Source organism: Osmia bicornis, chromosome 4, assembly GCF_907164935.1.
Source record: "Osmia bicornis bicornis chromosome 4, iOsmBic2.1, whole genome shotgun sequence".
Classification (NCBI taxonomy): domain Eukaryota; kingdom Metazoa; phylum Arthropoda; class Insecta; order Hymenoptera; family Megachilidae; genus Osmia; species Osmia bicornis.
In genome coordinates, this window is record NC_060219.1 from 4,436,303 (window position 1) to 5,013,018 (window position 576,716).

The 576,716-nt window shown below is 34.3% G+C and overlaps 17 protein-coding genes and 1 non-coding gene across 51 annotated transcripts in view; 7 read left to right on the forward strand and 11 right to left on the reverse strand.

Moving 5' to 3' along the window:
* The first annotated feature begins 211 nt into the window (after positions 1-211).
* Positions 212-26,263, forward strand: LOC114879936 (neurogenic locus notch homolog protein 1). 3 transcript variants are annotated; one of them, XM_029195370.2, is made up of 9 exons: positions 212-1,185; positions 20,970-21,035; positions 21,146-21,243; positions 21,719-21,814; positions 23,790-23,915; positions 25,096-25,185; positions 25,296-25,375; positions 25,686-25,793; positions 25,866-26,263. In XM_029195370.2, exons 1-9 carry the CDS (start codon positions 701-703, stop codon positions 26,031-26,033), a joined length of 1,317 nt encoding a protein of 438 aa, XP_029051203.2. In that variant the 5' UTR covers positions 212-700; the 3' UTR covers positions 26,034-26,263. The 3 variants fall into 3 exon arrangements, with proteins under 3 accessions (XP_029051203.2, XP_046141466.1, XP_046141465.1); XM_046285510.1 differs by lacking the exon at positions 212-1,185 and adding an exon at positions 12,465-12,639; XM_046285509.1 differs by lacking the exon at positions 212-1,185 and adding an exon at positions 18,970-19,063.
* LOC114879942 (protein LLP homolog) lies at positions 26,252-27,155 on the reverse strand. Its single transcript, XM_029195382.2, has 3 exons — positions 27,026-27,155; positions 26,680-26,854; positions 26,252-26,609 (listed from the first exon to the last, which is right to left on the reverse strand). The coding sequence occupies exons 2-3, from the start codon at positions 26,837-26,839 to the stop codon at positions 26,347-26,349; spliced, it is 423 nt and encodes a 140-aa protein (XP_029051215.1). The 5' UTR covers positions 26,840-26,854; positions 27,026-27,155; the 3' UTR covers positions 26,252-26,346.
* Positions 27,156-31,985: 4,830 nt separating this feature from the next.
* LOC114880039 (repressed by EFG1 protein 1-like) lies at positions 31,986-82,969 on the forward strand. Of its 5 annotated transcripts, XM_046285505.1 has the most exons (10): positions 31,986-32,218; positions 34,970-35,068; positions 70,556-70,816; positions 72,669-72,740; positions 77,350-77,530; positions 80,317-80,451; positions 80,539-80,690; positions 80,882-81,251; positions 81,804-81,993; positions 82,707-82,969. In XM_046285505.1, exons 1-10 carry the CDS (start codon positions 32,193-32,195, stop codon positions 82,865-82,867), a joined length of 1,647 nt encoding a protein of 548 aa, XP_046141461.1. In that variant the 5' UTR covers positions 31,986-32,192; the 3' UTR covers positions 82,868-82,969. The 5 variants fall into 5 exon arrangements, with proteins under 5 accessions (XP_046141461.1, XP_029051455.2, XP_046141462.1 ...); XM_029195622.2 differs by lacking the exon at positions 72,669-72,740 and having other exon boundaries at positions 31,989-32,218; XM_046285506.1 differs by lacking the exons at positions 31,986-32,218; positions 34,970-35,068 and adding an exon at positions 53,570-55,080.
* On the reverse strand, positions 51,870-75,277 carry LOC114880060. Of its 4 annotated transcripts, XR_006829346.1 has the most exons (3): positions 73,827-75,277; positions 55,954-56,174; positions 51,870-52,148 (listed from the first exon to the last, which is right to left on the reverse strand). XR_006829346.1 is itself a non-coding variant. In XM_029195660.2 (2 exons), the coding sequence occupies exons 1-2, from the start codon at positions 64,141-64,143 to the stop codon at positions 56,126-56,128; spliced, it is 303 nt and encodes a 100-aa protein (XP_029051493.1). In that variant the 5' UTR covers positions 64,144-64,233; the 3' UTR covers positions 55,641-56,125. The 4 variants fall into 4 exon arrangements, 1 of the variants encoding a protein (XP_029051493.1); XR_003790020.2 differs by lacking the exon at positions 51,870-52,148 and having other exon boundaries at positions 55,641-56,174; positions 74,184-75,277; XR_006829345.1 differs by lacking the exon at positions 51,870-52,148 and having other exon boundaries at positions 55,641-56,174.
* Positions 82,970-83,979: 1,010 nt separating the features above from the next.
* LOC114880023 (potassium channel subfamily T member 2) lies at positions 83,980-233,898 on the reverse strand. Of its 11 annotated transcripts, none has more exons than XM_046285500.1 (28): positions 195,154-195,508; positions 179,465-179,990; positions 166,709-166,955; positions 122,919-122,998; positions 121,492-121,591; positions 120,345-120,543; positions 114,464-114,538; positions 112,548-112,631; positions 112,374-112,468; positions 106,875-107,058; positions 105,290-105,454; positions 104,931-105,151; positions 104,149-104,346; positions 103,849-104,075; positions 103,231-103,518; positions 103,003-103,155; positions 101,282-101,443; positions 101,042-101,195; positions 98,628-98,636; positions 97,400-97,505; positions 97,195-97,322; positions 96,572-96,823; positions 95,858-95,969; positions 95,540-95,569; positions 95,013-95,198; positions 94,289-94,420; positions 92,845-92,958; positions 83,980-92,334 (listed from the first exon to the last, which is right to left on the reverse strand). In XM_046285500.1, exons 3-28 carry the CDS (start codon positions 166,951-166,953, stop codon positions 91,447-91,449), a joined length of 4,587 nt encoding a protein of 1,528 aa, XP_046141456.1. In that variant the 5' UTR covers positions 166,954-166,955; positions 179,465-179,990; positions 195,154-195,508; the 3' UTR covers positions 83,980-91,446. The 11 variants fall into 11 exon arrangements, with proteins under 11 accessions (XP_046141456.1, XP_046141457.1, XP_046141458.1 ...); XM_046285501.1 differs by lacking the exon at positions 195,154-195,508 and adding an exon at positions 194,112-194,324; XM_046285502.1 differs by lacking the exons at positions 166,709-166,955; positions 179,465-179,990; positions 195,154-195,508 and adding exons at positions 228,818-229,068; positions 233,148-233,898.
* Positions 217,025-220,121, reverse strand: LOC114880067. The gene has a single exon (XM_029195678.2). It carries the CDS (start codon positions 217,283-217,285, stop codon positions 217,025-217,027), a length of 261 nt encoding a protein of 86 aa, XP_029051511.1. The 5' UTR covers positions 217,286-220,121.
* Positions 233,899-236,709: 2,811 nt separating the features above from the next.
* LOC114879664 (heat shock 70 kDa protein cognate 5) lies at positions 236,710-241,062 on the forward strand. The gene is made up of 11 exons (XM_029194813.2): positions 236,710-236,914; positions 237,339-237,400; positions 237,508-237,653; positions 237,763-237,886; positions 237,950-238,258; positions 238,453-238,615; positions 238,695-239,151; positions 239,338-239,634; positions 239,721-239,908; positions 240,013-240,153; positions 240,228-241,062. The coding sequence occupies exons 1-11, from the start codon at positions 236,822-236,824 to the stop codon at positions 240,309-240,311; spliced, it is 2,064 nt and encodes a 687-aa protein (XP_029050646.1). The 5' UTR covers positions 236,710-236,821; the 3' UTR covers positions 240,312-241,062.
* A 475-nt stretch (positions 241,063-241,537) lies between these two features.
* LOC114879669 (protein farnesyltransferase/geranylgeranyltransferase type-1 subunit alpha) lies at positions 241,538-243,504 on the forward strand. 2 transcript variants are annotated; one of them, XM_029194826.2, is made up of 5 exons: positions 241,538-241,810; positions 242,067-242,421; positions 242,499-242,708; positions 242,785-242,968; positions 243,040-243,504. In XM_029194826.2, exons 1-5 carry the CDS (start codon positions 241,654-241,656, stop codon positions 243,139-243,141), a joined length of 1,008 nt encoding a protein of 335 aa, XP_029050659.2. In that variant the 5' UTR covers positions 241,538-241,653; the 3' UTR covers positions 243,142-243,504. The 2 variants fall into 2 exon arrangements, with proteins under 2 accessions (XP_029050659.2, XP_029050669.2); XM_029194836.2 differs by having other exon boundaries at positions 241,540-241,810; positions 242,499-242,699.
* Positions 243,505-251,707: 8,203 nt separating this feature from the next.
* On the reverse strand, positions 251,708-285,158 carry LOC114879691 (Kv channel-interacting protein 4-like; the record flags this gene model as incomplete). Its single annotated transcript, XM_029194884.2, has 7 exons — positions 251,708-253,568; positions 260,207-260,419; positions 268,317-268,390; positions 277,187-277,375; positions 279,123-279,452; positions 284,161-284,327; positions 285,106-285,158. Coding segments are annotated over 7 exons (1,137 nt in total), but the record flags the coding sequence as incomplete, so codon positions are not given.
* LOC114879807 (histone-lysine N-methyltransferase SETMAR-like) lies at positions 258,768-259,733 on the reverse strand. Its single transcript, XM_029195106.2, has one exon. The coding sequence runs from the start codon at positions 259,607-259,609 to the stop codon at positions 258,917-258,919; it is 693 nt and encodes a 230-aa protein (XP_029050939.2). The 5' UTR covers positions 259,610-259,733; the 3' UTR covers positions 258,768-258,916.
* An 84,048-nt stretch (positions 285,159-369,206) lies between the features above and the next one.
* LOC114879736 (calcium/calmodulin-dependent 3',5'-cyclic nucleotide phosphodiesterase 1-like) lies at positions 369,207-521,339 on the forward strand. Of its 11 annotated transcripts, XM_029194987.2 has the most exons (15): positions 403,916-404,070; positions 406,771-407,423; positions 409,920-410,187; positions 502,442-502,597; positions 502,926-503,136; positions 503,702-503,815; positions 505,347-505,499; positions 509,028-509,081; positions 511,711-511,960; positions 512,685-512,942; positions 513,485-513,654; positions 514,142-514,387; positions 514,737-514,969; positions 515,243-515,338; positions 515,868-521,339. In XM_029194987.2, exons 3-15 carry the CDS (start codon positions 410,064-410,066, stop codon positions 515,957-515,959), a joined length of 2,157 nt encoding a protein of 718 aa, XP_029050820.1. In that variant the 5' UTR covers positions 403,916-404,070; positions 406,771-407,423; positions 409,920-410,063; the 3' UTR covers positions 515,960-521,339. The 11 variants fall into 11 exon arrangements, with proteins under 11 accessions (XP_029050871.1, XP_029050878.1, XP_029050820.1 ...); XM_029195038.2 differs by lacking the exons at positions 403,916-404,070; positions 406,771-407,423; positions 409,920-410,187 and adding exons at positions 369,207-369,386; positions 371,444-372,003; XM_029195045.2 differs by lacking the exons at positions 403,916-404,070; positions 406,771-407,423; positions 409,920-410,187 and adding exons at positions 369,207-369,386; positions 371,510-372,003.
* Positions 456,382-469,563, reverse strand: LOC114879789 (maltase 1-like). Of its 2 annotated transcripts, none has more exons than XM_046285419.1 (8): positions 469,445-469,563; positions 459,912-460,099; positions 459,423-459,701; positions 458,875-459,114; positions 458,583-458,768; positions 457,942-458,146; positions 457,284-457,617; positions 456,382-456,993 (listed from the first exon to the last, which is right to left on the reverse strand). In XM_046285419.1, exons 1-8 carry the CDS (start codon positions 469,479-469,481, stop codon positions 456,861-456,863), a joined length of 1,602 nt encoding a protein of 533 aa, XP_046141375.1. In that variant the 5' UTR covers positions 469,482-469,563; the 3' UTR covers positions 456,382-456,860. The 2 variants fall into 2 exon arrangements, with proteins under 2 accessions (XP_046141375.1, XP_029050902.2); XM_029195069.2 differs by lacking the exon at positions 469,445-469,563 and adding an exon at positions 462,304-462,485.
* Positions 470,633-475,891, reverse strand: LOC114879802 (maltase 1-like). Its single transcript, XM_029195094.2, has 8 exons — positions 475,696-475,891; positions 474,511-474,698; positions 473,997-474,272; positions 472,845-473,084; positions 472,553-472,738; positions 471,961-472,165; positions 471,334-471,667; positions 470,633-471,043 (listed from the first exon to the last, which is right to left on the reverse strand). The coding sequence occupies exons 1-8, from the start codon at positions 475,856-475,858 to the stop codon at positions 470,962-470,964; spliced, it is 1,674 nt and encodes a 557-aa protein (XP_029050927.2). The 5' UTR covers positions 475,859-475,891; the 3' UTR covers positions 470,633-470,961.
* Positions 479,714-484,205, reverse strand: LOC114879793 (maltase 1-like). Its single transcript, XM_029195081.2, has 8 exons — positions 484,000-484,205; positions 482,898-483,085; positions 482,384-482,659; positions 481,864-482,103; positions 481,572-481,757; positions 480,979-481,183; positions 480,348-480,681; positions 479,714-480,116 (listed from the first exon to the last, which is right to left on the reverse strand). Exons 1-8 carry the CDS (start codon positions 484,160-484,162, stop codon positions 480,035-480,037), a joined length of 1,674 nt encoding a protein of 557 aa, XP_029050914.2. The 5' UTR covers positions 484,163-484,205; the 3' UTR covers positions 479,714-480,034.
* Positions 504,446-504,517, forward strand: Trnat-cgu. The gene has a single exon. It is a non-coding gene; the product is annotated as a tRNA-Thr (tRNA).
* Positions 521,340-522,042: 703 nt separating the features above from the next.
* On the forward strand, positions 522,043-531,234 carry LOC114879815 (uncharacterized protein KIAA0513). 3 transcript variants are annotated; one of them, XM_029195118.2, is made up of 11 exons: positions 522,043-522,184; positions 526,055-526,329; positions 526,494-526,777; positions 526,958-526,999; positions 527,759-527,863; positions 527,927-528,087; positions 528,466-528,652; positions 528,895-529,117; positions 529,295-529,389; positions 529,627-529,687; positions 529,753-531,234. In XM_029195118.2, the coding sequence occupies exons 2-11, from the start codon at positions 526,058-526,060 to the stop codon at positions 529,772-529,774; spliced, it is 1,452 nt and encodes a 483-aa protein (XP_029050951.1). In that variant the 5' UTR covers positions 522,043-522,184; positions 526,055-526,057; the 3' UTR covers positions 529,775-531,234. The 3 variants fall into 3 exon arrangements, with proteins under 3 accessions (XP_029050951.1, XP_029050971.1, XP_029050980.1); XM_029195138.2 differs by having other exon boundaries at positions 529,627-531,234; XM_029195147.2 differs by lacking the exon at positions 526,958-526,999.
* Positions 531,235-532,541: 1,307 nt separating this feature from the next.
* LOC114879652 lies at positions 532,542-535,082 on the reverse strand. Its single transcript, XM_029194775.2, has 5 exons — positions 534,993-535,082; positions 534,813-534,933; positions 534,377-534,528; positions 534,176-534,316; positions 532,542-533,776 (listed from the first exon to the last, which is right to left on the reverse strand). Exons 1-5 carry the CDS (start codon positions 535,080-535,082, stop codon positions 532,577-532,579), a joined length of 1,704 nt encoding a protein of 567 aa, XP_029050608.1. The 3' UTR covers positions 532,542-532,576.
* A 2,814-nt stretch (positions 535,083-537,896) lies between these two features.
* LOC114879675 (LON peptidase N-terminal domain and RING finger protein 3) overlaps positions 537,897-576,716 on the reverse strand; it is a 43,514-nt gene continuing 4,694 nt past the window's right edge. The window contains exons 2-9 of the mRNA XM_029194842.2: positions 552,640-552,758; positions 551,483-551,605; positions 545,416-545,610; positions 544,214-544,313; positions 543,835-544,034; positions 541,871-542,172; positions 540,953-541,160; positions 537,897-540,775 (exon numbers count right to left, since the gene is read on the reverse strand). Coding sequence (XP_029050675.1) covers positions 540,413-540,775; positions 540,953-541,160; positions 541,871-542,172; positions 543,835-544,034; positions 544,214-544,313; positions 545,416-545,610; positions 551,483-551,605; positions 552,640-552,758 — 1,610 coding nt within the window. The 3' untranslated portion in view covers positions 537,897-540,412. The remainder of the gene's footprint in view (positions 540,776-540,952; positions 541,161-541,870; positions 542,173-543,834; positions 544,035-544,213; positions 544,314-545,415; positions 545,611-551,482; positions 551,606-552,639; positions 552,759-576,716) is intronic.

Consider the following 576,716-nt stretch of genomic DNA (forward strand, 5'->3'; position numbering starts at 1 on the left):
CCATGACACCTCTGGGTCGCTGTTGCACTCTGCAGGCACGTCCGTTGCTCGTAAATAGAGAAACTTCTAGCTGAGTTGCAACTTGCAAGTTCGAGGCCGATTCTAAGCAACGTAGACGAAGCTATTTGGAAATTTAAATTATTTCAGAATTTTTAGGGAATTTTAATCTCTCCATAGGAACGAATTAAAAATGGTACCACGATAATACCATTCGAGTTTCGGTACGTCCCATCTATCCCAGGAACGATCATCGCGTCCCTACATCTGCTAAACCTTCTCGTCGAACGCGTGCAAGGATATGTAGGTGGTTAGCCGAGCGGTTGGCGTTGTATCAGGAGAGCAGACAGGTAGAAGCGGAATGGACGAAGGGGAACGGAGAGAAGGAACAACTCTCCCGAGAGTGGACAAGAGAAGAACGAGATCGTTGAGAGAGAGAGGATGAGGGGCTAAAAGGAGGAAACGAAGAGAGTAGAATGGGATAAAGAAAGAAAGAAAGAGAATGGTGGGGTTGGTGCGAGTTGTTCAAGCACGTGGAGCCTACTCGGTGTGTCTCGTTCAGTAGTGCTCTCGGTTGCTTTCGAACGATTTCGCACCGGATGTCCATCGAGCCCGCTCGGCGTATTCAGTGGAGGGCCGCGGTTGAAAAATCGTTCCGGTCAAAATCATTGAGAATGTAATCGTTCGTCGCGGCTGGTCACAGATGTCGTCAGAGAAAATCGTTCCAACGATGGCTTTCGTACAGAAAATCTTCTTCACGTGCTCGTTGCTTGTTTTGCCGATCGAGATCGTCTCGATCGAACATGCGTCCAGTTCGGATCGCTACGACTCTTCGAGTCACAGACTAATCTGGCCGATCTGGTTCCACGAGAAATTGTCTCGTATTCGGCACGATCGTGATTCGAGAAGTTCTCAGCAGCATCTCTTTCCGGAAAGATTTACATCGACGATCGCGCCGCAAAGTGTCGGGTCCAGACATCACGTGGAGCAACGGGTCCATCAGCAACGATCCGGAACAACGAAACCGGAGAAACTCAGCACGATTGCAGTGGCCGAATACGGTGGTACCAGAGCGATCGCTTATGCCGGTTATCATAACAATCATCGTCATCAGCCGAGGGAAACTGTTACGCAGAGCTACCCACATCTCACTACGACTCCGTCTACCTACACCAGGCATCATCCTGGGTAAGTGATACACTATGTAGCAGTGTTTACATTTCAGAACATTTATTCTTATTTTAAATGTCTTAAGTTTGGTATGTATTTTGTCTGAGTTCAGTGCATTTACGTTTCATTCGCCCTCGTCGTTCGTACGTGCAAAGTATTATTTATAAACGAAATATTATGTTCCAACGTTATATTGGTTTAGTTTAGGAAACTGTGTTAAGTTAATTATAAAAGTTCGTGGTGGAAAACTAATTATCTGGTTTACTTTTAAAATGAAATTTGAAGTAAAACTAGACTTATAATTTACCATATGAAGTAAATCACATTTAAAATGAACTTTTAAAATGAAATTTAATAATAAACAAATATACAAAAATAGTATCCTGATATGGTGATTAAGAGTATAAATATGATTACAAAAGGATAATAATGGTATTAACCCTCAGATGGTGGACCATAGAGAGAAACATTTTCATTTTTCTAAATTTTACACTTTTCTTTTAAAAACTATTCTTCTGATATATGAAACTCTTCTCATATATGAATATCCTTGTATAAGTTTCGTAAGATTGGGTCACGACTGACCCGGGCTCCGCTGTTCAAGGGTTCAAACGGTTTACTGGATAATAATGTCAAAAAGAAAATATATTGATACTAAATCTTTAGTCAAATTGTGCTTCCACCAAGTACCAAAGAGTTCAGAAAGCATATTTCGCTAAATTGCACAATAAAATGTTGAGACATTGTGTTACAAAGAACAAAGGCCACGTATAACTTCACAGTAAATTTCTCAGCAACGTTCAACAATCGAAGGAGATCAATTTCTCGAGCCATCCACCTACTTCCTGCTCGAGATATCAACTTCACCCACCTTTCTGCATAAAATGGAACGTTTCTGCCCAGCCACCCTCGGAGCAGCGAACGTAGGTGTCCCTATCGCGCAGAGAACGCACAAGGAGAATTGAAACTAAATTCGAGCGAAAAACTTTACGATCTGTCGGATAAAGCGCAACTCACTCGTTTAAACGAGACGACGAGTCGTTAGAGAATTATTCTACGGTACGATGATTAATGGTTTCTGTAATCATTTTTTGATCTGTCAATTTTCTCCAACTCTTGAACCAAAGATTTGCAATTTTATTTTCAAGTTACTTCTTGATAATTTTATTTGTTATATCTATTCGTGACAGCGATAATATTTAATCCTCCATGAATAACTTGGGTTTTTTATATCCGCGATTAATTTTTTTTACTGCTCTTGACTTTCAAAAAATATGAAAAAATTTTGAGATGCTTATCGATAACTTATTAGAGGCTCTATTTTAATATATAATCGTTCTTTGAGTAAAATGTTCAAAAGATTTGAAAAGAAAAATAAATACTCGGGCTTAAACGATTTAGCTTGCCTATAAAAGGTTAATGGCTATAATTTTAGTTTTGTTCGGTATCTTTTTTATGTTGACAATCTAGGGTTAAAGAACTGACTGATACCGTTATGGAAAATATGATAAGAAAAAGTACTCGTTGTTGTGAAATGTGTTCACAATCGTATAATCTGTATTTAAAAAAGTGTTTTACAAAGAAAGTAACGAAAAAGATAGTGAAGTTGGTATCTCGTGCATACAATGATAAACTGGAATCATACATTACGAAACAGCAAAAGGAAACCGAGATAAATGTTTTTCAGCTGCTCAACTTTCAGCCAAGGGTACGAGATTGCTTGAATTTATTGCTACCTTTTTAAAAAATAACTCGCGCTGAAGTTAAAAACACACGAATAATCCTTGTTTTGAAAGAAAAGAGTGATTCATACTTCCAGAGATCCTTCTTATTATTTCTGAAGATCCAAACTTGAATTTTATGCAAAGCTGCAGAAGAATTTAGGAAATATTTTCCCGGTTTTTATAGAAATTTGAATAATCCCTTGTCTTCTACCTAAGCGTATAAATTCCCTGTTTTATCAATCCCACGATAACTTCCTAAACAAGATTTTGTACTTCCATCGGACTCCCGTAATTTCCTTTTTCAAACTTATCTCGTCACCGCCCTTACGTACTTGAGGCACGTATTTCAATTATTTTCAAAATTGGAGTTTACACAGAGCTTCAGGATTCAGAAAACACTTTTTCTTTTGAATAATCCTCTATTTCAGTCCTATAAAATAAAACGTTATACCTTTACCAAAATTTAGGATTTTGCAGCTAAAGGGGTGCAGCTCCATTTTTGCTAACTGCAAGCTTTTAAAAATGGAGTTGCATCCCTCTTGCTGTAAGGTCGTCAATTCCATTTTCATATGAAACATTATTTCCCATTTTCAATAGTTAAAAAAATTAACAGTGCGTGTATATTTAAACCATATATACTGTATACAAACATAATTTCATTATTTGTCATTCACCTGCAAGAAACCGCGAGGCGTGTTCCCCAGACGTTGTACACTTGAAATGAACGCGGCCACTACAGATTAAACCTTCCGTCAGTAGAATCGGCGCGGCTTTTGCCGCTTAATTAATCGATCGATTAATTATCTCGCGCGTAACGCGTTCCTCTGTCACGTGCAATTATTGGGATTGTTGGTGCGCGACGGTTGCGGTTCCACTTCGGCTCGCCTTAAAGCTTTCGCCGTGGTTGAGTAATAATCGCAAACCTGTAACTAAAACTCGTTAATTAATTTGATTATTTTGCATTTTGATGTTCTCGAGGAAAATTTTGATTCTAAAGCTTTCACTACGCTGTCTGTTGAGTAATAATCGCAAACCTGTAATTAAAACTTGATAAATATTAGATTGTTGCTGATTCGAAACGTAGGAAGTTTTACTTGATTTGATGACATAAAAGTGTCGCGAAGTAACACTTACGGTATATCAATTTAAAATTTAAAGTTTATTAAATATTGCTATATAAACGCTGCGTTGATATTCTAAATAAAAAATGGCTGGAGTTTCATTGAAACAAACAACGAAGGGATCAATTTACAATTTGGTATTGACTAGTCTTCAATCATTTATATCTGAAATGACATAGGAATTTTTTATTCCCTTTTTGAAATGCCCATTGTAGTGAAAATTAGATATTCACTAGTGTACAATTCTAAATTGTAATTGATTCCACAAGAAAAGCTCATCGTCTGTTATTCAATGTTACGCTCGAGGCAACCGTGTCGATACATAATCATTGGCGATCGAAAATCTGCTAGCGATCGATTGATTTCATATTTCCTCGTAGCCGTGAGAAACGCGAGAGTGAAAGGTTGATTCGAATGTCGGTAACGCGGTCATTAACGTCGTAAACGTTGCGCCAATGATGGCACTTTATGGTGCTATGGAGCTTGACTTTTCGGTGAATTAACGAGCGGTTAATCGAGCGTAGAGAACGCGTTTCGTGGCCGGTGATTTAGCGGGGCTGGTCCCTAGCGTTGCTTTTCAGGTCAGTGAGAAAGTGATTTAGTGTTGGCTGTGCACCAGAGCTGCCGGTGCAACTTTGTCAGCGAAATCGGTGAACGAAATTTAGTTTTGTGTGTGTTTCTATCTTTTTCAAATATTTTTTTTCGGTTTTTGCTATATCAACATGACTTCAAAAATAAAATATTCAATAGGAGAAAGGGGTGGGATTTAAAATCATTTTTTTTTTTTTTTTTTTAAATATTTTATTGGTGATAAGTTTTTCATTCTACATTAGCAACTGAGCAATTTCTGACCGCAAAGGACATTTCCAATTAATACCTTTTTGCTCTTCACCAAACCTGTATTATTCATTTAATTTGAAGGCTATTTGGTTTAATTAATATGACTTAATTATAATTTCCCTTATTTAACAGCTGAGAAAATTATTTATGACCAGACTTCCCTACTATGGTTAATCTTCAAGAAAGTACTTACATATTCCCACCCATCGGAAGTTCTTTTTCTTCAAAAGGATGCCGACTTCTAAATGTACAACATGCTTCGATGAGATCAATCATTTTCTATGTTAACACCCACAGTAATATTAAATCGGACGAAAATTAATTCCTAAATGATTTCTTCCTTCATTTGCGAATACAAATTATTTGGTAACAACGTTTACATCGTTCTAATGAGCGCCGGTCAAGGCGAAGGGCCGCAGGCGTTCACGCAGCGCGATGCATCGTTCGTACGAGAACGCGGCCACCTTTGTCCGCGAGAAACAAAGGTCTTCTAGCATGGACATTTAAAAAGAGCGCACCAGCGAGATCCCTCGTTACTATTTAGCTTGAACGCGATAATTTACCTCGCGCCTACTGTTCCCCATTTCTCCATTCTCTTCTTTTGTATTCGTTCCCTCGTTCTCCGATCGAGTTACCCAGATTACGAGGTTGCGAAGAAAAATTCTCATAAATCCCTTGCTCATCCTCTTTTGCTCCTCCGTAGATCGAAATACGTGCCATTAAGTCGTCATCTTGAAATTTCAATTTTGACCTCTAGAGCACCTCTTGCTTCGAACTAGAATTTAAATTTCCACTCGGGTATAGCTCTCGTCGACGAACGACCGATTCGAAATGATTGGGAAGAGGAACTTTTATTGATGCAATGGTAATGACACTTAAAGTGCGATTCAACGGGCCGGACGAAATACGAAAGCTCGTTTCGAAATGCAGAAGCGGAATTCGAGGTCGAACGGATTGATCTGCCGAGTGTCGTAAAGGAGTCGACAAACCCAACCTAAGTCAATGGTTCAACCGAGGTTTATTCAATTACCTTGCAATCTATTTGTTGCAGAAAAATATGAAAAACGAAGCTGTAAATTTCAATTAGAAATTTGCTATCTCACTGATACAGAAGCATTGTAGATTATTATTAAAGTATTAATGGTACTCAGAATGTCTCCCTTATTTTACTTATGACCATTCTTCAATAAACAATCATCTAATTAATTATTCAGAACCGAAATTTATTTTTCAATGATACATTACATTATTTAATAATTAATGTCCTTTGAATGTTGAATGACAGTACATCTTCTGCAAAATGGTACCAATTTATAAAACTATTACATATAGCTGTTGTTATGTGTTTTACTTGATTGATCAATGGTCGACGATAAGAAGTAACATGAATAATGAATGTATGAACGGTCCCATGTACTCCAGATAATAATCCTGCAATGTCACATCTCAGAATGGTTCGCGCGTGGTCTAGTATACGTCTCCCTTTGCGTCGCTATTGGGTGCACCGATTGATCGATTGACGAATGGTTCGAGGAAATAGACGCAGCTGTTACGTCCACGTTGTTGTTGGACGACACGGCACCATTTGTTTCAGCGCTCGATTCGAGACCGTTCTTCTGCATCAATGCAGTTACCATTTTCCAATAGCGTGACGGAAAAACAGAGACACGTTTCGAAAACGTTCTTTACCAGCGTTTTGTGACAACGAGCTGTTATTATTGCTGTGAATATGGGGATGTATACATTTATTCAGTGTTCTATTGCAAATTGATGAAGTTAACGCTTTATTTAGCGGAAAGCTATTAATAGGCTTTTTAATACCCACTAGCATCTAATACCCACAAGGATCTTGTTTTGGGGTGGGATAGGTTTTTTAGAAATACCCACATTTTCAAAATTTTGGAAATCTGGAGTTGTGTAATTCTGTAATTTAGAAAACCTGAAATTTTGTGATTTTGTAACTCTGAAATGTTGGTAATTTGAAATCTTTCAATTGTTTAATTTTGATATTTTAGAATTTCAGAATCTCAGAATTTTAGAATTTTGAAATCTCAAAGATTTGTAATCATGGTATTCCGGAATGAAGGAAATCTGTAATTTTGCAATTGTGATTTTTTGAAATTTTGAAATCTGAGAATTTTTGAATTCTTAGGTGTTAAAATTTTAGAGTGATGAAAATCCATATTTTTCTGAAAGGCCTGCCCACCCTAATATGTCGAAGAATTTTCCATGATAAATCTTAAAATTATGAGATATGAATTGGATCTTGTAAAGGAATTTCACTTTTTATCAAAAAAATTGACCAACTTTTACCATTATCCTTTAATGGCAAAAGATAATTCAAACGAACCCAATACTATTAACGTCCAGCAATTCGCATTTGTCATGCATATCCGTACCTTTTGAAGTTTCATAATCGTTACACCGCTATCAGCGTGGTGACTCTCGCCGCAGATACTTTCTTGACAAAGAGATTAATAGTTGAAATGGTTATTGAACCATGACTATACAAACAAATATGTGAACCGTACCAAATGGTCAGCCTCTGTACCTTGACACACGTATCTAGTCAGCTGTTCAGAATTTCGTATATCCCCTCTAAATCTCATATATGTCACACGTATTACTAATAATTTATAGCAGGCTCAAAGAACGTTCCTCCGCATAATTTTTTTTTTATGCATCACGAGAAAGCTAAAGGTACTAAATTTTCGGTTTTACGAGAAGAAGCAAGATATTGGATCGTTTCATAAATCATTTCGATTTTCCAGAGAATATGAAATCATAAAATTGATTACCATATGCATCTGTATGTTTAGAAAAATTTTCAAAAATTTCTGAAATTGTACCACGATGTCAAAATATTTTTGCACAATAGTAAAAATGAAAATTAATAGATTTTAATTAATATCGCATAGGATAAATGATTGAACGTTGCTTATAAAAATTAAATTGCAATCAAGATTATAAAGCCTCCAATACGAAATCGCCCAGTTTAACTGCCAAAACTTTCGTGTCACACGCAGGACTTAAATTGGAACACTTGCACTCCGTCACACTTCGCACATAATTCATGTTCAATTACAGGCCAACGTGACTGCCGAGTTCTCGTGAGAATATTGATCCCAACAGCGAAAAACAACTCGTTAAGATATATAAAACGAAATTACTCCAAAAATATATACATATTCTTTAATCTAAAAAGGCAAAAAGGTTTTGATCTCTTTTTCTTCTATTGCTTCTTTTTTTAGATTGAATCTAGAATCGTGCAAAGAGGAGCAAGGGATATTCGATTTTCTTTTTTATTTGACGGGGAACTTCAAGGGGTAACGCCTCGTTTGGCTTTGGGCGAAATGTCAAATACCGCTCCTTCAGCGATCCGGCTTCCAATCTCAAGGAAGTTGCTGCGTGGCATTCTCTCCGACAGCAACAACGTCTTCTTTTAGCACGGACCATTTGAGAACAAATTTAAATCAAGGTCGTAGCATGCACAGTATACGTTGTTCTTATCGATTTCATGCTTCGTATCTCGTCAGTTTGAATGAAAGATTTGACGTTAATTGCTGAAAGTAGGTGTTAGATCTTCGTAGGTGCATTTCAACACCTTTACAAACCGTCTCACGAATTCGTAATTTTAACGTTTACAATTTTGACAATATTAAAAATATCGGAATATGAGAATTTTTAAATATTAGACCCACTGACGTAACTAGGTAGGGAACAAGGTGCCCTCCAATCCCTACTCCTCGCCTCAAAATGTGAATTGGCCCCCTCACCATTCTTAAATTCCAGAATTTCAGAACTCTACAATTGCAAAATTTTAGAATTCTACAATTGCAAAATCTTAGAATTTAAAAATTTTCAAATTTCTTGAAATTTTTGGCCCATTCCTTCCAAAATCCTAGTGACGTCAATGATTAGATCACTATACTTTAATTTTCAATAATTACATTCGAAAGATTCTTTAGTATATCTCGATCTTTAGAAAATCCTCCGGCGATTCAGTCATTCCTGTTAATGGAACACCGCAAAATCCTTCAGTGCCTGGAGGGAAGGTTTCGTGTTGCGACTGGACGCAAAACAAGCAGAAAGAAGGAACAACGAACGTAAAATGACATTCCATGGACGCAAATAGAGCACGTCTTTTGCACGTACGTTCTGTCGGGCCCTCCTTTTACTTTCTTTACGTTTCTGTTAGCGTGTACTGTACAGGGATAAACATAACAGCGTCGGCCATTCAACTCGCTGAACCTATGGATAGGCTCTGACCAAAGATAGGTGTCGTTCGAATAGTTTAAATTAGTTCAAAGATCGTGGTATTAGGTTGCTGCATAAGGTTGTTTCTGCTCTCTAAACTTTACCTTATCTTACCGAAAGGGTTACATTTAATTTTACATTCATTTCCATTTTTCTTTTTTTAATTTTCAACTGTTTCTTTGTATATCTTTCAATATACCAAATCATTTCAAATTTTTACTGCTTAATCTTCGAACAGCGGGTTCTGAATCAATCGATAGGATATTAGAAGTATAATTTTTAAGCCAAAGAGTTTTATACAATATTGGAAGAATAACTTTTAAAGGAATAATGTAAAATTTAGAAAATGGGAATAATGTAAGATGCAAAATCAAATTAAAATTAGGGCTCTCTGTCTGGTCCTCTGTCCGAGGGTTAATTACACCAAACATGTTGAAGTACATCATTTAAAAATATTGAGTATCTAATCTTAACCGAAGTATCGCGATATACGGTTCCGTGGATCTGGGTCAGAATAAACCCGGTGCCCCTTCATTTGTAATGCAACAATGCAACTGGCCAAAATAAGAGTCACCGTTAAAACAACTGGCCTATCAATTTCCGCGAAGCAAGGATGATCGAAAATTGTCAGGCACGGCACGGAATTATCATTTAATGTCTCCGCGTTATTGCGATGGCTGGTGGAAGTAAAAGAAAACGGAATTGCCATGAATTATTCAAGCAATCGCAGGAACGCGAAGCAATAGCGGTGTATCGCGGGATCGATACCGCATGGTTCGAACACTTGGCAACGATAAGTCCATTTACGCCCGACCATAAAGCCGGACCGAGGGAATTTTCAAGAAGATCATCGGGCAGGCGACCTTACGGGGCTACGAATTCTTGCCGCGCCACCGAAGCTTTGCTCAAGGTGCTTTTTTATTCGCAACACCATTTACGGTGGAACACTATCCGGTTCGACCACCTGAGGGCCAACGAACACACAATACTTCCAGCAACTCGTGCGTCTACCTGCTGCTCACGCCTTCTCCGCCCACTATTCCTGCCCGCGGTTTTGACCTCCTCACCTCTCGCTAGCCCGAGCTACCGCGAAAGAATCATCGCTAATGGATTTAAACGGGGCAACAGGCTAACCTTACCGTTGCCGTCCTTCTTCCCGACCGGTACACACACCGTATTCCTTGCTATCCAACACGTGCTGCTAATTTTCGTTTAGAATCTTCAAAATGGCTATTTTCTTTAATACAATACTAGACGAAGTATCTTTTCTTATTTTAGTTAAAAATTTCTTTTTCTTTCGTCGATATCGTTATCATATTTTTCTGCCAATTTTACAATTCACAGAAGCGCGGGAAAATGTTTCAATTTAACTCTCGGATGGCGGACCATGGAGAGAGTTATACACTTTTAATTTAATTTTCTATTTCATTTTTTTAATTTTACATTGTATCTTTAAAAATTATTCTGAAATTATGTATTTATCTTTAGGTTTATTTACTAAATTAATTGTTGCCCCTAATATCATTATTTTTAATGTATAGTTTGGTTTATATGAAATATCACTTGATGAAATGACAAATTGAAATTAAGAACGGATGAAATATATCCTGGGATACATTTCCAGCGAACGATAGAGATATCTGGATTCAACATTGTAACAATGATACAAAAGTAGTAGCATTGTACGGTCCAAGGAAATACATCATAGGGCAAGGTTACCATATTCCACGTGTAGAGAACGATATATCACTGCACCAGCTTGAAAGCATAAGATGATAACTCATGCCATAAGAAAACGTTACGTCATTCGACGTGTTCGTGCAGCTTTCGTTGTTACAAACACGATATATTAATTACACAATTACCCATAAATAAAAACCGTAATAATAAAGTTAATTATATCAATTTGAAGCTGAAAGTTTGATGAAAATGACTATGAATTTTTCATTAACATTCTAAACGCAAACAAGGTTCATTATTAATGTAAATAACGAATCACCACGTTAAATAATCTTTCTCAAGATAAACACTTTAATGCAAAATATTTTTAAAGCGTCGAAGGATATTGGCTCTGAGAAATTGAAGAGCAGTTTAATTAAATTTGACAGCATCGTCGCGCTTAAAGCGTTTTCGACAAGAGTAAAAGAAGCGAAAGGTGCAAAGAGACGAGGTTATCTTCGTGACAATATCAGCTGTAAGGCGGTAAAATCACGTAAAACGATGGAGATGCATCGTGGAAAATAATAAGCAGCGGCGAGGCAGTTATTGGCACTGTGTAGGCGCGTAATTACTTCTCTGGGAACCGGTAACCCGTCATCAAGCAATTTTGTAATTTGGAAGCTTCGCAGGTTCGCGCTATTTGCCCGCGGCTTCTGTTGCAGTATCCCTTATTCACCATCGATGCGAAAAATCAGCTGCAACGATCGTTAAAAAACAGCAGGAGATTCCTTGATCAGAATAATTCTATATGGTAGGGATATTTTAAATCCTTCTTCTTAGAAACAAGATCATTTATATACTTCCGATGATAGATCCTAATTTATAACATATAGAACACCTTAGAAAATAATATAACAAATTCTTATACTATTCCTGTATAAAATCGATATCCTAATGAACTATCATCCAAGGTTTATAAAACATGATTTTTTTATATATGTCGTTAAGGTGCGTTAAGGTCATTAACCTGATTATTTTTTAATTTCTTCATAAACAACGACCGCTATATAACATTTTCGACCTTGCTAACATATTGAAAATTCATTGAGATCAAATAGTGGGATTTTTGTCTAAATATTTACCAAAAATATATTCAAACGTCTCCAATGCCTCAATTTATATTTTTCCTCAAAAATCATGTTCAATTTTCATTGCAACCATAGTCGTTTAACGTGTCCAATCAAAGTTGCTACATTGCCATCTTCAACGTTAATTACCAGCTGTTATTCTAAAGAGGATCGAAACATGCGATCGAGTCATATTTATAAACAATTCCAAGAAAAGCTGACGAATCTCGCAAGATGTGTTTGAAAGAGAGGCGAACGTTGACGTTTCGCAAATTCTCTTTAGTATATACAACGGGAGTCAGCGCGTCGGATTGTTTAGCTGACGGATCGAGGGTGAAGGAAAAGGAAGTGGCTTGCGAAACTACGTCGCTCGTTAGCGATCGTTATCCGCGCGTTCGATATCCTTAAAACTCTTCATCCCGATAAAAAGATTTCTTCTTTTCTTTGGGAGCTTGCGAAGAGCGGACCGCCAAGGAGCGAATGACGGAGGCTCGGTGAAAAATACTCAACAGAGGGTTACTGAACCCATTTGTCATCCTCAAAAATAACTCCTTCAGTTTTATGATAAACCATCGCTATGCAACGTGGCAGCGTGTAGTTAACGCGAAAAAATATCGTCAGCCAGCCGAGTGACGGGAGTGCAGCAAAGAGGATGAGAGGCTGTTAAGAATATTTCGGCCACATGTGTGCATCAGAGGGAAATTATTTTCTGATGACGTCCCTCGAGGCTTTTACGTTCCGCCAGTATGTAAACAGTTCCTTTTTTCTTTTAATTTTCTATATTTATTTGCACCTATTGCCTATATAATATTGACAAATAGTTACGTAATAAATTGATATCGTGCGGCTTCCGCTACTTTTAGAAACAATTACAGTAGTCGCATATGCGTTTGTATAATATGAGTATTTAAAATTATTTGTTACAGATTACGTTGTAAGAGTTAAATTAAGTCTAAAAGGTGTATTATCTTAAGTTTTCTTTTTATGCCACTGTAGTTTATGGAGAGTTGCTCGATTTCTTCTTGTACTGAAAAAATATTTAATCTTGCGAATGTCGTCGTTTCTGACGTACTAAAGTTCTTCCAAAATCCTATGGAGGATTACAGCCTGTTCGCTTTGCATTTTTGAGTATGTGTGATTTGGCTGCTATTTATTATAATAGCATTATTAATTATACATTTATGTATTAGAGTCTTGTTATTTGTGCTAAGTTTAGATTTTCATGAGATCAGCCAGTGTAACTGTTTTTTAACTGTTTTATATGTTTAATTTTAAAATACGTTTAACGTGTTGTTTCCAAGTAAGCTTATCGTCGAGATGTAAACACGTCCGTAGTGTGTCTGAAACGGAATTTTAATTTCCTCGTCGAAATCAACAGCGTCATCTCATATTTGAAATATACCGATGTTTCTAATGGAAATAACATTTAATTCGATTTGATTTACTTTGAGATTACATGGAACATGTTACGCTTCGCTGACGTTGCGACATTTTCTTCTATCGAAATTTATAAGCCGGTAGAATTTTTTTTTTTCTCTCGGCGTTTATAATTTTCTATCGATCGTGTTTATTTTTCACGGAGAAGGAAGAAGTTCACGGAAGTGGGGAGATGTATTTGCTTGATACACTTGGGTGGTTAATCGGGTGTGCAGTGCCATAATTCTGGGCGTTCCGTTCGCGTCATCCCTTCTCGTGTTTGAACACGCGTGCAACTCGAGGCGTGCGCGAGACGAGAAAATAAAGCAATAGACGCGAAACGAAAGCCTCGTGTCCTGCATGCAAATGCGATGTAATTCAACGGCGTCAATTAAAATCGCGCGAGAAATGAATCGGGACGCACGGATGCCGTGAAGCAACTCCGTTCTTCACGGGGTGCTTTCTTAGCTAGCTACGAAGTAATGTTATGACTCCCTCGTTACGACTTTGCGTTTTCAACGATCATTCATGACGTGGCTTCTTCGCTTCCTGATGTCTACCCCTTCATTGAATCACTTCAAAAACAGGTTACTTTTAGTAGTAGGTAACTTTTGAACGGATAAATTCCTAAAATTAAAACCTGTGTTCGAAACTTTATGCACCCTTTAACATTAGAAGAAGTTCTGATTTAACTATTTACATTTTTTCTCAAAGACCAAGCTCGGCCATCTGAGGGTTAAATCCTGATAATTTCGTTCTCAAATATATTTATTTCAATTTCTATCGAAATTTAAAGGTTTATCGAGGTGTGCAGTTATAAATGAAATTCTGGTAATGAGAATCCTTCTATTCACGAGAGACTTTCCAAGGACGAAATTTCAGTTTGATTAATTGATTTGTCGACGGGACTTCATTAGATAGAGTGAACGAGACGCGTTTCGAGGTGTCGCAAATTTCTCTGCTGTACTTGATCAATCATCGCACTTCGAAACGGTAGCCAATGACCGGTTGGATGGTTGGAAAAGTTTCAAACCCGCGAATTGCACCGGTCGAGTACGAGTACCACTTCACTTTAACCAACCGTTTCTTTGTTCCTTCGTGCGAACGTCTCGAGGACGTCTCGTCGCATTCTGTGTGTTTTGTGGACAAGTTTTTGATCGGTCGCGAGACCGGCCTCTCGTTCCTTTCGATCATCCACGTAATCGCAGCTCAGTCCGATTTAATTTTAGATCCATCATCAAGTGGAGCTCTACAGACTTTGAGATTTCATCTTTTTAACGCGTGAACCGATGATGCGGCACATTTTATCTAGTTATTGTACCTGGTTTTTTCTCAGAGTTAAATTAATTTTGCAAATTTTTTTAATATTCTAACTATTCGAATAAATGTTAGAGGCGTGCGAGAACTCGAAAATATCGGGTCGGGTCGACTCGGAATTGTTCGGGTCAGGTCGGGTTGGCCCGGAATTGTTCGGCTCGGGTTGGGTCGACTCGGAATTGTTTAGGTCGGGTTGGGTCTGGCCGGCTCGGAATTGATCGAGTCGGCTCGGTTCTCCGAAGTATAAATGTGCAAGACCTCGAAAATTTGAGGTACTTGATACTCGACTTGTTGGTCGACCCAAGGTGAATTAGATAATTTTTTAATTATAATTTCCAATTCCCAAACATGTTGAATTAAGTTCGTCCCGAAACACAGTTCTCCAAACTTCAGGAATCCCGAGATATGTACTGGGTACCGAAATTTTCGATTTTAATTTAATACATTTCAAATGTCCAAATTGTTCAGATATTACTAATCCAAATACGTTACTGAAAGTTAACAAATTCAGATCCTATACCCCTTTGAAGTAGACTCATTAAAGATCTATTTTACGAGTGATCGGTTCGTTGAGAGGTGGAAACCACGAGGAAAGTCTTTTTATCGTGAGCTACCGTCACGAACCGAGACAAGAACCAGCGGAGCAAGGGTTCACGAGATCGGACAATAAAGAGTCGGTGTTTATTACTCCTGGCGACATTGCAACGAGCGTGCAAACCGTGTTGTAACGATCGAAACAACGCTCGACGACGGTTTACCGGTATACGACGATAACGTACAACGTTCAGCTTCTTTGGATGAAGAATTCACGTGTGTGGATGTTGGACGCGAGTATCCTCAAGTTAAGCGAAGCTGAATATTTATGGTTCAATTAGAAATCGATCGAGGATGCAAGATTAATTGATACCAATGCGGTGAACATATTGACTTCGATCCTGATAATGTACACCAAGTGTTATTCACGTTTTTGTGTGCTTCAACCAACGCATTAACCGGTTAATCTCGTTTGCTTTACACTCGAATCTACGTGTCCCGTCTACACTGGTTTTGCGACTATTTTTATGAATTATTATTGCAGCAGATGATCATTTTTATAGTCAAATATTATTTATTTATCCGTGGACTTGCATCTTTTATATTGTGCAATAAAACGTGATATCATTAATTAGTTTTAATGAATTTGAGAAATTGTTAATTATGAGGTAAATCTGTACGCTGCAGAGTCGTATCAAGATTTTATCAGAGGCAAAGAAATATTTTGTTTCACAATGTAGATTAATGAATTTGTGCTATTCTACAATTGAACATTTTTAACATTTTTTCGAAAATTGATTCGTTCATATAATAATATTAATTCTCATAAAGTAGCATTATATTCTTCTAATACATTCTTTCTACTCTTATGATAATTTTAAAGTTTCCAAAGAAAATAATGACTTTCTCTTGTGAAAATTTAAACAATATCTTAATTTGGAAGAAAGCAAATACAACGGCAAAATAATTTTACGTTTACTTACACATTATTCATCAATTGCAGAAATAGAATCCATACTAAAGTTCCAATTAACTTTGCTCTAAATAATTCATTTTTGGGGTAACACGTTTATCCACTCGTAATTCATTGCAATAATAAACACGTCGTAGTTTCGCATTTGTACGATAACGTCTCTCCCCAAAAAGACACGAATTCTTCATCATCCGCGACGCTTTTAATTCCATTTTCATCGATGACCCAGAAAAACGTGGAATGTCTTTCAACTATCGGCGAGAAAATCTCACCGCCAAGCAACAGATAGTCAGTGAGGCAAGGGTATAACGAATGGTCACGATAACTCGATGCTGCATTCACTTCGACCGCTGCTGGAAGAGGAAAACATGCGAGATCACCGTTAAGGTTTCGGAAGTACCTTTAAGAGAGTCGCAAACACGCGAGCAGTCAATGCGGTAATTCATTGAAAATTTATCACCTTCGAGAAACTTGCAAGCGGTATCACGCGAGCCTACCTTCGCCCGCTCCAGATCGCTAATCGACGGTAATTTTATTACCAGTGACATCTTCGTATATTTTCCCCATCTTTTCCCTTTACCGGTTAGTCAATGGAGAAAGTTCTTAGAACGTATTAGGCACCGTGTACTCGTTGCTCTGGCTGAATTGAAACCTTTGTAGTATCGCTAGGTGAACGGGTTTTGATTGCGTACGCTATCTCCTGATACCTTTTCTGCATAAATAACACGGAATGATTTATCATCTTGATTGTCTAGCTGCTGAGTAACTCGCGTTTCGTTACGCGCGGTAATTGGTTGCTTTTATCAACTTTCTTTTTAACCCTCGCACGGCGGACCATGGAGAGAGCCCCCGATTTTAATTTAATTTCGTATTATATCATTTTCATTTTATAAATTTGACACTATTTCTTTAAAAATGACACATTTAACTTTAGATTCACACTTTATCTACCGGAAGCCTGTTAATAGACTTTTCGACACCATCGGCTGTTGAAGAAAAACCAATTAATAACCTTTTGATTATTACAAATTTACGTATAAGTCAGATGAAATAATAAAAGTTACATGTACTTCAATTAAGAGGAATTATTTTTAATTATTGTTAATTATAAGGTAATAGTGCATGGTTGGTAGATAATGTGTTAATATCCTTGTAAGGTTGGGTCACGATTGACCCAAGTTTCGCTATTCAACGGTTAAGTTTTATCCATTTTTTTTTTTGCTGCTTTGTATAAAAAAGGGATTATTTGAATATTGTTTATATTATGATAAAATTGAAATTGCCATTAATAAATGCCAAAATTGGCACAATTTATTCTAATAGCTTCTAGAGAGAACAGCAGCTAGTTTATTAAGGGTAAATGGAAACAACCTCTATATCGTCCATTTGCTGCCAGTTATTTTCTGAAATCGTTCGCGAAAGTACGTCCAACTTCTTCGATTTCCTCGTTCAATGTCGTGGACCGACCATGTTGGACGTTATCAACATGGAGTGTTCAGTATGGGCACCAAAGCACCCGAACCAGTATTCCCACGCGAATATCCCCCGAACCGTATCTGAACCTCGGTCCCGACGTGTTTCAAGAGATTTTTCTGCGAGTGGAATACGCTCTGAGAACGATTTGATGCGTGTGCTCCGTGACAGCGGAAACATTCATTTTTTATAAACTGAAATTGCCCTGCGAACGTGGCTCGTGATAAAGGTAAACGAAACCTTGTTCACGTACTTTGTATATTGCTATAATTTATCGAGTGGAAAATTCAAATGAAAAGAATAAAAATTTTATTACTATTTTTCTTTATTAAGGATCAAAAAAAAATATTGTAAATAAAAACACTTTTTAAATAATGGAATATCTCCTAAATAAGAGATTTCTAAATTGCAAAATTACTAAATAATAGAATTTCTAAATAAAAAAATTGAATTTTCTAAATATTATAATATTTTAAACGGTATAGATTATTGACGTAAATAGGTAAGGGCCACGGAGGGCCTGCCCCATTTCCCAAAATGTGGATTGGTCCCCTCATTATTCCAAAATTCCATATTGCAAAATTTCTAAGGGACTCAGCCCCCTCCCCCCGCCAAATAGAAACCTAATTACACCAATGATAAAGATGTTAAACGATAGAGAAACCTAAATAAAATTTCTGAATAAATGAAACTTATATTTATTTAAAATTTTCTACATTTGACATACATATGTTTTCATATCAAAAATGTTGATCTCTATGGAAACAGTGTCTACGACAGTAGCAAAGTTTGAAGTTAATTTCGATCCGTGAAATGGGATCAACAGGATGAGATAATGTCAGACGGTCTACCTGTCTCACAGAATCTACACGATTCGCTAACCTGGATCACCTGCCGTGCTAATCCCTTTGATCCTTCCTGGCACAGATAATCCGTAGGCAAATATGTGGCTCGTCCTTAACAGGCAGATTTTGCAAGCATCCTTGACGTCGTTAAAGACCTTCGTTTTATTTTGTACACCTGCCGGATCCAAGGACCGTGGGAATCGCTGGAAAAAATGAACAAACTCTTCTTTTTTTTAGTCTGATCATAAAAGAAGTTTTTTGTTAAGATTCTCCATTATGCGTTTAAAAATTCGAAAGCTCCTCTTAAACATGAATGAACTTAAAAGTGCAGATAATCATCTCAAGTATATCTCATTCTATAAATGAAAATCACTTTCTCCGGGCAGCCACGACTTCTATGAATACATCTTCCTACAACATCGTAGCGAAAGATCGCTTCCTCCTCGAAGGATTAATGCACCTGGAACCGAAGTGCGTGCATCATCATTCTTCTTGCAGAAATTACGTCCAGGGAGAAGGAAAGTTGAGGATGAACGATGACATACGCTCGAAGCCAAGCCGAGGGTGGCGTTTTAATTGGGCAACTGTTCGTCGTGGACCAACCATTAGTGTAACTAGGATTTTTGTCTTTTGTCCTTTTTAATATCGCATTTTAAATTTTTCTATCCAGATTATTTCAAAAAAGAGTCAAGTACTATGAAAAAAAAAAATTTTGATCATTATAAAATTATTGAAGATAATTTCCATCTTCCTATGCTAATTTTTCTCCTAAAATATAATGATTTTCTTCCAAAGCACTATTAATAATATAATTAAGAGTGATTGTGTTAAGAACTGACAAATGTTCTGTTTTTTACTCATTTTAATACTGCAGGCGCTCGCTAATTCCCCGTTAGTAGTGATTGAAAGGCTGTGTCACATAAACAATAAAACTGTGAAGTAAGCACGCATGCCATTAACACCCGATAATTCCCCGTTCGATAATATTCTACCTATCCCTAGAGCCCCAAAGGAGGGGAATTATTAAACACGTAATGTAATTTGTAATAGGGTGTAGATAAAAGTAACTTATTCATGCGAATGGGGTCAGCTGTAATCGTTTAAATCGTATCTCTTTGATCGACGATCATCGCTGGCGTTCCTGGCACCTCTTCGCGCGATCAAAATGGCGCGGCAGTTTGAAAATCCGACGTCTCGCGATGCGAACCACGTGGACAGGACCCGGTGTTGCGACAGTAAACGTCGTGTCGCGTTTCAACGAACATGACAGCGACACAACGAGATGCAATTTTCTCGCTGGCCCAACGATGACGAGGTTGTTTCAAGAGATTGCCTCTCGTCGCCCAATTATGCGAGATCCTTTGCGCGTACAAGCGCGCTGAATCCTTGTCCGCTAACTCGTTTGCGTAATTTCTACGTGAAATACTTGATCTTTCGCAGGGAAGAGCGATCTCTGTAATAGACATCGTAATCATAAGAAAAGTGTTAGCTCAATAGAAATCATTATCTTGGTCCATGATGATAGGGTTTGCTTAGATCTGAGTTTAGAATGTTAACCCTTTCTCTTATGTTTTTTTTCCCGATAGTTGCTTCAGTCAGTGCTAACCATTCATTGCTTGAATGTTAAAACAAATAAAGAAAGTTGAAATATCATGCATACATGACAATTCAACGATTCTTGACTGGACAAATCGTAATTCTAATCTAAAAGTACTAGTCGGGATGATCTTTTTATTAATAATCTGATTTTCTTTTGTTCATAATTTTTCAATAAACAATGCCAGCCGACTACAACATTTTGAAAATTACTCATGTATGACGACTTTAACAACAAATTAAAAAATCATTAGGATCGAAAGATGATACCTTTTTCTAAATATTTACCTTGAAAGGACATGAATTCTATTGGAATTCTCTGAATAATTCATCGAAAATGCGTGAGGTAGAGAATTTATTCAAAGTCGATTACGAAACGAATTCCGAACGACGCGCTGATCGATCAGCTCAGCTGATACGATTACGATCGAATCAATCAAATAACAATACGGTTAATAAAACTTGTCGAAGGAGATCAGCTGCAACGAAAGTTGTCGTATAATCCTTAAAGGACTTGACAGTAAGCGTCCCTTTTTACGATCTAGCAGTGCGAGTTACACTCGCCGTATTGAATCCCGAAGCTTAAACGCCCTCTTCGGAATTCGCCTCTCTGTATTTAACCATTTCCATTTCCATATCGATTGAACGATGCAAATGAAGGCGTGTACCGTGTCGGATTGGTCCCGATCGCTATCAAAACAATCGATTCATTAATTTAATTTCATCCTGTCACCGCTTGACAATGGCTAGAAGCGGCATAAATCTTAATAATGGATGTAAAGCCAACAGCGTTTCCATGGCTCGAAATGTGCTTCGAAGAGGATGCGATATCATGATAAATATCGATATTATTTATTGTTCCATTGAAGATATGTCGTTTGGTATCATCGATACACAAATTTATTCTTTTTCTGTTGCAGAAGACGCGTTTGCAATAGATCGGTTCCAAGCTCTACGGTTCATCATCATCAAAACGGACAAATTAGGTAAAGAACCCTGTATAGAATATAGTGTTTATTTGTAAATTTCCTTAAGTTTTTGTATTCGACATAGTAGGTTACAAAATTAAATTTTTGCATTTTCATTTAATCTTTAGGTATCTTAATATTTTTAATATTAAGGCTGACACTTCCGTTTTCTTGTGCTGCCCAGGATGGACGCAGGCGACCCATTTGAGCTTCGGATGTAACAAACGTAAGTAAAAAATTCTTACGTCAATCAGTGCCGAATTAAGGGTAAGTCTAAAGGTGCCACGTTGTAACCCCTTCATTAACTGTGTTAAAAACTATTAAAATAAATCTCCTTTTACTGTTACCGTTTTCTTTACAATTAAATATAATTTAATTTTATTTAGAATAAATTTCAATTTTTGAGAAAACTTTAATAACCAACGAGGCCCTTAAAGGTTTGATAGCCCCGGGTACCGGAAATCTTAATCCAGTCCTGACGATAATCCTATTCATTTATAAACCGTTTAAACAATCAGGCGTCGAGTTAAAAATATGTGAATCTTATCCTCTTTCGATTTTAGTTCAATTATCTATGGTATGTACAGTTTAATAAATTTTCAATTACACATCAAGTAGAATTCTTTCACGCACCATGTAAAATATTTACTGGTTAGTAATACGTGATATGTAATCTGCAGCTTAACTTAATTGCCTTTCAGCTACCTGCCCAGCACCATGCTTAAACGGAGGAATATGCACCTCCCCCGGCAGGTGCACGTGTCCCAAAGGATTTACAGGCAACCAGTGCCAGACAGGTAATATCAAACACGAATGCAAATCAATTCTAAATTATCATTTCAAATGCTAATCAACGGTATACGAACAACATCGTTGCAGGTGCACCCTTTCCATTTCACTTTACATTATATTGAATTTCTGATCACTTCTTATTAAATTTCGTATAACATGTTAATGAAATTTCTGATGCTAAGTTAAAAATTTTAAACATTGAGTCAATTATTTTTTTTTTCAATTATTGAATTCTATAGAGATCACCAGTGATCCGTATTATAAATTTAATACGTTAAACTATTCTATAGAGATAACGATACAAACCAGGGAACGATTGAATCGTAAAATCTTCTTGGATCATAGATTAAACCAAAGGCAGGTCTTCGTAGCGAAGATCGTTAGGCGTAATTAAATTGACGCAGATCGATACGGTGTTCGATAGCGTTACGCGAATACCACGAGTCGTTTAAACGTATTGTGGTGTCCAGCAGCTGGCTGCTTTCGATAGATTTACGAGCGATTTCGTTAAGCTATGCGGACGTTCTAATTACCGGGGCGATGTAAGCTGTGTCAGTGGCGGTTCGATCCAATAAAAAAAGCTCCTTTGCTAGAGGGGAGGTTTCGACACTCCCTGCAGAGAAATCCTTGAAGCTTTCATGGGCCACATTCCTGCATTTTATCATGACTTTAGTGTGCTACTGACATGCTTCTGAATTAGTATTCTGCTTTATTGGCGTTGTGATTGTGTTGCTAGATGCAAGAACGACCTCAGGACATTCCTACCTTTTTTGCATCAAGTGCATAACTAGATTTTCTATCTTTTCTACGTAAATGGTAATTTTCATCGATTCATATTGGTTTGTATTTAAGTCAAATTTAAATTAATAAAAACTTGAGAAAGTTATAATTAGAATTAATTTTTATAATTATAATGACAACAGTATAAAATAGAAATGTTAAATTTATAACAGTTCTATTATTATTTATATTTTTATAAGAAATGCTTTTATTAGAGCTCTCAAAATATTACAACTTAATTTCAATAAATATTTTGAGTTTTCCTTAACACTGCAGAGAGCTTTTATTAAAAATGTAGATTTCACAATTACAGATTCACATTCTAAAAATATACAGGAAACATATTGCGCGTTCGAATCTTTTAAATGGCATAAATTTCAAAGGAGAGTTAATTTTCTGAGTACACCAGTTTAATACGTCTACGTTTATGATTAATAATATGATTTGAATGGCTTCTTGATTGCAGAAAGCATGTTCATTGCTGTTCAGAATTTTGAAATCGCCCATTAATATTAATCTTCTCACTGTTTCGTATTATGGTCGCAATAAAGGAAGCATGGGTTATTGCAGTGAAAGTACGAGTATTAATAAATTACACATGGCACATCGTGCACCAACTGTCATTATCTGTAATGCTATAATTCTACCTACTTTTGTTTAACTTTTATAACACATCATCAAAATTATCGTCGCATAAAATAATTTCCCGATCCCTGCAATTAAATTATGAATCACCTACTCAAATACATGTAATAAAAAGTTTATTATCTCACTAAACAAAGCTTACTCCTTTAACATACACATTTGAAAGAACTTTTTATAATTGAAAGAATCAAACATCAATGAAAACGTGTTTTTCAATTGTCTTTATATCCCAATCATTTACTTTAATCATCAAACAAGTTACTTCGAATGGTACCACTTACTCTCCCGCTCTTTCCTGCTTATCCTCAATTGAACACCTCAACTCTTGATAACTAATTTAAATTTCCAAGTAATTTATTCATTAAAATCCTCGTGGCCATTCGAATAAATTCAATGGACCAACGGAAATCAGCATTACTTTATGATGTACATGTAATATTCGCGAATGGTTCTGTCCGGAACTTGAAGGGTATTTCGCGATGGATCTGTCGCAGCTGGTAAGCTGATGCTATTAATTTTTCATGAATTAGCATAACTTGTCCACCAACGTTACAGACGTCGACGAGTGCGTGACAGAGAAGCCCTGCGATCAGCTCTGCAGAAACCTACCCGGAACCTACGAGTGTCACTGCAGACCCGGTTTTCAATTGCAGAAAGACGGCCAGTCCTGTCGAAAAAATGGTGAGCTACCGTTGTAAAAATCTTCTCAACAAGGGCACTGCACGATATTCAGGACACTAATTCGTTATAAACCTTGTATAATTATGGAGATTAATAATAGCAATTTTGACCACGTACTCCTTTTATCAGTTGATCGATGATGCTAACAATAAGCTGTTTTTTGCATTTCTCAATACTAAAAATAGCCAAATATAGAGTATCACTTTTGATGTGATTCAAGCTTTGAATGCCGCTCACGAAACCCCACACAGAACATCATCGGTGAACAACAACTTTTTGAACGGCTTCCAGTATCCGTGATTCGTGTCACAATCTCTGTTTTTCGATTTTCCAACGAGGAACAACACCCACGCTGTTTGCCGAATAAACAGATAACTCGTTTCGTCGCGTCCATTCGCATTGAACTTGAACTTCGATACCATTTGCATGAGCTTCGTCCGTGACAGAGAATTTCAACAGCATTCGTGGTATAAGGTCAAGACCATTTAGAGTTAGTTGGATTTAACCATTAGAGGGTGGAACCAGATATATCAGTGCGGATAATTATAATCCAACAATAAACTTCTAAGCTTCAATATTCCTGTCTTACTATTCTAAGTTTAATTGTTCGAAGCTTTAGAATTTTTAAGTTTAAGAATTCTTAGCTCTAGTGTTTCTAAATTTAAATATTCTGAGTTTTAGTATTTTTTTCATTTAAGTATTTTAAGCTTCAGTATTCTTAAACTTAAGTAGTCTGGGCTTTAGTATTGTTGCATTTAAGTATTCTGGGTTTTACTGCTGTTAAATTTAAATATTCCGGGGTTTAGTATTTTTTTCATTTAAGTATTTTGAGTTTTAGTATTCTAAGCTTCAGTATTCTTAAATTTAAGTAGTCAGGGCTTTAATATTATTGCATTTAAGTATTCTGGACTTTACTACTGTTAAATTTAAATATTCCGGGGTTTAGTATTTTTAAGTTTAAGTATTCTGAGTTTTTGTACTCCTAGGATTTATTAATCTAAGCTATAATTCTCACAATCTCGTCAGATGTAGATCTCGCATCACAATCTCGATATAAATCTTTCGAACGCGATGACCATGTAGAAACCGGAAGCGGTTTTTTCCTTCAAACAAGAAGGTCTTCAAGCATTACTCAGTTTCCATTACTTTCATTTTTATTAATATATATATTTTATTTCAGATACCGAAGACACTGCTTTTGAGGCTCGAGATTTAGAGGTTGATTTCCATGAAGCAACAACGACCAAGCGTCCATCTATTTCCTCTCACGGTTCGTACTATTATAAATTAAATCAATGAACTTTATCTTACAAGAAGAATGTCATGTAAATGGCGAAAACTATCTAGCGCACAGGTGGCAATAACAAATTCTGTCTGCAGATACGGAAAACGAGGTGGCCGACGATGACCTCGATCAGGACTACGAGATTATCCTGAAAAGGCTGACCAAGCTCGAAAAGGTATGTTGGACAATGCTTTGCCGTATGTTATTTGACTTGTAAAGGAGAGATACGTTTGTTGGTCGCTTGAAATGCGAATACAGCACGCCAAGGGATTTTCTTCTTCTATCTTCAACTTTTAAACTATCACTCAGCTTCAAAATTACATTGCTTCATATAACATTTGTTCGTTGTTATTTATAACAAATTGCAAATAAAAAACAAAGGAATTAGTAAACAAATTTTATTGTTAAAATTATTTAGCTTCTTATGAAGAAAACCTAAGTTCCTTTGGGTCGTAATTTTATAAAATTTACTATTTCTTTTTTAGCAATTTGCAAAAGGAAGAAAAAGAGACACAGATACGACAGAAATGAGCGTCAAAGTTGCTTCCGTCGTTGACAGTATAAACGAAATGAAAAGAGCTGTGGAAAATATGGTGGGTATTCGACGTAAATTTAATAAAAGGTATAATAAATATTATTTATCTTAAAAATAATATTCCTTGCAGCACCACATGCAACAGGAAATATACGAGATGCGAAGTAAGCTGAGGGAGTACGAATTGGAGACAAGGAAAATGCAACATTTGACGAATCGAGTGATGGAATTGGAAAATCGTTTAAGACTACGTTGTAGAGCAACGATGCCGATAAACGGTGGCGCATTAAACTTTTAATGTCACTATAATAAAGGGAAATATCAAAATCCTACAGGGCATTGCCCATAAATGTAATATTTATGTATGAATACTTTTTATAAAGGATATACTACCACTGCCATCTTCATAGCTTTTATGTGTTAGACTTTTAGTAGAATTGTAACTTAAATAACCTTTGTGATCATTTATATTCAGCTTTGTATTAAAAAAACAAAAAGAATAAACTTATGCGACTCTTACTTAAGAAAGGTTCTTGTGATTTTTTATTACAATAATATTTTCTATAAGTTCAACAGGGAGGCATCAATTAATGCTATGGATTATGAAAGGGTTACTTCTTCTTTGCTGTTTTCTTCTGTTTCCTAGTTATCCTTTTATTCGACCCAGTGGTTGATTTTTGTGATTTTGCTCTACCCTTTTTATGTTTAGCAATTTTTCTTCTATTCATCCATACTGGATAATTTCCAAATTGGTCCTTCATTGTTCTTTTGTTGTATACTCTACCATTGCTGTCTACTTCCATTGTGTCTAAAGCATCTTCCTCAGTGCCTTCTTTTGACTTTGTGTTTTCTTTTATTGTCTTTGCATCAATCACTAAACACAGACATCAGTTAAAACTCAATGTAACAAATAAAAGTGTATTTTTAATAACATTAAAAATTACCTGTAGCAATTTCTGATATTTCTGACATCTCCACATCTTGAGATCCGTTCTCACTAATACCCAATGTTTTTTTTAACCTATCTAATTCTTTTGCTCCATAACGTTCTCTTTTAACTGCCCTACATTTTCTCCTCCATTTACTGCGCAACGATTTTGCCATTTTATTGATTTAAATCTGCAAATATTGAAAATACAAATTAATAATACCTTCGATAATATTATATTTTGTCAAATTAAATTAAATTGAAGCACTATTTGGACAGAACCACAACATAAACAATAAAATTGAAATTCAATAATAATACATTTATTTAAAAATTCAAGCTGCAAACGAAATAAAACTTACTTGAACAGAGTGTTCCGTTGTACGTTTTAAAAAATACTTTACAGTTTTATTAAAACTTGAAGTAAACACGTGTTGGAAAACAGCATTATAACAGCGTAGATCCTAACCTCATATAGTGTCACTGACTACAGATGTAGAAGACTGGAAATGCCTCTGTTTTCAAAGGGTCATGACTTAGGGGGTTTCAGAAACCCCAAGAATTTGTCGTCGTGCAGAGTCAATGGGCTCCTTGACTCCACAAGATAATACAGATCGACGTGCAGAGGTAGCCGCCGGGGTCCATGACACCCCGCATTCCATAATATCAGTATACAGGGAGAGTCAACGGTGCTTCGGGGTCCCAGACACCCCGGATGCCAAAATGTCGGTATGCAAAGAGGGTCACCGGCGTTTAGGGGTCCTGAATACCCCAATATCATATAAGATCGGTACTCAGAGGGTGTCATTAGCGCAGCGGGATCCCTAACACCCCTCGATAATATCAGGTCCGTATGAAGAGGGCACAAACAGTATAATTTTTTCCAAAGTTTATTTAATTTACTTTATTTATTTTTTTTTTTTCTTATTAAATAAGCTCATCGAAGAGGAATAACATTTATGATTATATCCCACTCTGCATCTCAGCCGAGGACCCCATTTATTTTACTTTTTTCAGTTATTTATATAATTTTACCCCCCATTATAGGCCAAGGCCATCTCAGTATCCCTTACATCCCTACATTCTCTTCATCCCTACATTCCTTACACCGCTTCATCCCTTACACCCCTACATTCTCTTCATCCCTACATTCTCTTCATCCCTACATTCCTTACACCGCTTCATCCCTTACACCCCTACATTCTTTTCATCCCTACGCTCCCAGCATCGCTTCATCCCTACATTCCTTACATCTCTGCATCCCTTATAACAAATATATTATTAAGACTGCTTCGAGTAAAGGTAAGTGTTGGTAAGTTAGTTCGCAAGTGAAATTCTCGAAGAAATAGCGCCCCCTAGCGGCAAAAATGTGAACTAAAATTTCGATGTTGAATCAGTGCCCTCTGGTGGCGAAAAAAGGAACTAAATCTTGCTCGATTTCTGGCCCCCTGGTGGCAAAAATGTGAACTAAAATTTCAATGTCGAATCAGCGCCCTCTGGTGGCGAAAAAAGGAACTAAATCTTGCTCGATTTCTGGCCCTCTGGTGGCAAAAATGCGAACTAAAATTTCAATGTCGAATCAGCGCCCTCTGGTGGCGAAAAAAGGAACTAAATCTTGCTCGATTTCTGGCCCTCTGGTGGCAAAAATGTGAACTAAAATTTCAATGTCGAATCAGCGCCCTCTGGTGGCGAAAAAAGGAACTAAACCTTGCTCAATTTCTGGCCCTCTGGCGGCAAAAATGTGAACTAAAATCTCGATGTCGAATCAGCGCCCTCTGGTGGCGAGAAAAGGAACTAAATTTGTATAAATTCGTAGGCCTTATATCCGCAAAAATTTCAACTTAATTTCAGGGAGGTACTGGGATGTATGGAATGCAGGAGCATAAGTGATACAAGGATGTAATGGATACAGGCATGTAAGGGATGCATAGATGTAAAGGATGTAGAGATGTGAGGAATGCAGGGATGTAAGGGAAGCAGAGATGTAAGGGATGCAAAGATGTAAGGGATGAAGAGATGTAAGGAATGTAGAGATGAAAAGAGGGTAGGGATGAAAAGAGTGTATGGATTAAAAGAATGTAGGGATTTAAGGGATGAAGAGATGTAAGGAATGTAGGGATGAAAAGAATATAGGGATGAAAAGAATGTATCGATGAAAAGAATGCAGGGATATAAGGGATGCAGAGATGTAACGGAACGAGGGATGTAAAAGAATTCCGTAGGGGTCCGGGGCTGGGGCCCCGGTCTCCACTGCACGCGGCCCGAGGAGTGCCGGCATTGGGTGTGGCCCCCGATGTCAGCGGAGTTTGGCACATGGCGGAGGGTCAAAGGACCCTCCCTACCGCCCTAGTGCAGGCCACCGTGGTGGTTTTAGTGGGTAAAAATCCCACACTACCTCCGGCCCCTCCCCAGGGGGGCTGAAGGTGTCTTTCTGAAGATTTCCACCACGTTAAAAAAAAAAAAAAAAAAAAAGTATTTAAGGGTTGCAGGAATGTTAAGAATGCAGGGATGTAAGGGTTGCTGGGATGTAAGGAATGCAGTGATATAAGGGTGCAGAGATATAGTGGAATCAAAGATATAAAGGGTGCAGATGGAAGTAATAAAATCAACACGTTCGTCCTCCTAAGGAGTTTATTCAATAAGCTAAGAAGATGATTACAGCAAATTAAATGAACGCAGAAAATAAAATAAGGGTATATGTATGCCTTTAGGTAGCTACATGAAGTTAGCCGGAAGGAATAATAAAATATGATTATTTTTAATTTTTCTTAGTGTATTTCGTTTGTGATTGATTATGGGTCTATTTTTAACATTTGTGACAAATTACTTCTTTTGTAATTAGCAATTTTATTCTAGTCGTGATGTGAGCCGAAACTTTTTAGTAATTTTTTATAATAAACAGATTTTGCGATAACTAATAACTGTAATTGATTGGAAATTGTTTGTGATACTATGGTATCATCGGTATCCTCGATCGATACTGTGGTACTATCATTGTAGAGTACACATATAACATTTTCCTGCCTTGTTTTTGAGCATGCGTACAACGTCTCAGCGTCACTCACATACATGTTTCCGCGTTATTAAAAGAAAGGATATCTATCACTATCCTGCAATTATTATTTCGCGATTTGTTTGGCTTTTAAGTCTTATATTTTGCTATTCGTTCTTATATTTCACTTGTCGGTATTACCTACCGTCGGTATTGCCTACCGTCGGTATAATTGTCGCGTACTTTATCGGCGTCAACAATTGTTGATGCAATAGCCACACTGTCGGAGTGATGGCAGTGGCTACAGATCCAACAAGACTGAACATGCCTTGAATTTGTGCTTTGGAAACGAGCGCCATTTACTCTATCCTAGTATAAGAATGTGAAACACTTCGCACTGCAACAGTCTACGTATGTTGACGGTAATAGCAGATTCCTTCGATATCAATGCCTATCATTGTCCAGCTTTGTTGAATTAGCAGTCGTCGCGGTCCATGGAGATGTTCCATTTCAGGGCCGCCACCCCCAACACGGACAGAGCGAAGAAGAACAGAAAGGGAAGGCTGAGCCCTTCCCTCAAGTATACACGGTGTCCCAGAATGAGTGCTAGCTGCTTGAAGGGGTGGTAGCTGGGATGATTCTGACCAGCATTTTCCTTTACGAAAATGTTTGAAGCTTCGTTATTGAATTATTAATGAACAATACCGTCTAATTAGAACGCGCGTAGAGCGCGTGCTTAATCGCGAAAGTGTGGCTATTGATTATGTTCGAACGATGGTCATAAACAATCGTGGCGACACTACGTCGACACAATTTGGGGTTTCGTTTTTGAGATACAAGCAACTGAAAATTGGAATATCTTCTATCATTTTAGCTTGGCCCAGTGGCTTGCCTCACCTTGTATACAACATAAGTATCTACCCTTTACTCCATTAACCCTGAAGTGATTTTGAGAATGCGATTCATAAATAGAGCATAATTAGGTAGAAATTAATTTATCCAAATCAGAAATCGAACTTTTTTAATGTTACCTATCTTTAAATTGAGAAAGTAAATAAATCTGTGTTTTGGAGAGACTAGGCTCACCCCGTTTCCTATCTAATTACACGAATACTAGCTCATCAGTGAAACTCTTAAAATACGTAAGTTTCATAAACACCTATATTCATATCCGTGTCGAGTTCCAATTTCACTTCATCTTTCCGGTGCAAAAAAAGCGTGGGCGTTTTTGCATTATCGTTATCGCGGTTTCGGTAGCCAGTGCTGTTCGTTCGCGATAAATAGATATAGGCATGTCTATTAATTCACTATCAATCGTAAACGTGCCTGACCACGTCACGACAAACCTGTTTTCTCAGGAGCTTCGCGATAAACGGAAACGTCGGTCAATTTTGCGATTAACACTTTCTAAGTCGCGAAGAAGTCTACTGCCGGCATTTAAACGTTCTGATCCACTTTTCACTCGGCCCGTAACATTTGTGCGGGTCTACTTTTCACGTGGTGATGCTTTAAACACCGGCTACTCTTCCATCCTGATTATCCTTTTACACGTTCGCTGTCCACGAATAGTAAAGCTTGATTTGTTGCGGCAATTAACCGTGCAAATTGATGTCACGCAACTAAATGTCCATCAGGAAAATTTCTCTACCAGATAGGATCTCAAGTGGATAAGATACTTTCTTAAGTCAGGAATTTTGTTATTGATGATAAGCGGTTTATCTATAAATTATATTTATAATAGGTTGTTTGAAAAGTTCATTAATATTAAGATGACACATAAAGTTATTTGAAAATTTAATTGTTGAACGCTATTTTAACTAAATTTCCCTGTTATGAATGTAAAGCTTCGTGTTAGGATAGGTTACGTTAGGTTGGGTTTGCCTTTCCTCCATCATAATAAAATCGGGGTTAGGTTAGATTAGGTAAATTAAATTGAGTGGTCCCTGATGTCGGCAGATAAGGAGGTAGTGGTCCTAGCTCCCCCCTGCGGTGCGGATAGAGGACCACCGAGGGGCGAGGGTGTCTTATGCAAGATTTCTCCTCGTTAAAAAAAAAAGAATAAATTAAATAGACAGATTTAAAATACTTTACTCAATCCTTAAGCAGTATAAAATTTAGAAAATGAAAATAATATGAAATACGGTATTAAATTAGAATTAGGATTCTCTCCATGGTCCGCCATTCTATGGTTAACACCTTTTCTCTATAATTAAAAAGAAAATGTATAGAATCACAGTACGTCTTTGTGTCATCAGTGATTAAAAGCATATCTCTTTTATCAAGATAAAAGGCGTAAAATAACTGCGATGCACTTGCAATAGTTCGCGGGAACGTCGACGAAGCATCAAAGTCTATTATCACCGGCAGACCTCTTATCAAGGAGTGGCGGTGCCGTATAAACGTATGAAGTAGTGACTCGTTAATGTAGTAATAGCCCAAAGCAACGGTGTAGTGCGACGTGGTATACGTGGGCAGAGAGAGCATTCTGTTTTTTCGCATTGTCGGGCCAAGTAGTTTGTTAACGGCGGACGTCAGCGATGTCATCTTCAGAGTTTAACGAGGAGTAAGTAATACTTACGATCTCTCTAAACGACTCACCCCGAACAACTTCCGCGCTACAAATTGTCGGATGTTTCGCGAGTCTTGCCCATTAGATTCCTCTTTCGCGACGTTTTCTTCATTAAAGGGATATTGGCTTAGATAAATTAGTCTTAACTTTGATACTATAAATAGAGTCTAAAATTAAACTTAAATTATCGTTACTCAAGAGTCCATCGTTAAAGAGATAATTCATAAAGTGGCACATTTGTAACATTGAAATTTCAATACATTGATTTTTATAATACAAAAGTACTAATTTTTAAATTTTAATGAGTGAAACTGTAGAATGGCTTAAAAACATTTGAAACGATGAATAAGTCATCAAAGTGTTAATTTAAAAGCCCAGACGAGGATTAGAGATTATTAATCATACTCGATAGTGATCAACAAGAAACTTGATATGTAAAAAAGCAGTTAGAGTTGTAAAAAGCTGATTTAAACTGATGAGTAATGATATTAAAGCGAAAACATGATAGAGTGAAGAATTCCTGTTATTGACACAGATAACGATGTCTCATTTGAAACGTCGTACTGTAATTAGGTCACCCGAAAGGATTAACCATCCATTTATCTATTATCGTTCTATGTGCAAATATTACCTTTTTAAAGTATGATTAAACGTTCAAGATTGAGCGTTTAAAAATCAAGGCAGCCCATGATTACAAGGTTTAGTTGCTTCATTTATCACCTTACAAACGAAGGTGGTTATTTATAAAATTGCATGGAACTGATTGGAACTATAAATCAATCAATTACTGACTAGTAACAAATATTGATTCTAAATAGATCATATCTAAAACAAATATCAAGGAAATATAAAATGATAGTTATTGATGTTGAAATTGACAAGAAGACACCTTTTGTTTCTGATGATACACTTTCCTCTATTTAATTAATGTTAAAATGAAGCTATCATTTGTTAATAAAAAGCAGGAATTTACTTTAAATATACCACTTGAAAATTTCTAGAGTTGAACACTGTTTATTTGAAATGCCATAATTGTTAATTTTTACCATTTCTTTGTCGAATTTTCACTTTTATGCTAGAGTATTTACCGCACTTTTTATACTTTCTATGAATTATACTCGTTCGTTCTCTGAACTCTATTTCTCCCACCTACCTGTTCTTACTTTCAATCTTCTCTAAAACACTTCAGAGAACATTAATTTTTGTTCCACGAAAAATCGCATGCACTGGGTCGTCGAACCAAGAACAACGATAGGCTCAATGCACTTGAGTGCAACGGCCTTTGTCGTAACCGTGAATGCGCTCTCTCTTCGTACCTTTGAGACGTTTCTCGCGTAATCACGAATCGAACTTGCCTATCAGTAATCGAAATTCTGAATGCGAGGACCTGGTTTCGTTTCAGCCAGTATCCATACTGCTTTCATTTCAATTGACTCTAGACATAAGCGCGATATAGCACAAGGACATTATACTACACTGACCTCGTCTCCGTGTGACCCGAGCCGAGTGGCTCATAGAACACCACTCTAAAGTATTCATGCTTCGAATGGAAAGAAAACTTGTGCAATTTATAGTATGATTATATAGAGTTATGCAAATTGAGTGTTATATTCAAAATAAAATAAAAACGAATTTTCTTCTATATTTTTGCAGTAGACGTTCGATAATTCCCTGCATTTCGAGCTCTGGAAAACGGAGAATTATCGATCATCGCTGGCATGCGTGCCTTCTTCATGGTTCGAATGTATGAATTCATTGGATATTTATTTGTTTACGTGATACAGCAATACATTTATTGGCTATCTAGGTGAAAAGGTCGAGTGTACGTGTGTTTATGAATAATGAGTGTGAATATGAGGCGTTCCTAATGAGGAAATTATATGGTGGGGAGTTAGCGAGCACCCATTGTAGAGTACCGAGCATGGTAGGCTTTCCCAGGGAAAATGTCAATGTCTCTGGTTTCCCGGGGTCCTAGCCCCCCTCGGCAGTCTCGAGAAAAATGACGATGTAGGGGAGAAGACCCCTTATACATAAGTCTGTAGTTCCCCACCACTTATTATTCATATTTCTCAATTATATACTAAATATTTAATCATTAAAAAATTATATTAGTTTCAATTCTGAATCACTTTTAAATTAAGATTTTCATTAAATCGAAAATTATTATTAATTAACCGTAGAAAGACCAAGGAGGTGACTCATCGAAAGTATTGAAATTATATTTTTCTCAAAAAATTATTTAATTTCACTTATACCTTTATTAATATTGAAGAATTAATTCTTTTTAGCAAAGACATTATTAAAATATGAAAGCATTAGAAATGAATTGCTACGTACGAGACTCCATTTTTCTAGAGTTAACGAATCAAATCCCCCTTCTTTCACGAAAAAAATTAAACTCGCATGATAGCAATTGTAACTACGTTCCATGATCATTTTTGACACGAGGAGAATGGAGCTTTCACGCGAACCCTTTCATTAGCTCATCCGCTCGAAGAACAATGCCACAGCCAATTAAACTCGTTTAAGCTCTTATGTAAGAGCAGACGAAGGGTGGCTGTTGTCATTGTACTCCATGAATAGTGCGCCAGCCATTTTTGCAGCGTGTATCATTGTCTGGAACAAATGTGATGCGTCTCAAACGTTGAAAGAATGTGAAGAATGTCCCTTTAAACCTGCTTAAAATGAAAGAAAACAAGTGCCACATTGTAAAGTTTCAATGGATCCTGTGTTTTTTATTTTCAGAATGAAGCAGAAGGTTTCATCTGAAGAAGTATCAAACGATGAAGATTCAGATGATAGTTTGGAATATTTTTGGGAAGAAGTGGAAAATCTCAGCTTGGAGTAAGTTTTATTAATGATTAACACATTGACTGTCACGTAAATGCGATTAAAAAATGATATTGCAAATTTCATTAGATAACATTTTGATTTTTAACAAATCTTATTTACTATTTTCAGAATATTTCGTTATGTATTAAAATTTACTATTATCAAATTTTATTTATTTTAAAAATATATTAACACTACAGTAGCTCAACCAGAGGTATCAGCAGGTGTCAGCTATTTCTTATTAAGAAATTAGAAACAAATTATAATATATACAAGAATATTTTCGAAAATTTAAAAAGCAATAAAAATAATTTGTTAATTTCTCATTGGACAATTCTGATTGCACCACTGCCACAAATTCTTCTCATAAAAACGTCAATTTAGTCATGAAAGAGCTAACGTATCATCGATACCACATTGACATGGTACGTGTCGATGGAATAAAGATCAAATTAGCTCCCAAATACGATCTATGCCTACGAAATTAGCAACCTGTCGATCACCTAACATTCTTCGAGCGTCGCAGGTGACGTGTAACCGCTACGCGATTCGCATACCCGTATAAGTTGTAAAACTTTCACTGATAACGAGAGCAACATTCCAGCGGAACGGTGTCTTCTGAATATTTAGAGGTTCCAGGCTGTCGTGTCGGGGACAGTTTCGTATTCGGCCGGTTTCGCGAGCGGATCATCCTGCGAACTTCGCGAAACGCTGCGTTCTCGTTTTTCTCGTCAGCTTTAACCAGTGACATGCACAATTTTAACGACTCCTTTTGACACGTGCTCTGTCACACTCTGCGAATAATTAAGCTCAACGCAGCCACCATATTCCGTGCTAAAATGCACTTTTCGCGCTTGTGTCTGTCCAGACGAACAAAGAAGTTGAATTATAACAGGATATTGTCCCGTTGAGCTTCTGTAAGTCTTTTCCTTTTTTTTGTTTAACTTGCTGTGCATTACTATGGAATGCTAATGAGACGTAGAGTCAAAAGATTCATTCTTTGTTGAATTAAGTATTCTTGCTTTAAAATGGTATGAATGAAATGGATTAGCACGTTTTGTAAAGATTATTTTAGGAGGAATTAAGAAGAATTATGTGACAAAATTGTGTGTTTAATTTTGGAAATTTCTGATTTGGGGAAAGAGTGAAAGTTACTTACTTAAATTTTTCTAAAGTTTACACTTCTTTTCTGAAGTTTCTAAAATTAAAATTTATATAAGATGTTAAATGCCCGTGATGAAGTAGGAGGATATTGTACACTGACAAGTGACAGCACGTCACGACTCTATTAGAGCAAAGTGCAATGTTCCACATACACGTTAACCTGGTTTTAGTGTCATCGGTGTCATCGATGTTACAACCAGGCTTATCATCAGAGGCGGACTGAGACTTAAATTTTTACCGGAAGTTCAGTAACACGAAGGGCTCTCTTGTAAAATATGGGCCTTAATTTTAATTAATTAGGTTCCAAAAATTTTGGCCTACTGGTCCACCAGAAATTGTCCCAAATTCCCGATGGCCAATCCGCCTCTAATTGTCATGCTCCCTAAATATCCGCTACTATAAACGGCATAATTGTCTCACGTTTTCGTAATTCTTATTTTCTCGATGTCATCCCCATTATTCGGCGGCTATTAATTGGATGAAACGAGCGATTCGTTTGAACCTTGTTGAACTAGTTGGCCGCTCGATTACCTCGATGAAACGAAAACGGTGGAACGAAGCAGCCTACACTCTGTGCTCGATCGATTGTCACGCTACTTTCGCGGATATTTCCCAGGAATGAAATTCGTTCGCATCGTTGGATACATTGGGTCTTTGAACCAAGAATGACTGTTCCCGTGAACGATGAAACTCGCTTCATTCTTTGTGAATCACTGTGTTACGCGAGCAGAACCTCCGTTGAGAACAGTGGAATCATTGGTAAATACAGTGGAATCAGCTTATTATCATCATTTTAGAGCTTGCAATTTTTTATAACAATAAGCAGAGGATAAAAAATGTTTATTATCGAGTTCAATTTATTACAAACAATACACTACAGTAATTTAGTTTAGAAAGATAAAGGTTACGTTTCAGGGGAAGATCTATTTATGTATTTTCTAAGAATTCTTGTCATAAGTTCTTGTAACAAATGAAAGATAAGTTTCAAAGAGAAGGTTTATTTATATACATAGTAGGAATTTGCTGAGAATTCTTATCATTTCTGCTCAAGTGGAATTATCACAATTCATAATAATAGTCGAAGTTTGATTACAATAGATGGATTATTTTTATGCCTACAGTATTTTAAGACCGACTGATTATGATAATAATAACCGATTGATAGCAGTATCCGTGATTATGATAACCGAATTCCATAGTATTTGAATAGGAACGAGTATTAAGTACTTATGGTAATGAAAAGTTTCTTTTTTTAGACAATCGATTTCTGAAGACCTCGCAACAATTAAATTGGCGTAACTAGCCTAAATCTAAGCTGACTATAAAAATCTGGACAGGTCTGTCCCCAAAAATATGGACCTTTTTATTCTAAAATTTCAAGATTCCAGAATTCCAGAATTTCAAAACTCCAGGTCCTAAGAATTAAAAAATGAAATAAATTTCAAAGTTACAAAATTACAAAATTTCAAAATTCTAGATTCTAAAAATTTCAAAATTCTTAAATTATAAAATTACTAAGAAACCAGGCTCTACCTAAGAGAAGATTTAAGTTACGTCAACGAGCAGCAAAGCACAAAAACAAAGGTACCATTTTGATAAATTTCCATTAGAAAGCTACCAATTTAATCGTACGACGTTCAATAAGAATGTACACTCAAAGTATACATTAGCAGTACCAATAATACAGATAGAAACGAGGAAGCACAGAGCCGAACAGCGGATTATTAGTCGTTGAAAGCACGGAAGTGTTTTCATGGATCCAATTTAGACGTGGGAATAGGGTTACACTAATAGAAACACGAAATTGTCTGGTGTTTCCATGGAAAATTGCAGTGAACTCCGGGTAGATAGGTACGTAAGAAGAATTTACAGTTCGAAACCAGTTCCTGGTTCTCATTCGAGATGCCAGAGGAAAGTAAAAGCGTGCAAGGGCTCGTGATCGATTTCCCGAAGACGAACGTGTTTCCCTGACATTTCTTCGCGAAAGTGAAACCCATCTGCGACAGGTTCTATAAAAAGGATCACGATTTCACGCTTGTAAAAACATGTTTTCGAGATTCTGTATAAGGGACAAGGATCATTTGCTCGAGTGGAAAATTGACATTAGTAATGGTGATATTAAAACGTTGCTTTGCCCTGTTTTTCGCAGACGATGAAAACGGTGGATCTGTTTTTCTCGCGTTCAAGTTACTTGCACGTTGTGTAATGGATATCGGATGTTGTTGATCTCCTGTTTTATTTCAGATAAATTTACTTCTTCGAATCGAGTTCTTATCCTTGAAAACATTTTGCTTCGTGGCAATAATAGTGAGAGGCTTTTTAAAATTTACAGTTTTGAAAATACTAAACGAAGGCTTTGTTAATTACTACTATCATAAAAAGAATCTTTTTGATTTGTGTCATTATCACTACCAAGCAACGATTTGTTCTTTTATTCATTCGTGAAACTTTTCATGAATTGTTTATTTGATTGATAGACATTAAAATATACAAAGAATTGAATATAATGTAATAAAAAAGATTGTTTAAATTTGATGAAAACTTTTCATATCTTTTTGGTTTTAAAATGCATTCAATAGAGAAATGATTGGAACAACAAATATATTAACATAAATTAGAAACTATGTTAAAATTAAGTAGTTTACGACCTGGAGAAGATATTATTGATCGTCACACGATTGTAGAGTAATTTTGACCTGGCTACAAAAATAAAATATGCAAAATATAGAAAGTTCATTAACAGAGCTCAGGCAAAAGAAATAACATTTACATATGAAAGTGTATTTTAAATTTTCTACACAATTTAGCTTTCAAACCTTCGTATACTAATATTTTAATTACAAATTATTAATTTCTTTATTTCTTTAAACAGATCATTCTCGAATCAGATTGTTAATATTAGAATATTATGAAAAATCTAGAGCTTCTATCTTTTGATGTCTGTATTAAATACGATCGTGAAATGAAACCATAATAGTGCATCCGTCGTAATGCGATTTGCAAACGTTACTTGTCAGAAATGAAACTGTTTCTAACTTGTCGGTTAAGTACTTTATTTCTTTGAAACCATAGCGGAACTTTGAAATAATTGAATTTGTATAATAAAAATCAAATTCGAATCGTTTACGATTATTTCTTATTCCATTCTTTTCTTTATATTTCTCATTATGTATATTATTGATGTAAATTATTGTTTTGTGTATCTTTTAAAAATACAAAAAGGAAAAGTAACATTTTAACGTCATCAATCTTCTGAAGAATTTAATCGCAGATTATATCAATTTGCCTCTTTTTAATTCAACTACTGGTGAAGTGTATGTACCAACTAAGGGTTAAATTATCAGTATTAATATTCATAACTAAATATTAATAATTATCAATTGAAAATCTTTTCTTACAATTAATCTATAAATATTTCAATTGATACATCTCATCGTCAGATGCAACGTACCACGCGTTATTCATTCGTTGATCGTCGCCCACGTGCTTCTCTATTGTAGCCTCGACTTCCGGTCTTCGTTGAATGCAGCTCGTGGCGCCGATATTGACACCGATTTTGCTATCGACGGTTAACCAGGTCATTGTCTTTACCAGCCTGGAATATCAATACGTCCGCTCGTTGCGCGCGATTTATCTCGTCGCGATGAAATGAAATTCTATGTCGATGCTGTATCGCAAATTGCGACCAGGACCAGGTGGAAATGAAATTGAACGCTCTCACCTGTGTCACGTAAGGTCGATCGGTTCCTTGCCGTTTCACTCTACGGGTCAGGTTTCCAGGGTCACGTGAAAGCGCGGCTACACTGACTCGTCTATATAATCATTAAAACAGTTCGATAAAACAATCGATGAAATCTTATTTCCATTTTAAAATTTCACTTTTTAAGTCCACAGTATCTTGTATACAGTTGGCCGCTAATTAGAATTTAAAATTGAACTCAGGATGATAATTTACAAACGTTTAGAAAAGCTACTGCTTTTATCAGATAGCAGAGAGTAAGAAGAAAGCAAAGAAAGAAACGGTGCACTGTTTCTCAGCACGCATCGTGGTATTTTGCCGCGTGGTTGCGGACGAATTCAAAACGCTCGTTAATTCAGCTCCCCGTCGCGATTTCCGTCCGTTCGATCATATCGCCAGTAACACGCCCACGCGCTACGTGCACCACTGTTCCCTTATAATTAAAGCTTATCGGGAATCGTGGGGTGATAATTAATAGGATTCCTCTAGAGCCCGTTTATTACATCTTTTTTTCGACCGATCGGTGTCACTTTTCCACGGTGTTCTCTGTGAACTACGAAATTAGTTCAGTAAAAGGATAGAACTAGTGCATAGTGGGGAAAAAGTACAGAAACATGTCTATAATTTTATAAATTTAAATATTGTTATAATGATCAATTTTAGATGTGAAGATTACAAGTTGTAATTTTTTATAATTGATAGATAGGGGGAAGTTGCCGAAATCGTACCACTTAAGATATTATGCATAATATGAAGCTCTGGTATGTCTGTTTGAGAATTTAGCTGAGCAATTTTATAGAATATCATTTAAATAACCTGTGGACAACGTTAACTGCATTTTGAAAGCAGTTGTTATGTCTTACATGCATTAGTAAAAAAATGATACAAAGGTACGATTTTGGCAACCGGTATCCTAAATCGTACTGGTTGGTTTCCAATATCCTATCTCTGAGTTATAAATAATAAATTGATTTTATTTAACATGGAGGACAATAATAACATTTTGTGCTTTTGATACGCCTGCACAGGCCTCATATACCCTTAAACATTGTATTATATTTTCAAGTTGAACTTCTTCATACAAATTGCAAAACCACTCCTCTTCATTAAGCGATACAGAAATATTTGTAGATGCACTAGTTGAAGACGTGTGTTTTATTATAGCCTTATTCGTGTTATTTGCACTTCACTGTCCGTACTTTCTTTTTGACATAACTATAACCTAAAAAAAATATCTAAAATATTGATCAATTGTTTAACTCGTACTGGTACGATTTGGGAAACTACGCCGCAGTACGATTTAGGCTACTCGTCGGCTCTTTTATAATTTTATTTTATTTTATTTATAAGTAACTTTTAACATGATTTGAAAATTGGCACATGCACATAAAAACGTAGGCTTATATTTATGTAAAAATAAATATCATTAAATTATTTTTAAAAGAGACAGTACAAGCGCAACATGATTAAAATTTACATTAGGCTGACCTGCTTTTTCAAATTTGTTAGAACAGCTACTGTAATTGATTTTGATACACTATTTAAGGTTTTATAGGAATATATATGTCTTAGCTTATAAAAGATGTTGCTAGCTGGTGTCGCCATTCAATATTAAGCAAAATTTGAATGTGGTACGATTTAGGAGACCAGTACGATATCGGCAACTTCCCCCTATAGTTATGGAATTATATTGAAGGGAGTTAAAAAAGTTTTCTTTCATTTTATATTTTACTACATTTTCCAGACTTTGTTTTATCATCGTTATTTTAATGAAATCACGCACAAACTTGCTAATTGCAACTTACCCAACCGTAGAATCGCTTGCAATTAATAAGCTACCGTGCGTAGAACGGTCGTGGGGCTGGAAAGCGGAAGATCTCAAGCGGAGTACGCTTCAACGAACCTTGAAGAGGCACTCAAAATATTTTGCTGAAGTTGATTGAAAATCGAAAATTGTTGGTATTACTTCTATTTATGACGGACAACGAAATACCGATGAAAATAATTTCATATACAATGAGGGTAGAAAATATTTGTACAACAATTAGTTTTATGTAAGACTGTTTTATGTAAATGACAGCCTTGCAATTTAATCATTTTGTAAATATTAATTCGATATAATTCATTCATAGTTGAAGTCTTTACTAATTATCCATATTTTCTAAAGCAAACTACAGATGTCACGTTCATAAATCAACGATGTTGTATCAAAGAGAACTTAATTAAAGAAACTTTGTTTCATCATTTTCAAGAACTTTCAACGATACATATAGTTACTGTTAATCATTTCTGCCAGATGGAGATACTTTCTCTGGCGCTTGAAAGATTTCTCATGGAAAATAAAAAAGCTTCTTTCACTTTTTTTTCTGTATTCCTTATTTGTGCAAACCACGAACAGAATGAATATCGAACTCAACCCTGTTAAACGTTCCTCGAATATAATAAGAAAATGGATAAAAATTTTCTAAGATCTATTTGCAAAGGAGGAGTATCAGTTAAGAAAATGTTGCAATTAGTAAACTATCCTCAGAATTATCACAAAAGCTTTGTAACCTGACATTAAAACTCCTTTCAGCCCAGGACCGAATTAAGGTTTCCGAGGCCTAGAGTTATCAAATTTCCAAAGTCCTCTTTGGTTGATAAACTTGGTCTAAAAGTTGACATTTATTTGAAATAAAATTAAATAATATTTAATCGCAAAGAAAAAGAGTAACAGTAACGATTTCCAGCTCTCTGGAAAATGGGGCCTTGGGTTGGAATTCTCTTTACACTTAATATTCCCATTTACGAATTCGTAAAATTTGCATTCAAATAAATTAATGTAAAGTTTCCCTATGTATGCACGCACCAGGTTAAGATCAATTCTGGCACAGTTGTTTCCGCTTGTCCGCTCATTAAGTTCACAAGATCTCGTTGGGAATGGGGCCTTAACGAGTGGATTCTCATTCAGGAAATAAAATCTCAGTGACTTCGAATGCAGATTATATATTACAGCAACGATTAGACGTAGACTATGAGATTTCATTAATTTCAAAAAAGATATCCGATATAGTAAAATTCTTGAGTGATATACCTAACCGAGATTGTACATACATCTACCGTACCGTAGATTGTACATATAACCGAGATAATTTACCTATCGTTCACGATTAAAAACTTTCTAATTTTAATACCATTCTTTGCTAGATGTTACAAACCTTGATGGAAAACATAGTAAGAAAAGCATGTTCGATTTTTCCATGCGTATCGAATGTATTCTGAATGCAACAAACAAATGTAACAGACAAGCATCAAATATATTGGATGCATTACGAAGTAGATGGTAAATATCTCCTTAATTAGACTGAACAATTAATTATAAATAAAACAGAACTTCATCTGTAATTTTATGATTGATAATTTCGAGAAAGAAGCAGTCTGAAATAACGCTTCTGTTAAACGAATGCACTTCAATTAAATTTAATAATGAATGAGAAACACATGCTAATAGAAATATACATATAATTGTATATTGTTATATTTGTAAATGTTAACTAAGAAAAGATTGCAGATATTCTATTACATTTTTTTTTAATTTCTAGTATGAATAATTAAGAAATAATAGGTCTTAGGTCTACCTATGTAAGTTTTGTAACTGTTATTATCAGTTAGTTAATTAATGAATGAATGAATTAATTATTCAGGCCTATGGACAGAAATTTACATGTTATTAATAACACTGTAATTTTTCTGGAAATAAATAAATAAATAAGCATGTATTTACAATAATCTGGAACAGTGCAGCATAGGGTAAAAACATAAATTATGGCTAGTGGTCCAAATCGTGTCTCATAAATGTCTCAGTAAACGTCGAAAAAGAAACCCACATACATAAATCGAAGAACTCGCGTTCCAAGGTGGTCGTATAAGTCCATTGAGATAGCGAGTCAGGTTCCTCAGGGTTCGATTCGCTCTTGAAAGCCGGTCACGTAGCAGTGCATTCTCCTCTTTTGTTCCGGCAACTTTTCTCGTACACATCAGCTCTTTTCTCTCACGATCTTATCCAATGTTGACCCACCCCCTCCTTTCCCCTGGCAACCTTTCTCGTAACCCTTTTCGCCGACCTATGCCGCACGTGCCGCACCTGAAGTGCCTCCAGGCGGATCTTACATAACCTGATGCTTTGCGTAATACCGTCATTACACTTTTATAGTAATTCGCTGTATTTTTCAGACGAACAACCGCAGGTCATCTTATTTAAAATTACAGTTTATGACCAGGACCGGTATAAGATTTCTGAAGCCCGGGGGTTATCAAACCTTCGAGGGCTCCATTGGTTGATAAATAAAATTAAATATCATTTAATCATAAAGAATAAGAGCAACAGCAAAAACAAAAGAGAAACCTTATAATGGGACCCGCTGGGAAGTGGGTCCTGGGACTGTAGCCCCCTCAAACCTTTTCTTAATCCGGCGCTATTTATGACATAAGTCGTGTAAGGAATAAAGAAACGACAGATTTAACTTCAACAGGGTGAAATCTGACCCTACCATAATACTTAAGGATCAAGTGCACCTAACTGCTAACATTGGTTTAATCCAACCAATAAAACAAAGTCTAAAATAGAAAAACCGAATACACACCTACAGAACTAGAACGTTGTATCATCAATGGCGAGGTAAATTAAGATACAATTAATTAGTAGGATTCCCGTAATTACTTGTGAAAGAGTATATTCATTCGCAACTCCTAAGCACGAGTCCGGCGTGTAGTTTCTATCGCAGCCGATTCCAATTTGCTCTCTCCATTTCCATTTTACGTATATATTTACAGTCTGTTTGTCGCTCCTCTTTTTTGGTACGTATATCCAGAACAGCAGGGGATCGTGAATGATGGTTATTGGAAGCCGTGTCTTCGGCAAAAGATTACAACGTCTTCGCCGATTTCACAGCGAGAGCTGCGAGTCAGTCATTGGTCCTGGTACAAAGTTGTAACTCTTTTCTTTTAACGATATCCCGTTATTTTTTGCAACGACGACAAGGTGTCTGGAGAACGAAGTTGCGAGGTCAATCGGGGAAAGTCACAGCTGCAAGCCGGTCGTGGATCCCAGAAAAATCCGCCAAGCTTTGCGAGCACCGCTGACCTACATTTCGGCTTGCTGATAACTTTCAAAGTGGTATTAGATGTAACCTGCCGGTTTGCCTCGAGAGTGAAGCGAACATTCCATCCGGCCGCGACGGTGTCGGATTTTAACGAGCTGCATCGTTCAATTCGAATTACAACAAAGATGCTTACCACGAATGTCACCCTCGTGGATACGTATCTAGAGTTTATAAAAATTTAAATTATAATCATATATTATGTTTGCTTGAACTATGCATAAACAGCCGTCTGATAATAACTGTAAGAGAAAACGTCGATTAATCTTAATGCAAGTTCTAATCTTTGCGTGGATCGCGCGACCTTTTCGAAGATATCCCGACGATGTAACGCTGTCTCGAGGAAGACCTTTTCTCGTTCACGTTTTCTCAGCGATCTAACAAGCATCCATTTACAGAAATATTGCGTCATCTGGCATTAAGACAGGCGTTAATGTCGTAACGACGTTACAGATAGAATTAGAATCTGTGCTATGGTAATCCGAGCTGTTTTATCGCGACCGTGTTGCCGAAGGTATTTGCAGCGTTAGAGGACAATAACTCGTACCGTAGACGGTACATCTGTCGCAATCGAGGTTCGAAAAGCAATGAAACACAATCGTGTCCCTATGTAGGTACATATCTACGTACTTATGTACCTTTTAAATACTTTGGCGCCTAAAGCGAATTGGGTGTCACGGTATTGTGGTCACTCCCGATGAAATCGCACGCTTTAATTCGATCGTACGAAGAATTGATTCTTTTCTTCAATTCTTTGAAGAAAAACTTTAAGTTTAGTGACCAAGGGGATCTCGAGCATCAGGATTCGAAATGTAATGACTAATCGCGTACATCGTCAATAACAAAACCTGAAACAGACAAATGAATGTACCCATTGTAGGCTTCATTCTTTGAATAGTTAATCTTCATTTTACGCTTTCAAGAAAATACTGTGATTCACAGACAATGATTTATTGCGGGGGGGAATAAGTATTACGAAGCCTAGGGGGATTTTCCCCGTGGAAGACTGCATTTATTGCGGCAGATGGTCATTCTAACTGTTGTAAGGTAACATACGGACGATTATTCTAATCCCAAAGGCCAAATAGAAATCTAGTCATTACTGAAATCCATTGTTCGTTCTCAGAACCTAGCAAGGTCCTAGAATAATTTCTTTTCATATTGTAAATCCATTGGACCGTAATTAACACAGCCTACACGCGAATCGAACCTCGGTCACTTCCAATTAACCTTCGGTTTCATAGAGTCTCATTTAATTAGTGTTTACGGACTGGAATTAACCGTAACTGTGACAGACAGTTAATCGATCGTGTGGGACTCGAGGCTGGTGAACGATCAGGTTGGAAAAGGATATCAAACGTGTGACTATTTTTAAATATTCATATCAACTCTTGAATCTATACCAAATATAGTTTAATTAAAAGCTTTGTTGTTCAACATTTTTATTTTCAAATTTCCCAATGTTGTTGTTATGGCTTAACTCTAAATGCACGGTACCACGAAACTCCCCCCTTAACGAGATACTAATTAACATTCGCGAAAATACGTGCAAGCGTGTTTATACACCATAACAAGCTACGATAACGAGTACAATTGCAACTGCAGAACACAGTTGGAGTTTCCAAGCTGACACGGGTATAGCCAGTGTCACGCGAGTGCATACCGCGAAAGTAGCATCGTTACGAGAGTTATACTGATATCTCAGCAAAAAGTTTCTCGTTACTGCAGCGTAATATTGAGCGACTAAAAATAGGGAATCGATGGTAACGTGCTCGACTATGTTTCGACTGCTTGAAATTAGAATTTCGAGCCATCACTTTTGGCAAAAATGAAACAGATGAAAGCAAAATAATTCTTTGGATATACATATTTATAGACGTAATTAGAATTTTTCTCTGACGTGGACCAGATCCTTTGAATTACAAAATCTAAAAGTTTCAAAATTTAAGAAATCTGAAATTTTGGGAATTTGAAACTAAAAGATTTCTGAAATCTAAAAATTTGGGAAATCTAAAATTTTTTGATTTTGGATTTCTGGAATTTTGAAAGTTTGCACCATGGGAATTCTGAAATTTTAGAATGATTAGAAGACCGATCCACATTTTAAGGATAGCCAGGCCCACCCTGATCCCTATCTAATTACTGAATGCACTAGGCTTTAAAACATTGATTCGGTTCAAACTCAATACATTTATAAAGAATACGAAAAGTAATAATTTTGCGGTAACGCGTATAAAGAAACATGGAAAGAAGACAGAAAAAAAGAAATAAATCGCGACTATGTATATTACAAACGCGATTAATACCTGGTGAGCGTAAAACAGAATTGCGGTTGTTCGTGGTCTAACAAAATTTCCATTACGTTCACATCACTGATCAAGAGGATGCCGTACGATTTATAGATCGAAATTGATGGATCCCAAGATCGAATAAATCCAAAGTCCGTGTGCCGTTATCTCTAACCTGTCTCCACGATCAACCAAGTGAATCCAATTTACTCATCGAAGGAACGGTTCGAGCATCAACGATCCATGAGATCGATGGATCTTCTCTTGACTTCCGCCACAGCGCGCCGAGAAAGGTCTGCGACGACCAATTTCACGGTGAAAGATTCTCGGGGTGGTCGACGAAACTCGATCAGTGCAACGTAATAGAATTTGCCGGGTGGTTCTGAACTTTCAGCGAACTTGCGAACTGTTGCTTCTGCTAACCAAAGAGGACACGTCCTCGGTGTTAGTTTCCCTCTTGTTTGCGGTTTGTCGCGTGAATGACCCGGCCATGAATATACAGCTCGAATAAATATTGATCCTCGGTTGAATCGTTTTCAAATTAGTTCGTTTAATTCTAGAAATAATATTGCAGTAGAATTTTGTTTATTTGAAAATTTTATAGAGGCCTGTTATTATACAAACTCTAAGCTTTGAACTAATATAATATTTATATTATTAAATTGCGTTAAATTTCATACAATAATTTTATATCTAAAATCAGCACCAGAATAAGGGAAGACCTAAGGGGGTAAGAGGCCCGGGCCCCATTTTTCAGGGGTTCTTTCATTTACTTAGTCAAAAAATATTGAATAACATTGTTTTACTGTTGCTTTTTTTTCTTCACGATTAAATGCTATGTAATATTATTTTTAAAAAATTTCAATTTTCGAACCAACTTTATCAATCAAGAGGGCTCTCCAAGGTTTGATAGCCCCAGGCCCCAGAAACCTTAAGTCGACCCTGCCTAAAATTAGTCATTATTTGCAACATCTATCAATCAACCATTTTACTATTATGACAAAATAACACTCGTTTGTTGTTACATATTCCTAATCACCATTTTACATCAAGAAGGGTATTATAACAAGCAGAGCACGTGGCTGAAGAATGTCGGAGGTCTTCGAACAAAGTATGTATAACAAGGAAGCTGATCTAAATCTGTTGAAAGAATCAGTCACGCCCTATGTCATTGGCCTCCAGAACACGTTCACCCTTAAATTACTCAGCCAGCTACTTCTGTTTACAAACGAACCTCCATAAAACCGTGTTTCTCAAACTCTTTTTTACTACTCCGATCACGTAGAAAAGTTTGTCTATCCAAGAACTTCTTCTCATTCAACATTTAAAAGGACACTTTGAAACTACCCCTCTAACGAACACGTGTCCATTATAAAAACCACGATCGTTTAAAAATATTTGTAAATTGAATCTAACATAAGTTATAATTAAACTATAAAAGTTAAAATAAACATTAGTAAGTTGATCTATGGACAAGTTACTCTGGAAGCATACCCGCAGAAGAAGAGAATCCATCATCTCAGCCCCTGGAGCAGGCTAAAAATCAAAGTCTCTCTCTATCTGGGTGGTCAGGTTCTCTTTTACTCGAAGAAGAACGGCTCTAGAGAAGCACTGAGAGGACAAGCAAGCGTGAACAGGCGGCATAAAAAGGCGGAGGGCGATGCGGCGAGAATGGCCCTAAAGGTAACGAAGTCCCCGCGACAGCGACGGCGGAAGCGAGGATTTTAAGTACGGCCCGAAAGACATATTTCTGGACGGGGTCTATATTTGGCCGGCGGTGGTCCACACCTATGCGCAGGAGAGGCGCTGAACGATTTACGCGTCTGGAACTCCCAGCATTCCGCCGCGACTTTCTTTGTGTCCGCGACCCGTGAATTCCCGATAGACGCGCACGCCACGCGACGTCCTGGAATCCTGTTTATGTCGCGCATCGAAACACCGCGATCGGCGTTTGATCTTGTGCTAGAATATAGCGTCGCCGGCCACGAATTTATGCCCGCCATTTAAATTGCCCGCGCGATCGGATATCTCGTAATTCAACGCGAAGCGCGGACGTTTGAACGGTCGAATTCGACTTGGCCCGCTCGAGGACGAACGTGACGGATCAATTCTGACCAATTTCGCGTTTGTAAAGATGCTCCTGGTTTATGATGTCATAATAATTGACCCTTGGGATTTAGTTTCGCTTCGAAAACAGAATTTGGAAGTATCAGTCTAAAATTTTTGTACACCTATTGTATCTGTATTCTGCACTTTAATACAAATTTTAGGGTCTATTATTTCATTGCATCCTAATCTTAATCCTAAAATACATAGATTTCCTTTAGTTACAGGTAATACATTTTTACGATACCTGAGGCCATTTATGATCCTTAGTAATATTATAATCCTACAACTTCGAAATTCTGTATTGTTCATTTTAAATTAGTTTGAATATAACGCAAAGAGCACAATACGTTAACGTTGCAATATAAATAAAAATTTAATGGTAAGAATATTTTTCCTACAGGTCAAACTTATGTGTCAGACTTACTCAGGCTTAAAATTCAAATAAAGGCGAAGATTCTTGTCGTATTTCGAACGGGTGCCTACGAGCAATTTGAGGCATTCCATTCTCACAGTTTTAGTTTACCCAGGTATGCTGAAATTGACGTTACACCAAGCGATCTAAAACGATTATTAAGAAGTTTCTGCTTAACAATTTCATTTCCGCTGATCCGGTGCGTATTACCGAGTCGTTAAAATAGTTGAAATTAAACTACGGATCATTTCACCGCGTCTGATGAATTCGGTGCACATATTTCTACAATTGTACTCTATGCTATTTTTGATAAATATCAGGATTAAAATCAAATAGGAGATGATAAATTAATTGAATAACTTGAAATAAAATGAAAAAAGAAAAACGTTACAGATTTCTGGTACTAATGGACTTTATAAACTTTGCCATGATTGAACCACCTCAAATTATTTCTCAACACAAAGAAACACGATTAACATCGATCTAACGATTTCAATCCGTAACCTTCGTTCGATTTCAAACGCAATAATATTTCACGAAATCACTTCACCCCCTGCGGTTCATTTCCAGGTCACTTGGCAGTAGAGGTGGAGAAATATCGATAGCGTATCGAGTATTATCGATGGTTTCTCCTATCGCAAACTCGATGATAAACGCCATATAATTTTCCCCTTATCTCATAACATGTTTGAAATTGCTTTGCAGTTATTAATTGCTAACCTTCACCTATAGCTCACTCAGTACTATGGTGAAACTAGTATTGATTCAATGGTTCACAATACAAAGACAACGTATTGAAGAAAATATTGATATTTCATTGAAACCTAATATGTATTTTCAGTAAAGCTGATGATCCTAATCCACTCTCCTTCTACTCCCCCTATGCCCTCAAATTTTAATTACAATAATAATACTAATCATAAGAAAACGAAAGCAAGTATTAAGAATTATTTATCAATTTTAATATTTTTTCAATTCGAGAAATTATTAAAATTGATTTCTGATTGCTATCATTACGAGCCAAGATGGAACCGAACAACCAATCCACGTCGCTTTCGCTGAAAACCATAACCGCTTCCGAAGCGAAATGTATCCAAGAGCGAAACTGATCGCGGTTATAATTCACGCGAACGTCAGCCCTAATTTTTTACCCCTTCCACGGATTCTGCATAGTTCAGATTCATACGTAGGCCACAGCTCGGATTGATTCTTCTTCTTGTTCCTTCATTTGCTCGCGTTTCCAGCGAAAGCCGAGTTATGTGGCCGTTGGCCAGATTCTCGTGCACTCGTGCCCGCGAGACGTTATAAATGCGGTATTCGTTTACCGTCTCCGTTCTCATCACCTAATAGCAATAAGCTCGCGTGCATCATAAGCACCCGGCTTCGTATCTCGTTCATCGTTCGCGTCAAATCGCTCGTTAACGTTCACCGTTCGACGAAATCGAACTGCAAGACACCACCGGTGTTCTGAATGCTGTTAATTAATCGCTGATCTGCAGCCTCCTTACAGATCGCTTTGATAATTACCCCTTTCACTATTGCGGATAACTATGGTTACCCATCGCGAAACGATCATTGTACGCTATGGATTATGGATGATTATATTAACGTTTGATGAAACATTTTTTTCACCTAATATTCGTAAGGTTAAACAAAACGATGAGATCACAATGGATAGTGAACGAGGGACAACTGGCAGGAAAATCAATCGGTTACCAGCTGATTTAATTGGCCGTTCGTTAATGGGGACGACGGTTCATTAGGAAGGTAATTAAGCGGTACTGGGCGGTGGCTGACCCTCGAGAATTCGACTTCACCTATGAACGATTAATCTTGGCTACTAGGCTCTCTTCTACTTCGTTTTGTCCAACGTTCCACCGATGTTACGCTAGCTTTGATTAAACGGGAATTAATCGTTTCTGGATGAACCGCTGAGATATTCTATTTATATTAGCTATTTTAGCGTTTAATCGAGAAGATAATTTTCTATAACAGTATGCGGATGAAATTGGGGATGCTGAGATTGTTGAGATATATTTAAGTAAATGGACGACTACATATTGGCGATGAATTAGAAATGAATCAAACGTCGAAAGGAGGTTTATTCTTCTTTATGCATTTCACACCCGGATTTAGCAGACCCCATTTAGCCCAACTCAGTTATGCGACACACCCAGCTTTTTCTAAATAAGAACTCTGCTACGTTCCTCGGAAATGTGCTTGCATGTCTGTTGTTCTGAAACTAATAAACACGAACGTTTGATTTATGTTACTTAAAAGAATGAAGATTTTTACTATTACATTACTAACTTTCTGTTTTTAGTCTTCTATGAATACTGTAAATTTTAATCGTTTCTGAAATGAAACTATAGGTATACAAATTAATTAATTAATTAATTAAAGCAGTTTCAAACATAAAGATTCTAAATGCTACTCCAAAGTTACAGAGGGTTGAAATTCGTGAAAAATGGAAGAAAGCACCGCATTCTGCTTCACACAATGTTCCACTGAATTATTAATAAGTATCGTATTCCTGTAATTAATTTTCAAGCATAATCACACCGCGAACTTAAGTGCAGTTTTGCAAATTACATTCCAACAAATCGCTTATTATGTATAGCCACAGACCTTGGAGTTATCTGCAAGTTTATTGTGCAGATAACATGGCCGGCTGCCAGCTCGCGAATATTTTGCAAGCTTGCTAATTGCTCCCATAACGATCGCGCAGACGCACGCTGCATAGTTTCCATCGCGCGAGTCCTGTTCCGATAGAAAAAATCAAAATTTATATCGCGCTCTAATCACGTCGCATCTTCGGGCATCTTTATTTTTGAACGCCCTTAAACCTTGATTAAACTTGATATACAATGCTTGCCGGGAATATTAATTACGGGTTCATTAATCAGAACGGAAGCGGGCAAATAACGATTACGGAGAATAATGAGATGTAGGTCCGTACCAAGAGAATATAAATTAAGGATACAAAGTTTAAAGTTAGAAATTGTTCGATAACAAACGAAAATAGTTTTATATCTGAAAAATTACTGATACACAGTAATTCCTTAAATTATTAGATATATCATTTCTATTATAAAAGATAACAATTTTATTATCATCTTCTTTTTAATTAAAGATTCATTTTAAAAATTTCATAATTAAACTGTCTACTGGAAAGGGTCAGCTAGATAAAATTTCAAATTAGAAGTATTTGTATATGAAATAAAATATTTTTATATTCTGTAAGTAGTTTCATTAGAATAATTTAAAATCATGTGAACCGTTGGAACTTTCTCAACAAGTTGAACACTTTTCTCACCCCTATTTAATTGTGCCCTTTACTTTCTTCAGGTAACCCCGGTCATCACGCATTATTCGTGCGTCTACTTCAATTATTAGTCGGTGAATGGACTAAAGTGCTCATAGGTACAACTTTATTATTACTTCACGAGAAAAAGGAAATAGAATAAAAACTCTTTTCACCCCGGTTTCAAACATCTCTCCAAATTCCATTAAATCTAAAAGATCAAATGGTAAAGAATTTCGTGATCCGCATTTGCATCGCATCACATTCCGTTTTACGACCGCCACCTGTGTGTACGCGTGCACACAAAGGGTGCGCTCGCGGTCGCGCGGGCGCCCATATGAAACCTGCGCGCCACGAGGTAAAGCCGCCAGTGCTATTCGTCGCCGCAGTGCGATACGGTCGATAGAAGAAAACGTGGGCGACAGTCTCCGGTGGTTGCAGCTGCTATACAAAACTGCCGCGACGCTCATTCCCACAACGACGTCATTATTCTACCCTATTCGAACATTTCCCGGAATCGACGCGCCTTCTTTTCTCTTTTCGAGGACGTGCCAACATAGGGTGGCCGATCGATCACGATTTATTCCGCTCGAGGATGTTGCGCGGGCGGCATCGTGCCGCAAAAACTGTCAGATAGAATTCCTGTGAACGTGATCGGTGTTCCAAGGGGTTGTTTTATATCATATAAAGGGGTTGTTTTCGTCGTGGAATGATCAGTGTTTTGGTTCGTTGTGGTTTCGAGGATTTATTTCAGAGACACCAGCTGTTTCTGTTAACTGTTTACTTGGATATTGTAATATAAAATTGAAGAAATTAAAAATTCTTAAATTATCATATAAATCAAAAGTATTTGATTAAAACAATTTGCGACAAATGATAAAGGGTTCATCATCCCTTAGCGAATGTTCAAGGACAAGACCATAAAAAAATGTGCTTTTAAATGCGAACCAATGACGATCGCGATCTGCGAATCGGAAGAACGATCACGATGCTCGATCGTTCCAGAAGCAGTTTACGGCCACGTCGCGATCACGAGGATACCGGAAGGAGAGGGAAGTGAGAAATACCGGCGTGGAAGTGCAACGATTCCGTGCGGCGTACTCCGAAACATGTTGGCCCTGGCACGGCCAAACTCTAACTGATCGTGCAAAGAGAAACGATCGAGGCACGGCCGCGTGGCGAGCCGTGACATTGGACTACGTGGAATCTGTTTACTCGTGAACGCGGTTCGACAAGCCGATTCGTGCCACCAGGGATCCCCGTCCTTGACGTAACATCGACCTATCGATCACTATCGACATCTGGATTAAGCAACCGACCAGCGAGCTCGTAATTAATCGCTTTCTGCGACGTTAGATTAACGCTACATCGTTAGTGTAACGCTTCTCCATCGCGAATCTTTGATCTTGATAAATAATTACAAACCGGAGAATAATCGTGTCTCGATCGTGACGGTGGTTGGTGAATAGTTTGACTCGTTTTATATGGTGATATTCTTCTTGGGAATATTTTATCCTAGTTATGGAATAATCGTAGCGGTCTCGAGTCTCGAAGGATCGACGGCGACAGGAGGTGGGCGGACTGGCGCCAGAGAAGAGGAGGGTTGCCGATCGATTTCAGCTTCGAAAGAGGATGCTCCGTTTCGCGACGTAGCAATACGTGTTTTTACATCGTAGTCACGTGCCAAGAAGCGTAGTTGTGCCGTGGTTGGAGATCGGTGGGGCAGAGTAACGACGAGGGGATTTTTCCCGGCGCGGCGACCGAACGTCGTTGTGGAAAATCGATCCGCCACCCTGGTTGGCCACCCCGTTGCAACCACCCAGCAGCGCGGTGCAATGACCTCGAAACCGGGAAGGTCCTACAGCGTGAGGTAAGAGGAATCGTGAAGGGAGAGAAAAAAAGGGGAATAAAGATGAGGCGGGGGAGACAGACGGAGAAAATAACCGCCTCCCTTTTGCCATACGTTCCAACGTCTACGACTTTTGCTCGACGTTTTTCTCTATTTCACTTCCGGCCACGTCTTTCCGCGGCTGCATTTTAAACCGGCCCTCTGGCTGTCCTCGTCTAAAGTTGAACGGCGGGCTTAAACTTCTACGATCGGGCTCCGCTGCGCGTACGGAATTTACGATGGGTCGTTTATGGGGAAACGATCGTTCCGTTTCGACCCCTTGGCTTTCGTTTCAAACGACTGCCTTAGCGAACATTATCGTCGCTCGTCTTCCCGTCGTTTAAGCTAAGGGACGAGCTGCCTGCGTTGAAACGACGTCGATGATACGCGGTGTTACTCTTGAAATGCCTAACTTTGCTTCCGCATTGAAGTAGCGAATTTGTGAATTACAGTTTTGATAGAATCTTTTCGGGTATCGTTAAAAAGTTATCATGGGTGTTGAATCTTTGAATTTTATACATTTTTTTTGTGGTTTTATTTTTCCCAATTAATCCTTTAAACATTTGACTTGATGAATAATTCGATAATTCGATAACTATTTCAGAGTTTTGTCAGATTTTTCAGATAAATAACCCAGGTTATCTACAGAAATTGTAGAAAATATATTTCTCCACGATGGATTAAATAGAAATCCATATATCCATAAATATAGACACTGCATTTATGTTTAAGAATCTCCAAATTTTGTTGTAGAAAATAAAAATTAGAGCACAGATTGCTAACTAAATGATATTAAACCAACAAGCAATGAAATATTTGTAGAATTTCTAAAAAGATTATTTTCTACATTCTTACTTAAAGTGTTTTGATTCCATGGATCGAGTTCTTCCATTTGTACCGTGGAGTTATTTCACAATTTCTGTTTCTTTTTCCCATCGTATCCGGTACTTTCACCAGCCACCATTGACGAATAGTAACAGGTAGCAGTCTCCGTTCCCTTCTTTTTTTTTTTTTTTCGGATTCCCACTTAATTCTTTGGGATATTTCCGGGACCCAATGACTCGGTAAAACCCCGCCTAGAAAGGAAAAAAAGATTGTTTCTTATTAGTAGAGCGTTACACGACGAAATCGAGAGATTTACAACATCGAGCTGAAACGGGGAACTTCGTTACAAGCCGCTATCTTCTTGGCTCACTGGTCGCGTATTCTTTCCTTTGTATCCAGCACGAGTTCTTACGTGGAATCACCTACTTTCCGAGACCTTCACTGTAAGCCTTACATCGACTACACACTGACTGTAAACAACTTGTTTCCGTTCTCTATTTCACCCTCGTTCAGGTAGCACTTTGGTACAATACCGAAAGATGAATCATTAACCTTTGTTCGACATCGTAATGATTCTTCTTTCCAAAATATTGAAAAATTTTTGAATTTATAAAATTGGTTATTGAATAGTGTGCGTGGTCATCGATGTTTGGTATCACACAGTGCCGAATCAGGGGTAGGTCTAAAGGGGGTTACAACCCCGGATTCTATTTCTCAGAGACCCTCTTATTCTAAGCCTTTATTTTTTTACTTTTGCTCTTTTCCTTTGCGACTAAATGCCATTTAATTTTATTTAGAATAAATTTCAATTTTTGAACCAAAATTAACCAATAGAGCCCTCGAAGGTTCGATAATACGGTCCCAGAAATCTTAATTTTGGTATTACAAATACGGAGAGAAAGAAATTAACAAATTTTAAATAACTACTAAAAGTATAGGCGGTAAAAGAAAATATTGTCACTTAATACGTAACTCTAGGCATTAATGGGTTAATCTTGCTCTAAAGTATACGCGAAGACTTTATATTAATTCTAAAGTTTCCTGTCAAAGTGAGAAATTATTACTATATGTAAAACGCTGGTAATGCTTTGCTATTTCAGGTGAAATTCAAATATGAATGATCAATAATCACGATACGAATTTTTTATTCAGAAGATATATTATTTTCCCACGTGGCAAGCTGTTACGTGTACGTACATAGGCTTATGGAAACGGTATTTTCGAAACGTTCCACGGTGTATTCTAAGAAAACGTTTCTGCGCTCTTGACGCGCGAACAATAAGCTTATTGATGGGCTTGTTCTTGCTTTTACTGCAATTGCTTTTATTGCAATCTCGTATTCAGAGAAAGGCACGGCATGGGAATGGTACCTCGGCCATCACTCGTTCGCAATTCCCTCGTTATTATTTATTCAGAACTGTGGCATCGATCGACTTAAATAGTTCATTTGCAATTTTTCACTTTTTCAATTTATTTCTTTTCAGTAAATAATAACTTTTGTATATTTCTTCAATTTTATTTCTTCAATTTTATTTCTAAATACTGCTTCAGGTCATCGACCTGAATTTTGTATTTTTAAATACTAATAACTTTTTTTAATACGCAATATTGAAGTGAAAGAAGTTGATCTATGTTTAGGATCTATTAAGGACACTATGACTAGGAAATTAATTATGAAAGGGTTAAGCGACGTTTCTGGGAACACGCTATGTATGAGGCTTCGTACCTTTTTCGCATTTCTCACCGTCACTATATTCTTCCACTTATTCCTTTGATAAATGGTTGGCCATGTACACTGATAATTCACTCCCTATTTAAATTGGAGATTACATCTTTGCAATCATTACGTAAATGACACATTTATCTGCCGCAGTTTATGAGTATCAATCACTTTTCTTACGATTTGATAAACTTTTAACGAGATTACATATCTTTGGAATTTTAAAAGCACTCCTGTAAACTTCTATTAGATTCTGGGTTGGGCTGTCACGACTTTTATTGCTCCAATTCATATTTTTCTTTGTTCGTTTGTGGCTAGATAAGACTGGGAAACGTTATCAGCTAAGCGATTGCAGACATGCACGAACTACACCCCTTTTGATTAAATATTATCGAACCTTCCTTCGCTATAATCCCTTCAAATACAAAGATACGGTCATAGATATTGTTATCTACTCCTCTTCTAGGGCCAGAGGGAAAAAATGTCTATTAATAAAGATATCGTGGCAGTTGGTCATTTCATCGATCAAGCCTATTTTCGTGGAGGGTGTGCAGCTCCGTTTAAGCAGAAAAAAAATATCCGGGTCAACAGCATGTCGAAGACCCGTGCTCCATTTATATTGGGATTCTGGTCATTTTCGGAAGAGAGTTTATCGATCCGATACGGTGCACGTGCCAAAAGTGGAGACAGCCAAATGGTATGTCTGGGAATCGGAGCAAATGCAATCAAATGTTTCAATATTTTTTATTGAGAGGCTGTATAACTTGTTTGAGACATTGGCAGCCGTGATAAAAAGGACCAGTTGTAATAAAAAACATCACATATTTTATATTTTCGACGAGGGTGAATTCTGACTGGGGCAAGGGAGCAATTATTACTAGAGAGGGATACAAAGCTGAAAAAGATATGAAATTTTATCTACTTTCAGATTTTTAAGGGTGGTATATTCTACCTGTGCTATCTTGTGCAGTAGTGTAACTAGGAAGGGGGCAAAAGGATCAATTGGCCCCTCCTTTTGAAAAATTGAGAAACTGTTTTATTTAATACTTTCAAAAATTAAAAAATATTAGATTTAATATTATTATTGTGCTAATAAAGTTTGTTTAACCTCCTTATCAATTGTGGTTGCGCCATTGATGTTGAGCATTTTATTCTAACCGGAAGTTAAAAAAAAATTGAAGAAAACTTATCTAGTTCACTAGATATCTTCTAGTTCATCTAGTTTTGTTTAGGTTTACAAACATTGTCGATTCGTATTCTCGTCGATATAATAGCCGTGGCGAATAGATTCTTATCAAAGCGGCATTATTGTAATGGTTGTTTCACGATAATTAAGAGTACACTTTAGATAGCTCAGCGGATATATCGTCGATCAAATCGTAAATCAAGCGCGGTTGTTACAAAGCCATCGCCTCGGTTTCGTGCCATGATGCGACTTGCGTAAGAATAATCATTCTTCAACGATGACAAGGTTAATTATCGTTAGAACAAACTACTATTAACGTACCGCTTCTAATATCCTTCAGAAACATCTATTGAAAGAAGTTGTTGAAACATCATAAAGATACCTTGTCTTTACCTTTTTAACCCTGATATTATATTCATAAAAACACTAATTGTATGACAATTGTGATTGTCTATCTTCTGACAAATATATTAAATAAAAAAGTCTGTCGCAGATTTAGAAATATAATGAAATGATGGGATTTTAATTTTATGAAAAAAAAATTATATTTTTAAGCACTAATTTGTAGGCGTGGCCCTTCAAAAATGTGAACTGGATCCCTTATTGTTTAAAAATTTTAAGATTCTAAAATTGCACAATTCAAAAATTTTACAATTTTAGAAATTCGAAATGATATTTCAGATTTCCAAAATTCCGGAATTTCTGAATTACAAAGTTTCAAAATTTCTATGGGGCTTGACCCACTCTCCAAAAAAGTTCTTCTTCCACAAAATTATTAAAATTCATTAAATATAATATTAACCTTACAAATTTTTCATAACTTTATAAAAAAAATTATTAAATGTTGCTTAATATCATTCGTCATATTCGTTCTAAGAATTCAAAAAACGCAAGTGTAAGTACATTTTGCTTCGTTATCTCTGACAAATATTACTCAAGCGATAAGAACAGGTATAAGAAATTCAGTATAATCAATCGAATAGGCCGCATTTTTATTTTCCACGCTTGTTTTTGTACCTATTATAACGAATACAAGGCCACCACATGTTATTACCATTCACCCACTATACTTTATGAAAAAGTCATAAAAATGTTCCATCGTTTTGTGGGAAGCTTTATGAATTATGATGACGTTGATTCTGGAACCTACGTTCCGTTCGAGCTCTAATCTTATCTGCCATTCGAACGGTTACTGTGGCGATGGCTGTTAGTTTCCATTTTCCTGACAAAATGTACGATTCGGCTGTCACAGTGTTCTTTAATTTTTTACGATCTACTAAGATTTTTTAGAGGGGCTCAGTCAACTAGTGCTATTGAAATAGTGTGCAATAGTGTGTATTGAAAAATGTAATTTTAATGACTTTACAAAATACCGATTTTAATTAGTTCCTAAAGGATCGGCTGTGAATTTTGTTAGTTCAAATTAAAAGATTGTGTCTGATCTAAAAAATAAATAATTAGAAAAGGAATTTTTTCAGTTTGAAATCATGCAGTTCAACGTTCTAAATGGAAGGACAATAACAGTAGTTAATTGTAAGTGATTTAGCATTTTGTCATCTTTAGAAATTTGCATAAATGAATATGTCACGTTTTCTATGCAGTACAAATGATTTCTACGAAATCTCATTTATTTTATTACGAATGAAATATTGAAATGAAGTTCACCTCTTCGAAATGAAATGATGGAAATTTACAAGAAAATGTCTCTTGAGATTATTAACCTTTAGTTGGTATGATGACATTGCAATGAAACAAAATGAATGGAATGAAAATGGATTTTTTACAAAATCTTTTATTATATATTTTATTGTACAAAACGAATCAGCAACAGTTGTAGGTCATTAGAGTTCCAATGATACCAATTAAGGGTTAAACGAACAATTTCTATCATAATGATTACACGTACGGAAATGAAAATCTTGAATCTTGAAATTGACTAAAAATAGACTTGGTACTTGGGTTAATGAATAAGTGTTTTATCGAAAAATTAATCATCATTTTGTACGTATCTGAAATATCATCAAACATACGTAGTAGCTGTCACGGAATGATGGATGATGTATTAGGATGAATACTCTAATGATCACTGGGCAAATTAAAAACTTGAAACTTTCTTCCATTACTTGTCTAGTTACATACTTTTTGTTTAACGCCGTTTTCTATATTTCTCTTATCCATTTCAGTTTAATCCAAGTAGGATTTCTATATTTCATTTTGCAGTATAATGATAATTAATGTCATTAACACTCGTTTCTAGTTTTATACTGATACCTACTAGACACTGCGTTATCAGTAAAATACATTTTTAAACAATTTCAACTTAAATTAATATCCTTTTCGCTAGGAAATTATAAATTTGATTCTTAATTCATGGAAAATAAATTTCTGAAATATTAATTGTGCAAATTAATTCAGTGCCATTTCTTTTTTTAATTGAAGATTCATTTTTAAAAATTCACAGTAACTCCAATTATTTAATTTATTGTCATTGTAATCATATTCTTACGTCACTTTTCAAATTCACAGAAGCGCGGAAAAATATTCAAATTTAAAATAGTAATTAAAAAAATGCAATGCTAAAGACACTGAATTAATTTGTACACCTAATAGATAGATATTTTTTAGTTCGAAATTGTGCTTTTTTTCATAATTGAAGGGTTAAATAAAATAAAAGCAGCCTTCTATTATAAAATTCTGCATTATGTTTTGACCAATGCAGTTTATTTGAAAAAGAGCTTATTTTCTTTACGACCAGCACTTCTATAATTTTTCTAATCTATAAATCAAAAGATTAATTCCAAGTCTCATAAATTCGTGGAACGTATCTTCGCTTAATGGTTCATTCGGACGTGTTATCTGACAATAGAGATAGTTATGCAATCGACTAATTATCGGTCATTACGCGATGCCGATGGCGCATTCTCAGTTACGTCACTAACCTGTTTGCACGGTGACTTGTGGCGTCAAATAACAGAGAAATTTTGACCAGGAAAGACGCTGTTTCGAGGCCGTACAAAAAACGATAATTTATGAACAGGAAAAAGGGGAATCTTGGAAGATAATCAACACAAATGGTGACGTGACACGATGAAAATTTCATGGCAACGAAATCGTGACCGTGAAGGAGACTAGTGTTATACGAGGTGATTCTAATAGCCCTACTATAGCTTTGTTTTGCCACTTTTCCATTTTGTAAGACATTTCTAAATATTTGAAATTCGACGTGTTTTTTAATCTTTAAAGTAAAATTAAAATACTTTATTTTGTTACTAAAAATATTAGAACAAAAAATTAATAATTTATGTGGTATTTCAAACTTCTGTATGAAACATTGTATTCTAATATTTTCTTATCCAAAATGTTCAGTTGCATTTTGCAGATGCACCGATGCACTTTTAAAAAAAATCATATGACCCGATTACCGAGTTTATTAAAGAGCGTGAAATGTTTCTCTATAATTTTTGTTTAATTTTACTCAAAACAGTGCTACAGGGTATTAGAAGCACCCTGTATATTTTATATTCACGATCTTATGAAAGTTTCCTCTCTTTCAGGAAGATGGTAAATAATGCATGAAGTATTATGCATTATTATATAAACGAATGCATCGGAGACAAAGATTTACGTAGTGAATATATAGTTTGACTTTTAAATTTAGTTCTTGTATGGTTATTTAATTATAATATTATTGCACAGTTTGTTAGTATAATTTAATAATATTCAAATTGAAAATTGGTCTAGCTAATAGTGTTAGCAATTAAGTCATTGCACTTAATTAGTATGCATTATGAATTCTACCAATTTTATTTAAAGCATAATCGAATGCACTCCTGCTGATCCTGATTTACTAGTTTAAAAGCAATTTAGCACGGTTTCGAATATTCATGAATATTTTCATTAAGGTATTGACTATTCTTGGAACGATCGCTTAAATATTAATACGAGTAATCAAGGCGTAAGAATGCCATAAATTAATCACTCCGGCGGCTATGTAATTAAAAAGAAAATTCTCGTTGAATGGCTAGCTTCGGGCATTGATGCACATTGCACTTTTTGTACGTTGTAAATACATCCGATCGTTGAAACTCTTTGAATTCCTTGCTGTTAATACGTAAGGCCAACATCGTTTTATGGTTTCTTCGTACTTTATCTAATAATATGATTTTTTCTAGTTTCTTCCTTGAAAATATGTTTCCTCAACTCATTAATACCCTTTAAAATTACCCTTCCATGTGTTTTTAGCAAGTAATGCAGAATCATTCTAAGAAACTGAAATAAAATTTCTAATGGGAAATTTTTTATTTTCAATTTAAAAAAATTAAAAATAAAATTATTTATTCTTTTTCTAGGTCTTCATTTAGAAAAAAAATTATTAACATAGATGAATTTTTAGATTATTAGTTCTCAGACTTCCATAAGGAAAATGGCGATACGGAGAAAGCAGGAAATAATATTAATATTAAAAGCAATTTAGAAACAAAATAATATGATTTTTAATTGTTAAATATCATAAAATTTAATAAATTTCCTCTTTTCTATATTGTCATTTTCCCTAAGGATGCTTGTAGGAGAAAGGCGGGAACCGGGGATACCGCCATTTTTTTGAGGAAACCTGATTTGATCATGAGTATACAACATATTAATTAATACCTATTATGAAAAATGGTATTCTTATAGCGTGCGGATCGAAGCTGTCAAATATAAATCATTTAAAATACGAAAAAGAACATGAAATTACAGGAGTTGTAGATATTATGAAATGTACAGCCGTCAAGGTGTTAATGCATACGTGCAATTTATTCGTGACATTTGCATCGTTCCAGTACTAATAGAATTCCTACATAAGAAAAAGCAAACAGGCCAAGAGTTTCGCTCGATCGGATTACTTCCATCCTCATTTTACCGGGACCCGTAAATCAATCTTCCTTTTAATTTATGCTGTTTGATTCTGATCTAAAATGCCACGTAACACGACTATGCTTGCATAACGACGTCTGCCACCGTTGTGTGACTTTTACTCCGATGTCTCGTCGATCTTCCTTACGTCAATGTTATCCCACCTTTTACTATTGGCGACGACCTCGTGGATCGAATTGCGGTGTGCTCGTAACGATTCGCGCACCGGAAATCCAGCCAGAGATCTTGATAACACTATCCTCGAGCTTCGCTTATGCACTGCAATTGTACTGACTTCTGACGAGTAACGAAGCCTCGTTATAACAGTTGTAATTTTGTTTGAATAGATGAACAAATTTTCAAGTATCATAGCAAGTGGTAGGAGTTTCTTTCCTTCACCGAAAATGTGAACCTTCATCACTCTAAAATTCTCAGATTCCAAAATTCCACAATTTTAAAATTTCAGATTTCCAACATTTCAGAATTTGAAAATTCAATAATTCCCAGGTTCTAAATATCAAATTTTTTTAAATATCAGAATTCCAGAATTTCAAAATTTCAGAATTCCAAATTTTTAGATTACCAAAATTCCAGACTTCCAGAATTACAATATTTCAGACCTCCAAAATTCTAGAATTCCAAAATTTCAGATGCTAAAAGTGTAAAAATTTCAAAATTTCAGTTTTCCAACATTCTAGAATTCTTGATCCTAAAAGTATTAAAATTACAAAATTTTAACTTCTAAAAATTCTGAAATTTCAACATTTCAGGAACAATCTAGCCTACCTCAGAACAAGGTTCAAATTACGTCAATGATATAATCGACACTGTATTCATTAAATGAAATCTTACACGAGTCTTGAGATCAGACACTGATGAGTCATATTGATAAAATTTGAAAATGACTTTCTTTATTTCTCAATTTTTACCGGAATAGATCTATGGTACTTGATAACAGCAACAAACGGTTATTTCACGTTTCCGTTCGTGCTCCGACTAGCAATGAGTGACATTATGATGCAGAGTGCAGTTCTGTATACATAGTAAGTTCACTCGGCCTTGAACTACCGGTGATATACCGTGTCGAGTTGTCCAGAATGCTATTATGCAACGTTTGCATTATCAACACTTGGCTGTTTTCAAGCTGCACTTATCATAATCGTACATGCCACGATTTGTCGTGTGAATGACTATCAGTCAATGAGTTTATTTTATCTAATTTTATTTTGTCTATAATATCAGATGAAAAATTAATATTTAAAAAATTGAAGATAACCCATTAGATTTATTGAACAAAAAATGTTTTGGCAATTTTTAATATTAGAATTTGTTGTCGATTGTACTATTTATTAATATTTCAATACTGTTAATGATAGATCCTGTTGGATCAAGGTCTTTGATATTTCAGTCTGATAAAATACGCTTAGGTAGCATTTACTAATTGTAAGCCAATGTTTAAACAAAATTTTCTTTATTCGTCGCTCGCATTGTTCGTTATTCGTTATTGTTCTTTATTCATGTTACATGCCATTTGCATTAATTCCAGTTAGCGAGATACTCATTATTCATGTCATTCATGTTACATATTCATCATTTACACGAAAATGGTCACCAATTATTTAGAACTCACTCTGAAATTCTTAAATCCCAGAGAAGAAACGTTTTTCGTTTGAGTATCGCCGTAACGTAAGGATTAATTACTATTTCATTTACTATCCAAGTTTCTTCTTGTTGTTTGAAAACAAAGACAGAATACTTGAAATTCCATGAAAATTCGCTTCAGGTCAAACTACATTTCCATACCTTCAGGCGTGTCCACATAATATGTTACAAAAGGGTGTGCTCACCAAACACCTGAATCGCAACTGGGCAACTATTGACCTCGTATAGTAATGAGAAATTTCAAAGGAAGAATGCTAAATGCGGTCAAAATATCTTCTTCGAAGCCCTTCCTTTCTAGTATCTCGTAAGGTTTCCGTTGTCCTCTTCGTAACTGGTCATTCTGCGCTTCAGTGTCTTTTCCACCGGTCGTTACACGACTGCGTTTTGTAGTGAACGATGACCACATGCTGTTAGTGAATTGAATTCGTCGATAAATCATGCAGATAAGAAAAACTACACGCGGGGAACCATTTGTTGAATTGTTACATTCCGTGAGAATGTTTTCGTTTTATGTGACTTGAATGTTAAAAAGTATATGCAAGGTGAAGTAATAACTGTGAACGTTTTAATTACCTCTGGTATTTTTAGAGGTAACAAATATTTTATATTCATAAAGTTTCCAGGATAAACTAATAATGACTTCTTTGTGGGTGAATGGTTTTCGGAATTTTTAACCCTTAAACAGCGGTGCTTAGGCCAATCGTGATCCAAACTTACAAAACATATGCAAGGATATTAACTTAAAGTTAAACGAATAATTTTAGAAAATTGTAAAATTTAGAAAATGGAAATAATGTGAACACAAAGATAAATTAAAATTGTGGTTCTCTCCATGGTCCGCGGTTCAAGGGTTATAGGTCTCCTTAATTTTTTTAACTAATTAACAATATATGACATACCCCATAAAATAAGATTACTACTTTTTTAATAACACTTTGACGTACTCGTAACTTTGATATGTAACGTTTACATAAATGGATAATTCAAAAGGTGTACCCTTTTGAGGTGACGAAAGTATTTGCCAATAATTTGGCAATTTACAGATTCCATTCGGGCCATATGTAAAGTGTACACTTCTAAGAAAGGAGCACCGTAAATCCTTCTTAACCAATTCGAACGAAACTTTACGAATTTACGAAGCATCCCAAGCCCAGCATAACAGTGTGATTCATTCATGCCAAATTGCCTTTTAGACCTGCCTCAACAAAGAGCTACTTTAAACAAAAAATAGAATCTTAGAAAACAATATCATCTCCGTTTGTTTAAATCGCAATTCCTACGGTATATATCATATTGCTCTGAAAGAGTAGCCTAATGTCGCTCCCTAGGTCAAAGGAAGTATCCGTCCATAGTGAACAGGTGTTAGCGAGTCGCACGTGTTCTCCACGAGTACGCTTCGGGTACTGGAGAGAGAGGAGTACCGTGATGTTCCAGAGCAGTGATTCCGGTCAACCAGAATAGCGGTACTCGCTCGGCCGTACATCTTCGTTCTCCAATTATTACGCTGCTTTCCGCGGTGCGCACAGTACTTACACGTTGTCGCGAAAGCGGAAGAAAACGCGCGCAACACGCGTCTCGATAAAATCGTTTCAGGTTTTATTTTTCCCGTCGTCTCCTTTCTCCGCTCTGCCATTTAATGGAACTCATTGCCGCAGGTTTCCTTCCTTCTTAAGATATGGAACTGAGAAAAAGGAGGCGAAACAGAATTCTTCTCTTTTCTTTATTTATTTAATTTCGATCGACAATTTTCAAAAATATAGATTTTTAACCGCTTCTGTATCAAAACTAGTATTGATTTAAATGGCACATGCAGAACCCATAAAAGAAACGAAAGGAGAAACGGAGCTTCCAGACAAATCCGCGAATGGAAAAAAGGGGAGTAAGAAGAAAAATAGAAGAAAAACGGTGAAGCTTCTGGAAGCGCGGCGACGCGACGCTGCCGTCGCGTCGGTGCATTGAATGCGTTTATGAATGCAATTCCCGAGAAGCGTGCAGCGGCGCTGCAGCTGCGCCGGATAGTTGGTTAAGGCATGTGCGCCGAGTAACGGCTAATTGGCCACCTTTCCTCTCCGAGAGTGGAGGCCCGTCTCTCTTTCTCGTGGCCCGACTCGTGCCAGTTTTGTTCGTTCTGCCGTGCGGTTTGTATCGAGCCGAGTTAGAGCAGCGAGGAGCATCCAGAGCTCTGTCACGAGCGAGCAAACCATGGAGCCTTGTACGCGCACCGCTTCGAAACGAGGACGCTTCCTTTGACCGCGACACTATCGTTTTTTTTTTTCTCGCCGTTGCACTGTTCGCCTCGATTTTCTATCGTTTTCCATTGTTGCAAAATCCTGTCGACGCGTTCACGGCGAACCCCGAGGTTTCTTTGATTCAGCCGCGGGTGTCTTTCAAAGATTTGTGACCGTTCGCTTGAGGATTTCGAGGATTGAAGTTTGAGGTTTGTAGCGAGTTTCAGATTTTAAGATTAATTGTTTGATGGAAGAAAGTGTTCAACACGTTCATTGAAGACCCACGGATTCACTAATCAATAGCGTGAGTGGGATTTTTTTGGAGTGGGCCAAGTCCACAAAATTTTAGAATATTAGAATATTGAAATTTACAAATTTTCGAACCTCAGAACCGTAAAATTTTAGAATTTTCAGACGATAAGGAGGTATCAGTTTACAGCCTTTTGAGGGGAAGGGAAGGCAGATCCACCCTGGTTCCTATTTAATTAGTCAATGTAATTAATATTATTTTTCATTCAGCCAACAAATAATGAATTTTGTTTTATTTTCTTGGATTGAAAACTGAAGTATAAAAGTTTAATGGAAGTTAAATTCTTTGGAGTGAAATGTAATTAGTGTAATTATTTCTTTACATGTCAACCCTTTATGCACTTGCGTAGGGCCATCGCAGGTTGTTCACCGCACAAGAGCGGCACTTTTACTTTATTGTTGACTTTCAGAAGGAAGAAAGGTTTCAAAGTTTTGTACAAAAGAGTCTCGTACACCGATAACCCTACACTTGCGTAACTTTGACATAACACGTCGAATTTCTGTTGACCGTTCAAAAAGTTCTTCGCCTTGTTTACAGTGCTCTATCATAATATGTAAATGAATTATCGAGTAATGAAACAAATCTTGTATCTTATCGTTAGTCTTAAAGAAACGCTGACTGATCGCAAATTGTTTTTCCACGACAAAATACGCGTGTCCAATTGCAACAATTCCGTTTTACGTAACTCGACCAGTAAATTCACTTCCTGTTGGTGTTTCAATATTTTATTGCATCTGCTAACGATTTAGAATATTTTACTGTATTTATTAGAAAACATCCCAACTAAGAAAAAGCTTTCCAAGTTCAATTTTTCTAAGAAAATATTGAAAACGCAAAGCAATTCTAATTCGATCTACTTTAGAGCACTGTGGATTTCGTAGTATATACATATAAGGAGGCAATTCTGTTTACGACCGATAAGCTCTGCTTTTTTCCGCTCGTAAGCTCATCGGAGCCGAACATATAAATTTTCTCCTTTCCAATCGATGATTCGCAATTTCTCCGATTCGTGATCGTAAAATCGTCCTCAAATATTTTCGCGATCCTCCGCATCCGATACTTTCGCTTTACGAGCGGATTTTGCATAAACGACATCCGTTGCTTCGGCCAGGGATAATCAGGCTTCATTAACCGCGGGACAAGAATCCGGCCGCGTGTTAACGACCAGGTTAACGAGGAACTAGCGAGGAGGCAGCTTAAAAAAGTAACGAGGTCTGCGAACAACTTAATCGAGTGTATAATTTCGGGGTAAGAAACGGTTTCGCGCGCAAACAACCGTTTTGTCGAGAGAAAATTCCGAGCGAGCTGCGGCCGCATTGTGGCGCGATTCAAATAGCATGAAAACGCGAGTCGTCCTTCGGTCACGAAAGGTACGCGTTGGTGCTTCGTTGGATAATAAATTGTTTAGTTGGTAGGATCATGCGTGTTGAGGGAATCCCTCTCGGGTAATTGGATTCAACCACGAAGGAAATAGAAAGAATTAGCTTTAGTTGCGTGGTTGGTATATTTTCAGGTGACATTAAAAGTCACGCATTTTGCTGCCGTGACATTGTAACAGTTTCAAATATTTTTATGCTATTTTATGCTAGAACAATTTGTGTTGAATGTATATAAATTGCTTTTTCCCCATCTACTTAATTCCCCAGGAGTGGATTAAGATTTCTGGAGGCTAAACTTTACAGGGCCCTTTTTGTTGATTTTGGTACAGAAGTTGAAACTTATTCTAAATCAAATTAAACGACATTTAATCATGAAGAAAAAGGGATAAATGGAAGGTTCAGAAAGGAGCCTCCTGAAAAGTAAGACCCGGGATAGTAGGCCTCCTTACACCTTCCCTTAATCCAGGGTTGTATTTCCCGACTGACTTTTTACGGAAATACCAGTTGCCTTGTTCCTAAATCGTGTTAATGATCAATTATAAATTTAGACCAATTGTACTCGTCGCATACATAATACACAGAGCTAGGTTGTTCACTCATCTCTATGAATACTGAGCTCATAGTCCAAGAAATGTTATTACCACATACGTCTTAATTAGACGTGTCCACCTAACTATCATTGCAGACATGCAGCTACAGAAACGTGTTTCCCGTTACAGTGGAAGGCTGTTGCAAGAGTTGCTCGTAGCTATAAGAATATTCGAAGAGATAAGAATTCCAGGAACTTCCGTAAAAGGGGAATTTAATTGAACTTTATTGCTCAACGCTGGTTCGTTGAACGAACTGTCTGTAAATATCGAAGCGATTGAAGTTTTGACCGGCGAAAACTTGACTCGTTGCAGTATTTGTTTGAGAAACAAATAATTTTCAGATTTAAGCATTCAATTTGCTATTGATAGTAATTTTATTCAAATTTTATCTTCCAATTTTATCTTTTGGCATAAATGACCGGTGATTTCACGGCAGTGCCGCATTAAGGGAAAGTTTAAGGGGGCTATAGTCCCGGGCCCCAGAAACTTTAATCCACTCCTTTCCTACAGTATTGAGTGAATTTTCAATGTTTAGCTTCCTCTTAATTTCAATCCTTAATTTTTATGACAAATTTACCAACCGTGAAAGTGTTAACTACAATTTAAGAAAAAATTTAAATAAGCGACATCCATCATTTGTGTAATGCGAATTTTGTTTCAGGTCTCCGCGAGTCGGAGGGCCTCTCTCGCAATCGTTAGCAATGATTCCGCCAACGATGCACGGCCATGAATTTAATCAACCCCTGTCGAGGGTGGTTATGGTCCGTAAAACGGATCAAAGGACATTCAGTAAGGGTAGAAGGGGAGGAGAGCCTCTCCTGGAAACGGTTACCAGGGAAACAGTCGAGCTTTTCAACGGCGGCCGAGCCGAGAGGAAATATACGTCTGAAACCAGAGACATCGTTACGCCAAAATCAAACAGGTATTCATTTTCTCTTAATTGCGTTACTGAGAGGGAAAAGCAAGAGAAACCAGATTTCCTGGAATGTAAATGATGCGGTATGTTCGACGCGTGTATTATCCGCGAAAAGTATGGGACCATTTAATGATAAAGATGTAAATTAAATTCTTTAAATGTCTAATTAAAAATAATAATTTGATGTTCTTACTTTCTAATGCTTTTATTTGATATCCTATAAGAGATAATACCTTGTTGCATTTGTGTAGTAAAAATAGTATTAACCCTGGAAAAAATATTTCGATTTAAAACATTTCCAAATTTTAGCAATAATTTAGGTTTTGAAATTTTCTAATGTAAAAATAAGCAAATTAGAAGAATCAATTATTTATAAAGTAAGACGTATGTAATAAGGTACCATCATATTGAAATTATTTTGTTTGATTTATGTTATAAAATATAATTTGAGTAAGATGGTCCTATACTTATTTTTATAAAAAATTATCAAATTCCAGTCAGGAAGTGCACGAGATGTAATCGAATTTGTTTTTACAGTTATTAAAAGTTTCATTAATGTTGAATTTGGTGTAGTTCAGAGTTTACTTGCAATTAGTACTTCAGAGTTTATCTAGTATGTAGTTATTATACATACAGACTCCTTACACGTACAAATATACATAGATGTGTACATAAATGTCAGTGCAAGATATCCCGAGAGAAAATTTTCAAACATGTATACTGTTGGTCCCATAAGGATGAGAGGGTTATACTCGTTTATTTAGGTTTCCTGTTGATTTTAAACCATGTTAAATTCGGAAGGAACACGAATAAATATTTTCATAGTATTTTTTCCCACATTTGGTGCGGGAATTTTATTGTACAGTATCGAACATGGTAGGCTTCTCCAGGGAAGATGGCATTTTTTCGGGCTCCCGGATTTCGTCCCTCCCCGTGGATGGCCGAAAGGGAAATGACAATGTAGGGAAAAGGGCCCCATATATGTATACATGTCCGCCCCAAACGTATATATTGACCAATCACAAATTGACAATGCATACATTGCATAATCAAAATATAAAATATACGTATCTTTTTTTAAATACATTGCCAAGTTAATTTTAGCAATGTATACATTGCCATATTATACAGTTTACCAGTAACATATATAGACAATAGAGCCTTAAGCGTTGAAAACAAGTTTTTTAGTCGAGAGTGAATGACGACCGAGTCCAATCTGTCTGAGACTGACCTGTTACTTTTATACTCGATTTACACTGTCCTTGTTTACTACGTAACTGAATAATTTTACAAGTCATATGTTTTAGTGTTTGTCTAATCTACATTCACGGTTAACCTTTAGCCGTCCTGTTTTTCTAAATAAAATGTTGTTCCTTTAGTCGTTGCACAATTTTAGTTGGCCCCAGGGTAGGTCCTACCCGTCCCTAAAAAAGTAGATTTTCACCATCCTAAACTACAAGGTTATAAAATTTCAAATTTCCTGCATTTCAGAATTCAAAAATTCCAAAATATCTGAATTTGAAAGTTTCAATATTCCAAGTTACAAAAATTCCAAAGTTCCAAAATTAGAAAATTTAAGAATTTGAAAGTTTTCGATTTTCTAAATTCCAGAATTTTAGAAGTTCTAAAGTTTAAAAACTCCAAAATTCTAAAATTTCAAAAGAACCTGGCTCACCTCAAAAGATGACCCAAAATTACGCCAATGCAGGGGTCATAGATTCTTTTTAGGCACTGTACTATAAGTGCTAATCGATTCGCGGTTCCTTTGCTCGTTAATTTCTCTCGGGACATCTCGAGCACGATTTAAATCTAAGTAAAAATCGCCTTGTGTACATCGTAAATCGTTACCCCCTTGTAGTATGCCCTCGCTCAGCGTTAATGGAACGAAAAAGAAGGTGGTCGGCTTTGTCGACCAACTGTCGCCTGAAAGGTATTCACCTATGGTGCAGACTTGTTAGCCAAGCCAAGTGTCGATTCTAACGAAGCCTAACGACGACAGAACTCTTCGCGATTCGAGGAAGAATAAAGCATGATTTTCAGGGTTTCGTTAGGATCGGTGAATGGTCGTTAGTTTTGGTAGTAATGATGTAGGAGGCGAGCACGAAGCCGAGAGAAAGTTCACTTATCGATGAGAATGTTAAAAAAAAAATAACGCATGGCGATTGTTCTTACTTACATTGTGGGAAACAAAGAATGGAGCATTGAGTACTTAGGTGGGGCTGTTATGAGAGGAGACTGAAATTGTATGGATTGATAGAATGAATCTTAGGTGAATGTGGAAGTTTTATACCAGTTAAAATAACTAAATTAGCGATACTTGTATAATTGAGATGAAATGAAAGATAGACGTTGAAGAATAGATTTCATCAAGAAATCGAAGAGTTGCCTGAACAATGGGAAGAATCGTATTTAGCATTGAGTTCAGATTAGAAAGGTAATTCTAGTATACAATCTAATAATCATACAGAACTTCCACGTTCGTCTAATAATTACTTCTGTTTCTCTTTGCATGTTCAAAATTTCACCAAACTTCCTTTCGAAACTTTTCTATACAAGTGCTGATCATTATATACACTCGCGATCAAATCAAACTTATCTAGGGAAAATGGTGATTCCCACTATTTGCGTATAAATATTCACACGGAAAAATTTGAACTACTTTTCAGTTATATAATAAAATAAAATACATGAAAATAGGTGGTCAAACTCATATCAGCAAAATATTCAAATTTTGATACACATCAAAATTGGAAAGTGTTTCCATATCTGAGTATATGACTTGTGTCTATCCTCAACCCTTTTCAGCCTAAATTGTTTTTAATTGATAAATTTGCAAATTTTTGTGTTCTAAATATCTAGATATATTATGAATTCCTAATTTGCTGATACATTCGAAAGGAATGTTGTTATACGATAACCTTGGTCTAAAAAGGATTAAAGAGAGTAGAAACATGTTACCAAAGGTTGGCTAACTATATTCCTGTCGTCCTCTATAATAAGCATAAATAAAACTTACAGTTTAGGTTGACCAATGATCCCCATAAAAATTGAGACGGTCCAACGTTTCAAATTTACGTTCGCGAGGAACAATGCGTTCATCCCGTCCCCGTTTGTTCACCATTGAATCTCGCGTTTTCGCGAGGGTTAATAAATTACTGCCGCAGCAAAGGCAAAGGCAAAGGCGCGAGAGAGGAACGGAGCGACCTTTCTTCTGGTCGACCGTGGCCGCGGTCGAGGCGACACGTAGGAAGAAGGAAGTAAAAGCGTGTACACATGGGGACGGTGGAAACGTATGCTCGACGACTCGCTTCGGAGCGGACGAACGCGTAATTCCACGGAGCGTCGCGTGCTTCTCGAGCTCTTGTATACATACATATACCGCTTTCTCTCGGCTTCTTCGTCGTTACTTCACCGCCTGAATGCTGATACTGTAAATATGCTGAGCTGTTGCGTGACAAACGAACCGGCAGCCACGTTGAAACTGTTGAGCTTCGCTTTGGCCACGTTGTTTTGGCCCGATCGCGGGTCGGGTTGGGAAAAATCGAAGGAGATCGGGCGACAACCCGAAAGTATAGTATCTACGGAGTCCTGCCCGATCTCGTCCGATCTCCCCCGATCTTACTCGATTTCGCCAGATTTACCCAGTCTCATCCGATCTCACCCGATCTCACCCGATTTTGCTCGATCCGAACTTCGAATTAGTGTTCATAGTATAATTATTAAATATTGATTAAATACAAACTTGTAAAAAAGGAGATTCTTGGTTGTATCAGATGAAATATTCAGTTACACTTTAACGAGAATACGCACTTCTGTGGCATATGATAGTCATTAAGAAAGCAAAAACGCTTTTAATAAACATGGGCCTTAAAATTCGTTTCAGTTCAGAGATGAATGGTTCTCTTTGTTACATTTTATAATAGATCCTCTGTGTAACCTCCAGATGAAATTTCGTAGTATCTACCATGAAACAGGAAAAACTACTTATTTGCATTAAAAAGAAGCAGCTGAATATAAATAACAAATCTTAATTTCTTTTCTTTTCTTAACGTATTCGTTCTTACATAAATTCATTTAACGTAGCGTAAATCTACGAAGTTTCATCAAAGTCAGAGCGAACATTTCAGTATCCTTATAAGAAAAGCAATATTCATGAAGACACAGAAGTCGATCGCGATAAATTCACGGGGATCTCAGCGGATAGATCGCGTACGAGTTCCCACAGGGACGAGTCGTATAAATCCGTCACGCCGGTGAATCGCGTTTGCAACGAAGCCGGCCCGTGTCAGATACAATTACCCGCCTCGATCCTCGTTTTTGCCTTACGCGCGGTCGTTTATCTCGCGCGAGACGAAGCCAGCTACGCCCGAGGAAGATTGCTGTTCATTAGGTAAACCTCTGCGTCTCGATCCTGAATTTTGCGCGGTGCAAATCTTTCTGGACCGCAAAATTGTAAATTTACATTGAAAAAAAAAAAATGACAGTTATGGCCTCCTTGGGCAATTTGAACTTTTTTTCGGAAGAGCGCTTTGTCTTGGCTCTTAAACGTTTGTTACAATTGCAAATTCGGTATATTCGGTATTCAGCTTGCGGTGGAAAACACGTTAGAAATAGATTAGAGGCACTCGTGCGATCTCACGGAGCACTCTTCGATCGCATCTTCGAACCGTTCTGCATGCATCGTTGACTAACGATCGTTCTGATCCCGAGAAGCGATTATGATTGGTCGGTTGGTGCACGCTTTCCTCGATCTTTTAGCTTTTGATCGTTCACTCGAATCGCAAAAGGCTAGGTCGGTTCGCGCCGACTTTAATGCTGCTCACGCCGTTTAATTTGCTTTGATTCAGCATCCCGATGAGCGAGAAACGAGGCTGAAGAGAAACGTACGCTAATTTAACACGTTCCCCGACGACCAACTGTTGTTTTACTTTGATTTCCTGAAGAGTCGTCGAAGTTGGGCATTCCAACACTCTTTCGGACGCGTTTGGAAGACGTTAGGGAACACTCGAAGGCTATGAATCTGTTCAGTCCCTTATACATCGTGTTGCTGAATAAAAGCATTGTTTTAATAATCTTTCTGCTGTGCTTCTTGCACCTAATTGGCAGTGAATTATAATTTTTATTTTATTAGTAGAGATTGATTAGAATAACAGAATTAAAAAGATATATTAATTATATTTGGGTACTTGAGTATTTGAGTACTCGAATGCTTGGGTACTTTGATGCGTAGGTCTGGCTTTGATCTGGATACTTAAGTATTTAGGTATTTGAGTATTTGGACGCTTGGGTACTTAGGTACCACGTTTCATATCATGCAAAATTTAATTAACCACTATTAATTTTTTAAACTATTAGAGTAAAATTGACGAATAATATTCACCCAGGGAAAATTATTACTGTCCACTAACAGTGGATTGATACGTTAAGAATCATATGTCCTAATGATGAATATATACACTAAATAATTATCATTTTTTTTATCGTATCACTATTATAATACTATAATGAATTATTTTCCAAAATTGCACTTTTGTTTAATAAGGTGACCTGGCTTTACGAAACACTCTTTGGATAACGAGCTTCTTGTTTCTCTTTTTTAAAGCACAATTTCGACTAATTTATAAGGTTAATCAAGACCTTGAGAAACATCTGCTGAAATCGCGATGAATACTACGAATTCGACCAACATCTGTTGAATCTTTAAACCGTTTAGTGTTAGTATTCTAAAGAAACATAAAAAAAAACCTTGCATATGTTTCATGGAGTTTAAACATATTTACATTCGAAAGATGGTAGCGAATTAAGGAGAGAAACTTTTTAGAACTTCAATTCTGCGATACTTGGAAGACTTCTATTCTTCGAAATCATTGAAACGAATATTTGTTCGCATTTCAGCGTTTTAAGTACACACAGTTGTATCTCACAAAAATAGAAGAAGCAATTCTTATAGTTTCCATGCTTGGAAATTCGGTTTTTGAAATAAATCTTATTTAAAGCTTAATTCCAGCATTCAATCACCCTGTACTTCACCATCAATTTATAATTCAATTACACTGCTTTTTTACTCATTTTCACAGTTCGATTCGAGTTAAATTAACCCTTTCATTTCCAAATTTCTGCTATATTGTATATACAGTGGCGCAATCATAATTGTTGGATAGGGGATAAACAAATTATTTCTCATGGTTATACTCGGCAAAGTTATCGAAAATATTTAGGTATTTCTTGAAAGGGAAAAATGATTCCTCCTAGTTGCGCTACTGTATCTACATATGCAAGATTATAGAAGACACTAATAATTAATTTTCTAATTTAAAATATGTAACCATACAGATACAGTAGGAACGAAAGGGTTAAAACTCGCAACAGCTTTGAATGCAACAAAACTACCACAGTCTCCTTGTTTCCAAGAAAACAGTTCTCATAGAAGTAGCTTGTTTGAACACGCACCATATGCTTACCAAGTCTCACTGTCTCGAAACTGAATGGTACCTTCTGTGTTTTTGCATCCAGCATGTAACTGATCTAATGACTTACAGGTCGAGGACGGATTCGGTGAGATCGAAGTCCCCTTTGACGGCGTCTCCAGCCTCTCCAGGGCCATTGTCGAATTCCTTGCACGGCAGTTTTCATGGTAGCTTAGGAAGCGATGGCATGTCTTGCAGTAGTGCCAGGTCCTCATCAGCGTCTCCGGATTCTGCAAGATACTCGTCGACACCGGTAAATACATGTTTATTAATAATTAGAGGTGTGCGACAACTCGAAAATTTCGGGTACCAAATACTCGGTCGGACCTACATTGTTCAGGTCGGGTCGGATTTTTGCACATTTATACTTTCGAAAACCCCAACCTATTCGAACAATTGCAATTTGAACTGACTTTACCCGGATAATTGCAATTTGGTCCGATCCAATCTGAAGAATTCCAACTCGATCCGAACCGAAAACTTCCTGCCCGACCCGATCCGACCCGACCCGAATAATTCTAATTCAACCCGAACCGAACAATTCCAACTCAACTTAATCCGATATTTCGGGCTCTCGCACACCTCTGTTAATTATAATTGGTTATCGCTAACGTTACAGAGTGGTGACTTAATTTTTTTAAACTAATGGCAATGAATACACTTATACCTCGAAAGACTACATATTCGTATGTAATTTATCTACGTTGAACCATCCCTAAATCATCGGTTTGTTAGTGCAAAGGGATCGTATATTCACCGTCATCATCATCAAACGTTTTCATCCTCATTACTCATCGTCGTAGAGGAGACTAACGTCTCGAAACCGAAGGGAAAAGGAGCAGACGGACGAGTTTCGTAACCGGTTACCCGTTTAAAGGATTTAAACGGCAAAGTAAATCATCGTCGCGCGTTCAGATTCGCACGTGACACCTCGGAGACGTTTACCTGGCAGCCGATGTGCTTCATCAAGATACTTTGGCATCCATCGATGACTCAGGATCGTTCCCTTTTCAAGAGACACGACCGAACGTTCGTGTACTGCCTCGGGAAATCGTTACTCTCGCAACGATGACTAATCGGCTTCGAGAGTCGGCTTCGCGTGCTGCCGATTTTTCTCAGCCCGCTTTACGCTTCGTCCAGTGGCGCAGCTCTGCAGCCTTCTCGTCTGTCGTTTATTCTTTCTGTCTTGTGAACGATGAACTCGAGTTTACGACAGTGGACACAAGCTGAAGAGAAAAGATTATAAATAGACCCGTGAATTAGTGGCAACAAGCGCTTCTTAGCACTTTGACGTTTAACGGGGGATGAAGTCTGATATGGGTCAGAATTTTTTACTAATAATTACTGCAGATAAAAATTAGATGAGGTTCTTGAATCCTTCGAATTTTTATATCAGCTGTGATTATGATACTTGACGAGGAGCTTAATTATCTTTTACTATATTTATGGCTGCTAGTATAAAATTTATTTCTTAATTTCTAAAAATTTCATTCTATACATTTAAAAGGGACAATTGATTGCAATTTCGAATGATAAATGATTCTAAGGATGTTAATTGAAAATGAAAATAAAATTTCACTTTGGACACTAAAAGTTACTGATTCTTTTTTTAATCTTTCCATAGTATTTAAAATCTACGAAATTTCATAAAAATCGGTATAATGGACGATGCAATAATCTCGTCAAAGTGAAATAAAATCTCCAATCTCTCGATGCTCCCTTACAAATCCAATATCACTGAACTCAGCAACAATTGGCAGAACGAATCGTCGCTTGACATTTGCAAGGAAATTAAAAATACTCGTGGACCGGTCGATGCCGCTTCGTCGACAGAAATATCTGAAGTTGGTAGCGTCTTGTTCGCAACTGTCAATCAGGCTGATGAAATCGTTCGAACGAGTTCTGACAGGAGAAACCGTAAATTACCCGTATCCGAGGCGTTAATTGACTTCGTGGGAGTTGAAAATCGAAGGAGAGAAACGCGTGACCGGAACGGCCAGCGACGAAGAAGAAGAAGAAGAAGGTGGTGATTTCACGATAGCTCGTTTCCCCTTGGCTGCCGTGCTCGAAATGATCGCGTTACGATAGGATGATGGGAAATCGTTTCTGCCAGTCAGTCTACTACTCATTGAGTATTTCGCATCTAGGTTATTAAGGACGTCACCGGCTTTAATGCCGGCTTGGCTCGCGCGATCGCGTGATTCCGCTTCGACCGTGACGCGAGCGCGTGCACAACATTCATGCACGTGCTTTCATACTCCTACGTGCGAGTGAAACGATCCTGGCAAAGCGTGACTTCTTGTTGGCTTTCCCTGATTTCCGCTTCAGGAAATTATACCTGCGATTAAGCCTTTTGGTTAAGCTTGAACCAAACCAGACGAAAGCTTCTTATTCACCCTTAAAGGCTATCATAGGTGAAATTTCACCCCAAGCGAATTTCATTTTATATTATTCAACAGCGGAGTTTGGATCGATGTAGACGAAACTTTACAAAACATATACAAGGATATTAACTTAAAGTTAAATGTAGGCGTTTCATATATTGGAAGAATAATTTCTAAAATAGCAGTGTAAAATTTAGAAAATGAAAATGATATAAAATACAAAATTAAATTAAAATTGGGGTTCTTTCCATGGCCCGCTGTCTGAGGGTTAAAACACAAAAATTTTTCTTCGGAGTATATTTAACCCTTTGTCTTAAAATGACGTATTGGAAACGTCATGCAATTCTGAAAGTTACTTATCACATTTGTTTTTATATTTTTTCATCATAAACTAATTAATCATTTTACATAAATATATTGATTTTAAAGCAATACAATTGTAGTATTTCTTGGTCTGACACCTCGGAATTAAATTGTAATGATAGCCTTCAAGGGTTAAGAGAGTATCATGCTGTTTTCAATGTGATTTTTGGGAATTAAATTAAAGAGATCTGAGTGACGATTGATTTAGCCTCTGCCATTCGAGGGCACTGAAACGAATTTAATTTACATGTAAATTTCATCTATCACATGACATTCTCTCTGTGTGTTATAGATCACAAAGACTGACACACGTAAATCGTCTGTGCGCAGATTGGGACCTCCTAGAGAATTTATCAGCGTTTGCCTCGAAACGCACAACTGCTACCGCGCGAGGCATGGAGTGCCACCTCTTCGTCTCAGTAAACAGGTAATTACTATTTTATAATAATAATAATAAGATATACCGAAAATAAAAATTTCCTTGGCCCTAATACATTTTGTTCACTGCTTTTAGTTATGTAAAACGAGTCAAGATTGGGCGAATATATTGGCTGCTAGAGGAAGGTTAGAGCACAGAGCGAATAGTGACTATGGTGAAAACCTTTACTGTATGTGGAGCTCTAATCCGAAGACTGTTGTGAGTGGCGACGAGCCGGTAAATGAATGGTGAGTAATTAATGTAAAGTAAAGGGTGCACGTCTCCTAGTAATTTGCATATTTGCTTGTTGAAAATAGTAAAATAAGAAAATAAAGAACTTTTAGCTAGAATCCTCAAGATATCAACATAATGGATATAAAGTACCATTTAAGGATTAATACATATGTATTTATACTGAAATATTTTTGGTATAATGTAGGTATGCCGAAGAAGCCCAGCATCAATACGGCAAGGAGCCGACTACTCTAAAAACCGGCCATTTCACCCAGGTGGTGTGGAGAGACAGTACAGAGTTGGGTGTCGGAATGGCGAGGAATCGAAACGGCGAAGTTTACGTAGTTTGTAATTATAATCCAGCTGGAAACTTCCTGGGGAGTTTCACGGAAAACGTGCTTCCGCCTGGATGTTCGAGTCCTACTAAAAAGATCACCTTTTTGGATCCTAAACAACAGTACCCATTGGATGAACAAGCGTGGCAACAGGAAGCTTTGTTGGTTCATAATGAGTACAGAAGGAGACATCGTGTTCCTGATCTAACGTTGAGTGCCGATTTAACGGCTGCTGCTAAGGTAAATTTATCATTTATCGTTTTATGGTAAATAATATAATACATGGGTGATGTATGCAGTATGCAGTGGTGTAACTACTTAGGCAGAAGACAGGAGGACCTGATCCCCGAACATAGTGACCGATCCCCTTACTATTTTCAGATTCTAAGATTCTACGATTTCAAGATTTAAAAATTCTGAAATTCTAAGACTCTAAAATTCCAAAATTCCAGATACAAAATTTTAAAATTAAAAATTTCTTATTAATAAAGCTAAGGAATTTGACTCACTCTAGAAAAAGTCCTAGTTACATCAATGGATATACGAGTTTCCCTATCACCTATTTTTTGGGGGATAATTTTATGCTGCGTGAACGTGATAGTCAACATGTCAAAGACCTTTAGGTTCAACGATGATCTTTCGAAGAGACATTTTTTAAATCCTCAACCAGTTGATAAACACTCTCTGCAATTCACATAATTACAATTTATCGCCGATCCCACGCGAACGTAGACTTAGCTAGTATTCTAGTGCAAGAATAATGCTCGATTACAAATTTTTAACTGTCAACAGGCGTGGGCGAACACGTTGCTGAATACGAACAAGCTGATCCCGCAGTCATCGTCTCCGTACGGGGAGAACATCTACTCGATGCAGTGTTCCGATCCGAAACTGATTGTACCACCGCGAGAGGTTGTCTCAAAGTGGTATTCCGAAAAGAAGGATCACAAGTTTGGAACGGAGCCAAAGGTCTTGAACACGTGTAAGTAGAACAGGGTTGTAAAACAAAATCTGTTGATTAACCCTTCGTTGTACAAGTCTTTTTGCTAAACAATAAGAGGAAGAGTCTTCCAACTTGAGATTTTTTATTTAAATGGTACTTTGTAGAATTGTAGAAGGTAATTAACTCTTTCAATTTGAATTTTCAATACTCATATTATTTGGAACTTTCGTAAATTTTGATAATCAATATAAACATAACTGAAAGTCTGACTAGCTTTTTTTTATATAAAAATGAGTTAGGGATGAAAAAAGGGTTGTGGTACGTATTTATATCCTTGAGATATAGTATGCAAATGAATCAACATTATTTTCTGACAGAATAATTTAAAAAACTACGTGATATACATTAATACTGTTCTATAAGTGAAATTTCCAATTTTTCAGAAATTAGTTTCGGTAGGATACAGTAGATTGTTGTTATATTACCTTCGACGGTGCTGTAGGAGCGGAAAATTTGTCAAACTTCTATGCTCTCATTTAAAGAGGGAGGGGAGATAGAAATCTAATACTTTTTTAAACTATGATGGTAGAAGGGTGATACTAGATGCTTTAAAATCTATGTGAAGATCAAATCGCTCATGTGGCAATATAACAAGAGTCTACTTTGTGTGTACCAGAACGTTAGCTGCAAACGGTTAAATTCTTTGGACAAGTGAAATAGGTGATAATGATTTTTGTCTTCCTTTCTTTTAGGTCATTTCACCCAAATCGTTTGGAAAAATACTACCGAGATGGGTATAGCGATGGCTAAAAAGGATGGAACCTGTGTGATAGTCGCGTGTTATCACCCAAGGGGTAACATCGTCGGTCAGTTCACGGAGAACGTGTTAAAACCGGTGAAAACAGCCTGTTAGTTTACTAACATCTACCCACACCTGTCGATAATGTATTTAAACGCTGTATTTATATATCGTGCATAGACGACGATACGCATAATATATATGTATATAACACAAGATGTGCATACACGTAGAATAAAAACATTCCACGTATTACACCGTAATAGAAAAGACCTCGTTTCTCTAATTAGTCATTGATAACGTGACACAAGATCGTGTTGAAAATTCATCAATAATAATGACGTGTGTATGCACGTTCAATTTCTTGAAAAGCGGCTTCCCTCTTTTTTTTTTAATTATTAGTTTAATTTTGTAGAAAGAACACATTTCTTACCATACCATCAGGGGCTAACGAAGGCACAATTTTAATTAAAAGCAAAATGAATACGACAGCAATTGTTTTTATAATTATTGCCTCTATTTTCAAACTTTTGTAATTATTAAAATTTGTATGGCACGGAACGTGTTGAACGATAGTTTTTAAAAATTATTTTAGAACGAAAGATTAAGCTTTTTTATTTTAATTTTATATACTCGATTGGCGTAAAATAATTATTCTTATATTGTTATGAAAAATTTGTCATATGTGAATATTTAAAATAGTGAGCGATTTCTTTCGGAATGCCGACTATCAAAGAATAGTGACGCGATAGTAATATGCGACGAGTAAGATTAGATAATATTAATTAAGAAAAATGAAAAAAAAAAAAATTAAATAAAATTGGTCAGTGACTGATCGTTCCTTTACCCTGTACCTCAAAATATCGCGTATTAAGACACACTTGTAATTTTTCTGATGACAATACAAGTACGCGTAGCATTTAGAATAGAACGAGAATATTCTTATAATTTATAAACACGTGTAACATTTTGTTTTTACGTCGGACGAATGAAATAAATTATGAAAGATATATTTCAATCGACTTCTTGTGTAGTAATTAATTAAACACCCTGCAATTATAAGTTACGGAGAAAATTCAGTCAGTGCACATTTGTGATAATTAAAAGAACAGAAAAACGTATTTATTAAAAAAATTTGTTACTAATTTATATTAAATCAAAAATGAAAATGAAAACTAAATAAATCTGAATACACGTCCATAGAATGAATAATAATGTTGCTGCTTTATAATAATTTATTTTTATAATAAATTTACATGCACGTCGCGTGACAACGTGTCACGTGTATAATAGATAATAGGTACATTCTCTCTCTGTTTTTCTGCTCTTATTATTTTACATTACGTACAGCCGTTCGTAGTTCCTTTCGTGGTCAAGATTATCTTTTAATTTATATTTTAAACTCTTGTTAACACTTTGACGTCCACATATTTTGTGGACACAATGGGTTTTGTAATTTTACATTTTCTTTTATATTAAAAGAGGAAGTGTTTAAGAGTGTCTATAATGTACAGCATCGAGAAAAGAAAATCCTGTGAAAAAACGGCGATATAGGGAAAGAAGGAATTTTCAAAATCCTAATTTTGACGATATTAATATTAGAAGTGATTTAGAAACAAAATATAATTATCAATTATTAAATATTATAAACTTTAGTATAGAAATAATAACATAAATATCAGTTCAAATTATCCCGCGTAAACGTTCATACACAAGTGGTGGGAGACCATAGACATATACTGTATGGGACCCCGGGGTGAAAGTGGGAAGCCCGAAATATCGCCATTTGCCCTGGGGACGCCCACCATGCTCGATGCTGTACATTATAAAATTATCAATTTCAACCCTTTCAGTGCATAGTTCTATGCGCGTTACGTGGGCAGGAATTAAGGGATTAAAAAATTTAAGAAATACGCATATTTATAATAAATACTAACAATATAAATCATAAGAAAGTTAGTAATACGAATAAAAAAGTTTTCTCATTTGTTTATATTAATGAACACTGAAAGGGTTAAAATTACAAAGAGCATATACATACATCAAATTTTAATAGTACATAACAGTCAATATAAACGAAGTGAAGAATGGTATGTATTACAGTCAAGAAAATGTGATAACAGTTATCAAAGTGTTAAATCGAGCTCGACAACATGGTCATTTAATAATTCCCTGTAACAAAGAAATTTTCAAGTGCAAAGGGGTAATGCAATTTTCCAGTATACATATACATTCATGTGAATAAGTTTGCAAACTGGATTGAGTAGAAAATTAGGTATATTTTAAAAATAGAAATTTTCAATTAAAGTCCAAAATATGAAACAGAATTTTTAATAAATATTTAACAAAATTATTCAGCACATCACTTGAATAATGTCAATAATTCTAAATAATATTTTATCGGTTTTTGTATCATTAGAATTGAATTTGCAGCATGATATTGGTTGATTTGTCAAATAATTATATCTTTTACAAAGTTTAAGGATGCAGAGCTTTTTCTGTAAAAAACTGATATGTGAAAAGCATCGGATTCAGTTTGAAAATATATCTGCAAAGTATTAAATTATTTGTAGTTTGATATAATGAATTTTTACATCGATTCTTGTGAAAAAGTATGCACACTTATTGGAAAGATTCTGTTACATATTTTTCCAGTGATGTCAGTCAATGAACGACCAGACAAAACTGTAGATACCTCATCAAGATTAGAGAATAGAATCTTAATGAGATAGCCACTGAAAATCAAGATAGATCTCAAATTTTCAGATCGTTTTTTGCTTATTTTTATGGTACACAAACTTACTCCTCAACAAAGAACATTTCTGTATTTAAAACGAGAAAATGTATCATCTCAACGTCGCAAGCTCGGCAGTTTGCGACACAATTGAATTCTTGATTAAAGGTACGTATTCATCAAAGGAACAAAGAAAAAGATTTTTGCTGTTATTGTTGATATTTTCAAAAGCAACAGCTTCTGCATTTTTCAATAAAATTTTTGAGTAATAAGTTGTACTTTTTCAAGGAATTCAAGAAAACATAATTTACCATACTTCTTTCTCGAAGACTTGGTTTTATTTAAAATTTAGCTTTTCTTTTACTTAACAAAAAAATAAACTATTATGAGAAGTTTATCTTTCCCATTTTCACAACTAAGTTTGTTGATAACTTAAGTAGAGATTTAGGGGCAGCACTGAATTAAGGGGAGTTCTAAGGGGAGCTACAGCCTTTTAAGGAAACCCTTCTAAGCCTTCCATTTACTATGTCAGAAATATTGAATTGAATTTCTTTACTGTTGCCTTTTTTTTCTTTACTATTGAATGTTATTTAATTTTATCAAGGATAGCCCCGGGCCTCAGAAACCTTGATCCGATTCTGGCGAAGATAAATTGTAAATCGCATGTTTTCAGCAACAATGAAAATGTTTTTCAACGTTCCTTTGATGGACACACGTCATTACAATCAATATACGAATCGAGAGAAGGAACTTACAAGAGGATTATCGTTTTGAGATTCACACGATTCGACAAACCAACATCCTCTTTTTTTTCTATGAAGACACAATGATACTTTTTGTTCTGACATTAAATTCATCTGAAGTTTCTTAATATTACCGTATATTAATCTCTTTTATTAACATAGTGATATATCGTGTTTTTCTTTATCTTACTTTTACGTTTACCCTATCATTCGTTCCACTCGATCTTTCTTCGTTTCTTTCGTATGTTTTTTCTCCGCATTTTTATAACATAGAAAATTTCATTGTACATCGTGGACATTGATTCCGCGATTTTTCATATGATCACTAAACGATATACAGATCTAAACAGACCATTTGCTCCTTTTCTTAATTTAGGGTCTTGATTGGAATTCACATACACTCGAAAACAGTTTTACTTTCACAGTGGTAAACGACAACGCGTAGGAAATAACACGCTACTCGCTTTTTTAAATTTCAGGTCACATTGGTTTTTGATCGATCCCTATGACGATTATACTATATACACCGTTTAAACAATGTCCTCATTATATCTTCTTTATAATCTCGATTTTAGTTGTTTACTCTTATTTTAAATACAGTTTCCGCGTTGCTTTTATTGTTCTCTTTTTTTTTCTTCGTTTCATCTTCAATCGTTGAATCAGTGGACAGGTCGTACAATTTTTGTTAACTATCGAAAAATGCATGATTCGTATTGAATCTGCTGAGTTTCATGAGTTTTGTATGTCGATGTTTTTTACAATCTTTTCTTATTTGTACATTGCGTTTCGTAATTCTATTTTGCTATCGTGGAGTCTGTCGGTAGTATCATCTAATTCTCTATATAAAATAATATTATAGAGAATTAAAAGAAAACTGATACAGCCTCCTAACACACGGCAACCATTGTGGTTGCTCTGTATTTATAACATCCATCATTCCAAACTCCATTCATAAGCTTATTATTTTCCTATTCATTTAATTTTCATATTTTGATCATATTTTCCTGTCGTTCCACTAAAATATCCAAAAATTTTGTCACATTTCTTGTATTGTTTCGAAAGTTACACATACGTTCCAACTTGGATCAAACGGTAAAAAATACCATGGGTCACGTGTCAAATGTGTACAAGGTCTCTGTGAATCACCTGCGTTGAAGATGATTGGCATTCATAGTTGGGACGGGTCTCATTTACAGTCTGTTTAAAATAACTTCGTATCGAATCTGCCTGGAATTTTTACATAAACAAAAATATGGCACCATTCAATTAAAATTCATTATAACTAAGTTCATTAGTACTTTACATTCACATTTAACAATAAGCGATTAACTAAATTTATACTAAATATTTTTAATTATTTTATAACTATGATTATTTTAAACAGACAGTACGTTAATTAAGGTAAGAAATACAGAGAGTTAATGAGAGGAGAGAAAGTTAAAGAGGCAGAAAACGGGCCAGAGGAATATGTATGTCGAAGAAAGTGTAAAATACACGTGGTCAGATCAACGAATCGTAGCTACGGAAAATTCATTTGCATCTGAACCAGGGACGCTCAAACAAGTTGCCCGCACAGGCATCGTTACTGTGTCTTTACTACTGCGATTTATCGATCAACGATCGATAGTGGGAAGGTATGTAATACCGAAGCAGCCTCTCAACTTCTAAAAGATTCGCGTCCAAAAAGAAAACGTATTTCGAGCGCCTTATTAAGAGATTTCTTCCCTTTTCTTGTCATCTACTTACAATGTAAGTCTTACATGATCCCACCATTAGCATTAGAAGGGCACCAAGAGCCCTTCTTATGTCACCTTCCTCTGAAATCCATTTTATTTCTCAATCTCAGCCCGTTACAGTGCAGGAGCGCAAGTAAGGGTGCAGATGGGCGCCCGTGCCTGGCTTACTACTTGCTGAGCGTTCCCAATCTGGGCTAATTAAGTAGAATAATATTTATGAAACTTGAAGAAGACCGATTGAATCGCTTTTTTCTATTTTATAATAAAAATTGAATTTAGAGGTGAATCCAGAATTCTTATTTAGAAGTGGGTCCAAAAATATGTACAAGTATATTTTTGAAATTTGTATCCAATAGTAGAATAAATAATTAATGGAAAATCATAAAAATATTGATTAAATAATTTAGTTTTAATTCGTAATTCTGAATTAACTTCTCGCATAATTGAATTCGTTCGTATGACAAAGAAAAATGAAATTCAAGATTTTCTTTTATATTTCACTACAGCTTTGTTTCAATTTCAAATCAAATCAGATCAGTACGTTCAATATAAACTGAATTTAATTTTCAATCAAATTTCACGTGAAATCTATTATCATAATAATCGAGAAAATAATATTTGAAAATTTTGGAAAGATTGTGCAAACGAACATACACGCTTGAATATATATGCAAATTCAATCGATCAATGTTTAATTGTAAATTCAACTATCATTTCGTAAGAATTATACCAATTTTTTGGGATCTATAACCAGGAAGTCAAGCCAATTTGATCGCTGATAATTGAAATCGGCGTAGTGGAAGCAGCATTCAAAGCAGGTACTTAATAAGACGACTTTTGGTCGGTAAAACGTGTAAATTGGTCGACAAACGATTGCAATTGGCTCGAAATGCCGAGTCAAGAAATATAGAGATACATTTAAATCGTTCCTAACCACGTCTATACAGTGGCGTAATTAGATGAGGCTCAGTGTGGGCTTTGACCCCCTCATAAATATTTTTCTTTTGCAATACAATACACAATAAGGTAAAAACAAAACATATGATAATATTCTTATTACTTGAAATTACAAATAAAAAAATTAAGCAGTATTAGATACTTGACATTTTTAATAAAAAATAAAAAAAAAACCTGGCCCATCCTCAGAAAGAAATCTAGTTACACCACTGTGTCTATGTTTGACTAACTGATTGAACGGATTGTCGAAAATGCTCTGTTTCTTTTTTTCTCTGCTAAGAATAAATGATTTTTTAGACATATTCGAAAGTTTTGATAAAAGATTGCCCTTTGAACTAATAGAAGAGAAGAAAAAGTATTCACGAATGTGAATATCAACCGATTCTTGACTAAACGATCACCTCTCACACTTTACAAACGGCGAATCGAGTATTCAGATTTTAATACGATCGCAATATTTTGAACGATTCTGATTAATTCTGAAATCTCGATTCAATAATCCTAATGCACAATTAAAATTCTTTTCTACACATGTACGATAGGTCACACACCTCTGATCGGTGTATCTCTCGCGTGATATGATTAAAATGGTCGCGTATTTATAATTATAATCATATTTATATGACATATCTGTCGTCGTAAATTGGTTCTAGTATAAAATTAGTTCGCGTTCACTCGTGGAACGTGTTGTCTACATAAGAATCGGGGCTTGCACTAGGGAGACGTTTTTCTTTTCTTACCTATTCTTTTTACCCTACACTTCAGAAAATATGAAATTTGACGAGGGCAAGAGCTTACTTCGTTTAAAATTTAATTAATATCATGTCGAATCTGGTAAACAATATTTGCTTCAATTTTTATTCATCCTCGTTAGGAATAAGAACAGCATTTTTAATAATGCAAGACTTATAAATAAGAGGATTTTCATTTTTATAGATTTACAAATTAAATATACCATATATTATTTACTGAAAATTTAGTAGTAATTTTCCAGGTAATTCACTATTTTAATGATTTTCAGAAAAATTACAGTTTTTATAAATATAATCTTTATTTTGCACTAAGATAATTTCATATCAATAGTTTTTAATTGTGATATAAATTGTATAGAATCCTAAGCTCCTGTCCATCGTCATAGGTTTCCTTTCTTTTATCCTAATAATTTAATCATCTCGAGGTGATTAACCTCGTCGAATAACCTCTGGCACACCATCACGCGTTTCACGATTTAACCCAATTACCTGCAGTCAGCTAGATCGCTGAAAATTTCAATCGAATTTACAAAGATCGAGACGCCAGAGGCGACTAGAGAGCAAAACGTTTTAAGAACGTAGCCCGCTATTCACACCGCGAGAGATTAACCAGTTATTTTGAAATAAAGTTCGCAATATCACGTAACTTTTTTAAAACCAAGTTGTTCGTAAACGCGTGTTAGCATTACCTACAAAGAGAGAATTTATTCCTAAAACAGTATTGTAACTTCGATGAAACAATTGTACATCCACAGAGTTGGGCATCGCTTAAACGAAACCTCTTATTCAATAATCGTTTAATTGTGATTTTGATTCGGTTCATTACTTTTATCGGTATCGTTTCAATTAATGTGGTACCTAATTTGTCAAATTAGAAGTTTAAAAAAATTAATTGACAGACGAAAAGATTCTTCGTGACTTCATGAAATCAATATGTCATTTCGTCTTACACTACAAAAGTTACCAATGTATATAAAAAAAACCTGCTAGATAATACAGTAAACAGAGACAACGTAAAAGTCACATTTACTTGAATAATTATTTATCAATATAATTTTGAAACGAATCTCAACCCTTTGACGCTAACGGTATAGAGGGAGCATATCTGCGTCCATATATTGTTTCTTGCATATCCTAATTGTAATCAAATAAAAGTTATCAACGTATATTACTAATTACACACCGTATGTTATCAGATTATAATGATACGAAAAAGAAAAAAGAAATGAAATGGATTAAAAAGAAAAGTGATAAGTGTTATTGACTTGATTCTTATTTCGTACGTACAGAACGTTCAAGTCCAGAGTACTCAGTAGTCAAAGGGTTAAAAATGATCCAAAAGTAGCCCAGCTCTGTTAAAACGTACAAACAAAAGATCAGCATTTTGGCGTATCGTACTCATGAACGTTACGACGCCGCTTAGGTCCCCGATGGTTCGCGCAAAGCATACAGTCGACGCTAAGCTAAACCGAAACAGTGAAAGGAATGAAGTAGAAAAAATGATTTGAACTGTTTACCGTGTTCGTGTCCAGTCACACAAAGTATCCCAATCGATGTGTCACTGAAACACCTTGCTCTCCGGCCGTCTCACTATCTTCATGATCGTAACCATACAGTCCAGTCCCACCAATTCGCCGACAGTCAGGATCTGCCGATGATCTGACGATCGCAAGCAACATCCCACCTAGTAATTATGACGTGTCATGTGGGAACGCTACAGCCATTTGTTTCGCACTACGCCGGAGAGCCTGCGTCCCCACATAAGGTTATATCATACGATTGTCCCTTGTATGTGCTGAGGATCCTGTGTGCTGCCTTGGATCTGGGGCGACTGCAACGGGCCTTGAAGGCTAGGCGGGTCGTAGAGTCCACCTAACGACCCACCCAGACCTGGACCAATGTTCGACCCCAGGGCTGCTCTCAGTTCTGGCATCGAGGGCAGGCCAACGTCCAGGATGCCCGTGTTGCTGGCGCCACCAGTCTGGGAGCCTTCCTCAGGCGGAGTAACTTCCAGACCGATGGATCCGTTCAGTGCTATTTTGATAGGATTGTGATTCGAAGGATGAGAGAGTGCACCTAGACCTATATCCTCTAGACTGCTCTTTCTTCTACTCATAGTCAATCCTTGCCTCAAGGAGTTGCTGCGTCTCAGCAGGATGTCGTCGACCACTCTCAAGGAGTTCGACCGACCTCGCAATGTACCAGCCACCGTGGGACTGTCTGGTAAGGAGAGAGAGTTCGACTTGGTAGTACCCAACGGAGGTGCTCTGGGCAGACCTATCCCTGACCCTCGACGACTCCCTGCCCCACCAGCAGGCAGCCCAGCCGAAGCTACCGCTGCACTCATCTGTGACACCAACTGAGCCGAACAGAAACTGATGTTGCTCTTCCGTCTGGAATTGTGTCTCTCGAACGTCTTCTGGGCTGAGAAGGGACTCGGTCGGACCAGGTACACGATGTCACCTTCCTCGAGCTTCAGATCGCAACTGGGGTTGATGATCACGTAGGAGAGGCTGTTGCGCTTCTCCGACACGATGTCGTAGTCGGCTACCGGTAGGTTCAGAGACTCCATCCGGGATCGGACCAGACTCGCTATTTCCGCCCTCTCGATCTTCTGAGCGTGGTTGTCGCGCGCTTCGTCGCCAAGACTCACCGAGTACTGTTTCAAAAACAAGATGGATCAATTTTAATTTAGACCTGTATAAGAATGTCGCTCTTTGAACGCACAAGTAACGCTGTTGATGCCATTTTAGACAGACCAGTGATCGATAAATTATTGTCACGTTTAAAACTATAAAACATCCAAGAGAAACGATAGTTTTCTTATCAGGTACAGTCTGTCTAACATCAACACAGCACCATCGTGTGTGAAATCACTGGAGCGTGGAGCGTCCCGATCGCCAAGAGAATAATTCTGGCGTCGAGTACGAGCGTTTAAGAGTCCTGAGGTTAGCGAGCATCAGGCTGTATGCCATTGTGTGGTACATCGAACATGCGAGTTGCAATGTGGTAGTTAAGTGTGGGCGAGCTTAAATAGAGACAATAGATGGAGGAAAGAACGTGAAACGATAGAGACGACCCACAAGACACAAAGAGAATATAGTGAACCGTATACAGAGGAGATCGAGCAAAAAAAACGGCGACCAGACAACGTCGACTCTGTACTCACGGCTGAGGCACCCTTGTCACGGGTGGCACAATTCGCAAGGCATGAGGCTGCCGCCGAATGACGCACCTTGTACGTCACGCCGACGCCGGCGTCGCTCTCCGCGTCTGAGTCGCCCTGTCAAAACGACAAGCAATTCTATCCTTACTAAAGACAGCCTGCCGTTATTAGCAATTTTGCACGCCATTCTTATACTTGGTGGATTATCTTTTTCCTTTTTCCTAACATGATCGATGCCTATCGGTTTAGTCGTTTGATATCACATTTCTTAAGATTATTTTAATTTTATTATACATTTGATTGTTTCTTAATTTTCATATGTCTTAAGAAATATTCTGTACATATATATTATTAATACAAGTATGTAAGTATTAGTTACCTTAAATAAAATTTCGGGTTTTTTTTTCAATTGTTATAAACATTGCAAATTGCGCTTTGATAACTACATCGTCTATGAGCTATACCATCTACAGACTATAATCTAATAGTAACATCATCATTGTATTTAATATTTACAGTGATTTATACACATTTGTTCATGTGATGCGACGTTAAAATTAACATAACATTATATACAATATAGTTATAGAGTTTATAAAATATATGAACAATTATATAAATCACTGTATATCACTCATCTATGACCTCTAACAGCAGCAAATTGCAATCTTCCAGTTAACGTTATCGACAGTAATCACTTGGAAACCAATGATGATTAACGAAAAAATGCCTGTGTAATTTCTTATATTTAATGGAACATCAAGATCAATCATCGATTGGTAGAAATCATTTGCGACGCGTTCTTATCGGAAGAAGCGTTTTTTATCAACACTAACACGTGGTTTGTTCCAAAAAAATGTTTAAATTAAGTTTCTCAAAAATTCAAGGTGTAAAAAAAAGCAGGTTACAGATTCGTAACCAATTCATAAATTTTAAATGTTCAATTAAATGTTCAATTTCTAAAATAAGATCGTAGTAGTGTCCTACCCTCCAAGATTAAAAATTGTTAAAAAAAATTATCATTTATACAAAATTCAATGTTACTTTACCAAGTAAATCGCTTCTTTAGGGATCTATTTTGAAGGCAATCAGAATGTAAGATAGAAAAATAATTATAAACATTACTTCTGAAAAAGACCACGTATAATGTTAAACAGGATGCAGGTTGAAAAACATATTCGGGATCGAAGGACGTGCTACGAGCATCGTTTCAACAAGATGCAAGAGCCTTACACTTTTCTTTCTCATCGTAAGGATCAGAATTTGATAAGTTGCACACCGGGGATAAATACAGAGCAAAAGATAGAGCGGGAGTACAACCATGCGCTACTCACAGCCGCCATTCAAAGTTGTTTCCTGCCCTTATGAAATAGTACACGAACCATTCGCTTGGTTCAACTTTTCGATAAAAAAAAAAACGATGAAAATATAAAATGATGGTACTTACGTGAGAAGTGTCCGATACGGTGGTGTCCTGGGTTCTATAAATACCGATCGGAATCTCACACGTCGTGGAACAGAGTTTCTGATACAATCTCCCATAGGTTCTTATCCACATATCCTCTTTTGTTATTCTCATCTATAAATACAGAATTGAAATTATAATTATCGAATTGTACAGTGTCATTTGATAAATGAGACACGTAGTTTCTATGGTAATTGTGATATCGTTATCTAATTAGAAAATACGTGAAATTGGAAAATGTGATTAATTGCACGTGTAATTAGTGCTTGTCGGAGTATCATTAACTATATGAAATTGTTGAACAATTAGATATGATTGTGTAATGAGAGGATTGATTTGATCGATGAGAAATATATAGGACAGGGGCGATAGGCAAGTAGTAAGCCGGGCACTGGCGCTTCTCTGTAAGTACCTGTATTTGCACGCGTGTACTGTTCGTCTGCGAGAAAATGGCATGGCTAAAACTTGTAGGAATCTATATTCCACTACCCGATATCTCTACTTTGCATCACAAATATTTTCGTAATTGGTCGAATCGCTTGATGAAGAAAACAAATGAATCGGTCAAGTGTGACTGGAAGAGAGCATAGCCTCCTGAACCTATGGGTAACGATTCCCCGTTGCCTCTCTGCTATTTCAAATGCCAACTTCTCGTGAACGAATAGTACTGTTACGATTAAAATATATAAAATACTGGTATTTTTACCGATGTTAAGAAACCAGATCCTGGCGCTTGGTCCACACCCAGCAACAATCTCACGAATGTTATCATGTAATCCTTAACGAATGCTTGATAAAGGAGGGTGTCCAACATGGAGGCGCTGAAGACACTACCAGCCGCGAATGGTAGTCGAAACATGTACGATATGTGGGAACCTCTTTCCTTCTCTCTCTATTGAAATGTTCACAAATATAATCTCGATTAATCCTCCCTCATTTTACATTGCTTTTTTTAAATTTAATTCGAACGCTATACTTATTTATTTTTACTTTTAATCCGAGTACGATAATTTGCTCTAACAAGCTGTTGTAATATTATTATTATAAAACTAAATTTGCATATCTGTGAGTTTACATGACTATGGTATAAACAGTAACATAACACCAAAGAAAAGAAAAAGGAAATAAGGCTTCTATGTAAGTTTGAGAAAAGTGTTGAAAAGCAGTACGGTGTTATATATTTGGAAAAAAGTGCTGTGGAAGGAAAGCTTCAAAGATGATTAGCTTTCTTACAAGAAAGTACGCTTCGAGTTGCCTCCCATACTGCAATAAAATTTTCTTTATACGTACAAGGTAATAAGGTAAAGGTCAAGTATGCGCGCTTATAATCTCGATAAGCAGTATTGCAATAGTATACGACAGTATTTTATAAGCAACTAATTTTTAAGTATTACATTGAATAAAGAATTTAATTAATAAACGTCTTTAAATAAAATGAAAGAATTCTGAGCAATGGAATTGCCAATCGATAAATAATTAGTCGAAGCGAAATTAAAATTTGAAAGCACATAAAAGCGCATATTTTAGAATGAAAATAGTATTAACAAGTACCTTTTCCATCTTGCTCAGGTGAAGAGCATACTTATCGTGCGCTCTAAATTGCATAAAGCGCATGTTGCTCGATTGCGACAGCTCCGTTATACTTTTTATGCTCGGAAAGAATCTATAAACATATGAGAGGTATTTTTGACACTTCGTAACTTAATTTTATAATGACTGGCAGGAGGGGATTGGCCTTTGGGTGTTTGGAAAAATTCTCGGTGGGCTGATACCGATTTGGGGCCTAATTAATTAAAATTGGAGCTGATAGAGTTTTGGAGTCTAATTAATTAAAATTAAGATCGGTAGGGATTTGGGGCCTAATTAATTAAAATTAGAGCTGATAGAGTTTTGGAGTCTAATTAATTAAAATTAAGATCCGTAGGGATTTGGGGCCTAATTAATTAAAATTAGAGCATGTAGTCTATAGGAGGGCCGACATGTCACTAATCGCCTGAGAAAAATTCAAGTTCTAGTCCGCTATTGGTGGCGAGTGGTGGGACCTTCCTTCAATGTAAAGCTAACAATAATTTTAATTCTAATTTGAAAATTAATAATTTCGTGGGGTACCTTGCAAGAATTCTCTCAGTAATCTCCTTTTAATTAAAAAAAAAGTATCCAAAATAACAAGATCATAAGAATTTAAGTTATTTACATAGAATTTGCGATAAAATCCTTCTTGTTTCATTTTTATTATTGCTTGACTAGTAATCTGTAAACGCTTACTTGAACATTGTTTGCACAGCGACGATTGTGTTACAGTCAGCCAAAGTGTCTTCTTCCGCGGAATTGCTGAGTTCTTTGTTCACGACGACGACATTTTCCGCGAGAGTGATGCCAGCACGAAGTAGATCATCCAAACAGTCGATGGTTCCTCGCATCCAGTATACCAGCGGAAAGTAGGACACCGCATCAAGGAACGCAATTTCCGGTGTCCGTTCCAGCAAAAGAATGATTGGATTCAGCGAAGTTTTTGATCTAGCAATCATTATTCAACGTTAAAATACCTTTATCCCTTGATATGAACGTCTCATTAGCGTAACTAAGATCTTTTCTGAAGTGGGCTAAGTATCTTGGAAATTTTGAAATTTTTCAACTTTGGAAGTTAAAAATTTTGAAAATCTGGAATTCTGGGATATTGAAAATTTGGAATTTTCAACTCGTAGAATTTTAAAATTCTGGAATTTTGAAATTTTTGGGGAAAAGACCAATTCATATTTTGGGGAAGGGGACAGGCTCACTCAGGCTCCTTCCTAATTACCCTAATGGAACATTTTCATGACATTTGAAATTTATCTTCAGCAATAATAGATCAAATTTAAAATTTAAAAAAATTGTTAGAAATGTACCTAAAGTGTGCTCTTAGTGGGATTATAAAATTGTAGATCCCATTGCTAGCATAATCAGCTGCCAGAATGATGGTTTTATTTTGCCAATTGTAATCCTTCGCGTTTCTGTAGCTACAGTGTTGGCAGACCTAGTAATCCAAGAATATTCGTAATTGCAATTGGAATTTTGTAATTGCAAATTTAAATTATAATAATAATGAGGTACCTGTGCCAGCTGAAGGCAACAGAGGGGTTTCTTTTCCTTTAGTAGGTAACAAAATGTTGGTGACACGCCTATGTATGGTGAAACAGGTGGAAATCCTTTAACGATCCTGTAAAAATTTTAATTAACAAATTATAGTTTATATTATTTATAATAATCTGCATCAAAACTTATTACTTAACAATGTTTTCTAGCAATATAAGTCCCATCTCTTAAAAAATTATTATTTTGTCTGTTACAAATTCACCAAATAAACAATCTTCTTATTCATAATTTATTATTGTAGGATAAAATTAAAACATGATAAAATAAAAAATTAAAGGAGCAGTGCACGCTAGAATAGTATAAAAAATTTACAAATGTGTGAAATAATGAAAAAGTGAAAAATGTGATATACATGACATATGAATCCTTCAAACACTAAAAAGTATTAAAAGTATTGTAAATTATAATCTAGTTATTAAAATATATTCTGGAAAGATTTTGTTGCAAAATATCGAGTTTTAAATTCAATAAACCACTTAGTGGATTGTTCCAGTAAAATTAAAGAGCGAACTCCGATATTCAGTGCACTTGATTAAATTCAGTTTCAATCAGTTCACCAATTTCGAAGTTACGAATTCATGCGATCTCTTTATCAATTTCATCCCCTTCCTTTTCTCCACACCTTTTTCAATTGAAAGTTTGACTAACATGTGCATGCTACAGGAAGCGTTTCATTGATCAGTTGAGGATACACGTTACTCCATATCTCTTTCATATTTTCAGATAAATTTTAGCTACCCAACTAATAAAGAGAACAATTGGAATCTAAAGATCAAGTCACTTTGGTTTTTTCAATCCAATTTTTTCATCTTATGAAATTTATAAATTTTGACAAACTGCAATGGCCGCTTAAATTATTAGGGTACCAACTTAAAGAATGTATTTTTTTCATTTGTCCTAATAAAGTAAGCATCCACTATAATAGTATTATTTTCACCGGAATTAATTTATACACCTAATAAATAAAAATAATATTAATATTATTAACACTATACCAATCCAAAGTAATTAATAAAAGTAATTCGCAATGAATCACTCTAATCACGTATCAACCCTTTATCATTCAAATAATATCTTAATTTGTAAAAATTTTCAAATGATTCAAGTTTCAGATTCCAAATGTTCAATGAAGGCGGGCGAGACGATAGGAATAATAAAATATGAAAGCGTAGAAACGTAAACTCACCCTTTGAAACTGCTGGGCAAAGGTCGTGCGTCAAGACGGCAGTGCATAAAGATGATGCAGGAAAGAAGACATCGAAAACATCCACGAGGACATATAGGGTGTCAGGCAGGACAGCATCGAGCAGCGGATTCAATACCATCGACGCCGATTAGTGGCACAGGCATCGAGAGACATTCAGACAGGACAGATCGACCATCAACGTAAACTTGCGTTTAATTGTATTTTTGGGTGGTGAATGACGGACGAGACCTGGCATCGATCTTCTCTGCCCGAAATTTTCTACCGTTTTCGCCCTGTCTGTTTCTTGTCACCGTGATATTCGAACTGTTCCAACCACTCGACGTTACTTGCATTCAAATTCGCTTTCGAATCAAAATCTCGCGTATTTAACAGAGCAACGAACAAAGTTTCTTAGATTTTTCGTAATTTTGTCAATGTTAAGTAACTTTACTGGGGGAAACGATAAATCTCTTTCCCAAAAGGTTATGAAATTATTCAAGAAGAAAAAAAAGAGAAAGAAGAAAAGGGAACAGTGGGACGCAATTACGTCGAGTAGACAATCACAGGGGAAGTAACATCTAACAAAAGAGAGAAGAGTGCAGAAACAGAACGAGCATGGTGCACATAGTTCCTCCAGCATAGCCGTGGAACTTTGTTGCTGGTGATACTGGCTGATAAGATCGTACGGAGCACAGTTAATTAAATTAGAATCTTACTTAAAGAAAACTTTCGAAAGAGACTACGTTCAGCTGTACGACCTTATAGCGATTTTCTGATACAATTACAAGAAAATACTGGCAAAACTTCGAGTACAGAAATCTACGTGCAATACGTGTATCTAACATCTACCTTCGAAACTATCCGGAAATCTAAGGAATCAATTCTGGGAATTGAAGCCAACATTTAATCGCCAGTATCTTCTTCCTAAAAACTAATATCGAAATATATAATGTACAGCATCGAGCAAAGTAGGCTTTTCTAGAGAAAATGGTGTTACAAGGGAAGCAGGAATTTTCAAAATTTTAATTTCGACGACGAATGCCGTGGATATCACCGGCATTGCAAATTACTCGTATTCCAATAATTAAAAGAAAACGATATGAAAATATTATTTTGCTGTTATTATTCAGAAACCCAGAATCTCGATGAAGCTCAGACACCGGAGGGAGGGAAAGGGCATCGCTATTTTCTCTGGTGAAGTGTATTATGCTCGATACTGTACAATATTCAGAATGAAAATTAAGAGTGTCAAAAGGAGATACATTCATCGGATATGTAGATAGATATGTATGCGAATAAAATAATTTACATCAAATACGTCCGATGCACAAGAGACCGTGCCATGCAAGTGCACGAGACAGTGCAAGATCGTTTCATTGTCTAAAGACTTGAAGGGCTCCTCAAATAATCACTATATACGATTCAACGAGACGAAACAGTAAATGCGTACATACGAATTCACGTGCTCGAAGTAGGCCCGCATCACAATACACAAACCTCGACCGAAACGTTTGAAGAACTGGAAACAACTGAGCTCCTAGCCTGCGTTGAGCGCGTGAATTTGTAAACATATCCTGACTCGTCTCGTTGGACGGATTAATTATACAATCAATACAATATTATCAATATACGTTCAACATTTATTGACGATACATGGACTTTCTAATTGGCATTCAACGACGTTTATCAATAATAAAAATAGTTTGGTTTTTATCAAACCAGCTTATTAATATTTTAAATAATGTTAATATATTCATTTATTCCCTCACACATTCATAATATTGATAATACTGAAATATCGAGAATATATATTGATTTTTAAAGGCCCGCTTAACGATCGTGCTTCAGTATCAAAAAAGACCGATTTAAAAAAGAGGGGATGAGGTTTTTCATCTAAATATGAGGGTAGGCAGAAAAGTTATTTCTTCCTGGTCAAATATACGTAACTTTGATCCTTAATTCCTCTTTCACTCTCATTTATTCGATAGCAACATTCACTGCCACTTGGAGAAGCATAGTTTGTGAAAAACTTCAGTGTAAAATTTTTTTTTTTAATAAACATTTTGAAATTATACTATTAATACTATTATTTTTTGGTGTTTCAAGAATTTTTCTTGACTTTTCTAAGAAGACTTTAAAGTTGCAAGCACTATTCGAATTAATGATCTATTATCATATTTGTGATCATTTTTACGGAAAATAATTACAAATAAAATAATCGAAAAGGAGTAGAACATTTATACCTACCCCCGTATCTAATAAATATATCTATGAATATTTATAGTAATCTAAATTCGATCATCCGTCTCTTCATGAGGATATTACATGTACTAAAAGACGTTGTACCTTCAATCCTTGCGATCTTAAACGTAACACAATGACAGAAATGATAAAAATGAATAAATCATACTCACGCTATTTTCTCACTGGGCGATCTCCATGGAACATCGTCGTCCATTTCATCCTCAGACTCGTCAGCTTCGTGATCCAAGGACTCTTGACCAGGAAGATTCAAGGCTGAGCTCGTCAACATGTCTGGCACAGGTAGGATACTTGGTCTTCTACTTCCTGTAAAAATTCAATTTCGAAACTTTGCGTGAAATGTTTATAGAGAAATATTTTTCGAACACTCTGTATAGAGTATTTTAATTTACCCCTTCTTTGCGTAAGAATTTCAGGGCTGAGCAAATTTGGATTTGGATCCATGGATCTAGGAACGTCCAAATGATTTCCTGTGATCGGTGTCTGTGGCGTGGATCCTCCATCTTTCAAACACTGCCTCGACTCGTCGAATCCTCCAGGATCTAAATACGTGGCTATAAAAGTATATCTGCTATTAAAAATTTGATGCATGATTTATTGAAACGAAAGAATATCAAATTAATAATAGGGAAATTAGGAAACATCTTTCCATTGAATCTTGAAGACATTAATTTGCATACAAAATAGTAGAGTATTAACACGTTCAATGTCACAGTGAAAATGTAAAAAATTATTTAGATTACAATAATTCTCTTTTGTTATTTACTTTCTACTTCCTACGTTACGAAATTTATACAATATTATTTATACATAGAAGTTTCTTGTGGTCATCGATGACCGCTACAACATTCAACGTATTAAAATTGGTGAAACAGTAACGAGTTTGTTAATGGGTCCTATAATAAGTTTGTAAGTTTCATAAGCAAATTTGTTCCATGTTATGATGTGGTGATGTGGTGCTGCAGGATTAACTAACGTATTCTAATTTTATGAATATAATTATGGAAAGTTCTAAATTCTAATAATAATGGGTGCAAAGTAAAAGCAATTTTGCTTGTATTCGTTTCAGGTCATTGTAAGTGGAGGTCTCTCCCTCTTAGAATTTCGGAAGCTGTATAGTGTATGTATTATATTACCCCGTCTATTAATACAAGTGGCACTTATAAAAAAAAATTAATAAAATCTTTGTACATGTATTTCAATAAGATTTTAATTCTCCTTTTTCTTGGAAGGTGTGAGTTTTCATAGCTCGATTGCTTTGACAAAAGCAAACATTAAAAGCACGAATATTTTGTACCAATAATAAACAACTATAGTAATTAAAAAAGAAACAGAATTTTTATGTTAAATTAAGAAGCCACATTGAAGCATATTCTTTAATCTTTTCCCTGTTATTTATGTAAGTAATAAGATAATTAATATTAAAAAGACTAGCATAAAGCAATTGCTGTACATTTGTGCATTATAATCTATTGCATGCGAAATGGCAAATCAACCATAAAAATATAAATACACTTATCAACAATTAGTATCAGTTAAAGTTAATCATAAAACCGAAGTTTAATAGTAAATTTTAGAACATATTAATTATAGGCAATAAATTGGAGTCACGTCCTCAAAATGTTAATTAAACTCAATAAAATTTGCATTAAAAAGTAATTTAATGAAAAGTCTCTGCATTAATTCAAAAACAGAAATTTTTTTACTAAATGGATTCTCTAACGAACCTGCAACATACAACTTAAAGAAAATATTCGAATAAAAATTTTAGCCCATCCTTAACTGACTTTATGAATAATGTAATCAAAAGAGTCTGACTTTGAGAGGTGGTAAATAGAGCTTATTTAAAAGATGTCATCTTCCATATCTAGTTAAATAAATCTGCATACGTTAAGCATTCATTAAATAAAATCAATTGAAATTGATTGATAAAAAAATTAAGAAATTATCAATTTCTCAAATCGTACTCTAAATTTTGACCCATACTTCCTTTATATCAAAATACAGTTATACATGATCATGAACTATAATAAAAGCATAGAGGAGATAAGAAGAAAATAAGTAACATATAGAATGAGGAAAGAAGATAGGAGCAAGCGCATGCGACACTCACGGTGGACATCGGATGCGAGTATGTTGTGGTGTTCGAGTGGTGTGGGCGTGCTAGGGAGGACCTGCAAAATAACCTGTGGGGCCCTGTGTGCCGGTGTACCGTGTACGCTCTGTCCACGGGGCCCCGTGCAGGTCGTCTCCTGCCTGCAGCAAGCTGTTTCGTTCAGAGCATTGTTACAACTGTTGAAATAACGATGGTGCTATTTAGCACCGGATTTGTGTGCAGTACCGTTTCCATCACCGCCGGCGATCGTGCAGCTGGTCGAGATCGTGGTGGTCGTCGTCGTCGTCCCAGCCCCTGATCCAGAGTTCATAGTAGTGGTGGTGTTGTTGGTGGTGGTGTTGCTCGCGGAACTACTATTCGCGTTCCCAACACCATCAGTTTTCGTCTCGACAACCACCTGGGTCCCTTCTACGGCTACATTTTGATTGTTCGCCACTACGAACGCCGAGTTTTCCTCCTTCGTGATGCTCATGTAGTAACAGATGTCCGTTTTCTTCATTATGTGGCGCGGACCTTGGAGAGGGACCACGCGGATTAAATAGTTTAATTCATGAATTCTCAGAGATTAAAAATATATTTACGAGACAAGTACCTTTTATCATTAGGTAATAATAGTCAATATTTATTTATAACACAGTCATTATAACAAAGACTGTAAGTATTTTTTTAAATTAAATATCTAATGAAAAGAAGAACTCAAGATCACGAGAAGCTGTAAATATTTTGAAGTTTAAAAAATGAAATTTTTAATAAAATTTATATTGTCCCTATATTGTCATCCAATGGTCAATTTTCCATATGACACCTTAAAAAATTAATATGAATGTGACATCGTAGAATTACCAGGATTCAGAAGAATGCTATCTTCGTAAAATTCCGGAAGTTCCGCAGGTTTCACAGCGACCAGCGCAACCCCGTATTTACGATGACTGTGAAATGATGCGTAAGTGAAGGATTTGCCCTCGTATTCGCCAAAAAATCGAGAATCACCGAGTATGATGTGATAAATCTCGTTGCCTGAACATTTACCATAAAGCCTATGCCATTCTTCTTGAGACTGTTGGCCCTCTCTGAAAAAAGTGCAAGCAGATAAAGCGCAACATTATTTCTGTTCCAAAATTTTGAAATTTTCTGCTGACTTACTGTCCCCTGGAAGTGTGCAACAAGAGAGTAACTAATGTCGAGGCACCAGGACACGTACAATTGTTCGCCAACAGGGCGTATTTGAACTCATCTTCGCAAACCACATGTTCCGCGAACTTTACGTGAAGTTTGTTCTCCGGACGGAAAATTTGAACGTACTGAGGAACATTTGGTGCAAAATCCTTCACTGCCCACGACCTGAAAGCAATTATAACTATATTATTACCTTGTTAACTGTTTAAGTGCTGCAAACGTGCTTTGACACCTGAAAATTGAAATACCTTAAAAATTGTTGATGCAATTAATAAAATAAATTATCCAAGTTCGATGCATACGCGTACGTAATAGTTTCGTGTCATGAAATTGTAAATAAATTACTATGAAACTTAATCCATTCATCTAAATTAATTACACTCTATACAATAAATTTTGCCAATGTCAAATTACTCAGGGATGTGCGGGTACCCGAAATTTCGGACTCGGGTTGGGTTTGGCCAGGTAAAATAGAACGGGTTTGGGCGGGTACCCGAGATATACGAACACTCGGGTAACCCGACACAATCAGGACAATTCGAAAAAAGTTGGACGAGTTCGAACGAGTTGCCTCGATAATCGAGACAATCAAAAAGAAAAAAAATTAATCTATCAATACACCTAATGAAAATAATTTCGTCAAAATAATCCATTCCATTTATCAAACAATTTAATACCGAAAAGGTTCATAAATGCAGGGTATTGTTTTCGACAACATTTATAATCCTGACTAATCTGTAAAAGCTGACCTGAGTATCGTGTGTTCATCAGCAGCTGTTTTGTCAGCATAATTTCTCGCAGCAAGGATGAAGCAGGCTTCAGCCTCGTTCATTCTCGCCCTGGTGAGATCGCTGTCTTTCAAACATGATCCTTGAATATAAATTACCCTTTGCGCCCAAATGGGTACCTGTAGAATCATTCTCATGGTGGTATCCAACTCCATGGGCGATAACAGCACCACGTAGTAGTCCTAAATACAATAATAAAATACGCGAACATCCCTATGATGTTCAGACATCGACGAAATTTTAAAGGGATTTTAAAGTGATGGATGACGAGTTACCGATAAAGGATATTAAGGTGATAATTGAACAATCGAATTTCTCACCTGCAGTAATGGATGGGCATAAAATTCATTTAGAAAATCCATGATGGTGTCGGCTTGTAGCGTTGTGCTGCAGACCACTACGTGTTTCTCACTCTGTGCTCTGTGGGACGAATACGAGCCACCTAACTTTTGTCTTTCCATCCATGTGAAAGCTAGTTGTTCGAACTATTGAAATATAATAAATCATACGACTGTTTAGGTATTTGGTTTTATTAATAGACTGTAGACGTTTATGCAAAAAATTGGAATTAATAATAGAGGGTAAAATTGGAACAGTAATAGAGGGTTTCGTATTATTTTTATTTTTAACATGTATGTATTTCGCATCTATTTTGTATACCATTTGAATATATTTTGAATATTCTAACACATTATACTTGCATAAACATCGCATAGTTATTAGAGCGTTAGAAAGGGTTTTGTTCGATTTTTGCAACTACAAATTTCATTCAATAATTTATGGATAGATTACAACATAATTTTAGTTGACAGAACTTATTTAGTAATCGTAATATTATCAAGAGTGCCGTAGATTGATTAACTTGGTGCAAAAACTAAAATTTATTCCAAATAAAATTAAATAACATTTAATCATAAAGAAAAAGGGAAACGGTAAAAGAGTTTAATTTAATATTTTTTAACATAATAAATTAAAGATTTTATAACCTCCTCCTTGAATCTCCCCTTAATCCGGCACTGTATAGACTATGATTTTGATCACGAATTTTTCGTAACCTATTGATATATGTAAATAATTACACTTCATGCAATTAATCAATATAATTATATTTTCTATTTTGATTTTACTGAATGATTCTTGGTTCATTCTAATGCACAGATCAGAGTCAGATTCCGGATCTTCATAGTATATGTTCTAAGGATTTACTGTTTATCGGAATATCTCCTGTGTCACGTGCCACTGATAGATTTGACAGATCAATTGAACGATAATTACTGTTACCACAATCCCTGTCGACAGACGTCTTCCCTTTGACACTGTCTCCTGTCATTAGTCAATGATCATGGTCAACAATCACAATAGCGTATTTGGGTTAAACTCTGCTACTGAGAGACTTAATAATGTGTTCGTTACCGGGACGTGCTAATTAGATATGATTTTAGATACATGTACAATCGAAGAACAGAGTTTCATATGCAGTATACTAATTAAGTTTTATTCATTGTTTATAATATTTGTCAAATTTTTAGAAGTGCCTTAAAGATCGTGGTGAATATTATGACAAACACCTTGTATAATAAAGTATTTTTTAAAATATAAATTTACTTTAGACAATAAGAAATACGAATGTCCTTATTCCCATTGGCGTAACAAGATAGGAACCAGGGTGGGCTTGGCCCCCTAAAAAATGTGGATTAGCCCCCTCAGCATCCTACGATTTTTAAATTCTACAATTTTTAAATTTCAAAATTTCAGAATTAAACTTTAGATTTACAAAATGTCAGAATTTCAGAATTAGAAAATTTCAAAATTTCTATGGGACCTGATCCACCCCAGAAAAAAATCCTAGTTATGCCAATGTTTATTCCTTTCTAATTTAATAAGAAACATTGTTTGGTCACCTACCTGAGTGGGTAGAACAATAAGAGCAACGCAGATCATGATAACCATGTAGAGTTGCGAGGGCCAAATGTCAGGTACAAAGTCCCCATAGCCAACCGTAGAAAACGTGACCACAACGTAGTATGTGCTTTGGAACAAATTCAGATGCCTGTGCCCTGCTCTCTGGAAGTGCTGGATCCCACATACGCTGGAACATAAGTTAAAAAAAAAAATGCATTTTTATATTTATATCGAATTTATATTTGCCTAGCTTGTTGCGCTCTGTTTCCTGAAGCGTTTACCACTTGGTTACACAATTCTATTATCTTATTTTTATAAAACGAAAAAAATGATAGGTCACATGAATCTTTTGAATAATAATAAAAATTCACCTAAACGAAAGATATGAAATTCTATTCTTGTTGTTAACAAGAATTTTCAGAGTTGCTAGCTCGCGAATTTGGCGGAGCATTTTTATTCGATGCCCGCACATCGGCAACAAGTCGAACGAATTGACGAAAAAAGAACCGAATAGCGTGAGATGGAGAGCGATATTGCTTTTTTAATTGGACACTTTTCGTTTTACAATCGACTGCTTCGACACGTATTAAAAAAGCATACATCTCTCGTGTTTCCTTTTCCAAAATCGTATTTACCTTCGCTATCATTGTTGGGATTTCAGTGATAGCTATATTATAAGTCAGATAGCGTTAATTTATATTATACGACGATGCTGCAGTGACGCATACATACAGTACGACATGCTATAATTATAATTATAATTATTCAGAACACGATTATTTCATTTTCGAATTTAAATTTTTCACTAGGTAGCTTATAAAATTTACTAAAATATTAATACTACCCGCATATTGTTAGAATTTATTAAGTTTTCTATTTTTCAATTATTACCTAAATTATATTGAATGTGTTTAATTTCAATTTAATTTTTTAATTTTTACGAGCTAATTAAAATACTTTGATGGCCGTATATTTTATTAAATATGTTTGGGAGCTTTTATGATATAAATTACAAAAGTTTTAGTTTTCAAATAACAATTTTTATCTATAATTGTTATAGATATTCTTGTTCATTACCTATTATAAAATAAAGAATTAAAAACTGTTGGTATGAAAAATTAATTCTATTTGCATCAAGGTACGCAACATTACGAGATGAAATTGAAAATGTTATTTCAACGAGATCAACGATTTATTTAGAAAGGAAGCTTTCAAGGGATTAAACGAGCGCGTATTTCTTTTCTTCCTAATTCGTCGTAAAACGATTTCTTTGATTTATACTCGGCGACATTTCGCTAGAAAATCTGAAATTTTATGAGAAATACACACTTCAGCTTACGATTTAATTTCAGATCCTGATTAATATCTTCATCTAGTTTACGATGATAAAATGAATGATAAAATAATTCACTTACTTAATTTTTATTTAAGCGTCAACGAATGTGAGTTGATATTATTAATTATAAAATTAATTTTTTAAGTTGCTATTTTTATAATTCACATATTTCCTGTTCAATTACTGTTATTTTAATTAAAGAGATGTGTGCAATATATATTTAATGTTTTCAATATCTTTCATTTTTTAAATAAAATTAAAAGGCGTAAATGAACCTTGATACCAAAGTTAATTAATCATTAGGCAGTAAATAGAGCTAAAATTACTCTTTGAATTCTTAAATAAATTAGTATTTTACATCATGTTAATCAGAAAATAGTTGATTTAATTAAATTGACACTAAATTATGTTGCTTATTCTACTTTTATATTCTCAGAAGTACGAATAAAGTACATAGTTCCGCTATAAAGCGTTATCAATATTGATTGTACAAGAACGTTGCTTGTACTGTGTTTCACGTCAAGAATACGTAGATTACAACAACTCCCGTTTGCTGTAAACCCTGCAAGTAATCGTTGTAAATAAGCGTGTCTGTTAACTATACATCTTGAAGCCTGACAAGCCATTCGTAAACTGGACATTTAGTGACTTTCTCGGTGACAATGCAATAGATAACGTTTAGTCTACGACTGTAACTGGTCCAGGAGATAATAAATATCGTTCATTATGTGTTACACGTTGCATTTTCAATTTTGCATCATTTTATCATGTTTTTAAGGGAGGGGAAGAATTTTGAATTTTGTGAAAAGATATAAGTTCGATGACTATTTTATGCTGTACAGAACCGAGCATAGTAGACTTCCCGAGGAAAAATGGTGCCCCTCTCCCTCGTAGGGTTCCTGGAGTTCCGGGTACTCTGACCCTAACTGTAAGCTTCCTCTTCCCCAGTCCCGCCTTTTCCATTAGGCATTCACGAATAAAATGACAATAGAGGGGCGAAGACCCCATATAATATAGATCCCTGGTCTAGTAAACTTAATAATTAAAAATTATATTATTCTTTCTAAATTACTTTTAATACTAATATCGTTAAGATTTTACAAATTCCTACTTCCGCTATAACGCCAACTTTGCACAATTGGGTGATTGTATGTCAGCAGTTCATTTTTTATTCAAAGTGCAATAAAATGGCGATAAAAACTTTTATAGTATTATTATAGTATTACATGTAAAGTATTATTTTAATTTGTCCATTTTGCATATTTAACCGATTGTGAATAATTTTTAACAGTTTATATAATTTTTATATGATTTGATATGCTATAATTGCATAAATTTCTGCTGTCTAATTATAACTAATTATTAGTTGAATGGATGAGTTAACTGTTATAATTATTACTACTTATTTCCTCGTTGACATTTGCAATTTTTACGCTTAACCCTTTACACCATTATTTTTTACCTTATTTTTACTCTAGCAAATATTAGTACTTCTTTTCTCAACTAATATCCTAATTTCTGATTTCAGCTTTCATAACAAGAAAGGCCAGTTTGAACGAATTAATAGAAGGCTAACATCGACAGCGAGTAAGAGCACTTTCTATCCCGTTTGGTTGGCCCGTTTGAGAAACGACTTCCGAATAATTTGAAGATCGACCAGGAGATAGGCGACATCCGGTCACCCTTGTCGCCACTCTGTTCACGGCGACAAGGGCAAGCTTACAAGTACGCCGTTCTAGAATTACACGGTAAATAATGAATCACGTGCGATCGATGGTGATACCAATCCATCTGCACGAACCGCCACGATTACTTATTAACATCTGTCCCACATTGCATCTGGGTCAATCAGCCGAGTTTCACGCTTTAGTCGAGTGATCGTGATCTCTGTCCCAGACACGGAACAATATCGTCGCTCGAATGAGAACAATTCGCGTGGGCGTTGAATTGTGATGAGAAAAGTGCGGTAACGACCAATGTTTCTTTGTTAACAAAACTATCCCTTCGTCTTTATCGAAAGGCCACGGGAACTTTTTAAAACGAGTTGTTAGCCGAGTTGAAGAGATACGTGGTTCACGTAAACCTATGAAAATGTCACGTCCGAGCGGAAAATTGGATTAATATAGCGACCGTCCTACAGCCTTTTGGTGACAGTACCAATGTTCGTTCCAGAATTCAAAGCTTCAACCCTCGGACAACCTGGCGGGGTCAATCGTGACCCGTACATGCGAAATTTTTACAAAAGTTGAGAATGAAGATGAATTTAATCCTTCAAATTTTTCAGTTTCAGAATGTTTCGTTATTATATCAGACCAAAAAAGCATCAACTTTTAAAATTTCATTTCAATTAAAACTCTTATGAAAACTTGGGGTTCAAAACTACCCCGCAGGTATCTGTGGTGCAAAACTACCCTCAAAGTTCGCCAGTGTAGTTGAGGGTTAAAATTTAATTTAAAGTCCAAATATTTTTCAAAGGAAAAAAGTATGGTTACAGCGGCGTTTAAAATTTTCCTTTTTTCTTCACTTTTTTAATTACAACCCTCCAATGATAACCCTTGCGTGTTTCACCCCCATGACACAATCAACATGTTAATAAGCTACGCCATGGTACGGATATACCTTGGTTTCGATGAATAATTTTGTAATTTCAGGGAACACCATGTTCGATCGAATGCAACATGTAACCTGTCGAACGAATAATAGATCGCGTAATGAGGTTCGGTAGAAATTGCCTTTCGTTTGCAGAAGAGTAATTACGTGCGCGTAATATTTTGCGTCTTGATCAAGGTAAACCAAGTTTCTTTTGTGCGTTGTGTGCATAAATATTTGTTTCGAGTACAAATAAATTGGAATTGGTTCCGTGTTGCATAAAATATTAGTTATGACTATACGAGTAATATTCCCTAAACGAAAACAAACATTTTGAATACAATCATTTATTATTTTTCTTCGATTAATCTTGAAGAGTGGAGCTTGGGTCAATGGTGATCCAATCTTACAAAACCTGTACAAAGATATAGGATGTATAATTTTTAAGAAAACAGTGTCAAATTCAGAAAATAAAAATAATATGAAATAGAAAATTAAATTAAAATTGTCCGATAGTTAAGTTGTAAATATACCTAGTGCATCAAAAATTATTCATATACTAGAAACACCAGCTTGACACGCTTTTATTTCATTTCAAACGTGTATGTATGTACACCTAGTGATTGTTTGTGATTTTTCATTTAACTGTATCATTATTACAAACTTTGTTCTATGAATAGAAAAAAAAAACGATCGGGTAATAAAGTGGTTGGACGTGAACTACTTCCAGTTGCAGTTGAAATTGTATTTTTAGCGTTTATGTTCGGTCGATCGCGTTTGTAGCACAGTTATTCTCTTTCCAAGAAAATCTTGCTTTATTAAATAAGAAGAGAATTCGGGAAACAGGATTTCTGTTTAGGGGAATTCGTAACAGGAGATGGGTATTCCGATCAGATAACTTTTCTTGTTACTTGAATAATCTAACGCGACTTGTATGCAAATTCTGCAACCACCTCTCGGTTGTAAACTTGAATAACGGTCGGAGAATAAAGCTGGTAAGACCGTACATAAAAGTTGACTTGTAGGTGAACAGAATTTTAATTTGTCATCGATCCGTTTGGTGGAAGATAGAAATTATTTGTATTGAAAATATTAGATGTTAAATAGTGTTATATTTTAATATTAACAAGTTTGTAAGCAGTAGATAGTAAATAGTATTTTCTTGAAAATTGTAGATTAGGATTAAAAATAGTTTCAGTGTAAAAAGATGTATTTAAAGAAATGAAAATTTTGTTAAACGCTAAGACATCATTAAGATCTTCCAATCTAAATAAGCAAATGAGCAAGTCTGCTAAATAGATTAATAAATTCTCGTGTTTGAATTACTTTTTCCTTCGAGACGAAAATCTATTAATTAAATAGGAGAAGAGAAAGAAAAGCATAACTATTTAAATTCAAGGAAATATATGTGCAGCTTCTAGATGTAATTATTTTAATTAAGCTTTATTGACACTTCTGTCTTTTGCTAGAAAATGTTTTAATTCAGCACGTTGTAAATTTCTATGACTTCGCATAATGAAATATAATATCGGAATTGAAACAAGAATTTTAGAAAGTTAATTAGTGAAATGACTCACCTAGTAAAGACAAGGCACAGTAACGTAGCACTAAGGATCATCAATTGTTGACTTAAAGCTGATTGAGATTTCTGCATAGCTCTGTGTAGGTCATTCTGAAACAAGTGTTAATAACAATTTAAATTATAACAAAACTAAAAGTTTAAAAATAAGAAAGTGAAATTAATTACTTACGAACATATTCTCCAAGGAATGCTTTGCCAACCAGCAATTTAGGAACACCGGAATGAACAGATTTCGCATTGGTGGATAAAGTAACTGGAAACATAATTTATCATCGATTAACAAAAGTATATTATTTTTATTACCGAAGGATAAAACAGATGATTTCTCATTATAACTCTCTGACGTACATTTTTCTTCGTAGATGATCTGTATATTTATGTCTCGTGAAATAAATGGCATATAAATGGTTACAGGATGCGATGACCTGGGATTTAGGGGTCTCCCTAGGACGTTGGCGAAGTGACACAAAACTAATGACACTAAGCCAATTAAATTTCGAAGCGCAACCCTCTGATAGTGTTAAATCCCATTTTCGTTCGGATTAAGGGTAATGTAGGGTAGACAAGGATCGATACACTGTTAAAACTTGTGTAATTTTTCGTAAATGTGGAACACACCATTTTCTTTTAAAGCACATCGAACCTGAAATTACTTACACTTAATTTAACTACAAGTGAAATATACTATAAATTTAATATTGAATCATTAATCATGAACGTTTTGCATATAAACTTCATCGAATATTGTATTTTACAATTATTATAATTGCATAAAAATATCTCGTAGTTACTAAGAAACAAAATTTAAAAAAAAGGAAGCTGAAGAATAAGTACACGTTTGCTAAAGCATTGACTGTTACTACTTGCTCGCGCGTCAGGCAAACCATTGACTTGTATCACTTACACTGAATCTTGAGTCTACATCAGCGCTCGTTTAATTCGTCGATTGCAATGATGGAAATATAATATTTAGCAAGATGTAATTCAACAAAAATTATTAAACATTTTTTATATTTATTTTATAATTATTTGATTACTTTCATAAGACTGATCAGTGTTATCGTGTGCTAAAAAATGGTTAATCAATCTGACAATGCGTTTCTGACACCGACGTAGTTTGTTATTTCCAAAGTATTAAAGACTTTTCGCAGTTAATTAGAATATATTGTGTATCGTATTATTCAGTATGACAGTCTGGAAAATTGGAATTCTATGCTTATATATCAATGGTCAACCAAATCGATGCAAAGCAACAAGTTCTTGATGCTTTCACCATGGTGCTTGTTAACAGAATGAAGACTGGTTATACATTGTGGTTAATGGTTGGACGAAATAGAGTCCCATTGGAAGTATCTGATGTTGCGTGCCGGAGAAACGTAAAACTTGAAGATTTCTATCGTTAGCCGGTGAAATGGAATTCAGAAGGAATCAGAGGGTTGATACAATTCGTTTTATTGCCGGCAGCGAGTTACAAACGATCAGCGAATCTTTTCCTCCGTGTCCTTTATCAAACATCCCTTTAATGAACCGTTTTATTACTTCCGGCTCGACTCTTCGAACATGTAATAAACAAGTTGTTTCCATTTTCTTTTCAGTTTATAACATAACATTATTACAATCGTATATGCGGCTTATGTAAATAATATGTTTTTAAGTAATATTAAGGGAGTGTTTCAATTGGAAATATGAATAATAGATTATTATACAAAATTTATGTAGAAGAAAATGACAATTTCACAAACTACAAATTTTTTTTCATGATATGTAGTTTAAAAAAAGATGATAGAAATTTTTAATAAACCATTATAATTCTGGATCGAGAAAAAATATCATGCTGAACACTAGAACTACCAAAATGCTAAAAATATCAGGTTTCAAGTTTCTTATTTTAAATTATAAAATTTATTAAAGTGTTTTTGTTGACATACACATTATTTTTCTATTTCATTTTCAATTTAAAATTCAGTGTACATTGAACACCAGTAGTTCTAGTGTTAATATTCATTTGATTATTAATATTTTTTGGTGGTATATACTTAAACACTAAATTTTTATAAGTTAATAGAAAATTCAATGATGACTCACCGTGATCGTGAATGGTATGGTGTTGACCAGCTCGAGGATGAAGTGGAAAGAGAGAAGCTGCTGCCAGACGTTTCCCTGCGAACATGACGAAGACAGCTCAACAAACCCAGCGACAATTTTAAGAAAGTGCAAAATGCAGGGAGAAAACGTTCCACATACAACAGTAAACAGTCGTTCTGCACTTTCCAAGCAACGTACACGTGTACCTTAATGTTAATATCAAAATGTTTCAAAACCTAAATCAACAGGTGCTTCGTTAATTACCAAAAATTAATTTAATACTCCCTCTCGGTGGATCTCGGCCAAACCGGTAAGCTGGCTCGTATAAGCAAATATTAATTAAACCATTAGGTATATAAACACTATGATAACGTGGTTTTGTCCTTTGAAATTATTTTGGACATTTTGTGCTTCTAAATACTCGGTTCTCCAAATAATTGGACATTTTTTCGCGTTTCTATGTATTTTAACAATGGCGCAAGGATATAATAATAATAACAATTACTTCATTAATTGGAATTATCATGACTTTTCACAGGCACAAAATTAATTTTCACACCTAATAAAAATCGAATGTAAAGTAAACTATACTTTGTTATTTTTTATTATTGAGAGAAACAATAAAATGTCTGTAGCAATATAAAATTTACTACTACTTCTATTGTTGTAAAACTTTGAGTTGAAATAATTTAATATAAAGTATCTCATAAGACTTTATTCCTTGCTGTAACATGTTTCTTTGAAATTCCACGATGAAACGAAAGTAAATCTTTAAATGTTTCTACCTTTGCTAATTGAATCATTAATCAAAGATGGCGAAACATTACTCGAAATTAATAACTGAAAAGCAAAATTTTATGTTAATATAGCCCGTAATTTTTAATCAAAAAGAATTAATCAGTAGATTATTTTACATCTACTAATACAGAACATTCGATACTTTGTTAATATTGGAAAGGTGGAACGATGTTAATAGCCTTCAAATACTTCTTAAATATTTTTCTTTATCGTCAGAATCGTTCTCAAAATCTGTGACACGATTCAACGTCGACTAATATCCCTTGGCATACATTTTCTATTTCTGTTCGTTTCTGTCGAGCTGTCAACTGTTTAAATTTTCGTCACCTACTTCGGTAAAGTTTCTTTGAAATCGACGAACTTTCAGAGCGAAAAATTGCGAGAAAACTGAAGAAACAAACGGGAAAGAGTGAACTTCAAACATCCTACGTTCCTATTTAATTCATTTTACTAAAACAGAAATTACAAGAAAATCCAGTTACCAAAATGCCAAAATTAGTGAAACTGCTTTTGTTCTTTCTGTATTTTATGAATATTTCGTAAATACTGTATAATTTTTGAATAGAATTGTAATATATATATATATAAATATTCAATAGAAAAATAAACTGCAGTCAAAGTTATTTAAAATTTTGCAAAATTTTAGTATAAATCGCGTTAAGGAAAACGAAACCTGAAAATAAAGCTTCCTAGGATAACAGTTTCCATTTGCCTTTTCCCATGTTACGAGATCGTATACCCTTTGACAAAGATAAAACGAAAGAATTAAGTCTGAAGAGTCTACCAAATCGTTTATCTTTCTTGAAAGCTCGTCAAAGTACGAGGCTAGCTTAAAAATATACGAAAACCGCTACTACACGGTAACTGGATAAACTTTTTCGAGGATTCCGCTATTATTAATATCCCAGGAGATTTACGAATAGTACACGAATACAATTTGTAGAGGGAAAAAGGGGGAGACTTTTTAAAAAGCTGCCTTCTCGACCCATGAATTTCATTTCATTAAACGCTGTCACGGTAAGGGAACGCTTTTTCAAAGAATGTACTGACAAGGAACTCGTGAATTCTAGAAGAAATATGCTGTTGGCTTTCTTAGAATTGTTTACTCACAGCCCCCTGATCTTTGACGGGACGAAAATGAATTGTAAACAATGCTAAAATTTCTGAATACGTGTCCTGGCGATTTAACTGTTCCGCTGCTATTAATTGTTCTTAATAAAAATGAGAAAATTAAGATGAATGCAAAAATGAGCTAATTAGCGTTAATTAATGATACTTATTTTTCAAATTTTACTGGAGAAAAAAGAAGCTTATTTTATTGACGTAACTTTGGCCTTCTATTGGGGTAAAATCTAAATCTTTCATCGCTCCTCTTGTTATTTATACTTCACAGTAAGTACCAAAACATTTCCACTTTCTTTCCCATTACAATTCATCCCCAATCTACTAACGATCAAATTAAAATCAGCCTTCTTCATAAAAACAAAAGAGCAACTCATTTCTCAAGTTCAGCCTCCTATGAAATCTTAAATCATGGGAGTCAAGCGGATCTTCCGAAGCGTTCCATTTATTTTTCCACTCAATCACCGTATCCACCGTACCAGCAACGTTCCCCTTCGTGAGAGAAATCTCCTCAAATCCTACCAAACGACAAATCTTCCACTAGTGAACCTGGTAAATTGAGAATGACGAATGACGACTAAATATCAGACGCAAAGGAATCACGAGTACACGTTGCTTCTAATGACTGTAATTCATTCAACGGTAATTAGTCGCCGGTCAAGATTGAATTTTGCTCCAGCTAGTAGACCGAATACACACAATTACCAGCAACAAAAACGTTTTGTTCACCTGCAAATTACCACTTCTTTCTTGTACGATACTATAAACGAGCAACAGGAAATTGTACATCAGATATAATTCACGTACATCAGATAATTTAAGAAGCGACATCAGATATTTATAAAGCAAAAGGAAAACCTCCGTGTCTGCTGAACGCTTTCAGGGAAATAAACCCTGACGATAATGAGAACGATAACAATAACTATGGTAACAGTGACGGCGATAACAGCAACATCCGCGATACCATTGACGACACTGCTAAACTATGAAACGAAGAGGATATCAACGATAAGATAAATGGGGAGAAAAATTACGAGGAAAATAAGGAAGGACATCAAAAAGTGACTATTTCCTTAATCTCGTAAAATACTTTTATACACCGACAGATACGATGAATTTTATATGTCACAGGTTCACAGGGATTGGTCGACAGTGGATTAACGATAGCTTCGAAATTTCGCTATTCCAGCATGGATATTGGTAGCTTGCGATTATCGTGCTCGTGTTTTATCAACGCAACGTTATCGAGTTTGTCGGTTGTTACAATATGAGCAATCCTGTTGCTGGAATGTTCGATTAGCGAATGGCGTGCCACAATGGTTACATGTCGTTCCAGATCGTATCATGGATCCTGTACGTGGAAAGCAACCGGTACGTTAAATTCTGACACCGCTTTGAATAATAATTTTGCAACGTGTCGCAAAAGCAGACACGTTCCCGATGCGACTTTCATTCGGTTCGTGCAACTTTAAAAGCCTGATGGCTTCACCTTCTACCCCAGTTAAATGAAAATTCATAATTTAGCGCGTTTAAGATATTGAAAATTGTATAAAGAGTAAGACTCTAGCAGCAAGATTCGCCGCTAGAAATGAAATTGGAATTTAGGTGAATCATATAAGACAAACTTTTACGTACCCCTTCGTCATAAGACTTCCATAGATTTTCCGGTTTACTTTTCAAGCAAAATGAGTGAAACTTTCGAACGAAACCTGACGTGTTTTATGACTACCCACCGATCAATCGAAAGTTGACGAATTTTTTCTTTGTTTTTTTTTTTTATTTCGTTGGCGAAATTGCATCGGTTTTATATTTTGTCGGAACCTTTACGAACTTTTTATACTCGATTGCTGCAACTGGCTTCTTAGTCGACGCATTGTACCCGGAAGAACCGTTTTCATCGAAAAATTTATTTCCTTATACGAGCTGTGCTCGGTGAATTCGCGAGTAATCACGAGGAAAAACTGCAGAACGACCAAGAAGCTAAGCGAAAAGCACATGAAGTAAATGTAACACAAATATACATACAGAAGAAAGAGTGTATTGTATATAGATTTAAAAAATTCTGGAAGTAGTCGAATAGAAATTTTTATAATAATATTTAAAGGTACTATAAATTTTGGCTGACATGCTGACATCAAAATATTGGAATCAACATTTCGAGCCAAATCAAGCACTTTTTGATATCAATTGACGTCAACATTAAGGATTTTGTTCCAAATAAAGTTAATTAAACAATTTCAAAAAGGGTTTATTTATCTTAGAAATATTAACATTTATAAGCTTAGAAATGCTTAAATGGTTAAAATAAAAAAAGAATAAATTAAATTTGATAAATAATTGGATGAATCTCCAATATTATGAAGATAGGTAAAAATTACGAAATTTAGAGGTGTATATTTTTTAAACAAATTCGACATCAGCAAAATGATGACATAAACTTTCTCTAATTTTTCTTATATTAATCATAATTCATTTGGAACAAAATCAGATACAAGACAATTTTCAGGTCTCGAAGGGAAGTATTACTGTTTCCAAAAAAGTGCAGTAAAGAGAACATTAAAAAAGTGAATGTCTAGAGTATGTTAAGTAGCTTATTCAAATGAAATACCATGTGTGAGACTAGCAACGAGATTTTCAAAAGCATTTCACGCGGACTAGAATACCTAAAGAGCATAAGGTGGCTTTTCGTACTTTTTACAAAAATTCTGTCAGAAAGCTCTTTGCCGTCAGGCATGCTCTTTACAAACTCCCTCTGCACTAAAAAAAATTATAATCCTCTGAGTCAAAGCAAAAAGTTGCTCTCTGTAGTCTGAAGATTGGTTACAGCGATAGAAAATAGCCTTTGTAAGTTTTCGACTATGATACATGCACAAAAAACCTGGTAAAAATAACCAACGAGAATTCTTAGCTTTCTTTGATTTTATTTTATTTATCAACGAATAATTGGTTTGACGATTAGACGAGCAGAGAAATAATCATGCAGAATTACATCGAAAAATGAAAATACGAAAAGTTATAGGAAACAGTTCGATGCTTTATTGCTGCATAAAAAAGAGAAGATTAAAATTTCGTTCATTAATATTTCAGGGATTACATTACATATTCACTTGAAAAATTCAAAAATTTATGCTTAACATTATCTTAAATATTCGAGTAAAAAATTTGACATAATTACTCATTATTTTATTATTTATAGTTTAATATAACAGAATAAAAAAATTTTAAGAGCCTCCATTACTTTGCGTAATGGTGACTTTTTCCTCAATATATGTGAACAGCTTTACTCTTGCGATATTGATCCACCAACCATGAGAATCTAATTAAGTTAAAAGATGTTCTCATACGTTATCTGGTTTGAAAAATGCTCTAATCTATCTGCAACTAAATATTTAACACGCTTATTGCTTCAATGAAAATAATATACAATATGGCACCCTATAACAGCAATTATTCAGAATCGCTTCCGTCTTTAATTCGAGCTTGTCATTTTTATTTGAATTATTCATTACCCTTAACATTTTTTAAAATTAATAAGCAGGAATTTCCTATTCCTATTGAAAATTTTCATTTCTGATACTTATATCATTTCCCATCTCTATTTCTTAAGAAAACGTTTTAAATAACTATTTTAATAAATACATACCAAATAAGTTTATACCATTACATTCGAAGAAAAAACTTTTTAAAATTTAAATTGTTCAAATTGTTTAAAGCTCAATTTTGTCTGCCGGCAAAGTAAAATGACCTCTTAATTACTAAACAAATTTAAACACCATTAAAAATGATAAATTATCTAACTAAATTAAATTGGTAATCTAGATCATCAATAGTCAACGCGTCATTCTTGTCTATACAGCAATAGAAGCAACGAAGCAATTCTAGATACTTAAATAGCCATATACTACATACATTATGGAGAGTTATGCATAAAATCAAATTTCCTGGACTAAAGGATGCGTACCTTGTAACCTAAATAGGCGAGTAGCAGAGCTTCCGTCAGCGATACTATTGCGAGGATCACCTGGACCACCCACAATTCCAAGGATCTCCTCACCCATAAAATCGCATCCCAGTTGATGGTCGGGTGCTCCTGAAATTCTTCCTCGGTCAGGTTCTGGGATGCCAGGAACTCGGTTTTGTTGCCAGGCGTGCAGCCGTAACTAAAAAGAGAAAAGGAATCTTTTTAATGCGACTGATGAAGTTCCGGAAACTAGAGACAAAGCAAATTTTTTAAAAGCCCACGATCGGCTTTCATAGGGGAAATTTTTAAAAGGGTCGAGGATAAAGTTCTGAAAATCAGATAGCTGGCTAATGGAAGTTGTGATTACGATCAATTAAAGCGATGTAGAATCACAGAAATTAGGGACATCACTGATTGCCTGATTTGATCGCGAATGTACATTAAATGAAGCTTGAAACAAATTACAAGAAAAACAATTAATCATTTAACTGTCAAAATATACATTTTTCATTTCGCAATAATATTAATATAATGTGTATGATTACAATTTTTATCACCATATAAAATTACTAATTCTATACCAAGAAATATTGTGAATTTTAGATAATTTATAGTAAACTAGATTTGATAGAATAAGCAAAAAAGTATAAATAAAGAGTACAGAGAGAAAAGTCAGGAAAGAACTTAGTACCATTGAGAAAATGAGGGAAAAGGAAAATAAAGGAAACATAGAAAAATATTACGCACGGAGAGGCAGTAATTTAGAGATAATATAAAAGATAGGAGATAACATAGAAGGCAAAGTGCAGTCCTCCAGGAATTCTTAAGAAGTATCAAGGCTGTTAAAGACTAGCGGCAAGGAGACGCGATACTGTTTCAGCTTCAAACTGTTATCTCGGTTTTATTTTCAGCCGCGATGCTCGTTCTATAAAATATCGTAATCTTGCATGAATGGTTAAATCCCGAGTCAAGATGGGTTTTTCAACCCCAAGCAAAAACATTTTTATTCTTCTAGGCCAATAATAACGAAAAGGTTAAAGCAATTTTAACTCGAAGAAGAAATTTAAGAAGGAATTATTTTTAACGATTAACGAACAAAGTTGCAGAATTATTTTTTGATTTGTCTGATAAGTGTAATACCGCTTACCATGCTGCGTAAGTTGGATCGGTATCGGTGATGACTCTGAATATGTATAAGAAACATGTTAGCAGCTTGAAAAATAGATTGGCCAATCGTATCCTCAGACCTGAAACATAAATAATAATTTTATTAAAAAAAAAATTACTTTTATATAAATTTCAATCAATATTAGATATATAACAATAAATTATTTTACGACTTATGTAGTTGATTTGGTAATGAATTTTAAGCAGAACGAATTGTTTTACTACAGTGTAACGACAAATACTATAGATTTGATAATAATCAAAATATTTATTAAATTAAAATTGGGGTTCTCTCCATGGTCTGCCGAGGATTAAAAAAACCACGAGGAGTGCACCGATGGAACGAAGCTTCAAGGAAATCGGCAGAAACAAATTTGTCACAGACAAATACGCCCACTGAAGGGTTATCAATAATCGACGATCTGGTATAGATAGGCTGCATTTTAACCGTTACAAGTCATTGATCTTTCTACCGATCGACATGCAGATATAAAAGTTCGATACGCTACGATCGAGGCTGGTATCGGCACGATATCCGTTATCGGCTGCTGCCAACAACTTCAAAAGCTTATGTTTTGCTAGTAGAGATCGCATGGTTGTTCGTGTCACGCTAACACGTCGTTCCCGAAATTACATTTCTGGCATGCGTGTCTTCGAAAGGAATTTCCGGCGCCGTGAACTCTTTCGCGATCAAAAGCCCGACGACGTTTTCCAGGGAAAACGATCTGACGTGACGGTCATTCAACGTTTATTGTGTCGTGCTGAAAATTTCCGTGTTGGAATTTGCGGAAGAAAAGGACTAATTTAAGAAATCGATGGCATTACCTGGTCACGCCGGTATGCAATGGAATTTTTAATAAGAAACATGATATAATAAATTTTATTTTAAAGGGTCAAATGCATTTACTACCTTGCATTCTTAGTATGAAATTATTTAAAGTTTGCATTCTTTTTTACTTTACTAATTATTTTATTATACAACATTTTACATGATATTCTAAAGGAATTCATTTCAAAATGAGATAATTCAGAAACAATCAATTTTACAATCAATTGAAAATTTATAATATTTTCACAATAAAATTGAATTTATTCTTGCTCTTTTATTATTACTACATAGCTACATGCTTTTTAATTAAAATTAAGGAAATTATGTAATAAACGGTTAAATATTTTTAAATATTAATATTATCATGTCAGTACAGATATTATCATGTCTCATTTTTTTAAGTCATGTACAGAAAATAAACATTCAAAAGACATAATTTTATTCAATTAACTATCTATTCACTTTTAAAAGTATTTAAGTATGTATGAATTTATGAAATAATCTGATAACTATGTATTTAAATAACACGGAAATTGTGTGAGATACATTCACATTCCAAACTGTATAAAAGTACTTACTTGAACGTTGATTCTTGATGAAATACAGCTGAAGTCGTTCCTTGAACGTATTTTCATTCACGTAATACTCGACACGAACTCTGCAATAAGAAAAAACACCACAGTTATTACGTGATGCTTCACCCATCAAAAATTACAGTCATCAAAAACAAATTCGATGTTGTGTAATTAGCAAAATTAAAAAATTTTCAATTTCACCATGTTTGACATTAAAAGCTCCAATTATCAACATAATCTCCATTTCGTTTTGGAGTAATTAATATTATCATCATATCATATCGTATTAACAGAAACTCAAATAATAATTTTTAAATATTACAGACTGATCTATAACTATCAAATAAGTTGAAATGATAAAAATTAGGTATACTTTAATTAAAGAAAAACTGAAAGTGAAGTTACACCTCCTGATATTTAATCACTGTTAAGTTATAAGGTGATAATGCATATCTATTTTTATTCGTGGGTGGTAAATAATATGTTAAGAAAATTAAAAATGAAATTTTTGTAAATCTCACCACTTAAATTTTAATACTGTTTCATAATAAAGCACGTCTGTAATACTACTACCTACAAGGTTTTCATAACGCAGATTCTATAATAGAAGTCTATTTCCGACCAGAAGCAAATCGGATTAATCGCTATTTTTATCGACAGAAAAGACATCGACTTGGTCAAAAATAGCCTCGTATGACGTCACCGGGTCAAAGCTGATAGACAGTCTGTCGTACGTGATCCTTTTCAGTTGTTGAACTAGTTCTTCGACCCAGATAACGTCACGAGACAATTCCAGCTATGCTAGACATGGCCATTGAATGAAATGGATTCACAACGGTCGTACATCTGGAAATGTTCTTACAAGGATCTTCGAATTGGAAAAGGTTGTCTAGAGAAGTTTCCGCGGCTGCACCTTGCAGTACAATTGGATGAGAGGTGGCATGGCGTGAGGAAACTTTGTATCGCAGTTGGTGTACCGTCGTGCCTGTTTCCGCAATGTCTCGACGTAGACACGAAAATGATTATTGATCAGAGTGTACGAGTTTGAGGATTTGCGGTCTTTTGACACGATTTAATTGAACTTTTAGTTTGCTCGATCAGAGACATGAGCTGCAAAATTATTTGCTGCATTAGCGATTATATTTAACTAAACTTAATTTCAACAACTGCTTCTTTAACAACTTTTTACCAGTGGTATCAGGGATTACTGTTTAGATGACGAGTAAGGACGATTCGCATGAACAATATAAATAATTTTTCTAGTCACCTTTCAGGATTGTGATATTTTGTAGGGAATTTTTGGAAGGGAAATGTGAAACAACGGTTTCGTATAATTTATCATTTAATATTGCTCTAGTTTTTGTAAAAAGGAATTCAGCAAGCAAGTCAAGAGTTACGTTACGGAAACCTGAAGAGTAAATAATTCACCGTCGCGTACGAGTATTCAATACATAGTGCAAGCAAACGCTCCTCATTATTCATACTTCACGTGAACGAAAAGAAACGACCGATACAAGGAACGAGCGATTTATTCGTAGTTTCACGCCGTCACCGTTGAAACGTTATCTCCATCGCTCCTTATTCGTCGAGAGGGCCTGAAAAATCACGACGGTACGAGAGGCTCGATAAATCAAGCCCGTACGAGGTGAAAAATCCCACAAAAACAGGCTATCCATCGATTGCATGCCAAAAGGAACGAATATATATGAATCGATCACGGATCCGTTGACACGCATTAAACCGACTTCTCTGGCGATATTACTCATGACTGACTAATCGAGTTTCGTTTGCATGCTCGATGCACAGTGCAAACTAACGAAAAGTTTCAAACGAAAGCGTGTTCACATCGCTGCATAGTGCGTACTTTCGTTTCACAAAAATCTCTTGTCCTTATTTACGTGTATTTTGTTTCAAGATATTATATCTTTAGTTACTTGTTCGTTATCAGTCATTGTAAATTGCCATTATCGCGTTGAATGCGGTGAGAGTTATGATTGACTGACATCGTTAATTAGATATACTCGAATAATTAAGAAAAAAAAAGCAGTAGAGGAATATTATTTTGAATAGTATTACTATTACGGTGGAACCTCTGAGTAAGGCATGATTATTCGGTTAAAGAAATTTTTGCAAAGCAGAACACCTGCTTTTTCTAATTGTTATCTAATTCATATTTTTCAAAAAATATGAGATTGAAGAAGGAGAATTGAAATTGAAATATTACCTTAAATCGTACATTTTGTATATTTGGTTCTTTTTATAAGTACCATTTCTATATCCTACACGCTGTAGTATCCTATAAATACATAAATATCAGCAGTTTAGTAATGAGATTCGTAAGTTCGGAATATTTCAACTTAAGATCGAAATCAGAGTCGATGATTGAATCAAGGATTTGAATTCACCGGTACGTACAGATTGGTCCTATCGGATGTGCCCCGAATCAGTTCGGAACTCTCCAATTAAACCAGAAATGTCAACGCTCCAAATTCTGTAGCCGCATTTTAATTAAATATCAACGGACAGATGCCGCTTTGGGACTACTCGGTACTTAATTATCGTGAAATAGTGAAATAAGCCTGACGTAGTTGACACCTATACAGTATGCTATTTCTGGCGGTATGAAGGTTATTTTCATTTGCATTCATAATTTATTTAAAAGGGACGTTCGATAACAGTTACACACCAACTTTCGTGTAACTTTGTGCAACTTTTTATTAGATTCCCTAAGAATTTTGTTGTATTTGGATATCAGTAATTTATTCCAGCTGAGAGGTAAGATACTTAAAGTACACTGGCGCAATTAGGATTTTGCAATTGGAGTTTTGTGATCTGGAACTTCCAAACTCTGAGATTTTGGAATTCTGGAATTTCATAAGTTTGAAAGTTTGAAATTCTGGAATTTTGATAATCTGGAATTTTGGAATTCTGACATTTTTAAATTTCGAAAATTTGGAATGCTTGAAAATTAAAATTTAAAAATGATGGAAAGACCAGTTCACAGGTTCACTCTGGCTCCTACCTAGTTGTGCCAATGTTAAAATATATAAAACTTCTGAAAATCTTACCAAATAAGTATCTAGAAGAATCATACAATGTTCTAAATATTGAAGTAGTAGAATTGTGCATACCAACTTTACATATAAATAATAATAAAAACTTCACGATGAATAATTACAGCTCAATTCGTGAACATTATTCTTCATGAAATAAGGTAATAGTCATTTATATCCATCTTGATCAACATCAAAATAATATCTAGTTAGATAATACGTAGATGTTCCTGTCATCCAGTTTCCCTTCACCCGGCCTTATGGCTGGCCACATAATGGATTTTCTACTTCAGGAAGGAAATACTCGGTCGACCACAGAATTGCAGCTCGTTACTTGAACTCGAAATGCCACTCGGAGCAATCTATATAAATTGAGGGGAACACTCTCCTCCCTCATCTACTTCTCTTCGTCTTCCTGTTTTCCATCTCCGTTTCAACCTTTGTCGTCACTTGTTTGTCTCTGTCATCCTCACGTAGAAACATCCTTCGACCCTCGAAATTTCAAGATGAGCGTTCGAATTTTAATAGGAAGGTCACCAGTTCGACTCTTCGTGTTCTCATTACTGATGTTCAAGGAACAGTAATTTATTTAAAGCATATCAAAGAGACACGAACGGTAAGACGTACTAAAATTATAATTAATGAGAATAATAATTTAAGCTTTCAATTTCTAACAATATTCGAACGCTTGTAAATCTTCAAATTTAAAACTTGAATTAAATTTATTTTTCATTGAAAGCGTTAGAATTTATCGTTATTCTCATCGCATCGTTTCCAATCGAAAACCGGAACTTTGATATTAAAGCAAGGAAATTACTGAAATCTATCGAAATTGGAATCTAGCGTACACTATTCTATCTCAATCATTACGAATTACTTTTAACACATTGAATGCCATGTCACCCAGATATGAAAGATTGAATTGTCAAAGGAAGCCATTATCTATATTATTAGGAATTTGGTTACTTATCTAATTAGAAATATTTTTACTAGGTATTTCAAATAACGGATAATGGAAATAACAAAATATTCGGAAAATAATAAATAAAATTTTTAAAAAATAAAAATATTATCTAATGAAATTTTCAATAGCATTTGCCTGCCAGTCAAAGTGTTAATATTAATATTATCAAAATTAAGGTTTTGAGAATTTCTACTTCTCCTTTAACGCTACTTTCCGCAAAAAAGCTTACTATGCTCGATACTGTACACATGATCGTACGTGGAGATCCATTTTTATAAGATGTACATATGCACTTTCTGTACCTAAGTGTCTTCTCTTCGAGGATGTATACATGTACATATACACCCTTAGAGGCGAAAGGGTTAAAGATTCTGAACTCGACAGCGAGATCCTCGGTACTGGAAGGGTGGCTTGCCGTTCCGCAGTGCTTTCAGGTATGTCAGCACCACGGAAGGAAAAGATGGTGGAAGTTCCGTGCAAGGTGGGTCGGCGTGGCGGTAATAACGCGGCTTTCCCTCGTGCACGTAAGATTCGCCGTGTATTAACGAGCCGTAAAGCCGTCGCACTAACGGTTGCTAATGCCCTCGAGGTAAAGGAACGGCGGTGACTGCTCGTCACGCGAACTGCTGCATAAGCTACCCCGTCAGATGGATGGGATATCACGGTTCGAAAACTACCGCTCGACGTTCGTCTTGCCTCGAAAGGTCGGTCAGCGGCTGTTTCCTGTTTTACTGCAACGTACCATGGATTATGTTCGCCGCAGAGGACACTGGAATCCGGATGGGACCGATACTCACTGCCCTCGAACGTAAAGCATCGCGCTACGTTGAATTGTGAACGGATAGTTGGCTGGAGGATACGTTTCTGGGCCGATGGGAATTAAGCTCGTCGTTCGGGGAACAGTTGGAACGTTTGCTCTGAACTACTACGGGAATTATGAGCACTCAAGTATCGGCGTTGTTTCGCTGTTCCACCGTTGCTTGGATTAATGTTGAATGCGTTGCTCTTTGATGAGTTCAGTTCGGTGAATCCCTTTTGTGGGCTTGCGAATGCCGCTTGTTTAGAGCGATTAAGTCTTGTCGCGTTCAGGTTCGTTTGGTTCAGTATGGTTTTAGAGCTGAACGTTTTACTTTTAAGATTTTCAGGGATTTTTGTCTTCGAGCTTGGAAATTGATTTACAGTAAAAATGACTACCTTGAAGGTCTTTCATTTTGTAGGAGCTTGAAAAAATATTCATCAACTAAAAGAAACATTTAGATATTTCACAATTTTATTTTCTAACTCCTAAAGATAGAAAGATATTCAAGGCGGTGATTTTTATTAGTCCACCCCGTATAGTAGTATACATAATTTTATCAAAATATGTTTGGAAACCAATACCTACGTCATAGGTAGCCTGTAGGGATATTTACGAGCCACCTGACGATCGTAAACGCTTTCATACCGGCGGGAAATTCGAGCGATCATCGTTTTGCGGCCACGTTGTCGAAGCTACATGAATTATACAAACTGCAACCACAAGCCAGCATTTCGACTCCGGTAGCTTGTTTAGCCGATGATCGCCCTTACCTGCAGTAACATCGATCGACCGAGAATGACTCAGTATGCGACAACTTCGTTCACAGTGTACCGTTTCGATTGAGTAACGATGTTAGTCCCTGTTATCGCTTGCACGCTTACGGCGATGCTCGAGGGTTTCTCCTACAATGAAGAATTCGACCATTCTTCAAGGATCCATTCTTCAATAATTTTTGGCTCCCGTTTAAACGTCATACGTCTATTTCAATACTACGTTCGTAATTATGAATGGTAGTTGTATTAGAATAGTAAAGTGAAATTTTGAATAGTTCGATAGAAAAATTATAAGAGCAAAATTAATTTCTTACTAATTAGTGATTTATTTAAAAAAAAATCATAGTAACTCTAATTATTAAAATAATAGTTATTATTATAATATTCTCGCACCACTTTTTAAGTCCACAGAAATACGGAGAAATATTCAAATTTAAAATAATAATTTATATCAATTTACCTCTCAATCTCAGAGAAATATTTTGTTTATTTATCTTGTGGATGTAACTGGTTTCTAACTCATGCTGTTTCAATCTTGGTATTTTCTCTAATATTACAGTAAATAAAGCAACAAGTGGATTGCCATATGAATTTTAATACGTACCAACTAAAAGGAGACTTTATACCTTTGCTTTTGTCGGATTTAAATATTCCAGAAATTCATTTCATATGTTCTCGTAAATGTATAAAATTTAAACCTTCAAATTAATTGAAGTAAAATTCACCTTGTATAAAATTCATGTATGTCGTTCCACAGAATTATTAATAAAACGTAAATTTACTTGTCAATTAGTCGACGTTTTATCTTTTAGAACTTACCAAATATATGGAACGCGATTCTGGCTATTTGACTAACATTCCCTCGCCGATATATCGATTACTCTCTATCTTATACAAATATTTACCAACAATAATATTAATTTTGCCATTTTCTTCACCTCGTTATTTAAAAAAAAATGAGAAAACTAAAAATAGAGAATCGAACATTTTAAGTAAGGCATGTGAATAATTTATTCATTAGGCAATTCTTGGTACCAAGGACATTATTAGATGACCTAATATTCTCCCTATGATTAATACTTTAACTCACGGTTTCCCTTAACGGTTTTCCATTTAATTACCCCAGTGATGACACTACAACGTTACAATCCGAATAACAGTTTTATTACATTCGAAACAGACTATGTATATTTCACGGGATGATTGGTGTGAAAACAAGCCAGCAGGGAAAGGATAGATTTTCAAAAAACACCCCTGGAAACGGTTTTTCGTCGCATGATACTGAATAAATAGAGATAAACGAACACAACTGTTAATCGGCGGAAATCAACGCTCGCTGAATATACACTACGCAAGATCCAGTTACGCAATTAAACGCTGGATACACAAAGGGATGTCGCATCCGGTGCAAAATATCGCGTTCCGATATCCACGTGTTTCCGATGATTAAATTAAACCGTGGACCGAATTTGCCCCACTCGCGTCGTTCAAAGATAAACGATTGTTCGATTCCGTGGCGGAAACAATTCGCAGCCGACCGTTAAATTGCATCCGTAAAATTTTTATTCAAACGAAGGATTCGTAAACGAGTAAATTGTTGCAAGTGACGTATGGTTCCAAAAGAAAGTGGAAATCAAGGAACAACGAACTGTGATCAATAGAGAGTTTTTTAAAAGTAATGTTGTCAGAGGAATATTAATAAAATTATTGAAATGTTAAAGAAAAAGAATATTTATCGAAAATCTAGGACCACTATCAGCGACTCACAAACATTAGTATGAGGTGGAAGCTAAGAAGGCTTGGCCCCCCTGGAAATTTGGATAGGCTTCTTCTCAAAAATGTGGACCTTCACCATTCTAAAATTGTAGGATTCGAAAATTCTTGAATTTCCAAATTTCAGATTTCCTACATTTCAGAATTTCAAAATCTAAAAATTCTGAAATATTAGAATTCAAAAATTTTCAAATATCAAAATTCAAAAATCCCAAAATTTCAGAATTTCATACTTTCTAAATTCAAAAATTCCAGGTCCTAAAAATTTCAAAATTTCTAGAGGGCCTGATCCACCCCAAAAGAAGGTTCAAGTTGCCTTAAGTTCCACAAAGCAGCCAAGCAATTGTTTGTAATAAAATTATCAAAAGTTATTTGTTATGAAAAATAATAAAAATAATTAATAATTATTGGTTATAAAAATAATATCAACCGATTTCAGAAAGTAAAGCTGAAAGAAAGATTGTGAAATAATTCATATGCATAAGTCTATGCAAAGTGCAAGACCACTGCTTATAGTTAATTTTTCAATTCAAAACGATTATTTTCTTTTAATGCTGTGCAATTATGGACGGTTGATTATACACTTTGTCTTTCTGTGCTATGAATAGAAGTTCATGAGGAATCGATGCAAATACATAAAACCTCGCAACCTTGCACCGCATTGACCGGTTTATAACTTCTTGGTTATTCTATTTTCCCTACACTTATTCTATTTTTTGTACACCTTGTATCTATTTTTATCACTGTGTCTTAGAACGTGGATATATTCCAACGCACTTATTATGGAAATCGATCGAAACCCAGTTAAATTATTAACTCTTATTCAGTCAATGCTGAGTCACTTTATCTATGTCTTAAGATTTAAGTGGTCAGAAAAAAGTAATCATAGACTGACAATGAGTTCTGGAAACAATGCTATACAGGTTTATCGCACAATAGTATGTATCCATGATTTTTGAATCACTACAAATAATTTATCAGTAGTTAAAACATTGATTAATTAATTTTAATCACCTTTAAATTATAGTAATTAAAAATTTTAAAATAAAGTGGTGCGCTTTAATATTTTTAAGTGGAATCATGCATTTTTGAATGCATTATTTTTTAATAACAAAATATTAAATAGCTTATGTTACAAAAAATCTCCAGTTTAGAAGACATTTTAAATTGTATACTGCAAAATAATATTGGTAATATAATCATGTTATTTCCTTTATACAACAGATAAACAAACAAGTTTTGGACTATTTAATATTGAATACAAAGCATTTATCTGATCCAACTAAACAGTGGTTAATACATGAAGAGAAGAGACTCGAAGAAGAAAGTTTCGTTGTAACTGTTAATTGAAATGGGCAGAGTTAAATAACGCAATAAGATAAAGAGATAAAAGCTCGACGGACCGATTTTATTCGAGAGATCATCTCTCTAGAAACTCGGGATTCAGTATTCAAATGTCAAGGGTTTTCGATGTTGTTGCACGCGTAACAAAAGTTTCCTATCCTTTTTTTTCAATTCCACCCTCGGAAAAAATTATTCGGTGACTTCGATATTTCAGAACGGGATTGAGCCGAATACTTTTCATGAAATGTAAAATAACGTATTCCACATTTTATTGCAAGTATAATGGGAGTTCACAGTGAGCTCGACAAATCAATATTTAAGAACTCATAAAATTTAAATTCTTCTAAAAAAATAACTAATGAATAACTAAAAAAAAATGAAAATTGCCTTTATCAGTTTGCATACATGGATGTATAAGCGAGAAAACGATAAGTATTTCATAAAGACAAATCTGCACTGTAAAGTGTCGATCTTATTAAGATAACCAAGATCTATAATGTTTTTTTCCCTTTGATCATTCTATCAGCTGTGTAGTACTCAACACCGTTGCCATTAGTTGAACAGCTGTACTTTAACATCAACTACAAACTAGCAAATATAAATGTGGCATACTAAATGGTCTGACAAGATTTCATGACATAAAAGTACCGTAAAATAACACTCGTTCCATATCAAATGGAAGCTTAGAGTTTGCTGAAAATAACCACATAAATGCTTCATTAATAATCTGAATAAGAAATGAATAGTTGATAATTATAATAAACAATAATCAATTTCAAAAGCTGCTAAGTCTAACACAATTTCATGACATAAAATTATTGCAAAATACCACTTATGTTACATGAATTTAAAGTTCGAAATTTATTGAAAATGTCTACATACACGCACATTAATGTTTCTAATACAAAATGACTGGCTTTCAAATTATCGCCTTACTGATTATTATACAGTAATCGATAAGATGAAACTGACATCAGCCATTTTGTATTAAAAAAATTAATGACAGGTGCATGTATGTAGTAATTTTCATCAAACATTAAGCTTCAAATTGATACATCAGAGATGCTATTTTATTGTACTTTTATGTCGTCAAATTACACCAGACTCTGGGTGTTTCAAAATGCACCATTTTATATGCAAAACCTATTAGACACAATTTCATTAACCGTATATTTCATTTTGAAATAAATTTGCTTGAGTAGAAAATAAATACCACCACTTTTTCATTAAATATTCCAGTAATAAAATTAACTTTTTTAATTATAATTTATTTCAAATTAAAAGCAAATACCGTCGAATAATTTTAATTTTAAATATTTCGATGACGAAAGGATTAATATTCTCGGAACGAATGCTTCGAAGCTGAAAGAGATTTCTCTTTCAATAATTCCTCCGATTTTGTATTTTTCCCCTTTTTTAAGCGTTGTTTCTTCCACCGCGTCGCATCGCAAACTTACAACCGGGTCGCGTCGCATTCCCGTGCAGACCCAATTACGGAAATAGTAGCGTGTTATCTCCATCGTGCCATCTACGCGACGATTACACAAAGAAAAAGAAGCAAAAAAAAGAAAAATATATGAAACATCGTCGGTTGATATCATGCGTGATCGCAGGTTGCGTGTACTAGCGTGTTCGAGCCTCGTTTCACTATGGGGTGCATAAATAAATTAAAGGGAGGGAGTGACTCAGGCTAGATGTCATAAGTGTTACACAATGATGCTAATGCTTTGTTGTAATTAAGGTAATACGTTTCTGAGCCATGGAAAGAAGCTTTGCAAAATCTCTATTATATTCTTTAGCTAGGCTTTACAATGCGCGACTGACTTCTGCTACTTTCGAAGTGCACGAGCTATTATATTTTGGATCCCTTGAGAATTAAAGAATTTTTCATTTCCACGGATACCAAATTATTTTATTATGTATTAATACGGCATAACTTTTGAACGAATGGATTCCTAGAATCGAAACTTGGATATTTGAACTTTTCTCATCGAATACTATCAATATTTATTAAAAAGGAAAATTTAGCCTAATCCTACTGTCATTCAAAATGGTTGGAAATTAAAAGAGTAGTAATTTTTTTACAATTTGCACGAAAGGTGCATTATAAAGTAAGGAACTAAAATTGATTGATATATTGATTGAAAGTTACAAACTAACTTAAAGTTCGTATGGTCCTCGTAAGTGCATAACAAGGGATACAACCTGCACTTAGTCACCCACTTAGGGGACCTATCGCCAGCTGATGCAATAAACTGGCCTCTGGCTCGAAACAGATTTCCCACACCCCTATCCTTCGATATTAAACTCATCAAACATATTTACGGACCTCCATAGCAATTTTACCTAAAAATTGTTACAGTAAAATATCACGATTTCAAGATGGTTTAAACTGGCAATATTAAAAATTACTGTAATATCCATCTGTTAATTTAAATTAAAAGAAATAAAATATGAAATTAAATGCTGTGAGATTGGCCTAGATTTACACAGATCCTCTTACGGTTTAATTTTACATTTCATGTCAAATAACATGATGGAATAACAGAACCAGGTTAATGAAGAAAGGTATTTTAACAAATTACTGAAATGTTTTTGCAATCATAAATGAAGGCGGCTAAAGTGCTAATGAATGCTTACTTGTACAAATGATACATTTAATGACGACATTTCCATAAAACAATGTGTAATCAAAATTTTTCATGTTATTAAATTTCCATCGATGCTAATAGAAAGCTTTGAACAGTGGATTATCGAGATGAAAGTTCAAGAGAAAATAACAGAATGGAGGAAAATGAAGTGAAATTGGAATAATAACAGTTCTTTCACATATTCCATCTTAAATGGAGCTTTCGTGTAAGCAGAAACAACGTGTTTCGAAGTAATGCAATTGATTTCCAATTGGTATCCAGGTGAAACGTGACAATTATATCGATGTACGGACAGTTTTATGAAAATCAAATTGAAGACTGCTGACTCGTAGGAACAAGACGACCCAGTAAACCAAAACTATCACGATACATCTTATTTAGAAAATAACGCAACCCGCTCCCATGCGATTAATTTTAAAATAATTGTCCATGGGTTACGTGAACCCACCGGAGAGATTCCAGGGATGTATAGATGGCCACGTAACACGGCATGAAACCTATTATCTTCGTTAAAAAATTGAAATAACCAGAGATGAAGGTTCTGTATTAAAAAAGTGTATTAACCCATTAAAGATTACGTAGCGAATAATGGTTTATTTTATTATATGTAAAATTATTGGTTGAACTTTACTTTGGCTTAAAATTATTGGCTAAACGTAATAAAGAACGACATTAAAGTTTTATGAAATCATCGAACGATAACACGTCTACGTTTATTGTCGCCCAGACGGATACGTAGACCGGATGTGGATCGTAGAATTTCGATTTACGAGACTGTGTGTTTGCTCGTAAAGCGGATAGCATCGTTTAAACATCGTGGTTTTAAACAGACGCAGACGCTATCAGATGTTTTAATACCTTTTTAATAAGGTGTGTCCATGAATGATGTCACATTCTTGGGAATTAATACTGAAGTTTTAGGAAATAATCTTTTTGAAACGTGGGTAGGTTTTCGAATTACAAATTGTACTAGAGTAGATGATAAAACTATGGGATTTGAAGTACTCCGATTTGCTACATAATCTAAAATGAAGATCACGTTTCAAGGATAGAGGATACAAAGGATACAAGTAATATTTTTCGTCTCTTCTTATTTTTTTAATATTTAAATATTTAATTTGACAATTTGAACAATTAAGTTTCAAGGGATTTCACATATTAGAAGAATAATTTTTAAAGAAACAGTACAAAATTTAGAAAATGTAAATAATATAAATTACAGAATGAAATTAAAATTGGGGCTCTCTCCACGAAAGCTAAGGATACGAATAATTAATTTTCAAATTGATAATCAACATGTGAACCAATAATTTTTTAAAAAGCAATCTTTTAGCTAATCAAGAGTGTATCAAACATAACGAGACGAGTCTGAAAGATAGCAGGCTAAAATGTTAATTTGAGGTCGCATCTGTTTAGTGCACTTTCGTTCTGGACATACAAATTTCAGAGAAGCGACTGAGGTTCATTCTAAAATTAGACAGCCGCCTTATCTTTTGTAATGACTCTCATCACCTGGAGAGCTCTTAGCCGAACAATATATGAAAACCAGGAATTTCTTTATGTCACTACGCGTGTGTGTATTAGTGTTGCACTTGTAAACCGAGATTTTCTGGCGAAAATGCTCGTTACCATTAGGCAACCAGTTAGCACAAGTAACAACCCACTTTTTGGAGACCGTTGCAAAAAGATCTTTTCCAGAAATGAATCTAGAACGAAACGTATCGAATATAACACTTTAATCTTAACAAAAGCCTGCTTTCACAGGCGTTAATGAACACCTTTTCCGTGAATTTTCATTAATTTATATTTTCTTTTAAACGGAGGTAAGTTGTTTTAATTTAAATACAAAACGCTTTCTTACCATCATTTGTTACAATTTGTGATTTTCGCTGACTGGTTGGAAACAATATCTGATAGCTGTCAGTTAGTATGATGATTACAATGGAATTCCATTTATTCGAATACGTTATAGGCGAAAGGTTTGTGAATTTTTTCAAATAGATGACTTAAAAATGTGATGAATAAAAAATTTCCGTTCTGATAATTGGAGCACACGCACAAGTAATACAATTCTAGTAATAGATTAAATATATTCATATTCCATAGTTAAAATAGGGATTTGGAGGTTTTAAAGCCATGTCCATTAAAATATCAGTGTTCTAAACAATTTCCAACCTTGCAACAACACAAAACCCAATCTCGAAACAATCAATCCTAGTACTAAAAAAAACTTCTTAGCTCTAAACAACGAAGCAGGAAGAAGAAGAAAAAGAGAAGCCATGAATCGTGTGGCACTGATTTCCGGGGGGCAGATTTAGTAATCCACACTGGACCATCGAAGGAAAAGAATGAGTTCACAAGCCGATGCACCACACGCTTCTGAGAATTGCTTTTCCAACAGATTAACCGCGTTTCAGTTACGTACCACGGGTCCAGTAAAGTCAACGTGACGGATCGACTTCCTCAAAGTGGCTGTTCCCGTTCCCATGGCGAGTATTCCTCCGGCAAAGGGAGGAAGAAGAAGAGAAAAAGAAGAGGGGTAGAGAAACTCGACAGTGGTGGCTTCGGTAATTTAGTGAAGAAATTTAGACGTCACACGTCACTAGCACACCCCACAGCAGACGGGAAAGTTTCTCTTTCGCGGCTCATGGGCACGTCGAAAGGACGTTTGATCGTTCGAGTGCCTGTCGAGACTCCCATTTTCCCTGTATCGACGTCGGTCCATCGGACGGATAACTTCCCTGAAAGATAGCGAGAACGAGAAACCTTCCTTCCGCTGATTATTAATGCTATTTTCCTGTAACTTTTCGCGCTTCCACGCATTCGACATACCGATAAATCTTTCAGAGATTTAATATTGCATTTTTCGTTCTTTATGTATTTGTATATTAACCTTTCAACACGTTCAACGCTATATTGATCATTGTTGACCAATGGTAAGAATTTAATTAGGTTAAATAATTAAGAAATAAAAGCACTAGGACAGCGGTTGCTAATTAGTGATACGTGTCCTACTAATAGTACACGTATGTGTGCAATATCGATAATCGTACAAAAATTAGAATCTTTTAATCAATATACATTTTTTAATTAAAAAAATTAAAATTTTAATAACTTCTGTCTTCCTATATCATCATTTTTCCTACTTTGTTCAGTACTGTATACGTTAATTTATTTTTGTTTGTTTCTACAATTATTCTATTAGCAACAAAAAAAGGATTATTATACTGTAACAATTTTTAAAAACTTTTGACACGCTTTTCGTAATTATTTTTTAAATTACTATATAATTATTCGTAATCGATGAATTTGCTAATTTTCATGTAGCAAATTTTCGAAATGTAATTTGAATATTTTTGACTTCCCACAGCTTTACTTTCCATTAATAAAAATAAATTTGATACGTTATTGAAACCAAAGCTTTCTCTGCCATATTCGTCCGACGATATTTCATTTCAACTTATTGTTTGGTATTACTATGAATATGAAAAGCAGAATCCGATACGGTGGCGTATTTCGTTTAAATATCCTGTAAGAAGAGCCACGTGAAAACCAGCCCTTATTTACAAAAGCCCGCTTTCATGTTTCCTATTTCCCTATCGATATCCTTAATGCATTCATATGTACTTATACATACACGTATCCTACGATAGGATCGTTTATAATCCCGTGCAACTTCCACAACGTGTTTCTTTTCGTTCTTCTTGCGCTTTTATGCGTTCATGGATTTCATCTTTGTGCAACGACGACGAGGCGACATAAAGGGTTCTCGTATTTGCACTCGATAAAACGCGAAAGTTGGTCCAACGGCGAAAAATATTTTCGTTTCAAAGTTAAACCTTTTCCACGCAAGTAATTCAATTGAAACGGAGAAACTAGAAATTCACACTAAATATAACTAGTATGAATAATTTCTGGCATAAATTTTTTTATCTTCTTCGAATAATATTCTTTGATTTGTTATTCTCAATATTCTATTTTAAATGTATTCTCGAGTAATAAGTTTTAGTTAACACCAACCATAATTGCTAAATAGAGGGTTGAAAAATATTTTTCTTCAAATCTTATTAATATCGTGTTAATATTAGGTGAACTTTTTCTCATTTTTGTTTACTCGCTATAATGTGTTCTGAAATTTTCTAAAATATTAAAAAAAGGTTTCTAATTTTTTAATAATTCTTGACCCCCTAGTTGCCCTACTGATTTGTTTAGAGAAGAAGAAATTTATTGAAAATAGTATGTCGAATATTTTTATTTCATGTTCCCGTTATTTTACAAATTCTATTTCCTGTCCTATCACTCGGTACAAAAATTATCTTTTCAAAGTTTGTTCAACTTTTACGAAAGAAAAGTTCGTTCATACGAAGCGAGCAATTCGAGTTAACGTCGCATCTTGGCTTTTTTCTGTCGGGTAAGAAAATAAACTTACAAGTTAAAATACCGGAAACAAAAGCAACAAGACCCTTCCGAAGATTTAACTGTTCCATCGTACCATTGCTCCTGACGTTTATGCGTTCCCTGTCATCGTATAAACTTTAGTGAATATTTCTTTATTTTGTTTTCGTATAACACAGCTACACTTGTCTTTTATGATCTTTACTTTTGTAGACAATAAATTCTTAAGTCGACGATTAATGATTCATGTTATTTTCACAGGAGATCAAAATAAACAAAATATTGATTATTAACCCTTGAAATACGAAGTCTCGATTAATCGTGACTCGATTAATATTTTGGAAGAATAATTTTTAAAGAAACGGCGTGAAATTTAGAAAGTGAAAATAATATGAAATACAACGTTAAATTAAAATTGTGCCTTTCTCCATGGTCCGCCGTAACCAATGGTAGAAATTGGCCAATTTACGACTTTAGGACCAGTGACGAGTTGCTACAGAATATATGTTTAAAATATGTAATTATTTTTAAAGTGGCAGACATTCAGAGGAAATTTTCTTAAAAATATCTAAACTATAATTACCTATAATTTCTGGAAGAGATGAAAGGATGTAAGTTCAAAAGCAATTTTGATCAACTTTCTAATACAAACACCTCCTTGTGGCAGGATTTGATCTAGTATCAATGTTCCGAAGGAAACAGGAAGTAAACTCAACCTGTTAAGAGGAAAGTCTGAGCAGACAATTGACACTCCCGGTCAACTTGGCTGTCGCAGTAGTTTGAACACTGTTCGATCAGACAGCCGCAAGTCTGTGTATGATCGTCCAAAAGTTATTTCCCACGGGTGCCGTGATTCGATTCGACTGGAAAAGTACTAGCAAGCTACACGCTTCCGCTCGCCTTCCCTCGATGCTGCCCTTTTCTTTTTTCTTCTACGTTCTTTCACCCTCTTGGCGTTTTCCCGTATCTCGAAGCATCGATCTGGAAAAGTTCGTGTAAGTCTCGCGAGAGATCCATCCTCCGAAAGGATGCGGAAGGATGAACGCATGACAGACTTTTAGACCATTGTTACTTTTCAACGTAACTTGAGTGTAACATCTGTGGTATTTTATTTCTTTACGTGATCAAAGATAGTTGTTTATAAACAAGTGGAGAATTTTGTTTATTTATTGAGGCACGGGAAGTGACTTTTTAATATACAAATAGAAAATGAAAAGGAAGTATTATTATTAGCAGTGACGTAACTAGGTATCACTAGGTGGATCTGTCCTCCAGCCCCCGAACGTTAATTGATCTTTTCGCAATTCTAAGGTTCCATAGTTCCAAAATTGGAAAATTCTAAAATTTTGAAATTTGAAAATTCAAAAATTCAAAGATTCTCTCTTAAATTCTTGCGAAATGCGAAATATTAAACAGTGGATATTGTTAATAAACCCAAGGTACCTGGCCCACCCTAAAAAGATTTTAATAACACCAATGGTTACTAATTAATATATTGTTAGCTATGATTGCGTAAAATATTATATTATTAGTTAATTTCAAAGTGAAACTTGAATAGCTCAATAATATTCGAATCATTTAGGGGACCTAGAAGAATTTTATTTATAAATAAAATATTTCAACAAACATTCATAAAATGAAACTAATATTATGTAAATTGTTGCAAGATCCATATGCTACTTTACGTATCAGGAATATAGCAAATATACCCAGTCCACTGAACCGAAACAGACTATAGCTCGCTATAAAGCAAATGATCTACCTTTCCATTTACACCCTCTTTTACGACCGCAATAACGACGAAGCGCTTTTCGCTTCTTGTCTCTATTCGATCTTACCTCAAGCTCTACCCTCATTAATAGCATTGCTTATCCGTTATTTTGTACACGAATTGTGAGACGAAAAGTTGAAATATGCTATAAAATAGAAAACTTATTTATATTAAAAAAAATACACATCCGATGGTTGATACAAAAGCAAGACATTTGACGTTAGTCTCTTTGCTACTATTTTATATTATATTTTCTTTTTATAATTTGGAACTATTCATTTAATATTTTCACTAATCTAATCAATTCTTCACCAAGCTTGCGATATACTATATGTAACAAACATCGCAAAAGCAATATACAACGTTTACCTATACGCATACTCGTGCACCTTGTTTCACCTGAGTATCTAAAATAATTTAAAGTCGAATGAAAGCGTATCTTGAACATGTTAGAGCCAACAAGATTATTAATATTCGCAGGCAAAGCGTTCGTTAAGTCAGAATTTCTGCTGGCTTTACGACACGCTCGTTGGAAACGTTATTTTCGAAAGGTTCTTTTAACACAGATAACATATCAAATTTCTGTCATAAATTCAAAACGCCTTTCCTCACCTTCTATCCAATTTGTATTATATTAAATACAAAAATATAAATAAATATAAATATAAAGATATTTATATATTTTAAACAATTTTTCAAACTATATCCATTTATACTCCTTACCAAATTGTTCGGAAAAAAATTCTAAAAATCAGTTTTTATAAATATTATTATCGCATTTGAATTCAAATATGCAAGCATCTGAATTCCTCAAGCGGAGGGACAATAAAAATGAATCTTGACAACAGGAGAATGTAGGAGATTCCAGGATGCACGATAAAGCAGTTCTTGATTTAACCAGGATTCCCTTCTGTGCAGTTCACCAGCTACCAACAAAGGAGTTTATCTCAACAAGATTTTTAAGCTTCAGATATTTTCATAGCGCGCGATATTGCCGGCTCTACGGTCGGACAACGCGAAGCTTTTCTCCGATTTACGCCGCCTTAAAGCAAGCGACCTCGCTAGCAAACGTATTTTCCCTCGGAAACCTGTTAAAACACCTTCAGGCAAAAGTGATTTCAGGGGGAAAAGGAACGCAATGAAATTCGATGTTACCGCCTCGTCGTTCACTACGCCATCGCTGATTTACTTTTCAACCCTTCCGTCTTGTTCCCTCCTCTGAAAGCTTCAGTCATCGATGGTAGGCTGTCTTGAAATTGCGAAGCATTTTTCGAATGCAATTTTAGGGAAATTTTGATAAAATTCTTAAAAATTTGATAGCTTTTTTTCGATAGAAAGTAAATGAAACAGTAGCGAAAACCATATTTGTTTAAAATTAAAAATTTTTGTCATACCATTATTAAATTTAATTTTCTTCATTTTTATTCATTTCCAACAATAATTTTAAAAAAGTTTTAGTATTTATTTAAAAAAGATAGAGGGGTAAACCCGTCACCTAATTACGTTACTGAAATGAAATACGTTTTATTTATGTCATATAAATTGTTATCTTAATATATTAAAATATTGATAGCTATTGTTCCATATTGATACAGGTTATACAGGTTAAATCTATATTTATTGAAATAGATTGTATCGATAGCTATTGTTCTACATCGTTTGATACACTTCTTCACTACAAGTAACAAGTTTGAAACTCGTTTATTTATTGAATTGAACGGCTCCTAGTTTGACACAACGAGTTTTGCATTTGATAACTCGAGAACGACCCCGCATAAATTACCCTCATTTTTAAATAACCGATTCGTTATGATTCTCTTAAATGAAGTCTTTTACGTTCGAGGGGTAACGCTTGAAATTTCCCGTTTAAGAAGCTTGATTCAAAAGAGATGATATCGACTTCTCTAGTAAAATGGTTAAGTCGATTCACGTCAATTTCAAAGCGTTTTCATTGAATCGACCCGGACGTTTAAATGCAAAATTAAACTCTGGCTTAGCAGATCCTCTCACTTCGTCGAACAATAAAATCGTCGCATTCCTTTCCTCTATAAAGTTTAATCGAATTTATATCACCTCAAAAGATTTCCGTCTATGAAAATCTCGTTGCAAAATACATTTTACATCGATAGTTCCAATAGCTAAAGATACAATTCACAGAAATATTAAATTTTATAGTATTTAGTAATTAAAAATTGTGGTATTTCTTTATCTGAATAATTAAAAGAAAACAATTATTTTAAATAATATTGAGAGTGTATAGCAGAAAATAAATTTTCATTAAAAAATTTTCTGACATCAATCAGTATATGCAGTCGTCGACGCACAAAGGGTGTGCCGAATTCTTTTTGTTTGTATAAAAAGAACATACAAATAAACGTGTTTATTTCCAAACTTCCGATTGCGACGACAGAAAAACGCGAACAATTATGTGTCTCCCGCTACTGTTCCCCTAGCTTTTGAACTTTTAATTAACAATCTGCAACGAGAGACTGTTTCCCGGATGTATTGTACTTGATAAAATGGTTGAATTATTTTGCTCTTAAAACGTATAAAGGTTGACGTGTCAACTCGGTAATACGTGTACTGTACGAAGCATTGGAAAATTACTTATCAATGGATTTCCTGGGTGCTAATTTCAATCAAGGTGTCAATAAAAGAGAATGGAAATTCGCCTTTAAAGAAGCTTTGATCCATTCCTGTTTTCAAAAGTTCCTTTATTAAATTCTAATTAGACATCTTTCAAATGAATGTGCATCGGCGTAATTTCGATTTTTTTCGGGGTAGAGCACGTCCCTTGGAAATTTTTAAATTATGGAAATCTGGAATTTCCAAATTTTTAGAAGCTGGAATTGTGGAATTTTGTTAACATGGAACCTTGTAATTTTATTAATTATGAATAATTCTAAAATGTGGAAATTGTGGATTTCAGATATTTTGAAATTTCAGAATTGTAGGATCTAAAAATTTGGAGATTTTGGAATTCTAAAATGTAGGAAATCTGAATTTTTTGAATTGTACATCTCAAAACTTTGGAATTGTTAAGTTCTGAGATGTAGGAAATCCGAAATTTTGAAATTTTGGAATTTCCGACTTTGAAATCATAAAATTTCGAACAGTGAAGGTTCACATTATTTGGAAGGGGCCAGAGAAAATTTTTAAAGATGTCAGTCCCATCCAGGCCCCTATCTACTCATGCCAATGTGAATATGTCTTCCATAAAATTAGATTTTTGTTTCATTTCTTTAGTTATTCGATTATATTGAATTTGTACCATGGATTAACAATGACCATCATAGCATTTGAGATTAATATCGCCGGTTTTAAATGTTAACTTCCAGCAATGGGAAATTGTTTGGCAATTTTAAGTTCCACCCCCTAATTAATGAGTTCTATTACAGCCACGTAACAAAAGTATTTCTGGGACACGGTACGAGCTCGCAAGGGACAGAGGTAACACTTGAGTGGATCTCTGAAAAGGAAATGGCTTGACAAACAAGAAGTGCAATGGCTTTGTTCGCCTAACGAAGTCCATGAATCAAGCTGCAATCCTAGTTACGAGAGTCGCACACTTATGCACGTGCTTAAATAATACATGCCAGCCAATTCGCGCACGGGGGACAACTGTGGAATTTACCTGCTCTAATAAAATAAATGGAATAATTTGATCTCGACGAATTTCCATCAACAAACACCATCAACCCTGTTACAGCGTGTAAAAAATGTTCTCTAACTTTTTATGATAAGCAATAATTTTTCATAGTAGGACATATATTTTTTATGATGACGTTGTAAGCATGAAAGAGTTTGAAAATGACTGAAATGTTTAAATTACAAAATTAATGTAACATCAATGCCACTTGGAATTTTTTTTTCTTTCATTTATTGGATTACTATATGTATATTAAATTTGTAATGCCATTAGAAAACATGGTATCATCAAAATCCAGGAGCGGATTAAGATTTTTGGGGCGCGGGGCTTTCAAATCTTCAGAGATCCCCTTGGCTGATAAAGTTAGTTCAAAAGCTGAAATTTATTTTAGATTTAATCGTGAAGAAAAATAATTCCTCCCCTGGAAGGTAGGATCCGGAACCATAATCCATTTAGACTCCCTTTTGATCTGGCATTACCAAAACGGCAAACTGTATATAATTTCATCACCCATCATTAAAAGTATAAACAAAAAAAGTCAAAAAGGGATCCAAAATATTTTTAAAACTACAGAAAGGCACAATACCAATTTATCTTCCGACAAATTGGAAGTTTCATTTATAGGAATCCTTAATCAGAATTGTTGGCCCTTTGTTTGAATAGGCTAGACCTCCACAATTAATCTGATCGATAGCCGTCGGTTCGCAGGTGCGAACAAAAAGTCGAGCTTCCGTTTTCTTCGGGTTTCTTCGCGATTAAATCGAAGAGGGTGGACGAGCAAAGAGAGCTTCCAGAAAATAGGGCTTTTCGTAGCTCGAAGCAAGAGCAACAACGGAACGCGATTATCTTCGATCGATCATAATTTCGAGTGCTCGTTATTGGTGATAACAAGTAGCGAGGGGATAAATCGTCTTGGATAAAATTAACGGGACCAATGAAATTTCAAGGAAAGCTGTTTATAAGTGAAAATTGCACCGTACAGGTGTTCACTGCATAAAATGCATTCGTGTGATTCTGGGAAAAGTCAATTGAGTGTGTTTCACGGAAACAAGGTTGTTTCATCGGTTTCCAAGGGCGATTCGAGTATCTCGAACAATGTTTTTCGAGGTTTACGAACGTATTTACTGTTGACTGATCAAAGCTTTCGAACACGTTTCGATCACCTTCTCTGTTTTTTCATGTATTTTTCCTTCTTTGATAACGAAGGAAAGTATAATTTATAGGTACTACCATCTGCATTTATTTTTTTTTTCTTTTAGCGATACTAACCCGTTAGATCTTAAGGTTTTTCATGTTGGTAGAGTATTGCTTTATTCTTTTATATAAAAAATTAACTGATGCTAGAACCTAAGTTTCACGCAAAAAATATATGATGAAAGTAAATATTTAATGCATCTTATATGTAGCTATTAGGTGTATAGTATCGAGCATGATTGGATTCTCCAGAAATATTGGCGATGCCCCTTCCCGTCTTCCGACCACCTCTCTAGATTTTCCTGTCATCACGAAATTTATTTTACGCGTCGTCAAATTTTTAGTTTATGTAGAATAATTTGTAAAATAATTTGAGTTTTTATCTCGTGATCAACTAGAATTTTGTTGAAAATATTATAATCCTCTGGCGTTCGATGCTGCTGACGTATGTAATTAACAATCTGCCTTGCAAATATTTTTAGAACTACTATGCATACAGGTTCCAGCGAACAATTATGAATTATTAAACGTTATGGAAGGGTCTGAAGTAAAACATTGTAACTGTAGAATGAATTTTGTGTATGCAAATTCTACCTCTCTATTCACTACAGTAATTAATTTTTCAGAGAAACTCATTCGCTTGATTCATTTTGAAGTACACGGAAAGCTTCACAATGAACCTACAAAAATTTGCACACCCTATGTAAAGAATTACAAATTCTGTGCTTCCCATAGACGTAAAGATAAAACAATAGATTATAATCTATATGAAATTTACTCCTGTTTTTATATTTAACGTTAAAATTCATTTTCAAACTATATTTAAGAATTTTTTTAAAGGAAATATTTACGTTCATTTATTCAATATCATTTTTATTAAACATTAAGCTTCGAATTGATATTCCATAAGTTCTATTATGAAATACTCTTCTGTCATGAAATCATGTCAAACATTCTACACTTTTAAATCTGTAATTTGATTCATACGTATGGTCTCTGAAATAATTTTGCATCTTGCGTCTATAAATAATATTGCATTTCACATTTCAAAAAATGGGGGCCACCAAAAATAGAGAAACGTTGATGGTGCATCAACTTCTAGTGAAATGGCGGGCTGTTACACCAACTATTCCTGAGAACAAGGCATTTCGATCAGTGCCAGTCCTTCAACGTCACTTCGAGTACCTTCTGCCACGAACAGATCCTATCGAACCAAATTCGGCCATGGCTAGCCCTGTCCACATCAATTTGATTACTTCACACGATCACGTGGCCCCTCTTGCATACTGGCCCAATTTTACGAGCTATAAAAGTGACGAGGATTTGATTTCCGTAAAGATTTCCATACAGTGAGCCAGCAATCTCCTTGGTAATTCAGGAGTTCAAATAGTGAACGATTTGAATATAAAATGAAAATAATATAAAATACTTAATGAAATTAGAATTGTGATTCTCTCCAGGATCCGTCGTCCGAGGATTAATAGAGTACATTCATATTTGGTGTAAAAATGATATCTGGGCCTTTTTTAATTAAAGATTTATTTTTAAAAAATCATAGCAATTCCAATTATTGAAATAATTGTTATTATGATTATCATATTCTTGCGCCACTTTGTAATTAAAAAGGCCTACTATTACTAAAGGCACCAAATTAAATTGTACATCTAATGTTTCAGTGAGCTAATCATTGCTTAAAACAATAAAACAAATTTCCACTCCATTTTATTACAAAACGCTTGAAACTTTATACAAATGTCGCAGCAGTTATCTCAGAAAATTATGTACCAACCAGTCTTTCTTTTAAACGATTCAAAGAAAAGATACTTTTCAATGTAGTTCACAGCATAAAGGTGCATTGTTGCCTTCTATTCACGAACGCGTTATAATTATATCACCGGTATTATATCAAAAGAAAATACTATTGTATAATAACTTAGCAATGGAGTACAGTGGGAAAACACACAATGCGCTACTTCCAACTTATTCAAACTGCACTTTCTTAAATTTACATAATCTATTCGATTCAACCTCTTTATTTTAATCATGATTATTACACGAAGATCAAAGGGATTTCAGTGGAAAATTCTTGTCATTTGATTCGAGAAATCTCGTAGCAAAAAAAGAACGGCTTGAGACGTTTCGTGGGAAAGAAGAATAAGTCGTTGGAAAATCTATTGAAACAGTTACCGAACAACGCAATCTCTCCGGAGACGATCGAATCCAGAATAAAAAGTTTCCGATCGATGATCTTGACATCGTAAGAGAGAAATTTATAAAGTTTCTTTTGAACGGTTCGTTACACACCAGACAAATGTCAATAACGAGTACTTTTTCTTGGTATAATTAAGTCTTTCCTTCACTTCCGTTCTCTGGAAGAAGCGACTAAAAAGTCTTTTCGAGTTATCCTGTGCGTGTTTGAAAGTTCTTGAAAAGGTCAGAACAACTGATAATAATCTGAATCGAAAGGTAAGAATTCATTGATTCGAAAGAAAAAAGCCTTGCAAAAATTATCAAAGATTCTTCGTGTTTTGATTAAATGACCCGTGTATGAGAACAGAGATTTTAATTAACCAAGATTTTAATTAATTAACGCAGGTTAAGTATAATTTAATGTGCAAGTTTAGCGACATTGCATCTTGGGTAATTAAACTGCAATTTAAATATCGCGGATGAAAAATCCTATTGACGTTCCACTTGAAAGAAGACGAATCTACTTGCGCTGATTATCACTGGGATAATATTTCTTTATCTTTTGCATCCGGCACGAAAGTTTTCAACAAACCCCGATTACAGTGGTTTCATCATAAAGGCCTCATTAAAATTATAATTAATTTAAAAATAGAAAGCTTCTGAATATTTTGCTATTTATCTTCAAAACTATAAATACCAATTTATAAATTTGTCACTTATAGTGCCCAAATTTTAAATTAGTATTCTATAATACTAATATTCGAGATCTTAGAATTTTTGAGTTTTAAAATCTTGGAATTTTTGAATTTGAAAACCTTAAAATCTCAGAATCCTAAAATTCAAAAAATTTTAGAAGCATGGAACCTTGAAATTTTTGAATTATAAAATTCTAGGAGCTTAGAATCGTGAAATCTCAAAATCCTAGGATTTTAGAATAGTGAGAAAATTTTCCATATTTTTTAAGGAGTCAGGCTCACCCTGGGCGCTGTCCAGTTACGTCAATGTCTAGGCGTGGCCCTATTCATGTAATACAAGTGAACAAATAAATAAATAAATTGCAAAATTCTTGACATCGGGCTTCTTGCAACCAGCTTACATTACCGATTGTTCACTGGTTCGAAGTGTCTCTGATTTCATCGTTCCAAATTCTCGTCAATGGCCAAATTCCAACTTTGTAACTGCATTACACTTTGCCCGTAGTTCGTAACAGGTTCGAACATTAACCTGCACTCGAACCAGCTCGAACCCATGAAAATTTCATTATCGAGAAGACTCGGTGTCTTGCCGATCGTCAAAGAACTGTGCCATACAGCCGTGTTCTTAAAACATGATTCGATCAAACGCCAGATACATCCGGCCACTTAATAATTCGTCACGAGACGAGAAACTATTGCTTCGTTAAGGCACCGTACGAAATTACCTTGATCACCTTATGTTCCCAGATAGGGTAATCGAATAATTGAGCACGAAAAGCTTGATTGGAGCTTTAATAATAATTGACCTCTTGCTTGCTGTTACCGGCAATTATGATATTATTCATTACTTTCATTATGCGAAACACCCTGGGTATTCAATTATTCAAAATTAATTTTAAACTGTAATTATAAAATCAGTATTTATCAGACTGCAGTACAATCGCGATGAAATCAGGCTTCCCTACGGAAAATGGCGATACAGGGAAAACGAGAATTCTTAGAATCCTAATTTTGATGATATCAATATTAAACATTTGGGGGCGGAGCATTGATAAGCTTGCAAACCCTTAAATATCTCAATGTATGAATAAATGGACTTATTCCACTTTCAAAAACAACTATAATGTATGACATTTTTACCGAATCATTAAATTGATTTTGCTCACACGTCAACCGTAGCATATATTGATCCGAAACTCTTTAAAAAGCAAACACGTGTCATATTTATTCATCACCATTAGATATGAAAGAAAATATTTGTACTTAGTAGTTCAACAATGACCGAGTTAATTTTCTTTATCATTTGGCACTGATTATATTGTCGTTTCTCACGATTGTTACCGGTGATTGTAGCTTATAAAATCTACAGGATAAGCTTGAAGAATTGAATAAGATACAAACTGGGATAATAGGGTTCGGACAAGTAATATGTGAACGTAACAAGGCAATTTTTACCGAGAAAATTGAGATACTATACGAGGATAATTACCTTAAAACAGGTTACTACGTTTCCAAATAGGATTCTCATTATTTTCTTTTGTTTATCTTTATTAGAAAGCTGTCCGCGTATAATTTGTGGTATGCACTTAGCTTTAATCTCCTTCTAATTGCGCTTAAAAGCCATAAGTTAATGAAAAGCAATTTTGATTACTTCTCGACCGGTTGAATCGTGCAAAAGCCACCTAACGTTTATAACACCCTATTGGGAAATGCTTGAACACTGAATAATTTATCGAACTATTATTAAATTGATACCGGGTATTTTTCACAAACATTAACCGTAAACTTGAAACGTCACAGGGCTAGTTTATGGGCACGTGTAAATGTCAGTCGTGGCACTGCAAAAATCTCGTAAAACGTTTCTACATAGTAATCGATTAATGAATTTGGGTCATCGGGCACATACACGAGCGATTTCTGACAAATTGAACAAAAATCTGCTGGTAAAAATAGAGGAATTTTTAAATGAGTTACATGTAAATTTGTAACAATCGAAAGGTTATTAATTGGTTTTTCTTCAACAGCCGATAGTGTTAAAAATCCTATTATGTAATAGGCTTTCGGTGGATAAAGTGTTAATAGGTGCACGAATTAATTTGGTGCCTTTTACAATATGCTTTTTTAATTACTATTTCCAATTTGAATATTTTCCCGCCCTTTTATTTGAAAAATGGCGCGAAAGTTCAAATATGATTACGATTATTTCTATAATTGGATTTATTATGACTCTTCGAATTAATTTATACACCGAATAATTCATGTTAATAGGATAAGCAAGAAGGTATCTTTCAGATGATAATAAGAAAGTCGCATACTTTTGACTAATAATGTATAATTCTGACAAATAGTGTGCGGTTCGTGTACACAACTCTTAGCTATTCGGGTCCGCAAATTCAGAATTAGGATTGCGTATCAAATATTTACTGATTGCTTGCCTGGGGGTTGTCAGTAGTAGGGTGAGAATCGCTGTTCCAAGCTTTGCGTCCGATCTTCGGGAAACGGGGACAAGACTGCCAGGAATCTTAATTAATAAATTTGCGGGATTATTGTGAATTATGGCTGAAGAAGGGACTAACAGCTGAATAAACAACCATCGTTCTATAGTGTTTAATTTTGTGAAAAGCATTCCGTCTGATGCCTGTTTTCGGAAGAAAGTGCTGCCTGTCATACGCTTTTACGACTAACAGGAATAAAAGCATACCGTAAAAGTTTTTAATTCCTGTCGTAAAATCACTGAAGATATGGTCTTTGATAGCAGGTTGACCAGTTTTAAACCGTGACTTTATGGCTATTTGTTGCTTAATTCCTAAAGTGGGTGTAATTGATCAGGAAGGGGTGAAATTTAAGCAGAAAAATTTGCTTCTCCATTTAAGATCTAACAATTTTAATGAAAATAAATTAGTAAATATAATATGAGGACAATAACTGTCATAAATTTAACGTAATTGAATAATGAAACGAACAAAAAATGAAGAAAATTTATATATTTATATTTAATACTTGAGCTACAACCTTAAACAACTGCATATTTACATTACTAATTTATTTTACACACATGGCCAGTTTCATTCTGGCAGTAGACTGAATAATTCTCCTTAAATTGTGCCATACTCCCATGGCCATTTTCACTGTAGCAGTCAGGATGATAAATAATTAAATCTTAGCAGTGGACTAGCTATTTGTACATTCAGGACTGGATTAAGATTTCTGAGGTCCGAGGCCTCAAGGGTCCTTAACCCTTAGGGAGTTAATTCAAAAATTGAAATTTATTCCGAATAAAATTAAATAACATTTAATCGCAAAGAAAAAGGGCAATGGTAAAGAAAAATTTATTCAATATTTTTTGAAATAATAAATGGAAGGGTTAGAAAGGGGCCTTGAGCTGTAGCCCCCTTCCCTTAATCCAGCATTGTGTACATCACCTGTTGCAAGGGTTAATTTCACGAAATCCCCAATTCGTCATAAATTTCAAGAAATAGAAATGAAGATATTGGAAAATTTGAGTGTTTGATTTGATGTGAGCTTGTTACAGAACAGCGAGGATAGATCAACCAATTTGGTACTTTGATTCGACAGCACGCGACGTTTATTAATTCATCTTAACCCCATAACATTTCTGCCACAATCCCGTGAACAACCCAGATATTCAGTACAATCAAATCGAAAGCTGTTCGATATCTCAGCTCGCTTTGCCGACTTTCTATAAATTGAGTTTAACAAATCCGCCAATACAAACGAATCCCTAGAATTTTTCAATTCAGACTATTTCTCGGAAGTTGTTCACGGAACTCGAACAGTTTGCCCAGCAAAGTTGTACCAGCTATGGAAATTGAACACGTAAACTGGGAATGAAAAAGAACTGTCAGTAAAAAGTGGATCATTGATAATTGAATTGGTCGTCGATCTAGTGATCGTATATTGAAATCTGTAATGGAAGCACGCAGAGATGGTCGCCACTCGGATAACACAGATTTTACGTACATACATGGGGTAAAGTTTGGTACCTTCACGATAGTTTCACAAACAAAATTTGTCTCGAAACACAGTTCTCTAAATATCGGAAATCTCGAGTCGACCGAAATAATTTCCGACCTTATCGGGTACCCGAAATAAACATTTGGTATTTTTATATTTAATAAATATTATTTTTACAATATTTCATTGCTTCTATTGCCTATAATTCCAAACAATTAATTCGAAAATTTCTAGTCAGATAAATAAGAAAATACCTTATATACAGGGTGTATTACTATAGAAAGTAAAGGGTAGCGAATATGTTAAGAATATTTCGCTCCAAGAATATGAAATAACATTCTTGCAAAATATCCTAATCATATGATTCTGTTTATAACATTGTACTATGTTATTATTTTATATTATTTTATATTACTTCAGGACACTGATAATCAAACGCTAAATGAAGATACGACGTTATCTTCTCGTTCGAAAGGATGGTTGGAAAAAAAGTTTTCCATTCCTCAGCTAGGAAGTAAAGCAACGTTCGAGGGTGGCATGGCGATTAATTGTTTCGCGGTGCAAGGATTGTTTTAAATTCAACTTGCATCGAACGCGATGGAACAGGGAAAAGTAATCAACCGGTTCTAGATGAATGCATTCTAGTAGATCCTTTTAATTATTCTAATTCTATACGAAGTCGTTGTAAAAGTTTACCAATTAAATATAAACAGTTTATATTTTTTAATAAGTCCTTCTAGATGGGAAATAGATTTTCCAGTTAACTTCGTTTAAGACTTGATATAACCAGCTTATCGATGCTAATTGATAGCTAATTGAAAACAGATAAATTAATGAATTGAGAAATTTCAATCGTACAGATTATTAATCGTACCGATCACCATAATTTGTAGGACATTTTTAATAATTGAATAAATGCAAAAAATCATATGAAGAAAAATTAATCAGTATTCATTCAGCAATAAATTGCATTCGGTAGAGTAACATATACAGAAGTTCAGCTGTATGGTACAATGATCGACCCTTTTCCTAAAAAAGTGGTACTTTTTACATAGCAAATGCACTTTTTACATAGCAAAATATAATTATATTCGAGACAAAAAATATTTGGACTACTGAAATATAATTATATTTGATTATATAAGAAACATATATATTATATTTTCTACTTTTTTAGAAAATGTATCATTGTACAAAGGTCACATCTGTACATGTTACCCTACTTTTGATAAATTCATTGATTATTTTTTTCTATTTCAATGGCAGGTGAATAGAAGCACACAAGTTTAAAAAAAAGTTATAATCTTGAGTTATAAAAAAAAATGTAGAATTAGAATATAAAATAAACAAAATAATAATGTTTGTTTTAACTGATATCAAAAAGTTCTTTAATAGAGATATAATTCATTCCATTTAACAGTATCGTATTGAAATCTTATGTACAGTAGGTTTGAAGTATCCATAAAGGAACAGAGCTAATTTGCAAGCGACATTTACATACGCGACATTTCATTTGAGGCGGTATTCTTCAACGATTGCTTCGCAAATGTTACCTTAACGTATGCACGTCGGAACATAATTTTCCGTGTATCGCATTATTAACTAGCCGACGAGCAAGAACAATGTCCTTTTCTTCCAATGGAAAGAAACATGGACGCTTCAGGTGTTCTTCCCTTTACAAAGAACCAGATTGTTTTATAATTGAATTACCACTGCTTCCTGGCAAAAAGTAATCCTACTTAAACATTGCACTGGATACAGGAGTGTGACCGATAAAAACTGAACGATGCCAGAAAATGTAGAAACGAATTTACATTCTTGATCGCCCCCCAAAAAATTAAAGAGATACGTTTGGATCAGGTGTGCCTCCACAATAAGAAATTATGATACTACAGGAGAAAAAACTGATGAGCTTGCTAGTAAAAGTATACACCTGTCCATAAAAATAAATTGGAAATGGCTTTTCCTCCCACCGACTTCTCCATTTCAGGTGATTGCTTCATTTTTAGACATTTCAATTCGAAATTCAACTGTCATGTTTTCTTCTAAACCTCGCTTTAAGACATTGAGAAGTATTTATAACAGAAAAAATATGGAAGCCTAGAGGAGACTTCAAGGTGTAAGCCAAATTCAAAAGGGAAAGTTAGTTTCGTTACGGGTGGAAAAAATATTTATTTATTTTTATGCTAAAATTGTATAGTCTTTACTTTTGACCACGAAGTCTATCAAGAATCCTTAAACAGTGTTAAGTATAACAATTTCAAATTAAGTGTAAAAAAAAGAAACTATGAATTCATCGATCGGAAAATCCTAATTTCCCGATAGAAACAGCTCGTCACCGATTTCGACTTAATAATTGATCGATACCGGGGACAAGTATCGGAGAATAATAGCGAGCGTAAATCATGAATCGCGTTTAAAAGCAAGGCCGGCTTAAAACCATCTAATCCCATAATGGAAAATTCGGTCTCGTATAATTTATTTCTCTACCTTGGTATTCTGTCGTAGCTGTCCCAACTGGTAAGACAGTTATAACTGCTGTATCTGCTTGAAGTCGTCATAGCTAGTGTCTTGTTCTATGACACATCCTGAGAATCGTCCCCAATGGCTGATCAACAACACTCTCTTTCACTAGTGTCACAACGTTGCAAGGTTCATTTCTTCGTTGAAACTAAAATAATATTGATATACTTTCTCTATCGATCGTTCGAAAATACAGCGAACACGATTGTTTCACGGCAAGGTACGAATTACACTCGTTCACGGAACTTAGAGTCAACACTGAACGGTTAACGATCAAAGGATATCCACTACGAGCACGGAACTTTCGAATGAATTCGTAAACAATAACGTGGGCACCGATTACGCTCTCAAATCTCCACGAATGGTAGGATTAATTTAAAAAGTCACTATTTAGTTGGACCACGACGTTAAATCGTTTATTAATTGGACCACGTTTCAACTTTCACCCTTCGACACGTTAAACAGTTAAACGTCGATTATTAACCCTACACTTAATTACCAGCCACCCGGACACGGTATGTAGATACATGTGTGCCCGTGTATGTGTATGTGTGTCTGTACACGTATTAAAAATACTCTACGTTTTTGGACCCGCCAACCAGCGTGCTCGATAATATCGTTAAATAGAATGGAAAACGATGGCGATTTTATTTCATCGTTGATCCATCGTCTCCGGTAGTTTTCCTCGTTTTCTTCCAAGACCTTCCCGTACCCCTTTTCCTCGCAACCCTCACACTTGTTCGGCCCTGTTAAGTTAGTTACATCCCATCGTCAACAACTATCCTTTTCATCTTTTTCCCTCTCTCTCTCTTCCTTCTAATCGAATTTTTCGTATTTCGTTAGTATGCCTGAGGAGATGATCGTAACGAGGTTAAAGGGAACCACGAAGACTGCCGGAAGATAAACGTCGTACAGGGGCACCAGAAAAATAAGAAAACAAGCAATCTGTCGCATGCTCCCGTTGCAAGGCCACGGATTACTGGGAGATAACCGATTCATCGAGGGATTTAACACTCCTCTTACACTCCATAGTCGATTCTTACTACTTGATATGTTGATTTTTACGAATCTTCTTATACGATTACTCGTTCACCAGCTTGACATTCGAGGACGGGTCGTTCGGTTCTCTTGGTCCCACCGCAAGCTCGTCGATCGTAATCGAAAACTTTGCTTCCTTAGAATTTCACTCAGCTCGTCGCACTGTCCTCGTTCGATTTTTTGATCAATTAAAAACTACGAATTTAACGGAGAAGAGAAACGTATTCTCTTCGTTGAAAGCGGAGCCGTTCGAACGCCGAGTAAAAGGTTCAGCTACTAATGTTGGCCAACACGTTTGCGGTCAGTCGCTCGATCACGGCCCTTCCGGTTCACGATGTTTCCCTCTTCGGATCGAGACAACGAGATTTTCTCTTTAGGTAGCGCATCTTTTGGAACGTCTTGCGTGTCGCGAGTCAGCGGGCAGTTTCAAGCGGAATCGCGGTGCTCTCGAGGTTTCATTAGCCCGCCGTAGAGGCATCGAGAGATTGCCGCGCTGGCAGCTCCTCTCAGCAAGCTCCGCAAGCACAAGGCGCTTCGCGTGGCCTGGCCTAGCGCCGACTAGCGGGTTCACCCTCAAGCTTCCGGCGAGCGAGCCGAGCTGAAAAGCTACGCGCATGCTCGTACAATCTCCCACCTTCGTCGCCTGGTCCTATACACTACCTCCTCGAGGGAGGAGGCAGGCTTCTCCTGCGTGGATCAGCTACCGACTACCACCCTCGTCCACGCGCCTAATAAACAAGGTACGAACGAAGGAAAAACGGATGGAAAATAATAAATCGCCGGGCTGGTGACTGGCACGCGTTCCTCTTGTGTCATACCATACTCTGCCGAATGTTTTTCATTATCTACGATCACGGTTTTGATCATTTGGAGGTGTGGATGGACGGTTCTATTTCTAAGTCATCGGACACCTTACCATTTGAACCCTAAGTAGATTTATTTTACTTCCTTAACCCTTTCATTACGACAGACTTATTTGCGGACTTGATTTTTTTTTAAACTTGCGTCAGTCAGAAGTAACTATTCATTGCTTGAATTTTAAAACAAATTAAGAAAATTGAAATATCGTGCATATATGGTATTCAACGATCCTTGACTGAGCAAATTATAATTTAATCCTACTGAAAGCACTAGCCAAATTTAACACGTTTAAAGTGTAAGTTGCTTCACGAGTATGATTAGGTATTATAGGGCAAAGGTTAAGTTACAACCGCGGGACGAACGTAATTTTTAATGCCTTATCGCGATGTGCCTTGTTTAATGTAAATTATTAATTCGTGAGTTTCGAGTTTCAAGTTGAATTGGGGTCCCGAAATTACAAGTACTCGAATAAATTTAGGTGCTGGATGAGCTTTCGGGGCCGAGGCTCGCGTACCCGAATTTTATATTGTTTAAACGTTGGATGTGACTATGGTAGTAACTTATCGTGATTATCGAAACTCATCACAGTTTAGTAATTCAAATATTTGTTCTCTAAGAGAATTTCAAACAATTGCACATCACAGCAAGTCTTTGCTTAACTATTCACTGTTATACTTATTCATGCATATATACATGTATTATACCTCTCAGCTAAACGAACGAGAAGAGATGATCTTTGAAATATGGAAATGAGGAAAGCGCTACGTGTATTCCTGTTAAGGTATTCTGCATCGAACTAGGATATCGTGAAAGACGCTCGTGGTTAAAGGATAGAAAGAAAAATGGTTCTACGAACAGCTTCGAGCATGGACTTTGTTTCTGAATTATCGTATTATACGTGTCATTTATTTTACGTCCTCTTATTTTTATGTTTCTTTTTGAAGAATATCTGGAAAAGTGTGAAAGTAGTACAATAACCTTTCTTTCCATTCTTTCCTCGTGATTTAGTCCATTTTTTCGGGATTTTGTTCATTAAAAGTATGAGAACATTTTATTCAAAATTACGTCAACCCTTAACCTGTGGGGTGGTTTCTGAGGAACGATCAAATTCTTAAACAAATGACAATCAAATGTTTGTCTTATTTTTTTTTTATAGGATAGTTTTTGAATAAGTTGGATAAATAAAATCATTCGGGTATGTCAGAATTCAGCTCACCAGTTAAGGGTTAAAACTTTGGATAACATTAATGTTATATTTTACCAATAATATAAGATACCAAATTGAAATCTTGAATTTGACAAATCATCAATCGTATGCTCAATAATTAGTGTTTCAATCGTCTTGTTACAATTCAACTGCCAACTGCCATTTTCACTAGAGCAGTGAAAGTCTTACCATAATGGAACCCGTAAACCCAAAGGTTTTCAGAACAATTTTCCTAGCCTTTCTATTTCGGTAAGCCGATCTCTGTATTATGTTACCTTTTTGATACCTTTCTACTCCATCAAGATTCCCTGGATTCTCTGTTTCTTATTCTTTCCTCGAGTTTAGATTAAAGTGAATGCGATAAAAATATACGAAATGTTCTGGCATGCTTTCCACGCTGACATTTGTTTCTCTTTTACTGATTTTCTAATCGTAAAATAAACTTCAGGTTAAACGGACAGTTAGTTTAACTAACATTTCCTTCTTCCTGTACTGCTTCTTTTTTTACACGAAAGAAGAGGAAATTACATCTCAAGAATAATTGGAAGTTTAAGTTCTATTTTGAGAGATGTTATTGTTGCCAGTTGAGTAACATTGACTGAACGTTTAAAGTTACCTCGTTGAATATACATTTAAAAAATACTTTTTATGAATTTTTTAATTGAAATTATAAATGCCAAACTTAACGTAGCTCGTTCCATCTAAAGGTTACGTTTTTAAACAAATAAATGAAACTGAGTTTCTCAATTAAACCATAAAAACCTTTTTACAACTGTACAGTGCAGCGTATGAATAATAAAAAATGCAAAATACAGTATTTCTCCGCAATGTTAGCCACAATGCTTTTCTCGCAACAGTTTCTCCTTTTATCACGCAATATCTGCGTTCCTACACGAACTACCCCCGGAGAGTTCGAAGCTCTGCTTACACTTGTTTCCAAGAACGCAATTTCATCATTGTTTCCAGCATTTTTCCACGTAAATCAGATTATACTAGTAACAAGAAGAAATGTCAAAACATACCGGGACAGGAACGAATCACGGAGAAGAAAGATCGTAAGTTCCACTGCCACTTTAACGCGAACAGTTTACGTCTTCTGTTATTCCCGGTAACAAATGAGGATCCTCCTGTTTCACGATGCTCACAGTAACAGCCCCGACTGCTTCTAGCTTGTAAATCGCTTTATCCATGGGAATAGTCAATCCGTTTCAAGATAATTTCGTTCGAGAGGATGACCTTTACCACGAACCTCGTTCTCCTGCTCGAAGAATACAATAACGCGAGACGAATGCGCATGGAAGGCGGAATAAAATCCAACGTGAAGAACGAACCGAGGTGAACTGAAACGAATGACTCTCTATTTCTCATTCGTTGCTTTATATTAATTTTATTGAAGCGTCAGCTGTCACAGAATATAATTCTTAAGCGAAGATCTCATGATGGATGAGACAACTGTATCAAAAGAATTGCTCTCCAGTTTATGTACAATAATTTGGCTTTTGGATTTAAGATCCTCCAGGAGGAACATTTGAAAATGAATATAATAAAATAGTATAACATAATAATAGAGAGGAAGTATATTTTACAAAATGAAGTATTTCAGAGATTTTAAAAATTATCTTTTAATTCTATGAAAATAGAATTCTAATTGAAATTTAGTACCTACTTCTAAATCGAAAAGCATTATTGAATTCAATGAATAGCAGGAGTAATAAATTAGAGTAGAAACTGTAATGACCTGTAACAATCCAACGTTTGTTATCAATATGTAAAATAGATTGCATATTTATAAAGCATTTGCCGACGACTATTAAGTTATCATGCATGGTTAATATTTCATGCTATTAAACTGCTATTGAATCTAAATCATTTATTACTTTTACATTTATGGCAAATAAATTAAACCCATGATTTAATTTTCACTATCTATCCTAGCGATTGAATCGAATAATACGTAAAATACTATCACTAAATATATGCCTTATTCAATTAATTAATTGTTAATTTTTTAAACGCGTTAAAAAGATGAGGATGGAGGCTCGTGAAACCCACCAGATAAGAAATATTGAAGATATGAATTAAAGAAAATCGAGTATGTCACATACCACCTCACACTTCTCGGTAGAAAATTTTACCAAATCGTCGAGTTACTGATGTTAAGGACGGTAACATGTGTTTCTAACAAGTCGTCGAGGTCCGTTCGTTGGCATCGAGCCAGGACGGAAATTTCAATGGAACGAAGTTCTCTGAGTGACTTCGAAAGGGCAAGAAGGTCGATGGTAAGATCTGATTGTGAGTTGCAACGAAGTAAAGGTAGCCTGTAAATCGAGAATCCAGTCCGAAATTACGCGCAGCGACGTGCAAAGCGGAACGTCGATGCGATTAGGGGGTAATATAGTTGAAAGTCTACTTCCGCTGCATTAGCTTTTGAAGCGATGGCGGCTGCAGTATCTAAAAGAGAGCGAGAGGAGGAGACTTTCGTTAGCGTAGAAGAGAGCATTAGAGGAAGGTGTTCTCATCTGTTCTCTTCCTTTACCATTTTTCTCTTTTATTTCCTTTTTCATTGCGTCGCTCCTTCCCTTCCTGCCTTATTTCTTTCTCTACCCCCGTTCCTTTCCCTTTCGATGACAAAAACTACCCTGCCAATCCTTGGAGAGGCAGCGCTCTAGCAGTTCAACTTGTCTCGCGTTGAAAAGTAGCCTTTTAGTTCGGTGAACAACCGCTGTTTTACTCGATAAAGGCAGCACCGTACGTTTCGCAACTCCGAAATTGTAAGCAGCTGCCCCCTATACGGCAAAATTCACACGCACTTGCGTGCCTCGCTTTGATCAAACGCCTGTAATCTATTTACTTCATGAATCTTTTTACTGTACGTTGAATTTAAAATTATACTATTTACGCGAGGTGGTAAATGAAAAATTTAATTTGAAAAATATAATGATCGTATACTGAGTGTAATTGTAATTGTAACCTGTCTGGCTACATATGGCTTTTTCTACTGTCCACGCATCAAACATACATTCTATTTGTGAATTTATTGTGACGTATATGTTATACTTAAAACACGCTCCCTTTTTTTCATATAGATGTTTATATATTAAACTTACAAAAAATATTTTTCTTCATCGTTTAAGAGCTAAGGATACAAAACTATATTACTTTGCATGATAAATTTGCAGTTTTGCACTGAATTGTTACACATATCGTCTGAAAGTGCTAATTAAAAATAAATAACTCTGTTATAAAAAACTGGCAAAATTTATATACTTTAAAATAAACCCAAAATTATAACTTTCAAATGGTACAAGTAACTAACAATCATATTTTCAATAAACGATATAATGGTTATATGAAATTTTGTTCAGGATTTTTTTTTTTAATTTAAACTTAATTTGTTAAGAACGATAAAGGCTGTATTATATTATTACAATTTACGTTATCGTAAATTTCTTCGGTATTGAGAGAACCCAATCTCCATTTTCCATTCATTTCATCGCATTTTTATCAAAATCTCAGTAAGAATTTATCAAACAATCTTTCACCGTTAATTAGATAGCTAAATATTCCAATCCTATCCGCATCATTAATTTGAAGAGGCTATTAATAATATTCCCTTCTCACTCCCCGAAGTACTTTTCTATAAATAACGGATAACACGTAAATTTCAGCCTAATTGGAATCGATAAATAACAAAGAGCTTTTTCATCAGATATAAATCTTCGAGACAATTTTATCTACCGATCTTATCTTCGATGCCTACTTCATTACTGCCGTATCTAGGGTGAGGTAGCGAACTGTCGCGAGGGTGTGACAAGTGGTTCAGGATCCCCGAATCTTCGGCTTCGTGGGGACGGATACACTTCGACGAAACGTTCGACGGATACTCTTCGTTTATAGGCTACATGTATGAACACGAGACAGTTATTTCGGATCGCCGAGGGTGTCATACGTGAACGAGAAACGTCATCATGATACGAACGAAGGATCATTCTCGTTTCCTGTCGTCCGACCACTAGAAAACTCATTATTTTTCACTGTCAGGACACCCATCTGTCCTGCTCGATCGCTTTGCACAGACGGCTGAAGCGGATAATTGATCGTTGCCTTTGACAATTTATTGACATTTTTATATGATTTAGGAGTAAAAAACGAAAATATAGTCTACATGGAAGATAATGAGAGTATTATCACCTTTTGTTCTACATTTTGGGACTGTATAATAAGATACTTAATATACTGCATAAGAACATAGTATTTTTTTAAAGTGTGCAAACACTCGAAGTTTTCAAAGTCTCGCACACCTATTTTTTCAAGAATCCAATCCGAATCGATCTGAATAATACATACCTGATCCTATCCGAACAATACAAACGCGAAATAGCTCAGCCGAGACGATATTTTTGGGTCCTCGTATACCTCTAGCGTTTTTATACGTATTTCGATGGTTCCTAACAAGAAACCACTATCTGGCAGGAAACGATTATAAACCACATATTTCGTGACGTATCGATCATAAATCTCGTATATTTGTAGCACCACTTGAAAAACCTTTTAAGTTGATTTCCTCAATTTTACAGAAGCTGAAATAGTAAATGTATTTACAGGTCTTGAATTACTACTTTTTTTATCTTATAGAAAAATCATTGGAAATTTTTATTAGCACCAAAATAAAGTTTAATATTTAATCAATTTTTCAAATTTTTCAAATGGTAGCTGTGTTATTTGTTAAATGAAATAAAAATATTGTATAAGTACAAATTTAAAATTGCTTTGTCACATCGTTTGTTAAATATGAAGATGTTTTGAGAATATTAATAGAAATCCTTGCAAAGATTTTCCAGCTGGTATGTATTAAGTCTTTATAATGACAAAGATTGATGGGAGCCATTGATCGAACCATCCTCGTCGAAGGATATCAGTTTGACGGGCAATATGGATCCGCTTTGCTAAAGGGGTGTGTGAATGATTGGTTTACACGAGGGCCTTCTTACTTTTATGATCCTCATTAGAGCGCATTTCTGCTATTACGTCGACTATCCAGAATCGTTTTCTAAACATAGAATATGACGTGAGTGTACAAATGTTTGATAACTTCATTGAACTAATATACTTCTACAAATAGTCTTTATTCTGAGGCAAACGAGTATTTAAATTTCGCATTCAACCTAGCATTCAATCTATCAATAGCAAGTATTTTATTTCATAGAATTTAGATGATAATTTTTCAATATTTCTAAAGAAACGAGATGAACGTGAACATTTTACCCACAACACTCAGAAACGTCTCATTTTAACAAACAGTTTCTGTGAAAAGATTAAGAACCCTCTAAAGCTGTGGATCACAAAAAAGCGAGTAATCTGTAATTAAAATATTATTCGTTTGTCTGTTTGATCTTCGAAATTCACAGGCCAGATATCCATTTCACTGGAGCAACATGAAAGGGCTGTCATCTGCGAACAAAATCCAATATCTTCTTTTACCGTCGTCCAACCTTTTCGATGCTAAATCATGACAAGCCACGATGCCCCGCCCTTTCTTTACCTATAAGATGCTCTTTAATTAGAACACTTCTTTCACTCGTCGTAGTCAGGGAAATACGATTAATCCAGCGAGAATACCGACAACTTTCACGAAGTTCGAGCACATTTAACTCTATACGAGCAAAGTCAGATATCATCGCTCAACAACCCATGGGATTAGAAGTTGCAAAACAAACTGTTACAATATTCCTTATTTCTCGAATAAAATAATATATTTTCAATATTTTCTAATTAGTAGATCCAACGAGTCCTCCCCCAATAATTTTTTTACAATTAATTTTAGTATGTCAAAAAGAATTTCATTCTTGTTGAAATATTAAATTGACAATTAAATTCAAAATTTGTTAGGACATTTTTCTTCAAAATGTGCTAAATTTCATTGCAAAATAACAACAAAATTTAACGTAATTATGGAGAAAAATTTTAATTTGTAATAGCACTTATTTAAATTGCAATTTATAGAATTTTAATAAATAATTCCGTAGAAAAAAATAAGTTACCAGTCTAATATTTTCTCTCATCTTCAACCATTTCCAAATTAGAACATTGGAAGGTGATTTCACCCCCTTAAACTTGAGTTACACCCACTCTTTCCTATAAGAATCGGTTCATTTAAAGTTTTGACAATTTTTTTGCCTAAACTTGATATTCCAAACGACCATCATGAAATTCAACGAACCCGAAGATACGCGTGGGTGTTCCCCTACTTTATTTCCTTTTTTTGTACAAAATTCTTCGAACGAGTTCCACGTACGTTAGATCGATCCTTAAACGAAATCTTCATTTTCGAGGTAAAGAGCAACGTGCGCCCACACTCGACAATTAACGAAACTTTCATCCATTCTAGGAAGCTGTTTCGCGATACGGAAAAGCTCCAACGAAACCAAGTTTGCTTTTTCAAGTTGTTTCATCCCGACCTTTGACCCTTTTACAGCGAACTGCGTAACTGTGCATTCCCATATCGCCTTAAACTTCTCAGCCAACGTGAACGTCGGGACAGAGATATAAAATCTAGACGGTAAGTGTCCTGGATTCGTCCATAAAAATGCAAGCTTCAAGATTGCATTCCCCCTTCCCCGATGCCCTCCAGTATGTTCCATAGAAGCTCGCTATCGAGCACAAGAGAGTAACATTCATAATTTATGAAGGAAGGACGATGAATCCATTAGGCGACTGTAGGTATTTGATGAATGAAGAGGAACAACAATTTGCCTTGAGAAGATGCTTGATAAATGGCTTTAAGATATTCTTGGGTAAACAATGAAAACGTTTATTGTACGCTGAGCGCGGGCTCGATCTTATAGCAATTTCCTCATGGTAAAGTTCATTAAAATGTTTATGATGGTTCTTTGAAGATGATGTAAAACACTGCACAGGATGTCCCGTGCAATGGAGAAAAGCTATAGCTTTAAAACTGTAAAAGATAAAAAATATGTTATAAAAAAAGAAATCGTAACCGAAAGGGTTAAAACGTGTTCACTTCTGGTGCCGAGACACGTACGACATGATTAATTTTTTCTCATGACATCTTTTCTATCTTTTTTTCTTTTGGAGCTATAGCTTGTCCTAATTGTATCGAACACCCTCAATACTGAAGTCACAAATACGTGACATTAGTTGAAGTATAAGGGGAAATTTGTGACCAATTTCGGTTGAAGAAATCACGACGAATATTTCATAGAATAATATCTCTCTTAAAATGCCTTTACTTCTCCCCGTGTCTCTGTCTCTTTGACTGAAAGGCTATTAAAAAGCGCCGTTTCATTTTGCGCTTCGTTGTTTTGTAAGAAAACATCCTTTCGGATCTCGAGCAACACTTTACTTCAACCTTTCCACCCTCCAAAAAAAAGCATTATTATATACTTCTCCTTGAACAAAAAAATGTCGAACAATCTGTTGCTAACAGTTCATCGTACGTGCAAAAATAACCATCGTATACTTATGCACATTACGTGCGATTTTCCCTTTTATACAAAATGTAGATGTGTCAACAACAAATGAATGAGTGACGAGAAAAACATTGTATGGTGGATTTTCACAAATTTTTGTTTTAGTAGAAAAATGTTGAGTGTAGTCGAAAGAATGAAACCGGCACTGTTATTAGTTCGTTTTCGTATCCAGGGAATGGATACGAAGTTGGTGCTGAACTTCTAACAGCTTGTTAACAAGTTGTGGAAAAACGTCGAATGTTGCCTGTTTGGTTTTGGCGCGATTCTCATAGGGATGTAACGAAATGGAAAAACCTTGTAGTCCGGTCACTCTTTTACAATACGCGAAATAATTCTTTTGTTCTACTGAAAAGTTGATGATTCGAGGATACGTTTTTCTCGCCACCCATTCAAATGTAAATTTTTTCTTATGCCATTTTGGTTGAACTTTACTTTAGGGCAGATAAAATTATTGACTTTTTTTTATATATTCTAATAGTATTCGAAGACAGGAATTCAATAACACAAGTTTCAACTTCAGGAATCCCTCCGTTCAAAAGTTATATGTATATGAAGCTGAAGGTTTTTAATCTACCTTCGAGATTAATTTAACGCCATATTGACTTGTATCTATAATCAGATTGGTCCGCCGAAACAAGCATTAAAATGCTGAAAAAAGAAAAGTGCAAAACACATTTATAGATAAAAACATTTGAGTCATTCCGTCAAAATAAACGCCACCTATTACGTATGTAATTTTTACAGGCATCGACTTTGCTCATTGGATGAATTATGGACAGACGCTGGTATGACGTCAAAGTAACCTTAAAAGTACGCTAAAAACGTTCAGTTTTATATGTACATAACTTCTGAACAGACGGATTCTTAAAGTGAAAACTGATACTTTTGAATTTTTCTCGTCGAATACTATAAAAAGAATCTTGTGCCTCAAGAAAAATGCAGTCGTTATTTTTCAAGTTGATTATTATTGACATAAAACAATGAGCCTTAGAAATTTTACTAAAATACCTTATATTTCTTTTTATGGTAACCTTAACATAATTAGTAATACTTTGGTAAACAGTGATTATTAGCCAACCCGTATCTAAGATTGAAAATCTTGAGAAGGGGGCTAAAGGATTTAGATTTTCTTTTACTTTTATACAAGCCAAACGGTAAAAGTTATCGAAAAAATTCTTGCGCCATTGTGGGTCAAAATCTCAATGAATGGCCGAAAACTTTTTTTTTGCCACTTCAAAATAAGTTGATGAAAAGTTTTAGTTTAGTTCCAAGGGTTGGGTTTAGAGCGAATCTCGCTCTACTTTTACCTAATTTGTTACACCCTTCACCTTAAACTCTGATACTCACATATAAGTTATTAGAAATTTCTTAACGGCGGGAAGGAATTGTGTCGCTTGATTTAAAATGAACGAATAAAGAAGATAGCATGCATTGCGGAAAATGATTACCTGGGTATCTGAAAGGCAATCTCGTCGAGGGAATCACTGGGTTGCAAAGGGGCCCGTTCGAAGAGCCTGCTCGGACCCCGATGGACCCTGTTGCAGCAGTGCATGGATCCGGCGGTTGGCTGCGATTGGTCGGTACAATTGGTCCCACGTTGGCCACTTTGGTTCGATCTTCCTTTCTGACGTTTTTTCCGTACCTCCTCCGCCTGACGGCGCAGGTTGTGCAACCGGAAGAAGTACATTGACATCTCTGTTCCGGGGATGAGTACATTCAATCAAGGTGCTGATCAATGGAATATCGAATCGCGGGCACACATCGAATCTTTTCGAACGCGCGAACGAGTCTTCCATAAACAATTTTCAATTTTAACTTATTAGATCAATAATTAAATTCGCGACTTCTTGTGGATTTTCCCTTAAAATCGTTCGAATTCTAACAAAGAGGATTCATTAAAAAATTCCTATAAATAATTAGCGATAAATTATTAACAGGAATTATATAATTTTATTTTTAAAAAAACAAGAATGGAAAATTCGCAAATTTAACGCGTTTCTATGTAATATTGAAACAGCAGTTAAGCTTTAGAGAATTCGGAATTATTTCTCTCTCTGTGTAAAATTGATTACTAAATACACATCGAGTCAAACAATAACGTTATATTTACCATTCTTGATATGATGCTTCGGCAAATATATCAACGTTAATTAATCGAATCCCCGCGCAGAGCGTAAAATACATGATGAAGGGGAAAGAGACAGAACAATTCGTTTCGATAAATCGTTAATTGTGGGACCGTTTCGTGATTACTTCAATAGCGTTGCGCTTCCACATCTCGAATGCAAGAATTCCTGATTACGCGTCCCGATAATCGGGAACGGTTAGCAACGAATCATCAGAGGCTCCGGTAATTGTTGTTCCGATAAGCAACATTCCACCGCATCAAAATATCGAGGTACACGTAGAAACGGTTCCCCTCGAATCCACGTCCCATGTTTGCTCGAAATACGAGAGTCAATTGAATAATGCTTCGAAGATTCGTTCGCATCGATCACCCACGTAAACGTATTCCAATCATGCGACCATGCGATGCATCAGGCTACGGTTCCGATGGAAACGTTTTCTGACGAATTATTATTCTGACCAGTAGGTCCACAGTGTGTATTTGTTTATTCAACTTCGTTTTAGGGCATCATTTTTTCCATAAATATAACGAAATATAACCAATATCAAATTTAGCCATTTATTATATTTATTTGAGTGTTCTGATGAATCCGTCAGAATTTAGTTCGTCAAAAAAGTAAACAAAGCCAGAGTGGCTTTGGTGCACCAGGCTTTATCCTTGTAACTACTGAACTTATAAGGAGAATAAAAAATGCGACAAACAACAGAATGGCTAAAGCAAATGATGTTACTGCGTGATTCATCGTACATCGTGAAATATTGACATGCTAATTAAGCGCACGTGTGTGTAGCAACAACGCGCACAGACGTTCGTTAATGTAACGAATCAGGGGAGCCGACGTTTCTGTCCCGGCACGAAGATACCCAGCAAACACTACGTGACATTCGCCCCAGCGGAAACATGCAAGGACATGCAAGCGTAGAAGGGTAACCACGGCTCACCAAAATCCGAAGTTCGGAATTCGAAGTTTGACAGTGGCAACCGAGAGTCGGCGTTTCCTGTTGCCACGACGTCCAAATCAGAATCGAACCGGGACGACTAACTTGTTCGTCCGCCAGGACCGATTCCCTTGGAACCTCATATGCCCAGGCAAACTCTAACATAAGCAGTTTAACACGATCTTGTATAACGGAGAACATTTTGCGCGAGAATTATGCGAGATGGGTGTTCTGCAAAATTATTTTATATCAAATTGAACAAAGTCTACATATAACACGTTGACTGTTACGATAGAAAGGAAATTTATTGTGAAGTATATTGAAACTCTAATTATTAAGAATAGGAATAATTAATTTTTTAATTTTAGATATTTCAAGCTTATCAGGGACTTAGGATCAGAAACATGTACAATGGGGGATAAAAGTAAGTGGACCAAATGACTTGAGGTTTTTTACGAAGCTATAAAAATTAATGCTTCTTTGTTTCATTTACAAACTTCTCCTGATCCTGTATAATTGATTCTAATAATTTATGTCATTTATGTCCACGACTAACTTTTTTACCGTACTTAACTTTCAAAAATTCAAAAAAATTCTGGGATACTTATTAAGGACTCTATTTTCATATATATTCGATTCTTAAGTCAAATGTTTAAAGGATTAATTGCGAAAAATAAATAAACGAAACAACTTGCCCACGAAGAGTTAAGTGCTTATTCAAAGTAACAATGTAATTATATTAAGAAAAAATTGTTAAGAAATTCGAAGCTAGCAATTCTACTAATAAATCATACTTTTCAAGATATTGTAGTAATATAATTTAAATACTTGTTTAAATATATCTGAGACATAAATTGTGTTTTAATGACGTAGCTAATTCCAATGGCACGCAATACTAACAGCAAAAGCGAAGTTAATTTGACGATGAAATTTCAGGCGAATAAGGTATCCCTTACCTCGCCACCCTAACGCTTTCTTCTTTGTTTCCCTTCCCATCTTTCCCGTCTTATAGTACACGCTGTGCAACCGCTATAAATTGAGGGCTCTCGATACTATCCTGTCTTTCTGTCTACGGTGTCGATGATAAAAGTCGAGTATATCGGGGTGGAACCCCAAAATACGTCCTAAAAATACTGCATCTGCGCATCCCCTGTATAGATTCGTTCGTTATGGATCGTACAGAAGCGAACATTTATCGAAGAACGAAAAATATATGGAGGTATAAACCTTACCCTATTATTTTGGATAAATTGACATTTCCACCTAAATCACCTCTTACAGTAGTAAAACTTTCATTCTGTAGTGGGCTTAGAATATTAATAATGATACAGTAGACTCTCGATAATTTTCTGCATTTTGGAATCTGGAGGCGGGCATTTCTAGGAAAAGGGAAAATTTGATGATTCGATGCTGGTATAAAATAGGTACAAGGAATATGCGATTACGTTTTCTACTCTATCAATTTTTGAATTAATATATAGTTTTAATGCACATTTACGATTAAATCAGGCTTCCCCAGGAAAAATGGTCATGATCGGGTTTCCGCCATCCCCATAGACAATTCCGAGAAGAATGACGATGTAGGGAAGAAGACTTCATATATATCGTTCTGTGACCCTCCACCACGTGTCTATAAACGTTTATACGGGAAAATTTGAAGAAATATTTACTTAGTTATTTATGTTTTTTTTTTCATTCATAGATGCAATATATAAAAAAATTTGATTATTATTACTCTTATTATTGCCCCTCAAAAATATAATTTTTTAGTTAAAATTACGAAAATTATGCATCGAAGGGATAATAAAGTGTTAAAGGGATAATAAACTGAATAAAATACACATTTACTTGTAAAAGAATGGAATACGATGAAATTGAAATTAAATGTTCATTTTTAATTTATCTCCAACAGAAGGCACCTAACATCAATTCTAAGTTAAATTCAGTAATAACACGTTAAAAGTTTTGTAAGTGAAAAAGAAACTGAGTTACTGCATCCATTTACAAATTGATGTAAGAAACGTTCTGACTCCGTTGAATTATGAATTCATGTTGCATATTTCGTCGTCGACGACAAGAGGACCAAACACTGTATGACCTCGTTTCTTTGTCTCCGAGATGTAAGCACATACAACACGTTGCAGCACTTAATCTTTTGTTTCTTTTTCATTGCGCATTCGATTTTCTTCTTTTTCCTCTTGCCATGTAATTATTAACACCTCAAGTGTCCCATTAGATTCAAGATTTACGAGGAATTTTAAAAAATAGAAATTAAATTCTAAATTATATTTATTACATTTTGGGATCTGCTTTACGTGAAAGCCTCTATTTTTATCCAACACGACGAGAGTGTCCAGTTTGTCAGGCAATTTTTCTATGAGGTAATTTCAACGAAATTCGTTTTCTTCTGAGTAAACTCGAAGAAAGGCGTTTCCAGGACACGTCAGGATCCGTTAACTCGTAGCAAACAAAAGAAGCTACATCGGGTTTGACCAACGAAAACCTTTTTAATTCCAGGTGTAAATATTTAACTGGCATCTAGCCAGATCAACGACAAAAATAAATTCTATCTGCCAATATTTATAAGCTTTTGAAGGTAAATACAACTCCCTTGGCAGAATGATGTTTCACTCCAGTCGTTTGACATATAAACGTGGCCAGTTTCCTTTCGACTGTTGTTTATCACACAAATGTCAGCATTAAAATTAACGATTGAATTTTCGCGACTCACGAAATATTCGCAAGCTCAGTTATCTGTTATTGTTTCCACGAAGCTTGCGATTTGTCGGAGCAGTTAATACCCGTAAAAATTGCAGTAAAATGTGTTCTGGTCTGTGTGATGGAAATTTAAGGATAACTTAAAGGAAGCGTAAAATTGTTTGAAATATTTCTTCACATCTATTCTTCCGAGTATCGCGTACCCGAAATTTTCAGGTTCTTGCACTAGTAAAATGGTAAACACTATAGTTAAATACCGGAAATTTTACTTTTTGTAAGTATAATACTTTTTTCCTTAAACCGTCGATTTTTTAAATCTATCTAATTCTTTAAAGAAGCTGTACGAATATGACTTCAACCTTTTCTAACACCCCATACAAGTGATTGAATTCGATCGACGATTCTCCCCCATTGTGAACCGCGACAGGAAGGCACCGAATGGTAAAGCTCCCGTAAGAGTAAGCAGAGATGGCTGACAGCAATCAGCGCAACCTCCATTATACAACCCTTAATTAAATTACCTCAGTGACAAACTCGTTGACGAGGTCATCCTGAACCACACGTTCCAGGAGGGTTCCATTATATATTGTCGACATCATCATGGATTCAAAGCGATGCTGTGACGAAAGTTACTCGTATTCAATACTTGAACCATACGAATAGCCACTCGAAGAGGATGAAGAAAGGAAACTTCACGATACTTCGAGTACCTCAAGTATTCGCATAAATTCACATTCGAGTGTCTAATATTGAAATCATAAGTATAGGCGAGGGGGGAAATGTCCATAGAGATATGGTTGCATCGAGTAAGGTTCAATTCCTTTTTTTTTTTTCAATTTGATGCATGGATCATGATATCAAATGTTCGAACAATATAGACAGGGGTAAATTGTGATTTTGTAAGCTATAACATCGAGTGCTCTTGTATCTAGTACATACCAATTTTCGAATAACATTAGGTATTGGAAAAATTTTTATAAAATGAAAGATTTTCCTTCACAAAAAGGCACATTTAATAATGGCACTTTAAAGAACGACGAATCACATTTTTTTCAACTAAATCCATCCTAGGGTATTCCAAATAGGAACAAATTTCCCTAGAGATCCTAACTAAAATAAAACACCAAGAGAATCCTCCCCAACAGTAAATTAATATGGTTGGTCTAACAGTTTATATTCATTAACCCTTCGTTGCATGACTTTATCTTTAATTTTGGAAAGATATTTAGTTTTGAACAATAAAAAGTATTTCTCCATCTTAAAAATTTATTTTTTTCTTAAATTGTGTAATACTGTAAATTTTTAACATTATATTAAAAAAGATTGTTTAACAACGCAAAATTTCAAAAAAATTTTAAACAACGCAATCAGATAATTGTAAAAGGGAAACATCCTAATAAATTGAAGGAAAGAAAAAAATGATGGCAGTTCATAAAAAGACGGAAATATGATCCAGAGTGGATGATAAAATATTCCTCAAAAGTGTTTTATCGTCGCTGTAGGGGATGGATGTTGTCATAGAAGATTGAAGACTAACACGACACGCATGGAATTCGTTTTTCGTGGTAAGATTTACTGTTACAGTACGATCCACGTGAATGGAATACAATCGGATAATAAACAGTCATAAACTACGGAAGGTCAATTCAGCAAGAGCTACTATAAGCGGTTTATTCAGCGTCTCCTAGCAGCCACCCTTTCGTGGTTACTTTGTCTTTGCGAAGAACGCTCAACGATTAACTCCCACTGAGAAATCATGGCAAAGACTCAAAAGCTATTATTCGACTTAACATTTCTCGGGTTTATTGCTGAAATGGGCCAACAAACGGCAGATAACTCTCTCTGTTCCGTTCTCTCTTCTTGTAAACCGACTTCCTGCACAACTATGAAACTTCCTTTATTCGTAACTCGGTTTCAAGATCTGCCTTTTGACAGCCTTCGCCGTGGTAATTATGAGACGATGAATAGCTTGTATCACAATAGAACTGTGTACGACTGAAACGTATAAAGTTAAGAAACAGTGAGTGTTAAAGACGTTAATGGCGAACCTATGAAATCATATAAGGAAGTTCGATACTGCGATGAATAAAGTTACAGAAACTTGAAATTTTTTTTTTTTTATTTAATAATTTCGATGCAACACGTGTATTGGAAAAATTTTAGATGGATTGACCGTACTGTTTTCGAGAAGAAAAGACCAAATCTTTGCCTTTTACACATGAAATTTTCTGGGAAAAAGTAGTGAGAAACAATAATAAAAAATAGTGATATATTTTTAACATTTTATCTGTGAATTACGAATGAATTTAAATTTTCCGAACGATAACATTTATTTTCTACTGGTTGGTATTATAAGAAACTTCTTACGAATAAGCATAAACTCCTCTCACTGCTCCTGGCTCCTTAATAGTTTTGGATTGAAGAGAAATATCTTAGAATATTGCCAGGAAGTACAAATAAGAAGCATGAGGTAAAATTACTTCCTGCAGGAATTTTTCTTTGAAAGGAAAAAGCCTTAAAAGTAGTCGAACATCCTTCAAAGTCAAAGCATTATGGCTAAGAAAGTAAATTTCGCAATCTTGACCTATTTCGTGAAAGAAAATTCTTCACATTGTTTGCTAAACAAAATTTTTGTATAACCTTCCTACAAATAATTCTGTATGCATCTATTTCATACGAAGAAAAATGTAATGTTTGTTGTCTGAAAATTACAAGAATAAACAGTTTCTTTTTGATGAAAATACCGGGAAGGAAGTAAAATGAAAGTAAATTGTTAATCTTCCAAAAGTTTCTCACTAGTAAGTTCAATTTCTAACTTTCATCAGAAACTTGTATCACGTTCGTTGAAGTTTGTCGAATGAATTTAATTTTGCCACGGGTGATTCGATCCAGCTGGAAAGGATACGTGACAATGTTGAAAATAAGGGCACGAAAATAAATACTCGACAGGGCGCAAAGAATATACTATTAAAATTTTAGTAATACTTATATTCGGCGCAAACAATCCATTTTACGAATAACGCTACAATTGCCAAAAGAAAAAGACATACATTTTTCCTGAGTCAGTCTTCTCCCACAACAAAGACCATATAAAACGCCACAGAATTGTCTGTATAAATAAAAACCAAGAGGATGTCCTCTGGAGAGTAAGAAGGAGGAAGGGTCAATATCTTATTCCTCCCTTAACCATGTATTTAAATAGCTATCGTTACTGGTACCATGAAAAAGGTATTAAAACAACCAATGACGGGTTTCATTTTCCAAGATATCATTATAATAATTGGCTCATCCAATGACATTTACATTCCTGTCAGAGGCAATCTTCTCTACGCGCCATCTAAATTAGCGTTGCTGTTTCGAACCATTTAATCCTCTCCCCATTCCACTCTGGCTAACAGACACCGAGAATTCGACCTATTTAATGACCTTCTTGCCGCTCCTAGATGCTACTCAACCGTTCCACCTATGGCTTACGAACTTTACCCTTTCGTTCCACGCATGCAACGGTTCCCAGATATTCCCTTGGAACTGCATCAACGTATTCGATTCTGTGTCCCAGTTCGTTGCACGCTGCGGGATCAGCTTATGTTCGCACAATATTGCGCCGAGAATCGTTAATGCAATAGCCGGTGTATTGGTTGTAATAGCATTGACTCCGATAGCGACACACCAAGGCTGGAGAAAATTAAGCTAGTTATCGCTGTTAAACCGTTCCATGCTCTCCGAAGGTGTTCGTTACAAGAAACGTCTATTTTATCGAATATCCTTCGATGGATTAATGAACTTTTTTAGTCACACTCTTTACTTTGATCTATTCTGTTACAAGTATATTCTTATATAAATTTGGTAACCTTAGAGATAACCCTCACAGGGTCACAGGACGAATGCAAGTATATCCGATCCGGCCCATCGTACACAATTACGTACCATGAAGTGGGCCCAGATTTTCTATCCTTAGGTAGAATCCAGGCGTCTTAGAAAATAGCCCTTCAAAATACCTTCGGTACAAATTCAATACAAAGTGTATAATTTATAGACCCTTTCCTACAATTGACAAAAATTCGAATCCGACAAGAATTAAATCTTATAATACAAAATATATGAACAATATTACTACTACTCGACAAACCCCTTAGCATATACCCATGAAGTCCTGGGTGCATAATCCAATTACCCTCGGGTGGTCGACTTCAAGATAATTCATCAAACTTCTCATCTCGATTGAAAATTTGAAATTCAAGTTGAAATTGAATACATTTGATCGGCCCGACGAAAGAGGAAAGGTGTTGACGAAATGACACCACTGGGATTCCAACTCCCATTCAGAAACAGTAACCCTTATAAGCATATGGATCTATAAATATTTCCACGCTAGCTTCTTCTCGTCATAGTTATTTCTACTTCAAAAAGTATTAACCAAAATTTAATGTTCCTTTTCAGAACTTTTTACCATTACGAAAGTTAGCAAAGCTAAGAACGAAATGGTACTATTTGGTCGTTGTGAAATCAGCTTATGCACGCGAAGTGCATTGCCTCCGAGTGCATAATAATAATACACCGCCCACGCAGTGTTGTCTCGCTCTCGAGTATTGACTCCTATTTCAGAGGACGCTCCAATGATTGTTTAATGTAAAACATTGACCTAATTAAATATCTCCATAATCAACAGTGTTTATTAGCAAACGAGTTCTTTAACAGAGATATCTTTAGTTCCGATTGTAATTTAACTTTAGTTAATACACTTCTCTACGTTTTGTAAGTTCGGGTCACGATTGACCCAGGCTCGGCTGTTCAAGGGTTAATATCGAGTGATTCCATAGCTACGAGCTGCATAATCATCAAACCCTACTACGCTAGAAACTAAAAGCCTATCTTTACAGCTCAACAATATTCAATAATAAGGCGACTGTTCTCTGCTTTTATTGTACGAAATTGGAACGAAGAATGCATACAATTGGCCTTGACGTGAATTGAATGACATCACGGATGCATTCAACTGGTTTAACGCGTTTAAATCTCTGGAGAACGATGGCAGAAACAAAGTACGAAGTGGTAATGTAGAAACAATCATAATCGCATGAAGATTGAGATCAATTCGAAGAAACAATCTGGAATTTTATGCTTTATACAATAAGTTTAACAGATTCCATGTGACGTGAAATAATAAATTTATAACAAATAGAAAATTGCGGTTAAATTATATTATCATGTTTTCATTTCGTTTCAAAATTAAACTGAACAGTATTTTTTACTATAACAAAAGTTCACACACTAAGGGTGTAAAACAATCTTTTCAACCAAAAGAAACTAAAAAGTTACTACAGCTTCAAAACTTGTGACAGTTTAATTGCGCGAGAATAAAGGGTTGATTACTAAAAGAAAGAACGTAGGATTGTCTTTGTCACGATTACGATTACTTTCACGCAACTAAAGTTGGATTTTCTAAAGCGCTTAATTGCTGAAACAACTGAAAGTCCCTTTTAAGAAGAATTAAGATCTGCCGTGTAGAAAATTACTACTGTTTCTCTTGCAATTACAACCTTTCAACGGGCTGAACTTTTATCATGTAAAAAATCAGAAACGTTGTTTAACGGAGCTTCAAAAGGTATCGGAAAATGTCGCGAGTTCTATTAAAAAGTTGTCCATGCAGAAGTTGAAAAATGTCGCTAAATTTTCAATGAACTTTTCTTAACTAAGTTCATTCTGATTTCTAACCAAGAATTCAGCAACGAAAATTTATGATTTTTTATCAGGATTTGAATACTGAAAAGTTAAGATAATTTTTTTAAATTCAGAAAATGGCCAATTTTTAATTTTAAATTGCAACAATGTCTATCTCTAGTAGTAATCAAGATTCAAACAAATTTATACTATTTAAAAACAGAAAATAATTTAGTAGTTGTATTAGCGGACAGAAATAAAAGTGGACCAGAAGTTATTATTGGACAGCCGTGTAGATATAGCGTTGTCGGTTATTGCTCCCACTTAACAACAATTTTATGGATTCTCAAATATACTTGACATCAATTTAGCACGAATTTATTTGTTGATTTTCTGAATGATTATTTCACTGAAGGATCATTATCTAAAGAATATATAATCCACTGATAGACACAAAGCTATTCTCAACCTTGTTACAATATAAATGTCTACTACCGAAACCAAAATTGAAGAATTCCTGAAGAATAACTGCTGTCATATATTTCTTTTTTCTAATATAATAATTATACAAAAATAGTGAAACTAACATGTACGATTACTAAGCCATATTACCCACCTGCTTTTTGCGTTGGTATACTTTAATAATAAAGTATATTTTAATAACAAGAAACTTAGCAAAAAAATTGCGTTATAATTCTAGTCCTTTTTCTGTAATCCCCTAAAAACATCTAAAAACTAAACCACTCAAATCTGAACGAAATAAATCTACATTCAGAAACAGGAATAAAAGTCTCGTCGATTTTTCAAGGAAGCATTCGAAGTCTCGATACTACCTAAAATGTCAAATGTAGAATTCAAACTTGGGACTAATAAAGTTTCCAAACTTTCGAATCTCCAAATTGAGACTCGTTTTCAAACTACTTTCCGGGCTCGACAAAATTTCCAACGCTTTCGTAAATCACACGAGACACGGTCGAGTGCAAACAGAAGAGAGAGAAGTAACGTCGTTGACTTTACAGCAACAAAAAGCTACCCTCTACAGCGTCCCATTTTCCACGAGAACAACGCGAATAAGGAGTTTCGTTGAGCCTTTGCAAATCACGCTGATTCGTCAGGGAATCGTGTCGAGATTTACGAGTCACATGGATTCCCTGCAGCGATTTAGAGGTTCGGATAAGTCGAAACGCAGCTAAAGTTTGTCGGGGAAAAGTTGTGCAGATATTTTCTCGTGTCGCAATGCAGAGGCCTATTCGTTCACTCGGCTTCCCGGAGGTTCGATTCAACGTTACACGCGACAGCTATGTATGTTCTCGCGTGTACAAGAATTTGCATGACGATTACAATTTACGTTTCGCAGCGCACCGACTACTGCCAGCTGGAATGATTTTCCTGGGTCAAAGAACTTCTACCAGGCTCGTTCAAATATTAAACGAGAATTTTCCTGTGCCAGTGAAAACATTTATATACAAGTTGATGCAGTTGAGGATAATAGAAGTTATATGGTCTACCTGGTAATTGGACATCAATGATCTTCTTGTGTATTTTCCAGTACCAATTATGATGACTGATTGCGAATAGCACAGGGCATAGAGTATTTGTGCAAAATGTTAACGTAGCCGTTAGAAGTGTGCAGGTTTTTGACATTTCGGGCTCAGGTAAGACCCAACACATACGAACACAGGGATATGATAAATAAGAGTGTAATGATAAATTTCTCTATGCAGGTCTTATACACATACTTGTTTTGCTTAATGGTAAACGCGGTTCTGTACATACATAAAATCTCTATTTAGGCTTCCTTTCACTGGGCCCTAGATACGATCCTATTTTACCTATGGAATAAACGCAATCTTGCGTAACCATGACAGAACGGCGCCAAAAGAGCAATGTACTTTGAAAGGATTGCCTACCTAACAAATTTCAAATCATTTTTATAGCAATGTAAAAATTCTAGAAGGAAACCTGAATGTTCCAAGATCTATTTCTTAATAAATCGTAATTAAATTTTACTACTGACAATGAGTAGAATATAACACCATAATTTCACAAGATTTTCTATATACTCTTTTGCTGCGTAAAAACGAGACAATTCCAGGTAGAAATCCAAGTACTGTAAAATAATAAGCACGAAGAAACGTATTAAAGGGAACGTCTCTTCTGTTCTTCCATTGGAGGAAGTCAACTCGATTACGGAACAACGTCTTAGGTATTAAATTAGCCGACTAATTTCATAATATCAACCGTAATTTCGTTCTACAAAGCTTTATAAATATTCTATCCTTATCAACACGTAAAGATAATCTCTGAAATCACGAAAAAAAAGCAATTTCATATCGGACTTTGAAAAACCGTGGTAAATTTGTATCAAACAGTAAACTTCAATTCATTTCAAATTATTTCTAAAACGTTCAATTTTCCATACATGAAACAAAAAACACAACGTGCAGACATATAAGCATGCGAAGTGAAAAGAAAGGGTTACATAGCTTCAATCATGTAAAAAATCACGTAAAGTCATTGAACAACAAAAAGAAAACAGTTCTCCTAGCGAGATGATTATTACACAATCGAGTTTCTACGCGAAAGGGTTAACATAAAGTTCAATTGCAAAGCGCATGCATCGCCTTGAATCGTGTCCCACATGCACCAGTGCGACTGTCCGAATGTTAATTTCATGAATACACCAACTTACACTCAAGACATTTCGTGCAACAAGTATATAACACACTTTTCTTTCTGAACGTGGCTGTGCACAATACCTGACGATCGTATCGCACTTAACACTTTTTAACGCTTTTTCTTTTCACACGTTCGGGAGAGTCAGCTCGGTGCGTCGTGTGGCAGCTCCAATATTCACAAAACTGTTCGATATTTTCCACAAACGGTAAGCTCGAAAATATTATATTCGTAGATCGGGACTGATGTTTATAAAATATACTTTTTTTCTCTCTTTTTTTTTTTTATAACGTTTACAAAATATTGGAAATCTCTGATTCTCTCTCACTGGTCTCTTCTTTCGTCTCTTTGTATCTATATTAATTGACTGTTTGTTCCTCTACAGAATGGCCCCATAGATAACACTGTTGTATATAAATCAAGGTATGCTCTTGATAAAAACTATGAATCTCTTGTTTCCTCGCTTCGAATGAAGCGTTTCTGCTTCTCGTTGGTCCGCGTATTGTACCTTCGGTGGGTCGATTGTGGATAGGGTGGAACGATATACGTCGAAAAATCTTCTTAGCTTAGACGATTCGAGTTAATTTTAAGTTTTCGTCGATTCATCTGCTGTAAACACATTGCATTTTCTTCAAATCGAACCCGACAAGTTAAATCGAATCAACCTTAAAAATATTGCGGAACTTTTATTGTCAGATGGAACGAAGTACTTTCCTCTTTTCATTTTTGTTTTTCTTTATAGATGTTAACACGATTGTTGATAACACTTTGACTATAAAATTCACAAATTCTTTATTTTCGGAAGCTTTTCATAATTGACTATTCAAATTGCAATTTTAATTTATTAATTTTACTTCGATTAATTATTTTTGCTTTTATTTCTATTAAAAAGTCACAAATATGTGATATTGGCTGTCAAAGTATTATAGCGTTAAGTAAATGTTATTATTTTAGTAATTGCAATGAAGGTTAATTAGTAGCATACTATTCGTTAATAATTAACAATTAGATGTGTTAAAGTCGATTTTAAGAACACAGACATTTTAAATGTATAGATCCCATAAGAGAGTGGTCTATAGGGGAATACAAGCATAGATCAAAGTAAGTGTACACACCGCGATCGCAAAGGGATGTCGGTAAACATCCCTTTGTTGAACGAATGACGTGTACAGTTGCAGGATATACGTCTTCGAGTGAAAACAAGCACGAAGGGAATGCGGATTCTCTTTTTTTCTGAATTTTTTTTTCTAAATTACTTTTAATAATATCGTCAAAATTAAGATTTTAAGAATTCCCTTTTCCCCCTGTATCGTCATTTCCCATATGGAAGTTCGAATTTATCGCAGTGTACGCATTATGATTTTATAGAATTATTATTTCGGCCTCCCCTATAATTGTACAAAGCTTGAACCGAATCATAATATTCCAAAGACGGGGCTCTTCTTTTATTAATAAAAACCGAACGATCGTCATTGAAACCAATCAAAATTTCTATTTTAAAATTCCAGATGGTGGGCCTCGGATCAAAGAATCCAATAGGCTCAGTTATGTAACGACTGGAATGGTTTACTAAAAAAAGGCGTAACGTCATCGCGTTCCCTCTGATAACTCTTTTCCTTTTTCTTCGATGTGTACCAAAGCAGTAAAATTCTAGATAAAATAGGAGCCGTACGATATTTGAATTTCGCATAGCAAATTTATATTTCGCTTTGCATCACTGGAAATGCCTGATTTCTCTCTGAAATAGTTTTCAGCTATTTTCAATCAGATTGAAATTCCTTATCCGGTAAAATACTTTTTTTATTCAATTTATTCACTAATTAATTGAAAACACGAGTGGATAAAGGTGTCGTGTAACATTTTTTCTAAATATATTCGTGAATACTAGTAAACACTTTCAAACATTTTTAGATTTTCTTCCATGGAATTTTACTACGTTTGAATAGTTCATCAATCTGCAGACATGCAAAGAAAGACTTCATAAATATTCCACGCTAATTAGTAGATATTAGTATTATTTATTTATGCATTGAAAATGTCATTAGTACGGTGAAACATGCAAACCCTTCATATTTTAAGGGATAATTGTTGAAAGATAGATTTCATATTTCGAATCACATGAAATATATAATGGACATCATGAGTACTTATTGTTAGTAGCATAATTACAAAATTTTGCTAACAATTGTAAAATACGAAATAAATTGTACCAATTCATAGACATTTAATTTTTTCTTAAGACATAAAATACTAAAATTTTTTAAATTATTATTTAAAATTATTATGACATTTGCTTATTTAAATTTTACACGATTTACGTAATATTCTTAAAAAACTTAGAAGTTAAATATGAAAACTGAAACACAAATATCTTATCGTTATTAAATGCAAGAAATAACAATAAAATATACAACCCAATTAAAAGGAAAAAGAAAACGAATTTATACTGAAATTTCATTTTAACTTTTGGTCACATAAAGTCATCCTTAAGAAAGGATGTTTTTTTTGGTTTTTAAAAGATTTGTCCACGAACTTCTATTTGTGTATGTTACACCAAAGCAAATCAGAGGCTGAAATTACTTTTATCAAGTTCCTTTCATATTTCCATGCCACCTGACAGAAAATTGCCAGATATAATTCAAGCTGCCCTTTCTACCTCCTTACAAAAATTCGTATAAGTTTCCATGACATTTTCTACAGGTTTATTCTTAGGAAAATACTATTTTGAAAACTTTTTACTTCTTATTGTACCATTTAATTTTTATTCGTAATATTTTCCTCTATCTCTTATATTTAAAAAGTTAAATTTTTGGAAAGGTGAAGATTTTCAGAGATCTTATTCGTAACAATCAAATGACTGTGTACATGGATTCAGACATCTCGAAAGGAATCGGGTCAAACAGCACTGTAATTACGACATTCGATCTGTTTCGCACTTTCAATACAGACTGATCGTTTCCTGTAATCACTGCTCGTCGTGGTATACCACAAACGACGTCTGTCTACTAATTTCCCGTCAGACACATCCCGGATAGAGAATATTTGACTAACAGTATGACTTCTCATTTGACACTCTCATCAATCGTACTTGCTGCCAATATCAAAGACATTCATCAAAGACGTGCTCGAGGAAAATAAAAAAGTGTTAAATTAAATTAATTAAGAGCTGCCGAACACTATAATCTGATTTATAACGAGGCTACTATGCGTGATTTCCTCAGTTGTCATTTTAATTTGATAAAGCTTTTAATTAAGACATTTCTTCAGAGAGAGAGATTGAATTTAACGAAGGAAACTATTGATTTCTTTTCAATAACTGATAGATTGGTTATATTGAAATAACTTTTCTTAAAGTTTCATTATAATTGAACAAAGTGTACCATTTTAAATCTACGTAAATAAAGATTTAATTATTAAATATTATTACCATAAATATTGATTAAATTAAATCTTTATTTTTATTTTTTAAATGAAAATTAGAGCTCTCTCCATGACCAGTCATCCGAGGGTTAATAATTCTACCATTTTCCTATTTTATTGTATTGTAAATATCGTTTTCATAAATGAATGATTTAATATAAACTTCTTCGAAACTCGAGTCTGAAAGTTTGGACCCGAATTTAGAACATTCGTAGTCGACTTCGACAAGTGGTTTGAAAATCTTAACCACGTTCCATCGAGAGCTTACTTTAACGTGGTTCCAAACTCGATTTTGCATGATAGCTAAAGTGACTGACCGATGTTAATTAACGAATCGATATGAAGCATTCATGCGAGGCGAGTAAAAGGACCCTCTTCGTCCTTAGCGGAAAATCTAATTACACAAGGAATTCAATTTTTTCGAGAACTTCCACTGAAAACGATCTAAACGAACAAGAACGAAGTTGAAGCGGTTGAACATGTTTTTTACCCCTCTTGAGAGAATTAATGGAGATTTAAAAGTGTTAGCCAAGTAACTGTTGGAAAGAGAAATGAAAATTTAAAATTCATAACTTTATTTTAACGAGAGGAAACTTTGTTTCTCTTGATTTTTGAATTTATAAAGCCATGTACCTTTATTAAGTGTAGATCACTATTTTCGTGTAATAATTAGATAAATAACGCAAAATATGATACATGTGCAATGTATAAATATGGAATACAGAAACAACTGTTATTAATTAGAAATTTTTTTATATACTTAATTAAAAATATTCATATTGAATAGTGGCCGTTTTTTATAATAAAAATAACGGAATTTTGTGAAAATAATAAATAAAATTTATCAAAAATAAAAACGTACCTAATGAAATTTTTTAAATTTTCTATTCCGTTACCTTATGTTATTAGTATAATAGTAACGCTATCCAAATTAATGTTATTCTATTATTTTCTTTTAATTATTCAACTACCTACATCTAGTTTACAGTGCCGATCACCATGACATTCAATGTATTAAAATTCGAGCATTCTTCAAGGTCTCCATAGCTTTGTTCTTACAATGCTCTGCAACAACAAATAAGTGATAATAATAGAGAAGAAACTAGACTTCCGCGACTTCACGAGATGGAAAATGAAATGTAAACATCATTCCTGCGATATCAGTACAAATAAACATTCAGAACACACATCAAGAAATGGTTAATATTGTTTCGCTAATAATTTCATCGTTTCGTTTACCTTTATCTCTCTGTAAATATTTATAAAGAAATCTTTAAAAAATAAACTATACTCAAATAACGTTTCTAGAACAATGTAAAAATTATTACCGCCTTTTCTCTTGTTTGCTAAAACGGAACATCATAAATATTAACGATCCGATCTTTATTTATGAAGATACAAAAGCTAACACTATGCAAGCCAAGGTTGTCAATATATCGAGACATTAATAACAAAAAAAATGAAAGAATCCAATCTCCATCGACAATAGATGACACAACGTATCCAATTAGTTCGATTCATTATTTGTTACGAGTTAATCACTGTAAATGCGCAGCAGTGGATATTAACGTTATAATTAGACTCGACAACGATTATGTAGCTCTTAACAACGTTTTCTATATCATTGCATTGTTCGATGAAAAGTTGTGCACGTGTCATAAGCATAAAGCCATTTAATGCACAAAGCTACTGGATATACAGAGAATTATTAGCAATTTCTAGTCTGCGTTAATCTTTTATGAGGTTTATCTGCCAAAATTGTAACAAGCTAAATTATTCGTGAATTCATGAACAGCTCATACAACTTTCTATGTTTTTCATGGATCTATTTGTATATTTTTAGATAAATTTCTCTATGTACCTTAAAATTATTTTATATTACCTCTACTGAGTTCAAGGAATTTTAAAAAAGTTTCGAATCTTTAAAAATGCAATTTACAAATGTTTATTATACTCTGCTTATGATTTTAGTAAATCTTGCTATTTTTCTTTTGGTTTAATAGAAAATTTAAAAGAAATATTGGGTATCCATTTAAAACCAATTTAATCCAAATATATCTTATGTTAATTTAATTCAAATCTTACCTCTTCTAAATGGTGCAAAAGCATTAATTATTATCATCAAAGGACTGAACTTTAATATAAAGATACTTGTATAATTATATTTAAGAGAATCTAAGTTTTGTGCAATTTTCTACAAAACCATCTTAATTATATTATTTTACATTGTAACTCGACACAACTTTCCAATTTAAAGTATACCTTATATTTTTAATAATTTCTGAAATAACTTTGCCTATGAAATACTTTTACTTAAAAAATTACCACGGGTTGTTTAATTGCAATTAGTTTAATCACTACTTGATTTCATAAATTTTTTATTTTCCTCTTTTAATCTTATAAACAGGTATTTTGAATTTTCCCAATTAAATTTATGAAACGAAGTAATTATTCCTGTATATTAAACTACCGCTTAAATTTTCGATGTGGTAGCGGCTTGTATTTATAACAAGCTCGCCCTTTTACGTGAAAATCCGTCAATTATTGCGATCCTCAGCTCGTAATCCATGGGTTACACTGGCATTAAGGACTCTCGACCTTCCTAAGACGATAAGCAAAGGTTCCCGTTGTTTCTTCTCGTCACCGAGAGAAAATTGAATTTCCTCAGAAAAAAATGTAATATTTAATCCTATCAGAGAAAGGATGGAAAAAATATAGATTTTAAGAAGAATCGTATCGCAAGCTGGAAAAGTCACGAGCTCGAGATAAATATCCGAGTCGTGTCGTCAAGTGTAAAAATTAAAATACTAACAAAGAAATATTTCATCTTTCAACGCGATAAACGGTGTTTGGATCTACTTGCGTTTCGGAGAAGAGTTTATTTAACATGCCCCATCCTAATGCCATTACCCAGGCAACCAAAGTGAAAGAGGATTAAACACGGTTAACCAGCAATGAGTCAACGAAAGTATATCATTTTTTATTCAGAAAAAAAAACGCTGTCGAAGCTTATACTGCTGTTAATTTAACATTGAGGAATATTTTCTAGAAAAAAGTGGTAATGTTGAGGAAAATCTTAGAAGAATGAAATTTGAAGTATCAAAAGAAATTTGAAATATATTTTAATGTACAACTTTCTTTGCAAATTCAATTATGTTACGTGTGTAAATTATAATAGAAAAATATTGTTTATTATCTAAGACAACGTTTCTTTTCAAAATTAAAAAACATTATGCAACAAAAGATTAAGAGTCTCCTGAAATATATTGCTTACAAAAATCAATCTTGAAGTATCAGATGTATCGCAAACATTCAAAGGCTAATTTCAAGATATTTTGAAATTCAAAGTAACTTTCCATACGCGTTGTTATAAAGCACCGTCGATTCTAGGAAGCTTACAAGAACGCACGGTTGAACGGATAGTAATTTATTCAATGGAGATTCAAAGCACAATTTCTAAGTGACTTTTAACGACTGCGAATTCTCAAGCGTTGACAAGGAAGAGGAAGGAGCCTTATGCTAAGTTAAGTTTGCTATGCTTGTAAATTATAATAATTGTGCTTGTACGGCTGGCCGGACGCGTAACGGAGGAAGTTGAAATTGGCGAAGTCAACGAAACGGAAGATCTTCTTTCTAGGAGAGTTCACAAATCCAAGGGCGAAGAAATGCGAACTTGCAATATCGAGCATCGACCATTCGCTTCGTTGTACCTCCACGAGGTGCAATAATGTTCTTCAACATTACATTCAGTCCTCTAACATTCAATAAATATAAATTTTTGTACATTGAATATTTTTCCATTGTGCTCGATTTCTAAAGAATTTAATTTTGAACAAGAAAAATGTAAATTTTTAGCTTTCAAGATATTTTGTAAATCAACTGCTTTTCATCTGAAACAGTTCTATGGACTTTTAAAAAAATAATGTATTTTTGTTCGAACGCTTGACAATAAATCAGTTAAGTGAATTTTTCTATCCTATTCTGATATTGAATTTCAAAGTTTTTTTTTATGAAACAAGCTGCCTGCGTCGATTTTGATCATTTCCAATCGGTTGCACACATGGAAAAATTCGAAAAATCGCCAGGATTTTATTCAATAGTGCCATTCATGGAAATCCTCTATAGGGGTACATATAAACGAAAAGAAACGAAGCGTTAATCAGACTCTGCAAACATGTATCCCTTATCAATTTCCCTGTGAAGAGGGAAGGTATGAAGGTTTACGAGTACGAAGGTATAGGGTAGCAAAAGAATCAGTGAAACGAGATTCGAGACTTGAATTTCTCTCTCCAATTTCACCAATTTATTCACTGAAATCGTCGAATTATACTTCCCCTTTTTGCAGGAAAATAATCGTTGTTTAAAGAAAATAAAAATTCTTGTTAATGATGAATCGTTATAATCTTTCGAAGGAGTTTGAACGCCGCCGTGGAAGCATCAATTAGCGAAAGTGTATCGTCTCGTCGAAGAATTTTCTTCGACCTCGTTTCAATCTAGTCGTTCCCTGTTCGAATTACTGTCTAGTCAGTAATTTATATACCGTACATTTACAAAATTAAATGTTGTTAAATGAAATTAAATCATGAATTCAATTGGGAAATAATCCATGATGCTTGCTTGAAAATTCATTATTGATCAGTTATAATTAATAATTTATAGACAATTGATTTAATATAATAATTTTGTATTTTAGAAAATGATATTTTTCAGTACTCGAATAAAATGAATAATTTAATTGTACTTCCCAAATTCAATACAACATTCAAAGGATGGTATATAAAAGAAAAGATAATTAATATCTATAAATTATCAATTAAAACTTTTTTTTCCGTAATTCGTCGATTTGTATGAACGATAACAGAGCATAAACGACACATAGAGCTTCAATCTCCTGTGAAATGCTTTTGTCCATCTCATTGCGCAATCTAATTAAAGGTTCTATAGACCTTTTATAACAGTTTGAGTTGTTAATTAGATACTCCACCGATCATCCATCTAATTAGTAGTCCATATATGCGTTGAGTAAGAAGACGTAACATTTGGGTGGCCTACTTCGGATTCGATTCGGTTTCCGGTTTATGCAGTCGCGTCGAATGCAAATTCATTTGTAACGTACTTTCGTGATATTCTTACGAATTAACAATGAAAAATTCACGAAAACTCTCAGCTTTCTTCCTTAACTTGCAATTAGAATATTGTACAGTACCGATCCAGAAAGGCTCCCCTAGGGAAAATAGCAATATAGGGAAAAAAATTAATACAACTTGTAAGTTTCAAATTTTAAAGTTCTAAAATCAGAACAGGAAATTTTAAAAAATATGGCGTTTTTCTCCTAGAAAAACGGTGCCTTTTCCCCTAGAACATCATTTTCGGACCCCCCTTTTCACCAGACCCTATTTTACTTAGGAGTATATTATTATGTGGTCCTCACGATAAATATATCAACTATTGTACCTTCCTTTGCGTACGAAAGAAATCATCATGGACAATATTCCCTAAAACAATGACTAAATTTCATCCGTCTATCATCATTATTGCTGAAACATTAAACATCAAGTATGTGTTGGCGCGTGCCAAGCTGGTTGCCCGATTATGCAAACGAAAAACGAATCTTCTCGTTGATATTCCGTTCACGAATCGCTTAACAGCGCGTAATTATTTCGATGGCCTACTTAATGCCTCATTAGGATTGCCTTTCCTCTTTCTACGCGAACGAAATTAATTTCTTACTTGCTATCAGGCGACGTGGGCGATTCGAAAGCGTACAGTCTTACGAATTTATTATATTCATTGAATCAACCGTATCTCAAGCGTACACCTAAAGATACCTTTAATAAGCAAACTTTGATTTCCACTGATGCAGAATTTAACTAACTAAATATTGTGTTACGACACATTGATTAACACGATGGCAACTGTCCATGATGCACAATTTAAGCGTCTTTTATTGTGTAACACGTGAAAGGACCAAAAATGTTTCGCTGTCTAACGCAGATCACTTAATACGGAAAATTGAAGGGGAATATTGAATCTACGCAAGCTTCGTAAAAAAAGTGTTTCAGAAAAGAATCAGGCTTTTTATTTCGTAATCAAAGCAGCTTTCAACATTATTCGTTGAAGTTGATATTTCAATTTAAAAGTTTGTTTCGACGACTTCATTGTACTTTACCGGAGTTTTGATATTTACTTTGGTGATACGAAAGTTGATGAATTTTCATCTTCAAATTTAATCTAACAAAATGGACACTGTATTTAAGTCACGTTCTATAAAATAACAGCAAAGTAACATTACATTAGCCATCAGAAAAATCGATAAAATAATCAAAACTATTTTCAATCTCATAATTGAAACATTTTATACATCGTGCAAAATTTTCCCTCTGTGTTATAGAATAAAAGTTTCCAGGAACAAAACCATAGTACTCGTTTTTTTGCAATATTCCATTCCTTCGTTACATGCTCCTCAAAGTTGGATTTATTACGAATATTCCATGTACGAGAAAAAATATCAATTAATTCCAACTCGACTTTAATTAAACAATTATATGGCATCGCATTGAAGTTGAGATTACAATGAGATTTAAAGAACTCCGCTTTTCTCCTGGCTATCGTTTAATCAATTCTTTATTATCTCGTCTATCAGATTCTTCAATAAATTAACTAATTATGACGCAGATGGCGGTGTGATCTTTGATCTTTAAGCGTCCTGATAAAACAATAGAAAAAGGGCTTCATATTCAGAAAAGCTCTGAATAAAATGCATTTTGTCAAAGCGTATAATTGTGTCCGCATTAACAAACTTGACCGATTTTTAATTATGTTAATTATTTTCCGCAACCAGCTTACAGAACAGGCTCTGTAAGTTGTTAATTGTCCCTCAACAGTATGTTTCAATTTGTCAGCTGTAAGGCTGTCCGTTTAATCGACTCTGGAGCTATGCGAGACTCATTTTTAACCGGAAAGAAGAAACCAAAAGGTCGCGTGTTCTCAATTTTCATCGGTTCCATGGTTCCGGGGAATTTGACACTGATAAATCATGTGATTGATCGGTCTTTCAGAGAAAATTGAATCTCCGCGAACGGAGTGTAACCGGTTTTCTCCGAAAAAAATTGTTCCTGGAATATTTACCTTTATGATGAAATATTGAGTGGGTGTGAAAGATATCGTGCATCATTAATTTTCGTAAATTATTTCACACTGATTGGTGTTGCTTTCGATACTTTAATTAATAAGAGTTCTGATAAATTTTGTAGCAAACGCTAGATTTACACAATCCATCGAAATGATGGGACGTAGATTTCTTATTTTACATTACAAAAATTATTAACGTGTTTTAACATTCCTTATTTAATTATTTTTGTATTGTAAATAAGTGTACATTCATTGGCGTCACTTGGACATTCTTCTGAAATGGGTCTCTCAGAATTAAAAAATTTTTAAAGTTTGGAATTTTGGAATTTAGAGAGTCTAAAAGTTTGAAAATTTGGAATTCTGATATTTTAGGATTTTAGAATTGTAAAATCTCAGAGTCTTTGAATTTTGGAATTTGGAAATTTTAATATGATGAAAATTTGAAATTTTGGAATTCTGCAAAGTCATTTACTAAAAAATATATTTCTGACGCATCAGGTCAAAGTTTAATACGCTCAAGAAAGTTGAAACTGCTGTGAAACGAATTTGTTGCACAGATCAGAAATTAAGTTTGATAATACAAATGAAACACGAACGAGCTCCGCCACGAGTACTTAAACCTAAGTCCTTCTTGTTATTTAAAGTGGAACATTTATAACCATGCTGCGTTTCAATCATATTTTCAATTCAACTCCAGCCAGTTTCAAATTTCGCGTTTCAACATCGCATTTCAATGATTTAAATTTTAATTCGTAATTATCAACCTCAAATATTTAATTTAATTATTACGTGAAGTAACCTAAATAGCTAATGTAATATACGGTCTTTTAATGTCCAACGAATGGACGAATGACGTTGCCTGATCGAAATTAAATTCGTTAACGTTAATGATGTTTAAATAATTTAATACTGTAATCAATTTCATCGATACGTCATCATTTTCTATTATAGAAAAGGAACAAAATTACAGACATAAAATTCAAATTATTTTCATCTTTTTTGACAATTTTTTCTAATACAATGAAGAGCACAACTCAAATTGTTTTTAAACAGAAATAATTGTAAAATTATGTACCTATAAATTAACTTTTTTATTTCGCGTTAATACGAGTAATAATTTTTTGAAAAAAGAGTATTATTGAATCGCTTGTTTTTCTTTCTGCTGTGTCTTTAAAGTGACTCGATGTTTGACAGATTTATCGAAAGAAACGCGACAATGTCCTAAAGGATTCCTTTTTACTTTCATTTAATTCTGTCTCACACCGTTGAAGAGCTATCACAGAAAGGAATTGCCGATTTCAATACACTTTGTTGCCGCAGAAAACGTCCTTTTTTAGTGACAAAGTACTTTACGCTCTAGAGAACTGGAACAAGAAGTTCGTGGGAGTGACTGAGAGGTGATACAAGAATTTTGCAAGCAAGATTCGTATTACGATTCTACCACCTTCGTTTCTGTTTAAAGACCTTTTGTTTATTTTTTACATTCCTCAGTGAATGTTCAAATATAAATATATGCATCAGTCGCGCAAACAAAAATCCCTTTGTAATGCCACAGCTATTTTTATAAACACTTCATTCATCTTTCGCGTTTATTTCTATTTTTAAACAACTTGGGTTTGGCTTGAAATCTCGTCTTTCATACGTTATTGCTATTTTGGATCAAATATGAATTACGGGTCAAAAATAGTTTATGAACAACCTTTAACTTTTTACAAAATTTTGGATATATCAGTTTTAACAAGATATCTTAACTTGGACGTAAAATAATTTTCCGATCGTTTACCATAACTTTGATACTTCGTTCCACCTGTTGAATCATTGTCAGCCATACAAATACGAGTAAAAACAAGAAGGCACGTACATTCGTGATCAAAGCAGTCCTCCCTGAGGAAAATGATGATATAGGAAAAGCTGGAATTCTCTAAACTTAAATTTTGGCAATGTTAATATTAAAAATAATTTACAAACGAAATAGTATAATTTTTAATTATTAAATATAAAATTTAGTATATAACTGATAAATATGAATAATGAATAAATATTAATTTAAATTTTCCCCCGTAAATCGTACCACAAATTTTGAACCACCCTACATTGTCACTCTCCTTAGGGGTGCCTATAAGGAAGGGCGAAAACGCGAAACATTACCATTTTTCCTGGGGAAGCCTGTTTTGATCGCTTCTGTGCAGTAGGAAACGATAAATCAAAGGTAACTTGTTTTTCGAGAGAGTTTCAAAGTATTTGTAAATTTGAAGTACGAAACTCAAAAATATACAGAAACGATTTTTCATATACACTTGGTGATATGAAACAGAGAAAAAAACAGAACTCGCAAATAACTGCGATAAATTGAGAAAAAATCAAAATTTCCGGGAAAGAAATCACTTTGATAAATTGAATTCTATACAATGATCTCTGGGTTCATAATTCATCGCTTCGAAAACGTATCTATGAGTTATTAAATTGTTCAAAACGAAATGAAATAACGAATCTTGAAATATTTCAACGTTCGAGCGTGAAACACGAGTAAAAGATCCTCCCGATTTTCCTCGGAAAACATTCCACATGATTAAGCCTGTACAACTCAAATTTTCTGCTTGCCAAGAAACGAACAATAAATTCACACGAATGATTATGACACAATATTTGTTTTAATACTCTGTTACAGTAGGTACACATAATTCACATAATTAATGGCAAAATAGAGAAAGGGTTTCCAATTTACAACAAAAGATAAATATCTCTGAAAACTACATCAGTGGTTATAGATGAAGGGTTGAAAGGGTTAAAATATTTTAATTTATGATAATAGAAACACCCTGATTGAAATTAAATCATACTTTTGTAAAAATAACTGCTCAATGACCTCCGACAAATTAACTCGTTATCGAATTAACGTTAATTATCAAATAATTCAAGACTTACGTTGCCTTCACCTCAATTATAAACTATATGTAAACCTGATGCGTTAGGACGTGCTTCGTTTTGTGAGTGCATGTGAATCGCGAACCAGTGAATTGCTTATGGGACCGTGGTCGATTTCCCCGAGCAATCCGAAGGAAATGAAATTGGTAATTCAGTTTACAAGGCTGATTGCTTCGAAAAATCTATTTCTTCGTCTATCTTCTTTTGTAGCGATTACAGAGTGAGCAATGATGGGCGTACATCGAACAAAATTCCGATCATAGAATGATTTTTATCTACAAGAGCTCCATTTTCAAGAAATTTAATTTTCAAGATTCGTATTTGAATTCAATCATAAGATAAACATAATAATAACAATTATGTCTACTTTCAAAGTTAAATGCCGACGCAACGGAAACGTGTTTATTGTTTCATGGATCTAATTTATTGTAGTATTTATGCGTTTTCCGGGTGAAGAATGTCGAAACGAGATTCATTTGCGCATGCGAACATCGTCGAATGGAATGTTTACCGAGGAACAAACCGAGCTTTCGTGAAAATTTGTCGCGGCATTTTCATTATTTCCGGTTGGTAAGCGCGAAAACAGCGTTATGAAGAATATTTCCGAGGACATTTTTTATAAACTACTTGTGTATTTATATACTGTGCTTCAAAAGCTCGGTAAGAATGTTAACACGTTGATTGCCACGTGTATCATCAATGACTGACATCAGAAATTAAAAAAAGAGAGAAATATTTAACAAAATATTTAATGACATTAATTCCATAATAGATACCCTCAAATTAAAAGGCTAAAAATTGCATTCTTATAATCAAAGGCGAACTGAGACTTAAACGGTTTAACGGGAGATTAATGACACGACGGGCGCTAATTTTAATTAATTTAATTAAGGCTCTAAATTTCGGCCCACTGAAAATTTTTCCAAATTCTCGATGGCTAGTCTGTCCCTGCTTATAATTATTATTATTACTTTGATAGCTGGCGTCACATATTTGTAATTTTAATATGCAACTTTTTATCGTATTAAAATTTGAAAATTAATAATTTTTAGCGTGCGCCATTCTAAACACGACTATTCTGTGCCATTTTTACCGTTGCAGCCAACGTGTTAACAAAACTGTCATGTTAATTAATTTTAAATAGTATTATTATCGAAGCAATAAATCAAAATAGAAAATAAACTTCAGAAGATTCATTGTAAATTAAAAAAAAAACGTCTTGTTTAACAAGATTAAACAATATGACTTAATTACCTAATGAAATCTTCTGTAAACGAGTTCCGTCTTGGACAGATGCATTCATAATCAATGTCAGCACCAACCAATGACGTTCCTTCATTACCAGACAGATCGAATTGTCGTCTTCGAACAAAACTGGCGTTGTGTTTGGTTTATTGGCACGAAATCGATCGCGATATACGTGCCAGACTAGTTGATTTCAATCAATCGTCCTCTAAGACCCTGCCGTAGGGCTGCTATTTTCAATTAAAGCTTTGCTACCATAAGCATCTTTAAGGGGTGACGAAGTCACCCTCCCTGTTTTAATTGATTATAATTAACAACTATCATACGACTTAAACGTAGACAAATAGAAAACTATACACACGGTTAAACATGTATACATGTACATATATGTATGTATAATAAATACACATATATGCACGCGTCTTCAAGTAATTCACTGATTAGTTATTTGTCAATATTAATTAGCATGAATTTCATTTCTCAGGAGACCATCCGAGGGTTCGATACCATCTCGACACGTCTCAACGTGATGAATTAAAGAACGATAATTACGATGAATGAATTACGATCATACTAATTATGCTCTCTGTTTCAACTCTGACAATCTATCGCTGCATTATTTCGATCTTCCGAAGTTCACTCCTTCTGGTACGATCCAGATTGAAACGTCATTCTGAGAAGAGTTCTTCAGGGTAGTTCCGAGAAAAATACGTTTAATATACAGGACGCTGTACATATAAGAAGGTATATAGCGCGGGATAGATGGCGCTAATTTCGCGGTTACAGAAAACTCGAAACACTGATTACGAGTTTCGCTCTTCTATCTCGGCTGAGACTGTCAAAACTTTCTTGTTCTTTGCGAATCAACGGCACATGATATCAATAGAAATCTTTGGTATCCGTATCACGTTCAGAGACAGCGTTCGGTTCCGAAATTTCATTCGACCCTTTTTCCACGGTCCTAAGTCAATAACGCTAACGAGCGTTCGCGTTACCCGAGTAACTTCGGCAAACAAATGTGTCGCGGTTACTTTTTACTTTCTCGTGATACCTTGTAGCCAATGCCAACCGATTCTAAGGAATCCACCCCTGAGCATCGAGTACACCTGACCAGCCGAGTTGAGAGCCATCAGTCTGATCCTCTTTCGATATGATTCTTCTTCGTTAACCGTTACGGCTGTCACAGAACACCGAGGAGACTCTCCAGAAGCTCCTCGAGATTCACCGAGATCGACGATTGGCACCGATTTATAGAATAGCATCGATACGCGCGCGACGTGATCGACGCTTTATCAGACGAGACGGTTTCGTTGGGGGATCGTTGGCGGATAAGGACGGCGGAGAGGAGAGAGGAAGTACACGAGGTTCCGGTGATAAGGTAGTGTCAGGAGCACGATGGCTCGCATCTCAACCGCGCGGCGGTTCGGAGTCGACTGGCAATACTGGTATCCCGAGGGCTTCGACGCCTCCTGTTGGTCGCTCGGTGGTCCTCTCTCGCACCACCAGGCGCAGACGCCCCAAAACAATCACCGTCCACGATCTGTTATTCTTACTTTACATCGAACACGTTTCCCTCCTTTCTTATTTTCATCGCCTATTCGCGTCCCTTATAATCCGTGTTTACGCGAAACGTCTGGTTACTACTACCCACCGTATTCGTATTTCTGCCCCGTTACTTTCAAACCGACATTATGGCGATTCTTTGACCCACCAACAGCTTTTATTATTTATTAATTGAGCTACGAGCTCTTCAGGCTAATGATGATTACTTGAACAATTATAATGAAATTAAAAGAAAGTTGATTTTTATTTACCCTTTGAACAGCGAAGCCTGGGTTAATCGTTAGCCAAACTTACCAAACATACTCAGAGATATTAATTTAAATTTAAATGTATAATTTTTAACCAATTAATTGCGTTCGACGTGTATACTCGTTATTGCTTGATTTTAATTACTAGCGAAGGATTTTTAAAACTAAATTTCACAGTTAACTGATTAAAGGAACAACGTAGAATTTAGAGAATGAAAATAATATGAAATATGAAATGAAATTAAAATTCTGGCTTTCCATGGTGCACCATCCGAAAGTTAAAGATGCATTGAACAGTATATCAGTTGTAAGTTGAATAACAATTCAACCATGAAAAGGTTGGAAAAGAATTCGTTTCAATAGCGCATTTCTTTAATGTTATCGTATCTCATTATCCTGAAGGATGCTTCGGTGTATAGTCTCGAGGATACAACAATAGAGGCACCTCGTTTTCTTTTAAATTTCCTTCTTCCTTATCAATTTATCACCCCTCCACTCGTCCCCTTTTCTCAGTATCAGATGTTGATATACACCCGTGCCACGTGAGACACAGTGTCCTCATTATTCGACACTGGTGTCAATCAATTCGCATCTTTTGCCTCGAATCTACCAGATACATATACATATCTCATTCGACCTTTGCAAAATCATTCTCAACTCACCAACTCCCAGTTCAAATTTATTTCGCTACTGTTCGCTTTCACGTGTTCGTGTAACTTTTATTATTGCATTATCTATGCATGAGTTTTTGTCGATTTCCATGATTCCATGGTTAGACTTTTTTAAATTTGCTCGCGAGAAATCACGAATGTCGTCGTTATTCACTCACGGCATATATTAAAGTTGATACCGCATCGGATATCCGATCACTCGTGATTTTACGAAGATGTTATTTAATACGATCGTTACATGTCAAGAGCTTCCAATTAACAGAATTTAGACCACTATTGACGAATGTTTCAACATAAAGGTACTTCTGTTGCAGGAATTTTATAAAAATCTAGCTTAAAAACTTACTTTATAATACGTTGACAAAGAATCGTTGAAATAGTATACGAATCATACATGAATAAAACTAATTAAATTTCTTTTAATTTGCGAGAAAGAATTTTAGATGTCGATGTTATAAAAAGGTGAAGTAAATTTAATTTTTGTTAACATTTTGTATCGTGACGCAAATTACGGTGTGTTGTTTGTTTCATCATAATAATGAAGGTACTTTTTATAATGGGTATAACTCACATGGATACACAGTGAAAGAGATTATAAAAAATGCAATGAATTTAAAGGAGAAAATATTACCTGAAAGTTACACATATGCGTGGCATTAAAAATGCCACTTAGTTAGCTGTACTCATGTATACCAAATTGTATTTTCCTTTATTTACACAATTTCAAGTTTTTTAAATCTTTTAAAATAAATTATTTTTATTCTTTGAAATATAGAACGCTACTTATATTTTCAAAACTGTGTTTGCAAAATTTCATTCAAATTTCATTCAAATTTCATTCCCTAGAATGCATCGCAAGAGTGATAGGAAGCAGGTTGTAAGCGTTCCGGTTCATACTTCTGACAAGCGATTCCATAACGAAGCAAATACTCCAAAATCCATAGCAAGTTCACTGCCTGTGCATTTTCGTCACGTTTATGCATTCTCTTTATTTTCAGCATGATATAAAATAAAGGTCAAGAAATTTCATCAGCTGAAATTATCAGCTGAAAAAGTTATAATCTTCATAAATATAAATTTTTTTCAAGAGTATGTTCCTAAAAGATAGTCCATTGTTCTTTTTATTTTTACCTTAAACCCTTTCTTATATCCTTTTTTTAGATTTATTTTAACCAGAAAAAAGTTTATGTTATTTTTTATCTTCGTTCTTTAGGCTATTCCCCTGTCTATTGATATATTCAGAATTTTATTGGTGGACGACTATCATCTGTCATGGTTTTCAAAGGTCAGCCTTAATGATAAAATGATATAAGAAAGATAATACCTATGCTTATATTTTTCAGAATTACCGCAAAGCCACCTAACTCAGTTGTAATCAGACGTGGAGAAGAAATTCTGGTCCAGACACATTACTGATAAAAAACACGCATAATCTGCGGCTGAAAATTGAAATAGATATGAAGGGAAATTCTGGTTCAGTCGTATTACCGTCAAGCGTGTTTAATCTAGAATTCATAAAGAGAATTTAACGTTCGGATAGAATAGATGAATCTTTGTTGATGTTTTTAAATTCATGATTACTTTCAATCTTAGGAATTGAAATAAATTTTCAACTGTACTAAATTTTGTACTGTTTCTTTAAATATTATTTTTCTAATGCACAGTGGCGTAATTAGGCAGGGGGCATGACGGGCCTGGCCTCCCTAAAAATGTAGATTGGCCCCTCGTCATTTCGAAATTCCAAGTTTCTAAAATTCTAAAATTCTAAGATTTCAAAATATTGTAATTAAAAAATTCCAAAATTCCAAAACTTAATATTCTAATATTCTAGAATTGTAATACTTGCCTCTGCTAATAAAGTTAAAACATTGGCCCACCCAAGAAAAACGATCCTTATTATCCCGATCCTAATAGATAAAAATTTTAGTACTGAATTTTTAGGCAATAATAACGCAGTATGTTAAATTATTCTTCATACATTATTTATACATATCGAGAGATTTATCTATTTATATCTTAAGCGTTATAGCGAATGGTGAGATCTCTTTCCCATACATCAGTATTTTCCCTAAGGAAGTTTATGTGAATCTGGGTTACGATTGACCCAACCACCGGCGTTCAAGAGTGAAAACCAATATTGACCAACTGTTACCTAGAATCGCATCGCTTCTCCTTGCATTATACAATTTCTTCGATTTTTATCATTCTAATAGTAGAATTTTTCTAAATTTTATTACACATTTCTTGTGAACATATTTCCTGCTACAATCCAGCTTTTTCTGACGATCTTTAATTATTATTCCCTTTGCTACTGGCATAGAAACCCTCCATATTCCATGTAGAAAATCTACATAGTATTACACGAGTGAAATTAGAATTGGAAATGTGGGCTAGGTTCGCTCGACTCTTATCGTTTCTTCTTTTCACTGGTACTCTTTTTCTTTTTCGAATAACGAGGAAGTGTAACGTATATTTATGGAGCATGGTATTACTATTCGAAGCTGCCACTTTCTTTATACTCCTCGTTTACAGGTTTTCAGTCACAGATTCTCGGGTTCGCACCGGAAATGCGCGCAATAACTTTTACTATTAGCGCAGCAGATCCAAGCCACGGAAAGCAATAAATCCTGACATTTATGCGTAACCTCTGTCTTCTATTCAAGCTTTATCATGCAAAAGTGATATTTACAACCCTCATTAATCATTACGTAATAAATCTTGAAAATTCATAGTGAAATGGTAGATTTAGAAAATCTATACCTACAATGTTCGAAAAATATCACATCATTTTACAATTTACAAATTAAAGAAAAACTGTTATGATTGAAAAAACTATCAGAATCTTCTTTATATTCATTCAAATTTAAAGGAACAGGTTTTACAACGAAACAAAGCCTCGTACAATATAAGATTCGAAGAGCAAGAAAAATGATCCCATAAACGTTCTTTCCGAACTATTTCCCCCAATTAACTGTTGTACGCGAGGAAACATCCTTTCAGATAGTAGTACAATTTATCAAAACTGTGTGTTATAAATGAGATCGTAGTAGTCGTAAAACAGAGCAATTTGCCTGTTGAGGGCATATATTTTTGGAGATAAAATGTGTCCTAGTCCAAGGCTGGTCTACGACCCAGTTTCCCATTTTCCTTTCTTTCGGGATCATCCGCGATACACGTAGATATGTACGTGTCGGTCTTTGTCAACCTTCAGAACTTCCATCTCGTTGAACGTTTTTACCTACATACTTACATTGTCCGATAAAGTCCACTGTACCGTTCGGATAACTCGATTTGGGAATTCGGTCTTTGAATATATCAACCGAATAAGGAAAAACCGCGTGCAAGAAGAATCTCCTGATAAAACGTCCTTTGTCAATTTTTTAAACTTCTTCTCATTGTGATTGACGATTTGAATTCCTATGTAACATTTTTTTTTTTTCATATTTACCTCTGTCACATGTAAGCTTTGTGATATTCTGCGTTTTGACAATGAAAATTGGATATACCTACTTTATCTTTTCCAAGTATACATTTGCAATATAGAGTATCGAACACAGTGGGCTTCCCCAGGGAAATTGGCGTTAAGGCTGATTCAAACACATCGAGTAATTTAGTCGAGTGACGAGCAACTTCTTACTACTCAATGGTTTAGTGTATAAAAAAGCGTCCGGACTAATACAGCCTAGCTTTGGAAATCGAGAGGGATAAACAGATGAACTCATCTAAAGAAATTGGTTCGGATAGGTTCAGGTTCAGGGAGGCATCGTCATTCACACTGGGAAAGCCTACTGTGCTCGGCACTGTATGTAAAGTATCTACGTTAATACCTGACAGATTCCTCGCTTTTTAAATTAAATATTGTATTTACAAATTTTATAAATAAATATCTTTTAGTTGGAAATTTGAGTACTTAATTTTCCCAGATACACCACTGCACACTGACCCAACCGCATTCCTTCAAAAATTAACCGCATGGTTTTAGTTTCGTGTGTAGAATCACGAAGCAACAAGCATAATATACAATAGGTTGCCTCCATTTACCGCAACCCACGAATTTCCAATGTGTAGAATCATTATTAAAGTTGTGCATACAAAGGTATGCAAGCATACAAACCTGCTTTACAAGTGGAATTATTTCGCAAATGAAGTAAAAAGTTTTACTACCGTGCGGATGTGTTGTTAAGCAAGCGGGCATTGTTTAGTGAGATTATAATTTATAAATAAACTTGATTTTGCGTTTATGCTTTTGCGAGTAGAAAGCATGAATTCTATAGACAAGGAATAATTTTCGAATAAAATGGGGACAGATGCTGAAAGCAATATTGAATTCCGAAGTTTCTATTCGCTGAATGCGAAAAAGGTATTATTCTCGAGAAAAAAAATTTCTTTTTGAAATAATATTGCATTTCGATATCCTCCATTATTACATATCTCGTCGAAACTTTGAAATTGCCTTGAAAAGTTTTCCTCGACTCTTCGACTCCTAAATCTAGTTGATCCTTTAACCGCGGTGACTTATAAAAGTAATCAATTTTTATTAAATCCATGGAGACGGCTACTTAAATCTTTTTGTTTCCCTTGTACAGGACATTGGAGAAATTATATTGCCATCATTTTTTATAGCAAATACTTTGATTTATGACTCACATACTGATAAAGTAATGAATGTCTTTAACATAAGATAAATATTAATAATACTACTTTGAAATTTTACATTTTGTAATAGATTATAATTGTTCTTCAAACCTTTAAATTTTTTAATTATAAATCTTGTAAGCTCACGTAAAATGGACACGGACGTAGTACTATATTATGACTCATAAAAGTACGCTTTTATGCTTCTACAGAGACTTCCAATCTAGCTTTTTATCTTCATTAACAAAATGCAATTAAAACTCCCGAATGCCATTTTAAAATCTGACATTTTGTACTAATTTATCATTATCCTTTCCGCCTTTGTGTTATTATGTATCACTTATAAGTCTTGTGGATTTATCAAAAGCTGAAAGTAAAATCATCACGAAAGAGTTTACAATACAGTTGAACGAAAGTAAAATTTAGAAAATGGAAATAATATGAAATACAAAATTAAATTAAAATTGTATAAATTATTTTTGTACTAATATTGTACATTTTGACTCTTCCAAAACGCTAATTATTATCAATATGACCGATTAATTCTTAAATTTAAACTTTTAGTTCTTCACCTTAGTGTTTAAAGTGTGCCTACTCTTTTCTTTCATTATTTGCTGAAGCACGCTTTTGAAACGCTAATAATACCTTATAGTAATCAACGTGTTAATATAAACAACAGATGTTTAAAATCCGACAACTTTATAACATACCTAGAAAGACACTTGATGGCTATTAGCAATCTTCTCGGTATCACCGAGTTCCCGTGACATTTCATTTAGGAACAGAAAGAAACACGGATATATCCGCGCAGAACTCATTTAAATGTCACTGAAAATCTGTCTACAGATTTGATCGAGAAATTGGCAGGCAAAGTTCGCAAAATTTACTCAACGAATTAAGTTTTAAGGGAAGCACGGCGAAGTTCGCGCTCGTTCTGGGTAATGAAACTAAACTTTCACATATGATGTTATCGATTCTGAAACTCAGGATTATCGAGGGATTCCATAAGGCTAACTGTAATCATCAGATATGCTCATTCCGTTATAGGTTTGCCATCGAAAATTTAAGTTGAAGGTCAACCATCCGTACGATGGAATTATGAGATAACTTCTAATACGTGGAAAAAGTTATAATACATTCGTTAAATCGAAATATATTTTGTTATAGAAGTTATTAAATAGTCTGCCTTGATCATTACATCGGAATAATTATGAGATTCCAAATATAACTCATAACTTTAATTAATATCAAATATCAATACAATACAGCAGCTCGCTCGAAAGGCCACAATCAATGCTGAAACATGTTTTGATCTTTGCTATTAATTGATTACACCAGCGAGAAACTCCATTTAAGTTTCTTAATTAAACTATGATATTAAAACGATGCAATGAAATTTATTAATCAGAATTATTACATCTTGCTTTGAAATAATTGGTTACTTTACCCCATTACTAAATTGTACAATTTTATAGATCAAGTTTTGTATATTTATAATAAATGTTATAAATTGTCTATTTTAAATGAACAGAGGCTTTTTAAATGAGAATGAATTATTTTTTCTTCTTTGAAAAAGAAATTTTCTTCTATTTGTTTATTCTGTTTCACCGCAATGTGGTTGAAAGCAGTGCCCTTTAAAGAGTTACATTTGTAGTATAATATTTCAGTAAAATAATGCAATACACAGAATTTCCAACAGTTATAAAGGAAGCCACATACCAGCTAATAAACGAGAGCACCAGCCTTTATCATATGAGATGTTATGAAAGATGTAACAAAAGCATTCCAAGAAGAGTGGAACACAATATGGAAACAAAAAAAAAATCATAAACGAACTAAATATTAGAGTACGAAATGATAATTTCAGCAAGAAGAAACAGACAATCCTATCACAACCTAAAATAGGATACACAAGAATAACAATTAGATGTTTCACCAACATGTGAAATTTGTCTCAACTCATTTACTGTATCAATTGAACATATCGTTAGAAAATATGGAAAATTACCTAACGCCCACAAATAAAATAAATAATATATAAAAATATACAGAAATGAATGAAAAAGTAATAAGAATATACAGATTGTGGAAAAATGTCTATTAGCTAATTTTAAGTAAAGAAACTATAGTTTCAATTCTGATAGGATCAAATCTGACTCTACAATGGTTAATTTGTAAATATAAATATACTATTCACGCAAAGCAGTCATAAGGCTAAACCAGATATAGAGTTTAAACAATTCAGAAAACGAGCGAAGAAAATCATTTTCTTGGTAAAGATCTGTGTACACCTTTCGTACGTCTTTGAGAACCTGAAGGAGTATGCAAAGGGTAACAAAGAACAGTGATCTTGGTTCTCATTTCCTATGTTATATCCGGCGGGTATAGCGTAGCAACTTAGAAAAGATCCAAGAATAGTTGTCCGGTATCTTCTTCCACAGACATTTTAGAAGATTATTTTCGTTTCTATTCCTTACCAGAATCGTAGGCTAGGTAAATTGTTCTCTAAAGAAAAACTATAATATTCTAGTATAATTATATTGAAAATATATCTGTAACTTGGTACAACAATTGCCAATGTCATATTTTTGCAAAAATGAGTTAAACCCGATATTGAGTTTATAAAAAATTGTAGATTTTATATAAAAAATGACAATTTCAAATTTTATCTAAAAATGGATATAATAACATTTGTGTATACCAATGTAAAAATATTTCATAAAATAAATTTATGTCTGTTTGTAAAAAACACAAATACCATAAGCTTTAAGCTTTTTGTATTATTTTGTATTACAGCATAAGCTTTTTATATTAGAGAAGAAATTTAAAACTGCAAAAATTTGTAAAAATTTGTTAACGTATCTTTAGGTGCTAATATCTCAGCCTTATAAATACTGACTCTGATTTTAGAAAAAATATTAATATACTACATATTTTCTTAAATCTATCAGACATTTCATTTAGTATGGAGAGTATCAGTATCTCGTGTCAGTGTACAGACTGAAATTCACGAAAGGTAGGGTAATAAGTGTCACTAACAATAAAGCAAATCGACAGGTAGAAGTCTCATAGCGAAGCACAGAAAGACTTTGATATCTGAAGACTTCTGACCTATTTCTATATCACTTTTATTCGGTCTTTTCATTTCCTTTAAACTTCTATTCTAAAAACAATTATGTCCCCATCGTACGTTACAGGTACTACAATTCTAAGAAAAATTCTGTATTTAATTCTCATTTATTTTTATAACGTAATAATTCAATTTGATTTGAGAACTTTAGTAACAATCTGAAAATCAAAATAAATGATCGAAATAGATGAAAAAGAATGAAGAATTAGAGAAAAGATATCGTTGAAACGAGCAAGGATGAATTACTCTATCCTTTCACTCTCTTTGTTTATAGGGTGTGTTCTAAATTGCCACTTTCAGCTGTTTAACGCTGTTCTATTCTGTTTGGAAACGATCGTTTCACTGCGAGGATAACCATTTATTTTAGCACACTTGCACCTGCGTCATTAATTCGCCTCTTCGTGTATTCAACAGCCGACGCTATAACTACGTTTCTGTTAGTAGGTAAATTATCACAACAGTATGTAACTTGACTTGAAGTAAATTGTTTTTCGCCTGTTAAAGTTAGTATACCAAAACAAATGATTATTCTTTTCAAGTAATATATTACTTTTATAAGAAAAGTAAGTATATTGCTCGTGAGCCACCAGAAATAGTATGAAATTTAAAAAATAAGAATGAAAATTATATTTAAGCCCTAAATAATTACATTGAGTGGGTCAATTACATTTACTTTGCTGGAATTAAAAATAAGTAAACGTTAGAGAATGATAACGATTCTCAAAGCAATTCGTACACACCCTTTAGCTTTCAACATAATGAAATCGGTAGATAATCAATGTCCCTATACTCCATCTTTATTACTTGGGATCTTAGCAAAGTGAACGTTTAAGATTTTCATAATCCCTCTCCAAGATAAGTAGAGTTAGCTAGAGCTGTTAGCTCGAGAGCCCCTCTTTCGCTGAAATGGAAGGATAAGAAACTTGGAGCTAGATGAGGGATGAAGATCTATCATCACGATACCCATGAGGGGTGTCAAGTATCGTTAACAACCTTTGCGTGGTATATCAGTTCCAAAAATGGCCTTATTGATTTTATTATTCATCATTTATTTCTCCTTCATTTTTATGAATTGGAAAAAGAAACGAGCTCTAAAGCTGAAAATTTAAGAAATACAAATAAACCCAAAATCAAACGCATCGTCAGAATCGATTTTTCTTATATTTGAGAAATTGATCAAAATATGCGAGACATTTCATTTATTAACAATCAGCAAAGCAACTCAATAATTTTGAGAATTAATTTAAATTAAAAGTTTCTGCTTTGTCTTTTATTGTTAGAATTTTTTAAGCTCACCGTCAGTTTGCGCCAAATAGCCGGAAGTTCCTACTCGATGTGCCCGAAAATCATCGGTAAAGCAGAATCTCAAATACGAGACGAAGAAAGCTCACAATCAGTTTCAAAAGAACTTATAAGGAATCTACCTTACCAACCGAGATAAAAACGAAATCGATTCATGAAAAGAGAATACAGGAAATGGAATGAAGCGTTTTCCTTCCAACGCAGCGGTTGATAAATAGCTTCCGCTCTCGAAAGGAACGGAAGGAAACTATATTGCACTCTCTACCTCGCTAAAAGAAAATAAAACAGCAACGAAAAATATAAAAAACAATATTTATTGTTTTGAGAGAAATCATAGCCAGATGAAGCAACAGAATCAATGCAATCTTTCGGTTTTCTGCTGCTAAAAAATGGAACCCACTAATTAGGCTGTTCCGTCGTTACGATCAATACCTTTCGTTTTTTCTTTCTTTCTGACCACTAGACCTATTTTTTAGGCCAAATTACTTATAAGGGAGTCAATTGTATTTAACATTACTTGCTGTTCATAAATCAAATGCAACTACTATCTTAGTTCCATACTACACTATTACTTTATAATTAATTAATAATTAGAGATTAAAGAATAGCAATTAAAAGAGATATGCGAGAAGTTCTAGTTCTCGCACACTTCTAGTGATTAAAGAAAGATTCGCGCTTTCTAATCGAATCATAGATGAATTACTAATTATCAAAAGTATATTGGCTTCTGATCAACAATCACTGGTTCAATAAAGATTAGACGACAAAATGTAAATATTCATCGCAAGAGAATCACCTCTAATGAAATATTGTAAAGGTATGATAACATTAAGTAAATGAAGGATGGAAAATTGCCATGATCAATGGAGTGTTAACATTTAATCTGACTAATGTTTGAATTCTGAAATTTCTGACTGTGAATTTAATGGCGTTAGTACATTACAGGTGTGCTTTAGGATGAATCAATATTAACTTTAGTTATGAAAGCTGCTAGTCTTCCTTACACACTTTATTGTTTAGTGTGATAAAATTTTGGAAATATAAAATCTGCAGAATATTCGTAATGGAATAACAGAAAATCTATTCGCCAACATACGATTCAAAATGTAATTAAGGTTATCGTGTCCTAATTTATTTATAAAGGAATTCATTCTTTCTTATTTGTAGTATTGAAATTAATATTACAGTTGAAAATACCTATGTGAAAGCTAAATCATTAGATGATTCGTTTAAAATAAGCAGATAGCGACATATCAAGGAGAAACAGATTAATTTATTATCGGACTGTAATTCAGCGAATAGAGTTCAACAATTTTCCGATAACACGTTCGACAAATGGAGATTCGTTGTAGCACTAGTAATTACAATTTAATCATTTACACATCGAAATTCAAAATTGTACATGCATAAAATATTCTCCGAACATATATGATAAATTTATTGCATTTCACATGTGATCATTAGGTCATAATAAACAAAAGTATGACTCAAAAATAGATCTCTATATCTTTGGTAATATTTTCTTCCTGAAAATCACATGTCGTACAAACCGTAAAAATAGGGAGTGCAATATTTATGACTGAAGTAGATAAAAAACGCAACGATAAAAACTTATGAACTGAAAGGAATAACGGATGGTGTAACTTCCACGTAACTGAACAAATCATGCTTTCTAGGGAACTCGCCTGCTTTTTTCAAAGCTAGCAAATAAAGAAACTTGTATACTAAATGTACCGAAAAGGGGGTTGAAAAGCTGTTTTCAAAAACTCTACTTTGAAATACTGTTCAACCAGAAGTTCAACAAACTTTTGGTTTCAAATTCAATAAATTAATATAAACAGTATATAAAATTAATTCTGATAAAATAATAAATTAAAGAAATGATATTTTGGTTATGTATTCAGTTGACAAACCGATATGAATGATTTATTGTGACAGTCTTTATTAGATATTAACCTTGAACCTTGTAAGCATAACCATTCACATTTTGCTACAACCACGGTTCATCGATCTTTGCCTGAAGGAAGGGCAATTACTGCACCCCTGTATTACACTTGTCTATCAAGATTACATTTTCAACACGTCATGTCATTTATTCAGTACTATATTATGACACACTTCCAAGGTATAAACTAAAGTTTAATCACTTACCCCATAACAAAGTTATAGCTGTAGTTTGAATTGCCACTTACCTGAAACAAACAAATTTAGAAAATTTAATTAATAATTAAAATTTTAATAATATGTTAAATGAAACGTTAGTGAATTAGAATTCTAAAGACATAAATACGGAATTTCATTATATTCTTAATTTGATTTATGAAAATTACATTTTTTGTTTCTTAATTATATTTATGACTAATTTTTATGCAGAGCATGAACTCATGTTGCCTTTTCCTATCCGCATTCAAAATAAACTGACAATAAGAGGTAACGAGAGCTAAATTAACAAAAAGCTTCATGAAACAAGAGTATCGTAAGAGACAATTGTAACTAGGTTAAAAAAGGAAAAAAAATAAAAGAAATATCGACTTCAAGCACAATACTGGCTGCACGCAGTAGACCACAAAGACACTAGGTCACCTTTACAATGAAACTACTGGGTCAATTTTTCACAGTATCACACACACATACACGTTTTTAAAACATTTTACCCTACTTAAATTGCAAATTAGGTTTGCAAGAATATTCTCTTATTCTCCAGATACAGAACCAATAGAGTGCATAACAAATTAACTAAGACATTCCTTATTGTACACCTTAATTAATGTATTACAGTAGAACCTTTTATTCGATCATCCCATTATCCTAATAGATTGTTCTTTATAATCCCTTTTCTTGTTTCAAAATATTCACCTGCTTTTCTTACAGAGTAAAACTATTATAATTATAACTATTTAGCATTAACGTAACTAATTCGCCCCCTCCATATTTGGCCTGGACTACCCTAAAAATTTCAAAAATTTTAAATAGCGTTGGCAGGAATAAACAGATGCAGAAGATACTAATAAAATAATAATTATAATTATGCCACTGATTTAGTATGAAGTCTACATACCTAAAAAGAAGTGTAATAATTAACACGCTAGACAGTGACAAATAAATCATAATTATTAATCTTGGAAACCAAAAATATGCAATATGAATGTTCTTCAGAATTTTGCAGGTACCAGTAGAAAGAGCACTACCAACGTTCGTAATAATGAGTGCAGTCATTAATCTTAATAACGTCGTACCTAGGTATGCTGAATAAGTCAAAAAAAGAAGATTACAAATTTTAGTGGAGGATTCAAAATCGAGGATTAACGTGAAAAACCCCGCTGAGTGGAATGCGGTTCCCATTCGTTCCGTCTTAAGATCATGGATCAGCCTTTGAGCTGTACCTGACCTAGCACTTAAAGGGGTAGAAAGGATCGTGAAAGAATAATAGGGATAACTTTGAATAACTTTACATGATTGCATGACTTTCTTATAATTAAAATGAGTTCAGTTATTACGTACTTCATTTGGTAGAATTTGATATGGATACAATTATTTACGTAAGAATAATGCACTTCAAATGTAATTTAATTAAATAATTAAACGAAATTAATGTGTTAATTGTAAAAAATTGTAAAAAGGATTGCAAAAAAGGTGTAAAATTATTAATACAGCTAGTTTTACTGGCATAACTAGATAGAGGTCAGGGTGGACTTGGCCCCCGAGAAAAGTCAATTAGCGCCCTTACCATTTTATAATTCAGAGATTCTAAAATTTCACGATTTAAAAATTTAAGACTTCCAGAATTTCACAATTTCATCATTTCAGATTTCCAAAATTTCAAATTTCTTAATTTTAAAATTTCTAAGAAATCTGTCCCTCCCCTGAAAAATTCCAATTACGTCAATAGGTAATGTTAGTAGTATAGTAAACTTAGCACGTATATCCTAAGTTCAAGAGTAGACTATAATACTACTACCTTTTAAAAGATTTAAAACCGTGAGAAGCAATAGGTGAGTTATTGCAACTATAGATACATGGGATGCGATATACAGGTCGATAAATAAGCAGGATATATACATAATAAACAACACTTGTTCTATATACACCATAAAATATGGTTATATACTCTCACACAGAGATGGTGTACAATATCCGCTGCTGCATAAAGGTTAGAGATCACCATGCTCATTTTTCACAGCAAGAATAGAAGGAAAATAGAAAAATAAGTTAATATGTATTCATAGATGACAGTATAGGAGAAACAGGAATTCACAAAATCCAAATTGTGACGGTATTAATATTAAAAGTAAGTTAGAAACAAAATAATATGATCTTTAATTATTAAATATTATCAAATTTAGTATATAACTGAGAAATATGAGTAATAGATGAATATAAATCTAAATTTTCCCGCGCAAACGTTTACACGCAAGTAATAGGGTCAGACCCCTTATATATGAGGCCCTTTCCCTGAATTGGACAAGGACTCGGAACATCGCTATTTCTCCTGGAGAAGCTTTGATCGCGAGTGTACTCAAAATACATAAGCAGAACATAAACCAGAAAATGGAACCATAAACTGTTACGAGCTAATAAATCTGTAGTTATCTCGTAATAGGTTGAACCCATTTTACAAATTGATTCAGCACTTAAAATCAATGACAGAAGTTTTCAAATTCTGAATCAATATCTGAAGTGGATCTCACATATCATGAGACATCCTGTACAGCAACAATTTTCGGTTTCACACCAGATGTGGACGCTGCACAGCTACAATTAGAGGCGACAGGAACATATTGGCGGAATTCGGTGGCAAACTGGGACACCTAAGTCTTTATATTCATCCCGACAGCAAATTGAACCCTCCTGTTGAATTCGGACGCTATAGCGCCTAAGCCAAGTGAAATAGGCTAGCGTCAAAGTAAACATGACCTTTACACGCGAATACTTTTTGGTTTCAGAGAAGTAGGCTATCGCAAACATTCCGGTTTCAGTAACATTAATCTTCCTGATTTCAGTCAATTCTGATTACACGTGTGACGTAGAACCATGCATCATACAATGATATAGATAAGTAACAAATATTACATTTCATTTTGACGTGTGGATCTTTTGAAAGATGTTAAACTTACCATTTGGTTTACAAATTCAATTAAAAATTTACCCATTCTTCATTGGGTTCAAATTTACCCGGAGCATACAGCTCCGAGCCCCATTTTATGGAGAGCCCATTATAAGCTTTGCATTTATAATATTAAAAAATATTGAATAAAATTTCTTACTGTTGCTCTTTTTCTTTTAAATTTTAATTAATTTCGAGTAAATTTTAATTTCTGAATCAATCCTCAAAAATTGATAGCCCAGTGTCCAAAAATTCTAATGCGGTCCTGCTCATAGTGTTTAAATTTAAAATCACAGTTCATTTTTAGTATAATTCCTGGATTTTCTCTCTCATTTTCTGGTGGAAACAGCAAAAATAACATTTTCGTCCTTTAAAATCGGTATAAATGGTAGTGAATACTTTCCTAATTACACGATACCTATATTTTTGCACCCACTCTATGAATGCTACCTCTTCCTCATCCTTTTTAATTGCTGCCCACACCATGACTTCACCTCCTCCCTTTCGACGTCGAGATGAAATCCTTCTTTCATTTCTTATGTCACGTGAAAAATAATGAAGGTCACAAGGGCCATTCAGATTAATAAAAAAAGGATCTTCTTTCATAAACGACCTTCTTTTACTCATAGGACCTCTTGTCAGCAAAAATTGCTTTGGATCCACAATTATTTATCCCACTGATAAATTAACAATAAACTAAAAGATTTAATCTTAGCTTGCATATAATCATGCACCAAATGGTTTTATAATTATTGGTTCATCATCATTATCCTTCATTTATTCACGTTGCATTTTAGAATTTATTCGGATAAATGCATCCTGGTATCGATTATGCTTAATTAAGCATAAACCGTATTAATAAATCAGGGTGAACGTACCTGAGATATTGATACGGAAAATCGAGGTAATTTCTCTTGAATTTCCACCATGAAACAATTTTAAAACTGGATTCGTTAATGCGAATTCATGAATAACTTATGGAAATTTCATTGTATCTACTTGGAAATAGGAACTTTTAAGGCATAAAACGAATTGCACGAGGTAACGATATTCGCCTAAAATTACACTGTGTAGGCGTTTTTTATTTTCATACATTAAACTGAAAATTTTCCAACTCCATTCTATTGTCCCCCGCCAGTGAAAATACGTGATGAAGTATATTTTTAGTAATAACGCTGTTTATAATTACAAGTTTCCAGCGAGTTGCTCGCACAGTGTAATTACCTATAAATCATCTATTTTTGGCTCGGTGCCGCATCAACGATGTTCTTCAGGGAGGTTGGACAAAGAAAATGGGGTCTTTTGTGCGACAATGAAAACTGCCGTTGGATATCAATAGGAATTTCAAGAAAAAATCAGCACATCTTTCTTCCGGAGAGCGTTATCGATGTTATACCAAAAGGAACAAAGTGGGCAACCAGGCCATTCGTGAAAAAGCATTGCTAACATTGCATCGTGAAAAATATGACAAAGAACACTCTTGATTCAACCGCTTTGCGTGAAATGTGGTGCTTCGATGCAAACGTACTAAAAGCTTCGTGTTCTATACCGAGTGTTCCACTAAGAGTAGTTGCGATCAAAAAGGGAATGATTCCTCTTGAGAGAAGAAGAGTTTTTTCATATGCAGTTTCGTTTTCAGGGAAATTGTGTTTGCAAATTTTCTAAGATTCGTATAAAAAAAATTTGTTTACAAGGAAAATGATAATTTTAACAAATGATGAATTCTATAAATTAAGAAATAAATCATTGAAGTAAGCGCACCTTGTGTATGAATATGAAACAAGCGGAAAGGCAAGAGGGGTCTGCCCTTTCATTTGGAACCGACAATTCGTAAAGCTTTCTCTGGACAGAAAATTTATATACGACTAACAAGAGCACGTGCTAAATCCAATGATATATTTCATCCATGCCCAATTACACCTGAAAGAGGGTAGCATCAACCCTTAATATGTGGTGGTCAAATTTATGTTTCAGAAGAATAAGCGAAAAATAAGCTGAATAAGAATCGAACAGCACTAAAAAATATAGGCCAAATGGTATATAACAAAGCTTAAAATAAAGATTAACTTGGAAATTTCTGGAACTTGCGTAAAAAAGTAAAATGAGAATCATCAGTTGTCAGAATCTGTACATGTATGATCAGATAAAAAAATTTAACGTACCTTTTGTTACGGTATTTCGCAACTATAATACATACGTATTAAAAAGAAATCTTTTTTTCTGTTTAGAAACCATGCTTTTTATAACTACTTTTTCTCAATTATTTTTTAGATTTCTTTTTAACTAAAATGTAATCAATTTTAATGAAACTATATATCAGAAGATTCTTTGTTGTTTTGAGAGGAAAGTTACATTAAAATATCAATTTTATCAATCATTGTAGGATAACACTGTATTCCAAAATAGCTTCCAATTATAGTTACCGAAAGTTTTACAAGTAAATAGCTTATTTCATCTGTAACAACCTAATATATCAAATAGCTTCAAGCTAACACCATAAGTATCTCATTGCTACATACATGTATTCCATAAGGTACTTCCTGAAATGCAAATTTATGTATGTTTGTTCTTATAGCATAAAGCTAACAGATACGCTTCGAAGGAAAACAAATGAAGTTTATGCGTAGCTATCGAGTAAAACTTTAAGTGAAAAATCATGTCAAAAACTTCAACGCCATGCCTTTAAATTGTTTTGTTCTATTACAGGTGAAAAGGCAGAGAAAATGCATGCAGAAAGGATTGAATACCTCTGAGAAAAAGTTATCTATTTCCATATATGAAATACCGTACAACTTTCCAATTTAAAATATATTTTTATCTTCAATTATTTTAAAAGTAACCTCGATGAATAAGGTTTTATACGTTGATTTCATTCTTTAAACTTGTCTCTGTCGAGAAAATCAACATATTTTATCTATGGCTTTACTTTAAGCCAGGAAAGTTTCATCAAAACTGAGAGAAGAAAGTTGATGGATGTTCCTTGTGGGAGCATGTAAATCCACCATAATGAGACTTTTTATCGTATACTTATATGGGATAAATTTTCCTTAAAAATTCTATTGCTTTGTTAATTTCCCATTAAATCAAGTTTTTCCGGCCATCCCTAGAGAATACGTTCTATGAACTATAAATAGTAAAAAATTGTATATAAGAACAGTCCATTTAAAACTTGGTTAAATAATAGTAAAAAAATATGAAAATTTATAGCTTGTAGTTACTATGAAGTATAGAAACAGATGAGTGATATTTACATCTAGTATGTTCATACTAGTCGTGTTTACTGTTTAAAGTTGTTAAAAGTTGTTAAATGAAACTTCCCCCTGTGTTATTGGCTAATTGCTGAGCTTCATTCAGAAATTATGTACCGTAGTTGTTGTAATCTTTTAAAAGAGCTACAAATAACCTATATTTATTTTTTATTTATACTTATAAAATGTTCTGATAACGTTTGGTAGGAAAAATATGGAATATTCTGTATAATCAGAGACAGACTGGGACGTAAATTTTCCCAAAAGATCAGTGACATAACGAGCACTAATTTGAATTAATTTAGCCTCAAATCTCTATTGGTCACGTCATTAAATAGACTAATTTTTATAGCTTCTGAAAAAGTCTCGAGTCATTTGGTCTAATTTTAAAAGGATATTCTGTTTAAAAGTATTTCATATCCAGGTAGGAAGCAGGAGGAGGGAGAAGCGGGAAAGAGTGGCAAAGAGGAAAACGGTGGTCCTGCGAAATCCTGATATAATTTTTATAATATTCGTAGAAAGTTTATAACAATATTTTTCAAATAATTTTTTGACACACGTAGTAGTAGAAACGTAACTTCTTAATTAGAGGCAGTTCCTCTAATGCCGGACATTAGTATTTTGTTAAACAATTAAAAATAAGTCGAAAAATTCATTCTGCAGAGAGAGTAAGGACGATATTCTGGCTCAATACGTCTCAGTATTGTATAAAATTAAAGGGAAGAATATTTTAAGAAAAGTTTAAATGTACGCTGCTAGGAGAACTCCCCCTACTGTTCCTCAATATTACCCCGCCCTAGCCATTATCGGTTTTCGATGCGTTTTCAATTGTACGTTCCGATCACTCTTAAAGAGTTCACAAGTAATTAAAGGCTGTATCATTCTGTGATTAAACAACATAGTATTAGAAACAAGTAGCTATTTTTATCGAGGTTAGGGAAAGGTTCAAAAATATACAAAATAGGATATTGATTTCAGAAGAAGAAGAAATTGAAATTGGGCAGCATAGTCCGAAAAGTAGAATAGGTCAGCAGTGTCGTGACAATAAATTCAGTGAATAGCACCCATAAATTAAATCTACCGTTTGAATACATCGCTAAAAAATTATTTTATTATGCCTGCGTGAAAAGTCAATAAATAACTTATTATAGGAATAAATAAAAAAGAACAAGTTCTTGTGGTAAACCTATAATAACGCGAATATATATTTTATGGACAATTATTTCAATCAATACTGTTATTATTAAATTTCCTTCTGCATAAAGAGTTTAAACGGTATTTTATTACATAATAAAATGGAGTAGAAGGTTGTAACGTTAAAATTTTATTTTCCTACCCGCATTTAATTTTTAATGTATTTTTCTGTTTCCTCTGATATAATAAAACATATATCACGTAGAATAATACACACCGAGGCAGCAACGTGTAAGGTATAATAATGTTGAGACTTTTTATGTAGGACATGCAGGGTGTTCATAAATTTCCACCATCTAGAATTACTAATCCGATGGTTCTCAACTAGTAGTACATGTATCCCTAATGATATGCAAGAGGTTTGTGCAATATACAGTACAATAATTTTAATATTATATTATTCAATAATCGTATAGTATCGAGAATGGTAGTCTTACCCAGAGAAAATTACGATGCTAGGCCCTAGAATTCCCCGAGCACTCACCTGTCCTAATAAATGTCCACGAAAAGGATCCCATATCTACAAATATTGGAAAAAATGTACCTTTCGTATATTTTTTCTTATCATCTTCCGTTTAGCAATTATTTTTAATGACAGAAATTTATTAACATCCCCTATCTTTTACGCTCTTCTCCCGAAGAATTTATTCAAATTTCGATGATAAATACTCATTAACTTTGTATTTTACACGTATAAAAGCTATTCGTCTTCTCTGATTGCCTTTTCTCATCACGTTACACTACCAACATCTTGATGCTATGTCGTTCACCGTAACGGTGCTGATATACCTATATGTATTCTATAAAACCGAAATTTTACGTATACTTGCTGCGACACCATTTAGATGGATTTGTTGAAACTAGGTTAAATACAGACGACACGTTCCATGAGCAAATAACTGCATACATATAAAAACAATCTCTTTGATTTATGAACATTGATACCGTATCGGTTTATTATTAAATGATTTGGAATGATTTATTGAGATTAATGGTTCCTACGGTTCTCCTAGCTTGTAATTTCATTTCATGACAATGAAACATGTTATATTTCTTTAATTGTTGAAATAAATTATTTGTAAGAGGTATAAAATACTGAATGCTTTTATCAAATATTTAAGTTAAAATATATTGATTTCTGGAAAATCCATGGAAAAACAAAATTGAATCGGCAAAAATATAGAAATAATACTAAAATTCAATTTATTAAATCCTTAAGATGACTAGGAAAACACAATCCTCCTGAAGACGTAATGCGATTAGGAAACTAAGGATTCAACTTGAGGAAGATAAATTATTCGCCCTACGTGAAAAGAACTTTTCACGATATAAATTGATTCGTAAAAACAATCCTGAATCTCGTAGATTTTAAATAAACCCTCAGATTATTAGATTCTTCCAGAAGTTTATATTATTGTAACAATCTTGAAGGTATATTTTTTCTTTTTTAAATAATTAGCGATAAAACGTAGGAAGGTTATTTGACAACATTTTAAAAAACTATTTAAAATATTGCTACCAGGAGTATGCGGGTACCAGAGCATAAAATATGTACAATAAAAATGAAAATACACCACCTGCTTCACGCCTCTGCACTTCCCTGTTCTCTTAAACAAATTAAATAATTCCCCTTTCCTGTCGCAAAATGAACGTCGAAAGAATATTCTTAAGAATCATCCGCGACGCTAATGGAAGCCCCATAACTCGATAACCTTTCGTTCAAGCTAAAGTTGAAAGCAGTGTCATCAGAATCATCCGGGACACAACATCCTCTAAAAGCTTTTGCAAACTACAAGAACACGATGCTTCAGAAGGGGGAGCAACGACCTACCTTTCGTCGAGCTTAAACGAGGACCTCGACAGGTCGCTCCAGGCACTCATGCTTCGGCTGCGTCTCCTGCAGGAGGTTTGTGGCGCGAGTAGCCTGGAGCTGCTTCGTCTCCTAGTCGACGCCAGATTCTCCGGCTGGAAGTAGACCCTCGGCGAGTGGATCTTCTGTTGAGCGTTCGGTGGCGTGGACGATGGTGTGACGGCAGCCGAGGTGTGAAGTTCCGGCAGTGCCTCGTAGTCCCATGCTCTGGCTCCCATCTCGAGCAGGGGCACCGACGAGGCAGCGTTTTGCCCTCGCAGAGGATCCCGAGGCTTACGCTGGTGAAACAGGGCGAGCAGCTGACGAACGGGCGACTCGTTCGCCCTTTGCTCCTTTTTTCTCGATAGAAACTTCACTTTGTTGCGTGGAATCGTTTAAATAATTGTCCGCGAACGAATCGATCTACGATGTCCCTCCGATGACATCATTATCACTTCGATTGATCGCCTCATCATCCTTACGTAGTGGGAACACGAAGCGTCCGAACATTGTACTTCAACAACTCGCTGGTCATTCTGGAACGGTGAAACCAATCGAACCACGTGCGATCTTTTTCCATTGTGACTGAATATCAGGTTTTTGTGTGGTTTTTTCTTTTTAAGATAAATTCGATAATTCGAGTTTCACGCACTCGTGATTATTTAGTAGCAATCCTTCTATGGAGAGTGGAGATAGCGTGATCGATTCTGCACCACTTTATACTTGTTCCAGAGTATTAGCGTAATCTCCAATCGATAAGACTGGTGCATTAAATTTGATGGTTATCCCTTTTGATGGTCGAGTGTTATGTCCTTAGAACCGAGTCTCTCTTCGTTCCACAGAGTGTCGTCATTAGTGAGAATCGTTATTTCCGATGAAAAATTAAATGAATCGTATTCGAATCTTCAAAACTCTCGAACGGAAGTAATTATTATTTTGAAAATGTATCAATAGTAAAGTTTCTACGTATTCACAACATTAACAGTTAGTTAATTAAAAGTTAAATAATTGCAACGAAGCGTGCGAAATGAATAATTATTTGTCTTGAAATGCTATTCGATGAGGCGTGAAAATCTCTTTAAACAGACTTCCGTTTAAAACTAGTTAACCCTCAGTCGGCAGACTATAGAGAGAGCGACAACTTTAATATAATTTTGTATTTCATATTATTTTCATTTCCTAAATTGCATACTATTCCTTTAAAAATTCTGGTTCCAATATATAAAACTCTTTTGTTTAAAAATTATCCCTTTAACTTTAAGTAAATATCCTTGTGTATATTTTGTGAATTTGAGTCACGATTGACCCAAGCTCCGCTGCTCAAGGGTTAATAAAATCGTGTTTTTCAAAAGCTTCTTGCAAGTGATTTCGATTAACAAGTGCAACGTTCGAATATAAACGAAAACAACAATTCTAGCGATTTTTTTTTTCTTTTATTACAATATCAAAGTAAGGAAAATTGTTCAAAAATGATTCTCGACACCTCGAGCGTATCAGAATTATCAACAAATAAATCTAGCGTAACTATCATGAACAGTTCTTCAACAACGATCACAAAATTACCATCTACTCCCTGAATTCTATTATCTATGTATTTAACAATAATCTTTGAAAACTTAACTTTTATGAAAAGTCTGTTGAATATCTGTCGATCGATGTCAAATAACGCTGGCCCTTTTGATAATGGCCATATCGATAAACATTATACCTCAATGACACTCGATACCAGAACGCTTTGCATCCTTCCATTGTTTCCTCTTTCCCTCCGCGTTAATTTCAAGCAAACAAAATGATCATTATCCCATTTGCAGCAGAACGCCGTGATTCCGTGTTGTCGAAGGACTATCGTGCACGTATCGACGAGTCGGCAGGAAGCATTCGCAAACACGTCGTAAATAAACAAACAAATGGATCGCTTTGACGTTTTCAGGGGCGATTTAATGGATCGCTGCGGTTTTAACGAGTGGCTTCCCAGACGGCGACAATTTGTAGTTTCTCGTTACGACAGAATTTCGATTACCCTACATACAGTCACGTGATGACGAGTGTCGAAGGTCAAGGTTGCAATGTTATTTGTTGATCTGGTTAAAAGGTCTTAATATTACGACAAGTTGCGGAGCATTCTCGATGCATTCAATTTTCAACAAATCCCTCATTTTCATTAGTATTTTTTTCCTTCTTATTCAGAACTTATCGTGTACCGTGCGTGTTCTCGGGATGTTCTCCAAATATTAATTTATTTCTATCGCAATAGCCCCCTCGTACACGTTGATAAACGTCACATAGAATCATAACGAGTGTTCACTTTAACCAACACACGAGACTAGCTAATCCAGCTATTAACTCGATGAACATCGAATGACGATACGTCGTTATTCTCTATCTCGTCCTCATCCGATTCGGCATTCATCGTTCCGATGCAGAAACTCTCATTGTCCGGGTTAATCGATGCAACGTAACGAACGCAAGAATTCAGGCATTCAATCTTTCGTTTCAATTGAACGAGCGAACAAAATGACACGATGTACGGTTAAAGTATTCGTGATCGAACACGACCACCTTTCACGGTCTTATCCTCAGATAGAAATCAGCTGATCTGCTGTTCGAGGCAATTTCACGGTTCGTTGAGCGTCTGACAAATTTCCCTGAATGCGTTCTGTGTCTCCCGAAACTTTGACGATTTTCCAAGTTATCAACGGTTGAACGTTTAACCGGTGAAACGTATCGACGTTGTTACCGCATCGGCCTTGACATAACCGAGTGTTATGACAACCCCATAGCATTAGTGAATCGTAAACCGAGCACGTCACAATGGTGTTTGTCCAACGAAATTGGCCATCCTCTCGACTGCGGGAAAAGTCGGTTGTCCTTGAACCGAGACCGCGTTGCAAGAGGAAACTGGTGAAAAATTCAGGCGGGATTTTCTTCCAGTGGAAATGGCGGATGGTAATAAGGCCGAACGATCGGCTCGCAGATAACGTGTCACTGAAAGTTCTGTCAGATTGCTCTCTTGTCCACTGGTTTTCCACTCAGCGAACAGCCAGCTCGCAGCTCACCACCCCGTACTGCGGTACATCGTAGCAGTTTTCTCTCGTGCTTTACCACCCCTTACTCTCCGAATCACCGACATTCCACCCCTCTCTTTCGCTCCCTCCTTATACACGCTACACCGTTCCTCTCTCTTCCTTCCTCCCTCTCGTCCTGTCAACCGGCTATCCCTGGCTCTCTCTTCAACCCCCGATTCCTCTCTGTCCAACGTACAACGGATACGTGACGATACGGCGCACACATGCACGTGGCGCCGTCGTTGTCAAGGCGACTGCGCCACCGGATGCTTCGCACCGCTTTTCCCGTACCCCGTCATCCACATATCGGTCTCAAGATCATGCGATCGTGATAAATGATCCCGATATCCGCTAAGATAAACGAGGATCGAACAGTGTTTTTCGATCGTTTACACTTGAATCCTACCCGAGGGATCGAGGATCTTCTCACGGGACACAAAGTTTTTATGAGCACCACGATGGGGAAGGTTTTTTGGGATTTACATAATGTTTTTTTATAGTACTTTTTTGGGGTAAGAACTTAACGTTGGAATTAACTGTATTTTGTTTCAGGAATATATAGGGGATGATTACTTCGAAATCCAGGGTAACGAAAGGGAGGGATTGAGAATGAGAATGAATCTTTATCAAGCGACTGGGTTTTTGTTATTTTAATTAAACGAGCGTCCGTTAATTGGATGATCGGATTAATTTTGATATATCGGTGAAGAGAAATGATAAGAAACCGAGGGTCTCCGTTATAGTAATTCGGTATTTCAGAAGAGTGAAACGCGATGAATGGATGGAATACAGCATCGATTCACACTGGGCCAAACCTAAACTTGCGTAGCGAGCTTGCGCTCTCCAGGCGGATAAAGCGCGGAAAGCTCGAACTTTCAATACGCCACGTGGTCCACCTCTTACGATACGCGACTATCGTTAGACTACCGAGTTGTGTACTACAGCGTATAATTTAGGTTTCCTTTATAATTAGTTAAAAGGAAGTGCAGAAGACAAAGAGATCCAAACTCAATTTTGTTCTTTGAGTGCGAAAATAAAAGACTCGTCCTAGTTGCCTTCCTTGATTCTCTCAATTGAAAGTAAGTAACGTGAGAATACCTATACTTGAAAAATTACAAATTCTACTGAAAATAACAAATATCGTAAAAGTACAACGAAAAATCTATCACCTAGAAATTAAATTTATACGACACTTATTCTAAATTTTAACTGAATGAAATATCAAATATTGAATTTTTATTTAATGTTCCCTACATGTCACTAATTGTCCGATTAAATTATGCCAAAAGTTTGTTACCTAATGAAAAGAGAATTAAGTGGTCATTAAATTGTTTCTTTGGGGATGCATGAATTTAGCAAAGTCAAGCAGCGCACTCTGGAGTGAAGCAGATGCATTGTAACAAAATATTGACTAGAAACACCAACGAAAGACGGTCTCTCGTCGGTGTTAGAAGGGAGGGATGTTGAAAACTGAAATGCTTACAAATTCCAGGAAACCGGCCGATAAAGCAGGAAGATGTAGAAGACTTCTCAGCATATACATGTTATCTATTTCAACGTGTACCTTGTTGACCCACAAACAACTCCTTCGAGAAATAACATATGCCAAAATACGTGCAATTAAACCCATTGACAGAGAATAATAAAGCATCTCTGTTGAAAGAGAATAAATAAGGAGTATCAAATTTACTTTTCCCGCACATCAAGGGTCAAGTACTTTCTACTTTACCTACATAAGAGTACCTTCTTGAGAGCTACCGACAACAACGATGTAAGAAGAAGCATAAAGCTCGATTTACAGGGGTCCAAGTGAACCAAAGCACCGTCCACCATGTATGTATTTAGTCAAACCATCTACCCGCCGGGGGTTAATTTTACCCTCGGTAGGATCTAGAATATACTACTTAATCCAGTTAATTAAAGTTTAATGCAAAATGCAATTTACTTTATCTCAAATTAACTACCACACTGTTTTATTTATTCAAAAACGTATACATTTATGTACTTCGATACTTTCCTTTTATAAACATTTAAAAATTATATTGTAAATATTAAAAAGTTATCATTTTATTATACAAAAATTTCTAACAGAATTCTTTAAAATATTTGCTCTATAATTTGCTTCTCCCTTGGTCTTTCTAGGATTAAGTTATAATGTAATTCAATAATTAAAAACAGCTTGAAGAGTACTAATATAAATGATTGAAACACTATAAAAAAATAACCAATTGATAATAAACAGTAAATTTTACTTTAAAAATTAGTAATTAAATTTACTAATTTTGAACATTTTCTATAGCGTCCTCATTATATGTATTTGCATTACTCTTTGATCCAGTTTCTAGTTTCCCTTGTGCTACATACACGCATAACTTTACTAGTTCACACCTAAGGCCGCGAACTAATAACGTGAAGCTCACCTAACTTATCCAACAAGAAAATGAAGATAAAAACACAGTGACGGTAAAAGAAGCTTACAAATATATGTCATCCGTGAACATGAGCCGTGTAATGGCAACTTTCACGGTGCAATCACGTAAATTGTTTGACGACCTACATTTCTAAAGATCTTTACTATCCCCATATTCTATTTTATAAAATTAACCTTCTTTGAGACTACATAATTTTCTCTGAGACTACATATTACTCGAAACTTAAATATTGAGGTATAATAAATTATTATTCCAAATATAAACAGAAAGATCTGTATATAAAACAGGGTCAGCGATATTAATTAGCTAGTTAATTAACCAGGGGCGGCTTGTGCATAGGCGTTGCGCAACTACAACACCCTCAATTATTCTCGTTGTATTATTTCATCAGTAATAAACAATATTTTTCATATTCAATTTTTTTTTCATTTTTACCATAATTTTGATATATTTTCCAAACATGTAAACACTGTGTTTTCAATGTATATGTATGTATCAAAAGTTGTAACACCCCCATGATTTTAAGCCACGAGCCACTTATGTAATTAACCCTCGCAATCCCAAGAGAAGGGCGGATAATTTTTGTCCCTGATGTTATATTGTATGCATTTAATTTTGTATCGGACTTTCAAGACTGTTGGAATGTTGCATTAATTTTCCAGATATTGTTATTTTTTGACAATGCGTACAATGTGCCCCCCTCCCCCCATCCGATGGTAATTCATGATATAGAAAATACATTGGTACTGTGAACATTAAAAATTATTATTTTTCATCAATATAAATACAATTTAATAACAAAAGGTCACATTAAACACTAGACATTTTTTTAATGATACGAAGATTGCAAACTCAATGTAACATTTTTCCAATATTTGTTCCAGCTTTGTTGACAATCTTCGTCATCGTTTATCATTTCCGTTTCTAGCAAATTTAAAGACTCATCTCCTGCTAGCTGGAGCGGATATACGAAAGAAATTGCAACTATGAAGATGTGACGGTTCGCAGGCAAGAGACGTTTCGTTTCCGACTATTCCCTTTAATCTTGAATTTCCATGGAAAAGAATGGAGCCTCGAGAAGAAGGGAAATTAAAAAGTCGCTGATGAATAATTAGTTCAGTAACCATATGTGAGATTTGAAAAACACATTGTAGATTGTCGAAAAGGGGAGGAAATTCCGTGGAGAGTTTTAAAGGGAAAGTTTCACGTGATGACTGATTAAACTTTTGAAATGGAGTTTCATATTCTTCTACAGCGCGTTTCTCTTGGAGATCACTATTTTAGAATCAATAATTTTACATTAATAAAATGAGAATATTGCAAAAAGACACGAAAAAATAATATCGACTTCTACACCGATTTGCTCCTTTAAAATTGCCAAATTTTGTGGTATAGTACGTAGAATTGAAAATTATATTATGAAATAATAATTATTTCCTAACTTTTTATAAACGTATAATAATTAGAGCAGTTTGTAAGTATATTCTCATTTCAAAATGACACATTTAACTTTAAGTTAATGTCTTCGTATATTTTTTGTAAGTCTAGGTTTTAATTTATTCAGATTCCGCTGTTCAGGGGTTAAGCATCACGGTATAATATAAATCATTTGCATTTTATGTTTTATAACACAAGGCAAGGTATATGTTAAATTTCCAAACAAAAGTTGAATTCTCAGATTCTACAAGAGAAGAAAAGAAAAGAATCTTCAAACTTCCCAGTTAGAAATCAAATTTCCTGACAATACAGAAAAATTCCGTTGTGAAAAGATTGTCCTAAAGTTTACCGGTATATGGAACGTCACTTCAAAGCGGCGCGGCGGTAAGTCTTTTGTAAAACTTTCACGGAAACTTGTTCAGATAGAGGAGAAAAACATAAATACGAGAAAGGTCCGCCGGTAGGTTTTTGAAGGTACACAAAACGGTTGACAAAAGAGAAGGGCAGGGAAAACTAGTAAAAATAGAAACACAGGTCGATATTAATTGTGTCAAGTGCAGCCCTCAGCTTCTGCGCGAAATAAGACAATGCTTTTCTGAATTCGGCTGGTGTCGATTCGATGAAGCAGAAGGTGAATATGAGCACGTATCCGTGGCACGAAGCTTGGAAGGAAAAGCGACAATGACCGTCTTATGAGAAAGGAGAATTCCGTTGTCATCCCGAGTCTTGCATACATTTGCATTAATGAATTCTGAATCGTGCTAACTGCTCCTTGATAGTTAACACGCGACTATGGATATGCGCTATCACGAAGTTAGTGAATTCACTATCTTGAATATTCTACGGTATAAAATGAATGAACAATTTTTTTTTTAAAGGTATCCACCACGTCAGACACGGCGAACTGGTGACTCATGAGCTGTATACGTTCTCATTCTACTGAACCATAGGGAATTGCGGATTGACTAATTAATGTGGATTGATTGATTAATTAATTGTTGATTGTCGGATTGACTACTAGAGGAATATTGAAAAACTTTTTATTACTAATTATTACTAGAAACAATTTGTCTCCATCAAAATTATTATTCTTCTGACAGATGCATATTTTTAATCCTTTTATAACTAATAAGGCGTCTATATCCCACTTGACCTATTTATTTTTTCACATAACAGGACAACAGAGACTTAATTTTTGTGTATTTTCTAATATTGCATCCAACGAACACTTTCGTAATACTATTCATAATTCATTGTAATAGTACCTAACCATTGTAATCTACCTGACTGCCTTTTTTGTTACAAAATGTAACGCGGGTAAGTGACCAAAGTCGTAAATTCATTTCTAAGCAAATGGTACCTGTGTACATTTTTTTTTCTATTATGAAACATCACTACGTGTGACGTACTTGCGTTATGATGCCGTCTTTGAAAATTTTTGAGAAGCTCATTTATTTTACATTTCTATAAAGCTATAAGGCATAAATCGGTTGGGTAAGAAAGACCCTAGGAGCAAAGATCACAAAAAGTAGAGGAGTGGATTAACATGACGTGCGGAGTACCTTTCTGTAACCCTCTCTATTCGACAAATTTTATTATAAACAATTGATCATATTCATTATTAGAATTTATAAGCGTCAACACCTTCGACATTTCATTTTTTATCTGTTTTATCAAATGTTATTTTTGCAGCATACGTAGAATAAAACGCTTAAATATAATTCTGTTAATTGTCTCTTGTTAACTGTAAAAAGGAATTTGAAATTACAAAAATCAAAAACTCGACGGAATGTGGGCCGTCAAAGTGCAAAACATAAAGAAAGAAATGAAATGAACGTTAGAGGGGTATAAAAATTGTATTGACAATGTTTCATTTCGAAAACGTTTGAGAATTTTAAACAAAAAGAAAAAACGAGGCAACAATAAATATGTATCTAATGGAAGAAAAAATGACGAGAAGAAGGTGTAATAAAACTCAACGGAGTAAAAGAGTTCTTTCCATATATGAATGATTTCAGAAAGGGTTACTCCCTGTTAAATCCAGCTCACATATCAAAATTCCGCCAATACCTTTTTTTTTCATTTCGTACGTGCTTCTGACCGACTTTCGTCCGAAAGATATCGAGATACTGGAGCGTGAAAAACTAGACACCTCGTCAAAAGAAGCGATTCAACATGATTTTGATTCAGACGCCTTTAACTATTAAAAATGTTACTCCTTTATTTTTCCAGCATCAATAACATTTGCATCTAATTAAATCAATTCTATGACGTGTACCGACCTGTTTATAAAGTTGAGATATTAGCATCTGAAGAAAAAAATTCCTATTTAAATGATTTCTGAAACAGAAGTTTCTATTGTCTAACATTTCTTTTCTAATACAAAAAGAAATAAGTAAAGCTATTATGCTATTTGTGTTTTTTACAAAAAAACTAAGTTTATTAAATAAGTTTATATTAACATGTACAAATGCCATTATAGCCATTTTTAGATAGAATCTGAATTTGGGTTTAGCTCATATCTGCGAAAATACGACATTGACACTTCTTGCACCAAGCTACAGAATTAAATTGATTGTTGCAAAGTGATAATGAATCTAACACCTAGCCATGATATTGTGTTTAATTAATAAGTTCTAGTTTAGTGCGGGAAATACAGCCACTAAATGGTCCAATATGACGGGAAGTTTACTTTAGCATAATTGAAACGTCTATCGGTAACCTAATTAAAGGTGTTAACGAGTGGCACTTATCAAACAGGTAAATTGCAGGAGATTGTCGGGTCGAAAGAGAATATAGTCACGTAATATTGAAATAATTGACCCTAATGATTTTTTTAATAATCTGTTAATAACAGTAACAAGAAAGAAAATTGGGTTTCTTATGTAGTGTTTTTTTTTTATTAATAATATAACTATGAATATTTTCATAGTTTGTTATTGGAAGCTCTTTTAACAAAATAATAGAAAATGTGAAAATAAGAATGTCATTGGATCGATGGTTGCGTAATGATCACCATGGGAGACGAGGATTCGATTCCTGGTGTCAGTAATCCCCTATTTTCCACGAGTGCCTACAGTAGTATACAATTTTCATTTCAATTTACAAGATACAACTGAGTTATTCAATAAAATAGATCGTTATCTTCAAGAAAGCAAACTGAGATAATTATCAAATAAAAAATTCAACAACATAGTTGGCCTGATTTCAGAACTATTTCTAGATCCCCTTCGAGGCTACCTCATCCATTGAAATTCCAAGACGGTTGTATAATGGACACCGTGTCATACAATTCGTGGTCTTATAAGAATTCACGATCTTAAAGAAAGAAAATTGAGAAAATACACGGTTTAACACTCGGAAGACGAACGTTTTGGAAGTTCAAAGTTTTGGAATTTGAAAGTTCAATTGTATATAAAGTATAAAATATACTTTCGCCTATAAATAGTATTATTTCCTTAGATGTCCGAGCACGCGATATCGCGTGCTCCATTGTCAATTCTTGAATAGCAAAAATATAGCGTGACCTAAGTAGAAAGTTCAGAGTGTCCCAAGAAAATACCAAAATGACCTTGCAATCGTTGCATGAGAGTTAATGTAAATATGAAAATATTTAAAAAATCTAAATATTAAATTTCTAATATTTTGTGAATATATGTATAATATCAAGTTTAAATTTGCAAGTAAATTTTTGACTATCAGCATATGATTCCAGCAGGAAATCGTTCACTTGAACTGGCAATTTTTCTTTTTAACCGACTTCGAAAAAGAAGGAGTTTACTCAATTCGTATATTTTTTTTTTTCGAACCCCTCTCTTGGTAATCTCTTCTTCATTTGCGAAGGAAATTCGCGGCTTAATTTGTTTCCTTCAAACCTCTTTCCCTTTCGTAAATTGAATTAAAGTTTCCACCAGTTTTATACTTGTGTACAAGTCCGACTATACAGAGCCGCACCTACACGACTATTGTGCATAAAAGATAACCACAACAGTACTTTTATTTGCCACGCAAAGTTGCAAACCCATTTAGCTTGAATTAGTTGATGAGTTTCAGAAACTTTTGTAAACGTCAATTTTTTATAAACTTACTCGACGAACTAACATCGTTACTCGACAGGAAAATTATTTCTATGAATTTTCTGACAATTGAAATCTGTTTAATAAAACACGAACGAAGGCTTGATGAATAAAAAGAATTATTTAAAGTTTCACAAACAATACTTCTAAAAATGAAACGTTCGAATCTATTTTGGTAAAAAATAGTACGATTAAGAGACCTCTTTGTGTAGTATGTTAAATTAATGAGGTAATTTTACGTAATTGAAATGGGTAAAAGATTATGTTTCAGGCAATTAATTACTACTGAAACACTAGATATTATAGGACCAAAGGATTATATTTTATGAAGCATTTATTTTCAAAATTATGTAATAAACACAGAAGCAAACTGGGACTTGCATTTTGACTAGGAGATTAATGACATGACTGGGCCCGTTGAAGAATATGGGCCCTAATTTTAATTAATTGTCTCAAATCACTACCTGAATGAATTTTAATTAATGAAGTTCAAATCCCTACCAATCCAATGGGAATTTTTCCAAACTCTCGATCATAAAGTACTATTATAAAAACACTTAACTAATTTTCATTACATTTTTTTAGGTAATTCTGTTCCAACGACAGCAAAATTCTTATATGTGTCTAAATAAAATCACTTTTGTTTAAACAGAAAAAGTAACTACTAAAATATGAATGGTTCTATTAGCACAATAGTACTTAAGGCTACTTCCTGTTTCAAACATTTTTAAAAGATTGGAGGTCGTTAAACATTTACTCACCTTTCGCCGTCGTCGGTAAAAGCGTAATCCCCCAAGATGAGATCGCGGAGCCGATATCTAGGCGGTAGAATTAACGGTAGACAAGGATCCGGTTCGTTCATTGTGTAAAATTCGCTTCCGGAGGTTGACAGTTTCTTGGCAACTGCTTTCGTGTACCCCCCGACACTTTCGAGGGTACCACGAAGAAAATTATCCGTAACTGCCACTGCTACTCTTCATAAATCATATTTGCATGATCATCGTGTTACCACCTGAAAAAAATGAAAAAGACCTTTGTCATTCAAATTTACGAAAACATTTTAACTGCCACCTCGCAGAAAAATGTCTTTAAATTTTAATCGTGACAGGGGTGACAGCGACACACATAAGGATTATAAAATACTCGGTTCAGTGTTTTCTCGTTGATGGTAAAATTGTCAGCTTTAAGACGAGTCAACAAAAATATTCTGAAAAAGTCTCATGCTATGACTTTCAACCCTGAAGATTTTTAACATTTTAAGTCCTTTCCAAATAATTTTATAAGACGAATAAAAATATATATTAGGGATGACAAACTGGCAGTTTGCGAGTTATATCTCTTTTCCATCCCACTAGCCACAAAAATGACCCTCACTATATGCATTTTTTTGTTTATAATGCAGTTTGTTGATATGTACATCAATTTATCAATCAATAATTAAATTGCCAATTTTGATACCATAATATAGCGCTCTTTATCACTCTGCATTACAATTATTTTCTTCTACTTGTTTATTTGTTCAAGCTTATACGTAAGTACGAAATAAGTTTCAAACAGATACATACGTAATATATCAAGTTTGACTCTTGAGTCAAAGTGTATTAAGTCACACTTTTCAAATTTTAGAGGAAAGCAAATCAAAGGTACGAAAGCCTTGTAATTTTGAAATCGTTACAGACATGTATGTAATTTCTTTAACACAGATATAGAATGTATATGTTCAATTGAACTACTTTGCAAAGAATAGATGCATTAAGAGATCAAGATCAGAGAATAAAATAAAGATGATATCAAAATGGAAGGACCATTACAGTGGTAAGTAGTACCAACTACATATAATACATCCCATCGACAGTGTTCAATTAGATTACGTCAGGAAGAATGCACGTGTATCATGTTACGCGTTATCCGTCTTGACTTATAGCAGCAGCTGCACGAAAATAGAACCTGCTAATTATTCGATTAGACGCAGACACTCGATCCGTGGCATAACCATTCGCGTGAGTAGTAAAGCTCAAGCATTAACGGGACGGTTGCTCGTCTGCCTTCGAAACGACGCTGTTTAGCTTCGGTTAATGAACTGAGGTAATCAATTAACGGGCGCGTATTTTCGTACAAATAGTAGCTACTTAACTGTCTGATACAGTGGGTGATCAAATTATTATAATCAATTGAAAAAATTAGATATTTTTTATGCTGTGGGTGGTATTACTTTATTTTTTGCTCTTAACATGTAAATAGACACCTTGATGATAGTTTTATGTCTGCAACCCTGTTTTAATAAGGTACAATTTTATAACAGAGTGTGATTTTGTGCCGTCATTCGTTTACAATAGTGCCAATTGAATTGATGATTTACTAATTTGTTTCTGTTCACTTATATTCCTCTTCATCATTACTGTTTGTACTCTTTCTTAAATTAAAGCTACAATTTAACTATAATCGTGATAATATCATAAGACGGATTTTATTAACCCTATTTCCCTACCCTTTATAGAAGGTTCCTACTTTTCTATACATGCTGGGTTAAACTCCCTAGGGTAGGGAAATTGGGTTAATTTAATAATTAGTCATTAATTCATGGATAATTATGAACTTATTCGAGGCAAACCTAAATTTGATGTAACGAAATATATTTTCAGCGATGAACTTGGATATTTGTATGGGATATTAATTCGTCATCGATTAATTGAACGTATCAAGCAATCGATGTAGGTGACCCACTACAAGAATGTAATGATGAAGCTGAACAAGCTTTAAAATGCTGTGGTTGATGGAATCATCGTCAGCTTCTATCAAAATAAATCTATTAACTAGAAATCAACCTAACAATTAAATACCATAACATACGATATTTAAATGAAAAATATATGAATGAAATACATTGAAACATAAATTACAATGTACCGTGATTAGATTTGTAACAATAAGCTAGAATGCCGAATAAATTGGCGAAAACAAAGCTATGAGAGAATGTTCGAATAACAGATGCCATTGGTACGTTTCGATCGAGATACCACTAAATTAGATTTATTTGCTGGATCACAAAGCAATTGTCACGTTAAAAGCTTTTACTAGGATGGATATTTGTAAATTGAAAATCCATGGGGCAGAATTAAGACTAACGTCTTAGTATGGGGACGAGATCTCGAAATGATTTTAGGATACCGCTAAGAAAATAAGAAAAGCTATGTGTTTATATTTTCACGTGAAAATAGATGAGTCATAATTAAGGTTTTGAGAATTCCTGCTTCCCCTATATCGTCATTTTCCCTATGGAAACCTAATTTGATCACGAGTGTACATAACTAGGGATGAAAGCTTCTCAGCCTGTAATTTCGGGTACCCGCGCAGTCCTACTAACTGCCATGGTTCGGAATACATTCCTCACATGCAAATTTCATTATATTCATTCTTCGTAATTTGTGTTGACGTAAAAGAAATGAATTTTATGCTCCAATCACTTCGCATCAATACATGCGATATGTATCGACAATGAGTTCAATTTAATTTTGCTTGAATATGTATAATTTAGTCAAAATATAGAGCACACCTCTGAACTCTAAGCTCGCGGGTTGCTTTCGTATTCTCATCGGATATACGTCGGTTTCATGAACATACATTGTGCATCTTTTACCGACAAGAATAGCTAGAATGCACGTCTCTCGGAGCAAATAAAAAACGAAAGGGGTAGTTCGATCGGGACTGGTACTGATTGGACATGAGACGTCAATAATAGAGACACACTATTGCCTTGCAATTACGCGTTGTTCCACCCTTATGTATTAGTGTACTTTGCACTGAAAGTCCACTTGCCTACGAGTGTAATGACGTTACATACGCGTGCATCTAATTAACCTACTGGTTAATCCTAAGAATGCTTACCAACACAATGTATTTCATTTGTATTGGTGCTAATTAACCCCTCCACGTATGAAATTAAAAGTACCACTGCGCTATTGGGAATATTTTCATCCCGATAACATGCATTACGTAAAAACGTATAAATGAAATAGGAATTATAACGCCATACTAATAATATTATCATCAGTAGTATATTTATTGCAAGTACCACCTTTACTATTGCCATTACTATTACTATTAAAATTAGTTATTCGAATTTCCGAATAAAAAATTATTGAAAAAATAATAATAATATTTTAGAAAGGAGAATGGAAATAAGATGAAAATTAAAATTTACAGTAATTTTGGATCAGTTAGGATTTTGCTCCACTATCCAAGCATTAACCCTTAACGGACTGAAAGTATTTCAAGTTTATTTACCTCCAGGTCTAAGCTATTTTTATAAAAATAATAAAATGATTTTTACCGCCATATACGCGATATTGGACGCAGTAAGTAAAAGTACCATGTCGTTTATACGGCGGCATTGGTCCGTTAAGGGTTAATATTTTTGTTATTATTATTCTTATTATATAATATTGTTATTAGCATTGCTTATTACTACTGTTACTACTGATAATGCTAGGAGTGTGCAAGAACCCGAAAATTCGGGTCGGGTCGGATCGGGTTCACAAAAGTATAGATGTGTGAGAACCGTAAAATTTCAAATACCCGATACTGTGATCGTCCCGAGCCGACCAAAATAGTTCTCGACCCGATCCGATTATCGGGTACTCCAAGTTTTTCAATTCTCGCACACTTTTAGATAATGCCTATAGGAACCCCCCAAGATACAAAATCTTCCCATAAAGTTTCGGGTACTCGGTACTGGGACCGTCCTGCCCCGATCTAAATACGAGTATCGGGTACCCGAGAATTCGACTCGATCCGAGTATCGAGAAATTCGACATTTTTAGATTTCCTCACACCTCTAAATAATACTCAGAGAAACCCTCCAAAATATAGAATCTTACAAAAATTAATTTATAATCTGAAATAAAATTACTTTTTGCAGTTCCTTCATTTTATTAAATTTGAATACTTCTCAAAATTAAAAAAAAAAAGACTCAAAAGCATACTTTGATATATGTATATCGTTTTATCTTCATGCAAGGCTTTTAAATCCCCCTCTGTCAGTAACAGATATCCAGATCCAAATGATGAAATGATCTTTCAATATTCACTTACGTAATCCATTTCTTCCGTGCATGGTTCCATCGATAGCTTTTCCATTCTTCTCTGTCGGATGGTTGCACCGGCGTCGATAATCATTTCCCGCAAAAAATCACACCGACTTTAAAATCTTCGCTCGGATTCTCTTTGAACTGTGACCGAACATTCGACACTTTCCTTTTATCGATTGACAAGGTACATGCTGTTTGCAACGGTTATCATGCCGTGCACGAAACTGTTAAACAATTCAACAAAAAAACCCATCATTCGAATCGATTTGTCATGGGATATGCATTTAACAAGAATCCCCGAATGTGTTCTTAACCTTCAAATGTACAAATCACTTCTCATAGCACAAATTCATTACTAATACGCATACTTTATCACGTTACTCGTAGAAAATCACACTTTATTTCGTTTTTAAACACCACAAATTGCAACGAAGTAGATAAACACTGTCAGTGTCCAACTTTTGGAGTTAACGACTATTAAAACCACGCGACTCAAGATCATATTTAAATAAGTTACATGCACGTACATAATTCATTGTACTATACATGCGATAAGCTGAGACAGCTGTTAGTATTAATATTTACATACGTTGAATATAATGAACAGTTCGATTCGACTTTCGTGTTTGTTTCGAAACGAACTTGACTCGCGTTGTATCGTCAAGATCGGGTATCGTGCGACCGTAGTTCCGAACGCGCAGCACGCGCTTCACGATGTTAACCGAATGGCAGCCGAACCTTTCGAAGCGCGCGGGCTCGACGCTCACTCAACGGAGTCTCGCGTTCCAATGATGACGCACCGACGTCGCGACGACTTCCACGCTCCTGACGACGCCCACCGTCGACCTACCCGACCAACTCATCCGAATAACTGTCGAGAGAAAAGGGGCGACGATCTGTACCGAAAAAATGCGCCTTTCGAATGTTGATGTATGCCGCTTTCTAGCAAACTTTCAACAAACGATGTATAATCAATGAGGTTGCAGGTGGATATTAGTTTTATATACTGTAAATTTTATATAATAAATTGTATATATTGTTAATGGTTGTTTTCTGATTACATGTATCATTTGTACATCATCTGTTGCTTCTTATATTTATTGCAACAAATACAAAAAAATCTGATTTAATGAAAATGGGCATATTGCTATTAAAATATGAAAAAGTAATATGTTGTTATGAAATTATTCACCAAAGATAGTTGGTAAAATTAAAATTATTGTCTTTTTAAATTTGAAGTTGAAGTTTGGTTTCGGAGTTATTATACTAACGCTTTCTGGTGAGAAGAATTCTTACCACGTCTTACTTTTTAAAAATTTCATAATTGTAATATTTTAAAAACACTCTTTTCTTTATTATTATCGGCAACAGGATATGCAATTTAAAAGCATATATTTTAAGAATTTGTTATTAAATTTTAATTGAAGAGAAGCTAAATTACCTTCCAATCTAAATTAAATTGAATTGTACCATATTTATAATTCAATTATTACCTTTAAACATACGGTTACTTATTCAGCGACCTGGAAGTCGAATCTAAATAAAAGTCGACGTCGACTGGAATAGAAGGTCAATGTTAAAAATAGAATAATGTTATCTAAAGATCGAATATAATAGAACATAAGAAAGAATTGAAAAATGATTCTGTTACTTGGAAATTAATCAGATCAGTTCACCAGACACTAACATTATCTTCAGAAGAAAAATTAATTCTAGGTATTACGAGAAAAGTGATCAAATATTGGCAAATACTGACACCTCAAATATTGGCAATTTGCACCCTTCTTAGAATTTTTAAGTTCAGTTCCATAGTTGGTTATTTAGGACCGTTATGTTATTTAAGTATTATTTTTTCTAACCGCCAGTATTCAATTTAATACTAGGTTAGCATCAGGACCAGATTTAGATTTCTAAAGCCCTAGGGCTATTAAACTTGGTTCAAAAATTGAAATTTATTCTAAATAAAATTAAATAACATTTAATGGTAAATAAGAAGGCAATAGTAAAAAAATTGCATTTAGCATTTTTTGACATAGTAAATGAAATGCATATATGTATAACGAGGTGCCCTATAAAATACGGATCGGGACTGTACCCCCTTTAGACCTTCCCTTAATCTAGTGCTGCTTAGCATTACCTATGATAACTAATTTAGCTGAGTAAATCTACGGTCGTTAGTATTAGATTCCATGAAGTTGAAACCTATTATATCGGGTTCCATTAATTTGTGTAGGTCTATAACGTCTCGTGTATCGGGGAGCTATATGTCACTACTGAATCTCACAAATCCTAAATTATAAAGAGACGGTACTACCTGGCATATAGTCTCTAATCAACTACAAAGTGGCACACATAAAACCGATCCCAATCGCAAAACACAGTTTAATAGCTTTAGTTGGTAACAATGTACTATACATTCGAATTACATTTGCTATGGTAAATAAACAGTATTTTTAACTATAAAAAGCTCTAACGTCCATCATTCGCGTCAGCATTTTTATGTTGTTACAATAATAAAAAGTAGAAAAGATGAAAGTTGAAAAGTTGAAAAGATCGGTTTTAGCTGCGTCATTCCATATAACGACTTCCTCAATTTTTCATTCTATTTTGTTTCATAAATTTCACAATCTTCATGTCCACGTTCGAACAATTTATTCGTGAGTACTGTCGGTAACGTGACACGACGTTACACGAACCACTGACCACTGCTGCTGTACCATATCTAAGTAAGTAAGTATTGTCACCGACGATCTCGTCGGTGGTATTGTAATCTTATTCTAAACTCTGTCGGTAATGTAGAGATTGACATTATACTGTATATAATGTTTTTCGCAAAATTTGTGGTCTTCACTTTCCAATCACCAAAAATCTTTCTCGCAAACATTGTTTTTATGTAAAATAAATATGTAAAATTTCATTAAATCGGATTGGATAAGTTTTCGGAAATCATCGCTAATTTCAAATAAGGTGATTACAAGAAAGGAAGAGGTATGCCAATATTATTTAGTCCACTGGATATCGTATACCTACTGATCTCCAGAAAGAAGAATATTGGTTTTCTTTCGTTAATACATCCATGGTTTACTTAAATTTTCTAATTTAATTTTAATTAATCTGTCACTGCATTATTTGTAATGTAATTAAATGTAATTATAAGTATGTAAGTAACATTCTTAGACTATTACATCAGATTACCGTTTAAAGCCCGGAAACTAGGTGTACCATTTTCCTCTACAATCTTAGTTGTTGACGAACTATTTTTTTCTTATTTACAAAACAAGAAAGAGGTGATTATTATCTTCTTATACATATAAATTACCTAAATTATTAAATGATCTGTTTATTTATGTTTTTCTGAATAAGAGTTATTTCATCATAATATTTAATCTACTTTTATAATATCACTACTGTAGTAGAATATTCTGGATAGTTCTCGAGCCACGAGAGGCATGGAAGGCCATGCAGTACGTTGATTGGTAAATTCGCAAAGATCCGAGCTATGATTGGTCGAATAAGATTACGTGCCCTGATGGAAGAGGAGAGGGATTTCTAATGCGCGCGTGGTGTGCGCATTACGAGTCTCTCTGAAGGTTGCATCACTACACGTGAAGTTGGGCTATTCGCGTTTCTTCGAAAGTTTTTCATTAATTCCGATCGACAAAACGTGTAAAAATCAAAATGTTGGCTGCTGCTAGATTGTTAACCCGTAACTGTACCGGTATAACTTGCGATGTCACTCGAAGACAGCAATTCAGTACTATTCTTAAAAATGTAAGTTACGATGGCGATCCACGGCACGCTGTTCATCATTCTTTTTGCCGAACGTTTTCTTGTGGTATTCAGATTGTACGATACTGATACTAATTCGTCCCATACTCGATGCTAAATTTATCACACCGTATCTGGAATTTAGTTTTGAATATTTAACAGAATTAAAAGTATTTTTACAGGAACATTTAAAGCGTGCCGACTTTGTAGCCGGCACGTGATTTGGTCGCAATTTATCTCTTGTACCTTTTAAAATAGTTTCGACAGAAAATGATGGATATATCTATCTTTATAGCTGCAATGTTGCATATATTATTTATAACATGTATTCTTAAACTATTTTTGTCGTATAGTTACCTAAAATTCAGTATTATGTTACCATTGATTAATTTAACGTTTTAAAATGTATATAATCATTCATTTTTAGGCTGCAGCACCAGCATTTATAGCACCCCAAAGGCCTACAGATGTACACCAATATCGATTCAAGTAAATTCAACAAAACATTTTATACAGTTCATTAAATGCTTCTCTATTGTAATAACAATGTAACATTTGATTTCTCGCGTTATCAATGAAATTATATCTTTATACAGATCGGAAGGTGTAAAGGGTGCAGTTGTTGGTATTGATCTTGGAACAACATTTTCATGTGTAGCTGTTATGGAAGGAAAACAAGCCAAAGTTATAGAAAATGCAGAAGGATCTAGAACAACCCCATCTTATGTGGCATTCACTAAAGGTATAAAATTCTATTTCCAAAGAACAACTTGTCCATCGCCTTTAAATGTTCACCAACTTGATAATTTTAACAAGAACAGAATAAAGAGAGAGATTTATTCACTTTTCAGATGGAGAACGTTTAGTCGGTATGCCTGCTAAGCGTCAAGCAGTTACGAATCCCGCGAACACATTTTACGCAACGAAACGATTAATCGGACGAAAATTTGAAGACCCTGAAGTTAAAAAGGATATGTATGTATTACATACATTTTATTACTAACGCGTTCGCTTATCACGATTTTCGTATAATCGCAGGAAAACAGTTTCGTATAAAATTGTACGAGCTTCTAATGGGGATGCGTGGGTACAAGGTGGGGATGGTAAAATGTATTCTCCTAGTCAAATTGGTGCATTCATACTGATGAAAATGAAGGAAACAGCTGAGGCATATTTAAGTACATCGGTAAAGAATGCTGTAATCACCGTACCCGCTTATTTTAATGATTCCCAAAGACAAGCTACCAAGGATGCTGGTCAGATTGCTGGACTTAATGTACTTAGGGTAATCAATGAACCAACAGCAGCTGCTCTTGCATATGGCATGGATAAAACGGAAGACAAAATGTAAGAATTATAGCGTTTTTAACTGTATTATAAACGTAGTTATATCTAAAAAAAAAAAATGATGCTATTATTTTTCGTCGCATAGAATTGTTTTTTCAAAAGATGCTGAAGTTATTTACTGATTAATTTCAAGATATTTGTCATTATTTCCTTATATGTGAGAAATATTATATACTGGATAATGTGTGTTTCAGTATTGCAGTATATGATTTAGGTGGTGGTACTTTCGATATTTCAATTTTGGAAATACAGAAAGGAGTGTTTGAAGTTAAATCCACAAACGGAGATACCTTCTTGGGAGGAGAAGACTTTGACAATGCGGTAGTTAATTATCTTGCGAAGGAATTTAAAAAAGATGTGCGTATAATAAATTCTAATAATTTTGGCTATTTTTGTTATAATAAATATCCTTGTATATAATATAATCTTCTTACAGCAAGGTCTTGATGTTGCGAAAGATGCAATGGCTATGCAACGATTAAAAGAAGCAGCTGAAAAGGCAAAAATTGAATTGTCCAGTTCTTTGCAAACTGATATAAATTTGCCTTATCTTACCATGGACTCTAGTGGACCAAAGCACTTGAACCTTAAGCTTTCAAGAAGTAAATTTGAAAGCCTCGTTGGTGATTTAATTAAACGTACCGTTCAGCCATGCCAAAAGGCACTTTCTGACGCCGAAGTAACCAAGTCTGATATCGGTGAAGTGTTGTTGGTCGGTGGTATGACAAGAGTACCTAAGGTTCAACAAACGGTACAAGAAATCTTTGGTCGGCAACCATCGAAAGCTGTAAATCCTGACGAGGCTGTGGCTGTCGGTGCTGCAGTTCAAGGTGGTGTACTTGCTGGAGATGTAACGGATGTGCTTCTTTTGGACGTTACTCCTCTGTCACTTGGTAAATAATTATTCTCTCACATTTGCTTCAAGTTACTCATACACTGTGATGATCTGATGGCTAATCTTCTCTCTGACAGAATTTGATGAGCATAGTCTTACTGAGTTACTATATCATTATAATAAACTGTTAGTTTCATAATCACGTTTACGCTATTGTTGCAATACCATTGTTTATATTTTTTAGGTATTGAAACGTTGGGTGGTGTATTCACGAAATTAATTTCTCGAAACACAACTATTCCCACCAAGAAAAGTCAAGTATTCTCTACAGCGGCTGACGGTCAGACCCAAGTCGAAATTAAAGTTCACCAAGGTGAACGAGAAATGGCTACCGACAATAAGCTTTTAGGACAATTTACTCTAGTCGGAATTCCGCCTGCACCCAGAGGAGTACCACAGATAGAAGTCACATTTGATATTGATGCCAATGGTATCGTTCACGTATCAGCTAGAGACAAAGGAACTGGCAAGGAACAACAGAGTATGTAGACACATGGTTTGATTGTATTAATTTAAATAAATTTAAATGCATTAATCTTAATTGCACTAATTTTATTTTATTTACAGTTGTTATTCAATCAAGCGGTGGTCTTAGCAAAGACGAAATTGAAAATATGGTAAAGAACGCCGAACAATATGCTATGCAAGATAAGATTAAGAAAGATAGAGTTGAAGCTGTAAATCAAGCTGAAGGAATTATTCACGATACGGAATCTAAATTAGAAGAATTCAAAGCACAATTGCCACAAGATGAAGTAAGGCCGACGTAATATGTTAATGTTGCATTTACATACATTATTAGGTTAGGTTGGGTTAGGTAGGGTATTTACATATTCGTAATTTCCTTGAATGTTTTTAGTGTGACAAATTGAGAGAATTGGTTGCAAAGATGCGTGAAACATTGGGCAAGAAAGATGATCTGGAACCAGAAGAAATTAAGAGACAAACGAACGAACTACAACAAGCCAGCCTTAAATTGTTCGAAATGGCATATAAGAAGGTGAGTAATAAATTTGATTGTTCAATTGAAAGGTGGTATTAAATATTTTATTTATGAAATGTATTTATCTGTAGATGGCCGCGGAACGGGAGGGACAAAGCCAAAGTCAAAGCCAGAACCAAGAAGATGGACCTACAAAGAAAGAGGAGAAAAATTAATTATATTTAGACAATATATGTTTAAACAAAAACAAAATTAATTGCACACAGCTGTAGGAGTACGAGTCAGTATCATCCTGCACGCTAAAGTAAAACGCATCGTCATGTAACGTATACAACAAAATTGTAACGATGCATTTGTAGAATCTTTATTTTTGAGCATGCGTTATTGGAAGTAGTAAATATTAATTTAAATTTCAATTTGAAAAGAATATAACTAATGCTTTATAATTGCGTAAAGACTATTTAAAAAAGGCGTAAAAAGAAATTAAAAACTTTTATTTCAATCCGTACTAATGAATAATTTAAAGATATTGAACATGTAAATGTGAATCTTCGTAAAGAAGTATTTTACATAATATACCATTTAATTAGACTTTTGTAATAGCAGGTCAAATTGTAAATTCTGTATATAACTGACTTACATTATGGCATTTTCTGCTAAGAGCTTTTGTGTCGTTATATGCAAAAAATGTTAAGGACATGACAATTTTAAACATTTGGCTTAATGGAAAAACAATGAAAATCGGTAGCTCAATAACTTAACGATACTGTCATTATGAAATTTGTAACTACAGGAATTTGTGTTATTTCATTTGGTATGGGTGTGAAAGCGTGGAAGTACGAGAGAGTGTAAATGAGTGTTCGATGTAAAACAAATTATTCCTCAAAAAGTATGCGACATGTAGATTATTTTAGGATATATTGTATTATGATATAACCATGTTATTAAAATTTTTTATTCGATTCCCTAAGCTCTAGAGTATAATTTCAATGTTTTTATTGTGTTATCTAATAAATTCATTCAAATATATATGTAAATACACGTAAGAAGTTGTATATAAATAATCCATTTTTTCAGTTTGGTAATGTTTACTGAAACAATTTATGTTTGTCATTTCTATTTGAATGAAATGATATTGACGTCTATATTCTTAACTTTTTAAGGACATGTATTCTTAAAAGTATCCCTACGAAAATGGAGCAATAAATTTTGTTGTCAATGTTTGACCATCATATATTCAATATAAGTTGTTTATAATATTAGCCCAGAAGACAACTTGGAACATTGTGCAAACTTCTATAGTTTAAATGTATATTTATATAACAAGAGATAAACAATACATGTATGTACAAACTAATTTTGAAAATAAAGCATAATTTAGGAAATAATTTTGAAGTATGAATTTCTTTTACTTGACGGAGACATCTATGGTATGATTTGAAAAACTTGACATGAAACGAACCTGATAGAGGCTTTAACAGGTTTGAAAAGATAAAGTTAGACTAGGAGAGGACATTTTTGTAAACATTGCTGTATAATATTTTGTGAAAATAAAGAATGACAGAAAGTTCTGACGAGGGATTGAATGGTGGAGATGGTCCCGAAGAGTCATCATGGGTTTTATATAAGGATCGTAAAGAATGGAGTGACGTGATTCCTGTACCTCAGGATGACGGTCCTCATCCTATTGTTGCAATTGCTTATTCTGAAAAATGTAAGTATTTTATGCTATTCATATATTTGATATTGTGAACAAATAATTATAGGTTTAATAGCCTGATCTTATCAACCTGAACTACTCTTGATGCATAACCTTAAGTATCTAACCTTGTATGCAGTAGAACTTAATAAAAGTGTCTTTATAAAAATTGAAATAATACTAATACACCTTTATTCTTCTTCAACATTACTTTAATAAAACATGTTAGCAATAATGAAAAATTTCTATTTATGATCACTATTATTTTAAGTTAGAGACTCCTATGATTACTTCCGAGCTATTTTAAAGTCTGGTGAAAAGTCTGAGCGTGCATTAGCTTTAACGGAAGACTGCATCTGGCTTAATCCAGCAAATTATACTGCATGGCAATATAGAAGAGAAATACTTAAAGTTCTTGGGAAAGACTTGCACGAAGAATTAAAGTATGGTAATAAAATGATAGAATGCAATTCTAAGAATTATCAAGTTTGGCATCATAGAAAAGTAATCGTTGAATGGCTGCAAGATGCCAGCAAAGAATTAGAATTTACTGAAAATATTTTAAAAAAAGATGCCAAGAATTATCATGCTTGGCAGCATCGTCAATGGTGTATAAAGACATTTAAGTTAGTATATTGTGTTGATGTTTTCTTAAGATTAAGTCAATTGTATTTAATCTAACGAATGTTTCATTTATGTATAGTTTGTTTGACAAAGAATTGGAGTACGTAGAACAATTACTAGAAGAAGATATTCGTAATAATTCTGCATGGAATCAACGTTATTTTGTAATAAGTAATACAACAAAATTTGAACAAAGTATAATTGATAAAGAAATTGATTTTGCCTTGAATAAAATAGACATAGTAAAAGGAAATGAAAGTGCTTGGAACTATCTTCAAGGGTACTGTTGGTGATTAATTTTTACATAATTAGTAGTAATAAATTATTTGATTTTGCTAATATGTAAATTACATGATACATTTTAGTATTTTAACACACGACAGCGGTGGTTTGGGCTATAATGAAAAAGTAAGACGGAAATGCGAGGAGCTTTATTCAGCCGGCTGTCGTACCAATCATTTACTAGCATGTATCATAGACATATGTCAAGAGAGACCAATGAAAGAAGAGTCGGCAGATTCGATATTTCATATTAATAATGCTATGAAGGTATTTTATCCGTTTATATACATATGTTTTCATATACTGTTAGTGTTACTTATATTTTCATTTAACTGCAGCTATGTAAAGAATTGTCCGAGAAACACGATAAAATAAGAAGAAGGTATTGGGATTTTGTTGGGCAACAGTTATTGGAAAAATTGAAACTAGAATCACGATAAGTTCTATAAAAGTGTTTAGATTACTTTACATTTTTATAGTATACCCTTGATGATCAATACGTTGAAATCTTTTTACTCGAAAAGATCTGTGTATCATATATTTATATGTTGAAATAACAATGAATGTATCAATATAAAGTATATTGTTCATAAAATTTGATAATGCATTTTAATCAATATTACACATTAATTAAAGAAATCACTTTGAAATAGTAACTGAAGAAGTTTTATAAATGGAAGAAAAAGTTATTCTTAAAGAATTCATGATACTGTACGCAATATTTTTAAGTACAATAAGAAATAGAATAAGTTGTATAAATGTGGACGAGGAAAAATAAAATCTTAATAACTTTTACAAAGCTATATCTTTTCTCCTATTTCTGGCACGCCTGTTCCTCGAATGAAGACAAAGCAACGAACATTGATTATCTATTTATTTATAAAATAGTTACATACTTTCAATTATAGTACAATAACTAGTGATAATAATTATATCAATGTTTAGGCTTTTTCGTAACTAAGGTATTGCGAACGCAGCGTTTCAAACGATGATTTTTACCATTAAAAATATTCCCATGCATCTTTGAAGCTTCAACTGAAACGTACTCGTTGATACCCAAGACTTGTATACCGATGGCTACCCCTTTGAGGCAGTGTCAAAATTTCTACCGAGACAAGTGAATTTCGTTGCAAATAAGCTATGGCAGTGACTGCATTTCTTTAAATCAAAGAATTCAGTTTCTTTCTTTTCCCTTTCAGAAGTGATAAGCTCTTAACAGAAAGTTCTAAATTCTTCAACGAAAGAAATAGAAATTGTACATTTATACCTTTACAAGATGAAGTAACATGAAGCTTATTTAGAGCAGTCTTTCTGTGCAACATAAAGAAAATGAATTATAAGTACAAAAAACAGTAACAATTATAATTGTTTATATCTAGATCCGAACAAGTAATATGAGACATTTAAAATCAAAACTCGCCAAGTCCTTTTTTAGAAAAATGAATGAAACAAAATGATCGATTGATTAATTAATTATCGAAATTATTAATAGAAAATGTTCTATGAATTTTGGTAAACGAATGGATCCGGTGGGTATTGATTCCAAACGCCTCGTGTAATATTAGAAGATTTTTAATAGAATAATCGACATTACACATGACACAAATCTTCCAACGATATGTGTAAACAACAAAGTAACATTAAATGTTTAAGTGTCGATATATATATTATATATTAGACGACACATGATTCTTCGAAAAAGATTACACATTTAATATCAGAGTTCACGAGAAGAACGTGAATGTATGTTAATAAAAAAAAAAAAAAAAATGAAAGAATTAAATAACGATCGATGTTTCGTTTCGATGAAAATGTTTGTTACTAATCTAACAAAATCCCGTATGCAACGTAACCGATGTCCCAGATGCACGATACTTGTAGACAAGGACACGTTTTTCAGAAGATTTCATTTTTCTATTCCTAACATTTAACAATCAACATTCAAACGAATAGTCCGATTACATGCTGGTACCAATCGGAAACGAATCCTCTTTCACGGCTAAAAGAAAATAATGAAAAATAAGAATTCATTTTCTTTAACTTGGAAATTTTGATAAATTGCTCGTTTAGAGGATCGCTGTTTCCGGTTGGTACATTAAAGCTACGAGATACACGTAGTTTTACCACGGATATATTACATATACATTTGCTTTACACCGAAAATATACCATCATATGAATATTTCTTTCACCATTTTAATCCTTCTATTTTTTTCTCTGTTAAATTCCTTCACCTTTAACATGACGTATATTTATTTATTTCTTTTTGTTTAACTTACTGTGATATAAGCGCACGATGCTTGAAAACTCGTGTGTCTCACGATGAATTTTTGAAGAATAATTTTATTGTTAATGAAAAAGAAAAATATGATGGTTTAAAATTATTTCAACTGTATAAAGTTGAATAACATTCATGGAACGCGTTTTTTCTTAAATGTTCAATTTGCAATTATTAGGATGTTCTGCATCAAACGATTCATTTTGAAACAAAAGGTTTTACATAAGTTGATGACAGTATGACAAAATAGCTTTTATGTTATACAATAAGTTTGAAGCTTAAAGTTTGATGAAAACGTTTACATAAAGCTTTCATTAATAATTTTTATACAAAATGGCTAGTTTGTCGTTGAAATAAATAACGAACCAATGATCAATGGATTGTTTGTTACAATAAAAAATCAGCCAGTTTGTATTAAGAATGTTGATGGAGCATTTGTGCAGTCATTTTCGTATAAAAAATTTCAAGCTTTAAATTGATATGCCATAAGTACTATTTTGTAGTACTTTTATGTCATGGAATGGTATTAGAATTTTTACACTTCGAAATTGTTCATTTAATATGCAACAACCTAATGGGATGAAATTAAAATTTGATTACGTTTATCCAAGTGATCATTGCATTTTTGTGTGAAATATTAAGTATAATCCTTTGATGAGAATGAGTCTGTTTTTTTTTTTTAGTTTCGATTTTATACTAATTGTAAATCTAAAGACAGCAAAATTAATAATGCTCGTACGGTACAATGTTCATTGGTTTGAGCAAACAGAGATATCAACGTTCGATTTCGTTCCACACTCGAATTTGTACGTTTAAATCTAGGAACAGTGAAATTTAAATAATTCAGTACAGGTAACTCCCACATAAAACTCAGAAAAATTTCGAACAATATTCTTTTTCAACATTTTCATTATTTCCTTGCAGCAGTCATAATAAAACCAATTAATTATCAAAAATTTTTATTCTTTGTATTCTAAACCATTTAGTGGAGACACCATTGGCGTAACTAGGTAGGAGCCTCTGTAATTTCTAATTTTTCCTATTATTGTTTTTCTTTGCCCCCAATTAATTCATTAATCTCAATTATTTCTTAAATTTCTATTTTTATTTATCTATCACAAAAATTATACAAAAGAAAAATTAGCAGTTTTTGTTTCAAAGCTGCTGTTCTTATTAAGTCATGGAAGTCTGAAAGTTAGAATAATGTTTTCAAGTGACCAAAAAAAGGAATACATGAGGATAATTAAAAGAATCCAAGAATTTTTGTTTAAGAATTAAAATATTACACTTTTGTCAGTTTTTGAAATACAGTTCTTTTAGTTCCAAAATCATAATTAGTCCTCCGGTTCAAAACCAGTGTGTTCTGTGGGGGTTACCCGTAATGCTTCCTTCACGAAGCATAATTCGTTACACCGATCGTTCGAATGTGTTGCTAAAGTTCCTGCGCGCTCCACTTTCACAAGTCAATAGTTTTCATAATTCATATTCCAGAGAGAAAAATCAACCCCCCAAAAATGTCGAAATTTTACTCGTGCGCCGTGTAACACAGTCAGCCTACATTGTTGTGTTCTCAATTAATATTCTTCTTATGAATACGTAATCTATACGATTGGACCATCTGTTAGCCAGTACAAGCACAGCCTGACCATAATCTTCTAATTCTGCTTAAATATCGATGCTGACCGTGAATGGCTCAATGACCCTTTGAAACAATCCTCGCCAGAGCTGGTTTGTTTTTCCAGGGCATCGAGCCTTGTCACACGTATCAATTCCTTTTCGATCGTTTTTGTCCAACAATTACGATACTACGCCTAGTTACATACCACTGAAAATATATACTCCATAAAGATGCGATTAGCTATCGAGAAGAAGATAGATTTCGTACAGAAAAGATACAGATGGTGGACAGAATAATAGAAATAATAACAAATTTGTTGTATTTCCTGCGAGATTTTCATTTAAATTTATAATATTTCCAAATGTTCTCTAATTTTGCCAGTCACATATTCAATGGAATCTTTGACATTTGTAATTTTACCTTTCTTTTTAAGCATAATTCAAAATTATTGATAGTGTAATTAGTATTAGAATAGAGGCGTGGAAAATTAAAACCAGAAATATGTGACAGCAGTCACCAGCGTTGGCACGTTAAATTTCATACGGGTTGAAAAGGGGTGAAATTTTATGTAATCCAATTATCAAAAGAAGAAATGATTAAAATCAATTTTGAATGATATTGGTATTACACTAACAAGTATGTAAAGTTTCAAATTGCGAGCTTAATAATTAATTAAAATTTAATACAATTAAATAACCGAAAAAAATAGCTATAATATTATATTTATTTTGTAAAGTGGCAAGTGGAAAGTGTTACTTGAAAAACTCTATTAATAAAGAAAAAAATGAATAATTTCATGCAATAATAAATATACTAATAACCCTCACTGGTATTCCATTATTTTGTCCAATATCTGCATATAATTGAATTCTATCCAAATACAGTGTGCCTACGTTCATTCTTTGTATCCTTTCAAGTGGAGCCAATCGAGATTCACTTCATTATCTTTGTACTTGTTCGTTAGTAACATTTCTTCTTAATTACAGAATGAAGAATTTGAGAAATTTGATAGGCGATATGTTGCATTGTTTTTGATCGTTGAAGAAGGGTGCAGGATTTTAGGACTCCACTTTCGCGTAAAGTATCTTGAAGCGATGCAAATTTAGTTTTTTCTTTCAATAGCAGAATGAAACTAGTGCTGTGTAAGTGATAGGTATACGAACGATTCAAATGAGAGGATCATTTCGAACCGGTTCTTATTGTCTCCATCGATGAACTAAAGAGAAACGCTTTTTCTTTTCTCTCCCTTCGAGGAATTCTTTCCTCGATTACGCCCTTAGAAAATACGAAATCTGGTCCTTAGGAATAACGCCAGAAAAATACTCTCTGTTCGCTAATTTGTTTGAAAAAAGTAAGATTTCTATATCGTTTGATAAATGATTTATGATGTGTCCGCGATCCTTGGGTGTCTAACTCAGACCTGTCCAAGAATTTGTCCTCCTGACAATTTATGGTGATCTTTTATAACAAAAGATAAATCAATATCGAAAAATAGGAGAGTTCGAAAAAATTCTTGATGAGTCGGTAGAAATTTAGGGCTAATTAATTAAAATTAGAACCCATATTCTAAGAGAGCTCTTGTGTCACTAATCTCGTAAAAATTCAAGTCATACTCCACCCCTGTCATTAACCCAAATAAAAAAGCGCCTCGTTCAACGAGAAATATTAAAATGACGAAAAGGAAATAAAAAGTGCGAGGATGGCCTCCTCTATTTGCTTCCCTAAGGGTTATTTTCAGGGCATATCGTGGACAGGTCTGATCTAATCTCTCGTACGATGCGAATTTGAAATAACACTTTCAAGTGCATGCTCGTCGGTGAGATCGCCAATTTAATTTGAAATCCAGCTGAACTTTCATTCGATTCATAGTTAACGACCTTTGGATAGTTTTGAACTCTCACCTTTTCTCCAAGGTGTCCTAGAAGACACGTTAAATACGTATATGTAATAACAGTTTTGACTAACGATCGACAATGATGTAATAATTAGATCGATCGGTTACGTTTTTTTTTTTCTAATCATAGATACAAGGTCTTACAGATGCAAGCCTCTAGACACGCTATAAGATAAGACAATTCTCTGTTAGTGATAATGTGTGTGTACGTGTATTTTAGTGTTCTCTGTGTGTGTATTACGTGTTTAGAACGTGAGTTGATTAAGTATAAGATAGAATTAATTATTAAAAAATAGAGGTGTACAATTTTGTTAAAGAAAAAGAAATGCAAGTATTCCTTTTTTTTATGAACCTGTATAGTTTCTTTTTAATCTTTGAAATACTTCCACTTTCGGAATTGTAATATGTAACACATAATGTTTTATTCAACACCATTTAATTTTGCCTGTCTTCTACGGTTTTGAGGCTATAGTTTATCCCAGTTGTATGAAACACCTTCTATACGAATACATTAAATTTTAGTTAATTGGAACACTTTGGCACCGGACTAATTTACCTCGCGAATATGGCCTTATTTTGGTAACTGGACTATGTATTAATATTATGAACTGGGTCATAAATTTAATAATAATAAATATTTCCTATGATTTTGATCGTGATTAAATAAATAGCGTTTACTGTAATTAGTTCTATCTTATTCTTGATCAACGATGTGGACGAGAAAATACCTTACGCATTTTTGTTCTCTGACAATCTAGATCTAACATTCGGTTGAGGTTGAAAATATCTAGACAATATAGTTACTCCGTTCTCTTGCCTTTTTTTATACTTACATCAGTAACTTCAAAGACATGCGGTAGTGATCGAGTTTGATACGAGGCAACCATCGACGTTTGCCTCACCTTTACACGTAAATTCTTATGTTCTAAAGTGTAGGCGCTGCTAAAAATCGAAGAAATCTCTGTTCCTGTATTTCTGTACTGCCTATATCTATGTCCGTGTCCCGTCGTTTTCTCAACTACTCAGCTTTCGTTTCGACTTTTCATTGTCTTCGTTTTTGGCCATCTCGATGCATCGACAAATGTTCCACATTGTCATTGATACTCTTAAAGTAATTGTATCGCAAAAGTTACATTCAAAATTTAGGACACAGGTACTATAATACTGATGTAAAATAAATAAGTCAATCATTGGATACAAGCTATTGACAGAAGACTTCATTTCTGAAACTATATTCTTCCTTTTGAATAACTCATATTATATCTTCATTATAAATTAACAATAGCATTCTCGTGTTATTATTAAAAATGTATAGTATCGAGCAAAGTACTTCCCCAGGAAACATAGCGTTACAAGGATACAATAACTGAAAAGTTAAAGCTTTAAAAACAATGTAATGACAACTTTTACCAACGAAATTTTATTACTTTTTGTAGAGGAAAAATTAACGGATGGAGAAGAAAATTTTCAGACCTGAACATTTTCAAGATTTTATTTCAAATAACACGGTATTTTATTTCATCTCGTTTTTTAAATACACTTGTGTTATTTTCTTTTCTTTCAAAGAAGGTAATGAAACATAATGAAATAGGGAAAGAATCATTTTTAAAAAATCATAAAAATTTCATGATTTGACATTGACATTTCTGTAAAATGAAAAAATTAATCCACAGAGATTTTCACTTAAAGTTAATTGTTATAAAAATTTCTTAAAATAAAATCAGTTGTGTTATCTAAATAATTACTTTTTTATAAAATAAAAAAAAAACAATGAAATTGTTATTATTTCAAATAAATTTCAATCAGTCGATTGTATATTCAATCAACAGACTGAAATGTTATTTCAAACAATTATTTCTTATTTGAGTAATTTCAACTGAAATTTGCTCAGGTCTGTTCTCCTTTCGTTCAAACATTTCCAACCCCATCCGGCTGAATTTCAAAGGATTCGAACTATGCTTTCGATGCATCGTTAGCCTCGTTTCGTTCGTTCGAGCACACACCGACCATTTTTATTTATACTTTATCAGAAATGGGCAGTGATGAAAAACGGTTAAATATATATTTCGCACGGGGTATCGTCGTTACCCGACGCGGACGCTTTGGTCCAGTCATTGCAAAAATGTTACTAATCACAATAAAAATTCGGTATCTTGGATTCCTTCGAATGGAAAATCAACAAATCCTTCCACGCAATTTGTTTCTATCTGAGACTCTTTTTTTCTCCACCCACAACGTTACAGACTATTTGCATCAATTCTCTCTCTTTAGCAGCACGCAGTCTTTACGAGCTAAATTCTTATACCACGATTAATAATAATAATAATAGTAATAATAATAATAATAATAATTCACTTACCTGTCACAAAAATAAATACTTTTACTGTATCGCTTAATCTACTCTCTTATCAATTACAAACGACCCTCGCTTAACATGGCCAGCTGCTCCAGCGGGTTTTTACAATATCTCTTTTTATATATACTTTCTACATTTCGAGTTAAGTTTATTTTCTCTTTCGTCTTTATTTCCTTTTTGTTGCCTAACGTTCAACGTTGCGATCTAAGCATGCTGAAAATTTAACACTTTGACTGCCACTGTATCAATATCTGGGTCAGTACCGGGCTAAAGTTACTTCGAATTATGAATAAATAACGAATAAATTGATAATTTATTATCGGGTCGCGGATGTTTAAACATTTATAATATACCAAAGTGAACAGAAATTATATAAGAAAATAAAAAATTAATTATTTAGAATTTGTAATATATGCACCATTTGGTAATTTCATTTTGCATTATATTTTATATTTTCGTTATAAATTATTTGAATCTAAGTCACTTTTGCTGGAAATAAATATATTAAGTAAGAAAATTTTCAATAATTTTAACCCTTCTTCGGTTTATAGGTGCCGCACTGGCACTTTTCAACATAAAAGTATGCTTCAATGCGTGTACAGTATCGAACACAGTAGATTCCCTTAAGAAAAATGGCGTTACAGGGGAAGCAGAAATTTGTAAAACTTCAATTTTAATATACTAATATTAAAAAAGATTTAGAAACAAAATAATATAATTTCTAATTATTAAATATTATAATTTAGTATATAACTGAAAAGTCCAAATAAAGAGGGTAAAGAATAATAACGAGGGGTAGGAGCCCTGGAACCCGGGGAAGCTTCAATAATTGGAGTTATCTTCAATTTAAAAAAAAGGAAAAGGCACAAAATTAATTTGTGTATTTAATAATTATTTAAAACTTCATGTAATCTTTATCTGATCAACTTTTCAAATGTTCCAAAGCAAATTAGTAATACTGCCATAGAAAACCATCTACAGAATCAAATTTAGAAATCTAAAGAAGGGTTAATAAGAATAATTTAGTAAATATTAGTTTTTACTGTGATTCGGCAAATGTAACGTGACAGCCAACGTGTTAATCCGAGATCCATTTCTTAATATCTCGTTGTGCAGCTGAAAGTTTAATGATGATCCGCGATCGTCTGGTACAGAATGGACAAAGTTTAAATTCATTTGATGCTTTACGATCGCGGACGGAATTTGAAATTCGAAGCCTAACCACATGCTTTTACAGCAAACAATGGTGGTATCAAAAATAAAATTAAAGAAACTACAATATTGAGAAATGAAAAATAATAACGTTGGGAGCAGATCAGAGAATCTGCTTCATTTATATTTTATGTAATTTTAATTATTAGGTCATTTCATAAGTCGCTTTTACAAACAATTTTAATAACAAAAATAATATAAATATCGACAAAAAATATTAGATCAGTTCGATAGAAATTGCGAAAAAAGTTATTTAATTAAAAAATTAATTTCATCACAAAGGATGAATTTCCGAAGAAAATTTTTCTATATACATTTGTTATGTTTCTGTTTCTGCACAGATGATTGATAAATAATTAAATTTATAAAAAATAATAATACATATGAAATCACCTAATGAATATAAGTGTTAAAAAAATATCCTTTGAGTTAAAAACTAAACTACCTTACTATTCATCTTACAATACCGTGCAAATGAGTTTGTCAAAGTGAAAAATAAACGTTTCACTTCGTTTCCTTTCGATCAAAGAAAAGAAAGATAAAAAACAACTAAAGAGTAACTGTACAAAGCTAAGCTCAATTATTGTTTCTCATATAAATACTCTGTTTTAAATATCTGTGCTTCTCTATACAACTATTCTCTGGAATGAACAATGCCGCGTACAATTTACTTTTAAACGGCATATTTCTTTCAACAATTTCCTTTTTCCTCTTCTCTTTCGAGAATCGCACGAGTGCTACAGGAATAACGATCCGTCTTATCATTAAACATCAACTTCCACGCAATTATAGTAAATTTCTTCGTTAATCCTCGTCAGCCATTACGAATAACATTTTTCTTTATATATATTGTATATATATAATTAGCTGCATGTTTGTTCATCGTTTGTAGCGCGCGTCCCGTAAAAACGAACTACAAGTTCGTAACAATAATTATCCACTCGTAACTACTAACAACCATGTTAATATCGTTCTTCTGCGTTACTTTTTTTTTTTTGGTAATTTTTTGGTTTTTGATAAATTCTCGTTCAACTAACCCTTTCTAGAACTACGGATTCTCGAAAGAACAATCTCTATTCTTTTCTCTGGGTCGACTTTTAGGACACAGTTTCCGGGTGTCTTGTGACGCGACCTTTTTACTCCTCGATCATTCTTTTCTTTCCTACCGAGTTGTAAGAGACAAATGTGTGTGTTGTTTCCTCTGAAGAACGAGTCGACCAAATCCCCCTTTGGAAATTCACGATGACTCTCGTTGTCGCTCGAGATCTTCGTGATACACCTTGAGGAGAAATACATCTGGTCCAGAAGGTAAGGTACAACGTTGAGCGATTTATTCCGAAAAAGAAAACGTCGAGTAATCTCTTCAGGTCCATGGAGTGTATCGTGGTCGCGCCGAGTGTCAGAAGGCCGTGTCTAATGCTGCCATACTCGTGGAGATATCCGGATCAGCTTGGCAAGCTTCTAAAAATTCTGACAACGTCACCACGCCGTCCTTGTTACCGTCCATCTTCTGCAACAGTCGCAAAACGTTTATCGTTACATTGGATTCTTTCGGGAATATCCTATTTCGTGTTGTAGCAATTGGATTTATTTCCTGCAAGATTTACTTTTTTCGTTTTGGTGCATGTATCCAGTCGTATTGATTAAATTTTCAACTTTAAATTAACGTAGCGTAAGTACCATTTTACGTTGCTTTAATGTCATGAATTTTTATCTGAATGGTTTTATGTAACAGATTAAAATACCATCGTTTTTAGGACCATCGTATACCAACGGCCATTTTATGGTAATTTTTATGAAATTTTAAGCTTTAAATTGATGTAGCGTAAGTGCCATTTTGCATCACGTTTATGTCATGAAATCAAGTCATAATTTTTACATATAAAAATCGTTCATTTGATGAGTAATGATCTAATAGATACATAATGATTCTTTCCATTAATGAATTGTAATTAGGGGGAATCCATTCGCGTGAATTCGTCTGTTCGGCTCTCTCTTTACAGAGCTAATGCGAACAAGGATCGATTATATCTCCGATCATACTACGTGTAAATACACGAAAATTGAGTTCTGTTCAACACAATCGGAAATCTGTTGTTGAGTTGAGAGAATTGCAAAATCATCGTCGATCTCTGTTGGTTCTAAATTAAGCTTCTAGCGCTTCTATAAAGGGAACGAGAATTCATCAGCATGGTCTGCTGTTTCCGGATTAATTGAACTCGTGCTTAACAACAAGCTACGGTCCATCATCGCGGTTCAACAATATCATTTACACTAGAGATGGTTAGGTATTGAGATTGAATTTGAAATTTCTATTGATTGTTATGGATTCATTTTAATTGTAATAAATTTTGATATATTAATAACAAATTTTGCAACAAAATATATATTTAGAGTTCCTACAGTTTGAACAATTACATTTATTTATTGTTTCTTTCTTGAATAAATTTTAATCATTTATGTTGGATTTATTTATTTTATTTTTAGTTTTAAAATTATTAATTTATCGAACGTCCAGAAGTGGAAATCAGTGATAGAAAAAGAAGTAAAGGTAATTTTGATGATGAAATGGCAAACGCACATTCGCGTTGAAAGTTCTTCGACACCTCTGTACAGTACCTCTATCTATCTCTATCTCTGCTGGCAGAATTTTCCAACCGTGGGATCGTGAAATGAATCAGCGGAGGGGATCAATCGATGGTAATTAATCAGGGAGAAAGCAGATGTAACTGATGTGAACTATACCACACACACACAGTTCGTTATCCTGGTATAGACTTTTAATTAAAAACGAGCATCGAGGGTTCGGTGAAGAGACCACCAGTGAAATCAGCTCCATTGTTACTGAAAACCACCTGCCGAACTTTCGAGAGCACTTTATGCCCAGTTAAACGTATGGTTCATGTGGAAATTAAAAAAAAAATGATGAAGTTAAGTAGTTGCTTTCTATGATGCCTAAACAAGTTTGATATGGTAAATGGTATCCTTGAAAGACCAAAGAATTTATATCAGATTGTTGCAGAATAATTTTCTCTAAATTATATTATAGGGAATGTGTTATTGATTATTAGAGGTGTACGAAAGCCCGAAAATATCGGTTCGGGTAGGAATTGTTCTACTATTTTTTTATTTATTTAAGAAACACCTTAAGTGTCCGGTATTAGAGTAACTCCCCCTATGAGAACTCGTCAATTTCGAGGACCTGATATTTGGATTGGGTCGGGAATAATTGTTTTAGTTAGCTCGGAGTGAATTAGATACAGATTTTTCTAAAGCCCTTCCAATCCATGGCCATGTTCAGCAAAGTTTGCCCCGGCACACAATTCTCTAAATTTCAGGAATCGACCGAAATAATTCTCCACCCGATCCGAGTATCGGTTACCCAAAATTTTCACTCTCGCACACCTGTATCGAGTATCATCAATATTATTATCTGCAGAGAAAAACGGGTCGAAGTTAAATTACATGATTTCAGATGAAACGAAACAGGTTAAATGAAATTTTTCTAGGTAAATCCTTCGAAGGCGCTTGTTAATCCCTCGCTACATAATTCCCGTTAGCTTTGTGCTCACACGCATTATCCATAACACGCGTTAATCCAATTCTCTCCTCTAGGCACACATGCCATTAACGCTCGATAATTCCCCGTTCCTTAAAAGTGCCCGTCTCCAGAGCTGGAAATGCGAGGAATTATCGAGCGCGCATTGTAATAAGATTATAGTGCGTTTTTTACTGAACGCGTTCATCACAGCTCTTAATCGTTAAAAAATGTTTATTATTATGTAGCCATTTGTTAGATTCAACTACAAAGTAACTCACTTTTCATTTAGTTATAATTTGTTCATTTTAAATTAAAAATATTTCTGTCACATTACATGCAAAATTAAAATCTGTATCATGTCGACTGTACTATAAGATGAAAATATAATATACCTTCAGCAGTCAATTCAACATGCATAAATTAACGGTTCATGTAAATGTTTGTTTTATCTGACTATATTACAACTTGTCCCCGAGTTACAATTGTTTTTGTGCCGTACCAGTTGTTCAGCTGTTTCTATTGAAATTACTCTAAATGTCCACTGTCGGTTTGAATACAACCCTTTAGACGTCTTATCATTGACCTTCTGACCTATTCAAAATTGCCAGGGGTTGTTCGAATTCGGGTACGCGTGCACTTGCCTAACTTCCGACATAACGGATTTTATCATGGGAATAATACTAAATTCTAATACGTTTCAGAAAATTTTTTTTTACGAAGAATTGACTCATAAAAGAATGATCTAAAAAAAATGAAGATGACCATGAAATTTTTGAAATGCCTCCACTTCTGGTGCCGATGCATGTATCGTATGATGTTTTATTCAATATCATTTAATTTTGTTTAATGAACGTTGTTCTATTTTTTATTATTTTACAGATTATATCTGGACAAGTTGATTGGGTCATATTGTACAATTAAACTTTTTTCAATTATACAGTGATTAAATTGTTAACTGTAAAATTTCCAATCTGTTCATCGAATTATTAAATCGCAGAGCATAAAATACTCGTCTCTGGTGGTTCTTTTATGCCCACGATCCTCTTAGGGCAGTGCAAAACTAAACTTCTAACTAATTGCGATTCAAGAGTCATTCCATTGAGGACACGTACACAAATGCCATGTTTTGCAATGGGGGTTGGCGTTAGAATTGGAATTACTGAGTTTCCTTCCTCCCTATTCTCCTTGTATTCCTCCCTTTGCCTGTTAGTTCTCTTAGCTCTTTATGCACACATGTGCATACATACATGTACACACACGGGCAAGGAAACTGGCGACTGTAAACAAGCAGTTTATCCTTGGCTTTCGAAGCTGTTTCACCAAGCAGTCTTCGTTACGATTTTCCTTTTAGCGAAACTTTAGTATACACATCGTTTGCAAATTTGGCCAAGTACAAGAGAGACCCTCAAACGAAGATTCAGAATTAAACTGAATCGATTTGTCACAAGGTGTATAGTTCTCGTAATTTTATATTTGTTTTTATAATTAAATGATTTGGGAATGTTTATAAAGTGCGTTAGAAAATCATCAATGCATGACGCACCCAGTGTGTCATCGAATGTTTACAATACAGTGTAAGACGCACCTGGTGTGTCCTCAAAAAAATTTCGTAATATCAGTCAATAGTCAACAAAACTAACAATAAATAATTAAAAATATTAGAGAGGAAAATTTAATAATAAATAAATTAATTAAATTCCATCTTGTACAAAAAATTAATTTTGCCCAAGCAATCTTATTTTAACAAAAAACAGAATAAATGTGAAATATTAACAATATTTGCAATTATTTAAACAGTGTAGAAATGAAAAATATATAGATGTTGTAGTACATTTGATGTTGGTTATTCTGGTGTTAACAATTACATTGTATTTCAGATCTTCAAGCTTCTATATTATTTTCTTCCGCTGTTTAAGGCATATTTCTGGTTCGATTCTTGTTAAGACAGAGGATAACAAGAAACTCCTTTCCAGAAGCTATGAGATGTTCGTATAAATTGTCTCCCTGAAGCGAATCGCGGCGTCTTTTATTCGACATAGAAAGAAAGTACATAACAGGGAAAGGTGGTGTGGGCAGATCATTGTAGATACTGTCATTCGCGGCTAACAATGTGACAGTCGCTAAGAAGAAAGGCTTTCTCTTGCATCATTGAAGTCGACTGGGCCCTTTACGAGCAACCTCTCGTTTTCCTTCGTCAAAGTGAACGAGCAGGATTGTCAATGCCTGTGGAAACGTTTCGTCCATTGTTGTACCGTGGTGAAAGATCATCAAGTAGATCTTTTGTACCTTTGGCTGCTGACGTTCAGTGACGTTTCGATTAGATAAATTAAAAGGCAAGTAAGTACAGTATCGTGCACAGTAGACTTCCGTGGGGAAAATGGCATTACAGAAGAAACAGAACTTCTCAAAACCTTAGTTTTGATATATAGAGCTTATTAAAAAAATTTTATTTGATAGCTTTGAAATTATCAATTTTCAAATTATTTATGTTTTTTGTTTATCAAAACTCGACATACGATATCAGAATATATATATTTTTGGCAGATTCTTGAAATAATTTGGATCTTAATTTAGGAGGACTTGATTTTGGGTTTTCGTTACTTCCTGAAAGCATTGTTTGCGAATCTCGTGGCCTTAGTAATTTCGATTGTCTATTATGAAGTATAGATTTTATGCGGATTTCATCTTAAAATATTTCTACGTTTTGTGCAGCTGGTACTTTGCCAGATGGTGTTCGAGATGAATATGCTTTCGTTGTTCAGAACATGCAATGGGACGGTAATATAGGATGGAGCAAATTATAAGAACACGAAAAACTGACAAAATGTCTGTTGCAGCTTATCACATTTTCCACTACCTACTATCTATGATATTCTCAAGAACATTCTTATATCGTAATATTTTCATATTTATCTAATGAACTGAAAGTAATGTTAAAAAATGAAATTAAATGTAGTACTGTGCTTTCTATTAAATTTTATATGGAATTTGTATCATGAAAAAAAGAAATAATATTTCATAATCAACTTTTAATATAAAATTCGTAATTTTGATTGTTACAGTTCAAGAACCAAAAGCTTTCCTGGAAGCATTATGAAATTCAGTGGAATCCATTTTATAAATTTGAACAAAAAGGAGAAATTACATTTTATGAAACTTTACAAAACAGAATTTTTAATTTAGTTTATTATAACTTGTATCAGAAATTTCTTTGCAGAGACTTAATTTATAAGTAAATTGTTTTATTTGGAGGCTCCTGACGACTGCCCAGAGTGTCCATGCCTTAAAACGGCACTGTTAAGCAAAGTTAAATTGCATTAATAAAAATATCCTCCATTCGAATCGAGGCATTTCTGCCAGCGATTAATGAGATTTTCTATCCCATTAAAATAAAAGTCTGGGGTTCTAGATCTAAGAAATTCTTCGAATACATTCATTATAGCATCTCGAGTCAGAGCTTTTTTATTCTTTAAAAATTTGTCTAAAATCGGGAAGAAATGGTAGTCTGTGGGAGAGAGATCCGGCGAATAAGGGGGATGAGGTAGAACTTCGTATTTTAATTGATTCAATTTTTCCTTTGTTAAACGTGCCACGTGTGGTCGTGCATTGTCATGCAATAAAATAGGACCTTTTTTATCCATCAATGTCCATTTTTTTTCTGTTATTTTTTTATTCACCATATCTAATTGATCACAGTAAGTTTCTGACGTGATGGACATACCTTGTTGTAAAAAATTATAATGAATGATACCAGCCATGGACCACCAGACTGTCATCATAACTTTTTCTGGATGTAAATTTGCTTTCGAAAATTCTTTATTGTCATGTAATATCCATTTTTCGTCGCATGTTATTATTCTGTTCAAAAAAGGCTCTTTAGCATGTCGACGAAGCAATAAATTGCAAATTTCGAATCTTCGATTTTTTTGACTTTCATTTAAATTATGAGGCACTCTCTTTTCCAGTCTTTTAATTTTTCCCACATTTTTTATGTATCTGAACACTGTCATTCCATCCACTCTTTTGTGAACTTTTGAGCACTTTTAAATCTTCATTTTGAAGACTGGTATCGTTGAAAGTAAACAGCAAACTAACGCAGATTTGTTGACAAATCTGCCCCCCAAAGTTAAATTAAGACTAATTTATACTATCCTCTAAGAGTGTTAGTAATGCTTGAACTTGATTTCCGCATCTATTTTTTGAAAATTTCTATAGCATTACTTTATGACATACACATTTGAAAGACTTCCTGGTAATAATAGGTATTAGCTAATCCTACGTGTTTATAAACCTTCAGCCAAGTTCAAATAAATGTTGGTCAGTTATTGCCTAATTCGTAATGTATACCAAATAGATTTACTATGTACAATGATTTATATTTAACATCTAGTGATGAGCGTTTTCTATGCCAAGTTCTCAAACAATTCAATTGAATTTCAAAGTTTAACATTTATTTGATAATTATTCGAAATGAAAGATTATTGAGAATATTGAAAATTTGAAAAAATTTAATATAATAATTTTTAAAATCTCGAAAATGAATCCTAATTTATTCCCTACTTTTTTCCTGGTTATGCATTTCTGTAGAAATATAAAAAAATTCGTACCTGGAACATTCGATCTACTTTCTCACGTACGCCCTGGTGATCCAGATTTGGATCAGCGAATTTCCCCATCAGCTCGTATACGGCTGTCACGATGTCCGTCATTTCTTCTCTCGTGATACAGCCGTCGCCGTTGATATCGTAAAGGGAAAACGTCCAGCGTAGTTTCTCGTCGATAGAACCACGCGACAGTATACTGAGGCCAATCACAAAGTCCTGGAAAATCAAAAAATTCATTTTCTTAAATAGAATAAATTGTATTGATTTTAGTATCGCACTGATTATTATCAGTCTTCAGTTTGTTAAGAAAAAATTAGCTCTTTTAACATGATTTAAAAAATTAATTTTAGAAGTTTGAAATTTTGGAATTTTGAAAGTTTCGAATTTTACTGAGTTCCAAGAGCCACCACTGCATGTAATTTATTTAATAAATATGAAAATTTATACGAAAAAATTTATGTGAAAATTTAGTAAAGATAATTAATACAAATAACTCATTTCCATATTGAATGCTGTAATAGAATGTAAGAGTGATCAGAAGAAAATAAAAACAGAAAGAAGGAAAACGATGGAATAGGATAGACTGAAATATGCAAAGTGGAATGAATCTAATAAAATAGAATTTCTATAGGAACAACTCTATGTTATGTAAAAATATTGGATCAGTTTCGATTCGTACACGTGTAACTGAAGAAACGATCGGACCTTGCGAACTATTTCCAATACAGCAATTATTATGGAAATTCTGGTAGAACTTTGAATAGTCCTAAAAGGAAGAGACCTGTTCGCAACTTTCGTTCCATTGTACCATTCATTCGTATTTCAATTTACGCCGGAAGGAAACGATTGCAGTAACACTATTGCATGCAATAGTACCATTTGAGAGAGTCCAACGTATGAAAATCGAGTACAGGTGCTAGATAACTGTATTTTGAGGCAGATGAAGCGCTTTATTCGCCTTCAGCGAAATTTCCAATTTCAAATTTCAAGTTTAGGAGTTTTTGAGTGTAATAAACCACTGCTGTCATTCAAATTTATCTATTGCAAAACATAACAGAATGTCAATTTTGTTCGATAGATTTATTTTTTTTTTTTAAATAATATATTTATTGATATTTGTAATTATACTGCAAAAAAACTATGTCGATGAAGTTATTAAGTTTTCTAAGGAAAAATATGATATTTTCAAATTAACTTCACGTATTAGGTGTACAAATTAATTCTGTGCCTCTTCCTTTTTTTAATTGAAGATTTATTTTGAAAAAGTCATAGTAATTATAATTATTCAAGGGATCGTTATTGTTATCATATTCTCGCGCCACTTTTTAAATACACATAAGCACGAGAAAATATGCAAATTTGAAATAGTAAGAAGGCACCAAATTAATGTATACACATAATAGAAAATGTATCGTCCTTTATATTGAACATTTTTTTTGGAAAAAATTTACAATTATATTACATTTTCTGCATGCACTGTATTGTATATTTTTGCTCACAAAATAACACAGTGTACATTTAAAATTCTATCAGATACCTTCAAAAATGAATTAAGTAGAATATTTGATCATTCAATGAATATAACATTCTCCTAAAATAGGAAAGTGTAAACAAGAGTGCTCTTATTACATCTAAATTACAATTACAATATTTTACGAATCACCTTGCAAATTGGCATTTATCTTTCTTATAAATGTATAAATAATTTTATGATCCTTTATTGCAGCATGTTAAAATCTTTTAATAGAGAAAATTTTTTCCTGTTTTTAATGAAGTACATACCAATAGAGGATGTGAAGTGGAACTCTTTTAAAAACGTTTTAAAGAGACTAGCTTGCCATCGTTAGTGGGATCCAGAACGAGTTCTTCTCGGTTTTAAAGAATACCAGATCAGGGTATGCGTTGTTAATAAAACTTTTTTCTTTTTTTGGATTAAAAAGCTACGTCCGTTAGCACGGTAAATTGCATTCTGTGACGTTACAGGCTAAAGGGGCATCAACGAGCTTGAAAGATAAAACGACCAAGGTAGAGAAAAAGAGAAGTAAATTTTTTTTTGTTAAAAATAAAAAGCAAAGTACTCGACAGAGAAAGACAGAGAAACTAGTCGAAAATTTTATAATGTCGAGAAATTCGTGCTCGGGTATAAGAGATGAAATTTAACTTTTGCGCGAATAATATCAAAAATTAAAATTTGCAGGCTGAATATTAAAATAAATATAGGATTTAAAAATATTGTAAACGCGTGTTAGGAACTTTAAAAAAATTTCGTAAATGATAAGGCACTATACAAACTATGAATTACAAAATTGAATTAAAATCGGGGCTCTCTCCACGATCTGTTATCCGAGGGTTAAATATTAATTGCTTGAAATTTAATTTTAATCATTTTAATTAATTAACAATTATACAATTTTTATCGCGTCTTAAATTTTTGTATCTTTTGAACTTCCTGATTTAAATCGCCTCAATTTTTATCGTGTAATTTAAATGGTAATCTCTTACGAAGCTGCTATCTAAAGCACTTATCTCATTCTTATCACTGAAATATTATATCCCTTATCTAAATTACCGTGTATCACTTGAAATTGTATCACCATGATATTATTATCGCTGTGCAGAAGTTTTCATTATCCGTATATAAATCGCGACGTGATTTTAACATAATGTGTTTTGTTTTATTAAAATTTTTTAATAAATTATGGAAACCTTTGTATATCCTTGATTATAAATGAAAGAAACAAAAATTTGTTAGAATTTCAAAGAAAAGAATTACAACATTTTTTAAAATGAATATTTGATGAAATTACGAATCAGCATATCGGTGTTATATACAGTAGACGATATGTAATTTGGTTGACGTAAATGAAGATTTATTAGAAGTACGTAAAAGCATCGTATACAATGAGCAAGGTGTGGCAGAAAGTGTAAAATCAAGCGCAACAAGCAGAATGAAAGGACCACGGAACTTCAGACTACGAAAGTGAGATTAAGTATCGTCGTTCTTGATTTATTTCAGGCTTTGTTAACTTACTGAAATGTACACAGTTTTCCACGTCCTCCGCTATTCATCTACCTTGTTATATTTCCTTTGCATAATCACGACGGAATGGTACTTTGTCACTATTTAAGTACGTCGTAAATGTATGTATTTTCAACGATTCGTAACCAAAGTAAATTGAAGCTAACATAAATGAGTAAACTTATTATATTTATTTACTGATACTTAAATGTTAGGAAAAATGGGTTGTGAATATTTTTACGTATTCATGATTTTATTAATTAAAAATTAGCAAACATCATTAATGATCTGGTTAGATTAGGTCATTAATGATTATCTGGAGCTCAGATTTTAAATTAATTCAATAACCTAAACTATTATTATCAATATTTCAAATTATTTATCAAGTTACTATAATGTGACCATTCCCGAACAACTACGTATTTATAATTTCAGAAATGAAATGAAAGCAAAATAAATTTAAAAAATTCTATTCGTAATTTATTTGCAACCCTTTCATCTGTATTGCAATTATTATTTCTGAACTTTGCAACAATATTTACAAAGTAACAAGGAGTAATGAGATTGTAAAGCAAGAACAAAAATTAAAGGGCTTGTTTGATAATTCTTTCAGCATTGCTATAACTCCACTTTCTTTATTCGTTTTTCAACAGTGTATTTCAACCGTACAGAAGCTTTAATTGAAGTTCTGATTATTAATAAAAAATGTGATATACTAAGCTTTCATGAGTCACCAACAATATCCTGGAATGAACGAACACGTAAAAAGGAAACTTTATTCGTTTACGAATAAATTGCTTGTTCTATACTCTATACCTATACTTTATTCATTGTTGCTCGTACGATATCCTCGAGATAACAATAATGGTTTCGACATCTTCGATTGAACGTACGGTGTAATTTAAAATTGCAAAAAGAATTAATAATAACAGGGGCAGCGCCTACACTGCAAGGCTGATAGCACTTCCGAGTTCATGTTCACGGTACAAATTGGATTAGTGCACGCTTCAATTATGGCAAATTGAGTTATCGCATCGTTTTTCATTCGAACGCAACCGATAGAGAGGCATGCTTTATGGTTCAAGGAGCTAAAACTATTCAAAGATCGGATATGGGATATTTCATTGACGAAAATGGGAAAATTGTGTGTCGTTGTTTCCAAATTATGATTGGAAATCCTTGTGCTGTGTTGATATTTAGTTATCATTCATATTTCTTTGTTATGTACTAAATTTTATAATGTTTAACAATTAAAAATTATATCATTCTTTCCTAAATTACTTTTAATATTAATATCGTGTTTTGAGAATTCTTATTTCTCCTATATCACTATCTTCCCTAGGAATGTCTGATTTAAAAAAAAAAAAAAAAAACAATAATTTTAAAAATCAAAAAGCCAGATGTATGAGAATTTTAACCAGGAATATAATTAAATTTTGTCTTTAATCTTTTAACAGCATATCTACTAGCATGCCATCGTGGGATGAAACATTCATGAAGCATCGAAACATTTCATTCGTACCCTCATATTAATCATGCAAATGATTGTCGCATCGGTACAATTAACTGGTTTAGCGCGATTCAATAGGCAAGTGTGCCTCAAACAAATATTCGACGGAGATTAAAGCTAATTGCCAGGTAGGACGGCAATAATGAGCAGCATAGATCCAACTAAGTTTTCCAATCAGAGGGAGGGGAGGGGGCCAATCAGTCGCGTTAATTCGCGGTTAATTTTGCCCGATCGATACCGGTATTCTGGCTCGTCCGTGTTATTTACTATTTCCAATAGCAAGCAGATAAGAAAAAGTAGAGAAGTCGTCAGGGGATAATTACGAACTAACTCAATTATCTCTCTCGTGGCTTCAGGCTGAAAATGTACTTTGTGTAATTAGCCCTCGAGTTGCCCGAAGCTCACACATTACCATGGCTCTCTGCACAACGAACGTTTCTCCTCGTCTTTTCCTTTTTCCCTCTTCTTTTGTGAACTACAAAGTTCCTCTGCCTTCGCCTTTGACGTCCAACTTCGTATTAATTAAGTCCCTTGTATCGAATTCTCTCTAACCGACCATATGTTTGTAATAAAACAATATTTACATCAAGTTCTCTCATAAAATGATGCGGGGTGATTAGAAAGTTTTCTCATATACTAAATTTAATAATATTTGATGACATAAAAGTTTTATAAAATAACACCTATAATACGCCATTTCAAAGCTTAAAGTTTCATGAAAATAACTACTTATATATGCGCATCTTTTATTTGTGTTTTGAATACGAAATGGCTGGTGATATACTAGTTTGTTGCATTTCATGACATAAAAGTATCGCAAAATGGCATTTATGATACATCGATTTAAAGCTAAAGATTTGATAAAAGTTATTACATACACGTACCATTCTCAAGACAAAATGGTCGATGATAAATTATAGGGAATAATGAATACCAATGCGATGGTTTCTAATGTAATACGATTTTATGAGATAAAAGTATCATAAAAAAGCAGTTATGGGTCATCAATTTGAAGCTTAATGTTTAATAAAGATGACTACGTATACGCGCCGTTCACTAATACTCTGAATGTAAAATAGTTGGTAATTAACGGTGGACAACGAGGCCACAGTTTTTAATATAATACAATTTCATGACATAAAATTATCGTAAAATATCATTTATTACTCCTCTACTTAAAGCTTAAAGTTTGATAAAAATAACCAGGTACACACACTTTTAATTCGATAAAAATGAAGCAGTAAATTCATAGAGAAAGTAAGCGAATGATTTCTTATTTGACTTTTAATTTGACTAATCTGAACAAAGCTTCATGTTCGCAAACGTCGAAAGATTACCGTTCCTCTTTCAACGATAGTTTTTGTCAAGTGATTTTCGTGACACAGCTTTTCCATCTTCAACTTCTCGCACGAACTTGTGATCTTTGAACAACAAGACGGAGTCCGTCGACTTTGTGTTTAATCGCATTATCGTAGTAAGTTGAAAAGCTGCAATTCTACTGCAATTCACGTACACATGTACGCTTTCAGTGTTGATTTTCGAAACCGTACTTCATTGATGCAATCATTTTCCATTATATAGCGAAATTGTTTTCTCACTTTGAAGTTATTATTGAATTATTTTATCTTCTGTACGGTTTTATAATAATTAATTTAAAAGTTAGTTCTTGTCTTAAGGAAGGAATTATATTGTATTAGAAAAATTGTATTTTTTGTCAATACAGTAATTATTATTGATTGATCAATAGCAATAATTTTTGTAAAGAGAGAATTATTATTTGCTAATAAATTTTAAGGTAATTTAATTTTTAATATTAGTTTAAGCAAATAGTACTTTGCTTAAGCAAAGTCATGTTTATTTAATCTTCATTTAATGCTAATAACTGCCATTTCTAAAAAATAATTTATGATATTATCTGTTTCACATATTAATATTCTCTTTGACACTTGTGGAAGGAACAAATTTACCAGAAGAAAACAATTTTTTATTTGAACGGAGCTGTGGACAGAAACGTGAAAGCAAATAAGCCTGTAGCGTAAGTAAGCATTATAACGACGAACTAGGAATTCCTCGTTTACAAATACACGAATGCATTTACATCGGACCTAATCGCAAACAGCGATGCTTGCCGGAATAAATAGCGATTGTTGATTTAGGCTTTCGCGATTATACTGGAAGCTATGCAACGTCGAGCACAATTCCGATTGAGCGTAGAGGATCGAAAGCACTCAAAGCAGGAAATATAGGCACCAAACGTTAAGCTTTTTACGGAGAACATCAAATGAACACATAAAAAAAAATAAAATAAAATAAAAACAAGCATTTTGAAGAGTTATTTTACTAGAATTTTACTTGACAATTTTTGTTTATCATTAAAATAAGGAAAAATAAAATAACGTATTCTTTGATATTTGATAACTTACTGATGGCGAAAGATATTACAGGTTATTTAAATTATTTATAAAATAAATTTTTCAATTCACAGCAGGGGACTAATTGAAAAGATGACACAAAATACTATGATGACTTTGAAATGATCACTAATTTCAATTTTGAACATAGATTAATGCTGAATGGAATTAAAAATATGCTTAAAATCATACCTTTCGTATTGCAAAAAATACTGGTATGTTTCTAATGTAACTAATTCATAATAACTTTCAAGAAATAAGGTTGATGTGAAGCATTTGTAAATTATGAATATTCAAAATACGAGATACTTATGTGCGCACAATATTTGAATAGAAAGAAGTAAAATTTGTTACCCTTGCGTTTTGATTTCTATGTATTTTCATTTATTAAAAAATTGACATGACGCCTTTGTTTTAAAACAAAGTTATATTGTATTCAAGAGCATCGCAGTACCTATAATTACTTTCTTACTCTTGATCAAATATATCCAGTTACGAGTAAAATAACAGGAAAGGTAAAAAACATTTCAGCTCACGTTCCGAATAGTTTCAAACTTGTTGTATATAAAACCAGAACAGAAAATCCGCAACATTGCTGAAAACGTGTATGTACAGTATCGATTTCTGTTGACTGTTTCAAGGCTATATCAAAAACAAAGTTTGATTTTGTTGGAGCACCGATAGGAAATTCGAGTAGGAGAGTTTCGTTTTTGAACAGCCGTTGCTGAGTAACTAATGAAAACGAAAAACTGTTGTTCGTTGGGGAAGCCTTTTATCTAAATCGACGGGAACGGGAAAATCGTTACTGTCACCGATGAACAATTTCTAGGAACTAACCACACTCTCTGGAAGTGTCTCCTACAGCTTCCGGTTTACGATTCTATTTTCCGGCATTCGCCGATGAGTTAACGATTTGTTGAAATTACTGAACGAAATTGAAATTTCCCTTCTCTACGGGATGTTCCAAAATTAATCAATTTATTTCGTTCATTTTTTAAGGGGAATTTGGTAAAAAATTAAGTAAACCATTATGCTAATTATGCCATGATAATTACGCGTTAAAAATTATTGAATGTTTTCTTATCAGAGAGGTGTTCCATAATAATGAATAGTACAATTCAGAAGTATTAATTATGAAATAAATTTGTATAACTCATTTTGAAGAAAGCTTACCTCAAAACTGAGAATACCACTATGATCCTGGTCCAAGGTGTTGAAAACGTAATGGGCGTACTGACTAGTATTGGCTGGAAAAATAACAAAAGATACTGCGTTAATTACCATAAAATTCATTTGCTTAATACTAAATATATACCCTTAAAATATTGAACTCCTTTAACTTAACACCCTCTATATGTATCTTAATTATATTAATTACAAGTTGTAATTATATGGATGATAAGTATCCATCAAAGTGTTGAAATAAAATAAACAGAAGAATCGGGAATTTATTTGGTAAACAAATATTTTTATCTCGTCAAAATCAATTTGCGTCTCTCTCTTTGTAGAAACAAAGGGAGAAAGACACTTGTCCGGAATAACTTGGCGTATTTGGTAGGAAATGGAGGGATGGCCTTAATAAGCACTCCAATTTCCCAGATGGCAAACATTCAATGGCCTTCCTGAGAAACCTCTTTTGAGACCGTCGAATACCATAAACTGAAATTCCTCTGTTGTATTGCTCTCTACGTGTGTGTATGTGTGTTAACTTCTGCTTGCCCAACGGAAATGCTTTCGATTTAAAGGCTGAGATTTATACTTGAAATTATTTCATGGAAATGTTGCTTTATTCCCCTTTCCGGCAAGTGTTCCGCAATGAGCTCGAGGAAAGAGTCGTTATCTTCTCAAGCGAGGTCAATCAATATTATAAATAAGTTGTAGTTAAGACGAAAGGCACGTACATCTAAAGAATACAATTTCAATTTCTTTTTCTTCTTTTTTTTTTTTGAAGGAACCAAAAAAATATATATTTCAACTGAAAAATAAGTGTGCATTAAACGTCGGTAGTTCAAGTATTAAAAGATAATTAAAATGTTTTAACATTTTCTTAGCATAAAATACAAAAGGTAGTTTTAGAACCGTTTGGTGATAAAACAAATACCTCTTTAGGCCTCTTATGCATAAAATACACATTTGCATAAACATTCGCGCTTAAGTTGCAGCACGCATTAAAATTTAACGAGAATTATCAAGTAGTTAAACCAAGAATTTAGTAATCTCCTAGAGTAAGACGTTTAATTACGGAACTATGAGAATAACGTTTTAGCGAGGATTGAGAAATGTCTATCCTCGTTGTCTCAGCTCGAGCAGAAATCTCCGAGGTATTGCTTCAATTGAAAGGATTCGTCTAGAAATTAGTACCCGTTCCTTCCGAATTATCACAGCGGGACTTCCGTAACAGCACAGAGGGGGCAAAGTAGATTAACTCGTCAAAGTTGTCAGGCTTGTATGGATCGAGCTTCCGCCGAAAGGCGACGCTTCCGTTGTTACTTGATTGTAGGGCAAAAGCTAGAAATTAGTTTTCGAAACGTAACCTCGTTCTCTGATCAAGTTAATCAAAGGATAATACTCTTAACTTGGGCTCTCCCCGAAAATGTGACCTTCGTCATACTAAAATTTAAAGATTCAAAAATTACAGAGTTTGGAAACTACAGAATTTCAAAGCTTTAGATTTTCTACATTTTGGAATTCCAAAATTTCAGAACTCCAAAATTCTAAAATTTCAGACTTTCTAAATTCTAGAATTCCAGAATTTCCAAGAGACCCAGCCCACCCCAGGAAGAAGGTCCAAGAAAAATTAAATATCTTTAACATTTGAAGCTAATTACTTGAAGATATAATTAAATAATAACGTCATAAAATAGCAAAGATAATTAGAGGCTAAGAATAATGAAATATTATGAGAAGTTATATCTTGTTTATGAACATAATTATGGAAATCATCTTCACAGATATGGAAATTTGAAACAAAGAAAAGACCTTAATGACTCTTATCGTTATTAACGGTGTTTTTACTGTCTTGATCTTGCTTTTAATAAAGTAAATGTTTCTCTGTATTCTTTTAGACGAAAATGTATTTACCCTGTAACGATCTTTTCATCTGCACGGATTCGTTCAACCTGGATACTACGAAATTGTTAGAAAAGCTCGGTCTTTACCCCTTTATTTATGAGGGCCTTACAGTTTAGATATGTAGATTTACGGTACTGTTTATTTCCGTTGATTGTTTGTAAGATTTATACGTATGTCGCGACATGTGAATGTAAATCCTGTTCTATTGAATTCCGAGATTTAATAAAATAAACAAGAATTTCATAGACTACTTGTGCTTTTATAAAAAAATATTTATTCTTATTTTTCAATATGATATTTTATATATTTTTAATTATTTTAAAAACATAGAATATTTCAAAGACACACAATTTTTTGCTAATTTTTTAGATTGAAAGTTCTTGAAGATAAATTCATATTTTCCTTCAATATAAACTGATGCGCTTATATTCCTTTCCCAAAAGCAACCTCAGTTTGTTATTAACCGTTCGAAACGTAAACGATCAAAATTGGATGTACACAAGAATTTCGAGCACATCAAACGTACGATGCTATGCGAGAGAGACTGAACCAACAAACGATATTAAACTGGAAGCAATTATTGAAAGTGGATTTCGCAAGATATTGTAGTTATGAACCCGTACAACTCGGCACTTCTATTTTACCAAGTTATTAAAAAACAAAACGAAATAACAAGAAACAACTTACATTGGATTAATATGTCAGCGCCCAAAATGAATACATGATTTACTATCATAAGCTATCAGTGTAATTTCAGTGGAATTCAAAATTTTCTTGTGTATATTTTATTTATTTCTATTAATTAATTATTTTATTTTATATGGTTTATATATTTTAATAAAATTCAATCTTGAAAAATGGAATGAAATGAAAATATGTCCAAGGAACATTGTACGTATACGTGGAGTATAAACATTGTTTGGTTTCATTTTCCCAGAAGATTCTTGAAACATTTCTCTATGGTACAAGAATTCGAGTGCAACCAAGTGTACAGAAGATATCTTCGTGGTGAAAGAGTGTTTTGAGATTGAATTTTTCGAGTCCAAAAGTATACATACTATATTTCAACATCTTTTGAAAATTTTCGTTTACTTTGTGAAGTTTGAAAGGAGTCGAGTCTGAAGCATTGGATAATTTCAAACTTGAAAGCTTTTATTTATGCAAGGTGTTTCAAAATTAAAACAAACGAAGAGTTCAAGAGGAAAACGATCATAGTTGCAAAAAGTAAAATATCCGGTATTTGAAGAACAAAGTTTGCCAACTCTCTCCCATTGTACACGATCCAAGATTTAATATTCTTCTCTTTTATAATGGGTTTCTGAATCCATTCACAATTTTATGAAATAAAATTAAGCTATTTTACACAATTTTTTTCTGACAAGTAAATACAGGAGTGGATCAAGATTTCTAGTGTACAGGGCTTCCTGGATTATTAAACCCAGTTCAAAAATTCGAATTTATTCCAAATAAAATTAAATAACATTTAATTGCAAAGAAAAATAATAATCTACATATTAATAATATCGAAGGAGGAACTTCGAAAGGTACATAGTTTAATCTAATAATTTACTTAAAAGGATTTACTCATGTAATAGTAATTAGGTCCAAAGTTTACAAAATTATATTGAATTCCAAACTTTAGAATCTTTGACATAATAAATGAAAGGCTTAGAAGCTCCCTTTAGTAGTTTTTTTTAGTAATATAATGTAACACGGTATTTGGTTTTATAAAATAAAATGATTTGAAGAAAGCAAGGTTCGTCAATACATTTCTAAGGTACTCAGGACCATTCGACGTGAAAGAATGACATCACCGAGACGTTAAATATTTTCTCAAAACAGCTAAAGTTTAGAGAACAAACTCAGTATTATTCGTTCTTCAAGGACTAGGATCCGCTCAATGTACTCTTCTCCTGAAGAATGAAAATGTACGTCTATTGAATACATACTAACAATGATTTTCTTTCACTTATATCCTTTTCTGATCTCGTATTTTCTTACAACTTTGAGTAAGTTTCCTGTTTACCATGGAAAAGATTCGAGGAACGATATTATAACTCTTCGCGAACACTATTACGTTTCACTGCATAGAAATAGAGTTGTAAATTATATTTTACCATTCAGGACTCCATATTCCATCTCATTGTAAGAAAATGTAGAAATGTCAAGAGTTTCATGTTACCCACATCAAGGTACGTATATCATTTATTTATCCCAACTTTTCACTTTTTATATAATAAATAACGTATGCAAAGTGTGTAAAAAATGATTGAAAGTTAAAAAGAATATGGGATTTATTACAAAAATTTGTTTTCTTTAAATGCTAATAAATGTTAATTTATATTTCTTTAAAATTTTCTAAAAAAGTTACTGTACTTTAAAGGGTTCCTAACTGTAACTATCAAACCAAACACATGGGTACCCTATTCAATATCTTCTAACACATTGTTATTTTACGTCAAACAATGTAACAGCGTTCTTCGCAAAAAATGGATGTTCTCGCATTGTCGTAATTCACTTTTGCGACCTTCGATTATAACGATTCAAATCTCGGAAGGTTCGCTCCCTATAGGTACGCTCCCCTAGTCAGTTTCAAAGATATAAATTTCATTTCGTTCTATGGGGGTTGAACCGAATTGTATGTAGAAGTTTCGTTTACTTTCTCCAGCCGCTCCAGGGGTTTTAGATAAGTAGAAACATGTTTCTCTTTGATAAGAAGGGTAGTTATTTCCCGTTGATGCTTTTGACGCTATGAATATACGACCATTTATGAGTATAACGATATTTCCACGAAAATTAATTAACGGACAAATTTTTACTTTTTAAAATAATTAAAAGGTTTATTTAAAATATTCCACCTATAGGAATAACTTCTCATTAATATTGAAATGTTGAAAAGGCAAATGTAAGTCACTATTTGACAGAGATAACACGATGTCTCCTTGATAGGAAATATTAAATACATTTCTAATTTTGAAAATATATTTTTACAAATGGTATATTACTTTGCCATATTTTTGCAAATTTAATATTCATACTCTGTTGAAGATTCAGCAGATTCAAATATATTCATTCATCAAGAAATACTTGGCATACATTTTACCTTTATAACGATTTTGATTAAAAATACAATTATTTCTACCCTTTAATGAGAATCATTTAACTGCAGCATTGTTGTTTAATTTGATCAGATAAATAGTAATCGGTTTTCTGTGTAAAACAATTTTACTTGATTTCATGAATTTTCTTTTCGAAAATTTACAAATATAACTCGGTAAACTCAATAATAAAGCCGAGGCATTATTTTCATTCAAAAGGGTTCTATTGATAAGCAAATTGCTACAGAGGCGTTATAATAATTATGACAGGGCTTATATGTAAATAACTGGTTAAATCACAAAGAGAACAATCCCATTTAAATGAAATGAAATTTAATGACGATATTTATGCTGATACATGGTACTTTGGACGTCGCAATAATTCATGAAACAAGTTGAAACATGGATAAATTTGTAAAAATCTCAGTAACAGAATGTTCCATGAAATTCAATTAAAATAAAATAGACATGATATCTATCTATAATTTGATTTTTTAATTTTTGTGATATTTATAGAGTGCAAATGCTGCTTTTTAGTATTTTTATGTCATAAAATCATGCCAAATTCAACATGTCAACAATTATATTGTTTAAAAAAATCAAATCTTTTATTTGGATCTTTTATCTGTACATGGATCGAGATAACACTCTGAACATGTTATAGCCATTTTGATCTCTGTTTGATTGTGGTACCGTGAATGTAAATGAAACTAATAGCTTAGAGTCAATAAATTGTAGGAAATGTTAGGGGTTAAGCTGTTACCCGTGAAACAGTACAGCTGCTATACACGCGACTGTAAAACGGGTACGTATGGAATAGTAAATTTTATTCGTTAAACGATAACTGTCGGAATCAGCGGAAATTGTGGACTTTATACGGTCAATGCTTGTCACATGCCTAATTAGAATTTGCTTTAGGGTGAAGGTATGTTAGACAGAAATTTACAAAATTATTTTATAGATTGCTTTCGCTATTGATACATTTCTTAGCAATAAATTATAAATTATTAGCAAATTACGTGTTTTACTTTTTGTCTAATATTGTAAAGGAATTAATTGCACAGATGATTTTTAGAATATTTTTAGAACCATCTGATAGGTGAACAAATTAATTTGGTACTTTTAGTATTGCGCTATTTTTATTACTATTTTAAATTCGAATATTTTCTCGCGCTTCAGTGAATTTGAAAAGTGGCGCGATAATATGAAACAATAGTGATTACTTCAATAATTAGAATTACCATGACTTTTTAATAATACATCTTCGATTAAAAAAGAAAAGACGAGGCACAGAATTAATTTGAACATCTAATGCATTAATTAATTTATTATATAAAATAATCCAATCTTCTTCAATTTTATATATAATATTGATGTGCCTAAATTTGTAATATAATTGAAGTAGAAATTCTAGAATAACAAAATAAAATATTTTTATTGCTACACAGTGTCAAGGAGATAGATCTTAATAAGAAGAAATATTTCTGGGATTTTTTCCTATTTTTTCCAATTCTCCTTTTAAAGATTTTGGGATAACAGATCGTAAATTCTCGCCCCTTTTTCTTATGCAGAATAGTAAACAGATCACGATATCGGTACGATTTGTGGCAGCCGTAAAACCTATCGAAACTGTCAGACAATCGAAAGACGTTTTGTATACAAATTGGTTCAATTTTTTACCTCGTTGGTTGAAGATGTAAAAAGATTAGATACTAAATACAATTTACAAAATAATAACTATGCTACATATCTGAATTGCAATTCTCCAATATAATTCCATTAAAAATTTACTATTACAACCTAGCAGTGTAAAAGTGTTAGAATTTTAGAATATTAGAAAATTAGAATCTCAAAATTATAGGATTTCGAAATTTTGAAATTCTTGAAGTTTATAAGTCTTAGAACTTAAAAATTTTGGAATATTCAAATTTAAGATTCTCAAAATTATGGAGCCTTGGAACTTTAGAATTTTAAAACTTTAGAATTTTGAAATGTTATAACCTTAAGACCTTAGGATCTTAAAATGAAGTGGGAGCAGCCCATTTTAGCTCCTACCCAGTTACGCCAATGTCTTTTAATCCCTCATAGTTGCGCTACTGCTTTGTAGATGAACGAAAGACGAATGGTAATATTTGGAATATTCGAAGTCTAAGTTTTCATAGAATATTCAAGTGCAGTTAAAATTCCCGAATTAATCCCATTGCGGGAGGTAAAAAGTTGGAGATAATGCGCGAAGTTTAGCGTTTCAGCAAGTGCACAACAACTGACTTTGAAGCGACTATTTTGCAAGTCACACGAGAACTTTGAAAAAGTACATAAACAGATATAAAACCGTACAGTGGCGGATATCTATGTATATCGTTTATACGAATGGATGAACACTGAAAGAGAGAAGGACTTTGATGCGAGAATTTGTTTCTGTGGTAACTACATATCTGTATTCATCGAAATACCATGGGGCTATTTGCTCTATTCAATCGTACTCCCTCTTCCCTTTGTATTTTTCTTCCATTGCTACCTCTATATCACTTTTATTTTTTATGCTTTTCGGCTAAACTCAGGGTTACTGTGAAACTGAGGGAATTTAAATTGTGAACAAACAGAAAGAATTAGCATTCCTGTGGTTTTCAGACTAGAAACTTCGAACTAAACAACAGATCTGTTACTGAACACCGGTTACCATTGAAGACTGTTATTAACCCCTTGCCGTACAATTCTCTCAGAAATTGCGTCTGTCAAAACTAACACATTTGGAATATTCAGAAGATTTCAGACTTCTTGAATTTCAAAATTCCAGAATTAAAAAATTACAAAATTCTGACATTCTAAAATTTTAAAACATAAAAATTTCAGAGTTCCTAAATTCCAGAATTCCAAAATTTCAGATCATATAAATTACAAAACTACGTATCTCCAAATTACCAAAATTTCAAAATTTGTAAATTTCTATGGGACTTGGGCCACCTTACAAGAAGGGCTAATTTACGCCAACGAGTAAGTGGTGTTTGAAATGAAAATAATGTAAGGAGTATCTAGCTGATTGAATCTTAATAAATAGTTACTGGACAAAATAAAGATGAATTGATTAATCATTGATTAATCGATGTAACAATATTGTATCGACAACGTCATATATAAAATTTCTTAAACGAGAACACGCAAAAGTGTAAAAGGTATTTTGGTATACAAACTGTTGCTCAACGGGCTTATAACAGGCAATTATTCGCAGAATTGCAGCATTTGAAATTTAAATTCGTATCTATCCTCGTTTCTCTAGCAAACACAGTGAAAATACGCAATGAAAATAGTTACAAAAGTGCTTGACACGCGATCTTGCACATCTATATTATTTATTGCAGCAGAACAATACATTTTACTGGAAAAAATGAATTCACACTGATTTCTAGTTCATGGTATGCTATGATAGAAATATATTCTACCAAACTGATAACAGATAGTTAAGTTTCGATATAAAAAAAAAAGATTAAAAAATTTAGCATTGTTTAATTATTAACTTTTAATTGATCAATGTATTAATTAAAATCATTTTATCAATCTTATAATATAATATGATATTATTATATTAGTAAACTGCTTCTTTTATCAGTGAAAGTAACTATCCTACAATGTTGTGAACAACAAATAATCCTATTTGTAGTACTTTTTAAACATACGATTTTGTAAAACGTGTGGATGTAAGTGTTAAAAAAAAAATCTCGAAAGCTTGAGAGAGTTTAAAGAGACAGATTGAATAGGGTGAGTTTAATTAAACGGATCAAGATGCTGTTCGCTTTCCCACGGGTTTCAGGCGCGTTCATCGTTAATTTAAAACGGTAGTAACACTTTTCAGATATTATAGCATAACGTGCTTACCTCCTTGCGGAAAGAACTGTGAGTAGATGCACTTGAAAGTTTCCTCCCTGACGACTCCCGTGGGACATTCTGCCTTGAAGCCACGATATATTCTCTTCAGCTCTGCCTCGGTGAATCTTGTTGCCCGACAAAGACTCGCCAAAGAGTCAGGTCTGTATCGTGGCGTCTGTTCCTCTTCGTATTCAGAGTCTGAAAATTCAACGCGAAAACATCTTTTCGTTAGTCATGAATAAGAAATTATTAAGAACATCTTGAACATTAACTACGGCAGACTCTCGTTATATGTATTGCTGTAGACGCGTTTGTAGAAGCAGAAAATTTGTCAAGCTTCCAAGTTCTCATTTGAAGGAAGAAGGGGAGATTTTTATCATTTTCACAGACTATAATGAACATTTCTTTATCTCGTAATTCATCATTCATAAAATTCCTTTATATTCTTAGTATTTCGACTGTCAGGTTGCTCGCATGCGAATGATGCTTAAATTTCCGTAAAAATATAAGGAATTCTTTTATCTACTTGAAAATACTAGGAATTATACATAAGAAAAATAATAGATAAGATTAGAAAAAACGGCAATGATGGTCGGTCGGTGAGGCATCGAAATAAGGTCGATCGAAGGTAACTCGAGCACAATAAAGCTAAGGATACGTGAAGGAGTGGCTATGCTGGAATCATGCAACATAGATGGCTTGGGTAAAGCACGTGAGGAACTTCGAAGACCCCGTTGCAACAGAGCTCAGGAGACTCACACGTTTCAACAAAATGTGTTTCAGCCTTTTCATGGGATGCAATTCAAGCGTATGGTGAAGTGCACGATAAATTGACACGAACATATTTGCGTTCTCGAATATAGTTCCCTCGATTTCTGAGTTCGATGTTGTCTACCGTGTTTTCGACGCAATTTAGATATGCATTGGCGCAATATTCCACTTGCGATATAGTTTCGTACTACTATTTCGAACTCATTCATGTGTAAATAATTTCATAGGAAACTGAACTCGATCATAGTTCTAATGGAATTTCTACAACTTTCTATTATTATATTTTAAACGTAATGATACAAACTACTGTTTAACTGTTTTCAGTTAATTCCTGTACTACTTGTATTTATCATCAGCATGTTGGATATTAATTTGATAAAACGTGCCAAACATTAGAATATTTCATCTTTAAAGTAACAAGTTTTAAAACAGATTGAAATGTTTAGTTTGATTTTTTATATAATGTACCAATGGAAGTGTACTGAATAAAAGATAATTAGAACGTATGTTAATGAGCGTATCAAGATTCTTGATTAAGTTAACCATAATCCTTTCGAAACATTAGAAACTTTCCCTGAGTGAACCTACCTAATATCTGGAAACTTTGGCTAACATTAACCACAAAAATTCAAACTTTGAAAATTCCTAGGATCTAAGCCTCAAAGATATTCTGTACTTCAAGTATTCGCATCTTCATACTACATATAAATTCATACAATATATATGTATATTTATTTTTCATTACACCGAGATCTATATCAACACAATATTAGTTTAATATTTTTAGACTGTCACGCAATAATCATTGTCTCACTCGATAAAAAATACTGTAATGACAATTTGCACAACTTTGTTCTTTAACTCTTTGGATGCCACAGGTAATCGATTATAAAAATATAGAAATTAAAAAATCTTAATTCAGACTCAACATTCTGGAATCCTCACACATCCTTAATTAAAATATTAAGTGTACAAATTAATTTGGTGCCTTTTTTTGAATCAAAGATTTATTTTTAAAAAGTTATAGAAACTTATCATATTTTCGCGCCAATTTTCAAATTCACAGAAGCACCGGAAAATACTCAAATTTAAAAAAAACAACTATGTAAGTTTAATGCTAAAAGTATCGAGTTAATTTGTACACCTAACGTATTATAGAAAATAAGCACAATACCTAGAGCGAATTTTACGCCAGTCCAAGCCTGTCGAATGTAATTGATCAACCTCCTGTAGAGTGGTCTGGGCGGCCTTTTGATGGTGGTACCTTCTTCCTCGTCACCCTGGCTGTCGTTGTCCAAAGCTTCCGGTGGTGGTCCCACGCCCGTTAGTGTGCCAACTTGATTCCTTTCGCCAAGGATATTCACAACTTCCCGTAGTTCAGGCGCTACGCCTTGCAATGCTGAAGAGTAATTCGCGGGGGCGACGCCTGAACCGATGAGATTCGCGCCGCCCCCGCGATCCCTGCCACGTCCACGGCTACCTCGACCCCAGGTGGTACCGCTACCTTCGAGATTTTTTTATGCCGAATTAAGTCCAGATTATATTGGTAGAGTATATTAACGCTAATAGTGGTAAACTTACTGCACCATCGTACTATCCTTCTCTATTCTATTAAAAGGAACAACTTTAGTGTTTTACTAATCATTTATTTAGTCATTTCTTATTAGCTCTAATATACTCTACCGCTTACTCTATTAATTTAACATAAGCTCGATTTACATTAGTATAGTTACTTGCATCAGCTACTGGTTAGTCTGCTTTTCTAAATATACCTAAATTATTATTGCAAGTTATGGTAGAAATAATTAATTCATTTACTATACTAAGGTAATTCTAGCTTTGGGCTTTATGTTTAAATGCTACGAGAGTTCAACGAATTGAAGGTTCTGCATGGATCTGATGCATGGTGTATGGAAATGGTGAAGGTTCAGTTTTCGTGATTTACCCAAAAGCTTGATGATTCGAATATTTTAATTAATGTTAATATTTAGTATTGATATTGCTCTAATGATGATTGAATCGTGTGTATCTAAGGAAATAATTTAAAGCTTAGAAAGAAGAATCGAATGAAAATTGTTGCTCTCAGTAGTACATCCTCTGAGGGTTAATGACTAAAAAAAAGATAAACCCTTCTTCTACTTTTACACCTGACAAAATACAAGTCGTTCATTTTGATTGTTAAACAAATAGTATAATTTGTGTTCCTGTTACAAAGTTAAGGATTAGCATATTATTAACCTGGTTACCAAGTAGTATTCTTAACCTTCGTCAGTTGGCTTATTTTCCTCAATTTATCACGTTTAACTCGTGTTGGAGTAGCAGCATTTACGCTTGTCGGTTTACACGCAACAACGGCCGGCAAAGATAGTTTGAGGGAAGGAAGTCTGGAAAGCATATTATAGTTCCGAGATACTGACGTAACTTCCATCAAAACCTCTGTTCCAGATACACACGTACACAGTTACATAGGTCAGGACAACCCGAAAGATTAGACCGCATTGAGTTAAAACCGAGCATCCTTGGGCCAGGATGTTGGTGTTTTTGGGTAAATCACGAATGAAAATCTCGTTCGGTTGGTGTCGCACAAAAATAAATGAATTTTTAACGAGAACATGGGAAACCTGTTAAGCGTCGTCGGCTTAGTTTCAATTTCAGAATATCATGAATTTAACCGGTCAATTATTCATCGTCAGGAAAAAAGGTTCAATTAAACGGAATTTCATTATCGAATCATGCCAGCGATCCATAGTTTCATACCAATCAGAGTGGTATTATGAAATATTCAACTTTATATATATATATATATATTTTTTTTTTTCATTTTATTCCATTGTTTTAAATATTAATCCTTGAATAGCGATTGGCCTGGGTCAATCGTGTCCCTAACTTACAAAACGTATAAAGGATATGACCCTACAGTTAAATGTTTCATTTTTAAAGGAACAGTATCAAATTTAGAAAATGAAAATAGTATAAAATACAAAATTAAATTAAAATCCTCGCTCTCTCCATGGTCCGCCGTCCGAAAGTTAATCGGAATGTATTTCAGTGGATAGATAAAAAGAAAATTCGTTCAATTTTAAATATAGTGGTTAATGCACGTGGTTGTTAGAGGTATGCGAGAAAACTCGACCCGAACCAAACAATTTCTACACCCTCGATCCCCATCAAGGACTGTAACATTGATTTTTTTAAAAAGAACTGTCTAAACTTTGCTCGAAAAAAAATCAAAGAGAGACTAAATACTATTTTGAAATGAACAAATTACTTCCAGTAATGAAGCTTTGTTATTTCCCTTACGAGATTTATTGTGATTTACATATGTATATTTGAACGATACATTGCAAAATTCTAATTAATCTATAATGGTGCTCGTATTCCCTTGCGCTATTCACGGAAACATGTAATAAACATAATAAACGCTTCTGCCTATACTCGCGACTGGTTTGTAATAAACTTTGAATAATTAGGGACGGCAGTTAGGGGAACGAATTATGCGCCTAAATGATAGTAACGGGTCAGACTAATTCCTACATTAAATAAAGGTGTAATTATGTTCCAGAAATTAAACGATCCAACAATGGCTGACTTCGAAACGAGATGATAACAGATCAGCGTTGGGTATTAAGCAATTAATATTTTAATTAACTGAAGTATTCAAGTGAAAGGAAAATTTTATCTAGGAAATTTAATTAATAAAACTATGGATCCTAACTATCCATTTTAAATCTAAGTGTAATTAAATTCTGCTTGGTGTATCTATTAAAATTTGTTTACATTTTTATTAATAACAAGAATTATATTCAAAAGAACTTGTCTGAATATTGCATTGGACCGCTCAATCGAATCAAGCCTTGTTTCATTTTGACCCAAGTAATGTTATTCAATGTACAGTTTCCGTCTTTGATCCAGTATATATCCTAATTGCAATCAGCTGTGTGCACTATTAATGTTAGATATGGGCGAGCAGAATGATCACAGCAACCTAGATACGCACTGACACGGAATAAGATGCTTAGGCTTTAGCTATCTGACGCGACAACCCCATGAATCACTGAATATGGTGATTATTATTATAATAAAGCGTCGAAACTCGAGCTTTCGCGCCCGAATTCCGATATTCAATAAATGGGGGCATAAAAAAAGGGAAGGTATTAGAATAAATAAAATACAATGTTTGGTAAAAAAGACCTTGCGGCCAAAAAACCTCGAAAAAAATATATATTCAAAATAAGATATGCACGAGTGTGAGGTGCTCTTTTCGAGAATGTCGGTCGTCTCATGTCTGAACCGATCCATCACGGTATATATAAACACTTGTGTTTATTAACACAAAACAATATTTGTCGGAACCGAACTGATTAGAATCACTCCGTGTCTGAACGGATAATATAAATCGATCTTAAGTCGTTACGACCATGGCCGGTTCGCGGCCGCTTATACTATAAATGTTTAATGCTTCCGAATTTGTATATGTTTAATTGACTCTTTGAAATAAAATGTTCGATCACGTACCTTTCACGGCGGAGAGCCTGAGCTTCTGTATGCACTTTCACAACACTTGATATATGCATAGGGGGATAATTCGCTTTCGCGTCAACTACGATTTATACAGAGAGATGTTACTGGTAGCGTCTTCCAGAGAACAGTGAGAGGCCCAGGCGAGTCAACAAAAGCCATTACGTGATATAATTTACTGTAATTACACCTTGCACTTTGCCATTGCAATGAATCTCCTTATCATCTTGTCAAAGTTGGATATAACCAGGAATCTATTCATTTCTAAATTGAAAACATATATTATTTCAAAACTAAATTAAACTGTTTAATGAATAATAATTTAAGTAATAAGTGAGTTATGATACAGGATTTTGCAGCAAAACTGACCATAATATGTCAAATTTACTGAAAGATTGAATAAGGTTCTAAGCTTCTACCAGGGGGGACATGTCTGATATGTTCACCGTGACATGGTAGATAAGATTCAGAACAGTTAACTAGGCATGGCTTGCTGTTGCTTATCTACTACCTGCTTCACTTAACACGATTACGCTTAAATAATGATGTTGAGCATCACGCTTAAAGCCTACTCTACACTTACATTACTTTTCCTCGAAATATTAAAAGAAAAATATAGAAAAATTATTTATCCAAACAAATAAAAATCACAATCGGTTCTTTGATAAAAATGTATCTTTTTATTCTAAAATATTTTGGCAGTTTGATATACTAGAGACGAATCCAATGTTCTCGTTGTAATTATAAAATTATAATTAAACATCAGGGATCTATGCGACTACCTTTAATTAAAGTACGTAAAAGGTATATTCTTACATGATTTTGAAAAAGTATTATTCGTCACGATTATCCTTTTTCGCATGAGAAATGTTATTGCTGATTCGAATAATATTGAAAATGAGCTTGAATGAATTGCTGTATGAGAATGAAATTTTATGTTTATAAACATGGAGTAATATTTTTATTAGAATAATAATCTACGTCTAGGTAGGATAGTCCATTTATTTCTTATAGTTTACTATTCACTGAAAAAAAAATAGATTGAGCAAATGCCACTAAATGAAAAATATTTTAATTGAATAGAATAATATTTGTTATAAGTGATAAGTATTTTACCAAACTTTTCTATCGTCAATTTATCAGAATTTTTGTATTTTTAAAATGGTTATTCTTGTGTTGATGAAACATGCACACTGGCATTTTTATTGAACCTTAAGATTTTATTCGATATACCATAAGCATTATTTAAAAATATTTTATCATCAAATCATATCTGACTTATCGTGTTTCCAAATCAAACATTTAACATATAATTATTTATTATATTAGAATGTTGAAACACGTTTTTCTAAATATAATTTTGAATATTAAATTGTTGTTTGTTTTTATAATTTGTATCATGTAACTGAAAAAAAATTGCAGGAAAACAATTAATTAAATCTTATCATTCGGATAACTTTTTAAGGGTTAAATGAATTTTGTAGATTATTATTCGAATAAAAATTCATGAGAACAACATTTAATTTCTTTTCTGGGAATGAAGAAGATACCTTGACGTTTTTTATAGGAGGGGAGCCCCACCACAGGGCCACAACCCCCAGCGCTCCCCGCAACAGAGGAGCTGATGGTGGCAAGGCAGGGAGCCCCTCGACCTCCTGCCCCGCGTCGTTCCAAATCACGTCGTCTGCACCCACCTCCACCCCCGCCGCCACCGCCACCCCCGGCGGACAACACCACGACGGGTCCAGGGGTACGTTTACGTGCCCCTTCTCGTGCGGAGCCCCTTCTTTCTGAGGAGGGCCCCGCGAACTCCTCACGCCGTAGTCGCAGGCTTCTTCGAGCCCTGCAATCAATTTTATTTCTTCTTCGTCTTATTGTTAATATAATCAAGTTTCAAGAGAAGGATTCAATATTTGAAAAAAGAAGTTTATTTTGAAATTATCCACAATAAACATTTCAAACTTTCATAAGTGATTAAATGAATGAACATTCAATTATCTAACAAATTATGAACGCGTTTTCAATTATTTCTTTTTTAATGTGCTTTATTACAGTCCATTTTCATTGTGATAGTTAATATGTTAATAACGTAAATTATCCGTTATGTTCTGCTTTGGTACACCTTACCAGAATTTATGACGAACTGATGAGAATTTATGGGAATTGTGATTTAAAATGGAATTTTCACACGTATTTGTTTTACGCATGAAGAATTCGCTAAGCAAATGGAGTTTCTACTGGACTAATTAAAAACAGTCTTTTCTACTGAACTTTTGTTTCCACTGAATACATTTCATTCCAATTAATTTATCGTTGCATGGTATGATCTTAATATAAAGAATAATAAATAATATCTACACCATTCTGCTCAACAGTATAATATTTACTTCTGGAAAAGCTAAAACTATTTACAATAATTATAAAATTAAAAAATGTGTCCATTCAATAAAAAGTGATTGAAAATTGAATATGAAGTAAATGTAGAAAAAATAAATTATTATAACACAAAAAAAAGAAAAGAATAATTTTTTTAACAGGTTGTGCAAATTTTAATTTTCATTATCTGTGAGAAAAAACGTGTCCCACCAAAATAGGATGCACTGGAAAATGAAATTTTTTTGATTTGGTTAGATGCTTACCTTTTTTCACGTACAACCACGTTGTTTCCCTCTTCAAAGATAAAATATTTAAATTAATCTTCAGGATATTATTTTCGCCGGCCAGGTATCCAAAAATTAAGTATTAGTGGATTAAACGCACTTGTATTAATTTGAATGGAAATATTCGATGCTTCCTCTGTGCACTGTACACTGTTTCCCTCGAATTTGTTACGATTTGAGACGATGCGGTGGGATTCTCAAAGTTATCATAATGAGTATGTGTAATGATTTTAGTTAACGTGTTTTCGAGTTGATTTTCAGTGTTGGAGGTATCTGAAACAAACAAACAATGAATTTGGTTGAGAATCGCTCGTATAAATAATTCTAAATACAATTTAAAAAATGGGAATTATAAAAATATTCATATCAGCTATATAATATAAAATAGGTCATCGAAATGGTTGTTTTCGTAAAATCTAAATTATATCATAACTATTTACGACGCAATTTTCCAAAAGTTATTCTTTCTCTCTACTGAAATTTCAATTTTCCGGTAGGCGTGATACGAGCTCGTAACATCACAAATTTTATTGCTACTCCCTACAGAACTGTATGATCTAAGATCAGCTTTCACGTTATGATTATTACTAATTAAATTAATATTAAATAACAAATATAAATTAGCAACGCAAGTATTAAGGATGTACTATTTCATAAATTAATTAATTAATACTAGCACCAAAATTAGAATTTTTTTAAAATTTACCATAAATTACTCAATTATGAAAATTACTTTCCATATGTTAATCATTATAAATTATTTTTCAAATTTAATCAACTACATTTTCTTATTTCCTAAATGAGTAGTATAACAGAAAGTGAACATACTTTCTTAAAAAGTGATACATCGTTTTAAAGAAAAAATGAACAATTCATAATAGAAACTAGAAGTACAGGAACATATAGATTTCACAGATTAGTTTGCCCAAACAAAATAGAGCTTTCAGTAGGATGATCGTAAATTTACCACACTTTGCGGCTGCAAGTAGGAAGACGCGTGGTAACACAGGTGTCCACTTGTGGGGTGTAAATGTACTTTGCGGTGTGCTGCGTTTCTGAGCTCGAGAAATGGAATTTTAAGTTCATCCAAAATAAACTCTGCATTCATATTGTATTATCAAATTACTCTAAACTCTGGTACAAACTTTAAATTGAAAAAAAAAAAGGCTTTATACTTATAATACCAAATTATCTTAAACCCTAACATAAACTTCATTTTAACTAAAAAACTTTAAATTTATAATATTAAATTACTCTAACAATAACAAAATAAATACTGAATAAAGAATTCATAGTATTAAATAATATTTGGAAAAAAAGATTTCTTCAAAAAAATAATTTATTTTAAAAGAAAAATTTGATAATATGATTAAATAAAAAGATGAAAAATATTAAGTGTATAAATTAATTAGGTGTCTGTAGCATTACGAATTGGAATTATTATGACTTTTCAAAAACAAATCTCCAAGTAAAATAAAAGGAAGAGGCACAGAATTTGTATACCTAATATTTGTTCGGGATAACTCCCATAAATTCTGCTAAAGATAACACTGATAGCTCATTATAATATTAATTTATGTTTGAAATTAGGTTGAAAGGAAAACCGTGTAGCAATTAATTGGGTGTAGCAAGTGTTAACAAGATTTTGGCCGACAGCATACTGAATACGTGTTCTTTGTTCGCACTGATGGAACAAGGTTTACGTTCAAACGATAAAGTCCGGGTCAGAGCGCTCGTAAAAGTACTACTAGGTCGAAGATCTTCGAGATCACTTGAAATAGAAGACCTTATGCACCGTGCACTTTGTACGTATATCCACTTACTCCCGATTCCGGCAGAGGAGGCCAGAGGAAGTTGAACAAGAGACGGATACTCCAACTTTCGCCTGACTAACATAGAAATCATGCAAGTACATCAAACATGAAAAACTATTACCAGCAAATAGCTGACCAATTATAATTTTTGCTTTCAGAATTGATTTCTGATCCATTGATCCAAAAGTAGGTCCAAAAGGGATACTTCTCCCCAAAATATGAAATCTTTAAAAAATTAATTTATATTGTAGAAACAAGTTGCTTTTGATAATATCAAAAAATTTATGAAATATGCAAAAAATATCCTCCTGATTAAAATTACTTCTTCAAGGTGGTCTTAATAAAGTTAACTGCAATGAAACATGATTTACGCCCAGCAATCTCGGCAAGTATCATAGTAAATATAAGATGAAGCTGAAAAACTCTGATTTTAACACATGGCCCTCGAACACCGCGTCGCAACGTGTGTTAAATAGAAATTGCAAGGGAGTCGTTGGCTGTGGCATCACTTATTCAGAACACAATTGGTATCGCTTCGTGTATCGTGTGGGCTGTGTAAATCTGGCTTTAAAGTTCCACGATTTATGAACGGGGACTCGACCCTGGACGAGGTGCCGGGGACCGAACTTGTCTCTGTCGAAGGTCGACCAACGAGGACATGCCACCACCCTCAACAAATCTTCCAGGCTTTGGTGGTAGCGGCTTGGTAGCGGTCTCTGCAGAAACGTCACGACCGTTCGAATCTACGTAACAGCCTATAATTTTCAACGACACGATGAAGAAGACAGAGATATCGCACGCGTGGACCTTAGACATTTGCTAGTAGAATTTACATAACAGATACTTTACATGCACGTAACTTATATCGTGCACGGTTTCGTCGTACCGAAGCCTGACCGATTTACCGCGCATAAATTAGTACGCCTCTAACGACGAAATGGAATCGCCTCGAATACATGTATGTATATTGCGGTTGCCCGATATGTCTGCTGTTCCATCGTTCCTACCAATTGGCTTTGCTTGCGAAGAATCCTCAGGGAACGAACTATGTTTGTACTTGGACGATTGGCCTGGGGGCAATGGAAGCTTCTTTTGATTAACTCTTGAACTCCTAAGAGAAGGGAGAATGGTTCGTCGAACTTAAAGTTTAATGACGAATTAAACAAGATTTCTTTTCTGCAAAAAATGATTACCGATTCCGACTTGAAACTTGAACATATTAAAAAAGGATATTTAAAAAGATAGGATATCATTGCAAATAGTCTCTTACTATTTTTAATTGCGTATTGAAACTAAATCCAAACCTAACTTAAAACTTACGTTGAATTTCATCATTTTTATTTAGAAATTCATTCAGTGCGAAATAATGACAAAATTGGAACTGAAATTGAAAGAGTAAAAAGAAGGATTCGCGAAGCCCCTCTCCCCAAAATATGACAGTTTGAGGCTTAGAAGTTCTAGGGTTAAGAACTGCTCATTGTAAATAAAATTTTATGAATAAGTGCCGACTCTTCGCTTATTTCCTTTTTTTTCTTTAATGTAGACCTTCACGATCATCTCGTAACACAGCTCGTTCCTTTTTACACTCCACTTCCATTTCTTAATTCATCGTCCCTGGTCTTCTTTATCGTCTTTACCCCTTTTTTTTCTTACGTTTCCTACCTCCATCTCTCAGTTTGATCGTTTTCCCGATCGTCGACAACACCATCGGAAGAGCCACATTGAAAGCCATTCGGGAATCCAGCACGAAGATTGGGAGAAGAAGAAAAGTGGCCCATCGCGATGATCGTGCGGTGAAATTCAGAGTGGAAGGTAGTAATATAAAGAGATAGCAGTTCGAGAGAATGAGAATGGGTTTTCGGTAGGAAGGAATAAACCTTACACGCTGTCACGATCGATCACATATTTCGTTTTCCTCGGTTTGGACATCGTTGAAAATGCATCGGCAAAATAGAGTGTGTATGGAATGTCGATTTCTTTCCCCGGGGAAACTATAAAAATCGATACTCATCACTTGGCAGAGTGTTTTAGAATGAAATATATGGATGCTTTTGATGAATTTTATTAATAGAATCTGTCCTTTTAATGTTTTATTAAATAGAAATTATTTATTCATCATTTAATAATATGTTACGAAATAGCACTTATGTCATATTAATTTAGAGCTGATATTTTACATAAAAAATGAATGACACTCTGTACATAGTGCATGGCACGTTATTAACATAATATTAATTTTACTTAAAATGTTCTTTATTTTCTTTCTCTCAGCTATTCAACTACATTAAATTCATGGTTTCCTGCTTTATTCATCCTGTTAATTATATTTTCGTTATTTCATTAATGATCGTTATGATTCTGTGAAGGAAGATAGGAACTCGATGACGATCGCTAAAAATGACAGTTATCCGTTCTTTTAATAAAGGGACTGCAGTAATTACGTGCCGAACCTTCACTATTAACGAGCGTCGAGATAGCTAGGAATCAGATCGGATAATGAAATTTAGTCACGTAGTCTGGCAGGAATCCATGAAAAACAGCCGATTTTATGGCTAACCTCCGTCAGATGTCTATTACATCCTTTTACCTGCTTAATTACTCGAATAATTTTTTAAATTAGACAGATCAACTCTCGCACTTCAGAATTTCAATTCGCTCCAAAATAAAAATGTAACAACAGATTTTATTTATAAAAAAAATTCATTATGTTTTGAATGAATATTAGTTAGTTTTGTTTCTTGTAATATAATAAAAATTTGAGTGCCACATGAGAGGTAATACAATAAAATACTTTAAACGACCAGATCTGCGCAATGCAATTTCTAATTAAGGTTTGTAATGTAGAAAAAACGGAAATGAAGTGCTGCAGAATTAATGTTTTGTATAAATTATGACGTTTTATTTCCTGCCTGGCAGAAACAACATGTAAATGGGAGTTGCTTATGTACTTGTTCCGTCACATACAAGGTGTGCTTTTTAATATTACAACTGGAAATGTTTGTCTTATTTCGTGTAAAATGTACGTTCTTTAAAATGCGGATATTTATACAAATATATAGTTTTATGAAATATTTCCACTTTCCAGGTAATTTGAGGTATCCCAAGGTATAATTGTATTCCAATTCATACAGTTCTGAACAATTTATTTAATCTATTATAGTTTGTTACAGTGGTTCTCAATCCTTTTATAAATGTGTACCACGGAAATAAAAATTCAAGAATTCCAATAGCATTAAGGAATTCAAAGTAAAATCAATTTAATCGATTAAAATACAGTACGTAACAGCAAGTAATCTTTGACATTACTGGGCTTAGCACACGGTACAGAGGCTTCCCTTCAAGGAATCAAGGATGCACAAAGCTGTACAAAGCTGTTTAAAGCTTAGCTAAGCTTTCACGTTGTCCCATTGTCCGTTAATGGTCCCTCCATCCGAACGTCTGTTGCTTTATGGGAAACTTGCTTCCGCTAACTCACGAACGAACATATGTATAAAACGATGAATATCTCGAAACGCTAATTATGTACTTTAAGACTTCATAATTCAGGAGTTCTTATGAAGGTATCATTTTTACGTTTGCAACGTATTTTCTGAGGATCAAAAACACTTTAATCCTTTCGACCCTAGCAGGACACATATGTTGCAGTAGATATTTTTGACTTTCTTTGGGACACAACTATACGTTATTTTATATTTTGTTAATGTGCAAGATAATCTTCAATTAGGTAATCAAAAAAATTAGATGAAATTCAAATAGGAAAAGGTTGAGTCAAAAAGATGACGATTAGCATTTGCAAATGGATGATTTAAAAAGTCTAATAAGATTTCTAAATATAAATTGACTGCTTACCAGTTACAGCAAACAATGATTGATTTCGAAACATCAAAAGTTTGATATGATTTGATGACATAAAGGTTTTATTAAATAGTATCTACGGAATATTAAATTGAAATTGGAAATTCATGAAAATATCTACACTAAGCTTCCATTAATATTCTTAATACAAGATGGTTGGTTATCAGTTGTATCAAACCATAAATCAAACTAATACTTTTTAATGACACTTCAGTGTTTGCAATATTTTGTTTCACTATGTGGCAATTTAGGTTGATGTATTTTTAATGATGTTGTTAAGTTTGTAGAAGGAAAAAAAGCAGATTGTATTGTAAAGCTAATCACTCTGCGTGATCAAATGGTATCGAACACAGCAAGGCCAATACTCTATTGTAGATAGTAATTGGAGTTTGTATCGGTATTGGAAAGCCAATATTGCAGTGCCACTGTTGTGTAGGAAACGAAATTGCTATGTGAACCTCTTTCGTAACCACATTAACCCTTTTAAATAGTGAGAAATGCTCGATGGATTGTTATTTTTTAAGTGAAGATTTATTTTACTCTGCAGGTTCATTGCATTACTAATACTACTTTATCACAATTATTATATGTATATTACCATCGTATTATTTTTGTATTGTTATCGTACTGCTGTCTATTATATTTTTATTATACTAGTATTATATTGCAATTATATTACTGCTGTATTGTTACCGTATTGCACCCGCATTGGGATTGTATTATTATTGGATTACTATACTATCACTAATTTGTAATAGCTATTGCTATTACATATTTATAATAGACTTTAATATGCAAAATGACGGACATAATTAAACAGAGCAAACCATGGCATGAATGTACACACAGAAAAAAGGAAAATTATACTACAGCAAACAAATTGCAGTGCCCTTATTTTACACTCAAAATATTCTGAATAAAATACATTTTTTTGGAGAAAAAGGTTGGTAGACAGTTTCCAGATTTAGTTTATCATTGAAATATTTCAAATAAAATTTTTTCCTTGGAAAGCCAAAAGGGTAGAGGCAGGCTATTGGAGGACCATTAAAGCTATCAAAACTTCCCCCTGCTTATTTAAGAAAATGAAAGAAAAACAGAAAAGACTTGCCCGAGTATAGACACTTCATTAACTTCGGATTTGCTTCGTTTTTTTTTTCATCGGTGCTTATCATTCATTTGCATTGAAACGTTTCTGAATTATTTAAATTCTGTCTCTTATTTTTAAAGTGCTTGCAAGAAATATAATGTACTCATATTTTTTTACTCACACCAAATTTTAATAAAGATTACATTTCCATAAATACCATAATTTGAAATATTCAGTATATTTAAACTTTGCGTTTACCTTTTTAACATGTCATACTTTTTAGAAACAGATTGCACCAAAATTTAAAAAAATTAACATACCCTTAATATATTAGGGGCGTGTAACCACTTGCGTCCCCTATAAACAGCGATAAGAGGTATTGTAAAAGTATTTTAAAAATTACACAAAAACTATGGAAACTTTTATATGTCCCTAGGGCTCTGAAATGAAAGCAAGAGTAGGAAGAACAACAGGGTTGAACGAGATACCTGTAAGGTCGCACAATTTTCATACCTTTTCAAATTCTAATGCATTTATTCATGAATTTACAGCGAGGCAAACACGTCTGGGACACGAGCAGGCAACACCTACCGTACAAAGACCCTTAGATGTAATCTGAATCGCGTAACACGTAAGAGTGCTTCATGGTATTCAATTAAACGATCAAGTGACGCCTAATCTTCATTAGAAGGTAGCTGTAGGCGTGACATGGTTTGGCGCACTATTTGATATCCTATTCCCAACACGGTATAACTTGATATTGGCCGGTTTACCGCCATTACGCGGTTCGGCTATTAGGTCCTTCCTCCTCGATTATTCTCTAGGCTGTTACAATTTCGATTTCTCGTCTCTATCGATCTCCTCTCGAGCAGGAAATACGGTCACCCGATTACCTGCTCGTCACGGCTCACGCTTTTCGGATGTCCACCACATATAGTACTGACCCTTATCTAGACGACGCGTCGTCGGGTCGCTTTTGACCCTTGTCTTTTCATTGATTAACAACCAGCTACTATATACACGACATCCGCGCCAAAGCGTTACAGTCCTGTTATTTCATAACTGCTGATAATATGTTTTTATAAAATCATAAAATAGGAAGAATATTTTTGTAGAAACGAATTTTTAAAAATATTCTTGTTTTAAGAGATATGGAAGTCAAATCCCTTTTATTTAAATTGAACTGTATATATTAGGGTGAATGTATCGAATAGGGATCCTCCCCCAATCACTTGGACCTTGATTCATAAGCTGCCCATTTGCCAACTCCCCCTCCTCCCAAAATAAAGAAATTGATAAAATACAAGAAGTTAAACTTCAATCAAGTTCTGAAGCACTAAAATTTTAACAGATTCAAAAAGTGGAGTTAATCACTTTGACCTGTGAAATCACCCTCCTGAATAACTTATATATACGTATATTTTAGTATTCACTAACGGATACCCGAGAAATTGAGTCGAGTCGAAATAATTCGAATGGGAATATTCAAATAGTTCAGAAACCGTTCAGACGAAATTTTGCGAGTCTGCTCGAACCTGTAATTTTGGATACCCGCACCCTTCTAATGACGGTCCTTTTTTCAATTTTTCTTTGTTAATAACTTTTTAATAAACAATGACCGACGATTAAGTTATAAAAACTATAGCCTGTTTTATATTATGACAAATTCAATTAAAATATAAGCAGAAGTAAGATTATGAAATTGAAGTTTCAATAAAAAAAATTTCTTCCATTTTTCTTGTCATTTCCAAGCCGTTGATAAATGTCTTTTGTAATATATAGTCTGTAGAATTTTGAAAAAGGTGATAATCTGTTCGGAAAACGTTCCACCGGTGAATTTACGGTCAAACTTTCCAGAATAAATGTGCGGTTGTGGTTTGTGCGGTGTGAGATCTGACGTTACCTTATAGTAAGTAGAAGGATATCTTTAATTCGCAAAGATTGATCTTTCTTCTACTTTAGTCAAAGGTTGAAATAATTATCGACATTTATCGACAAAGAAATCAATATTATGATTATTTTGAATTCATCCTTGATAAAGTTAAAAAGAACTAAATATTAATCCTTTGATTACTTTGAAAGCCCATATATTCAATTCAATTATTCCTTTTATTTCCAAATTTAGTTTAAGAATTACATTTAAATTGTGTGTTTAGTACAGAGTAATAGGTATTACGATTACGAGTAAATCTCACCCATATGGTTAATATATGCTAAATGAACTTTGTAAATATACTAGTTAAAGCAAATCTGTTTTACTATTGTAAATTTGTACAGTATAAAATACAGGCACTTAAATGTGTCATTTAATACGTGAATAATATAACCATAAGGAATATTTAAACGTAACGAAGTGTATGCACTTTACTTTGAACCTTACAAGTACGAATTAAACGCGTGAATAGCTTTAATGCGAAACTACGGTGGATGAGTGTAAAAGTGCCTCTAAATGTACTTTCAAGTTAATTGCAGTAAAATCATATATTTTCTTCTTTTGCTACGATTTAGTAAAAAGAAGAATTAAAGTGCAAATACAATTCAGTATCCATCACCAGTTTTGGTGATATTATTGACGGACAAAATATTTCACTTACAATGAAATCAAGCTTTCATTGGGAAAATGGCGATATAGGGGAAGCAAGGATTCTCAAAATCTTAACTTTGGCAATATTAATATTAAAAGTGATTTAGAAACCAAATATTTTAATAAATAAATGTTATAAAATATGGCAAAAATCGCTTTTCCTATTTTATCTTGTAACTACCCTTTTGGTTGAGATACAGGGATAAAACTTGATGTACAACGTTTTTTTTTAATCAGCTATTAAATGGTGCATTGCCAGCTGAAATGGACTCAAGGGCACTTTTGAATTAATTTTTACCCTTTTCAATTAATTTTAATTAAAATTAAATTACCAATCTCTATTCCAATTATTTTATAAAAGGAATATTGAAAAAATATATGCCAAATATTTAACAAATCCAAATGTAGGTAAAACAAGAAAATTATTTTCCAGGTGAAAAATTCTTTTATCGTCGATTGTGTTAACGAAAGCATGTGAAATAAATGGGTTAAATTTATAATTTCCCTATATCAAACGCAATATAACAGGAATTTATTCGTTTACTTTTATTTATTATTTGAAATGACTTTTATCGAGTGCTAACGCACGAAAGTCGATATTTAAAAAAAATGTGATTTACAACCACTATTGCTTTGATCCTCTCGAATAATGGAATTGCCTGTTCTATTGCTTTTATATGTTTTAACGAGATCGTAACCTTTTCTCTTTGCTACATGGTGCGTAAGTACTGGGTAACAGGTAGAATAATATTAGCAGGCCGTGCCAAAATCACTAACAGCACGGTAGGGTCGGATTATATCCACAGTTAAACTCGTGAACTAAAGTGGAAACAATGCCAACAAAGTGATAAAAGATAGTTAGTGAAACGATAATAGTGATCAGTGGAGTATCACTGTGATAATCGTCTAATCGATTGAGTGTTTGTGATCAACTTTGATTGGAACGAAGCAATTAGCTCCATTCCATTAAGTAATTTCGACGATACAAATCCAACTACTCTTTTAATTATCAAACAGAACATTTTCATTTTCTTTATTGAACACACAAATATTGAAAAATATGAAATCTATTATTTTCAGAAAATATGTGGATATATGGCAAGCATAAAAATGGTGTTTATATAATAACTGCAAAGAAAATATGACACCATGGTAACATTAACGTGTGAAAAAAAAAAATGGATTAAATGTCACCCATGAGGGTTTTTGCATAATTATCATAATTACAGTATCAAAATGAACACTCTTTTCTGTCAGTAGTATTTTTAATTAGTGAGAACAATACGAATAACACACAATTTGTATTTAAAAGTTGATAAGCAAATTACTCGTTAAAAGTATTTTTAATTAAAAGAAAATTATTAACAGAAATGAATGGTCGTGTAAAAAAAAAAATGAGTTCAAAGTCAGTGACATGATTTGTAAGATTCAATTTGTTCGAAATGCTGAACGAAGCTTTTCTCTTTTTTTTTTTTGTTTCACTGAACTCGGAACAATTTGATGAGAATCACACATGACGTTGCACACACTGTGCAAATTCCTCGTGATTCGTTTCTTTTGTAAATATATTCATTTATATTCTGGCTTTAACGAGTTCACGGTTGTACGAGCATTAAAATCATCGATCAAATGTGAATGTGATTTCCTATTTGCCTGAATAAACTGTCAAACTTTTAAAATGAACTTCAGCTGCGCAACTCGGATTGGATGTCAATTTTGTTTAGTTGGAACTATGGTTGAATGTACATCGAACGATTAAATGTTATATATTTAACATAATACAAGTAATGATAATACTTGTTTCTATATGATAATACTGCAGTTTCTTTTCACCACCACAATATTGAAAAACAGAACTGAATAATGTAAATTAATTAAAAAACATAATAATAATCGCAAATAATAAGTATGTAAAGAAAAACCTATTAACTATTGAACTAAAAAATTAATCAACGATAAAAAATGTAAAAATTGTCAATATCTACATAGAATTTTATAGGGAATTATTTGAAGATTTTTGAAAATATTAATAAATAATAATGAATCTATTAGAAGAAGTTAAATGCTTGGTTCCGTAACTGTTTCAATGAAGCAAAATCAATATCATAACTGCGTCTTGAAATTAAACCAGAAGGAAGCAGCAAGCGTTATAAGCGTGCCCTATTTCGACAATTTTCTTCCTCTTGATATTAGCCTTGTAACCGTGTCGTATCGAAATTGAAGCTAGGAAACAAAGGGATAAAAGTTGTATGCCATCCTTCGCTGATATATACTACATATCAGAGTGATAAAGGAAGTACGGATCACAAGAATGCTCCTACAAAACTTTTAGCATTCTCGAGGAAAATCAGAGTTCCTAACGAGAGTCGCTCAGTCCACTGTCATTTCCAACGAATCTAGGTCAAACCGATTGGCACTTTTCCAGATAGCAAGCTGGACTTGTGGACCCACCTTGTTGAAGCGCTGACGATCGTGATTTCCCTTTCGCCAAAGACGTGATCGTAATATTTCAGATTGTCGTTTCCCTGTTTTATTAGCTTATATAGAGAGTGTCATTTAACTGATGGCATAAGTCTATGATTCCTCATGCAAAGCTAAGCTGAAGATACAGAATGAAAGCTTTTTATATAAAGCCTTACTTTCAAAGGATACCCTTACAATTCTTCCCGCATATTTGCTAAATTATAGTCCTGGTTCTTTTGTTATCATTACTAATTATACGAATATGAAACTGTAGGTTTGTAATTGTTATGGAATTACTATTTTATATTTTTCACGTACTGCTGGATTTTATTTCGAGTAATAATGCAGTTGTAATTATTCTTTTACAATGAGAAACAGGTTTTACTTTGATTTCGTGTATAATTTATGAAAATTTATTAAATTAGAAGTTGGTAATGTAATTTTTACGTCATTATTTTTTATCTCATTCAATATAATTTCATCAAATGTTTTTTTTCTGATTTCAAACATTTCTAATGGGGTTTGAATCTACCCAAGCTTTCGTCCATTGCATTGATAAAATGCAGTTCCGTTTTCGGATTAATTGTACAATCGTAAAACCTTCTCTGTCTCGTCGTCCAATACACTGTTCATTTCGATTTCGACTAGCTTTGTGAAGCGATGCTTGCAAAACGGGTCACGGCGTTCTCACATGAGATTCCTTCCCTCGCCACAGGGAGGAGAACGAAGAAAGTGAAAAAAGAAAAGGTCGATGCACCATTATGTACTCCTCTTTACATGAGATCTTTTGTACATAGGTGTTAGCTACGAGATTGAATTGATCTTTAGGAATCGAAAAAGTGGCGCACCTCGCCAATGCAACAGCGGAATAAAATGGAAGCGGATAACCCATGAGAATCCCAAAGAAAAAAAAACAACAGGTATTTCGTCGGAGTACAGCTAGAAGAGGCCAGTGTCTTCTTCTTTTTTTCTCCTCTGTCGAGAAATTTTCCAGAGTTTCGATTGTCGAAACTGCGCAAGATATTTTCAAGTTTGCGGGTCACGACTTCGAAGAATTTGAATTTTAAATTTTATCTTTCTTGTGAATATCCATTCCTTGGCAATTGTTACTGTTCACTGGATTTTATTTTTAACAACGTTCTTTGAATTAAGGAATTTCTGAATTTTTAATATTTATTGTGTAACCTCTGTTAATTTCTTATTATACAGAGATAATTAATTAGTGGTAATTAAATGAAATATTTGATTGGCAATTAAATGCATGACCTTGTCGTGTATGCAGCTTCAAAATGGCTCGAATTCTATTACAAAGGGATGGAAAAAATATTACAGATATTATACAAAAACATTATTCAGCCGAACGGTGCTTATTTTGAGAATTGTGGATCGTTAAATTCTGATGAATAATTTTATATTAGGTGCACAAATTAATTCTGTACATTTCCTTTTCTGTAACTGAAGATTTATTTGTGAAAAGTTATGCTAATACCAATTATTGAAGTAATCGTTATTGCGGTTATATTCTCGCGCTATTTTTCGAATATATAAAAGCGCGGGAAAATATTCAAATTTAAAACAGCAATTAAGGAGGTGTAATACCAGCAGCATTGAATTAATTTGTATACCTAATAGAAAAGAAGTACAAAAATGAAAAATTAGATTCCTGCAAAATATGAAAAGGTTAATAAATTTATTAAAATTATACTTGATGTATTTCTAAGAAATACAATGAGAAATATAAAAATCAGAGAAAAGAGAAACGTCCACCCCATTAACCGATCTGTGTAATTTTAGTGAAACTATTTTCACGCAAAATTCAATCACATACTCCAATAACGGACCCCGATGAATTTATGAATTTTCATTAAAATGCAACTCACTCATTTGAAAGTTGATTCTTCGTTGCAACGATAAATATTCATACGTCGTGTTTCAGGTTCCCTTCCAAAAAAAGGATCTCAAAAACCTGGAATAGGAAACTATGAAGAACACGATTTCTTCCATCCGATTTATCGTAACGATGGCTGTTCGAGGAAGGTTAAAGGCCCAATCAAACACGACCGTGCTGAATGTATATCGCGTTTATAGTATCAGTAAAAAAAAGAAGAAAAAATGAAAACGAGTAGGTGAATTTATCACTTTGTAGGGTAACCGTCGGGGAAACGACGATAGTGAGTGAAATAGCGAATTGTTCCACTTTGCAAATAAATCGATAAGGATTAATAAGGAGGTTTAAACTTTTCCTAGATGATTGTTAAATGTTTTAAAATTTCAATATAAAGCATCAGAAGTTAAGTATACCTCAAAGTGTATTAAAATATGGTATCGGCTACTGATAATGGTGTTCATCATCTCTTCTCATAAAATGGGATAGACGATAAAAATCATTTTAATGAGTTTTTAATTGTCTTTCTTTAAAAGTCAATATGCCGGGACTTTATTAAAAAGAATTATATATTACGTGAACAATGGTTAAAAAATAGGTTGAGAAATACTGTAGGTATAAGCAATTCAATAAAATATAAGCATCACTCAAGTTTATGGAATTTATAATATTCCAATTATGAAATGAAAAATGAAAAATTAAGAATCTTACTGGATGGTATATGTATACTGGGTGGTGAACGATAATGAACGATGGTGAAAACTAAAAAAAATGTTAAGTGGGATAAGTTTTTTCAATGGGATAATATTTTTGTTATAATATGAGCGAAATTTCCCTAGCTAATATGTAGTAATCTACTAAAAGTTACAATGAGCCTATATGTAGGCTCTTCGTTTTATCATTCACAATATTTATAGCGTGTTATTTTTACTTAATTTATTTATGCTTCGTACTTGATAATATGCTGTGATCTTTTCTAATAAAATTTTTTTTCTAATTTATACAGTTTCTTTTTTAGAAATTCTTAAAAATTTAGAAATAAAGAAGCGAACATATTAAAATCATGATGTGGCGTATGAGAACTTCTTGTGAATCGGCCTTAACCGTTTGAGGGTCGTTTTACTCTTTGCTAGAACATTGTACTTACCTACACCGGTGACAAATGAATTCGCATCCGTGAAACGCCACGGTTCCATCAACAAAGACGCTTATCTCGCCTAGAAACTTAAATTGCCTATCTGTCACGGATTATTTACCGTAACTTGCTCGTTTTGTTCGCACTCTAGAAGGATTTTCATCCTTCATTCCTGTGACCAACACGCCCCGCCAGCTATTCGATCAAAGCTCACCCATTTTTCTGTCACACGACACGGCACACAGACCTATAGCCTTTTCCATCACAGATCAAATTGTCGAGGTTTCTTTTCATACCGAATATTGCGACCCATTTTATTAGTCGTTCGAAGGAGACAGTAGCTGACATTTTCAAATTGAACAGCTAGATGAAGCTTTTTGTTTTTATCAATATAGACGTGTTAAATTCTATACGTTTGTCGTTAAACAATTCATGATGAAAGTACACTCGTGATCAAATTGGATTTTCTAGGAAAAATGGCGATATAGAAGTAACAGGAATTCTGAAAACCTTAATTTATATTCTTATGAATAGGTTTTTAACTTTAAATACAATTCTATAATTTGAATAATTGCGACATATTTGTTTTTTATTAATTATAACTAATGTATAAGGTTTTGGTTGTATTCTATTATTAAACGAAAGTAATTCAAGCAATTGGGCCAAACGAGCTTTCATTCTTTGTTATGTCAAGGGTATTGAAAGCAATTGGAAATATTCCTCTTTCGTATTTGGTTAAATTTGCATTCATACATGTTCCTTACGTCAGAGAATGCTCGTTTGCCTAGAATCCTAGGCTCTAAAAGATGCATTTCGGATTCATCGTATGTTTACATGCATTCGATGCGAAGGGTTTATTCAAACACTCGTGCGAATGTTTATTTCTCCTCGCAGGATCGTTTGAAAAGCATCTGAACCGAGGAAGACGTACTTTCATATTAGCCTTATCGGAAATCCGTGCCACGCCTTTCCTATCAGTTTCTACGTGACATGGCTGCGATTCTACGTCAATTTACAGCGTTATCTCGAGCGACAGAATTTCTCGTTTCAAACAGCAAGAAACTATAATGATTATGACGTATATTCTGAAGTAACAAACTAGTTGTGAAACTGCGTTATGTTGGAAAGATTGGAAGAAGAACGAAACTTCAAAAAAGTTTCTTAGTGTACTTCACTTTTGATCGTACTCAAGATGTTCTTTTCGTTATTAATTAATAATTTGAACAGAGAATGGAAATTTGAAAAAACACAAGGAAAGAAAAGCAGTTTAAATCTTAAATTTCGTTGAAGACTTTATTTATCTAGAAATAAAATAAGTATTCCTGAAATTGTTTAAAACAATTTAAGCTCAATTTTATGTACGAGTGTGTTTCTAATGTATTTTGTATTATTTTTCATTAATCATTTGCTTAGTATTTGATTATACATAGATATCCCTTTCTGTCGTATGCTGCAATTTAGATTTGTATAGTATCATAGAATTTAAAATGATAATTTTCTGTTTGTTGCAGATTGAATTGAATTACACGTACATACATACTAGCGTAACCTGGAATTTTGGATGGGGTAGGCCAGGTCCTTTAATTTTATTATCCCTCGGACAGTGGATCATGGAGAGAGCTACAATTTTAATGTACTTTTTTAATTTAAAAATCATTCCTTCAATATATGAAATTCTTTCATTTAAAAAATATCCATTCTTTTTACAAATATTTCTTAGATGTATATTCTAAGAAAATTATGTTTCTTTAATGAAGCTTTGATGTGCTAGCTCATTGTCAGACGCATGTAAGTGGTATTGAATCACGATTAGTCACACATGCGCGCTTCAATATTGACTCGTACTACTTGCGACTTCTAACGACAGTTGTATGAGATTCAGTGGAGATTATTGATATGTTCCTATGGAATATTTAACTAAGTCATATTAAATATTATATTGTATGAAATTATGTACGAAAGACATACTTTACACTAAAAAGTACAATTTTGTTAAGACATGATATTAGAATTACTGAACAATTTTATTTTCATATAAACACGTGGTGTCCTTTTAAAAAAAAAAATTACAATTTCAAATTCTATCTAGAGATTACTATAATGCCATTTGTATATACCAATGTCAAAATCTTTTAAAATAAACATGTACGTTTTGTAGAAAAAGCACAAATAGCATGAACTTCAATTCTTTTTTTGTATTGGAAAAAAAACTGAAACAGCAGAAATTTCGAGGTCAGATATTATTTGAATATGAATTTGTTAACATATCTTTAAATACTAATACCTCGGCTTTATAAATATTGACACTGCGCTAAGCCACAGATGTGTTCTCGTACTATTTTATAAAACTGAATAGATTTTTTGAAAGAAATGATCTTTGATGTGTTCGCGTAAACTATACGTAAGTACTACCGCTGCGGACGAAGTGAGAGCAATTTCAGTCGATGTACTAGGAAAATGAAATAAATTTCTTTACATCTAATCCAATTCGTTTCTGTCGCTCTTCTACCATTTCGATAGATTTCAAGGATACGTGACACCTATAAAACCTTCGTTTTATGGTTCAATCGTCTGATCAACTTGATGTTCTCACAGCGAACGCGATATTTTTAAAACTTTACCTTCGACGTGTCTAATTTATTGAACGTTAAAACAATTTGTTATGTCGATTCAAATAAACAGCACGGTTTTAGTAAAATCTTAGTTCTCTCAGTTTATGGAGCAGAGAGAACTGTGAAATTGGAAATCTGTTTCGCAATTCTGAATATTTCAAATCGAATGACATTGTTTTGAACGCTTTTAATCATAAGATGAACGCTTTTAATCATTCTTCTATGATTTTTTCATAAATTAAAAATTTCATTATTTTTTAACCCTTCAACAGCAGAGCCTGAGTCAATCACAACTCAAACTTACAAAACATATACAAGGATATTAATTTAAAGTTAAATATGTCGTTTTTAAACGAAACAGATTTATATATTGAAAAAACAATTTTTAAAAAAACAGTGTAAAATTTAAAATACGAAAATAAAAAATATGATATACAAATTTAAATTTAAATTAGTCCGCCGTCCAAGGGGTAAATGTGATTTTCATACTTTCTTTGCAATTATTTAACCCTTAATTGGTGAGGTGGGATTGGACATATCCTAATTATTCTATTCTAATTTTCCAGTATATGAAAGTGTTTCCTTAACAAAGTTTCAGAAAATTAAAAAGCCCTATCGTTCGAAAATTAGTAGTTTGTAATTAAATAGAAATTGCTTTGATCTTGTATAGGAAACAGTAATAAAATCGCAGTTAATCGAAGTTCGTCTACGAGACTGTTGGACCGATTTAAAAACGATGGTACCTCAGTTTGTCAATCGAGTACTGATTGCGAAACTGCGTTGCAACAAGTTCACGGATTGCACCTATTCACACGTTGATCGAGTATTACTTCGGAAACCGTCCCGAAATCCGAAGAAACGTGTTTCAATACGATTAACAGGCCAAACCAGTGTTCCTGAATTTCAGCAGTTTCGACAACCTGATCTGATCGGCCTATTGGGAAATCGAGTCGTGTTATGAAAAGAACCGATTTCAACATGAAAAATGGATAGACCTGTCGGTTAAAGCGTTACAGGTACCATTCAAATATTTTCTACGTAAACTCTGGTTCGTAGAAAATACTTTTCTTTTCTTCCTGTAGTTTAAATTACTTTATTTTCTATTTAGTAGATTTCGAGACTTAAAAAGTTTGAAAATTGGATACAGTTTCATAGACAGTTTACATTAGTTAAATGTTAAGATTCTTCATTTTATTTATTTATTTTATTTATATAAAATCATAGGAAAAGGGCTTCTGAGTTTTGGATTTGTTGTAAGAAAATTTCTGTTTCCCTAAGGAAAGTGACGATATAGAGTCTATTGATTATGAAATTTAATTATGATTTATGATATCATAAATAATTATGTTTGAATTATTTTTTCTTCATTTTTGTTTTGTCTCGGGGAAGAAAAGATCATACCAGGCCGTAGTTTAAAACCGTCTTTGAAATTCATTGAAAGGTGGTAACCAATTTTAACAAGCTACGAAAGAATAGGAAATCTATTCTCCTGTCTGTTCGACGTCCAGCAGATATTGGTCTCGGTTTACCCGGCGACCACTTGAAATCGCTAAACGCACTTGGACGGAATGGAATTGCAAGTGACGGCAAACAATTTCCATCGGATCGGCGACGGGAAAGAGCCGGATCGCTTTCACGTGCATGGCAAATATATGGACAGTTGCATTGTCTGTGACGATGGTGGTCGCAGCATTACTTCGATCGATAGAACAAGTAGAGAGGAGTATAATTGAGTACCGAGCAAGTACTGGCCGGTATCAATCAGCACGGAAACGCTCCATTTGTGCGTCACCTATGAGACAGGATATATCGACGTAACTCGAGTAAATTGATGTGGTACATTGGTTTAGGATCTACAGATTGCCACCTACATTCCAGCAATACGTCGTCAACGTGCAGCAAGGATCATCAACGTTGCTATTCAGATATTTCAATGGGCCTGTCGCGGTCAAACCGATCTTCTGCTTTCGACTCGTCGCGAATTACCTCGCTCACACGATTCGGTGCACTTTTCAGTGAAATATGAGACAAGTAGAGATATATACGGTGGGTGCAAAAGTTCCGTCAGTTTCATTGTTACCTGGAGGTAGAGGTGGCAATATATCCCTGCCCTCACCCACACCTCCACACCAATTTAATATTCCTTCCCAACATCTGTTACGTAATTTAAACTGCTTTAAATTTTGCTTAAAATATAGGTAAACTGATGAGGTCATTTGTTTTGAATTTGATTGTAAAATGTCCATCAAATTACCATCAAGAGATCATAATTTCATCCTTTCTTTTACTAATAGATTTTAGCATGTTGCTCCTCCCGTCTCTCTCCCAAAATATAACACCTAATGCATTGTTCTAATTAGAAAATAAAATTTTAATGCTTCTTCCCAGCTATGTATCTAGAAATTATTGTGCAGTCGACGTTGTTAAACAATGTTATCTACTGTTCCATTCTTCAATGTCTGAGATAACTCCTTATTCGAAGCAGATAACAAAGTGTCTGTTTATTGGTACTTGTCCCAAGCTGTTTAGGAAAATGGCAATAGAAGCATCTGTTGCGAGATAACTGCACAGTTTTCGAGTTCAAATCCTGTGGGAGTTGCAAGATCCAAGATTTACTCTTCACGTTTGCCAGCAATTGAGACTTTGATCACTTGCCAGCTTACAGTATGTGCAAAACGAATTGTACCTACTTATTTGCAATATAAATAAATATCGTCTATTATTATTTATTAACCACCTAGTATACAGAATATCATAGCTATCCAAGTACCTTCTTCATTTTTCATGGCATGAAAAATGTTCATGATACAATTTGAATAAGTGCAGTGTAAAAATAGCTAAAAAAATAAATTTTTTTGTCAGTTTAATATCTTTTTAGAAACATGTATTTGTGAAATAGAATTTCATTCACCCTCGTGTTTCACACCTGACTCAATTGTCTTGAGATACTCATTATTTATTGAAAACTATAAATGCTATATAACATAAATTATGAAAAGATTTCTTAAGAGTAAGGAAGTACTTTCATACTTAAGATGATTTAAATTTCCGCGAAAGTTTAGTTAGATAAAAGCATAAAGTGGAAGCAATATCGAGTCCCCTTTATTTCGCTTTTCATATTGCACGGACTTGGATTAAAGTAAACTACGTTTACGCTTTTATTGCTTGTCCTGTGTCTTCCAGGATATTTCTAACGTCGGATGCAGATTTCCTTTTGTATGTTGTCCGCTTTCAGAAGAATTTCTATTTGCAGATATTTAAGCGTATAGTAAGAACTTAATTAAACTGCTAACACAAAAACTGTTAGCATTGTATGGCACGATATTCGCTAGTTGAGAATTAGAATAAAAATGATACGTTTTGTCCTTTGTATGGTGATGTTTTTTTAGAATAGTGTAAATAATAATGCTTTATTGATATTTAAATAGTAGAAAATTGAAATATTAATCACAAGATAATAATAATTCTAGATGGATATTTGAGAATGGGATATAGAAATATTAATTATTAAACGCTGTAAATTATAATTCTACGCTGATAGGTAAATAATAGAGAATTTAAACATCAATCATTGCATGGAATAATTAATTATTCCAAATGCATATTTAAATATCATTTAACTTTCAGAAAAATATGAAAAATTATAGGAAAACAGAAGGAACTTTTACAAACTGCAGAATACAATTCTGCCGGGAATATGTTACAAATTATGATGATATATGATGCGTCTTCCACGAGAGAATAAAATTAATATAGGTTTAACGAGCTTAAACTTCACAAAGAATGGGGTTAAACACAAAGTGAAAGAGGTTGTTAGAGTACCGATAAAGAAAGGTTTCATAATTAAAAGTTTATCCTTTGAGGCTGTAACGTCCATATAAAAATTATACCCTAAATCTTATCCTTACAGATTCTTAATTAAGAAGTTCAAAGCATCTTCGTTTTTGTTTTATTACTGCAGACCTGCTAAATTCTTAATACTTTATCGAGCTTTATACAAGGTGTATCGTAATATAGACATAACTTCATTAGTGGATTCAAGATATTAAGTGTAGGTATACATTTTTAATTACTATTTTAAATTTAAATGTTCTCCCGCGCTTTGGAGGTACTATAACTTTTGAAGAATGAATATTTAATTTAAAAAAAAAAAGAAGAGAAGGCACTGAATTTATTTTCACCCCTAGAAAGAAGAATTACAAAACATTGTAGTGTATCCATTATTTCCTCCATCCCCTATAATCATTCCCATTGGTACTTACACGTATTTTTTTTCAATTAAGTTTCTGTGAATGGTACTTTCTTTGAATATTTGATTATTTTATTTGGATTATTTGTACTTTTTACTACGCAATTTTTATAATTATTTGTTCGTCCGAAGTGATGACCACATGTTATGATACGCCCTGTTGTTATAAAGTATGCGAACTTCCGAGTTACGTGCCAAAGTGCTTCACACATAACGCCGACATGACAGGAATGTTTACACGGGGTGGCTAACCACGATGCTGTGATGGGTTTAATGCTTGAAGCCTGTCGCTTACAAAACTACTAGCTTTTTAGCTTACAGTCGGCGGAAATCAAATTTTCACGAAAGAATATTCCGAAATGCAGGCGGGAAAGCTTCCTCCCTGGAATTTAAAATTGACAGCACATTTCAGTAATATTGAAAGTACAGAACCTGTCAGAATGACGAATTTCAAATTACCCTTCTACAAATTATTAAGGTGCTTTCGTCGAAATTTATATTGATTTTTGTCAGTATAAAAAATCATTGTGTATGATAATTTATTTTCCATCTTTTATTTATTTATTTTCATTTTAAATCAAAGCTTGTAACGCTGTAACAAAACTTCGTATCGAATACATATTGATTGCATATTTTCAATAAATTCCCTTTTTTCATGCAGTATCGCCTCTTTTCCGATTGCTCCATAAAATTACAACTCATCCTGTATTGCCCTTTAAAGAGCAGAGAATACCGTGTAATTTCAGTGCGAGTTTGTTGTTCCACTATTTCCGCTTGCGTTCTCATGCGAATATATTACACGGGTGAATAAACGGAAAGCACTCGTCCGTGAGCCACGCAATTTTGAATCCCCGAGTGATATCGTGCGATGAATATAGCATCGAATCGCGTCGATTGACCGTGTACTTTTTTTTTAAGTCACTCAACGTTGTTCCGTCAAGTCATCGATTCGTGGTATCTTCCTAATAACAGATGTCCAAAAAATACAAGCGTACAGAGTACTATCTATCAACAGTTCACGTTCTGGTGAAAAAAATATTTTGAAATTTTCATTTTTGTTGTGATGTCAATTGGAACAATTTATGATTTTCTTATGATCCTAATAGAAACTCAAAATTATTATGCGAAGTGATTGTATTTCAAGATTTCCCTACAGCACGATTCAGGCCACAGTGTATTAAATAAAAACAAAAAATTTTATTCCACATTTCTAAATAGGTTTTTTATGAGAAATCATTTTCATGTTGTTTTCCACCTAATATCCCTGTCATTTTGTATTCGAATATAATTTCATCAATGTAGATGATGAAAGAACAGTAGAATTTTAGCGGTGAGAAATTTCAATCAATTCTGCGAGTAATGAAAAGCATCCATCGCGATGAATTAGCACAGACCGGAAAGTGCTTTCGTCACGATTGTAACGTCAAACCTCTTAATCCCGGGCTTCGCCACCGTGAACTGAATTGGATCGTGCCGTATTCCGTTTGCACTCGGCTTATTCGAAAACGAAGTCGTTTCAGTAATTAGAGCGTTATGTTCTCAGGAATTCTCGCACACGTTCACCAATATGCTCGCGAGATTCGCGATGATCAATAACAATTCATGTGTATCGCCTTCGTATAATACAAAACATTGTATCTCAGTCTTTTAAACAAGCTTTTGGACATTTCATCGTGACTTGGGTTTATATTTAGGACATATCTTCTGTTCGATTAATCAGCGGTATCAAGAATAAAACGATCAGTACTTATACAGAAAAAAAAGAGCGTTTGATTTATACTCTTAATTGCGTACTACCTAATTATGGGAACTATGAGAAGTTTTTCTGCAAAGAAAATTTGAAAAAAAAAAAAAAACTAAATAATTTTTTGCAAATAAGCATTTCAAAATTGGTAATGAGATTACAGCAGCAATTAATTTATTTTCTGCAAGTAAAATCTGAGACTTTTATACCAATGGAATGTGCAACCTTCAAAAATATTGAAAAAGAAATATAAAAATAAATGATAATGAACTTATTATAAGATTATATTTTAAGAAAGTTCCTGTCATTTAAATTTCGCATTATAAATTCGCAAAACTTTTTTCCAGTACCTAATAGTTGCATGTCAGAATTGTTGCTCCATATCAGTGATAATCCCATTATTCTTTCAACGTAATAAACAAAAGATTTTAATGGAAAAACGTGTCTAAAAAAAAGGAATGACAGTTACATGCAGCGACGCATTCTGTTTCCCATCACTGTTTTCATATCTTTACCCCTTTTTTTGTTGGTCTGTTTTGGTCGAGATAGAGCCAGGAAAAATAACTGGAGTTCACCTGTCACGTTCAAAGAACTCATTTCGACCTGTTGTGTACTCGTTATAACGGCGTGTCCGTTTGTAAGGCGACCAAATCAAAGGGATTTCTGTTTTCATACAAAACAACGAAATAAAATCCATACCGCCGTGGCTGGAAAACTCTTTTCTCCGTTTGCGGTGCGCGCGGTTTACTCGCGATTTGTTCCCAATATGTAGCGTGCTGTGATGGAAATGATCTCGATAAATCTTGCGAAATGAAACCAAAACTTCAACGGGTTTCAGATTCGTTCCGGGATTTTCAGCTTGGAAATCGAGCTTCCTTTGGAAAATAGAGAAGAAACTTCACGCTGCGAACACTTTTACGAAATATCCTTGCCTTTGAAAGGAAATGTCAAATATTCGGATAGCACTATAGTTTCCAAATAAAAAATAATAAATAAATTCTGATTTTTTAAGGGTATTGAGTTTTATATATTTTACGTGTATAGATGAGTATAAATGAACTTTGATGATCTTTTTTCAATTGTAAAATATTTGAAAACTTAAATGCAGTGTAAATGAAACAGGAGGACTTTTAATATTTTGAAATAAAGATAATAAAATTGAAATAGAAGAAAGAAACTTTTGTGCCAAGAATTATTTGAATATGAATTTTTAAATATCTTTAGGTGCTAATATTTCAATTTTATAAAAACTGGCTTGGCTTAAGTGATACATCTGGCACATCTTGGTGCACCTCGCATCAAGCTACAGAATTTTGATACTCGACAAATACAGGAAACAACTGGAATTGTATGACAATTTAAAACGAATTGCTTTAAGGATGAAGTTAACGTTTATCATGGATAGTATTTATCTCAGAATGATGAAAGATGGTTATTTCTGAATTTATGGACTTGAGTTTTACAACTAGCACGTGTTTAGTCGAAATAAAATGCACCCTACCGAGGGAAACTAGAATTTATCGCTTCGTCTTCTAAATATTCGTTTCTTCCTGGTCTGATTGGTAAACAGACAACCGTCGTAAAAACCGAAACTTTCCAAAGAAAAATAAAAGTCACTTTTTTAATGATTCCTAGAACGACACGGTTGGAGTAATTCTGCATCGTCGACAAAACTGTACCCATGGTCGACTGACTTAACAGTTAACGGCGCTAATATTTAGTGATCAATCAAGATTAAAGTCAACAGCAATCGGGTTTCCAATTACCTTAAATTGAAAGCAATTAGATTACTTAATCAGTGTTGCGAGTAATCAAACTTTCATTTACCATTAATCTCTTTAATTCTTTTGTAAAAAGCAGTTAATACCAGCTAACTGAAGAAGAAAGCAACGCCTTTAAAATCTAGCTCCAGAATATTAGAAAGACGGAAACACGAGTAATAATTAATTAATTTCTGACATAAACGAAATAATATCTTTGCTATATTTTGCAAAAATTTGGTGTACCTATCACTGGTCCAGATATTGGCACGTATCAGTAACGTTTATGTATTTATCGTTTAAGTACGCAGGCATGTAATTTATGTGTTTTTTAAACGCTGGTAGTAAATCATAACGCAGGTCAGTATATGCGAAAAAAAGGATAATCGGTAAAATATCCACCGAGACACGTTGGCATCAAGGGATTAATATTGGACGCATAGCCAGGGTAAAATATGTGAACGCATTCTCTTTTCGTGGCCAGTGTGTACGTCCACCATCAAAGAAAATATGAGTTTCTGAATCATCCCTTAAATCAATGCTATTTGCAATCTTTGTAAACAATATGAAACAAAATGAAAAATTTGTTAGTTTGTTTTTAAATAATATTGAACAACTAAAATATTTTATTATAAATATCTATTTTTATTGTGTCTTTCGCGTATTTTATTAAAATTGATCTAATTTGAAATTTAAGAATATATTTGAAGAAATAATTTTCAGGTATTACTAATAAAAATTGAAAAGCTTTATCTCCGGCGTTTCCCCTAAGTTGACCGTAATTCACAGCAACAAGCTGAGGCCACCAAAATTGAAATTGGAAACCAACGTTTTGCCCGCCGGAATTTCAAGCAAGCAGCAAGAAACACCGCCCCTCTAATAACGTTAAATCAAGATAATCGGAGACTTTAAAAGGATTCATAAATATTTCTTTTATAATAGAACGAAGAATTCCTTGCTGCTCTTTGTCTTTATTTCTTTCTACGAAGGATAGAGGCAAATATAAAAGAAAAAAAGCAGGTGTAAGAGGAGAAGAGGCACGTTGGAAAAGTTCAGATCGGATGGAAAAACCGAATAAGGTCCGTTTGTTGAAGAAATGAAAGACCGAAAATAGAATCTGGAAAGGTCAACAAACTTTCAAGTGGAAAGGGGAAAACAAGCGAGGAACAGCAAGAGCTCTTGTGTTATTGGCTTTAATTCGCGGAGAAAGAGTGGTGAAGACAGGATATGAACGCAATATTGATCAGATGCCCTCGGTAACTACAATTTTTCGATTCCCGGTAAAATTGTGAACTGATTTTTCTCATTTTATGACGGTAAAACGGCAGGATTTTTAAGCAAACAAATGCTGTTTATCAACTTTCTGCTACGATTATAAAAATTAAAATTTCGTAAGAAATATATGAAAGTTTTTGAGAAAATTTGAGGTACTTGAGATTCGGATCAGGTAGAGAATTATTTCGGTCGGTTTGGGATCCTCGAAATTTGGAGAATTGTGTTCGGGATAATTGAACATGATAGCCAACGGGAAGTATTCGTCGAAAGCTGTATCTAATTTACTCTGAGTTGATCAAAGCAATTCCTGACTCGATCCGAGTATCAGATATCCGAAATACTCGAATTCTTGCCTGTTTACGCTTTCAAAAACCAATTCGACCCGACCCGACCCAACCCGAGCCGAAGTAAATTGACCTGACCCGATTCGAATGATACAGACCCCACTCGATATTTTTGGATCCTCACATACCTTTATTGCTATAATATTTTTAAAATAAAAAGCAATAAATTTTGATTTTTAATTAGTAATAAATTTTCAAAAAATTAATACCGAAGGGGCAAATTAATATACTGTAGATGTGATTTCACAATTATGCTTATTTGAGAAACGAAATTATTTAAAAAAAAATGCAGAAGTTAATAGGATAATTATGTTGCAAAGGTATTCGTGAGTTAGAATAATTAGTAAAGACAAAGGGTACGTCTGATTCGTTCACCTTTGCTTTTGTCGCTCCCAGTTTTACCGTAACAGCTTATTACCTGGCTGTATATGCATGAACTACGTGGGTACATACTGTGCGTATAGGGCGATACAGCGTCTGTTGCAAATCTAGTTTTGCCAGGAGCAAAATATACGTTCAACGTGCAACACGTCCCTTGTTTACGTCCAGGATATGTCTACACATGGACACCTTTGTTAGCATTCTGCTTTACATTGCCTCTTAATTTTAGCAGACAGCAGAGTCTGACTCGGTAACGTTAGAGCAACTATGATAAAAAGGAAGAATCATTTATGTATATATCCAGATCTTTAGATAAAAATGTAAATAGCCCCTATTTTATGAAGGGTGATTGGGTGTTTCTGATGACACATCATTTACGAATTAATTTGATGGAAAATGGAGAGAATATTTCAAAGAGTAATATTCATGAGTCTACGATAGGGTTGAAATTGTTTGAAGGATCGTTTAAGCGCGAAAGAGCTAGTACTATTAAAGCCTCGTCACGGAAGTGACGCTTCATCTAGACAGGATATCGATTAACTTTAATGCAAGTGTCTTCGCGAAGAAGAATCCCAGAAAAATACGATTGACTGTTAATGAAGTTAATTTAAACGAGCAGAACAAGTTCGATACAGAAGAGCGCGTTTAAACTGATGAAGAATAATCAATATAATCAGAATATTAATATTCCAACGATAAAAATGGAAGAGAATTTATGAAAAAGTTGATATATCTCATGAATAATTCAATTTAAAATCACATAATTAAAATACTATGAAACATAGATAGTCTAAAATAATTTTATAATATAAAAGTATCCAAAAATGACACTTATGGTACATAAATTTGAAATTTAAATCTTGATCAAATGTTTCATTAATATCTTTAATACAAAATGACTGGTTGATAATTGTAGCAAACACTATAGCTCAGTGCTTTATTAAAGAGAGACCTATGCGGGGCTATAGCCTTAGGCTCCACTTTCCATTCTAAGCCGTTCATTTACTATGTCAAAAATATTGAATGAAATTTTTTTTTACTCATGTCCATTTTCTTTATAATTATATATTATTTAAATTTAATTCGAATAAATTTAACTAAATTCGTTTAAAACTCTTTCGTTTAAAAATTATACATTTAACTTTAGGTTAATATTCTTGTATACATCTTATAAGTTTCGGTCACGATTGACTCAGGCTTCGCTGTTCAAGAATTATTATATATAGTTTAATAAACAACGAACAACGAAGAAAAAGATTCTTTATCGGAACGTTTATTGCAACAGTGGTGCTGGTATCGGATAAACCGTAAGGTTCGTCTAGAAATTCCCAGAAAATATCCACCCTGTTATTTCAGCATTCGTGAATAGATTGTATTGTTGTTGCAATGTTTTTTTTTGACGATTGATGGTTCAATCTAGCGCGTCGGTGCAACAAAGAAACGCATATACAAGAAAGAAGTTGAGAGATAAATAGTAGTTTAGCCGGCAATATCCGATTGTGGGCCGAAACTGGATTTCACCAGGACAGTTCGGTGAAAAAATAACGAATACCTCGGCCGGCTGGTTCGCTAGGGAAATTTATTTAAACGAAACCATTCAATAACGATATCCCCGAGCCAAACCATCGACTCTCTTCTCCTTCTTTTTCTCTCTCTCTTTCACTAACCTACCGCGACACTCGACCCATTAATTTTTCAACTAGTCAGCAATCCAGCTTCGCTTCCTCTTCCTTCTTTACCATTTTCCTTTAGCTTCTTGTCCCTTTAAAGAGCGTTCATCCACCGGCTCGTGTCTTCAAATACCACTTAACCGGTCAGCCGACTGTTGGGCATGAATAAAATCATCATCGGTAAAGCGATAGGTCGATCGATCCGTTATCAAGTGTCTTTTCTCTCTTTACCTCCATTCAGAAAGTTCAGGAACCTTTCTACCCTGATACTTTGCATTCTGCATGTATTTAGGTCTTTCTCATAATCTCGGCTAAAAGCTGCTTTGTTTTATATAGGAACAGTGCTACTTTTATAATAATAGAACCAGTCGTTGCTCTCCTTAACACAGCGTCAACTACAGGATTATTTATTGAAATTTAACAAATTACAATTTGCAATCAAGGAAAATTTCACTTCGATTCATAATTTTTCGCGAGAAAGCGCAAATTTAATAGCCAATCTCTTTTTTTTTCAGGTTACCGAGTTGTCCGAGTCATCTGTACATCAAATAGAAAATCGAAAATTTCATTCTCAGGCGTTTCAGATGGATTCCACGTGTGCGACGTGAAAAGGGAAAATTATAAGGGCGCAGTGATGCATGAAACATGTCAGACCTTACCAAGCAGGTCTTCAGAGATGCATAGAATTCTTTAATGAAACCGTGGAAACGTTTCTCTGCATATAAGAGTGCTCGTGACAAAGACTGGTTACGTGTCTGTCGCAGAAACTCTCGTATTCTATCACTGTGATCCTCTTTTGCGAAGCTTTTGTTAAACGATCGAATAAACGCGAAAGAGAAAAAGGCTCACGACTGTTGTTTCTGGCAACGAATTACTCACTAGACGGCTCGTTTGATAATTTTTTTATTTACAAGAAGTCACTCTTCGTTGGCGAGCAGCATAAAATGTAACGTTCTCGCTCAGAGCACAATTTGAATGTACAATTGCAAAATTTAGGTTATCGAATTACTGGTATTTTCTGTTGGCGAAAATTTTACTCTTCAAACTTGACAGAATAAAATGATACGGAGGAAAATTTATTCTCACTGGTGTCCATTTCATTTATTTATTTCTCTTTTCTGGTATAAAGGGGGATAACAATAATTACTAAAATTAGAAATATTTTAAAACACTAATAATAAAAACTGAGAATAATTATACATTGAGAAATTGAAAAATTAAAGAATCGAAGAACCGCAGAATTAAAATATTAAATAATAGAAAAATTGAAAAATGAAAGAAACGAAAAGTGGGAAGATGAAGAAGTAAAAAGTGAAAAAATTGAAAAACTGAAAAGTGGAAAATGAAAAGATATTTAATCAAATGAAAATTAACGATTTCAAGGAAAAAAGAATTGTGAGTCGCGTCGCACACCTGAGAAACGATACTTCGAATCAAAACATTTCCTGATCGTACGAAATGGGATAGATCGATCATTCTAGATCGATGGTTTCACGTAGCACATGATACCCACGTTTCCATTGTTGTCCATCGAAGCCGAAAGCCAGCTTGATTGATGATATTGCGCAACCTGGATCAACTACACGGTCTGCTGTTTTGCAAGACAATGATCAGCTATCTTCTCTTTTTCGTTTTTATCGCGACGAACAAGGAATAAAGTCGTAAAGATGACCATTTCCAATCCTCCTTGGCCACTTTTGTATTATACAATTGTATGAATAAAATATGGATTGCAAATCGCTGTGCACTATACAGTACAGCTCCATCCCTTATCTGTTACCATTGCGCAAACAGTTTCCATTGAAACCATTGTTGCTGATTACTGACCCAACAAGCAGGTGTATTTGAGCGATAATTCAATGAGAGAGGACGTTTCAATAAACAGAAATTATTTATACATCCTTGATTAAATATTGAAATAAGCTGCATAAAATTTAAAGGAATTGAAAAACTAAACAATATTCTAAGTAGTATTAATATTATACTGATTCTATAAGGTTAGAAATGAAAAAATTTAATTACCAAATGAAATAATAAAAAATTAATATTTAAGGGGAATATTCAAAGTCGTTTTTCTGAAGCACTAAGTAAGCAATGCATGAAAAAGCCGAGCTTTCAATTATTCTGATTGCAAGCTCAGTTCCAGGATACTCATAGTATAATTAATTATGAATTAACCACAGGTTTATTAAAGTATTTTAAATCGTTGCATATAACGTAACCAAAAAATGAACAAACGTAATGGAAAAGTTTCAAACGATCCGTTTCCGGAGAAAATTTGACACGATGACTGGCAGTAGGTTTAATCTAGCTGAATTTGCAGCAGTCTTTTAGAAGCTCAATTTTTTGGATACATTTGCGAGGCTTTAGAAAGCAGCCCCCAACGCATCCGTTTCCTTCGACCCCAACGCTTTGCACCCACTTCGCTGCACCCTAAGTACGTGTATCTCCGGTCTTCCACAACACAGACTCGTTATCACATTGACATTCCTCCCAACATTCCGCCCCGAATCCTCTATTTTCCCACCCTTGAGAGGATTTATTTCCGTTAGAAGAAACGACCAGAGAAAATGAAGCTCGGTACAGGAAGTGAAACCGTATAGCCGTCTTCCGCTGGTTTACGGTCAGATTATTCGAGCGTATTAAAATGAATATTCTTCTGCCTTAAGATTGGATGGAAACTGAAACTTGTTTACGAGTGAAATTGCTCCGGCTTATTGTAATCATAAATCTTTATTAAAGTTTATTTATAAGCAAGTAATATTTATAATAATATTCGTTGCTGAAATATATTATTAAATATAAAAGAAATTTTATAATTTAAAAATTCATTGATTAAAAAAGGATTTAAGGTATATTTAAGGTTTCGTATTATTTTCAGCTTTTTAAGAATTTTTTATTTTCTCGTGACGTGTCTCCCTATTTTCTTAAGAATTTTCTATTAATGTTTCTTTTCTTCATGATCAGGGATGGGTTTAGATTTCTGGGACCCGTGGCAATTAAACCTTCCTGGGCCTTCCTTTGATCGAGGAATTCTTAGCACAAAAATCGTATTCAATATTTTTTAAAATAGTGGATGGAAGCGTTATAATGACCCCCCTCTCTGCAAAATGAGGTTTGAGAGTATAACCCCCCTTAAGCTTTCCCTTAATTCAGCGCTGCTTACGAGATGCTTATTAAAATTTCTTAATCAAAAAATCCAGTTGAAAAGCAACTATCAACAAAAATACAAAAATTTATTGAAATAATTTAAGCACCCCATTTCATATTTATAAAAAACTTGTTAGAAATATTTCATTACCTCGTGACATGTTTAATAAAACAATATATCTTAATTTGGAAAAGAAATATTTAAAGAAACTTTAAAAATGTATTACATTAATTCAAGTACTCCTATTGTTTTTATTTTCCCGAGAATTTTTTTGAAATGTTTGGTTTAGTCGTGACATGTTTAATAAAACTTTACGGACCTTCTTTTGAAGATAACATCATGTCGTTTCTACCAGCATACACTTTGAAAAGCGCATGTCAAAAGTTCTCAGATATACCAATATCAAGAGGAGCTCACATTGCTACTTGACATGATACGTTCTTCTCGTCAAACGATCATACCTCTTTGTATTTCTCGGAATATATTGATATCAAGTGATTCGTGGATTGCTTCCTGTGTAGGTCGAATTAAAGCAAATGTTTCCTTTATCCCTTAACGCTGCTCAATGTTTGCTTATGTTCAAAATAATATTTAGATAACTAATATCAATATGTATGTAACAGTGGTCGTTTCACTTCCAATGTTTGTTTCTTTAACGAGTAATCAAATGAAAATATTTATAGAATATACAATGATATTACTGCAAAACGGACGATAGATTATAACATTATAATATTTCTTGCAGTGGCGATTTGGAAGCAAACTATGTAGAAGAAAATAAAATTTCTTATAAATATCAACCTAATGTAATAAAAAACGAAGAAAATCATTTTTATCATTATAATTCATTGGAAAAGAGAAAAGAAATTTCATGGGATATCAAGTTAATACCAATCCATTAAAATTCATTCCAATTTAATTAGCCATCAACTTAAGCATTAAGATAGCAATTTCCTTCTGCAAATTCGCTTTTGACCTCTTGAATCGGTTTTAGTTCTTCTTCCTTTTTCTTTTCCACTTTTTTAGTTCCTTCACGTTTGAAGAATGCGAAGCATCCCGATCGATTGTCGCTCTTGGCACTCTTCGGAAAAGAGTACATGCCTGAACGACTTTTGTGAAGCATTTATGAAAGTAAAAGAATGGTGGTATGTAATAAAGATGTTCAGCCAAAAATTCTAATGAACATTGAAATTACGATGAAACTTTTTTCTTTCAAACCACTCTTTAATTAACTTTATACAAAAATTAAAATGTGCATGTGAAAGTTCTAGGCAGTACAAAAGGACAATTGTATAGTGCTCAAATAAGATACCTAAAGACCAAAATATATAAACTATATTTCAGTAATAACTTTTTATTCTTAAAGCATAACAAATATTAGTAATTGAATTAAATTGACGAATAAGATCACATGAATTTTTCATTTTAGAAAAGAAGTACAAAATATTAAAATTTCTTATACTTCATAATTACAAATATTTTTTATAATAAAATATAAAATAAAATAAAAAAAGAAGTTATCCTTTAATTTGATTAGATTTCTGTTGTATTTATTTTAAAATGCATTAGAATTTTCGTAAACGTATTTGACAAAAATTTCACTAAATTCATTTAGGTGAGTTGGAATTCACCTAGTCTGAACATATTTGCCAAATATCTGTCAGTTCCAGCAATAACTAGAAACTTAAGGCCCATACAAGAAGACAATTGCAATGATGCTCAAGCCCATATGAATAGTCATGGATAACATATTTTCACTCCTACAAGAAAACTCCTCTGTGATTTTCTGGCATTCGTGCTCCTTGGAAGGAAAACGACCATCGCGTGTGTCACACTATAAAACATTTTTATACACCCAGTATAACCACAATAACAGAGTACTGTGATAAAAGTCGCCAGAATCAGATTCCTTTTTCTCAATATTTTAATATCACAAGAAATTTTCTCCCATTTTTACAGCTGCTCCTTTAAGATCAACGATCTAAATATGCAGTTCTTTCAACTTTCAAAAATTCAATTTTCCTTCTCCGAATAACTTTGAATAAAATTTTTAGCAGTGTCCTTTCCAGAGACTGGTCCCAAACTATATCTGAGAATATGTTCAGTGAAATTCCAACAATGTTCCACTCGAAACATATAAAAAAACAATCTTGAGAATTCTTGCTATCCCTATATTTCCATTTGCCGAGGGAAATCGGATTTGACCGCGAATGTACCCTGTTATAAATTTTGGTTCCTTTACTTAAGTTTTGTTCCATTCTTCTTCTTTTCTTCTAAAACGTTTTGTATTCTATAAAGAATTGTTATTTGCACAAGCTTAAAGTGGATGCGTGTTCAGTACGCTTGGGAAGAATCTTGATTAACGTGAAAGTAAGCTAACAAATAGAATTACTTAAACGAAATACGAGCGTCTGACAAAGTCTGAGTAGCGCTTCTACAGTTTGCTAATTAACCTCAAATTAGAAGCAAAAGCACATTTGCCAAAGAGAATTAAAGAGCATGTGTTACGCCTTGATGGTTTTCTTTTTTGATTAATTCAACGTTTTCCTAGTGTGACTCTCTAAAAGATGGAAAAATGAAATGAAAGGTGGAAAATAATGTCCATTAACAAACGTTTTACCAACCCTTTGAGATTAATTACTACAATTTTTTTCTAACAGTTCTAAAATAAATAATATATGAATTTTTCATTATTTGCAATTCTATGAGGAGAAATAATAATTATTACTATTACTACAGTAATGCTTCGAAATAAGCAAGTGGTCTCTGCTTCGAAATAAGCAACTCGCTATCCCCTCTTCTTTGTTTGAAGTCGCCCGCAAAGTGAGAGGTACGAGAAATGAGGGAGAGGTCCATGAAAGCGCGAAGCGGATGTTTAGGGTAATAAATTTCACGCTTGACTGAGCAGTGACATCGGTTAGTAGGAGAAGGATGGAATATATGTATATAATGCTTTCTATCCTTGTTCAAAAAATAACATCGCTGCTCGGCCGTTCACTTTATGATTTGCCGCTACCTCGCGTTCTCTATCGTCCCGTTTCGAGAACAAAGTCAAGCCGAATAGCATACCTGCTTCGAAATAAGCAACTGTTCGGTCCCGAGCCACTTGCTTATTTCGAAGCATTACTGTATAAGTTATTTCTCAACTTCAAGTATGGATTATTTACCAAAGAATTAATTTTCAAATATAAATTTTTCATAGAGAAGATATAATATTGGAGCTACTGAAATTTTATTATTCAAGCTGTCGATCACAAATGATCCCTATAAAAGTCAAGGCGTGAAGGATATTAAGAAAGAAGTTTTCAGCCTAACGTGTCAATTTATTATAGCAGATCACCGACATAATTTTATCGCTGTTCAGAATCTTCCTTTTTTCTCCATTTTTCAATAAATTTAACAACCCCCCTGACAGTCAACGCGTCAAAGAAAACGTCGATTTAATTTTTTAACCCCCGAACGGTGGAGCCGGGTCTTTATTGACCCAACGTCTGATTTATAGTTGGAGATTAATTTTAGATTTTCTTTTACACCCTCCTTTGGTAAATTTTATACCATTCCTTAAAATATTATTAATCTGATAAGGAAAGTTTTAGGGTCTAAAAGTGCGAGCATTTTTTGGGTCACGAATGACCCGACTCGATCATTTCGAAGAATTTTGATTTATGAAATATGAAATCAAAATTATTAAAACTAATCTATTAAAAGTAGGGAATATCGTTCAAATATCTTTCATATATTAAATTCTCTTTAATTTTTCTGCTGTTGTAAGTGAAGGAAATCATGCAAAAAACTAACGTTCGCCTTCTGCAGTTCCTTGCATCTGGCTTTTAAGTGAAACAGAAACGAGAAATCGATACCCATCACGATGTTACTTTCATCCCACAAAAATCGAAAGAAAATCTATTTGGGGACGAAAATAAGGTCAGCTGTATGAACCTTTTTCTCCGTACTTTCACACACGTTTCCAGCACCATCACTCGTGGACACTTTCTTTTTATGAGCAAAAGCACTTAAACCTAAGGGAGCATCATTATCGTTATCCAATAGTTCACTAGCGTAACATCTATGCAAACGAATTAAATACTTTTCTTTTTATAAAGCTTTAGATACTACATTCAGTTTCTTATTCGTGAATATAAACCTCAGCAATAATCATTTGCACGAATGATATTCTTTGCCGAAATTGTTACAAGATAAATAGAATAAAAGGTAATTATAATTATTTTCGGTCATATCAATTAGAGAACAGCAAAATCAGATACTATAAAGTTATTAATACCTTGACGTATAAAATATATACGATTATTTTGCAGTAAAAAATATCAATTGGATTCTCTTAATTAAAACAAAACAATATGGTATCCAATTTTTGAATTTAAACACGTTTCATTGTTCCGGAAAAGTGAATTTACACTGGATATCGATTCGAAACCACTTCTCTTTTTGCATGATTCAACTTACTAACAATCTACAGTTCGTTTCATCTGGATAATTATCGCGTTAATAAAGCACTCGCTCTCTCGTTACATGCATCCATAAATCCTCATCAACGATAACAACGAGAAAAAAATCAAAAAAAAATATTCTTTAACATATTGAAGAGATATTTTTAATAAATTTCATTTCGTTGTGTATAAATTGAAAAGTATCACGATAATTTTGCAAGATCGAAATGAAATTTACATTCTTTCGTGAAAGAACACGGCTTGTTTTGAAATAATCCTTCAGACGAAAAATTCACAAGATTTGTGATCTTTTTGTTCCTTCAGTTAAAAGCATAATTATAATGCGATATTTTATGTTTTATTAAAAAAGTAATAAAGAATAGAATAAAGCTATTACCGAAATTATATGTTTGTTAATTTAAAAAAAAAAGTATCAGAAGGAAAGTTTATTCCGTAAATTCTAGACGAACGTAACACTGAAACTAACATTCCACAATTTCAATACCATCCAGAAAAATATGTCCTGGATGAAGATATGACTTGCCATCAAATCAGGCTTCCCCAGGAAAGATTGTGATACTGCAATTTCACATCCTTCCTCATAGGCGTCCCCGGGGAAAATGACAATGTAGGGAAAGGGGATATACATATATAGGAGTCTAGTCCTATCACTTGCGTATAAAAGTTCACGCGGGAAAATTCGAATTAATATTTACTTTGTTATTCGTACTTTTCTGTTATCTACTAAACTTTACAACATTTAATAATTGAAAATTATATTATTTTGATTTCTAAATTGCTTTTAATATTAACATTGTCAAAATTAAGATTTTGAGAATTCCTGTTTTCTCTATATCACCATTTCCTCTTGAGAAGTCTGATTTTATCACGAGTGTACTTTGATCTGTACAATTTTCTCGAAGCTTGAGTATTGAAGTATGATAATTATTCAGATTAAAAGCAAAAAAATTATAATCTAATATTATAAATATTTTTGAAGTTATAATAATTCATCCTGTAATAAAATTATTTCTATTGTCTATGAGGAACGTCGGGTTGGAAAGATTGAATATATCATTTATTCACTTTGAAGTAAAAAATCTAACGAAAAGCGTAGATATTTCGTATAAAATATACGTTTTTCACGGATTTCTATTCGAACGTAGCTGAATCACTGGCGGCGATACATTTTTGGTTCACATTTTTCTCTTACAAATGGCCCACTTTAAAGTCGTTAACAGTTTCACGTACAATTCCTAGAATATTCGAAAATCGATCATCGATATATACTCGACAAAACCAATGGAATTCGTGCTTAAAGTATAATCCGTATTCTGCACTGATATCAGTACATACGTGAACGATTATTTCGTTTTATCATTGTCCTGCATCTGTAAAGTAGGACAATCAAACGATTGCGTACTGGAATCTTAAACATGCGCCAACTTTTAAAGAATATTAAACTAAAATGAACAATACCAATTTGAAACGGGTACCGTTATATTAATGTTTCGCAGTTTCATATACTTATCGTTCCTAAAGCCTAGATTTACATGCTTTTATAATTTATACAAACTGAAACAATTTTACCTTGTATATAAACTATTTAAATAAGGGTTAAATGGACTAATATCTCGAAGAGATGTACAAGGAATCTGAAATTTATATATCGTAAATCATTTTTCAAAGAGCCTGTATAGAAGCACAGACTAAAATGGCTGATGCTGCACGCAAATTAATCTGCCCCCCTAGCTGATGGATCTGGCGCAACAAATGACTGTGTCAATTAAAGAAAATTTATCGAAGACGCTGTGAACGGTGTCGGGTCGACACCCATGCAAGCTTGGATTCCCCTTAAGCCCGATAAATTGGCTGAGTGGTTTGAAAGTCCTACGAGACCAGTGTTCGCTACACGTTCTCGTAAATAATTCTCAGCATCCATGGCACGTCGTGCAAGTTTGCTTTTGCGGTTGCGCGAACAAGATTGCACGGATGTGTAGAGAGAATAGAGCTTTAAAGGAACGACACCCGAGAAAAATTGGCTGAAACCAAGTTATTCGATACTGATGTCCTGATCATTCACACAATGTTCCATATTTTCGTTCAAAAGTCACAGAACATTTATCTCTCATCATAGTTTCTAATCAAACATTGTCTGCAACAACTGATGATCCAATTATCACTGGGGCTCCATTTAATTTTATAAAGAATAAATTTTAATTTGTGATTCAAGTTTATCGATCCAGGGTACCTTTGTTAGTTTGATAATCTCGGATCCCGGAAACCTTAATTCGGCCCTGCCTAGGGCCCTTCTTTCCAACAGGCTCTAGGCCTATTTTGCGTATTGGAAAAGGTAGCCCTGTTTGTATTTCAAATAGTGAAAATCATGTTTTTCTTTTCTTTTCACTACGGAGATTATTGAATATAAATTGAAATGGGAAATAACATAGATTTATTTGATATCCTTATAATTTGAGGTTACTGCACTTTCAAGCTTTATTATGGCTTTTATGAAATCCCTTCTATCCCCTGAAACGTTATTGTGACGTGAAATACTAATTTATCAGGTTAAATCCTGTTTACGTCATCCTATCGATTGTAATCATATACAACGTAAATGTAGACCCTCCTTATACTGCGTTGTTAAATTCGATAAAGTTTAATCAAAATTTGTAATGGCGAATATTTACATGAGAGAGATTAAAGCTGTATTATACATAAAGTTGATCAATTTTAGGTGCATACGCTATTTCATGTATATTTTTAAACTTCATTGTACATGTTCTAATAGATTATTTTTATTCAAATTTCTGATTAATAACTAGAAAAAAATTGGTCTAAGTAAATCATAATATCATAATAGTATTGCAAAATAGTACTTACGCCATATCAAAATATATCACTTCCCCTTAGGGAAAATATCAGTCTGTAGACTTTAAAGTTCGAAATTTGGAACATCAGCGTATATAATCAATAAAACACGGTTAATTAACGTTATCATTAAAAGACTTAGTCAAACTGCTCTTAGTAAACTCAATCAAAGTCAGTCAAAACCAACTCCTCCGAGTTCGACAACGGTTCAACTGGCACATCGATCTTTGTCATCGGCATTCGAAACTTCAACATTATAGTTATCCAACAATTTAACGTTAAAAATGAAACCCAGCTGGATCTCGTTAATATGAAATTCAACGTATCGATCAAAGTATCGTTCGTAGCCTGTTTACGAAGACGTATTCGGGGAGCTGGCTGATTCGTTCGAAATCACGGCGTTACGATACAGTAACAAATCGTTTTGCATTTGCGTACCCGCATTTATTCACGCTCTCAGGTGGCAGCGACATATCACTCGAGGGATAGAGGAAACACGCTCGGTTGCTGATTTCCATAGTTCGGGATTTCTGCTGATGTTAAACCGAAACATACTTCTGAAGCTTATGAGAAGTTCTGCGCCCAATCCCGTTTGCTCGTTTATCTATCCACTCCTACGAGGCAACAGCGATTCCTTATCGCGGTTACACCGGCCAGAAGGATTTAGAAAATTTGTATCTAGCTCGTTTACAATGCGCAACTTCTTTACAGGGATAAACTTCCGTCTGTCGGGCTAACTATTCGGATGGATATATGAAGAACTTAGCACATTAACCGCCACGAGGAATTTTCTTCTCCATATCTTTTAAGAGTCTACCCTACTATGTGAACTTAGAAAAAGTTGGTAAGTTTAAAGTTCTTATTTTTGAGTAATTATCAGGCAGAGTAGCGAAATTTTTTAAGGGGATATTAGACAGCATTTTAGTTTGATTTTCATTGACTTTCATCACTGTCAAAGAAAGTATATTTTGTAAGAATTTCCTTTTTGTATCTAATAAAATAATTGTGCAAGAAAAATGATTAACACGTACAGTATTGAGTAAAATAGGCTTCCCTAAGAAAAACGGATAAGGTTCCGAATATCCCCAATGGCCAATCGACACGATATTTGGAGGGATGGGGAAGAGGAGGTAGAAGACCCCAAATATAAGGAGTTATCTTCATCAGTCTATTAGTTTTCGAGATATCAACTAAAAAGTTTCTTCTATATTACTTAATAATTATTCGATAATAAGAATTTATAATTTACCATTTTTTTTAAAGCTTACATCGTAGGGTACCCTATTAATGCAGAAATAAAAAAAAAAGATTGCTAAGATTCCAAGAAACTTTTATAATTATTAATGATTTTGGAAAATCACAGGTTCATTGTTTCTATTAAATATATTTTAAAGATTCTAATTATATCTTTTTCATGGTCTTTATGAAATTCTAATGAGTGTTTTGGTGCTTTAACACGAGCAGAAATATTTAATGTGTGTGATATATTTGGTGAAAATGTGCAAATTGGTACTTAGGAAAGCTATAAAAGGCCACCTGTTACGAAATGGCTGTACTTTACTTCCAACCATTTTCCGTTTTAGGTATTACAATGCCAAATTCAATACTTAACAGTCTGTTCACATAATCGTGATTGTATACAATGAAAACAAAGCTTTTTCACCAGAAGCTTAAAAAGCTGTTTAAAAAAATTGAATTTAACAGTTTTTCTAGTTAATTAATTTACTAAATTTAATGTTTTCTTCTAGCAGTAATAGAGTAGGTATAGATATTTTTAAATATTTATTGAATTGTGTTACTAAAATACGAGAAAGAGTAAAAGAGTAGGTTTATGTATGTATATATACACAATGGCAAGTATTGATGATTATTTGATTGTACACCTGTACCTTCCATAGGAACCTAATGATTTCAAATTTCATGCTTCATCGATATCCTGTTGCACGCATTGTGCGAGTATGTCCAAATTCCAAACAATGCAAAGATGAACGACCCAGATATCTATCGATCTCAAGATTCCATAATGCCATTATCGCCTAATTAGCTCCTTGACATTTCGATAGTTTGCCGTTTTTATTCCCATTTCTAAGCATTTTCCGTATTTCGAGAAAACGAGTTTATTCATTTAAAATTATAAGAAATATATTATAACAAAGTATATTTCATTAACAATTACCTATAAAAGAAAAACTGGACTTCATTGCAGTCATCGAAATTGCATTTTCGAAATTATGTTTACATTTCACGATATAACCCTTTCCAATTAATTCCGTGCTACTAGGTAATAGAATAATTAACTACTACGTTCTGAGTAAGTGGTTCGTTCAAAGTAAACGCACGTCCACGAGGTAAAAACCGAGAAAATCTAGTTAGAAGAAAATAATTGCGAAAAGAGCATTCAAGAGGGTAGAAATAAAATCCTTCCTCGCTAACTAGTACTTCCGTTTTTCTCTACTTCAGCCTATCTTCTATTCCATTGCTACTATCCTATGCATTCTGTGCATCTATTATTGTTTTTTTTCTAATTCTTGTCTAGCCAAACCTGCTCACTTTTGACCCCTACCTTGACCCTTTTGATCCTAGTGGGACAAATTGTGTAACATGCAGGATTATCTTCATTTAGGCAATAAAAGAAAGAAGAATAAAATCTAAACTTACATAGGAAAATTCAAGTGAAAAGGGTTATGAGATAAAAAGAAGCAGTCATCATCGACTTTATTGTAGAAAAGTTCCAGATACCATATGTGATATAATTGTATTTTTGAAACGCTATAATTAATTTTCCATAAGTGATAAATTGTAGTAATTATAATTTCCAAAATTTATTTTTTTATTAAGGCTTGCTACTAATTATTTTAAATGATGCTATATTTATTAAACCCTTAGTATTAGAAAGTATTAAACGCTTTATGGTAAGAAGCTATTAAGAGGTATGTACTTCAATTTAAATATCGCAAAAAGTTGCCTTTGTGCAAAATAAACAGCTCCATATTGAAGGAAACTTCTATTAAATTTCAGATTAATTCCTTAATCACGTTGCCTGACTAATTAATCACTGCCTGGTTCAAACTCGACAAGGGTCTTAAACTACAGGATTCGTAGGATTACATGAATATTAATCTAAAATTGGTTAATTTATTTCAAGTAATATGTGAGGAGAGACAATAAACTAATGGAACGGTAATAAACATTGCATTATTAAGTATGAAACATGACAAATTGGAAATAAACTGTTTCATCGTTTAGCAAGCAAAAATGATTTATTGCCAGTGAAAGTATACGCAAATTGATGAAATTCAAAATTCAAAAATTCGTTTCGCTGAAATTCAGTGTAAAACAAGGAGTAATAAATATAAAAATTCTGACATTTGTCAAGTTTCACACCTAATGACTCAATACATAAAAAATTTCAAATTCTATTACTTTAAGTTTGAAACCATTAATTATTAAGCAGTATATTCAAACTGAAAATGAAATTTATAAAACGTAATAAAAACCATTAAAATCGACCTGTATTGTCAGTAAAAAATAATTAATATTTTTCAATAAAAAAGAATTACTTTTCAAATCAAATTATTGTTGAAACCAGCAGTTTCCACTGCTTTATAGTCCATTTAAAACTCACAAATCTCTAAAATTTTCTTCCTTCCATCTTTAATTCAATTGTTTAAAATAAACAAGAATAAACAGTGAAAACAAACTATTTCGTACAAATTAATTGAGCGAATTTCGCGCTTTAGTATAATTGAAGGTTCATTATATTTCAAAATAAACATCAGGGTTTAAAATAACAAAAGCCGCAATTATTTTTGCACCAATTTAATAGAAATGGAAAACTGAAATATTAAATCTCGTTAATTCTTAAGAGCACCCTGTTTTCTTTGCGTCAAAGGCTATAAAATGTTAAAACAAAGGAGGTAATTTTTATAAAAGTTTGCAATCCCGTGGTACAGAGACGTGAAAGGTAGAAATGGAAAGAAGATGTATAAAGAACCTTCTGTAAAGTTTGGAGTGTATAGGAGTATTCTTTTTAAGAAACAGTAAGATAATCCGTTGCTTTTATGCCATGCAAAAGCATCCGAAACCAGCCAGTCACTTTCCTCAACGAAGATAAAGAATTGTTTATAACTTTAACATGTTTATTACAATTTTTCTTCTTCCTTTCGTAAGTATATGTTATCTACTCTTCAAGTTCTGAATTTTCTTTTCTTTTTTTAAACCTTTGAATGTTAAAAGATGCTTCCAGACTCCTCGTTCACAATAATTTATCAATATTGATAAATTGTTAATAAATTTTTTAAATTGAAGTATTTTGGTTGAATAAGGTTTTGTAAAAATAATTGAGATTAATTATTTTAAGTTTGACAAGTTTAAAGTTACAGACTAGGATTAGACATTCTACTATATTAAATTAAACATTAAAAATTTGTTATTACACGTAAATTATTAAAATTACGAGATGTACAAATTGATATGCGTAATCACCCTCACCTTATAGATGACCATCGTTATAATTGCACCATCTGTGTTCATTTTTGATCCTAACTATATATCACCAACAGATATCGTACCTTGATATCTCCGATTAACGATACATATATCGTCGCGCAGGGTTCGTGAATTTTCATGCAAATTGCTATACGCCATGATGTGTAGGTAACTGGGAACCTCCGAGGCGAATCAATGGACATTAATTGAAATAGAAGCAAAGCAGGCGAACCAAGATCAACGACGACTACTGCTGCATTATGCAACACGATAAAGACTTTGAGAATATTCAGAAGGGGTCGCGATAGACATTACACACCCTAGCGTTTAGCTCAAAGACGAGCCAGGAAGTCGGCGACGCCGGTCTTCGAGAATTCAGATTCCGTCCTGTCTCCAAGGCGACCCATCTAGACCAAGCTTGGCCAACTTGATGCCCTTTGGGCATTTATTTCTACCGAGCAACTAAACCACCTAACAAGAATATTTCATGATTAAATTGATGTTGAATATTTTTACATTAATTTTACTAATACCAGAAACGGGGGTGTTTAATGCTTATCGTGTTATAATTTCAAGAATAATTATTAAAAATTTTTAATTTTGAAAATTTAAACAATCGTTAACTTATAATAAATTTCTTGCATCTTAAAGAGTTTCATATATTGAAAGTGTCAAATTTAGTAAATGAAAATAATATAAAGCACAAAGCTAAATTAAAATTGTGGTTCTCAGACAAGAGAATAGCAGACAAAGTAAACAATTTTATTTTGCTTCATTTTTTTACTATCATACACCATTGCCCCAAGAGCTTCATGTGCCTATGGGCAACAAACAGCCAAGTTACCCATGCCTAATATAAATGACATTTGTAGTCGGCTCGTTTCAAGAAAACAAGCTCGTAAATACGTCCTGGGAACTGACTTCTATGGCAATAAGCAATCGACGATTCCGACATCCCTCTGGAAATAACGGCCACGATAATGATATTCTGTTTTCTCTCAAGGGTACCTTCGCAACATAATTTTCCAGTGGTAATTCAGTGGATCTTGGCTTAACAAGTATGAAGACTTCAGACCTACTAATATTAGGTCATGCCACAAGTAATATTGTTATATCAGTCAATCGTTGTTAACCCATTAATTCCCAGAGGTTGAAATTATATCATTTTCAACTCTCAAGTTACCAAGATGATACGTTCAAGTATTAGTATAAGTTAATGGAAATTGGTAGTGAGGTAAATTGTTATTTACTTAAAGAGGTATAATAATTTACCAAAAGTGCATTCTGTCAAATATACTATATTGACGAGTTAACTCGTCAACTCTAGTTAAAGAGTTAATATCTACAGATGTGTCCACCCAACATTAGGATGCCATTTACAGTTATAATTTTGTTTTTACAATTAATAATTTTACATTACATTAACTAATTAATTACGAGTTATCGAGGTATAGTGTTTTAATTGGAGCGATATTAATGGAAGCAGTAATTGTCGGTAAATATGCAAATATGTAATACATATAGCATTTACGTTGGCACATTGGCTAGTAGTAACTGAAAGGTCCAAAGTTAATCTAGTTGGCACTTTGAGACTTTTAGAAGCTCTTCAGGAAATTAAACTGTAACTACACCGTGTGTTTACCATGCAAATGATTCTAAATTAACGAAACGAACTGATGAAAGATTCAGAATTTTCTGTTTCACGCTTACAAAACTGTCCTCTTTAACGTTTAATCGATGGATCATGTGAATATTTGACAATTAAATAATACGTGTCGTATCAAATATTGATTGCACGCATATGAGAATAAATGCTGGACATTTTCAAAAACTTTATTCCTGTCGTGGTGCCTTTGTGTATGGTTTAATTTAATTAATTTAAAGTCTTGAAAATATTATGGATTCAAATACTTGCAACATTAATACTTTTATACTTAGTTTTTATTTAAAAGTTGAAATTGGGAATCTTTCAAACTGGCTTGGTATATTTTAAATTGAAGCATAATATTCCACAGTTCTTCCAATTCTCCACTTTAATTTCCAGCAAATAAGTCAAAATCAGGTTGAACGAATAAAAAGTTTTTAAGAAGCTACATAAGTTCTCGAAACACAGGAGAACAGTCATTACTAAGGAAAAATTCTTCCCTCCACTTTTAAAAGAAAGTATCTCTTACAGGGGTACGGGTAATTCCAACAAATATGTAGACTGTGGCGAGAGATTTAACTAACTTTGAACAGTTTCTAGTTTTAGGGTGAAGCTGCTTCTTACAGCTGGCATAAATACTTAAGTTAACGATTTCAGTTTAACGCTTACGAAAGAATGTGACCAAATTTCATTTTGAAATGATTTTAACCCTAGGACTGTGGGGCTGGGTTAATTGTAACTCAGGCCTACAATACATGCACTGAGATTGAACTAAAATTAACTGTTCAAAATTTTTAACTAAAAAATTGTATATAAATTGTATAAAAATTTAGAACAGTGATTAATTTGCGATACTTTTATATCATCGAAGCGTGCATCCTTTCTTATCCGAGTACTTCATTTTATAAACTAATAATGCTATTAAAAAGAATATAAGGAGCCCTTTGTAATCTTTTCAAGATTTAAGGATCTTGTTTCATTTCTTCATAGCTGCATGATTCTTGTTCTGTACGCGAAAGCTGTCGCAGGATAACCTACATTCCACGGAAAAAGACTTAGGTAACCCACACGGAAATTTCATTAACAGAAAAGATGCAGCTGCACGAACATCCTCTATCTCGGGGCATTCAGATCGAGAGAAACTCCTTATTGCGAAAAAGAGAATTCGTAAACTACGATCTAAACCGGCACATTTCCTGGACAACAATTCCGTCTTGTTTTTTAAATTAGAACCGTTGTTCGCCGATTTTTGCCTCCCCTTTGTTCGTGTGCATTCAAACTGGTCGTGTATAAACGAAAGAAAACGACCGATGCATGCCGTTGCTTTATAAATCGGAACAATACTCGTCTTCGAGGAGCTAATATGAAGAAAAAAAAAAAAGAAAAAATAGTAATATCTCGGTTGCATGGAACTGTTCACACGAAATGCTTCGAAATCGTAGGAAATTACGATTTATCACGACAGACGGCTAACGGATAATGATTTTACGTTGAAAGCGGAATGCACGCGTGAGTCGCGTTTCAATTTTTCGGCGGAAAATATACGAGCCCGCGTATTTAACTTTCGCAATCGCTAAATGAACACAGAATTTAATCGAAACTACGGGGCATAGCTGGTTAATGAAAAGCACTTTCGGACACAGAAATCGATTTGATCTGCAAACGATGTAGGCAGGAGCCGGTTTCATTAACGTAAGATTAATGAGTTGAGCGGCTTACAAAAGGTAATTACATTGGATTTGGCGATTAAAAAAAAGAGGATATGAGCGCCGGGATGAAAGAGTGTTTTCGCACGTTTTTTAATAAATCGAGGGTTAGCGTATCATTTTATCGTTGCTTTAGTCATAAAAGATAGAAAAGAAGAAATGAAAATAATGTGTTATTAACATGGTTCCATTTTTCCTCAATCCTTGTCAAATTTTTATAAAAGACTTCTATTACACAAAATTGGCATTATGAATCAATGATAAAAGTGTTGCAATGACAAAAATTCCACTTAGGTCAACAACTTTTACTATATACTTTTGTTGTTAAAAAACTACTGTTCGAATACTTTCACATCACCCACACTGTTCTTCTTCTTACTTCTTGGTATTATTTTAAGACAACGATTCTCACTTTTTCCATTAATGCATATCACCGAAACCAAAATTTAAGAATTCCAATACCATTAAAGAAAGTCCTATACATAAGAATTGAAAAACATTATACACTTAATTACACTATGGTCATACATTGCCATTTTCTCTGGGGAAGACTACCATGCTCGAAACTGTACAATTATCAAGGAATATTAAAATTATTATCTATATATTGCAGAAATCATGCGCGTACCATTAGTACATGCACCACTAGTTTGAGAATCACTATCGGAAGTGTGATAGTGGAAAATTTGAGTAAGAGATCTTCAAACATTACCAACAGTATCAATCATCATGTCAGCACACGGTACAGAGCAACTTTCTCAATTTAAAAAGCAATAACGCTGTCATGAAATATAATGGAAGCGGATGAAACTTTTTCAATAATATAATATAAGTTCCAGGACAATTTCCTTTTAACATTCCCAAGGATTTTGACTCAAAGACCACCCCTTTTTAAACCATTCTCGCGCGTTTCAGTGCTGATGTCCCGTTAATAGAACTTATCGAATGCTATCCAACAGCTGGTACGAAAGCTCAATTTCTTCGAGTTACTTCCGCCATGTTGAAAGAATAGATCCTTAAGAAATTTTCACCGCGATGAACACTTACTTTGTGCGCCAACGTCTACACGACCAAGTTAGATGAATCAAGTTTCGTTGATGGATCCGGAGAGCAAGAAAAGAGTAGAAAACGTTCTCAGGAAAGTTGCGAACTTTCGCCCAGAAATCCAATATCAGGGGACGAACGTTTACAGGATTGGAAAGTAATGTTTGTGCATCGTTCTGTCGGTTAACTTTCAAAGAAAGAATCATTGTGTTTACCGGTTTTCGTAATCGGTGACTTAAGTGGACGTCCGTTTCTTTTCCTGTGGTAGATTGATGTATCACTGACATCGAAAGTCTGGTATGATTTGATGACATAAAATAATATTTATATCCTGTCAATTCGAAGCTTAGAACCGAACGGAAATGATTACTTAAATCATTTATTAATCCCTGGATGGCTGATCACAGAGACGATGATAATTTAATTTTACAAAATTACACCCTTTTGCAAATTATTCAAGCTTCAAATTAATATAACATTAGTTCTATTATTTTAAAAATTGTGTCAGACGTTGAATGGTCAAAAATCGACGATTTAATATGAAACGACTTTCGATATTATACAAAGTGTACGTGTTTTGCGTTACAAAGATAATTCCTACATAGATCAATCAAATATAAACCATAATTGTTTTGCAACAACCAAACATGCAAATGCACGTTATTGCAACAGTTTGGGAAAATTAATGAGCGTGTTTAGAATCGCTTTGCGCAATTCGTTTTCCTCTGCGATCGTACTGCTAATAGCTAACAAGATAAGTGGGTAATCAATTCATGGCGTCATTGCGCAACGTTATATTGTTATTTCATTAGCGAACGGGAAAATTAAACTAATAATAAGCGAAATTCTGCAAAAATAATAATGCTTAGTGTTGAAATGAGAAACTACCGTAATCGTAAGTGTTCGTATGGAATAAGCCATATTTTGGTGGACATAAAGCTGAAAATTTCACTTATTTGGCTCAATTGAAAATCAATATGACAGATAAAAATTATTGGAAATAATCACCAAAATAATTTTGCTATATGTAATAATATTCAAAGATTTATTTTACATGATACTTATTTGAATTACAGTGACATGAATTATTAATTGAAATAATAACTTTTTTATGAGGTTCAATAATAAAAATAATTATAATTTTTAAAACATGAAATAGTCACTTTGAATATTACTTTCTTACTAAATTTGCATTAAAAGTATCACTATCTCTAGTAGTCCTAATATAAAAAATTTGTCATGGTTTAAATAGAAAATCGTTTAAACGTATATTTTGTATACCTTCTGTCAGCGCAAATTAATTAATTAATAATTTGTTAATTACGCTTCTCGACCAGTGAGGCATCCGTAATCGTGACATCTATTTTAATAACGTGTTTAACGAGCTCGAAAATTTATGTATTAAATCTCAAGCCTGCAAATCATTTACCTTTTTCGAAAAAAAAGGATTAAGAGAATCAATTAACTGACCCAATGTATAATTTAGAGATTCAATTTAATTTAAAATCCACTTTATTTCCATTTTTTAAATTTCATATATACGTTTTTTAGATATCGTTTGTTAAATATGTAGAAATGGTATACTGCTAGAGATGTGCGGGTACCCGAACGTCGGGTTGGGTCGGTTCAGACGGGATTCCGAAAGTTCGTCCAACTTATTAGGATATCCGTAATTTTGGGACCCGAATTTGACTCGAGATCTGAAACTCAATTCTGAAGTCAACACTGTAATTTTTCAGATTTACCTTAAATTTTTAAATATAAAAATGGTTTCATATGATATCGTGTGTAATCGGACATAATTGACTTTCACGTTTTGAGTTAAATTCGTGTCCCATATTGATCCCACCCACCCCTATATACAACTAATTGAAAAAAAAAATATGAAGAAAATAGGAAAATTCTGAGTGTCACTAAACCTATACTAGTAGTCTAAAATTTTGAGCAAAGAAACTGATTTTAAATAATAAAAATCAAAATTCATGTTCGTACGATTTTACATTATTTTTATCATAGTTAAATTTACTTATTATTAAAATATTCTATATTTTTGTGCTATACATCTTATTTTTTCATCAAAAAAATGTAACAGTTTTTATAATTAACGTTAACTATACATATTCTGTCCTTGTTTGTCCATTCTCTCATATAGATTTTTTACTTTAGCTTTAAGGCATTATTAAAGAGCATAAAATGTTGCAGGTAATTATTCGTGCTATTTGAATACGTCAACGCAGCGTTATGTTATTCTATGCTAATTAATAAGAGAGAAGCAGGTGATTGCCAAAAGCGAGATGAAACACAATGCTAATGCTCCATTGCACGCGACATATTTTTTTCGGCATCGATAGTCTCAATTTTATTCAAATTTATATTCTTATAAATATGCGAATCAGTCCGATTTAAAAATCACTAAAATATGTTGTCAATGAAGTTGATGCAAACTTTATTTGATTAGTAATTAAATTAAAGAAAAATGTTTAATACTCTTTTTTCTATTTTCTAAATTGTAAATTAAATAGACATTAATAAAAAGAATATTTGTACCTTTTTAATAATAAAAACGTTTCGGTAATCATAATTAGAGTTACTAATCAAAAATGATTTTATATACACGAAAAATTAAGTTAAAAGAGAAAAATAAAATTATTACATTACAATTATTACGAAGCTCTTTCCCAAAAAGCTGATTTCGAAAAATCGTATGGTACTCGTATATTCATATAAGTTTCTCGTTAATGAATGTTTACCGTGTTTAGTAATAATCGATACACAATATGAAGAAATGTTCACCCAATAACAATTTTATGCTCACACATAGCAATTTCACACTCAGCTATGTTTTCAGTAGTCATTTGTTAATTAAAAAAAGCATACTCGTACCAGACGAGTATTCAAACTCTCAAAAGAAAAAATTTTATTTCACACTTTCAGCTAATTCTTTTTATGAAGGTTTCTCTATATTCCATGTGTACTATCTCTACAACATATATTGTCTAAAATATTAGATTAACTTCAATACTCTTTTCTACAGAATTATTTATTACAATATGACAAATAACAACTTTTAATCCACAATGGCTCATAGTAAAAAGTGGTCACACTTGAATGTGTTAGTGTCATTGGTGTAACTTGGGTCTTTTTCTAAGGTGGGTCAGGTCATTTTGAAATTGGAAATTTTGGAATTCTGAAGCTTTGAAATTCTGAAATTTTGGACTCTAAAACTTAAGACGTTAATCAAATTATTTTATGAACAAAAAATAAATCGAATATTACATCTAGCAATAATAAATAATAAAACAATTTCTGTTAACCCTTCGTTGCATAATATTCTTGATTCAAATAACAACAAATTTCTAACTTTCATCAGTGATAATGGTAACAGAAAAAAAAACGAAATTTTTCTCACCTTTGAAACTAATATAAAGTAAAATTTTTTAATACAAAAAAAGTGTACACACTTGATTTTTTTGTAATTTTATTAATGATACATTTGTTATTTTATGTACCATATTTGCAACGAAGTGTTAATTAAATATAACATCTAACTTTTAGTTAGATTGTTTCTTACATTTTCCATGGAATTGATCAATTGTCAGGTTTAAAATGTCACATCACGGACGAAAAAGTATTAAACGTCAAATTAAATCGCTTCAGCTGTATCGACAACAGAGAGAGAGAGAGAGAGAGAGTAATAAATACGCCTGGAGAGAAGCCGTGGGGTTAATCTAAGGACGCAACTTTCGACAGAGCTGGTGGAACGCTTGCTAAACATGAGATTACCAACAAACTTTATGCAGACGCGTCTCCAGTAATAAAATTAAGATGAACCTGTAACGCAACGCCGAAGAGTTTAATTACAACCCCTTAAGCACACATCAAGACACCTATTTCTCCATCAAAAAGACAGGCTGCAACATTTCCGTTGCAGATATTGATTTTGCTATGAACATACCAATATGGTTCTCAATATTCCTTATTAATGAAAAAAAAAAAAAATACACAAAACCTTAATATACACCATCAGGCAAAAATATAGAACAACCGTATTATAGATCTATAGTATGTGCTCGATAATTTCTCGCATTTGGATCTCTGAAGGCGGGCACTGCCATCAAACGGGAAATTATCGAGCTTCAATGATATGCGTGCCTTCTTCACATTCATTTGTTAATTTAACGAAAAGTTACATGGTAGCGAGTAAGCGAACACGTGCTGCATTAGCTGCACAAATAAATTGAACGCTGTTTTCTTTTTTCATTAAATATTTATTTTTAAAAATAATTGTTGTTCTTACTGGTGTTTTTGTAGCCTTTATCAGTAGCATTTCAAATCCATAAATGAAGCGGAAAGTTCTTTTGAAGCTTCCTAGGTCAAAGAATCTTAGACATTCCATCTAGGTCAATAATAATAGGTAACCCATATTTCAACCCGCTTCCATCCTATACATTTGATACTTCACATTGAAATTCAAAATTTTATTTCATCTCGTCGCGCTATTTTTCTAAATACAATACAGAGATTCTTTTTACTCATTTCTAGCTAAATCTGACTAATTTCAGTCATTTTTTAACAATTTCTATAAATACGGTTTGTTCGAATATTAATACCCCACTTTTTGGAGTGACAATAGATATATTGGAGCTCTAATTAGTAAGGATTGGGATAGTTAATTTTCAAATTTAAGCATCCGATTTATCACCTCACTAATAGAATTACCCACCGTCTTGCCCAGGTATCATTGTCAGATTTAGGACATTTGTGGAACTAATTGATAATGATAAGTGTAATTTAGATATAATTCAGAATTAAATTTAATTGCTCGCTAGATATCCACGTTCCTTTTATCGCAGCAATAATATTCTCAAATTTATATTTATGAGAACTTGAATTAACAGAGCCGTATATTCGCGATCAAATTAGGCACTCCTAGGGAAAGTGGCGAAATTAATTTTGACGATATTATTGATAAAAGTGATTTAGCAAAAAAGGAGTATAGTTTTTAATTAATCAACATTATAAAATTTAGTATATACTTAAATGAAGAATACAAATAACAAAAAGAGGAGATGATTAATTCGTGTAGATAATGTTTGTAAACTTTTGACCGATAGTGTACTTTAAATGACACTGGTGACGAAATAAAAAGCAGCAGTAATTGAGATTCACCGCGCGCAAAGCTTTCCCCATGATATTTTCTTTCAGTCCGACGTCCACGTTTCTTCGCAGTTTCCCTTGCACCGGTATCGGAAACCGTTTTTCCACCTAATGGCGTTCGTCCTTATCTCCACATACGATCCTCCTATAGAAAAAACTTGCGACTATCTTGAACACGATCAACCACAATGACGAAGTGCAATTTCGACGGTCACCGTGTACGTTACGCCACGACGATATTTTATCATTCAAAGTAAATTTCGAAATTGAAACACACTGCAACGGAAAGTATCTCGGTATCGCATAGAAAATGATACCTTTGGTAGAATTGTTCACTTTGAACTTTTATCGAATACAACAATAACAACGAGCACAATCGAAACAAATACACCATTCACCGACAGAAAAGCAATTTCGATAGATGAATCATAAAAGCGGTTTGTTTTTCATTTTTCACAATGATACGAAAACACATACAAAAAGAGAGACGTTTAAATAAATTTTTCAAGCTTTATTAATTAAATTATTATTTCTTTTGGTCATTATATACTCATTGTCGTGTTGTCACTTTAAAACAATTACTTTTATTCATTTTCACGGACCAAGTTTATATATAAACGAAACATCAAATTACACTGAAAATGCCCCAAGAGTTCACAGATTGACTGACGGAAACAAGAAACTCGTTTAGAAGTTCATCACTACCGTAATTTTCCGTGTTCTCGGTAAAAATCAAGATAACTTTCAAGTACAACCTATGTAGCTTCAAAGATTTTTATAAACATTTATTTCGAATATTCATTAGAATAAGATTAATCCCAAACAATTCTTCTTCTAGTCTGGTAAAACCGTGCTTCTATTAGAATGAGAAAAGAACATATTATTTAAAATAAAAACTTGAAGTTTGGAAAATTTGAAAAAGTGGGTTAAGACGTTGACTACCATATATGTAATGAAATACATTAGTACCTAAATATACAAATATTTCATTTTACACTTTGTCATTCTATATCTTTAGTTTAATACCAAAAATGATGAAGGATTTTTTTCTTGTAGATTTAATTGGTTTTTATTTTTTAATTATTTACCGGTGATGGTTAATGCGCTGAACAATAAAGAAAAGGATACAACTTAAAAAAATAAAAGCACGTTGTAATACTTGTATCACTCCAAGCAAACTTAGACATTACATTGAAACAAAAAATCACACTTGAAAATGTACGTAGAAATATTCGCGACTCTACGAGGAAAGTTAGACCCCACATAACAAAAAGTACGTAGAGGTATACATGCAAATATTTGCAGTTCTCTAAGGAAAGTTAGGTATTATATTAAAAAAAGAACAATGGGCACAAATATTTGCAGCAGTCAAAGGAAAGTTAGACATCATCTTAAAAAAAAAAAAGAACAGTAAGCACGAATATTTAGAACGATCGAAGTAAAGCTATGCGTTACATGAATATAAAAAACGAAAAAAAAATATGTGCACATAATGTAACATTGTGCTCTAGATGGAAAATAATTCCGCTATATTGAAGCTTTGATGCGCGTCTCTAAACAGCGAAGAGTATTCGATACGCGCGGGTAATTCAACGTTTAATGAAATTCAAAGCGGCCGCTTTCATTGTCACTTATGATTTCACCCATTTCCTATAAAGCTGTCGAGCGAGGTTTGCTTTAATGAAACGCGACACAGCTTGTCACACACCCTTCTCCGTTTGAAAAGTACCAAAGCCATATTCGAACAACGTAAAAATCCTCTTGACGAAGTAACTTCGTTTCTCTATTCTCATCAAGCCTATTAGAACGGCGCTGCAATTATGAAAACAACTCTCACGAACATTTGTAACTTCCGCGAGTACAAAGAGCACCTTTTCATTAACCAAATGCTCCAAATGGAGCCGGGCGACACGATATCGAGATTGCAATCGTATCGACGACGATTCAAAGAAAAATGTCAAAATAGAATTTCGCGTTGAAAATTTTAAGAAAATTCCAAATTTTAGGACACGATGTCCGGTGAAACGATGGGATTGATAAATTTTTGCACGAAGAAAGAAAATTAATGCGATGTACGATGGATGGAAATAAAAAAACATTTAAACATGATACTCACCAAGGGGGGTACCGCGGGTAGTGGCGTCACGTTGTAAATGGAAACACGGGATGAACAACAGGAAATTTCCTGGAGCGCGTGGCCTGCCACTGGAAGAACTCGAATGTCACGATCGAGCGAATAAAAGAAAAACGAAAGAGGAAACGGAAAGTTCGGATTCTCAGCGGCGAAAAACGTGCGCGTGATTGCGTGTCGGGGCGCGGACTGAACGACTGGGAGAGTACGGTACGTCTCCGGTTGTCCCACCCCACGTTCTCCTCAAACTATCCCCACCCTATACCCCGGCATGAAGCTCCAAAGCTTCCCCCACGATCCCACACCCTCGACACTTCCAGTACCGTTCGTCGTCAGCGCCAACGCCCTTGCGCACTGGGGACGTCTACGAAGCGTGGCCTAGCCGCCTAGCCGGTCCTTCGTCACTCGACACCTTCAATTTTATCCTACACCTTTCTATCTACCTTTCTCCCTTTAATTATTATCACCTCGACAAAAAGAAACCGTGAAATTCTGATAATTCACCGTGAAACTATTTCTAATTAACGCTGGAAGCTGCTCAACCTTTATTTCGTCAAAAAGAATCTAAAAGAACTCAAGTTACCTTCTTTAACTTAATAAATAGGTTTTTCAAAGGTTTCGAGTATTTTTGATCATTTATTTTTAAGATGAATTATATTCCTTATTAACCATTTCTACCCTCAAGTACCATATCAAAATGTCATTGCTGAACGTTTATTACTCTGACGATGAGTTGTTAAAATGTTGAAGTGTTTTATTAATTTATTACAATTTGAAAATCATGGTATTCGCAATAGAAAATTAGTCATTTTAACGAATGAAATGACTTATGTTGAAGAACGCTTCCCTTTCGGTATCTGATCAAACGCTTAGATTACCTGGAAATTCTTGTTGGAACAATGCGTCTTAGAGGATAAGGTGTGATTCTGGTTCTCTCAGAGCAGAATTGGCCGCAGTTAAAGTGCTATCAGTGATTCAAAGTTACTGAAGTGTTGAAGATCGACGAGGAAAATAATGGTCCCCTATATAGACGGGATAGGCTGTGATCCTTCTAGGGTTGAACGACTACACGAAAAGCAGAAAAGCTTATAAGATATCTTATCGTGATCGCAGACTCTGATGGGATCAGAAAATCACCTTAATACCTAACATCCAAGGAACCATCATATATAAGTGGCCATTAATGCAGTAATTTCAGTGATTCAATTAGGATCAATTAGAATCAACTAAGTTTTCTCAATAAATCATCCAATTACAACTTCAAAGCGTGAACAAAGTTTTAATTTTTAGCTACTCTATTAATTGTATGATTTTGACAGTCACGTTATTTCACACGATTTCACATTATTTTTGAAATCCAATTATATTAGTTTATTTGAAGAAGTATTTATTCTTTTCTTTGACATCAAAGCTAATCTACAGAAAAGACATTAGTTACTGGATGATCTAATATTTCATTACCGGGGATGTGTAACAAAAGTAAAACAAGATTATCCCAAACAAAGACACGTTCGAGTACAATACTGATAAAAGTACACCATAAGAAACACAATGAACAATAGGTCGTCTAGCTCTCTGAAGCAGGTGAAAGATAAAAGCTGATGACTGGCCAGACGTATTGATTTGTTATTTTCAGAGGTAACAACGTTGGTATTTATCTTTAGCAAGGGAATGTTGATTTTTCGAGAAACTTTTATCTTCATCTTCCACTTTGGCTGACATATACGGCGAATGGAGTGTTGATGATTAGAGATCACCTGGTGCCTATACTGGGTGTCCAGTATAACCATTTTGAAGTCAGTCATATTTAGGAAGCATTTGTTGAAAAAAGCACAGAATTTTTGTAACAAAAATACGAAATTTACTATTTCTTGTGATAGAACTAAAAATAGCATGAAATCATCAGGTTCTTACATATCACCCTGTTGCATTTTGAAATACCCAAAAGTCTGACACTGTTTGATAACATCAGTAAATTTCTAAAGACGATCTAAATTTAAGATTCAAAAGTAAAATGTCAATTTATATGATATTTTTACTCGAAGAAGCCATCTTCATTTTCCTATCGAATTTAAAATTAACCTTTCAGCAAATTAATCATAAATCATATACTTTATTAAAAATTAACAAATCAAATGATAAGATCCATTGATTCTGTTTGTCAAGCAACAAGAAGAAGAATTATTCTGATAATAACATTTTAACATTTCATTTGTCCGATCAAATTTTTGTTAACATGAAAAATCTTCTCAATATTCAAACAGACATTTTACCTTAAGCCTCGATTAAATGTTTCAGAATGACATTTAAGATTGTCAGGTGCTGAGAAATCTTTGTTATGGTAACATACCGAGACAGAAACACGACGATATTTACCACAAACGTAGATTCTGAATACGACTATAAAGGAAAGCTTTATAAGGGTATTCAAGTTTTATGTTAAAAGTACAAAAGTGTGTGCATTTGCCTCCTATTATACTCTCGTAGAATCATAACGTGGGTATACGCAGCTATATGCACCTTTAATGTGCAGAAATGTTTGCACAGAGCAGAGAACGGTTCGTTTATACGAACCAGATAAATCTACTTGAAAAAATAGGATATACCTGACCATTATTGACTTAAGATTTCTATTCTGTTCATTGTTTCATTAGATTTTTATTTCAAATGATTTTATTTAAAATTTAAATATTTATTATTTGGTTGCCTTTATAGAGAAATATTTCTTATTTCAAAAATAGCAATTTCCCAACAAGATGATTTATCAATTGCAAAAAGATAGAAGAAAGAGTTATTTTTTTAATACATTGAACATGACAACGTTTGAATAATGGTCTAGTTAAACTACTTGAATTTCGTATAAAATAGACCTGCAACACGCCAGTGAAAAATTCGATAAATATTCCTTCCCTTCAATATTTGACCCAGGTGCGGTAAAGGATTTGCTGTTGAAATGTCTCTACTTGACTTTCGATGAAACTTTCATCAGTATCGAACCCTTTCTCGATTCGAAACAAAATTATTCTTAATCGAACGCTTTTGTATTGTTAAAGACATTTCATTCAAACGAAATTTATGATTAAATTTTGCCGGATTAAAGTGGTACTAAATTTTTGTTTAAAAAATTGTACGAGTTTAATTGAAAATGTAAAATAATACAATATAATTCAATTTAATTTAATTTAATTTAATTTATTTCATATTGCTGATCAATAAATTGTGAATAAATTTTAAAATAGTTTGTCAATTACAAATTGTTCAGATTGAAAACTATATCTAATGTTAATATTTATTTATTGAAATTTAACTACTTAATTAAGTATGTGTTATCCAAATAAAAATTACTACAACCATGAGCAGTACGTAAATAAGTATTCACAAGTACTTTTTTATCTAAATAAATCAGAATTAAATATAATAAACATAATTCTAATGATGAAAAGAAAGAAGTTTGCTAGAGTTTGTAGCATTTTATTCCTTTTTATAGAATCTAATTACAAATTTCATTTTAACCGGATGCCTTCTACACTATAGAAGTATTCAACTGTAAAAGAATTTCCTTTTGAAGAGTTCGATACTCTTCGACAACCAGTTAAATGTTCTGATGGAAAGTTTTATCAGAAGTCAGGTAGGTACATCCCAACAGCAAATCCTTTTAATCGAATCTAGGTCGAATATTGAAGAATTTTCGGCAAAAAGCTACCGATCAGAAAAATGTTCATCGAGTTCTTCATGAACGTTTATCATGCATACTTCAAAGTAAATTCTGACTACCACGTCTACGTACAGTTATATTAGTACGTATTTATAATTTTGCTGCTTCCTCTATCTAGTTACACTAATACTTAATAATTAGATTATTAATACATATAGTTTGCTACCAACATCCATTGTTGCTATGGCAGTCAATGTGTTAAATAATTTTATACATAGAAGTCAAAGTAAGAGGGCAACCAATTTAAGTGTTAACTTAGTATTTGAAGTGAACCGATTATTCAGACATTCACATGAAGAGTTTAGCGAGTAATTTGTAGAAAACTGGCAAAGTTTCCGATGAGAAATTTGAAGGATAAACAAGAAATGTAATTTAAAACGGAATGAAGTAATTTATCAAGTTGAGCGGAACATAAACTCAAGGGAGTAAAGTAAGCCATTTATGTTTTATATCGTTATGGCCTGGGTACGAACTTAATTAATGAACATTTTTAATTAGCCCTTCAAGCAATGAGCAGAAAACATTGTGTGAGGTTTGAATCTCCTGCGTTAATCAATTGCTGTCAGCTGAAAAATATTAATTAAAAGTTTAGTTTTCAATTTCGAATCAAGTATTGAAGGTATGTACGAGATGTACTGGATCTGTTTGTAATTTTAATAAACGACAATTTATAAAATTTTAATTAAATATGAATTACATTTTTAGTTCTAAAGATGAGATAAGCTGTAATAATTTTGGTACTCCACTAATCGTTAATATTTTTAACTTTAGTAAGACTTCATCGGAATTATATATTGAATATTATTTATTTTTTAATGTAATATGCTTATAGATTCCCATTGAGGATTTCAACAAAAAATTTCAGCATTATATACTTTTTGACATTTGTTAAATATTTCATACTTTGTAAAAATAAATTATTGGTACATATAGAATGATTGATTTTTGTTGCCATTCTTAGTCTCTTTTATAAATTATTTTATGCTTAAAATAATTATTTACTGGTATTTGTAAACACGATGGATGCTTATTTACAGTGTTGTGGCATTTTATTTTTTTATGGCAATCATGCTTTTGTGCGATTCTCTCAGGAAAAATTTCGCTGATTTAAAATAAGGAAACAGAAGGGGATGAAATCCCTACAGTAACATGTAGTGTACTTTGCAGAATCCACTCTCAACACATTTGTTTTTTTTTTTACGTATTCGTCGAAATAGAAAAAAAAATGGAATCGTAACCTTTATTCCACAGAAGAAGAAAAGTTACACGTCGTTTCAAGAAAATTGAAAAAAGAAAACTGCAACTTCTATAAAGTTTAAGTTATCAAAAAAGTTACATGTACAAAAATTGACAAGACCTTTTTAACAGTGATATCTCACTAAATGAATAAAAATAGAATATAAATGCTTGATTACTATCTCTTGCTAAAAAGCATTATATCTGATGCTCTTAGAGGTTGCTTTATCTTCAAATTAAATGTAAAGAAATTTTTAAATGAAAATTCCGACTAAAAATTGCTTTCGGTTACGTGATCGTCTTAAAGATTAAATCTGATGGAAAGAGTGCTTTAAAGCAGATATTCTCAAATATTCTCTCTCTGCTGAAACAGAAATCATTTCACATATTCCATTTTTAGGTTGAACTGCCTTTGAGCGGTGTATAAGTTCTTTAATAACGAGTGTTTTTCTATTTTTTATTTGAATAACCACTTAATTACCATGTATTGTACCATGAAATTTGTAATTTAATAGGCAATAGAAGCAAGTGGAGCTTAAACTCGATACATTGTAGAGTGGGTAATGTTTAATTCATCGTGCATAATGTTTCCTTACTACCCATATAATCTTACATTATGCACAAAGTATCCTAATTAAAAATCAAATAAACAAATAAAATTCTATAAGGTAATCTCTATTATAGGTAGTTGAATAACACAAAAAATTCTCTTATAAAATTATTAATTTCTTAATTAATAATTAAGGACATTAATTTTTGTATTTTTTTTGAGTAATGTAAAAAAGTAGATGTAATTTCAAAAATTATTATCAAAGATCCCAGTTTTATGTTGAAAGGTCACATGTTATACAATTTTCGTTTGTCTTATGATCATAAATGCTTTTTCTTTAAGTTTTTTTTCTTTAATTTGTAATTTGGTTCGCTCATTAGATCCTTCTTACCTGCAGGTCATACAAGTGAAAACAAGAGAATCCTGTTTTTCCATCGACAAAGAAAGACGTTGAGAAATACCGAGAAGATGAGCTAACTAGTTACGGAGCTTTAATGAAACGAGGAGAAAACTGAGTGAATGGCATTCAAAAGTCTTGGAATTAAATTTCGACCTCTTATTGAAGTTATTGAAGGAAATACATGGCTTCACAAGTTCCTTTCGTTTCGGTATAATACGTAATACAGTCATACAAAACATTATTTATTATAGGAACGATTCTTGAGTGTTGCGCTGTTCAATAACAATTTCTTCATTTTTGATTAGATTTTTATGTAATAACAAAATAATAATAAAAAAATAGCATATCTTTGACACTACGTATTTCACAATAAAAAGGCAGAATCTCTTCCTATTTTCTAAAATTCTTTGTGGTTCTAACGTGGTTTGCTATAAAACTCTCAGCCGGTGTACCACCGATTAACACGCTCGGTGAAGTATGCTTCAGACCGCGCACCTTTGACGCAAAAGACGTTGAAAGCTGGTTTCCGGCTGACGAGTTTCAAGCTCTTTTATTTTTTATTTCTTACCATTCACCGAAATAAGTACACCTGACTGATAGAATGAATCCTTGGAGATACTTGCCGTATCCTTATTACGCTCGACCGAATCTAACATTGGTTCAATCTTGAACCTAGTCCAATTCTTGTAGTCCACTACGTTTTGTATGCTACACGAATCTTTACCGAGATACCGACACCGAGCTGTTCACGAAAAATAGGGAGACAGTTTTCCAAAGAGGGTTGTTATGACCCTCCGCATTAAAGCACGAAGTTCTACAAGTGGTACGTGCATCGAATAGAAACTGAAAAACTGAAAGGCTCACATATACTTTCCTTTCGAATTCTTCAAAAAATTATAAGAGTTGGCTCATTCGTTAACTTGATATATTCAAAAATTACGTACAAGGTAACGTTTATAACTAGATTTTCAAATATTTTTATACAATGTTTTCTTTATTCAATTAATCAGATGTGTCATTTCATTTTTTATATATTTCCCATATCTTGTATGTTTTCAATTTTCAACATTTTTGGCATTTTTCATTTCATGGAGTTGATAAGTTTAATTTCTAACAGGCTCAATTGAAAAAAAATCAATCACTATCAAAATTTAAATGTTTTCACTGTAACGCCAACATATTATTTTTCGTAATTTTTCTCAAAAATTGCTCTCTATTTTATTTTTATTACGTTCAGCATGTACGAGCTTATATCAGGAAGTCGGAAGATGATCGATGCAACCACTTTGGTTCGCAATTGTTGCAAGCTTGCAAATTTCCTTATGGTTTTAGTACATGCCTATACTTCTCGCACTGCTTGCCAGAGATTATACTTTGACCCTATTCCAATATGTACTACATTACATAATGTATGATTAAACGACTGTTTCCTGGCAATTCCGAAGGTTCTAAAGGTGAGCAATATCGTGTCAGATTGAATATGAAGAGGAACAGCAACAGAAACACTTAATGTACGCCGGGTTCGTTAGTCTAAGGGAATCTTTGATTACGTCTCATTATACCAGCTATCTCTTGCAGAGGTAACAGAATAAATAATGTAAACAATTTTGATGAACAAAATATTTGAATGAAAATTTCATTTCTTGAAAATATTAAAATTATTGATACTTTATTTTTTTTATCTGTTGAATTTCAAACATAAATTCACAATGATGGATCATGGTGACAGCTGTAAAGTCTGTAAACTTTATATCGAGAATCTTATTCCAAATAAAACATTTAAAAGATCCTCTTTTTTTTGTATTTATAATATAAGTAGTCGAGCTTGGTACTTGTACAAATTATTCACACATTTGTTCCCATTGATAAAAGAGACATTTCTTTTCGGTGCATCAAACAACATGAAAAAAGAAAAAAGAAAAATGTTGCTTGGGTGGACGTTTTCTCGTTATACTTTTCTGTTAAATATTTTGACACTCTATCAACGACGAGGCAAAAATCTATAAACAGTGTTATTAAGCAACTAATGGATGACCCACTTTCTAGTGACGTGAAAGCGTAGAGGTAATTGAAAACGGTAAAAAAACCTTTTATCGGTTCTATAAACGGTGAAAGAAACGAAAACTGTACCGATAGAAATATCTTTACTAGGTAAAACACGTTTTCTGGCTGCACGTAGCTTTTTACCAAACATGTGCTGTTTTTATGTAGCTGTTTAATATTTCACGAAATACCAACGTTTAAAACGAAAATTATATAAAAATAGGTTTCTGACGAAATTACAAACAATATTTAATCGTTAACAGAGCAAAATAAGATGTAACATGTAAGGTACGATAAGTTTTTATTAAACCTCGGACGGCGGACCATGAAGAGAGTCCCAATTCTAACATAATTTTGTGTTCATTTTACATCGTCCCTTTAAAAATTATTCTTGCAATATATGAAACTAATTTGTTTAAAAATTATACATTTAACTTTAAATTAATATCTTTGTATATGTTTTGTAAGTTTCCGTCGCGATCGATCCAAACTTCGCTGCTTAATGGTTAATATTGAATTAGAAAAAATTGAAGAGTTCAGACGTCGTGTAAACAAGAAGTTTTAATGAACTTTTCGGAATATAACTCGAATTTCTTCGGAATGCTTTGATGCTTTACATTATAATAGGTTCCTGGAGAAATTCAAAGCAAGGTGCGATCAATGAAGATTCTAGATGGCACAAACGGTTCCAGGAAATCGTGCTACCCGGCACACAGAACGTGTCAGATATCTGTTTTGGACAGATACCAGAATCCGTCTCTTAAGCTACCGTTTGTACTAATTGGCTTCTTGTTTTCTCGATTCCCTGCTCTTCCTTTGAACGTTTAAGATCGTACACGTAACCACAAAACCATTTCAACTTTAGCGACAGAATCATTGTCAAACGTTCTCTGGTTTCATGAGAAATTCTGCCAATAATGGACTGCCACGTTAAATACTGTGGTAGACAACAGTGCCTGACATCTCAAATTTAATGTAATTGAACAAATCATAAAGAAAAATGACTAATTTTCTAATTATAATTTATACTTTTCTTATGCACTGCGCAAAGAATAAATAAAAATCCAATAATAGCAATAGCAAATAATTTTTCTAAGAATTTATTAATTAAGGTAACAACACTGGCACAATTATGTAGAAGCCATAGCAGGCCTCGACCTCCAAAAATGTGGGCTGGTCCGTTCACTAATCTTTCACAATTCCAAAAATTCCAGAATTCCAAAATTTCAAAAGTTTTTAATTTCAATATTTCTAAATGATCTGATTCACCGCTAAAAAGAACTTGTTACGTCAGTGTATAATAACTGAGAAAGTTATTGTAACATTTTAAGCAATTTCTATGAAGCATGCAAGTGTCGTCAAAATTGAAATTACTCCTTCACCCATCAAGTATGCAACCCTCCAAACAGCATGTATGTCTAAATTGAATTCTCAATTGTGCCTGCAGAATGTTTAATACTCCTACAAGGTTAATTATGCATTGCACACGGTTCACGTAATTAAATCTACAGAGATGTTACAAAAATGCAAAAAAAGATTTTAACGTATGACTGCTAAATAAATCATACAAGCACTAGCGTAACTTGAACCTTTTTCTGGAGTGGATTAGGTTTTTTAGAAATTTAGAAATTTTAAAAAACTGGGATTTAGAAAGTTTGAAATTTTGAAACACTGAAACTTTGGAATGTTAGATCTCTAGAATTGTGGAATTCTGATATTTTAACATCTTTAAGATTTTTAATTTGAGAATCCTAAAGTTTTTGAATTTTCAAATTTTAGAATGGTGAAGGTCAATATTTTTGGAGAAGAGTCAGTTCAGATTTTTAGGAACGTCATTCACCTAGGCCGATTTTTGCAAGTAACTTTCGTTTCATGAAACTTTCAAAACATCTAAATTAGGCGATCTTTGTTTGTATATGTATAATCATAATTATCTGTACTTAATGTGGTTAATTAATTGATTTACGATTTTTTTTCGAAATAATTTGTGGACGTCAAGGTCTAGGAACATCCTACACTTTTCAAGGCACATTTACACGTTTGCACATATATATTGAACACCTGTCATCGTTTTTTTCAGTGACAGCCAGGAAGATTAATACCTCTGCCGGTGCTATTAATATCGTTAAGTTGAAAAGAAAAGGCTCGCAAGACGGCTTTAACTCCGTAATTTATCGAGTGGACTGTCGCGATCCCTCTTTCTTTCTCTGGTTTTCATATTATCAAACGAGGCAGAGGGTAAGGAGGAAGGAAGTCATTCGAACTTCCAGAGAATTGTCTGTGCTTCGAGCACTTGTGCAAGAATAGAAACGGAACAGAAGGAGAAAAGCTTTTCTTTCGTGTAACTACCTGTATGCACTTCTGCGATGCACATACTTGAATATATACTTTTCTTTCTGAAGTTATTGAAAATGATAGGATCTTTTCTCAAACCTAAGAAAATCTTGAAATCTTGAAATCTTGATATCTTTCCTTTTTAACCCTTTAGCTCCTGAAAAGTTCAATGTACCACACACTGTAGGTAGAAAATTTGTGATAATGACATACACGTCAAGTTATGTGTATGTCAATAAAGGTTTACGTATTTGGTTAAAAATAGAGTTTTGTCATTTGAGGGAAAATTTCATTCTTTATATTTTAATTTTGAATGAAGGTTAATTAATAAAGTATTGGCCACAGTTTCCTATGACCTTCTTCCACTTACCATCAGAAAGAACTTCGAAAACGATAGAACTCTCGTTGCTATCGACCCCGAAAGTTCGTTCAACACGTACATAAATTTGTTCGGGTACCCGTAATTTCGTGACCCGAATATCAACTCGGGACCCAAACTCGACTCGAAATCAGAAGCTCAATTATATCCGATTATGTACGATAACACACGAAAACACTTTCAAGCTTATAAATTTTCCCTCATCACAGTGTTGGCTCCCAAATTGACTTTCGAGTTTCGAATCGATTTTGAGTCCCGAGTTGATATTCGTTTCCCGAAATTACGAATATCCGAATAAATTTATTTTTCCTGAACGAATTTTTGAATTTTGTAGTCAATTAATAATTCTTAAGCTTTACATAAGTGCTATTTTATAATATATTTTGCAGGCTTTCTATTTTTCGTAATCTGCTACTGATGTACAAAATTGAATACTTCAAGCATCTTTCAATATTTAAAATAAAATGGAGCAATTAGTATCTAATGGATCAAAGAATGGAATCATCTTTAATCAGAGAAAAATAAAAGAAATCATCACTGTATAAGCAATACTCATTTAAAAGTGATTGAAAAGGGTAGTGAAAACCGAAGATTAGTTCCTTATAAACTGACGATACTGAACTACAATACATCCAACAATGAAACATTTCAGCTTCGTTACGAACCCTGGTCGAGAAGTTGCCCATTACTTCGAAATGGATTGTTACTGATCACGAGAAAAGGATTCCATACAACAATCCTAATCGTAAACGACGGAGAATGGTGCGAGATGAAAAATCTATACTGTGTATAAGACCAAAGCTGCACCCAATAAAAACAGTTTACTCTATCCTTTAGAGGGTACCAGATACGTAAAACTATATTTAGCACTTTGTTAAATATAATTTCAACAGCTTTATAAATTTTGCAATGTTTAATTTTAATTTTCAATTATCAGAAATATCAAATTGACTTAGAATTTTTTTTATTATATAGTTAAAAGAATGTAAGGTTTATATAAAATATGCAATATTTAAAATATCAGTACCTAATCCAATTTTACCCGAAGTACTCTAATTTTGTTCACCAAGACATTTCCAAGACTTCCATCAGGTGGCGAACGAAGGAAAATGTTAATGCGAATTTTTTGGTTCATCTGAATTTTGCATACACGTTGCGAGCAAGTTTGCTGCACAGGATATGCATCTACGCGGTGCAGGAACGTTGCATGCACTATTAAATTGGAGAAACCAGTTTACAAACCTCTCGTTTACGTCCTTTCGAAATCCGACGTTCTCATGAATTTTCGATATGTTAGTTGTTGTCGAAGAGCAGGAAGATGCTTCAAGTTTCTCAAAATAAAAAAGAAAATCTATTATTATACTTTATATCAGCATTTCTCAAACTTTTCATATTGTGATCCAGGAATTTTTGTAATACTTTATTTTTCACGACTATCTTATCCTGTCATCGTGATAATAATAAACAAAAATTCTGCTATATAATAAAATATAGTTTATAAGTTACAATAATAACAATTCGATAAGAAAAATTTTTCAATTTTATTTTATTTTTTTCCCTTTGTTGCTACTTTCTATTTCGTTTTACTATGCCCATGAATTTTTTGGTCGAAAAATTATATTACAACCATAAACATTTCAAAAAAAGGCCTCTTTGCTACAATGTCCATTTCCTCTAGAATGCCTATGGGAAAGGATGGGATCCAGGGACATTACCATCTTTCCTGAGAAAACCTGATTTGATTGCAAATGTACTATAAAAATTCTCTTTAAAGTTTAAAGTAAGGCAAGTATTTCTTCTTTATGTACCTATGTAACGTATGGTGTCATATTTTTCCATTTTTTTTCATAGACTTATAAAAACACCCATATCAACTCAGTTATCGTACTTTTATTGGATACGACTTAAATGTACCTTCAGTTTTATTGCATTTTTTATTTCATGCAATACATTTGATAATATTTTATGGAGATTTCAGATCTACTGCATTTTATGATAGAAAATTACGCAAATAAGCTCAGTTCTATAAATTGTATATAACACATTGTGAAAGTAAGAAAATTTAATTTCTTTATTTTTTAATTACATTTACTTGAATTTCCATTGTAATATATAAAACGTTAATTACCATATTACAATAGCAATTATTAAAAATAAGATTGAGTTTTTAATATATTATCTTACGTTATTAGTGTATCTAACTATAGGCAATGCTGTTTTCAATTTGTCAGTGATTGAAAAAAAAATATCCCTGTTTATATGCAACATAATAAATGGTTATCGATAACGGTTCACAACAAACCACGTGTAGTACATTGACAAATTGCTGAAATGCGTTTAACTTTGTCACTCTAAACTACAAGGTAAGTACTTATACTCCGTTAAAAATAGGATGTCGAACTGAATTTATCGGTACATTTGTTTTCATAGTATACCATTTATCTTCTTTGAAGATTTTTAAAAGACTTTTACGGTCTTTAGAAATTTGCAAACTGCCACGTGGGAGTAGATATACTAACTTTTCCAGGACACTCTGGCGTAACTTTATACACTAGCAGTCAAAAATTTCAGATCATTTCCAATACCATAATTAATCATAAGGAGTTGCTAACTTCATCTTTTCTTTTTTTTTTTTCAACATCTTAAACGTTATGAAATATATCATAAAAGTTTCATCATTAAAGATTTTTATTTTTAGTAAATTTAGCGTAATATTTTTTTATCATTTATTTTCAATTTGAAGCAAAGTATACATTCAACGCGATTTGTTCTAGTGTTAATTCATTTACCCTTGAAAGGCAGAGTTTGAACCTAAAATTGAATATATAATTTTTAAACGAAAGAGTTTCATATAGTGGAAGATTAATTCTTGAAGAAACTGCAAAATATGACTAATATGAGATGCAAATTTAAATTAAAATTGTGGATCTCTTTATGGGCCGCCGTGGAAGGGTTAAATATCATTTAGTAAATATCGGTTAATTTTTTTATGCTGATATAAGCTTTGATTTTAACATTTTTATAGCATTGCACCAATAAATATTTGATCTCCAAAGTGACGCTGACAGAAGGTAAGTTATGAGACACGAAGGATTACCTCCAAAAATATGATGAGTTGATGAAATATATTAGAGCCGGAGCAATCACACGTGACATTCGTCGTCTTATTTTCGCCTCGTATAACAAGAGATAAACGATCCTCGTAACAAAACGTCCAATGTTCTTCGCAAAGATTTCGACTGTCACGAAGATTTATAGTTCACCACCGTTTTTTCCTCGACGTACGGACTAATCCATTTTCAATGAGTTCTTTACATGAATTTTACCTTGCTTTAAGTAGCAGAAGGAAGAAACTGACGTAAAAGTAATTGCACTTCTTTCCTTCCACTTTAAATTAATCTAGTATGGTAAAAGTACAAATGTAATTAGAAATCAATCAGAATGATTGATACAAATACTTATCTTAATAATAATATGAAAATGTTGGTCTTACAATAGCATCGTGTAAAAATTTAACGTCACCTATGTACATTAATATTTAAAATTATGACACTTTGTTATAATGATAATTATAATTGTAGCTGATGGTTCCTAATTATCGTTTATTGTTAAAATAAATTATTTCAATAGATATAATTAAATATTTAAATAATTAAATTTTTCTAAAAGCAATTGTCGGTTTAGCAGAATTAGAGCAAAATACATCGTAGAAACGTGATGTTTCACAGACGAAGCTTGGTACATGACCGATCAGCAGGTGTCGATATCAACATAAATAATGAAGGATGTTACAGCATATCCGTGTGTAACAGTTCTGATTTTGACGTTCGACATATTCTCAGCACAAAACATATTACGTCGAACACATTTAAATAAAATAATTGCGCGCATTATAATGCAAGATAATCGCGTTGTTGATGTAGAGTGCGCAGCAAAACAGCTAGAAAAATGTAATTACGGGGAACGTCGATATGTCAGAACTCTTATAAAGTGGTTAATTTATACATGATAGCTCGTCTGGGAATATTTTATATAGTACGCATCAAGGAATTCAAGATAATCGAAATGTCATTTTCTTGATTGCTTCAGGTAATAAATGTTTATCAGTGTTTTCGATCTTTAATTCCCACCACTAAAAGCGCTGTGGTATAAGACTAGTCTCAACTGATATGGTAGAGATTCTACAGATAAGATTTTAAAGATTTCTGATAGGTGTATTTTAAATTTTTAAATCGAAATAAAGTGTTTAAAATGTTAAAATAAAATAATGAATTGTATTTTAAATATTTCAATAACAATAGTTATAGTTAAATGTTGAAATACAATAAGAGACTGTATAATTAAGATAACTGTATTTCAAGTATTAAGATTCAAGAGAAATTAATAATATCTGAAAGAATAATCTTAAATTTAGGAAATGAAAACGAAATACCGTTTGAAAGTTTAATGATTTCCATAAAATGATTGTAAATTTGTTCATTCGTTGAATGATATTTAAATTAATATTCTGTTCTGTTTGTTTATTTAGACGCACCAATACACAAAATAATGATACAATCTACGTCTGACTTTCTATAGTGTCATACTACTGAAATATCGACTTTATTACTGAATACAACCTGCAGCATTTTCAGCGAGTAACAAATCTAAACTAATGAAGCTTCTTCTTAAAATAAAGAAATTGTTTATTAAACGTACAATATTATCTCAATAATTTGTTGTTTGATTTATAAATGCTCTTTATTAAATAAAGAAATTTTTTTATCGTTTACCTACACACTGCAATTATGAGAAAAAAGGTAACGATTATTTACGAGCTCTGTTGATTTTTGATAGCCTACGTTATTAAAGGTATTTATGAGTCTATATAAGTCACTGAGCAGTCAATATTAAGGGTACCATGAAGTCGAAGGTAAAGGGAGAACAGCAATTATTGTGGTAAACAAGTATCATCAATTATTTCTAATCCATTACTTTGCAATATTTTTGCTCCTCGCTTTTTATTACAGTCTATTAATATATAAATAAATAAAAGTTTCCTGAACAAGTGGTTTCATTGATTTAGTTTGACTGCATTCACTAGTAAAGTGAATATTTCAGTAGTATAGCACTATAGAAAGTCAGGCGTGGCCTACAGAACACAATTGTATCGCAATCTTATTTGTATGTATGTGCGTTTAAATAAGTAAACAGAACAGAATAATAACTTCACCGATATTGATTAACAAATGAACAAATTTATAAGCAATTTACATAAATGGTTACTTCTTTCGCTACTAAAGAAGACCTTCTATCAGTGTTTTTTGCAGCCTATCAGTAAAATTCTGTGTATGTACTGTTTCGAATGATCGTAGCCTCATCTCTTATCCTCCCTTCATTACACTTGTTCTATACGATAAATCGTGGCCCACTGAGTTCCGCGATGGGTGCCCGTGGCAACAGGTTGCCTAGCAACAGTAAACCTCTTACATCCCTCGTTGGCCACGGCACAGTTGCTCAGGCCACCGTTGCTGCGTTATCATCCTCCTCGTTCTTTTCTTTACACATGCTTCTGGTTATCGCTGTTCTTTGGAAAGCCATTTACTGTGACAGATTCTCCAACACATATGTGACACGCGTTATAGGCAGTGAATTCACAGACGGAATAGCACATATTCCTTGGTAAACATTGTACCAATATACCTTTGCCTAAAATTGCCTAGAAACTTTTTTTAATTTCGTTGAGGCAAATTTAAGCTCCCCAATTAGCTTACAAATGGTAGATTGCCCGTTTTATTCAAAAAGTTTGAGGGTTGGTTTCCTCCGGACCTACCAATGGCGTCGGCCCTTAACCCCTCCTGGAACTAATTACCATAAAACTTGCTGAGACTACCGTATTTTGTTTCATCCTCACTAATCAGTAAAGCGTGAACAGGCAGATTTTTTTTTTCAAAGTAGAGCCAGCGAATTGCCAAGCCAGATTGTTAATGGATAGTTCTACTGTGACGTAATGAATTGCCTTTTGAAGAGTATTCACCGAGTCAGACCGGATTTGTAGCAATCCGGAAATTGGTTTCTACGGTACAGTAACGCTCTGACGCATTCTTCGTTGATTGTCAATAAATTTTTTATTTGAAAATCGCTTACTTTGATCAAACACCCGCCAGTTCGTCTTGATTTAACTCTGACCGAGTCTCCTACAAACTTTATTATTCTATCAACTACCTTTTCTCTACGACCCCTTACTGATTTTGTTAATATAAATTAAATTTTATTATGGGCACAGTAGAGATAAGATTAGGATTGTAAATGGAAGCCAATTTCAAGGGACGAAATGTACTGCAGTGATAAAGAAAAATAGTACTTCGTTCAACATAGCAATAATTTAGGTTACTTTGGAGTTCAGGGGTGCGTATCCCTAAAAAAAAAGGAAAATAAAGGACAGTTTAACTTAGGAAGTAAAATATCTCAGGACCACCATACGAAGACACTGGGAAAAAGTAGATAATAAGGGTAATCTTTCTCCCTGATAACGAGCCCCCAGAGGATTTTCGAGGGTGATAGCAAGCCGGTGGAATATTTCCAATTGTTCATCATTGTGTCCCACGTGTAGGGATGCGGGAGATATTTTATTTTAACATTTTTCTTTTAGAGTATCAACTGGATCGTCTTTCTTCTGATAAGTTTCTGATAAAACTGTTTTTTATATAAATACATATTATTTTGTATTTACTCATTTTTGTTATTGCATACAAATTATTGGTTTATGTCGATGTTAAGGCAGTCCGCAATCTCAGTTGTTCGAAGGCTTCTACGATTTTCAGTATCTTCGGCAAACACAATTTCCTTAATACGATGCCGCAAATAAAAGTTCATTGGTGATTTTGCGGGCTCGGATATCGCTGAGATTCAGTCAGATATGTACATACCTACATACAAACGTACTTGCTTGAGAAAACGTAGTTTCCTCGAAAACTGATTCTCTAGAAAAAGAATTTTATTCCAGATTTTCAATTCTCTTTTCGTTTAAAATCATTCCATGTTTAATTCAACTATTTATCCTGAAATACTTGTAACTTGCAATTTCATTTCTTAACCATCATTTAAGAAGAAGTATTACTTTTTTACTATAAAAATAACTAATAATTAAGAACTAATAGCTATGATTATAATTATAAAAATTATGTAGCATTTTTAATTCTGCAATAATTTATAAACTGAATTATTATATGTATTGAAATTTATTTATGGATATAGCAGAATATAACAAAATGTTAAAACCATGAATATAGACTCATAGAAATTATAGGCAGGATGAGGTTTCGGATGACATTGGACTGCATTTCCTAAAAGCAGTCAAAATCCAATTTGGCTGAAATTTTGCAAATAGTTTCAGTTTACATAAAAACAATATTTGCGAGAAGGATTTTTAGTGACTCGAAAACTAAGATACCAAATTGTGCGAAAAACATTTCACATTTTAGTGTTAGTCAAAACTTTTATATTCTGATGTAGCTGAAACTTTAAAAATAGGTTCCTTATAAATAAGATCAATATTTGCGAAAAAGATTGTTGGACACTTGGAAAATTTTACGTAAAACATTTTACTACGGTAATGTTACTTTCTGCGTTACCGATATAGGGTAGAATAATTACAATACAGAGCCGCTATGAGGATAATAAATATATACATTGAAAATGTCCCTAAAATTAAATATTATATTTTAATATCATATTTTGGTTAAGTTTAACTTTCAAGTCGCCAAAAATTCCTGATGCAAATATTGTTTTTATGTAAAATAAAGCTAATTCTAAAATTTTAGCCAAATCCGATTTGACAAGTTTCTCTCGATCGAGAAAGACAATCTCCCATAAGGTAATTGGTCTATCTTATTGTTTGAGTGAATCTCTCATTGGTAAATTACCAGCTATTGATACTTTATCAACTGTATGTATAACACTTGCAAGTGGAAATTTGAGTATGGTATAGAATAGACCTATCTCCCAATGCTTTTTGTGTTTCATATCTAGGGAGTTCTGGAATAATTCAGAACTTCGTCGTAGTAAAACGGTGACTAAAATGAGATTTCAAACTATGTCGGTATTTTAGAACATGAGACACGAAATCGTGAAAGATGATAGGATCTATTTTATACATGGTCGGTGGAACTTCACCTTTCGCTGTTTTTAATCAGATGGCGGTCAAGTGGGCTGCCACTTACCCCAATGAAGATAAATGACGTTGTTTATTAGTAGTGTTTACTAAATGTTGTTCAAATTTGGAATGTTTATTTATTTTATTGCTTAAGCAATTAAAAAGGATTCTGCTCTTATACTAATTCTAATGTTAATCTAGTATTATGCATTTTACCATCAATTTTCTCAAGAGAAGTGTCATTAATTAATAGCTATCAAGCATTTTACTTAATATCTCATCTGACTTTGGAAATCACACGATCTTATCAGGAAGATAAATGAAAAAAAGGTGGAAGGTGAATAATTTTATCTCATAACTTTTTTGTCTATTGTCGGAGTTTTCCAATTCATCTTTTCATTTAAAAAAGGCATCAAGTGTAACATGATAATAAGTAATCAAGAACCAAATTTCGGAGCACAATTGCTCGTATTTAAAATTATAATCACCAAGGAAATCGAAAGAAATCCGTAGCAATAAATGTGGAAATTTCTTTCATCGGATAAACTGCGAATGAATTGAGTGATAGGATTTTCATATTCCATAACGGAATTCAGAACGACGGAATTAACCCAGAAAACGTCCACTCTCGAGTAATGGAATTTTTTAATCAATGCATTAGGTTTTAATAAGCGAAATTGAATTAATGATAAATAAAATTGGGCTTTGATTAGTAACCAACACCTGATGCTTTCAAAGAGGTATAGGTAAGTTTAGATGGTTGACGAGGTTGGAGGGTTTATGCGATACACGATATCGTATTTTACCATAATTTCACACCCGGGATGTTGTATTTCGGATGAAGAATGATCTCGATATGCCGCTGAAGCTGAATTATTGAACGTCGAATTCGTGACAACATTGCATTGATACAATACTGGAAAGATGGATGTGCCGAGCATATGCTGATTTTGGAATATTGCTACAAGAATTTTAACCATTTCACTTATACTCCGTTTAAACTTTGTTATTCACTCAACAGAAGAAAAATGACGAGTGAACTTACAAATAATTTTTTTTTTTTTAATTTCGAGTGATATTGATATTATATTCTTGTGGAATATAATCTTGTGAAAAGTTTGAATTAAAAAATAATGGCAATTATAGTGTGCCATATTACACTCGGTTTTATATATTACAGTTCCTATCCTTCGTATTACATTTCGCAATAAAAAAAGCACTCAATTGATCAATTAAATAAAAAAAAAAAAAAAAAAAAAAAAAAACCACTCGATATATATCCTTCCAGTTGGATGGTATCGTACAAGAACGAGATACCCTGTAAGTAATTCAATTCGCAAAAAGGTTCATTTATCAGCTACGGTTAGACTGTTGAAGGAGAAAAGAGGGACAACCGCAAGAAGAATGAATTAAGGGTCTACGGATCGTTTTTAGTTTGCTTCCAGCCACGTTGCTTCGTCTCCATTGATTTCAGGAGTTGGCGTGACGTTGCTCTACTTGTGGAACAGATAAACTCCAAGTGATTTCCTTTTATCAACAGCCGAAGAATCATCGTCACCGGAATAGCTGAACCTTTATCATCGCTCGGAGGTTTGATACATCGTGTATCTTGTCGCGTTAGCATGACTCAGGAAACGAACGTGAGAGAACAACGGGGGTAGATTTATTTTAGATATGTATCTTACGCTCAGGGTGTTGAAAAAAGCGACCAGAATGGGTTTGCGGTTTTAGACAAACAACCGCAACATGGAATTTTGCGTTCAGGCAGGCTTTTGAAAAACCACAATGCGTTCTAAAAAATTAACGCGCTAAAAAATTCCATTACGCGAATTTCCTATTGTGGTCGTTGGGGAAAATGACCACAATGCATTCGGGCATTGTAAAATGCTACAACACATTGTGGTTATTCAATTGTGTGGTTTTAGATATTTTTTTAAAAAGGTAGCGGTACATACCAAGATCAAATCATGTATTAAGAAATAGACTGAATTTTACTTTGAACTTTTCTATCTATATGTGTATCATCTGGTTCAAACCTTCCTTTATAAAGAAAGCTACGGGTTAAATAATTAATTTCAAAAATTTGAAATAATAAAATTATGATAGAATATTGACAATAAGACTTTAGTAATAATAACTGTCCAAATTGAAACCACTTTCCTTTTGACTTGGATCAGTTACAGAGATTAATCGAAAACTGACCCAAACCAGCCCACCCTCTCTCTAATATTTCCAGTAATTATTAGAATGAAAGTCATTCGGTTTCAATATCTGTTCGAATTGATTGAGCAACGATCGAATGAGTTTCTCATCAGAGGTGTTCCAACATCAAAGAGCCCTCGAAAATGAAAAATGATTGACCGTCAAACCGTGAACGAGAAAGGAACGCGTTTTTAAGTGAACGTTCTCGCGACGCGACGAAGAAACGTCGCGTCGTGGCTCGTCATATCGGACGGGAGCTGTTTTCAATCGAACACCTTTGTCTGCGTTTCGAATCGGTTTTCAACGGATTCGAAGCAGAAACGAATAATAATAAAAGGACCAACCACTGGGAAACGTCGTTGTTCCCGTTACGTCACACCTGTCTATGTGTGGTCAAATGTGTGAACGTGTTCAATCGATCGACAAGTCGGGTGTATATACGTACCGATGGAAAGGTCGAGGATGAAAGTGTACCCGAAGAAAGCGGAGAGTATAGGGACCAATTGAGTCTGTTATTCCAGGAAGTCCTCCAGCTAGCCACTTCAATTATCGTCACTCGGTACATTCCAGTTTCTAGTTGCTTCTTTATATGTATGTATTCTCGCAACTTTATATCGTTTGTTTTTATCGCCTTCATCATGCAAATTCCTCTTGCTACGTTTTACACTCGGGACTTTTAATTTTCGTTTACGCTCGAAACTTTCCAAATGTGTCATTCTCCCCCCGAACTAACATTTTCTCTTTTTAAATATGCAAAATTTGAAATTTCCAAAGAACATAATTTTCTTTTTGCAAATTTGAGATTTTTGTATTTTTTAATTTCTCAAATTTAAAAAATTGGTAAAAAGTCAAAGACGTTTTAAATTGCTAGAGCAGAATATTCTGCTCTTCACGTAGAACGGTATTATAATCGAGTTCGAATTAAAATTGGAGTTAATCTCATAGAATTTCAATTTGTTACGCAATTAAGTAGAAGTGAAATCTACAAAGTGCTTGAGACTTTGATTTTCATTAAACCAGAAACAACTATAAACTGCTTTAAATGTAATTCATTTGATAAGTTCTGTTTTCGTTAGCATATTTATTATTTTCGATTTAAAGAAAAGATTTTCCACGGGAACACGTTTATTATTCAGACTAATTGAGTAACATTAATTGCAGCATGCTTTCTTGTTACGAGAGGGAAAACATTTCGTATTCAGGAAGATGCATTCCCTCGCGCGAAAAGCTATTTACATTCATATTTTGTACCGGTATGCAAATACGCTCCCTTTCTGTCTATATGTATTCTTGTTTCCAATAACGGAAATCTTGTAATTATATTTTCGACGAAGATATGTATTTTCATCGATAAAATATAATTTGTTCGAGCGCGAAAGGAATATTACATTTAATTCTCTGGAGTTACGTTTAAGTTCTTTTCAATATTCAGATAAAAAAATAATTGTTAGAATAAACAAGCAATTGTTACAGATAAAATGGAGCAGTTTACTTAGAATGATTTATCACTAAAATTTAATTAAAATCAACCAGAATTAAATTACATTTTTTTACTTCAAATTTAATTTTTGGTTTATCGCTTTTTTATTAATTCTTCAATTTTTCTATTATAACATCTTTTTTACTACAATCTTACATTAATATCGTCAAAATAAAGATTTTGGGAATTCCTAATTTGATCGCGAACGTACTTGTAGTTCGTAAATTTCAGATATGTTTTACTGCATCGTAAATAGTGAAATATTGAAACATTCTCCATTTACCGAAATTTTTTGCTCTGTTCTTCTTTTTTTGTACCGATTTATATATCAAACAAATCTTTCAGCACATTATTTATACAAATTGTTTTTGCATAAGGCAAGGCAATGGCTTTATCTGCTCACTTAATCCCTATTACTTCGACTAATATGAAAACGGCTCCCTTCAAAAGTCGTTTAGTATCGAGGAAAGTGTTATGCGATGGGAACAGCTCGCATACGGGGACATAAAAGAAACTCCAAGGTCGTGTTTATATTTTTTTTTAACGAGCTACCATATTTTTACGTCAACTGCATGTTTTAAGTGCCTGAAAGTTAACAAATAAATAGTAAACAAGTATCATAACGTTGTATTATTATTTTAATTTTACTGAATTATTTTCAATTGCAAATTAAAAAAAAAAGTTATAAGAAATTAATTTATCCTCGGAAAAAGATGAACTATTTAATAATAAGTATCTTAAAAGTCAAGCTACAATATTTAATACCATTTTGTAAATAAATTAATGGCAAACTGGAAATGCGCCATAAAATCTCTTAAGTGGTATGATTTAAGTAGTTCTCCTTTATTATTAACCAGCAACCAGTTAATTTTCTCTGTAATTTCTCGAAACGTGACCGACGAAATTGGCACAAAGCTAATTGCATCTTACCGACTTAAGTAATTCGCTGCTTGGATTTCGCAGAGTTTCCTTTCATTTCAGAAAATGCGATATGTTTTTAAAACCGTTGTACTCAGGATCGGATTAAGATTTCTGGGGATCGGGGTTACCAAACTTTTAACGGCCCCCTCGGTTAATAAGCTTGCTTCGAAAATTGAAATTTATTCTAAATAAAATTAAATAGCATTTAATTGTAAAGAAAAAGCCAACAGTAATAAAATTTCATTTGATATTTTTTGACACAATAAACGAAAGGTTTGTAAGGGGGTTCTGTGCAAAATGGGTACCGGATCTGTAGCCTTCCCTTGACTCCCCCTTAATCTGGCACTGATTGTTCCCGTAGTCCATTTTTAGCATTAATGGTGCCATTGGAGGTCAACCAGAATTCACGTAAGAGAGCACTTTCATATGCGAGTGCCGAATGAATGCAGCTTCGAAGAAGGTTTTGTGTGTCTTCCATCTATTTCGCGCCTCGCTTTTTGTTCCTCCTTTCTATCATATTTTTTCATTCTACTCTGAACTGTGACAATGGAATTGACCAACTGTACACTCACGATCAAATCAGATTTTCCTAGGAAAAGTAGCGATATAAAGAAAGCAGGAATTCTCAAAATCTTGATTTTGACGATATTAATATTACAAATGATTTAAAAACAAAATAATGTAATTTCTAATAATTATATATTATGAAATTTATAATCCTGAAAGCCGGGAACCCGAGAAAGCCTCCGGTGGAGGTCGGAAAACCGAGATATCACAATTTTTCCTGTGAAAGCCTGATTTGATCGCAAGTGTACTTGTATTCGTCTTGCTACGTTACTTTCATATACAAAAGTATTTGGCAAATATTACGGAGGACATAATAAAAATTTGTTTCTTTTTTTTGTAATTCTGTACGGGGATCGTTACACTGTGCGCCACTTTCAACGATCCTTGATCATTTTAGCCATTGGTTTTTCGATAGATTTAGAAAATACGGGGTGCCTAATCGCAGCAGTCCTTTTGGAAACTCACTGAGCCGGATTATATGCAACTGGCCGCCAACGATCGTTTCAAGGTGAACTGCGTGGAATAAATCTCGAAAATCATGACCGAGACAAATTGATCGATTATCATAATATTTTTTGTTTCCAAACAAATTCTACTTTCTGATCATTAAAAATAAGTCAGCTATTTAAAGTGTTCAAGTTAGATGTTACGCGCTGTAAAATCAATATTTATAGTCGATAAAAAAGGCTGTCACTTTCAACTCGATCTTACAGCGTTTTTCACACCGTCAAAGTATCATAAATCGTCGAATGCAATAAAGCATTTGTTTCTTTCTTCTGAGAATACGAAAAAGAGACATTCCCTCGACATCAACCAGGTGCTGCTAGGAATAACCATCATGATCGCGGCATATTATTATCTTTGCCATTAAAACATCCCCTTTAGTTAGCATTTCACCTTGCAGCTGGGACAAAGTGTCGTCGGTGTGTGCTGGAGGGTGTAGCCGAGGCAGAGAACCGATCTTACACGCCACTGCTCGACAAAGTGAATCGGCGTCGTGTACGTATTAATATCTAGGGCCCACAGCCGGCACTCTCACCGTGTTCCTTTACCATGGGGTTGCTTCTGACGCTCAACAATCTTCGATGCTTATACATATGTACAAGGTGTCCAGTAATATGTGGGACCCACTTCAGAAACTCATTCTGTCCTTGAAGACGACGAAGAAAGTTTATATGAACATGTATCCTATTTTAACTGGTTTACAAAATACTTCTAAGCTTACAGAATCGCTTATCTTTTAAAATCTGATTAAGGTTATTGCAAATCCTAATCTTCATGATCCATGACACGTAACAGAGCATTCAAGGAACAAAATAATTAGACAATTTATTCGAATTTGTTTTGATTGCATTTAAGAGGATTGCATTGATTATGTTCCTTTGTAATTTAGATTTACAGAATTATTCAACAAGATTGACATATATTTCGAAAAGTTTATTTTATGCGGCTTTCAATGTAAATTAAATTACACTCTAACTTATACGCGAGAAACAGTCATCGCTCAAAATATGCAAACCCTTCAATAAATGTTTCATAGATATTGATTTCTAATTCATCTTCGAATGTTTGTGTTTGTTGAAGCTTCTATATTTCCTTCGTTGTTGAAAATACTTGGAATTTTAATTTCTTTTTTCGAAACAAAAAAATTTAATGAAGTGTTTGGTAATAATAGTACAGTGTTTAATAGCATTATACTGTTCATTGGTTAATCATGGAAAAAGAAGAAAGTATTCTGCTCTAAACATATTTGGCAAAAAGAAAACGAAATATTAGGTGTACAAAATATTTCCGTACCTTTAGTATTACGCCTTTTTAATTACTATTTTAAATTTGTATTTTAAATTTGTATATTTTCCCACGCTTCTGTGGATTTGGAAAGTGGCGCAAGAATTCGAAAACGATAACGATTATTTCAATAATTGGAATTACTATGATTGTTTAAAAATAAACCTTCTAAATATAAAATGTCACTAATTAATCAATTGAATTTAGGTTATTGTTATTTCGTAATATCATTTATGTAACGTGTTAGATTGAAAATTTCCAACATTCCGTGTCGTAATTCATGACACATTGAGTTGTATACGTTTCGAAGCATTGTTCGAATAATAGTGGCGTTCGCGTGAAATCTTTTTACACTGGATCCAAACATATGCTACAACTTTCTAACGAGTACGTAATAACTTTCCCTCACGGACATGTATCGACGTAATTTATTTTTATCGTCGCAATAAAGTAAAGATACCGCTGGTCACGACAATGGAACTGATCAAAATGACACCGTTGCTTTACTGGCGATTAACAATACGTCGTGGCGATTTGAAAATTATTTCCCAGTTCTTGTTTCTAGGAGATTTATGAAAAGAATATTAGCACCTTTCAATAATGCTGGCTTATCTCAGTGAGAAACCCTTATTACGGATCGGTATATCGATTATAATGGAATCCCCTTTTATTACAAGAAGTTCAAGGGGGTAACGAAGGGATTAGTAAAAGCCCACTCGACATTTTGGGAGAATAACAGCAACTGAAGAGCTCAAGGGAAAAATGATCATGGTCCATATAGTATTCGTATCATCCAATCAATAAAAGACAGAGAAAATTGATAGGAAATAATAGTAATGGTTTTCGTAATATTGCTTGTGAAGTTCGAAATCCGTCAAATTGACGAGTTCCGTCAATCTACTGCTAAAATGACGTTAGATGAAAAACCGAACTATAAAATCAAATGTTACTTTCATAAAATTTATGAACGCTCTCAAAAGCCCGTTATAATGATGAAGATTATTAATTTGTTAATCACGTATAAAGGGAGGATTTTACTTTCTGTGATTATAATAACTTTTCCCTTGGGCTCTTCATTTATTATATCCTGGAGATAACAATAGAATGAAACTTTAGAAAAAATTTTTGACGTTGAAAACATTATTCATCTCTATGATCACTTCTCATTATATTCCAACGAGATAATCAGAGGAAGTTTTTAATTATTCATTAAAATAATTGATATTTAATCCTTTAAATATGAGCCTCGTATAATTTAACAGACTCTGAAGCATACGATTCAAAAAAAAAAAATTCTTAAACCATTAAAAGCTAGTTTTCTACATATAAGTCGAAGACCATAGAGAACCTGATCGGATCCGACCCGACTCGAGTATCGGGTACCCGAAATTTTCTAGTTCTCGCACACCTTTACTAATAATTGTACAAGAATGTCTGCAGACAATTGACACAATAACATTGACTTCCATTTCTATCCTAAGTCATTTACACGAAACATGACACGCAATTTAACATTCTACTGGTTGTTCGAAACTTCTATAGGACGTTAGAAGTTTCAATAGCTCGAAATTTCTATACGCGAATGAGGAACGATTCGTGAACCTTGCCAGTTCTCTGTGTTGTATCTCGGATTCGAAACTAGATTAGAGCATTGTTCCGAGTTTCATTCATCGGACTAGGCTAGAATGGTTTTAGGGCACACCAGATGGTCGGTTTACCATCCAACTGGAAAACAACTTCACAAAGTGTTACATAAGCGAGGGGGTGATGATTTAGATGATTTCTATTGGATTTTATATGAAACTCCCGATAAATTTGAATAATATGTAAACTGCATCAATGTATGAATTATATGCAAACCGAATCGTGTATGCGAATTGAACGCAATTAGGCATGGAAATTGCAAATAAATTCTGTTAGGAATTGTTCGCAATTCGTTGCAAAATTTGCATGCAAATGAATTGCAAATTATACGTAAATACGACACTATTTCCATCTTATTTTAAGATTTGCATAAAATTACATGAAAACAGTACATAAGTTCGTTTAGAATTGCACCTGATTTTAATAAATATTACGAATTCATCGCATGCTCCATGTAGTTGCCACATGGACCATGAGATAATTAATTATGAACTGCGTAAAATAGTAATGGAAACCGTGCATAAACTCATTGCAAATTGCACGTAATTGAGATGAAAATTGTATGCGAATTCATCACGAATCCTGTATAATTGTGACGTGAATTATGAACCGCGAAGCGCGTGCAATCGTAATGGGAATGGCGCACAAACTCAACGTGAATTGCACGTGCCATAAAATGGGTTGAGTAGAAGAAAAATTTTAGATAAAATTAAACATTAATTTTCATCCAAACGAGGACAAATCTGTGACTGGTAAGCAGAAACAACTGTAAATAGATTTCGACTATGTTTTCAAATTGACATAAAGAACTTTCTATTACTCTAGTAATTATGTTTCTATCATTCTAGTAATTACAATAAAAGTACAAAGGCGACGCAGACTATGAAAATGATAATTAAGAAACGCACATAATCCTAACGGTAATCGCACGAATAGCTCATCACGAATTCTGATGAAAATTACATGAAAATTACATGAAAATTAATCACGAATCCTGTACAATTGCAACGTGGACCAGGAGTAATCAGTGGACACAGTGTGAACGAAGCTTTACAGGCAGTGGCCTCGTAAAGGGTGCCGACGCGCGTTGCGCACGCATATCCGATTTTCGCGGGGTTCCCCGCTTCAGCTGTGTTCCGCTCCGCGCGTCGCGTTCTGTCGCATCGGCCCCTCAGTAGGCCACTGTCATTCCGTCGAGCTGCATCTTGCCCGCGGAGTACACTTTCTCCCGCCCACGCGAGATCAAACGCGCGAAACCACACGCGGCGAACGCGGCCCAATCGAATTTTCTCGCGCGGTTTCCACCCCCGCTTCTGTTTTACTGTCCACCCTATTCAACGTAGTCGCACACGTGTGGATCTGACAACGGTACACCCTTGAATCATTTCCACCCTTCTAAACCGGAGGGATGTGTACGTTATCAGCACCTAATTGGATATTCATCATACATCATTTTTTTTTCTCTATATAAAATAATATTAATTGATTTTCAAACCATGCACGTCATAATCAAAATTAGGATCACAAATAATTTTCAATTTTTCATTCTCATTTTCGAAATTTTATACCATTTTTTTTAATATATGAAAGATTGTTCGGAAATTTCAGTGCTTAATTAAATCTGAGTCATTGTTCATCCAGATCCTCTTCCTTTACTCTTTGATCATGTGCTATAAGCTTTCAATGGCGTTGGTTTTCGAAATTCACGTCGCAACCTGAACATTTGTGCACGTATTTCACGTTTCTTTCTCTTTGTCCTCGTGAATGTATCGAAGGGTTGAACACTGTTCTGTTTTAATCACGGTTGCTTCAACCGATCTCGCGTGCCTTTTCAAGGGTTGTTGTGTCGAGGTGATCCTCCATTGTCTTTTACGTAGACCCTGTTTCTTCTCTTCCACGTGCTCGAATTTCATCGTGACGGTAACTCTAACCACCCCCCCGATCGCTGACGACGACTTTACTCCCTCGTGTACCCTGCTATAACTTCTGTATCCGGACAAAACATCCGTCATGACGACGACAGTTTTCTTCTAGTTAACACTTTTTTAATGAGGACGAATTTAACAATTCAGAAACTCGAGAGACTTTCTTCCGAACTTCAAACGAGTCCGTGGAATCTTCAGAGAAACAGTTGTAATTATCTTTTTTTCTCCGGGGTGACACTTCGTATTCCCGCGGTGGCAATTTAAAGGGAAACTTAACCAGACACGATGGTGGCATATTTCTCTTTTATTCTTTATCTTCTTTCTTAATTAGACAGTGGTGTTTGTTCCCCGTCGAAACCGCGTAACAATGCGGAAGCTTTTAATCTGTTTATATTTATCTTCGAGCGTATCAAGTTCACCCCCTTTTGTTCCCGCGATCAGAAAAGTTTTCGGTAGAGTAAAGTTGAACAATAGGAACGAAAAGTAAAAAGGTTGGCTAAACGTACTTTTCCATTAATGTCGCGCCCACGTTCCTTTTTCTTTCTCGGGTTACCAAAGCGTCCCGGATTTTAACGCGCCGAAAGAATTGCAATTTTCGAACGCGACGCTTTCGCGGTAAATTCACCAGGAGATACGATTTTCCTCGTGGAAAATTCGTGCGAGTGGATCTATTCGGCATCCTTCTCACCCTTCTTTAGCTTTCTTGCTATTCACCGGCCGGGTAAAAGCATTCGAACATTCCTCTTCGTATTTCGTTCCCTCTTTTCTTTCCGCCTCTTCATGGTTCACTAGGAAACGGACCGTTGTCTAATGGAGCCTTTCGATTTCAACTTCGGTTATTTTTCACGGACCTGCTCCGATTTTTCTTTATCTCCGTGCTTCCCGATATTAACCGAAAGAAATAATTCATTTGATCAGAGAGTAAAGTTAAGGACGTAACAAACTAGGAGTAGAAGAAACACTTTCGCTGTTACTGATTCAACTGTTACGTCATTAATTTCGTTAAATATTTGTTTATTGTCACCTTTTTCTTTCCTGATACGTTAATGCGTATTAAGACACGCTAAAACATCAATTATAGATACCTGATATTGTTACTTTTCGATATTATTAAAATAATTGATAATTGATACGACTAAGATCTTAAATAAAAAAAAAATACAAAATCGCAGATCAATAAACATTCGAATGATTTTTACGTTCACGTCGCAATTGTGAGGAAAATTAAAGGGAGAAGGAAAGTTTGAAGGCTTGTCAAGGGTGGAAGACGATTCAAGGGTGTCCATTGTTAACGACGCGAACAGCTCCCTCGCAAAAAATTGCAGATTTTTTTCCCTGTGGAACAAAAGCGTGCATCCTTTCGATTATTCGAATTTTTCCAATTTAATCAGCCTTACAAAACGCACGGCTTGGACTTAATTCCCTTTTTCAGAGCAGCGATGGCGTTCAATTATCTCCATTCTTCGATACTAATTTCTTTCTAATTCGTTCATTAAACAGATGTAGCTGCAGATAACCAGCGATTAAGTGTAACAAATTAATCGTAACGAATGCAAATCTTTGCAGATCCATGGATAAATAGTTCGTCGACTGCTTCTTCGAGTAATTAACACATGATAATTAGCTCGTCATACGGAACTTTGTAACAGCTCTATCAACAGATTCGAATAAAAAAATCCTGGCATTGGACGTGGTAGCAGCAACCTCGGTCGATTAATTTGATTAGATATAAATACCGCAGGATGTGAGCCGGCTGATCTACATGATTTTCTGCGCTGCTTGTCAAAGGTGTCGGCTGCCTCCTTTTTTTCATCTACAGCTTACCTCTTCTCGTCTCTTCTCTACCTCTGGTAAACACGTAAAATTCACTCCTCTTCCCGAGTCCGTTCGTACGACAGATGCGCACAACGTTTTGGAATAATTCGTGCGAGAACGAGCGAGAGAAATCCGTGATCGATCGAAGTTGGAAAGTTTCGTGATGCAGTGATCCGAGGAAGATCCCGACACCATTCACTCTCAGCCGAATCAGAGAGAAATGGACAAGGACAGGGGTACGCAAGGTAAGAGATACCTGCTTATGTCATCGATTACACTAATTTTCTTATATGTATTTAGATATTTTTTTATTCAGATACCTTCGAATCTGTGCTCCTATTTTTAATTATATTTATTAACGAAAGAAATTTTGCCAAATTTTATATAGAGTGCTTTGCCAGTTTATTAGTAAAGATGTGCGAGAATCCGAAAATTTCGGACACCCGATACTTGGGTCGGGTTCATATTGTTCAGTTCGGTTCGAATCGAATCGGATCGAATCGGCTAGGATCGGATTGGATTAGATCCGACCCGAACAATGAAGACTCGACTCGACCTGATATTTTCGAATTCTTGTACACCTTTAATTACTAGCACCCTATGTGTACTTTTTATAATTTCAAATTTTTTCAAATAAATACAACAGTTTTGAACATTTCACAATGTGTCAACACCGTAATTTATTTAAATTACTTTTCAATTTCTGGTAGCTATAATTAAATTTTTTCTACATTTTTTTATAGCAGTATCATAGAAAAAGCGTATTAATACGATAATAGGATAAATTTAAAACTTCAAGCAATATATAATTTTTAACGTAATAAGCGTAATTTAGGAAAAATTATGTTCTGCTGAAAGGTTACGAATTCCCGGAATCTCAATGTTTAATTTCTCTTTGCGTAATAACGTAGCAGCTCGTCCTAGCTAAATTCTACGTTTCGTGTTCCTCGATAAAAATTCTTGCACTGAGGGCAAGCTTTCTTCCATTTCTTTCCCAGACACCATGGAAACCTCTGCCAGTTACTTGGAGGCTCTAATTCAGTTAAACGACAGCTCCAGGTTAACCACTGACCCCGAACCCTTGCAGCAAGATCCCTTTAAATAAGTGTCACCTTACTTTAATAAGGCGATTTACATTCTCTTTTCTAACATCGGATTTTTCGATTATTATCACGCGTTAAATGATCGACTTTGAAACATGATTTCATCACACAAAAGTAATATTAAAATATTCATATATTATATTTAATTTAGTTAGTATTGTCCATTTCTAATATCCAATTTTTAATCGCACGATAAAACTACTGATAAAGTGTTTATGTAATCACTTTTATTAAATCTTAAGTTTTAAATTAATATACCGTAAGTGTTATTTGGAGATCCTGTTATGTCATCAAATGGTCTGAGAATTTCTATGGCTTAGAATTAAACTTATTTATTGTAATTGACAACCAGCCATTTTATGTTAAGAATATTAATGAACATAGTAATTTTCATTAAAATTTCAGCTTTAAATTAATATAATATAAGTATTATTTTACAGTATACTTTTATGTCATGATAATTTTACAACAGTTAACCTACTTTATAATTATGTTTCATTTTCTTCAATTCAAATACAGCTATGGTAATTTGTAAAAAATGCTGCACAGTAAATATTCTGCGTTTAATATTATCCTCTGTAATATTTGAATAAATGCAATATCATTCGCGAAAGTAAATACAGAACGCAGAACAACGTCAGCTCACAAATTCATTTTTAAAAGGAATTTCGATTTATCCAACGCAGTGTACACTAAACTAATTGTATGTTTCTACCTTACGTATTTTTAAACGTATATTTTCACAGACAAATCCCTTTATTTCCATTTTATTCGACAAAATACAATCCTTCTGCTCTAGTTGAGAATCGATAAAAATGTTCTTCAACATATTTATGTAGCCAGGAATTTTTGCATTTATTTAGTTTTCGTGCTTGAATTATTGCAAACAACGTAGTTTATACAGATAAGTAGCTTACAAAACAGAGGTACTTGAAATAAGTACGTGTATTTGTGAAAAATTATTGGGACATCCCGGATGTTTGTATTCAAAACTTAAACAAGAACGCAGACTGTAAATTGAATCAAAAACCAACACTGAGGAACTTAAGAGAAGCTTAACAAGAAGATGTGTTAGATCGCAAGGAAAACAGTGGGAGGAACTGAGTGGTAACTAAATAGTTTAAATTTGTTAAGTTATTTGCTCTCGACCTTCCTTTTGTGTTAATGACTCGTGGATTAGAGCAATAACAAGCTTACTCCATCAACCAAAGATTTAATAGCCTAAGCTCGATCCATTAGTCGAACAGTTTAACTTACTGCATCCAGACGTTGCAGCTCATACAACGTCGGAAATCAGTTTCCCAATTGAATTACAGCTGCTAATAACTCAGCTGCTCAAATCGTTAACTCCTCAATAGGAACGTAATTGCATTTCATTGCGTTAAGATGTTTCAATTTCACCAACAAGAATCTACATTTTCATTTTTCTCTTTCTGTTTATTGATTTGTTTTAAACAATTTTGGTAAACTGAAACTCAAACATTTCTTTCATAGGTTTGAATGGAAAATAGTTTTGTTTATTTATTCCTCGTGGTCCTTTAAAATAATATTTGAAAAAGTGTCGAAACAATGGTCCTCTGTTTTTCGATTTGTACTCAAAACTTTTTGTAAACTGAAGTTCAAACATTTCTTTCATACAATGGAAATGGAAAATTCAAATGAATCGACGAAATACTCGCGATAGAATAACACAGATAAGCTAAGTACCCCCGTAAGAGAACCTCGAATCACAAAAACCATTAACCTGATGGAAAAATCCTGAAGTAGTTGTCGAACAGCATTTCATGCCATTTATTTCCGGCCAATGCTTGAACGGGGAATTGTACAATCGAGAATGATGATCGTTTTGAAAATTCACAGTACTTTCATTTTAGTTCGAACCGAAGTTGGGCCGCTTTTATCCAACTCGAGTTTCATTTCGACCCCTGTTCTCCGGAAGTTCTAACTACTCTACACAAAGGTAGAAGTATGAAAACTTCAGGGACCATGAAGTTTTTGTTTGGAAAGTAATTTACTGTAATTTTAGTTGGAAACGAGCAACATGATCGCGTATCGTGTTCTAAGAATTGGAATGTTTATTTTTAAAAATAAAAGACAAAAAACTTTGTTAACTATAATTTGACTCTAATGAAGGCTTATATGTAGATTATTAAGTAGATTACATTTTATTAAATACATTATTAAAAAAACTTTTCTATTAAATCATTTTAAACATAGGTCATTTTTAGAATTTTATTTTACAATAAAAAACTAAAGGTCATAGAGTAAAATACTCTTGATACTATATTCAGATCTCACTAGAGATAAAAAATTTTGTTGCTTATTTTATCTTGCCCTGCTTGTGGAGGTGACATCAATTATTCTGAAGGAAGTCTGAAATTTTCAAATAAAGTCAGACTTCCATTAGAATAGTTGACGTCATCTACAAAAAGCAGGATAAAATAAAACATGCGAACAAATTTTGTATGATCTTCAATGATGTCTGTTTATAGTACAAAAAATATTTCATTTTTTGACGTTTAATTTTTTAAAATAAAATCCTAAAACTATTCTATTTTTTAAATAAGTTAATAAGGCACTTAGAATCAATGGAATGTAAGTGCCAATTCACTTTAAATACCTAATGGTTTTTTTGTATGTAGATAGTATTAATTTAGATATTTTTTTCATACAGAAACCAATATCCAATTCGATAAGAAGATTATAGAACTTCAATTTGGAAGTGAAATCATTTTAAATTTACACAGAATGAAAATTTATGAAGCATTAAATGACAGTCCTAGAAATTTTGGCTATACTGTAGAGCTTCTGGGTTAGAATCTTCTCGTCTATTTCAATTATTTTCTTTGACGTTTTACACTACCGTTACTGTGGTTTTCTTTGCCGCAGCGACGTCAAGCTTTTTCATCAAGCATTTTTATCCAACCATTGCTTTTGCCAAAACGATAAATTTGTCCAGCAGCTAAAAGGGTTGGCTTCTGTTCTTTTTCCGCTCAAAGTACTTTAATGATCAGTTTTTCCCTCGGTTCTATTACAGGCTTCCTTCTTTGTCAGTGGGTGCTTATTGCCTTTCATCTTTTACTTTTTTTCGCAGAAATGTACAGTGTCGATCACCATGGGCTTCCCAAGGGAAACTCGCGATACAAGGGAGGTGGCCCCCAGAGGGACTTACTTCTAATTATCTTACTTCTGCACTAAATTTTATAATATTTAATAACTAAGAATTATATTACTTTTTTCAAAATTACTCTGAATATTAATATCTTCAAAACTAAGATTTAAAAAATTTCTGTTTTCCCTATATCGTTATTTTCTTTAGGGAAGCCTACTTTGCTCGATACTGCACAACGAAATGCTTGATCCTCGTTATTGATTTACATTTATAGAGGAAATTCTGCATGCTACAGTTGTTTGATAAACAGAATGCTTATTATTGGGTTTTGATCGAGTCATATAATTAGAACGAGTCGTACGTCCGCTTGATTGAAAACGAGAAAATGACAACAGAGGAAATTAGATATTTTATAATTGACTGCAACTGCAATCGCAATTTGCAGCTATATTTTTTTGTGTATATGGAACTTCATCATATTATTGCTTGAAAATGATAGTGACACATCTCAAAAGATTCCAAATTTAATTTTATTGGATACAACGTCTACATTATATTTTTGTTATTATGTAAAACAACATAATTTATAAATCCATAAGTTTTTATATAATAATAATAATTAATAAGGGCTGTATACAGTATTTTCAAAAATATAAATTTGAGAAAGCTCTCCCCCTAAAATTTATATTTTCTAAGTTGTGCCACTATTTTTAATAGAATTCGATATTATTTAAAAATTAATTTCGAATAAAACAAAAATAAAAGCTGCTGTAATATTTAAACTAAGTTATTAAATTACTACTAAATTGGTAAGTTTGAATAATAGTTATACGAGTGTCAAAGTTATTTACTAAATTCACCATAAATAAATAAAGAAATAAATGTCAAATTGGATACCTAAAACCACTATCAACGTGCAATAAATAAAATTCCTGAAGGGTAGTGAAAAAAGAATAAGGAAAAGCCTACAACTATCCATTTTCACGTGACAGACTTCTAAGAAGCAGTGGGGTAATTTTCACCCCAATACGTGTGTTCCGGGATAGAGGGTTTGACATTTTTGTGTAAAGATCGATGAAGCGTCAGGACATTGGCTACTCGAACCTGTCTAGAAATTTGAAACCAAGTTTTTGCGAGGAGATATCTGGAGGAAAGTGGATGTAGCGGATGTGGAGATTCGAAGATAGGGATTCTTTCAGGAAAAGATCGAGGAGCGGGTCATTTTAACGGTACGTGAAATTGCGTTTTAGTAGAGTTTCACGGTTTGTCGAGACGAGACAGGGCGAACGTGGTGGATCGACCCGAATAACGCTGGGAGAACCGGGGGCAGAAGAGATTGCGAGAAAAGGAGCACTAGACAATAAAAATAGAGCGTCGCAACATGGAATCGGGGCTAGTGGATTGCGATACGGAAAGTAAGGTCGACAACTGTGACATTGAATCGGAGTGATAAGTCATGATATCAAGCAAAAGTTTGATATACGATAAAACAATCGAAACCTCCCGTTTTATTTTTGAACTCCCGTTTAGCTTCTCTGCTACAAAAATACTTTATTGTGAAATTCCTGAGAAAGTTAATTGAATTGATAATTTAATTATCTATATATAAATGAATTATAACAAATATAATGCAAAAATATATAACAAAATTAAAAATATGATTGTGCATTACAAATATTAATTTCAGAATATTATATTAAGATATTACAGCTGTAATAACAGAATAAATCTTACCTATATACCTGAAAATGGTTTTTGCAATTTTTTAATACTGGAAATATAAGTTAAGAAATGACAATATTTGAACTATAATTATACCAATTTTCAAGTGAATAAAATAAACATATTTCATATGTGAAATTATCTCATGTTCGATTGTACCACCCATTATGGTCTACCCTGTATGACGTGAGGGAAAACCATACAATTTTTACACTGAATAGTGAACTATCAGGCCAATTGGAGCATGTAGAGGCACTACATCCTTCCGGCCGGCGGATCGGACCAGCCGGAACGTGTGTAGCCGCCTTAAAGTTCAACCAAGTTGAATGAATGCTCTGAAAAGTTGTCCTATAATTCAACATTGAATTGCCACCCTTTTGTGTACACAATGAAAAAGTAACATCGCCAAGAAACACGAAAAATAAATATTATTACAACTTTCTTTTAATAAGATTCATCTATTAATAGTAAAAATGGAGTGCTTGTTAAATAAAAACTTGAATTGCCCAAGTGTTTTAATCAAATATTCCAAGCGATAAAACAGCCCTTTATCACGACGGTATTTCATAATTAATTTTCATCAACTTTTTCCCTACCTCCCAAGGATCGTTCCACGGTGTCAATTTACTAAAATTAATTGTTCGTTCGAACAATTCAAAGGTATATACATATACATTTTCACGGTCTGCCGATAAATTTCAGCCGCTTTCAATTTGTATGATTATTCAGTTCGCATGGTTTCGTTCAGGAATATCATTTTCTATCGAATACATAATTACAGAAGAACGTTTCAGACAATGAGTGATCAAAAATTGCTATGTATTCAATGATTGAACTTCCCAATTTTTTAGCCAAATTTATCACCCAAGGAGATCCTCGAAGGTTTGATAGTCGCGTGCTTCGAAAATCCTAATCCGATCCTGCATGAGGTAGAAGATAATAATAAAAAAATGAAACATGGATGATTCTTTTCTTGAACAAAAATGAAGTTAATGTTTATGCACTGGTACATGAATGGAATAATAAACTTTTAGCAAACTAAGGATATGATGTTTTGCAGGTATTTTTTTTATACCGTAAATTAAATTATCGTTGATTATTCGGGGCACGTCCTTCAATGGAAAGATCGCAAGCGAGTGGAAGCTGCAAAATTAAATTCCGCTTTGGAAGTCACCGCGGTCGCTGTAGTGTATTAAATCGATAATCGTTGAATTCGAACTCCAAGCATTTCAGTGAATGGAAATAACAGAACTGGTATTATGTCTTTTACTCGCAGAACATTTAATTTCTTGTTTTAAATTATAGAAATTACCAACGCTTTGATGGCCTGTTTCACGTACTTGGACTACTTAACCCCTGAACAGCAGAGCTTGGATCAATCTCGACCCTAAATTACAAAACATATACCTAATAGGATATTAACCTAAAGTTAAATGTACAATTTTTAAACAAAATAGTTTCATATATTGGAAGAATAATTTTTTAAGAGAACAATATAAAATTTAGAAAATGAAAATAATATGAAATACAAAATTATTTTGTACTCTAACTATTTAAAATTGTAAATAATTGTTCTAATTTGCAAAAGGAAGTTACTATTCTATCTTCAGAAATGATCAAATATCTATTAAGTATATGGCATACATAGAGCCAGAAATAGCTTTCTTGATTCAGACCGCTCTTACGCTTGCAAGATTAATTAATTTTAATTGCTTGATATAATTTGATTAAATCCTCTTGTCTTGCAATTACAGATCTTGGCCTACATTAACGATACGTAAATAAATACAGAATAGTGGTGAGAAATTTAAATATTTATTTAAAGGCTTTTTTCAATTATCAATGCCATTATTAATACTATAATACCAACAGGACAAGATTAACATTTCTGGAGCCCCGGAGCTATTAAATCTTCGAGGGCCCTCTTAGATGACAAATTGACCGTGTCACTGTTCAATCGGGACGTAATCATTTTCCTCTTTATGAAGAAGCTCAAACTACTTTTCTTCCAATCAAAGTGACATAATATAATAAATGTCAAGAATCTCTCGGTATATATATATATATATATATATATATATGTTTTTTATATCTTTCTCTGGAGTGACAGGTTAACTTGTCATCCTCGGTTAATGGATTACGCTTTAAATTGATGAAGATTAAGTGTCATTTTTTTGTATACTTTTGTGTCATCAAATCGTCTTATCAAAATTAATGCCATTAATTATGGGTCTACATAACAGTCTACAATAAGTAACAGATGATTCTCTAAGACACTTGGAATTAATTTATTTCAATGATACCCACGTGGACTGCGACGCGACTTTTCTTTTTCATTCCCTCTTTTCTTTTTTTCAAGAACTTCGCATTTCAATCGCGAAGATCCGAGTGCTTCGTTCCGCACGAATGAAAAATATGATAGACATGCGCCCGATGCGAAAGAGAAGGACGCGAAACATCGGCATCGTATGCAAGCATAAAAATCGATTTTAATAAGTCGACCATAAAAGAAGTACGACCGTAAAAGTAGGTAGTCGTATTTTCAGGAAAGATTGAAAGGCAGCTGCGAAACTTAAGACCGATAATCTTCCCAACAAATACGGTGAACACGAATAGGAGTAATTTCCTGTTTCATAGAAATTATTTTCTTTACGACGTTTCATCTTTTGTTACACACGAATGGTGTAGCATTTCAGACATCTGTATGTTCTTCTATGAACATATTATTTTATTAATTAGAAGATAAAAGCCTTTGTAATTTTACTGTAATACTTTTTAATGATTACTACTAATGATTACTGTTCATTTTGAACAGTTAGAATTCATTTACAGTTTTATTTTATTTTGTGTTTTTTGTTTTTTATAAACGCAAGAGTTAACCGATTTTTTACCCTCTTAAAATTCAATATCATCAGGTCAGTTAGGGTGAGACTAGACTCCTGCAAGGTCATGAATTTGATTTGATATATTCTCTCCCATGTCATACTACGAATTTCATATTATTAATTAATTAAAATCAATAGTTATATTAATTTATACAAATTAGTAAGCGGAGAGCTTAAGTGCTTTTTTGACTCAATTTCATCACTGATGGTCCACGAAATTGATAATCTCTGCTTTCATTAATCATGCCGTAGCATAGAATAATTTTTCGTAAAACGCGCTTAATCACTTCCGGATAGGTTCCGGATACAGAAGCTTTCATGTTCAAATATCCGACAAGATTTTTCATCATGGAAGCATATACAAATAAGAGTTCTTGATGAGTTTGCAAGTACCAAACTAATTTTTACTATTCATTCACGAATTTACTGGCAAAATTATTAAACAAACTACATCAGTAAGAACAATATATTATTTTTTCATCTACAAAATTTCAAAAAAACTGTTTATTTTCATTTATGTTTCCAAGATTAATACAATGGGATCTAGTTATTATAATCATGAACGTAAGCGGTTTAAGATTTCTGAGGACCGTTGCTATCCGATCTTCGGAGCCCCCCTTGGTTGATAAACTTATTATCAAAAACTACCAATTAGCAGATTCCTCTACTAATATTAATAGAATAAGCGGTCTTAATTATAAATACCATTTAAATATAAATACCATTTGGAAATGAATGGTTAAGTGTGAAGTTCTACCTTTCTGAGATTAATAACCTTATGAGCAAAAAAAATTAAACGTACGTATATTATTAAGATGGAAGCACCCTATGTACAACCTAAGCTTCTTAGAAGGTGGCTTCATTCTACGATTATTGGATTACCTGACCCGCGTACTATAGCTAGCACCACTCAAATTCATACACGGCTGATTATACGTTGAGTTATTCTCCTCGTTGTCACCTTCTATTCGCTCCCTCCTACACAAAAAGGGATTACGCGCAATGGAATGGGATATTCGTCGACAATCATTTCACAAATTTTATATCTTTCATTGCACCAAAATTCCACTTCCATCACAGTGATAAAAAATTACGAGATAATTATTTTAAATATAGCCCCAAAATACCTTTCAGTCGTCATTCAGGTTGTTAAAAAAAAAAAATTGTAAATAAAAACAAAATTGATTTTGAATAAGTAAAATTAAAAAGATTAAAAAGTAATAAAATGGTAGAAATTATTATTTTCTTAAATAATTAAATTTTGTAATAATATATTAATTTATTTATTTTTATTATTTTTAATTTTGTATATTAAACTAAATGGCGAATGGCAATTATCTCCAAATGCAAAGAGTTAACTTCGACAATAGCAAACCTGTCCTGGCCATGATTCTTAACATATGCATTGATAGATTAAGTACTTATTCAACACGAGATAGGTAGAAAAAGATCAAACTTATCTAAACCATTTTATCAAAGCATTATATTGATTCGTTAGAGCAGCCATCGTCTTTCTGTAGTTGCATATACTCGATGCCACGTGTACAACATAATAGAGACCATCATGGAAGTGATAGATACTGATGTAGACAGTAACGAACCCGAGGGATCCGATAAAGGCTATCTGGTGTGATCCGTGGGGCACGGTACAGGCCATTTTGGCCACCTAACATTCAGTTATGTAGGATATATTGCACTTCTAATCTTAACTTCAATCTTATAGTAATGAGTTTCTGAATTATCTAAGATAAACGGTGTTTAAGAGAAAAATAATTCAAAAAGTATTAAAAGACGTTGTAGATTTTAGCGGCGTGTGTTCGGGATAAGGAAAACCTCGAGGAAAGCCAGCGACCCGGGCATCGCCATTTTTCCTGGGGAAGCCTACCATGCTCGGTGCTGTACATCGACCAGCTTGAAATGTTAATATTAGCAAAATTATTATTTCATAAGTTTTGAGGTATTTTATTTAATGAAAATTAAATATATATTCCTTGCATTGTTATATAATTGTTATGTTTGCTGTTGAACATATGCTTTTTGAGAGCAATGAAATATTCAGAGGCTTGTATCTGTGGAATGGGAAATTTGATCGAGCATGCACCTCTAACTTGATTAATCCCATTGACTCGATATCTGTCCGACCGCCAATGGTACTAATAGTTCGTCAATTATTCTATTATTTATGGAGTACTTGCGATGGACACTGAGTGTTCCTCGTTCGACGATTGAACAAAGCGTGGGTATTTGTTACGATAATGCTAGTTATTTGAAATATGTATTTTAAACGAAAAATTATTTCATTAAATACAATTTTGGTATTTTTTTTTCTGTGTAATTAATATAATATTTTTATGCATTTCAATCAATTGATTTCCATTTTAATTTCTCATATTTTATTAGATTTTCTTGGGGAAGAAACGCGAAAAACACATTTGTTAAGATTAACTTACTAACAAATGAATAAAATCAAATTTAACAAAAAATTATAACGTTTGAATTATTATTTATAAATTGTTGCACATAATGCATTTTCGTTCTTAATAATACTACACAGTCATTTTATTAAAAATCGAAATTCAACAAGGACTTGATTGTTTTTTGCATCAAACTAACTTCCATTTTCCCGACATTCCATGTCGTTGAACACAACGATTGCGATTCGCAATAAAATCTGAATTTGAGGCAACGATGATTTTGATTTTTCATCGCACTCGACCCGATGGTAATATAATTTTCCGTAATTTTCAATGTTTATTCGCTTCGACAAAAAGTATGGAACGTTTGAAAAATTGTACTTGCCCCGGTGAAAGAGCTCATCTTTCGTATCGATCTGTTTTAAACGCTTTTTTCGTTTTTACAAAAGTGTTTCTTTCTTTTAGAGCGCTTTGTGTCGAACGTATTATTTGTTCGTTAAACGTTACTCTCGAGTTCGTTAAATAACAATAAATTGGCGACGTAGCTTCCAATGTATACTAGGTAAAATTAAATAAGCAGAGTTTGTAGTCGCTAACGAAGACATTGTTAACCTACTTTTTCATTTGTTCGATTAATGAAGAAGAAAATCTAACATCGTCATAAAGTTCACTCTTATTAGAAATTACTGTCAATATAGATCTTTTTCCAAAGTGAAAGTGCAATTAAAGTATAAGGGTAGGGATTCGTTTGAGAGTAAAACTCTCGTGAGGAACTGTCGACAGTATTTCTTGGAAATGTATTTTGATCATTAGTTATCTGTGAGTATTTATTTAGAAGATACACTTCTCAACGATGTAATCAAAATTGTTAACGGGTCAGAAAGTTCTGTTTTATATCTAGTTACTTAAATTTCATTTTCTCTATTTTCAATATGGGGGTCAGCTGATCCTTCTGACCCTCTCCCTCCAGGTGTGCTACTTATCTATAGCTTTTCTGTCATTGATATAATTTGAACCTTCTTGTGAAAAATAATAGCTTGAAATAGTAACTTGAAAATAAAATTGGAAATAAATTAAAATTGACAAAATTGTACTTATTCGTTTGTACTTTGTTGTCGTGTATGTTAGAACAAATAACATTGTGCACACTATGAAATAGTATTAATCCATTAATATAAATTATCATAGAAATTTAATGTGTGGTCAAAAGCAATATCCCATCATAATTTGATGGACATAAAGTAGTTTGTTGTGTTGCGGCGTATGTACATGCCCTATAATAACTATGTATATCCTGCTCTCTGTCATTGACCACAGAATCACATAGCTTCACGCTATTAAGTTTGACAAATTATATAATGAGAGTGGTAATGTACTATCTGTCGCAACCGACAAGTTAACGAAGCAATTATTCAACAGAAGAGTAGAAGCTCAGCTTGAAACGACATATAATTAGTGATATTACAGTGAACCGTTCAATAATCGGTTCTCCTGGAAACAAATTGGGTCATTCGTGAAGGGGATTGTTTATTCCAATTATTGGAAATTAACTAATATTTACAGTCCTTATTTGGGGCCAAATTAGGTTTGCATATGATTCAAGTATCATCGCTTCAGGATCTCTATAGACATTGGCGTAACCAGGTACGGCTGAGCAAGGGCCTGACCCCCATAAAAATCTGGGCTAACCCCATCCCAAAAATCTGAATCTTCATCATTCTAATATTTGCAGATTCCAAAATTCTGGGATTTTAAAACTGTCGAATTTCAAAATTAGAAAATATAAAGTTTCCAACATTTCAGAATTCCAAAATTACAAGTCTTCCAAATTTAAAAATTTTTTAATTTCAGTCTTTCTAAGTTCCAGAATTCTAAAATTTCAGATCCTAAAAGTTTAAAAATTTTAGATTTTCATTATAAATATTTTATTTATAATTTTATTTTATAGAATGATGAAAAAATAAATATCTCGCTTTTGTTAGGGCTATTGAGTATATAAGTTAACCCGATGTCTTTTTTTAATTAAAAGTAGTTTATGAATTCCAAAGGGTCTCAAGCAAGAAATTCAAAGAATTTACTAAAACGATTACTGTATCGGATAAAAGAGGCGAGTGATTTTAGCGATAACGAGACTTCCGATACTATTCAGCTGCGGTCGCTGCTATGAATTTCAAATGAGCTTCGCTTCAGCACGTGTAACTGTTACCTACGAATCTGGGTTACTGCTCCTCTTCTTACACTATTCTGTCCTCCAGTTCTTCGCATACCTTTGTATCAAAATTATCTACATTGTTCATAGTGCAGTATTTTTAGGACTGTATGCATCTACGTTGCACTCTAACATGGTATAACATTTCACGAATCAAAGCTGCATTCTTGTATATGTATAAACACGGATATTTTTTTAACAAAGGACCTAGATCTATCCAAGTACAGACGTTTGCATTCAACTTTCTATTCCCTTTGTAGCTCTTTGAAAACAACTTCACCTGAAGATGACTTTTCAATATATCGATTTTCGCGCAAAAGAAATTGTTTTCTTTATCGCGATACTCCAATTTTATAAAGTTCCGTCGACTTTCAAAGCGTATACGTTTACTGTCATAGCAGAAACAGTTATCTCTAAAACGACACACGATGATAAGAATCATTAAAAATATTAGAGATTCATTTTTTAAATACAGTATTTCAGGTTACTATTTTGAATTACTACAAGCGCTGGATAATTCCCTACGTTTCGGTCTTTGGATTCAAACGCTTCTGAAAAGCAGAGTACTATCGAGAAAGTCGAGTATACGAGTTCTAACAGGGTATTAGCAAGTGCTTAGTGTACCTAGATACTGATAAAATTTCAGTGTTATATTAAGTGATTGTAGAAAAGAATTCACAAGAATCAAAGTCATCCTCAAACATGACCTTTGTGGCTACGAACAGGTTAAGCATGGTTGATCTTTACATATCGTTTGGAAAAGGAAATCTTCTGAGGTACAATTAAGAACTGATTCAATATTGAGATTTGGTTAAAGACGCTTTGAGAAAATATTAATTGCTTCAAGATTCAATAGAAGATACTCTGAAAAGTGTATGGTTTGAACTTTGACTAAATGTCTCTTCAGAGTCCGTTAATTGCTCCGAGATCTTACTAAAGGAATATTCAAGTAATCGCTGCTTTAAAGTAAGGTAAAGAAGCGTTTAAAAATTTTATATTCTGGTCCCGGCGTTTAACTCACTGTTATTCACGCAAATCTTTGTACTTTCTCCATAAATTTTTCTTTAAAAATTGATAAATTTAAGTAAAAAGATCTTAATAAAAGAAAATAAATATTGCGTAGGTGGCTGTATATCAATATTCATTAGGATTTCAAAATAATGATTAAAATCATTCAATATTAATTGAATGTTAATAACATATTAACTAATAGACCGTGATGTATTATAATTTGATTTCCTCGTGAAGGTTTAATTTTTAAAATGAATTTAAACATAATCATAAAATTTGCTGCATTTAATTACAAATGTTGTTTAAACAAAATACTTACGATATAATTAACCAAATACAGATGTCTTTCAAATTTGGTATAAACCAAAAATTAAATATTCATGAGTTCACTTGTTCGTTTTCAAAATAATTTTCAGATCTTCCAATTGCAAATTGTATGATCGAATTTGATGTTCTACACGTCCACAATTGCTTGTTCTACTTGACTAATCGAATATCGATCCGTTCTACCTATCCGGGTAGACCATGCATTGTCTTACCCAGTGTGTCCGCCCATCCGTCGATCTGTTCTACTTGATTGATCACTCGGGATGCCTTCCTTATTATAGGTTTAACTACGTACCATCGTGATCAAATTTTGTAATTTCAACGTTACATAGAATGTTGTATATTTACTTATTCTACAATTTACACGTTAAATGCTATAGTAAAAATGGATGTATGTGGTACAGTATAATATAATTGTGATTATTCAAATTTCCATTCTTTCATTTTCTAATTTATAGGTTCCACTTCTAACCTTACGAAATTAATATAATATTAATGATACTCCAAATTTTTTTTCACTGTCATAACTAGGTAGAGAATGGGTAGACCAGGCCTCCACAAAAATGTGGACTGGTCTCACATTCTAAAATTCTAAGATCCTGAGGTTTGAAAAGTCGCCAATTTTTAAATTTCAAAATTCTAAGGTACCAAGGTTCAAAAATTCAAAGATTCGAAAATTCTGAAGTTCTAATGTTCTGAAATTTACAAGCTTGACATTGTTAATGAAATTAAGAGAAAGGTGAACATAATTCAAAAATAAATTACGTCGTTATTCGTGTCTATAAGTAGTTGTTCAGTCCCATAATGCTTCATGTGAATCAATAAGTTCAGGTTAGCCGGGATCTCTCATTAGAAAAGCAATTTAATTACATTCAAATTTAATACAAGGATCGTACGTGTAAAGGTCCGTGTATTGTTTAGCATTCTGCAACAAAAGATAATTCCTTGCAAGTTCAACAGAACCTGTTTGTTACACGAGCAAGTACACAGATAATGGAATATTAGTCGCACACTCAATGTTCCATTATTTCTCCATAATAGGTTCTCTGTGCTACCTAACGTAAACCGTCGGTTAACGTGAACCAAATTCCCAATCAAAGCTAGTTCAATACCTCTTCAGCATTCGTGGTTACAAGCAACTTACTTTTACGTAACGAAATAACAGGAGGACAGTCTAATTACGGTTAATATTGCTTTCAACGATGAAAGCTTCGAAAAGTGCGTATAGCGCCCTATGAAATATTAGTTCCACTTTCGTGTGTTAGAATCCACTATCAAACTTCCGAACGGGGTATAAATTTATCCGGAACAAACGCGAGCCAAATTTTCCGAAAAGAGACAATACGAATTCCAGAAAACTCTGTCGTCAACGATCACACTAACTTGTTAGAATTTAATATTCGATGCAATCATCGATACATATGGTGTTTCAGATATTAATACATTTCTGTTTTTGTGGTCTCCGGTTTCTGAATTATGTGAGTGGTTTTTTTTATTGTGCAAATGTTCCTGGGATCGTTAACTCCGTACATTTTCATTTTCCTCGAGACCGCCCCCATGGAGGGACAAGACCCCGAAAAGGGGGAGATCTCCGGGAAGCACATAGAATCTGGGTACCCGGGAACCCGCCGAAGCCGCCCGGGAAGGCTGGAAAGGAAACCCCGAAACCCAAGAATCCAGGGAAGACAGGGGAGGGGGTCATTATTTTCCTTGAGGAAAATTACCTTGGATTAGCACATAAGTTAGTATTTTTTATAGATGATATAATTTTGTAAATGTAATCTTCTACAATACAACCTTTTCATTTTGTAATATATCTATTACTTTTCTTTTATACGGCTATCATAAATTACTATTATGTTTTATATTCTTTTTTAAACGAAAGAAAATGCACCAGCAAGGAAATATATCGGCTCCTATACACATAGCGTAAAATATCGTTTTCCATAATGTTTTTAAAAAAGAAGAGGTTGTCAAGTCCTTATCGTAAACCGATAAGACCTTGTACCTCTGTTATCTTTGGTCAGAAAATTGTTCCTTCGTCAGGAAAAATCAATAATTTTCTTTAAGTTTCCTTCGTTGGCTACCTAGCTGGCGCCAGTATTCCTTCCATAGTTCCTCTGGTTCGAAACTGTCGTCAGTAGTTTAGGTCGGTAAATTATCAGCTGTTGGATGCCTGACTATCTCCATACCGTTTCTACTTACTCTCTTATTTAACACGTTAATTACCACAGTGGAAAAACATATGCACAGTAAGATCTACAGAAACTCTAATTACTAGAAAACACTTATGTGTGCTGATGCGGTATATTAAAAATTGATTAATTACTGAACATCAAACTATATATTGAATTAAATAATTTTGTAAAGGTATTTAAATAAACGTGCAAGTGAAAATACTCTTTTTAATTTTTAATACGATAATCTTAAAGAATTGTAAACAAAAAGAAAACGTATTAAAAGGGAAATTCAAAGGTGCTAATGGTCGGTCAGAAAATTTAATAAAAGCCACATCGGCGATCAACGATGGATCTCATTTACGGGCTAAAGTTTTCAAGTATTCGCCTCGAGTTCTCGATTAAACCTTGGCGAACATCAAGGCTGCAATAATCAGATTCTTGAGAGCGTTCCTGTCACTACTCGAGAAATATCTAGCCATGTACGTACACAAAGGAGGAACAAGTCAGTCTATATCCCCTTGAACCTTCAATAATTCTATCTTAAGGAAGGTTTTCGTTTGTGTTTTTTTTTACGCTCTAATAAATATTGGATAAAAATAGTGATCTTGATAGTGTAAACGAAATCACAAATTCTTAAAGAAAGCTAATTCGGTTATAAAAAGTTTAAACTGTTTAAAATATGATATAAGATTAATTAAGAATAAATACGATATCTTCGAAACGAATTTTTCAAAATTGTATCTCTCGATTACAAATCTTAATCTATAATCCATTTTTCCAAAACAGTAGAGGTGTGCGACAAGTTTCTGCGTATCTATACTTTCGAAAACCCTTTTTGTTTTAATGTGCAAAAATCTTTATAGACACCCACTACCCCGAAGGTGAAAGGCGGCGGGAAGTCTAAGATTATTACTCACTAGAGCTCCTCAGCGGCCACCCTTTCAGGAAGGCTCTGAGACTTTTGTATTACACTAGGGCCTCCTCAGTCATGTGCCGAAACGCCTGTCATAAAATGGGTCAAAAGAACCCAATACTTAGAATTTATAGTCGACACCTAGGACCGCGCCAAGTGCCAATAGTGTTATAAGATACTTTCAGAAATTCGACCAGACCCGAATCGATCCGATCCGATCCGACCTGAACTGTGCAAGTTTGACTCGAGTATCGGCTACCCGAAATCTTCAGGTTTTCGCATAGTTCTATAGAATGTCAAATTTATTTCCTACGAATTTTACGAATTTTACGAATTTTCCAAAGATCGATATTTCCTTATGTAAATGTGGAACAAATTTTACCGTGTACCTACATATCACGTTGAACGTAAACCGTTCCTCCATGCACGTGTCTACGGTAGTTACATCACACTAATTGCCTATACACACATAATATCAAACTATGCTAACTTGCAGCAGGATTATCGTTCATGGGTGTGTCTCACGTATTTGCCAAGAGGTGACAAGGACATCCATATTGGTTTGTTTGCGAATCTCGGGTCAAATGTACCGGCAGCCATTTCCAGAATGCATCACGTTGCGGTGTTACGAATAGCTAACATTTTACGTGAACGGAAACATTTCTCGAGCTAGTAAATATTAGGAACGCAACCTCGAAGATTTACAGATCTCTACGACGCGTGACCTCCTTTTCATGCATAAGTACTTTAGTTTACAAGTTTTATTTTATGACTGATAACCAATAATGTGATTGCGATGTGGATGATCGATTCTCCTTCTGACAGTCAATAGAACATTATAAATTCGATGATACAAATACACAATGTATTATGAATGATAAGAATAAATTTTACCTATCACAATATTTTTATATTTCCATTATTTATAATTCGAAGTATCTCGTAAGAGTATTTTGAATTAATTGAATAAGAACATTTCTTATAATATGGGTGATGAACTCTCATGAAAGTTCAAGTAATTTCCATATATAATCGACGATTTGTTAAAAATACCACACTTCAACGCTAAGCAAGGCATTTACATAGAAATTTCATGGTGGATTAATATAGATTGACACATTTGTCCCTGTTGGGTTGTAGCTGATAAGAGATAAAAGCAGAAGAAGAAAGGCAGCAGGGTCAATGGGTAAATGGAGCGTAAAACGAGCTTGTTAAAGAAAATGGTGATAAGAGGTTCCACTGTAACGACTGCTAAGAACAAAGAAGCAGTGCACAGGGAGATATTAAAGATGAAATATCGAATGTTCGGTTCACTTTTTGCAGCTACTAAAGCTACTTAGTTTCAACAGCATTGGGTTATGGTTCAACGGTCTCCTTCGAGGAATAACAAATTTGATGATAATTTTGATCATAAAAATTTTGTTGACAAAAACAATGATGTTTTTTAGACTGAAAGCTTTTGCAATTATTATAATTAGTCCAGAATTATAACAGCAAGATCAGATTAAGATTTCTGGGGCCCAGAACTATTAATCCTTCGGGGGACTCTTTGGCTGATAAGCCTGGTCCTAAAATTAAAATTTATTCTAAATGAAATTGAAGTTAAAAAAAATTTAAAGGGGGAGCTATAGCCTCCTTTAGGATCAAGCGAGATCGAGCGAACTCGCGATTCCACTCTATCTCACTTAGCTTTTCCGACCCGATCTTAGAATACCCGTGACTCTCAGGAATCCGCATATCCCTAGTAAATCCTTTTGCTACTACAAGTTTGACCGCCTGACCGCTCTTGCAAAACCGGCTGCCGTGCCACAAGACTATTCACGGATAAGCGAGGAAGATTTCGTGGCGGGCGACTTTAGTCGCTCGTGGTATGTAAGAAAGATTTCGTGGCTAGCGACTTTAGTCGCTGGTGGTATGTAAGGAAGATTTCGCAACGAGCGACTATAGTCACCTGTGGTAGGAAAAGGGTTAATACTGGATTTATAAAAATACTTCCAAGTAATTGTGTTACTGAAGATTGTCAGAATCTCAAGATTTCTAAAAATAGCTTCCATAGCAGTGCAAAATTGTAACTTATTTTGAACAAATAACTTGCTGGAAACAATTGCTATAATTCCATACGTGTATCATTTTTACACGCGAAGATATTACTTAACGGGTACATGTGTACAGCGAAAGTGTAGATTTACGCATTGTACGTTATGTTCTGTGCATTGTTCCATTAAAATCGACCTTTTTCAGTAGGTTTTAAGCGCACCTCGCCAGGAAGCGTTAAGCAGAGCCTAAAGCGTTTTTCCAACGAACGCGAGGCAAAATAAGGTCGAGCTTTGAACGACGACGTTTAGAATTTAATCAACGAGACTTGTTCCAATCCTATTAAAAAAGTTAATTACTACGATTAATTGGGTTGATACCGGTTTACACTCTCAGAGCGTCCGACTTAATTTTCAGTAAACTTTGCCTCGTTTATGTCTGTTTCGTTTTCATAACTAATTAATTAGCTTTTCCCCAATAAAATTGGTGTGAACTTAAGGAAATTAGTTTTGTATATTTTCATCTTATTTTAGTACAACCCTTTTTTAATTTAAATTTATACAAATGTAGTTAATATTATAAGGCGAAAAGTTTGCAACTTTCTTTAATTCAAAAAGACCTAATTTATTTTTAAAAATTACATTTATAACGTTGCAAAATTATTAATTTTGAGATTCTTTATGATAAATCATTTTTTACAATTTCTTACCAAAACGGTTACTTCACAATCACAAAATTAAGATAAAGAAGAATGAAAAAATATTAATTGCGATGCTGAAAGTTCACATCAACCAACAGCACGAAGGTAAGAGAAAATAGGTAATTGTCTCTGCTTGCCCAACAATTTTTCATCTTCTGCCAGTTTCGATAATAAAAGCATGAAACATGGGATGGATTCGAAGGCCACGCGGGAAATACAGCAAGATCCAAAGTCCGACAGTAAATAACAAAAGCAACGCAAGATTATTCGAGCATAATAAATGCAGTGGCATGTTCTTTGCCGTAGTTACTACTGTTGGCAAGTGGCCGAATCGAAAGAGAAATATACGTTCATGCACAATATGCACCAATTGGATGACCCAAGAGATATATTTTCATCTTAATTAATTTATTTAAGGAAATAAGCATTTTTGTCCTGTTAACTAGGTCGTTTGTTAACCATAACACAGTTATTTATTTTAAAGATACACGCGAACTGCTTGGATGACCCGAAAGAATTAATTTATTTAGGATGAAAAGCATTTTCGTTCTTCTAACTGAGTCATTTATCAACCAGAATGAAATTGTTTATTTTAAAGACGGGGTCATTCATTTTATATGTGAAAAAAACTAATAATAGATATGTTCTTTCCAATGTAAGTATAATTAAATTAAAAGCTCTATATATTTCCTCCCTTAAAGAAGTTTCAAATACTTCATTTTTTATCCCTAGGATTATGTTTTTTCTTTCATTTCAAAATACCAATTATTTATAATAAAATCTCAACAAAGAAAAATAAAATTTACAAATTGTGATTAATATGTGAATTTAATTGACAATGAGTTAATTGATTAACTTGGAAGTTCTTTTATATCCGGATATCTTGAGTACCCGACCCGAATTAGTAGCCCTAATCAAGTGATTAACTCGTGTTTGTTGCTTAATAAATTACCTAAATAGTATCTTTTTTTTTCAAGCTGTTATTTTCTAACGAAAAGAACTGTGAATAGTACTAACAATAAAAAACAATAAAAAACAATGAGTTACTATACCAAATACAATCGTCAGAAAAATTTTTAGTGAAATATTCATACATTTATGTAAAATATGAAATGTAAAACAGAAAGAAAAGAAATTTAAAATACATCGCTTTATTTTTCAGTATAATGCTGAACCATATCATTCTTTCACTTTTAAAGCACTAACCATCTAGATGCTGTTTTCATATTTAATAGTTCTGGATAAATTTCAGGGTTCTCAGGGTACATCTTTATATTTTTTGTATAAATGACATGAATGGAAGGATCAGTCGAATATCAAAGGATTCACGACAAATAATGCGATGAATTAAGAGCGTTTCCTGTCCTCTTTGGGAACTGCCGTTCTTTCGAAATCTTGAACATAAATCTCTTCTGGTCGAGTGAACGAGCAGAAGGGACTTATAGGCTGAAAGATGTGATCGCGATCCTACTTCGACACTATCCACTATACTTTTTATGAATATTGACAATAAAGAATTCTCTACCCCGTTTGATAAATAAGTTAAATTCAACTGATGTTTCTTCCTTTCTTCACTGGTCATTTTTATTATCCATTGAATTTATTTCTCTTGTATTTTCAATAAAGAAAATGCTGTATTCAGTATTCAATGTATGTATCCAATGTATCCAATATCTATTTCTTCACTTCCAAATTTTAAAATCTACTTTGTAATTTTTTGTTTAATTAAAAAAGAAAATGAAAAAATAAATTGACTATCTTTTGCTACTTTTTCAAACATACACGTATCTTTATTCGTTTCTCCACAATAAAGCTCACACATAGCTTACTATAAAACGAAACGGATGCCTCAATGTAATTTCAATGGTTATTCAGGATCGAACGATTCTATAAAACTCACCATTCAAAATTCCGTTCTCTTAAACATAAGCTTCAGACCAACGAACGAGAAATTTTACCGCATTGCAACGTCGACCGGCAATATACCTCACAGAAGGGTTAAGAGTACAATGCACTCCATTGTGTTTGACCCAAATTCAGTAGTTCGAACGAAAGCACAAATACTGTGCTGAAAAACAATTGGTCCACGATAATGTATACTTAAAAATATTTAGCCTTTAGTTACTTGTTCATATTTGAATGTTTTTAACACATTGAACTAAAGGTTAACCTTACAGGCCCTTTTCTGTAAAAATCTTTCATTTTTTCGTTAAAATATTTTTGTATGCCATTTTTAACCGGCCATGCGGCAATATAACAATAATCTACTGTTGTATTTTAGTATAAACATTTGCGCTTAAAAATTTTTTTTTCACTCTAATATGTGATCACATTTCAACCACCTCGAGCGGCATAACGCAAAACCCGAAAGGCAAATCGTAAAAGTATCTAGCTACGAAGCGTTTTCGCAGTCGACATCAAATTATCGTGTCCGTAGATAGAAAGAAAGCAAAAAAAAATGAGAAAAAAAGGAATAAAGAACGAAACGACAGCGACAGTGAACGAAACGAAACCACGTCCCCGTTGTGGTCGGTCTTTATCCTGCTTGTGGCTTCAAATCCCTCAACCTCGGGGGTGTAATTTAATTCGAGGGTCGGATGAGCAAAGATAGATATAGGTACACGAAAATGAGTATACCGGGTGAACTGAGAAAGATATTGGAAGATTGAGACGTAGTTGGGTTCGAAAAATGAGCGAAGAAAAAAGGGTGAATTCTGGGGTGTGAAATAAAATATTTCCTTTATTATTTTTAACACGAAGTTGTTTTCTCAATTTACCTCTATAATAAAAACTATTCCCTACAGAATATATTGGTATTTTGTTAATTTCTATTAACTTAATAATGAAGATACGATGAAATTATTTATTAAGTGCAAAATTTATTTTGGAAAGTTGTCAATAATATGAGGTACCGAGTGAACTGTTACCAAAACAACTACTTAAACGATTGTTTCAAACTTCCAAGTTTTCGAGGTTTAGGTTTCCACGTTGAACCGAGCCACTTCAACTTTTACCGAACATAATAAGTTCCGCTCGAAAAGTTTCGACAAATTTGCCTTTCTTCGCTGTATCAAGCGATGTTTTATTCATGTTGAATTCTCAATCAGAGCAACGTTCTACAAAATATCGTGCGCTTTTGGGGTAAGTTTTTTCATGCAACCAAACAAAAAGATGACAACAAAAACGTTCATCATCTCAAATAAAGTCAAGAAGCAAAAGTACTTGTTAAGGAAATAAAATTTCTGTTTGCGTGTAGAAACTACGAAATACAATACAAACGTTGAAGTACTGTGCCATTTTAAGTACAATTTACGGTTTACTTATGGTTTCTTTTTTCTCTTTGTCATTTCAGGAAACTAGAAAGAGAATTCATTTTTCTGAGATGTGTAAGATCTCTTAGAAATTTTGAAATTTTTATAATCTGGAAATTTGGAATTTACAAAATCTGCATTTTAGAAGTTTACAATCTCAAAATTTTTGGATTTTGAAATCTTGAAACGAAGGAAATCTGCAATTTTTAAAATAATTATAATTATATAATAAGATAATTATAATTTTTGCATCATGTATCACATAGAATTCATAGTTTTATTCTTTAGATGAATCATTTTCTTTCATTTCTTTGGGCACTCACATCGTTTGTCCAACGCGTCCCTCCTTCGCGTGTCCCTCGCCAATCGACTCTCCGATGTGAATAAGTGTTAGTATCACACGACGCGACAGAATCAACGCAACTCATTGTACATGCTAATATTCACTTCATAATATCAGAAACAAATGAATACTTGAGTGGGTTTCAACTCTTTTTGTTTCCGTACTTCATCTACTAAATTGCTAACGAGGCAATTACAGATAATTGCTCGTTCCTCCGTTTGCCATCAGCAAAATAGACTTAATACACCGTATAATAAATTCATAATTAGTACTCGTACACACCACATTAAATTAAAAAGATAATTATCTTTATGAAGATAAAAAGGTACATATACTAATTGATAAAATTAAAATTACATTTTAATTAAGCTTTTGTTTTCGTTCTTTTCGTTCTCTAAGGACTTTGTATGTTTTTGATTCCCCAGGAAAAAAGGTGATGTCTCAGGTGCTCGTCTTTCCCTCTAGGCATTCCTACGGAAAATGCCAATATAGAGAACGGGCCGCAATATATCTTTCTCGAAAACGAAGCCTTCCAGGCAATTTCGTTATTCTTGATTTTCGTCTTATTTTGAGCCATAGAATCAGGCTAACCCCATTTGTACCGTGAATTTCGGACCACTCTGTAAAGATTTGTGGCCTCCCACCACAATCATTATTTAATCATTAAGAATTATATTATTCTGTTTCTAAATCATTTTTAATATTAATATTATCAAAATTAAGATTCTAAGTATTCCTGCTTTCCCTGTACGCCATTATTTTTAGAGAGAGCTTACTTTGTTTGCGAGTGTACTTGTATAATAATTGTAAAATATTTTTCATTCGAGATAAATATTTTTAAATAATATGATTAGCATAACATTTATCCTTTAATACCGACCACAAGCGTAACATTTTCTTTTGAATGATATAATTCTTTATTAGGCCGGCGCGGCGCACGTTTCGAATAAAACGAGGAAAAATGAAAGCATTCATATTCGTTAGAAGGAAATGACGGAGCATCTAGCCTTTGGAAAATTAAGTCTCCAGAAAGAGTGTTTTATTCCCTCTCCAGATAACTTGGAAAAGAGCAACTGTATCAAACTTTTCAGCAAGTGCAGTTAAAAGATAGGGAAAGCAATCACTGTGAAATCTTCTTTTGTACGGTATTTTATGGCCAACAGGAGTTGTTTCAAAACTTTTGTTTCGAGCACAGAATCACAAAGTTTGTATATTGTTGCGTAAATATTTCAACTTTCCAGATCGTTTCAAAGCTACGTATTTATGTTTCATTTTTCATTTATTCTTCATCGATCTGCGCATTTGTTTCCAGTTTAATTTCAATCAAATATTATATCAATTTTGCTTTACTGTTTTTAGATCAGCAATCAGTAAATATGGAAAATTAAACTCGAGTATTGATTCACAATAATCGATTCATATTTAGCTGAATTATGCATGAACATGTGGTTTAATTTTCTATATATCTCTCCACAGTATTTATTATAAATTCAAAACGAATTATAGTATTGTTAGATGCTTAACGTTATAATAGAATCTGAATCGCTGAATTTAATGCGTTATAGTTAAACATTAAATATTTCATTATTCGAATGAATTTATGAAACAAATCATCATCGTAAAATAAAAATAAATCTTCGTTTAAAAGCAATTTAGAGTTGGCGAATCCTGTTACGAATCTCTTGGCTCCGTTTCTAGATATATCTCAATGTATGTAGTATCGTGGAGAAATTTCAGATCGTGGAAGCAGACAACAAGGACCCTCGACATGTTGAAGTCGAACCTTGAGATGTCTAAAACAACAGCAATGGCTCGCAAAAGGTAGATAAGGAGGATCATCTTGTTGTCAGACCTGATATCAATCAGCAATGAGACAGGGAAAAAATCAATACAGGAGACGATGACACAGATGCTTTCATTAACGTTTTCGATATCAAATCAATTTGTTTTACAAATTTAGAGTCAATTCATTAATCATTATTTTAATCGGTTCAACCTTTGTATTTATGATACAACAAAATTAAGAAGGCCGTATTTGTTCTAGATAAAAATATAAGCTTTGGAATTAGTAAATAGTTGAATATGATACTTGTATTCATTTTATTAAAAATTCCTGTGTCGGCAATTATTTGGCCGACTCTGGATTCCCGAAATTTGGAAAACTATGTTTCGACACAAATTTTAAGCTAACCAAAATAATTCGTGACCCGATCCGATATTTTCGAGTTCTCCTACATCTACAGATTTCGAGAACCTAACCCGACCTGATCCTGAACAATGCAGACCCGACTTGAGTTTCGGGTACCTGAAATTTTCAGGTCCAAGTAAATACACACCTCTAATAAATACTGACCTGGGACAACAAGATAGGTACCAGTCCAAAAACTTTTACGCTCCAGAATTTGAATATCACGAAAACGGAGCCATAAATTCAAATATTAGGAACTTTTTTTTTAAATTGCAAGCACTGCAAGCTTTGAACTCGTAAAACTTTATCGAGTCATAAAAGAAAATTCAGTAGCAGACTAACAGAGGTGGTTTGTTCTTTGCTACGTATGTCAGCACCATAAGCTTGGTGCGTATAGTACAATCTGCAATTTTCCACGAGCGAAGAACGCAAAAGCTCGTATTCTTCCGTCAGTGGTTTCAGTCTGAACGACCCTTTGCATATCTTCCATCTTCTCCTCTATCGATCCGTCAGCGCACGAAACGCGGTACTTAAACATGCAGGCTAGTAAATTTCAGTATCGCCGGAATACGGCGAACAGCGAGCAAGTAGCTCGTGAACGGGATAAACACCGCCAGTCAGTTTTGCACTGTTTCAAGTGCAATAATCAGAGATCCAAACGAACAACGTTTCTCGCGAGAACACGGAAGAATGGAAAGCTGATTGGATGTTTGAAACGAGCTCCAAAGGAATCGCGTGATTTCTTCACTTCTGGATACAATCTCGTTCAACTTTTAATACCACGAAACAAGTTTCCAGAAAAAGTATTAACGTTCCGTAATTGTACTCATTTTACCCGTTCACTGAAATGATAAAATGTTGCCGTGTATTTAGGCAAAATATTCGTTTCATTTGCATTCAAATGCTGATTGACACAGTAGAAACGAACGTGTTATAGTTAGACACATCTAAACTTTACTTATGGATATGGATTATTAATCTATAATTTATTATCTTACATTCTCGTTACGATACTAAGGCTATTGAAAATTTATCTGCCTTTTCTTCTATTAATGTGGCTACAATTGCTAATTCTATTTTACCCTGTAACTACCCTTAAACCTTGTTTAAACCTACCCTTGTTTCTGCTACATCTTTTGGTAACTCCTGTAGCAGTCAACGTATTAAAATTTACTCTGAATATTTTTAAAAAATATTAGAATATAGTCAGTTATACATATAGTTGCCATACCCGGTAGCAATCCCGTTAGATTGTGAATACGATATCGACGAACTACAGACACTGAACGTAGATAAAAAGAAGTAGTTGATATCCACAGTGACAAGCCATAAAGTGGGTGACCTGATATCGACACCTTATATCCAAGCGATGGGGATAAATACCAGCTACGCGATTGTAAGGGTGAATACCATCGACTTTAAGATTGTAGGAACAGATGCTAACTTCTTCGATGCTTTGTTACCGGATATTAATGACTTCATGATAATGATACGGGGTATCTTGAAAGCTTCTGAAAGAAGCAATAAATAACGATCCTTAGGTGGGATAAAGGGATATTGAATTGTACTCGAAAGTTTAAGAATCAAATTCTGAATTTGTCTTACAATCAGAGGGACAAATGTATCAACTGTATAAAACAATCCAAGTTTTAAGGAATCAGTCACTAATAATTATATATAATTTTTAAATTTTGCTAAAATGTATGAGAAACCGAAAATATTAGATCAGGTCAAGTTCTCGAAATCATAGATGTGGGAAAACTCGAAAATACCGGTTCGGGTCGAGCAGGAATTGTGGTACGAAAAGGTTATTGACATTCGCCCCTTTATCGATGCTTAAAAGTTTGAAAGAGGACTACTTCCTTCAGAAGAAATCTCCACCTTTTTGAGTGGACATTTCCATCCTTACGAAATGGCAAGTGGAAGAACACTACTTTTCCCTTTTTTTACAAAACTGAACTTTAAGCATCACAAAAAGCTCGCAAAATAGAACCTTTCCTGTATTTGATTATATATAAACAGTGACCTGTACAGTAGTCAATATGTTAAATCAGTATCATCTTATCTTTTCACACTCTCTAAAAATGTCTGACTTTTAAACATTATCGAGAAAGCAAATTGCTTCTTTGCCAACTATATTACCCGCAGTTTAAATAAATTCACTCGCACGATTTTCAAGGTAAGCTTTCAAGCTTCTCGAGTTTTCAGTCCAAATTCGCAGTGCGCTCATTTTCCTTGGCTCTGAAATAATGGATGTGCAACGAAATGAATAAAATTCTTGGCGCTTGTTCGGCGCGTTATTTCATTCACCGCTTCGACCAAGTGCATCTTTTCCTTCTATACTTTCCGCATCCGTTAAGCACTGTATCGCAGTGTTTTCCGACAGTTGATGTACTAAAAAGAGTTTTGCGTATCCGGACACCAAATGACAAAGCGATACAGCGCCAAGAATTGTCTCGAGCTTTGCTTATTTCTCGACAAATTCCATAAATATTATTATTCTGTAATTTTTAGTCCACGAGAAATCCTTGAAAATAATGAGGAGATAATTTTACTAACAAAAGAAGATTTCCAAGATTTTTATTTCATAAAGTCATTAATTTCATTTGTGTTCTGGTTGCGACACGATTCTTTAAAGTTTTCGGTTCGACAGTTTTCGTTCTAAGTATTTCTAAGAATAGGTAGTAATAAATGTTCCTTCGATAATGAATCGAAGAAAAATTAATAAGGTCCGTATCTTCATAGAACGGTAATTATTGTGCCGGTTTAAATTGCAAATTGTAATGAGGTTCTCTCTTCATCGGGCTGTGATCGATTTCAAATTATCTCGTCCCGTCGATGCTTCACTGAACAATTACTAAGTAAGAGAAAGAAACGCTCGAATGATACTGAAATTTTACTGAATACGTTATCGAGCTTCGTTTCTACATTTTTATAATGCAGATTAGTTACAGAAAGATGCACAATTTAACTCTCGAACCGCTGAGCAGGATCAATTGTGATCAATAGAAAACGACTCCAACGATATTTCAAATAAAATTAGATGTATCAATATTTGGATGGAATGGTTTCATACTATTATTTAAAGGAATAACGTAAAATTAAAATTTTTTATACGTTTTTCTAAACGTTTTTTTCAAATGCGAAAAATCATTGTCATTTTCCCGCAGATGTCTACGGGGAGAGACGGGAACCTGATTTGATCACAAGTGTACTTGATAGATATATCAACAAAGTAAAATATTATTTAGCTCTGTTTTCTGAGCTAATAGGTGAGCCAAGAGCTACGAGTGTAAAATACATTTGGATAATGTACAAAAGTTAACAAAGGTTAACACAGATTTACAAGTATAATTCCAGAAAATGTACAAAGAATCCCAACCTTACCCTACATAACCGTTAAATAGATCTCAAGAAGATTGAAAAGAAAATATGGAAATTGAATCGCGATTCGATTCACGAATATCGTATCGGACTGATCTACCAGTTTCCTATGCAGAAGGTTGCACCCTCCATCTGGTGATATTTATTACCACACCAATCTAAAAGATATAACTGATCAACGCTACCATCAAATCGAACGAGATTGGAAGGAGCCGATTCTTATTTTAACGTTCAGTCCAGGTGTAAAATTTTACCACCGTGTCGCGTAAGATTTCAATGTTCCACTTTTATCTTTATATTGGTAATACCAAAAGAATTGGATCAAATAGCACTTCAGAAATCACTTTCAATACAATCTGTCCCATACGACTACTGAAAATAAATCTTTTGAAGCACGTAAAAGATGTTCTTGATCGTTAAATAAGTAAGAATGAAAGTACATGGAACTGTATATTTTGGTGATTGAATGTTTTAGTGCAATTTCTTGGATTAACTTTGAAGGTTTAATAGGAATTTCAAGGTTTCCATGACGCTGAAGGTATTATAATAATCCCTTCGTCAAACCCTTGATTATCCTAAAATACACAGGAATTTGCATTTCAATCATTGATCGATCATAAGACAGCTTTTGCAAAGAATAAAGACCATAGTTTACTTTCCATAAACTCTTCTTTGTACTCAAAAATCCTTTCCCATCTCTATGAAGTATCGTTTGAAAAATTTTAAATTAAATTATTTATGATCTCCAAAATTTCATAAGCAATTAAAATTAACCCTTTAATGCGGTTAATTTAAATACATTCTTTAAGTAAATCATTTTTAATATTGAGGTTTTGATATTGCCATTTTTCCTACGGAAGCTTACTGTGCTCGATACTGAACTTGCGTGTATACATTAAACCAGTAGAGGTTAAATGGACCCCTGAGGAATTGTTTCATGTTCACGATCATGCTTTGAACGTATAATTGTTTACATGTTTGTCATGACGGCTCGGGTTGAATTTTAGTCATTGACAAACAAAGCGGTCGTCGCATTTCAGAGACTGTTTGTATTCGTTCCAACAAATGTGGACTAAAATAATACTGTATACTTATTATTTCCGCTGATTGCATCTCCCAAGTGTATCTTTTGCATGATATTTATAGTGAGATATTGGAAAGCGGCCTACCATTTAATCTGTCTCTACCACACTTCATTCATCATTTATCGAGTTACTAAGTAATTACAATATATATAAAATACAAAATTCATACTGCATTGTGGTATTACGATTAACTTTTAAATCAAAGAGAAAATCTGTTCAGGGATTTTTCCATTTACTTTTTGCGACTGTAAGCTAAAGCTTTTTATTTCAATCGAGAAGCAATGATTTGACCGATTTTAATCTGAATTTAGAATTTTCAAACGTTACTGAGCAATTTATATTCTGTGAATGTTTCTCTGCAGCTTAAAGTCTTTCATGTTTGAGATGTTCAATATTACAGCCTGATTTCTCGGATTTTCCCCTGAGTTTTTTATTTACTATCGTTTTACTGGTCCAGATTTCATGCATTAAATTTTTACATTTCGGTATGTTTAAGATTTTGCTGTATTCCAACTGGAATTCTGGAAATAACCCACGGTTCCTAGTGCAGACCATTTTATTATTATTTTCAATTTCTTACTATCATGTATAGAACCAATGAAAATTGATCAGTATATTAATATAACAAATGTTAATAGATCTTTTATTTTCAGTTGAAAGCTTAATGTCAATCGCAATTGTATTAGTATCTTATAAAAACCACATTAAAGTGGTTTTCAATTCTTTTGTTACATTATCAATTTAAATTTAAAATCCATATACAATACTATCTACAATTCTCCATAATAAATAAAAAGGAAAAGCTACATTTCTACAACCTACTTTTTTTATTTAAAAAAAATAAATAGAAACTCTATCAAAATTTGACCATCTGTTTTCCTGTCGTTCAGTAAATTTTGTTTAATTCAGCATTGTTTCTGTTTTATTAAACTAATATAGCGTTGGACATATTCATAAATAAATGAATGACGAACGCGCTTCTAATGAGTATAATGATACGTCTCAAGCAGCCCTGATGAATTTTTGTTAGATCGTACGACAGTCAAAGGGTTAAAGCGTACACATCGCCCAGCGTAATTATTATTCCTGATACGAGTCGTTCTGAAAGCGTTTCCCTTTCGATTCCCGGCCGGAACGGCATAGAGGCTTTCACGGATTGGCTTTTGCCAACTTGTTCAGCGGCACGCTTGCGCGGCTTTCAAGGCGAGCTTTTGAGCTTTCGAGTCGCACCGCGAGCCGAGACACGTGGAGTCGTCTATTCCTTCGCCGAGCAACTTTCGCGTTTTCCGTATCCGCGCCAAACGCCGCCGAATCGAATGAAACATCGCCCGAGTGATTCGTTTCAAATTCAACGATCATGTGATCGTGTACATAATTAAAACGTGCTTAAGGTATCTCAATTAATTAGCGATCGTTGGATAATTACTGTGAGTGTCTAATTGGTGAAAGGGATACACTAGGAATTGTGCAACAAAATTGTGCTCTCTTTCCATTTGCTTATCTCTTTTCACGCATCGTCGAATGCTTTGCTTGATTTAATCCTCTGCATTCTTGTGCATTCGTCTAACGGTGATTCAACAGCTACTTTGGTTATCAAAACTAAAACGACCGTCGTGTAAATATTACCGAGGGAGAATGTAATAGAAATAGCTCTTAGAAAATAAATTTTGTGGGAACCGGATTTTCTTAGGGTTTATTCGATTGCAATCGTCAGAGGATAAATGTAGGTCGGAAATATTGGCTCCTTCCCTTTAGCAGATGCGTGTGTACTGAAGTTCAAGCATATGTGTCGAAGCAATTTGGAACTTATTATAATGTGTCGTAAACTTGTTTCAGATTTCTTATTTTCAATTAAAAAATTTATTAAAGTGCTTTTTATTGAAATATACGTTAACTTTTATGGTCATTCCCTGTTTATTTATTTTATTTTCAATTTAAACGTCAGTATATATCAAACGAACTTATTTTACTTGTACACTAGAGTATTTGAATTCTTTATAAAAAATTAAATTTCAAATGAAAATATTTTACTTTTCATATATTTTCCTATTACGGACCATTTTTCATTTTGAAAAGCGAATACAAATCGGTTAATCCTTTATTTGATAACTAGAAAAAAAAAATGTTACCTCAAAATTCATTTTCGTCCACGTTCAAATGTCACAGTTTACCAACGAGAATTTATACTTTATAGCCGTGAATTTCGAGGGTGGTCGGTAAATCAGTCGCGAAAACAACGAGCTCGTTTCACGCGCGAATTTCCATGGAAATCGTGATCTGTCGATTGAAAATTTAGTATTTCGAGATTGCGTTCACTCGTGCCCATATAACCGCCGGCGTACCGTAATTCGAGGTACATGCTATTCGAGGTATATGCCGTATTTCGTTTCTGCCAAATCGTGATTGCTTTCTTACTTGTCGCTGGAAATTTCATTTAGCCCGCCACTAGATCTTTCGGTAAGGCACGAACGAAATTAAATGGCCAGCAGTCGCGTTAATTTGATGATCGTAAACGAGCGAGGCAAATGAAACCTTCCGATAAGTAATTTTCGTCTTGATTCCAATCACATTCTTTCGGGGAAATTCAAATACAGCTTTCGATACCGTGCTTTGAAGTCACGTAGCTCGAAGAATTTCATTGGAGTTCCCTTCTTTCTTACTAATTAAATTAACGTGGAAACTCGTGGACTCTGACTTAACTTAAAATGATAAAAATTGTAAGAATTGTTATATCAATGTTTTTTGGCCGATCTTCAATTAATAATACGTCTCCAATTATTAAAAATGATTCCAAAAAATGTCGTGTCATAAAAACGCAGCTTATTACATTTCGTTGATTTCCAATGAATAATTTTCACATGTTTGAAAATGACAATCAATATTATATTGGAGCCGATAGTTTGCTCTACGTACGAGTACGTTTACTGGAAAAACACTTTTCTTCCTTTCTCATTGGGTGAAACGATATTTCTGGTCCGTTTTCCTGGAACACGAATCACCGATAGAGAAATGTTTGAATCGCTCCCGGGCTTATTAGATCCCGTTTGTCAAGAGAGATCTCGGTTCCAAATGCAATGAGAGATCCACTGATATTGGTTTAATTTAATTAACTTTGTCCGGCTATGGTACACGAGCGTGTCTCTTCTATTTTTCATTCTTAGCGTAACAACTCGATTTAGAAACGACTATTTGAAATTAAATTTATTTCCGCCCATGGCTATCTAATTACGAGGGAAAGTGTTTTTTTTTTTATTCGTGAGTGTTCATTAGAAATGTATGAGTACTTTTGATAACCCGATCTGACCTACACAATTTTTGCTCAACCCGAACAATTCCTATCCGATCTGATGGAAAAATTAGTCAGCAATCAATTAGTAATTGACTACAATAAGATAGTAGAAGTGAAATTAGCATAAAGAGCTAAGTAAAAGATTCTCAAAATGTACTTTAATCCTCGAATGTCGGACTATGGAAAAAATCCCAATTTTAATTTAATATTGTTTCTCATATTATTTTCAGTTTCTAAATCTTACGCTCTTTCTTGGAAAATTATTCTCTCAATATATAAAACCCTTCAATTTAAAAAGCATACATTTAGCTCAACGTTAATACCCTTGTATATGATTTGCAAATTTGGGTCGCGATTGATTCAGGTTCCGCTACTTAAGGGTTAAGACAAAAAATACTGACCCTAATTATTTTGTCAAGCATTTAAAACTATCATGTAATAAGAATTTTTTGGCGTACCACAATTTCCTGCGTAATAATCATTCGGACGTATTTAAAATGACGCGTCTCGGTATTATAATTCATTCTTCTTTCCAAACAGAGGAAGAGTGCCACTTATCTTTTCGAGACGGAAAAATAGAAGAACTTTGCTCCGTTATTTCCGCGAGGAGGCGCCGATTAACAATGTCGCAGCTGCGTGGAATGCAATTAAAATCGTCGTAATAGCTTCGCTAAAGTGGATTTACATAATTCACGCTGAAATTTACCACAGTCCATTTAACAATCCCATCGTATAAAGCATTCCCATCGAACCCCCATGGTCACGATGTATCGATGGTACATTGAATATTCCTGTTCATTAGCGTGTACGGCCTCGACGTCCGACCGATTCCCGAGCGAGAGTTCCTGCACTCCTCTGAAGCATGTTGAGCAGCTAGATCGTGAAATTCTGTCCTTAATTTTGGATTGTTCGGAAATCCTCCACGTCATCAGAGAACGAGGAATTTCTAATCAAGTCGCAATTAGTCCTCCTTATCATTAAACGTTGATTGGAATTGCTAAAAAATTCAAAAAAAAAACAAAAAAAAAATTCAAGAAGGAAACCCAGAAATCCAGAGCTGATTTGCAAAAGCAATCTTGTTCGAAATCAATTCGCTCGATTGCAGCGGCCTTTCAAAGACACCCTGATTCCAATCAAAACGAAGGAAAACGTCGAAAAGATTCGGTAGACGACCTAGAATCGTTTATTTCTGGTGCAATTTCGCGAGGGCTGAGAATCGTCGAGGAAAGGTGAGAAAGCACAGCCCTCGTTCGATGCACCGCTGCCCTTCGACGATGGGGATACGTCACGATCGAGGAAGTGCACTCGACGCGGCCACTCGGTTCCGGAGTCACGTATACCACGCCAACTATTAATTCACCGAGGCCTCTTGAGCTGGAGGGCGAGAGGAGGGCGAGACGAGGGCTAGGGGCAAAGAACGGGGACAGGAAGTGACGAAATCACGGGGACAAAAACGTGAGCAGGAGATATAATGAATAACGGAATGAAAGTAAAAGAAAAGTGAGAAATAATATAGGGGTTGCTATAATTGCTTTAATCACAGGAAAACTTAAGTGCTGGATTTAACACCTTATTGTACTTATAAAGGATCTCCCATCTAACTTAAACCTCTACAAACTCGATTTTATCGAAAACTAAGCCTCGAATATAAAAAGTTTATTCTATATTTTAAGCTTATTATTTTATAAAGAATCACCCGCTATTCGGTTATATCGCGCCTTACATAAAATTATATTAAAATTGAAGAAAACTTGAGAAAAACAATCTGCTTGATTCTTTGATAGAATTCACAAAAGAGAATACGAATTATCTGGGAAAGAAGATCTTAGATCAGAGGAAAATTGGGAAAAAGAAGGAATCGGGCCGTGGAAACGATGACGAAAGGTGCAAAACGACCAACAGGCAAGAACTGAAACTAGGGTAAACGGTGGAGGGTCGAAAAAACGAAACGATCGAGGATAAAGGGAAAAGTAGAAAGAGAAGTGGCCGTGATATAGCAACTCTTAGTGCTGGTGAAAAACAAAGAGGAAAAAACAGGTTCACTCGGATTGTTGGCAATTTATGGGTGGTTTGTATAGCTGGGGGAATTAGGGTGACCACTCGATCGCATCGGCGTGCAATTTGCAAGAACCGCGTGACCCCACGTTTGCTTCCCGATACTCGATTGGACACTTGCGCACTCGGAACCGCAATAATTTCCATTATATGTGATATCGCAGACACTGCACGTGCTATCCATGGTTGCACACAGCCAGAATTAAGGATGGGATAAAACTCAATACAATTACGTATCGATATATGTTTCTGATCATTTAAGAATAACTAATTTTGTATTTAGAAATGCACAATAATTATAATTAAATTGTCATTTCATTTTCAAAGGGGATATCAAAAGGGATCATTTTTGATCACTTAAGTCATTAAAAAAAAAGTAAGTAATCTTTCAAAATCTAAGAATAATAGTCATTTTTATACTCAGTTGAAATTTTGTTAAAATCTTACATATATGGAAAGTGCAAATACTAAGTTTCACACTTTTACTGCAATCTAGGGTGTTTCAGCTAAAGGAGACCACCTTCATTTTTCGTGACATAAAAAATGTTCAGAGCACAATTTGAATGGCTCGCAAGCCACTCATTTAGAGAAACAGATTTCTTTGCCAAGTGATTGTTTCTATATTTCCTCAAAGGCATTAGTATTTTTTATTTGGGAAACGTGTATTTTTTCTATTACATCTTCTAGCGAATAAAAAAATACATTAGAACGTGCCTAAAGCATCACATAAAAAAAGTTTGTTTTGCAGGGTATTTCTTCATTGAAACTTTTGAAATTATGCTATGAACATTTTTTGTATCATGAGAAACGAAGGAAATATTTTAGTTTCTACTGGAGCACCCAGTATATGGGGGAGCACACGACACAGCTGTTGAGAATGCCGCGACACGATTTCCCTCGGTCACGTTGTTTGATGGACTTTCATCGAGATTTGCGGTCTACCAAGTGAGACTGAACTTTGCCCTTTGCCACTTTTGCCAAACCATAGCGCCACCTCCAACGATACAAGCTTCTCGCTCCTCTCCCTTCTCGAGGGTGGCCGTGATAAAGTGCTACGACATTGGTGCTTTGCGAGGATTTTTACTGCGGCTGCACCGTGGCCCGGTTCTTGGAGAAATGTTACGGAAACGCGAGACGATCGTTGGGAATTTTGTGCTTCGAAAGTTTTACTGGAGCAACGGGAACGTTTCGTTCGTCCCGCGCGTGCGAAAGTGATAAACGAGAGCGGTCACGAGGATCCCGCGAATTTGCATATCAGTCACGTTACCGCGTCGTTCGACTTCCCTTCGATAACTTCGTTTCCCTCTGTCCAGCCATAGACACACCACTGATTCCTCTTTTTCTCGTTGACAGATATCGAAACCTTGATAACAGTACTCGAATATTTTTGGTGGGAACTGAATTTGTTATAGGAAAATAAAGTAAAAAATAGATATTTTCGAATAAATACTAATTAGATCAAAACTGCTTAAATTTTAAGATAGCAAAAATGATTGATTCGAATAGTATCTATTTTGATTAAAAATTGGTATTCCTTAAATTTTCAGTAAGTAGTTTCATAGGGACAGTATTAAAAATTAATTTTAATTTCTTGTTTTGCACGATACTTTTCTGTCAGAAAATATTACATCACTTACGAACGAAGAGGTTATATTGACACATTTTTCATAAATTTTATATTTGCTGGCAAGAAGGTTCAATGGGGAAGCTTGTATTAAAGTTCATAGTAAACTAGCAATTTTCTTGGCCACCTTTGAACTGGTTTCGTTGTTGTAAATAAATTTCAGGTTTATAAACACTTGAAGTCTCTTATGAAGGAATCTGCGAGAGAGACTTTGTACTACGGTGTAAATACAATTTATCAGCTCATAAGAAAATAATTGAATTTCTTTCTAGCATCATTTATGAGATTAATTATGCACACGATAATCAAGACGATATGATTGTCGTTCAAATTTTCGTCCGCGAGTGATAAAGATTTAGAAACAGTGATTAGGACTGATTCATGATTAAAAAGTGATCGAAAGTGTACGGAACACCATGAGTAAGCAGGAGCCAAGAGGGCCCCCACCTCCACCACTTCCACCACCATACCCGCATCAAAAGCTCTTCAAGAAGTGCAAGAGTGCAACTTTCCAGTTGGATGGTGCGACGTATACTATAGGTAATTAACATCAATTTTTTTTTTTTTTGAAAAATTAAGTTTTTAACATTCTAAAGTTATTAATTGTTAAATTTCATATCAGCAGAAGCCTAATTTCCTCTTTCAATTTCAACACAGAACAATAAGTACTCTGTTATCTCTAGTGGAATCGCCTTTCATTTTAATTTCATTATTGCAACATAAGTATTATAAGATTTGAATTAACAAGAATTTAAATCAGTTTCAACTAATTGCATTTCAATTATCCTCTACTTCGGTAGAAAAATATATAGCAAACATAATTCTCTGTTGAAGTTTGTGAAAGCATCGTCACAAGTTGGCAAGTATATTTACCGAAATAAAATGATGATAATAGCCCAACAAATATATACCGTCGGAACGCTAATGGATTGTTATTGGTCGATTGCGTGGGGTGTCCTGGTAAGATGGAAACCAACACGATCGGATTGCCGATGTCGTAAAGGGATTCTTAAGGACCACTTGTTTCATGGATACCGTTACACGCAAATATCGCTTTCCTATACCGGTGTATCGTTTCCTTTCTACGATTGAAACTTCTGCCGTTTCTCACCAGAATAATGTCTTCTTTTTATGGACGAACGATTTCGTTTAAAGAGACTCGGCAGACAAGTCACTTGGAAACCAAGTAAAGCAAAAATATTTTTTTCTAATTTATTATAAAGTTCTAAAATCCTAAATTTGTAAAATTCTATTTCAGGGTTTGCATCAGTATTAACCTACTCGTGTTCACTAATTAAAAAAAGTACATAAATAGGACTTTTCATTAGCCCTATATCGAAACCTTCTTTCTAAAGCTGACATTTATCTACGAACGAAAACGTCTTCGCGTACCCCTTGACCTTTTTTGTTGCCAAATCTGTAATTTTGCGACTTTCGACATAAACCGGCTAGCATTTTATTCACGAAGAACAACACGTTCTAAAAATAAAAAAAAAATGGACCTTTTGACTGCACAGTTCCCTTAAAATGTTCTCTAAAGAATTTTAAAAGCCTTACGTTGCGAAGCTCTTTGTTCTTCTACTTCCTAATCTTTGATTAAAACTTGAAAAATCAAAAGTCTGCTTTCTTGACAGTGATTAACTATGTCGCACAGCGAATAGAACGCTACATTTACCGTGAAAGGTGCACGAAAATGTTGCAAGTCACCTTTGCCAATTTAACGAACTTCACGACCCTGTATTGTACATTTTCATCCAACGAACTGGCTGAGAAATGTATGCAAATTTCAAGAGAACATTAAGTAGATTGTTACTGGCATTTGCACTGAGCTACTTCTGAGTTTTGGATTTGTTTCGTCCAGAGAAAAGAAATTGAAATATTTTATTCAATTTAAATTAATTTTAAAAGCATAAATTTTGAATGTGTGTGGGTACCCGAAAATTTTAGACGGGATGAGGTCGAGTACTGATTGGGTTCGGTTCTGATAGGATCCCGAACGTTTATCTAGTATATAAATTTGTTCGAGTACCCGTAATTTCGGGACTCCAATATTAACTTGAGGTCTGAACTTGATTTGAAGTCAAAAAAAATATCCGACCTGACCCCGAACCAAATTTTTGGAAACCCGCACACCCCTATTAAATATCATTTTACAATTGCATATTTAGGTCTTCTTAATAAAAAAATACCTAAAATTCTTAATTCAATGATTTAAAAAAAATACTTAATAGTAAACGCGTTAAATTCTGTTTAGACTTGTGCAACAATGCTTTTCTCAGTTACTATTATACACATCAGCGGAGGAGGATATGGACAACAGGTTTACCTAGTTTTAATGAAAGCCGCGTTTCAGGCATCGAATATCTATAAGACCTCTTTCAAACATCTCGTTCCGATTCAATGCACGGGCATCAGTACGCCACTGCATAGTACATCAGATTTACTGCGTTCATTGATCCATGAACAAAGCTCGAGAAGTTTTCCAACTTGTCTTTGTTGAATAATCGAATTTTCAGTCAGTTAAGCAGGGAGAAATAACTCCGAACAAAGTAGAGTTTGTTGGGTTTACAAGAAAGTTTTGTCTATTTAATAACGCATACAAAATAAACTTACACAGCGTCAGAGACCTTGAAGCTCTTTTAATTTTCATTTAAGTCATATGAAATAACAAATTTTGATTTTAAATTACGACCTACTCTTATTCAATAAATACCATTAGACCAATTTCCTATATTGCCATTTGTATGAACCCCGCTTCTACCTACGTAACGATATAAAAAGTGTCGACTGTATTACACGAAACGTTTAATCTATTTATTCTAGTATTAAATTTTCATCTAGTTCGTTTAATTTTTCACAATTACTTCGTGCAATTTTTAGGACCGACTAATTATACATTTTCTTTGCGAAAGGATTAACGCGATTTCTCTAATGTCTAACGCAGTCGTTAAATCGATGCCAAAGTAAACGAGTCTCCACCCTTTGTTCGTTTCAAGAAGGATACAAGAAAAGTGGAACAGTTGCAATTACGCGAGGCAATAAGCGTGAGACAAAAGATGGAACAGAAACGGTCCTTTGCAGAAAGAGCACTCACTTGGACAAGTTTTTGAAGGAAAATGTTGCTACGATAACGGGAACCTCTACGAAAACGAGCAACCCATGAGGTTTCGGTGGCTAGAAAAATAATTATGGACGAGTGAAAAACAAAGTTGTTACCTTCTCTTTGAAACACGTTAAAAACGTGCTTATATATTCTGCTGCTAATGAGTTCGCGTTCACTCGAAAACAAACTACACAGCCAAATTACGTCTATTATAAAATACGTTTTTTTAATGGTAAATATAAAACAAAATATAGTTTTCTTTTCGTACAAGAATATAAATTATAATACAATACTTCATTTAATTTAGTTATATTCATTAAACAACATTAGTTGCTGTTAACTTATAATATTGAAGCAATCTTAACCCTTGGATGGCGGACCATGGAGAAAGCCATAGGTTTAATGTAATTTTGTATTTCACATTATTTTAATTTTGTAAATTTTACACTGCTTCTTTAAAAATTATTATTCCAATATATAAAACTCTTTTACTGAAAAATGATAAATTTATCTTTAAATTGATATCCTTATATTAAAGGTTTAAATATTATTGCAAATCGTGACCGAATATCATCTTATCACTTCACTGAAAATTTTTCTTAATTAATTGCTAAAAAATTAAATAGACGCTCATAGCTCACGTAGTCGATTAAATTCCAACCCCAGCGGTTAAGAGGCTCAGTGATACGTAACAAAATCTAATTAACTGGAGTATTATATTATATTCAACATATATATGTCAACAACCGTTATATGTAGTAGATGCGATATTAAAATTCTAAAAAAATTAATTTAATAAAATAAAATTTAATTTCAGACTTTCAAAGTTCACCCAACTGAAATAAACAATTAAAATATTCCTATCACGTTGAATTCCACCTTCAGGAGATTAAGGAGCTGTGTGAAAAAAGCTTTTTTCTTGTATATTGTTAATACAGGACGGTGTTATTTAGAACGTGAAATTTGTTGCACAACGTCAAAGGAAATACAGTATTACTCGTGTGTAGTTCGACCCTTAAAGAAACTGGGTAAGATCATTTAGGTAAGGGAGCTCCGGGCTGTGAAAGAAATCTACAAAATTCACTGTTCCAAGACGACTTGGGTTAACCGTACAACCACCGTAGAAATTGAATTCACCCCGAAAGCTTTACTTCTTTCATCCTTCAGATTCGTTTATTATTTTAACGGGATTCCACGCAGAAATGTATTCCTTTGCGAAAGAATCAGTTTCCAAGACGAAACAGTGAATCATCATCGTAATAAGAAACAATTTAAAAGTAATTTCCTTCTTTCATTTAAACTTCTTCAGTTTTCACAATATGTACAAGATGTCAGGATTTTCACCAAAAATAGAAGTGCCTCTGAAATTTACAGATATTTTCTATTATGAAGAGTTCTTATGGCTTATCAATAACTTTGTAAATAACTTATTTTAAATCTTTGGAAATATCAACGACAATTAAGTAATCAAAGTTAGTGATCCATCCTGAATATTTCAATCAATCTGTGTGTAGCTCCTTACTCTTCAATCGTGATTGACACAGATTGATGGCATGCTAGTGTTTGATTGATGCGGAGCTTTAGTATATCCTTACTATCATACCTTTTTATCTGATTACAAATCAACGTTGTAAGATTTAACTTGTCATTTAACTTGCTATTTTACAATAAATCTTACGTTCCAGATTACACTATGAATTTAATTATTTATGTTTAAAATTCTGAAAATCTAAAAGTGTAAAATTGTAAAACTCTAAAACTCAAAAATTCTGAAACTCAGAAACTTAGAAATTCCAAAATTCTAAAAGGTTAGAATAATTAATTCCTGTTTGTTTATACCTATTCTTATTCATTGATAAATGATTACATTTTAAATTCTTTGCAATTAAATCTATTTATCATAATTTACTGACCGTACACTTTCCAAAGAACAAAAGTAAGAAAAATCACTATCAGGAATCGGATCATGGAAGTTTCTCAAACTGCATCGGAAATTCATATTTCATATCCCATGCAGAACGAATTTAGGACGATCTTCCTTAATCACTCGTTGCACCTGTGAGCTCCATGGAATAAATTTTCTGCACACATACACGGTGCACATTAAACTGAATAATTTCTTTCTATTTGTCGTTTATTCATCCTATCGATTCGTTCGATTCACAAATGCCTCGAGAAAAATCGTGCAAATTTATCAGATGCAATCTTCGTTGCTCGTATTTCACGGTAATTCGCTAACAAGCTGACAGGATACGACGAAACCGTAAAATCGAAGGCACTTGTGAATATTAATTCATTATGCATACAAGGATGGATGCTCGTTAAGTCTCCTCGCTGAAACCAGAGAGATATCGTCAATTAATTACATAAGCCGGAACAGTTATTATGGCGATAAACAAGGAGCTGGCGAAACGATATCTTTTTCTATATTTTACTTTCAGCTACCGAAAGAATTATGGAAATTATCAGTGTTCACAGCTAGCACGTTTCAACGTTCCTCGAACGAGCATCTCGTGAATTAAACAATTCACCGCTGGAAATAATGTTCTGAATGAAAGGAATGAAAGTAAAAGGTGAAAACTTTTACTCTGTTCGTGGGAAAACGTGCTTGTGAATTTTGTAGAAACAAATGCTGAATGTTTCCCTATATTACAGTTGCGGAAATAAAACTAAACGGAACAAATGTTGAAACCTAAATATTTCTTTCTTTCTCTTATTTATTACAGTATATAGAATTGCATAATTGAGCTACCATGAATCATAGTTACATGGAAATTTTGAAATTATTGAATTTGGACAAAAATGTTGTTAGTAATTTTAATTATAATATTTTTTTTGATAGAATCATCTGATTATAAATAAATTGAATAAAATTTAAATTGTAATTTTCCTTATCAAGGCATTCTATTATTAAAAATATAAAAATGTTTTATTGGTAACATATTATCCAGTTGAGATTTATGAAGTTTTAATTACAATTTCTTTTAATCCCTTATTGACAGAGACTGAAATGTTAATTACATTTCTTTTTTTTTGTTTAAGACGCGCTATTGACAAAAGTACGCGTCGAGCTCTCGAGATTAAGCTGGTTTTCATCTTGTTCAAGAGTTAGAATGCACGATGCATGAAACGAGACTACTTTCAGCAGATCGTGGTAATTAACACTCACGTTACCTGGCTCACATTTTCTGATGTACGAACATTCGAAGCAGCAATGCGGTTTCCTTTTCAAATAATCATGCAAGAACGAAATTCGCTAAAGCTTCAGGATTTTAGCTTCCCCATATTTCTGTAATTAGATCTATACCGCAGGGTACTTTCAAGGGGCTTATTGTCCTAATAAATGAAATTTTCCAATGGAATGTGTGGACGAAATTGCCAAGATCGATAAATTACTCACAATTTGACGAAACTTAATTAAATGTCTTCGCTTTTGAATCAAACAAAAATTGAACAATAAATCAAATAAAAAAATTTTACCACTAAAGAAATATTACAAATTATATTATCAAAAAAAGGATTTTTATTATAAATTTAATGTGAAATTTCAAATTGAAAAATTAAGCAATCACGTCTTTTGTAAATGATAATGTACTGTACTATGTACATTCATTTTCACTAGAGCTTTAAACGTGTTAATGGGTTAATGATTCTCTTTGACAAATGGTAATTGGCAAGAACGAGTCGGACATAGAAGTGGTAAGAACCGATACTATGCGCAGTAGTCATTCACAGGATTGGTCAGACAGAAACTAGTATTCGTCCAACTTAGTGTCAATCCGACATATTTTCGGGAATTAGCCCGATAACTACAATCATTCTTAATTGCATTTATGACTTCCTTCTCGTGTATTCTATTCTCTTATGGTTCAATGGGTTTTGTTCATTTTCTCCATTGATACTTGGAAAAGTAAATAGTATTTCGTGCATTCAGTTATGTAATAAAGGTTATATTTAGATTTGCATTCTTCCAGCAATAGTTAAACCACGCTTGTAGAAAGCTCGTAGAATATTGAACCGTATTAGCCGCACTTCTTAAATGAAAGTTTATATATACAGTGTTCCTAAATATGTCCAACATACACAAAGCATTATTCTAGAATACAACTCTTGTTATCTATTCCTTTCTGCACGCAAATCCAACCTAGTCACGTCACCTTCAGAATGGGCTTAAATATTGATTTCCAATTCCTCTTGCTAGTAGCGCGCTATTCTTAACGTTTATAAATATATCCTGCTACACTTTCCCGCTGCACCATTGCACAAATTTTTAGCAACGAACGTGAAAATATCCATTCTAAAAATTTTATCAAGTAACTACGAGATTTAAGCATTTCAGTAAATTGTATTTCAATACTATTTGCAAAATTAATAGGACCTTTGCTATTAATATCGAACTGGCAATTAAATTCGCAAGCTTTACATTTTCTTTTAGAAAGCAGCACTCGAATCAATAATTTGTAGCAATAATTTTGATAATTTTTGGTTAAACTTTAGTTTGGGGTACACAGAATTATTGACTCCTTTTTATATATCCTGTTAGTGTTTGACAAAAAAAATGGTAAAAATTCATGGTTTAATTTTAGGAATCTATCCGTTCAAAAATTATGTGTATGTAATTAAAAGTTTTGCCCAATTTTTGAAATTATTTTTTATTTTTTATTTTTATTTTTTACAATATTCATACCAATTTCCCGTGCTTGTTCCGTGGTAGAATTCAAGCAATTTCAAAGTAAAATATGCAAAAAGTCGTGAATATACTTGCCAATTTGATAATATCGTAGTGAAAAGAACAACTTTTAATTTATCGTTCTAAATTCGTGAATAAGTCATACTTCCCACACTAGCACAATACATCGCGCCACTTTCGTGGACCAATTCTGACTACAAATCAATTCGCAAATGCGTGGGCGAAGTTATTCCAAACTCGCGAATTAGTTCACGAACTCCCTTCTAATCGAAAACAGAGCAGAGACAAGATATGGTACGAGTTACTAACAGTCAACAAATAGAGATAATTTTGTTACAGTTACTCATTGTTGCTGAATAATAGATTATTAAACTAATCTTAGTTTGAAAGTATGACTTGCTAGTAATTTTCGTGGAATGTTCATTTGTAACCCGTCTTTGCATAAATTTCACTTTGAGTGTAATATTGTTTGTTTGTTCTCTCATTAGTTAATAAATATTTCCAATCTGAACATGCAGATTCATTAGTTAAATAAAATTAGAATTTTATTCTCAACCAAAATAATAAATATATTAATATTCGTGTGACGTGTCGACTTTTTTATAGCCCTTCTCAGAGGTAAAGTTTATTAACTTTAAATTAAAAAAAAAAATTATTTCTACGAAACAACAGAATGAAATGAATTTTACTCTCAGCCTTTATTTTTCCGTGGAAAACTGCATTGCAAATGAATGCACACTGGAAACCATACAAGTTAATTAATTTTGAAAGAATTAATTACTTCCCCTTGTTGGGTTCCATTTCACGCTAAATTTAATATTACCGTTCATCAAACTCCGCGTTCAGTGATCCAGAGTTATTTTATTTCGCAATTTTGTTCCTTAAAATAATTTAGAGTTAATTTCTATCCAGACGTAAACTGGCGCTGCAAAAATACGGAAATTGCAACGGCTGATGTTTATTAAACTGCGTGGCCACCCACATTATTTCAGTTAATTAAATTCTATAATGTTTTTGAAGAAGCATCTTTATATAATAATTATTTCTCGCATAAAGCTGCATCTCTGTTTCATCTCTAATTATAATAATCCGGATGCACAGTTATTAATAAGAATTAAATTTCAATAAGCTCACCTCACAAAATTCTGTACATCAGCGTTGCGTGATTATTCTACAATTTAATGTGAAAAAGAACAAAAGGAAAATAATATTCGTACAAATATGAAATAACAGAAATAAAAAATACAGAAATAAAAATTTCAATGGGCTTCAATCATAAAGACTGATGCAATTCGAATTTCTCATAAATTCGTGAAAATTAAGATTTCGAGAATTCCTGCTTCCCCTAGATCGCCATTTTTCCCAGGAAAGCCTGATTTGATCGCGAGTGTACATCGTATTCTACGTAATTATAAAGTCAGTTTTATTTTCAAGGAATTTTAAATATCTAATATAACTTTCAGTTTGCATAATTCATACGTGTTATATATATATTTTTAAAACATGAAGAGTATACTGCATGAAAACCGATGTCGGGGGATACGTAACTTTAAAATTGAGCTTATGCATTTTTGTGCATAGGTGCTTTAGAAAAGTGCAATTCTACATTTTTAGCTGCATTAATGGATGCAGTGTTCCATTGTTCACAAAGAAAGGTATATTAAAGTGCATTTTTGTCTTAAAATGATTGTAATTTGAAATTTTCTATATTATGTCAGTATATCGACAGCTTTGTGAAGTTCTCTTGATATTTAATCGAAATGTTACTTTACTCTTGGCATACATTTGCGTCGAAATATCGTCAAAGTGGTTTGGCCGGGAATCAAGAGGAAATAGAGGTCTACTGACAAGACGAATGGTACTACGTACGACAACTGACGTCATTTCATCTGCACGCCCATGATGGATTTTACATAAACGAATTTCAATTAATCCCACACGTTTTCTCGTTCACCTGCTGCGCTCGATCAATGGACAACCGATCAACACCGAACGAATATTCATTTACCATCCATATTTCATTCCATATTTTTCCATCGTTTTTGTTAAATAACTGTTTTACAAAAACATTTTTCTTGCAAAGAGATTTAGTAAAAGTTTTAAAATGAAACTATTTTCAAATTGTTAACTGTGGCATTTTTCTGAACTATGTGAAACATTTACTTCTATACTCGATATCTTAAATAATTAAATGGCAAATTTTGTAATTTATCTAATAGATAGATTAATAATGTCTATCGCGTTGAATTTTTACGGAAGTTCTCGTCTACAAAATAATGATTATTGTTTTCATTTGAAAAATTCTCACGTAATCAACAATGTATTATATAAGAATCCCTGAGCTCTTCAGATTAATTATTCACGATGAAATGAATGCAGGTTTCAGCGTGTTGCGTACACGCGAGAATAAAAAAAGTCGCTTCGTTTATTGCGGATTATTGTGCGTATCGTTAAATGCAAATGCACGACGAAGCACAGATTTATAGGCATGAACGCGACTCACCTAGAATAACAATTTCGACAATAATGTGTGCGCATCCGGTATTATTCCATGCTGATGATATAAGTTTTTATTACAGATACAAGAACTTCTACAAAAATAGCGCAATCCAAACTTGAAATCTTTAAGATGGATTCATTATAAAGAAAAAAAAAAAAATAATTTTGCAAGCAACATTATATTCAGACAAAGTAATGCGAAAAGAGAAATTGATTTAATTTACAAAATAAATTTTACATGACATTATTTAACGTAATGTTTGAATGTTAATGAAAATCACTAGTTTCTTCATCAACAATGGAAAAATTCTCTCTAATTCTGGTTGGAAATATTCAACAAATCAACGTCCTATTTCAGCGTCGTTTAACACGACAGCGTATCTCAACAACATCTAAGTATTCGTAGGAACTTAACTAGCTCCTTAATTGACTTACGAGCGTCTGCTGGCTCGGGAGCAGAAACAATTTCGAGGACCGTAACTTGCTCGTTACGACAATTTGGCAATCGCAAGAAACTCGAGATAGTCGTGTTGAGTTCAGCGTACCTCGAAAAGATATACCATGCGGAAACACGTGTCTGTGGGAACGCTTTAATAACGTTAAAGTTCGACGAGTTAACTTGCCTCAAACAAAGACATCGGCTCAAGTGGTTCAATTATTTTCCAAACTCGCTAAATATCATCAATGAACCTACTTCACAATAGATAAGCGATTAATTGTTAGTTAATTTTGGGAAAAATGTCTCCAAGCATTTAAATGTTAAATATTTCTTATATATAATAAAATTATCGTAGAACTGTCTATAATGTTAAAAAATTTGATATTTCTTCTTCATACTTTCATCAACACAATCCGAATTATGCAGGTACGTATATATTACGCTTTACTTTGCAATAATTAGCAATATTTGTATTTCGGAGTACTGTTAATTAAAATATAACTATACACTCAAAGTAATTTACTGTTTCATTTTTCGACGATTAAAATCCAATAAAATGATATTAATCGCGAGCAGTTTAAAACCGCCAACCTGTTGTACACATTGGGGGGGAAATATCGGAAATTGATGCGTTAACCTGTATTTGAATTAACCACGTTTACACATAAAACTCGTTATCACCTGTGATCACAATTGAGATTTCACGTACAATTTTATTGAATTCTCCCTGTGATTTCAGAGAAACATTAAAGACGAAAAATATCTATTCTTTACATTAAAAATAAATGAAGAAGATGCATTGATAAATGAACTTGACATGATAAATAAATAGAAACTAATTTTAATAATAGAAAACTTACACGTTGAAAATGAAGGATGTTTCATGAGTATGCAAACTGTGTAACTTAGGAAGGCGCTATAAAGGATTAAAATTTTACTTTAGGATTATAGATCCATTATGGAAACCTGATGCTAGGTATACTCGAGCCGTGCATCTTAGAAAGTCTTGTCGTCTACTTATTGTTAGTAGCGATTTCATGGGAGCTTTGTCCGCTAAACTCCGATGAAAGCCTAGCCACCGCAAATTGACGTTGTTACGTACAGGTAACATCTATTGATCGAAACTGCAGAGTCGCATCTAATTATCAGAGTATTCGAAACAAGCTATATTCACCGAACCTCTTAGACTAATTAGTATAATGTACGCGGTGAACTTAAAGCCGTATTGGGAGTATTTTGTAGAGTGGATTCGCTTTATTCCGTGCAATCAATTTGACACGTGTGCTGGTGATTATGAAAATAGCCTAAACGGTAAGCCATGTTACAGCAGAACCTCCCTTATACTAAGAGAGAGCCACTAGTGTTCGAAGATAAAGAATTTTCAAATAACAGAACATTTTCTGATATTAACTATCTCGAATTAATTATTTCAAGATTATTTCTACCTTCATTGATATATTACATATATTATCTTCATTGGTATAACTTGAATCTTTTTCAGAGGTGGGACAAGTCTCAATGAAATATTAGAATCTTGGAATTTTTGTAATTTTGAAATTCTAAAATTTTGAAATTACAGGACTTTAGAATCTCAGAATTTAGAAATTTTGGAATTCTGAAATTCTGAAATTTTAGAATGTCAAAAGTCCATATTTTTTGGAAGGCGTCCAGATTAATTACGCCAATGATTACCTAAAATATTTCCAGTTTACCAATTACAACATGAAAAGTAAGTGTTGAAATGTGCATTATAAAAAGTTTCCAACTATAATTCTCCTACTAATGAGCGTTTTCATTTTAAAATAGTCTAAACTTTCAAGAGCAATTAGTTCCACAAAATATGCGGCTATCAGACTGTTAATATATAGGTAACATCTTGTTTATTTTATATTTACAAAAATTCATCTTTTTTCAACAAACATCTACAAGATTCAAATCTATAAGATTTAAACTTACATCAGCATGCTTTCATTGTCAGTCAGAAAACAACACGCCAAAAAGTGTGTCAGTAAAGACAAATACCATCTCGTTCCATTCTAATGTTTTCTCTGGAGCAAGTGAAACGTACAAAAGGTACAAAGAAACAAAAAATTCGTTGATGCGACAAAGAGGCAAGGGAAACGTTGCTTGAAAGAAAGAAACGGGAGGAAATTTTCGTGTACACTTCGAAGGACACGTGTCAACGAAGAAAGAGCGACAATAATACTTGCCTTTAGGCTTATGTTGTCAAAGTTCAGACATCACAGACAAGGGTGTACGATTTTGCCATCCGAAACCAGCCTACTCCTAACCTCACCGCAATTCAATCGATATCAAACTACCCTTTCTATTGTCAAACAATGCTTGCATATTGGCAAAGTTAAACAATTAATAATTAGAAGCATTGAAAATTGATTATTGATATTAAAATAGTCTTCTTCGAGGCTGTATTTGATCTTTGCAGTCGCCATTTTAAAACTGAAAAACACGTATAAAAAGAATTTCCAACTCTGGTCTACTTGTTTATCACATAATGATTTAAATATCTATAAAAATAAAGAAATGGCACTGAAATGAAAACTGAAGCTTTTTTTAGGCCACCCTGTATGTTAAAAATCATTGAATACAATTTTTTTACTGTTACATCTCTACTTTTCGATTAAATGTTATTTAATTTTATTTAAAATAAGTTTCAATTTTTGGACTAACAATAAGTTTACCAACCAAGGGGGCCCTTGAAAGTTTGATAACTCCGAGCTCCAGAAATCTTAATCTAAGAAATCTTAATGTAAGATATAGTAAAGTAAGTTGATACAAAAATAAAGTTTATACAAAAATACTTGTAAAGCAAAAAATATATCTGCAGTTACAGAATTGACCGCACATAAAATGCATCTTTGCATATTCCCATTCCCACGTTGGAATAACAAGCAGTTTACTTTTTTTCGCGTTAGAATAATACACGGTCACGCTATGCTTTTATCGCAAATATATGCGTACGAAATGGCATTAATCACGAATGCAATGAATGATTCAAGTAATACGAGGGGATTGAAAAGTTTGAATACGTATTTTTCTCATTTTCTACCAAGTGCAGTGACACGAAAATTTCAGCAGTTCTGATGAATAAAAGTTCCTGTGAATAATTATACAAATAAATACTCTGTTTGCTAAATGAATTACATTCCGCAAATATGACTTTAACATTCCAAGTTTGAACCAGCCGCATATAATATTTCAGAGAAAACACTTTTATTCTTTTCATATTATTCAGGAATTTTTTAAATAATAAACCGTATGCTCACTCAGAAGGGTATTAAATTAGAAAATCTCATTAAAATCTTTTTTAACATCTTTAGAAACTTCTAGGATTTTCTTATGCAAGAATGAAGAATATTGAAGATATTGGTTGATCTACCGATAGGATATCCCTGTATGTGAACGATTCTTAAAGTGGCAGTAAAATATTGCCTGCTACTGATAAGAGTGTTAGGTTACCGATAAATGCTTTGAATACTTTTTAGATTCTCGTTATCGCATTACATCCCCTAGCCACCGAACTAGCATCACTTAGTATTTCCAACATTTTTAAACAAATTGAAAGACAAAATCGGGCTTTAATACCGAAGTATAGCGCAAAGGATTAGCTATAACTAGTGTCCGCGTTCCAGAAGAGAACCAATCATGTCCCTAATTTCCCGGTAAAAATTTAAGTCCTAGTTCGCCCTTCAACTAAATAAGAATAAATAAAAGGGAAATAAAATATTTGCGTTTATAAGTGAAATAAGTTAAATTTTTTTAAAGGTATACAGTTCTTGGATAAGGTTCAGAATGTTTGATAGTATTTACGGAAAATTTTACGGAAATATGATTAATCCTTTGCCTCGTACTATTTTCTAACGAGCCTTATTTACGATCAGCTTATTACGGCCAGGTGAAATAGCGGAGCGATGTCAAAGGTCACAGTTACAACAGCCAGATTTACGAGCCATCAGGTACTGAAACTTAACGAGTTCGTTATGGTACCTACTCGTGTCCAGTAGATTGATTTACATTGAACACCGGCTAATTGGAATCACGAAATTAGTTCCTGGTTTGAGAAGCAATTCGGAACAGGATTATTCACACGAGCTCCAATGCTCGGAATGTGAGATTTCTAATAACAATCTATGCATGCTTTTTATTGCCAGAAATACAAATAATTTAGTATTTCAAAATATCATTTCAACTTTACATGCAAATCACATTTTACAGATTGAGGTGAGTAGGAATTTTGGATAGAATGGGCCTGATCCCTAAGCAGTATTTAATTTTTGCATATCGCATAAATCTTGGAAGCTTAGAAATTGCTTAGAAGCTTATAATGTTTCAGAATATTTGAATTTTGGAATTTTGAAATGATGAAACTTGAATTTTGGAATTCTACAATCATAGAAGGGTTTCTTTCTTCTGTTTTCGAAGAAAGAAATAATTTATAACAATACTGAAGTGTTATACCAGTTTGAAAATTCCTAAGTGAGAAGAAACCCTTCTTGAAAGAAATAAATGAAACCAAGTGTATGTATGTTCATTATATCATTCTCGGTTCAAATATAAATTGAAAAATATCATTTCTCATTTCAAATGAAAAAAACCATTAGAAAAGTTCAACTGGACAACACAAAGACGACCAAAAATGTCTACAATAAAGATTAATTTTCCTTTTTAATTTTGAAACATTATTTTAACTCCTGTCTTATCTACATTAATTACTTTTTTACTGTATAAAAAAGAAAGTATTTGCAGAACAAATAGAAACTATATTGCGCATTCATAAGAAAATTACTCGAAGTCATTCAGAGCCGTTACGATGAACAATTTGCAACGCTAATAAAAACTGTTAATCCGAGGAAATATCATCTTTTAATTCTGCCAAGCTTTCATATCCTCTCAGCTAATGGCACAAGATTAATCGGAAATGTTGGAGTCTGCGGTAATTTCCGGTACAGGTCGGTAAAGCAGAGAATACAAGAAATCGATCATACCTTCCTTTCCAATCGCGGTTCCAGTTTGAACCCCGTAGAAATATACGCAACGATATTACAGGAAACTGCACCGAAATTGTTGATAATTGTTCACGAATGTTCCTTCTGCATACCAATTAAGCTGTTCGATCGATCGCAAAAGTGAACGACCAAATTGCAATTCAATTTCGATTTCTATTTGCATATTTTATTTTCATTTTTCACCAAACGAGAATTGGGCGGCAGAATCGTTTTTTTAAATGCACCTTTTAATTAATTCTTATAGTTGTCGCGAATAACTTGCGCATTTGATACGACATTAAACTCTTACAAGGAAAATAAATTGCTAAAAGCATAATAAAATGAAATAATTTAACTGTAGAAATGATTTTGACTGACAGCTCGTTTTTAATTGTTTCGAATTAACCGATCATACTTATCTATCAACAAATTTCTAGCACGAGTAGTTAAATTCTAGGAAACGATGACAAATATAATTTCTCGCGTGACTTCTAAAGTTCTCCGTTTCATTTCAATTCACAGATGAACGTTTCTTATGAGGCTTCATACACGCAACGTTACTTTGCGTGTACCTCTGGATACTTATCTATTGATTAATGAACCTCTGTAAACGATAACGTTGGAAAGAAAGACGGAAGTGTTTGAACATGCCACACGATGGACTTCAACTACAATAACCTAATTCTTATTAGAGGGGGCCTCCTTATTACTGTAGCCCCTATTTTTACAATTGATTATTATTATATTTCAACATTTGAAGCAAATTTATCAATCAAGGGGGCCTTGGAAATTTTAGAAATCTGAATTCGATTCTGTCATCAGCTATTGACATAAGTTTTCAACCAACCCAAAATTAGTATAACTTTTCAAAAAATACCATAAATTTTATTTCCTAAAATACAAATAATAAAAGAACAAAATACTGCACTGACATAAATATAAAAACATATAATACTATATTCTAGTTGAAATAAAAACTTTTATTACTATATCAAGATTGAACGACGCTGCAGTCGAACGATTCATTTCAAACACAGCCCGAAAGTGCAGCATAAATTCAACGACACGTATGCAACGATTTCTGTCGCGCAGCCAAAACAGTTTTGTATTATGTTCAACTTAACATCCCTACAATGTTACGAACGTATTTCGTACTGGTAGAAGGAAAACGGCAAGCTTGTTTCCTATGATTTGTATTATTGAAGTAATCATAGCACGCTATACGGATGAAAAGCAATTTAATGTTTCACATCCACGGATGTCGTAAAGGTTCGCTCGTAGTTATGATCGCTTTTGTCCGGAACAGGTTACCGTTTACAACGTTATAATCTTGACGATAGAAACAGGCTTGACGACGCCGCGCGGATGTCGTAACTTTCTCGTCAAATCGATGCACCGCGATGCATGGCTGTGATATGCACCTCTGTTGCAATCGCTCTCGCGCGTCATCGTGTCCGTCTAGGTAACGTATGCAATCAAACTTCTATCGAGTATAACGTCTACCTGATACCAGAGCTCCTCACTCGTCAATAACACCGACGAACAATTTTTGTACGTTACCGAGACGAATAGCTACGATAAAAGCGATTTTGAAGAAAAAAGAAGCTGCCCCAGTTTCCAAAGGGCGCCGTTAATAAGTATTCATTTACTATGACAAGAAATATCGAATAAAATCCTGTTTCACTATTGTCCTTCTTCCTTACGATTAAATGTTAGGTATTTCATATTATTTAGAATCAATTTCATTTTTTGAGCTTGAAGATTTCATAATCCCGGGCCTAAAAAATCTTAATCTGCTCCTGTTTGGCAGTCATTCTATGTAAAATTCATGATTTTTTAAAGTCGCTATGAAGGATTTAATTGCAAATAATATATGATGTAGTACACGTTAAATTAGAAGGGGTTTAAGTCTTCATTTTGATGATTCCAAGTTTGTGTAAGAAATGCACGGTTTTGAATTTTGCAATTATTAATTTTTATCTGAGAAATTATTGTCGAATCTAGTTGATTTTAAAATTCTACAAGGTAAGCATTTTATTAAAATATTATTTTTTCAATTAACAATACACCAATATCTTGCAAAAATATAATTTCATTTTTCCACGTGTTGTACATTTCCGGCCGAACAGTTAATTTGAACTTCGATTTCCAGCTTACGAATCTTAACGGGTGGTATGTGTTAACAGCGCGGTACCCGATACCATTTAACTACAAGAGAAATTAATCAAAATTAAGCTCGCTTTACTGAAAAGGCTAATGCGCGTGTAGCGTGTAATAATTACATCGCATCATCTAATTTACATAAATCCATTTAGTTACAGGATTCAATGGAATCAATAAAATGAACGGGATCCTATTTAACGACCGTGGCTGTATTTCGAATACCTGGAAATGTTTATGGAACGCTGAAATATCGAAGGGAAACAAATTGGTATCGTTAATTGAAGCAATTGGTAAAAATTCATCAGAATAAAGGGGAAACACTGAAAGTAGAGATGTGCAAAAACCCAAAAATATCGGGACAGATACGAGTTGTTCAAGTCAAATTCTTGAAAGTATAGATATGCGAAAACTCGAAAATTTCGAATACTCGATACTGAGTGAGATTAGGTCAGGAATTGTTTTACTCGACTTAGGAGTAAATTAGATAGTGTTTTGTGAAAACTTTCAAATCAGGGTCACTCAACTAACAATTCGTCCTGAAACACAGTTCTTCGAATTTCGAAAATCTCGAACGAACCAAAATAATTCTCAACCTGATTATCCATCGCAAAAGTGGAGCACTCTTGTTTAATTGTGGTACTCAAGAATACATTATACGGAAGGCCTGTTTCATATTCGATACGTAAATAAATACACTCCTTGTCCTCTGGTCGTGGATATATTTCCGTGTGAGCATAAATATCCTTCCAACAGATTATTTCGAAAATGGCCGAGCCTGAAGGCAGTTCACATGAATTTGGGCACCCGTGTTTAACATGCAAGAGATGAACTGACATAAACGCGTATATACGCTTATTCTACTTTGGAACAGTGCACTCGCAACTCCTCAGATTTGCATGTTGACTCACGTAAAATCTCGACGGCTTAGCAGAGATTAGCGAGCTATCTTGGACCTCCGTTTGAAAATACAAACAAAAAGTATTTACTCGCGCATAGAAATAAATGTAATTGTTTCTTATCACCTGCAACAACTAAATGTACCGATCACGCATGACTATTTTATTTTAGGTATTTTAACCCTTTAATTGTGATACGATATTTGCATAACGGGTACTATAAAGGGCGGACTGGAACTTGAATTTTTACAGGGAGATTAGTGACATGATGGGCCCTCTTGTAGAATACCTATGGGCTTTAATTTTAATTAATTAGGCTCCAAATTCCTACCGGTCCATTGGGAATTATACCAAACTCACGAATACCAAAATGCCTCTGGGTATATTAAGTAGTATATATTTCGAATGGTAAATTGCGAAACAAACAAAATTCAAAATTAATTGAGCTTTTTGATTTTCGTACACAGCTTACACCTTCTTTGAAGCCTTTGTTCACTCATGAATCGCTCAATGGTGTTCATAATTGGAACGATCTCGTTTGTTTACTTACAACAGAACATAAACACGAGGATCTCTAAATTAAAGCTTGCTTTTCTAATGAATTTTAAAAGAAATATTTTCTGTTAATTAAAGCACGTGAAGTGTAGTTTATATTAAAATTAAAGTTACGAAGAATTAACATCTAGTCTACTAGAATAAACTGAAAATTACAACGATAATATTCCCTTATGCAATTTCCTTGATTAAATGCAGCTTGCAATTAATTGTTCATAAACAATAGACGTTAAATTAATATTACACAAGCCGCGTACGATTAAATAGAAACAACAAAGAGAAGATTAATAGACGTTGCTCGAAACTGGGCCAGAATTCAGTATATTATTCAAAATTTCTTCGGTCTTCAGCAACGCGCATCTTTTAATGGATAAAGAGAATTCGTGAAAATATTTATAACCTCTATGAATAAATCTCTAAAGGAGGCGGTACGTTTTAGCATATTTTGCAAGGAATAAAACGATATTGCATAAGATATGAATATTAATGGACCTTTTCTGCGTTTACTCGAAAAAATCAACTTGTAAAATTAATTACATGGAAAACATTCCTCATAATCCTACACGTTCTAAGATTATTAAAAACATACGTTGATTTTAATTTGTATAATTATATATCAAGTAGAACTGACGAAAAACATGAGTGTTTCGCACGCAATAAACGCGAATAACTTTTTCATTTACATTTCTATGAACTTTCTCACTTTGAAATACCGTCACGGACTTTATATTAAATTCCTGAGATGTCATTCGCATTTGAAGCTTTTTTTTCCTATGGCTATTATTCGATATTACCCGCTGTTGGCCACTCGTATCCTTTCTAAGACGTATTAAATTTGCTTTCCCAAGGGTTAGTAAGTTGTAAACAAGCATTATTACGTTTTACACCTGGTATAATAAAGACAAAACCCTCACGGACAAAGAGAAATTCAGTAGAAGATCTAATAGAGGGACAAGGGTGTTCTAATAATAGTATATGTATATGACTGTTTCTACTACAATAGTTAACGGTTAAAAAATATTTGAGGACGACATTTTGTCGACAAGAAATATAAAAAACAAAAGAGTAAATCTTATAGACAGTTTGATAATGGAGGTTTTGGAACGAGACGGCTAAGCCGGATCGTTACGTTTCTCTGCAACTGTTTAATCAGTATACGGGTATTAATTGATGGATACATAGTGGTCGCACTGCCTTCCATTAAGTGCATTTCCTGATAAACGAGGTAGCATTATCCAAGTATCCCATATCTTTTACTGTCAGCGTAAAAAAATATAGGATGTCTTTATGTGAATATCATAGATTATGATCGTTCGAAACTTTGAAAAAAACTGGCACTGTCGAACGATGTTATGAATTTTTTTTAGATAGCAAGCAGAATGATCACACGCGACGTTTAAAAACCTTTATATGGAATGATAGACACGATTACAAGAAAAGTTAAAATACGGTGAAGTTAAGAAAATTTTACTCCACGAGGAAAATTTCAGGAATTATACTTAATTTTTATCGACACACTCGGAAATTTCTTTTTTACATTAAATATTTGGACGGAATAATTTATGCAGAAAATGATATATGAAACTCAACAGTGAAAACTGTTCCTCCATAATTTTTCTTTTTCTAATTTCACTTCATACAGAATAAAGATAATTGGAAAAAATGAGGAACATGCCACATTTCATACTACATTTTTATGTAATGAGAAACACCATAAATGTAATTAGTAAATTACAAGAGGAAGATTAAAGTACCGTAGCATGTATGTCCATTGAAAACATTAATAAAGATATACATGTATGTACATTAGCTAACCCTGAACACGCTAATATTACGTATCCTTAAATAAATAAATGATTCATTAAGCGCAAACTTGTTTTTCACAATAATTTTTGAAAAAAAACGTTTCAACAAAATCAATATCTTCTGAAAACCTTGTAGCTATAGTTCCGTGCAAAATATTAACTAGAAATTACGAATAAAAACGAAGTGAAGTAAACATAGAATATTTTAGTATTAATTACAGCTTTCAGCAGGTGTGAAAAGTAATATTCTGAGTATTTCACGACTTAGCAGAGTTTTCAGTTCGTATTTCAGGTTTATTTAACGATTTGTCCATCAGAAAGAAATTGTCATGTAAACATTCTTCCACGTTTTAAATTATTCGAAATTTTGAAAAATCGCGTGTATCAAATAAAGCATACAAGATAATCTCTCTGAATCAGTATTCTCTTGCCAATGAAAATGATGCTTAAGCGAAAGATACCTTTTATTAATTAATTTTTGTATGAAGAAAATTTCTGAAGCTAAACAAATTAGAGTACGTACCGTCAAGAAACCAATTCCTGATCAAAACCCGATTTCTGATCAGTTTAGTATATAAATACCATATAATAAATTTATGATCATTTGATTTGAACAACTGTTATATTAATTTTTAATTATTATTTTGTAGATATTTATCACTACTGCGTGAAATAAATTGATTCGCTAGGTTTTGCTTCTAAATTTAATTAAAAATGCGTACAAGAGCCCCGATTTCATTTATATGCTCAGGGCCTTAAAAGCTCTAAACGCGGCCCTGGTTTTATTATTATATTAATTCCTAACAAGTGAGGTGGATTTTGAGAAACAACGAAATTTTTAAACAAAAGACGATTCTTTTATGGTATATGTTTAACTTATAAAGTTTATTTACTGTTTATGTATTAGCATTGGTTAGATAAGCAGAATAATTGAAGTATGTCAGATTCCACCTCACTAGTTAAAGGTTGATCACGACCTTGTACGACATCGTCTAACTTCGTTGTAGGTAATCAACAAATAAGATTCGATAATATCTACGAAATTAATTATGACCCTCGAGGGATCGGCGGTCTTTCGCATGCACGAACTTAGCAAATATTAGGCTCTGGGCACGAATTGATTATTAATAATTATGGTACTTACCTAACCACTCCATATCGAAGCCAGCGTTCTGTATGGACTGCATATTTCTAATTATGTTACCACAGTCACTTGAAATCATTAAATATTATATGTTACGCACGGGAGAAATATATTTTTAGTGTTTATTTATTTAAAGATTCACAAGTATATACTATAAAATTGCAAACTTGACACGAACGCGAAACGTGACTGACCCGTCCGACATGTTGTCACGAAGTGAGGTTACTGACAAGCTTCCCTTGTATCGGGGCCCCTCGGCTCTCCTCGGCCGCGATCTTTCCCAATTCGGCTTTCTTCGGAATTCGAACGATGCGAAGTCCGCAAGTGACAGCTCTTCTTATTTTACATGTATATTTAGTCACTTTCTATATTTTTTTATTTCAATTTTAAATAATACATAGTTTTATAATTTAAACATGTTAACCATAATACCAGAATGGAAATTATAAACGCGGTCGTTCAAAATATTATCTTTCCATTTTTCAACTTAAGCTTCTCACTTAATATCACTTAATAAACAATGGCATGGCTATTATTTTGATAAGAAATCTAATTAACAGGAAAAATAGTCTCTGCTCTAATGCAGAATTCAGGATAGCATTTTACTTATGAAAGAAACGAGACGTTAACGTTTTTCCGATCGAGAAAGAACTTCTCGCGGTTTAAGGCTTTTACGAAGCTTCGGAAAACTCATTTTTCAAGGTGTGCGTGGTATTTTTAAGATTGCGAATTTTCAAGCTGGCTAACTTTTTATTCATCGCCTATAAATTTGTTATCGACACCGCGATAAATGATTCAAGGTTGTTTACGAAACCCTATCCTTTAAAATTCTTTTTATTTGTTTAGCTGAAAATTGCTATAAGAATCTAAGGAGAAGAAAACCTTTCAATTTTTTTTTCATAGCGATAACATAGAATAAAGTCACTCGTCTAGAAAGATATTTCAATACCTGTAAAAATTTGCCAAAACTTGGGTGGTTTTTGATGACTAAAATTAACAAAATCATTATTAATCCTTGAATAGTGGAGGTATTAACCTAAAGTTAAATGTATAATTTTTAAATGAAAGGCCTTCATATATCGGAAGAAGAATTTTTAAAGGATTAGTGTAAAATTTAAGAAGTAAAAACAATATGGGTTCTCTCCATGGTCCACTGTCCAAGAGTTAATTAATATTTAAAAACGACATGATTTAAGTAGCCATCCAAAAACTAAATAGGAAAAATAAAATTGTTCAGTATTCATACATACGATCAAACAAGAGGATAAAGATTAAGAACCTTAGTATCTCTTCACTTAATTTTCAGTTCACATAGCAACAATATATCAATGTCACTGCGCACTTCTTCACCATATGTCTCTCGAGGAAAACTCTTTTCCTTTTTGAAATCAAAGTGTTTCAAAGTGTGTATAACATATTGTGGAACACCCTGTATCTAGAAGAAGGTATGGGGGAAAAGCCGAGCGATATCCACGATAACATCGGTGGTGAGATGTGATGAAGCAAGGATCTGTGGCGTGTTAGGAGTTTGCGTTGAAGGGGGTTAGAACACTTTGGTGGATGTGGTGAGATTCTATATTAACTCTCCCTTGAAACTGAGATTTCCACACGCATAACGTTGTCATGTAGAACGTATATATTTACGTACAACATTTGAATTTGAAACGCTTCTTGCTCGGGATTCTTATATGAAAGAGATTTGTTCGAAGAGGGTAAGAAATGACTAAATGCTAATTATAACGCGTGAACGCAATTTAATTTGTTGAATTTTGTTTGGAAAAAGATATTTTGTTCGACTACACAACTTAGTGTAGAGTGGTGTTGAAAGTCATGAAATGTGGAAATGTCTTTCCGGGGTCGCTAGGCTACCGGCGAAACCAGCAGAGTTGGCATTGCGCTTGAGGCAGGGATAATCCCTTAGCCCAAACATTCGGATTAATAGCCAGCGGCGACAGCCGTGTCGAAGCGCGACGATACATTCATTCGTGCTTAAGCGTTCCTCGAGACAGTATCGAGAATAAAGAGATTCACTAAACTAAATTATTTAACCCACCGACGCTATCCCAGACCGTAACACTAATTTTTAGTGTTTAGAAAAACTATTTATTATTTGAAGACTATGGACTTTTAACGTTTATCATCTTTATAAATTTAGTAGGTACTTGAAAATTCAGATAGCCAAGCCTCGGATCGGGTTTAGTAATGACCGAATCCGGTCGGGCGAGACTCCGAAAGGTCGTTCAACACATAAAATTCGGGCACCCATAATTTTGAAATCCGGACTCTACTCGGGACCCGAAACTCAATTCATGGCATGATTTTTCAGATTTATCTAAAATTTATAAGTTTAAAAGTTTTTCTCACGTATCATGTATAATCGAATGTAAAACAAATTTCTGGAGTCCCGTCCGAATCTGAAAAAATTCCTGATTTGAACCCCACTCAAATTTTCGGGTGCTCACACACCCCTAAAAATTAGTATATTGTAGGTACTGATTTATTTTTTCTTTATTATCGGAGAAAATCAGAAAATGGAATTGCAGTGGCAAAAGATTATTGGCAGAGTGAAGTTGAACTTATGAAATAAATTATTCTAGCAATTATAACTTTTCCACCGTATTCCGCATGGAACTCGCTACCTTCCCCACTAAAAGAATCATGTCTTATTTTTCTGGCACTTACAACGTTCACCACTTTAACTTCTCAGGTGACATTTGACTTGAATTGAAATGTGAAATGTATTAACTTATTTACAGTATATCGAAATGTGAAATTCTCAAAAATATCTGTCTGACGTTTGTTATATTTCGTCACAATTTAGCATGTAATAGCTCGTGGCGATAAAATAACTAGTTGGAGTGCGTCCAGTTAGCCAGGCCTGGTGTACGGTATCTAATATTTAAACTCCCATTATTTTGATAGTTTTGAGGTTTGGAGCAGACGCGAAAATATAAGAGAAATGAGGAAGAAGCGGATTTTTTAACAAATTTCCTTGTTCTAATCGTGAGCTGGAACGCTTGCAATCCGCTTCCTGTCCACTTGCTTACCGCTCAAGAAAAGCTCCCAATCCGCTTGATGGTCCGCTTCACAGTTCGCCCGATTACACGCTGCCCAGTCCGCTCCAATTGCCCCATAAGCTCTCGATTCGCTCCCTCAATGTCGCTGCTCCGCTTCAGATCGCTCCCCATACGCTTTCCTATCCGCCTTCTATCTGTTTTTTATCCGTTCGCATTTTAGCAATTTCCAGCTGAAAATGTTTCCCTGCGTTACGTCAGTATTCTAGCTAATTTCAGTGACTATAATCACCTATAATAACGAAGGGTGAATTTTATTATTCACCGGTAATTAAGTCCTTTGTATACCTCATCAATTAATGGTTACCGATCCGCATTGGTATTTAATTAGATTTTCTCTTCCTTAAATCCTTTCAGTTTCATTCGATTAACTCTATTCTGCTAATTCCGTTCTGTATCTTAAGCGAATGCAAACGGGTCACTGAATAACGTGTAGGTATTTGAATATATCCTGAGGGAGTGGAGCTAGTGTGAATCGAAATTGAATATTCCATCTTGATAACAATCCCTTCGAGGAATACGTGTTATTTAATGTTCCATGTTTGATAAAAATGACAAAATATTAATATCAAACTTAGGTATTTGACATTTTTATGTAGAGGGCTTGTCAAAATGTTACGAGTACGCTTAATGATATCATCTCTAGCAAAATAAAAGGAAATCTTTTTCGAATAAAATGGAAAATGGTTTTTACACTGATAACATTATCAGGAATAATAGAAGTGGTACGTCGAGGCTGATAAAAGATTCCTGTCAGTATCAGCATTTTAGACTGATAATGTCCTTAATTCACTTCCTATGTCGCAGATACAGAATAATATGTTAATCTGCTTTGGTAGACATAGGGTTGAATCGATTCTAGTAAATACGATAACAAATACTTTTAACATCGATTCTTTTTTAAAGAACGAGGAGTTAAAAAGCTATATATCAAAGACACGAACACTTGACACTGGCCATCGATGTGTTAATAGCCTCTGACATCATTGCTCCTGGACAGTGCCCAATATTTTGCCCACGGTCCAGATAGTACGAGCTGCCCGGGCATTTTACGCGATTTGATTCTCACGACAAAATCCCACAATCGAAATTTAATTTTCACTCCGGAAGTTTGTTCCGTTCAACGCTATTGCGCCAGACTGCCAAGGCAATTAAACGATTACTGTTTCCAATTAAACCCAACGTGACCAACGGAAACGAGAAAAATCGTCGAAAAAAGTTTATGAAACCTGAACAAGTCCTCCGTATTGTAGAAGAAGAAAACAAATAATGAGCAAATATTTTCCACGATACGATCGATAGTACCTCGTCAAGGTAGAGTCAATCCCTGAAAGGAAACAAAGTAATTCATGGTATAAAAAGGGCATCAAATGCGAGGGCGTTTTCGAAGGTGAATGGACGCCACAGGCGTCTCAGAGCAAAGAGGAAATATGACAGCACAAATAGCATTTCGAAGGGCGATAAAAGAAAGGTAGGAAGATGAGAAAAAAAGGAGAACAATGCGAGCAGAGAGACAAAGAAGTATTATACGTTCGCTCAATGCAAACAAATAGTTGAATCTCTGAAACGGAATTTTTTGTCAATTATTTATGCGATTTTCTCTTCGTTCGCGTTACTTCACAATTGAATTTCTTTCATTTTCGTTCGTTCATGCGACTAATCACTTCTCTTTCTCTAAGCGTATTTTATCAAAATCCGGCTATAAACGTTTCTATTTTGTTACTGCAAATGTATAAGTCTTTCGCATCACTTTTCTTCATATAAAAGCGGGCTTTCGATATTTTTATTGTTTCTTTCAGTGATAAGAAATAAATGCACTGTGAAGACATAAATATTTCATATTTCAGACGATACTATTATTAAAAGTAATTTAGAAACAAATAATATAATTTTTAATTATTATATATTATAAAATTTCGTATATAAAATACGAATAACAAAGTAAATATCAATTCAAATTTTCTCGCGTAAATATTTATATGCAAGTGGGCCATCTACGAGCAGGGATGAGGGCACGGGACATCATCACTTTCCCTGGGGATGCCTGATTTGATCGCGAGTGTACGAAGAAACATAGAAAATATAGATAAGACTGTTTTATTTCCTTTAAAAGTCAGGAAATCTTTAAAATGTTATTAATAACAAAGATAGATGAATGGCTTTTTGAGAAGCTTATTCTTTTTCGGTTCCGCGGAAAGTGCAGTTGCTCTTCTTATCAAACGTATAATACTGCTTTCCTCACTCCACGACCATCTCTCAGAGGCAGAATGCTTTTATTTTTCAAAGCCATGCAACCTGTTAAGTTGCCTGTTATCCTTTATAAGCAATCAGTTCCACGATGCCCCGCATGCTGGCCTGTTTACAGCCGCAGTCTTTCTCAAGTAGATCCAACTATAAATCTATTGGTCAAACAATCTTCCACGCGTTCAGTGCCGCAGTTGAAATAGCGTGAATACGTAATACGGCATGCAAGAACATTGATTTTTAACAGTGGAATAGTTAGGCATTGAAAAAAATCCTAAAAATTCTAGGATACTTCATCAAGCTGCTTGCTAAATTTCCCTTATGGAATCCACTGACGAGGATTCGGTAACTTTTTATCAATCTTTCCGCGTGATTTCTCCTCGCTAATCCGACAAACGTTCGCATTATCGTTCGCAAATTCACTTACGTGGTTTGCTTGATCTTAATTACAATTCCCAAAACAATCTGTCCCGGCTTCGTGAAAACAACCCCCGGAGCGCGTTCATCCGTGAGGCGTACGATCCCGGGTAGAGGAACAAAGAAATCGTCCCCTGTGTTCACCTGAGGGCGAATGTCAGAGTACGAGGAGAGATATGGATGGATGGTAGCGAGAGGAGAACCGATGACACAGAACGAACGAGAGAAAGCAAGAATGAGAGCAGAGTGGCGAGAGAAAGATGGAGATTGGAGAATGGCGAAAGGGAGAGAGAAAGAATGATGGTCTGGCGATAAGATAGAAGGAAAGAGAAGGAGAGCTAGCGAGTAGAGCGTCGGCTTTCCTGCGGCGAGGAGAGCGAGAGAAGGGAGCTTGGCGAGAGGTGGAGGTTTCGAATGGTTCAGTTGTAGCGGTACCGTGCTTCTGGTCGCACGTGTGTCTCCGTATTCGCGTTGTTTCGCGTGTTGTCATTCGCGCGTGTACACAATTGCCCGTCTTTCTTACTCCCTCGTCGAATTCGCCTCGGTCCCCCCCCTCTACCACCCACCTCCTCGAGTACACCAACCACTCGCACGAGACCGCCGCGTGACGTCTGACCGAGCACGCGGTTCTTCTACTTCCACGTCGCGCCTCTTCCTCCGAAAGTTTCCTTCGCTCCGATCGCTCTGTGAAATTTTATCAACGGTTCAAAGTTTGCCTCGAACCGGTCGTTGTTCGTGCCTCTTATAACATCGATCTGAAACGACGTCGTTCCGGAACTGCAAGTGGCTTGACGAGTATCGATCGTACGATAATTAGCTTGCGGAGAAAATTGTAAATAAATTAGCCGACGTTCAGTCGACACCTGGAGAATCGTCAGTAGGCTTTTACTGAACAAAGTGAATAATCCTGGATTGATTGTGAACAAAGAATGAGAAAAAGGATAATCTGGGTTAGAGTATAAATAAACATCGAGCTATTTTATTAAACGATAGTTGTGCAAACGAGAGTCGAGTGATCGACGAGTGATCGATCAATAATATCAATGATCAAAGAACTCGAGGAGATTGATTGTCAGATGAAAAACGTGCGCGCCGTACGCGTGCCGGCTTGGCGATCGTGCCGGCGCGGCGCGCCGGTGCACGAGCGGGGAAACTGAACTTAAGGTTATGGTAATTACGAATCGATCGTAAGATTCGGATCGTCTCCGTTACGATTTCCCGTGTTCGTGTTCGTGTTCGTGTTCGGGTTCGTGCATGCACCTAACGACCGGTGTAAAAGGTCTTCGAAGAGGAGAAAAGGTAATTGAACTATCCTGCAAACTTGCCGCCGGAATTTTCAGCTAAATTACCCCGAACAGAAACTCTCGCCACTTTTCATTCGCGATAAAGGCGAAGTAATTCTGGTACTAGACACGAATGAAATTTCTCGTGTAAGGTTTTCGGTGGTCGGCCGGAGTGATCCATAAAGGATCGATTGGTCGAGACTTCAAAGGCGACCGTGCAAAAGAGCGTCGCAAAGAAAAAGGGGATGAAAACCGCATACACGACCGCACTGTTTGCGTTGACCTGAACCGATTCTCGCGAGGAACACGTGTTAATACATCGAACGATCGTTTGGAAGTGATCAATCAGCGTGAAAAGTCTTCACGGAGAAAAGTACATCCATCAAAAATAAACCAAGTAATAGAACGATGTCTTTCGTTTTTTTTTTTTTTCAACCGGCGAATTTTAACGTGTATTAACGTAACTTAGAAGATGAATTAGAAGATGAAGAATTAGGGCTTAGAAGATGAATTATATTGACCGACGGGATAATCCTTTGGACAGAGCAATTATAATCCATCGTTTGAAACGTCCGCTACAGAACCGACACACGGAGTACTTCTTTAGGTTCATTAGATTGTAGCGTAAAGCGTACATCCCTTTAATCGTGCCACTCTGCCACGGAGTACAAGAAGTGGATTTAGCTAGTGTAACGCGTAACGTATTCCCCGTAGCTGTATGGCACGTATTTGCTAGAAATTTCGGTCGCGTACGTGATGAGAAAGATTCTGAATCCGAACGACCATCTCGTTCAGACGTAATCGACGCCGAGGTCACTGTTCGCGGCATTAATTTTTGCGCTGCTGGAAACCTTAACGGTGCAGAAACGAGGAACCTCTGCGAAGGTGTGAAAGGAAAGAAAGAAACTTGCTCTGTTTACCTGGTTGTTGTGAAACACTTGAAGATTTCTTCGGTAGTTGGTTGCTCGAATCCGCTTTGGAGTTTACAGTTCCGTAAATCAGGGATGAACGACTCTGGAAAGCAATAGAAACTTCGTCGACTTGAAATAATATAAAAATGTAGCTATATTTATGGTGCAGACGGTGAAGAATCGTTGATTAAATCGTCAGGCGATAATAATAGATGATGGACCTGTTTTACAGTGGTTGAATACCGAATTAATCGAATTACAAATTGACGCCGGCGAAAGAACGGGGTAGGATGATTGCTCGCCAAGTGATCGGACTACTTAGACCCGTGTAATTTAAAGAATCCTGTGTTAAACGAACCTGACGAAGGACGACGCGCGTGGCGAAAGTTTCTGCGGCTGAGGAACAAGGATGCTGGTAATCCGAGACCCTTCGCTGGAAATCAGCACCGACGAAAGCAATTCCAGAAGATAAACAAGTTCACTGGGAAGCACCGGATGTACTGATTGTCATTGAAGTTCGTCAAACCTCGGAACAGTTTAATGGATGTGATATCCGTTTAACAGGCGAAACTGTTCAACGGAAAACACTGGCCGGAAAGAAATACTGGTACGAGTGTAACTTTCTTCCGAAGAACGAAAGAACCTAAAATAATAAACAACGATATTCGAACGGTTATTATTACCGAAAGATTTTCAAGGCACGCAAAATTAATCTAAACTAAAAGGTTTTTAAGAGGAAGAATTCTTCTGGAACGGTTGAGAGGAAAGCTGAAATACAGGCGCAAATCTGTCGTCAAACAACTGTTGTATTTCGCATCAAGAGGACGAATACTCTCTGTGGAGTTTCAAGCTGATCAACGCGATCGTGTTGTGGCTAAAATCCGTGGGATCTTGCATCGCCCACGGCCAACTAATCCTTCGGCAGCCGATCTTGCGGCGGTAAACATAATTTAAATTAAAGGACAAAGGTAGAAGACGGGAGTGAATCGTAACCGAGCATTTGGAATCCCGTCGAATAATAAACGGAACGTTGCGTCATTGACGATGGACAAATAGAAATCAGCGTGAAATGTGTATTTCAATCTGCGCGGTGTGTTTGGTGGGTTGGAACTAATTCGAGGAACATTTCCAAAGCGTATTAATCCGTTAAGGAAAGGGAATAAGTTAAGGGGAAAGGTAAACAAACAGAGGAGGTGGTGGTGGTGACGGCGGGAAGACAGAGGGGGGGTTATTCGAACGAGGGAGAATCGTACGAATCGCGAAGGAAACAGTTTGTATTTCTGGTGCAAGCGGAACGTAGGTGGGTGTGATCCAACGGCAATAATGAGTGTAAAATGCATGCTGTCACGAGGTCGCGATAAAAAGTTGTCGGCGACAGAGTCTCGATGGTGGTCGCGTGGCTAAGTGGACTTAGTGTGGGAATGGTGCGGAAGTAGATCTCCTTTCTTCCGGCATCCGCTGGAAAAGTGACGTACAAGTGGCTTTAGAAGAGAACGATGATGTCTAGACAAAGCAAAGACCCCGTGCAGAAGTGCCACTCGGACCCAGGTGCTGCGAGTACCGACGGTACTCCTTGCAGCCCTGGTAAGCGAATTTCTCGCAGAATCGTGCCAGGCATTCAGACATCCTCCAATACGCGCAAGTGTGTCCTCACCTTGGACGGGTACAGCTACGTGATCGGTGAGTACGGAACCATGATAAGGCTCGAACTTCTATCGTTCAATGCTGGCAAAAAGGAACAGAGAGGGTTGCTTATCTTCCGTTCTCGATGGCGTACCGCGTGCAATGTATTATCCTCGTTATATTGTACAACCCTGTGGAGTTAACCCTCCTTGCTTTCTCTTCCTTCTTTTTTTATTGGTTGTATGATAACAAGAAAGCTTTTGTGTTCAACAGTTTGATCAGGACGATGGTAGTCTGATTTTATATCTGGGGGTGAAACCTTAATTTTGACGCTATTAATATTACAAATGATTTAGAAACAAAATAATATAGTTTCTAACTATTAAATATTATAGTATATAATTAAGAAATATGTTGGGGGCTATCAGCTTGGATAGTACAACCGGGCAGGGAGTAATTTCATAAACACAAATAAGCCAAGAAAAAGAATAAATTTTTTAGTTGAAGCTTTTTTATTCGAACGTAGCGTTAAAAAATGTTATTTTTCTTGATAAGAGTTAGAAGATATAATCCCTTCAAATAAAAATAATACCTATAATATTTTCCTTTTATGACAAATAATTTGCCGTTGATTTTATTAAAAAATTCCAATCCGTTCTCGAGATATTTCGATAAAATTTTTTTCGGCGCAATCTTTGATAATTTTTTTCAATCCCTAAATGAATTAATTATTTTTGCTCATTAAATTACCCCTTGCCCAGTTGTACTACACAATCTGAAACACCTTGTATATGGGATCCTCTCCCTTATATCATCATTTTCCCTGACCATTTCCAGGGAGGAATAGGAGCCCTGGAAAGGGAAAACCTACAATGCTTAGTACTGTACACTGAAAACTAAATATTATTCGTTAAATGTTTTATTTTACCCGCATCCTCATTGGTAGGGCAGATTATTATGTGTGTTATTGTTGTTATGTTTTTTCCTATTAAGAGTAATATTTTAATTACAATTGCCACCATGAAATTCTGTATACCAATAATTGTTTGCTCCACTCTACTACACTTAAATACCAATATGTCTCGTATGGGTGAACATTGTGGGTCAACGAAACGATTATACCTCTTTATTACCGCGTTTCGTGTTATCGAACTCGTTCGTTCGTCGTCGCTGAAGGATGCTTGTAATAATCAGGATCTCTCTGTTCAAAGTGCACGCGAGAACGACTCGTTATGGCGCACTTGACTCACACGAGTAATTATTCTTTCCTGGTAGCAACATGCTTGTAACTTTGACCGTGTCGTAAATTTTACTCGTGTAATTGTAATTGTATGTACGTAACCATGGTATTACCCGGCCGTGTCTCGTCTTTTATCCTAATTAAGCAGAACCTCGGCAGAGATGTCGCAGGGAAAAAAGCTGCACCAGCTTAATTAATCGAGAGACACGCGAACGACTACCGTACAGAAGCCTGCAAACACTTCTGAATACAGTCGAGCGCGTTCACATATGGATTTCCATTGAATCGTATAAGGAACACAGTCAGTCTGTTCGTTATCGTCGCACCGAGGGATTGTTGGATGAGTCTCGTCGTCATTATAGAGACTTGTTTCAGTTATAGAAGCTAGAGAGTAGGAATATGGAATATGCATTTTGTTCTTTGTGAAAATATACATTTCTTCCAATACATATTAAAATTTTAACTGTTAATTTTTAGAGGTGTACAGATATATTCGAAAATTTGAATCGAGTTCCGGCGGGACACCAATAGTTTGTTCATTACATAAATTTGTTTCGGTACTTGTAATTTCGGAACCTCGATATCAATTCGAGACCTGAAACTCAATTATAGCCGACTTATACACGATAATATTTGAAAATTCCTTAAACTTAAAAATTTGAGGAAAATCTTACAAATTCATTCCCCTAATATAGCGTCGACTTTCGAAATGACGGGTACCCAAATAAATTTATGTGTTGGACAAACTTTTAGAGTTCCGTCTTACCCAATCCGGCCAGAAACTCGGATACCCGGCGCACCTTTATTAATTTTCAAATTACAAAATTTCAATTTCCTGTTTTACATTAATAATATTTTGCTATTCCTTTTTTCAAATATCAAATTATCAGTCTCGGAAAATTGAAATTGCACGTGTCTTCGAATAGTATCAAATATCATAGACTTATCAGCATATGACAAACAGTAATAGATTCTCTTTTGCGAAAGATCTCCTCCTCGAAGGTAAATTTTTCAAAGACTCGCTGCTTCTCCGTCGAGCTGTTAATCCGTTTAGAGTACATTTACATTGAACTTTGTTCGAAGCAAATCTATTTACGACCCACCGTCGTAGCTACGGTAATTGCAGTGCTTGACGACGACCAACTTGCACGTGAAAAAATCGACGAGAAAACAGAAAGAAGGGTTGAAAAGAGGGGATTAAAAGAAAAGGGAGTTTTTTTATCGCGTGCAACGTACTATACGAGAGATTACCAGGGAATACTTTATTTTTGAACGCAAGAACATGCACGCTGTTCATGGAATTACCAAAGCAACTGATTTTATCATTTTCCTCGGTGGTTCGTTGAAAAGCCACCTTTTACACGGGGATTATGGAAATATCTGCAATGTTAACCCGTACTGTTTCATCCCCGTAAGGAATTAACTCGCGTACAACGCATCAATTCCAAAAGAATCCCAGTTGCATTCAATTTTCCATTTGTCGTCGAACGTAATGTAATTCGTATTCCAACCGGGTAAAACTACATCTACATATGCGATATTTTTGCTTTATCATTGTTACGTGGCTCGTTGCTAACCCCTGCAACGTTCATTTGTCCTCTCGTTCATCAACGACTTCGTACTTTTTCAAATCCGAATCAGTCGATAATGCGTGACAGTTTTGCCGCTATCAATCACGCATCTATCCCTGTCTATCCATTGTTTTCGTTTTCTTTCCGCAGCATGGTTTTCCAAGGATTCGTTCGAACTTGATGATTGGCGTTTCTATTACTACAGGAAGAACAATCGGGATAGGGTAAATTAAAAAGGAACACTCGGACGTTGATGATATTTACTACACGTTGTTCATTACCACCGTCTAAGAAATTTATGAGATTTTTTAATAAAAATATCTAGAATTTTTTAGATAAGGTACGTGCAAAGGAAGTTTCTTTAAGAATTTATCGCGTTTTTTTTTCTTGCAATAAATAATCAGAATTTATATTTTCTCAGCCCGGTAATTCATGAAAAGCAATAGCATCATTTGTTTAAATTTACGTCCTCGCCTACGTTACGTCTTGTGTCAGGATTAATCCGAAGCTAACAGAATTAACTTCAACTTGAATTGTTATCCTTTAGCTAAAGTGCAAGACAGGGATTAAAGTTGCGTAATAGTTTAAGAAAATAGACGTTATTTTCCGTTAGACCGAGTAAATTCTCTACGTACAGAAGTTTTGGAATAATATATATTCCCAAATCTCCACGTGGGAACGTGGGGCATCATCATTTTCCCTGGAGATGCTTGATTTAACCACGAATCTGTAATGTAAATGAATTATTATTTTAGACTCAAATATAATTTAAAAATCATTTTTAGAAACAGATAAATACGACCACGAATTTTTTTACTAAATTCACACCCTTATTAACATTTCCATTAAATTGTGTTATTTTCCCTGGAATTCTATTATAATTGTACGTTACAATTATAATTTTGAATACTTTCTACGATCCTCTTTTGTTAACTGCAGCAGTTCTCCTCTGTTCCACGCTTTGATCAAATAATACGTTTATACAAAAGCGAATTTCACTGTCGTCACGAAGTTAATCATCCGTGAACCTGTATTAATAAACACATTGAACGGAGCAGAATATATAATGACCAAAGCTCAATTAATTTCTTCTACGTCTTCTTAGGTCGGAATTATCGTGTTTTACGAATTTTTAGGTATTGTTAAGGTATTGTAGCCATTTTGGTACGTTCGAACAAAAGACGAGTTTCATCATTAGTCGAATTGTATCGATATTTCACGAACTGCCCATGATTTCTAAAGTTTCCGTTTCCAAGCTAGAGTTGCTTCTCAGGAAGCTTTCTATAAACCACAAGACGTCTATTGAACGTTTTCACAAATGTCTCGGTATCTATTCCTTTGCGTCGATACCCTGCAAAGATATTACACACGAGAAATCCGATTACAATATTCTTACGGATGAAACACGTTGGAAACACCTTTGCGATACGGATTTATGATTCCATTGAATTTAAACTTTCCTCGTGGCAAATAGTGGGTGGTCAGATCGTTACGATCATTTTGAAGTTATCACTTATTCGAAGTTGGAACAAGAACAATAAATGGAACTTTCATGAATTATTTCAAATGTACACTGTTGCTCCAAAGTTTGGAACATTATAATTTCAGAAGTCATAGTGTCTTAAATAAATAAACGTTTTATTCAAAGTATTATTCCTCTATAGTAATGAAACTGTAGAGGAAGGGGTTGATAATATGACCCCTATGTCTGATATTTCTTCCGAAAATCTGATTTTCATAATAATTTAAACTACCTTCAATTTTTGAGGAAAGTATACATAAACTAATAAAGTTATCTGTGATGGAAGATGAAAGTAAAAGAAGAACGACTTTATTGAAAGAGTGAAGATAACATGGTTCCCTAACGGAATTCATACAAAGTCATTCTTTAAAATTTTCAAAATTTAGAAATTTCAACATTTCTGAGGGATCTAGCACATCCCAAAAGATGACCCAATTTACGCCAATGATCAAATCCTCTCCACCTTTATGGCACACAGATAATACCGCAATTTTTTTGTCCATCTGTCGGTCATTTTATAACGTCTACAAAAATTTACCACTTCGAACCAATGACGTCGTATCTTTTCATCCCTTTTCTGCTCTCTTCGCGGTATGTATGATGTATAAGAAAGCTGACGGCTTACCAAATACTTATATACTTTTTTTCTGCTCCTATAAAAACAGAGATGCTCTAAGTGATCTCAGAGATCCATAATTTCATGAAAATTCCTCACTGGGCACCGAGTTAACGGATCGTTCCTTTTTTGCTGAAAAATCCAAAGCTTAAAGATCCTTTCAAGCGTTTTTACCTCGAAGCAAATGCATTATGTTCTACATCTCGATAATAATTTTATCTTAATTTGGTTGAAGCATAGTCACTACCAAGCCACCATTTTTCCATTTTTTGAAATTATTGAAAAAGGGTACGATACATTGAAGATAATACGTTTTTGTTTAAACTAACACAAACAGCTTTTATTTTCTATGTACATACCAGTGACTTTTATTTGGTGGGTGCAAGCTAACAACATTCTGCTGAACATGGAGTTGGATAATGTTGTAACCATAATTTTATAATTTCAATGAGTGAGGAAAATATGAAAATAAAATTAAAATTTTCTATAAAAATCCATTTGTCTTTGCGAAATATCGACGGGCGAAAAAGAAATATTAGAATCAGCCAAGTTTTTTTCGACTTCCTTCGATACGTATCCCTTTAAGTTTGATACAGAACTCAGGAGATAGTTTCAACTAACATCAGTAGCATCATCTTCAATCTAAACCGGATTATCATCAACATATGTATCTCCGAGTTTTCACATTGGCGTTTCAAGGGCAGCTATCAATTTACAGAGTAACGAGGGTCGAATTAAATTGAAGACTACTGCTGTTCGTGGACCGTCGTCTTGACCCCGGACGTTATCGTCCAACTCAATTTAGGGAGTTGATGTAGTCAAGTGAAACTATTCCGGCACAAATGTTAACCCGATTAGTTCCTCCGATGTGCATTAAGGTATGAATACCGAGAAACAAACAGTAACAGTCTAGCTATTGCTGCTTGATTCTCCTGATATCCCGATGGGTTTCTTGATGTCTCTTACTCTCACCAGAAATGGCTAAACTTGGTTTTAGAGTACCATTTCCTTTTTTTAAACTTGTTTTGCATTATCTGATAGTACATTAAAAATATCTTCTATAAAGGATCCTCTTATCATGGACACCCTGTATGTTATGAGAAACACGATCGGTACACAAGTTATTAGAGTTTCGTTGTACGATTCTAGTGAAAATGGAAACAGTTGAAATCGCGACGGGTACGGGAACATCGAAGAAGAAAATTGCAATTTGCCACTGTTTGGTCCGCGAGTTTCTGAAACGATGCGCGTGTAAATTACAGTTACACTTTCTCTTCGTGAGAGTGGGCAAAATAAAAGCAGCTGGCGGTAAAACACATTGCAAGCGGAATATACCTACGCTGAAAAATGATATCATTTGATATTACTCAGCATTAAGAAGAAAAAAAAACACATTGACACAATTTCTAAACTCACGCAATAAATTGTCACTTAACGTCATGTATAAATAATATTTTTCAATTTAAACAAAAATGAATCGTCTAAGTTTAATTGAAACATTGTTGGATACTTTCAAGAATAACAAATCGCGAAATAAGGTGTTTGAAAGTGGAAAATGTTTACGATGTCGTTAACAATTTTCTTTCGTTTCGCGAAATTAATTTTGTTGAGAAAGCTTGGTCAATAAATTTCACGGTTAAAGACACGATATCGAGAACCTATAATCTGCGAAACGAAAGTAATCAATTTGCACGGTTCGTGCGAACGATTCGCTGAAACGAAATTTTTTATCGTTACACTTTTACATCATCTGCTTTTGATGAAGGTAATTACAATTACCTGGCTGTTAGGGAGGCGTTAATGAAACCTGAGCCACAACTTAAATCGGTTATTCGATCTCGCCGTTTAACTCGAACGATCAATTCAGAATCACATTTTGATTTTTTTCTAAATAAAGTTTAATAATTCTAAATTTCATTGGTATTAAATTGCAACAAGAACTGTATTTTGTTGTTCCATGATTTTACATTTCATTTCACTGATCACAAATAATTTAATAAATAATATAAGCACATCACTAAATAATAGATATATTAAGTATATTAATTAATTCGATGCCTCGCAGTACTTTTGCTCGTTAGTTCGTTAAATTATTCTATTATACCGTAATTGTACTGATTACTTCATCCTGTAATTTTCTACCATTTACATTATTCTGTTTGAAGTCCTACACATGCTAATTTCGTGATTAGAATCTTCTATAATCAGCATAATGTTTCCGTAATGTCGTCTACCTTTTTTCAGAATTTCAGGGAAAAATCATCCAATCTAGGAATCCAAGAGTACACAAAGAGTACACTGCTTGTTTCAAACAAAATTTTTAGTAAATCCAACAAACTAAACCTGTTTTAGGAACTTTCGTTAAGTGACCGGTATTTCCCCATTCTCCCCTGCTATCATCGTTTAACTTTTCTCAGGAATACTCTAACGAATATAGCTCACTACTTCCCCAAAAAATAGATAAAAACCAAAAGAAAAGGAACAAATTGGATGTCAGAAAACTCCATTCTTAGGTATAGGTTATCCCGTTCTAATCTTTTCTCGTTACCTTTGTGTCCTGTATTCACTTGTACCGTACGCGTGGTTAAGGAACACGCCCTATATAAAGTAACGTTCTATTTCTCTTCTGACTCGAGGTGTGGATTGAGGTGTTGGCCGAAGAAGCCGGTAAAAAAGTCACGACGAGGGAGAAAAACGGAAACCAAGAGGAAGGAATTCTATAGAATAGAGGAAGTTGGTGAAAAGGGCAGTCGTGTAATCTTCTTGGGTAGAACGTTACCTTTGCAAGTGTACGTGTTCTTTAGGACACTCACGGTTGCCACTCACCGCAGCTTCAATGTAAAAAGACTGGCTTTACAATGTATATAGAATGTCGTTTGCACCCTCGCGGAAGCTTACTAAATTCCTTCTTTCTTCGTCGTATTTAGCTGAACGCGCCTTAACGTCAGCCCAGGGCAACGCAGCGGGCCGATGTAATATAAGAAAAATCGTTGAGAGAAAAGCGTTCGAACAGATTGAATTTCTGATCGCGACAGAAACAACATTTGGAATTTTGTTATACGCTTTTTCGCGTGTTAGCATATCGAGTAAATTTCGGCACCGATTTGTTCAGCGTCCCGTAGAGATAGGTCGAAATTGCTTTTCACGCGAACGCTTCCAAACTATACAAGGTCCTCGGGTTTGTTCACACAAACTTAACATTTATTTAGGCTAAACTGCGTTTCTGATAGTATTCGATAAACAGAAGGAAATACAGTTACTCAGAAAAATTGGAGGGAACAAACAGAAACGTGGATATTTCGGTGTAATAATGCAATATTATATTTGCTTGTGTAGTTTAGATAATAATTATTAAAAGAGTTTTGAAATAATATTAACTTACACCAAAGAGAATTTTTTGATATATCGTGTAGTAACCAAAGGGTCAATGGTCTATTCTCGAAAGTCTGTATAAGAGTCACTTGTGAATCGCCTTTAGGCTGACGATTTGTTTCGTCTAGACTCTAGACCGAAAACGATCCTCTTCGATGGTATTTGATCACTTGACCCCGATTCGAATCGTACTGGATTCGTTGGCTGGCTCAGCAAAAGGAACGTTTACGTATGGCAGGTGTTCTCGGTTCGATGGCTCTTCGCTGTTGCAAGAATAACACGAGCATCAATTTAGTGATGACCATTGTGTGACGAGATAGTACCGATGTATTCGTCCATTCTGGTGCTTCGACAGTTAATTGGATAATATCGAATGATGCGAGACTCGCTGTCAGGAATCTCGCACCATTTCGCCACTCGCCATGTCGAACAATGCGAACAATGTCGGTTTGTCACTGACCTTCGAACCATTTCGAAGCTCGTGCGCGATTCTGTTAATGTCCGTCGTTATGCAATTTGGTATTTCGGTATTGGCTACACACAGTCTGTTTAAAACAAACGCGGACACCAAAACTTCCTTATGAAACCTGACTACCTGAAACTTTTTCCAAGAAGTGGAAAGGAGGACCTTTACGAATCGCTACAACTGAATTTATAATATCCTTTCGATTTTCGTTGTTTATAGCACAACGTCACGTTTTTTTTTTCAAAGGTCATTTTTGAGGATGAAATTTTTGTTTGGATAAAAATTTCTAGAGGTGTACGGGAGGCCGAAGATATCGGATTGGGTCGGATCGTAATTGTTCGCGCCTAGTCGGGTCGAGTCCTATTCGAGTATCGGGTACCCGAAATTCTTGGCCTCTCGCACATATATACTTTTGAGAAGCCGACCCGAGAATAGGGTACCCGGAATTTTGAAGCAGATGGCGGCCTAGTAGATTTCTATAAGAAACATATGGTAAAGCTTCATGTTTAGGTTTTCTTTTTCTAAAGGATTTTGTGTGACGCGTAGCCGACAAAAAATTATACTAACTTTAAGTGTTAAATAACTAATTAACACAGTTAATTATTTGACTAATCTGTCTTTCTTTTTCTTACATTAATTACGAGAAACGGACGAGTTGTTGAATGTGCAAAAAATGTTAGCTAAGTTTTTCGTGCTGCGGCTGCCGTGGAAAACTCATACGCAAAATATTCTTTCGTACGACAGCGCCTGTCAATTGTAAAATTCTTCAAACGAACAGTAAAATTTGAAAACTCGTAAAGTTTGCACTCGTGCCAACGAAGAAGATGAACGCAACGATTCAGATTTATCCTCGTAATCTTTGTCCTTTAAGGTTTTCAACTTCAAAATAATGTTTAACGATTTTGACTGTACACAAAAATGAAATAATATGCGTTCAATCGTAGAGACAAAATTTTACCTTTAATGACATTTTACTCTCGTCGAGCGATCCAGTCTCGTTGCATTTTTCCTATAACGCGATTACCATGATAAATTTAGTCCGCAGACCGGCCTGAATTTTCACAGATACTTCGACAACAAGTTTTCGATCGATCGTGATGCTTTCACATGCGGTTACATCCACTTCCTTTATAAGCATATATTGTCGAAGACGAACGGCGCGGTTTCCCGAGCGTGAAAGGAAAATACGCGCAGTTCGGCGACGTTGGTCTCCTGGCGCCATTCAGGAATACATAGGAACATTTCACGTTGCGAAATGTGCATTTCAACCGTGAATGAAACTTTAGTCTGAACATTTGAACGCCCTTAGGATAGTTATTTTATCTCGTTGGGCGATCACTTGCCCTGGGCGATTATATCTTAATCTTCGAACGGCAACCGATTGACCTAGGCTCGGCTGTTCAACAGTTAAAGGAACGTGTTACCTTGTCAGCTTCAAAAAATTGAATTTCTTTTCGGTTTTATACGTGTAGAATAGTGTAGTGAAAGGGTTTTTTGAAATTAAGCATAGATGGTGAAGTCAGTAGATCTCCGAAATTGTTGAAATTCACTTGAAATTGCTGTACATTATTCTTCATAAAATAATCTACAATATACTTTACCGTGTTTTGAGTATCTTAATTTGTTGACCTTTTATAAATATGATATTCGAAGCATACGCTACATTGAAAATAATACATTTTTGTTTAAACTGCGTTTAAATTGTGTTGTAAAACTTAATCATTTCGTAATCTTGGAAAACAGAAAAGAGTATGAAAAGAAGGTTCAGATGTTGACTTAACGTTTTCTGTAAAGATCTATTTATGTTTACAAAACATTTATAGGTGAAAAAAAATATTAGAGTCAGTTAAGTTTTTTCGATTTCCATACCTACTCCTAACCCTTTCGTTACTACTGGCGCCTACGAGTGAAGCCTTTAGGAATCGAATTAATTTCATTAATCACAAAATATCATCGCTTTTCAGTATTTAACAGTAATCCTTTAAATGATTTTGGAATAATTATGTCGTTTAAAACTTTCGAACATTAACCACTGTTTTCTTTTCTGATGACATCGAGGAAAGTTGGTATGCCAAGAACAACGTGAAAAGCTTGAAAAATTGGTTCGAGCTGGTTTAACTGGCGACGAGAGACCGGAGGTCCGATTGACCAGTAAAACGAACATCTCGACGAGCAACGACTAAACTTGGAAACGAATTCTACGTGCGCCGCATTGTTCGTGTCGCATTGGGATTTGTTCCTTTACGATTCTCTCAAAGCGGTTACCTCTGTTTCGTCTTTTTTCGAGTGTGCTCGAAAGCGTATCCTGAAGTAGATCCGTGAACCGTGGATCGTTTTAGCATCGAGCAAAATTCTCGTCGTCTGGTGTGCTTGAAACGCTTCAAACAGAATATTTATTCGGGATACCTTCGTTTCTGAAAAAAAGTCGAAAAATTGAGATTTCGGGTCGAAACGATTTCGGCACTATACTTTTGATTCTCTCAGTAGTTGCATAGCAAGTGTCGTCAATTTTTTCAAATTTTTCATTCCGGTACGTCAAACTGGCTTAAGGGCACTTTTCACCATCTTATTATTCTGTACCCTTTCGAGAATTCCGAGATGACCAAAATAATTCCCAACCCGATCCGAAATTTTCGAATTCCCGAATATCTATACTTTCGAGAACCCCAGTTAACCACGTCCGACCCGAATAATCTAAACCCGACCGGGGACCCGAAATTCTGGAACTCTCGCAAGACTCTAATATTTACATTCTGTACAATAAATAATTTTATAAGGTTCGTAAAATCATATTTCGTAGAATGTTTCAATTTCAAGGCATTTTATAATTGATTACGTATTAACCATCATACTGACCGAGATACTTTTAGTGATCGTTTTCATGTAACGATCTAATCGACCTAGTTTCATCTAATTTGAAAGAGAACTGGTTCTCCAGGCAATCCATAAGATTCGACTTTTCATAGCTCTACGTGGTTATTGAATTGATTCGAACGGTCACTGTGAAACGCTTCGTATAGAGTTCTTGTGTGAAGGACAATTATCTTCTGGGTTATTTCACACTTGGAAACGATGATCCTTTGTTAATCAGAAAATTAGTTTCCACCGAGATGCTCCTATTTAATCGAATATGAAAGCCTGAAAGAATACACTTAGTATGTTGAAATTGAATGGAAGCATGAAAATTCCTTTTATCGGTCCTTCAGTGAAGCACTTTCAGTTATTTCTTTCTTGCACTCATCTCATAGAGATGTACTCGGAAAAAATGCATTTCCAAACGTAAGACAGAGCCTTGAATAACCTTTATAAAAACCCTTATTCTCCTTTCTGGTTAATTCATATTGAATTTTGTAAAAGTTGAAAAGTTGTGTTTTCCTTACCTTCTTAAATTTCCTTATCTTTACATAAGTGGAGGGAGATTGCAAGTTGTTTAAATATCATAAAAGGGGGTCGCGAGTCCAAAAATGTTGGGAAACACTGGTCTAAAGAGTAGCTGTTTATTAGAAGTCGCGTGAATCAGGAATATAACATTCGTGCAGATTCTTTAGAGAAAAGGAAAAAAATAAACAAATTAATTAAAGGGGCCCCTAATAAGGTCGCACGAAGAACGACTAATTATATTATAAAATTTGTCGCGTTTCACTTGCATTAAGAGTGAATTAGATGTTCCAACAATGGTCATATCCTACAATTCATCAGTTCTGAACGATTTGAATAAAAGCCAACCGTGGAAAATTATGCTGTCAGGATCGTCGGTGATAAATCATTGATTTATCGCAATAATCCGTTCCAAACATCTTCCATTCAGATCATGTCAATGCATCAAAAGAGAATGCATAATTCATGCTCCAAGAGCAGTTTAGTGATCGTACGATTCAAGGAAAATCAACACGCCTCAGCTTTATCGCTTGTTTTCTCACTTCTTTCTTTTTCATTTATTCTTGTTTACGGTAGCCTTTCATTCATTTTTAGGTGAAGATCTTCTATCAAAGAAATTCCTAAATCACTTCCGGCAGTTTTGTGATTAGATTCTACTTCCAAATGACACCAATGACTAATTGATCGGAAACTAATTGGTTTGTACGCATGACGCAACGATGGTTTCATCTTTTATCAAAGGACGCCTGTCATTCCTACAAATTCCCTTTGAGAACTTCCACGGCAGACGTTAATTAAAAAGAATTGAATCTGCTAAAGGTAGTATTTAAACCCTCAAAGACAAAAGATACTGTGACTTTGCTCGAATTCAATACTGCAAACAAAATAGCACAATAAGAAAACACAGAATATCTTGGAATAATTATAATTATTGGCCTACATAGTATATAGTAGTCAAAAGTTTCAAATGTATTTAGTCAAGATTCAATTGTACTTGAAAAAATTCTTATGTTTCTCAAAGTACTTATAAAGGGTTTGAACTTATCTCCTATAGATTCGAGGCTGTTTTTTAATTTCAGAATTACAAAATTACAAATTTTCACAATTTCAAAGTTACAAAATTTCGAACTTTCTAAATTCCAGAATTTCAGAACTCCAAAATTCGAGATCCTAAAAACTTCAATTTCCAAAATTCTATAATTTCAAAATCTCTAAGGAACCTAGCTCATCCTAAAAACAGATCCAAGTAAATCCAATATGCTTTTTATAGACTTAGACATGTTTAGACTGTTTGATGATCAATGTGGAAAAAAAATGTATTTAAAAAAAAAGTATCTCAGAAGAACTTTAATGACGCCACGTGATAGAGTAAGTTTCTTTTCTACAAGGGGCATCAAGAAAGGCTATAAATCATGTTTTGTATTCAGTAGAGAAGCGAAATAATTTAGCAAAACACGCAACGCGGATTAACGACCAGCAGGTATAATGTTTTAGGTAATTACATTGTGCTAGATATTATTAATTATCTTCATATTAATAAGAATTATTACAACAGGAAAAACTTAAATGTGCATACAAGAGGATACACAGCATCGTTTTCTCAGTTGCTTATTAATTTAATAAATTAAAACATTTCTTTTTTCCAAGATGGATTTTTTTATGAGATTACTTAAGAGTATTTCAACATTAAACGAAACTATCCACTTTAATGATAATTATCTGAGCGGTAATTCCTTAGAATAAATCCATTCGCTCACCGCGTCAAGATCTTTAAAAAATAAATTTCACGCTGGTTACGAGATAATTATAAATTAATGACGTTATATGAAGAAATATTATCAAAAGTCAACGAATTTCTCGATGATGTTCTTTACGTAAGACTTTCACGAGCACATATTTCAAGAAATTTACAAGACCACTGTATGTAGCTTGTAATTACGATACAATATTACGTAACTTGAATACATTCATGATCAAATCAGGTTTGCATAAGGTAAATGGCCAGACAGGGGAAACAAGAACTTTCAAAATTTTATTTTTGACAATATTAACATAGAAAGTAATTTAGAAACAAAATAATATAATTTTGAATTATTGAATATTACAAAATTTAGTATATAACTAAAAAGTACGAATAACAAAGTAAATACTAATTCAAATTTTCGTCATTCTCTTCGGGGATGCCTAAGGGGAAGGGTGGAAACTCGGGACATTATCATTTCTTCTGAGGAAGATTTTGTCTGCGAGTGTACTATGCGTTATTTTAGGTGATTTTCATTTTAGACGACATCAGCGTAACGACGAACGTGTTAAATAGATCAATGAATACGATTGTTGGAATGGTCGCGTTCATACAATTTTCCGGCTAATTTCAGTTTAAACGTCGACCATTCGTTACGTAGCTAGTGCTTTGTTATTGTTTTCACGCTCGAATTCACGATTCAAGAGGCGATGTTTTCCGACCAGAAACATGGGACGCGGAGAAATTTTACGTGATGTTAATTACGCGCCAACGTAATTAAGTTATTGATTAATCTCACCGTGCACCTTCTCAGAGAGTAAATCAAGTTGCGGATGAATTTCGCGTTAAAACACGAGGGGTTGTTAATCACGTGTCCGCAGCAAGATTTTCGAGCAACTCTTCCTGCGAACATTTTAAATTCCAATTCTGTTTATATCAAGAAGAAGCAGGCTTTAAGTGTCCATAAAAATCTGTAAACTCGTTAATATAATTATTTATTTAGTGCCGAATTTTTGAATGCTACAAAGCAAACTCGTTTGCACTTACCGATTCATTAAAATAATACATAAATGAAATAATGTCGTTAAGGTTAATTATGTTAGAAAGAAGAGAATTTATAGAAGAAATAATAAATCACACCATATGCATCGTTTAACTCTTTTTATTTATATCTTTTAAAATAATTTTCACTCTTATTCTACACGCGTATTAATAAATAATAATTGATAAACACGATTGTGTCAAATTTTGTTTAAAAATGAATCGTTAGGGAATTGACGTGATTAAGTACCGTAGGAACTCGACGATTTTTGATACACATATTAGTCAGTGTTTTTGTACGACGAATTATACATTTGCATAACGCGTTAAACATCACGTCGCAACAATAATATTAGCCTCTTTCCTCGATACCTAGATTATAAGGGCACTTACAAACGTAACCTGAATAAGTATCTGTTACGACCGGAAGTACGATCCAAGTGCCAACACCAGAATCATCAGAACAGAACAGCTGGCTATGCTGGAGCCCGAGTGCAGCACTATCGACCCTTTTGGAGGAATAGTGACCTTTGATGATGCAAAATTGGTGCTGAAACACAACAGTCGAAAGGAACGTTTTTTAGATTTTCAATATATCAAAATTAATTCCATTTTAAACCTACCCGACATGATTTTTGTTTTACTATCATAGGTTAGTCGCAATAAATTCCAGAGAATACATTGGTAAAATTCTTAGAATCCTACGCTAGTGCAATTTTCTAAAAGTTCTCAAATTGAACATAACTTAAATTCGAAACATTCGGACAGATTTAGCAAATAATTCATCTAATTTAATTCACTCAACACGAATATTAATTGGGATCCATTTCATTTACTTACTTTGACTGCACAGTGGAACCCACGTTAGTCAGGGTTACCTTAGCATTGGTGTATGGCAGTATACTTGTCAGATTAACTGTAACGCTTTTTTCTGGAGAGAAGTTTATCAGAAGCGTCACTGCTTCTTTTGGGATATTCCGTACTACAGCCAACACGTCTTCGTTCAAAATTGCTAGGGACAGATTGCCATTTCGGAGTACATTGCTCTTTCGCATAGTTGTTAATGCTTTGTAAAGCTTGTAATGAGACACGGCATCCGCTTTCTGTTTCTTCAGATTCAGTTCTTTGTAGTTCTTGTGAACGGGTAGCCACGTCTTGCTAGCATTACTGAAACCTGCGAGCAAATTTTAATTGGAGACGATACATTGAATCTCAAATTTTCAAGATTGATCAAATTATATATGAAAGGGGTGATATTTAAAAAGTATGAAATTAAAATATCGTAGTATCAAATTAGTAGAGTTGCACGAGAACCCACAAATTTCGGGTACCCGAGTATCGGGTGGAACTCAACCCGATCCTACACGATCCAACTCAACCAATTTTTACCCAACCCGACCTGATATTTTCAGATCCTCACACACTTCTAGAAATCAGACACTAGTTAAATTATATTTTTTCTTTTTTCGAAATAAAATACCTTACAAAATCTTCTTACCTGCATTCGTAGTGTCGTCCCATTGGAATGGTGTACGACAGCCATCACGAAAATCGTATATACGAAGTTCGGTGTCGTCCAGCATGCCGATTTCCTCTCCGTAATAAGTAACCGCTACACCAGGCAATAACATCTCTAACATTACCATCTGATCCTCTCTGCCAGGGTAACGCGTGCCTAGACGTACTCGATCATGATTTCCCATCTGCAGAAACGTGAATCTTATTATCGAATATAAAATAATTTTATTAAAATTGAAGAGTTCGACTTATGAACAACAACAGCGTTAGCTATGATCTATTAACGTAGATGCGTGCCATATGTGGCGATAATGTTAATGCATTGAACTATTGCAATGGTCATTGATGATCACACCGCGAATTTAATTGAAAGTCGAATAATTGAAAGAAAAGGAAATTTGTTTAAATATTAATACATGTATATTATTTTTACTTATTGCGTTTACTCAACGAATGTTGACGACTCTCAGTTCGCAGTGAACGGGGCGGACTGTGCATCGCGTGTTTGGAAAAATTAGGACCCGTATACTACAGAAGAGCCCGTCAATAATATTCCGGTAAAAATTCAAGTCTTACAATTAGTGCGCCCGTGATAGTGAATGTGTTAAATAATTTACATACCACCCAATTAGGCACTTGCCCTTTCGGCATCATCTGCATCCATTTATTTATAATATTTTGAAAGTCAGCTGGCTTTGAGTTATCGTTTGCTTCCACTATGAATTTGAAGTTGAACGGGACGTGCGCGCCACTGTTGTAATACTCGATTGTATGTTCCCAACTGGTATACGCTTCCGTTAATATCACCTGTAAGATGAAACAGATATTTCAATATTGAGTCATTCGGAAAACAACAAGTTTCCTGATAAAATTTCACTGGAATCGAAGAAGTAGAACATTTTCATTTTTTCACCTTCTCTGCTTCATTTTTTTCCCTAGCGTATTGGTCCACATAATCTCGCCAACTCTGCACTAATTTGTACGTTTCAGGCTGGTCTTTCGTAAAAATATGATTGTAAGATGCGTGAAGTGTTGTATTATATGTGTTATTAAATAAAGGTTCGTCTTGCGTTATATTATTTTCGATCAAGTGTGGTACAGCATCGATTCGGAATCCGTCTACTCCTTGATCCAACCAAAACTTTAAAACATCCTGAAAAGCAAAGGAATGATGTTAACTATGAATATTAATACATATCTACTTCAATGGAACATCAAAAGTCTTTGATGTATACATATTATTCTAGTGTAGAAGGATTTCTATTGTCAATCCTGTATAGAGGTAAGGGATATAGAAAAATTAACAAAGGACATTCGACACTTAACAAAGTATCAAAATTGCCTTTGGATCACTGTATAATTCAAACATTTAGTATTTCAGAATCAATTTTTACTCCTGCGTATCTAATTATATGTGAGTGTAGTTAAAAATTTAAAATTTACATACAAATATACATGTACCTTCATTTCTTGTTGTACATCAGGATTGTTGTAGTTTAAGTCTGGTTGTTGATAATAGAACTGATGATAATAAAACTGTCTTCTCTGCTCATTCCAGGTCCAAGCCGACCCATTGAACACGCTGACCCAGTTATTAGGTGGAAGGCGTTCTCCAGTTCCATTTACGATAATCCCATCGTTCCATATGTAATAATCTGCATATTTTCCAGTGCGATTTATGCTCAACTGGAACCACTTATGTTTGTCTGCAGTGTGGTTGGGAACGAGGTCCAAAACAAGCTAAAAATTAAGAAACGAATATTTCAAACAGAAAATTTTGGAAGTCGTAAAAGAATTTTCTAATGAATCATGGTACCTAATTAGAAATATGAATTGCTCGAAAACTTACAACAAAGGATATCGAATACTCATCGCTGTTTCTAATCATATTTTGTCTACTTATTTCAATTTTACGGGACATTTCACACCGATACATATGATACTACGTACCTTTATATTCTTCTTTCTCGCTTGCGCCGCGAGCTCCTTAAGATCAGCGGAAGTTCCAAAAACTGGATCGACTTCTAGGAAATCTTCTATGTCGTATCCAAAATCAACCATGGGACTTTTGTAAATCGGTGACAGCCAGATCGCGCCTACTCCGATATCGTTGAAGTGATCAAGTTTGCTCGTTATGCCTGTCGAAAATGAAAATAATTAAAACCAAATACGGATCAGTATCCGTATGTGAAATCAATAATCTCATTATTGGGTATGTCAAAATTTTTGACAAAATAAAAGCTGTATACCGTAGACTCCTTATGAGTTTACGCACTCAAGACTGTAGAGGAGAAAATTATTGGGAAACGGGAAGCTAACAAATGCGCTAGCGAAACAACTCGAAAGCAAGAGGCGAAGACTGCGAACAGTTAGCGAGTGGTTAATTATCGAAAATCTACTATAGTTACAATTGAAAAAGTCCAATATTCAATATTATTTTCTAAATGAATCAGTTTTCAAATGTAATGCTAACAAGAAAATTACTTTTAGAAAGATTTTTTTTTTTATTTATCATTCGAATTGAAACTTGAACAAACGGTGGAGATTATGAAGGCTGTGTTCACTGCTCTTCGAAATCCATAAGTTTTTTGAGATTGTATCCTAGTTACTGATAGTTGCCATGTGTAGTTTGATTCGCTGACAAGTGCCAAGTTCTGATAAAATTAAATGCGTGTGGCAATGTAATCCATATAAGCATATGAACGAAGAAAAATCTAATACTTAAACGTATATTTCACATATTAAGGTATCCTTTCTTATGTACAGAATTTCCTGTTTTATTATGCGACTATCTGATTTAGCTATTATAGACCGTTATGAAATAGTATTATCATAAGTATTATCGACACATTATTGCAATTATTTTTATTTTTGTTTCAGGTAAGTGGCAAGTGCAGATAACTGTATCTCCTCGTTTATCAATGTAAGTAGATAGTGAACATTTCTTTAACTCGTTAATGATAAGTATTTATATCTTGTTCACAAAAGAAACTTTTTATATTAAACAAAATGTTACTATAGCAACTTTTTGTAAGACTATACATACATTCTTCTATTTACTATTAAACGTGTAACGTATGTTACATCACCTGCATTAAAAAAAGGAAGTAGACTGTCAGAAGTGCAATTACATACTACTGAATCACTCTTATCTTTTGTTATTGCACATTATGTCATTCTTGAGAAACGGAATTGTATAAAACGCAAGATGAAATTCAGGAATGTTGTTTTAAAAAATATTGTACTAACATCTTGAATGTCGGGTGTTCGCGAAAAATCAGGGGCGCGCCTATAATTTTTCGAACCCTAGGCATAGAATGAAAATTAGAGCCCTTCTTACATACACACTTTTTATTTAAATTTAAAAGTCGAAGTCAGCGGATTTATTTATTTTAACCAGTAATTAGAAACAACTCTGTGCAGGCCCCCCTTTTCATCGAGCCCCAGTCACATGCTTATTTTGCCTAGCAAAAAAGAATAGAATAGCAAGTGAAAAGTTTAAATTAGAAATTGAAACCATTGTATTTTTAAAAATATAAAATTAATTGAGTAATAATCGAAATTTGAAAATGATATATTTTATAAAATCGATGCAAAGAATTTGGAAATAAGTTGGAAATTGTGTCAACGGTAACAATGAGAATGACGCGATCGATGGACCAACTGTTTCACTTTTTCACAATCTTTCGAGCGCTACTGGAGAACGGACAGAATGGCCTCAAACACAGGTCTCAGATTTCGTGACGCAAGAATTATCGATGCTCATCGCGTTACGAAACCGAGACACCTTCTCTCCCATGAACAATTTAATCACGATCGTAAATTTTATTCCACAGCTTGTATAGCGATCATAACCAAACATGAAAAAGAACGAACGTACAATCATATTTCATATCAGATTCGCTCTGAATATTTTGAAAATTCTAATAAAGTTATTTAAAGTAGTGCATACGTCTGCTATGCCTCATCACCTATCTACATTTCACTTTGATTGTAATAGGAAGGACTATCTTAAAAATTATATCCTTTCAACCTATGGTAATTAATACATTAATGATCATAGCTAAAAGAAAAACGTAATTCCACTGTAGACATTCTCTTGTTTCTTAATGATCCATGGTTTTCAATAACGAAAGAGTTAATCAGCGAAGTGCAATTTAACAATAACGATATTAATTCCTTTTTTTTTGCAAAATTTTGAACTCGTTTAGTAAAACTTATTAAAAATAATAAAAATTTTGTATACAATAATGTATAGAATGTTATTAAATTATATTGAATTGATATGAATTACGTATATTTTACTTAAAACGTCGTTCGAGAGTAAAGAATTCGATCTTACCTTTCAAATCACCTACACCATCGTTATTAGAATCCTGGAAGCTTCGTGGATAAATTTGGTAGAAAACGGTTTGGTTCCACCAGCCCTTATTCTTGATCTCAGCGGACGCGAAGGCGACCGTCAGCAACAAGACAATTCCAACGAGATTGTTAGTGGTCTTCATGGTTTGAATTGTGCGGCACGCGATCGCGGTGCTCCCTTATATGTGAGCTTCGACGGTAAAAAAGAACGCTGACTCGTTGCGACGCGATAAGAAGTTGAGAGCGATAACGGCATATCGTAAAATTGAACGAGGATGCGACTCGTCGACGACCACGTTCATCGAACGATCCTTGTGTGATCGTTGAAATCCTCGAAGAAACGAGCGATACTTGGCATAACTAATTAAAAGCCGCGATGGACTTGGTTCCGCTAAAAATCGGGACTGGCATATCTTTATGATCTTGAAATTCTACAATTTCAAGATTCGAAACTTCGAAATTTTTAAAATGAACCTGGCCTACTCCAGAAGAAGCTTCTAGTTACGTCAAATAATGTGCACTAACTTCTATTGAAATTATGTGTATTAATATTAAACTGATTCATAAATAATTTCCACTACATTGTTGCACGAATTAAGGTAAACATACGTGATTTTAGTGTAAACATTTTTTATTACTCATAAGCAGATTTAAATAGAAATACAATATGTCGTGTTTATGTCAAAAAAATCATACATATGTCATGTAAAAAAAAAGAGATTTCTTGTATACTGGTGAACTGACAAAATACATAGTCATTAATATAACTAGTTTTATCAAAACTGCATAAAAAACCTTATGCACCTTTCTCAAAACTATATCTTTTGAACTGGTGCCAATGATCTCCGAAAAATTAGTCTGATTAACAAAATTGAAATAATTTTTTTTTTTAATTCTTGGACTGTTGGTGGTAGTCTTATTGGTAGCATTATTTGACGTAAATTAATAGAGGAACAGAGTATTTGAGATTTCTAAACGTTATTGATCATTGTTGATTTACTCTCAAGATAATAAGTTTCTGATTAATGATAATGTTATCATTGATAGCAGTTAACGTGAAGGAAGAAACAATAACTATCGGAAGTTTTGATTTGTTTTCATGTGCATTGCTATCAGTTCGACCGTGTTTGTGTGAAACAATGGGTTCTAAGACAATATACTATAGTATTGATAGTTCATACCTTATATAAAATTTTAACATGTAATTAATTAAACTATCAACGAAATTAAGGTCTGACATAAGGAAATGAGACGAAAATATGAAATAAAATTTTGTCATATAGCTTCGTTTCAATATTTGTATCTGTTAAACACATTGTAGTTTAATTCTAAATTAAGAAATATTTTGATTTTACTGAATTAGTCACAAAATAAGAAATATTGATTTTGGTTTTTGGAGTTACCTTAAACCTATCGTCCTGATTATCTTTGTTCAATTTCCACGCATATTTCATAGCAGAGAATTTGACCGGCAATTGGTCTGTTTATCATTTGGAATATCGTTTGAAAATATCAAGAATCCAGTAGTAAGTCAATCACTGTGTGTTTACTGAGAATTGTGTTTACTAAAACTTTTTTATTTAGTACAGCGTGTCCTACGTACCATGTAAATATTGAATGTTTCTTTTTAATACATTGAGCTATGAAAAGAAGTACAAACAATTTATTAATAACAAAATTCTATATTTCTTTACGATGCTTTTACGAAGTCCAGTTTACTTGTTACGTGCCTTAAATGCCATTTTGGTCAGATATTTCGCAGAAGATTATTACCTAACTTCTGCTTGAGGCGTGTCTTATATTCAGGGGCCATTAATGGAACTTTCGCGGCATTAATAAACTGCATGATATCCATTACGGTTATACGCTTGTTATGCCTTTCGTATGGCTGTAAATTTAATAACTATGGAAGTAAATAATTCTGTGATAAGTGTAATTTGCCCGATTCTCTGTAAATTGCACACGAATCGAGATATAAACATTTTATGATAAGTAATTTGGGCTTCTGCTCGTTTTACGCGGAAGAGAATTATTTCCAATCAAAATACACTTTATTATGAAGCAGTAAATGTTTGATGTGTATGATTATAGTTACAGTGTTATGACTAAATTATGAGCCCAATAAGTTACACGCGTTTTTTAATACATTAACGCTCAAAAGGAACTCAAAACGTTTGATAGAATTTTTTTATTTCTATTTAGTAAATATGCACTAAAGTTACCTAAGTAAACAGTTCACCGTGCCCTTCTCAGAGAACAAATCAAGTTGCGGAAGAATTTCGCGTGAAAACACGATTAATTGTTAATCACGTGTCCGCAGCAAGATTTTCGAACAACTCTTCGTGCGAACATTTTAAGTTCCAATTTTTTTTTATATCAAGACGGAGCAGGCTTTATGTGTCCCTAAAAATTTGTAAACTCATTATTATAATTATTTATTTAGTGCCGAATATTTGAATGCTACAAAGCAATCTCGTTTGCACTTACCAATTCATTAAAATAATACATGAACGAAATAATGTTATTAGTGTTAATTATGTTAGAAAGATGAGATTTTATAGGAGAAATACTAAATCACACGATATGTATCATTCAAATCCGTTTATTTAACTCGTTTTAAATAATTCTCCCTCGTATTCTACACAATAAATAATAATCGATAAACACGATCGTGTCTTGAGAATTAATCGTTAGGAAATTGACGTGATTAAACACCGTAAGAACTCGACCATTTTTGATGCACACATTAATCAGTGTTTTTCATCACGTCGTAACAATAATATTAGCCTCTTTACTCGATACCTAGATTACAAGGGCACTTACAAACGTAACCCGAATAAGTTTCTGTTATAACCGGATGTACGAACCAAGTGCCAACACCAGAATAATCAGAACAGATTAGTTGGTTATTCTGGAGCCCGAATGCAGCACTATCGACACTTTTGGAGGAACAGTGACCTTTGATGATGCAAATTTGGTGCTGAAACACAACAGTAAATGGGAACGTTTCTTAGACTTTCATCATATCAAAATTAATTCCATTTTAAACCCATCCGACATAATTTTTTGTTCTACTATCATAAGTTAATTGCAACAAATTCCAGGGAAACATTGATAAAATTCTTAGTATTCTACGCTAGTGCAATTTTTAAAAAGTTCTCAAATTGAACATAACTGAAATTCGAAACATTCGGACAGATTTATCAAATAATTAATCTAATTTAATTCGCTCAACTCGAATATTAATTGGGATCCATATAATTTACTTACTTTGACTGCACATTGGAACCCACGTTACTAAGGATTACAGTAGCACTGGCGTATGGCAGTATACTTGTCAGATCAACTGTAACGCTTTTTTCTGAAGAGAAGTTTATCAAAAGCGTCACTGCTTCTTTCTTGATACTCCGTACTACAGCCAATACGTCGTTGTTCAAAACTGCCGTGGTCAGCTTGCCATGTTGGAGTACATTGCTCTTTCGCAGAGTAATCAATGCTTTGTAAAGCTTGTAATGAGACACGGCATCCGTTTTCTGCTTCTTCAAATTCAGAGTTTTGTAGTTTTTGTGAACGGGTAGCCACGTCTTGCTGGCATTACTGAAACCTGCGAGTAGATTTTAATTGCAGAAGATACATTGAATCTTAAGTTTTCAAGATTGATCAAATTATATATGAAAGGGATGATATAATTCCACGATATCCTTTTTGCTCAAAATTAGAATATCTTAGTATGAAATTAGTAGAGTTGCGCGAGAACCCGCAAATTTCGGGTACCCGAGTATCAGGTAGAACTCAACCCGATTCAACACGATTTAATTCAACCATCTTTTACCCAACCCAATCTGATACTTTCAGCTCCTCGCACACTTCCGGAAATCAGATACTAGCAAAATCTTCTTACCTGCGTTCTTAGAGTCGTCCCATTGGAATGGTGTACGACTGCTATCACGAGAATCGAATATTTTAAGTCCGGTGTAGTCCACCATGCCGATTTCTTCTCCGTAATAAGTAGTCGCTACACCAGGCAAGATCATCTCCAGCATTATCATCTGATCATCTCTGCCAGGGTAACGCGTGCCTAGTCGTACCCGATCATGATTTCCCATCTGCAGAAACGTGAATCTTTTTATCGAATGTAAAATAATTTTTTTTAAATTGAAGCGTTCGACTTCTGAACAACAACCGCGTTAGCTAGGATCTATTAACGTAGATGCGTGCCATGTGTAGCGATAATGTTAATGCATTGAACTATTGCAATGGTCATTGATGATCACACCGCAAATTTAATACAATCGAATAATTGAAAGAAAAAAAAATTCGTTTAAATATTAATATATGTATATTATTTTTACTTATTTCGTTTATTCAACGAATGTTGACGACTCTCAGTTCGCAGTGAACGGGGCAGACTGAGCATCGGGTGTTTGGAAAAATTAGGACCCGTAAACTAGAGAATACCCCGTCAATGATATTCCGGTAAGAATTCAAGTCTCAGTGCGCCCGTGATAGTGAATGTGTTAAATAATTTACATACCACCCAATTAGGCACTTGCCCTTTCGGCATCATTTGCATCCATTTATTTACAATATTTTGAAAGTCAGACGGCTTTGAGTTAGCGTTTGTTTCCACTATGAATTTGAAGTTGAACGGGACGTGCGCGCCATTGTTGTAATACTGGATTGTATGTTCCCAACTGGTATACGCTTCCGTTAATATCACCTGTAAGGTGAAACGAATATTTCAATATTGAGTCATTCGGAAAATAAGAAGTTTCCCGATAAAATTTCACTGGGATCGAAGAAGTAGAACATTTTCTTTTTTTCACCTTCTCTGTTTCATTTTTTTCCCTAGCGTATTCGTCCACATAATCTCGCCAACTCTGCACTAATTTGTACGTTTCAGGCTGGTCTGTCGTTAAAATATGATTGTAAGATGTGTGAAGTGTTTTATTATATGTGTCATTAAATAAAGGTTCGTCTTGCGTTATATTATTTTCGATCAAATATGGTACTGCATCGATTCGGAATCCGTCTACTCCTTGATCCAACCAAAACTTTAAAACATCCTGAAAAGCAAAGGAATGATGTTAACTATGAATATTAATACGTATGTAGTTCAATGGAACATTAAGAGTCTTTGATGTTTACATATTATTCTAGTGTAGAAGGATTTCTATTGTCAATCCTGTATAGAGGTAAGGGATATAGAAAAATTAACAAAGGACATTCGACACTTAACAAAGTATCAAAATTGCCTTTGGATCACTGTATAATTCAAACATTTAGTATTTCAGAATCAATTTTTACTCCTGCGTATCTAATTATATGTGAGTGTAGTTAAAAATTTAAAATTTACATACAAATATACATGTACCTTAATTTCTTGTTGTACATCAGGATTGTTGTAGTTTAAGTCTGGTTGTTGATAATAGAACTGATGATAATAAAACTGTCTTCTCTGCTCATTCCAGGTCCAAGCCGACCCATTGAACACGCTGACCCAGTTATTAGGTGGAAGGCGTTCTCCAGTTTCATTTACGATAATCCCATCTCTCCATATGTAATAATCTGCATATTTTCCAGTGCGATTTATGCTCAACTGGAACCACTTATGTTTGTCTGAAGTGTGGTTAGGAACGAGGTCCAAAACAAGCTAAAAATTAAGAAACGAATAGTTCAAACAGAAAATTTTGGAAGTCGTAAAAGAATTTTCTCATGAACGTTGCAAATGACTGTTGAACAGTGTTATCTAGGTACCTGATTGGAAATATTAATTGCTCGAAAACTTACAAGAAAGGGTATCGAATACCCATCGCTGTTTCTTATCATATTTTGTCTACTTGTTTTAATTTTACGGGACATTTCACGCCGATACATATGATACTACGTACCTTTAGATTCTTCTTTTTCGCTTCCTTTGCGAGCTGTTCAAGGTCAGCGTTAGTTCCAAAAATTGGATCGATTGCTTTGTAATCCGATATGTCGTATCCAGAATCAACCATGGGACTTTTGTAAATCGGTGACAGCCAAATCGTGTCTACTCCGGATTCTTCGAAGTATTCGAGTTTGCTCGTTATGCCTGCCGAAAATGAAAATAATTACATACAAATACGGATCAGTATCCGTATGTGAGATCAATAAATTCATTATTGGGTATGTTAAACTTTTTGACAAAATAAAAGCTCTATACAGTAGACTCCATATGAGTTTACGCGCTCAGGGCTATAGAGGGGAAAATTATTGGGAAATGCGAATTTAACAAATTCGCCTCTTCCCCTCCCGCCCAAGCAGCTAGCGAAACAACTCGAAAGCAATAGGTGAACACAAGCATATCGAAATATTTCACAATATTGGTGATAGTACGTCTGGCAGGTAATAAGAGGCCTCTACCATAGCTACAATTGGAAAAGTCCAATATTCAATATTATTTTCTAAAGGAATCAGTTTTCAAATATAATCCTAACAAGAAAATTACTTTTCGAAAGATTTTCTTTTTAATTTATAATCCGAATTGAAACTTGAATAAACGATGGAGATTATGAAAGCTATGTTCACTGTTCTTCGGAACCCATCAGTTTTTTGAGATTGCATCCCAGTCACTGATAGTTGTCATGTGTAGTTTAATTCGCTGACAAGTGCCAAGTTCTGATAAAATTAAATGCGTTTGGCAATGTAATCCATAGAAGCATATGAACGAGGATTCTAATAAAGTTATTTAAAGTAGTGCATACTTCTTCTATGCCTTGAGACCTACCCAAATTTCACTTTGATTGTAATAGGAAGGACTATCTTAAAAATTATATCCTTTCAACCTATAGAAATTAATACATTAGTGATCATAGCTAAAATAAAAAGGTAATTCCACTGTAGACATTCTCTTGTTTCCTTAATGATCCATGGTTTTCAATAACGAAAGGGTTATTCACCAAAGTGCAATTTAATAATAACGATATTAATTCCTTTTTTTTTTTGCAAAATTTAGAACTCGTTTAGTAAAGCTTGTTAAAAATAAAAGGTTTTCTATACAATAACGTAATCGTGTTATTAAATATTAAATAATTGATATGACTTATGTATATTTTATTTAAAACGTCGTTCGAGAGTAAAGAATTCGATCTTACCTTTCAAGTCACCTATACCATCGTCATCAGAATCCATGAAGCTTCGAGGATAAACTTGGTAGAAAACAGTATGTCTCCACCAGCCCTTGTTCTGGATCTCAGCGGACGCGAAAGCGAACGTCAGAAACGCGACGATGCCAATAAGATTGGTGGTGGTCTTCATGATTTGAATTGTACGGTGTGCGATCAAGGTGCTCTCTTATATATGAGCTTCGACGGTAAAAACGAACGCTATACTTATTTACAATGCGTTTATGCAGTCCCATTTACTTGTCACTTACTGTAATTACTACTGCGGTTAGATATTTCGTAGGAGATTATTATTATCATTATTACCTAACTTTTGCTTGAGGCATGTCATAAGGCATATATCATAAGACATAAGACAATGTAAATTCTATGGGCCACTAATGGAACTTCCATGGCATTAATATACCATAACCGCATGATATCCATTACAGGTGTACGCTCGTTATGCCTTTTGTATGGCTGTAAATTTAATGACTATGGAAATAAATAATTCTGTGATAAGTGTAATTTGCCCGATTCTCTGTAAATTGCACACGAATCGAGATATAAACATTTTATGATAAGTAATTTGGGCTTCTGCTCGTTTTACGCGGAAGAGAATTATTTCCAATCAAAATACACTTTATTATGAAGCAGTAAATGTTTGATGTGTATGATTATAGTTACAGTGTTATGACTAAATTATGAGCCCAATAAGTCACACGTATTTTTTTATACATTAATGCTTAAAAGGAACCCAAAACGTATGGTAGAATTTTTTAAATTTCTATTTAGTGAATATACACTAAAGTTACCTAAGTAAACAGTTCACTGTGCACCTTCTCAGAGAGTAAATCAAGTTGCGGACGAATTTCGCGTGAAAACACGATGGGTTGTTAATCACGTGTCCGCAGCAAGATTTTCGAACAACTCTTCCTACGAACATTTTAAGTTCCAATTGTTTATTATATCAAGAAGAAGCAGGTTTTAAGCGTCTATAAAAAATCTGTAAACTCGTTAATATCATTACTTATTTAGTGCAGAAACTTTGAGTGCTACTAAGCAAAGTAGTTTGCACTTACCGATTCATTAAAATAATACATGAACGAAATAATGTCACTCGGGTCAATTATGTTAGAAAGAAGAGATTTTATAGGAGAAATACTAAATCACACCATATACATCATCCAACTCCGTTTATTTATATCGTTTTAAAATAATTTTCCCTCTTATTCTACACGCGTATTAATAAATAATAATTGATAAACACGATTGTATCTTGTTTAAGAATTAATCATTCGGAAATTTACGTGATTAAGTACGGTAGGAACTCGACGATTTTTGATGCACACATTAATCAGTGTTTTTCATCACGTCGTAACAATAATATTAGCCTCTTTACTCGATACCTAGATTACAAGGGCACTTACAAACGTAACCCGAATAAGTTTCTGTTATAACCGGAAGTGCGAACCAAGTGCCAACACCAGAATAATCAGAACAACAGATTAGTTGGTTATTCTGGAGCCCGAATGCAGCACCATCGACACTTTTGGAGGAACAGTGACCTTTGATGATGCAAATTTGGTGCTGAAATACAACAGTAGAAAGGAACGTTTTTTAGACTTTTAACATATCAAAATTAATTCCATTTTAAACCCACCCGACATGATTTTTGTATTACCATTATAAGTTAGTCGCAATAAATTCCAGAGAAAACATTGGTAAAATTCTTAGGATCTTACGCTAATACAATTTTCTAAAAGTTCTCAAATTAAACATAACTTAAATTCGAAACATTCTGACAGATTTATCAAATAATTATTCTAATTTAATTCACTCAACACGAATATTAATTGGGATCCATATAATTTACTTACTTTGACTGCACATTGGAACCCACGTTACTCAGGATTACAGTAGCACTGGCGTATGGCAGTATACTTGTCAGATCAACTGTAACGCTTTTTTCTGAAGAGAAGTTTATCAAAAGCGTCACTGCTTCTTTCTTGATACTCCGTACTACAGCCAATACGTCGTTGTTCAAAACTGCCGTGGTCAGCTTGCCATGTTGGAGTACATTGCTCTTTCGCAGAGTAATCAATGCTTTGTAAAGCTTGTAATGAGACACGGCATCCGTTTTCTGCTTCTTCAAATTCAGAGTTTTGTAGTTTTTGTGAACGGGTAGCCACGTCTTGCTGGCATTACTGAAACCTGCGAGTAGATTTTAATTGCAGAAGATACATTGAATCTTAAGTTTTCAAGATTGATCAAATTATATATGAAAGGGATGATATAATTCCACGATATCTTTTTTGCTCAAAATTAGTGTATCGTAGTATGAAATTAGTAGAGTTGCGCGAGAACCCGCAAATTTCGGGTACCCGAGTATCAGGAAGAACTCAACCCGATTCAACACGATTTAATTCAACCAATTTTTACCCAACCCAATCTAATACATTCAACTCCTCGCACACTTCCGAAATCAGATACTAGCTAACTCTTACCTGCATTCATAGAGTCGTCCCATTGGAATGGTGTACGACAGCTATCACGAGGATCGAATATTTCGAGTCCGGTGTAGTCCACCATGCCAATTTCTTCTCCGTAATAAGTAGTCGCTACACCAGGCAAGATCATCTCCAGCATTATCATCTGATCCTCTCTGCCAGGGTAACGCGAGCCTAGACGTGCCTGATCATGATTTCCCATCTGTAGAAACGTGAATCTTTTTATCGAATGTAAAATAATTTTGTTTAAATTGAAGCGTTCGACTTATGAGCAACAACCGCGTTAGCTATGATCTACTAACATAGATGCGTGCCATATGTGCGATAATGTTAATGCCTTGAACGTTGCAATGGCCATTGATGATCACACCACGAATTTTTAAAAGTCGAATAATTGAAGGAGAAGAAAATTCGTTTAAATATAATATGTATTTTTACTTATTGCGTTTACTCAACGAATGTTGACGACTCTCAGTTCGCAGAAATATAAGCGGATTGATCATCAGGTGTTAGCCCGGCAATAGTATTCCGGTAAAAATTCAAGTCTCAGTTCGCCCTTGGCAGGAAATGCGTTAAATAATTTACATACCACCCAATTAGGCACTTGCCCTTTCGGCATCATTTGCATCCATCTATTTATAATATTTTGAAAGTCAGACGGGGTTGAGTTAGCGTTTGTGTCCGTTATGAAATAAAAGTTGAACGGAATGTTCGAGCCATATCTGTAATACTTCATTGTATTTTCCCAACTGGAATACGCTTCCGTTAATATCACCTGTAAAATGAAACAAATATTTCAATATTAAGTCATTCGGAAAATAAGAAGTTTCCCGATAAAATTCCACTGAAATCGAAGATGTAAGAAATTTTCTTTTTTTCACCTTCTCTGATTCATTTTTTTGCCTAGCGTATTCGTCCACATAATCTCGCCAACTCTGCAGTAATTTGTACGTTTCAGGCTGGTCTTGCGTTAAAATATGATTGTAAGAGTAGTAAAATGTTGGATCGTATGTTTCATTAATTAAAGGTTCGTTTTGCGTTATGTTGCTCTCGAATATGTCATATACAGCATCGATTCGGAAACCGTCTACTCCTTGATCCAACCAATACTTTAAAACGTCCTGAAAAGCAAAGAAATGATGTTACCTATCAATCTTTGGTGTATACATATTATTCTAGAGATAAACATTTAATTTCATCATTTTTATGGAATATAACCGCATGTCTTTCTATGTATATATAGGTACATGTACATATATGTGTTTGAAGTGTATTTTAAATACAGCAGACTTTCGATAACATTCCGCGTTAGGGGCTGTGAAGATAGCTAACAGGACAGCAGGTGGAAAACAAGCATAATGGAATGTTTCCGAAATAATCGAGAATATTCAAACAAATCATATGCGTGAAAAACGGTATGCTTGGGACATCTGATTAGCATTGGTGAAAGTACGTTTGGAAAAAAATTGGCCTCTGTGGGAAGTTAGCCTGCGGTCCAACTATTGAAACTCTACTGTACATAAACATGGATAAATAATCAAGGAAAATAATTATAATGTTTTGACAAACTGCATTATCAACAAAAGAGAACATATAGTGGGGGTGGTGCCGTGTGGAAAAGTACTTAGAGTTATGACTGACGAGCCGCCACATCGACATGCCTGATATAAAAACAGCATTACCAGATCGAGGGATAAAAGGGATTTCAGGGTTAATAATGCCGTATGAAGCTATACATACTAATTCAACTTATGCACATCGTGCGACATTAGTATGTATAGGTGGCACAGACATGCTAATGGTGCCAATGGTTGGGTCATGTAAAACGATTTCTATCGGCAATCCTGTATAAAGGTATGGAATATAGAAAAATTAACAAAGGACATTCGACACTTAACAAAGTATCAAAATTGCCTTTGGATCACTGAATAATTCAAACATTTAGTATTTCAGAATCAATCTTTACTCCTGCGTATCTAATTGTATGTGAGTGTAGTTAAAAATTTTAAATTTTCATACAAATATACATGTACCTTCATTTCTTGCTGTACATCAGGATTGCTGTAATTTAAGTCTGGTTGTTGTTTAAAGTTCTCATGATAATAAAACTGCCCTCTCTGCTCATTCCAGGTCCAAGCCACCCCACCGGTAACGCTCCTCCAGTTATTAGGTGGTTGGCGTTCTCCATTTTCATTTACGATACCGTCGTTCCATATGTAATAATCTGCATATTTTCCAGTGCGATTTATGCTCAACTGGAACCACTTATGTTCGTCTGAAGTGTGGTTGGGAACGAGGTCCAAAACAAGCTAAAAATCAGGAATCGAATATTTCAAACAGAAAATTTTGGAAGTTATAAAAAAACTTTCTCATAAACGTTGCAAATGACTGTTGAACAGTGTTATCATGGTACCTGATTGGAAATATCAATCGCTCGAAAACTTACAAGGAAGGGTATCAAATACCCATTGCTGTTTCTTATCATATTTTGTCTACTTATTTCAATTTAACGGGACATTTCACACCGATACATATGACATTACGTACCTTTATATTCTTCTTTTTCGCTTCCGTCGCGAGCTCCGTAAGGTCAGCGGAAGTTCCATAAATTGGATCGACTGCTTTGAAATCCGATATGTCGTAACCAAAATCAACCATGGGACTTTTGTAAATCGGTGACAGCCAAATCGCGTCTATTCCGGAATCTTCGAAGTATTCGAGTTTGCTCGTTATGCCTGTCGAAAATGAAAATAATTACATACAAATACAGATCAGTATCGGTATGTGAGACCAATAAAAGCCGTATACAGTAGACTCTATATGAGTTTACGCGCTCAGGGCTGTACAGGGGAAAATTATTGGGAAACGCGAAATTAACAAATTCGCTTTTCCCCCTCGCGCCCTAGCAGCTAGCGAAACAACTCGAAAGCAATAGGTGAAGACAAGCATATCGAAATATTTCACAATATGGTACGTCTGGCAGGTTATAATAGGCCTCTACTATAGCTACAATTGGAAAAGTCCAATATTCAATATCATTTTCTAAAGGAATCAGTTTTCAAATATAATGCTAACAAGAAAATTACTTTTAGAAAGATTTTTTTTTTATTTATAATCCGAATTGAAACTTGAACAAACGATGGAAATTATGGAAGCTGTGTTCACTGTTCTTCGGAACCCATCAGTTTTTTGAGATTGGATCCTAGTCACTGATAGTTGCCATGTGTAGTTTAATTCGCTGACAAGTGCCAAGTTCTAATAAAATTAAATGCGTTTGGCAATGTAATCCATAGAAGCATATGAACGAGGATTCTAGTAAAGTTATTTAAAGTAGTGCATACTTCTGCTATGCCTTGTGACCTATCAAAATTTCAGTTTGATTGTAATAGAAAGGACTATCTTAAAAATTATATCCTTTCAACCTACGGAAATTAATACATTAATGATCATAGCTAAAATAAAAAGATAATTCCACTGTCGACGTTCACTTGTTTCTTAATGATCCATGGTTTTCAACAACGCAAGGGTTAATCACCAAAGTGCAATTTAACAATAACAATATTAATTCCTCTTTTTTTTTGCAAAATTTTGAACTCGTTTAGTAAAGTTTGTTAAGAATAATAAAGGTTTTCTATACAATAACGTAATCATGTTATTAAATATTAAATAATTGATATGAATTACGTATATTTTATTTAAAACGTCGTTCGAGAGTAAAGAATTCGATCTTACCTTTTATGTCACCTATACCATCGCCATCAGAATCCATGAAGCTTCGCGGATAAACTTGGTAGAAAACAGCATGTCTCCACCAGCCCTTGTTCTGGATCTCAGCGGACGCAAAAGCGACCGTCAGCAACGCGACGATGCCAACGAGATTGTTGGTGGTCTTCATGATGTGAACTGTCCGGTGTGCGATCAAGGTGCTCCCTTATATATGATCTTCGACGGTAAAAACGAATGCTATACATATTTACAATGCTTTTATGCAGTCCCATTTACTTGTCACGTACTGTAATTACTACTTTGGTTAGATATTTCGTAGGAGATTACTATTATTATTATTACCTAACTTCTTCTTGAGGCGTGTCATAAGGCATATATCATAAGACATAAGACAATGTAAATTCTGGGGCCACTAATGGAACTTCCGCAGCATAAGTATACCATAACCGCATGATATCCATTACAGGTGTACGCTTGTTATGCCTTTTGTATGGCTGTAAATTTAATGACTATGGAAATAAATAATGCTGTGATAAGTGTAATTTGCCCGATTCTCTGTAAATTGCACACGAATCGAGATATAAACATTTTATAATAAGTAATTTGGGCTTTTGCTCGTTTTACGCGAAAGAGAATTATTTCCAATCGAAATTCACTTTATTATGAAGCAGTAAATGTTTGATGTATATGATTATAGTTACAGTGTTATGACTAAATTATGAGCCCAATCAGTTACACATGTTTTTAAATACATTAACGCTTAGAAGGAACCAAAAACGTTTGGTAGTTACCTAAGTACAGTAAAACCTGGATAAATGCAACCAACATTGGGACCCAGTGGTTGCATTTATCCAAGCGACGTGTCGAATCTCGGATTACACGCGACGACCAGCCAAGCGTGAACGTAGAAAGAGACAGACAGTGGTGGAAAGAGAGAGGTCCGATGATCAAAGGAAAGAGCCGAAACGTATCGGTGTGACTAATACTAATTGAAGTATAAAACTTTTTTATTTTTGACTTTTTTTTACTGAAACTTTTACTAACGCATCGGTGAAATTTTTCTGATTACAATGGTACCAAACACGATATAGTTTCAATTATAATTACTTGCTAAAATTGATGTTAAAGGTTGGCGAAAAACAACAGAGATCGACATCAAAACCAGTTGCGGTGTTCGCTCTGGTTTCAAAGGTTTCATTTATCCAAGCACGGTGGCGATTCTGGGCATTTAATGTTGCATTTATCCAAGCAAGGTGTCGATTCTGGGGGTTTAATGTTGCATTTATCCAAGCGAGGTGTCGATTCTGGGTATTTAATGTTGCATTTATCCAAGCGAGGTGTCGATTCTGCGTCTGTACACATGTTTTCTATTCAGCCGACATGCCGATTCTGAGTCCGTACACATCTTTTGTATTCAGCCGACATGCCGATTCTGTGTCCATACACATGTTTTCTATTCAGCCGACATGCCGATTCTGAGTCCGTACACATCTTTTGTATTCAGCCGATATCATTTATGTTCAGTTGTGGTGTCAATTCTATGTTGTTTATTCGATTACTATTGTTTATAAATATAATTCAAACTATATCGTGTTTGGTGTCATTTTAATCAGAAAAATCTCACAAATGCGTTAGTAGAAGTTTAATTAAGAAAAAGTTAAAAATAAAAAAGTTTTATCGTTCAATTAGTATTAGTCACATCGATATTACGGTCGGATCATATTACACGGTTTCCTCGCCGAGCGGCTCGGTTCGGCTTAGGGGGATCCCCCCAAGTGGAGGGGATAGCGATGTTGCACTTATCCAAGCATTCTTTCGTTGCATTTATACAGGTTTTACTGTAAACAGTTCATCGTGCACCTTCTCAGAGAGTAAATCAAGTTGCGGAAGAATTTCGCGTGAAAACACGATGGATTATTAATCACGTGTCCGCAGCAACATTTTCGAACAATTCTGTTCCGACTATTCGGAGTTACAATAAAATGAGGAAGGACGTGAGGTGGAATTGGCGTCACCGGTAAATAAATAAAACAAATGATATATAGTTAAAACAAAAAATAACTTTAATAACACAAAACCCTAACTGATTCTACTCTACGGGTACCGGCTGTAAAAAATCCCAGTCAAAAGTGGGGAAAAAGCCTGATCCCAGCAAACAAATTATATTAAAAGAATATATACATAAAAAAACACAAACAAAATCTAATAGTATAAAATATAAATTAAAACTAGAAATTAAGACTAGCATGCACTTGCATAATCATTCAAACTGTTATATAAATTCGCACAATCTAGAGCTCTCTTACCAATCGTATCAGATGGTGTCTCGCCGACGTCGCAACAAGTCGTCGTGGTCCTTACCAAAAAATCACAAACCCTGATCATAGGAAGCGTCCCGGTAAAGAGGACAAAGTGGCCGTAAAAACGCACCACTAACTGCACGGCTAGCCAGGTGGGCAGAATCCACCGATCGCCGAACTGTGCGCACAGTTAGCCGTTTGAATCACCCACAAGATCGCCCGGCCGTGCAGATAAATGACAGCACCTAGTGCTTCAACAATAGGACCCACGTCCGGCAGCCACAGCGCCCGTCAACGAACACCACCAGTCCAAGATTCAAAACACAATTCACTCTTGCCTTCTCTGGAGTGACATAGGCTATATTATTTTAATAAAAATGATATTATATCTGCGTAAAAGTACGTAAGAATGCGTTGAGCGATCAGTACTCTGAGCCTATGCCCGCTACTCCCTAACTACCGCTCCCAACTGTTAGGTGACTGCACGTTCGTGGCTACCCAAAAGGGAGCTCGCAAAGTTTGCATGATATCCCTACTCGTTACTAATATATAAAAGTGAAAATGCTGATCGTTTGTTCCTCTTTCACATTTAAACGGCTAAACGGATTTTAATGAAATCTATATATAAATAAATGAATGTTTCTTTGTTTGTCCCGTATACGTTCCTACACCATTCATCCGATTGCGATGAAACTTTGGTGAGTTGTTGTGCGAACGCCCGCGAAGGTTTCTGGGCGTGTACAGTAAATCCTGGATATATGCAAGAGAAATTAGGACCCAAACATTGCATATATCCAGTCGAGGTGTCGAATCTCGGGTTACACGCGACGCTAACCAAGCGTGAACGTAGAAAGGGACAGACAGTGGAGAAGAGGGAGAGGTCCAATGATCAAAGAAAAGAGCCGAAATGTATCGGTGTGACTAATACCAATTCAATTATGAAACTTTTTTATTTTTTATTTTTTTTTAATGAAACTTTTACTAGCGCATTGGTGAGATTTTTCTGATTAAAATGATAGCAAACGCGATATAGTTTGAATTATAATTTTGCTAAAATTGATAGAAGTTGGCGAAAAGTCAGAGAGATTAAATCAAAACATTGCATATACATACTAGAGGTGTCGAAGTTTGACCGGACAAGTAGAACAAATATCCTGACTGATTTATCAACGACCAGCCCAAACCCCTGACCCTAGATACATGAAATTTGGGTAGTGTATTCCTCTCATGACGTAAGCACCCACTAAGAGAGGATTTTTAGAAATTGGACCCTTAAGAGTGTATTGTTTTGGGTTAAAATCTATTTACACGGATTACACAAACCGGACTTAGTTTTTGCTTACGAGGGTCACCCATACAAATGATTAAAAACATAATTCAGGATTTCGTTCTAATCAACCTCTAAAGGCGCAAAGCTAGATTCAGGGGTGAAGGTAATTATTTAGATTACGGACCGCACCTCCGATTTCGATGACTTTTAAATATGGTGTAGAAATCAACATTTTGAATATCTTTTTGCTGTACATGTAACTGCCGCTCGGCCTTAGTTTTTGAGATATTTTCGAAAATCTGTTGACACCATCGCATTGAATTCTGCTTATCCGTGTGCGATCGTAACAACGTACGCGTTATGTAGTATGGGGTCGCCGCTTTTCTACTGTTTCTGCAGGCAGCAATACTTTTCTGAAATACTAGAGATTGATCACCAAAAAATAATACAACAATTATTACTTCAAATTATCCAAGTTTTTATTCATTAGAGTGGGCGAAGCCGCCACGGGGATGCTAGTAAATAATAATCGATAAACACGATCGTGTCTTGTTTAAGAATTAATCGTTAGGAAATTGACGTGATTAAACACCGTAAGAACTCGACGATTTTTGATGCACACATTAATCAGTGTTTTTCATCACGTCGTAACAATAATATTAGCCTCTTTACGCGATACCTAGATTATAAGGGCGCTTACAAACGTAACCCGAATAAGTTTCTGTTATAACAAGAAGTATGAACCAAGTGCCAACACCAGAATCATCAGAACATATTAATTGGTTATTCTGGAGCCCGAATGCAGCACCATCGACACCTTTGGAGGAACAGTGACCTTTAATGATGAAAATTTGGTGCTGAAACACAACAGTAGATGGGAACGTTTCTTAGACTTTCATCATATCAAAATTAATTCCATTTTAAACCCATCCGACATAATTTTTTTGTTTTACTACCATATGTTAATTGCAACAAATTCCAGGAAAACATTGATAAAATTCGAAGCATTCGGACAGATTTATCAAATAATTAATCTAATTTAATTCGCTCAACACGAATATTAATTGGGATCCATATAATTTACTTACTTTGCCTGCACATTGGAACCCACGTTACTCAGGATTACAGTAGCACTGGCATATGGCAGTATTCGCCTCAAATTAACTGTAACGCTTTTTTCTGAAGAGAAGTTTATCAAAAGCGTCACTGCTTCTTTTTTGATCCTCCGTACTACAGCCAACACGTCGTTGTTCAAAACTGCCGTGGTCAGCTTGCCATGTTGGAGTACATTGCTCTTTCGCAGAGTAATCAATGCTTTGTAAAGCTTGTAATGAGACACGGCATCCGCTTGCTGTTTCTTCAGATTCAGTTCTTTGTAGTTTTTGTGAACGGGTAGCCACGTCTCGTTAGCACTACTGAAACCTGCGAGCGGATTTTAATTGCAGACGATACATTGAATCTCAAATTTTCAAGATTGATCAAATTATATATGAAAAGGATGATATAATTCCACGATATCCTTTTTGCTCAAAATTAGAATATCTTAGTATGAAATTAGTAGAGTTGCGTGAGAAACCGCAAATTTCGGGTATCCGAGTATCAGGTAGAACTCAACACGATTCAACACGATTTAATTCAACCATCTTTTACCCAACCCAATCTGATACTTTCAGCTCCTCGCACACTTCCGGAAATCAGATACTAGCAAAATCTTCTTACCTGCGTTCTTAGAGTCGTCCCATTGGAATGGTGTACGACTGCTATCACGAGAATCGAATATTTCGAGTCCGGTGTAGTCCACCATGCCGATTTCTTCTCCGTTATAAGTAACCGCTACACCTGGCAAGATCATCTCCAACATTATCATCTGATCCTCTCTGCCAGGGAAACGCGTTCCTAGACGTTTATTATCATGATTTCCCATCTGTAGAAACGTGAATCTTTTTATCGAATGTAAAATAATTTTATTAAAATTGAAGCGTTCGACTTATGAGCAATAACCGCGTTAGCTATGATCTATTAACGTAGATGCGTGCTATATGTGACGATATTGTTAATGCCTTGAACGTTGCAATGACCATTGATGATCACACCACGAATTTAATACAGTCGAATAATTGAAGGAGAAGAAAATTCGTTTAAATATAATATGTATTTTTACTTATTGCGTTTACTCAACGAATGTTGACGACTCTCAGTTCGCTGGGATATAAGCGGATTGATCATCAGGTGTTAGCCCGTCAATAGTATTCCGGTAAAAATTCAAGTCTCAGTTCGCCCTTGGCAGCAAATGCGTTAAATAATTTACATACCACCCAATTAGGCACTTGCCCTTTCGGCATCAGTTGCATCCAGTTATTTATAATATTTTGAAAGTCAGACGGGGTTGAGTTAGCGTTTGCTTGCGTTATGAAATAAAAGTTGAACGGAATATTCGAGCCATATCTGTAATACTTCATTGTATTTTCCCAACTGGAATACGCTTCCGTTAATATCACCTGTAAGATGAAACAAATATTTCAATATTGAGGCATTCGGAAAATAAGAAGTTTCCTGATAAAATTTCACTGGAATCGAAGAAGTAGAACATTTTCTTTTTTTCACCTTCTCTGTTTCATTTTTTTGCCTTGCGTAGTCGTCCACATAATCTCGCCAACTCTGCAGTAATTTGTACGTTTCAGGCTGGTCTTTCGTTAAAGTATGATTGTAAGAGTAGTAAAGTGTTGGATCGTATGTTTCATCAATTAAAGGTTCGTTTTGCGTTATGTTGCCCTCGAACATGAAATATACAGAATCGATTCGGAATCCGTCTACTCCTTGATCCAACCAATACTTTAAAACATCCTGAAAAGCAAAGGAATGATGTTAACTATCAATATGAATACATTTGTAGTTCAATGAAACATCAGGAGTCTTTGATGTACACATATCATTCTAGTGTAGAAGGATTTCTATCGGCAGTCCTGTATAGAGATATGGAATATAGAATAATTAACAAAGTATCAAAATTGCCTTTGGATCACTGAATAATTCAAACATTTAGTATTTTAGAATAAGTTTTTACTCCTGCGTATCTAATTATATATGAGTGTAATTTAAAATTTACATACAAATGTACATGTACCTTCATTTCTTGTTGTACATCAGGATTACTGTAGTTCAAGTCTGGTTGTTGTTTAAAGTTCTGATGAAAATAAAACTGCCCTCTCCGCTCATTGTAGGTCCAAGCCACCCCACCGGTAATGCTCTTCCAGTTGTCAGGTGGTTGACGTTCTCCAGTTTCATTTACGATACCGTCGTTCCATATATAATAATCTGCATATTTTCCAGTGCGATTTATGCTCAACTGGAACCACTTATGTTCGTCTGAAGTGTGGTTGGGAACGAGGTCCAAAATAAGCTACAAATCAGAAAACGAATATTTCAAACAAAAAATTTTTGAAATCGTGGAAGAATTTTCTCATGAACGTTGTAAATGACTGTTGAACAATGTTATCATGGTACCTGATTGGAAATATGAATTGCTCGAAAACTTACAACAAAGGGTATCGAATACCCATCGCTGTTTCTTATCGTATTTTGTCTACTTATTTCAATTTTACGGGACATTTCACGCCGATACATATGATACTACGTACCCTTAGATTCTTCTTTCTCGCTTCTGTCGCGAGCTCCTTAAGATCAGCGGAAGTTCCATAAATTGGATCGACTTCATTGAAATTCGATATGTCGTATCCAAAATCAAACATGGGACTTTTGTAAATCGGCGACAGCCAAACCGAGTCTACTCCCATATCTGCCAAGTATTCAAGTTTGCTCGTTATGCCTGTCGAAAATGAAAATAATTACACACAAGTACGGATCAGTATCCGTATGTGAGATCAATAATCTCATTATTGGGTATGTCAATATTTTTGACAAAATAAAACCCGTATACGGTAGACTCCATACGAGTTTACGCGCTCAGGGCTATAGAGGGGAAAATTATTGGGAAACGGGAAGCTAACAAATGCGCTAGCGAAACAACTTGAAAGCAAGAGGTGAAGACTGCGAACAGTTAGCGAGTGGTTAATTATCGAAAGTCTACTATAGCTACAATTGAAAAAGTTCAATATTCAATATTATTTTCTAAAGGAATTAGTTTTCAAATATAATGCTAACAAGAAAATTACTTTTAGAAAGATTTTTTTTTTTATTTATAATCCGAATTGAAACTTGAACAAACGATGGACATTATGAAATCTGTGTTCACTGTTCTTCGGAACCAATCAGTTTTTTGAGATTGCATCCTATTTACTGATAGTTGCCATGTGTAGCTTAATTCGTTGACAAGTGCCAAGTTCTGATAAAATTACATGCGTTTGGCAATGTAATCCATAGAAGCAGTAAATTCTAGTAAAGTTATTTAAAGTAGTGCATACTTCTGCTATGCCTTGTGACCTATCAAAATTTCAGTTTGATTGTAATAAAAAGGTAATTCCACTGTAGACATTCTCTTGTTTCTTAATGATCCATGGTTTTCAATAACGAAAGGGTTAATCACCAAAGTGCAATTTAACAATAACGATATTAATTCCTCTTTTTTTTTGCAAAATTTTGAACTCGTTTAGTAATGTTTGTTAAGAATAATAAAGGTTTTCTATACAATAACGTAATCATGTTATTAAATATTAAATAATTGATATGAATTACGTATATTTTATTTAAAACGTCGTTGGAGAGTAAAGAATTCGATCTTACCTTTTAAGTCACCTATACCATCGCCATTAGAATCCATGAAGCTTCGCGGATAAATTTGGTAGAAAACAGCATGTCTCCACCAGCCCTTGTTCTGGATCTCAGCGGACGCGAACGCGACCGTCAGAAACGCGACGATGCCAACGAGATTGTTGGTGGACTTCATGATTTGAATTGTGCGGTGTGCGATCAAGGTGCTCCCTTATATATGATCTTCGACGGTAAAAACGAACGATATACTTATTTACAATGCTTTTATGCAGTCCCATTTGTTTGTCACTTATTGTAAATATTACTTTGGTCAGATATTTCGCAGAAGATTATTATTATCATTATTACCTAACTTCTGCTTGAGGAGTATCATAAGCCATTTATCATAAGACATAAGACAATATATATAAATTCTGGGACCTCTAATGGAACTTGCGCGGCATTAATATATCATAACTGCATGATATCCATTACAGTTGTACGCTCGTTATGCCTTTCGTATGGCTGTAAATTTAATGACTATGGAAATAAATAATTCTGTGAAAAGTATAATCTGCCCGATTCTCTGTAAATTGCACATGAATCGAGATATAAACATTTTATAATAAGTAATTTGGGCTTTTGCTCGTTTTACGCGAAAGAAAATTATTTCCAATCGAAATTCACTTTATTATGAAGCAGTAAATGTTTGATGTATATGATTATAGTTACAGTGTTATGACTAAATTATTAGCCCAATCAGTTACACGTGTATTTTAATCCATTAACGCTCAAAAGGAAACCCATAACGTTTGGTAGAATCTTTTTTTTTCATTTGTATTAAATGTATATACAATAAAGTTACCTAAGTAAACAACTCAACATTTTTTACACAAAATTCATCTAAATTGTACGAAATACAATTGGTGTAAATAGTAAAAAGTAGGCACGGTAGGCACAAATTGGTTAAAATAAGAAAAGTCGTAAGCATCCTTTTAAAACAATTTATTTATTTATTTATTTACTTTCTTAAACGGGTCATACCCTTTTTGTACAGAATATACGATACGTAGAAAGTGTTTATATACTAATGGTGAAAAAAAAATCTTATGTTAATTTAAACAGAGGACGCATGACAGTCAATATACACAAATATTATAAGCCTAGACAGTATTATAATAGATTGATCTTAATATACATGCAATGACGGTACGCTGCGCGTTCATTCATTGATACTCTAACCGCGTATTGTAATGTGAGTATTTATCAAATAACGTTTTGTTTGCCATTGTATGTGGTCCCAATGATCGTGAAAATGAAATTAGTGATCCAACCAGCTGCTCTAAAAACATGTCACGCGACTGTATCCATTTTCCAAGTACATATGCATGTACTTCTGCTTCTACCTTTGTACGTAAAGTGGTAAAAAGAATCGAATGATAAAAAAAAGTGCACGTGTAGTTCCTTTAAAAGCGGATGCATCATTGCATTTACAAAAGAGAGAGATGAATCCGCCTACATCTTTTACTACTTTGAAGTAGCATATGTGTGTACGCTCGCAATCAATGTATTCATCGCGTGTCCTTCAACTTGACACATTCAATCTTGCTCCACATTGCACATGCTTCGCCGGGAAAAAGAAAGCGCAGCAAGTTGACAAGAAATAATCGACAAACTCTTCTGAAAGTTTGTTCAGTGATACGTCGAAACAATTCGACGAGAAACGGTTCAATACGAACGATTCATTTTTCTGACAAGCGTTCGCTGATGTTAGTAACTTGAAGATCTACATATAATCTGAATTCCTTTCGTGTCCAGGAAAATAAATGATAAAGTCACTTTTAGAAGTGATGCTTGTACTTTTAACACGTTGGCTGCTAGGTATGTTATTTTTATTTAGGTGACAGTAGAATTTCCATATAGAAATTCATTAAGCATTCAGATTATGAGGAATTTCTCTATTTACCTAGTTAAAAGTATTCGTATTAGATACAAAGTATACGAGTATTTGAAATATACAAATGATTGTGTTACGAACAATTATTGAACATGAACAAATTTCTTTTAATGAAATTTAATCATTAACGAATAAGATTCAAAGTAAAACACGATAATCTTAATTATTTCAAAATTGATTTTAAATTAATACATTATTTTAAAATATTTTAAAATATTTTAAAATTATTTTAAAACTAATACGTGATAGGCTTAAGCCTCAATGATTGAGACACGTAACTTAGATAAGATTTCGTAAAAATCAAGATATTATCTAATGAAATTTTTAGCATTTTGCTTACACCGAATTTGAGTGTAAACACTGATAACTTTTGCCGTGATATAGACAATGAATGAAATAATATTTCTGAACGATATAGATACTCGTATATATATTTTAATTTTTACTACTTTTTGAGTATATTTAAAAAATTGTCCCCAACATTGTCTGCTTGAGAGTTATTCAGATTAAAATTGCAATCACTACTTTATTTTACTGTTTAACGTTCATCTTCTTTTACTATTCCCGTTCAGTTTCTAAGTTCTCGTTTTCCTCTCTTGAGCCCAACTACGTATTTTAATGATTAAAAACGACATCCGTTATCTGTAATTCGATACACATGTATACCACGTATACATATGTATAGATATAAATACCATTGATATTATAATTAGGACTTAGAAAGTTATTAGGAAGATTAGATTATATAACTATAGGTTTTACTAGTTTATCAAGGTACTTAAACTAATTACTAACTACACTAAACTAAAACTATTAACAAAGTTATTATCTATCGCGAATTCGTCACGGGTCGCAAGGACACGTCTGCACCCGAGCGTCGTCGTCAACCAAACGTCGATTTTTACGCGTCGAAGGCGTCGCAGACCCTTGCGAACCCCTGCCCTTGTCAGTGGAATCCAAAATATCCTGGAAACGTCGGCCGATACATCTCTTATTTCCTACATAACAATGAAATAATAGGCGAAAGGTATTTAAAAATTAAAATTGATGAACCTGTCGTAATAACTAAGAATATGATACAATTAGAAAAAGACTTTCTACTCTAAGAATTGCATTGTAATTGAATTTCTTCAGCACCCATGTGTGGCTGATGCTTTAATTTCCTTTAGAGTTCATTAGCAATATTACAAGAAATTCCTTAGATAATTAAAAATACTCTATTTTCCCTGGAGAAGGGTAATCTTTTATGTTGTGTCCCAAATTGTAGACAAAATTTTGTTTTATAGATATTGTATAAAACCATCTTTTCTATCGTTTATAATTTGAATAAAAACATCCACTAGTTTACTTATCATTTTGAAGGGCTAAAAATGTCAACTTCAAAACGTTCGTCGCATCTTCGAATACCTAATTCTGTCACTTGTTGTCTGATTTACATTTCAAATCAAGTATGAAGGTTAAAAAAAAATTCCAGGGAGCAGCGCAGCTGTCTCCCAGTCACTGGAAAAGTTTGAGAAAGTCGACGAACAGAATTTTTACAAGCGCGTTACCGTCTAGGTGAATATCCGAAATTCAGCGACGATTATAAATTGGCAAGCGAAGTGACGTGGCCAGGTTGACACGGGAACCATTACATACGGCTTCCCTTCTCGTTGTTAGGCCAGTTTTACCTTCGGCAGAAGAAAAAAGTGAAAGGCTCGTTAATCGAATCTGGTCCGGATTCGTATCGTAAGCATGGAGCCGTTTGACGTACTCACTGTCTTCTGAATGTGGATCCAAGGTGAACGGAGGACTTTCGATTCGCATAATCAGAGTTTTCATTCTGTCTATGGTTACGTTAATTGACAGAGTTGTTATAAACGAATTAACACTGACGACCTCTGACAAGCATTCGTGACTTCAGAACATGGATGTTTATATTATTATTCTTTAGTAGGTACATATAATATACCAATTATATTTTAAGGAATGGTAATTTCACAGAGTACAGAATTAAAAGCTATGGAATATAGATTATGTATCACGATTACGTAAAATTATGTATCATAGATCTTATGAAATTTCAGGCTACAAAGTGTTAATTTTCATATGTTGGAAAAGTAATATCTAAAAAAGAAGATTTAGTTTAGAATTAATTTTATAAATTATAGTTGATCTGTTCCCTTTCTACATACAAAAGTTTCGAATATAGCAATGCATGCAATAAGGCGTCACTTCGATAGGAAAACAATAAGGCTTTGATTTATCACAGCAGGGATTAGGTTTCAGTAAATAAAACGATAAAAGATTGTGCTCTTATTTTGAAACTAAAGCAGAGTCATTGGTAGCATGACACAAACTTAATGAATTCGATAAGTTATCGAACTCTGATAAGTTTACTATTTCTTCCGGTATTGCGAACTTTATTGCTGCGTAAATGCAACTATCACTTTGATTTTCCCTGAAGAAATTATGGTGCAGCAAGATATACAGGTATCGAGCAACTATTGATCGAAAGACAATTGACTTATAAAACTGACGAAACGAAAAATTCCTGGTAAATATAGAACCACAAACTAATCATTTATAAAATACTTAAATTTTTTTAAAAAACTTTTCGGGATTAGACCTCCATTAGGCTAATAGTCTCAACTTATTTTATGTCTAGATTTAAATATTAGTTCAAAGTATTTCAGAATTGGTATATCGCGTGGTAGGAAATGAAACATGAGTTCTTGTCTTCCTCTAAAGTCTGCAGCATTCAGTTTCATAACTTTGATTAATCAAACGACAAGTTTTCAAAGTGCTGGAATTGCAAAATTTTTATATAATATTTATCTAGCATATTATCAGTAGCATATCGGAAATAGTTTGAATGAATACTTTCAATAAGAGAATGCTGTACCGAGGTATTGCAGATATGTGATATCGGAGGACGCTCTCGATAAGATTTTGCTATCGTATCGAGATAATGTTAAATTATAGTAAAAAATCTGATAAGAACAGAAATATGGTTTTTTTCACATATTTGTTACTCCTATTGTAAAAAAAATTGTTATTGATTCAACGAATTTACAGTAAACTGGTAAATTAGTTGCCATATATTAAATAATTATTCTTTCAATAATTAATTGTGTATTACTATTTAAAACTTAAAAATTTAAGATAAGTCTGAAAAATCATACCCCGAACGCAGTGTCGGCTTCTGAATTGAGTTTTGTCCCAAATTGATATTCGGGTCTCGAAATTATAGACGAGCTGTTTTGGATAAACTTTCGAGATCCCGTTCCACCTAACTCGATCCTTACCCCACCTGACCTGAGGCTCGGGTGCTCGAATTTTCGGGTACGCCCCGCGTAAACGAGAGTACACGTATTCACCTTTACAAGCGAATCGTTTTACCTCCCATATGTACATTACCCAAAAGCCTTTTTTCAAATACAACGTTTGCACATCGACGCGAATTTCTCTGGAGTCCACAAAGGGACTGTATAGATTGCTTCGAAAACCGACGACTGCTGACAGTTATGGAAGCGTTCCATTGGGAGAGCAGGAGCCTTCGAGCATGTTTTCACCAACGCTGCAAGCCTGAGGGTTCTTCGTCTTCTCCCAAAAGATTAACTGTCCTTTATGTCGATTTCTTCGGCACTGTAAGCAACACTGACAATCGTCAGTGGAGTTTGAATGCTTTTTTTGAATTATTCTTGAGATGCACAAACTTGATAGGAATTTTATTGATGAATAGTTTTAATTGAACAACATCTAAGCATTGGTGTAACTACATTTTGGGAGGGGTGGATTCTTTAGAAATGTAGAAATTTTCAAATTTCCAAATTTGGATGTTTTGAAATTTCAAAAATCTGAAAGTTTTGGAATTTAGAAATTCTAGGAATCTGAAATTTTAATGTTTTGGAATTTTGGAAGTTTGTAATTTTGAGAATTTATAGTATGATGAGGAGGTTACTTCACATTTTCGAGGAGTTTAGGTCTACTCTGGCCCTTACCTAGACCCGTCTTTGATCCAACGTTATGTTCAGCACATTTTATTTGTATTTTTAATTCGTACGAAGCTAATGTCGAAGAGGGGAAAATTACTTTGATGGTACATTCGGTAACAATATAAGCATGTAAAAATGGACCTTTCTAAGGGCGAAGGTACGAGCTCGTTCAACACCGAATCGCGTCATCACCTTCGGTTTGTCACGCTTACGAGTCTGTGCACTGAATTTTTACAACTGCACATCGAAACGCGACAATTGAATCGGGAATTTCACGTTTTCCCCTCAGTTCTCTCTTTTTCGCCGAATTCGCACTTTTATTCGTCGTTTTTACCCGTTCGAAAACGTCGAATTTCTAGCTGGAAATTTTACGATCAAACGAGCCTCGGGGATGATGCACACGGGGATTCGACGAACCTTGCCGCTTTCCAGGAATTTCAAGAATACGAACGGCGAATGCTTCGCTATTGTTACGAGCTCTCTTTAACTCTATCCGCTACCGATGCAAGAAAATAATTAAATCAGATATTTTTTAAGCCTTGCATTGCGTGACAATTGCATTGTATCGTGTTAACAAGTAAAAAGCGTTGCTAACACTCATTTTCTAATACTGTTTTTGTGGAAATGTTTGGTGAAGCTTTCGAGAAAATCACTAGTTGATACTTGTGCAATCGAACGGTGAGGAAGTTGGAAGAACTTGAACGACTTGCAGGAACTGTAATTGCGTTCGAATCGCTTTGAAAGAAACTTTGAGGTGCTCGAAGAATTTGTACGACGCGACGTTCGCAGGAACTATACGCGTAAAGAAAATGAGAACGCGTTAAATTCAACGTGAATCCAATTTAAATCTTACATTTTTGTACCTTAAACGACGAGATATGAGATAGACCAATCACGTCACGAAAAAACAATTAGGAAAATTTGTCATTTTAATATAATTTATTTCAATTTATTATAACAGCAAGTACGCTTACTCTGCTTTATACTCGTCACCGTTTAAAAATAATTAAGCACACAAGTGCACACTTTTTCAATTAAATTAAACATTTAAAGGGTTAAAACTTTGGTTTCTCTCAGACTCCCCCTCTTTCAGTATTCAGAATATCAAACAATTTCCGCACAACACCAACAATTTATGTACAATTTCGCAAAGATAGAATTTTTTGTACTCAGATAAACAGTCAGCCTTCGACTGATCATTAAATACACTTTCGAGAATTGTATAATTCGTCGAAATGTTCTGATGAAACAATTTCGTTTAGTGGAAATGGACATTAAATGAGTTGAAGCAAAAAATTCACGAACCAGAAGTATTCTCGATGTAACAAAATGACGATTATTTCGTGTTTCGATTGCAACATGTCCAGTTCAGAGAAATCAACTATCTTTTCATCTCGGCCGGTGAACAATGGAGAGAACCACTATTTTTATTTATTTTTATTCCATGTTATTTTCGTTTCTTAAATTTTACACTGTTTCTTTAAAAAATTATTCTACCAGTATATGAACCCCCTTCATTTAAAAATTATACAATTAACTTTAGGTTAATACCATTGTATATATTGTGAAAGTTTGAGTTACGATTGCCTCGAAGGGTTAATAGTGTGAAGAAATTTCTGTTTTTCTTTGTTTTACCAAAATTATCCATTTTCTATTATCTTCTATCGACCATTGTTTTTTTCTAATGTTTCCATTATCTCAATGATAGTGTTCTTTGATTTATTATTATGTAAATTCTGTATAGCTACATAATATTGTTACTGTTTTCGTATCTCCTAAATACACAGAACACACCGTAGAATATGAAATTAGTCGCTTAATTAATCGCGTCACTTCGGCCTTAGGTCAGCTGATGTACAAAGCCGTGGCTAGGTACGTAATTAGATACTCGGTTATCTTGGTTGCGTGATCAACTTGAAAACTTTCGGCTTTCAACTAGCAACTGTGAAGTTTTAGTTTTTTTTTATTTTACACTGTGTATGTATTGTGTCGAAGCATCAACAAAATCGTGGCCTATCTGTTGGATAAAACCAATTTTTGGGTAAAGGACAACATTTATTTACAATTTGAAGTTATACGTCACGATCGTTGCTATAGCTCGGCTATTTTTAACAGGCTCATCGATGCGAAAGGGTTCTGCGCGAACTTATTGAATAGATGTTGAATAGTTTCAGGCTCAGAAGCTTGCGGATAAATTTAGACGAAACCTAAGGCCTTACTAGGTCCTATAAAAGTCAACTTTACAAGTGATCGATAATTTCCAGTGGATGAATTAATACATATCGATGGCAACTACAAAGTTTGAATTCTAAGTTTAATAAATAGGTATATAAATCGAATTTGAATGAAGATTTGAAGTTAAAATTTTCTGTCTTACTCCAAAATATAACAAATAAAAATATTATTACTTTATTTATAGAATAAAAATTAAAGGACAAAGAAACAGATTGTAAATAATCGAAGGTAGAATTATACAACATAGAAATGGAATATGAATTTTCAATTGTATGGATTGTATTTTTAATTTACAAAGAGCATCGATTTGCGCGTTATCAAAGAGAAAATTTCTGTTTAAAAGAGGAAAAAGGGGTATATCATGCAACAAACGAACAAACTCGTTATTTCATTTGATTATTTGCTTTCATGAAAATATTACGCTCAATTTTTAATAAACGAAACAATAGTTCATATTTTCACGATTGGAGAATCAATTTACATTTGCACCGGAGAGATCGAACGAGTTCGAACTTTTAAATCCAGATTAAAGTCCGTAGCTTATCTAATCGGTTTAAAGTTGTACAGGATTAGTCAGAAGCTTAATGTAACACCCTTCTAGATATAAATCCTTATATGTATACAGATTATGGCAGAAAAATAAGTAATAAGAAAGGTAGTAATAGAAATTACATAATTAATTAACAAAAAAAATGTATCCACTGATAAGAAAGCTAAAAATGTGTATAACATACAAATGTTGTGAAATATAAAAAGAATGATAAGATCCATATAATTTGTGATAATCCAAGCTTAGATATCTATAAAGAGGGCAGATTTTTTTTTTAATAAAGCACTAAACAAAATACAGAAATATTGCAATGCCATCCGTTGAATTCGAGGAACATTCTAGTGATGTATCAACGCAAATACCAAGGGAACGTATTCAATCTTGAATGCCGCTCTCTAAGATTCCGAGTTTATACCCGCTGATACGATCTTCATGGACAGATTTATAGTGATGCTCCGTTCCGGAAGATAGCTAGTAGCTGGAACGGATACGGGAAGGGAATTTGAGAGGGTGGATTACAAGTAGCTATCATAAGCGTGGCACGCCTAATCTTTCTGGTCGGGAGGAATTTTGCACGAATTCCTTGAAGCCTTGCGATCTCTGTTATTCGAACTCAATCAAGTGAATCACGAGAATAATTAGAATTCTCGATATCAGCTTATGAATATGTCTTCATAGAAACGGATTCCGTGTACATACACGTGAATCTTCAATACATATTCAAAATTGTCGATTCAGTATATTCTCATTACAGATGTTAATATCTTTTCTACGAAAGTAATAAAACTACTGGTAAATTACTCAAATATTTTGCTTTTATTCGTCGACGAATCTACCAGATACTAAAACTGGATTAGGTTAGATTATATTGTTAAGAAATATATTATTTTATGCGTAATAAATAATACCGATAATAATATCGAAAGTAATCTAATCTACTACCATATCTTCAATGAATTTTTAGATTAATCCAATGATTAACACTTTCGATACTAAGCTGAATGGAAATAATTTTACTTTGCATTGAAATTTTACTCTATTTTGAATATTTTTTCTTATAATTCTGTAATTTTAATTTCAATTTTTAATAAAATTACATCGTACTTTCAAAAAAATGGTATTTCGACAATTTTTATTTTTGAGTATTGTATAATTTTTGTTTAATACTTTTCTGTCTAAATATTCGAAGTATACGATGAATGCTCTTTAAACCCTGTATAGTTGATGATAATGACGGTACAATGATGATGTGAAACTTAACATATCCTAATTAACGGACTGTCAGAAACATTATCCTATATCATTCTGCAAAGTGATTGCTATTCAGCTTTAGAGTATGGCACATTGTGATTACGATTATTATTGCAGAAGATTAGGTGTAATCCTAGCAATGAAGCTTTCATAGTTGCACAATTCTATGCACACATAGCGCAAGAAAGCGGATCAACTATGGAAACAACGTTACATTGATTAATAATCAAATTTGCATCTCGATCGGAAATTTTACACGTTCATCCCTCGGAAGTGGATTACTCTGTAAATTAAATGCTGAATAAGCAATTGGGTTTCCCGTAAAACAAGCGAATTCTACACGAAGGCTACCATTTATTTATAAACAGTTCTCTTCAGAATTGTTGGAAAAATGAAATCGAATATTAAACAAGTTAATCCACTAGAATTTTTAAATATAAACATTTTTAATTAAAATATCGTATCGTTTTGTGATTCATTTAACAGTTTCTTTTGTTCAAATTTATTGTACATAATTTTGAAATCAATCACTGTTGTTCAATTTCATTTCGAGATTGAAATATTGTTAAAAATATCCGAAAATTATAATAGAAATGCCATTAGCTGTGTCTACACGAAATATAATACTTGATTTATGACTGACTATGGTCGTTAGACAATAAAACCCAGCGCATCATAAATTACCTTTAACTGCGTTCGTATGGCCAAGTTGAAGTACGCTTTTACCATGTTATTTAAACGATATGTATGATTATAATACTGCTACCATTTATCTAACAATTTGCAGTCATTATTCACTCGTTGTCAACTTTAATTGCTTCCACTCGTGTTTCCAGTAACAGTAAATCGATGAAAAGCCAATCGTCTTGACGATATTCCGACACCCGTTTGAATTTATTCCGATCGTGTACCGTATTGGAAACGATTGCTAATATTTGATATTTGCGATTGAACGTTCCCTTCGAGGGTAAGAATGGCCCCACGGGGAAAATTGTTGCATTAAGTGTGCTATAGTTACGCTGTTTTCTCGTTTACTTAGAATTCCGTAACGTTCTCAGGCCATTCGATCCACTTGATTGAATATTTTTTTATTATCTCCGTTTCTGTTGCCCAGAAAATTGATTCGAAGAATATACAGCCACGTTCTGCGTTTTTCGAACGCGTGACATGAAAATGTATTAACTTTTCTTGAAAACAAAAAACATGTTTACTGTTTACTATTGCTTCATATCAGAAAATCTGCAGATACTACTATATAATTTAATACAATTTCCCATATGGGAGCATAAATTTTATTTTACGTGCTTTAAAATGGATGAAAATCAAACACTGTTAGGTAATGTAAAAAATAGTAAAATATAAAATCGAGGTGAATATACGATTGAATTTCAAGGTACCCTTGATTGATAAATTTCATTAAAAAATTTGAAATTAAATGTTAATAACAAACGTTTTACACTTTAAATAAACGTTGCTAGTATAATTAATACACTTACACAGAGAACATTTATACAACTTTAATGTACTTTATAGTTGTCTCTCGTTCGAATAAAATTGCCAGTAGCATTGTAAATAAGCTTGTAAATTACATCAATGGTATACGTTTTAGTTGACCAAAACGAACGAAACAATTTTAACCTGTTTGTAATCGAGTAATTCTCAAAGCGACTGTACGTTATCTCGCTACCGTGTTTTTAATTAATTTCAGTCTAGCTGTACGTGCAACTTTCAGTAAACGAAAACGTTTAAACTGTGCATGAAAACAAGATAAAACGTTCGGAAAACGCAGAACGTTACAACTTTCTGCCGTAGTGGTCTCAAGAGACTTCTTAACCGTTCACTGCGGGCTCATATATTTCCACCCACGCAACATTGTTGGCATGCGTAGTTATGTGAAAAAGAAATAAAATGTAATTGAAAGCTCTTGGATATTTTAATTCATTAAACATATTTTTATAACCATATATAGACCTACGGTGTATGGTCTTATAAGGGTTGAAAATTACACTACCACGATTATCGTTTAAAACATATTCAATGTAACTTATTCTATGCAATAGATATTAAAAAAAGAATTGAAGGCTTCTGAAAATTATTTCTAAGGTTCTGAAATTCTAAAGTTCTCAAATTCTAAGATTCTCAAGTTCTAATGTTCTGAAATTTTCAAATTTTCAAATTCTCAAATTCCAAGGGTTTAATACTCAGAGATTTTTTTATACTAAAATTTTCTTGTAAAATACTCGACACTGTTAGCAATGCTAAAGGACCTGACTCACCCCATCCAAATTCCTGGTTGCATCAATGGTGACTAGAAAGTAATTTTTCACGTTTCAACTTTGTCTTTTGCCGCTTACTAAGTTTCTCATTAGAATTTTTATTAGCTGATTTCCTGAGTTGATCCGCAAAGGGAGATCCGGAGGATCGAACCGTTCGCTGAAATAGCACCAGCAAGGTCGCGATCAATGTTCTGACCATTGTCGACTGCTTGGCATTCATGGGTCGCGTTTAGCTGTGAATGATATACGATACCGTTGTTTGATCATGAAAATCGTAAACTGGATTATAATTGCACGCTCGAAATCGAATACCTAGCTTCTGCTCGTATTGACAATAAATATGTAAAGCGGATACGGTCCCAGCAACTGTCTAGATTTATCGGACGATAAAAGCTTCGTTAATGACTGACTGTTCCATTAAACTGAGATTCAACGTGATTTGACCAGTTTTTCATTTAATACCGATCTCTCCGTTGATCAGCTTTCACCTGTACCCTTCATTACGAAATATTTCATCAAGAACACGTCGTTTCAAACTTTCCATACTTGCTCAAGACTTTTTTCTTCGTCACTTTTGATGAATTAAATGATTTAAGACCTGCTTTTAGTTCTCTCCCCTTTAAGCTATAAGAAACATACATAAATGGTACTTTCATTTTTCTTCCAACTTTGTGAATTTCGGCCTTCCTATTAATCACTTTCTCTAATTTTGAAATCTGTTATAATTTTATGATTGAAATTAATTACTCGTTACTGTATTATAGTTTAATTTTTAAAATAATCACATCCTTCAGATGTGCCTTTAAAAATGGGTGTAGCATGACGGTGAAAAATATTAATTGAAAAAATTTCTTCAGAAAATGGCACACTGTTGATATCGAATTTTATAATGATCCTAGTGATTAATTTTCAGTCAGTTTGCTTCGATGCTAATAAAAATGTTTAATACGGTTTCGAAAATTTCTAGTGCTCCGCGTGAATTCTTTACGTAGCAAACGGTAAAAGTAAAGATGCAATATGTCGAGGGTGAGAGTAGGTGAGTGTTAAAAATTTCACTGCCTCAAAGAACGTAAATCCAGTTAATGGTGAACCATTAAACCACAGACGAAGAGATGACAGTATAAGTTTGCACGTTCTCCCTTTTAAGCTCGTCTGTGACGTTCGATTAAAATTGTATTTCGCGCGACACGTCGTGCCAAACCACTTTCTTTCACAGGATGCTCGCTAAACGAATAATAGATAACGTTTATTGATCGAACCGGCGAGCAAATTCACAAATATCCGATGGATGTTTATTAAACTCTATAAAAAAGGAAGAAAAGCACGATTGGCACAACATGTTGAATTTAATTCCTATTTATATCCTTTATACGTATAAAAATGTAAATATAAATCATTTTTTCTTTTATTTTAAAACATCAAAAATATGTGGAAAAATGAAAATTTTCAAAAGAAAATTCCTAGGTAACACGATCACTATTTTAAAAGCCTTTATAATTTCATCCAAAGTTAATTAACCGTATAATAATGAAACGTGGAGATATTTCAGTACTCAGCGGAAATTTTCAACATTCACCCTTTAAATAATATTCTATTGCCATTACATCGTTGGTTATAAGACCTCATTTTCATTTAGATTGTTCGCCAGAGTAATAATACGAATGCAATCAGCGTTGTACGTTGAAAATGATTTCGCATGTTATTACGCGTATCGCCTTCGGCAGAATATTTCCAATATTCTTCTACGCGATCAGTCGATATTTGAGAGTTGAATGCGATTTACCGCGGATCATGTCACTTTTAAATCGCAGTTTTTAACGAGATTTCTCGCAGTCCACATCTTTGGGAACTCAATTTTTCCGGCTGCGAAGAAATTTAATAATGAATGCATTTTCATATAACGTTCGTCTATCCATGTTCTGCAAAGGCATGTCTTTCACAGCGTTCTTTACCATCGGCACTGACATTCACCAACGCGTGACAGCTGTTTAATGAGAACACCCTGCAACAGCTTTGAAGTTACACAAACATATTTAGAAAGAAAAATTTTGCTATAATTCGAGGACAATGTATTTATAGAAAGGTCGACTCAAAAGATATTTTCTATTCACTGATTGTTATAATTGATAAACATTATTGTTGTTATTTACATCAATATCAAGATTCTTTAAATTTTTCAATTAATTTAGAATTTAGAAATTATTTGATTATATGTTTGCTAAAATTGATATAATTCAAGTACTTATTTTGTAGAGGATAGTCAGGTTTTCTGTTTAAATCTCGTAAAAATTAAGATTTAAAAAATTCCTGCTTTTCCTGTAACGTCATTTTCCTTAGGGAAGCCTACTTTCCTCGATACTGTACATTCTTATAAATTAAGAAAATATTTTTTTAAACTGTAATAACAAACATCTGTTGCTATTTGTGATATGAATAATGAACAATTTAGAAAAAATTGTTTAATATAGTAGCAGTCTAAGATTAGCAATGAAACATTAATTTAAATTATTGATTAACTGTATTAACATGAGCGATGAATTAAAAATATAATTTTCTATTCAGTAGATAGGCTGTTGCTAGTAGTAAAAGATGATTATATCCCCGCCGCGCCGTGTGGCTAGTGTTCCAAGTAGAATAGACAGCGGATCGTGACAAATCAGACAAAAAGAGCTGCCTGCTGGAAGAACGTGGTGTGCATGTCTGATTCTATAATAGAGTCTACTCTACTTGCGGTCTATTCTACTTACTCCAAGTTGCAATCAAATTGGAGGAGATACCACGTATTACGTCAGGTGCTCTTAAAGGCATTAATTTACTACTAACACATCGAATGCTTTAGGGGTCATTGATGACCGGCATTATAAATGAAGTGCATATAATCCAACAATTAGAAAATTAGTCGAAATAATAGGAAAGTATTTATTTCGCATAGTTCTATTATTAGTAGCGTTACTACATATTATTTAAAAATAAAAATAAAAAGCTTAAAATTGAAAATTAAGTATTCATATTTTTAATAATTAAAATTTCAATATGTTTTAAGAATACAAATAATTAACACTCAAATTTAAGTTTTCAAATCGCTACTCTACATAAATGACAGAGCAGTAATACTATTTATCCTCTTTTACCTGTAATTAATTAATTAGTTAATTACACAAGTAACCATCATGGCAGTTGATTCTCTTTCTCTATAAGTCGAACGGTGTATTAGCGTGTATTATACTATACAATAATCGATAAGACGATTCTCTAACAATCAGTCAATTTGAATTAAAAACGGATAGACTGACCTGATTGTTCGCTTCAGCATAAATGCTTGACCACGGCGGATAATTGCAGTGCATCGAAATTGAAGACGCGCATCGATTCGATTAACAGTTGCATAATCAGTAACTCTGCGTAATTGTATTTTCATTACAAACGCTGCATAGGGTGGAAATTTGCTGGGGATTCGTTGATGCGACTTAATTGAACCATTTCGTATTTCCATTCATAACCACGGACCACGTAATTTGAATATACGTTACGAGCATAATTTTGTTGTTTTCTAGCTAATGAGATTCATTAAATATCTATGAGGTTAAGAATTGATTACATTTATGTATAGTGTTTATTAACTATACTTAAGATCCCAATTAAAAAGCAAAAAATTGACAAAATAAATCATGTTTTTGTAATTTATAAGAAGTTTTATTGAAAACAATGAAATTACGTGAAAATTTATTTTTAAAAATGTACTCTAAAAAAATCACTATTACACACATCGATTTTTCTATACTATGATTTGTAAAACGTAATATTACGTGCTTGGACACTAAATGATTAAAAGAAATTTTGCGATTGGAGTTTCGGTAATTTGAAATCTTGGAATTCTGAAATTTTTTAATTTTGGAAAGCTTAAATTTTGAAATGGAGCCAGTTCACATTAATGGGAACAGGGGGTCAGGTCCACCCTGGCCTTATCTAATTATGTCAATATAAATAACAATATTCAAAGTGAACATTGGAGAATCTGAATGAACTTCGTTTGAGAAAATTCAAGGATCGTTTCTTTCCTTTAAATGAATTTTTCTTGCTCCTTATAGGGCAGTGGGTCCTTTTGGTGAACATCGATTTCCATTTAATCACAATTTAGTTACATTTTTACATCCGGCCTTGTTTAAGAAAAATGCTTCCCTACTCCATTCGAATGCAAATTTATTTTTAACGATCTTATAGAAACGCACGCGATTTCCGTTGTTCGAGATCCTTTTGGCATTACAGAGACATCGTAGAATGCATAAAATGCGAACTTTCTTAACAATTACTTTTCGTGAAACTCAAATTCAACTGTACTTGTCTCAGTTGATTAAAGATACAGATTCGAGGAGACTCTTTTAATGAATAAGTAAGGTTTCAAAAGACATCAATCCGGGGCTGGTAAAGTATGCATAAAAATATACTCCTGTATTCCCATTGGGAAATGTTTCGATTCATGTCGATTTATAGACTTCCATGAAATGCAAATTGGAATGGGCGTGCCGTATTCAGTTCACTACGTAAAAATTAAATCGATGACGATCGTTTTAAACGTCGTTGTTTATGTAGCTGCTGAACCAACAGCTGTTCTAAATTAAGCGTACCGATTATACTGCTTTTTCGCATTAAAACGATCAACATGGTAGTTTTAGCAATTCTTTAAACCTAAACGAATTAAAGGTTTTAAAAAATTATTGCAGAATATATCATTTATTATTTTTTAAGCAAAACCCCTTTCAATGTAAACTTTCAATATTATTTTTGAATTATTTTGTATTTTTCATTTATTTATTTTTCCTTTAGAAATCATTTCTAAAACATCAAGTACTACGTAATAAATTAATTTCAATTGAAATGAATTTTAAAAGATAATTTTCGATAATTTTATACGAAGTGGAAGCACTTAAAATAATTAGAATTATTTGCTCCAAAATAGTAATACTTAGACTGATTGCGTATTTAACGCTGTAAATGTGACCACATAAAGAAGCGAAAGAATGTCTAATTCACCACAAGTTGACTATAAAGGGCCCTAGGGACTCATTTCTTTGATGGTGTAAAGTAGCAAATTACAGCGTAAAATGAACACCACTGTGTGATACTAATTTTTGAACATTTAAAGAATTTCACTTTACGTTGTTATTGATAAGTTATTTTCAATTGAAACACATCATTGTTAATTAAAAGTGCTCATTTAATTTCTAATTATTATGTCATAAAACGATCGAAGATTGTGTATATTCCAAAGATAACGTCTTTTTCTTCCATTTATCATCGGTGAAAAATTTGTCTGTCAGCTAGTGACATTAATTCAATATGATAGCTCTGTAATCCGAGCACAATTGATTGGATTGCGGGCCTAATTTGTAATCCGCAGACATATGGCATGAATCGATAGCTCTTCCGCCATCCTTCCACCACACCGACCTGTTGTTTTCGCGTCTGTCGTTTGATCAATCAATTAGAGTTATTATCATGACGCGTTGCCCCTCGGAATTATGCTTACTCGTAATTAGTCATCATTCATTTGCCTTGAAAATATTCTCATCAATTCTCAAAATAATCCTAACTATTCTGAAAGAACTTTTCTTATCACTACATTATTAGTTAGACTTTTGGTTATTTATTTATTGTATTTATTATTACAGTCATTGTGTTTATTGCTATCATCATACATTGAAACATTATTTATATAGGAAAAACAAACATTATTAATCAATATTTTATTTTCACGCTATTTTTAAATGAAATCTAATGCAATTAGTTAGCTCTGTAATATAGCTGAAATAATTTCAATTTTTTAATTTTGTAAATATGCACTCGCGATCAAATTAGGCTACCCAAGGAAAAATGGCAATGTCCAGGATTCTCGTTCTTCTCCATCGACAGTCATTAAAATTACTTTTAATGTTGACATCATCAATAATAAAAATTTAAGAATTCCTACTTTTTCTATATCGTCATTTTCCTTAGGAAAATCTGATTTAATCTCGAGTGTACAAAAGATAAATAACTTTTAGAAACATTTGTAGTGATTTAATATGATACTCTTTAGAATCTTCTCGAAGTTATTCGATTATATTAAATTTATAACATTGAACTGCGTTCAATCCATAATGGGTGAAATTTGTGTATAGTTTCATAAGTGGGTGGCATATCTTCGATTACCAATTTGGTACAGATAGTAATTGACTGCGTTAAATTACAGTTGCATCTCCGCCCGACCGCAGAGTGACGAGAGATGATATCGCAGTGTCCTCGCCCGGTGCATCTCCAAATGCTAATGCAACTACTAGCTGCACTAGTACAGCATCCTCCCGATTGTACAATCCTTCCTCGCCGGGTCGAAATGGTCAGCTATCCAGTAAGTAATACAGTTGTTACATGATACCGGGATCGTTATACAGTTTACCTTGTGGTGATCGATCGAATCGTCCGATTGAACATTACTGTTGCAATAAGTTGCGAAATCAAGCTATCTAAAGCAAAATTATCAATCACACAACAAATTGTTGTAAAACATTTTAATTTTTATAAATGAAAAAGGTAGCATATATTTGTTAAATAAATATTTGTACTATAATTTTTAAAATATTTAACTGATTATTTTTGATACTGAGTCATAACCAAAACTGAATAGTTTTCTCATTAAACGAAGCAGTATTTAATGAAACTCTTTGTCGATGTTCCAGAACAAGGCACGTTAACGATAGTACGTCGAAGTTCCGGCAAGAATAAAAGTATCGGCGAAAGTTTCGAAAGTTCTCCACCACCGCACAGTCCTGACACTCTTTCGTCAAGCCAATCTGTGGATCTTGACGAGATTCTAGATAATGTCGATCTTACGACGGACTCGCTTCCTGCCGTTGACACCCCCGATGCTTGTGACAAGGCTGCCCTCAGGTACTTTACTTCGAAACTTTGCATTTTTATCTTTAATCAGTTTTCTTTCCTCGTGAAACCTAAGGACGATCATTGTTAACAAGTCCTTGAGAAAGTTTAGATATCTTGTTAAGCTTTAAAGGATAATGTTATATAAACCTGATCGATCAATAAATGGCAGGTAGATATATTTATTAAAAACATTGGCGTAACTGGGATTTTATTCTAGGGTAGACCAGGTGCCTTAAAAATTTTGTAAATCTCGAATTTCTGGATTCTAAAATTCTGAAATTTTGAAGCGTTAAAATTTTAGTATGGTGAAGCACCGTCAACATTTTTATGGGAGGCCAAGCTTACCCTATCTAAATACGCCAATAACTATAAATTAAAATAGATGTATATTATAATACGTGGTAATTGCGATTGCATATTGCATTATTTAGTGTTTCATTTTGGGTGAATAATTAAAGACGCTATAAAATATATTTCCTAACAGTAACAAACAATTCATTAGAGTCTCATTAAAATGGTAAAATTTGCAAATTGTTCATGTTCAAACAAAATAAAATATTAATTTTTGTTGCAGATTAAGATGCTTGTTGAGGCAGCTTCAGCATGGCGAAATATCTGCAGAATTGCTGCAACGAAATTTGAATTACGCTGCACGCGTTCTTGAAGCAGTCTTCCTCGATGAAACCAAGTAAGTTCCACTCAAAATGATAATTAATAATCCTTTGTGTAAACATCACCTTAAATAACGTTGGACCAGTTGTGTCTATTATAGCTTCCTTGCTAACAGCGACTATGAGAAGATTTTTTCAAATATTACACATTTTTCGTAGTATATTATCGTAATACTATATCATATCTAATATATATTATATCTATTGTTAAGTATAATCATGTCATGGCATTTCAATTTCCAGGTAACTCATTTATTGCTGGTTAAAACAATTTTTATTATTGATATTACCTGCTACATCACTATTATTTAAATAATTAATTAAACAGATTTTTACAACTATTTTACATACGTATACCACTCACGACTCCTGGTAACCTATGAATCGTACTTTTTTCAAATATTTTTGCATTGTATTTTTGTAATTCTCTACAAAAATATCAAATACAGTCCAATGAAATTTGGATTATTCTTTAGTACTATGGATTACATTCTTTTTAATATTTTTTTTGCATCTTTTAAAGCTGTATATGCTGTGTGTACTATGTATACTGTGTAAGGTATTAAAAGTTATATTTAATTGAAATATTGTTAGGAATTTGAAATTTTATCAACAGCCTCGGTTCGAGGAATAAGGACACCAAGAGCGCCTCTTTAGCTCAGTGGTAGAGCACTGGTCTCGTAAACCAGGGGTCGTGAGTTCAATCCTCACAGGAGGCAATTAATTTTTTTCAGTTTTTTACTTTTATGTATCTTCAAATCATTTAAATAATATTACTTTTTCTAAAATCTACGATTTTTAACAATTATTTTAATGATTAAATTGCATACAACGTTCATCATCTTTACATATTTATACTTATTATCCTTTATTAAACTCTGAATTTTACTACAAAAATGAATGGTTATTATATCATCAGTCGTTACGTTATGTTAAAAAATGTTAATTTTCAATGTTATTCATCGACATTTTTTTTAATTCTCTTCTTTATTTCTTTCACATATCAAAATCGATTAAATGCACGTGGCAACGTTGATGAAAGCAAAAAGGTCTATCCAAACTCGGATTTATTTTTAACCGAGCTGGAATTTGCAAAGCCGCATCCAATAAGGAATATCCGTATGTTTTTTAACATCATCGTCGTCACGTCGGATATATTATTATATTTACACCTGCTGTTATATAACAAAATATGTACATTTAAATCCTTTCTAACCGCAGTCGCAATCATCTTCAGCCTGTGTCTACTTCAACATCGTTTATTTATCGAAAAATTTGAATTAACTAATATTCTTGAGATTAATACCTTTCAGCATGGTGCGTTCAGAAGAGAAGAATATCTACTGGTGCGATTTTCAGATAAACGACATCGTTAAATATTAATTTGTTAATTGACAAAAATAGGACTCCCGGCAGATTGCAGCTCGAACGACCGGTCATCCCTGTTATGCTGACGTGAATAATGCTAATAATTTGTGATAAAGAAAACTGTAATATTCTACTGTTCTGTTCCCTACCTGACACGTGCACTAACAAGCAGTACCGCAGGGTGAATTCAGGAGGGGTTGAGTGCTCTCGGTCATCGCGTAGGGGTGCGGGTCTGTCATCTGCATCCATTGGGAGCGGCTTGGACTCGGACGGACAACAGGGCCACGCGGTGGTAACCCAGAAACGGAAGCTTCGCACCCCCGTATGGGCAAGGTTGCGAAATATTCACATTTCCGACCTCACACCACTTGTTCGTTCCCTGGCTCGAACCCGAACCGACTCCCGCCACGCCACGTTATCCCCGTCGGCATCTTTTTCTCGATCTCATCATCCGTTAGGGTTCCAATCATGCTTCATTTGCTCGATCATTAGCAGGAAATCGAACCTTACCCGTCAACCAGACCAAACACTGGGCTTTTCGAAGGCGATTCGAAGGGGATTTTTCATAGTGAAAAATGAACACGTCCATGGGGGAGAGCGAAACGCTGTCGCGGAAATGGATGCGAGCTTCTTTTCTGAAACACTTTTGGTTGGAAGATATCTTCCTTCTTTATTGTTTTTTTTTTTTATATTAAGGAATCTTTAAGATGAAGAAATTTAGAAAATGTTTAACACGTTGAGAACGAATTGATTAGTATTAAATAGAGATATATAGATGAATAGGAAGATTGCTGGAACAATTTTTCTTAAGTATATCGCCTACACCTTTTTTGAAGTAACGCCACACAATTTTTTATTACAATTTTGTAGATGATAGATGGACACAAATTTAATAATAAATAAACTTCTGTAGGAAACGTAATTTTTAAACGTATTTATGATAAATGATTAAAATAATTATTAATCATTTCAAACTGATATATAATGGGTATCGATTGATGTATAGTTAACTGAATTATTTTACAATGAATACTCTATATAGACCATCATTATTTTTGCAAATTAAATACATACGAATGTTCATCAAAATGCACATCCTTAATATACAAATTATAATATCGAGCAGTTGCATTAACATCCTTCAGCTAATAACAGAGGATTTTAATTAATACAAGTGTAGAGCTCAAGACATAAATTAAAATTGAAATTTGAAATGCAAATTTGTATAGCAGAATAATTCGTTCGATCAAAATCTGATCGCACGTTCTCGACGTGTTAACATTCAATGTTATTGGATAGGATGTTCGCACCCGAATTCCTAGGATATTTTTAACAACGTTATCTTACTGTTCTAATATATGCCGCAGAGTTACACTATGTTTTCTTCTAATCAATACATACATATGTAGTTTTGGCTGCGTATCAAACTGATAGTGTAGATCTTGTGCAGCAAGTAGAATTTGTTAGCAAATTCTCTAGAAAAATTGTACTTTTCCTTACTAATTTGCACATTATCTACGATGCACGATTTAAACATGTAGTGAACAATACATGAATAACGTAGAAAATTTACGAAAAAAAGTTAAAAGCTAGAAATTACAGTGTAACCTGTCATAGCAAGTAGTAAGACCAAGAATATTAATTTTATTAAATTAATAAGTACTCGCGTTACGTAAGAACCCGAGAGTCTCGGGTACTCGATCTGCATTTGAGTTGGCTTCTCAAAAGTATAAATGTGTGAAAACCCGAAAATTTTTGGCACTGGATATCCCGATCGGACCTGGAATTGTTTTGGTCAGCTCAGAATTAATGAGGTGCAGTTTTTTGTGAATACTTTCAATTCACGGTTATATTCAACAAAATTCGTCTTGAATCATAGTTCTCGAAATTTCGAGAATCCTGAGCTGACCGAAATAATTCTCAACCCGATCCGGGTATCGAGTACCCGAAATTTTCGAGTTCTCATGTATCTATACTTTCAAGAGTCAGAACCAACGCGACCTGACCCAAACAATTCCGACCCGACCCAATATTTTCGGGTTCTCGTACAATTATAATAAATACATATAGAAAATTGCAGCTAACCTTTATAATATTCGTCTTTCTTAATACAAATAAAAAACAATGCTTTTCACTAAACAATACCACACTTTTCACTATTGAATTTAACGAATCCCAGTCACTGGATTAAAACTTGTATTGTGAAAAGATTTAACGCATTTGACGTCTTATTGTAAAAAACACAATGCCATTAGAATTGCGCATAATGATACATAAAACAATCAGGAATTAGATGACAAATTGGTACGATATGATCACGATTGATTGTACCTAATAGACACGTTTAAACTGGGGTTATTATTTTAAACTGGATGTCTGAAATACTTGGGTACTCGGGTATCTGTAAGATACGTAGATAGGCCTAAATTGTTTAATTGGTTAGATAGTCAAGCACCTCGATTAGGAAGGCGTTATCTTTTCATAATTTTTGACAAAAACATCAGTCATGAATGAAACATTTTTCAAATCGTTGGTATTTTAATAATTACTGTTATAGTATAATGTTCTTTTATTAGAATGAGAGAAATTTTTTGGTATCTCACAGATAGCCAGGTAACCAGGTATCTCATAAATTAACAGTTCCAATTAAAACACAGCATGACGACTGTCTTCTACCTGCCTGGCCTGTCTCTCTCCTATTCTAGCCTCTTTTTAGATCTTTCTAGGTGTAACCTGCTCAATTTTTGGGTGACTGCCTGTTTACCAACTGTATGCATCGCTCTGTTAAACATCGTCTTCCTATTTCTCTGTTTCATGTTCCCTACGCCCCACTATTACACATCTGCATCAAACATGCGACTAAAATTATTTTATGAAAATCCCTTAAGTACTTATCTCTTACTATTTCCATTTATTTCATCAAAGTCAGTAGTATCAATATGCAACTCGACAAAATATTTTAAACACAATATTGTAAAAATTAAAATTTATTATCTACTATTAGCGATTAATAGTACTTAGCGATTATTGAACAAAAATAAATTACAGCCTAATTGTTCAATTGGACATTGCGATAAAATTTACTGATTACAGAAGTAATCTTACAAAAGGACTTTAAGTTGCACTTTTGATGCAAATGCACCAATGTACACTGCCGATCAAATCAGGCTTCCAAGCGAAAGTGGTAGTTCCTGTTCTCCCCTGTAGGCTTTCCCTCTCCGTAGGCATCCCTAGGGAAGTGATAATATATGCAACTATATAAATATAGTTCTGCGGATCCCGACCACTTGCGTATAAAAATTTACGCGAGAAAATGTATAATAATATTTATTTTCTTATTCGTACTTTTCACTGATATATTAAATTTTAATAATTATTTAATGATAAAAAATCATATTATTTTGCCTCTGAATCATTTTTAACGTTAATGTCGTTGAAATTATGATTTTGAGCATTTCTGCTTCTCCTATATCGCCATTTTTTTTAAGGAAGCCTAATCTGATCGCGAGCGTACACCCCTTTACGAGGAATTGCATGCATATAGGATGATGTGTGACAACTGTCACTAATTAACGGAATGGAGGTGTTTAATGGAATGCTCGAAAGTTTCCTGTCCATCAACGAATTATCATCAACATTACAAGCGATTTTTAGTCAACAATAATTAATTCAAACAATGAGCGAAACATGTTTTCTCTTTGATTTCTTTCTGTTTCACTTTCTTTCTTCTTTTCTATTCTTTCTTTGAGTCGCTCGTTTTATACGCACGCAGGCGGACATTTTTTGCTTTAGATACGGCTCTATGAACTGTAATCTGTCGTTAATGTGACACGCAACCTTTCTTGATGTTTGAAATTATAGAGATGCCGAGCGTGTGGAGTCAACCGCTACTTGCCGTCAGGGTGTACGACGTAGGTTCGTTCTAAACGTTTGAATAACAAATCGCATTCTCTAGTTCACGTTCACGACATGCCTTCTATTTATTTTTATTATTTTTATCCTTTTCTTTTTTTAGTTGTTACTTTTCTCGTTTCCTCCAAAGCTCTCGTGGATTTTCAGTTTATTGCGCGGAACTCGTACAAAGGGCAACGGGGAATTGTTATTTTTCAAGTGCTACGTTCCAATTCATTCGAGATAATTGCTATTTTTGAGAACCGTAGCCTTTCAGAAATTCTAACTCGTCCGTTATTCTTATAAGTTTATTATTTGCCCCATTACCGTAACTTGGGCCTTTTTCTGGAATGGGCCAAACTTAGAATCTTTTAGGGTTTTGGAATTTTTGAACATAGAAAGCTTGAAATTTTGGAATTTTTAAATATAGGTGATCTGAAATTTTGAAATGTTGGCAGACTAAATTTTTGTAACTCTAATATTTTGAAATTTTTTAATTCTAAAATTTTGAAGATTTATGACCTTGTAATATTGATATTTAAAAAATTTTTTTATTTCGAAAATCTGAAATTTTGGAATCTGGAATTCTGAATTGACCTGTACGTAATTACGCCAATGGTTCATTTTGATACATTTAACAAACATTAGTTCCCAGATTGTATTTTTACTGTATGTATTCAACTATTCAATGTGTAGGTAATAAAGTATAGTAATTATAGAAATGAATTTATTCTCCATAAATGATAGAACATTGTAAAATATATGTAACCATCGATCTCACGTTGTCCTTTAAGTGTTAATTCAAACAATAATCACCCATGTTATGCATGATAAGCTGTTCATCATTAAATGTATCCGTTTCAAATGACAACCCTTCACCGTAACTTGAATTGTTCTTGTAAATACACTTCTATCACCAATATTCACCACGTTTTTGTATCAAACATGATCGAGTACATTTCCGATCTCACGTTCAATGTAAAAATGGATTACTCAGACTGTTACCACTTTTTGTAAGATTATCTCGTATGATAAATGTTATCAACACCGATGACAATACACTTGATTATGTCAATGATATTACAAGATATAACGTTGGAAACATACTTAAGCAACGTTGATTCTTGTAATAAACGTAGAGAGAGAATCGATCGTCGTTTTATTGTCACGATAACAGTACCTGTACTTGTTCGACATAAATATTTCTTTATATAGTTCAGATGTAAAAAAAAATCGACTCTAAAATCAGCACTCTAAAAAATGAAACGTTGTATTCAGAGAGAGATTACTTTTCTCTTTCGGGTCAGCTGCGTGTCGTTTGTCGTGACTGCGTTTTATCATTCTATACTTCGAGGCTTTCTTCGTGATTCGACCAAGTTTCGAGACCGAATGGAAGTCGAGAAAGTACTTTCCTTATACCAGATAAATTGAGACATTTTGCGATAATCGATTCTTTCGTTATAAGGAAACATAAGGGGCGGAAGTACGTACTCTTATCTGCTTTGCTACGTTCTCTCAAGTGCTGATTACAAGACGTTCTATGTTTAAATGGAAAATATTTGATTGGAGCGACTTTTCTGTTAAACTGTGTTAAGTGCTTTCAAGGATTTTTTATTTAATTATATTCATAATTTTATATTATTCTAACAATTTATAATGGTGTAAAAAATCCTTGTATCGAAATTTCAAAGAATTTCTTATAATTAGTACATGTTACAAATGATCAATCACTGTACAAGATAATTTTTCATTTAACGTTACATTGTTAGCTAATCTTTACTTTACTTTTCTTGGTACAATTAGAGATATAGAGATTGTTTTAAAAAATGTCAAAAGATATTTCGAGATTAAATTCTTAATACAATTGATAACAGTATCAATTTTCAATAATGATTTTTTAATTAACATATTTGAACACAATTTGTTTGCTTCCACAGAAATTGTTGCAACAACAATTTGTTCGCTTTGTTCAGAACACAGTTAGAGTCGCTTTCGCACTTAAGGATCCTATGCTTTCACCTATCAGCATATTTACCGTTGTTTCAAACATAATAGGATCCTTAATTCGCACTTGTCGGCAAGTGTTTTCATCCTCACTAATCAACACAGAAAATACTCAAAAGCATCACTGGGAGTCAAGATATTTAACTATCGCAATAACAAAAGAAATTAAACGGACAAACATAAAATACCGTGAAAATCCATCGTCTTCAAAGTTATCACAAAACAATATAAAACTATCTTTTAAAAATAATTTCTCTCACCATATTCTCGACGCATAAAACAACTACAAATCAAGGAAAAGAAAAGTGAAGAAAAAAAATCACTTAGAAATTCACACTCATTTCACAAGAATAGACTCTCCATAATCCGAGTTCTCTCGGTGAGTGGAGGAAAATGAAAATCGGTGAAGCATTAGTCATCTAAACCATCTACCATACGTTTCTTTCTTTAAGTTCCGTCAGATTCGTTTGCGGGACGATCTCGTCGAGCCTAAGCCCACTCTTTCTCTTTCTGTTCTCTATTTTTTCTATTCTTCATTTGTCTATTCTGTCGTAAAGCGTAACGAAGGTAGGGGTTGTCCATCGTGATCCGACGTCCGCGTTCGCCGATGGTCGGATCCGCGTATAAGTAACCGGTGAATTTTCCTTAGGCGGCTGGCGGACGAGGACGACGAATTGTCGGAGGTTCAACCGGACGCGGTGCCGCCGGAAGTACGCGAATGGCTCGCTTCGACGTTCACGAGGCAGCTGGCAACCACCAGACGAAAGGCGGACGAGAAACCCAAGTTCCGTTCGGTCGCGCACGCCATCAGGGCAGGGATCTTCGTAGATCGGATTTACAGACGGGTCACCAATACCGCGTTGATGCAGTTCCCTCAAGAAGTGGTTAAAGTGCTTAAGGTACCACGGTGATGGCACTTCTCCGACGCGTTACAAGTTTGCATGATCGATCGGAAAATAAAGAAAATTATGATAGACATACTTGATAGCACTTCTGTTCGATAAAAATATATTTATTTAATATTTTGTAAAGGGAAAACACAAAGTGTTTTCTGGGCAATCGCCGCGAATATTTTTATTGTTCACGACTCTTATCGTATAATAATTATTTTAATATGATTACAATGTCGTGTTCAATTAAAGTTGCAACACTGATTTTTCATAAGTGAATAGAAGGAAATATAGAGGGTGTGGTAATCCCTTGAAGGGGTAATTCATAGTCAAATATTTCAAGTATACTCTATTATCTACAAATAAGGGTGGAAAAGTCCTCTTTCTTCATGTTAAATTTATCAGAGCATTTTTGTGCATTACCACCCTTCCTGAAAGGGTACCTCAGAGCTGTAATTTTATTCTTTCAATGAATTTCATTTGAATTCTTGAATAATGATGGCTACATAAAATAGAGAGATATCAATCGTAGGTCATTCAAAAGTTATTAATTCGTCTTGAAAAATTATAACCAAAGGCTGATTATTGGTAGACTCATACTACTAGATTTGCCGTTGATGTACTGTTTTCAAGAAAAATGTCGAATTTTCATAAAGTAAATAATATTCCAAACGGTAAATTACCATCGTGATAAGCTCGTGTCATTGATCTTAAACTTACGTTCTCATTCAAGACCCTGGATGACTGGTCGTTCGACGTGTTTTCATTAAGCGAAGCCGCAATGGGAGCACCGGTTAAATACCTCGGTTACGATCTGCTAAATCGATACGGCATGATCCACAAATTCAAAGTCCCCCCTGCGGTTTTGGAATGCTTTCTGGGAAGAGTCGAGGAGGGTTACTGCAGACATCGAAATCCGTATCACAACAATCTGCATGCTGCAGACGTTGCCCAAACTATGCACTATATTTTGTGTCAAACAGGATTAATGGTAAGTTTCAGATGAAATGTGACAATTTTAAAGAATACTGGCAATTCAATTTAATTGTTTAAATGATCACAATAGATATTAATACCTCTTTCATAGAAAAGATTAATTCTTCGTTGCATTGTCTTTTCCAATTTTCCACTCTTGTAAGTAATAATAATAAGAAAATGAAAATTCAGAACAATCTTTTTTCAGAATTAGAAATTTGAAGTAAATTTCGATTTTCATAATGCTTATGTTAGGATTTATCTCTTGAGGAAATTGCTCATTCGCTATAGATTATAAGCACACGCTTTCAACCCTCGAACGGCGGACCATGAAGAGAGTTCCAATTTTAATCAAATTTTGTTTTTCATATTTTCATTTTCTAAATGTTACATCATTCTTTTAAAAATTATTCTTCCAATATACGAAACCTTTTCGTTTAAAAATCAATACATTTAACTTTAGGTTAATATCCTCGTACATGTTTCGTAAATTTTGGTCACGATTGACCCAAACTCCGCTGTTCAAGGGTTAAGCGACGCAATGTTTGCTCGTTACAGAATTGGTTGACCGATCTGGAGATTTTCGCCACCCTGGTGGCGGCGATTATTCACGATTACGAGCACACTGGGACCACAAACAATTTCCACGTAATGTCCGGTAGCGAAACAGCACTCCTCTACAATGACCGAGCTGTTCTGGAAAATCACCACATCTCCGCGAGCTTCCGGTATGTACGGTTCAAAAGGTCACTGCCTGTCGAACTCCCACGAATTGATCGAAACGAGCTCGAAATAAAGAATTCCTACCTACCTCCAATTAAAAACAACTTTTTTTTTTTAGTTTGCAAAGCTTCTTGTTTGACGAGAGAGCAATAAAAATCAATAGAAAACGTGAAGCTCAAAATGCTCGTTTTTTTTGCTTTTTTTTTTAAATCCTCTGTTGTATTGGATGTAAACGGTATTTTATTTTTCCTGAATTGTACGGCTTATCTGTTTCATGGCGTATACGTATTTTTGTATTTTTTCAAACAGAAATCAAATGATTGGAAAAATGAAAAAGTAAGAAAATTATAAGCTTCAGAGAAATTAAATTGATAATTTGAAATAGCAAGCTGATATACTTAATTAATAAATAAATTAATATCCCTTACAAGAATATTAACTATGACAGGTATGCTAATAGCCGCGAGTTTACAAAGTTCGAGAATTTTTCAGGATATTAAAGGAGGACGAATGTAACATACTGCAAAACTTATCGAAAGAGGAATTCCGTGAATTTCGTTCGTTGGTGATCGATATGGTTCTCGCAACGGATATGAGCTTCCATTTTCAACAACTAAAGAACATGAAGAACATCCTAAGCCTGGCAGAGCCAAGCGTCGACAAGAGCAAAGCTGTCAGTCTGGTTCTTCACTGCTGTGATATTTCTCATCCGGCCAAGAGATGGGATCTCCACCACAGGTATTTCCCGAAAATATTACTAAACCGGATACATTCATATTTAATTCAACCCCTTCACTATAGCTGCTAACGTAAACTAAATTAGTTATTTGATATAGAAGAGAAGGTACGAATATAAGGTAGGATAAAAATACGAAGTTCGACTTTTCCAGAATAATCTGGAAAAAAATTGTTTGCCACGGTAGCATCCAACGTCATTCCGCCTTGACCTATAGTCATTCTTAGTAGCGAAAGGGTTAATCTGTTGACTTATAATTTTCTCAGTAATTACGTCTGTTGTAATTACGGTCTTCGTTTTAGAGGTACAAACAGATCAACGGAATACATAAAACCTTTATCTGATATACAGATGGACCATGCAGCTACTGGAAGAGTTCTTTCGACAGGGTGACAAGGAGAAGACTATGGGATTACCGTTCTCTCCGTTATGCGATCGCAACAATACTCTTGTGGCTGAATCGCAAATAGGATTCATAGAATTTATCGTCGAACCCAGCATGCAGGTGTGCAGCGACATGCTGGAAACGGTCCTCGTTCCATTGTCACAGAACGTTAAAGAGAGCGTGGATGAATCCAACAACGGTAAACAAACCTCTAACTCTAACGTCAAGTTATACTATCGCAGTAGAATAAATGGTATTTCACAAAGTTTCTATATAAATGAATTTGCATTCCAATTTCATGTTGCAAAATAGAAAACTTCGAAAGGAATTTGATTTTGTTCATCTCCTCTTGGTAATTCAAGCGTTAAATAACTAATTCTAGAGTAGTTAATCGTAAAAAAAGAAAAATCATGAGGCAAGAAGTTAAAGCGCTTCAAGCAGAGAGGATATTTAAACGATGAATAATCTACAGGATCAGCGGCTGAAAGCAGGAGGATTAAGATCGGTAAGCCATGGATTCCTTGTCTCGCGGAGAACAAGAGCATTTGGAAGGAACAAGCTGTTCGAGGTACGTACGTGTTTAAAATAGATGTAGAAGATCATTGAAAGTTTGAACATCGATTATTAACCCATTAGAGAATTTAGTATTATCAAATTCTTATATTCCAATTATCCTAATGTGTACAGTACCCCCACAGTAGGCTTGAAAGTAATTTAGAAAAAGTAACATAATTTTTTATTCTTAGATACCATAAAATTTACTATATAAATGAAAAGTACGAATAACAAAGTAAATATTAATTCATATTATGTGCAAGTGGTGGGGAATCACAGGGCTATATAAGTATATGGGGCCTCTTCCATACATCGTCATTTTCCTCGAGACCATCTTTGGGGTGGGTTATTATCAATTCAAGCCTCTGTTGGGCTAGAAACGCACTCTGACGTTCCAAAGCGTTCTATTTAAATTCTTGCTTAATTTATTCTTCTTCTAACTTCACTAATTGACGAACACCGTTGAATACTGTTCCTAACTTTTATGTAGATGAATTTTATGATCATTATAATGTAAGAATGTTCATCCGTTTGATTTATAGATGCAGAAGCAAGGGCACAGAAAGAGCAAGAGCAGAAGGCGAGCGATAACCGTGAGGATAGCGACACGTCACAAGCGGCACCTGAGGAATGAAAAATGCGGCGAGCCGTGTTGTTTTTCAGGAATATATGTAATTTTAGGCTACGAAGCCCGTCAAAACATTGAAGATCACTATTGAACCGGCTGGCTGATTTCTTTGGACACTAGCGTATCTAAAATTATAGATACACTTCTAGGAATATTTATACCGTTTCTTTATCACTTCATACGGACCGTATCGACAAAGAAAGTCCGCATCTCTACAACCCGTGATGTCTCGTTGCAACAGATATAACAAAAGATTAATTAACAACAAAATTAAAATCAACCTTCTTCAAGGTATTTATTTTACAGCTTGCTTTATCTTGTCAGCAACAAACTCTCGATTCGCTCAAAATGATCAGCAAAATGTAAAAACGATAAACTATTTTTATTTGATAATAAAAATAATTTACTATTTAGTAAAAAATAGCCGGGCTCCCAATATACGTGTAGCCTAAAATTACCAGCGTCTGCGACAGCAGTGAAAATCGAACGCACTTAACAAACACACACATACACGGAACAAAGAAATCATTAAACGTACTTAGAGAGCACAATTATTCGTTCGCAATGAAGTGCTGACAAGTGTGAAAGGACACTACGTTAATGTTAACAGAATTTCCACGGCGTTCCGCTATTTCAACGCTGTTCTTATCCGTACCTGTTTTTTCTTACAATTAGTGTATAACTACGAGCATACATTATTTCATAGGAACGAAGACTTTCATCTTTGACGAAGCATCCAGGAGATATGACGCGATCAATTTATTCTATTGCTTTCATTCCTCGCGGAACAATAATCAAAATTTCCATTTCCTTAGCTTCCCAAATCTGAAGGAGTAAAAAAAAGATGGAGTTTAAGAATTATTATCATAGAATAATAAGATATTCTTCATATTGCAATTTTGGAAAAGTAGAAATGTTACAAAATAGCAGAATTATTCTGTTAGAATATAAAATTCAATTTTCGATGGTATACTTCCTGAAATGTTATTAACAAGCAACTATGCTTATACATTTATGCTATTTGCTTTTACAGTCTTTTTCCTAACGTCATACGATAAGAATTAATTAAATGTTGTAGCCTGAAAATTGATAGACGCAGCTGACTATCGCACAAGTATCGAGCTCGAAGTTTCTTTCGAATCGAGAAATTCGACTTTTCCTTTTGAAAAAGTACTGTGAAGTTGAAGTTGAAAGTCTTCGTGTTGCGCCAAGCCCTAATCTCAACGTGGTCGCACGATAGAAACGGATTTCCGCAAGACGAAGGAAGTTTACACGTGCTTTCTCGATACCGTGACCGGTTGCTGGTTAATAAAAGAGAAAGGGCAAAAGTCGCTTCTTCGACAGTCCGATTTCTTCGATTTGATTCATTCAAAAAAGTTTCATCCTCGAAAGTTTTCGGCGGACGCAGGTGATTCGATTGGTCGCTGTTTCAATTCAATTTGCAAAACGGTATCCTTCGTAATATCGTTCATCGAGATTTTTCTCAGATCGCTAAGAAAGGTCGAGTTAACGTTGTTAAAGGACGAGAACCTTTGAGACATGATTCTGAAACGGTTATTGGATTAGTGGAAAATAAGTGGATATATTCTTTGAAAACATCTTTAAGAATATTTTTACCTATTTTCAGATAAAAATTCATCGCAATGGAGATATATTTTTTAATAAATTTGCCGAGCTACTTTTTTAAATGATTATAAAGGTTGTATTTAATTAAGAAATTTGTTGAAATATCTAATAATTTCTTAATCAAACATTCCGTTTATGTGAGATATACTCATTTTTATTGAAAGTGCTTACAGAAAATATCATTTTCTGTGAAATTCTAAAACATACTTATTCAAATAACATTTGAAAAGTGTATAAGTGTAATCTAACGTTAAAATTTCTCAATTTCCAACGATAACTTATATGTAAATAAACTCTTTAAACACTTCAAAGGAGAAAAGATGTTCTCCAAGAATTTTCGAAAGTATATACATATACATTCAACCTCGATAGCCAGGAAACGAAAAAGGAAAGGGTGCTGATTTAGAAGTTTCCAATCGAATCAGCGATCAAAAGAACGAACAAGTGACACTGAATCAGGAAAAATCGGGCCCAAATAAGCAGTGAGGGTTAGTTCCCCAGAGGTGTAACGTCACTGTACATACTTACGTTAGAAGTGTATTCGTATACACGTAAAGATGCAGCTTTAATGTATGTAAATGTAAAATGTAAAATGGGATATCATTAGAATTTACTTCGACGTACGCTACGTTTCGTCCACATGTACATACATAAGTGGAAGAAAGTCGGGTCCTTGTGTATCGATGTATCATCCTGAACGAAAGACGTCGATAAAAAAAAAAAAAAAAAATAATGGAAACGCAAATGGATATCACAAACGTGTCAAGTTTGACCAATTGACAGAACATATCGGAGAATTGCTTTATAAATGGGGATTGATCGATTGAAAGAAAGAATTGAATTTATACGACGTCTTTTCGTGCTCAACTTCTACCGATGACATGTAAATCCTTCAATCAGGGCTCGTAGTCTTCTTCAGAAAACGATGTATTCGTGTAAAATTGCAAGGTATAGGACGTGGAAGCGTTATCTTGAAAATGATATATTATATCGTCGTAGAGAATGTATAGAATAATGTCTCTAGCTCGAGGGTTAAACATATCCGTCCTGTATTTATTTTTCTTTCTCTCCTTGTCCTGTTTTATTGGCCCGCGATTGGATGTTCTTTGTTACTGTGAAATTTTAAGTAAATACGTTAACCCTTGAACTGACCAGGTCAATTGTGACCCAAACGTAGGACCTTCCTATATCGGAAATTCTATAATATTTAAAGCAACAGTATAAAATTTAGAAAATGAATTGTAAATTAAATTGATGTTATAAATTATACGTTGAGTTAGCAAAGACTTCGCTTCGTAATTGATTAAGAAAATCTTAGGAACTTCGCGATACACAGAACACCCATTCAGCGTTCCAAGAACCAAAGTACCTTGCTTAAGTGCGAGTATATTAACTGTATATAAAAATTGTAAACGGGATCTGTTGCCTGTTCGCAACGCGGAAAAACGTTCGCATATATTCTCTCAAGCCAAGACTGTATGTACACGAGAATTGTATTCAAGAGGCAAGGAAACTCGCACTTACCTATTCATTTCCTTCAATTATGTATCCACCAAAAAAACATTGAGAATCATTAAAAGGTAGTAATTTATTGAATATAAGTCTAATTTGGATGATAAAAATAATGTAACATTATAATAGACGTAGATATTTCAAAAAAGAAATAATCAAAATATACAATGCATAATAAATAGGGGTGTGTAGCTACCCGAAAATTCCGGTCTTTGAATCAGTGTTGGATTGGGAATTCGGTTCGAACTCGAAATTCAACTACATCCGATTATGCAGGATAACATGTATGAAAACACTTTCAAACTTAAAAATTCAAAGTAAGTCTGAAAAATCATGCCCCAAACGCGGTGTCTAAACGAACTGAATTTCTGATCCGAAGCGATTTCGAGTCCGAAGTTAATATTTGGGTTCCAAAATTACGGGTACCCGTACAAATTCATGAGCAGGATAAACTTTCGAGGTTTGGCCCGACTCGACCCGGTCATTACCCGCCCTAATTCGGTGCTCGCATTTCAGAGTAGCCGTACACTCATAATAACGAAGCGTCTTCATACAGTGATCAACATTTTTTGAAACAGAATGTTTTCTATCGCTTTGAAACCAGTCGACTTATATCAATATTCTTCTTTCTGCACTTGTGAAACATTTGAACAAGTAATCTCTTTGTTCCTTTGGTGGATTCGTATATGTACGCTTCGCGTTGATGTTCATCATCAACGAACACGCTTGCCATTATTACGTTACGTGCTCGACACGAGTTCGTTTTCCTTCCTGCAGCGGACGAGGGGCCAAAACGCGTGATAGAATACTAAAAACTTGAATCGTGCTCGTACTAAGAGAGTAATATTTCGATAAAAAAAGCGCGAGCGAACATGTAGACGCTTAATCGTTGGTTTCGATTACGTTGAGATCGTTGAACAATAACCCCATGATCATGCTGCAATTATTGGGTATAATCGTGAAATACGAGGCTCAGGTTTGAAAGTATTAAATGCAGATGCAAGAAATCGATTTGCACCATGTTAACGCGTTCACTTGTACAGTGAAAATATTATCATTTTAATTTACACTTTGGTAATTCATCATGCTACACTTTGCTGTTTCAAACTTCCTTTGCTACAAATTTGTTAATAGGCTTTTAAGAATCAATTAACAAACCTATGATTGCTATTAATTTACGTATGACTCATAAAGAAAGTCATCCAGCTTGAAGATTTTAATTTTTAGAAAACTTTGTGGAATTGTAGAAAACATCAAGTATGCAAGTTATGATTTTGTTTTTTCGTCGAAATTCAAGCTAAAAAAGTGAATCTCTTGAAGCATGCCAAATTAATTAACAAATTTATTTTGTTTGCGCAAGTGCATAAATGAATGTTTAATGCCTCAAGTGGTAATCAACGTGATAATCATGCAAATCTTTTCACGCTTAATATTTAAAATTTCCAGAGAAGCAAATTTTCTTCAGCAAAGTCTGCGTTTTCGCTCGCGTCCTTAATTTTTACCCTAAAATTCTCTTCAATGAAATACTGGCCTTTCCTTGTAGAACAGAAAATTATACATATGAATCGAGATAATGCAACTAAAGAAAAGACGAGTGCAAGATTCTCGATCCGTATCGACCATTGTAACGCTTCGCTCTAGGTGTATGTACCTAGGAAAATAAAAAAGAAAAATGAAAAGCACGATAAAAGATCAATATAATCGATACGCGATTACATCGTGGCTCGATCTTGTCCGAGACGAGGATCGATATTACGTGACACAGAGGCTTCAGACGAAACAATACTCGACCAATAATCGTAAGATAGGTAACCGAGAAGCACCCAACTCACTAACGTGCAAACACTTACTTACACGTACAAACACCCCTTTAATCCTCTAAGAATTCTACGACTTTCCACTTTTTATTCGTCGTCGAGACTGGTTGAACAACTATGTACCGCGTGACTAGGAATCGAACGCGTGTACACCTAGCATTTTTCCTTCATTTTTATTTTTCTCAAATTCCTTTATTCGACCAGGAACGTTCGTTTATCGGCACAATTTATTGCAACAGGTGTGTACATAATCAAGTAAACTTCAGCACCATGTCCGTTTGATGTGATGTAATTAACTAACGACGTAATGATGTCAAAGAACGGGAGAATATATATTAATATAAATACAGATATGAAGTATAAATACATCTCGTCTATAATTAGTATTGTATTCTGCATAAATTTACCGAGAAATAAAAAATACTCGATTAGTTATTATCGTTTCGATTGCACCGTACCTTTAATTCATCCTCAAACGGCGAACCATGGAGAGAGCCAGAATTTTAATTTAATTTTATATTTCATAATATTTTCACTTTCTAAATTTTACTTCACACTAAAAAAAAAGTAGAATCAATGACTACAGATCCAACAAGACTTGATATCCCTTTGTTTTCAAGGGGTTTTGAATTTGTGCCTTGAAAACAAACGCCATCTGCTCTATCCTAATATAAAAATGTGAAACACTTCGCACTGCAACAGCCTAACGTACGTTGGTAATAGCAGATTGCTTCGATACCAAAGACTACACCCATTACTCATTGTCAGTCACTGTCTCGTGCTCAGCCTTGCCATATTATAGCAACAAGAGGAGCAGCAAGGAGAGGTTGATTCAGCCCTTCTTTCAACACTAGATATGACAGCTTCACCACCAAAACCGGTGGGACCGTCAGGGCCCTGGCATCAAGAGTAGAGGCTCTAGAAGTAGAGCCACATTTGTAATGTTGCTCTTTTACCATTAACCGGTACATTACTAAGTGTCAGAAACATGCTCACCTTCCCTTCATTTCTATCATATCGACGTAACCTTGTACAGCAAGAAAGGTAAAAGAGAAATTGTATTGATCGCAGGAAACGCATGCGTATGTGATAATCGGATCACATGTGGAAGGGTAACGCGAACTGAACGAACAATCAGTGGAAGCAACTGTGTTACGGTTCGAAGGTTTAAGTAGTCGCGGTCGTCGTAGCAGACGTTCGTGGTCAGACACGTGTTTCCCAGTGATCGTGACAAAAATCGTATCAGAGCAAGCCTCATCATTCGCTTCACCGAACGGTGAACACATTTCTTTAATTAATTAATTAATAAAACACTAGATAAACATATCGTTGATGTAATGACAACATTCTGGATAGAATGAATGATTGAAATTCAAACGTAAACTTCAAATTTGTTTGTTAATTAAACGTAGAAAATTAATTGTACATGTGATTTGCTGAACGTATTTACTTTTCTTTTTATTTTATGTGGATTGAATAATTCATTATTGAAATTGAAGGAAAAGTTGAATTAAATTATTCTTCTTTAATGTAGTTGGGAAATATGGACGTTTATATGATTGTTCGAATGTATATGAAGGATTTGGTAAATTGTTCATCGGTGTTCACAAATGTGGAATCATAAATTAAGCAACGACCCGTATGGTGCAGAATAGCGCGGTATAGATAAAGCTGCATTGCGGTGATGTTTTACTAGAGTATATTCTTCGACGTGTTTCCATGCAGCTGTGAAATCCTACGATCGTTTATTTCTCAATACAATCGCGTTTAACGTATCGCGTTGATGTTAAATCGATTTACGATTTTTTCGTACCGTTCAATCGATACCGTTCAGTCCACGCAGTCCTAATCGAAACAATTTACTGTAACGACTATTGAAGTGCTTTCGATTCTGTCATGAATTTTCAAATTATAAGAAATTAAAATATTGTATTACAGTCTTTTTTTATTATTAATCGCTGGTGGTAGAAATCCTTCAAGGTTATCTGTTGTCAATACATCACACGAGTATTATCCCTTGTTATATTTCATTATTTGGCACGAGGGAATTTTTAACAATTTCAAATTTTAATATATAGTAATCTTTATTCCAGTGACTTTTAATTCACCGAGCGATAACTCCAACATTGTCCTGCTAATAATTAACATTTTTTACTTTATTTCTACTTAATTTTTAAAATCGTGTTAATATAATAATGATCGGAGTTTGTAAGTTATGAAAAAAAAGGGGGACATCGATTGAAACATTCGTCAAATTGCATCGTTTAGACTCGCAGTGACCTTGGCATGGTTGTTGCACTATATTGCATTCGTTTCTAGCCAAGCAATTTCTACTGCCAATTTAATTTCAAATTCTTACGGCATCGAACCTCCGATGGAGATGTTGACGCAATCGATGATCCATTTCTGGCGATTCTGGCGGTTCCCTTTGATGTTTTTGAAACATCCTGCCTAAAAAAAACCTTTCTCGAATGGGCTGTCGCCGTCAGAGATGTAGCCGTAAATAAAAAAGAAATTGTTAAAAAATAATTTTTGTGAACAGTAACTTACATAGGATTTTTGGAATGAGTGTTAACCTTATGGAATTATTATCATAGTCGGTGTCAGTAATTAATTACAAATTTATCCATCACACAGGTCCAAAGTATGATTTCTGGGAGCCGAGGCTATCAGCCATTCAAGGGCCTCCTTTGTTCATAAACTTGCTTCAAGTAGATTAAATAACACATAATCGTAAAGAAGAAGGGCAACAGTACAAAAAAATTTCTTTTAATTTTCTTTGCCATACTAAATGGAAGGCTCGTAATAGAGCTCCCTGAAAAGTAAGGCCTGGGGTCTCCTCTTAATCTGGCACTGCCATTGTGTTATATTCTTTTTCAAAAATAATACAAAATAAAATAATGTAACAATTTCAATAAATTGTACAATAACTTATCAGAGTTATAATCAAATTTAGTAAATTTGATAAATCATTACGGTAACACAAGTTAATGTGCGGGTTCGAATAACTAGAAATCATGAAACATTCATTCATGTATTTATAGAGAGCTGAATTACCCAACTTAGTTTCCGCGTGTAATTTTCAACAGAATCAGCTATCTTAAAGGACGTCCGCAATTATTCCGTATCACAACCGGTAACCATGAAAATCTCGTTCACTATGTGTACATAGTGTTCCACATAACCGCATGATTTCGAGCTGAATGGAGATCGTAGAAAATAGCCACAAATAATGCTGAATTACTTCATACAAATTTAAACAAAAAAATGAAGCATTTACGTATAAGTATTTTAATACTTTACTTTTACACGAAATGCAAATGTAAATATATGTAGTTGTCCATAAATGTCAAATATTGATATTTTGCTTTGCGACATTTCCTCTTGCCTCCTTCTAAAACTACAAAGTGATTTATTTACGTGGGGCACTCAATATACACACAATGGACGATAACAGTAACGAGGCGGTAGATTATTAGCAAGGTAGGCATCAGCATAAATATTAAAGGTTACATTATGTCACGCACCTGATGTTAAAAAGGAGAGATACAAGTTTACTTAGAAACAAAATTACCATTTACTGTGTTTACGTGTAACTTCTGATTCCTTATGTATTTCCCGTGTTCAAAATCAGATAAAAATTTCTAACCATCGATGGCCCTATTGGTTGATAAACCTGATTTCAAAATTAAAATTTATTTTGAATAAAATTTAATAATATTTAGTCGTAAAGAAAAAGGGCAACATTAAAAATAATTTCATTCATATTTCTTCGTTGGAAAGTGGGACCCGGGGCTATAACTTTCCTTAATCCGTCGTTATCCCTATTACTTTTTTTCATACCTACAATAAATTACAGAAGCATTTGTAACACCTCAATCGTTGACTTTTCTCAGTTTGTATTTTTTTTTTTAAAGAAATATAGAAACACTTAGCTATGGGGGTATATTTTACATATGAAGATATAAAGACACATTTATCATCCTTGTACCGATATGACTGATAAGATAATTTGCTATTCAAATACGCTAATGCTTTTTTTATGTTGCTGGTACTTACAGGTGTGCACTCATTCAGAATTCTTTAAACAGAAAAGTCGATAATATTATATAAAGTATATATTTCAAATCTGGTATTTTCTTGGATAAATAAGTTTTATCGCCAAACATTGTTAAAAGCTGTAAGACATTGTGTTCGATAACAATAAACTGTATACTAATGATGCATATTATAATTTAAGACATGAATTCGTTGTACTGAGGGTATTACGTAGTCTTGACATAATAAAGCAAACAGTTGTAACAAGAGAACTAGTTATTATGTAATCGTATTGAAAAAATGCTTGTAGAAAATTGTCGAAGAATTTTTGCTTTATTATATTGTTTATTTCCTTTCTTTTTTAATTACAATCTAATTTTCTATAGAAGATTCAGTTCTTAAACACATAATATGCTAAAAATTCTAAAAAACTATTATTAAATTTATTAAATCTGTATAAAAATTATTAAATATTTTTTTCACAAAGTTTAGAATCAGTACCGATGTCATACCAACCGTCTCTCATTCCTGAGATATTAAAAAATTCCACACCTACGCAAAAATTTACTTTTCAGCTGTCCTTTATTGCGCTGCGTACGATGCTTCAATATTACACCACCTACACCTAAATGTCTTCACTGACCTACATACATTCGGAATACATTTTACGGAACTTATCTGGAATGACTTTCTGACGAGTGATAAAGCGTACCTAATCCATTCATCATCCTATTTTTTAATAACATCTAACACTGCAAATTTTCTATTTACCTCCTAGGTTCTTATTCTGAATTTCATTACTAAAACCTTTAATTTGAGATACCTACATATTAAAATTATTGGCATAACTAGCTAGAGATTGGACCCCTTACCATTCTAAAATTTAAAAATTCTAAAATTCTAAAATTCTGTTAATAAGTATAATATTATAAGTATTATAAGTATATAGAAGAAAAATCTTAATTACGCCAACAATTAAAATTATCATGCACATTAAATCATAAAAATGTAATGAAAAGGATTTTGTATTAAACGCAGCTTTCGCTATTGTAAAGCGATTCGTTGTAATATTAAATACTAAAAGGTTCTTTGTACACGATGTTTGCAGGAGATGGTGGACGTAACAACAGCTCCGCCATCCACCGGTGGAGCAACTTTAATTGGACGCACCAGAGGTGCACTTAGATCCGTCAGATCTGCATTGGGGGGTAGTGGAGAGTATCTTCAGGGTCTGGGTAGTAGGATAGGATCCGCTTTAAGTAGTAGTTTAGAAGAGAGCGAATTGACCACGACCCCGTCGACACCGCCTTCTTCGCCACAAGCACTACCTCAGACAGATAAACCGGAAGAGCAGTTGGCTAGACGAAAATTGAGGCTTCCAAGGTAATCGTCGTATACGCTAGAAATTTCTTACATTTGATAAAAGTTGCTTTTTAATAAAACTGCTAATTAAGTTGATGCAGTTTTGTATTTCGATGCAACAGCAAAATGCTACTTCACCTTTTTCTTAAATACAATAACTCAACGTCTATTATTAATTCGCACAGATTTGGAGCTGGGATGTGTTACGAGGATTACGAAGCGATCGCTAGGCACAAATTAGAACGGCAGGGTAGCGCAAGTATGTCCAGGTGTATGAGGAAGTATCCTCCTGGCATGACTTACGAAGAAATAACTTCATCCAGAACAGTCGGAAAGAAAACGCAAGAAGATAAAATCGAGGATGATAACAGTCCCGATAGAGATAGTCAAGAGAGCATAGAACCTCTTCAGGAAAAGGATATCAAAGCTACAGGACCTGATCCTTTCGACAAATTGAATTACAGAGCAGGTGAGTAGTGACATAAATTGCTGATTTCATGAATTTTTATATAAATGTACTTTTTATACGATGTATGTACTTTTCTCAGTATGAATTCGTTGACTCAACAACTGATTTTTGCATCGCAACAGGTTTATTTTCGTGGGAACGTTTTTTACATAACGCATTTTGTTTCTTTTTACAACAAAGCAAGAGCCCCGACCCGCTATCAGACGGTCGTTTTTCGTTTAGGTAAATGAACGTTGATGTGAATGTACTGTGAACCATCACAGGTTCCCCCATCAATCCTGTATTCCAGTGATGGGCAACTGAGCCAGAGCATGGTACATGGACGGGCAAATGGTGTGTTTCGCTGATGGAGAGTCAATTTCTCTGTTTGAAAATTTGAAAATTGAGGTTTTTAAAGATTTGATATGTCTAAATTAAAAAATTTCCAAATTTCCAAATTTCAATGTTTCTTAATTTTCAAATTTAGAAGCCACCAAATTTGAAAGTTTTGTATTTCTAAATTTGGAACATTTCCAAGCTACTATCTATAATTGAAAAATTGAAAATAGGACAATTTGTAAATTTCCACCCTCCGCGCATTTCAGCTGGCATTTGATCTGCCCATCACTACTGTATTCTTCCATTTATAGCGGCTGTAAAGTTCCACATTGTATATTAATTAACCACTTTTGCTCGATTCTATGTTCCTATATTAAAAGCACCCTGTTCACTATATGTATGTACTTACTTTAAATGTAAAACCTGAAACACCAAGCTCTTTTCTTAATATGTGTGTATAGAACCTAAGAATTCCTCATAGTACGATAGAATCGCTGTTCCCATTGGTGTATATTGTATTTCAAGAATAAGATTAGACATGTATGTATGGTGTTTAAGCAACATACTTAACGTGTCATACGCACCAGTTTTAAGTATTGTTTAGGTGAATAGTAGATACAGACAGAATATTGGGGGAGTGTTTCCTGTAGAATATTATTTCAGACATGCAACCATGCAGCAGCGATTCGATGAGCGATCAGGATGGTTACGGGCCTAGCACTAGTTTGGATTCGAACATGGATGGTCGTAGATTATGGCAAAGATCAGGTAAAAATATTTTTACTTTCCAAAATGTATTTATAGTTTTTGCGAAATTTATTCATTATTCAGGCTCGTCAGGATCTGGTCAATCTTGGGCTTCCAGTTTGTCCGCAGACAGCATGTCTGAAGAATCCGCTGCGGATTTTATGAAAACCTTCGTGCCTCTTCTATTCGACGCTCCGAATAGCATTGATCAGGAGCAGAAAGCAAGTTTCGGTCAAATGGTTCTTGTACGTATTTATATTTACAGACTATTCGTGGATCATGGTCGCGTTTACCACTAGACAAAGTAATCAATTCATTATTTAACTACTAATTAATTAATTAATTACGGCTGAATGAAATAAATAAATCCACTGACTTTGACTTTTAAATTTAATTAAAAGTTCTGTAACAATAACGATACTCTTATTATATTTTATCGCTCATTTTTGGTAAATGGTAATAAATTGTTTACCATTTTTATTTCTGTACCTAATGGAAAATAAAATTACTTCTTTCATTTGTAACTTTCGTATTTAAGGAACTTTCTAATGCATTCTTACTTCTCCTATTTTTTTATGTACCTATTAATAGGAAACTTATTAATTGATTTCACTATTTTGCAGACAGAATCTGGTAGAATATGGTTCTCCCGAGTGGTGAACGCGAGAAGAGCACGACCCTGTGTAACCGAAGAATCATTTTACTCTTTGGCGCAACATTTTGCGGTGGCCCTTTTCGAATGTCACGAAGCGGATGATTTTGCACCTGCTAAGAGTCTCATGAACATGTGTTTTACGTTTTATCACGAAGGTAAACATGTGCTTTATATCTTATCAATAGTATAACTTTTAAAAAGTAGAAAAGTCGAAGGATGAAAGTTGTAGAAAATTTAACTTAATTTTATTATTTTTATTTATTTTATTTAATTAATTACATTTAATTCACTGAAGGACTTGCAAACTTAAGTTTTATGTTAAAATAAAGGGTTCCTGCTTTTGTTTCACCATGAAATTAAATGAGGAATTTTAACGCGATTTTTATATAAAAATTAGTCGAAGTACCGGGGTTGGAACCATACCGCGAGTATTTGTACACACATCTACGAGTTCAACCAATATGGACATCGATGAGGTTTTGGACTGCAGCATTCTTCGATGCAGTTCAATGTGAACGAGCCTCAAGACCAGTTCCTCCGAGACCAAAATCCTTGGATCAGGAAGCTATTGCCATAGAAGATCGTAAATTCCAAGCTAACATTGTATTTGGACAATTAGGGTGAGTACCATAGGAATGCGAATACCCGAAAGTGTTAGATCGGATCAGTTCGGTTCGATTTGGATCGGATTTCGGAAAGCATAGACATGGGAGAACTCGAAAATTTCGGATACCCGAACATGTTTTATAATAACCTTAGGATAATTTTGGTAATACTAAACTGTTTCTTATTTTCAGGACATTCACATGTAATATGCATGCATTTGGCCTCTCTCGTACTCTGTGCCTAGAATTTCTTAGGAAGCAGTGCGTAATTGCAAATTTGACGAAAGGTAAATTCAGTAAATAACAAATTTTTGAAGTGTAATATAAACAATAATACCTTTTTCTGCCTTCAAAATAAAATTTATTTTTGTACCAGACTGATATCATTCTCAATAATATCATAGATATAACTCACAATACTTCTTCTATTTTTTTTTTTTGTTTTAATTAGTTGTAAATTTGTAAATTTGATTATTTTGAGTACTTTTATTTTCTAATGTTTCTAAAATTTCCTAATATTTCAGAGCAGGAAAAAATGCTTCGCGACAATATTGAAAGGATGTTCGACGAAACAGAACCATGGCGGTAGGTTCGTTTAACTATGATCCAGCGATCTATGAAAGAAATGATTTTTAAAATATTTTCAACAGTCGCGAAAGAAGAGTATCGTGATGTTGTCAATTAAAGGAACATAACTCGATATGTGAAAGGAATTCCAGGGAAAAGAAGTCAATTTCAATGAAATAAGAGCACGGTTGTAATTCTATCGGATGCGACCGAATCAAAGAGAACTTCAGGCGCAAACCGTTCCTAAGCTTAATTAGACAAAATTGTGTAAATTTGAATCAATGAAATCGAATGTTTCTTACAACCAGCGATCCGAACAATTAACTACAATAGAACTCTATTTATTCATTGGCATCACTAGATACATGCCAGGATGAGTCTGCTCCTTTTCAAAATGTCATCATTCTAAAGTTTTAGAATTCTAAAATTCCAGAACATCAAAATTTCAGAACGTACAAAATTTAAAAATACCACGTTCTGGATTTCGAAATTCCACAATTTTAATATTTCAGAATTTTAAGATCCTACAGTTAAAAAATTTTGTAATTGTAGAATTAAGTGAATAATTGGAGTTCAAATAAATCGACTTGTTACATTGTTAATATTACAATCATGAAATTTCATGGTTTTAATTCTATTCAATCAATTTAGAAAATATTCGATTAACCTTTCGAATTTCTTTGTTGTTTCTGATTACCCAACAAGATTCTATCAATTTGCTTACCATAATCAATGAGATTCTTGTGTCTCGATCCAATTGAAATGCTTTAAGCGTAAATGGACAATAAGTTATATGAAATGAGTATGCGAAATTAATACAGTAGAACTCTGTAAAATAAAATAAACAAACAATACTTTTTGAGTTCAGAATAAATTATGCAGAGTGCACCATTTTCCAGGATTTTCTCTAATTATTTTTCTGGTCCTGATTTATTCAAGTAAACAGAATTCTACTATAATAATTTTGCTGCGATAATCGACGTGGATAAATGTATGTAAATTGTGTATTTGTGTACCAGTGAACCGATTTTCATGATGTCAGTGGTTCAAAATAATTTCCCAGGGTAATATCTTGCCGATTGGCAGCGAAAGCATGAAAAAGAGAGCTTATTTAAAAAGAAAATTTGCCAATTTTCGTATGAACACACTCGTTTTATAAATTCAAATAGATTCTTGATCAATTATTATTCAGAATTTTAGATGATAGTTTGCACAGTGCTCGTAGCTGATATCTTTCTAACGTTTGTCAGAATATGTTTACGAACAAAGATGTAGAGAATTTGCAAATTAAAGTAGCTTAATTTTATTATCCTTCGTTAATCTTTAACGCAGCGATAAAGTATTAATGTAATTTTCGAATTAATCATGCAGCTCGTTTATGAATCTTTATCCTGATAATATTAGCTACACAAATTTCCTTTCTCGATGTGTCTATGTACATATGTTTGTATCTGAGAGACATATCATAAAACGCAAGCACCATATTTTATTTTGTATATCTACTCGCATTTTCAGCGAATGTTGTTAGAGTGAAAAGAGATTTGTTAATAAATTTCCTCACCACATTGGTATATTTTTATCAACACAATATATCCCTTAAGTAAAATTCCCTTTTATAAGCTTACAAGGAATAGGAGGAGTAAGATAATAAATAGTTAGGAAGCGTGGGTCTTGGCCCTTAAAGAAGAATAAAATAATTAATAACTAAAAGGGGTGGTCTTGGCCTATAAAGAGGGATAAAATTATATGAATAACTGGAAAAAGTGAAATAAAAAGGATCCTCGGCCGAGGGCCAGAAGAGGGACACTATCATAAATGTTGTTCCCCTTCGATGAGCTTGTTTAATAAGCAAAAAAAATAAATGAAGTAAATTAAATAAACTCTGGAAAAAAATTATACTGGTTGTGCCCTCTTCATAGGGACCTGATATTATCCAGGGGCGTTAGGGACCCCGCTGCGCTAATGACGCCCTCTGTGTACCGACCTGATATCATATTGGGGTATTATGGACCCCAAAGTACCAGTGACTATCTCTGCATACCGACATTATATCATCTTGGGGTGTCAGGAACCCCGAAGCACCAGTAAAACTGTTTGCATACCGACATTTTGGCATCCGGGGTGTCAGGGACCCCGATGTATCGCTGACGCTCTCTGCATACCGACCTAAAATCGTTTTGGGGTGTCAAGGACCCCGAAGTACCAGCAATGCTCTTTGCGGCATTAGGGGTGTCAGGGACCCCGATACATCGCTGGCGCTCTCTGCATACTGACCTGATATCAGGTCATTGAAATTTTTTTAAGAAAAAAAAGTGTTCACCTAATTTTTCCATGGAGTGCACTAAATTTTATAACATTTCATAATTAAAAGTTATATTAATTTATTGATAAATCACTTTTAATATTAATATCGTCAAAATTAAGATTTCAAGAATTCCTGCCTCCTCTGTATTCCCATTTTTTTTAAGGAAGTTTACTTTCCTCGATACTGTACAAATTAATTCGGTACTTTTTATCGATTTTATTATAAATTTAAATATCTTCTGACGCTTTTATGCATTTAGAATATTATTAGTAAGAATATCCTTAATAACAATAACGTTTATTTTAACAATAAAAATTATCATAATTTTTCTTTTAAGCACCAAATCAATTCGTACACCTACTTTTAACTTAGAAGTTTTGTTATTAATTCATAATTTATTATGAAACTATAGAATTTAAAATATTAATATTTTCAGTATTATGTAATATTCTCTGACAAAACACTTTGGATTACATATCAATTACACTCTCTAATAACAATCTAACGAATCAATAAAAATTTCAACGCGTTTATCGCAAAAATATCCTGCTAATTTATTTTATCAAACATATGCACATACTCTATAATCTCAAAACCGTATTTTACTTAAAAAAATTGCCTACTGCCTTTTTCAATTCATATCTATTCGCCTGAGGAACAGAGTCAACTCCAATCTTCTTAGGGTACGAATTCTTCGTTCCCAAAGAACGTAACACGCTCATTTTATCCACAGTTTTCCGTAGAATAGAGCGTTTATTCTCTTCACTCTCTCGTGTATTATGTGGCACGACGTGTTTATTATAATATCTTTCAAAATAAGCATCGAATTCCATCGTACCATTGAATTCATTTTTATTCTTCGTCTTATACTTCGACGAGACAGATCTGGCTGATGCATCATTTTTAACAGAATCCACCGATTTAGCGGTGAGAGGTTCAGATTTTTCGGATAAACGATCTAGAGTCACATTTGCTCGACCATTTTTCAATAATCCCCTAGAATTTTCGGTTATTTTTTCATTTGAATCTCCGGCACAGAATTTCGATTTCTCAAAATTGCAATCTAATATACTCCGTGGACTGCGCATATTCTTCAGACTAGCCTCTATTAAATCAGCTAAATCCAAGCAATCGTTTTTCACGGTCGATCGTATTCCTGGATCATCCAGAAGAGCCGTGGCTGTGTTGAAAATGGTTGATTTACTTTGACCAATCTTCTTTCCCTTGCCCTTCGTTCTAGTTTTACTTTGATCCTCTTGAATCGTTCTAGACACAGCTCTTTCATTTTTAGTAGTCCTTGAATTGTTGCTTTTCGATTTTGACAAATTCCCTTCTCTTTCTTCCAACGCCTTCAGGCTGATATTACTGGCCTTTGCGTCAATTTTCCGAGCTTTGTTTTGTGTTTTATTTAATTTCGTTTCGCTCGGTTTATCTCGGAGAGAATCCTTCATTTCGTGCTTCGATTCGATCCTTGTAATAGTTGACTTTTGTTTCAGTGTCTTCGTGTTCTTTTGCGCTGACATTTGAAGAGATCGAATAGTGGAAGCTTGCTTTTCTGTGATTTGAAACTTCTCTCTTTCTTTATCCATCATGGATTCGTCGAGACGAATATCGGACGATTTTCTAGGAATTGGATTCTGAATGATCTTTTTTTGAACATTCTTTACTGGTTTCTTGGACGATTGATTTTCGAATGGAATAGGTTTTGATATGGTTCTTGAAGCGAAATTAGAAGTTTTTGTAAAGTCTTCTAGTTTTGGATTGGGTTTTGTTTGCTTCGTCACAGGACGAGCTCGAGGTACCTGGAAAAGAAATAATTCATAAGTGTAATTGGATGGGGTCCAATGTGAACCTAATATACCGGGTAACCATCCTCACCACTAGCCCGAGCCCCCTTGTAAGTCTTTCATTTATTACATCAAAAAATATTGCATGAAATTTGTTTCAACTATTGCCCTTTTTCTTTACGATTAAATGTTATTTAATATTCCTTCAAATAAATTTCAATTCTTGAACCAAGGGGGCCCTCGGAGGATCGATAGCCCCACGACCCAGAAATTATAATTCAGTCCTGGACCTAGCACCCATGCCAAAAATTATTAAAATAAGTAGAAGCCTGTTTTGAAGAAAAATTGAATTTAATTTAATTAGAACAACAGAATTTGAAATATTAAAATAACAGAAAACGTTCAGACGATTACCTTTATTAATCCCTGCATCTGTGCCTGCTGAAACAATCGCTTCCAGTCGTACGAAATGAAATCCAATCTTTCGTTCTGTCTTTTCGTCAGAGGCTTGTATTTCTTATACAAGGTTTCCCACACGAAATTATCATCGAAGATCTAAATATATATGTTCATTAATAATTAACGATTATTGATTTTATTTTTATTTTTATTTACCTCTTTAGCGACGTGTGATAATGATGATAATTTTACGATGTCCTGCACCGCCAGGTATCTAATCAATCTTTTAATTAAGCACTTTGGCAATGCTAGTAACGTATTTCTTCGACCCGAAGCGATCTGTCTTATGTGTCTCAACAAATATTTACCTGTCGCGTTGATAAAATTTCATGGTCATAATAAAGTATTTAACAATTTAATAAAAATACATTCTCGCGATATGAAATTGATATCTTGCAATTCTATAATACTATCGCAAAACATTGAGTTTCTTTTAATGTAATAAAATGAATTATATAAAAAAATGATTCACACGTTGAATGTTGTAGATTGCACCATAAATTCAATATTGAAGAAAATATTAAGTAACGGTGATGTTGTGTAAAGCTTCGTCATTCAATCTGTTAAATAATTGCCATCAACATTTCACTACCAAAAATACGTCGAATTTCGTCCTGTAACGGTTTATCCTGTGTGAAATTGTCCAAACTGGTGGTTCGTACGATTGGCAGCTTATGGGGACCGTGGGAGATTCTCCAGAGATAAAGTATCACCTAGAAAATGGATGAAGTTACGAGGCAGAATCATTAGAACGCGATCTATTCGTGAGCACCTGGTCACCGAGTACTCTCAGCCCATAATAATCTCTGCTGGGCGAAGGTGCTATCGAATACTTTTCCAGATACTCGATCTTACCACTCATACTCGACGTATCCAACTCCGAAAAATCTTCACATTCCGCTTGAAACTGCATCAAAACAGACACTTGAACCGCGTCTAACGTCATGTTTTTAATTGATACTTCAAATACAATTTGTTCAGGGGCGGTCTGGCCATTGGGAATTCGGGAACTCCAAATCGTCGTAAAACTTCGTTTTTGGGGACCAAAAATTAGTGGTTCAAAAATATCAAATCTTGTAATTCTCAACCTGAAATATCCAGAAATACTCTAAGAAGAGGGCCCATATTCTACGAGAGGGCCCATTATGACAATAATCTTCCAATAAAAATTCAAGTCCTAATTAATAGGTTCCCTGCAATAGGTTCATCCATGACAAGTTGATCAATTTCTAAATATCAGCGATTTTGTTCCAAATAAAGAATATATCCAATGTACATAAAATTGAGGGGAATTTAAGTCATCATTTTACTGATTTCGAATTTGTTTAAAAAATATGAACCTTTGATTTTTACAATGTTTGCTTCTTCTCTGGAAAAAATGTTGTACTTATTAATTTTTATCATAAAAACTATTCGTCAAATTGAGTTCGATTTCCTTTTAATTGAATGTAAACGCGACGCAGAATAATACAAAAGATCCATGGTGTTTTAGTTTCATCAATATTTTATTACAATAGTTCCATATGAAGAGATGAAGATAAATATAGAAATGTCGAAGTAAAAATGGAAAGTTGCGTGACTATACACACTATTTTGTAATGTTACGTTATAACAATATACAATAAGTAGGCTATACAAGTAATATCACAATGCATGATTCACAACTTCGTAAAAGTCTAGAGAAGAGAATATAAATCTAAAAGACGAAGGACAGATTCATTTCTGTCCCGACGATTATCCGTATTGATTAGAAACTCGAGATGAAAAAAGAAAGAGAAGAAAAATTCTTTCTTTTATACTTTTCTTTCTCCGTTTACGCTACACACTCTTGAGAATCGGAAAGATATAATATTGTATACATATGTATGTGTATGTACGCTCGCGATCAAATCAAGCTTCTCTACGGAAAATGGCGATACAGGGGGAACTAGGAATACTCAAAATCTTAATTTTAGCTATAATTATATTAAAAGTAATTTAGAAAAAAATAACATACTTTTTAATTATTACATTTTTCACATAATTTAGTATATAATTAAAAAATATGAATAATAACATAAATATCAATTTACATTCTTTTGCATAAACGTTTATACAAGCGATAGGGGGGTCACAGATCTATATACCTCGTCATTCTCCTCCGGACCGCAGAAGAGGCGAGAAGGGAGGCCGGGGAAGAAGAGATCTACAGGGAGTGCCAGGAACCCCGAAAGTCCAGAAGCCAGAAACCCGAGGAAACCTATGAGGGAAGTCGGAAAGCCTACATGGGGAAAGAGGAAGGGCCGAGCTTATGACATTACCGTTTTCCCTACGGAAGCCTAATTTGACCACAAGTGTGTGTGTGTGTGTGTGTGTGTGTGTGTGTGTGTGTGTTCGAATAATGTCAATTTCGCAGCAGTTTTCGTTATCCGTTTAATAATATAGAATATCGATGGTACTAAAAGCTAATAGTAGTGCAGACAGTACTGACTTCATAGTAAATAGTACTTTCCTTATTCGTAATAATAATAATAATAAAATAATAGTAATAGTAACAATAATAGAAGATTAATTTATCAATGACAACAGACGTAATATGAATTTGTTTTGTTTTCTTGTCGTGTATGTTTGATTGCATGGTTGATATGACGTTCCCTAGCTCTTCAAAACGATCGCTGTTTTATTTATACCTCGAACGACGTTAAAAAACCGCATGAAAATAAATTACTATACGCTACCGTATTCGAGAAGTCTTATGAGCGACGGAATAAACTTAGAGGCTCGTATTCATAACACTGTATTATCACTAAACGATACAACTTTGTTCTCGCCAATGCAGTTCTTGAATATCTTCGATATACAAAACGATTCCTCGTTCTGCTGGAACGTGAATTACGATTGGTCGATGCGAATATCATTACAAATGTAAAATCTCTAATAACGATTAGGCATCATTGGTAATTATGTGGAACAGGATACATCGCATTAATTTTAATTATCTTGATTTCATAATATATTATTGTAATACGGCCGTAAATGATTTACATACAGTAATATAATTATTAAATTGGGATTTTTAGACCCAGGACCTAATTAAGATTTTTGAGGCCCTAAACTATTAAACAGTCGAGAGTCCCCTTGGTTTAAAAATAGAAATTTATTCCAAATAAAATTAAATAATATTTAATTGTAAAGAAAAATGGCAACGGTAAACAAAATTTCATTTAATATTATCTAATATAGTAAATTGAAAGGCTTATAATGGGATCCCCTACAAAATGGGGCAGAGGGCTGTAGCCAACCTCTGATTTCCCTTTAATTCGACGCTGTTTAAACACAATAATAACAGGAATTGTCGTAAAATATAGAAAATATGAATTGTACAAAGAAGCCTTTGCTGAGTGGCAAATCTGTCGCGGCAAATTCGATGAGACTCATTGTACATGTTAAATTATTTAGACCAATTGCTTTTATAATACGTATATATGAAGATTATTGAATGAATAAAATGTAACCTATTCTACATAATTACCAAATTATTAATTTTATGATTGCTTGTATACCTGAATCAACTCGATTCAAATCGTTCAACTTTCCATCAGATTCTACTATGTGTCTGATTGCCGATTCTGTTATTCAACGTAACGGAAGAAACAATACGAATCAACTTCGTGTTATTGTACGTAGCGAAGGAACGTAAAGAAGTATAGTTTGTTTTATTAGAGCGTTCTGAATACAGGCCAAACAGTATAAAAAATTGAGTTTCGTGCCCACGTCAAGAACGTTTTGCCACGTAAACTGATCGTTGTTGCATAATTCCTTTTTGACTATCATGGTCGATTATGAGAAAGCTGAGCGAAAATTCGAACGTTCCTTCCTCTCTTAACATCTTCTAGATCTACTTCGATCGCTATATTTATCGATCTACATCGGTGATTCGTAATTTGAAACGCGTCAAGATATTATTTTATGGTTTTTAATTGTTATATTAAACAAATAAGAAAATTCGTATCAGGTTGACAGCTACTTCTGCATAAAAACTATTCAAAGTTTACTTTTAAAAAGATGTAAAAATTACCACAAATTGCTTGCTTTGATTGAAAATTGTTATTAAATAATTCTGTAAAAGAAAAAAAAGTGTAAAGATTGTGAATTTAATTATTAATCTCATACTATTGGTATTAGATTAATAAATAAAGAGGACCCAATACTGAAATCACCTAAATTAAATATAAATAGGTATCGCACGACGTTTCAGTGCAAATGATTAATTTTTGTTTCGAAATGAAAACGAATACTTATGACTGCGTATCAGAATTACCAAATCACCGACCTCGAACGAGCTAAAACGTGTTCCCAGCACAATGGAGCTAACCATCTTCTACACATTTATATCCCATAAACCTTTTGTACTCGGCACACTCGTGACAAACGCATCGTTCCTCATGGTTGTACCATCGTTATGAGTATATTATATGTATGTATAACCGCGTGATCCGTCTCGACAGGTAAAAAGTTTCGTCGGATACGATCAACATAAGCGTAACGACGACGACGACGACGACAACGACGACGTGCGTACCTCTGATTGCAACGCATAATATGCTCCTGTACGTGTATACATAAATGTGTGTGTATACATATAGATATATGTATATATAATATTATATCTGGAAGAACAGATTTGCGTATTGCAACAGCGCGAAGAAGGCCGTGACGCCTTACCGAGGCAAACGATACCTTCTTGTCTCGGATATGTGACTCTATCCCTATTTTGGTCGTGTATAGATAATCTGTATTCTAGCCGACGACAGTCGAGATCATCAAATATGAAACGTGTGTATTTGAATACTGACAATAATCTCAATAAATCAGTAAATCAATATCAAGCCGTTCAAACCCTCGGACGGGGGGTCATGGAAATAAGCACAGTTCAAACTTAATTTTAGATAAAATTAAGTTGCTTTGTCCTTATTTTTGGATAAAAATAAATAAAAAATATAAATTTTAGATAAAATTAAGTTTAATTGGATTAAGTTAAGTTTATTCGAGAAAGTTATTTAACCCTCGAACAGAAGGGAACCAGGGCCAGTCGTGACTGAAATTACCAGGGGTATACAAAGATACTAAGTTAATTTTTAAATGAAAGAGTTTCATATATTGGAAGAATAATTTTCAGAGAAATAATGTAAAGTTTAAAAAATAAAAAATATGAGTAAAAAATACAAAATGAAATTATAATTAGGGCTCCCTCCGCAACCCATGGGTTAAAAGCAGGTAAGTTTTTCAAGATTTCACAACCAAATCAAAATTTCTTCATAATCTCATTCCTAAAACGCCGCACCGTCTCGACCTTTAGTAAATTAGAAACGTTGATTGCAAAGTTTATGAATCAACCCACACTATCTCTCCGCTGCCACAGTATAGGAACACTGGTAGATGACACGTTATTCGCGAGTTAGATATATACTAATAAATGATTGCTTCTAGGATTTGATTTTGTTATATTCAGAAGAGGACAGACAGCGTGGGGCGTTATAAATTTGTAATATTACTAGAAATTATAAAAATCGTCCTGAAAAGTCAGAGGATTTTGAATAAAATGCATTATAGATGCCATGATTGTTAAAAAATCATTAAAAACAAAATAGAAAAAAAAAGAAAAGAGGGAAAAATTACAAGCAAGGGATATAGGGAACACCCAAGAACAAATTAATTATATTATTACCGGTTGCTTTAGTTTTGCTGTGAAAATTAAATTTCTGAAATTTATAGATAGATGTGACTGTATGATGAAATCAATTTTCAAATACACATCGTTCATACCGTCTAAAATTTTTCTACGAAGAAATCACATTTTTCTCTCTATCCGGTTATCCTTGCAAAGCATCATCGTTTCATCGATAAGGCGCTCGGCTGAGTAAGTTTAACGAGTACCAAATAAGAAAGAGAGAAATAGTACTCGAGTTAAAACGTAACTAACAGGATTAAGTATAAGAAAGAAATTAGGAAACCGATGCAGTTAAGAAAACCCAATCGATCGGTTTTCCTCCGCTGGTCTCCGGGTGTATATTAAATATCGAGTAAAAAGTAGTAATCTTCGATAAGCTACTCTGCAAGTACTTTGTACATCGAGTGAAAATCGAAATCCCTTTAGTTCAGCACGAGAAAAATGGCCTGAAAGGATCGTCCTCTTTCTTCGATCGTTTCCATTTAAGTCTGTTGAACCATGGAAACCGTGGTGTCGGTTATACCACCCTCGTCTCGACAAATGCTCGAGGAAGTGGTCGTTTCCTCCGAGGGTGCAGGAGCGACTGTCAGTTGCCTCTGCTCCATGTGATCGAGGGTCTTCTCGATCGCCCTCAACCTTTTTTCTAGGCTCGTTGTACCGAGAATTCCCACTTGCAACTGCGGACCCAAAGGAAGAATGGCCAGCAACCACCATGTCCACGATGGACCGTCTGGTAAACGAGGCCAATCTTCTTCTGTCTCTGGCATTCGACCGAATACCCGTTGTATTTCGGTTTGCTGCGACGATGGTACCGTGTCCCACCATTTTCTCCCTTTCGTTCTCACCTGTAAACATTCGTTTGTTTTTTCTGTAGAACATTTGGAATGTACCAAGTCCAATATAAAAAGATCGATGAAAAAATGAACAATTTCAAGCATGATTAGTTTCGCTTCAAGGAGAAAGAAACAAAAGAGATATAATGAATTTATTACAATGAAGTTTGTAGATTCATAATCGTTTACCTTGTCATGCAGTTCTAAGAGGTTCAACAATTGGTCTTCGTGTACCATTGTGTCCCTGAGGAATTCAACTTGAGCCGTGTCGTAACCATCCCTCTCGCCCCCAGAAAGAACTCTGAATCTTCTTCCCCCTACTGTGCTAAGGATACTGCAACCGTCTTTCAGTAAGACTCTGTCCCGGATTTCAAGCATGGTGCCATACTCCGCGTATCTGAAAATGAACCAAACTTCATTTTTATTTCAAATAAATTAATTTTATTTTTATTATTATCCTAGGATTTGTGAAAGGTAACAATTAATTTATAAGCCAGAGCAGAAAGTGTTGTAACATTGACTAACCGTAAAATTCAATGTGTTAATGTGAAATATTTGGACAATGAATACTTCGTGTACCGCAGACTAAACAAGCTTTACGTAGCCACTAGACATCTGTTTAACGTGTACATAATTATTTTCTCGTCTGTTGAAAGTTATTTATATTTCACGCTAATTAAGAGCTACTCGATAAAAGTATTCCAACCACGTATAACAATAGTACTACATAAATCCATACATTTTCAAGAATTATTTACTGCTGAAATAGTTAAGGGTTGTTTTCACTTTCAAATAATAAATCTTTGCCGTTAAAAATACGTGTCGAACATGTTTCTAGAGTACTACATCACATTCAAAGGACTAAGTAGGGGTGAAGATGGGCCTGGTCCCCTTAAAAATTAGGGCTGATCCCTCCTAAAAAATGTGAACCTTCACTATTCTAAAATTTTAAGATTCCAAAATTCCAAAATTTCATAATTTCAAGATTTTAGAGTTCCAAAATGTTAGAACGTCGAAATTTCTAAAGGATCTAGCCCACTTTATAGAAGAAGGTCCAAATTAACCAATGTAATTGGTTAACATTCTTCGTTAATGCAAATTAATTACCTTTTCGTCCCCGTTGCTTCTCTGTTCAGACAGGCCGCGATGCCGAATTGACGAACACCGCTTTCCACGCATCTCCTCACCATCAGCCTATATCTTGGTTCATAGACGAACAAGGGACAGGCGACACAGGGGAATGCTGTTGTGCAAACGAAAACCGCGATCTCCTCGCTTCCCAACAGCCCTAGTCCTTGGACCAATTCTAATCGGTGGCTGGTCGCCCTGGAGGCATATTCCGCGGGAGCCACGGTTTTCAAAGCCCTCTCCACGAAGTCTGTCACCGTCTTCTGGCTGCTGGCCAGATACTGCAAGCAAAGGACATTCTGTTAAATCGACTGGAAGCCGCCTCCTCCTTCTTAAGAGTTTTCGATCCCGCAGTTTGCGATTCATGAACAAATTCTCGCTTCATCTTTCATGAAAGCTTCTTTCGAAGTCAACTTTCCAGAGTGGTATATACCAATAATAAATCGGACGTTTCAGCAGCTTGTGCCTGGTTACGTATTTTCATTTCTTTTGGTAACAAATTTAAAACTTCTGAAAAACTTTACATTTTTTAGGTTTGTGATAATTAGAATTATAGTTAACCCTATCGCGATCTTCGTCTCTTCTTCAATTTAATTAAGGAACGTTCGTAATTATGAAAAAATTATAATGAAATTATTGTTAAAACCCCAAGAGAGAAACTTAATTGTTTATTATAAAAAATTGCAATTTTATTTCAGTGTTTCATTTTATAAGTTAATATTATACAACTATAATATAATGCGATCTAGGGAGAAGGGAGTTATTAACAATACAAGGAGCCGCAAAATTTAGTTAATGTTATTAACAACCACGTTCGTCGAGACAATTGATAATGATGCCACGAACACGGAAGCTTCTAACGGCGATCATGACGACCGCAAACAATCATTTCAATCTGCAGTATCGTTAACCGCTAGGAAGCATTATGTCTCATTTATGAGCAGGTGTTGTCTGTTCGCGTAGTTCATGTTTAATAGCTTGTGACAAACTAGACATGTTTCAAAGAATTCTTGGCCGAGAGAATAATGGGAAAATTTAATACCTGACACTTGAAGAAATTGGCACATAAAAAATGTGATATTTTAAGGGGAAACAGTTAGAATGTTACGATTGACAATTTAATGGTATAATATCCACATCAAAAACAGTGGAAGGTTTTATCAAGAAATGTTTATTAAAATTTTTATTATTTGTTTAAATTATGAGTGCCTGATTTTTTTGTACTATGTCAAATAAATTGTATCAATTTATTTTGACAAAATTAATTAATAATCTTGGTTATTATAATCAAAGGAAGGAACTCGAAGCCCTTTTTTCTTTTATTTTTATCGCAAACTTATTTTTTTATACTTAGAAATTGTATGTTTGATTAGGTGAATAGATTGAATTTCAAATCTAAAACATGCATCGCATATTTATCAGAGTTTGTGACAGAGAATACAGAAAATCAAATCAAGTTTCCTGACAGTCTTCTGTGTGCACCTGTTCTTACTGATTACACTAGAGATACTTATTTCCTTTTGAATGGTTGTTCACAGTAGATATTCAAATGCTTGTCGTTGTTATCACGAACAGAAGTCTGATAAAAGCCCGAAACATTCTTCTTCTTCGTCTTTTTCGTTTGCATTTCCACGCGACAGCCAGTTCGAGCTTACATAAGCTCGCGATAAAAAGCAGACTGTAAATCGTAAATTTTACGATTGCAAACAGCTATATATCTGTTAAACAAATTCAGGAATCTATCTTGTGTAACTTGACACCTTACGACATCTTACGACAACTTTGCGAAAATCTGAGTTTGGTTTGTACATTACTTGGTAAAATTAATCACTCTGATGAAATAATCAAATTTCAAACGATTTTTTTTAATTTTCTATTTAATTTATATTATTATTTTTAATTGAAATTCTTTCATTTAAAAAAATCATTAAAGCATTACTTACGTCGGCGAGGGACGTGACGCATAAAGGACAAGCGGAGGAGTAATCCAAACAACGATCCAAGCACATCCAACAATACGTGTGACCACATGGTGTAGTTACGGGTTTCCATAAAAGTCGACAGCATAGAATACAATCCAATTCACCAGCTGTGCCACCGGGAAGAGGAGGAAAAAGTATTTCTGCAGGCCTTGCTTCGAGTCCTGCAAAAATCAATGTTATAATTAATATAAAATTGAAATGCTTTTAAAATTCATTATTAAAATTCAGAATTAACTAAATTCTGACAACCTTATTCAAATTCTAACTACGATTCCTAGAGACTTTTTTCAAAGAGAAATTTAGTGAAAATTTGTTTAAAATTATAATCAACGAATCTTACTTTTCAATTTTTCTATGTCTTGATAGAGACGATCCAGACCATCCTGTAACTTCGTGTTGTTTTGTGGTACTGTGGTTGATAGAAGTCTCCTACTAACAGTCTGCAATGAATCAACAAGCATAATTGGATTAAGCGCGAACTTTAATCTTAAATTATTGGGATTGACACGATTAGAGCTCCTTTTCTTTGAAATACAATTCATCTTTATTTACAGCAAGAACACTGAATAATTGCGTAACGTTTAATGAATCAATTAATCAGCAACTCAGGAATCTGTTCGGAATCCAATTCCAAGATTTTTTCTTTATCTTTTTTTTTATGTTTCTTATAGCTACTTACAATGTCATGAAATAATTATGATATAAAAACATGTTTATATGTTTTCTTTACTTTTTGTGTCTTATTAAATATGAGAATAAATTAAATTGGCAAATTGATACTAATTTCTTAGTATAAGAATTTTGAAAATTTCAGTGAAATTTTAAAAGAGAAATTTTCATATTGAGGAACAATGTAAATAGTATTATTTCCAACATAAAATACGATAAAAGAAAATGAAGAAAAATAGGATGCATCTTCGATAACAATAACAGTAAGAAAATTCAAAGCCTTGTTAACGAAGAGATTTGTAATTAAGCGGTTCGAATGATTACTTGTTATCAAACACCTGCAGCTTATCCCAACCACGAAATCAACAGTAATTGAAACATCAGGTTTATATAAGTTCTAGCTGCCCAAGCGCTTATTATCTCTACGATATCCATATTTCTTATCAATGTATAGTAATTGCAAATTAATTGTTGATTATGCGCTTTTCGCGGCAAGAACTGACGCGTCGTTACGCTACAACTGAAATCGAACAGCCACGCTGTTCTCATCCGTGAAAACAAAATAATTAATCGTGATACGCGAAGGATTAAAAGAGTAAAATAATTATTGAAGGTACACAGTAATCACTGACGTTGTGGTAATTACTATATGCCGAACAAAAGTATAAAATAGATTGAACATCAATTCTTGCTTTCTTGTCTTTCAGTTATTAATTATACGATTAGAAATTATAGTCACAGAGAGTGTAGTGATTTGAAGAGAAAAATCCTTCTACAATTCTTCTATTTTAAATTAAGGCTTTTATTTATATTTTTTCTTTTTTTTTCGAATAATAAGTCACTCTCAAAACCTTCAAAAAATTAATTTCTTACCTGAGTGTACTCCTCTTCACCGCCGCTACTATTGTCCTCGCAGTCTGAACCATGCAAAGCCACTCGTCGATTCCTCTTCAGGCTCAACAACTGATGACGACTCCTCACGCGTGACACTCCTTCCGTTAAATTGTAAGGGGTGCGCGATGACAGACTGTAACAACGATGACCGGACGACAGCACTTTGTACAGCATCTGAAGACAATTAACAAAAGAATACTTTTCAGAACATATCAATATTAACCCTTTCGATGTTATGAGCGATTATAGTCACTTGTTGTAAAACCATCATCGGCTATGCCAAACGATTATACGTAATTAATAATTAGTAACTAAGGACGTAAGAGAACTTGAAAATTTCGGATACCCTATACTCGGGTCGAGCTTGCATTGTTCGGGTCAGGTTTTCGAAACTGTTCACCGATCACAAGAAGTTTCATAAGAATAACACAATCTGATTAGTAGAAGCGGTCACATTTACTAATTAGGCTGGTCTAATATCAAGGGGTCAATCGATGTTATCGTAGCACCCTTTCTTGATTCTGTGGCGCCCCGCGAGTTTTCTTGTGGTCGATGGTCAATAGATGTGCAGACCCGACCCGAGTATCGGGTACCCGAAATTTTCTCGCGAATCTACATTTTCGAAAACACTGTTTTCGGCTTTGCATATACTTTTAATGTTCAATAGCAAAGGTGGTAAATGTTCCAGTTTTTATTTTCACTGAAAATTTTCGCTTTTACCACTTACATCGTTTACCATTTTAGTTGTAATATAACCTGTCCCATTTCGTCACCAAAGATTTGCGTTAACATTGCATTAACCCAATAGAGGCACCTCTTTGTTAGCCGACGATGTTAGATGCAAATGCAGCCTGTAAATCCTTGTAAGTAGGATTTACGTTCGCCTCGGTTCGGCGAGGAAAAATCGTGACCACGGTACTCTTGTAATTACTACGTTGTTTACTGCTCGAGTGCAATAGCGCATTGTAAGGAGATTCATCGTAGGCTAGGTGGAGACATTTCGTGACATTTCGAACGTCTTGCGAGGCGACGTTTAAAGATCAACCAAGGAATCGAGCGTGATTTATTGTTATTTAGCTTGGTATTTGTGCAATACGTACTGCAATCTTGAGCTGTTTACACATCGGTAATTTGTATAGGATTATTACTGTACTGTTGATGTTGCTCGTTAATAATTCCACAGTAGTTTATTATCAACGTACTATATTTCTATGCAGGATGAGATACATAACGCTGCTAAGGTGATTCATAAATAGTTCAAAAGATTTTTTTTCTGAGCTATATTTATATTTTTATACAACATTTGAATATTTAGCTGATAAATTATGGGTTCTTGAGCTATCATAATTATTCGCTTGATATTTAAGTTGAAGAGAAAAATGCATTTTTTTAAATAAACGTGCATTTTAAATTAAAATCAATTTCATTTGTATTGCAATTACCTTCTTATAATAACAATGAATTATAAAAATGTATAGAATTGGAAATTTATCATCTATGTTTGATTAAAATAAATAAGGAAAGAATTGCATATATGCACACCTAAGAATCTTTTGATAAAAAAGTTCTATAAATCAAACGTCTTCCTCACGTCGTACCGACTTATCTGTCCGAAACGTGGTTTCCTAATAAAACAATCTTTCAAAACGTTCACCTTTGAATACCTCTATTTTGCGTTACAATATTCATTTATCAGACGCGGTGTATCTTCTCGCTCGACCGAGATTCTCACGTTTAAAGAAAATGGCGTTGTGCGTAAAATGCTGTTTCGAAACGATCCACGGTCGTTAACTTCCATTTTCCACGCCGAAAGAGAGAAACCCGAACGAAAGACCATAAACAAAAGAGAGAAAAAACGGAGAAGATTCGCGAAATTTTGCGGAAACTTGTGCAATTTCCGGGGTTTCAGGTCGCATATCCGGCCACGATGAAACAATTTTCGTTGAAAGAAAGCGGAAGACAAATGCGCGAGGGCTTTTTATGTTGCGGTCCCCCTTTGGTAATGCGAAAAAGAATGATTGCTCGATCTTACATAAGTACCGGTGCAGCTTGCGTCAATGATTCCAGCAACGTCTCCGTTGCATAATCACCATTCGGAATTCGATTTGCCGTGCCTCTTCGATTCGTTATGCTCGTCGGATTCTGATCCTCGATCTTCGCTTTGCCGATTTACCGAATACTTCGACCATCAGTTTCTCTCATTTCTTTTGTTAGACGAAATTCTTATCGTATATCAGAATATAGAGTAGAAATAGTTTAACGATAATCACTGTGGATGTACAGCATCGAGCAAAGTAAGTTTCCCTAGGGAAATTAGCGTTATAGAAGAAGCAGAAATTCTCAGAATCATAGTTTTGACGATATTAAAATCGATATTACATGGTCATATTCTCGAGGGCCACCTGTGAGGAGGGACAGGAGCCTGTGGAGGGGGCAAACCAGGGCACATCGACATTTACACTAAAGAAGCCTACCATGCTCAGTACTGTACATACTTTTAAAGTAAATGATACCACTTTCGGTGTTTAGTCCGTATATTTAAAAAATGTAACAAATATTATTTGTAATATACTGTAAGAATGTAAATCAACAAGTTGACAATATAAGTTAACAAGTTTTCATATTATTATTTTAATGAGTACTGAAAAAATTAATCCTTTGTGGTCGTGTACTTGTTCTCAACCATCATCTATCATCATTTTGAATATTTATTAATTTAACTTGAATCAACATTATAATAGGATTTTCCTTCTACGTGAAATAGGTAATTAGTTCTTTCATCATAAACTTTTATAATTACTCACGTTCAATGTGTATCCACGATCATTATATAATTTGCAACCGATATTTAAGAAACAAGATCTCATTTGTTGTATTTTAAGTACAATTTTATCATTTTTATTCAAAGACTTGGCAAAAAGGTATGCGAAGGTAGCAAGAAGCATAATAATATTAATGAAGCGATTTTACTTGCATGAGTGGACTTAGACGAGAGTTACATAAAAAACTTATATAAACGTCTGCCTAATCGAACGATCAAGGTAGTACAAAATAAAAGAAGATCCACTTCGTAGAAATGTGCCACCATTATTTAATTCCTAATGATAATATACACCATATAATTTTGTCCAAATGAAATTGTATTATTTTTCTTTAAATTAAACATTTGTTATATTATTTCATGCATTTATGAAGATATTGAGATAAAGATAATTGATCCTATTTCACATGTAATACTGTTTAATAGAATTACAATATTACGTTCTTATAGTAGTAAATTTCAAGATGTTTCATAATTTTGTCCAGCAGTGTACATTTAAGAAATGGAGAAACGATAACTACAATTTAAAGAGCCGAACGAGTGTCGAGCTGCGTGTAATTACTACTGGCCTTGCCTTCGATGCGGACTAGCCTTGGGTCACTCACCTGGAGCCTTATTCGAACGCACGATCGATTGATATCGTGTAGAGAGGTCAACAAGGAAATAAATTCATTTTTTCTCCCCTTTTCCATTTTTCACGCGTAGGAGCTGTCTAACGCTCGCTCACCAGTTTATTATTAGGTTATTGCATACCGAATGGTGTGGATTTCGAAACATTAAAAGTCCAACACAGTTTTATGACAGAAAAGTATTGTGAAACGAGACTTATTCTATATCAATTTGCAGCTTAAAGTTTGATGAAAATTATTACATAAATGTTTTATTAATATTCTTAATTCAAAATGACTGGTTATCGATAATAGCAAATAGTAATCGATTTCAAAAGTTCCGAAAATTAATACTTATTCTATGTAAATTTGATTCATTAATGATTTTAATAGAAAATGGCTGGTATTACTGTTTATTACATATTAATCGATAAGGGGATTATTTGAACAGCAGTCAACTTGATCTAAAAACACCAATAAATGGTGCACGTATGCAATAATTCTCTGCAAATTGTAAGTTTTAAATTAATATGGAATAAGTAATATTTTACGATACTTTTATGTCGTATAATTGCAGACCTTCAACGTTTTGAAGTCGCTTCATTAACGAATAAATGTAATATACGCGGTTTTCAACCATTCCACACTCTTAATTATTTTATAGTAATTGATAATATTCTTGTGAAAATAAAAAGAAACGATTTGTCTTGAAGTCTGCCTAAAGGGATAGTAAGCTCCGCGAGGTCTTCCGCTAATACCACACTGTATAATCATTACGCTCGTCACGACTGTTTCTCGCAGAATCAGATTTAATCGGATTTAATTAACTCTCTGATTCCCAGTGGAACGTACGACTTTTTACAGGCAAAGGTGACTCTGTTACGAACAATCTAGTCCGTTATATTGTTAGATATAATATAGGTACTATTTGTAATTTCTTCCAGATACTAATCTCTTGCTTTTTTACCAAACTAGTTACTATTCATTTTATATAACGAATGTACAGTATCGAGGATCGTAGGTTTCCTACTGAAGCTTGCTTTGTTCGCTACTGTACATCATTAATGTTTTAAATGAATCTTAATTCAATTATTGTGTAATTTAAATCAATGGTTTGGACTCACTTATCAAACAATTATATCGATGAACAAAGGACATAAATTGTCATTGTGTCCGATTAAAAACCATTTCACTAATTAAACGTTCCGCTCGGTTAATTGAAATGATTGGAAGATATATTACAAATTGTTATACGAAGTTTCGATTTAACTCTTTCGTAACTAGTCAAACGTATACGTACCACGCAACTTTTTTTGTTTGTTTTTGCCCTTGAAATCCATATGAACTCTATGTGAGCCATGAATTTTCTATTTTTTAGACTATTATAATTTCACAGTTTAAAAAAATGGAATAAAATAAAATAACTAGATGTCGTATTATTTGAATACAAACACCCCTGATTATTATTGTTAATAAAATTATCGAATTAAATTCTACGTGTGTTTTGAGCTTATAGATATCAAACTTTAAAAAATAAGAGTAGCAATTTATCTGTAATTTTCAAGATACAAATATTAATCTGTAAAGGGTTTTTACCCTAACGATTTAAAAATATAGCAAAAGCAGAAAATTGTATCATACTGTTAAGATACTCTACAATTTTACAAGGTATAAACAAAAATAGGAATATTTGAGTGATCGAAGATTCTTTGGGAACATTTAGGTATTAAATTGTTTGAGTATCATCAGTATCTATCGTATCAATCCCATCACTACTGGTGAGTGGTTATCATTGCCCAGGCGCGGGTCACTCACCTGACGACTATCATAGCGAGTCGTTAAGCTATACCACTAGCAGCCGTACCGGAAATGCCGTCGCGTACAGACATTCATTTCTTTTGTATATGTTCGTGACTCCGCTACAATATCTTGATCGCTCTTACGCTCGTTTGTACCGTTCGTTTACATGCACTCGACTGGTGCATCGCTCGAAACGACATTAAAATAGAAAATAAACGTTGACAGATCGTTCTTCAACGATGATTCTATCCTATACCGGAAGGAAGTTACTTGCAAATGAAATAATCGATTTTATTTGAAGAAGATCTTTAGACAGATGCTTATTTTACTACTATATTTGGAACTTTCAAATGATTTAAATTAATTATTATGACATATTTGCGATATTCTTTACGCCGAGGTTATATTATTAACCTCTTGCAATTGTTAAGTAAAATAATTATACAAAAATAAAAAAAAATGAAAAACGTCAGAAGTAATGATTTTATACTAACGTACAGTAAGAAACAAAGTAGGTTTCTCTAGAGAAAATGGCTATATAAGGGCAGCAAGAATTCCAAACATATTAATTTTGATGATATTAACATTAAAAGTGATTTCGAATCAAAATAATATAATTCGTAATTAATAAATATTAAAAAATTTTGGAGGGAGGCCATAAAGATATACATACCTATATAGTGCCCTCTCTCCTACATCATAATTCTGGAAGCCTGGCACATTGCTACTTTTCTCGCGGAGCTTCCATGTTCAATATTGTATACGTGTATGTTATACCGACTTGAGGGGTTACAATTAGATATAAAAATTAATTTACCTTGATTAAGTCGTGACGAACAGCTTGAGGATTCTTGTCAATGGCCACACTAATGCAAAGGGCAAATAACGCTTCTTCGTGTCTGCCCAACGCAGACAAAGCCATCCCTCGCCTGTAATGACCCTGTTGACGAATAACGTGGCAATTAAAACATGAATGGTGATTAATTTCATGAAATGGTGTTAAAGGTAATAAATCGAAAGTTTAACAATTTAGAAATTAAAAAACTTAATTATACTGATTGGTTATTTAATGGAAACTGTTCGTTTACATTATTCGACGTTTTAATTGTTGCGTACAGTGTTATCATAAAATGATTCATAATGTTACCAAATCATACGTCATTAATATAAGCGACGTATCTGAACTTTTGTCAGTTAGTTTATATGTTGAGTTTTGCGAATACTATGTGATAAATAAATGAAAGACGATAAAAAAAAAGTAAATTCTTGCAGAATCATTCTATTGTAAGTTTTATCCATGAATAAAGATACTGATTCCTTTTTCTTTTATATTTATAGCTCTATAGAATTCTACTGTCAGAGAAACAGTCCCATTCGTCTCATCTTTCGACAAGGAAATCTCTTTTTGGAATAGAGATCTAATCCACCTTCCAGATCTAGGCTAGGGATAACACGTCACCGTGGTTTGGGTGGGTTTGGATCAAGATTGGGTAAGGGTGGAGGAACAACACGTCGCCAAACATCTGATTGAACAACGTGCCAAGTAAGAGAAACATGTTATCTCATACGCCACAGTTTCCATGTAAAAAATTTTTTCTATGACGAGTTAATTCGTCATCCTCAGTTAAAAGGCTGAACATTCACTTCTACACAACATAATTTACTGTCCTCTCATTTTTACAATATTTGAGATAATGTTTACTAACAGTGATAAACCAAAAAATATCTGAAGTTTAATTGAAAATGTTGTTTTTTATAACATTCTATTCAATGATTTAACTAACTGTTACTATTTCTAATAAGAAAACTTTTAAATATGTCACTTGCACACCTTCATATCTAAATGCCTCAATTAAGAAAATCACAACGCAATAAATGTAAGTACCAGAACAATTAATATGTGACGAAATTTTTATTGATCGTGTGAAACGTTGGGTGGAAAGAAATAAGTTAGAATAAAAATAAATTTCTTACCTTTCCATAATCTGGTCGTAGCCTAACAGCATGGTCAGCGTCCGTAAGGGAAGCTTGAGGCCTATTCAACAGGAGCAAGACATGAGCCCTGTTGCTAAGATGGAGTGGGCTGTTTGGCGCTGAAACAGGAAAACACACGGCTGTAAAGCATCTGGGTAGAATATTGTCTTCGTTGGGGAGTTTTCTTGGCAGAAACGGAGTCCCTAGGGTTTTAACGAAAACCTTCTTTCTCTCTGATTAAATTGAGGGAAAGATTTCATGTAACGGGCCAACGAATTCTAAAGTAGGACTGATACTTTGGAGATTATCAGTTTTTCGGAAACAAATAGTACTCGAAGCAGTTTCTGTGGTACAATCTACAATCGTATAACGTAAACGTAGAGGTTACATACATATTGTATGCTAGAGTATCTATAATTACCCGATTGAAGGGGTGAGTGGGAAAAATTAGTATCGTAATAACATTAAATCTAATTTTCTTCATTTTTATTTATTCGTGACATGTTTTGAAATTTTCAAAAATATTTCAATTTCTTAACAGGGAGATTAATTGACTCTTCTGCCCCCCTCCTCTTCCCCAGTAGTTGCGCTTCTATTGTATACTGAATATGATAATTTTTTCTTTCATCAAGTACGACCTTCGATAAAATGAATACTGAATACTTCAGACATCCAGTGCAACAGAATGCACAACGATCTCAGCGAAGGAAAGCTTGCAATTAGCATGCTCGAATTAAACTGCACAAATTAATTGGCTTACATAAAAGGCCGGAGAGCAGAATTGAATGGTTCTCGTTCTCTGTGTTCAACTGACTGCACAGCATTTAGATGCTTGAGCGAATGACGGTGTTTCAATGTTGAGGATGAAAAAGGATTTGTTTTTCAAATGGAATATTAATTGATGGGTGATTTTGAAAGACACTTATGATTCTTTAAAAAGTTTCTAGTGGCTTTCAAATATCAAACTTCAGTTTATTGTATTATTGAATACTAAAGTAAATATTAATTGAGATTTTATTTTCGGATTACTATTTTCCTTGAAAAAGTCTGACTTGATTACGAGTAAACAAAATGAATTATCATAGATTGTTCGCGAAATGTGGTGAAAAATTTACCAGGAATCGGTTCGTTAAACGTTGACAAATGGAGCGCGATGAATCGGTTCGAGTTGGCATTGGCGGTGGTGATAGCGCGTGCCGGAAATTCGTCCTCGACCAAGCAAGGGCCTCTAGCCACGGAGGCAATGACATTGCTCACAATGCCAGGATATAGTCTCGCCTGCATCGGCCGATGCAACTGTCCAAATCACGCTAGCTGCAACGCACCGTAACTTTTTTCTTTTACGATGATCATTTGTAATAATGACCGCAGTCACGAACGTGGAAACCATGATTCAACGTACAGAGTGAATTACGTGAAACGGAACACCTAAATATCTCCACTATTTGTGGAAATATTTTAAAAATTTATTTACAAAAATTATACTATTTTCAAGGGTAGTAATAATTTTTGTTTATAATAATTTAATTCAATTTAATTTTAATAATTTCATTTTTTTAATTTATATTTAGTACTCAATTTTTCTTCTTAATGTTCATATTTATTTTTTTTAAACATCATCCAATCTTTATTAGTGATAAAAAAAAGTGCGTTAAGAAAGCATAATTCAGAAAATACCGGAAGAAATTAATGATGGAAAAGAAAAACAATGATCGATTTATCACGGGGCAATCGTGCAAGGAGAAACGTCTCTCGTAAAGCTAGAATCGAAGCGTGAAAACAGCTTCGATGCTGAAAGAAACCAGTGACAGGAAGAAATAAGAAGAGCCCGGGGAATGCAGAGAATTAATGAGACGTTCGCGTATAATTGAAACGGGATATCGAAAGAAATGCTGTTATTACAACCGGATAATTTCGTTTAAAGTTGATCGAAACATTCCGTGTCGACAAATCGACGTTCGATATCGATCTTCGATGAATGCTGCAAAAAAACGCAGCTTGTTGAAAAGAAGAATGCTGCTGAAAGTGCCGTTAACTGATGGTAATATTAAACTGTGGCATGACTTTTAAAAAGCAACGAAATCAGAGGAAATTATATAACGTAGAATAAATTACGTCCCTTTTGCAAAGCCCTGAAGAGTGACTGAATAATTGAAATGGTCCTCGATCCACTCAGAACTCTTCTTCGTTTACCAAAAAATGAATTTCCTGAAGGAAACAAAACGCATAATCGCAACGCATAGTCGTTGCAGTGTAAAGAGTGCAGTACACGAAGAGTCATCGATTCGATGCTTGACGAAGCGATCGCAGGAGGAGGAAATCGAAAGGAGAGAGACCGAGGAAGAACGAGGAGGAGGCGTGAGAAAGAGATAAAGGTCGAGTTCGAGAAGCGGAGTTAACGGACCGCTATACCTCAACCGGCGAGCAACAACAGCAGTAGCAGTAGCAACGACAGCACGACGATGAAGTGCGCGGCCGGGTGACCGACCTTTACGTAACGCTTGGCTGTTTGCGCCGGAACGGCTGACGTCCATTCGATCCAACGACGATGCGTCGCGTCGCGTCGCCCGAAGCAGCTGCACCACTGTGTCGAGAGACGAGTGCAAGACGTTCCTCTCATGATTCCCTATCCCTGTTCACCGTTTCATCCACTTTCTACGCAACTACCTGCTGTATGCACGAAAAAACTAGAACTTATCCATGTTTCAATATTTTCCCGCGCTTCTGCGAATTTAAAAAGTGGCGCGAAAATATAATTAGAGTTACTGTAATTATTTAAAAATAAAAAGGAATAGTAGCGAATTAATTTGTGCGCCTAATACTTTTCAAGCATGTATTTACCTCTTTAATGTGAGTTCGGAGATTAATATTTAATAATAGAATAATTTATGTATCATGAATATAAAATACAATAAACATCCTGCATGATATGAGAAAAAGCCGAGACTTAAAATAGCAGGAGAGGGTGCAAGGTATCAACAGCCTGCACCGTGCATACTTATATTCCCTGCTGTTCTGGCAACGATCAATAATGGTCCACGTGTCGACTGGTGGAACTAGCGCCGGGACGGCAGCGTCCCTTGACGCGACGCCTGCCAAAGCGTTCTCGCGTATTTCTTCCCGTATGCTAACGTTTGCATCATCCTCGGAAATCAAGCGACGCGGTACACGCGTGTTCTGCATACGGGTAGCAATCGCACCGAGTCAGCTCGCCAAATCGTCAAGCAGCTCGCAGCGTAGAAGAGGAACGCGTCCACCGTGTCGCTTCCCAGACGCTTTTGCGGCAAACGCGGGCCAAAATAATTGCGACGCTTGTAACGGCGTCTCCCCTTACGCAACGATGCTGCCGCAAACCTTGGGAAAGTTTCACCAACGATGGGCATTCGATTAAAACGCAAATTTCTAAGCTGCTCAATTGTTGCAGATTTTTTATTCAAATATTGAATGTATCAGTAATCTTTTTCTTTGTTATGCAAATTTCAAGTAAAAGATAATAGATAATGATGCAATGGTTAAAAAGTTTTACATGTTGATTATATAAAGGCACCGAATAAGCAAAGAAGAATGCATGTAAAGTGACTTTGATAATGATTCATAATCTTATTTTATAATAGCTGATGCTTGCTCATTCAAATATTGATATAAGTAATATCTCGAGAATGATCTAGATTGCCAAGATTTTTAAGATTATCAACAATTGCCGAAATAATTACAACAACATGCACTGTTTCTAAAAAGAAGAGAAAGGTTTATTCAAATCACTAGTTAACTTTGAGAATCATAAACATTTTTAAATTTGCTCATGAGCTTCCTTAATCTTCATTGAAAGAATTTGTGGTTTTTAAATGGAATTAAAATTTTCTGAGAATTTCTAAATTTTTTTTAAATAAAATTGGAAAGTGTAGGATCATTTTATTCGAAATTATATTTTATGGCATACTCGCATGAGTATGTACACAAGATAATTTCAGTGTATACAATTTACTACCTGCAACTGATTCTAATTCTTAACCAAATATAAACAGTTAATCTCTTTAATTTGCTTATTCGGTGTATTAAGAAGTTGCAGCACTTCAAAACTTATGACAAGAATTTGAAAAGCGCAGTAGCGTAACTAGGAAAAGGTCAATATAAAAAAAAATTTGTTGACCTCCTAATAAACGATTTTAGTTGTGCCCCTGAGAAAACTTTTAAACGTTTTATTGCTTTCACTAATTTTGCTATTTCTGATTCCGTAAATTAACTGTTGCAGACTACACGTCGACTTATGAAAGTGTTATGAATTATAATTTTTATTTACTAAAACAATATTTAAAAATTATGTTTTATAAATAAAACCCATTAGAAAGCAAGAAAGTAAAAAAATGCAAGCATTTTACGTCATTATCGACAGGTGGTTTCATGTTTTTGACCAATAGCACGTATACCATCGTTCTTTTAAAAAGAAACATTTGACTTTAAAACATAACTAAAATTTAATTTTGATGAATATTTAAATATAATTGACATAACGAAGACGCGTAGAAATGAACGATGAACGGAACGAAAAAGTAGCATGACCGTACGATTCCTCGAAGCGGAGCACGGAAATCATTGTTTATCGCCAGCTGACACGTTTCACCAGCGTGTCGGGCTCGTTGTAAACGGTAACATTATGTAACGACACTTTACAGGTATAATAAGCGATACGTTAGTCGGCTACGATTGGATGTCTTCTGATCGTTTTATAAATTGAATTCTACTTTGCGTCATTACGTTTGCCACTGAAATAACCCTGACAGCTTGTGTAACCATAACACAATTTATTTCTACGTAAGACCGTAATATTTTCAAAAATTCATCGATAAACATCCTTCACTATTCATACTCTATTTTCAATTCCTTCATTAACGTTTTCTTCTTTAAATTAGCTTAGTCACAATAACTATGATCAAAAATTGAAAATACTATAGATTATAATACATTTTTTAGTCTATCTCGCATAGAATGTATTATAAAAATTGTTTTGTAATGAAGAAAATTAATTTTCTCTTCGATTGTCCTCGAATCGCCAAGGTAATTATTATTCTCACGCGCATTAGGTGAAGAAACAGGGAAGGCTGCTTTCTCCGAGGCAAGAAAGCAACGCGCATGTAACCAGTGACCGGTCTCTTCGCCATTTCGCGGTGCACATACACGTACACGCGAGAATTTTTCACGGTCAAGTACTGCCCCGCTGATGCTTTCGTTCGATCGAGTTTCCTGGCTGTCTCTGACCTACTCTCCCGGCCTCCTTGACGGTGCCACTTCAGGTGCAGTGTTCTCCACTTCTTGGAAGCAATCGACGAGCACGATAGCCGACAGTCAGGGAAATGTAAATGCAATAAGCCCGCCGTCTTCTCAAACGGGACGTGCTTTCGACCGACGACTTCAAAAATCGTCTTTCAACGCGAATATCATTGAAAGAAAAAATGAATAAAAGAGCTGATACGTTATTTTTGCAACATTGTAAATTGACCCGAAGGTCGTGTAATTTCTTTGTTGGCTGAATTACTTCCTATCGATGATGACTTCCTGAAGCGTGATCGAAGATTTGAAATCTAACATAATAGTGGGTGAGATTTTAATGAGGATGTTCTCCTTTGTTTTTAAAATTCATAGAAGTTGCGACAGTCTGTAAGAGTTCTTTGTACTTTCGCGATCAAATTAAGTTTTCATAAGAAAATTTTTCATATTTTTCAGTTATATTTTATTTTTTAATTACTTTTAATATTAATATTATGAAAATTATGGCCGATGTACACAGTGCGAGAAATCTCGTTCGTGAAGAGCATTCGTGGATCGCATCTCGAAACTTGCATACGCGAAGGTGTTGACACGGTTCGAGGTATAAATCGGATGTATCAACGCGTTTCATTCGAGCTCAGTGCTTATAAAATGGAGTCTGTTCGTTCTTTCCGAATTCATTCTCGTGCGAGTCGCGCACGAGAATTCGTCAAATTTCCAACGCGTTGGAAACCGATTCTCGCCCGCATGCGAGTAACATTCGAGGGTCTCTCGCATCGTGTACATCGGCTATAATTCGTGCGCACCCCGCGCCACGTATCCGCCGCTATAACAATAAGATCAAACTGATTAATTTCGTTTGAATGTTGCCGCGCGCAGTGACTACATTTTGTGCGTAGCGGCTCGTCCTTACATAACGCTTTTTATTATGTAATTGACAGAAACGTCGACCCTGCGCGCCTGCGTATCACCAGGCGAAAGTGTCGCGCATGCAAACCGGAGCCGACGAAATCGCACACGTTTTCCAGCCGATCGATTTTTCCCGCCTTACTTTCTTCCTTTGGAAAAATTCACGCGAGCCGTGTTGCTGATTCAAATATCCTACCATCGCGTCGTAACGTTCGCGATCGTAGCGACGGCAATTTTCTCGAAACGGAACATCGATGTACCGGGCGTACCTCCGAGTGCTGCTCCTCGTTAGATAATATAACTATGCCCGAGGCAGCTCGGCCGGGGCTCTAGTGTCAACGTAACCATTTATATAAATCTATCGTTACGTAATCGGCCGGCCGATCTCTACAACCAAATAGATTCGGCCCGTGCTGCTGCTGCTGTTACGCGACGCACACAGCTCGGCCACGTGGTCAATGATGCTGCTGCTGCTGCCGTTGCTGATTTTACCAACTTTTACTCTACCTTTAATCTTTCTTCTTCGAGATAAGAAAAAAAACTGAAGAAACTTGAACTTCTTTTATGATAGTGACTCGATGAAGTTAAGAATTTTTCATTAATGAAAAATTGGATTTTAGGAGTCACGTTGGATTAATACGTTGACACGCTATAGTTGTAATTACTTAGGATTCTATCATTTCATTTTTCAATTTAAGTTTGCCCCAGGGCCGACGTTAGCGTGTCTGTCACCATGAGCGAGATCTCAATTATTCAATAACAGCGTTTGTATATAAAAATTTTTCTGCTCGAAAAAGATGCATTTTTTACTACGCGTTGTTAAAAAGTAGATTTAAGCTACCCTGTGTGGTAGTTTAACAATTCGTCCTTCCCTAAAAGCGGTACTAGTTTGTCCTTTTCTGTTTTTAAACATTTCTTTGAATTTTTTCTTTTTCTTTTAGTTACTCGTGGTATCTGTCACTCGTGGTATCTGTCACTGGTGATCGTGATTCAGTTTGTACTGCATCCACTGCATTTGTCATAAAGGAGTGTTAGTGTTCTTATCGCAAGAATTTCCAATCTTTACCCGTCATATAACCATTTGCTATCTCCTAAATAATACAGACGTGATTTCATAATTTTCGAAAAAGTACTCAAAAATATGTTTCATTTCAAAAATCCATTTAAGTTCCCATTGCAGTATTAATTTATTTTTTGATGAATCATGAACAAATTACTATACAATTTTTATCTTTTTTTGCTTTCTTTATAATAATCTTTTTTTTTAATGTTTGGAGTATGATATTTATATCTGTTAGGTATTAAACTTTCAGAACCGGTAAATATAACTGTTCGTTGATAACATTCTTCAGAAAGGATTTTGAAATCGATGTGGAACACTTTATAGCCATATGGATATGCAATATCATCTTACACTAAATATTACCTTCCACTCAATAATTTTTCTGTAACGATCGGTTACAGGTGTTTACCTCAACAAATCGCAAACTTGGCAACAAGTAACGTGGAAGCTCGCTACATACGTGGAACGGTTTAATCTTGTCAACTCCGGATTTAACGTGGAAACGAATAGACTATGATCGCGAACCAAGAAGCTTAAATTCCTTCGGAAACTTACGGATAACGTTCTCTTTCAATATCAACGCGAACATACTTATGCAACAGCTATGCCATAACTATCAATTTCTAGTAAACAGAATGTTACAGCTTGGATTTCTTCCCATAAAGGTATCTACGGAAATACTCTATGCTATACAAAATACTCTTAAAACAACATTATTACATCGACCTCGTTTCAGCAGAGTATAATCAACTTCTGCAAAAAGAAAAAGAAAAAAGAAAATTATTGCGGCTAGTGAGCTCAGCGCAATGCGAATTTTAAATAATAGGAGTATGCGGCTACTCGAAAATTCGATCGAGAATTTCTTCCCAGGTTTGGGCGGAATCCCGAAAATATGTTCGGATAACCCTCGTTTCAGGACCCGAATATTAACTCGTGACACGACCTGATCATTACATGACTCGATCCGAAACTCGGGTAGCCGAATTTTCAAATACTCCCACAGCCCTATGAAAGAAACATTCTGTTTCGTAAAACACTCTTAAAGAAGCGAGACGATATCCGAACTTTAGATGAAATATCAACAGCGATTAGGTTGAGAAACGAGAACATTGGATCTTTACTTATTCATCGTGCGAATCCGAGCGTAAATTTTTCAAGCTGGCCAGCTTCCAGATTTTCTTCGACAGAATCTATGCGAACTTCTTTTTCCTTCGATCGTCGCCGTTCGTCGTTCTAGCATGATCGCAATTATAGCGGTCGGAAAAAGGTGGAACTTCGATACCAGTTCGAATATCATGCTTTCTGCTCAGAGATCGACGCTCAATGAATCTTCGAGCGCGTAAATCGTTGGTGAACGCAGCAACGCGATAAATAACGTTCGCAAATATATCCGGCGGATTGCAAATTAATCCCGACGACCTCATAACGTGGAAATAGAATCCTCGCGTACGGAAATTTACGAGGGTAAGTGCTAACGAGCGGATCCGGGAGCGTTCAGTTGGCAAGATTCGCGGACAAGCCGAATTCGTACTGAAATGCCCGAAACCGCGGCTAAAACGTTCGTAATTACGCTTGAACGGAAGTTGAATTAACGAGATGATTTTACAACCGTTGAACATGAGGTATCTCGTATTTGATATAAGTTCGAATCTCCTTCGGTACTGATAATAAAAACCGCTTATCTATTCAAAATTGTTAAAAATGTATTATTCTACCTGGATTTTATCGTTACATACTTACTATTTAGTTTTGGGAAATATTAAAAATTATACATAAAATATTTTTTGTGTAATATGATTTGAAAGCTTTAAATAAAAAAAAAAGATATATGCGAAAACTTTTTTATTTCTGGGTATGTATGTTTATCATCAGCCGCGAGGTATTACAAAAGCGGGAAAGAGCTGTTTATCAGTTAACTAGAGGACGATCAGCAACGCGGTTCCGCTTTCGACGCTCGAGCTCGATGATATCTAAACGCTGTGACCGAGATATTCTTTTCCGCTTCGCGTAGTGATAATGAAGGAAAACTTTATCCACGTTTCATGCAGGAATATCTGTATACGTTTTCGAAAATATAACAAATGATTTTTCCGTTTGCAATCATAGTTAAGTACCTTCAACAGAAATATGGATTTGTATTTGTTTAAAGTAAAAAAAGATATTTATTACCATTTGAAGATTATGAAATATTCAAAGACTACTTGAGCACAAAATTTTCCTACTTCTGTTACAAATAGGGAGCGTGTTAAATATTCGTACGAGTAATTACGACCTACGACAAGCATTAAATTTTCATTTCTTTGCTTGGAAGCTTCATTAGTTGCAGCATTTGTTAGCGTAAGTACCCGTTCACCGGGTTATTTGCGTTGCTTTACGTTACTGCAAGAATTTCACAATTGAGCATACAGTTTATACAGACTTCAAAGAAAATAATTAGAAAATGAGTGAAATTTAATAAGAGCATGTAATTTGCGCTAAACTGATTTTTATAGAATTTTTAATAAGTAGAAGCTAATTGGTTTTAATTCTAAGTTTTAATTAGACAGCATCTAATCAAATTTTACTGATTCTAACAGCAGGATAATAATAATCTATGTTGGAATATGAATTTTAGCAAAGAAAGGGTTTCTTTCGCAAGCTAACGAAACAAGCACATCAATCGCATCGTTTACGAAGTTACGAGAGGTGCGCGAAAAGCTAAAAATTTCAGATCTTTCGGTTCGAGTCGGCTTATGGTATATCTATACTTTCAAAAACCCGACCCGAACCGAAATATACTCACCCGACCCGACTCTCATATTCTCGCACACCTGTTAAAATTACCTTCGTGCCTTACGATTATTGCACGACGACGAAAGAAGGAGTAAACGAGATTAAACGAGATGAAAGAAATGATATGATTAGAGGTATCGTGTCGGTAGGAAATGGTTTCCTTCATCCCGGATGCAACGGCAATAAGAGGGAAGGAGCAGTGGTATCCGGTGCGCGTGCAAGCGTTGCTGAAAATAAATCAGAGTGTTCGATCCCGCGGAACCACGGACGCCGATAAATGGCAAATCGCCAAGAAAGCGCAAAGTTTACATAACAGAAGAGTTTGACAGCACGACGAGCACGTGACCACGACCAGCCTCGTATCTTATCTCAGCAAATATGCCTCCTCTTATATATTATTCCCTTTTACGTAACTGGCCCGCGCGTATCGACCGGTCACCGTGCATCCCAGATGCTCTGGCCACGTTGCACGTTTCCCGCCAACTATATCATCCTATGCAACTTATATTCAACGCAAGCGGAAGAGGAGAAATAGTCCGCCATATGGCTTATTTGTTTATATTCTATGCATGGATGGAGAAGAGATTCTAGATTAGACTTTTCCTAGGCCAGCAGCTATTTAGGGTCGAAATTATTAAAATTAAGGCCCACATTCTACTAGATGGCCCGTCATATCACTGATCTCTCAGTAAAAATGTAAGTCTCAATTATCTCCCCTCCTAATCTCTCCCTAGATCGAAGACAAGAACAAAGGTGGAAAGCTCTTCTGTATACCCTCCCTTAGAATTAATCCGAGTGTACTACCGTTCACCTTCCTGAAAACCATTCTGGTTTCCTGATTGAATCCAAGTGGACGAAACTAACGAGACGCATAGTCAAGTTCAAGAACTCGGTCGCGAAATTTTGGCAAATGTTTCGGGTCGCTATGAGGTGACTCGAAACTGTTGAGTGCTTTTTTTAATCTATTCAGGTATCTTATCACTAGGTTGTAAATTAGACATCATATCTGGAACATCCTGGATACAGTTCAAATATTTTGTTTGTTGTGTAAGAAGTAAAAATGTGGAAAACTGTGAAAGAATTTTATCAGTTGCTTTAGAAATTTCTTTCATACAAGAATCTTGGGATCGTGGTTAATATCGTTTCTATAAAGCTTTCGTGTTATTTTATTATTATGAGTTTTGTTGTAATTTTCATTGTTACAGGCTCTGTTATCTCTCTGTTAGTTTTCTAAGTATTCGCTGATAATAGCAATTTATTTGCTAAGGTTGCATTGAATAAATAGTTAAGGACGCGAACACTGAGTCATCAGTCTCGAATGTGTGTTAATTACATAAGTGCGATGACTGTGATCACTCTATTCAGAATCTGCACGTATTCGTAGTAGCGTTTATCGATAGAGGATGTAATAAAATGATCACGAGAAAGTTCAGATAAGGCGTGAAATGGACTGAAAGCTTTCTTGGAAGCTTTGGCAATTGTTAACAGAATTATTATTTAACCTTCCTAAAATAAGGAATCGAATCGAAATTTGTTTTATTTTTTTTTGAAAACTGGTCTCATCGATTCTGAAACGAACACTACAATATTTGATCAGATAAAAATGTTTTATATGAACCATTTTTAATTGCTATCTATATATATGACTATATATAATATATAATTGCTATAAATAATGACGAACTTTTTAAAATTTAATAAAAAAAAAAATAAGAACGGCACAAAGAAAATGACAATACTTAATTTTTTTAAGAGCAGTTGTATACGTTAATAGCAAATAAAACATACAACACTCCTCATTGTTTGTTACCGCATGTTTTTAGGAACACGTCAAAATCTCTGTCATCGTACAAGTTTTTCTGGATTTTAGGTAAACAACGAATAGTTCGAGAATAAGGAGCTAGGCGTTTACGTAATGCTCGTTTCGGCACTCTGGGCGTTTCCCGCCAAGTTTCATAATTGACTTCTTGTTCGGACTGTTTGAATTTTTTCGGAATTTTAAGCGATTGCATAAACAACGTTCGTAACCTAATATAAATAAGAAAAATCTTGTTATTCCTGTTGAATATACACCGACTGATCAACTTATTATGGTGAAATGAAACAAATCAGATATCACGTCTTCGGTAATACTAAAACTATATTCCATTAGACAATTTTACTGTCAATTATACTGAATTATATTTCAATTATACTGAATTACGGACATGGTGGGTTCAGCAACTAGGACAACGAAAGCGTTTCCCCTAAAAATAGTAAGAGCATGAAAGTTGTGTCGTGCGAAAATAACGAACGGATGCCCTCTAGTTATTGATTTGTCACCATATCCTCCATACGCGACAATAAACTTAAAGGCAATCGATATTTCACCTGCTAAACTCTACGAACCATCTACTTACACGATTCAATAGCGCTAAGGTTTTCTTTTAGATACGTGCAATTGGCAATAGTGATAGGGAATTCAGTTACCAATTACAGTTTGAGCAACTATCTAGTTACTAACTAATTAGAATGGTCCAAATACTTGTAATTCGAGTTGGAACGAAACGTTACGTAACGAAACGTCTTTATAAGCCATGTTAATAATCGGGCGACACGTGAAATATAGAACCACGGCCCGCTGTAATGCTGACGTTCCATTTGGAGCGAGATTACGAAGAAAAATCATGAGTAACAGTTACGTATCGGTCTATCCAAGAGTGGAGAGGTCATCGAAAATCCCTAATGGTTCTCGACTCACCGCGGCAATGGGTGTCAGTTCGAGATATCGATTGCGGTCGTATTTATTACCGATTACGTAAAGCCAACTCGGCTTTTCTGTGCGCTTAGGGTCGCGCAAATGAATATCGTGTGTAGCATCGACTGTAAAACCCTTTCGTTCCTTCTTTTTTCTAAAATATAATATTTTCACAAAAAATGAACAGAATTTCATATTACGTTAAATAAAAATCAAGATAATAATTGCTTGCAAGAGGCATATGCCACTGTCTTATTATTTTAGAGAAGAGCAAGTTGTTGACAAAATAACTTTTTTCAATTAATGGCACTAATGAAAAAAACGAGAATTTAAACATATATATATGTGGCATGCGCCTGTTTTTTTATTGAGTTTCTCAATTGTGTAATTTCCTTTTTCAAAAATTTGCATGGTTGCAATTGAAAATCGTACCTATTAAAAAATCAGATGGGTATTAATATCAAAACGATAACAGAGTTCTATTTAACAAATTGTCAAGCTGCTTCCAGCGTTAAAATAGAAAGCCTTATCTCGAGGTAATTAATCATAATGATATGCTGCATTCTAAAACGATAATCCTTGTATATTGTATACAATACTCCATACGACTGTTTATATGCATCTTTTAAAAAACTGTACACGATCAAGAAAAACAAATTTTAATATCCAAAGCAAAATAATTTTTCTATTTAAAAATACTAGCTACTTATCACTTTATTTTTGTTACTCTGATTAATAGACTGCGAATGGTTATGTATAATTTCATAACAAAATTAACCAAAAATTTATAAACATCCTCTAACATAGAACATAAGTTGTATGCAATATTAATCAGATATAGAAAAGCACGCGTATGATCAGTTTAATTAAAGAACGAAAAGTAAATAAATTTTGGTGCTACAAAAATAGTCGAGTCTGTTTAATCGTCGCACGTACGTTTTTATTTTTCTACGAATTAGCTCCTTATTCTTTGCTTCCTACACTCTTTCGCGCGCCCACAAGAAGACAGAGTGAAAAATTCCTAGTTCTCCGTACATTCCAATTGCGTAACGTGGAATACGTGTTCCACTTCGAAGTTGACCGCACGAAACACCGTTAATTACGATTCGTCCAAGACGAACGAGTAATCCTTCGCCCACAACCGTTTCGAAAGCTTCCTCCGTGTGTTCCGTCGTCCAAACATCCGCGTCCGTTCCACTCGACCATCACGTTCTCCAGCGATCGCACGTCCACGCAATTCCATACGATTGCGACACGTTGCACCATCGCGTCGCCAAAACGCGCGAAAACTGGGTTAGCCGGCAGCACGTGCACGCGAACGGGTTAAACTGGTGCTCGTACATGGAAAAACTACGTTAATGGCCATTTATAGCGACGTCTCGATGGAATGCTTTTTAATTCTAGCAATGTTCTATGCAATCGCAAACAAAAAAGGAGAAAAAAAATGTAAGAAATTGAAATGGAGGCAAAACACCCTCTGTGACCTGAATTTTCTATATTTGCGAAAATAAATAATCCTGTATGTCAATTTTCATGAGAATTCATTGGTTATATCAATTAGCGGTTCTCAACTAGCGGTACACGTATCACTAATGGTAGGTACTCGAATTATACAGCGTAACAATTTTAATATTGCTTGATAATCGTACAGCATCGAGCATGGTAGGTTTCCTCAGGGAAAGTGAGAATGTTCTCCTATAAGTTTCCCGCGGTTCATACTACTTGCATCGAAACGTTTAGGCGGGAGAATTTGAATTGCTATTCACGTTATTATTCATATTTTTTAATTACATACTATTTAATAATTGAAATTATATTATTATTTTTGTTAAATCACTTTTAATATCAATATCGTCAAAATTAGAATTTTCAGAATTCCCGGTTTGCCCTGGAAAAATCTACTTTACTCGCTGCTGAACATGTTAATTCACTTTTTTACCTGCAATTATTCTATTAGAAACAAAAACGAAACGTGTGACAGCAATATAATTAAGTGTAATAATTTCTATTAAATTCTTCTGCATTTATGAAAAGTTTCGTGGTGGCCAGAATCTAATCTGAACTAAAATTGAAAATTCTTAGAAGAATTAATTATCAATCACGGAAATGAGATCATTTCGCATGGAAACGATCGAAGCCGAGGCAAGACGTTCTATTTACGGATGCAAATCAGGACAAGAAGGAGAGCATGTTCTGCTTCGAACGTGCTTCTTCCTTTTTCGTCGTCGGTGATGATCACGAAATCGTTACAAAAATTAGAAGGATCAAGCGCGTTCGAAAATAACTCGATTAGTGTTATTCACCGTGAAGAAGTTGGCCGCTGGATTAAATGATGAATCACGTATCAACGAGCGCGTTTTGCGACCCGACGAATGAGTAAGAACTTCGACAGACCTGTTATGTAATTCGATTCGGTGGAAACGACGAGTGGGCGACATACGTTCGAATTCAAATCTATTTGATGCTTTCCACACGAGCAGTTTTTCGATTTTTTTAGTGTATTTTAATTTCATTTATTTCCATTTACGACATACTACCTGACACGTGTCGATGGTGATTACAACAGTAGAGGTGGACTAGATTATCTGCTATTGATTATCAATGAAGAGGGTGGTACATAACCGAAAAAATGAAAACAAGAAGGAGAAAAGTCTATTTTACGTATAGTAGGGGCGGGCGGGTACCCGTACCTCGGGTCATGTCAGGTCGGATAATAATCGGATCGCGTCGGACGATTCGGGTACCCGTAAGTTTTTATATATTATCATGTATAATAAGATGTTTCTGGTCCCAAAATTACCAAAATTTTGGTACCCGAATTTTGTATGCTATTTATATGTTTTTGGGAATTTTTGAATACTTACACACTCCTAAATTATATGGATTCCATAGGGAATGATTGCAATATAATTCGTGTTCAGAAATCGATGATTGCAAAATCGTTTCGTATCCAGACCACAAATTCGCTGGCACGAAGTATGCATTTGTTTTCACGTGCCACCTACAAGAATCGTATTTACGACAAATGGTAACCCGAATTGCATCGGCATGCATACACATTCCTCCCTGAACATTGCAATCGGAGCAGAATTCGAGCGAGCATCGGCTAACAAACGGCCTCTTCTCGGACATTTGAGTACATACAAACCGTACGTAACTCTTTGACGCATAGCAATGAATCTTTCGTGTAACTAAGACCTTTGACCGCAAGCTTCAACCGAGACACTATCGATCCATCGGCAACAATGTCTTCGATAATCACGAAACTCAACATTTCCAATGCATCTTTCTATTGCAAAAAGAAAGTAACCATTAATGCGTTAACTGGTATAGGTTACCATCTGTATGACTCACTAAAAATTTCCGCTAGTGCTTCAAGGGGAAAGCTTCGTACTTCGATGACTAATTACTACTAGTAGTAACGTTTATTGTGCCTCGAAGAAAATTTTCAAAAACTCAAAGAACCGAAATCTATAGAAAGAAGGGAATGACCCAGGGTACACGAAAATTAATTTTACAATTACAGAGCTTCTTTGATAAATATTAATTCCTAATCCCTTTTTTACAATATCAAAGATTTCCTCGTTGATCAGCAGGCTGGGTTTTCAGATCATTATGGGGTTAAAAGCCCGCTCTGCCGTTTCTGTTTTCACTTGTACCGGCGGTGTTAAAGGGCGCAATTGCGCTAAAAGTCCACCCCCCAGCAGCCACCACCCAACCAAGTGGCGCGGGGTTGGACAAATTCGTTCCTGGGCTGACCAATCATCGCAAGGGTACGGAAAAAACCCAACACTTGCCTCATTGTCAGCGTGTAAGGAATTTTTGTCTAGGGACAATCAAGCTAACCCGAGTGGGTTAGCGACTACACCCACCAGGCGCTCAGCGCCCATAAGCTGGTTTTTCAAATGGAAAACACCGCAGGCACGTAGACAGCCACGCGGTCTGGCATTCGGTTGGCTCAGAAATATCCCCGAGAGGCAGATAGCCGTCGCCATCGATTAGAAAATGCGCAAATTTGTCCGACAAGCGAGCAACGAGAATTTACCAAAGGTTACGTACGTCGTGATCGATGGATGAAGCATTCACCGAGGATATCAGCCGGTTAGTATACATTTCTTAACATTTCTCGAAGCTTTCGCGAATGAACCACGCGTCAGCTCGGCAGTCAGCGAGAAAGCATCGCGGCTACTATCGCCTTGACACGAATCGCGTGCGCCACGACGGATTAATTTCGTTCAGCGTAATTATGTAATCGAAACGCGCTCTCGTGGATTTACAATACCGCGATTCCGACTGAACGTGACACGTTTATCGCAGTTACAGCGGTTGCCTCTCCGCTGATTTGCCCAGGTGGGCAAAACCCGTGGCAGATACCTCCATCGACTAATTCTGGCAACTGGGCCAAACTTCCGTTTTAAGAATGGAAAAAAAGAGAAAAAAAATTATCCAGAATGGAGAGTATTAATATATTGTACATTCCTCTGTATAAGTTATGGGACATTTCCTAATTTCAGCGTTAAGTCTATTTTTCTTCAGATTTTAGGGACACCATCGAATACAGTAAGCGCTCGATAATTCTCCGCATTTGGGGCTCCAGAAACGGGGAATTATCAAGCATCAGTGGTAAGCGTATCTATTTTGCGATATTGTAGTGAAAATGTTGAAACGGTATCTAAATTATCAGCTTCGGTTACGTAGAATGAATTGTAAAAAAGAACAAAGAATTAGGCAGAAGGAACAAACAATAGTTTATCGAGAACGACACGAAATGAGGGAGACAAGCCGAGTTTCGATTGACGGATGGGTACCATCGGAGCGGAATCGAGGTCACGACCCACTTTCGATGACGGAACCTCGACGGAACACGAGTGTTTCGAATCTTTTTCCTACGATTCTTCCTTCTCCGAGCAAGTCTATTAAAGCGAAAATAAACCGTGTTCACAATCGTAACCGACGCGACGCTGGAACACGCTAAGCTCGAATCATTCGTTTACTAAAAAGAAAAAAAGAAGAAATGTACCAGGCGAACCGAGATCATCGAACAATACCACTTTTCCGTCAACTCAAACGATTGTACGCGCACGTGATTCGAAAATTGGACGACAGGAATAATGCGTAAGATACATATCCACGCGCTGAAACATCGCTGCGACTTTATATAACGCTATTTGTAGAGACGTGACGAATTTATCGAGAAAATAAATTGACACAGAACAGTGGTCGCCACCGTTTCAACGTGCAGCTGGTGAAATGCAACCTACCTGAAGCATCAACAATGATGTGTTATTTGATTTCCTACTCTTAACTCTCTGTGGATGAAACGACTTTAAGCAGTTGAATGCTAGTGGACGGGTTAATCGTCACCCAGACCTACAAACTATGTATGACGAATCGTTATTAACGATGTATAGACGAAAAATTATCCGAACGAAAGACTTTCGTGTATGTATGAGGGTATTAGGAAAATACGAATAGAAAAAGGAATTTAATTTCAATTAAGCTAAATTAAATCTTCCAACGGTAAATACTAAAGGTGTGTAACAACCCGAAAATATCGTGTCGGATCGAGTCGGGTCAGGTCGGCTTCTCAAAAGTATAGATGTGGGAGAATTAAAAAACTTGGGGTACTCAATACTCGGGTCGAGTAGAAATTGTTCGAATTGTAATATCACACAGGGTCGAGTCGGGTTGAATGAAATCGGGTGGGCTCGAGTCGGGTACTCGAAGTTTTCGAGTCCTCGCGCATCTATACTTTTGAGAACCTAACCCGTTCGAATCTGAACAATTTCTACCCAACCTGAGTATCGAGTACCTGAAATTTTCGGATTTTCAATCATCTCTGCTAAATTCATTTAACGAATAGAGTGTTAAGAGATTTTTGTCTACGAATTAAGCTCTAAAAATGAAATACTTGTGTAACAATTAAGAGATCTAATTGAATAATTACATCAACATGTTTACTAGATCTGTTGCAATTCTTAAACGATTAAACGCGTTCATAGTAGAAAGAGTTAAATAATATTTTGATTTTTCAATACATATATTGTATATTTATCATTTTTCTTTGGACCTGTATTTAAAATATTGAAAGTCATCCTAATTTGTTTTGCATATGTGCATTTGTAATTTCCACGTCGTCTACGAAAGCGTTTTCGCAAGTAAAGAATTTATGAGCGAGCAAAAGGACGCGGTGGGAAAGTTATATAAGTTGTCGTATCGTGAAAATCTCATTAGGAAAAGCAAATGAGTCAGACCGTATTTTCATGCTCGAATATGAGACGGCGTGTACCACGAAAATACGATCCGTGAAGAAACTGCTTACTCTTTTCATATATTCGCGCACGGTATTTTCGTGCGATTGCGAATCGACGCATTGTACATACGTCAGTTACCATCCTTAGAAACCATTACACGTATTTTTCACGGATGATTTGTGACGATTTTGCTGGAAAATTTCTGTTTTCACGGGGTTCGCGGAAATCGCGTTAAAATGAAAAGTCGAAGATATTATCTGACTGTCAAGAGCACTCTCGAAGATTAAAGTCATCAACGCGGTTTCCCGTTATTTCAACTAGAGAAGTATGTTGAAAGAGCTAAGAGGACGGATCGACGGAACGGCACAAAGGATTACCATTTATAGTGGAGAAGAGGTTCGCGAAATTCGCGAGGTCCCGTTTCCATTGGTGGTTGCACGGCCTCCGGCTGATCGTGGCCCTGACACGGTGTCGTTCTCGTTGCTCTCTTTGCGAATCACTTGAACACCACGGATGCGTCCTTGGTCCGTGGCGCTCTTTAGAATTCGCGGCCACGTCCTCCCGTCGCCGCGTTTCCGACCGAGATAAAGGTAAGAAGGAGTAAAGCGTGCCGAATTTGGCAGCAGTCCATATACGTGGACGACGAACCCTCGAGGCCGTGATGTACCACGCGAGAAACTTACTCGATTCCTTTCCACTTTTCACCAACGAAATCAGAGAAGATCAGTTTCCGGAGAAGGAAATTACATTATCATTGCGGAGACGCTTGTTTTGAAATCTCGACAACCGTGGCAGCGCCTCCCTGACCTAGCTCCCGCTTCAATTGAAACTCACACCGCTTTTCAGAGCTTTTGAAACAGAATACTCATCGTTGCACACTGGTATCGAGTTTACCGAGTGATTTTCCGGTTTCTTAGAAAGTGCCTTGAGAACTGGAGCGAAGAAACCCCATGAAACTGACGCTAAACCAAGTATGATGATTCTTCTTCTATGAGAAACCTGTTGGTTATCTATGAAAGTTTATCAATAGAGCCTGGGTCAATCATCATCGAAACTTACAAAATATGTACAATGTAAAATTATATAGCGGCGGAAATAATTTATTATTTTTCAACATAAACTAATTTATAAATGACTTGATGTGAATGGTCTTTAAGATGTTATTCTAAGGTGTTTAATTTAGAGACCTCTCGGATCATTAGGGCACTGGCCATTGACCAAAGTGTCCATGCAATAGGATAAAATAGAAATAAGAAATGAACATAGAAAATAAAACTATATTTGAAATAATTGTTAAAATTTAAATCTGAGCTTTTATTAATTTAAAGATTGTTTGTTTTCTAAGCCTTCCATTTACTATAATTAAAAAAGATTGGATGAAATGTATTTTACTGCTGCCCTTTCTCTTTACGAGTAAGTGCTATTTAATTACATTTATAATAAACTGTCATTTTTGAACCAAAAGGGCCTTCGAAGGCTAATAATCCGATCCTGCACTCCAAATATAATGTAATCGAAAATTTAGAGATGAAATTTGAAAATTAACTATTTCTAACCCTTTCACATAAGAAACTCTTTATTTTTCTTTCGGTCAGAAAGAATCGAACAAATCACCCCTGCAATTGTTCGCCGGCCCCATTCTGGAAATTCCATCAATGACCGAGAAAAGACTTCGATAAAAATAGATGCCGGCTGGACGCGGTATTTCCGATATGGATCCGAACAATGAATGCGATTTACCCGGATCAAAACTCGCCTCTCGTCGAGATACAAAGCGCTCGAACCGACTGTTTCGCGAACAATAGCCATCAGAAGCGTGCTCGTATTTACTTTGCGCGTAACAAAGTCCGTGGGAGCGGCGCAGTAATCCTTCTAACGCTTATCATGCACGATAACAGAGGGGAAACGGAGGGAACGAGAAGGAGAGTGAACGCACGATAAACCAAGTGAGAATAGTTCGATATTATTATTACCTAATACAATTCTGATCAACCAGACTACCTTTATGGTATAATCCAATTTTCTTTGTCGTTCAAGAAAAGAGAGAACCGAAAAGATCAAAACTTTGATCACTGTACGTTTTAGAAAAATAAATTATTGATTAATGATAATTAATAATTAATTAAATTGATTGATTTGATTTTTTGATTTATATTATGCACTTTATGTAATGATGGCTTGATGCACGAATATTTATTTCAGAAATTAGGAAAAATTATTGTTATTTAGCGCAGTTAAAATTGATACTTCAGAGATTAATAACCTACTTGTCCTAAATATTTTCTATAATCTTTAATTACAAATTTCGAATGAAAATTACGTACTTCTCCTCCTTTCTAACTTCTGTCATCGAACTTGCCGCGCCACAAGCACATTCTATATAAAGTACAGCTGGCACTCAAATGATAATTATAGCAAACTTTGCAGAAACGGAATACCGTGATTCGAAAATACTCGGAAGACAATGATCACGTATGAGGAATCGTTTTCGTTACTAATGTCCCTTGAAATTCAATTTAGCATTCCTTTCGTCTTGCTACAAAGTAGATAAAGGTGAATAATCTTCTTTGATAAAAACGAGATTGACACGAGATGTTAATTTTCAATAATCACGCAGGAGTTACAAGAGAACAGAATGCTATTTGAATTTCTACATTAAGCAGTAAAAAAGTATATTTTGAAATCTATTCTGCATAATAATAAAAACGAAATGTGTTATTAAATTATTATTTGTCATAATTTTGTCTTTATTATTTCGGTGCAATTGCTTTCTTCTGGGTTTCGCTCCGGTCCGAACAGGCTACTTAATGCTGGAGAAGAGTTTAGTCGGGGTACGAGCATGTCGGGGAAATTAAAGTCGCTGTAACTGGCTTAAAGGCCAGGTGGACGGTGCAGGTGCAACCGAGCAAATAAGCGATCGGGCTACGTGTTTGCAGATGGCTCATGCTCCAACTACGCGATTCGTTTTTGCTTCTTTAAATTTAGTTTCTGCGTCGCCCGGCGCTTACGTAATTTTGATATTCCCGACTGCATCGCCGATACAGAGAATCCAGTATGGCGATACCATGTATGTTCCAAAGGTAATTAAACTGTATCCAGAAAAATTTTTCTTTAATTGTATAGAACTAATACAATCATCTTTTACATTTTTTTTTTCTTTTTTAACTTTACTTTGGGGCACACAAAATTATTCATTTTTATAGAATACGGCCCTTAATTTTAATTAATTAGGCCCCAAAATCTCTACCGGATTACCGGAAATCTTTTCAAACTCCCCGTGGTCAGTCCGCCCCTGGCTCGTACCAAAATACAAATAAATTGAAATTTTTTATTTCTCTCTTGTTTTATTCTCCGCGATTATTTTCGAAATCCATTGAATCGTAGAGTAGGAAATTAACAGAGGTGTGCAATGCGCAAGAGTATGAATGGAGCTCATTAAGAATGAATATGAAATTTACAATTAACCAAAGTGTGAGTAAATTGAATGACTGAAAAGAAACGTACAAGTGTGTAGTTACAGGCAAGAAAAATAAAGATTCATGAATGAGATTCAAGAATGGAAAGACGTGTGTTTAAATAGATATACTGTTCCAGTGCAATGACGACGTAACTGAACATTTGCAAATTTTTATATAATTATGCTATTAGTCTTCGACATATCTAATCTTTCCACTATAAAAGTTGACATTTTTTTTAATATTCCTGGCCAATATTATAAAACACTTCCTACATTATTTAATTACAAATTCTATTAAATGAAATTGGTTTTCTTTGTTGCCTGAAAAATTATTTTTTGCAATTGAATACAATTTTTTTTACTGTTGCTCTTTTTCTTTCTGATTAAGTGTTATTTAATTTTATTATTTGAGAGCAAAAAAACCCTAGAATGTTTGATAGCGCTGGGTCCGAGAAATCGTAATTTGGCTCTGACATCATTGTTACGATTTGCAATTGGATCGATGGATGATATAATTCTAGTTTAGATAACGAACTCTTGAACAGCGGAGCCGCCTGGGTCAATCGTGACCCAAACTTACAAAACATATACCAACTGAATGGATCCATTTTCTACACAATTATAGTAAAAGAAAGTCATTTTCGTTGTCGAATACTGACAGATGGTTTTCTCACGGTGATACCTGACAAACATGAAACACCTCTTCTCGATATGGTTGGTAAATGATTACCAAGAACAATGACGCGGAGCCGCGATAACACGTAATCCATGCTTCATGACTAATCGTCCTTGCCTAGATCGTCCTCGTTATCTCCGTCATCGTAGATTACGTTTTACAGAGAAGGTCCCGCGTCTAATCTCAGCGCATAAAAATCAAACGCGAACGACTAAACCACGCATTCTGCTGCAGTGAATAATAAACCAAAACTCTTTTATTTTAAAATTATACATTCAACTTTAAGTTTTGTAAGTTTGGGTCACAATTGACCCAAGAGACTCCGCTGTTCAAGGGTTCATTACCTAAACTAGAATTATATCATCCACGATTTATGCATTTAATTTTAACTCATTAAACAATCTTGATGTCCAGACAATCTAATGCCTTTGAACAATCATCAGAACTGAATTAAGATTTTTGGAGTGCAGATCTATAAAATTTTTGAAGGTCGCCTTGATTGATAAACATGCTTGAAAAATTGAAACTCATTTTAAATAAAATAACATTCGATCATAGGTAATCAAAGGTAAGAGTAAAAAAAAATTTCATTCAATATTTTTTGACGTTGTAAATGGAAGGCTTAGAAGGGGACCCGGCGTTGATAATCAGCATAGTTCTCTCTGGCTTTTTTTCCTGACAGACAATGAAATAACATTCGTATCGCGTCTCGTGGCACGTGCCGCTTCAATTCCACGCGTATAAAACGCGTTGAATTTTCCGCGGCGAAAACAAGATTCGACAGAACGCGAAGCCGAAGATCTTTGTGTTCACGGTTCATGCAGCACCGTGTCCCTCCGAATGGCTCGGTGTTAGGAATAATCTGGCCTCTCGGCACTCCCGACAGTCTATCCTTTTCTCTACCTTTCCTCTTTCTCTCTCTTTCGAAGCGTTATATAAGAACA

Coding starts and splice junctions, on each gene's coding strand:
- LOC114879793 (XM_029195081.2), bottom strand. CDS start 484,162: ATGAAGTCCACCAACAATCTCGTTGGCATCGTCGCGTTTCTGACGGTC. Junction 482,104..482,383: donor ATGTACAACAAGAAATGAAG/GTACATGTACAT, acceptor TTTGCTTTTCAG/GATGTTTTAAAGTATTGGTT. Junction 480,682..480,978: donor GGACGACTCTAAGAACGCAG/GTAAGAAGATTT, acceptor ATCCGCTCGCAG/GTTTCAGTAGTGCTAACGAG.
- LOC114879802 (XM_029195094.2), bottom strand. CDS start 475,858: ATGAAGACCACCAACAATCTCGTTGGCATCGTCGCGTTGCTGACGGTC. Junction 472,739..472,844: donor AAAAAAATGAATCAGAGAAG/GTGAAAAAAAGA, acceptor TTCATTTTACAG/GTGATATTAACGGAAGCGTA. Junction 471,044..471,333: donor GGTTCCAATGTGCAGTCAAA/GTAAGTAAATTA, acceptor GTTGTATTTCAG/CACCAAATTTGCATCATCAA.
- LOC114879815 (XM_029195118.2), top strand. CDS start 526,058: ATGGTGGACGTAACAACAGCTCCGCCATCCACCGGTGGAGCAACTTTA. Junction 526,330..526,493: donor CGAAAATTGAGGCTTCCAAG/GTAATCGTCGTA, acceptor TAATTCGCACAG/ATTTGGAGCTGGGATGTGTT. Junction 527,864..527,926: donor TAGATTATGGCAAAGATCAG/GTAAAAATATTT, acceptor TTCATTATTCAG/GCTCGTCAGGATCTGGTCAA.
- LOC114879789 (XM_029195069.2), bottom strand. CDS start 462,466: ATGAAGACCACTAACAATCTCGTTGGAATTGTCTTGTTGCTGACGGTC. Junction 459,702..459,911: donor CGAGAAAGAAGAATATAAAG/GTACGTAGTATC, acceptor CTTAATTTTTAG/CTTGTTTTGGACCTCGTTCC. Junction 457,618..457,941: donor GGACGACACTACGAATGCAG/GTAAGAAGATTT, acceptor ATTTGCTCGCAG/GTTTCAGTAATGCTAGCAAG.
- LOC114879664 (XM_029194813.2), top strand. CDS start 236,822: ATGTTGGCTGCTGCTAGATTGTTAACCCGTAACTGTACCGGTATAACT. Junction 236,915..237,338: donor TCAGTACTATTCTTAAAAAT/GTAAGTTACGAT, acceptor ATTCATTTTTAG/GCTGCAGCACCAGCATTTAT. Junction 239,909..240,012: donor CACAATTGCCACAAGATGAA/GTAAGGCCGACG, acceptor GAATGTTTTTAG/TGTGACAAATTGAGAGAATT.
- LOC114879736 (XM_029194972.2), top strand. CDS start 441,370: ATGATGTCTAGACAAAGCAAAGACCCCGTGCAGAAGTGCCACTCGGAC. Junction 505,500..509,027: donor CGCACCCCCGTATGGGCAAG/GTTGCGAAATAT, acceptor TTGAAATTATAG/AGATGCCGAGCGTGTGGAGT. Junction 514,970..515,242: donor CGTGGATGAATCCAACAACG/GTAAACAAACCT, acceptor AATAATCTACAG/GATCAGCGGCTGAAAGCAGG.
- LOC114880039 (XM_046285505.1), top strand. CDS start 32,193: ATGTCATCTTCAGAGTTTAACGAGGA. Junction 80,691..80,881: donor GACGAGCCGGTAAATGAATG/GTGAGTAATTAA, acceptor GGTATAATGTAG/GTATGCCGAAGAAGCCCAGC. Junction 81,994..82,706: donor GCCAAAGGTCTTGAACACGT/GTAAGTAGAACA, acceptor CCTTTCTTTTAG/GTCATTTCACCCAAATCGTT.
- LOC114880060 (XM_029195660.2), bottom strand. CDS start 64,143: ATGAAGGTTCACATTTTCGGTGAAGGAAAGAAACTCCTACCACTTGCT. Junction 56,175..63,889: donor GTCGTCGCCAATAGTAAAAG/GTGGGATAACAT, acceptor TTTCCTTTCTAG/GCGGGGTTTTACCGAGTCAT.
- LOC114879936 (XM_029195370.2), top strand. CDS start 701: ATGTCGTCAGAGAAAATCGTTCCAACGATGGCTTTCGTACAGAAAATC. Junction 25,186..25,295: donor TCCATCTATTTCCTCTCACG/GTTCGTACTATT, acceptor TTCTGTCTGCAG/ATACGGAAAACGAGGTGGCC. Junction 25,794..25,865: donor AAAGAGCTGTGGAAAATATG/GTGGGTATTCGA, acceptor TATTCCTTGCAG/CACCACATGCAACAGGAAAT.
- LOC114879942 (XM_029195382.2), bottom strand. CDS start 26,839: ATGGCAAAATCGTTGCGCAGTAAATGGAGGAGAAAATGTAGGGCAGTT. Junction 26,610..26,679: donor AATATCAGAAATTGCTACAG/GTAATTTTTAAT, acceptor GTCTGTGTTTAG/TGATTGATGCAAAGACAATA.
- LOC114880067 (XM_029195678.2), bottom strand. CDS start 217,285: ATGGGAGCCAGAGCATGGGACTACGAGGCACTGCCGGAACTTCACACC.
- LOC114880023 (XM_046285494.1), bottom strand. CDS start 195,364: ATGCTATTCTATAAATCGGTGCCAATCGTCGATCTCGGTGAATCTCGA. Junction 95,199..95,539: donor AACTCGAAGCGTACTTTCTT/GTAAGAAAGCTA, acceptor ACATTTCAATAG/AGAGAGAAGGAAAGAGGTTC. Junction 92,959..94,288: donor CCGTATCGGACACTTCTCAC/GTAAGTACCATC, acceptor TCGTTTTGACAG/GGCGACTCAGACGCGGAGAG.
- LOC114879652 (XM_029194775.2), bottom strand. CDS start 535,082: ATGAGTGGTAAGATCGAGTATCTGGAAAAGTATTCGATAGCACCTTCG. Junction 534,529..534,812: donor CGAAATTCGACGTATTTTTG/GTAGTGAAATGT, acceptor TCAACGCGACAG/GTAAATATTTGTTGAGACAC. Junction 533,777..534,175: donor AGATGCAGGGATTAATAAAG/GTAATCGTCTGA, acceptor TTTCTTTTCCAG/GTACCTCGAGCTCGTCCTGT.
- LOC114879807 (XM_029195106.2), bottom strand. CDS start 259,609: ATGACAGTGTTCAGATACATAAAAAATGTGGGAAAAATTAAAAGACTG.
- LOC114879669 (XM_029194826.2), top strand. CDS start 241,654: ATGACAGAAAGTTCTGACGAGGGATTGAATGGTGGAGATGGTCCCGAA. Junction 241,811..242,066: donor AATTGCTTATTCTGAAAAAT/GTAAGTATTTTA, acceptor TATTATTTTAAG/TTAGAGACTCCTATGATTAC. Junction 242,969..243,039: donor ATATTAATAATGCTATGAAG/GTATTTTATCCG, acceptor ATTTAACTGCAG/CTATGTAAAGAATTGTCCGA.